The following is a 544,297-nucleotide window of genomic DNA, read 5'->3' on the forward strand; positions in this document are numbered from 1 at the left end:
AGCAAAAGAGGTTAAAAGACACAGAGAAAGACACAAAGAGCAACAAAGGAAGAGAAAAAGAGAGACACAGAGAGTGAAAGAGACAGAGACAGAGTGGGAGAAAAAGGGTGGAAAAGAAAGAGAGAGAGAGAGAGAGAGAGAGAGAGAGAGAGAAAGAAATTCAAGTACAGTGTCTTTGTGAGAGGCACCTGGCTTTGGCAACATCAAGTTGACATATTTCAACCTGCAGCTTGTTTTTCTCTTGCGCTTCTCTGAGTGTTGTCTTGCGGGCCGGATTCAATCCCTTAGCGGGCCTGATATGGCCCGCGGGCCGCCTGCTTGACACCTGTGATCTAAAACATCAAAAATACAAAAACGGGACATCACTCAACAGGCCGCACCTCGTGGCGTGTTTGCATCAAAACATGTTGCATCATCGTTCCAAACTGTATTACTTTACTTCTTATTTAGTGCTTTTTTCAATATACATCATTTAGCACAACATATGTATTTTTATATACAAAAATAATTTGTGAAAGCTGCTCCTATATCTAGCAAAATATGCATTTTTTTATCCAACTGATATTGGGCACATCTTACCTTCAGCGCGATGCAAATTAGCTGAACTACGGCAAGCGCTGAAGCCCATAAAGTGCGAAACGAAAAAGACAGCCGCAGACCCCCATGACTTAACAGTTGAATGAGGTACCGGAATATTAACAGTAATACAACAAAAACACAGATTTTGTGAGAATTCAAAGAAACATTCAAAACAATCAAATTTTACCTCTTTTACACAAAGGTTTATCTCCCTGTTCTCCTTGCAAGTTCAAAATCCTTTGATGTCTTCCCTCCCTATTTTGAGAGTCTACTAAACCTTAAACTTGTGACTTAACTTTAGTTTTTGCAACACAACGCACCTAACGTGTTCTTGGTCCATTTGCCAAGTTTTACTTATGAAGCAACAAAGCTTGTTGCAGTCCTCATCCATCAAGAGAGGCGAAATAAACAAAGCAGGCGGAGGCCCAGATGTGGCGGCGGATGTCATGGAGGACTGCAACAGAGCAGATGGTCCGCTCGCTTAGATTAGATGAAGTGGGAGGGGTTTTGTGTCTGCGGAGAAAGAGCTTGTGAGTCTGTGTTTGTGTGTGTGTGCATTAGGGGTTATCAGGGTTGTCCACATCTGCTTGGATTATCCAAGGAAGGTTTGTGGAGTGTCTTTCATTAGTGGACACCTGATTATAAGCCACACCCACCACTTTTTAAGAGGAAAACCGATATTGTTCTTGAATGTCCTTCATTAAAGTACACAGTCCAAAAATCACAGCCGGCAAAATGAGCGGAAAATGATACCGGTACTTAAGGTTTGATGCAGACCTGCAGAGTCCGGGTCCCGTTGAAAGTAATTCAAGGAAAAAAAGTGTATAATTCCAAAGGTAAGGGTGGGAAAAATATATATCCACTATTGTCCGCATCGTCCACAAACACGTCTCACCTTTACTCCACTTCCCGTCAGCCCGCGTTTGTTTACGCCCCTTCTTTCTCATTTGCCCGTGCAAAACACATCAGAATAAGTGTCCAAAATAAATACAAATAAATACATTACAAAAATATACAGTTGCAAATACATATTACACATGGTTACACATATTTACAAAGAAAGACGGTACGCCGAGAGAGTTTTCAAAGCTTTAATAATAATAATATAACTTTCATCCCAAACGGTGCCTGTGACAGGGCAGTCAATGGTAGCAAACAGCTAGCAACACGCTCGCAACACGCTCGCAACACAGTAAACGGGTCTGTTAAAAAAACATACCGTAGTTGTAAAAATCACGGTAAACCGTCCTCATCTTCCTCCTTAGAACTGAAGCCATCAAAGTCGTCTTCCTCAGTGTCGGAAAGAAACTTTGTCATATCGACGTCGTCCCACGCTCCCACAGCCGGACTCGCGCTGTCACTGTCGCTTGAGCTCTAATCCACTCCTGATTCTGTGCAGACCGGCTTTTCGGAACCCGTTGGTGATGGTGGATTTTTTGATGTGCCTTTTTTTTTTGCCTTTTGCATGATGAGGGTATGTTTACGCTAATTTAATGTGTGCACAAGCCAAGAAGTTGCAGTCTTCTTCGGCGCATATATTCCACCGGTCTAAATCTTACCTTTTGTACTCGAGCGCCGCTGGCGGCCGTTAGAAAAATTACACAAATGGGCCGCATCACTGAATAAGCCGCAGGGTTGAACGTTTGGGGAAAAAGTAGCGGCTTATAGTCCGGAATTTACGGTATATACTTTTTGTCGAATCAGATACAAGAAAAAGGCCCAAATGAGTTATGGTGTTATCAACCTGCGCAGCTTTGTTTCTTTTCACCAATGTTTAGACTAATGTGTTACAAATGAATGCCTTCCAGGAACACAATAACTTTTCTCAGTAACGATTACTGTAATGTGTCATTGATAAGATTTCGTAACTCAATTGTCGTTATCACACGGTGCTTTACTGCGTTATTTCCCTTCTCACTAAATGCAGATCATGCATTACAATGTCCTCTGCGAGTTGAACATAACTGCCTCATTTTTATTTTGTCACATGCAACCCTCGATGCACCAGCAACATATGCTGAAGGGTGGGCATGTTTATATTTACCCAAAAAGTACAATTAAATACAATTATGGTGACACGGTTTGCTGAATTTCTCCTCATGGAGATATTCTCCCTATCCTAAGTACTTGCATCTAAGCCAAATGTACAACCATAAAAGAAATACTCAAATCAGAGGGTCAACCTATATGCACATATTTGGTTTTGTGTCAACAGTAGCAAATGGTAGGCAACGTCTAGGAAAAGGGGCGTGGCTTACACAATCACAACAAACCACCCGTAAATCAATGGGGAAAATGTAAAAACAGAATTTCTGGTAAATGTCCGCTGAATTTTGGTGTTTTTGTTTGTCAAATTGTTTTTGCAATACATCATGTCTGGAGAAAAAAATGTTCAGACAGTGTCAATTCCTGGACGGTTGTCATGACACCCAGCTGGCCCCGCCCCTTGACACCGGCTGAAACGCATTGAAATGATTGCTTGTGGAGTACTTAAACGCTCCTTTTGGGACTGCCCGTTGCCAGACCATTGTTTAACCCTCATTGAAACCCTGTTCATGCCTGTTTGATCTGAGTAATGCCTAGTTTGTAATTTTGTCTGCCTTGGAACCTGTTTTGTTTTGTTTTTGGTCCGTTTGTGTGTTGGACAACTTTTATTTCTCAATTAAAGTGAAAGATCATCCACGCATATGAGTTCCGACTTCCTGCTTCCCGACCCGCTTCGTGACAAGACAGCACCCATAAATAAAGAAGAAGATCGCTGAGTGGTTTGAAGCCAAGAGACAAAATGGGTATGGAGCGTCTCGGCTAAGCGTGTGAAAGCTCTCAATTGCACAAGCAAAGAAATATGAAAAGGGTACACTGCTACCATAGGTTGGTGTACACGTTTTCTTCTTTTATTTATTATGCGTATATTCCAAAGCAGTTTTAGGGGGTCTACTCCTTTGTTAGTATATACGGTAATTTGTAACTGGATAGTTACTTTCAGAGTCAAGCGCTAGTTTATGGTGACAGGAATTTGAGGGCTAACTGACTTATTTTTAAATGAAGTAATTAGTAACTGTAACTAATTGTTATTTTTCAGTGAACACGACCCAACACTGCTTTTAACATTATAATGTTTTGATTGTGACAGCAATTTGACTTCCACCTTGGGATGCTTCACTTACAACCAATGTTCCCTCTAAGCTGCGCGCATGCGCAATCGCGCACTGCCTGCAGATTCTCAGCGCACAAGAAAATCTAGCCAGCTCACAAAAACCAGGGCTGGAAATTGCTAATTAAGAAGCCAATTAAGTCAAAGTTACAGTGCATGAAGGTAAAAATACACGGGTTCCCCTGACACCGTTTTATAAATGCGGTATTTTGAAGTCAATGTCGAACGAGAACGAAGTTGAGGAAAGTCAGTTTTTCGAGAACCGGCTTCCTCGGCTCGGTTCACTAAAAAGAACCGGGTCCCAAACGGCTCTTCGGGTTGTTTTTGCTTCTTTAATCCCTACACGTCCAAATATTATGTAAAATTGTGCACAAAATGACTTATAGGAAGGGGGGGAATAGAACAAAGAAAAAAATACCAAAATGAAAAAGTAGTGAAAAGCTGAGAAAAAAGAAACAACAGGAAGAGAAAAAAAGAAGGAACAATTCAGAAAAAAGCCAGAAAAAAAGAAACAAAGGAAAAAAAAAGTAAATAAAGAAGCAAAAGAAAAAAGTAACAGCTAGGAAAAAGTAAACACAATGAGATTTTTTTAAAGGAATTAAAAAAATAGAAAAAAAACAGGGAAAAAGAAAAAAAAGTTTGTGTTGCATTCAAATAATTTCCACCGAGTCAATCTTGTTGCCAACATTGTACTTCCACTTAAAAAAATGTGACTAAATACAGTTCTGTATCGTGCAACCGACTAAATAAGCCCCCAAAAATGTAATATGCGACAAAAGATACCAGGAAAAAAAAGAAATGAAAATCTTCTGAAAGAATTGTTGTTAAAACAAATGACGTTTGTAGGCTGTACAACCCTTGCAAAAATACATGAGTCAATTCATTCAAAGGTGAAAAATAATTTTGCATTGCCGGAAACGCAGCAAAATGTAACTTAATGTCAAGTTTTGGACATGTTTGATAATGACTTAGTTGCCACACTTGGGATTGCCGTTGCTCACTGTTGTTTTAAGCGTTGCTCACCGACTTTGTGTGAACGCTCAGACCCGTGGAAAATTACAGGGAACATTGCTTACAACCGCAAGCAACTTTGCCTAAAATGCGGGTCTGGTCGGCCCTCGCAACCAGAATTAGCAAGGGACAAGAACGGACACTAAAGTGATAATCAGTAGCCTAGATGGTAGGGCGCCCGCTTTGAGACTGGGAGGTCGCTGGTTCGCGCCTCGGCCGAGTCATACCTAAGACTTATAACATTGGTAAAAATGGCGGCGCCCTCTGCTGGCTGCGGCTGCATCGGCTCGCTACAACGGGTCAGGTGTATCGACATTTCGTTCTGTGTACATTGTTACAAAGAATGACAATACAAAGGGAATTATTATTATTATTATTATTATAAAGTAATCTGACAGAGAAGCCGGAATGGTTTAGGAGATTTGAATCAATTATCTTCATTGATCATGAGGGCAAACCTGCTTACCTACCTCTGAATGAACAAACAGGTGTAAAGTTGGATGATATGGATGGTGTCTTCCAAGTCAGTTTGCTTTTAGGCTTCAAATCAAGATTAAGAGACAGGGTGAAGGTTTTTCGGACTGGATTTGTTTACTTTGGAAATTGGGTTAGGGTCTCCAAAGTGGACTTTAATCAAATCCTGCCTGTTTTCCATGTTTCCCTTCCAACACAGACGCAGCTCATTAGTAAGCTCTGTAGAAGTTTGATAATGATCCCGTTCATCAAATCAGTTATGTTAGGCAGCGGGGAGACATGAAAACACACGGGAATATTGCTATTGACTTTCTGTTTTGGATGTACAGAAAGAGAAAGAATAAAATGTCAAGAAAAACAAAGGTAAATTGGAGGACACGTTTGCTCATTTTAAGTATGTCTTTTCTTTTTTTTTTTTTTTTCTTTTTTCAACCAGTGTGCCGGGGCACAGTAGTTTATTGTGAGATATTGTCTGGTGTGCTACAGGAAATTTACAAAATATATCTTTGCAAATAATTGTTCAGTATCTTTGGGGCTGAGGTGTGCACCAAATCAGAATCTTGGTTTCACTATCGCCCTCTTTCATGAGGGAAGAGAATTGCATGCACAGTGTTCATTTTACCTTTGAAAAGTGATGGGTCCTGGGGACTCGCATGCTCAAAAATCTATGGGTCCCAACAGAGATCTATGGGTCCTCAAAATTTAGTGTGCTCCATACCCTTACAAACTGTCATATTTTCCCTTACAAAATAGAAAAAAAATCTTTTTTTTTTTTCAAACATGTTTATTTATGTAGTTTAACATGTTATATTGTACATGTGTTTCCTTGTATCATATATGTTGTTAATGAACATTTTGTTGTGAGACACTGAGTTGCTCGACATGAATGAAGTTTATTATAAAAAAAGTTCAAAAATGAAGTCGCTTGGGCGTTCACTGTAGATGGAAAAAATACATGCAAATATAGTTAAGTAGAATAATACATTTTCTTATTCAAATTATTAATTCATTTTCGGCATTAAACTATTTTTGGTAATATACTGATTAAAAGGGATCACCACAAACCTGTCTTTTTTCATTTTCTCCTTTTATACTTCCTTTTTTTCTTAACTTCTTTATACAACATAATCATTCGTAATATAATGCATCAAAGAAAGTGAGCCGTTTGAGAGCCGGCTCTTTAATGAGTTGAGCCGAAAAAGCCAGTTCTCTAAAAAGAGACGGACTTTCACTACACAACTCGAACTCGAGATCGGCGTGCAGTCCTTTTCTTGCTAGGAGTATTCTTTTGTTTATTTTCTTTCGTCGAATCGTTCGCTTCAACACACGTGTTTTCCTTGCCTCCGCGATCTTCTGATGAATTTCTCCGCCGTTTTTTTCGTGCCGGAATTATTGCCCTAATCACTTTCTGCATTATGTTTCGACTTATTATTGACACCGAATAAATCACCAATTTTGTGTTGATTTGCACCTAATACTGTTTTTTCGGAGGCATACTTCTCTTTCACTCGACGACAACCACCACAACAATGAGATATCGTTTGCCGAGATCAGACGAAAACTCGAACCGCGAGACCAAAACAACAATGGCAGATCTGCCTGACAAAAAGTTTGGAGTGCAGTTAATCTTTGATAAAAAAAGTAATCGGGTAATGATGACAATTTTGTGTCAAAAAAGTTGCGTCCTGGGGACGCACGTTGATTTGACACTATGCGTCCTCAGCAAAAATGATGCTTCTAGGACGCAGGGACGCGGGCAAACGAGAACACTGGTTACAGTAACTCGGCTGATTACTGGAAGAAATTTAAATTTAAATTGTATTAAATAAGAGACAATATACTTTCACTGAGCAAGTGTTTTTCTGCCTATGTTTATCTTTCTGTCTGACTCTCTGTCTGTCTGTCATAGGTTCAATCATATGTAAATGTCATGGCTCTTTTACCCGTCCAGGGAATTACTTTTAAAAGCCTTGTGACAGGAATAATATCGCAAAGTATCTTTTAAGACTCAAAATTAAAGTTTTGTGATCTGAAGAATCTCTTCAAGTTGGGATTTTTAATATGGATTTGAAGCCTGCTTCAGCCAACAGTTTGGCTTTAAGGTATCGGTTTAAAGTTACAGCTTTGCATCATGCCGGCGAGGACAATTTAGCAGCGACCTTTTCAAAGTGACTATTTCAAACCAATCATTTTCTTGATGTGCCCTGCCCACACTGTACCCGCTACGTAAGAGGAACGTGCTGAATGTGTCCAGGTGTCAAAGTGTCAAAAACATAGCCAGTCAGCCATCTGTCCTCAAAAGACATCAAGTGTGGCCTGCCTCCAGTTCTCATTTACAGTGCTTCAATCTTATCCAAGTCATAATCAGGCCGCATATTTATTTTTAGCAGGTTGCTAAAATAAGTTATCTCTCTTGTGTAGCGTCAAAGTCCACCCTTCTGAACACCCAATTGATTTTTACCGGATGTGGCTCCAGTTTGCTACAAGCACACTCTCAGGATCACTTATAGACAGTGTTTGCTGAAACAAAAGGTACCGTATTTTCCGCACTATAAGGCGCACCAGGTTATAGGGCGCAACCCCATAAAATAGTTTTTGGTCCTATATTTTCCATACATAAGGCGCACCGGATTATAAGGCGCTACAATGGGAACGTCGACAAAACAGTCGGATATTTCAGTCAAACTTATTACCCCCTTAACATTCCGAAAGCTTGCAAAGAAGCAAATACGTGTCTCAGACATGTACGGAAACAGTGTCTGATGTCACCAATCACTCAAATGCATCGTTCCAAATATCATTCCGATGGATAAAGTCTTGGGATTCCAGAAATGCCAACCATTTCTTAGTTTCCATTTTATTTTTTGCTGGCAACTGTGTGGACAGCAAAGTAAGAATTTTATTGTGCAGGGAAACGGGGTTCTTTACTGTGCATATGACAATAAACACTTTGAATTGAATTTAGTTTAAAAATAGACTCATCACAGAAACATCAAGATCGTTCTAAAACAAGATGCCGGGAAAATATAAAGCCGCATAGCTCACCTAAGTTCTCTTGCAGCCATCACGTTCAATAATGATACGTAACCATGGTCTTACAACCGTGAGTGTAGTAAATCCAGGAGAGTAAAATATTTACAAATACAGAATAGTAAAAAACGTTTTCTCTATGCCGTAGTGCAACCCAACGTGTGATTCACATTCATCTTTTTCGGCCAATTGAAGGCTTTGTTTCGCCCCTTTAGCCTATGCGAGCCTGTAAATGATAAAAAGGATCCGCCCCCTTTACCTCCGAATAACTTTAGCCAATAGTTGTCACGGTCGCCTTGGTGACCAGTCTGCCCCGCCCTCTGGGCAACAGCTAAAGCAGTTTCCACTAATTGTGTGTCTGATTTAAGGCTGCATTGTGGGCTCTGCGGTGGCGGGTTCATTAATACTCATTCTTCACAATCTCGGTCTGTTATGCCTTGTCCTGTTTTAGTCTGTTATGCCTTGTCCTGTTGAGTTCGTGCCGGAGGAACTCTGTATTGTTCTGTTTTGCCTCGGAGTATTGGGCGACTTTTATTTTATTAAATAAAACCTATGGATCGTCAACGCATTTGAGTTCTCCCTTCATGCCTCCTGCCTCCGTTCTGGTCCGGTCACCTTCCACGCCACCACGTCTCGTGACAGAATGAACCCGCCAACAAAGAGAACTCAGCGAACGATCCCAGCGCGACTTGGGGAGAGCTGGAGAGCGCAGTTCGGCAGGCGCCTACTGAGTTGGCCTTCCCTGCTCGTTCGAACCACGGCCCCGCCCGTCGTGGCCCTTGCTGTGCCTCGAATCGACTCCCGGGAGGAATTGACGCCTGCCTGTTCGACTCTCATGCCTGCCTGCCCGACTCCCGTGCCGATTGCCTGCTATTCCGTCTCCCCTGCGTGCCAGCCCGACTCCGACTCCCAAGCCTGCCTGTTCAACTCCCAAGCCTGCCTGTTCGACTCCCATGCCTGCCTGTTCGACTCCCATGCCTGCCTGTTCGACTCCCATGCCTGCCTGTTCGACTCCCATGCCTGCCTGTTCGACTCCCATGCCTGCCTGTTCGACTCCCATGCCTGCCTGTTCGACTCCCATGCCTGCCTGTTCGACTCCCATGCCTGCCTGTTCGACTCCCATGCCTGCCTGTTCGACTCCCATGCCTGCCTTGAGTCTCCCTGTACTGATTTTGTTCAGTCTTTCCTGTCCTGTCTTGTCTGTTCTGAATCTGTTCCCCCTGAGTCTGACTCTTCTGAATCTGTTCCCCCCTGAGTCTGACTCTTCTGAATCTGTTCCCCCCTGAGTCTGACTCTTCTGAATCTGATCCCCCCTGAGTCTGACTCTTCTGAATCTGATCCCCCCTGAGTCTGACTCTTCTGAATCTGATCCCCCCTGAGTGCGACTCTTCTGCATCGGCCTGACCTGAGTGCGACTCTTCTGCATCGGCCTGACCTGAGTGCGACTCTTCTGCATCGGCCTGACCTGAGTGCGACTCTTCTGCATCGGCCTGACCTGAGTGCGACTCTTCTGCATCGGCCTGACCTGAGTGCGACTCTTCTGCATCGGCCTGACCTGAGTGCGACTCTTCTGTAGAGGCCTGACCTGAGTGCGACTCTTCTGTAGAGGCCTGACCTGAGTGCGACTCTTCTGTAGAGGCCTGTCCTGTTTACCCGTTCTGATTTTGCCTGTTCTGATTTTGCCTGTCCTGTTCTCGTCAGTTCTGCCTGTCTGTTATCCCCTGTCCAGCTTGCCCGCCGGACCCCCCCCTGCCGAGCGCCGATTCCGATCCGCCCGACGCAGATGGCGCCTGTCTCTCCCCGTTCCTGCGTGTTCGGAGGAGGGAGCGGGGTTGCCCCAATCGTGAGCGTCGAACCATTCCGGGGCGTGAGGTTGTAATTTTTTCTTTTTTGGGACCTCGGGAGCTGTCCCTTAAGAGGGGGGCTCTGTCACGGTCGCCTTGGTGACCAGTCTGCCCCGCCCTCTGGGCAACAGCTGAAGCAGTTTCCACTAATTGTGTGTCTGATTTAAGGCTGCATTGTGGGCTCTGCGGTGGCGGGTTCATTAATACTCATTCTTCACAATCTCGGTCTGTTATGCCTTGTCCTGTTTTAGTCTGTTATGCCTTGTCCTGTTGAGTTCGTGCCGGAGGAACTCTGTATTGTTCTGTTTTGCCTCGGAGTATTGGGCGACTTTTATTTTATTAAATAAAACCTATGGATCGTCAACGCATTTGAGTTCTCCCTTCATGCCTCCTGCCTCCGTTCTGGTCCGGTCACCTTCCACGCCACCACGTCTCGTGACAATAGTGACTGTTTCAAATGATGATTGACAGATTGGTTATGAAATGAAACGCCGGTATATAAATCCCAGCAAACACCGCGGACTACTTCGCCTTCGTGGGAAAATCTAATCGGCGGCTGCTTGCTTTAGTTGCAAGACTTTGCGACTTAATATTGATCCATATTGTTAGAATATGATATAATAAAATTGTGAATGTGTTTAATTGCTGTTAAAAGAGCCAATAAAATTGTTCAAACCATATATATAAGGCGCACTGTATTATAAGGCGCATGGTCAGCTTTTGAAAAAAATAAAGGCTTTTAGGTGCGCCTTGTAGTGTGAAAAATACGGTAATTATTTACAGTTACTTCATTTGAAAAGTAGGGGGGTTGCCCAGTTCCTCCAACCCCCATGTCGGTGTATCACCTCCAAAACATAACATCTTCATTCCTTTACCATTTTCTACCTCATTCTTTCAGTATTTTGCCTCAAACCGCAAGCTAGCAGTCCGAAAATGCATGCTCTGCTTTTGCTCGGCAGCTCCTTGCTATTTTAGAGAGAGTGCGTTTGAGATTGAGTGTCCTTGCGGTATTGAGGTCAAATATGGAGGGATTTTCTCTCTTGGTGAACTCATGCGTGACCTAAATAGATGAGAGGCTGGTTGCATGTGATCTTAGCTGCGAATGCTGTGTGCGAGCACGGATTAGTAGCATGTTTGCTTCATGCAGAAAATGTCAATCTGATGTGTGCCAAGTAGAAGCACAACTGTTCACTCCAGGCCAATTGGGACAGCTTTGGATTTTGATGCGTCGGAATCCTCCCGCATTGCCTGAAAACTACAGAAAGTCGGTGTTTCTACCCGGTTTACCAAAACTGAATGTGGGAAATGACTTTGCACTTCCCCAAGTCAACATTCACACATGCTATCAGTGCTAAATTAGTCCATGTTAGTTCTAGAGCTAGCTTGGCTTTGAATGCTAGTATGAAAGCAAGAAAGTAAGGAATACATAAAATGTAGCATGCAAAAAAATCTCATCGGAATCTATGTGCTGCTCTTTTTGAAAAGAAGCATCTATCGATAAGTAATACTTCATTATGAAATAAAAAAAGGTCCATGACTGGCTTGACTTGCTGTTGGCTTGCTAATACAATCACTAAGTCTATTGTTTGGGGCTGAATCAGAATCCTCAATATTGCCCTCTGTCATGAGGCAAAAGAATTGGGCGTCGGATCCTTTATATCATTTACAGGCTCGCATAGGCTAAAGGGGCGAAACAAAGCCTGCAATTGGCCAAAAAAGATGAATGTGAATCACACGTTGGGTTGCACTACAGCATAGAGAAAACATTTTTTACTATTTGTAAATATTTTACTCTCCTGGATTTACTACACTCACGTATTTGCTTCTTTGCAAGCTTTCGGAATGTTAAGGGGGTAATAAGTTTGACTGAACTGTCTGACTGTTTTGTCGACGTTTCCATTGTAGCGCCTTATAATTCGGTGCGCCTTATGTATGGAAAATATAGGACCAAAAACTATTTTTTGGGGGTGCGCCGTATAACCCGGTGCGCCTTATAGTGCAGAAAATACGGTACCTACTAATTAATCCAATAGTTATTATAAGATAATGTGAAAATTCAACAATTTTGAAAAAAGAACATCCAAAAATTGTTAAATGAGAAAGAACTTTAACACTAAACACATACAAGGATTTCATGTTTTTAATTTATATTTTCAACGGCCTCCCTGACCGCTCATTACTGAATAAGGTAGAGCTAAATATAGTGTTTAAATATTGATATTGTATGCCAACTAAAATACAAAAATATGTATATTGAAAATGGGCAGCACGGCGGCGCAGGGGTTAGCGCGTGTGCGGCACATTTCTGAGGTCAAGAGATCAAACCTGCTGTGTGAAGTTTGCATGTTCTCCCCATGTTTGCGTGGGTTTTTTCCGGGCACTCTGGTTTCCTCCCACATTCCAAAAGCATGCCTGTTAGGTTAATTGGCCAGTCGGAATTGTCCTTAAGTGTGAAAGTGCGAGTGAATAGTTGTCTGTCTCTGTGTGCGCTGCGACTGGCTGGCAACCAGTTCAGGGTGTCCCCTGCCCACTACCTGAAGATAGCTGGGATGGGCTCCAGCACCCCGAGACCCTACTGAGGATTAGCGGTGCAGATAATGGACGAATGAATATATTGAAAACTTTTAATCCGTTTTTTTATATTTCTCTTGGGTGTCTCCATTGAGCTCTACACAAAAACATCGGGTACACAATGAAGCATAAAAACATCTAGCAAATTAGTTTTTTGGTTTTGAAAAATTCCAACATGTTTTAAATGAAACTGAAACCACAGCCACTTGTTTGGGAGGCAAAAACCCAAGCACTGAGCTATGCCATCTACAATACATGACACATGGGTAAAACTTGAGGCCCTCCACATTATTTATGTGGCCCGCGAGACATTGCTGAGAGGCACAAGAAGGAATGAGTGTCAAACAATGACTTGCACCCACAGTTGCTGTATTTACTGACAATCATCGATAAACCAGAGAACATTAAGGAAATCAATCCCAATGTTATTTTACTTAAAATAAAAGTAACAGATAAGCTGTTTTAAATAAAAGCACCTGTGTGTCTTTGCAGAAGTTTAAAGACGTTCTAGCCTCCATAACAGATATGCAATCCAACAGGAAGTTCCCACATTAAGGTAAACATTTTTATATAAAGATTAAAAGCAGACTTTTAAACCATAAAATAAATCCTTGAAATCATTGTTTCCATGTTATTTTTGTCACTTTCCAGGCTTCCAAGTTAAATAAACAGTAGAGGAAATTAATTCTAGTGTTTTTTTTAATACAAGAGATTAAATATTTGTGTAGGAAAAAAAATATTGAGAACCCCCCCAACAATCGTTTTATAATACAATTTTACATCCCTGCCTCCTGAGATTTCGAAAAGACCCCCAGCCCTCTAGCTAAGGCAGACTTTTTATGTCGTTAATTTACGAGCGGGAATGTTTTTCCTACTATGTGGTCCCTAAGCTAAAATCATTTTGAGACCCCTGTGCTTTGAATCATAATTACGGGGCGTCTTACTCAAGCATTCTGCCTGTAATGAGTGTGGAGTTACTCTTTTAGGTCACATTATCTCTATCTCAGTTTCCGTCGTGCAACCCAAGCCTTGCTTCTCTACACATGTCTCCAAAGTGGAAAAGCTCCAGCAATTACTCATTCAAAGTTTCCTCTCGAGGGCTTGTCTTACGCTTTCCTTCAGACTTGCTGCGTTTTGTAGGCTACCGATGAACCGTAACAAGAGACCAGGACATAAATGAGGATTCTGTTGTGGACAAATACATAGAAATAAATATGAAAAGCTGAGCGTAGTTTACTTTGGATTAAACAGTTGAAATATTCTCACTACTGTAATGCTATAGTTGTACCTTTTAGTATAAGCTTAATTCGTTCCAGGATCATGCCCGAATTCCTTGTGTTACAAGCACTTTTTTTTTTCAGATGAAGTGATAACAATTAATTGGACCATTCCTGACCTCCCAAAAGTATCCAAGTTAATCCAAATTGATGTATATGAGATTTTCCTGATCACTAAAAACACATTAAAATTGTATGCAGACATTCAAAATACAGTAATAAGATAAATAACATGATAATTCCAAAAGTCGCCGTAACAAAGGGGTGTGTGGTGTGGTCGTGCAGGAGTTTGGGGCGTGAGAAGTGATGGTGTAAGACTAATCATGAAACGTGGGCACTTACTGTATACTTAAACATCAACCTAAACACTAATTTGTTTTACAGCATATTGCTTTTATTTTCTGAAGTGCTGCAAAAACTCTTGCGCAGCTAAAATGTTGTGAAAATGTATTTGCCCCCCTCCTGATTTCGGTTTTTTTTCTGCATATTTATCACTCACAAATGTTTCAATTTAAATATCACACAGAGACAATATGCAGTTTTTAAATGTCGATTCTATTTATTAGGGCACAAAGAAATCAAATCCTCCTGGCTTATGTGAAAAAGTAGACACCTCTGAACCTAATGGCTAGTTGAGTCACCTTTGTCAGTGTTTATAGGAATCAATCTATACGATAAATGGTAATGAGTCTTTTGCAAAGCTGCGAAGGAAATTTGGCCCACTCTTCTTTGCAAACTTGTTTCAAGTCTAGCATATAGAAGGGTTGTCTAGCTAAAACTGCCCATTTGAAGTCACACCACAGCATCTCAATTGGATTTAATTCCTCTGACTGCCAATCCAGAACTTTCTTTCTTTTTTTTTTGTTACCTCACCATTTCCCTTTCCATTGCTCATGGCTAGGGTCACAAAAAGGAGATGCAATACAATAAATACAAACTTACTGCGTAGTATTGATAAGTGGGCGGGATCAGGCGTTTGATGGTGGAAAGCGCCATTTCGGTTGAGCTGATGAGTGGTCTCAAATGGTAGCCTCTTGGACTGCTTGTGAACAGAATTTTCGTAAAGCGAGCAAGATTTATGTTGAAAAAACTGTGTGGAAGCGCTCAAATTACAGTATATTCCTGTATAATTGTGATGTCAAGTCAAAGAGTCATTTGGTCGTTGTTTGTAACCTCCATATGTTGAAAGGCCGATGACCTCCTTTATATTTTTGCATGATGATGAGGTAAAATCTCAGGCTAGTACACCAGGCCCTGCAACGCCTGTTCCGTTTTGCATCGGACACGTGGATGGAGAAAGGGTTAGTGGGTTGAAAATGGGGGTGGGGGGCCTCTACTCCATGTTCCCGCCTCCGCTTCCAAGAGCTCGGGCCCCCGGCCGTGTTGCCTTGACAACCGGATGAGGTAAATGGTTGCAGGAGAATCCTCATCACGAGCTGAACCGCGTCCTGCAGTGACACTGCCTGACCATGACGTTGGGCTTTTTTTTTCATTACCCCAAAATGTGTTTTTAAAACCCGGGAAAAAACTGAATTAATTCCCTAACATTGCTTCACTACAGGATTTTACATCAAGGAGACTACTAAAATAAACCAGTGGAACATTATGCAAGAAGGTGGCATTAAACAAGCTTTTTTTCTTCTTAAGCCTCTAATTTTCCCAGACGCTCTTTCCCAAAATAGAGCGTGGCTTTTGCATAGAAAGTCACAGCGATCACAGTTCTGGGTGAAATAACACACCGTGCTGTGTTTACAGATGAAGCTGTGAACGAGAGCAGTGAAGTGGGGGGTTTGATTCTCTGATCTTCATTATTACATCTGTCACATTTGCACTATCTAGGGTCGCGGTGGTGCTGGAGCCCATCCCAGCTATCTTCGGGCAGTGGGCAGGGGACAAATGAACTGGTGACCAGCCAGTTGCAGGGCACACAGAGACAGACAACTCACTTGCACATTCCCACCCAGGGACAATTTGGACCGGTCACATAACCTGAAATGCATGTTCTTGGAATGTGGGAGGAAACCACAGTGCCCAGAGGAAACCCACGCAAGCACGGGGGGAACATGCAAACTCCACGCAGGAGGGTTTGATCTCATGTCCTCAGAACTGTGCCGCAAATGTGCTAACCACTGCACTACTGTGCTGCCCACATTTGCACTAACGTGTCTTAAAATTATATTTGGGCCCTGCCTATAGCAAAAAAAGGCTTCTGTACTTGTTCTTCAGTCAATCTAAATTTACAAAATACACCACATTTTGCAAAAAATCTGACCAAATTTATAAAGTTAACCTACGGATTTTGCTTAAAACAGTAAATGAAGGAATAGTCTTTATTGTCAGTATCCAATAGTACAGTATAACAAAATTGGAGGGCTTTTCCTTTCACTAAGACAAATTAAAGAGATAAAAATGCACAAAAGGATAAAACTGTTAAAAAATATTTATATATATTAATAGAATATTATTAAAATGAGCGTGCTGTATTCACAATGGCAGTTGTACTAATATTACTCATGGATGCTGTAGATGGGTGTTCAGACAAACACCTTAAAGCAGCGGTGGGCCACTACATCCTGCTAACATCTCACTTATTTTTTCCTTCTCACAAGTGCCATTTTTGAGAGTAATTTTTAATAATAGTCTTGTGCAAAAAGGTTTAAAATTTTTGTTTAATTGTGTTTTTCACATTGTTGTAAATAAATGGGAAAACGACACTAGGGAACTGAAATTACCCAAGGTTGCATAGATTTCCGGCTCTTTTCTTGAAGTAACAATGTATATTATATATCCAGCAGATGTCGCTATATTGTGTTGTGTTACCGAAAATGAGTGCTAAAAAGAAAAAGAAAGAATACAAACGATTGAGACTAAATCTGACTAAATCACTTCACCTTTTTCTAATTTTGGTGCCCAGCCTTTTGCAAGTCTATATATTTTTGGGGTACCCTTAGCAGCCAGATGGCGAAAAATGCTCTACCATTTAACGTATGTTTAAAAAATGCACAATGATATGATGCTAAATAACACACACTGTCCCTTTAACAGTTGCAGCTGGGAGCACTTTGTCACGAATGCGTTAAAATATAGATTACTATTGTGTTTGCAGCCCTTTGAGACTCTTTGTGATTAAGGGCTATAATAATAAAAATGACTTGACTTCGACTAATATTTTTTTAGATATGCTGTGAAACAGACTTGTAAAATTTTGAATAAGTTGTGGACCATTTCACAAATTAAAGTCACTGCATTTAACATTTGTTCAGATATATCAAATTTACAAATTTGCTTTACAAGGACTGTTTTAGACACTTGGCGGAAAACAATTTACCATTGTAAATGTCACCGAAAAATGTCCTTGACCATCAAATGTGTACTAAACACATAGCCAACATTTTGACTATAATGTTGATTGAAAGGATTAATACTATTTCTCCTTTTTTAAAAACAGACAAAAATATTCAAATTCGTATTTCCAAAGGGATTCGTGAAAAAAGAACGGCACATACAAGAGAAAAACCGAAGGACAGAAAAACGTTTTTATTTTCGTTTTTTACCCAAACAACAAAATAACAGCTACACACATCATGTGTTTGACATTTCGAAATGCATTCATGTGCGACAGCGACGTCACTGTCATCCGTTGCTGTTCATAACCTCCAATTGACTCGTAACCTCTACGTAAGACGGGGCGGCCTTCTTCCACAAAGTCAACAATGACCCGGAGGGCCTGGCAGTAAATAAACACTCCATTCTGAAAGGTTTGATATAAAAATAGACATGAATCTAAGAGTAGTTAACGCTGCAGTGCATGCTCTAATGTCTCGGTGTTTGCGAGAGAAATGAGGTCATGTCATGCTAACCAACCTACAGTACGCGTCGAGTGCCAAGAGCTAACTCTAACCTAAGAGTTTGTCGATACAGCAACTACACAGTAGTTGGAAACCATAATGATATGTATAAAAACAAAGTCCCTCTTGGGGTCTTTTACAGCACTGGTAGAAACTTCTGCTAGAAGGGAAAATTAAACACTTAAAAGCTGGAGATGTCTTGCGGTTTCACCCTGGAATTTGTTTATTTCAGGGCGCTTTATGCTAAACAGCTTTGGGGTCGACAAATGATTAGGTGCTATGTCATGGCAAATTTAGGTGGGTGGTAACAAGACAGCATTGACTCGCATTAGCGTTAAAACCAAAGGGTACAAGCAGTATAAAATGCTAGCGCAGTTTTGACGCTAATTCTGATTAGTAATTCATTTGACAAGAGTAAAATGTAAAGATATTGAAGTTTCTTACTGCCAAGAAATTATGTTCAGGTGAGTTGGCCTAACTACCCATTTGTTATTACACAGCTTGCTGATGTACACTTTAAAGGGGAGAGTTGGGCTTGTTCTTCTATTATTCTTCCAAACATTAAGACATTAAGAATTTTCTGCTGCTTGCGGAATTCGTAATCACAAATTGCTGAGCAGGAGACGCCATTATTGTCAGAGAAAACAAGACACCTTTTGGGGATGGTAGAGGAGTCATTAAAGGATCAAGTCAAATGTATTAAATCCCAGGTAAGCCCAATTTTAACATAAAAAAACAAAATGTTTGGGTGTGTCTTTTAAACAAGTCCTAAAAGTTTCTGATTTGCGCAATGACCGAGAATATCGCTCACGACATTTTCAAAACATCAAATGAAACCCTTATCTCTCAACCCAAATATCATACACGGTCTATTTTTTACCGACAATATTTAAATGATGTGGTCGTGAAAAAAATAAATAATTTTTTAGCAACTCATGCACAGAGGCGAGTTTTATATCAGAAAACGGTCTTCAATAATCAAATGTGTCATCAGCTGTGTTTAGGTTCCAGGAGCCCCAAATCTGTTCACGCTCTGGGCGATGGACGGGCGGTTGCAGCCGCGAACGTGGGTAAAAAAAAAACATCCAGGGTTTCATCGCTACTCGCCACACCTTCCCCACCATCACACCCCAGTTTGTGTATAAGCAATAATAATAATAATAATCACGCAGAAAACCGTAGCATATTCAGGGTTGGGTAGGGTTACCTTAACTTTCAATTACTTTTGGATTACTCCAACACCAAATATGCAAATAAAAGACAAAAGAAACTAAATATGAGTAAAATTATGACTCACAACAAGTGGTAAGCTTTCTCTCCTGGCCTTTATCTCTTTGATCTCCGGCAAAACTAACATAAAATGCGACAGAAACAAAATGAAAATAAATCCAAACAGCTTGCCAACATCATTTTTGCTGTTTCATGTATTCCGTTACTCCCCAAGCCTGCACAAAATTTAGAAATTTTATTCACATTTAGTTCCTTTTGTCTTTTATTAGCATATTTGGTATTGGAGTAATCCAAAAGTAATTGAAAGTAATCCAGTTAAAGTAACCCTACCCAACCCATATGCTCAAGTCAACTGTATTGAACTCTACAAGTGCGACATGACGTCACCCACCACATTACTATCGCTGGGGCAATATCATTGAGTCCACACTCCCTCGAACATCCGTCCGCTTCGTCTCAATGTTTGTCACTTACAATTCTTATAGTGAGCCCCAAAAACGAAATTTTAGAGCAATTTTTAATCTAAAATTAGGAATGCGCGTTATATACATTGCCGCACTATACCCAAATAAATATGTTAAAATGTGGATTCGTTTGATGAGTATTATTAAGGTTTGCACAAACATCAATTTAAGAAGTCTTTTAAGAATGAAAACGTATGTGTAATTTGTAGATCCCTAAAACCTCACCCCTACGATTTTGCCATATGTTGAGAATACCAGTCTCACAGTCGCCACGACTCATTCCTTGCCCTTCCAGACCACAACTTATTTCAAAACAAAAAAAGATTTCATTCAGTAGATCTTTCAATGCCTTACTTCCCACAGAGCATTATTTTCACTATAAAGAATTTTGAGTACCGTATTTTCCGCACTACAAGGCGCACCTAAAAGTCTTAATTTTTTTCAAAAGCTGAAAATGCGCCTTATAATACAGTGCGCCTTATATATGGATCAATATTAAGTCGCAAAGTCTTGCAACTAATGAAAGCAGCCGCCGACTAGATTTTCCCTCTAACGCGAAGTAGTCCGCGGTGTATGCTGGGATTTATATACCGGTGTTTCATTGGCTAACCAATGTGTCAATCATCATTTGAATCGATCACTATTGGCTAAAGTTATTCGGAGGTCAAGGGGCGGATTCTTTTTATCATTTACAGGCTCGCATAGGCTAAAGGGGCAAAACAAACCCTGCAATTGGCCGAAAAAGATGTGTCAATCATCAGTTGAATCGATCACTATTAAGAAGAATAGAATAGAATAGAATTTACTTTTATTGTCATTCTTTGTAACAATGCACACAGAACAAAATGTCGATACACCTGACCCCCTACAGTTAAACTGTAGCGAGCCGATGCAAAGAGGGCGGATCCTTTTTATCATTTACAGGCTGGCATAGGCTAAAGGGGCAAAACAAAGCCTGCAATTGGCCGAAAAAGATGAATGTGAATAGCATGTTGGGTTGACAGCATAGAGAAAACAGTATTTTACTATTCTGTACTGTATTTGTAAATATTTTACTCTCCTGGATTTACTACACTCACGGATATAAGAGGACCATGGTTGCACATTATTATTGAACACAACGACTTCAGTGAGCTACTCCGGCTATATATTTTCCCAGTATCTTGTTTCAGAGTGATATCGATGTGTCTGTGATGGGTCTTTTTTTAAATTAAACTCAATTCCAAGTGCTTATTGTCATATGCACAGTAAAGTTGCGTGCGATAAAGAAAATAGAAACTAAGGAATGGTTGGCATTTCTTGAATTCCAAGACTTCCGAATGATATTTGGAACGATGCATTTAAGTGACATAATACAGACACCGCATCCGCACGTGTCTACGACACGTATTTGCTTCTTTGCAAGCTTTCGGAATGTTAAGGGGGTAATAAGTTTGACTGAACTATCTGACTGTTTTGTCGACGTTCCCATTGTAGCGCCTTATAATCCGGTGCGCCTTATGTATGGAATATATAGGACCAAAAACTATTTTTTGGGGGTGTGCCCTATAACCCGGTGCGCCCTATAGTGCGGAAAATACGGTACTAAGGTTTCCCAAAACAACAACACAATTAACACATTCGGGGCGTTCAATGGGACTGAAAAATGCGTCTATCATTTTTTGCTGTGGTGCAAAACCTTTAACCTCTGAAAAATGCTCCTAAAAGAACAACAAGCCCTTTTAAAATAATGATGATATATTAAGTGACTGGATAGAGAGGGACTCTTTAGAAGACAGTTTTCACAATGATATTGAGGGTGTGAGTGGTTGGCTCAAAACACTGGATTCAAAACACACTAAAATAAGAAAAATAGATACAGTCAACAAAAATTGTAGAGGCTCTCTTTTCTTCACTTCAACCTGATCTTTGGCAGAGGATGACAAAACTATTTGTAATAGTATAATTATAGCTGTTACATAATTAGATTCACCATTTAAAGTGCATTCATGGACACGATAGTTACATGAACCCTTTTTTTTTAATTACAACATTTTTTGCTCTAGTTGTGAGGGTTATACTCAGAGCTAGTTCATCTTTCTACATCTAGATAATAAAAAGAATATATTCTCTGGATTTATACGAGGATGTTTGTTTTAAATGAGCACATACATGTATGCGTGTGATTAAATAGTATATATAATATACCGTGGAATCTGCCTATCTGCTGTACATGTACTTTTTCTCCTGCCTGGTAGAAAAACACCCGGTTTGAATGAAAAGATGAGGTGACAAAGGAGCACAGGAGGGAATCAATATTTGGTCTGTATGACATGCTTAGAATGTCATGGAAACCTTCTGAAATGTGATCATGAAGGTTTTGGTCACTCTTTTTTGGGTTGATAAAAATGGGCGTATTACAACTTTAATTCATCCTTTTTTAATGACGACGTTTATATGCAGGGAATACTCCGATTGAAAATGAATATTTGATTTCTGGAGCAATTTGAATGAATCGTTTACATACCTAGGGACTAAAAAAAATAACCCCATTTGCATGGAGTTAACGAGTACTTCTGATTACATGGGCAAAGGGGGAGCAAATAAAAAGTTTATGCTTTTTTGACATGGAAAAAAAAAATCATTCGTGTGAATCACCAATTTCAAAGGAGTAATGTGTTTGTTCCATTGCTGCATCTCTGTTCACAAGATGGTGATTTGCCAAAAGCATAGATTTACGGTATATATGGGTGGATACAACTGTGTTATCCACTATGTACATTGATGAATACACCAGTGGCATTAAATAGAATGTATATGTCAACCAATACACCTGAGGCATTTTAGCAAGTAAGCCAAAGTCCCACAGTGCTTTTTTTATGACCTGCAGTGGAACTTCGGTTTTCGAACGCCTCTCAGTTTGAACAAATCGGTTCTCGACCAAACATTTCGAGAAATTCTTGCTTCGCTTTTCGTTCAAAAGATCGGAGTACGAACGCCGGTACGCTAGGGTGCGATGCTGAGTGGCGTACGGGTGTAGATTGCCCCCACCCCTCGTGACCAACTGTTATCACGTGCACACTTGCTTCTTTTTGCTTTCGCTTTTAATATCGGTGAACGGAGTGTTTTAGCCCCTTAATATGCCTGCGAAAAAGGTCTGTGCAAGCAGCAAAGTTGCTACAGGTGAAAAAAGAAGAGTAGTGCGTACAACTATTACATTTAAGAAAGAAATAATAGCAAAATATGAAGAAGGTGTGCGAGTTTCCCTTCTTTCGAGGGAATAGAGCATGGCTGCTGCAGACCACCACAAAGGTAAGAGATCCTATTCATAATTCTTTTCTTTATCCTTTAACCGCTCACCACTTTTTGTGGAGACCCGGGTGCTAAATGACGTGTAAACGACCTGATTTTTTAATTTTTACACGTTCATGTTAGCGTAATCTTTCGTACGGAAGATTACGCTAACGCGAACGTACGATTAGCCTGGGTTAGCTTCATGTTTACAATCATGGTAAACATTCAGGGTGTTGGAACGGATTAAAACGATTTTACATTACTTTTAATGGGAAAAAAGTTTTCGGTGATTGAACAAATCGGTTTTCGAACAGGGTTCTGGAACGGATTATGGTAGAGAACCGAGGTTCCACTGTATAACATAATCCAAGCGATCGGATTACTCAAATGTGTGAGCAATCGGAAAATGCATGAACAATCAGAAAATGATGGTAATTACCCAACCCTTATAGTTGGAAAACTCAGAGTCTGACTAAGACCATTATTTAAATTATAGCACGTTTATGTGCATTTACATGGATTTATATAATCAGAAAACTGGCAATATTCCGTTTCCAAAAGGATTATTACCCTCATGTAAACGAACCAAATTATTCATTTTAACTGGGCTTAGCAGTGCCAGTTAAAGAGTTAAAATTCAAACCAATAAAAATTATTCAGATCTCTTGGACAATTGGTCTGGTTCATCTTGTAAATGAACTACGGTGAGCCACGGTTCATTGTATGAAATACAGACCTCTAAAAGAGAAATCATGTGCTTGTTCTCAAAACTTTAAATTTCACCTTTCCAATTACATTTTATCATTAAACATTGAAGAAGACATTGGCTGACTAACACAGAACAATAAAAAGGGATATGAGATTGATATAAAAGATCAGATCCTCCAAATTTCAGGAAATCAGGGTTGATAAATTGGTTGTCTGATCATTAGCTTCACAATTCATTTAAAACTCTTTAACTGGACCTCCATTTTTTGGAGGAGGGTTAAAAGGGGTGGAATTTTGCATGATTGATTGTAAATCACTGGAATGCATGTCCTTGTTTAAAAAAGGCTAAAGTCCAATATAAGAAATCTGATATGTAATAAAATAATAAAACATTTTACTTATAGTAAACGTAAGTAATATACAGTTTTTACCTTTCCAGGCCATTCACTTAAAGGCTTTCCACCGTATTTCTCTTTGCCTATTCGGACACACTACACCTGTAATTTAGCGATTAAAATATAAATTATCTACAGCGCCCATTAAAATTATTACAAAAATCATGGTATAACAGTTAAAAACTTTGGTCCCAGACATGAGTAAGCTACATGTGTGAACCCAGCCCAAAACATTTCCCAGTACTTTAGCTGTGCATACCTGTCAACTTATACGTTTTCCCTGTGTTTTATAAATTTTTGGTCATTTGAAATTGTGTTCACCGTCTAAATAATTCTAAAATAAATGTTTTCTAGTCTTATCTAGTCTTGCCCATTGGTCACTGGTAGCAGACGACAACGTCTTCCTAGATTGCTAATATTGTCGATATCCTCTATCAAGCAATTATTTTTTGTGCATATTCGTCCGCCTTCCCCAATCTAATGCCGACAGTGAGAACGTATTTAGCCATGTGAGGAAAATACATACAGAGAATAGGAAGACAATAGGAACCAGTGCTCTGACATCTTTGTTGAAAATGACACTAAACTGTGACAGTTTCTGTTACATAGTAAAACTATTTGTAGAAGAGACGAAGTCTGCAAAAACCTCCACTACTAAGTATAATACGCAATTCTAAATTTACTGTAAATGGGGAAATATAGATGATGTGTTGTTTATTTGGTGAATAAACTTGTTTACACAAACTAACTTTATTTTTATTCTACATAGTCTGTCTTGCTGTGAGTTAATAGGTGCTGTGTTGAGTTTGTAAGGTATATTATTGCTTGATGAGGGGAATTTCAACCGTTAATAAGGGGAGCAATTGGCTGAGGTTGACAGGTATGAGCTATATCAGAATAATTTAATTTGAAATCCACTGGAGTTGAGCAGCCTGTTAATATTATCGAACTCTCAGAGTGACTTTTCATACGGTGCCTAAATACCTTCTCGGCAAAAATTTTATAAATTTGTACCAAGCTGAGACTTCTTACAAAAGTCCCGGATAATCTCCATGGTGGAAGAAGCCCAAATCTGTCCTTCGCCTCGTCGCTCAGTTTTGTTGAGAAACATCCACATTAGACGAGCCCTTGATAGGAATCCGTTCTCCTTACTCTTCGCTCTCTTCTTCATCCCCCTTGGAACCTTTACTCCAGCGTTGGAAGCAGTGTACAGTAGAGGCCAGGAAGAAGCTGGTCATGATAGCCACCACGGACACGGAGATGCCCGAGAAAATGATAATGAGAAGGTCCGTCAGGGTCAAGCTAGCCTGGCACTCGCGGAAACTGTCCTTGGAGAGTTGCGTTAGGGAAACGCGCCGGCCGTCCATGGGGAGGGAGCACTCCATGTCTTCCACTCCTGAGCCCAGAGAGAAGAAAATTAGATTAGACAGACTTGCCAGACACGCTGAAGCAAGTGACGCCATGTTTCGAATTTTGAACGTCCGTTCAGAAGATTACATAACACGCAAGGGCGAGCAGACCGGACTGAGGCGTATTGTTGTGCAATATGGCCAAAAATAAATGTAATCTATTCGAATTATTACGACTTAAAATCAGTGTTGGGATTAATACGTCACGAGGAATGTGTTCCTAGATGGCAATTACTTTTCCCTATAACAAGTACTATAACACGTTGGTCAATCGTTTTTGTAAATCAACTGTCGTTTTAACATCTCATCTCATCTCATCAGCTGCACCGCTTATCCTCAGTAGGGTCGCGGGGATGCTGGAGCCCATCCCAACAATCATCGGGCAGTGGGCAGGGGACACCCTGGACTGGTTGCCAGCCAATCGCAGGGCACACGGGGACAGACAACTCACTCGCTCAGTCACACCTAGGGACAATTTGGACCGGTCAATTCACCTGAAATGCATGTTTTTGGAATGTGGGAGGAAACCGGAGTGCCCGGAGGAAACCCACGCAAGCACGGGGAGAACATACAAACTCCGCACAGGAAGTCTGGAGCTGGATTTGAACCCACGACAGGTTCCCGAGACATGAACTGTGCCGCCGTGCTGCCCTCGTTTTAACATGCTGCTACTTAATTAAAGTCAGATTTTCTATTAAAAGGTCATCTGATTGCTGACTTATCCTTTGCACACAATGTAAAATACAACCCTCAATCATGGAGAAGGGTGGGCATATTTATTATGTGCTCCTAAAAGTACATTGAATGCAGATACAACGGCGCCGTCTCAATAGTATGAGAGCCTTGAATTTCTCCTTACTGGTATTATGATATTCTTCCTACTGTGTATACTCGCAGCTAGACTGTGTTTACAACCACAGAATTATGTGGTTGTGTGTCACTGTTATGAAATGTATTGTCTTTAGGTGGCACTGTCTTTGTTTTGCCTTTGTTTTTCAGAATTAAAGACTTCAGTTTCCTGCCCAGCTGCCACCTCACTTCTTTTTTCTGCCCATCAATCATCATCACCTGTTACCAATCAGCTACGCTGTATTAAAGCAATCTGTTTTTGTTGTTCACTCTTCTGCTGATGCACCTTTCGTTGACGGTTTTGTTTTTTAGCAAGATGCACACTCCTACTAACTGGTAGGTTGGTACGGCCAGGCCCTGGGGCAGGTCAGACAGAAACCTCTATACATGCCACACGTAGGAGTTATTTTTGTTAAGTACACTAGGTTAGAGGGGGTATGCCACCCTTGTACATTTGGTTAGAGCAGTTTGGCTAGTGACTGGCTGCTACCAGGGAGGAAGTTAGTTGAATGATTCAGCTGCTTCCCATCTTAGCCGTCTTATTGAGTTATTTGGTTTAGCATATTTCTGCTAGTTCCTTTGCCTGTTATTGTGAGTTTTGTAAAAGTTCTGTTACTCTGATGTTACTCAATACAATTAATTTTTGTTACCCCATTCTTGCTCCATCGCACTTAGGCTCCTATTTTCCTATTTTCGGTTATTTGTTACTCAATAGTTTAAAACCTGGTTAGCCTACGCTTATGAGTCGTAACAGTCACCAATAGCAAATTGAATGCTGCTTGTGGGGAGAGGGCGCGGCTTATACTGGAACAACAAAATCAATGGGGCATATGTGAGCCCAAATTTACAGCAAACGTGTACTGAATTTTTGCCTTTTTATTTGTAGAATTATTTTGGCAATACACCATTCCTGGAAAAAAATCAAACCTTTAGGACAGAACCTAAAAATCAAAAGATTTTTGAGTGGTTTGAAGCCCAGATACAAAATGGATATGGCGTGTCTTGTTTTTGTTTGCTAGCTCTGAAGATTGCACAAGCCAAAAGATATATGGCCTCATAGTTTGAAAAACATTAAGAATGTTCGTCTTGTGTGTGTCCTCCTACGGTAGCAAGATTTAAAAATGTATACTTCCCTCCCTATTATTTTTCAGTTTCCAAGTATTTTTGAAAAATCTCAGGGAGCCGTTAGGCTGGTGCTTAAGAGTCACATGCAGATTGCTGACCCCTGTCCTAGATTAGTAGCTGCAGAACAAAAAATAATGCAGTTTTATCATACAAAAATAAAGTTTCACAACCTAGTAGCATGGAAGGTGATGATGTTTGTTTTCAAAGTAGAAGAAGATGTAAAAATAGAATGAAAACAACACTATTTTGGGGCATGCTTGGAAGTGCACTTTAGTATTGAGCTGTGAGGGCCTGCAAGGCATTCTCTGCTGGCCTAAAAATATCTGAATTGTGTGAAGTTAACTGTGTTTTGCCCATTAACACTTATCAAACAACTCCAAATTGTCTGTCAGCGTTCTTTCATTGCTTTTCCCTGGTTTCACTGATTTCAGATGTGTGCATTCATAATTCCAGCATTTAACCAATCACATTTCAGCCATTAGTCTTGCTAGGCCCAGAAATCTACCCAGAGGACTTCACAAAAATATCTGGAGGCTACGGCTCGTAAAATCAGTCTTCGAGAAAGCTGTTGATTTAGCCAATCAGAATCTGAGTTGGCATCCCAACGGCAACTAGCTAAGTATGACTGGCTAGGGGGCGATAACCCACCGAAACAAATGCGGCAACAGCCATGAAAGAAGTAAATATTACTGATTGGTTAATTTAGTAGCGAAATATTTGTCCAACACTTTAAGCCTAAAGGGAAGAGCTAAAGCCCGAGCCCGAGACTGACCTAAATACCAGGCCGGGTTGGTACATTAGGGTCGGGCCAAGCTTCTCTCTCGCTGATTTTTTTTTTTAATTCTTCAATATCCACCCTTCATTGTTCATTGTCTCTTTTTTGCAGACTTGTTTAACAAAAGACGGGCTTAAAGTGTTGCGTGTCTGTGCGATGCGGGGCCCTTTGCATACTGTTTTATACGTTTATCATGTTAAGCACAAAAATAAATGTGTGAGCTTATGAACCATTCGTGCAGCAAAAACAGATGGCGTAAAATCTTCTAAATTAGTTTGAAAAGTACAGGCAAATTGAAGTAATAAGCAAAGCGTTTTCCCTAACCAGTCAAAGTGAAAGTAAATAGTGCTAAATGTTTGGTTTTGGACCATCTTTGGCATATGTGCCTCCCACTCAACTGACTTTTGTTCCATTTCACATCAAGGTTATTCATCCAATTTGAGGCTTGGCCCAATTTAGCGTTGGACACGATATAACGCTCTGCTATAGCCCTAGATCACATGTGTCAAACTCCCGGCCCGCGGCTCGCCGTGTAATCAAATCCGGCCCGCAAGACCATTTTATATTATTGTTAATAATGGCCCGTCAATATGAACAACGCCGTCTCATCCCTGGACATCATCTTCTGACGTTTTAGTCACTTTACCTATTCCTTCATATATGAGGTATACTATACTATAAACCAGGGGTCGGGGAACCTATGGCTCGCGAGCCAGATAGGGCTCTTTCTATGAGTACCTATGGCTCAGAGACAAATTTAATTGCATGCACTTGGACCATTGATCCTGTTCAGTTACACGCAAAACCAAACCATAGCTGTAGGACAAAGGAGTACTTTACAGAATATATAAGACACGTTTTCACTACAATTTACAGTCAAGGTGTCACACACACAAAAAAAATCGTTTTGGCTGTACAACGCTAAAGAATCCTTTATATAAAAGCTCACTATATAATATGTGGTCAGTGTTCAGATACTTTTTGATGAATCCACGGAACAAATTGTAAATACGCCAAAACACCGGAAGAGAACTTAAAGTTATTTGATTGGGTGAGTGGGAGGGATGGGTGGAGCTATGCAAAAAGTGCACTCCCTCCCATATCTCGCCCTACTCCGTCTGCGCCAAAGGTAAGCACATCAGGCTCCCTGTTCTCAGAATGTTGTAACGTTTTTACAAAATAATTTGTGTCGCATTTTCATATGTCTACTTTTGACAGGAGATATATTAGGGAGAGCAAAATCTTTTGGAATATTTAAGTTTTTTTTAATAAATACATGGACATAGGAGCAAAGGAATTTGAATGTTGTTTTAATGTTAAGTTGTTTAAGTTAAGTTCTAAGTTGTATAATTTAACAAGATATTTTTATTTACAGCAAAATAATAAATACTGTATAAGTGATTTAAGGTTTAAATTTAATACTGTTGTATGTTTTTATTCATATTTAACATTCAGTTTAAGTGTGTTCAATAAATGTTTATCCTGGTTGGCCCCTGACCTTAAGTGTGTTTTGAATTTTGGCCCCTTGTGCAATTGAGTTTGACATCCCTGCCCTAGATGAAGACTCCTCTCACCTCAACCACCACCTCTTTGATCTGCTGCCTTTCTCGTAGGCCCTACTAACATGCTCAGCTTCTCCCACAGGTAAATAAGTGCTCAATACTGTAAAAAAATGCCCTTGTGCAGAAAAAAAGAGTATTTATAACTTATTTATCGACTTATTTTGAAACAATGTTGCTGCCCTATTTTTACTGCACTATTCCTCAGATGCACCTTTGACCAAGCACACTTTTGTAAATATTTTGGCCTATTTATCGTGACATTCATTGAACTTTTTTTTCTCTTTGAGATATTTATTATTTGTTAATCCTGGACTGCTACATCTGATCTCATTGCAAACAATCCTCACTGTGTTGTTATAAATGACAATGGAGACATTTATAATTCAATTGCATTTAAAGAACCTGTATAAGATGTAGAAGAAAAAAAACGAGAAAAAAAAAATCACTCCACTCATTTAACAGACCCGCAGCAGCAGGAAATGTGATCATTGTGCCTTTGCTGACTGATCACAAATAGAGTAAAAAGATAATACACAGCATGGGAGGACCGAAATATATTGACATCCATACAAAAGTGTAGTGTGGATGTTTTATGCAATTCCAATTTGTTTTTACCAATAAAGCAAGTTTTTTCAGGACATTGCAGAGGGAGCCGACTTTATAAAGGTCAGGTGCCCGCTCGCAGTTTTACGTTTTTGCAAGTTGAGCACAGCACATCCACCTACGGCAGTTTTATGCAGGAAAAATCATGTTGAATATCTCATGAAAATTAACATAGTGCATCTACTCAAGTCAGCATAACACTTTCCAGTTAAGAACTTCATAGTTGAAGAGTCATAACATGACGACAGAGGGACTCTGACCTCCATATCATTTTTTGGATATCCTGAGCTCACGTCAAATGAGTCAACATGTAGAACACAAGTGTCGAAACAGGCGGCCCGCGGGCCAGATCAGGGCCGCTAAGAGATGTATTCGGCCCGCAAGACAACACTCAGAGAAGCACAAGAGAAAAACAAGCCGCAGGTTGAAATATGTCAACTTGATGTTGCCAAAGCCAGGTGCCTCTCACAATGACACTGTACTTGTATTTATTTCTCTCTCTCTGTCTCTCTGTCTCTCTCCCTCTCTCTCTCTCTCTCTCTCACTCTCTGTCTCGCTGTTTCTGTCTCTCTCTCTCTCTCTCTCTCTGTCTCTCTCTCACTCTCTCTCTCTCTTCCACACCCTTTCTCCCACTCTCTGTCTCTGTCTCTTTTACTCTCTGTGTCTCTTTCTCTTCCTTTGTTGCTCTTTGGCTCTTTCTTTCTCTGCGTCTTTTTAACTTCTTTTGCTCTGACTTCATTTTTTCCTTTTCCCTCTTTTCTCTTTCTCTCTTCCTACCGGTTGCGCTTTATTTTCTTTTTCCTCTCCTTCTGTCTTTCTATTTCTCTTTGGACTTCTTTCTTCCTCTCCCTTTCCTTTCCCCCTCTCTCACGAATTCTCTATTTATGTTTTTTGTTTCTCACGCTCTCTCTTCTCTCTCTTTCTTTGCCCCGCCCTCTCTCTCCTTTTCCCTCCCTCTTCCTCTTATTTCTTTATTTTTCTTTTTTTTTTTCTCTTTAATTTACTAGTCCGGCCCCCGACAGAATGTTTGTTCTATCGTGTGGCTCCCAAGTTCAAATGAGTTTAACACCCCTGATGTAGAATGAACAATTACAGACTTGTTGATATGGTCTTTTAAATGAAAATGTGGTGTATGGTAGTACGACCGCACGTTTTCCCCCACAGGCAAACAACATAAAACTGTAAATCAAGGGAGCACCTAAAATTGGTCTGCGTGTAATTTACACTCCTCATGAAAAGTGAATGATTGTGGGCAACAACCTTGACTAAATTCACTTCAAGATTGAAATGTCAGTAACTGAAGTTGTTTTGACATTGAGAAAATGGCGACTAGCTACTGCCTTCCAAGTTTCATTTCAAATTATGTGATGTCTTGTCCATAATAATGAGAAAAGGACAGTGAGGAAACAAAGCACAGACGTTGGAGTATCAAGTGTTTAGTTGAAGTGCTTGACAATATCCTACGATATTGCCATTTATCACGGCAAAGATCTACTCACTGATCAAAGATGAGATATTTTTGACAAGTTGAAAACTGTAATGCAGTTAACAATTTTGTTTTACTATGTAATAATGGTTCAGTTTCAGGAGCGAGCAGCAGCAAGTCAACTGCAGGAGAGAGAGTGGGAAAGGTGAGAGGAGAGAGAGTGGGAAAGGTGAGATGGCACAACATTCATTTGGACAGGTAACTTAAAATTAGTTTTACCTGGTTATATCAGTATCAGAAATTATTTTCCCCCCATTTTATTAACACTCCACTTATTGAAACATGAATATTTTGTTTGTTTGTTTGTTTGTACATGATTCAATTGTTTGTTTGTTTGTACATGATTCAAATTGAATCTTTTCTTCCGGCGCCGTCACGAATGGCAGCCACTCCAGCAGCTCCCGTGTTATTTTCGATTGTTCTCGATTGTTCTAAGCTCAGGGATGCTGCTGGAAATGTGAATTTCCCTTCGGGGATGAACAAAGTATCTATCTATCTATCTATCTATCTATCTATCTATCATTTATACCAGAGGTCAGTTTTGGGACTAATACGTTTAAAAGAAATAGGTTCCTGCAATACAAATGTTTTTCTTGGTAACAAATTGTTAATTAAACATTTTAACTCTCCGATTATTACTACATGGTGCGTTATTACGTTAGTCTGATACATTCAAAGTGCAGAGCATGAAAAGTAATGCCCTCTGAGTACTGACTATGTCAGAACCGGAACAGTACAGGACCCAAATGCGTGACGTTCTCACACAAGCCTTTTATTTTAAGGGAAATGGTGAGTCATGCACGTTAGGTAGCCGGTCTGGCGTGGAAAGACCAGAAGCCAGAGACCGACTCCAATTGCCCGAGTTGATATCGGACAGATAGGGTCAATACCGGACAGGAAGTGACAGACAGGATAGATAACGGATCAGGATATCGAAAATTAACAGGCGAAATTGGACGAGAATGAAAACTGGAGAAAATAATAAACAGGACAAAAACAGACGGAAACTAAACTGGAACCCGAAATTAAACAGAAAAAAAATAAACGGGAACAATACCGGACTGTAGACATCGCAGGAAAACAGGACCGAGTCAGAACCTTTGTCTTGTGGGGCGAAGTTCGTTTGACGGGCTGACACCCGGAGCAAGAGAGCGCTGAGCTTTATATGGACAGAAAGCCAATCTCTCAACGAGCTGCAGCTGGCGCCCCACGGGCGTGGCCAATTGGGCACCATGGCAACCGTGACAGACTACTCTTGTATCACTCGCGATTTCACATAAAACCCTAGGTCCGCCAGCACAATTCTCTGAATGGTGGCCATGTTTATATTTGCCTACATAGTACAATTGAATACAGTTATGGCTGCACCATCTCAAGCACAGAGTCATGGATACTGACTGTCTTCTCATGGTGATATTCTCGCAACCCTATATACTCACAACCAAACCAAATTTACAACTATACAATCATTTTTTTTGGATCCCTTAACCACTAGGGTCGTAGGAGAACAATTTCCTGTGATATGTCTTAGGCAATTACAGCCTGGTGGCGCCCATCCCTCTCCAGGCCAACAAATGTTTCCACCCGGTCTCACAGCGCATATTTGCTTGGGTGCAAACGTGAGCGCAGAATTTACAGTAGAAGTGTGTTGAATTTTGGTATTTGTATTTGTAAATTTATTTTTGCAATTCTCCAATGAAGTAAATAAAGTTAGGTTGTGTGTCACCCGTAGCGAATGGTAGGCAGAATATTGGGAGTGGGCGTGGCTTATACAGGAACAACAAACGGGATATCAATTGGGAAAACGTGAGCACAGAATTTACACTAAAGGCATGTTTTATTTTGTTTTTTTTTTAATATGTAAAATTATTTTTGCAATACACCATGCCTGGACGAAAAATAAAATGTCTTGGACAGTACCCAGAAATGGAGGAGATCTTTGAGTGATTTGAACTCCAGAGATGAGATGGCTAAGCGTTGATTTGTAAGGTCTCATAATTCAACAAGCCAAGAAATAACAAGTGTTCACTGTTTTCACAAGTTGGTGTAGATGTTTTCTTCTGTTTTTTGTGTGTGAATATTCTAGAGAAGTCTTCGGGGGGAGGTTTGCATGGGAGTATGTATGGACATTTGTAATTAGATTATTACTTCCAAAGTAACTTGCTCTTTTTTTGTGTCAGTAATCTAGGATGTAACCGAATTACTTTTTGAACAAAGTAATTAGTAACCGCAACGAATTGCTGTTTATCACCAATGTGCCCAACACTGCGACCACCATAGGCCAAGAAAAACGCTATTGCTACTGAATGATTGTGTGGATGTTTTAAGAAAATGGGTCTGACAATATTTATTTTTTCCCCAGAGCGGGGTCTGACATAAAGTAATTCCACTATAACATGTACAAAAGTCAATTCCATTGAAGTTGGGAAAAAGTTTAAAATGTCAGTAAAATTAGAATAGAATGACTTGCAAACCTTTTCTAACCCATATTTAAATGAATACACCACAAAGACAAGATTATCCATGTTCAAACTCATAAACTTTATTTCCATAAGCAAATAATGATAAACTTAGAATTTTATAATTGCAACAAGTGCCAAAGTAGTTGGGAAAGGGGCTTCTTCACCATTGTGTTACATCACCTTTCCTTTTAATAACACTCAATAAACGTTTAGGAAGTGAGGAGACTAGTTGTTGAATCGTTGATAGTGGAATCCTTTCCCATTCTTGCTTTATGTACAGCTTCAGCTGTTCAACAGTCCGGGGTCTCCTTTGTCTTATTCTGCGCTTTATAATGCGCCACACATTTTCAATGGGAGACAGGTCAGGACTGCAGGCAGGCCAGTCAAGCACCCGCACCCTCTTACTACGAAGCCACGCTGTCGTGAGACGTGCAGTGTGTGGCTTGGCATTATCCTGCTGGAAGAAGCAAGGGCGCCCATGGTAAAGATTCTGTTTGGATGGCAACATACTTTGTTCCAAAACCTGAATGTACTTTTCTGCATTAATGGTGCCTTCACAGATGTGCAGGTTACCCATTCCTTGGCCACTCATGCACCCCCATACCATCACAGATGCTGGCTTTTGCACTTTGCGTGCATAACAGTCTGGGTGGTTCTGTTCTTCTTTGGACCGGAGGACACGACGTCCACAATTTCCAAACACAATTTGGAAAACTGACTCATCAGACCACAGAACACTTTTCCACTTTGTATCAGTCCATTTTAGATGGGCTCGGGCCCAGAGAACCCTGCGGCGTTTCTGGATGTTGTTGATGAATGGCTTACGCTTTGCAACATAAAGTTTTAACCCACACTTACGGATATAGCGTCGAACTGTATTGACTGACAGTGGTTTTCCAAAGTGTTCCTGAGCCCATGTGGTGATGTCCTTTACACATTGATGTCGGTTCTTAATGCAGTACCGCTTGAGGGCTCGGAGGTCACGGGCATTCAATAATGGTTTACGGCCATGCCGTTTACGCACAGTGATTTCTCCAGATTCCCTGAACCTTTTCACAATATTATGGACTGTAGATGATGATATCCCTAAATTCCTTGCAATTGTACTTTGAGGAATGTTGTTTTTAAACTGTTCAACAATTTGCTCACGCAGTTGTTCACAAAGAGGTGAACCTCGCCCCATCCTTGCATGTGAATGACTTAGCTTGTTCGGGTCTCCCTTTTTTATACCCAGTAACAACTCTCACCTGTTGCTAATTCATCTGTTCACCTGCAAATAGTTGGTTGATTTCCATTCATCCACTTTCTGAGTAGTTATTGACACCTGTCCCAACTATTTTGGCACGTGTTGCTGTCATCAAATTACAGAGTTGATGATTTTCTCCCAAAACAATAAAGTTTATGAGTGAAGACAATAAATATGTTGTCTTTGCTGTGCATTCATTTAAATATGGGTTGAAAAGAATTTGCAATTTACTTGGATCAATTTTTATTTGCAATTAACACACTTTCCCAACTTCATTGGAATTGAGTTTTGTAAATGCTTGCTTTAATAACATTCGTTGCGTAGCAATGTTCCGTCTAATTTTCCACGGGTCTGAGCGTTCACACAAAGTCGGTGAGCAGCGCTTGAAACAACAGTGAGCAACGGCAATTTCACGTGTGGCAACTAAATCATTATCAAACATGTCCAAAACTTGACATCAACTTACATTTTGCTGAGTTTCCGGCAATGCAAAATTATTTTTCTCTTTTGAATGAATTGACTCATGTACTATTGCAAAGGTTGTTCAGCCTACAAACGTTTGTTTTTACAATTCCTTCACAAGATATCCATTTTTATTTCCTGATATATTTTGTCACATAATATTAACATTTTTGGAGGCTTATTTAGTCGGTTGTAAGATATAGAACTGTACTTAATCACATTTTTTAGTGGAAGTACAATGTTGGCAACAAGATTCACTCGATATAGTTGGAAATTATTTGAATGCAACACAATATTTTTTTTCTTTTTTCCGTGTTTTTTTCCCTAATTTTTTAAAAATTCCTTTAAAAAAAATCTCATTGTGTTTATTTTTTCCGAGCTGTTACTTTTTTCTTTTTGTTCTCTATTTTCTTTTTTCCTACATTTCTCTCTTTTCTTTTTTTCTGGCTTTTTTCTAAATTTTTCCTTCTCTTTTCTCTTCCTTTTGTTTCTTTTTTTCTCAGCTTTTCACTACTTTTTCATTTTGGTATGTTTTTCTTTTTTTGTTCTATTCCCCCCTTCCTTTAAGTCATTTTGTGCATAATTTTACATAATATTTGGTCATGTTGGGATTAAAGAAGCAAAAACAACCCGAAGAGCCGTTCAGGATCCGAAAGAGCCGGTTCCTTTTAGTGAGCCGAGCCGAAGAAGCCGGTTCCCCGACAAACTCTACTAACTTTACTCAACTTCGTTCTCCTTCGACTCGACTTCAAAATACCGCATTTAGGACACAACGTCAGGGGAACCCGTGTATTTTTACCTTCATGCACTGTAACTTTGACTTGAGTCGCTTCTTAATTAGTAATTTTGAGCCCTCATTTTTGTGCGCTGGCTAGATTTTCTTGTGCGCTGAGAATGTGCGAGCAGTGCGCAATTGCGCACGCGCGCAGCTTAGAAAGAACACTGGTGCATAGCGATTGTCATAAGTCTCAAGTGCAAAGGGTTTTCAGTGAATAATGTCTGGTTTGTGGTCAGACACTTACGAGACAAAGCTATATTGACAAGAGCCCAATGTTATAGATTCTGGCGAGAAAGAGCACACCAATTAATTATGGCATTTATTCCAAGACCTGACAAACAAGCTGTTAAATGTGTGTGCAGAGTTCAATGTAGTTAAGCTGAAAAAAATCCGTCTTTTATGATTATGTATGACTCTAGCAAACAAACAATATGGCAGGCTACTCTCTCAGCTGAAAGCCCTTTTACACTTTGACTCGGGGGAGCTTTTAAGAGAATATCATCACGCCAAAACATTCCCCTGCTGTTGGCTCTTATTGAATTGATGAGTTAAATGAGCAATCCATTCTGCTTTAATGGCCAGGAATCATGTAAGTGCAAACACATTCAACCTTTAGACTAGGGCTCGTAATAGCACGAATTACTCGGCACTTTGCGGTCATAAGCTGGTCCTCACACTTGGATAAATCCCACAACACGGAGTCCACATTTTGACACAATGACACTCAGTCTGACTCACAAGGTGAAAACAATTCCAGTTGCTTGCTGTCACCGCTGGTAACAAGGGGCTTCTGTGACATTAGAGGACACAAAGGCCCAAAAAAAAGGAGTGTCATCTCTAAAAAGCTTTTGCAGATTAATCCTGATCAGGCGGAAAGTTGTAACCTTCACCAAAATCTAAAAACGGACCTAGTGCAAAATTCAATAATGAAGACACAATGTGATAGGACATGCGTCCATTTCAATTATGTTGGACTTTATGGTACATTAAATGTACTTTTGAATGACATATAGAATAGAAAATAGAGCATGTAGTTTGCCTGCTTGCAGGGTTGGTAGGGTTACTTTAACTGGATTACTTTCAATTACTTTTGGATTACACCAATACCAAATATGTTAATAAAAGACAAAAGAAACTAAATATGAACAAAATTAAAAAAATTTGTGCAGGCTTGGGGAGTAACGGAATACATGGAACGGCAAAAATGATGTTGGCAAGCTGTTTATTTTCATTTTGTTTCTGTCGCATTTTACGTTAGTTTTGCCGGAGATCAAAGAGATCAAAGCCAGGAGAGAAAGCTTACCACACGTTGTGAGTCATAATTTTATTCATATTTAGTTTCTTTTGTTTTTTATTAGCATATTTGGTATTAGAGTAATCCAAAAGTAATTGAAAGTAATCCAGTTAAAGTAACCCTGCTCAACCCTGCCTGCTTGTGACTTATAAGGAAATTGGAGGAAGTACGAGCATCGTAATACAATCAAAAAATGCAAAAGCAGGCCATACAGAGAAGCACAGATATTCTCTTCAAAAAACACATACCCACAGACAATTTATACTTGTCGATTAATGGGTACGTTCACATGCAGGGAAAAGTCTGACTGAGATCAAAATTAAGATTTAATGGCATTTGCGAATCATCAAATTGAAAGCATGTGCAAAAGCGTAAACCTAATTTCCGCATTTGTTTTTTGACATTAAATGAACAGTGATTCAATTCATATCACTGACTTCAATCAATGACGTACTTTGCTATTTCTTCCCTGCTCATAAAATATGCTCCATAGATCAAGCTCGAGTGTTTACAAGTTGTGCTCGTAAGTGTCTTGCTAGAAGTATGGACTTACGCTATACATCTATAGATACAATAGTTGCATTGATGCAGTGGGGTCAGAAAATAAAATGGGAATTTCCCGGGGAAATCAACCAATACACAGCGGTTTTGTTAATTAAGTAAGCTGCACAAATAAAGAAAAAAATAAAAAATATTCCGGATGGTAGAACTGAGCATGCGCAGTAGCTCGCAACGGTATTCAGATCAGTCATACGTGCATAAGTAATCCGAAAATGAAAGAACTATCCCAATACTTTCAACAGGGGTATTTTTCGTCGTATCAAGACCATTAACTGATTTCTGTGAGTGTTTGAATAGCTATACAATCTTTGCATGTAATAATAATAATAATAATAATTTCCTTTGTATTGTCATTCTTTGTAACAATGTACACAGAACAAAATGTCGATACACCTGACCCGTTGTAGCGAGCCGATGCAGCCGCAGCCAACAGAGGGCGCCGCCATTTTACCAATGTTATAAGTCTTAGGTATGACTCGGCCGAGGCGCGAACCAGCGACCTCCCAAGGAGAGTGAATAAAATTAGAAGACCGTTATTAAGGTCATAGAAAAGTATGGGAAATCCCTCTTTTCCTTGCTCTGTTATATTTAATTTTAACACAATTTAAAACAGTTTTAGTTAACACAAAGGAAAAGCTACGCTCTACGGCAGGGGTCGGCAACCTATGACATGCGTGCCAGCAGTGGCACGCGAGGGGCTAACCAGTGGCACGCGAGCGCACGGTAAAATAATAATGATTTTTTTTTTTTAAACTCCCATTTTTGTAATGGCTGCCATGGCGCCCAGTTGGCCCCGCCCGTGTGGCGCCAGCTGCGGCTCGTTGGGAGATTGGCTTTCTGTCTATATTAAGATCAGCGCTCTCTTGCGTCCTTGGTCAGCACATCAAACGAACTTCTGCCCCACAAGACATTCGGTCCTAATTTCCTGTTGATATTTCCAGTCCGGTATTGTTCCCTTTTATTTTTGTCTTGTTTAATTTCGGGTTCCAGTTTTGTTTCCGCCCGTTTTTGTCCTGTTTGTTATTTTCTCCAATTCCCGTCTAGTTTATCCTGTTTATTTTCGATATCCTGATTCGTTATTTATTCTTGTCTGTCCCGTCCTGTCCGGTATTGACCCCAAATGTCCAATATCAACTTGGGCTATTGGAATCGACCTCGTCGGTCTCTGGCTTCCTGTCTTTCCACGCCAGACTGGCTGCCTAACATGCATGACTCCCCATTTCCCGTAAAATAAAGGCTTGTGTGAGAACGTCACGCGATTGGGTCCTGATCCTGTTGTGGTTCTTGACAATTTTTACCTGAAATTTAGAGATTTTCAGTTGCGCGCCCCTCTTACTCTGCTTCGTGTGTGAGTGTGTGTTTGCGCGGCGCCTCGCAAAGGAGAACACCTTGTTTTAACCCAGCCAACGAAACATGTGCGCGATAAATGAACGAATCATGATGGCTCCTCTAGCGAAAACATCTCGTGCTTTCCGGCCAGCGTGGACAGACGAATGGGGCTTTGTGCAAAAAAAGACCCTGCTGTTTGTGCATTATGCCTCGAGAGCGTTGTACCTCGCACAGCTAGTGTTAAACGTCGTTACGAGACGAAACTTGAACATGAATTCAAGGAGGAGTCTGACATGGCGGAGACATTAAAACGCGCAGCGTCCAGGTATGGCCAATAATCACAGGCCCTTAAAACCTTTGTCACCGCTAAAAACACCACCACTGAAGCAAGTTATCACATTGCTCACTGCATAGCGGAGCACAGAAAACCATTTACTGATGGCAAATATTTTTAAGGAGTGTGCGTGTATGTGTGCGTGTGCCTTCTGGTATGGTAGCTGTCCATATTACTTGTTTTTTGATTGTAGTTCATTGTTGATGAATAATGGTTGATTCTGGTTAATTCTTGTGGTGAAAAGTTGAAGTCGTGGATGGCTACAAGCCTTTCCACTTGTTTCTCACATTCATTTTTTAGTGGATGAACAAGAATTGTGGAAGATAACAGGGTCAGTTATATGTTTTCAATGTATATCGATGTTGTATATTTGGACTGGTGTAAAATTACAGCTCTGTTTGATATATAACACATTGAAAAAAACACACTGTCACAAAAGTATTTTCGATTCAGTCAAAGTCCTTACATTGATTAGCCCTTTGCCCAATCACTGTAATGTTCTGGTTCTGGTGTTGATAAAAAGGGGATAAAGGGACCAAGGTGAGGCTCGATTTTAAAAACATACATGTTTTGAAATGAATAATATGATAACACACAGATCCTTCAAATTTTGATTGTGAATCCACATGAGGATTCAAGTCAGCTTCGAGGGCAGTTCATCTGCCATGTCCAGGCATGATTGATCCAACTCGTTGTGACTGACTGCAATAAGTGGCAGTATTTCCCTCGACCATAACAATAACGACACCCTGATGGTTCTGGCATCGGCAGCTGACAAGCGACCAGAGTGGTTTTATACAAAGCCATGCCTACAAAACGGATACAGAAGGTGATGATGTGTAATGACCAAATCGCCCTCTGAAATGCCTCATGCCCATTAAATATCAAGCGGATGTAATGAAGAATCATTCATGGTCCGATCACGGAGCAGTAAAGTCATAAAGGAAGCCATAAAAAATTCATAAGTCATGCCGAGGATGGGGGGAAGGAAAGGGCCGAGCAGGGAAGCATGTTAACTACAGAATGACGAGCGTTCATGCGACAGCGCGGTTCGGGGGTCCTTCACTCAGGAGGGGATTCCTTCTGCATGGGGACCCAATCACATCAGGTTTCATCAGCTCTCCTTGTGGCCTTTCGACAACAGTAGCATTTTGTAATCAGGCCAGCACACAAAAAGCTGCAATCCTTTGTTAAAAAAAAGAAAAAAAGAAAAAGATGTATTGTCACATTCTACACGAGGTGTGAAGATAGCCAATGATGCTGTGGGCGGCTTGCAGATTTATTTATTTATTTATTTTAGACTGTACCTTTTTCTTCTCTTTTTTTACAACTTGATAGGCTAAAAAATGGAAATGGAGCCTCTGAACCCCCCGAATGAGCTGTTACTTTGGGCCGAAACTGTTTGCAGAGCTGGCCTGCCGTGCCTGCAGGCAGTTCCAGCTCCAATTACCGTGGCCATTGGACCCAGAGAACTGTGTCACCCTGAATTATACATAGCTTTTGTTCATCCTTAACCCATCGGTGGACAAGACTGGATGACACTGGATCATGTTTACACTCAACCCTTAATTAAACATTCAACTCCCTGATTAGACACAGAAAACACTCCCGAAAACCTATATTTGAACTGGATGTACACACGACCATTTTGTTTTAAGTTAAAAAATCAGGGAGCCATTTCAGTTTTTATGTACCTTAATACGAGTTGCTGCCAAGACTAATTCTATTTCATGCTTGGTTAGATTTTTGTTTAAGTGAAAGATTACTCATGTTAGTTGTGTTGAAATTCTAATTTACAGTATTTGCTCTAGAAGGTTTTATAGAGTTATTTAAGTTTTATTTAAATTTGTAGCAAATACTCTTTTTCTTGCATTATTAAATTCTTACACCAATTTTCAAGCTTTTAAAAGAAATACAAATCGGCTCCAATTATTAGGTATCGGCCTCCTCTTTCTACTAATAATCGATATCAGCCCTGGAAAACCCATAGGGGTCGATCCTTAACTAGAACCTCTATTTATTAGTCCATTTCAATTAATTTGTCGAGAGGGACACAGGCTGGACCATAATGTGTTTGCAATGGGCCACATTGCCTATTCTTGACCATATGCCTCCTCACGTACCGCCCCTTTCAACTATAATGTGTTTTATTGGCTATTTATTACATGCTTGTTTTACTCTTCGTTTGTTGTTGTGTCCTACTCATATGTACAGCAACCTTGGGTGTCCTGAAAGGCGCTCCGAAATACAATGTATTATTATTATTATTGAATAGAGCTGGGGTAGTTAACCTCTGGATGCCACGTCTTAATTTGGTTAGCATTTCCATGCCAGAAGCCGCATTTGCTTTCTTAACGGCAAGACATGACTGCAGTAGGACAAGGTGAGACTGCAGAGATTTCATAGTGAAGAACCCAAATGTGTCTATGTCCTCTGTAGTAAGTATTTAAAAGAAGATGGTTTGTAAACAGGCAGCACGGTTTCAGGTTAGTACGTCCGGCTCCCAGTTTGGTGGTACAAGTCCAGCTACTGGCCGTCTGTGTGTGGAGTGTTATATGCTTATTTAAAACCTTATTTTATGATTGGTTCCTTTATTTGTGTTTCCAAGTTGTGCCTAGGGATGAGTTTATTTCCGTAACAGTGTCCCCTGCGATTGGCTGTCAACAAGTACACAGTGTCTACTGCCCACTGCCTAAAGTCAGCTGGGATGTGTCCAGCCCACCCGTGGCCCTAGTGAGGAAATCGAATGAATGAAAATAATTATTTTGAAAATTCAAACGCAAATTGGTTTGGTCATACAGCTGAGCAGCATCACAAACGAACAGAAGGTGTTAGCTTAACACGAACATTTAAAGTTGACCAATTAACAAGGCATGTCTAGACATGGAAAATATAAACCTGAGACCTCCCTAGTGATAATCTACATAGGTACAATGTTAGTCTGATGTTCTGTAATTCCTTTATCCCCAGAACATACTGAAAAGCATCCTCCATTTTGGTTACATACAATCCACCATCTCATTGACCACCAGTAATCAAACTTATGCAGTCAAGTATGCCAATATGTGAACTCAGCTTCACTGGGGAAATCAAAAAGTGAAAAATGAAATGGGAATTGGGTTTTGCAGTGCGGGGCTCTCTGACTGCTACATTATGCAGGCCGCCGGGGGAACCTTTGGAGCTCTCAGGATGACTGCAAAAATAGCAGTGTGCGCTTGTACGAATAAGCTAGCATCCTTTCAAATCAGCTCTTAGTTTCTTGTGCTTTGCATTTCAACTTTTATAGCGTTATTTCAGGAGCAACACGCGTGTCTATGCCTTAATCAGAGGCATTTCCACGTATTCCCTTAGGACAGGTTTTGACCTTTAGATCATGCATTAGCCAATTAAGATCATCCGCCCCTCTTCCTCAGGATGGGATGAAAACCATGGGATCATGGTTACTGACAGCTTTTCAGCTTTTGTTATCAAACAGTGTGTAAATTTTGCCTTAGACAGTTAATAAAGCATATACTGCATAAGATTTCACAAGAGGTCAGTCTTAAGGCAAAAAAAAATATTATTTTGTGTAGCAACACTACAATAAATTGCCACATTGTTATCATGAGACACAATCAGGTAGAAAAACTGAGCCGAGAACTCTTAACGTTTTGAGTTTCAAACTGCATGCGCTGTAAACACTGTTTGATTAGCATTTCCGCCTTCTTCTCATGGTAAGTTTTAACACAACCTATCAGGAGGATGCAATCTTAATTTTGTTTTTTAACGTTCCTGTCATCTGTGATATGTGAAGATTGCTGTATACAATATGGCAACACTAAAACTTACGGAATATAATCGAGTTTCTCACTCTGTGACGAATGAAACATGTGCTCCCAACACCCACATTGAGATCCTTTGCAAGAACCGATGTAGTGTATGTTGCAGAATCGCATCATGTCAACCTCATTAGCTAATGAGCATCCCATCTGCTATCATGCTGTAGTGCTATTTGTTTATTTTTTATTTATTGTAAATAGAAGATTTCTCTTTTTAAATCACTGGTTGTTTGGGGCAACTATTTCTGTAAAATACATAATATAACAAACAAACAGTGATATTTTCGTGTTTAAATTGCAATGATTGGATTAACAGAAGAAGAGCAATAATTACTTAAAGATATTTCATATTTTAGCTGGTATTTTGGCACCCTTTTTAAGAGGAACCTGCTTTTGATGTGAGGGCAGGGGGGGTCCTCTTCTTCGGTGTTTTCATAGTTGGTATTGCTAAACAACATCGATCTGTTTCGTCCTTAAACTAATTTCCCCTCTGCTGAAGTTAAATATGGTCATGTGACTATGCTGTTACGTTTGCTTGGTTAAACATGGTAGAGCCTGGCGGAGTTCTGCATCAAAATAAATGCGCCTTAGCAGAGACAGAAAGACGCTTACTTACGTGGAGGGAATTTATTAAGTAACGAAGTAACGACTTAACTGTTACCTAATGTAGCGGAGTGAAAGTACCTTTTTTCCATCACAAATTTACTCAAGTAAAAGTAAAAGTATAGGGATTTTAAAATACTCCTAGAAGTACAAAATTTCCTATAACTTACTCAAGTAAATGTAATGGAGAAAATGTACCCCGTTACTACCCACCTCTGAGCCTAGATAGGAGCAGAAGGTTAAATAGGTAAAAATGACTCTACACATTTGGATGTTGACAGCTGAGTACAGAGGCGACTAGCACTTCTTTTGCTTTTTGCTTTCTTAAATGTGCTGTTATACTGCTTCTGGGATTCTATCTGATTAGCATACTTTGTCAGATCTGCATACATCTGCTCAAAAGTCAGCCAAAAGGAAGGAATTGTTGCTGATTTAGCAATTTGTTACGTTGCAAAAAATAGCTCCAGTTTGGTAGAATGTGCCAAAAATGAGCAATGTGTTCTGTAGTAAATGAATTTGGTGAAAGAGTTTCTCTACATCTACCTCGTTGTTATGCTGTATGTAATTTTGACTGTAACTTTGTCTCATGCGTTAAAGTCTCAGGTATGCTATTGAACGAGAATGGTGTTTTTTTCACTGAACTGTGGTTCTGATTACAAACTTTAAGAAAGGTTCATATTTATGAACTGTAATCTAAAATGCATCACAGTATATATCCTTCCATCCATTATCTGCATCGCTTGTCCTCAGTAGGGTTGCCGAGGTGCTGGAGCCCATCCCAGCTATCTTCAGGAAGTGAGCAGGGAACACCCTGAACTGGTTGCCAGCCAGTTGCAGAGCACAGAGAGACAGACAATGCACTCGCTCATTCACACCTAGGGAGAATTTGGACCGGCCAATTAACCTGACATGCAATATTTTTGGAATATGGGAGGAAACCTGAGTGCCTGGAGAAAACCCACGCAAGCACCGGGGAGAACATGCAAACTCCCCAAAGGAAGGCTGGTAGCTGGATTTGAACCCATGACCTAAGAAATGTGTGGCAAACGAGCTACCCACTCAGCTGACATGCTGCTCAGAGAATATATTGTCGCAGAAAATTTGTCAAAAAACACAGATAAAAGGAAAGTCATTTTTCCATATTTTCTGGCCGTATTTAGAGGTTTATCTTCTCCAACAGAGGTCATTCAAATGTCAAGTCAAGCTTTGCAGGTTCTTGATAACAATCTTTTTAAATCGCCTGTGCTGAAGAAAGTGGGACTCAAACACGCAGAATTGCCCACTTCAGATTTAAACTGTAAATATAAGTTCAGCATCGTTGGGGGAACTCACTTGGGGTTTTCAGCCATTCATTGGAGAACTTGTCCTCCCATTCCCCATTAAAAGTGAGGGATTATAGCAGTGACACACGCAATGTTTAAGTCGATACAAATGAATCTTGATCTTTTTAACACTGCTGTTGTCCGAACACAAAGCCTCATTGTAAGCTGCGTCCTTTCCCATTGAGCAGACTAATATGCCCTACTGGAAATTTGAAGGTCAGCGTCTCTGGAGGGTGGTAAATACCTAACACGACACTAATTCTACTTCTTTTTCATTAATATAAGTGGCAAAAGTGAGAGAAAATACGCTACATTCCCTGGAACAAACAATGAATTCCCAATAGGATGCATTGCTGTTATCTTTGACAATTGGTTGTTTGCTTTATCAAAACACCGTTGTCTTGCATTGACTCTATGGCAGAGCTTGATTTGAAAAAGGACTCAAGTTACCCTTGGGTATGCTGGCTCATCTGGTAGGGTTGGTTGTGGGTTTGAACTTTTGACCAGGCCGCAAATAATGAATCATTAGTAAATCTTCATATAGCGTTATCAATATGTGAAAATGAAGATGGCTTAAACCACATTGGGTTTATTGAAGAACTATGGACTATGAAGTCAACCTTGCTTTTTGGATCATCACAGTACTCAATATTAAGTAACAATGCAACTTAGTGACAATCTTGCTTAAATTGAAATTCTCCCCTAAAGTCAAGGGTGCCTTGACCAAACACATGAGGATTTGTGATTGATTGTCCTCAGTTTGGCCAGCAGATCTCAGAGGAAGAAAACGAACATTACCTCTCACAGCCACAAGATGATCATTGAGAACGGCTTGTTACTGGAGCACGATCTTTGCTGGTCCGACACAATTGTCAGGATTATGAGCATCCCTTTCTGTTGCAACAACCTATTTGGGCTTTAGGAGGCTGTTTTTGGAGGGAGGTCAACACTCACACCCGAACAACCTTGGAACAGTGACAGAAGAAGTACGCCTACTCGATCTGCATCAGCCTCCACACGAATATGCATTCGCATCACATTCTCATCCTAAATTCTGAGCTCATGCCTAATTTTTCACGAAAACTAAGTAGCGTGAGCCAATATGAAGCAGGACCGAGGTTTTATTTGTCCTCGTCATCTTGCACGTGGAAGCTTTCTCAGGCTCCAACTCAAACCACAAGACATCAATAGTAATTGTGTGGCGCAGCCTCAGTAGGCACTGTTTGTGCAGTGTCTAATGGGATATGATATCTGCTTTTGAGCTGAATGAAAGCGGATATTAAAGAGCATTGTTTATTATTTTTCATTTTTAGGTTGACAACTGGAACAAATAGTACAAACCCCACTATGGCTCTTAGAGGCCCATCCACTCATGTAAGCAGCTCACAGCCACAGTACAATATGTCTGACGTGTTAGTGTGAGCCTTGTGTTGTTTCTCAGAAAACGCTCACACACACAGCAAAATCTTGTGCCCTGTTATCTAACTCAAAGTCATAAGCCTGAAATGTCTACCTTATGCTCACTATTACATAAAGGTCTAAAATAATAGACCGAATTACTGCATAATAAAAGGATCAAGAGGACAATGTAGCATGTGGACTGGTCACTGGTGAGATAAACTACACTTCTTGCACTGGACTGGTTGACAGTCATCCAGTTTCGTTAAGTTTACTAGTGAAATGAAGCCAATTCCAGGAGACTTAAAGCAGGGCAACCAATGGTTTTTGCCATAGGTCATGTCAATAATTTTTATTTCTATACGACGTTTGGGTCACAGATGAGGTGGTTGCTTTGTCAAATGACTTTCAATGAGGAAATCAAGAGAGTTCCTGGACTGGTCATCAACCAATCACAGGACACAAACGGCCATTATTGCACGCCTTTAAAGCAGTGGAAAATTTCGAATCTTCAATTAAAGCATGTTGTTAAAGTTTGGGAGTAAGGTTGGATTTGGGAGTAAGTTTGAGTACAAAGGTGCTAACCACAACACACCGACACACACAGTTTTTCTCCATCGTATTACTGTGTTGATACCATTTTTTGCAAGCTGTCCCCATTAAAACGTACCTTTGTATAGATGTAGGTAATCAAGAAAGGATGATGGTGCAAAATAATTGTAGAGCAGTGTTCATCAACCAGTATGAGGGGGGAACCTTATCTATTGTTTGAGTTTGTCTGGTATGACACAAGAAATTGTCCAACTTTATATAACTGGTGACAACAAATTAATAATTATTGTAGAAATACCTATGTGGTCTTAGAGTTTTCAGCAAAGTAGCTGTAGTATTCTTCTGTATCAGAAGGTGTCAATAAACGACTGTATTTAATTTTTGTTTGGAAGGAAGTGTGGCTAAATTATTTTGTTTATGGGCTTCAGCAGACCCCTGTGAGAGTAAAAGGTTGGATAATGAATTAATTTGTTTGTTTGAAAATGCTTATATTCACCCTGTAATAGTCTTACACATCACACTTTTGGCTTATCTGCTGTCTATTTTGACAATCTAAACAAATTCATACAAAATGGTACAAAGCACAACATATTCCCAAAATGGGTTTTACTTCTAATACACTCAACCTGCTAATTACAAAAATAATGGTTTATGATTCGTTTTTTTAAGTTAAGGGGCCACCAATCTGTACAACCAAAATAAAAATTGGTTCATATAAAATGTATTTAAACATTTACTGGGGGAAAAAAATAAACAACTATTTTTGTGTAAGACTCTAAAACTATCTGATTTTAAAACGCACTAGCTATACATATCAGGGGCAGATAGGCTTGCCTGTGAAATTATTAATGCGTCCACGTACCAATTACTCTAGAAAATATGTTGCAGGAGAAGCTAACCTAAAAATTGTCGAAGTAATTGCCCTGAAATTATAGTATACAAAAAATACCTTGATCAACCACGTTGGGTAACAGTCAGGTTTACATGACAAGTAACGAAAAAAATAACAACATAGACTTTTTATTTCCCCGTTGTCATGTCACCTTTCTGATATTAAGTCTTGTTTATATGTGGATCTCATATGTTTCATATTACACACTCGCATTGAAGGCTAAGGGGGTGGAGGAAGAAAGAGACAAAATTAGAACAAGATTCAGGAGGAGGGGGTTCCCTCTACAAAAGAGAAAAACATAAATAGACGTGATATGTCACAACACTGTGTGTATGTGTGGAAACGTTTGCCACAATTGCTTACCGTTTGGAAGTTTATGAGTGTTCTCTATTAGCCATGCAAAAAGGCTGGCAAAGTTGCAGTTGCACACCCAAGGGTTACCCTCAAGCCTCACCACCCGCAGGGAGGGCAACTGACTTAGAGCTCCCACCTTGAGGCTTGATAGCGCATTACGCTCCAGTTCCAATTCCCTGAGTGAGGTGAGGCCCAGGAAGGCGTCTTCGCTCACCATACTCAGATAGGGGTTGTTACCCAGTCGTAGTTTGATCAAGCTCCGGGACTCCCCGAACGTCCCCGTGGGGATTTCAGTCAAGTTGTTGCTGCCTAGGTCTAGAAAGACCAGCCTTGAGGAGGTGCTGAGCGTCCCCGGTTCGATGTATGACAAAGTGTTGTTCCGTAAGTCCAGGTAAACCAAGTCACTGTAGAGAACTAGGAAGTCAGATGGGATGCGGGGTATACCGTTGTCGGCCAACAGGAGCCGCCGGACGTCCAATGGGATCTCATTTGGGAGATGAGCCAGTCCACGGCCGCTGCAGTCCACTGTATGGGGGTCTGGGCACAGGCAAGATGTTGGGCAGTTCTCCCCCCGGGTCCAGAACATACAGATAAGCACCATTAGGATTGGCTGAAGCCAACAGACACATGGCAACATGGTCATAAAGGATGGGCTTGGGGAAAGAGGGTGAATAGGGTAAGGGTCAGAGGACGGGAAATTGGGTCGAGGGTGGGGATTGGGTGAGTGAAAGGGGGATCAACCACGTTAATGCAACATGCCAGAATCTGGTACGGCTCAGGGGCTGACGGCGCAGCGACGAGGATGTCCCGGAGCTCATTTAGACATCAGAAAAGGTGAAAACACTTGAGCAGAAGCACAGACCAGGGATGTTTGGGATGGTATACTTTAAAGGTGGAAGGGAGGATAAAAAGGGGGTCCTCTGAGCATCTGGTAGCGGTCACCAAGAAGGTCTGGGACGCCGAGATGGGATTCAAGCATGGCAAATCTCTGCGTCCCCCCATCGGTCCATTAGTGAGCGGGAAAAGCCTTTGTGACCACACAGAGAATCCCACGGAACATCGCTCGAGCGTGGCGTAAGATTATCCCCCCACCCTCTCCCTCCCCGACACACCACCCCCAACCTTTTATTATAAATAGTGTGATGATTCCCCAGCAGAGCTCCCAGCATGCACACCAACCCTCCTCCAAAAAATAAATGACAACCCAGCTGTCCTCTTTAAGTCCGGAATTAGTATCCAAACGGAAGCATGATGCGTGCGAAAAAGACACATGCACACACAGCAGAGCTGTGCAGCTGCAACGTCTGCCTCCGACTGTGGCACGACTCAACGCGTAGCCTCAAAACAATCCCATCCTCCTTCCGTGGAGGCGTGTCCTAGCCGTGTAGTCAACACATGATGTCACTTCCTTAACGTTGTGACAACTTATACCCATCATTGAAATCTGACAAACAGGATGCAGGTGCCATTTTGTTGACCTCAACCAGTGATTTACATGGGAAAGATGTCCTCTTGATAAATTATGAAGTTCTAATTAGATCCTAATTATAACTTTCTGTATGAATTTCAAAGGGTTATACTTTTTGTAACACATTTTTTTAAAAATAATCAACTCAAGCACACACAATGGACGGATGCCTCATAATCCTTTTTTTTGCGACTTGGATGAGTTAATTGTGAATTGGGTATGTATTCAAATAAAAAGAAGAAACACACACACACAAACACACACACTGCATGCACACGCACACAGCAATCAAATTAATCGATTTTAGTGGTAAATTCTAGTGCTGTTGTTTTTTGTTTTGTTTTTTAAAAACGTTTAACATAATTCGCCTTAAAAGACAATAAAAACTCCTGGCAAGAGCACTTGGAGGCTCTCAGCCCAGATGTGCAAGAGCATGATTTGTTTATCTGCACTTTGTGTACTGATTTTGGCTGCAGGTTACTCATTTTGAGCAATTTACTGAGTATTTGGTTGCATTTATTGAGCCAGTATTTTTCAACCACTGTGCCGAGACACAATAGTGTACTGTGAGACCTTGTCTAGGAAATCATTGTACTCTTTGCAAAAAACATAATTGTGCACTCTTTTTTTTCCAATGATAAGTCAAGTTACCGGAACATTCATCCCTACCAGTAGGTGGCCGCAGATTATTTTGATATTTTATTTATTTCATATACTAATTCCAACTACTGCTAAAAGTCACCCCCTGAGCATTTTCTTTGTATTAAATCTCCTAGGTGGCAAAGGGAGATCCACTGTAAAGGGTGTGGGTATCAAAGAACACCAACCTGATTTGCCAAAAGTTACAATTATGTAAATAGTGCATAGTACTTAAAACAAGATAAAAGTAGAAATAATGACCTGGCAATCTCCTTTACAGGTGTTCATTATCAAAAACAAAATACACTTATCATGCACCCAAGTGTGATTAACATAGTCACACACAAAGATGCAAGTTTAAAAACAAAATGACTCTAAAGCAAATATGCTGTAGTCAGCCGTGCTAATGGCCACCATTGGACTTGGTGACTTTAGTGTTTTCTGTCACAGGGTAACTAGTTAAACTAAGATAGCCCCAAAATTTGCTAGTATCTTTTGTGCAGTGACGGTGTCATGATTGGCAAAATGAAGACACCTGGGGCAATCGTTTGACGCGCAGGAGCGCCCTCTCTGATTGGCTGGCACTCTCCTCTTAAGCTGTCAGCGCCCAGAGGAGAGTGTCAGACCGTCCTTGTGTCTCTGTGTGTTTTGCCAGATTCCAGTACCAAAGACCTCTCCTGTTTGGTTCCTGCCTGCCTTCGGTTTCGACCTGTTTCTGCCCCACGCTTACGACCTGCTCCCCTGCCCTGGCCATCGACCTGCCTGCTAAGCCGTATTGATTCTGCCTACCTGTCCAGAACTGCCATTTCGTCCAACGCTGCTAGCGACCGACAATCATCGGCTTCCTAAGCAAGCTGTCAGCTCAATCCAATAAAGATTCCTTTAAAACAAATGCAATTGGGTCCGAGATTCCATTCTGGTTCCTGACAGACGGATAGCTTGGTATTGTCGGCCAGCTACCTCTCAATATCATGTATTGTAGAATGAATAGTTAAAGTATATTTCTTAATATGAAAGACGAAGCAATTAGGTACTTGTGTGCTTTACATTATGCAACAAAATGAACTTTTCACAAGTCAAAAGTTCGCCTGAGATTAGATTCCCAAACCTCGCTGGAGAAATCTGGACTAATGCTCATCGGACGCCTGCTGCCCGACCCGGTTGCGTTTTCTTTAATCAACTGTATGGAACTCTCCTGTGACGCGTATTCCGCACATGATGTGCATTTTTATTGCCTCTCTGAGCAGTTAATATGGCCGACATTTCTTTGGTAGCAAGGTCACTTTGGTCATCCAGCTTTCTGCTTGCTGTGTAGAAAAGTAAGACCAATTAAAAAGGTGGCGGAAGCAGTTGCATGCCCCGTGCTGTCACAAACTTGAAAGGAACTAAAAAGGCAGTCGAGAGACCTTGCAGAGTCTCATTTTGGGAGAGCGGCAAGAGAGTTTTCTCAGTAGCAAAGCAGTTGTTAGGTCTGCCAGTCGTGGCACACAAGCTGCATTTTAATAGGATTCCTTTCAAGCTGGCCTGCGCCATGCTTCGTCTGCGAGTCCACTTCACATTAGAAGGCTTCAATTAATCAAAAAGAAAAAAATCTCAGAACCATGTCAGAGAAGCAAGGCTGTCTTTCTGCATGATAACAAGCCTTATCTTGAAGCTGAGGGATTCCGCTCACGCTTATATGGAATACACCATGAAGGCATCTCTGCACATCAAAAATAGGATCTGTGGGCTCTCCGTAAGAAAAGCCCAATGATGAATGGATATATGTCAACAATTATATCATATTTTATAAAGATCTTTTGCCATAATATTTCAATCTGATCATATGCAGTAATTAATTTGATTTTGATTGATATATGACATTTTGCCCAATTTAAGTGAACATAATTTTATTTCCTTCAATTATTTAAAAAAATCTGACATGCAATGGTACGGGAGTCTGCAAAAGGTTCGTTTCTCTCGACCCCAAAAAACTGTTAAGCTTTGAGGCACAGTATGTTTTAATGTTTGTTTTAGTCATCTACAATATTAACATACAGTAGAACCTCGGTTTTTGAACGCCTCTCAGTTCGAACAAATCGGAGTCCGACCAAAAATTTAGAGAAATTCTTGCTTCGCTGTTCGGTCAAAAAATCGGAGTTCCAACGCCGGTAATGCATGAGTGCGTACGCTAGGGTGCGATGCTGAGCGGCGTACGGGTGTAGATCGCTCTTTTCGTGACCAACTGTTATCGCGTGCGGACGTGCTTCGTTTAAAATAGGTGTACCAAGTGTTTTAGCCCCTTATTATGCCTCCGAAGAAAGTCAGTGCAAGCAGCAAAGTTGCTACAGGTGAAAAAAGAAAAGTAGTGCATACAACTATTGCATTTAAGAAAGAAATAATAGCAAAATTTGAAGGAGGTGTGCGAGTGTCTGATCTTGCCTGCGCCTTCTGCTGACCACCACAAAGGTAAGAAATCCTATTCATAATTCTTTTCTTTATCCTTTTTTTAAATTTTTACACGTTCATGTTAGCGTAATCTTTCGTACGGAAGATTACGATAACGCGAACGTACGATTAGCCTGGGTTAGCTTTAAGTTTACGTTAAACGTTCAAGGAAAACATTCAGGGTGTTGGAACGGAGCCCAACTTTCAGGGTGTTGGAACGGAGCCCCCTTTCCAATGAACCGCTCACCACTTGTTGTGGAGACCAGGGTGCTAAATGACTTGTAAACGACCTGATTTTTTTATTTTTACACGTTTATGTTAGCGTAATATTTCGTACGGAAGATTACGATAACGCGAACTTACGATTAGCCTGGCTTAGCTTTATGTTTACGGTAAACATTCAAGGTAAACATTCAGGGTGTTGGAATGGATTAAAACGATTTACATTATTTTTAATGGGAAAAATGATTTCGGTGATCAAACAAATCGGTTTTCGAGCAGGGTTCTGGAACGGATTATGGTTGAGAACTGAGGTTCCACTGTATATGCCAACCTTTTCAGATTAAAAGCGGCAGCAATAACATGTGCTTGTTTAAAACTGACAAACTTTTATCAAAACGGAAAATTTAATATGATCAATGGAGCAGTTTATTTACGCACAAAGTCTTACTCCAAAATAAAACAGCCGTAGACTAAAATACTAGTCAAGAGTCAAGATTTTGTTGTTGTTTAAATTTGAAAAAGCTGTATATTTTTTAATTGCTGGGCATTTTTAATGGGAGAAAGCTAGTAGTCGAACTCATAAAGCAGTAGTGATGGTGAATATGTGTCATTCTAAGGTACCGTATTTTCATGACCATAGGACTCACCGTGTCCCCATAGCTGGTTCTATTTCTGTTTTTACACATGCACAGCCCGCCTCACAACGACATAGTATACAAGTCTGCGCATTTAAAAATACAGCGAGAGAAAAACCTAGTTTGATTGATTGTGGTTTATTTAAGTTATTGATTCCAAAGTAAGACACACGGATAAAAACTTGTCGGAGTTCGCTTTCACCTACCTTTACTTGCGAACCATCGATCCATTATTCATCAATTTTCTCTTAGCTGCTCGGTTTCCATGTTCTTCCACGTTGCGTAAAAATCCACACAATGGCAGACAAAAACGTGGAAAGTATTCAATGGATGGAAAGTGAGGTATCGGATTTAATTGTCCTCAGCTACATCACACACAGGGTGCACTGCATGATAGAGCGCGCCGAAAATCAAAGACTTACAGTAAATTCCAGACTTTAAGCCGCTACTTTTTCCCCAAACTTTCAACCCTGCGGCTTATTTAGTGATGCGGCCAATTTATGTAATTTCTCTAACGGCCTCCAGCGGCGCTCGAGTACAAAAGGTAAGATTTAGACCGGTGGAATATATGCGCCGGGGAAGACTGCAACTTCACTAAAACTGGCCGCATGCGAAAGGCAACTTTTTTGCAAGTCTGCCAGTGGATCCTGACAGCGTGGGGCAGCATCAAAAAAATCCACCATCACCAACGGGGTCCGAAAAGCCGGTCTGCTGCGTGCCGGAGAGGCGGGCACAGAATCAGGAGTGGATGAAAGTTCCAGCGACAGTGACAGCGCGAGTCCGGCTGCGGAAGCGTGGGACGACGTCTATATGACAAAGTTTCTTTCCGACACCGAGGAAGACGACTTTGATGGCTTCAGTTGTAAGGAGGAAGATGAGGACGGTTTACGGTGATTTTTACAAGTACGGTACGTATTTTTAACAGACCCGTTTACTGTGTTGCGAGCGTGTTGCGAGCGTGTTGCTAGCGTGTTGCTACCATTAACGGGCACCGTTTGGGATGAAAGTTATATAATTAGTATTATTATTAAAGCTTTGAAAACTCTCGGTGTACCGTCTTTCTTTGTAAATATGTGTAACCCATGTGAAATGTGTATTTGCAACTGTATATTATTGTAATGTATTTATTTGTATTTATTTGAGACACTTATTCTGATGTGTTTTGCGAATTAAAAAAGAGGGGCGGAGCAAATGCGGGCTGACGGGAAGTGGGGTAAAGGTGAGTGAGACCTGTTTGTTGTCGCGGCGGACAATAGTGGATATATATTTTTCCCACCATTACCTTTGGAAATATAGATTTTTTTCCCTTGGATTACTTTCAATGGGTACCCGGACTCTGCAGGTCTGCATCAAACCTTAAGTACCGGTATCATTTTCCGTTCATTTTGCCAGCTGTGATTTTTGGACTGTGTACTTCAATGAAGGACATTTAGTCTCAACCACGGGACTTGAAGTCGGGTTTGGATCAATTTTATGTTTGTGTTACAATTTTTTAATGTGGGCGCATGCGGCTTATCTACAGGTGCGGCTTGTGTATGTACAAAATCGGTTTTCCTCTTAAAATGTGGTGGGTGCGGCTTATAATCAGGTGCACTTTATAGTCCGGAATTTACCTATATGCGCGCCTTATGGCTGTATTTGTGAAAATACGGTAGTCAGAAATGGTGCACTCACGTTATTAGAACCTTCATTTTAGGATTGACAGATGATTAATTTGCTTGAATATATATTTCTATGAGAAAGTGGCAGTGTTATTTACGTCTACAATTTCACAAGGGTATATGTGAGGATAAACAAGTGGATGGTAAGACAACTAAAATTTAAAGAAAATAACTGGATGAACAACACTAGATACAAAAGGCACACTTTCTTACTTGTAATTGACAAGAAATTGATCTATCACAACCAACTTTACACAGTTCAAACAATTTGTCCTTGCAGGGAAATGGACAATTTGGAGTGTTCTATCATCCTAACATCCCGTTTGGAATGCAGGCAGAATCTAAGATTGGTTTAAGATAAAGGTGTCCCCTCCAAGTTTGTCTTTTCTTTTTAAAAAAATCATTAATCACTACCTTTCTCTTCACTCCTTCCTCCTCCGACGACCTTCATCTAATCACATTTAGGAAGCGTGAATCGGCTTTGCAGCTGATTGCTTTTTTCCCTGCTCAAAGATTGACAGCAGATTGTACCCCCGTCACCATTACTGATAATATGGCTTAAATCTTGCTAGCTAGTTATATAATCCCATGGGAGGAGAAAATCTGTGAAGGTAGAGTTTAATGATTTTATTTAATGCAAACCCCGAGGTCTAGACAGCAATTGGGATAGACAGTCAGAAGTGCCAGATCACAACTCCTTTACTTGAAGAGACAGTGTATAAAATATGGTGATATAAATTCATCCATCAATTTTATGCACTGCTTATGCTCACTTGGGTCGCGGGGGTGCTGGAACACATTCCAGGCCTCTTCAGGCAGTGGGCAGGGGATACTCACACCGAGGGACATTTTAGACCTGCCAATCAACCTACTATGATTTTTTTTTTAATCCGGAAGGAAACCGGAGTGCCCGGAATAAACCCACGCAGGAACAGGAAGAACATGCAAACCCGGCACAGGGAGGCAAGAAGCTGAATTCGACCCGGGTCCTCTATGCCAGTTATTGGTCCATCTAAATGGAGTGACTTGTTCTCAAAAATGGCTCTGGACATTGACAAATGTAATATCACCCAGAGTGACTCAGTCAAAAATTTAGGTGACATATTTGACCCTGATCCGCCTTCGCTCTGTATTTGCTCTGAAAATGCTGGTCTACTAGTGATCCCAAGAGCCAAAAAAAGATCCACAGGTTCGAGAGCGTTCTCCATTCGAGCCCCGGGGTGCTGTGGAATTCTCTTCCCCCTGAGATTCGATCTGCAACTTCAGTGAACATGTTTAAATCTCAGCTTAAAACACACTTCTATTTTTTAGCATATGAATAACCTATATTTTATGTTGACAATATCTATGTATTATTTGCCCTCATGTAGGTTTTAGATCAGGTGATGGTGTCATAATAGTCTGTGGTTTGCAATAATCTGTGGTCTGTGCAGCCCTTTGAGACTCTTTGTGATTAAGAGCTATACAAATAAACATTACTTGACTTGACTTAAACTGTGGGGCTGACACACTTACCACTCAGTCGCCGTGCTGCCCAGGTGACATAGTGGGGAAATAATATAATGCAACAACCCAAGGTCAATGGGCGTGCATTTTGAAGCAATAATGAATTGGTAATGGGCTGTGTGTCATTTATTACCGAGCTGCGGGTCATCTGCTCAGAAAGATGAAAAATTTGAATTGGTTTTTTCTTACACTCTATTTATTTGTGTACACACTTTTTTTTACCCCAAAATAAACCAAAGCTTGGGTGCGCACTTACGTATTTGAGCAATGATTCATCAGTTGGTAATTACCTCTAACCACACTTGTTCAGCATTGGATGCCACAGGAATCAAGTCTGAATCACCGCCAGAGCACCGAAATTCTAGTCTACTGGGACAAAAAAGTAATACAGTGGAACCTCGGTTCTCGACCATAATCCGTTCCAGAACCCTGTTCGAAAACTGATTTGTTCAATCACCAAAATCGTTTTTCCCATTAAAAGTAATGTCAAATCGTTTTAATCCGTTCCAACAACCTGAATGTTTACCATGAACGTAAACATGAAGCTAACCCAGGCTAATCGTACGTTCGCGTTAGCGTAATCTTCCGTACGAAAGATTACGCTAACATGAACGTGTAAAAAAAAAAAAAAGATTATGAATAGGATATCTTACCTTTGTGGTGGACGGTGTGGAGAGAAAAATCATAAAAAGTTTTTCCTCTTCCAAAACTTGCGACAGTTGCTTGCTTATAGCGCTAACTTCCATAGCCGCATCACTTGATTTCACAGCCTCCTTATTCTTTACTATCGTACTGATAGTAGATTTAGCCATGCTGTATTCACTAGCAAGATCGGAAATTCGTACACCTCTTTCATATTTAGCTATTATGTCTTTCTTAAAGGCAATAGTTTTACGAACAACTTGTCTTTTTTCACCTGTCCTGCTTGCACCGACCTCCTCCGGAGGCATAATTAGGCGCTAAAACACCCGTACGCCGCTCAGCATCGCACCCTAGCGTACCGGCGTTCGAACTCCGATTTTTTGACCGAATAGCGAAGCAAGAATTTCTCGAAATTTTTGGTCGAACACCGATTTGTCCGAACTGAGAGATGTTCGAAAACCGAGGTTCCACTGTAGAGGGAAAAGCATTAGATGTTATCTCATCCCCGTTGTAAAACACTGTAATGGAACATTATAGGTAATAGTTCATCCAAAACCATGCTGTACAACGTGGTACAGAGAGTAAAAATAGTGGTTATGATGAGATAAAAGCTAATGCTTTTGCTATGTCATCCAGATCCCCAGTGGTGTAGTGATTACACAGTGGATTTCAGCTTAATAATATTGGTATTATTGTTATTGTTATTATTTTTAATGTTATTATCAGACAGGGCCCCGAGAATATTGTCAGACATTTAAACGATCCGTGGTATGGAAAAGATTGCGGATCACTGTTTTAATAGCCATACAGTGTAACCTCCGTTCTCGACCATAATCCGTTCTATTTCTTTGTACGAAAACCGACTTGTACGATCACCGAAGCCGTTTTTTTCCCATAAAAAGTAATGTAAAATTGTTTTAATCCGTTCCAACACCCTGAATGTTTATCTTGAATGTTTAACGTAAAGCTAACCCAGGCTAATCGTATGTCCGTGTTAATATGAACGTGTAAAATAAAAAAATCAGGTCGTTTACACGTCATTTAGCACCCGGGTCCCCACAACAAGTGGTGAGCGGTTAAAGGATAAAGAAAAGAATTATGAATAGGATTTCTTACCGGTCGGCAGAAGCCATGCTGTATTCCTGAAAGAAGGGAAACTCGCACACCTTCTTTATATTTTGCTATTATTTATTTCTTAAATGCAATAGTTGTACGCACTACTCCTCTTTTTTCACCTGTAGCAACTTTGCTGCTTGCACCAACCTTCTTCCGAGGCATAATTAGGGGTTAAAACACTCCCTTCACCGCTTTTGAAAAACGAAAACAGAAAAGGAGTGCGCGTTGCCGTGACAACAGTTCTTCACAGCGTCGCCCCTAGCGTACCGCGTTCGAACTCCGATTTTTGGAACGAAAAGCGAAGCAAGAATTTCTCGAAATTTTTGGTCGAGAACCGATTTGTTCGAACTGAGAGGCGTTCGAAAACCGAGGTTCCACTGTATTGTCTTCCATATTTGTCATATCAGTAGCTGGGTTTTAAAATGCATGAGTATTTATTGAAATATAGGAAAAACGTTCAAAAATATATTTCTGTTATATTCTATTTTTTATTTTTTGTTATTTCCCAAGTCCCACTACAGATGAAAAAGCTGCCCCCATTAAAACAACAAAACAGACTAAAGCCAACTGTTATCGTGATCTGACAATTCTGGCAGAGTCAATGTCAAACCCAGCAGTTAGCCTTAACCCAGCATGACAGTTCACGCCTGCTGTAATTAAGCTCCACCCATCCATTATTGATGAATGTCAGCGCAGCATGATGTTGACGCGTGTGCTGTAGTCTTCTCGGCACAAGGTGGAGAAAAAGAATGAATGCGGTGGTTGTGGAAACAGACTGCAGGGACGCAAAGAGGAGCCGGCCGCAAATGTCACTTTGCCCCTTTCGACGTTTCCGAGAAGGAAGCAACGGCATGCTGAAGACGCAGCAGCAGCAGTGAGAGCAGCTGTTGTGTCTTTAAGCCTGTGACATTTAGGAAATGTGGGCACCTTGACCCCCTGGAGGCCATACTTCTTTGACGGGGAGTTGCTGAAGATTAGCGTGAAGCCTGGAAGTGATTGATTTAGCGTCATTTGACACCAAGATTCCACTCCTGCGGGCAACTCTTTGAATATTTTGAAGAGTCTTGCAGTCAGCCAAAAATCGTAATATTTCTTTTTTAATTCTTGAAGAATTGAGAATTTTTCTCCCTCGTGGTTGTGTAACATCTGGGTTGTGAGGCAAGACGAGTAAAACAAATGCGCGAGTTTAGCAGGTCAGTTGAGGTTTTTGTTACGATTACAGCAGTGGATGGCAACCATAACCACCGCGGATTGATACCGGGCTGTGGGATGTTTGTTACCGGTGATGGAATTTATACATTTGACTACAAAGGATTTTATACGAATGAATACAAGTTACATTTATTGAGTGCAATGAAGATTTTCACAGAGTAGGCTTTAGTTCAATGACAGGTAACGCTGTTCCGAACGCAGAATATTTTTTCTAGTTCTGTTGATAACAGGACTCTGACGGATGATTGTTTTGAGAAACGCTCTCCGTTGTTTTGAGGAACCACAGACATCGGGACGCTCATTTCTGAGATTGTGAAGCTCACATTGGGCTTAATTGGCGTGCCCATGGGAGGAGCCGGCACACCATCTTGCGGTGAGACGTGGGCCAAGAAGAAAAGAGCTAGAGGACTTCAGAGGAGGCTTCCCAGAGATTTGACGATGGTAATTCGGCCGTTTACGATGGAGTTCACTTAGTTAAATTGCTAATGAAATTAAATCTGCCCCCTTGTGAAAATGTCGGCTTTTTTTTGTTCATCTTTTCCATCAAGAAAAAAGCGCGCATACATTGTTGGGTGAATGTAGGTTGTGTTTGGTTAATGGAGTCAGATAACTAATTCGAACAATTTGGTAAACAGTACATTTTTATATTTAATTCCCAACACCGGGCTGTACAAAATAAAAATATTTTCCATATTTTTTGCTTACCGTCTATAGCGATGTACTTAAATAACGTGCGTTGTACTGAGGTTTTATGGTATTTTATCACCTTAATTGAACAATATCGCCAATCTCATTTACTCAGCTTTGGATACAAAGGGTATCGAACCTGAATCACAGCGTTGAGAGCGTCAAATCCAGGTCACTAGAATTGTAAATGTCAGAGAAAGAGGCATTCGATTTGATCTCTTGTAATAGAGCATCTTGGGAAAGAGTTCATTCAAAACAGCGCTGTACAATTTGGTACCATGAGTAAAAATAGTTTGATGATGATGTCATCAATGCATTTTTCTATGTCATCTAGATCCCTAGAGAATACACAGTGGATTTGGTCCTAGTATTAATAACATTATTTTTATTATTTCTAATGTTATTTTTTGGTTAGGCCGTGAGAATGTAGTCCGGACGTTCTGTGGTACAGAAAATGATTCCAACCAATGGCTTTCCTATAATAATATTAATAAACAAAATATATACATACTGCATTACGGTGTGGCATGCTGGGTGCACGGCAGCAGACAGGAAAACACTTCAGAGGGTCATCAACACAGCCCAGAGAATCGTTGGTAGCTCTCTACCCAGTCTGGAGGACATTGCCTGCTCTCGCTACCTCAGCAGAGCAGAAAACATCATTAAGGACTTTTCTCACCCCGGCCACCACATCTTTGACCTGCTGCCTTCCGGCAGGCGCTACAGGTCACACAAAACAAAAACAAACAGACTCAGAGACAGTTTCTTCCCCATAGCCATTACCACCCTTAACACACACCGCACAAAAATCTGAAACCCTTGCAAACACACTACCTCATACAGATGTAAAATTGTATACATGCCTATGCTCACTGTGCACAATGTTGCCCAATTTTGCACTACCGCATATTGCACTAAAACGATCCCAAAACTGTATGTAACATCCTACATGCCCACATTTCTTGAGTAAATATTGTGTAAATTATAACTTTTATCTTCCTTGTTCCTTTATATTGTGTAAATTATAACCATATCTTATTTGTTCCTTTATCTTCTTTGTTTTCTTTTTCCTCACTGTTAAATGTGAACCTGGAGTGCCACGCCCAATTTCGTTGTCACAGTATGTTCAACCATTTTGTAACAATGACAATAAAGGTATATTCTATTCTATTCTATTCTATATTCCGGGCATGTGAGTACAAAACAAGGCTTTATGGTTTCACATTAGTCAATCAGTGGAAAAATCCATGCTTCACAACAGTCATTTATCTGGACAGGGTCTGGCAGGTGGTGATAAAACTCAAGGACTTTTACCGTTTTTTCATGACCATAGGACACACCGTGTTAAACGATGCATTCTCCGTAGCTGGTTCTGTTTCTGTATTTAACACACACACAGAACACACCGCACGATAGGGTGCGGGTGCCCTCTGCAGCGGCCACCTTGCAACAACATAGCATACAAGTGTGCGTATTTAAAAATACAGTGAAAGAAACACTGAATTTAATTTGATTACAAAGTAAAACACACGAATAAAAACTTTTCAGCTACCTCCACTTGCGTAGCGTAGAAATCAACACACCATGGAGGACAAAAACACAGCATTCAATGGAGGAATAGTGAGCTTTTGGATTTAATTCATATTTGGGAGGACAACTCTGTTCAGCCTCCGGTAGCACAATCACTTTGCAATGACTTGATACATACACTACAGTGTTAGCATCCATGAGTACTTCCACAAGCAATGTATTGCGTGTGACGTGTCCTTTTCTGTGCAAGCATGGTAGCGTTCACACAGGAGACATGTAGAAGTCACATTTAGTTGGAAATGTAAAAAATCTCACAAAAGCATCGGATTCCCCCCAAAAATAAGAATTGAGTATTAAGCTCTGCAGTGTGAATGGCAGCCTTAGCTACGTCCGTTGCTTTATATCACACACAGGGCGCACTACACGATAAGGTGCGCCACACAATTTAAAGATATATGACACTTTTATGAGACTACGCATTATGGTCGTGAAAGCACGGTAACAGTAAGCTAAAAACACCGTGTGAAAAAACTGCACAGACTGAATAACAATGAAGGAACGAATGTATGAAAAGGTTATGTGATGATATTAAGAAAAAATAATTACACTGCTTGAATGCCTGTATTGAAAAAAACAGACATGACCTACTTTGGCTTAAAAAATCTTTAGCCAGGAGTGAACCATTCAACTGTTGATTGACACATTAGTCAAATCAGGATGAAAAAAATGTGTACGCAAACGGGATGCAAGTCGGTATCCATTTTCACGCGTAATTATCATGCACAAGTGCACAATCAATGACTGACTTCTGGAAAGAGAAGTCAGACATGTACAACTCCTTCACAATGTCTAAAAATTGGCCAAAGTATAATACACAGTTGCAAAGGTATTGGAGTTGTAAACTGGTCCTCTTCAAATGACCACTTTTGGAAACGCTTTGAGTTACCTCATGACAAATGTGTCCAATGTTAAGTTTTTCAGACTGTGATGACCTGGGACCAGGTAAGGCTTCATGCTGTTTTACAACTAAAATGACCATGCTACACTCTTTGCAGGCATGTAATTGCAAGTTAGATTACTGAATGTTAGTAGCACTTGCAGTGATTATTTCAGTTTGGGACAAAACTTCAGAGTGTTACCTTTTAAAGACCATAACCGTCCATATTTTCCAAACAGTTCAAGAACAGCATTTCATTTACTTTGGGTACTTCAATGACCTTCATGGCGGTTGTAAATTACTTGAAGAAGTCATCTTGAAGCAGGATTGTCAGGAAAGAATGAGGCCTGAATGCATAATAGAGTCAGTGTGGAAAAAGACTACTTAGTATTGGTGTCCATATACAGGCTTCTTCAAAGCAAAAAAAAAAAAAAAAAAAAAAGAAAAGTCCATGAAGCAGTCGCTCTATCCTGTGGTTTGGGTTCTGTGAGTTCCCCCTGTCAACGCTTGCCAGTCAGAAGTGGCAGCTCGTTAGAGCTGTGAGAGCTGCGATGTCAGCCTTCACATTTCTGATGATGATGACGACGCTAAAAGAATCAACAGATCAGCTCTGCTCACACGGAGATCGCTCAGCTGTCAGTTAAACGACGTTTGACAGTCACTCATATTTACTAAGAAACGTTCTGACCGTATTGGAGATATTACTGGACTGTTATCCACAAAGAGGGAACATTTTTATATCCTTCCCCGTGGTGAAGTCATCATCCAGCTTCAGCTCAATGACTTACTACAAAAGCTGGGGAGAGCAGTTCTGTTGATGACTTTATTACAATAAAATAATTGAATATAGTCTGGGCGTGGGAATAAGACATCGGAAAACTAGAGGGGAGGAATTTTCTCAGACATGCGTTTGAAAAAGCTGTCTCTAAACATAGTGGAATTTTCCAAAATTACTTTAAGTCTTCTGCCCCTTTAAAAGGGCCACACATCGGAGAGTAAAAAAGCGGCGATGGACTCGGAGAAATGCGTGTACTTACGTTGAGGGGATTTAAGTTACTGAGAAACGGCTTCAATGTAGCATAATGGAGCGGAGTAAGACATCCGTTTCTTTTTCACAAATCTATCTATCTATCTATCTATCTATCTATCTATCTATCTATCTACCTTGGTCATATCCCTCAAGAGGGGTGACCGACAGCATGACAAACACATACAATGACAAGGAAAATAAAAGGGAAAAAAACAGCAAAAAAAACACACAAAAAAATGTTGGACCATGGCCAACCCAAATGCCCAAACACCCAAACACCCAAACAAGTTAGGCACCTCGGCACCTAAGTTGGTCATCCTTTCGTCCCTCCAGATGAAATGGGACACCAGAAAGCGGCCATGTCACTCGGGTCAGGGTGACACAACACACTCTTTTGTTCATCGGAGGGCCCGACAGCTTTCACTGGTTTACCCCTGCCGCATCATACTATCTCTACTCCCTAAGAGACAGCAAGGCAAAGAAAGGGGGGCAGGAGACCGAAAGGTCTTGCAAACCCTGGTTATAGGGTCACTTTCACAAATCTACTTAAGCAAAAGTAAAAAGTATAGTGATTTAAAAATACTTCCAGAAGTACAAAATGTCCCAAAACGTACTCAAGTAAATCTAAGGAGTAAATGTAACACCTCTGATGACAATATTCTAGATTTAATTCAGAAATTCAGTGTTTGTGTTTTTTGGAAAATGCCTTAATAAAAAAGAGGCAAGCAAAGTATATTCTAATGCAATTACTTTCCCATTTAGAGGTAAGACAAGTTTCTTCATGTGACGCATACAAAAGGGCATCATGCGTAAACTCAGGTCAAGTCCAACATCTTAACTTCTTGTCCAATAAAAATGGTCTGAATGGAATGTTTTTGGGACGACCCCCCAAGCTTTTTTGATAGTCACGTTGTCCGATGCGTGGTCTGTCCTAGTGAGCCTTCTTTCCCACTTATCAAACAACGTCTCGCGCCCTCTCAACTGCCAGAGCGAATGAGATGGTCGGCTGCTCCTGACGAGTGTTTTTGGGTTCAGCAGAGGAGCTTCATTGCTCTACTCTGCTATGTAGTAAAAGGTGACGGGGAAACTAATACCAGTAGTAACATAAAAAAAGAAAACCAAGCACAATTGATAAAACGTCTAAGGTCTATTTGGAACGTTTATTCTTTGCACAGGTTAAAGGAATTACCGAAAATCCTGGACTATGAGCCGCTACTTTTTTCCCTAACTTTCAACCCTGCGGCTTATTCAGTGATGCGGCCAATTTATGTAATTTTTCTAACGGCCGCTAGCGGCGCTCGAGTGTTGCTACCATTAACTGCCCTGTCTAAGCTATATTATTATTATTGTTAAAGCTTTGAAAACTCCCTCGGTGTACCGTCTTTCTTTGTAAATATGTGTAACCCATGTATAATATGTATTTGCAACTGTATATTTTTGTAATGTATTTATTTGTATTTATTTTAGACACTTATTCTGCTTTGCACGGGTGAACGAAAAATGAGGGGCGGAACAAACGCGGGGTGCCGAGTTTAAGTGGGGACCGCTAAAGGTGAGGGACGGACAAAGAAAGAAGAGGGGGTAAAAAGTTGGTTAAAGAAAAAGGAGTTGCGTGAGTAAATCTGATATATTTTTCCCACCCTTACCTTTGGAAATGTACACTTTTTTCCTTGGATTACTTTCAAAGGGACCTGGGCTCTGCAGGTCTGCATCAAACCTTAAGTACCGGTATCATTTTCCGTTCATTTTGCCGGCTGTGATTTTTGGACTTTGATGAAGGACATTTAATTTCAATTGCGGGACTTGAAGTCGGGTTTGGGTTAATTTTGTGTTTGTGTTACATGTTTAAATGTGGGCGCATGCGGCTTATATACAGGTGCGGCTTGTGTATGTACAAAATCGGTTTTCCTCTCAAAATGTGGTGGGCACGGCTTATAATCAGGTGCGCTCTATAGTCCGGAATTTACGGTACAGGCTTCATGCTTACATGCTTGTTAAGGCAGCATACACTTTTTGACTTGAAGATAATTGAGTCAGAAAGAACATACTAGAAGTCGTGAAATGTGTGTGTGTGTGTGTGTGTGTGTGTGTGTGTGTGTGTGTGTGTGTGCGTGCGCTAAATCTATTAACATAGTTGAATTGATTGAAGAACTACACATTTGTGTGTTATTTATCCTCTTGAAAGAACAAATATTATCTTCCAAATTGCAGCCTACACCTGTATATAACACGAACCAATTACTGGTATATATAAAAATATACAAGCCGCACAAATTGATGTTCACAAAATAGTTATATACTGCATGAACATTTTGAACTGTAAATGTACTGTATGTACCCGAACAGATTATTTCTGAAAATTGCATTGTCAAATGGCAGCAACTATAATGGATTCAAACATAAGAAAACAAAAATAAAATACAATAGTTTAATTGACAACTTAAAACTGGCTTTACATGGTTCCTAAAGCCTAAGGGCAAGCTAAATTCAAGACTGAGAAGACTTGTTTAGCGCCTTATGAAATCAAATTTACGACCAAGTCAAAAAAATAAAATAAAACATATATTTTTGCACACATTACATTGTGCCTCACGCCTTGTTACCAAAGTAAATAAGTGATTTATTAAAAAAGACAATCGACAAATATTACTAAATATTTTTTTTTCAAACAAATATTGATATTGTTAATGTTTTCTCATTTTCAAGACTTTCAAAAATTGGATTCAAGATGTTTTAATTAAAATTAAGGCCTTATTTTTAGAATAATTAATTCGAAGCCTTTGTAAGAATGTTCAAGGATCCACTGGAACCATACTTCATACAAATTTATTAGATTGGTTTCCGTGATAGCAACGCCCCCTTTATGAAAGCCCCCATCTCGAAATGACGTCCTTATCGACTGAGTATACAACTAACAAAATAACTATAGATCTACAAATAAAAACACAGACCAAAGAATTGCAGTTGAATGAAAGGTCTTGATTGCCATTATACAAAAGTACAACCAAATTGGAGGGCTTATCCTTTTAGTGTAAGAAAGCGATTAAGAGAGCATTGGGTATCGTCGGATTGAGCTAGACCCGATAATAGTGCACAGAGTCCCTGCTGGTGATCACGATTTCTTTGCACTCTTCTGAGTTTTTCAGAGTCGGATTAAATTGTATAATTTTTTTCCAAAGTAGAGAGCCGCTGAAAAACAAGCTGCAGCTGTGGCCGTGCTTCGCAGTTTATTTTGGGTGAACTCATTGACTTGTGTGGCAGCCCACCCTGGCTATTTGACTATCACACTCGTGTACATAGTCATGCCCACCTAACACACAAAACCCTCCCAAATCTGCGCCTATGATAGCATTTGCTGTGTGCTGTCTGCTGCAGAACACAATAAATGATACTTTGATATTAATGACCATAAACACAACTCAATTTAATACAAAATCTGCGAAGCAGTGATCCTAGGATAACCAAAGCGCTAAGAAGCAAGGTATTTCTGTATGACCCATAATCGCACAGTCCACACTTATGGTAAGTACAACACCCTCTGATCTCAAACCTACATGAGGGCCAGGAAATACTCAAAATCTAGAATGTGTCTAGAAATAACACAAAAACCCTAAGCTAGACTAACCACAGGTTTGTCTTTCAACTAATGTAAATTCAAGCAAAAAACACTTTTTTTTGTCAATTTCATTGTGGTATTTTTATTTATAAACACATAGCGATTTGGAATTGTAAATAATGAATGCCGGGAAAATCATATTAGTACCAAAAAAAGGGCCTAATTGCATTGTTAAATTGAGCAGTAGATCCATGTTTTCTTCCTGGGTGAAGCACTTTTCCTTTTAAATAAAATGTACAAAACAGTATATTAGGCTTTACTTTGGTGCGTAGCGGCATTGTGCGACAGCTGCTGCCATTTGCACTCAGGCGCCATTGCGGACACATCACGTGATCTTTTTAGTCCTCAGGGTTCAGACGGATGAAAAAAAATATGAATAACGTGCTCGGGCACAAATTTCTATGAATCACTAAAGCTCTTTTGTGGTCTGACCAGCAAAGCCAAATGTGCCGGTGAGGTAAGTGTGCCATAAGGATGCTAATCTGCTGATGTCGCACTGAGCCCAATGACCTTGTCAGTTTGCCAGAGGGGGGCGCTGTGATGGACACGGCGGCGCCTCCTCAGACGACAACTGTCCTCCGCAGCCCCGCCTGTTGAAGTGACAGAATGCTACCCCAGGACGGGTAAGGGCGTTTGCACAGTGTTCGCACAGCATTTGTGTTTTTTCTAGCGAATACTGTGAGGTTGTAGGCCTGGCACCATCACTTTTCTCATCAGCAGATTGGGTATTGACAACGCCACTTCAGTCAGAGGTGAGGGGAAACATCTGGGCAACTGACTACCGTCAGCATTGTTTTGACGTGAGCGAGTTGCAAAGAGAAGAGTTTGTGTCACAATGTTTACCAGACTTAAGGCAAATAAAAGAAAGAAAGCCATGACACATTGAAAATAAAATTACAATTTTATCTGCACTATAAAACACAGAGGATTATAAAGCGCACCCCTAAAAATGGTAGTTTGTGATTTTTTTTTCACATAGAAGGCACACCGGAATATAGAGAGGCACGATCGGGCCTAAAAATTCTATCCCAACCCGTCCTGCGGGTATTACACCCCAAACCTCATTGAGCCCGAAAAATAAGTTTGATTTGAAGGAACGAGAGTAAAGGAAAGCCGAATTTTCATATTTTATTTGGGACTCGGTGAATGGAGCCGAGGTGCAAACGAGCGTGCGGAAACGGGTTGCCTTGCGTGGGAGGGGTAAGGAACCCATTGCCTATTTGCAATCCTCCACAAAGAAAAAGAATCAAAGAACAGTGATGGGTGGATAATTTTTAAAAAATAGTCAGCGAGAGAGAAGCCTGGCCTGGCACAAATCGGAACAGAATGATTTACATTTTAGGTACAACCCAAGCAAAATTTTGGGCATGGTTCAGGCTTAAGTTCTTACCTCTAATAAGGTGCACGGAACTGAGACTACAGCAAGGGCTAGTAAGTGCGCATTTATCAGTTGAAATATCTCACTGACCACAAATTTATACAGTTGCATAACATTGGATAGTAATCCAAACCAGATCGCGGCGTGGAATGCGCCAGATCCTATTTACTAGACCACTCGGGATATTGACGGTACATGAAAAGGCTTTTTTTTTAATCTCATAACAATATCTTTATTCCCAGTTCCAAACTGTTGATGTTATTATTAGGCTGGGCTATGAGAATATTTTCAGAATTTAGACCAGTCCTTGGAAAGTCCCTAAGAATCGCATATGTTTCTGAACAGCAAGACGAGAAAGGCATTGTGAGAAGTAATTTGGTCCTTCTGAACTAAATGAAGAGAACAACATCTTGGGGAGTAATTCGGTCGTCCTAAAAGATATGGATAAAAGAATGGCAGCACGTTTTCAAAACGTCTGACACTTAAAATACTTAGTTTGAACTGAGAAAAAGTGAAACAACATTCTTTCTACTCTAACATATCTGGTACCGCAAAAGTGGGGAAATGAGATAAGACCTAATGCTTTTCATATATCGGCTGTATCCTTAGTGGTTTAGTGAATAGGATCAAGCACTCTTTCGCTGTTACGCATGTTTGATACACGTTGCATTAAGTGTTATGCAATTGTGAACAATTATCTATGTGTCTAGCAGCCAGAGGGCAAGAATTTGAGGCTCTCACCATTACTTTCTGGTTCGATCTCCGTTCCCTCCATTATTATCCTATTGTGGTCGTGGTCAGTGATATAATTTATCGACAGTCATCATTAATTGTACAAATATGGTAACACATGCCCTGCGACTGGCTGGCAACCAGTTCAGGGTGTCCCCTGCCCGCTGCCCGAAGACAGCTGGGATGGGCTCCAGTACCCCCGCGACCCTACTGAGGATAAGCGGTGCAGATAATGGATGGACGGTAACACATTTTCAATTTTGTCCGCATATAAGGCGCACTGGATTATAAAGCGCACATTCAAATTTCCGAACGATTTGGGGGGTTTTGGGTGCGCCTTATAGTCCGGTATACACCCACCAATCTGAGACTTTTAGGTTGAAAAGAATCGTCATTTTCTGGCATTCAAGTATATTTCTGATAAAAATTTAATATTTTTAAATTAAAGCCCCACATTTTTCTGCTGATGGAGGGAGAATGAGGATTTGGATTTTCAACCAAGATGTATGGTTATTATTTTGACCTTATTACAGTAAAAATTCAGAGTATGTGTTCGTGATAAAGTTGTAATAATTTTTTTTTTTCAAATTTTTAAAAAATACAATGGCGGCGTATCACAGCACAGTGAACTTGTGAGCTGTTCAGAATATGTTCCGAATTAATTGATTGTGTTTTATATTACATTACACCAATAATGTTGTCTGTTCCATTACATTATTTTGACAGTCTTTACTTAAATGTAAAAATCATTTGAAATCTCAAAGTAGCTTTTATTTTTTTGTATTTTAGCTACCTTATTGTTTGTTTTGTGTCCTTTTTTTCTCATGATTTATATAAACAGCACTTATTTGCATTTACATTTTACCTCTCTACTACAATTTTAACGCTACAACAAATGCATGGCCACAGCCCACTGATGAAAAAGTTACCATTATTATTACATGGATACTTTTAGAATAAAAGTAATCGGTAAGAAAAAATGCTTTCAAAAGAAAGTAATCTGTAAAGTAGCTTATTTACTTTGTCAAGCTAACTGTGGCAACATTGATGATTAAGATAAGTCAGTGCACAAATAGTGATTATTTAACTCTTAAGGTCTGTTGTTTGCATGAAAACTGTTTCCCTGTCATCTGAAAATGTAAACGTGCTTGTGTCAAACGAAATGGAACAACATAAAAACAGAATTTTGCTTAGATTTTTTTTTCTGTTTTAGCCTTTTTATACATTTACTAGTGCTTTCCTGTTCCCTCCTTTAGGACAATCTGAAGTTAGTTTTGGATGACACCCTTTTCAAATTAAGAATATTATCGTAAAAACAATAAAAAATCCAAAAATACTCTGTCAAATATGTAGAAAATTAAACATTGCTAAAATGTCTTGTTTTTAATAAGAGGTTGTGTGATATTTAGTGTCTCCTAGTGGTAAAACAAATATAAAGTAAATACAAACACACATAACTAACCTATAAGTGTACATTTTTTTTAATACTTGTAGGTCCATTTTTTTTTATATTTGGAAGTTGACATGTTTCTCTGCCATTTCGTTGCAAAGAATACACACCCAAAAAAAAAAAAAAGAAAAAAAACTTGCAATAGGTTAAATATAAATGATGTGGTTTGGCTACTTTTAGTCTCTGTAGTTTGTATTCTTCCTTGTTTTGTAGCACTACCTAATACAGTGACATCACGATGTCCCTTTAAGATTCTATTTATCCATCCACCCATTATCCTCCGGGGGTTGGGTCGCGGGGGCAGCAGCCTTAAGAGGGAAGCCCAGACCACCTATCCCCAGCCACTTCTTCCAGCTCATTCGGCGGGATCCCAAGAGACATAGTCTCCCCAGCGTGATCTGGGTCGTCTTTGGGGCGTCCTTCTGGTGGGACATGCCTGGAACACCTCCCAAGGGAGGTGTCCACGATGCAACCTTATTAGACACCCAAGCCAACTCAACTGGCTGCTCCGGATGACTGAGCTTCTCACCTTATCTCTAAGGGAGAGCCCAGCCACCCTGTGGAGGAAACTCATTTCAGCCACTTGTATCCGGGATCGTGTTCTTTCGGTCATAACCCAAAGTTCATGACCATAGGTGAGGGTAGGAACGTAGATCGACCGGTAGATCGAGAGCTTTGCCTTTCGGCTCAGCTCCCTCTTCACCATGACGGACCGGTACAGGGTCAGTATGACGGCAGATGCTGCACCGACCCATCTGTCGATCTCCCGTCCCATCCCACCCTCACTCGTGAACAAGACCCCAAGATACTTGAACTCATCCACTTGGGGCAAGATCGCATCCCCAACCCTAAGGGAGCGTGCCACCCTTTACGGCTGACCACCATGGTCTTGGACTTAGAGGTGCTGATCCCTGATCCCCATCCCGGCCGCTTGACACTCGGCTGCGAATCAGTCCCGTGAGAGCCGAAGATCATGGCCTGAGGAAGCCAACAGCACCACATCATCTGCAAAAAGCAGAGATGCAATGCTGAGGCCCCCAAACCGGACTCCTTACCCACCAAGGCTACGCCTAGAAATTCTGTCCATAAAAGTTATGAACAGAATCGGTGACAAAACGCAGCCCTGGCGGAGTCCAACTCCCACTGGAAAGGAATCCAAATCTATTTAAATTAGAGCAATTTCAATCAAAATGTAATTTATAGCCAACAGTTTTAACTTAGGTGTTAAAATTTTAGCTATAAAGTATATTTTCAAGTCCTTTACTCAAAAACAGAATTTTGAAATAGAGACATCCAATTGTTGTTGCTGACTTTGACAGAAGAAAACTAGTTATTTGGTGGTTTGCAGGCAAGTGGGCATTATCTAGTGCAAATTTCTGTTTGTTAGTGCATCTGCATGCATGTGCCGGTGAATATTAACTGGGTAGAAGAAGTGTCAGCAACCCAAAATGTTAAAAGAGCCGTAACAGACTAAAAAAAAATGTCTAGAGCAGCAGAAATAGTAAAGGCTTCTACAGTATAAACCTTTATGAAATCAAATAAAGGGGATTCATACATAAAGCCACAGATTGTTGAACCACAGGTTAGGAAGAGACAAAAATAATCCAAGCGTCGGATCTTCTCTTGTTTTTTTGGTCAGAGGGTAATGATGTTGGGAAGGAAGCAGTTTTCCTCACAAGATTATTTAATCGGACACATGACAAAGTCACATTTGCGGTTGCCAAGGTGATACAGCCACGTGATTCATATTGGATGCAAGCGCTACAGGTACCAGGGAGTCCTCGGGTACCTTGCAGCACAGACATCCCGTCAAAAAGCATGCTGTGAAGCCATTTTGACGGTTATATAACACTTCTTGTTTGCAACATGTCAGGACGTCCTGTCAGCACTTGAAGAGAGCGTGCATCACAAGGATATTTACAGTTTCACCTCAAGATGACTGATTAAATCATCCCCTCCAAAAGGTACATTATCTACTGTACCTAATGTGAAAAATCAATAGAAATAACTTAAAAAACTACACACGTTATCCCAAAATCAGCTAACTATATCACAATTTTATTGATTTAATTAAGATTTCAATGTTTAACTCAAATGTTTGTACTTGATCAAGACTTTTTGCATAAAATACTGTATACACAAACAGAATACTACTCTAAAGAATTTAGGTAAGGGTATTAATTTGTTTGGTTATGTGACAGAAATGTGGCAAAACATGTTAATCATTTTGGGAGCAAAAGCTGTATCAACCACTGCACAATGGAAAACAAACTCATGAGTAAACAATTGGCTAAATTAGCTAGCAGTTTGTCATTCCTGATTAATAATGCCCTTATGCACCTAGACGAGGGCCAAACTGCTAGCTGACTTGTCAGTGCTAAACGATTGCACACATGCAATAGTTTCATTTTTAGCCGTTGATACATTTAACCATTTTGCTAATAAACAAAAAAAATATATAGACACTTCCGGGTTTGGCAGGACCATAACAACAACAAAAACAACAAGAACAACAACGACGTCTTTCACTTACATATTTCATTTTTGTTGAAGGGAAAAGGTGTTCCTTTCAAAAGCAAGTTGAAATGATCTGAACAGTCACCTCTGCCATGGAGGATGTTAGCCAAGGAAATAAAAATATGATGACACCGCCCCCATGTGGCTGATTGAAGATCTTTTAATTCTGCGTCGTTTTAAACATTTGTATATTTGTATTTTTAAACCTAAACACGGAGAACGACATTTTTTTTTTAAATGCATATTTATTGGTATCTGTATCGTGTTATTTTATTTTTTTCCATGAAATTTATATTATATTATATTATATTATCTCATCTCATCTCATTAGCAGTACCGCTTATCCTCATTAGGGTCACGGGGGTGCTGGAGCCCATCCCAGCCATCCTCGGGCAGTGGGCAGGGGACACCCTGAACTGGTTGAAAGCCAGTCGCAGGGCACACAGGGACAGACAACTCGCTCATTCACACCTAGGGACAATTTGGACCGGCCAATTCACCTGACATGCATGTTTTAGGGATGTGGGAGGAAACCGGAGTGCCCAGAGGAAACCCACGCCAGCACGGGGAGAACATGCAAACTCCACACAGGAGGTTCGATCTCATGACCTCAGAACTGTGCCGCACATGCGTTAACCACTGCGCCGCCGTGCTGCATATTATATTCTATCATATTATCTAATCTCATTGGCTGCACCGCTTATCCTCAGTAGGGTCGCGGGGGGGGGGGGGGGGGGTGCGGGCGGGGGGGGGGGGGGGGGGCGTGCTGTTGCCCATCCCAGCAATCATTAGGCAGTGGGCAGGGGACACCCTGAACTGGTTGCCAGCCAATCGCAGGGCACACAGGGACAGACAACTCACTCGCTCATTCACACCTAGGGACAATTTGGACCGGCATATCCACCTGAAATGCATGTTTTTGTAATGTGGAAGGAAAGTGGAGTGCCCGGAGGAAACCCACGCAAGCACGGGGAGAACATACAAACTATTATGTTATGTTATGTTTTGTTATATTATGTTATATTATCTCATCTCTCCCATCTCATCTGATCAGCTGTGCCGCTTATCCTTATTAGGGTCGCGGGGGGGCTAGAGCCCATCCCAGCCATCTCCGGGCAGTGGGCAGGGGACACCCTGAACTGGTTGCCAGCCAATCGCAGGGCACACGGGGACAGACAACTGACTCGCTCAGTCACACCTAGGGACAATTTGGACCGGCCAATTCACCTGAAATGCATGTCTTTGGGATGTGGGAGGAAACCGGAGTGCCTGGAGGAAACCCACGCAAGCACGGGGAGAACATACAAACTCCACACAGTAAGGCCGGTAGCTGGATTTGAACCCACGCAGGAGGTTCCCACGACCTCAGAACTGTGCCGCACACGCGCTAACCACTGCGCTGCTGTGCTGCCTATATTATATTATATTATATTATATTATATTATATTATTTTATATTACAGTGTTATTTTACAATCAAATACGAAACAATAAAAAGATCAATTGTCATCGCTACCCTAAAAAACGCACGAAACTGTGAAAAAATTTACATCTAGCGAATGTATAAAAGAATGGGTATTCAAATCTTATTTGTCACTTATTTTAAAATTATGTTGAGGTTTTTGAGTTTTTCTTTGCTCTCATGTTGGTTCCAGATCAGGGGATGGTGTAACATTTCGTTCTGTATACACGTGTACTAGAATGACAATAAAGTAGATCTGAATCTGAATAATAGTCTGAAAAAATAGTCTCTATCAGATTTAATTTCCCCCTGTGTTCTGTGCAATAACCTGTGAAGCCCTTTGAGACTCTTTGTGATTAAGGGCTATACAAATAAAAATGACTTGACTTGACTAAATTGTGACTGTGTTACTTTTTCATGGCACTTTTGTTCTGATGCAAATACAACTTTTGCCAGACTCCAAGCACTACCTTTAAACTATTTTTTGCCTATTTATGCTGACATTTATTTTTTATCATTTTTTCCCACCTCAAACCTTTTTTTGGGTTTGACCTAAAGTGCCGTGCAATGCTCACTGCAATCTTATCAATGAATGCCAATGAAGCCAATTCTAATTCTAAAATCAAACTATACTTACTACATGAAGACCTCTGCAATTTTCAGTCATAAATATGATAACAATTATCATCATTCGTCAATGGTTTCCCAAAACGGCCTGATTTGTCAGCTGCAAGTGCCCATTTTCACCAGCAGATAGAAACCTTATGAAGGAAAACATTGAGCAGAATTTCCCTCATTTGAGAACTAATAAAACTGTGATCAAAATAAATATTGGACGTTGTGTGCTACACATTAACAAATAATTAACATTAAAAACCTATTTCCAAACAGCAGGGTTGGGTAGGGTTACTTTAACTGGATTACTTTCAATTACTTTTGGATTACTCCAATACCAAATATGCTAATAAAAGACAAAAGAAACTAAATATGAATAAAATTATGACACGTGGTAAGCTTTCTCTCCTGGCTTTGATCTCTTTGATCTCTGGCAAAACTAACATAAAATGTGACAGAAACAAAATGAAAATACATCCAAACAGCTTGCCAACATCATTTTTGCCGTTCCATGTATTCTGTTACTCCCCAAGCCTGCACAAAATTTACCAATTTTATTCACATTTAGTTTCTCTTGTCTTTTATTAGCATATTTGGTATTGGAGTAATCAAAAGCAATTGAAAGTAATCAAGTTAAAGTAACATAACCCAACCCTGCTTGTGAACTAAAAAAACTGTGATTAAAATAAATATTGGACGTTGTGTGCTACACATAAACGAATACTTTACATTTAAAACCTATTTCCAAATAGTATTTAAAGTCACGAGTGAAGAGCAAAAAAACGCAAATCTTGCAACGGGCAAGTGAAGCGTCTCCTTCACCGTCTCCATTAGATGGCGCACGAGATCTTATGTCGTCGAGCGTTTTGAACTAAACCAACTACATTGCCCCCACCCATTTGGTCAAACATGAGAAATTAACGAGTTCTATTTTAGTCTGCTGGTTCAGAACTAATTTACCATAAAGATCATCCTTCCAAGATGTGTTTTTTCTGTCTCTCTTAGGGGCCAAAGTGAGCTGAACTTGAAACCAGGGTGAGGTTTCTTCAACTGGAAAGAAAATAAGAAGCATGGAGGAGGCAAATTAAAACACGGGTCTTTAAAAACTGTTTCTGCGAGTAAATGTCGCTCTCCATTATGCTAAAACCGCTCATCTGTTTGCTTTTTCATGAGACGCCTGGATGCAAAAAATATCACAGTAGTAATGTCCTTAATTCAAGTCGATGGTTTACACACATCCTGAAAATGAGTCCACATTTCAAGACATTCCTACAATCCAGTCAAAGTCAGCAAACACTCAATCCCTCTAAAAAGAATACCTTTATAAATGAATCCTTGAGTTTGATTTGATTGCATTAGAGTATTTCATATAATCATATGTATTTTTGGTCTCGTTTTGTGAATAAACTTGGCGTTATGATTAATATTGCAACAGTGGGATATGAATTAATCTTCAAAATCCATTCCAAAAATCTGTCGAATGACCCCGAAATCTATTTTGCATCAGTTCCGGAATTGCGACCCGATGATGAAGATGACTTGTGACATTTGTGACCCATTTGCCAGGTCGCCCGACCCGACGTGAACTCGACTTGGCTCTCACATGGTGGCCCTAAAGCGACCCTTTGGAACTGACTTTTCTAAAGACCCTCCGAACCACACTAAAAAGTCATGGTTACTTTCTCATAATTGTACTCTGGTAAAACAAGAATCCCCATCGTGAGAATGACGTAGTTTTTGAACAATTTTATTGACACTAACAGCAAATAAACAATGTTAGGTTTGAACAATTTTTCTCGACAATCTTAACAGCAATTAAGCATATTCACAATTTCGTTATATCTGACAATATGACGTTTTAACAATTTTATCGACACTTTTAACAGCAATTAAATACTTCTTGGTTTGTTTTTTTTGTTTTTTAGCAAATGAACAATGTGAGGTCTGAACATTTTTTCTCGACAATCTCCACAGCAATTAAGCATATTCACAATTTCGTGACGTTTTAACAATTTTTTTCGACATTTTTAACAGCAATAAAACACACAATTTCATTATATCATATCCCAACAATATGAGTTTTTATCGACACTTTTAACAGCAATTAAATACTTCTTGGTTTGTTTATTTTGGTCTTTAGCAAATAAACAATGTGAGGTTTGAACAAGGGGCAGCACGGCGGCGCAGTGGTTAGCGCTTGTGCGGCACAGTTCATGTCATGGGAACCTGTCGTGGGTTCAAATCCAGCTCCAGACTTCCTGTGCGGAGTTTGTATGTTCTCCCCGTGCTTGCGTGGGTTTCCTCCGGGCACTCCGGTTTCCTCCCACATTCCAAAAACATGCATTTCAGGTGGATTGGCCGGTCTAAATTGTCCCTAGGTGTGACTGAGCGAGCGAGCGAGTGAGTTGTCTGTCCCCGTGTGCCCTGCGATTAGCTGGCAACCAGTTCAGGGTGTCCCCTGCCCACTGCCTGGAGATGGCTGGGATGGGCTCCAGCCCCCCCGCGACCCTAATGAGGATAAGCGGTACGGCTAATGAGAGATGAGAGGTTTGAACAATTTTTCTCCACAATCTCAACAGCAATTAAGAATATTCACAATTCCGTGACGTTTTAACAATTTTTTTCAACATTTTAATAGCAATTAAACACACAATTTCATTATATCATATCCCAAATGTCGTAGTTGTGCTTTGTGATTTCATCAAGATTCCTATGAACTACATAAGAGTAATCCCAGTTTTCACCGCTTTATAATATTGTTGTACCTTGCTTGCTGACTGTCACTATTCCAAGCGTTATTTAAATTTGATATATAATGTTCTCATGGATGTGGCCCGAGTATAGTCAGTTTTTCTTTTGCATGTTTTATAGTAGGAATTGTTCATCAAGCCGGATTTGAGAGTAGTTTTGATGACTTTGATGGTGGAACTCTCTGGAAACATTGTAGAGCTCTTTCTGTAAACCACTTCGGGCCCCCTAGAAGGTTTTCTTTGGTCCCTAAGGTGATACTGATCCCATACTTGTTAACTTATACATTTCCCCATATTCTATATGTTTTTTTAATTTAATTTTTTTTAAATTTAATTTCAATTTGTGTACATTATATAACAATTTTCGTACAGATTTTTTCTTTTCTTTATTTTATTTTTATAAATTTTGTTTTACCTATTTTGGCTCAGACCCATGTCGTTTACCCATCAAGCATTTTGTTACGTAAACAAAACAAATTAAATGTTCAGAGGGCTTTTTGCCGTACTGTCATGCGTTTTTAATATACGATCAGTACGGCTCTCGGCTTGTAGCTTAATTCCAGGGTTGGGTAGGGTTACTTTAACTTTAAAGAATGCTGGGATGGGCTCCAGCACCCCCGCGACCCTACTGAGGATAAGCGGTGTAGCTAATGAGATGAAATGAGATGAGACAAAATAAACTAAATATGAATAAAATTATGACTCACAACACGTGGTAAGCTTTCTCTCCTGGCTTTGATCTCTTTGATTCCCGGCAAAACTAACATAAAATGCGACAGAGACAAAATTAAAATAAATTCAAACAGCTTGCCAACATCAATTTTGCCGTTCCATGTATTATGTTACTCCCCAAGCCTGAACAAAATTTTGTATTTTTATTCATATTTAGTTTCTTTTGTCTTTTATTAGCATATTTGGTATTGGAGTAATCCAAAAGTAATTGAAAGTAATCAAGTTAAAGTAACCCTACCCAACCCTGCTTGATTCTTATTTGGCCCCTTCCATCTGTTAGATTTTGACACGTCTGCTATAAACCATCCTTTACCAAATTATTTTCTGAAAAAAACTAAAAGAATAGAAACACTATGAATATTTTTTGTCTCCATTTGTGGGATCCTTTTCTAAGGTAAAACTGGAAGCTGAAAGGTAATGTGAAGATCAATATTTCATTATTTCCTTTCTGAACAAGCTTCGACTAGCTTTATGGAACAATATAGTGATTGAAACTTGAGTTATTATTTAAAAGAAGCAAATATCAACAACCATTACTTGTCACACGCACATGTCATACTTCAAATGCAATACTCGTCATCCCAAGAGTTCAGGCTGTCTTTGAGTTGCAAACACGGCAGTAGACAGAAAAAATATAGAGTCATAAACACAGCACAGAGAATCATTGGCTGCTCCCTTCTCAGTCTGGGAGACATTGCTTGTGATATCACAGAATCGTAATCATAAAAGACTCCTCTATACCTATCATCATTTCCTTGACTTAGTACTTTCTCATAGGCGCTACTTACAACAAGCATCAACAGGCTCAGAGACAGTTTCTCCACAAGGGACATCACCACCTGTAGCCTGTGTATATGAATTTATGTCAGTGTATATATGCATATTTGTTTGTGTATGTGTAACAGGTGTAATAATAACTTTTGTTTTGTTGAAATTCCTGCTGAAATATGTTGTATAGTTTTTGTGTAAGTGTCCTGCAATGATGAGTCCAACAGTGCCACCTGCTGGTATGGGGTAAGGTTTGGTTTGGCTTTTGATCTTGTGACCGGAAGGCGGATGCCGTTGGCAGTCTACAGCGGGCGAGCTTTTGGTGCTCCGCAAAAAGTTAATTTTAAACATTAAAACCACAGCTGACAAATCTCTCAACATGCACAGTAATGTGATTGATGTTTTTAAGCTGTTTGGAATTATTTTCATTTTGTTTCTGTCGCCATTTATGTTAGTTTTGCCGGACGTTGCATGTTGTGCTAAAATGCTAATTACCCTTAGAGTGTTGAAAGCCAGCAGAGGAGCTAACCACGTGTTGTGTGTGACTCATTCATTTGCAGGTAAATTGTACCTGTTTTTATACTCGTTATTGTTATTATTTCTATTTTCTCATATATATAAAAAGGATAATGTTGGGTAATATTCAGTTTAAAGACAAATATGTTGAATTCATTGTAAACGTTAAAAAAAACACTATATGATCGCTAGTTAAAAGTATCTTGTTAAAATGGATGTAAAAATGTATTGTGATGGTTGATATTCTAAAATGTAAACTGAAAAGAAAGCTATTTGATGTGTTTAGGGCAGTCTACAGCGCGCTGCTAACGTGTTGAAAGCCAGCAGAGGAGCTAACCACGTGTTGTCTGTGACTCATTCATTTGCAGCAACTGTAATAAAAACTTCATCATCCAGTCCAGCGTGAATGTGGATCTTTGGTGGGACGGGTACACAGCGGTTAAATATGTGTATATACATATATATTTGGTTTTGTTTTGCAAAGGGGTGAAAGCTAAGAAACTACGCTTCTGATCACTCCTTTCTGAATATGTATTTTGTTTTCTCTTCCTTTGTTTTCTGGTTGATGTAGCCTCCTCATTTGTTTTTATAGTTTACGTTATTGTTTTTAGAAATTGTTTGACGATAATCAGTAAGCCTTGCAGTACTTGTAATGCATATTCAGAATAAATGACAACAACAGCCACCTCTGACAAGTGCACAACACTGTTAAAATTAAATATATTGCCTACGTATGTATTTTAGAATTGTGTTGCTGCTAAATCTTATATATGTTTTTGAATACCCATATATATATATTTATATATATATGTATTGTTATTCATTGCACTACTGTAATAATGCACTTTTCATCATTGCACTGTAGTCCTGATGCACTTAACAATTACGGCTAGTCTCTAAGCATCATCTTGCAAATATTTATGTCTATTTTTCCTGACATTCTTTTTTTAAATCTTATTTCTCTCTCCAGGGTCTTTATTACATGATTGTCCCAGAGTGCCATGTCTATTGTCATTGTAAAGATTGTTCACTAAGTGGTTATCAATGATAAAATTCCAATACTCAACATCAAGAGAGTTTGGTCTATGTCACTTAACTGGACTCTGCCCTAGATTGGTTCTAAACTAATCCCAGACTTTCAACGCATCGGTCAAAATATTTCCAGGTGAGCATAACAATTTATTTGTATGGCCATTAATCGCAAAATGTCTCAAAGGACTGCACAGGTTACAATTACACCATCCCCTGATCTTACACCAACATGCGAGCAAGGAAAAACTCAAAAACCTCAGCATGAGGAGAATAAGAAATCTCGAGAAGGGGCCTCACAAGTACGTCATTCTGTGGCGGGACCTCATTAATGATTCCATCACGTCCAACATTTTCTTTATGATGTGCAGGAGCGACCTTTTCAAGTTTTAATGGCGAGTGATAAAGTCTTCATTAGTTGAGTTTGCGTCCCGAGGGGCAAAAGGGTGTGGTTCGGGACGTTCCAGATGCTCAGCAGATGTTCACCCGCGTAATGAACATGCCGGCAAAACCATCACAACAACTGCGGTGCTCAGCTGCTACATGGCGAGTGGATATTTTGGGGAGGGGTGGAGAAGCCAAGGCCTGTGGGCTGTTTATGGTCTTTTTTGTGGTAGGTCTAGTTACAGTCAGGCAGGGTGTATGTTGCTGTGTGCAACAAGCTTAGATCTTGTGAGGTTGTTTTAATACACTTATGTGACTTACCAATCTGAACGTTGACCAAAAATTACTTTGTCGTCAATTTGGTGGTTCTCTGGAATTGAGGCAAATCATTGTGGATCGCACAAAATAGCATTTTTTTTCATAAGAAGTCATAAAAGATATCATCAGAGATTTTGTAATAATTAACACAAAATGCTGATATTTTTCAAATCTCTCTGTCTAAAATACCAGATATGCACACTTGTTAGAGTTAAAGGGACAGTGTATATTTTTCGACCACTCAAAGTCACTTTGTACCAGATTGCAACAGAAAACGAGTGCTAAAACGCACAAGGAAGAATACAGACTGCGGAGATTCAATGTGACCAAACTGCACTGTAATTCCTCAGATTATTTTGTCCTGGCTTTTGCAGGGTTTTGTGGTACCCTTAGCAGGAAGATCATTGTATGTGAGGCACGTGTTATCTAAAATAAAAACATTTTCCGACCGAGAGTATATGAAAAAAAATGCATGTTTGTATGATAGTTCATTTATTCCTGCTTAGTATTTTAACCAGTGTTTTTTTAATAAATGGAGTTTTGTTTTTTTACCACAAGAGTCGCTAAAATAATACGCATGACATGAAACAATAGCAAGTAAATGGTAGGATTTAGCTTGTATTCCAAACATGGTTATCCAGTGAAGGCAAGCATTATTTACTTTTTGGAATAAAAAGGCGAGCATTATTTAATTTTTGGAATAAACAATATCAAAATGCAAAAAAGAGTAAATGATAAAACTCACTATTATCCAGCTTAATGTATCCTAGCAAGGATTTTCAAAAGGTGGCGAGGTAGTAAAAAAAACACAATAAAGCAATTGACAGTTTTTATTGTTTTTGAAACACAATGTATTAAAAAAAACTCTTGTAAGTAATTCCATTTAATCAATTACACATTTAGTAGCACTTGGTGTTTGTATAATTATATATAGTGTTGTGTATACTTTGCCAAAATAAAAAGGCACAAACAATAATGTTCTTTTGAGATAACTGCATTTAATACTGAAATGTGTTTGTTTAGATCAATATTGACTCTCAAATTTCAATTTCAATTGTGACTCTTTGGATTTCTTTTTGTAATTGACATCTTTACATAAACATTTTCATTAGCGTGTTCGTGTGCACGAGTGCTTGCGCGCGCGCGTGCGTGTATGCGCGCGTGTGCGCGTGTGTTTGTGTGTGGTATTTATTTACTGTTTTATTTTTAAATGAGATTTTCCGAGACTGATAATAATCTCCAAATCATAATATGTTGACTAATTTCCCCAGCTCAACAATGTAGCCACATATTTAGTTTACTGTCACTAAAGTGAATTAGTAATAGTTTCAATGAAACGTGTGTTTTAGGGTCCAAAAACGCTATATAAATCAAATCAATTACAATAATAAATAAATCAAACAAACGAAACCATCTTTTCTAATGGCAGTGCAACTGAAATTAAAGTATAAGTACGAGGAAATAAATGCCCCCATTTTCCTCTTGTCGAGTCCCACTTGGTGCACCTTTAACAATGTTCCTTCTTTTTAAAGCCCTAATGTGTAATATTTGACCACTAGATGGCACTGTGTTGTCAGGTACCATCGAGGGCCAGTGGTGCATGGCAGAGCGTGGCAGCAGAATGCCGGAAGAACATGGCGCCTATCTTAGAAGGGATTCCACGGTTAAAAAACAGATTTCAAATTTCTCGACCTATGATTTTCTTTAACAAAAATGAACATTTGTACGATAGTTTTTGTATTTTTAGCTAGTATTGAAATATATGTTTTTTTTTACTAAATTAAAGTTTATTTTGGTACCACTAGGAGGCACTAAATATGACACACTGTCCCTTTAATAAATATAATAATAATAATAATAATAATAATAATAATAATAATAGTAATAATAATGATAATAATAATAATAATTAATGATGAGTGCTAAAGTCTTAGTTGAGTTTTCATCTTAATTATTATCACCATAATTGCTTTATTTTTGAACACATTGTATTTAAAAAAAGAAAGATAACGGTCATGATTGTGTGATTTAGGTCGGTGGTTCGCGCCCCGATTGAGTCATTCCTAAGACTTAAAAAGTGGTTGGCGGCGCCCTCTGTTGGCTGCGGCTGCATCGGCTCGCTACAACGGGTCAGGTGCAATCGACATTTCGTTCTGTGTACATTGTTACACAGAATGACAATACAAGGAAATTATTATTATTATTATTATTATTATTTGTTGTAAAATCCAGTGTGACCCCTAACCTCATAGATAACTTACCCATTGGGTACTAAGTGAGGTTTACACTCTATTACCTTAGAGACAAAATTTAAACTAGATGTATGGGAAACATACCTTGACGATTTATCCGCTACAGTACGTTTTATTTAAACACAATGGTTTGATTCTTTAGAATAAAATAGAATAGAATAGAAGAAAATAGAATAGAATAGACTGTCAATGATATTAACGTAGTGAAACATTGCATGAAAAGAGATAAGACATGGCAATCCAGGGTGAACATGTAATAAAGACTTTAAAAAGAAAAACAAGACAAAAGAGTGTCAGAAAAAACAGGAACAATTTTTAAAACGTATTGCTTCGAGACTGGCACCAATTATAAAAATAGTGCAATGAAAGAATACTACATCGTAACAATAGAGCAATGAAAAGTAGGACAATAACCTCAGTAGTAGCATCACTTCCCAAATAAGTGACAAGATATATTTTTTACCAGTTTTGCGCACTTGTTTAGGATGGTGATGGCCCTGGGGAGGAAACTGTCCCCGAGCCTGTTTTTCCTTGTTTTTAGGGACTTATAGCGCCTACTGAATATACGCTAAAAAGTGACATTAGGCCTTGATGAGTTAACTAATGATGATTCCACAACAATCTTGCATTTTTTGGCCACAGTTTTGAAGCATTAACAAAAAAGCACCAAAACTATATATATATAAAAAAAACCTGGTTTAATGAAAAATAAAGATGAAGAAAAAAAGTTCCAGTCAAGGTTTTCTTTTGTAAACACCAATGAACAAATAGCAATGAACATTTGTTTAATCGTTGCATCATATTTTCCCCATGAATCTATTAAGGCCCTCAGAAGGTTGAGGCAATGTGAAAATTGCACCCTCTATTTGCTTGAGAACAAAATCTAAACATGACATATCCAAATCCATATTTTATTTAAACACAATGGTTGGAATCTTTACATGAGAATTTACTATAAATACCGGGCCAGAGCCTTCGCTCTGAAAATGCTGGTCTACCAGTGATCCCAAGAGCCAAGAAGAGATCCGCAGGTTCGAGAGCATTCTCCATTCGGGCCCCAGTGCTGTGGAATGCTCTTGCCCCTGAGATTCTATCTGCAACCTCAGGGGAACTGTTTAAATCAAAGCTTAAAACACACTTCTCTTCTATAGTTTATGCATAACCTATATTTTATGTTGACAATATTTGTTATTTTTGTTATTGCAACATCCGTTTTAGCCTGGTCATCCTGGAAGGGGGGATGACTTCATGTGTGGTCCCTTCTCAAGATTTTGTCATTTTCCTCATGTTGAGGTTTTTGAGTTTTTCCTTGCCCTCATGTAGGTTTTAGATCAGGGGATGGTGTAATAATAGTCTGCCGTTTGCAATAATCTGTGGTCTGTGCAACCTTTTGAGACTCCATGTAATTAATGGATATACAAATAAATAAACATGACTTGACCTCAATGGGTTGACTAAGGGGGATATAGCAACATTCTTGCAAAGTGTTTGTTCACATATATTGAAACATTAGAAAAAAATGCATGAAAAGCTGTTAACTCATTCAGTGACATAACATATAAATACATTTTCAGAAGCATTGTCCTTATTTCAAAAAACTATCATAAAGGCTTTGGTGCTGCTCATCAGTAAACATTAAGCCTCTTGGAATGACTCCAGCATGATAAATCACCACCAGATGTCAGGAATGGCGTTGATCAGATCTTTGTCCACACATCGAGGAGGACCCCACTTCTGTGTGTCGCTTTGCTTCCTCTATTCAGCGACCGAGAGTGTGTGGGCGGCCCTCGGGCGCTGAAGAATTCTTGAAATTTAATATTGCAAGCAAAGTGCCCTTGTATTTATGGAAAGCATTGTTTAGCTATTGGATCTATCAGAAATGAGAAGAAAGCACCAAAGTGAAAGTTGTGTTTGAAATGCATTCTCTCGCAAAGAGCCATTTTTCTTACAAGTTTTCAAGGAGTATTTTCAAGAAACTCAGCAATAGCCAACTGTTGCTAAACAATGTGAAAGTTAGGAATATATTTGTTGGTATGTCCTATGCGTATATAGCTACAGATCTAATTTTTCTGTAGGCCTTCAAAAGTAAGTCAGAATGGCAAAAAAGTGAAAAAAATAATCAACAATGGACATCATATTTTCTTCGTCAATCGATTAAGGCCCGCAAAAGGGTGAAACATTTACAAAAAATGGCACCCCGCTGCCGTCCCGAGGTGTAAACGATGTCGGAACAGGGTCTCGGCGAGGTTTTGTGCGTTTGATTGAACGTTGCAGTTATGGTGCAGAGGGGCTAAAACCTTTTTTAGCGCCGCTTTTCCCCGGGTCACGTTGAGGTCTCGGGCCTTTCACGCCGCTTGCTGCTAATGAGCTTGAAACATCTCCTGCTCACGCTCGCTAAAGTCTGATGCTCAAATAACTCTTGACACAAGCGCACAAAACACACAGACACACAAAAATGTGGGAGACATCTGCAGTGCTGTGTGTTGCGAGAAGAATACGTTCTCGTGCATGATCTTCTTTTAAATTTCTTTTATTTCCTGTCTTTTACAATTAACGTTACATGATATTGAGGTCCCTCTGATTCTGGAGTACTTTCTTCTTGACAGACACAAATAATTAATAATTAATAATTACAATTATTTTAGTCCCTACCCGAAAACATCCACACACAGACGCAAAGACACAGGCACACACACACACACACATTTTTGTAATATCAAAATTCAAATTTATCATACGGTATTATACAGTAAAGCATTATTAATACATGTATTAGAACATTGTATAATTATTACAGGACCAAATTTTTGTAATTTGAACCCAAACAAACAAATTCAATGTATTAAATATTTGAAAATGAATAATTTTAACGTCTAATTTACATTTATTTGATCTTAAATCTTTGATCTGGCAAACATTGATTACAATTATCAACATTTAACTTCCTTATTACTTTCAGTTAACATTTAAATAATTTTATTAAAAAAAAAAAACGAATGAAATATTATTATTAAATAGCATTCTTTCTAGATATTTTAGAACTTATTACATTTATGAAGAAGCCCTATTATACGTACGGTATTCATTTTCAAGCAATATTTTAAACACTAACAATTCAAATCCTTTAGTATTTGGAGTGTATTCTCTTTACTTCTAATTTCCTTTTATTTGAGATTAAAATCTTGAATTTTTCAAAAAAGAATGATGATTTTTAATTTGTTTACTTGAATAGAAAATATTTGCTATTTTTTGCCATGTGGTTATACATTTTACAAAAAACAATGCCCATTACTTTCATTTAACATTTAAATACATAAAAAACCCGAATCAAATATGATTATTAAAAAGCATTTTTTCAAGATAGTTAAGTACTTATTAAATTTCTGTAGAAGTCCTGTTATATATCTTAATTTTTAGGTAATGTTTTAAACACTAACAACTACATTTACTGTATTGTAGTGTATTATTTTTATTTCCAAATTCTATTTATTTTAACTTAAGTCTTGGGCTTTTCAAAAATGTACAAGGTTTTTTAATTTGTTTACTTGAAAAAAACATTTTTTACATTGACTTGTTTTATGCAGAGTGGTGGCAAGTTTTTGCAAGGATCAACGACTATTAATTTTAGTTTTAATATGAATATATTTTTGTGTATAAAAACGAATTAAATATAGTATTTAAAATTGTAAAAATTAGCCGCATCGTTGCATAAGCCGCAGGGTTGAAAATTTGTGACAAAAGTCGCAGTTTATAATCCGTAAATTACGGTAGATGAGATATTCTTCTATATTTTGGGGTGTTTGTGAATTCATATCAAATATATATTTATTTTGATGCAATATTTTTCATTAATATATCATGTTTTTTTTCCCAGAAGCGCTGTGACAGTTTAATATTGTAAAACTGCTGTTAAAACAAAACAATTCATATTGGTGTTTTGACTTTATAAAAACATTAATTATGACTAATCATTTAAAGTGTTGTGACATTGTTGTTGTATATTTAATATTACAAAAAAAATATGTTAAAATTAAACAATTCATTGGTGTTTAGACTATTGAGTAGAAGTTTTTGCATTTATACAAACTTCATTATGATTAACGCTTACAGAAGTGTCGTAATATTTTTATTGCAAAAACACTGTTAAAAATAGAGAATTTATATTGGTGTTTAGAGTAATAAGGATTTGAGTTCATACAAAAAAAATAATTACGAAGGCACACTGTGTCATTATTGTAAAATTTCCAGAAAATATATTTTCTTTGGTTTGTTTGTGTGTTTTTATAAATATTGAGAATATATCAACATTAACAGAAGAAATATTTTTAAAAGTAGTTCTTTAAAAATGAATGCAACCTTGTTTTTTATAATAACAGATCTTGTTTTTTATTGAGGAGAATGAAATTGGGCTTTTCTATTTTTAGAAAATAAACCAATGACAATATTACAAATAATGAACATGTTACGTCATTCACAGGGTTACAGTCAATATACATTTGTACAGAGAAAAAAATACATCGTTCCCCAAATCGGTCGCCGCCTTAAGAACCGCTGCTGGTCGGTGAAGAGCTTCACGTTAACCTGTGCCCGAAAAAAAAAACCGTTATAAGAAGTGTCAGGGTCCAGGTTTCGGAGTTTTGGGGGCCAATAAGTGTGTAACACTGTATAGTTTTTAAACGGGATAAAAGAGGACAGTCCTGTTCCAAATCTGCTCGTGAGCATTTCAGACTGCAGAGGGCGCTGTGGCCCTTTCATGGAGCACAGAAATCCTCTGACATATCACCACTGTGGAGGACTTCTGTGAGTTTTTGGTTCCATATATTATTCACAGTAAACCACCGTCACCAAGTGGAAGTAAAGGAAGTGTTTGTGAAAAGGTGAACAGCAGAAAACATTAAGAAAAAAAAAGAAGAAAAGAAAAAACTCTCTCAATGAGACACCCTATTTTCTTGCTAGGGGTATGCCATTTAAATTGAAGAATAAAAGGACATTATGAGAAGGTTTTAACTTCAAAAATCATAGTCAGAATGATGTGGAAGGCCACTTTTTTGAGGATTTCACAAAACAATCTTGAAGATAAATGAGACTGGCTTTGCTATTAAATAGACTTTAAAAGAACTGATTTATGATGAAAGACCAATCCTGTCCTATGTAGAATTAAATGTGTGAATAAATACCTACAAATGCATCCCATATAAATAAATGAACACATAATTAATCGCGTAATATCTAAATATATGACATGAATGCAATTAACTCATCTATTAATGCATTTTGCCACTTATTTTGTCATGTATCTTCATTTTTTTTGTATTTCGTCATGTGTTTTGTCGTGTATTTTCAGGGTTTGTACACCAAAAAAATGACTTTCAGGAAGTTCAAGTACAATTGACCACTGGTAAAACGTTACCTTAATTTTTTGCGTGGTCTTTAATAAATGCCCATAATTTATACGTAATTCTTGCACTAATGCACAATTCATTGTGCCCTGTTTAAGTGTAAGCATGCAACTGTAAACTTGGGTGCAACCTGCAGGGAGAAATGACACTTTGAAGAATTATGGAATACAAACTATTGCCAGCTGCCGTTAATCACCAGGGAAGAAGAACTGCAATAGCAAAGCAAAGCCAACAGAGAACAGTGTAAGTGTTGTTTTTAAGCAGACTTGTTGAGAAAGATGGCAACGATTTCAAGCATTTCCAAGCAGAAAAATTCAAGCACTTATCAATCCTAGAAACACAACATTAAAATGCAAGCATTTTTAATGATTTCAAGCACTCGTACGCAATTGTAATTTGTCTTATATTTTGTTATTTATTTCGTAGTGTATGTTGTCTTGTATTTTTGGATGTTTTTCGTTGTGTATTTTGTTATGTATTTTGTTGTGTATTTTATCACAAGATAATGTTGTTCAAATTCGGGGGCAGTTCAAAATGATGCTTTTTACCTTCTTTTTGATCAGTGATGAACCAATTGGCTAAGCTGTGCCAGTCCGATTCCACTCCCTCATTTGAATAACAGTTTGCGGTGACAAAATACATGAGGAAATAGATGACAAAATATATGACAAAATACATGATGAAATGCATACATTAGCAAATAAATTGCAGTTGTGCCATACATTTAGGTATTAGATGCTTTATGTGTTCATTTAGTTATATACCTTTAGTTTGTAGGTTTTTTTTTAATTCATATATTTATTTCTTCATATAGCAGGATTGGTCCACCATAACTCATACTTGAAACTCGTTGTAAAAATTATTAAAGGAAAAAATACAATAAATATAACTGACTTAGAATAATAATAATAATAATAATAATAATAATAATAATAATTTGAGTCATATTGTTAATCAAAATGTGAAAACAAGGTGTCCACCAATTCCCCAATGCTCAGACCTGGGGCCTTGTTTACTTACGTTTCAACTTTTAAGATAACAGCCATTTTGTAAGATAATATACTTAAAACAAGCTTTTTTTCTGGGCCACTGAAAAAAGCAAATGAGTATACTGTAACAAATGAAGGAATAAGAAAATGAAAAAAAATTGTGCGCCAGAAATACTTGGAAATTGAATCCACCCACCCTTCTTAAATCTTACAGTAAATAAAAAAGGTGTTTTGAAAAGCAAATACAAAGGCTTCGGTGTTATTTTAAGCTATATTCGCATGGAAATTCATGTGTAACCCAGGGCTTCTCTCCAGGGTTCATTTGCTCAGGTTTTGTCTTTTACAACAAGCACAACAGTTATCCAAAGTAAAACTACTTAGTGGAGAGCCTGGGTAAAGAAACAAAGACATTTTCGGGCATCCTGGGGGAAATCTTCCATATATCTTATTAGAATTGTTTTTGAACAAAAGGTTTCTTAAAATAGTCTTTGCTGAGGCCCCAACTGTTTTAATTAGATTTATTAACCTCAACTTATCTTTGTAAAGAATGTTTTGTACTGCACAACAAAAATATGTCCAAACTACAGCAACACTTTCTTGCTCTAGCCCAAATAATCTCATTAAAACAGCAAATGCATTTTATATACAAAAATGGACTAAAATATTAGGTATACCCAGTATGGAGGAGATATGCATTTGAGTCGTATGCTTAATCAGAAAATGCATCCAAATTAAAATGACCTCAAAGTTCATTGTCATGGCCCAAATATTGTCACAATACGTATATTTCAAACAAGTATGAGAAAAATGAATTAAGATGGGTTAGGATCTGATATGCCTTCCTCTAAACCAGGGCAAGTTTCAAGTCCAGATTTCAAGACACACCAAACTATTGTTGTGCTGGCTGAAACACAAATAAGTCATAAATACTTAAGCTAACTTCAAACTTTTCAGTGTCAAAAAAAATGGTGGCAGGAGTGCGTGATTATTGCTCTGCTTTAATAGCTACTAATGTACAGGCTCACGTTGGCGCTTTCTTGCACCTTTTTAACTCTCACTTTTTGTTGTTTTTTTGTGAAATCTTAAGAAAAAATATCCTTCAGATGATATTCAGGGCACAATAAACATTGTTGCATTGACAATCTCTAGCATGAAAAAAATCAGGGTAAATTCGAACATTTCTTTAATTAATTAAAGTCAATAGAGTGATCGATCGATTTCTCTTAAAAACAAAACAAAAAAAACACAAGAAAAGTAGGATGATCCTGAACAATTATTTGACACCATTTATTTCCTTTAAAATGTAAAAATGGCATTTTATGCATGATTTTTTTAAACTAACAACTCTGATTTACTGTATTTTCCGAACTGTAAGGCGCACCTAAAAATTCAAATTGGTTAGAAATTTAAAACAGCTTCTTACAAACCGGTGTGGCCTATATACTGGAAAATAGGGGGGATGAAATTGGAAATACAAAGTTATAATTAAATGATACTGCATGCGGTAACTGTTCAGCCTTTGAGAAACATATAGTGTGGTCTTTGAGTGCTCTCCTGTGGTTAAAGAAATTTTAGTAGTCAAACCATATTAATTTATGTTTGTTTATTTTTTAAATGTTCACATTTATGCAAGCCTAGCTCTTACTGTGGTTAGATCAGTGTGCCTTATATATGAAATATATATCACAAAATACAACTTTTGGGGGTGCACCTTATTATCCGGTGCGTCACTCTCGGAAAAGAATGGTCATTTGTTTCAAAAATGAATAGTAAATGATGCGATTTTTAAAATGTTTTTTGGAAGCTACACCCAAATAAAGAGTACCTCAATACACATTCCCATGGTTGAATTGTTTTTCTCTTCTCTTTTTTTATGCATCAAAATTCAAAATCCAGACATCCAGAAAGTGGATATTCAGTTTAAAGACATTTGACATTGCCCACATGGATGGGTAAAAAAAAGGAGCAGTACCTCTCTGCGACTATATTAATAATGTGGTTTTTCTACATTTGAAAAGCTCCAAATTTGGACTAAAGTGATGATAATAATGCGATAAAAGGAAGTCAAGTTTATCCGCAAGACATACTGCTCACTCTGAATTGTGATAATAAAGATTTGAGTTTTTTGTGATAAAGAAGTTGACATTAAAATGATTACATTGAAAGTTTTTTTTTTTCAACATGTTTTTGTGGTCAATGTTTACCCAGTACAGAAACAAAGCTGAATATCTAAAATATTAAACTCTTATTGTTAATTTTCTTAAGAAGAATAAACACAGTTTTTCTGTATGCGGCCCTAAATTAAAACTGTTTGGACACCACTGATCCAATTCATTATTTTTTGTGTCTAAAGAAAGCTTTTCAATATTAACACAAATCTTGTATGTTGAGTTCACTGATCCAATCAATTTCTGTGATTGGGAAGTGAAATGGAACAACCAATTCTATAATTACTTTTATGCTAATCTATTCTTTGTATTTTTCATTATGTCCTGTAGCACAGTGCTGCATCTCACAGTTCAGTATTTGTACTGCAACAGACATGAACACTCATTGCTGTTGCAAGATATAAAATGTTGTTTGGATTATTTATACAACTGCAGTATGAGATTGAAAAATCAGTATGTGCGTACCCTGCTTAATTAAAACCCTCTGCTGAGCAGGTAAGGTGAGTGATGGTAGGGGAAGGGGGTGCAAACTATTGAGTAATTGATCAAAATAGGACCTTTACCAGGGAGGAGGCAAACGGTGTTTCTAGCTCTTTTGCTTTCCCTTGTTACAACAACACTGACGACAATTGACAGCTGAAAATGTAGTGTAAAGTACCGTATTTTCCAGACATAAGGCTAACCTAAAGATTCCGAATTGGCCAGTATTTGATAGTGACCCAAAACCCGGTGTAACTTATATTATGCAGAATAAAAATAAAAATGCATACAGGATTTTTGGGTTGCATGACTGCACAAGGTTTTATGGAATACTTCTGTATTTTAGAAATGATTAATCAATCGAAAATCATTGCTTGCCCAAATGGTGACACATTGTTATCAACGGGATTCGAACCTGGATCGTGGCGGTGAGGGCACCAGCATATACAAGAAGAAATCCGGTGGTACAGATACGTAGAGTATGTCACAAAAGTGAGTATAGCGCTTACATTTCTGCAGATATTTCATTGTTATGTTTAATTGAACATCACTGAAGAAACATCGCTTTGACACAATGAAAGGTAGTCCGTCTAAAGCTTATCTAGCAGTGTTTAGTTTATTTTTACCCTCAAAAACTCAAAGTGTAGCCATAAGTAGCAAAACCTCTGATTACTAAAGTAAAAGTTCCTGATGTTCAATATTTTGTGTGGCCAATGTGATTTTGCAGAACCACCTTAATCCTCTGGCCATGGAATTTACCAGAGCCTCACAAATTGCCACTGGAATGCTCTTTCTCTCCTCTATGACAACATGACAGAGCTGGGACATATTTGACATGATGTGAAGGGCCACATATTTCTTATAATAATAATAATAATAATTTCCTTTGTATTGTCATTCTTTGTAACAATGTACACAGAACGAAATGTCGATACACCTGACCCGTTGTAGCGAGCCGATGCAGCCGCAGCCAACAGAGGGCGCCGCCATTTTACCAATGTTATAAGTCTTAGGTATGACTCGGCCGAGGCGCGAACCAGCGACCTCCCAGTCTCAAAGCGGGCGCCCTACCATCTCCACCCTCTGTTTTGGGATGCCCCCAAAAATCTTTTGGGTTTAGATCTGGAGACATGCTTGGCCAGCCCACCACCTTTAGCATTAGCCACTTTAAAAAAAGCCATGGTCATCTTAGAGGGGTAATTGGGGTTATTGTCGGGATGAAATGCAACTCCCCTACTCCAGTTGCACTTATGCAACCCTAAACCATGACAATCCCAACACCATGCTTGACACTAGGCACGACAAAAACATGTTTGTACTCCTCACCTGATTGCCCCCACACATGCTTCACACCATCTGAGCCAAATAAATTAATATTTGCCTCATCAGACCAGAGGATATTTTTCCAGTAAGCCATGGCTTTTGTTGACTTCTTTTCTTTGTATCAATGCAACATTTCTTCAGTGCTATTCTATTAAAAATTATAACAAAATCTCTGCAGAAATGTAAGGTTTCTACTCACTTTTGTTCAATACTGTATGAAAAAGCTTTGAGTCTTATCTTATTAATACACAAATTTTATTCACAGTGCCAGAAATGTTGCTTTGCACAGTGCATTCTGATAGGTTAAACAGTCTCTCTACCGCTTCACATGTGCGTCAATAACGTTGCGAAACACATAAACAAAAAAAGGAAAGTCTTTTAACAAAACATCATAAAAAAATGTTGTGTACGTATACATGTTAAACCCAGAGGTTATTGACACATAGGGGAAAAAGTAGAAGGACTGTTCAACCTATGAGAATGCACTAAGCAAAACAGTTTTTCTAGCATCATGAGAAAGAATAGAGTGATGATGAGATAACATCTAATGCTTTTTCGTAAGTTATCTGTACCACTGGTGGGCTAAAAGTGTAGGCGCCCATACTGCTTTATTTGGGTGTAGCTTCCAAAAAAATGTTTTGTGATTGCAATCAGTTATATTTATCGAATGATTAATCATTGCATTATCATACACTGTAAGTGTATAAAAAGGGCCTAACGGTTATACATAAATAAACACCGTAGCTCTCGCTGAAGTGTCAATTTCATGTGCCTTATAGTCTGGTGCGCCATATATACAGTACATGGAAAAATACAACTTTCTGGGGGTGCATCTGATAACCCGTGCGCCTTATAGTGTGGAAGACACAGTATATTTTCGCTTAGGACACAAATTTCCGGGGAATTGGGGGGGGGGAGGTGCTGTTTATCTATAAGATTGTGGAGCTTTTCTTCCTCAATTCCTAGCACAGGTGAAAGAACCGAAGCCTTTTTTTTCATCTCACTCAACTTTTTGCAGTACAAAGCTATAAAATAAAACCAGAACAATTCAATAAAATGCATACATAAATTGTAAACTGCAGAAATAGAAAACATTGCATCCAACTGATTGTAACATGGTTTTTCATGTTTGTGTTTGTAAAGTGGAAGAAGATGGATGGAAGAAGGATGAAGGTTGGCAACGCCATTTGAGTCAGCCTACCCAGCATGCATTGTGGTTGGGCCGGTTGGAGGGGTTGCCTAAGTGAGTCCGCCTAATGAAGCGGTCCTTCAATATCCACTCGGGACAAAAAAAGTATATTCTGGGAAACTTCAACACAACATTTCACCCCATATTGAAACAAAAGAAACGTATTTTTAAAGATTTTCCTGACGTCAGTCTCTGCCAAAAGTTCCATTTCATGGTTTCTTTGCCCTTCTGGGATTGACAGGATTACAATTTTTTTTTTTTTTTTTTGTATCTTGCCCTTTTAAAGGGTAGCTCTCCTATTCGTCTAATGTACAACCCACTTTAAAATGTCTTTAAATGTCCATATACTCCTTTCATTTTGTTATTTTTTTTTCCTTACAAAATTCTTTACAAAATGACAACAAGCTAAAAGCGGCAGAAAAAGTGTTGCTGGTCACTTCATTTTGGGGCTCTGGTTTTGAACTCCAGGATTCTGTGGATGGAGTGTGAGGGAGGAGGAGGAAAGTAGAGTTGGTGAGCGATTGTGGAGGAAAGGGGTGAGGGTTCACACCAGAAAGCATCTGCTCCATCCTGGAATGGGGTGAGTGGTTCAAGCCCCCCGCCGCACCCGGGGGCGCACTTGGCCGGCCCTCTCCAGACCGCTGCTCTGCTTAAGGGCAAGGTCAGACCTCCACCGACTGGATCTGGTTCATCTGGGCCCGCATCATCTGGACGCTGTTGAGGATCTTCTTTTGATGGCCCGCTAATGTCACGCCCACCCGCAGGATGTCCCTGTGAAGGTTACAAAACATCAAATTAGCATGAATTGAACAAGGAAAAATTTGAAGCCCAGAATTAATTTTTCACCAGCTTTTTTATTGACGTAAGCCCAAACTACAATTGTAAATTGAAGAAATAAACAGAAAAAAAGGCTACCATCTGATAGAATATTGAAATGTCTCACTGTATACAGTTTTAATTGTGTGAGTTTTACCAGTTATATTAATTTTATTTTAAATCATCACATCAATATTTGGACGGAGTCAATCTTTTAGTGGTAGTTATTCGCCTTATTATTTTCCAATGTACATTTTTACATGACTTCATTCGTTCATTGTTGCCACAATAACAATTGTCTGTTGTCTGTACAGCCCTTTGAGACTTTTTGTGATTAAAGGCTATACAAATAAACTATTTTTGTAGTTGAATAAAATAATAATTACATACATTTATAAAAGTGAACGCATCGTATCGGATAGCAAATAATCTACCTCATGTTGAATATAGTTTTTCTAATTTTAGTCAAATATTTTTAATATTTAATTATTTAAGTGTAACAATTCCTAAAACGAGCAAAATTGGATGTAAAATTAGTTATTGTTCCTCATCTTGGGAATTATACTTACTTTTTAATTAGAAAACAATTTAAAACAAATATAGTATATTTGAGGAAAATAAGACAAAAATAGAGTAAAAAGAGAAAATTATTACAAAATGGTGAAATACTATGATATGGCAGATAGCAGATACATCTAAAGAATAATTTACCGTAAATTCCGGACTATAAGCCGCTACTTTTTTCCCTCACTTTCAACCCTGCGGCTTATTCGGTGATGCGGCCAATTTATGTAATTTTTCTAACGCCCGCCAGTGGCGCTCGAGTGTTGCTACCATTAACTGCCCTGTCAAAGCTATATTATTATTATTAAAGTTTTGAAAACTCTCTCGGTGTACCGTCTTTCTTTGTAAATATGTGTAACCCATGTATAATATGTATTTGCAACTGTATATTTTTGTAATGTATTTAGTTGTATTTATTTTAAACATTTATTCTGATATGTTTTGCACGGATGAACAAAAAATGAGGGGCGGAACAAACGCGGGGTGCCGAGTTTAAGTGGGGACCGCTAAAGGTGAGGGACAGACAAGGAAAGAAGAAGGGGTAAAAAGTTAGTTAAAGAAAAAGGAGTTGCGTGAGTAAATGTGTTCCTCTGATATATTTTTCCAACCCTTACCTTTGGAAATATACACTTTTTTCCTTGGATTACTTTCAACGGGACCTGGACTCTGCAGGTCTGCATCAAACCTTAAGTACCGGTATCATTTTCCGTTCATTTTGCCGGCTGTGATTTTTGGACTGTGGACTTTAATGAAGGACATTTAGTTTCAATCGCGGGACTTAAAGTCGGGTTTGGGTTAATTTTGTATTTGTGTTACATGTTTAAATGTGGGCGTATGCGGCTTATATACAGGTGCGGCTTGTGTATGTGCAAAATCGTTTTTCCTCTTAAAATGTGGTGGGTGTGGCTTATAATCAGGTGTGCTCTATAGTCTGGAATTTACGGTACATATGTACATGGTGTACATGACGTCTCTGTATCATTTCAATAATATTTAAAAAAGGCAATTAATTAAAATGTTTATTCAAACTTGTTAACATTTATTCCGTTTTTATGAATGTTTTCTTTTTACTCACACTGTATTTGTGTGTTTTAGGGATAATTTTTGTAAAAGAGGTGATGTTTAATGAACCCCGTACAATCCTTCAAAAGTAAACGTCTTATGGTTCATTGAAACAAAACCTGACAGGCAGACTCAGTGAAACTGCAGAATTTTGTGTGGAAGAGATCCACAGTCACGTCTGTCGATTTGTGCATTGCACAATACATTTTTGGACACGGGGGATAATGTTAGATGAGTGGGCAACCAAGGAGATCTATTGAAAACATATATCGAATAAGAAAATCCTTTGTTCGTTCTCCAGAAAAGTCCATCCGTGATTACAGTTACCGTGTTCAAAAGTGGACAAGGTCCAACACTGTCTTTGTCTTCATGCATTTCTAGTGCCTTGCACGAAAGGACGGACGTGACAGTGGATCTCTTTCATAGTTTATTTTTTGTTGTTTGACTGAGTCTGCCCCTCAGGTGTGATTTCAATAAACCATGAGACACATTGTCTCTTCTCTTAAGGGGTAGCCATTTCATAGTGGTTCATTCAACATCACCTCTTTCACAAGCAGAATCCCTTAAATTAAAAAAAAAACACTGAGTACAATGAAACCGATCTGAATATAACCTGTATAAGATATATTATTAGAAATAAAATATAGGAGTTTAAGGAAAAAAACGGTACTTTATTTCAAAACCACAAGTATTTCCTGAAGTCTCTTTCAAGTCCCCTTATTTGAAAAACATCGTCACTTTAATAACAAACAGATAGCTAGCATCTGCCGCGGCAGTTATGCTCGAGAATTGTTTTTTCCATCAGTGAACAAATTGTGGCTCACATGAGCAGATGGCGACTTACTCCATTGTCATCTGGGACACCACATCGAACGTCGTGAAATCCGAATTGGCAAAGTTGTCCTTGTATTGGCCCATCTTGATGGCATCCAGCCACTCGTCCACCGTGCTGAAGCTGGAGAAGTCCGGGATGCTGCGATCCAGCAGAGGCAGATGCACGCTGGGGGGAAGAGGAGATGTATTTGGGGGGACACAGACAGAATGCATTAAGATGACTGACGACAGAAATGTGGCGGCTCTTCGCTTCGCCGTGGCGCCGCCGACCACCTGCGAGCGCTTCTGCTTGCGTCACATTCTCACGGCCCCCGGGGGCCATCCCAAAGGCCTCGTTCATCAAGCTGCACTTTCCAAACTCATTTCCTTCCAAAATGGATTTTCCAAATGAGTTGCTGAGTTTTTTTGGAAAGGCGCTGTCCTTTTAGCTGGGTGTCTGTGGAGAATCGGGAATGTTTCTGACGTGCCAATGGGCTTCATCTTGGATTTGTATTATTGTTTTCCGGAAGGATTTGAATGAGTCACTTAAAACGACCAAATATGATTAGTTTTGTCCTTCACGTTTGCTTTCCATGCCACATTCTTATCAGCTGGGGTTCCTGCACTGTAATCAATGTTTGATGTTTTTCCTTGCAAAGTTTATTCAGTTCCTTTTTTCTTATTTTAATACCTTGAATGAAAGTATATGATGCATTTATTCTCGCAAAAAGAGGACTGATTTCCTTTTCTTCTCATTATCTCATTAGCTGCCCCGCTTATCCTCAGTAGGGTTGCAGGGGTGCTGGAGCCCATCCCAGCAATCATCGGGCAGTGGGCAGGGGACACCCTGAACTGGTTGCCAGCCAACCGCAGGGCACACAGGGACAGACAACTCGCTCGCTCATTCACACCTAGGGACAATTTGGACCGGCCAATTCACCTGAAATGCATGTTTTTGGAATGTGGGAGGAAACCGGAGTGCTTGGAGAAACCCACGCAAGCACGGGGAGAACATACCAAACTCTGCACAGAAAGTTTGGTAGGTTCCCAAGACCTTAGAACTGTGCCGCACACGCGCTAACCACTGCGCTGCCGTGCTACCCTGATTTCCTTTTCTTGATTCGTCTTATTTGCTGAATAGGTCTAAGGATAGCATTAGAGGCGCTTGAGATGGAACAATAGAAAAACCCCAGACACATTTACCATTGCATTGCTAGTTTGGATTAGAATTATCATCATTTTGCCTCATAGAAGTGTGATTGCATTTCAAGGAAGTTGTGTTGTAGCAGTCAACAACAATAAACCGAATCCTAATCTTGCAGTTTTTGAACTCACCCTGAGGACAATGGTGTCATGGCCTTCAAGGTGTTGGGATTGCGGATCATTTTGTCCAGGTTGTTGACGATCTGACTGAACTTGGGCCGGTTGTTACGGTCCTTCTGCCAGCAGTCCAGCATGAGCTGGTGCAGCGCGCTGGGACAGTCCATTGGGGGCGGCAGCCGGTAGTCCTGCTCGATGGCGTTGATCACCTGAAAGGAGTGGGCAAGCAATACGCAGGTGTCTTTTGTCCAAGTGGTGACATCATCATTGGCATAAAAATCTGCATAAATGCGTGTTTGCTTAATTAATAATATGAAGTTAAAGACTGGATAATATCTTGAAATTATCCATATAATATCTTGCCCTATCTGTTTTAGTTAGTGCCAGACGCAGAAAAATGGAAGGATACAAGAGCCACAGTGTTTACTATGTTTGTGTACTGTAATGCATATGTAATTCACCCTGGTCATCCTGAAACGGGGATACCACTTGTGAGGTCCCTTCTCAAGGTTTCTCTTTTTCCTCACGCTGAGGTTTTGAGTTGTTCCTTGCCTGCATGTTGGTTTAAGATCAGGTAATTGTGTCATTGTAATCCTGTGCAGTCCTTTGAGACATTTTTGTGATTAAGGGCTATATAAATACATTTGACTTGACTTGTAGTTTAGTTTGTATTTTACTTTTTACTATAAGTCTCTTGTATATTACTAAATCAACAATGGCATTTAAAAAAAGAATTTCTTTTTAAATTAAAGAAACAAAATGACAAAAATGTACATAATTTCAAATGTATTTGTATAATGCCCTTTTTTAACCTAAAAAAAGAGCTCAAAGTTTGGGTGTGCATTATACACAAGTTTTTCTGGAAATGTGTTGTATTACCGTATTTCTGCAATGAGTGAACAGTCGAAAAAAATCGCTGTCCACTATCACAACGCATTGGGTGCAACGGGAATCGAACCCGGGTTGCAACGCTTAGAGCGCCGGACAACTAAATCACTAGTGATATAGATGAAATTCGAAAATGCATTAGATTTTGTCTCATTATCACATAATTTTTACTTATGGTACCAGAGATAAATTATAATGAATAGCGGAAACAGAAAGTTCTCCCGAAAGATATAAAACAATGCAAAAAAGCACAGAGGTAAGCAACTCTTTGGTACATCTGATGATGAGTCGGACTTCGAAAGACATAAAAGAAATACGTTCTACAATTTTGTTTTTTTAATATTGTATTCGTAGATCTCAAATTCAAAACGTTCTCAAATGATTTTAATCCCAGCTGCATGTCTTCAACAATGTTTGTCACTTTCAATGCCTGGTTTGAGCTTAGAAAAAGTGAAACAACATTTCATACAAATTGAATATCAAATAATACCTAGCCTAGCTTATTGAGTTTTGAAATGGTCTGTACTGAATTTGGAACTTTTTGATTTGTGGTCGCCACCCGTAGCCTTCACGATCCACCTATCACTGCAGCCTCTGCCAGCACTTACATAATATGCATGTAAGTACATGCATGTTGACAGACTCAAGATTAATTGAAAACAAAAACAAAACTGGGACGTTAATGCGGGTGCTAAAATATTCCGCCTAACAAAGGTTAGGGTGCATTGATCTGTTAAATTGACAAAGGGCAACTAGAGGTAATATTATCTTTCTATCTACCTTGGTCATATCCCTCAAGAGGGGTGACCGACAGCAAGACAAACACATACAATAACAAAGAAAATAAAAAGGGAAAAAAATAGCAAAAAACACACACAAAGATTTTTGGACCATGACCAACCAAAATGCCCAAACACCCAAACAAGTCAGGCACATCGGCACCTACGTTGGTCATGCTTTTGTCCCTCCAGATGTAATGGGACACCAGAAAGCGGCCATGTCACTCGGGTCAGGGTGACACAACACACTCTTTTGTCAACAGCAGGGCCCGACAGCTTTTCACTGGTTTACCCCTGTCGCATCATACAGGTGCCCTGCGCATCCCTTAGAACGCGCCCAAACATCCCATGATCCTTTTACAACACCTCTCCACTCATTCCTATCACCAACAAGAGCTCTAGCTTTCACTAGATTTAGACCTCTTTCCTGCACTGCACTCATAACACCATCCATCCACGCCAATCGCGGCCTTCCTCTTGGTCTCCTTCCATTGACTTCTGCTCTGTAGATCCTCTTCAACATTTGCTCATTATCCATCCTCTCCGTGTGTCCAAACCAACCGAGTACTCTCTTATCCACACGCTTGCTCAGTTCCACAACTACCCCAGTTTTGTCCCTCACAATTTCATTTCTCAATCTATCCAATGTTGTCACTCCTAACATACTCCTCAAACACTTCATCTGAGAGGTAAGATTGGGCCTAAAAAATCCAGCCCGACTCAACCAGGACCTACAGATATTAAACCAAAACAGCTTTGCTAAAAGTAGGAAAAAAAGCAGATAGGTGCATTGGGAGAAAAAGCATAAGGACTCTTTGAACTCAATTGGGCATTGTTAATTGATTTGCAAATGCCCCCCCCATGGATGAACATGATCCATAAAAGAACTATAAAGCTGTCAAATTTGAACACGGGAACCACCTATTGGAAACATTTTGAGTTTTATCCAACGCTTGATCATTTGGCACTCTTATTGATGGGGGAAAAAAGAGTCAAAGATGAACAGTTATAAACAAATGGCGTCTTATTCAGTCAGCAGTAAGTTCGGATGTGACTCCCCTTTTGCCATACTTGTTCCTGTTTTATGGCTACCCCGGATGTAATGATCGCGCGTACCGCCAACCACCAGCCACATCAGTGAGTGCACCCTTCTTTCTAATCAGCTGTTGTGAGTTTTGGAAATCACCCACAATCCTAACGCGCGACACACAAACTTAAAAGATAAAATATTTGACGTAACTTATCATTTAAGGACCAGTGTTCTCGTTTGCCTGCGTCCCTGCGTCCTAGACGCATTATTTTTGCTGGGGACGCATCGTGTCAAATCAATGTGCGACCCCGGGACGCAACTTTTTTGACACAAAATCGTCATTATCATTTTTTAACAAAGATTTACCGCACTCCAAACTTTTCGTCAGGCAGATCCGCCATTGTTGTTTTGGTCTCGTGGTTCGAGTTTTCGTCTGCACGCCGATCTCGAGTTCGAGTTGTGTAGTGAAAGTCCGTCTCTCTTTAGAGAACCGGCTTTTTCGGCATAACTCATTAAAGAGCCGTCTCTCAAACGGCTCACTTGCTTTGATGCATTATATTACAAATGATTATGTTGTATAAAGAAGTTAAGAAAAAAAGGAAGTATAAAAGGAGAAAATGAAAAAAGACAGGTTTGTGGTGATCCCTTTTAATCAGTATATTACCAACAATAATTTAATGCAGAAAATGAATTAATAATTTGAATAAGAAAATGTATTATTCTACTTAATTATATTTGCATGTATTTTTTGCTTCTACAGTGAACGTCCAAGCGACTTCATTTTTGAACTTTTTTTATAATAAACCTCATTCATGTCGAGCAACTCAGTGTCTCACAACAAAATGTTCATTAACATATATGATATAAGAAAACACATGTACAATATAACATGTTAAACTACATAAATACACACGTTTGAAAAAAAAAATGTATTTTGTAAGGGAAAATACGACAGTTTGTAAGGGCATGGAGCACACTAAATTTTGGGGACCCATAAATCTCTCTTGGGACCCATAGATTTTTGAGCATGCGAGTCCCCGCGACCCATCACTTTTCAGAGGTAAAATGAACACTGAAGGACACTTCAATCGATGCACCCAACATTACAAGTCACAAATTGCCCTTAGGCCGTAGTTTGGATACCACTTATCTGTAAAGTTCATAATGGGGGAGTCCATTAAAGAAACTATATTACTCTCATTCTCTGCAGAGCTGTTCTATAGATAACAGAGCAAGCCCTCTGTCCTCAACTCAGCACATAAGCCTTCTCACTTTCACTTGCTGTGCTCATTGTCTCCCAGACACCGTCGCTCTTCTATCATTCGCTCTCTGGACACTGAGGGAAACTGTGGGAGTCAGATCCATCGACATTTCGTTCTGTATACACGTGTACTAGAATGACAATAAAGTAGATCTGAATCTGAATCTGAATCTGAATCTGAATCTTCACACCAGCACCCAGAAGCAGAAACCGTGACTCCAGCCGAGAGCAGGAATTGTGTACAGTGTGCTGCCAAGCGTTTTCAAATGATCTGATTATATCTGCGTGGCAGCTGGGAGGAATTAACACATGAAACCCACGCGACTGTGTGGTGTGTCGGTAAGCTGTGGAGCTGTGGCCGTGATACGGGGGTTGGGCATGAAATACCGTATTTTCCGCACTATAAGGTGCACCGGGTTATAGGGCGCACCCCCTAAAAATAGTTTTTGGTCCTATATTTCCAATACATAAGGCGCATCGGATTATAAGGCGCTACACTGGGAACGTCGACAAAACAGTCAGATAGTTCAGTCAAACTTATTACCCCCTTAACATTCCGAAAGAAGCAAATACGTGTCTCAGACATGTACGGAAACAGTGTCTGTGCGATGTCACCAATCACTCAAATGCATCGTTCCAAATATCATTCGGAAGGTTAAAGTCTTGGGATTCAAGAAATGCCAAAGATTTCTTAGTTTCCATTTTATTTTTTGCTGGCAACTGTGTGGACAGCAAAGTAAGAATTGTATTGTGCAGGGAAACGGGGTTCTTTACTGTGCATATGACAATAAACACTTTGGATTGAATTTAGTTTAAAAATAGACTCATCACTGAAACATCAAGATCGTTCTAAAACAAGATACCGGGAAAATATAAAGCCGCACAGCAAGTTCTCTTGCAGCCATCACGTTCAATAATGATATGTAACCATGGTCTTCTTACAACCGTGAGTGTAGTAAATCCAGGAGAATAAAATATTTACAAATACAGAATAATAAAAAATGTTTTCTCTATGCCGTAGTGCAACCCAACGTGTGATTCACATTTATCTTTTTCGGCCAATTGCAGGCTTTGTTTCGCCCCTTTAGCCTATGTGAGCCTGTAAATGATAAAACGGATCGGCCCCCTTTACCTCTGAATAACTTTAGCCAATAGTGACTGATTCAAATGATGATTGACACATTGGTTAGGAAATGAAACGCCGGTATATAAATCCCAGCATAAACCGCAGAATACTTCGCCTTCGGGGGAAAATCTAGTCGGCGGCTGCTTGCCTTAGTTGCAAGACTTTGCGACTTAATATTGATCCATATACAAGGCGCACTGTATTATAAGGCGCATGGTCAGTTTTTGAAAAAACTAAAGGCTTTTAGGTGCGCCTTATAGTGCGGAAAATACGGTACATTAACTTTCATGCATAACAGTGGCCGTGCTTGATTGAAATCACTCACGTCTTGATTGGTCATGTCCCAGTATGGCCGCTCCCCGTAGGACATGACTTCCCACATGACGATCCCGTAGCTCCAAACGTCGCTCGCAGAAGTGAACTTCCGGTACTGGATGGCTTCGGGCGCAGTCCACCGGATTGGGATCTTACCACCCTTTGAACACATAAAGAAGCTCAATCACACATTCCAACCAGCAGGCGGAGACATTAAAACAAAAGGATGAGTTTTAATGGTAGAATTTACATTTTCCTCAACCATTATCGTGGAATATTTAAATGTATCTGCATATATATTAAAAATTGTACCATCTACGTTCTTCATTGATAACAATTTTAATATTTTAGTCATTTATAACTCCTTCACCTATTGGGTCATAATTAATGCACTTTATGATTACTTATGAATTTGCATGTAATTGTTTGGGTCTTGTTATAATTACTTGACATTCTTTCAGTTGTTATTCAATCTTTGCATCGTTTGAAATGGTATTTCAAGAGCGGTTTTTAGGATTTAAGTAATCCCTTGTTCATCGTTTTACCTTCCCAAAAGAAAGTAGAAATCTTCATTTTTTTTTACAAAAATAATATGATTAAATACTCAAATATGCACTGAAACCAAAGAACCAACCCTTTTAACAGGTTGAAACATTTGTTTGACAAATAAAAGTACTGTATGAAACATTTTTTATTTATTATCTTTAACAATTAGCTACTGTACAGTCAAAAAATAATATTATAAGTTAAGAGACAGTTCAGCCAATCAGGATCAGAACACAATGCACGATGCAAATCAGTGAAGTAGAAAAAACGTGAAAAATTAACCCCGTTATAGCGAGAGGTTATTGTACCCTTGAAGTTAAAGCACAAGTGATTTTCAGCTATTTTGATTGTGCACTCATAAATCCTACTAGTCATTGCCCTGTAGCTCATTTGTGCTCGAAAAATTATGTTATGCTAAATTTAGACTAACTAAACAAACTATAGTACGAAATAAACTGCTCATTTCATCCCCAGTGCTTATTTTAGCAACAGGGATATAAAGAAACGCGTGAGGGAAGAAATAGTAATAGTCAGGTGGATGAAAATGTCACACATAACAATAATCAAAATATTTTGACAGTATGTTAAAGTTTTTTTTTTAAATAAACTTGAAAAAAATATTCTTACTCCATCGCCAGAAATGTTGTTAGGTTGAAGTATTATATTTATCTAATACATTTTCCGACTTATTTCTGTCGTAAACTGAGAAAAATAGTACTTATAAACAATGTTCCCTCTAAGCTGTGCGCGTGCACAATCGGGCACTGCCCGCACATTCTCAGCGCACAAGAAAATCTAGCCAGCGCAATGTTCCCTCTAAGCTGCGTGTGTGCACAATTGCGCACTACCCAGAGCTTTTCCGCGCACAAGAAAATCTAGCCAGCTCACAAAAATCAGGGCTCGAAATTGCAAATTAAGAAGCGAATTAAGTCAAAGTTACAGTGCATGAAGGTAAAAATACAAGGGTTCCCCTGACCTTATGTTCTAAAAGCGGTATTTTGAAGTCAAGGTCGAAGTAGAACGAAGTTGAGTAAAGTCAATAGAGTTTTTCGAGAACCGCCTTCTTTGGCTCGGCTCACTAAAAGGAACCAGCTCTTTCGGGTCCTAAACGGCTCTTCAGGTGGTTTTTGCTTCTTTCATCCCTATGTGACCAAATATTATGTAAAATTATGCACAAAATGACTTAAAGGAAGGGGGAATAGACCAAAAAAGAAAAAAATACCAAAATGAAAAAGTAGTGAAAAGCTGAGAAAAAAAGAAACAAAAGGAAGAGAAAAAAGAAGGAAAAATTCAGAAAAAAAGCCAGAAAAAAGAAAGAAACAAAGAAAAAAAAGTAAATAGAGAACAAAAAGAAAAAAAGTAACAGCTAGGAAAAAATAAACACAATGAGATTTTTTTAAAAAGAATTAAAAAAAAAGAAAAAAAAACGGAAAAAGAAGAAAAATTTTGTGTTGCATTCAAATCATTTCCAATTATACCAAGTCAATCTTGTTGGCAACTAAAAAATCTGATTAAATACAGTTGTGTATCGTGCAACCGACCAAATAAGCCACCCAAAAATGTTAGTATTATGTGACAAAAGACACCAGGAAAAAAAATGGAAATCTTGTGAAAGAATTGTAAAAACAATTGACGTTTGTAGGCTGTACAACCTTTGCAATAGTACATTAGTCAATTCATTCCAAAGTGAAAAATAATTTTGCATTGCCGGAAACTCAGCAGAAAGTAACTTGATGTCAAGTTTGGGGCATGTTTGATAATGGATTAGTTGCCACACTTGGGATTGCTGTTGCTCACTGTTGTTTCAAGCGTTGCTCACATACTTTGTGTGAAAATTAGAGGGAACATTGCTTATAAATGAGTGCAACTATATTTTTTAAGGACTGTTTTTAAGTCAGATTAAGAAAAACAACACTTCAAAAAAAAATACAGTAAAATAAACAAAAATGGATGGTAACATCATTAAAATTACTGTTTTCTTTATAATACTTAAAATAAGCAAAATTGGTTGCTAATGTAAGTTTTGGTCAATAAAATAAAAACTTCTTGTGTTTTGTAGTTTCTTATTCTGTGTAACACTTTAGTAGACTTTAAATGAGAAAGTGCCCCTGTTCCTCACCAGAGCGCTGGTGTAGGTGGGGTCGGACGTGTCGTCTTCCAGGAAGCGGGAGAGACCAAAGTCGGACACTTTGCAGACCAGGTTGCTGTTGACCAGGATGTTGCGGGCGGCCAGGTCGCGATGCACGTAGTTCATGTCGGCCAAGTACTTCATGCCCGAGGCTATGCCCCTTAACATTCCCACCAGCTGGATCACGGTGAACTGCCCGTCGTTTTGCTGAAATAGACCATAGCAAAAATAGATACTGGCTCAAATCTCTATTCACAGGCATCATTTGTGCAAAAGAACAATGACAATTAGAATGGTTTTACTTTAACTTAAAAATGATTCAAATATTGAAGATGTCTAAAGAAACTATCTTTACTTTTTGAATAATTCATGTGGGCTTCATCACAATGTCAAGTCAAATCATTTTTATTTGTATAACCCCTAATCACAAAGAGTCTCAAAGGGCTGCACGGGCTATTGCACGGACTATTATTTCAGACTAGTATTACACCATCCCCTGATCTGGAACCAACATGAGGGCAAGGAAAAACTCAAAAACCTCAACATGAGGAAAATGAAGAAACCTTGAGAAGGGACCGCAAATGTGGTATCCCCTTTCAGGATTACCAGACAGCAAAGTATGTTGCAATTACAAATAATACAGAGATATTGTCCACAAAAAGTATAGGTTGTCAATCAGCAAACCCGTTTTCAGACTGGGTGTGAGGTGGGGCGGAGTTGTTGTGCCACGCAATCGTCTTAAATCAACGAGAAGGTGGAGTGTAGTATAAGACGAGCAGACCAGTGAAATCTTTAATTATTTGTGAGCAAAATTGTACAGATGCAAGAGATTGTACTGTACACATAAAAGTGTTCACTTTTTTTTCTGTTTGCTGTCTGGTAATCCTGAAAGGGGGATGCCACATGTGCGGTCCCTTCTCAAGGTTTCTTCATTTTCCTCATGTTGAGGTTTTTGAGTTTTTCCTTGCCTTAATGTCGGTTCCAGATCAGGGGATGGTGTAATAATTTATATATTCCCTTCATTCATTCCTTGTTTATTCCCTTCCTCCCTCTTCCTTCTTGCCATCCTTCCTCCCATGTTTCTTCCCTTCTTTCCTTCTTCCCGTCTTTCTTTCCTTCCTTGTTTATTCTTATCCTTCATTATACACTTCCTTCCTTCCTTCTTTAGTTCCTTTCTTGGTACCTTCCCTCCTTCCTTCCTTCCTTGATTCCTTCCTTCATTCCTTCCTTGATTCCTTCCTTCCTTCCTTCCTTTCTTCCTTCCTTCCTATCTCCCTTACCTCCAGTTATCTATTGTCTCTCCTTTCCTGTCCCACCTCCCCTCTTTGTTTCCCTCCCTTCCCTTCCTCCATTCCTCTTCCTTTCCCTTCCTCCCTCCCTTCTTTGTTCCCTTCCTATTTTCCTTCTTTATTCCCCCTTCCTCCTGAGGGCACAGCTTTGGTCTCAGCATAGGTGGAGACATTTTTCGAGTGATTGGTGGGGACAAAATGACGATTGCTCGATTTTGGGGGTAATAAGACATTTTCATATTTTATATGGTTACACTGACATTTTGCTAAAGAGTATTTTCCTGAAATTAAGTCAGAGATTTTAAAAGCACATTAGAGCTCTCATCTGCACAGCAAAATAAATAATTCTCAACCATAGGCAAAAAAAATGCCTTATTTCTATTTTTTTTCTATTTTTAAATCAAACATTATTTAATTTTGAATATTCGTTTTCTGTTCTGTGATTAAAGGCGATAGAAATAAACATGACTTAACTCATTAAATTATTTCTGCGGTAAAACAAACAAAACAATACATACAATGAGATTTGTCTGTTATAGCAGATATCAAATATTTGTTCGTATTCTAAGAACTAAAATATAAACAATTGGCTGTTATCTGCTGTGCTAATTTTAAGTGTTATATTTGTCTTTTATATTTTTGAACTTATTTCTGTAGTAATACAATTAAAAGAATTGTGATATTATAGAAAAAACAAAAACAAAAATCTGATAGCATTCTTTTAAATTTTATGTTTACTTTAAAGATTTATTTTGCAGTCCAAAAGCCACCTAGGAATATTAAAACTAAATGTTACCACTGGACTTAACCCAAGTGTTCTGGTAGCTCGAATGTTGATGTTTTTCTTGACACCTCCAATAAAAATGATTTAACATTTCAGCCATAATTTCTTGCAGTCAATATTATGATGATTCATGACATTTTATCTTGAGCAGGATCCAAATCCATCAAAGTTGAGCGTGCAAAGGTTTCTTTTAAATGTGTGATAAAATCGGCACCCCAGGACCCAAAGAGAGATGTTTATTTTTACGTGCTCAATGCAGGTCTGGCCACAGTTAAGCTTGGTCTGGACGCCGTTCTTACAGCTGTCTCCATCTTTTTGTAAAGTGCTTTAATGTGCACATGGCGCCTTGACCAAGCGAGCAGCTGTTTACTCCCGTCATGACGCTGTCCTTCATCGGTGGGGGAAGCAGTGGTAAATTTTAGGGATCCAAATATTGATCTATACTGAGCAAGTACTTGGATCAGATCAATACTTTGTCGCAGGATCGAAACTTTACTTCTCCAGCAATTTCCTCAAAGTGACACATTTCCATGTGGATAGCAAAGTCCTGGCGCCATTGGCAACTACCGTAAATTCCGGACTATAAGCCGCTACTTTTTTCCCTAACTTTCAATCCTGCGGCTTATTCAGTGATGCAGCCAATTTATGTAATTTTTCTAACGGCTGCTAGCGGCGCTCGAGTGTTGCAACCAATAACTGCCCTGTCAAAGTTATATTATTATTATTAAAGCCAAGTCAAGTCAAATCACATTTATTTATACAGCCCTTAATCACAAAAATGTCTCAACGGACTGCACAGGATTACAATTACAAAATTACACAATTACCTGATCTTAAACCAGCATGTGGGCAAGGAACAACTCAAAAACCTCAGTGTGAGGAAAAAAGAGAAACCTTGAGGAAGGACCTCACATGTGGTAATCCCCCTTCCAGGATTGACCAGGGTGAATTACAATTAGCATTACTGTACACATAATAGTAAACATTAGGTAAGATGTTGAAGATGTCCGGAAAGAGCATGACACAAACGACGCCCCCAGCCTGTAAACTAGTCCAGAAAGTCTATGACGGAAAACTCTTTGAAAACTCCCTCGGTGTACCGTCTTTCTTTGTAAATATGTGTAACCCATGTATAATATGTATTTGCAACTGTATATTTTTGTAATGTATTTATTTGTATTTATTTTAGACACTTATTCTGATTTGCACGGCTGAACGAAAAAATGAGGGGCGGAACAAACGTGGGGTGCGAGCGTATTATGAACTGACCGATAACGGATAATGGATAATGAACAAAGAAGATAGAACAATAACCCTTAAAAATCCCCCCCCCCATTTAATTTCACTCGCGGGACTTGAAGTCGGGTTTGGGTTGATTTTGTGTTTGTGTTACATGTTTAAATGTGGGCGCATGCGGCTTATATACAGGTGCCGCTTGTGTATGTACAAGATCGGTTTCCCTCTTAAAATGTGGTGGGTGCGGCTTATAATCGGGTGTGCTCTATAGTCCGGAATTTACGGTATATACTGTAAGCTTATACTTGGACTGCTGCTGCATCTTGTCTGTCAGGCAGAAGAGAGGGCCAAATCTTTGCGCCCACCTAGACCAAAAGCTAAAAATGACAGAAGCAAACAGGAAGCGCAGAAAAGGACAACTGCAGAGAAGGACAACCTGGTGTAACTGGTGTGGTTTGCAACTGTTTCAACAATTTTCATAAACACATTAAAAAAAATCACTTAGCAGGGAGCAAAGAGTTGCAACCAGAAATATGTATTGATCGCTACTAGCATGTATTTCCTGGATCGGATCCCAGTATCGCTCACCCCGAGGAGATTTTTCTGTACAAAAGTTCTCGTTTTCCCCCCCACTTTCACTGTGTGGCAGCTTGTTGGGGAATAAGATTCCTGAGAGGGGCGCTGGCGGCGAGAGGCATTGGGCGTCCATATTAGCAGTCTGCGCCAGTGCTCCAGTAGCCTACTTGTCTTTCACGCTTTGCTGCTCGTTAGCCTCGCCTCACGCTTCTCCTCACGTCAAGTTGAAAGGCCCTCGTGCCGCCGATTAAGCGCCATGCATTATGCATTGCATCAACCCTCGCAATTACACATTGGGTGCCGCCCTTTGCGTGGAGTTTCACGGCCATAATGGCAGCGAAAAGAGTAAACAGGTTGTCTCGATCCAACACAGACGTGGCCAAAGATTATCTTTCGAAGGGCCACACTTAGAACAATAGGATGACCACTAGAACCTTTTTTTTTCTAGGATTTTATAAACGTGAGAAAAGGTGTTGGTTTCATATTATTTAAAAATCTTACAGGTATTTAGATATTTAAACAGCATTTGATAGAATATTGAAATGTCTCCCTGCATATAAAACAGGGGTGGGGGACTATGTGCTACAATAACAGCCAAATCATTGACACACACTGCTCACTCGATATAGAGTTTCTAGCAGTATCGTGTAGTCCCTTCTATCTATCGAGAGAGCTAAGTGTGGTTATTGTGATTGCTGTTTACGTTCCACCGGATGCTAACGTTCCACCGGATGCTAACGTTAGCATAGCTAACTGCCCGCTGCTATCAATAAACAGCAGCTTGCACACCCCGACGGAGCTTTTATCGTCACCGGCGACTTTAATCGGGCATGCTTAAGGACTCTACTTCCCGAATCCATTCAATACGTGGACTGACCAATTAGGGAAAAAACACTGGATCGTGTGTACAGTAAGATCAAACATCTAGTTGGATCCGGCCATCTCTGTCTGTCCCTCAACCCTCATTCACCCCCCTCCAGAGGAAAACAAAGCCTAAGCAACAAGGACAGTACAAACATCTTCTTTGTTCCTTTATCTCTTTGTTTTCCTTATCCTCACTGTAAAATGTGGAACTGGAGTGCCACGTCCAATTTCGTTGTCACAATATATTCAACCCATGTTGTAACAATGACAATAAAGCTATATTCTATTCTATTCTATTCTATTCTATTCATATAGTCATAATTGTGTAAGTTTTCCAGGTAGTTTTTTTCATTCTTTTAAATCATCACATTAATATTGTAATAAAGTTAATTGTTTAGTGCTAATTGATGCACTTCTTGTTTGATTCACAATAAATAGATTTATCTAGCTGTTGTACAGTCTATACATTGTTCTGTGGTGTTCTGATTTACTGCTGGGAGGGTGGTTTTGACTCTTATCAAACCACCTGCATGATTTAGTCTGCACGACAGACTGGTTATGAAGCTTGAGCCTTGCGAATTTTCTACTACTTTCTGTGTTCCACCCCATTGGTATATAAATGATTGGAAGCCATTTTGAAAGCGCACTTGTGACAAGCACGCAGCCTTGTTCATTGTTCACAAGCCCAACATATGTTGTTTTTTATTTGCAATAAAAACCTCAAACTGCTCACTCCAGCGATTGTTTTACCCGTCTCATCTCATGACCCGGATGTTGATTTGGACACGCATCGAACTTTTTCTTTTCTTAATTCTGTGGGACAATGACAATTACTCGTGGTTAGACGAATAATTATGTGTTAAAACTTATTAACTGTTTGGATATCTTTTGATTTAGAAACTCTCCGAAATGTCAACATTTAAGCTTCTCAAAGGTAATTGTTTGGCTTCATACACCTCCATTAGCCAACATTGACCTTCTCTATGGTAAGTGCGAATATTAAACTCACATTTTATTTTGATAATATCCCCCTATTTATCTTATTATTGTATTTTTGGTTGAATTACTATTTCAGATTGTTTTAGTGATCAGCAAGATGCATTTTAAAGCTACTTAGAGTCAACTCTAATTACTTTGGGAGGCTGGGAACAGATTAATTGATTTTCAGTTATGCAATTCAAGGATTAATTAATTTCATATGTGGAGGATAGGTCAAGGGTTTTGCTATAGCTCAAACATTTTTGTGCCATACTTTGGAAAATATTGATGAACATTTTTAATATTTTCTAGAATAGGCCAAATGAAAAGGTAGATTTTCATTCTTTTTTCCCCTTGCAGATCATTTATATGGCACTGTTTATTGAATACAGAAACTGAATATTTGTCAAATGTATCCAAGTGTAAGTGGTATTCCAGTAAATTCTGGACTAGACTGCACCTGATTAAAAGCTCTTTGCCTGAATTTAAGAACGAAACTCAATTTTGTCTTTGTACAAGCCGAACCGAATTTTAGCCACAGATTTGAACAGCAATAAAAATGAACCAATTCACACACATTTCTTTGATTTTAAGCCTACAAAACAGGTGCCAACCGCATGGGCCATTTGGCATTGATGCTTTCGGATGAGAAAGTTGTTTACGTCACATGTTTTCAGATCATGTGACCATAAGCACATATTTACCATGAGATTAGCACATATTTACCACTGCGCATAAAGAAAAAAACCCAACGAGGGCTGCGGCGCATAAAAAGTGAGATCTATATTTCTAGACAACAGCACCAGGCCAACCATACTGTGAAGAATAGTGCCAGATTGCAGCACATATGTGTCTTCTTGTGTTGTTGTAGTTATTGGTGGTTGCCCGATGATGGATTTAATTGCATTCACTTGTTATCATTCCTTGTTGATTAAAGGAAACTTCAGCGACCTCACATTGACTCTGACTATACTAAAAGAGAAATAGAGAGTTTTTTGATAGATAACTTCAACTGTTGTTCAATTTGGTTGCATAAATTGAAGACTTGACTTGTGGGTGAAAAGGATCAAATATCGTAAATATGTTGTAAGTATTGAATAAAGGACTGTCAAACCTCTCGTTTCGCTCCTTTTATGTATTATACGAATAGGGATTGCAAAAACATGGACTCATTTCTCTCGAATGACATAATAAACGTTTCCAGACATACTTGTACTTTGAATGCTCTACATTTTCGTCGATAAAGCCATGAAAAAAATAAAATAAGCCAAAGCACATTTAAAGCCACAGTTTTAAAAAATTAATAGCTTGTACCCCGGAATTGGTCATCAACAAATATGGTCATTAACAAAAATATTCCACTGATTAGGCGAATGTTAAAATACATAATTGTAGCTGGGAAAAAACATTAACATCCTACAATTAACTCCATTCATAAATGTAAAGAAGTTATCACAAAACAATGAGAAGTAAAGTAGACGTGACATATGGAAACCTGAGAAATTGGTTATGACAAAAGCGATAAGAGGAGCCGCTGCAAAGTGTTAATCTTCACACCGTTCAGCTGCAGCTCAAATACAGTAAAGCCGACTTGACAACTACCACCAGTGAAAGCAGAAAATTTGATGTGACAAGTACAATAAAATACAATTGCTTACAACAGAAAGGGGCGAACAGGTTGGTGCAAGGTCTTGCCCAATTTGAGAAGGGTTCATGAATAAATAAATAAAATGACACTTCAAAATATAAATAACATAATATGTCTAACACCTAAAGCAAATAAGAGTGTTCTTTTACTATAATTTAGGTTAGATATCGTCTATCATCTTGTTCAATGTTCATTAAATTGACGGCTATTGTTCAAATTAATGATGAATTTTATGTTTCCTCTATTGATATTACCACTCATCCAACCAAGAACTAGGGGGGAACAAAGAATACAGAACTGGTACTGATACTTTTTCCTTGGAAATATCATCATCATTGAATAATTAAACTCAAACCAGATCCCTTTCCACACACATTATACCTGGCATTTTCCTTTTATGTAGTTGAAAAACAGTCCTTACAGTGCAGTGATTCCTGTTTGCCTTTATCATATTTGGGTAAGGGTGAACCAAGCGTGCATAGATGGGGGAAGTAGTAGGACATTTTAGGGATGAGCAGATCAGCAGGTAGGATGCAGTAGTAGGCCAGGTAGAGAAGTGCCAAAAGTGTGCCTGTTAGTCACCCACTCAGGCATACACTTAAAACAGTGGTGCTCACACGGTTTCAGGATGTAAGCTGGTTTCAAAATCCCAAAGTAAAACTGATCTACACACCACAAAAAATGGAGTCTAGCATCCTAATTAGTGGAATTGAATAATCACAATATTTCTCAATGCAAGCTTAAATAAATCAGTATACATTTAATTGAAATTTAAAAATCTAATACAATAGTAATCACCATTGCCAATGTTTTTGTCCACTGATGCTCTATCACTTTACTGCTGTAATGCAGTTTGATTAATCAGAAAATATTGAATAACCCTTACACAAACTAGTCAACTAACTTACATTTGTGGTTAATAACCCAAATTCTTACACATACCTAAATAGTGATTAAATACATTTTTAAAAGTTTTTTTTTTTTAATTTGTAAGGCATATGGACAAAATCCAACTTCACACATTTTATGATATACACATGTAAATGGATATTACATTTCATTTGGAGTCTTAATCATTAAATACTAATTACATCATAAGCAAAACATTAAAGACAAAAAATTGTAATGAATTACACCTTTTATGGACAACATTGGGATTTCTCTAAATTGCTACTGTTGCTTGAGCTATATGCTAAAATGCTGCATTTGACTGCTGGATGGCAACGTGCCTCGAAAAATACAATGCACTTGAATAATTTCCCCAAATCTTCCAGTATTAACAGTATCAGTGACCCACTGGTAACTAATTATCTATGTAATGAACACCCCTGATTTAAAAAGCAACCAATGGCGCTGGGTGTGAGAGAGAAGGGCTGCACTATATACATAGCGAAGTGCCGCTTTGTGGAAATTGATGGAGGAGCGAATTATTAATACCAGGACAATAGCATCGATATAATCCAAGCACTTGCTTAGTATCGATAATATCGATATTTGGATTGATCCACCCACTCCTACCTAGAACTAGTCCGGTTGTCATGTCCTCCACGGTTGTCATGTCGCCCAGCTGGCCCCGCCCCTTGACACCGGCTGAGGCGCATTGGACTGATTGCTCTTGGAGTACTTAAGCGCGCTCCTTTGTACTGTGCGTACCTGGTTAAACTCCGTGAGACTTCTGTTAAAACCTGTTATATGCCTAGTTGTGAATCTGCCCGTATTTGTTCCTGTTTTGTCTTTGGTCTGATCCGTTTGTTTGTTTTTGACAACTTGTCTTTTGTTTGGATTTCTAACCCACTCCGCGACCATTGATCCCCGGAACGAGTGTGCGCACCCTCCTCATCCTTCCCCCCAAAAATTGTGAGTACGTCTACGCGAATGGGTCCTTTTTTCCTGTTTCCCGCTCCGTTTCCGTGACACCGGTAGCTTTATTCCCCCTTCCTAATAGCATAGGTGCTACAGTCATCACTCACCCTGAGGAAGGAGTCTAGGGAGCCGTTCTCCATGAACTCAGTGACGATCATGACGGGACTGCTCTTGGTGACCACGCCCTCCAAGCGTATGACATTAGGGTGGTCGAACTGGCCCATGATGCTAGCCTCGCTCAGGAAGTCCCGCCTCTGCTTCTCCGTGTAGCCTGTCTTCAAAGTCTTGATGGCCACAAACATCTCCCGCTTGCCAGGAAGCTTCAGGTTGCCGCTGCACACCTCGCCAAACTCTCCTGCATAGGGCGAGCACATTGATTTTTAGCACCTAAGCAAGCATGATCGGTTTGATTTTTTTTTTTTCTTGTCACATCTCATTACCCGCTCCGATGACCTGCTCGATCTTCACGCAGGATATATCAATCTCTTTAGCGAACTCTCGCACGGCCTCGTTGGGGTCCTCATATGTGAACGGATCGATATAGATCTTCATTCCTGGAGTCACTTGGAAACAGGGAGAGACGCACTCACATATTTGATTTCTATACAGTGATGAATTTGGTCGGATAAGATTTTTTTTATCCTGCGTTGACACTACTAACTAAACAAGAGGAATTTTGGGCCAACAAAATTGGTTCCCGAGCTAGAAAGATCCTAGCACCAATTTCCGTCATGTGTTTATTTGGAAATAACAGAAGATACCCAGTGTTCTCGTTTGCCCGCGTCCTTGCGTCCTAGACGCATCATTTTTGCTGGGGACGCACAGTCTCAAATCAACGTGCTTCCCCGGGACGCAACTTTTTTGACACAAAATTGTCATTATTTGCAGATAATAATAATTGCTCCCAAGAAAGTAAATGGTAAGAGGAAAGAAAATTGCAAAACATTAAAAGCAACCATCGGGTTAAAAAAAGAAATTATTAGGAAATACGAGAAATCTGAACGAGTTTCTGTCATCGAACCGCTGCTAAAAGGTACAGGTAATGCTTTAAAATTGCTTTATATTTTTTTATCTTCATTATGTTTAATATCCACACACTTGAATAATTATGTTGTTTAGGTACACAATTTATCAATATCTGGGTATCTATGGCCGTTTAGTTACACTATTAAATTTTGGGCAAATGCATAGGAACATATACAAATAAGTACCATTACTTCATAAGATAAAAAAAATGGTACTGGAATAATAAGATGTTCTAAAAAACATTTAAATAATGATTGTTTCTTAGGTACACCTTAAATAACATTTTGGGTTTTTATAGTCATTGAGGTACACATATTTTGTGGATTTTAGAGTCCGTATGAACCTATACAATTTCATTACTTTGTAACACCGATCCTGAACGGATTATGGAGTACTGAGACATCCCTGTACTTAAAATACAATGCAAAAATTAGGTCATATTTTTCTTATTTTTTGAGTACAATAAAAAAAGAATGTTGAACTATTTTCCTAAAATTAAATAAACCATATTTAATATAACAGTTAAATAAATTAAATGTGCCAAAAATAGAAAATGTTGTAATATTGTTTTGCTAAATAAATTAGGTATGGGATAATTCATAAACTCAGATAACAAATAAACTAATGGAATTTAAATAAAAAGAAGAAGAAGAAGTTTTCGCTACAGAAGAAACGTTTACTTGATAGTTTACTCGATACTTTTTTTCTTCTTTTATGAGGTTTTCCAATTTACATTTTGGACTTTTTGCAGTGCATACATTTATAAGAATGTGATCTGAATTGTCTTACACCACTAAATGTAAAAACTCAAACAACATATTCGATATTAATATAGTGGAAAAAAAGCTGTATCACTGTACAGATTGAATCAAACTGTGTTGCACTACAAAATTAAATCAAAATTATACCACATCAAAAACGTTACAAAGCAAGAAGCTTTTAAAGGCCACATGAAACTGAGCTGTACCGTAAACAGGGATTCGGTCCTGTTGTACTAGTACTATCTGTTGTATTAAGAGCAAATCTATCACCTATCTTTTGTCGAGGAGTCATATGAAATCTAGTAAATGGGCTCCACTCAAGCCTGGAGCCTGAAACCTCTTATAGTCCGGAAAGGACACGACCCCCTTCTGGCCTTTTAGTGCTAATAATGCGCCATCCCGGCGGAATTATAAATATATACTTGCACAATCTCCCGTGGGCCCTTATCACATCTGAGTGGCCCGCTCAGCCCTCGCTCTCACCTAAGCCCCGCTGCCAGGTAAATTGGCTTAAGGTGTCCTTTAAGCGCCAGTCTTCTTAAACGTTCCCGGCTTTTAAATCCGATTATTTGCCTCTCACCTCCGCGTCGTGCCCGGAGGCCGTTTGAGTGGACTCCGCTCTCGGGCCTGAGCCACTGACGCGTCAAGACCGGCTCCAAATGTCAAATGAGGGCAATCTACTTGGCCATTGAACCTCTCCCAATCTTAAATGATGAAATATGCCAGATGGAAGATGGCTGGGTTCGGATTGCAAGACCAATTTCAGTTTATTAACTCCTATATGAACATTTCAAGCGGTACATGCCATATTACCATCTTCTTCTTCCTCCAATTTTCAGCATTTTTCGCATTATAACCCACCGCCTACCCCTCATATTTCCGCTGCTATAAAACATACTCAGAGCTTTAATTAATCACAACAATCTGAACATTTCAAAATAATGATTTTATAGCAAAATAATTTGGGCTGGGTATCACTTCTAATTTCCTGAGTCATTTCCATTTTGATTCAGGTTGAATTTTTTTTCAATTAAGAATTTGATTCACTCAAATCAAATTAAATGTTGATTGATATACAATAAAATATCCTTGTATCAGGAATGGGCAATTGCACATACCAAGTATTGGTGCCATACAAGCCTTATGAGTTGTGGATACAAGTATAAATTAGTAATAAAAATGATATACAGGGAGTGCAGAATTATTAGGCAAGTTGTATTTTTGAGGATTAATTTTATTATTGAACAACAACCATGTTCTTAATGAACCCAAAAGTCTCATTAATATCAAAGCTGAATATTTTTGAAGTTGGAGTGGGGCTTTTTTAGTTTTAGCTATTTTAGGAGGATATCTATGTGTGCAGGTGACTATTACTGTGCATAATTATTAGGCAACTTAACAAAAAACAAATGAATACCCATTTCAATTATTTATTTTCATCAGGGAAACCAATATAACAGCTCAACATTCACAAATATACATTTCTGACATTCAAAAACAAAACAAAAACAAATCAGTGACCAATATAGCCACCTTTCTTTGCAAGGACACTCAAAAGCCTGCCATCCATGGATTCTGTCAGTGCTTTGATCTGTTCACGATCAACATTGCGTGCAGCAGCAACCACAGCCTCCCAGACACTGTTCAGAGAGGTGTACTGTTTTCCCTCCTTGTAAATCTCACATTTGATGAGGGACCACAGGTTCTCTATGGGGTTCAGATCAGGTGAACAAGGAGGCCATGTCATTAGTTTTTCTTCTTTTAGACCCTTTCTTGCCAGCCACGCTGTGGAGTACTTGGATGTGTGTGATGGAGCGTTGTCCTGCATGAAAATCATGTTTTTCTTGAAGGATGCGGACTTCTTCCTGTACCACTGCTTGAAGAAGGTGTCTTCCAGAAACTGGCAGTAGGACTGGGAGTTGAGCTTGAGTCCATCCTCAACCCGAAAAGGCCCCACAAGCTCATCTTTGATGATACCAGCCCATACCAGTACCCCACCTCCACCTTGCTGGCGTCTGAGGCCGACTGGAGCTCTCTGCCCTTTACCGATCCAGCCACGGGCCCATCCATCTGGCCCATCAAGACTCACTCTCATTTCATCAGTTCATAAAACCTTAGAAAAATCCGTCTTGAGATTTTTCTTGGCCCAGTCTTGACGTTTCAGCTTGTGTGTCTTGTTCAGTGGTGGTCGTTTTTCAGCCTTTCTTACCTTGGCCATGTCTCTGAGTATTGCACACCTTGTGCTTTTGGGCACTCCAGTGATGTTGCAGCTCTGAAATATGGCAAAACTGGTGGCAAGTGGCATCTTGGCAGCTGTACGCTTGACTTTTCTCAGTTCACGGGCAGTTATTTTGCGCCTTGGTTTTTCTACACGCTTCTTGCGACCCAGTTGACTATTTTGAATGTAACGCTTGATTGTTCGATGATCACGCTTCAGAAGCTTGGCAATTTTAAGAGTGCTGCATCCCTCTGCAAGATATCTCACTATTTTTGACTTTTCAGAGCCTGTCAAGTCCCTCTTCTGACCCATTTTGCCAAAGGAAAGGAAGTTGCCTAATAATTATGCACACCTGATATAGGGTGTTGATGCCATTAGACCACACCCCTTCTCATTACAGAGATGCACATCACCTGATATGCTTAATTGGTAGTAGGCTTTTGAGCCTATACAGCTTGGAGTAAGACAACATGCATAAAGAGGATGATGTGGTCAAAATACTCATTTGCCTAATAATTCTGCACTCCCTGTACATTTCTGTTATTTCATGTAATAATTGATGATAGTTTAAACATTTTAAAGGTATTTAATAACTTGATTCTGTTTTATTACATTTTTAATCTGAAAAGGAGATTCCATTGGTTGCCCGTTGGTTATCATTGCACACTCTTGGTTATTGTTTTGATTTTTAAGAACTTTTTACATCATTGTCACTATTGGCTGTTGTGTGTTCAGCCCCCTTTAGTGTGGATCTGCTTTTGTAACCTTGGAGGTTTATTAGAAAAAAAGGGCTCAGGGGACAGCCTTTAGAAAAGTACATGAATAAAGTATCTATCTATCTATCTATCTATCTATCTATCTATCTATCTATCTATCTATCTATCTATCTATCTATCTATCTATCTATCTATCTATCTATCTATCTATCTATATCTGAGGTTGAAGCTGTCTCGCTTTTCTCCTTTCAAGTTTGAAATACATTGATGTAGTCTCTCCTTTTTTGAAGTGTCTACTTAACTTTGAACTTGTCATTTCTTCTTAAAAAATTGAGATTTTAAGTAAAAAAATGGGAACATTATTTTGATGTACGAATCTGTATCTCGCAAATGTCATAAGAGTCTGTAAGTTGCTTCAAACATCTCTACGGATATTATTCAATTCGAATTACAATTATGAGGGGGGGGGGGGATAACTGGTTAGAACTTTTTTTTCCTCTAAATCGAAAATAATCTCTCTATTCAAAAAAGCTAAGTAACTATGAATTGGGACATGTCTTAATTGTCTTGAAGTTTGATAAGTACTCACTTTGGAATTGTAAACATTGCATGACACAATAGAAAAAAAAACATGAAAGAAGCCTTCCAAAATATTGTTTTCTCATGTATTCATATAACAAAAATGTACATTTGAGGTATGGTTTTATTTAGCAACATTGGTTTGTGCAAAAGGAAATCAGTTTAATATAAATTGTTTTTTTAACAACCCTTAAAACAGTCAGGAATGAAAAATCCATATTTTACGGTACAATTGTTGCATTATTACTTGAGGAGAAGTCAGAAAAAACAGTTAGTTGTGAAAAGTAAACAATTTTTTTTTAAGAATAAGCCTCAAGTTCGAACGTTGGGCCAAGGTATAGTTACCACAAGGAAAGACGAATAATGTCTGCAGGTATAATGTCACATTTTTTTTACATACTTGAATCCTTCAAAGACTAAATTATTTATACTTGTAAAGCACATTACAAAGTACTTAAATTTGAATCTTATGGTAAAACATTCCATTATAATATGAAACAATATTAACATTATTTATACTGCTATGGTGGATATATAGAGTAAAAAAAAAACGAGTTGTAATAAAAGGTATTAATAGTTTTACCTGAACTACCTTTTACTTTTTCACCCTTTGACGACCTTCAAAACACAGCAAAATAAAAGAATGATAACGCTGATTAAATGGAACTGAAATGACAGCCTTTTAAATCCCAAGACGATGCAATTTCTTAAATGCTGGCGATCGCCGGGATTTGTTCTCACATTTTCACTGCCGCATAAGCTGCACAGCGGAAGCTTTACGCGACGCCGTCGATCCTTTTGAATATTTCATCAACGGTGAACGATTCGCGTGGCATTAGCCGCTAATGGCGCTTCAACATGAGCGAGGGGCTGACCTACTTTCACAACAATAGCTCGTGTTAACGATGACAACATGAACCTCGCGCGCCCGTGTGGACTTTGCTTAAACGCAAATGGAAGGATTAATCGCTCGAAAGCAGCGCGGGGAAGGGGGCCTTTTTTGGAAGGAGGAGGCGGTAGTCATGGAGATAGGTGTGCTGGAGTGAGGCGTGATCAGTGATGGAGACAACGGTGTGAGGCGGTAGTCATGGTGACAGGTGTACCAAAAGTAGGGGAGGGGCGCTTGGTGTTAAATGCAGTAAAAGGGGGGGCTTGAGGGGTTTACTCACTGTGGCCGCTGGTGTAGTGCTGCAGCTTGTCTGTGTACTCAGAATCGGCCCTGTCAAAGCCACGCCTCCTGGGGGAGAGACAAAGAACTCTAGCGCTGGTGCAAAAACAGGGGGAGGGTGGGGGCACCTCTAACGTTTCAGAACTGCGAGATACTTGACAAGCTGTCAAGTGTACACTTTTTTTCTTCTTTTTATTTTCTGTGTGAGCTGGAAAGCTACAAAGAAAAGAACACCATACACAAAAATACAGATGGAAATACAACCAGTGTGGACATTACTACAGGACTCAAATTGTAATTTCATGAAAGAGAAAGTTATAAAAATTCTAATATTTATTTGGAGGACGTCCAGACTCTAAGTATTATAGACCTTTTCATAGCTTTGTTACAGTCGAAGCTGGAGGCCAAAGAATAATCCGCGCTGGTCAAAAATAGTGAGTGGACCAAGGTTTCGTTTATGTTAGTTTGGTGTTAAAATGTTCTCATGTTGTGTGTTTGCATGCCAAAATTGGGGGGAAAAAGTTAGTGATCGTAAATTAAATTATAATAGGATCCCATCGTATACTGCTGATTAAAGAAAGAGGAGGGAGTTGTAGTTAAATGCATTAAAGTGAAGCGATTGGACCGAGGCACTCATCAAAAATGCTTGGGTTTGCAGCGTACACTTCATATTAGGTAATAGAAATCAAAAGGTAATGATTGTCAGTATTGAGTCTATATTACCTATTACAACGACAAACTATATCTATTTGCTTCTAAGCTTTAGCTAACTGTTAGCATGAAGCCTAAATCATCAAGAGATGCTTCTCCGAAAAAAACCAAAAAAAACAATAAATACTTCTAATAATTGACTTGAATTGTTTACCCACCATTTGTATTCAATGTGTGTTTGTTTGAGCCGCCACACACAGTGTTAACAAAGCTAAGGTTGGCATTTAGGCAATGCCTTAAAAAACTAATTTTAGTTCAACAAACAGTAATTATGTTCACAAACATTGTTAAGCGGACTGCAACTGATCTATAGAGCAGTAAATGTTACTTTGAACAACATATAACATTAAGGAGAAAAAAAGGCTATTATTTATATATATCAAAATACTAATTTGTCATGTTGGAAAGTATTCCAAAATTGTAATCATTGTTTTCTAGATCACTGAATAATCACTGAAGCCTTTTACCTTTAAAGGGGTCACGGTAAACCAGACCTCAGAAATTGCTTGTTTGTTTAACGGCATACAACGTTTCACAACGTTGGTATCAATGACAATAAAGATAACTACATTGAATAAACTGCTAACATTCCCACACTTCAGATTGGTAAACAATTCAAAAACTGAATAAAAAATAAAAATAGGATTTATTCTGTGTGATGTGGCCAATTTAAGAGATTTTTGAAGAATATGATTATTGAGAATTATTAAATTGTGACAATTGTTTTTGTTTTGTTTTTCCACCCAGCATTTTCAAGAATTTGATCCAACATACAAATAATCAGTGTTCTATCATGTAGGATAATAATTTATATATTAGAGTGTTTCATTGTATACAATTTTAAAGAAATAAAGATTTCTTGTTTTCAGATTTCGCCTATCACGGGTTCTTTTTGGGATTGTGTCCCTTGCAAATGAAAAGGGGATTACAGTATTTGTTCACGTTTGAGTGTTTGCTATTTTAAAATGGCTTTGTTGTTTATTTTAACTCACATTCAGAATCTCTTAAATGTCTAACAAGTTGTATCTCCCAATCAGGGTTGGGTAGGGTTACTTTAACTTGATTACTTTCAATTACTTTTGGATTACTCCAATACCAAATATAATAATAATAATAATAATTTCCTTTGTATTGTCATTCTTTGTAAGAACGAAATGTCGATACACCTGACCCGTTGTAGCGAGCCGATGCAGCCGCAGCCAACAGAGGGCGCCGCCATTTTACCAATGTTATAAGTCTTAGGTATGACTCGGCCGAGGCGCGAACCAGCGACCTCCCAGTCTCAAAGCGGGCGCCCTACCATCTAGGCTACTGAGCTGGTATGCTAATAAAAGACAAAATAAACTAAATATGAATACAATTACTAAATTTTGTGCAGGCTTGGGGAGTAACGGAATACATGGAACGGCAAAAATGATGTTGGCAAGCTGTATGGATTTATTTTCATTTTGTTTCTGTCGCATTTTATGTGAGTTTTGCCGGAGATCAAAGAGATCAAAGCCAGGAGAGAAAGCTTACCACGTGTTGTGAGTCATAATTGTATTCATATTTAGTTTATTTTGTCTTTTATTAGCATATTTGCTATTGGAGTAATCCAAAAGTAATTGAAAGTAATCAAGTTAAAGTAACCCTACCCAACCCTGCTCCCAATACAAGACTTTTCAAATCACACTTGGACAGAATAATTGCCAAATACTGCTATATACATCAAACCTTTATTTTCCCATAAGACAAGGCTAGAAATTCACTCGACTGGTGAATGAGTTCCTACATAAATTTGAAACACGGTGAATTTTGCCAGACATATTTACTCTGTTTGTTTGTTTTTGTAAAGCCTGAAGAGTGCCAAAAGGTTACAAAGCATTCTTATGAACCAGTAAAAAAAATAACGTTTTGTCTTCATGAAATACGACAACCAAATGACGCGAGGGGAAAAAAAATGACTCAACCTAATAAGAGTTGAGTGTCTTCCTAGTATCAAAGCTTCGCTTGTGTCACAGCTGCTTTGACGACACTGACAGTCGCTATGAAGTGTTAATGAGGATGCAATGCAGCCGTTGTCACACTTTATGTCACACGTTTTCGGGACCTTTACGGACCCCCGAGATAAATATGGAATAATAATCAGACAGATGTACTGGAGCCAGCTGCAACAGATCACCTCATGGATTTCTATCTTATTACCAAATACATTAGATTAGTTTTTGTATTTTCATCCTCAATGAATTTGGTACCATATTCAGTGAGAAAGCTAAAAACTAAGTATGTATGCGATTTTTTTTCCAAGAAGATGTTCATTTTTTGAAATTCAATATCATAGCATAGCGTGTAGCAGCCAGGCAGCACATGCGTCAATTTTGGCAGCGACCCGGCATCCCAGCATCTTTTATATATATATATATATATATATATATATATATATATATATATATATATATCAATCATATATCATGTAATACTAGCGGTATCAGTCTCTCCTATGCTATCGACGGCTATTACTAATAACAGTTGAGAAACGGCATTGGCCTGAAAATTAATTGGGATCCAACATTCCTAAAAAGAGCTTAATGAGTGTGAATGAAAGCTAAGCTAGAATAATAATATAATATTACTAATTTAGTGTTATTATCATTCTTTGTAACCATGCACACAGAACGAAATGTCGATACACCTGACCCGTACAAGTTAAACTGTAGCGAGCCGATGCAGCCGCAGCCAAACAGGGCGCCGCCATTTTAGACCCAACTGCTGTGTTGGGAGTCATTAGGTGACCAAATTCCCAAATTCCAACCCTTAATGCCAAGCGCCAAGCAGGGAGGCAATGAGTACCAATGTTGTAAGTCTTAGGTATGACTCGGCCGAGGCTTGAACCAGCGACTTCCCAGTCTCGGAGCGGGCGCCCTACCATCTAGGCTACCGAGCTGGAAGACCTAAAGGCTAAGCTATTAGGCGATTACCAACACAAAGAAGTGTAGTTTTGCTCTGTCTAATTTTTAGTTAGAGTGTTTTGAAAGTGGCTCTTAAATAATAAAGACTTTCATCCTGAAAACAATTCGAATCAGTGCTTCTGGCATGAATACATCTGTTCTTCATAATGACAGAATGTCGTAACAGAGGCTGAAAAAAAACCCGGTACTAAAACACCGAAACGGAGCAATTGAACGGCCGGGTGGCTCACCGATTGCACACGATGATGATGACAACCACGGCAATGAGGAAGACCAAACCAGCAGCTGCTGAGCCAATGATGAGGGGAAGCTTCTCGCGGATGCTGCTGTTGTATTCGGCTGCCACGACAAATAGACACAAACGGAGACAGATTAATTATAATAAAAAAATCACAACTGTATGAATGCCAAAGAGATTTTACTAGAGCAATGGGCAAATTAATGAGAAGAAAAAGTTTTAAAATAAACATATTAAACATATTAATCCAAACAAGAAACAAGTCCAAAAACTGTTTTTGAAATTCATCATTGTGACTGGAAAACGTTGACTTTATAAGAAGAGTTTTGATAGAAAATATCTGATCAAGCTTTCAAAAAAAATTAGTTAATAATATGAATATTAACTGCACTTTTCATGTTTTAAGGATAAAACGCTCGAAAGCAGCGTGGGGAGGATGCGGAGATTATAATTCACGCTTTTGTTAGCTCCCGTCTCGATTACTGTAATGCACTACTCTCCGGTCCCCCAAAGTCCAGAATCAAGAGTCTTCAGCTGGTACAAAATGCTGCAGCGAGGCTTTTAACTAGGACAAAAAAGTCCAATCACATCACGCCTATTTTGGCTAACCTGCATTGGCTCCCTGTTAGCCTAAGATGTGATTTCAAGGTTCTCTTAGTATTATACAAAATCATATATGAACTTGCTCCCTCATATCTTTCAGATCGGATTTCCTCCTATGTTCCGGTCCGAAGCCTTCGTTCTGAAAGCGCCGGTCTACTGGTGATCCCAAGAGCCAAGAAGTGTTCCGCAGGTTCGAGAGCGTTCTCCATCCGGGCACCGGTGCTGTGGAATGCTCTTTCCCCTGAGATCCGATCTGCAACCTCAGTGGAAATGTTTAAACCTAAGCTTAAACACACACTCCTACTCTATAGCATATGAATAACCTATACTTTTCGTGGACAATATCTCTGTATTATTTGTAATTGCAACATCCTTTGCTTGGTAATCCTGAAAGGGGGATACCACATGTGCGGTCCCTTCTCAAGGTTTCTTCATTTTCCTCATGTTGAGGATTTTGAGTTTTTCCTTGCCCTCATGTTGCTTCAAGATCAGGGGATGGTTTAATAATAGTCTGAAATAATAGTCTGTGCAATAACCTGTGCAGCCCTTTGAGACTATTTGTGATTAAGGGCTATACAAATAAAAATGACTTGACTTGACTTAAAACAACCAAGACCACTTCCCAACCTCATGTTTAGTCATGAGATAGTAACGTCCAATCAGAACAAATACTTTAGAAATGATTCAATCATTTTTCACTCATGCTTAACTAATACTAAATAGTGTCTACACTAGGTAGCCCTTTAAGAACACCTGAGTAGCCTGTGGGAAAATTACATTTCTAGCCGGCATGAAAAATCGTTGACACGATCAGTTTCATGATCGAGTCTTGCAAAATTCTTCTCAACATTAGCATAAGGTTTTTATATGTAAATCACCAACTGCTATAATACAAAGCAGATGTTTAGTTGAAGACTGAGCCCATTTTATATTGGCTTCAAATGTTTACAACCTGGTACAGTAATAAAATAAAAATAACAGCTTCAAAAAGATTGGGGACCCCTGGTCTACATATTATAAAATGCTGCTGTGTAGTTGATTGAAAAGATGTAATGAGTACATTTTCTATATATTTCATTTTTTGTAAGGATGAAGCCATTTTCACAAGATCTGATTCATTATATATGTGTTGTAAATCAGCAATTTCCTCACGTGATTTTTTTCAGAATTCATCAACTTTCAACATACAGTGGAACCTCGGTTTTTGAACGCCTCTCAGTTCTAAAAAATCGGAGTCCGACGAAAAATTTAGAGAAATTCTTATTTCGCTGTTCGGTCAAGAAATCGGAGTTCGAACGCCGATAATGCGTGAGTGCGTACGCTAGGATGCGATGCTGAGCGGCGTACGGGTGTAGATCGCTCTTTTCGTGACCAACTGTTATCGCGTGCGGATGTGCTTCGTTTTGCTTTTGCTTTTAATATAGGTGTACGAAGTGTTTTAGCCCCTAATTATGCCTCTGAAGAAAGTCAGTGCTAGCAGCAAAGTTGCTACAGGTGAAAAAAGAAAAGTAGTGCGTACAACTATTGCATTCAAGAAAGATATAATAGCAAAATATGAAGGAGGTGTGCGGGTGTCTGATCTTGCTGGGGAATACCCCACTGTCCACCTGCGCCTTCTGCTGACCACCACAAAGGTAAGGAATCCTATTCATAATTCTTTTCTTTATCCTTTTTTTTATTTTTACACGTTCATGTTACCGAACGGACCCCCCTTTCCAATGAACCACTCACCGCTTGTTGTGGAGACCCGGGTGCTAAATGACTTGTAAACGACCTGTTTTTTTTATTTTTACACGTTCATGTTAGCGTAATCTTTCGTACGGAAGATTACGATAACGCGGACGTACGATTAGCCTGGGTAAGTTTTATGTTTACGTTAAACATTTAAGGTAAACATTCAGGGTGTTGGAACGGATTAAAATGATTTCCATTATTTTTTAATGGGAAAAATGATTTTGGTGATCGAACAAATCGGTTTTCGAACAGGGTTCTGGAACGGATTATGATCGAGAACCGAGGTTCCACTGTAATCACATCGTCAATCTAGAATGGAGAAAATGTTTTTGTGCGCTGCAAAAGACGGCGGGAGGACGCTTCACAATGACAACAACGTGACGGGATGATAAAGGTGCTGTATCTGAGTCAGATCGGGATATTTCTCCTGCTACTGGTAACAATGAAAACCAGTATCTGTTTAATGTGGGAGAGCAAACCTCTACCCAAATTCATGGCCTGGAAAGGGAAGAGCCAATACTTTATTAGTTTATTTCTATTGCAAATATTTTTTACAAGTGAAATGTTGTCATGATAAAAAAATATTTATCATATCAAAGAAAAACTTGTGACTGTTACAAGGAAACGAGAGACTTGTACTTTTCCCAATTTTTTTGCAGTGTTTTTGAGCCTCGGCTGACTCGAGGGTGACATTAAAGTGGACATGAAATCCATAGACCAACAATCCGCTGCTTAACAATAAATAACACAGACTTTGACTGTAAAATCACCACTAAGAAGCTTTTGTGCTGAGAGCCTCGTGTGTACGCGTGTGTACGTGTGTAGGTTGATGTATGACATTCCGGGCTAATGGCGGTCCTGGGAACTGCGGGCAGAAGGAAATGAGCTTTTCAGAGGGAAAAGCCACGAATGGTTGTAACATTAACCTACATGAGCGATGTAGTGTAATGAATATGTTCCTGTTTCTGCACAGCGGAGAGCAAAGTGGAGAAAACTGAGAATGTATCCTTCATCCAATACTCAAAGGCAGGAAGCTGCTACTGGTTGTTAGCATTCACTGAGTGGACGTGAGCGAGGGAGAATTCACTCCGGCCAACAACATAATCCGCAAGACATCTCGAAGTTGCCATCAACTGCAAACTTTTCGAGGCAGCCCTTCCCCTGGATGTACTACAGGGTGCAAGTGGATCGCTTTCACACCTGTCTCTGCTTATACAATAAAACAAAGAAAAACAAATGAGGGTAGCCGCTTCCAATAGCTAGGAGGTGACCGCATTCCATCCTTCCCACAATTATGCAACTCTAGCAAAATATCAAAAGAAAACCAGTGCATACAGATAGACTATCGGGCGGCATTAGCTCAGGAGAGCTAATGGGATCAAGAGGTCGCAGGTTCGATTCCCAGCTCCTCCGTGTTACATGTCGAAGTGTCCTTGGGCAAGACACTGAATCCCTAATGCCCCAATAAGCAGCTAGGTGCCTTGCATGGCTGACTCCCTATTGGTGTGTGAGTGTGTGTGAGAATGGGTAAGTGTGAATTGTAAAGCGCTTTGGGAGGTCTTCATTGACTTGAAAAGCGCTATATAAATGCAGACCATTTACCATTTGTCACTATTGTCTTGAGGAGGGTCGACAAATAGTAGGGCTGAGTTTTTAAATAAAACAATTTAGTTTGTTGTAAAAGGATAGTGGGATTGTGGACGCGTTCTTATGGATGGGCTGGGTATCCGTATGATGCGGCAGGGGTAAACCAGTGAAAGCTGTCGGCCCCTGCTGTTGAACAAAAGAGTCTGTTGTGTCACCCTGACCCGAGTGACATGGCCGTATTCTGGTGTCCCATTTTATCTGGAGGGACGAAAGCATGACCAACTTAGGTGCCAAGGTGCCTAACTTAATTGGGTGTTTGGGCAATTGGGTTGGCCATAGTCCAAAAAATGTTGTGTGTATTTTTTTTTGCTATTTTTTTTCCCTTTAATTTTCTTTGTTATTGTATGTGTTTGTCTTGCTCCTGTTGAGGGAAATGACCAAGGTAGATAGATAGATAGATAGTGTGTTTTTGATACTCCGATATCAGGTCTCAAAACTATAAATCTTTTCTCGAAATAGTAGTATTCCAGGACTATTTCTAGTCTCTTGTGGTTTTCTGCAAACTATTCGACACAGCACATCTTCTGGATGTACTCCAGGGAGTCCTCTTGCAAGTGGATCATTTTCACACCTGTCTCTGGGAATCTGATTTGAAACAAACGAATGACAGAAGCCGCTTACATTATACAGGCGTTGACTGCACTCCCTCACAAATTTAGGCTAATCTAGCAATAATCTAAAGAAAACCAATTCAATAAACGCGCACAGTACGACTGTGTCTTAATATTGTCTTGAAGAAGGCATACAAATAGGGTTTGGTTAGAAAGAAACAGAAATTTGGTTACTTTTTGATACTTCGATATCATGTTACAATACAATAAATTCATTCTCTGAAAAGTAATTTACCAGGACTATTTCTAGTATCTTGTGGTTTCTGCAAATTCTTTCGAGACAGCCCATCTCCTGGATGTACACCAGGGAGTGCTCATGCAAGCGGATCCTAGTTTTTAAAAAAATGAACACGAGGAGCACTTCTTTCTACAATCAAGCAAAATAGAAAACCAACTCCCCAAATGCACAATGTGTAAATATATTCTTTAAGAGGGCACGGAAATAGTATTGCTGTGTCAAAAAAATGAGATTTTGTTCACAAAACTATAAATCAATCCCCTAAATAGCTATTTTCCTAGTATCTTGAGGTTTTCTGCTTAATAAGCTTATATTTGCGAAATGGACTTCATCATAGTTCAAAATCTTTCGAATGTATATTCAGTAGAGATGTCAGAAAACAGGCCAACTTTGAGGTATCAATCCTGATATTGGCTACCTTATTTGTGGCCATACGAAAGGCATGCATGTCCAACAGCAAAAAACAAAACAAAAAACAAAACAAAACAAAAAAAACAACTATTTTTTTATTTTATTCAGAATAGGTACAAAATAAATACATAAAAGTATAGAAATTAAAATTAATTTAATATTATTTTAAGGAAACTTTCTATCTGGGTCTACGGGCTTTTTAGAAGGCAATCAAGATTTTTGAAGTAAAACACGTTTAATCTACATAAAATATTAAGTAATGCTACAAAAAATATATATTACTATTGTTTTATTTTATTCAGAATATGTACAAAATAAATACATCAAGAGTATAGAAATTTAAAATTCATTTAATATTATTTTAAGGAAACCTTCTATCTGGGTCTACGGGCTTTTTAGAAGGCAATCAAGATTTTTGAAGTAAAACACGTTTAATCTACATAAAATGTTAAGTAATACTACAAAAAAATAACAATAAAATACGACTAAAAAAACAGAACTGCCCTTTGTGTTTTAATACTTTGCGTAGGACTATGATTCAGAAGCCGCCAGGGATACTGTTCCACCAGTCGGTTTTAGCCACTCACCTTCCGTCATGGTCTGGAAGTAAAGTTTTCCGCTGTACCGTCCAAATCCGGCAACGGTGCGTGCTCGCACCTGGAAGACGTAGATGTTCCCCGACTTGAGCCCGCCCACGACCGCCGTGTTGGTCTGACTGCGCACGGCGGTGGCGTTATACTCGGACTGGTCCTGATGTAGAAACGGTCAGTTCATCAGTCAGTGACATTACCACAGCTTTAAAGGTATTTCTATACAGAATTTACAGAACATCCAAAATCAAGCAAATATGTTGCAAAATATTCCCTGTGCCGGGGGATTTGAGAAATGTAGTCGCAAAGTTGGCTTGTTTGCTGTACAGCTGTGATGTCATTGAAGGAACACAACACTTTCAAAATGGTGAATCCCGTTAACACAACATGTGAGGTCAGCATTTGAATTGAACAGTGATTGCACTGCTCATTTCTGTTTGGAGGTAGGCGTGGTAGGGTCTGACCAGGAGGTTGTGAGATTGTTTGTGTCCAATATCCCATACCTGTCCGTAATTATCCTCACCCCTTTAAAAGAACAATTTGAACAGCGCACGTTCTTGGGTCATTTTCATTTCCACCGCCACACCAGGTTTGTTTTTGTTTCTAATTTCTTTGTTACTTTGCTCTTTGCATTTTCCATTTCCAGTTTCGGCTTTTGTTTTGATTTGGACTTGTTTTTGACATTTTGTTGTTTGGTTCGTGTTTGTTCGTCACTTTGAACATCCTTTCATTATTGAATACAATCCCTTTTTTGGGCAGCCCTGCCTATGTTTCTGCTTGTCATGGGTCTATAACACCCCAAAAAAACTAACAAAGCGATGGTGGCTTTCTCTTTGTGCTCTTAGCTATGTGTGTCGCTGTTGGTATATTTTTTCCCCCACTAACACCATGTAAAGGTAGGGGCTCCCGAGAGTTTTTCTGTTTTGTTTGCTCCCGGTTGGCGCTCGTTGGCTACCTGACGTGCTTTTTGGCTGGGTGGCCTAGTGTAAGCACTGGTTTTTCCGTGTCCCTTGGTTTGTTTATTCCTGGCCAGCTTTGCGTTAGTTGCTGTTTTTATTAATGGTTCCCGGTTAGCCTAGCTGCTCACTGCATGTTTTTTGATCAGCTAGCCTGGTGCAGCGCCATTTTTGCCATTTTCCTTGCTTTGTTGGGTCCCGGATGGCTTCACGTTTGTCGTCATAGCTGTTGTCACTTTTTGTTTGTTCCAGGATAGCTTGGCTGCTTACTGCATGTTTTTTGATAAGCTATGTATATATATATATATATATATATATATATATATATATATATATATATATATATATATATATTTATATATATATATATATATATATATATATACAAAAAAACAATGTACTTTTTCCTCACATTGTGCAATTTTAAGAATTTGAGATTATTTTTAAAGTCAAGGTAATGCCACATATGCAACGAGTAACGTTAGTGAGACTAACCAAATCATTTCACGGAGCATGCCGGCACATCCGATGCCATATATCTACCTAGGCTTCAGTCAGCAAACACTCGAGGCCCACTGCAGGGGTCCCGAGACAATTGATTTGACAGGTTTTGCTGTTATGCGTGCCCACGCTTGTTTGTATTCACCGGCAAGTGCAAGTCTACTGCACGTCTACTGCAACTAGACTGGCGGTGCTCCTAGGAGAGTGAGTGTTGCTTGGAAAATAAAAACACGAAATAAAAAAACGACAAGCAGTCAGTGCAGCATTGTTTTGCTTACACGTCTCTTGAGCAATCCTGTTCAGAGCCCACTATGTTTGTTCTTTTCTTTTTCTGTCTATGTGAGGACAGTGAATAAGACTAATTATGGGCTGCACAAACTTACATGCATTATCATACTTAAATTAGAAATTCAGACTCTTCATACTGAATAACTGGGGTGAGGGTAAATATATTACATAATGAGTGTTGGCTGTTTTTTTTCTGAATTGGAATCACATTCAAAATATGTAACTAAAGGAAACTTTCCACTGAAAATATAACTGATGAATAAGACCAAAAGGTCTTATGACTCTTTAGAAAAAAGGAATATAAATACCCTCAAGGCCTGGCAAAAAGTTAGAAATTCCGTTCATTCAACACTTTTTTTATTTGGTAGAAAAGATATAAATGAAAAGGGACTCGATTGAATGGATGTGGTCAAGGTTCTAACTGCCTGTCATACACAGTGAAGGTTTTTGAGTGAAATTTTCAATCTGAAGAGTAGTCATGAATGTTTTTTTCCGACAAAGAAGGAATTATATTTTTTTTCGTGTTTTAAAAAGGCATTCAGGGAAAACGTTGATGGCTGACGTCAACTAGCCTAGGTGCATTTTATGACAACCCTGCAAAGTGCTTACGCATTTTCACTGTGCAGTGGCCCACCTCCTGTTGTCTACATGTTAATAAAGGTCTTCTCAAACAGAAATGTTTGATCATTTTTAAATAGGCACAGTATATGTTCCTCCCCACGATTATGCAATAATGTTGCAAAATATTACGCATGACAGGGGGACTCAGTCTAAAAAATTGACCCATCTGGCTTGTTTGCTGTAGAGCTGTGATGTCATGTGATTTCCTGTTTTGTTTTCTCCTGGTCGGCGCTCGATGGCTGCCCACCGTGTGTTGTTTGGCCAGCTAGTCTGGCATTAGCGCCGGTTTTGCTGTGTCCCTTGATTCATTCCCACCCAGCTTTGCGTTTATCACCGTAACAGTTGTTGCTTTTTGTTATTGGTTCCCGGTTAGCCAGGCTGCTCACCATGTGTTTTTTGATCAGGTAGCCTAGGATTAGTGCCGGTTTTGCCGTGTTCTTTGGTTTGTTTATTCGCGGCCGGTTTCACTTTTGTCAACATAGCTATTGCCACATTTTATTATTATTATTATTTTAGTGTTGGTTCCTGGTTAGCATTGTTGCTCAGTGCATGTGTTTTTATCTGCTAGCCTCGTGTTTTTATGCCAGCCACCTTTTGTTGATTGGTCCTGGTTAGTCTTCTGTTGGCGGCTCTCCGTGTGTGTTTATTTTTTCTTTTTCCAGTTAGCCTCTTTTTGGAAGCTCGCTCTATTCTGTACCATAGCTGCAACAGAACGCATAGGCATTCTACACATAAAATATTAAATTTTCAATTGAAACACTAGTAACCTCTTCAACTAAATAACACGTAAACAATATGGCAACTGGCTTGCTAGGGTGCTGGTGTTCATCTGATGACGTCACAGCTCATGATGACAAAGACAAGATAAGCTGTCTTCAAAAAGCATTATCTTGGAAAAAAATTGAATATACTGTTTGAATATGTAAAGATTTATGCAAGAACCATGTACTATTTCCCTCACATTTTGCATGTTTAGGAATTTGGGATTACCTTAAAAGCCAAAACCCAAGCCAGTATGTAAAGAACTGATCTTATCGCTAATAAAAATAACCAACCTTTTGTTGGCTGCGGGAAATAAAGTGCATCATGGCATACCTTTTCATAGTACAGCAGCTCATAGTCCAGGATGACCCCATTCGGCTGGTCCGGCTGGGACCAGGACAGAGTGATGCTGTCGACGCTCCGGCTCACTTGGTGGATGATAGAAACAGTGGAAGGCGCTGTGGATACACAACAGTAAACACAGATGACATAATTGTTGATCTACCAGCACTGATTTGTATCTCTTTTTTATGGGAGTAATCAGCAGTCATCATGCACTACTGGCAAGGTCAACAAACAAACAGATACAGAGAGGCATTGTTATTTCATTTCGCTGTTGCTGTATTTTCCTCTCTCCAAATAACAGCTTGAAGCGCCGGGGCAGTGGTTTACCGTATTTGGAAATTGCACGTTGTGCCCCCCACCCCTACCACTTAGATTACCAGTCTTCCCTTGCAGGCACACAGCTGCTCCTCTGTTCAAAAGGTACAGCCATATTCTACAGCCAGTCTCCCCTTTAAAGGACAGTGTGTATTATTTAACCACTAGATGTTTAGTGCAACTAAAACGAGTGCTAAAAACCACAAGCAAGATTACAAACTGATGAGACTCAAAGTAGATGAACTGCACCCTTTTCCTCCCTCTTTTTTCTGACCAGCCTTTCACAAGGTTTTGTTTTTATGGGGTATCCGTAGCCTGAAGATGGCAGACTATAATGTGAAAGCCCTCTATGTAAGTATCATGTTATGCAAAATAAATGCAAATATCTTTAACGCTGAGTATTAAAAAATGAACATTTATATGATAGTATGTGTGTTTGCTTATATTCAAATTAATATTGTTAGTTTTATTACTGGGAAGCACTACATAATGAACACTGTCCCTTTACAAACATTGGTTGGCAGAAAGAAAACAATATTTTAATGTTTCAAAATATTATATATTTTTTTCCATTCGTAATTCTAAAATGGTTGGAAATGAATAGTGTTTTAAAGAAGAACTCTAGCAACGGTTTACAGGCACTTCACCCAAAATTCAAGCACATTGCAAACAAAAACAAAACATTAAAACTCAAACATTCTCAAGGATTTCAGGCACCCATCCGAACCCTGATTAATGGAACAGTTGCTGCACATCTCTAACTTTTTTAATATATACCAATTTCGAGTTTTCCCTTTTACTCATACGATTTTGAGCTATGATATGCTTTTTCCATTCCCAATTCTTAAATGGTTGGAAATGAACGGTATTAGGTTTAATCCATTAGGGGTCTTAACAGTCAGCACACAGTTGGTTATTTGGTGTCTTGTTCGTGCTCTGGGAGGCATTTGTGTTCCATGATTAGAGGAAGACTTGCTAACCACTAATTCGCTATGCCACTTCTGTATTATCTACCATCCTTAAAAAAGAAAAGTACCCCATGCAAAATCAGCTGGAATATCACTCGCATTACTTATGATTACCTCAAAGTGGGTGGCCAGCGACCTTTCTGCTCTGTGCGCCAAGCATGCTAAACGCTAGCATGTTGTTGCGTTCGATGGCCGTTACCATTAGTTCAGGGCACACGGGTCAGCGTCAACTCCAAGCTCATATTAAAAAAGCACGTGTGGGATGCAACAACCGGTGGGATGCCGGCCGGGATTTATGGATACAAGTTGGACTGTGTTTTTGCCTGCGCCCCCTTCTGACCGCACATGAAAGTCCTTGGCTGGGGCATTCGTTCAACACAGTAGAAAGTGACAGCAACCGCAGCATTCTATAGGTCATAATAAAAGACTGCGCAGCTGCGTATGTTGGTTTTTGCGGGCCATCACTTTTCTGCCTTTGTATGTAAGCAAAGTGGCTCGAGGCTGATGATAAAAAGACCCGAGTATTCGATCATCTTGCCATATGATGATGGCGGTTTAGCGGTGTTGGAGAGGGAAGAAGGGAGCGCAAAGATAGATTTATACATCTATTTTCCATTATAGCAGGAGTCGGGTCCTCGAGGAGAAAAGGTAAGAGTGAGACGCGACGACATTGAAGATGTTTAAGGCAAGGCAACGCGCTTTGTACCTAAATTAAATTAAGCATATGACATAGCTTTCAAATTAAATGCCATCTAACTAGCTGATGAAGAGGAAAGCAGCTGCTGCACATAAAAGTCACATTAAAGAATCTATGGTGAGAAGCTAAAAAACAGCAGAAGGAAGACCTGGAGCAATGTAAAATATTAAATATTAAATTAAAAAAAAAGCTTTTATGGGTAGCAAAAGCAGGTGGCTGGAACTAGAACACAGTCTTGAAGGCTGGGTGGATGCACGTGGACACATGCGGCTTATAGTCAGGTGCGTATTACTGTCCGGAAATCATGGTACATCTGGCCAGGAGTGCAACACTGTGTTTCTACCACTAGCAGCAGTAGTGCTTTTTTTACCTTTACGGATGATAAGAACAAATGTCTTTAAAGCCACAGTGAGTAATATCTGACCACCGTGCCTTTAAGATTTAAAGTTTAAGGTCAATGAAATGCATCAGAACAGAACAGTGACGTCTACCTTTTTTTTTAATACATTTTTAAGCGTATAGTTTGCGTAAGTTATGAAAAAATGACTGATGATCGGTGACAAGCATGAAGACTTCAACGACAAATGTTGGAATGGCTTACAAATAATGGCAACTCACTTATTTGTGTTTTTGTACTGTGCTTCCGCACCACCTTGAAATCATCAAACGTCAAATAAAGTCGCTTTCTTGCTGCTAGCACATGCACTGAGCTATTTTCAGCTCTTCCTATTAATCTATGATTTAACAGCTTTTTGTGTTAATGGGCTGCTAAAAATGGCATGGATTATACCATTCTGCTTCAACAATGCACACACAAGTTGGCTATGTCACACTGAAAGGGCTCCATAGGTGTTGGGGAATAGTTTAATTCAATACGGAAGACAAAAAAAAAGAAAAAATAAGAAAGTTCTCCTTGTATAAAAAGCAGAAAAATGAGCCAAATTTAAATTATATTGATTCCTCCAAAACAGAGTGAATTCAATCTTTCAATCTTAGATACTGATGATCTTTTGCTTTTTGTTTTGTTTAGTTTAGTTTAAATTTTTTGTGGGGTTTTAAGACAATCGGTCAAAATAGAATTGTAAAGAGTTATATTTGTGCATTTCATCATTTATTTATAGCACTGAAGATCTAATATTTTAAATTTATATTTTATTGTTTTTCATTTACAGGGATTTTGTGTTCCTGTTTGACTTTAAATCTGTTCAGTGTGTAAAAAGCTAAAATTGTTTTCTATTGTGACGTATTATATAACAATGCCACAATGACAAGCCACCAAAGCAAGCACGGCGGTGTCATTTCCCCGCGCTTTAAAATAATGTCTTCAGGTAGAATGCTCTTCTTTAGACAAAGAGGTCGAATCTATAATTCCCGGCTTCTCCAAGTTAAATGTTGAAGTGTCCTTGGGCAAGATTGAAGCCCTAATGGTCCCGATAAGCAGGTAGGCGCCGTGCAAGTCTGACACTGTTATCGATGTGTGTATGTGTGTGTGAATGGGTGAGTGTAAAACACATTGTAAAGCGCTTTAGGAGGTCTTCAGTGACTTGAAAAGCACTATAGAAATGCAGTCTGTTTAACATTTACTATTCATTTATTGCGTGGTCTATAGAGTCAGAGTGCCAAGAAACATGGCAATGGCAACAATTTCAAGCATTTTCAAGCACTTTATTTTCCTGACCTTGAAAACACAAAATTAGAATTGAAACATTTTCAAGGATTTCAAGTACAAGTACGAACCCTGTACTTTGCTTTAATGGCTCTTTGAGTCAAAAAGGTTCCTGATCCCTGCATTATAGCGTTAACCTGTTAACTTTGACAAAGTAAGTTGTGCTTCTTTAAAAACAACTAATGACCTCGTCAACAATCTGTAAATAAGTGAGCATCAAAGACAAGGTTTGTTTGCAGTCACCTGCCCAATAAAGCAATCAATCCCTCGCTAAGAGGAACTCACGGGTATCCAGTTACGGATGCACACAACCTCGAGACCAGCACATGGCCGCATTTCCATAAAACGCACACATGGAAAGCTGAAACCGAGCCAGAGAAACAAACGCGGCTCGCGTGTCGCCAAACACTGCGACACGAACATATGAATATTGGTGTCTGGGGAACGACGGCGTGGCGGCAGGTCACGTCGCTCACGTCATTGTAAACTACACAAATGAGTTCACATGTGTCAAAATACAATGAAGTGTCAGTCTACAATCGTCCAGAGAGGATCCGGACGCTACAAGTGGTTAGTGATGTACTTCACAATTAATACATTTTAAAAATATTGCAATTTGTGTAAAAATGTGTGAAAACGTACTTGAAAAAATGGTCCGTTTCAAACAAAATACTCTGAAATACAAAACAAACCAAAACGTCTGTATATATTAGAGGTTGAAAGAGGTTTAAATTACAAGTGTCAAACTCATGGCCTTCAATGCGTCACATATCTGAGCCTCTAAAAGGAAACGAGTCAAAAGAGTGCTTGGACTTAACACGACATATCACATGGTGCCTGTGGACTGTGACATCCGCAAAGCCACAGCTCAGAGCAAGTATCTATCTATCTATCTACCTTGGTCATATCCCTCAAGAGGGGTGACCGACAGCAAGACAAACACATACAATAATAAAGAAAATAAAAGGGGAAAAAAACAGCAAAAAACACACAAACATTTTTGGACCATGGCCAACCCAATTGCCCAAACCCCCAAACAAGTTGGGCACCTTGGCACCTAAGTTGGTCATGCTTTCGTCCCTCCAGATGAAATGGGACACCAGAAAGCGGCCATGTCACTCCGGTCAGGGTGACACAACAGACGCTTTTGTTCAACAGCAGGGCCCGACAGCTTTCACTGGTTTACCCCTCCCGCATCATACGGTTGCCCAGCCCATCCTTAAGAACGCGTCCACAATCCCACTATCCTTTCACAACACCTCTCCACTCCTTCCTATCACCAACAAGAGCTCTAGCTTCCATTATATTTAGACCTCTTTCCTGCAGTGCACTCATAACACCATCCATCCAAGTCAATCGCGGCCTTCCTCTTGGTCTCCTTCCATTGACTTCTGCTCTGAAGATCCTCTTCAACATTCGCTCCTCATCCAGCCTCTTCATGTGTCCAAACCGACTGAGTACTCTCTTATCAACACGCTTGCTCAGTTCCACGACTTAGTCGTAGAGCAAGTAGACGCCAGTATTTCCATATTATTTCCAATGAGTGAAATTGAAAATTAAAATATCCTGAAAATGTTTATGAAGAGTTTGTTTTTTAGTTTTACAGTGATACCTATTCAGTTCACGGTTCATGGATCCCTTAACCGCATGGGTCGTCGGGGGACCAATGAGGATACAACTCGGGACAGCCTTCTTCACTGTTGACGGTCTCTGGCCTGTTCATAGGTCGTGGCAAAGTTGGCTCCAGTCCATTCGTTAATGTTGTCAGCCCAGTTCTTTTTGGGTCCTTCTCTCCTCCTGCCCCCTTGGACTGTGCTCTGAAGAATTATCTTGGTCAGTCCTGGTGATCTTATGGCATGATCATACCACTGATGTTTCCGTCTGCCCAGAGTTGACAACAGTTCTTCATAGGGTCCAATGTGCCCTTTGATGGTGTTGTGCACATTCATTTCTTTTGACACATGGGCTAAGTAGTTGATGCCTAGAAGTTTCCTGTAGCATCGCATCTCCAAGGCCTGGATTTTCTTTTCCAGTTTTGCTGTGAGAGTCCATGTGTCTCGAACGTGGAGGAAGGCGGAAGTCACCATCGCTAGTATAAGTCTAAACTTTGATTTCACTCCTATGTTCTTGTCCCTCCATATGTGTTTGAGTCTGGCAAGGCTGTGGTTTGAACTTTCCAGGCAATGATTTCTGGTTCTGACCCCTCTTTCTATTTGACAGCTCCAAGACACCTCAATTTGGTGATGGCACTAAATAATAAAAAGTGTAAATTTAAGTAAGTTCACAGTGTGGCCAGGATTGATGAAATTTGAAGCCCAAATAGTTTGTCAGTTTTAGATAGTAGGTTCATATACAAGCCACAAGAACAAATCCTGAAATATGTACAAACAAGAGGCATGTTTGCTAAACCCTATCATAAAATCTCACCTTGATTTATCATTTGCCGTTTCTGTTACTGCAACATAAAAGCACCCATTTCCATTCTGTTAGGCAACGAAAATAAAGACGCAACAAAGGTTTTCCGGCAATCTTTAAAATGAAGGCTGCCTCATCAAGGACGGTCACATTTTGAAAAGAGAGGGCGAGCTAGCCTGAATACAAACGCGCTATTCATTTCCCCCTCCTCAAATTAATCATGTGGGGATAATGGAAAGGACGGAGATTGTAAGTTCAACTAATTAAATTAGACGGCTGATTTGGGAAGATAAATGATGTTCATAAATAGGAGCAGAGTTCTGCCACATCTTTAGACCAAGTCAAACATTAAGTTGACGAAAGGCTAGAGTAAGTATTATTTGATTTAATGTAGTTTTGTTTATCGTGTGAGAAAAACATTTCCATGTTGTCATTTTCGGATAAAGTGGAATTTTTGGTTCTACAGTTACTAGAAAAAGTGGCCTGAGGTTATTGCCCACCCTTCGACTGAGAGGTCGCTGGTTCTAGCCTCAGTCTTAAGACTTACAACAATGTTACCCGTTGCCTCCCTGCTCGGCATTGAAGGTTAGAATTTGGGGGTTTGGTCCCCTAATGACATTAGGTTTTGTTACGCATCTGTTGGGTAGAACTATCGTCACCTCATTTACTGTCTACAGTCATACGACTGTGCATAAGAGCAACTCCTAATTAGTCAGGGAGAATGCGAGGAAAAAGAACCACTTTATATGATGGTGAATTGCTGTGCCAACCTGCAAGGTTCTAACCCGAATTTTATCGTTTCCGTTTTGATGAAGACATAATTTGACAATGTATATCTGCAAATTAAACGGAGGGACTCGTAGCCCTCAAATTATTCCAGGATTTTACAAGGTACAATTGATGTTTTTCTGAGCAATTTTATGTATAGCAGGTATGAGTCACACGTCAAAAACACTCAATATAATAGGTAAGCTAGCGCTAACTAGCTATGTAGTGTCTTATTGTTGCCATTTCTTACTATTTAGCTGCTTTTATTTCGATTAACCAGCGATTCAAAACAATATGTTCCCAAAGAGCACATGAATTGAAAACTTATGTTCTCTACCATAAAGCTTATTACGCTGAAATGAACTGTTAAATTCTCAATGGATAAAACGGGAAACGGATGTTCAGAAGATAAAATGTCACTTTAACATACTCAAAAGTTATTTTTATCCAAGGTGCAAATGCCCTGTGCTTAACTCTTCTATCACGTTCCCCAAACATTTTGATTTGAAGTCATTTAAGTAACGTTTGTGCGAGGGGTACATTTAAAGTCAGGCGCAACAAAGTGCGGCAACGCGTACCAGCTACGAAGAACTTGTAAGTATTTAGACATTTATAAGCTTTTAGATTAGGGTCGGTGTATGGGGATACTTATTATTTACTTATGATATTTACAATAAAGTGGTAGAGATGGTGTGGACTGACAACAAGCAGACTGATGATTTAGTTAGATCTGTGAATATGTCAGAAAGAAGATTGCATGGGTGTAGCTAGCCCTGCTGATGCTCTTCTCAGTTTCTTAAAATAGCGCTCTTTGTGTTTTCAGACAAGCCACAATATTCGAAATCTGCACCATATTCGTTTGACTAGTCACTGCTAATTGTGTTGAATAATATAGCTTTTGAGTTATTTTTTTTAAAAACTGTTTAATGGCCAAACCTACTGTTTAATACAGTTTGCTGCCGTCCGTCATGGTGAGGTCACAGGGTTAGGTCACGCATGTGTCAAGGGCCGATTCGGACAAACCTAAAAAGACTTGTGAATATGATAGCAGCAAATGGGGGTTTTACAAAGTAATAACTCTAGGGGGGAATATACCGTAAATTCCGGACTATAGAGCGCACCTGATTATAAGCCACACCCACCATATTTTAAGAGGAAAAACGATTTTGTACTTACACAAGCCGTACCTGTATATAAGCCGCATGCGCCCACATTAAAACATGTAACACAATCACAAAATTAGCCCAAACTCGGCTTTGAGTCCCGCGATTGCAACTGAATATAAAGTACACAGTCCAAAAACCACAGCCGGCAAAATGAACAGAAAATGATACCGGTACTAAAGGTTTGATGCAGACTTGCAGAGTCCGGATACCCGTTGAAACTAATCCAAGGAAAAAAAGTCTATATTTCCAAAGGTAAGGGTGGGAAAAATATACATCCACTATTGTCCGCCACGACAACAGGTCTCACTCACTTTTACCCCACTTCCCGTCAGCCCGTGTTTGCTCCGCCCCTCTTTTTTAATTCGCAAAACATATCAGAAAAAGTGTATCAAATAAATACATTACAAAAATATGCAGGTGCAAATACATATTAAACATCGGTTACACATATTTACAAAGAAAGACGGTACAGCGAGAGGATTTTCAAAGCTTTAATTATAATATTATAACTTTCATCCCAAACCTTGCCTGTGAAGGGTAGCAAAACGCTACTAGCAACACGCTCGCAACAGAGTAAACGGGTCTGTTAAAAAAACCATACCGTGATTGTAGAAACCACGGTTAACCGTCCTCATCTTCCTCCTTATATCTGACGACATCAAAGTCATCTACCCCAGTATGGGAAAGAGACTTTGTCATCAGGGTTGGGTAGGGTTACTTTGACTGGATTACTTTCAATTACTTTTGGATTACTCCAATACCAAATATGCTAATAAAACACAAAATAAACTAAATATGAATAAAATGATGACTCACAACACGTGGTAAGCTTTCTCTCCCGGCTTTGATCTCTTTGATCTCCGGCAAAACTAACATAAAATGCGACAGAAACAAAATGAAAACAAATCCAAACAGCTTGCCGACATCATTGTTGCCGTTCCATGTATTCCGTTACTCCCCAAGCCTGCACAAAGTTTAGTAATTGTATTCATATTTAGTTTCTTTTGTCTTTTATTAGCATATTTGGTATAGGAGTAATCCAAAAGTAATTGAAAGTAATCCAGTTAAAGTAACCCAACCCAACCCTGGTTGTCGATTCTTAGGAAAAATATTCAATGTTTCTATCTAAGTTTAAAGCCTGAAATATGGCAATATGGCAAAAAAGTTCTTGGGGGACCAATCCTTTTGTAAAGCACTGTATCCTTCTTCACTTTATATCCTTATCCCATTGTATTTTCATACATATGTCTCTGACTTTATTACGAGTCATGCAGCACCATTCCCAGGGAGAACAGGACAGATCCCATAAATCCCTTTTCCTTAACACAGTAAAACCATGTCCCTCCAAAGCATAAAAACATCCAAAGGGTCCCCCAGCAGCTGTTCCTCATGGCTCCGCCACCGTCGCTCTCTCGGGCCGCCGTCCGTTTACGAGCTCTTTAGCCAGAAGCTCGTATTTACATGTACTTGTAGCGTGCTGGCCGGCGGCCCCGTTTCCACAGCTGCAAGGCATTGTGGGTTCTACATCAGCAGCAATTTTCCAAAGTGAGCCTCCACTCGATGGAGCTTAAAACCATCTGTAGGGGAAAGGATGGACTAGCACCATCCACTTAAAATTATAAGTCCATTCTTAAATGAGCTTTTTATGCTCCCTGTAAGCGTATCGGTGGTCTTGCAGATGGTTGGCAGAGACATTTTGCGTATGCACATTTTGCACATAAGAAGGTTTACACTCAAGATTATGTAGTGTCACAACTATTATCCTACCAAAATTAAAAAGAAAATCTTCACCAGTCTTCCCGTGCCCAATGTGCAAAGAGAAAGAATATTTTGTTTCTCACACCCTCTCTCTCTTATCTTATGTGGCTACTTACTTTTAGGTTCATTTTACTCCTTAAAGCTGTGGTCACTTATCTTGATTTCTTCACGGTTTTTCCTCCTATTAACACTCGTCCTCTTCCCTGTATACAGTAAAAACTCCATCCCCTTAGTAGCTTCCTAGTTAGTTGTCTTCTTTGTCATGTTTCAAGCACCCTTGTCTCAGCTCCTTGTTCTTCCAGTGCCTCCTGATTAACTCTTGGCCTGTTGCTTATGCTGCTTGGCATAACTAGAACACCTAACCCCTGCCTGTCTCTTGGATTATTGTTGTTGTCTCTGGTTTTGTAAGTAACTGTTGCCTCACTACCCAAATCTCCATGTACCAAACCCAGCCCAAATAAAAGACCTCTGTTTACTGTAGTAATTTGTGTTTCTGTACTGTGTTTTTTTGGGTTCGTGACTATTTTTTGTGTGTGTTTCTTTTTTTTCTTCAGAAGTTTCTATTAGTCCAGGGGTGTCAACTCATTTTAACTCAGGGGCCACACGATAGAACAAACATTCTCTCGGGGGCCGGACTAGTAGATTAGAGAGAAAGAAAAAAAGAGAAAGAGAGGAAGGGAGCAGTAAAGTGGGTGGGACAAAGAGAAAAAGAAAATAGAGGGAGAGAGAGAGAGACAGAGAGAGAGAGAGGGAGAGAGAGAGACAGGATGTGAGAAATAAAATGGAAAGAAAGAGAAATAGTGAGAGAGTCGGAAAGAAAGAGAAAGAAAGATTAAAAGAGAAATAGAAAGAGATAAATAGAGAAGGGGAAAGAAGGAGAAAGGAAAAGAAAAAAAAGAGAGAAAACCTGAAAAAAGGAAGAGAGAGCAAAATGTAAAAAGACACAGGGAGAAAGAAAAAGAGAAGAAAGAAAGAGAAGAAGAGAGATGAGAGATGGCGGGATAAAGAGAGGGAGAGTGAAAGTGAGAGAGTGAAAGTGAGAGAGTAAAAGTGAGAGAGTGAGAGATAGAGAGAGAGAGCAATAGATACAAGTACAGCGTTTGTGAGAGGCACCTGGCTTTGGACACATTAAGTGGACATATTTCAACCTGCAGCTCATTTTTCTCTTGCGCTTCTCTGAGCGTTGTCTCGCGAGCCGGATTCAATCCTTTAGCGAGCTGATCCGGCCAGCGGGCCGCCCATTTGACACCCCATTATTAGTCAGATGTTGTTCTCCTTTAAGTTGCCAAGTGCTTGAAGAGTGCTAAACCTCTAAGAGAACATAGTGCCACGCAATTTAGGTACTGGTGTAAAGTCTGTTTGAATTTCTGGTAGTTAAGAGTCTCAGTGCCCTGTGATTGGAGCGATGTTTAGCCTAACAATTTGAGGCATTATAATTTAGAAATAGTTATTGTATTTTTTAATACCCAGCTCAATCAAACTAAACTAAACTAAAATCCAGGAGTTTTAAAGAGACACAGTGTAGTATTTGACCACTAGATGTTGTTGTATTGTGAAGTGGAAGAGAAAAAAAAGTGCTACAAAGAACATGAAAAAATCTGAATCTACAAAGACTTGAAGTGGCCAAACCACACTATTTTTCTTCTCTTTTTTTGATTTGCCCAACCTATCACAAGATGTTTGGAGGTAGCAGCAAGATGTCGTACAAGCCTCATGTTATGTAAAAATATATATTTTTTAAATTCCTGACTTAAGAGTACTTAAAAAAAATAAACATTCATATGATAGTTAATGAGGGCAGCACGGCGGCGCATTGGTTAGCGCTTGTGCGGCACAGTTTATGTCATGGGAACCTCCTGCTCCAGCTCCAGACTTCCTGTGCGGAGTTTGTATGTTCTCCCCGTGCTTGCGTGGGTTTCCTCCAGGCACTCCGGTTTCCTCCCACATTCCAAAAACATACATTTCAGGTGAATTGGCTGGTCCAAATTGTCCCTAGGTGTGAATGAGCGTGTGAGTTGTCTGTCCCCGTGTGCTCTGCGATTGGCTGGCAACCAGTTCAGGGTGTCCCCTGCCCACTGCCCGATGATGGCTGGGATGGGCTCCAGCACCCCCGCGTCCCTACTGAGGATAAGCGGTACGGCTAATGAGATGAGATGAGATGATAGTTAATGTATCTTTTATTCTTTTTATTGAAAAAAGCTTGGGGTTTTTTTCAGTTTTTTTTTTACCACTAGAATGTGTTAAACAATAGACAATGTCCCTTTAGGGAAAGTGGCTGAAATGTATTTTAAAAATGTCCAAAAAAGGTGTTTTATAATATAATTCTATTTGAATTTAGTATTAAAGAAAACACATTTATTAAAATTGGAACTGTAGGGATTTGTTTGAAGCATAATAGTTCCAAAAAATAATCAAATCAAAAACATTATTATTTCTTCTCCATTGTGGGATTAATATTTTTTACAACATTTACCATATTCTGACCTATTTTTTGGTATTATTTTTTGGTATCAATGTTTGGATTTATGATGTTATGATTGGTTTCAAACCCCCTACAACACAACATATTTACTTACTAAGATAATTAGCCGACAATCGCGGAGGACAATAGCATAGACAAAATATTGGGTGTGTGTTTACTAATGAAGACAAATGGCAGAATTTGCTCTTGAGGTGTTTTACACGTTACAATTGTTAAACATAAGTGATTCCTATCAACAAAATTGTTACTCAGGTTTCAGGAGAGCTTGCTAATGAATCAGGTCTATTTTCCAGGTAGAGTACCCTCTTAAACATGGATTCTAGATTCTAGCTTTGGTCCTAAAATGGTCAGCATTGAACAGTTTGTGATCAATAACATTAGCTTTTCTTCAAGCATTTCATTGAAATTTCAGACAAACACCCTTTACACTGGACATCTAAATTTTATCTACCGACATATATGTCCACTTCACGGAGCACCACTCGCACGCTCACCCAAAAAAGTTTCCTGCAGAGGATAACAATCGTGACCGAACAAGTTGTGCATCAACCATTCAGGATGACAAGTATTATTGCATTAGAAATAAAAAGGCCATTTGGCAAATATTAACCACTTAACTTTGGCCCTCCAACTCTGGCTCAAATTCGGTGGAATGTTTCAAATCTTGGAGCTGTCTTTTTAAAGTGATGTTGAGACAATGGTTTTGGAAAGCTCGCCTGCATAAGGAGAGCCAACTGTTTAGGGAGAGACACATTTTGAGGCTATGCTTTCGTCTGCCGTGAAAAAAAAAAATCCTCGTGAACCGCAAGGAACGTCAAACATCACTAGAATCAAGCCTTAAGGATCGGTGTTGTCCCTCCTTTCCCAAGACAAAAGGTTTGCCTGCACGAAAGCAAATGTACTTTTATCCACTTACAGAAGGGTTATAATCCTGTCAGAATCAATGAAATATCCACTCCGTATACAAAAGTGGAGGTATTTCAACAGCGATGCTTTTATACCTTAACGAATCGCACAATAGTCTTACCGAGTTAAATTGAATCGTTTCCAATTCCGATCGAAACGTCCGTCAGTTTTTTTTTTTTTGCACACTAACTTTCAAAAGCTGTACGAAACCGCCTTTTTCTGAGATCAACTATTACTGTTTAAAATTTTAATTAATAGCAACACTGTCAAGAACCGAAACAGGATCAGGACCCGAAAGCGTCACGTTTCTCACACAAGCCTATTATTTTACGGGAAATTAGGAGTCATGCACGTTAGGCAGCAGTTTGGCGTGGAATGATAGGAAGCCAGAGGCCGACGAGATCGATACAAATTGCCCGAGTAGATATCGGACTGATGGGGTTGATACTGGGACGGGATAGACAGGATTGATATCAAAACAGGATATCGAAAATAAACAGGACAAACTAAACGGGAACGAAACTGGAAACCGATATTAAACAACGGGACAGACAGGATTGATATCAAAAAGGGATATCAAAATTAAACAGGACAAACTAGACGGGAACGAAACTGGAAACCGATATTAAACGAAATAAAATAAACAGGAACAATACCGGACAGGAAATACCAACAGGGAAAAGGACCGAGTCAAAACCCACGTCTTGCGGGGCAGAGGTTCGTTGACGGGCTGACAAAGGAAGAGTGAGAGCACTGAGCTTAAATAGACGGGAAGCCAATCAGTCAACGAGCCGCAGCTGGCGCCACGCGGGCGGGGCCAATTGGCAACCGTGACAAACACAGAATCATTTATGCAATTAATGACTGCATTTATACACCCAAACAATGATGACTTAATATTGCCACGGGATTTTTTTTTTCCTGGATTTACCAAAAATACTGTCCGCATGAGTGCAAACAAATATTATATCCATTTTCGGAACTGTTAGTCCAGTGACATAATCATGACTTCTTCATGTCCTGTAAATGCAATTTTTTTTACAAACCATAACAAATCACACTGTGATCTTACCAAATTGAATCGGTCCCTGTTCCAAATTAACCGTTCTTCTTGTGCACCCTAAGTATTAAAAACCATATCAAAGCGCATTTTCTGGGGACCAATTCTTTCTGTTTAATTTGGGGTGCACCTTTTATACAATAATTCATTCTATTAGTGGATCCCAACAATCATGACTTAATAATGCTAAGGGATTGTATTGTATTATTTGGCCACCAAAAAACGAGTGCTAAGAAGCACAAGAATGAATACAAAGACTCAAAGTAACCCGAAAGCACAATTTTTTCTCTCATTTTTTGGATACCAGTAGCAGCAAGATAGCAGGTGTCTGCTCCCTATAGGTCAGGCTATTGCTAAGTGAATCGTTTGATATTTGTTATTCTATTTTTCGCATAATAAAACCGCTTATAATGGCTTTGTTTCTGTGATATAAAAGAGGAAGGGATAAGTAAATAATTTATTCTGTTTTAATATTGGACACCAGAAGTTTGCTGAGGATGCCAGGTTTGTTCGATTTTTTTGGTCTATTTTCATTGTGCACAGTTGATCGTTGTTTTTTCTCACTGTTTGTTGTTTTGACTGCTACTGCACGGGTATTTTGACTATTATGCACTATTGACATCATGGTCAGGATTGGCCATTCATGTTGCTGTTCTTTGATATCCACACCCCTGAGGGCTGATCTCCTTTTTTTTTGTAACCTCAGAGATTAAAGGATATTTTTGCAGGGGAGGACCTTCCAGAACACGTAAAATATTCTCATATGAGGTTTTGCACTGTCCAATCCTTTTCTCCTTGCAAGTTTGAAATCACTTGATGTCTGTCCTTAATTTGAGTGTCTACTAAAATATGAACTTAAACTTACTACTCATATTATGTAAAATAAATGGGAATTGTTTGGCAAATGACTATTGAGAAAAATGCACATTTATATGATAGTTCATGTATTTTTGATTACTATTTATATTAAGTTTTCTAAAAGGGTTTTACCACTAGGAGGCGCTAAATAATACACACTTTCCCTTTAACACCTGTCGATTGGTTGTGTCTGTTTGAATCAATTTTACAGCTCTGACAGAGTTGCAAAACCCAGAAAGCAATCTCAGCATGTCTGCCCCATCCAAATATTTGCTGTTGTTAAATAGTTAAAGCGGCAGAAGGTCGACATCACCTGAGAAGCGCGCGCCTCGGAAACATCTCGTCTAAATGCAACGCCCGAAATAGAAAAGGCTAAATTATTAAAGACTCTCGTTTCTGCGTCTCCGCCCCCTCCTGAACCAAAATATCCACCGCATGCTGAGCGCATTTCCAAAGTGGGGCGTCAGCAAAAATGCAACGGTGCAATTCTGCGAGAAGACTTGGACCATAACATTTATTTATTTACTTTAATGCATTGGCTGGTTTATTTTTAATCATTAGGGAGCTCGCTCCTGGCTCAAGCAAATAAATGACTACGATAAAGTATGATCGATTACACCGTCATAAGTAGCGGATCGCTCGTGCACTTAACAATTATTTAGATAATCAAATTATATTCCCTTTTACAGACCAGTGGGCCAAGAGAGCACTGCCTTTTAACCCAGATTTATCTGCGTGCTCTCTCGCCCGAAGACTTATACTGATAGATGCCGTCGAGAAGGCCCATGTGACTTGTGAATGATTCATTAACAGGATCAATTAGATAACATATTTGGCCAACCATAAGATGATTTTCCTCCGGGAAGACTTCATTAAATTCATCTACTAGAATGCATGGATTATATAAGTCACCTGAAGGACATTGGATGTGCCACCCACATCTATGCAATTGTCCACTAATCTGTCCCTATGTCCACCAGTATATACACCAGTTTGTATATTCATCCTTCCATCCAAATGCATCCATCCATCCACAGAGCTGCCAAACATTAAAAATCTAACTTGATTTTGTATTTTTTCTTGTAGAAGGATTTAAGGGGACATCATGTATTATCTAATGCCTTCTCGTGGTAAAAAAGTGTAGTTCATTAAAGAAAAAACGTAAAATTTAAATAATGTTTATAAAGTGAAGGAACATTCATTCAAACGTGCATTGTTTTGAAGGTGGGTTGCATTGTCTGAGGTGTCCCAAAAAAGTTACCCTAACCCTGGGCACACGTTGGAAATGGTGGTCAGGAGAGGTCAGGGGCGGTCGCATTTTGTCGTAGCGTGTCAAATCCCAGGCTTGGTCCCTTCGCCCCACCTCAACACGAGATGTAATATGATTAAAAAACACAAGACAAGTGCTCTGGATCAGGTATGTATTGATGTGTTAATTAATGCAGTTTGTCGCTGATTAAGTCCATCCATCCAGCCATTATCTGCAGCGCTTATTCTCAGTAGAGTCGCGGGGGTGCTGGAGCCCATCCCAGCTATCTTCGGGCAGTGGGCAGGGGACACCTTGAACTGGTTGCCAGCTAGTCGCAGGGCACTGGACACAGACAATTTACTTGCTCATTCATACCTAGGGAAAATTCAGACCAGCCAATTAACCTGACATGCATTTTTTGGGATGTGGGAGGAAACCGGAGTGCCCGCAGGGAGCCCACGCAAGCATGGGGAGAACATGCAAACTTCACACAGGAAGGTTCGACCATGACCTGAGAACTGTGCCGCACACGCGCCAAACATTGCTCTCCCGTGCGGCCCTGATTAAGTCTTGTCGCCAATTAAATAACAAAGAAACAAGCGGTACAAACATACTATTGCTACTGTTGTCGTAACGGTATGCTCACGTCCACAGACTGACATCAAAGCACAAAACTTCAAAGCACAAAACTGCCGCATCTGTCCCCTCCCAACCTCGCGTCAAGTCCTATCCTAAAGGCTCCATGCAGACAACAATCAACAGTAACAAAATTAACACAGATTACACTGCTTTCCCCTGTGGAATGCTCTTCCCCCTGAGATCCGATCTGCAACCTCAGTGGAAATGTTTAAATCTAAGCTTAAAACACACTTCTACTCTGTAGCATATGAATAACCTATACTTTTCGTGGACAATATCTCTGTATTATTTGTAATTGCAACATCCTTTGCCTGGTAATCCTGAAAGGGGATACCACATGTGCGGTCCCTTCTCAAGGTTTCTTCATTTTCCTCATGTTGAGGTTTTTGAGTTTTTCCTTGCCCTCATGTTGTTTCCACATCAGGGGGAGGTGTAATAATAGTCTAAAAAAAATAGTCTGTGCAATAACCTGTGCAGCCCTTTGAGACTCGTTGTGATTAAGGGCTATACAAATAAAAATGACTTGACTTGACATGAAGCCCCTCACCCTCTGGGGTAAACAAAAAACCTCAAGTGAACTCTGCTCTATCTATCGTCAATCACGTTTTGGGCAGAGGCGAAGCAGGTGACCCTACTGGTGGTCGTACTTTAGGGTCATTCTCATCCTCCTGTTGTGCTGTACGGGACTTGATTGAACACAGAAGCTCCTCCCTCTTCGCCACTGACATCGCGAAACGAGGTAAGCGGTTGTCTGTCGCGCCCCCCTGTTTGCGATCTCCCTCTCCATGGCTAGATCAAGCTGCTTTCACAGGGCTGCTGGGTCAAATGGAGTGAGAGCTTAAAATACCGGTGTTATGGTGATTGCTTTCGGTGTAACTTAACACTGGAATCTCAATCAGGCCGGTTCTCGCTTCATAACCGTCCGTGTGACGTTGAGTGGGTAGCCATCCGTTTTTGAATGCATAACAGGTGAGCGATGCTAATCCAATACTTCCGAAACCAATGTATTATCCCACAATATGATCAATGATGCACTTATTCGCTGGTTCAGTCTCGTTGCCAATTCAATAACGAAATATCAAGTGGTATAAACATTCACATCTACTGTTGGACATAACTCACACCGTTCATGTGCAGACACAGACTTACTTCAAAGCACAAAACTTCCCCATGAAACAACAGTGAGCAACAGCAATCCCAAGTGTGGCAACTAAGTCATTATCAAATATGTCTAAAACTTGACATCACGTTACATTTTGCTGAGTTTCCGGCAATGCAAAAAAAAAATCACTTTTGAATGGATTGACTAATGTTTTATTGCAAAGGTTGTACGGCCTACAAACGTTGTTTTCCATTTCTTTTTTTCCTGATATCTTTTGTCGCATAATACTAACATTTTCGGGGGCTTATTTAGTCGGTTGCACTATACACAACTGTATTTAATCACATTTTTTTAGTGGAAGTACAATGTTGGCAGCAAGGTTGACTTGGTATAATTGGAATTTTTTTAAATGCAACACAATTTTTTCTTATTTTTCCCTGTTTTTTTCTATTTTTTTATTCCTTTAAAAAAAATCTCATTGTGTTTATTTTTTTCCTAGCTGTTACTTTTTTCCTTTTTTTCCCTTTGTTTCTTTCTTTTTTTCTGGCTTTTTTCTAAATGTTTCCTTCTTTTTTCTCTTCCTTTTGTTTCTTTTTTTCTCAGCTTTTCACTACTTTTTCATTTTGTTATTTTTTTGTCTTTAAGACATTTTGTGCATAATTTTACATAATATTTGGTCATATAGTTTGGAATTTGGTCATATAGGTTAAACTGCGCACACACGCAGCTTAGAGGGAACATTGCACTGGATAGATTTTTTTGTGCGCTGAGAATGTGCGGGCAGTGCGCGATTGCGCACGTGCGCAGCTTAGAGGGAACATTGCTTATGAGTGGTCTTTACTGGTAGTGTCTGGCGAGTCTCATAACTTGGATTTTTGTCCGTATGCCAGGCAATCTTCGAATTTATTTTTTCTCAAATATTTTGTATCTCAAGCAGCTTATATGTAGATGTATCAAAATTGAGCATTGTTTGATTTCTTTAATGCTTTTCGTGTCATTAGTAATTTGCTGTTATCCCCGCATAAAAACTATGGAAAATTCATAGTATTTGGTTGCACTGTATCCATCTATCCATTCATCTACATCAGTGAAATAATTGCCACTCCAGTCAGGATAAAAAATGGCCAGGCAAAGAGGTGTAACACAAAGCCCTCCCGTCTGACCCCGGCTGGCAGCTACCGTATGTGCTCAACTCAGTGCCTTCTGTCACCATCACCCTGCCACCACGAGTTGCCTTCAGCCTGCTTGTACATCTACAGTATCTGACTATTGTGTATACGACATACGCTGGGCATGTCCTCTGCGCCGTTTCAGCTCCAAAAAACAAGTATGAACAAGTAATATATACAGTAAATTTGTTGTATTTAGTAAGTCCCTTTGTCAGTGTGTTGCCTGATCCTGCTAGTCCCATCTGGCTGCAGTTCAGTGTTTTTACACCAGAAATCCCTAAGGTGGTCCTTCTGTGACACAAGTTGGCTATTGGCCCTATAATGAGGCCATACATCCTGCATAGCCTGCTCCCCATTACACTATCAAGGTCCATTGACTAATGAGATCCTCTTGCCTAATTGACCAGTTTAGGAACCAGACAAGTCACTCAATATGCTTTTGACTAGAAATCCCAAACTATAACTGTAAGGAGGACATTTTAATGTTGAGTTTTTATGAGTAGGGCTGCAACTATTATTCAAAGTTGTCAACAAAAAGCAATAATAGAAGTTATCAACTATGATTTTCATTGCCGACTATCATCGCCAGACATGTTTTATCAACTGAGAGAGGCATCTCTACATGAATTGAACCTCTGCTGAGAGATGGACATGCAGAATAGGATCTCTGTCTTAAGTGGATACAAAACATACAGAAATGGGGACGTCAACTTAAACTACGCGGAGTCAAACTTCCTAATTTTATTTTAGCCTGGATATGGTTAAGAAAAAGACTAATTTCCCTGCGGAGATGAATAAAGTATCTATCTATCTATCTATCTATCTATCTATCTATCTATCTATCTATCTATCTATCTATCTATCTATCTATCTATCTATCTATCTATCTATCTATCTATCTATCTACCAGCAAAGTTCGCAAAGCAGCATATCATGGCGGTAGTTTAGCGACGCACAAACGTTTAAAGAGCAACCCATAGTTAAGAAGTGAATGAAACAAAATTTGACTTGTATAAGTAAGATTCAATTAACATTCAAGCCAATACGATTTTGAAGAATTGCATTTTTTCCATTTTATATGTAAAGAGAGCTTGAGCGATATGCAGACTGTGCCTGACAAGCATATTGAAAAAAGCACACAGTCCGGAGAACAAATGTCAGTTGTTATAATGTTTAAAACCGCAAACGTCAGTTGTTTAAAACACTTGATTTCAAGCGTTGAGAATCATTAAATAATATTCTTAAGGACTTTTGAGGTTGACCACTCAAAGTACTTTGTATATGTTTTATTTACTGTTTTTCTACTGCTAATGTGAATCCTCATTATGTTCGATAAAAGACGTATTTTTCATTTTACCCATTTCTTGTGTATATTATTATTTGCCACATACATAAATCAACTTTTTGATGAATTTAAAAAAATATATATTTTAACAGGATTATTCGTCTCATCGCTTAGTCGGGGAATAGTCGCCTAAAACAGTCATTAATTGCAGCCCTGGTCATGAGGTGTGCTGAGGAATTTATAATTGTTGCCTTAGGAAATGACTCATTCACTTCTAAACGATTAATGCAAATATTGCATCCCTTTTCAAGTATCAATTGCAGGGAGCACAATAAACTGCTTTTCCACTTGATTGTGAAGGGCTTTTTTTTTCCTAATGCAAAATGAGGCTAGGATATTCAATGTGAAGGTGGCTCTCGTAACACTTAGCAGGTTTGGCTCTGTTTTCAGCCTCTGGCAGCAAATCCTCACTTCATTTAATAGCATGCAAAGCCCATCGCTTTATTGTGCAAAGCAAGCACAGCAAAGACGTGACTCATCGTCACAAACACGCTCGGAGCTCATGCTGCAGAATTAGCAGCGGGTTCATAAACAACAATCATGCGCGCTTTGTCGTTGGTTTGTGCAAATGAGTGCTGCACGTTTCAAGATGAATTTTCATTTGCGGCTTATTCAGGAGGGGGAAGACAAAGCCCCCGGCAAATAGTGTTTTTAATATACTAAACAAGGAGGACGGTTTTAAGCTTTACTCCCCTGCAGTGATGTTGGCTGCTCTAAAAGTTGAGGCTATTTTCAATCTGTGTATTTGTTGCATGAGGTGTTGTAATAGATCATACAAGCAGCTTTAAATCTTTGTAAGAAAAACATCAAACATACAAAGCTTCTTAAATTTAACTCAATCTTTGACTTTATCTTAATCTTTGAAACTAGTTCTTAGCTTAAGGCAATGCTCAACTTCAACTGAGAGTTGAATGTAAAACTGGTTTATAGCTGACTAACTTGAGTTAAAGCTTTAACTGTTGTTCAAGTGCTTCCAAACCAGCTGTCAGACACCTTAATTTGAGTTGACTAGGCTTTAAAGCAGCTTGAAAGCACATTTAAATTAACTTAAATCAGCTTAATATCAGCTTTAAAGCAGATGCAATTTAATTTAAGTCAACTTTAAAACACCTCTAAAATGAGTTGAACATGTTGTAAAGTAACTTAAAACTGCTTTAACTTAAATTATAGCAGCTTTCAATCAGATGTTTTGAAGGTAAGCAGCTTCAGCATTTACAGCTGCTTTGAAAGCACTAAAAAGTCACAGTTGAAACTGTAACTCGAATTAAATAAGTTTTCAAAGGAACTGTAAATTGGTTCCTCAAATGTCTGTCAATGTTAAGAGTATTAAGCCAGAAAGCATCTTAAAGTAGAATTTAACAATATTGTATTGTATGTGCTACTGCAAGTCTAAAAACATTTTTGTGGATGTATATGCAGTCCAAATTATAAAAATTGGATGATTTAATAACATTTTTCACAACTGTTATTCAAGGTCAACAAAAACATACTGCCAGAAAACATACAAAAATGATTCACTCGGAAAGAGGGAAATTATAACTTGAGGGGCTGTAGTGAAATCAAAATCCCAAAGGTGAGAACAACCAGGAAAAGTATGTGTGTGTCTGTGTGTGGAGTCAAACTTTGGAATAATTTACAAGATGAGATCAAACAATGTCCAGCTATCCATGTGAACAAATTTAAATACAAAAAAGCATTACTGGCGAAAATAATGGGATATGAGGGAGATTGGAAATACTGCGTTTAAAACTAAGGTTAACTTGTTGTTATTGTTGCTATTATTATATCAGAACTGTTATTATAAATATCATGTTTATTTTTATTGTTGGTGCTGCAGTGATATTTGGTATCTAGGCGCATTATGGCGTTGAGGGATGGGTATTACGAAGATTAGTGTATAAAATATGTGATTATTGTAATTATTATAATTATTGATATCTGACCTATGTAATAAGTATATCCATGAGATTTTGTTGTATTAGATATAAGAGGGAAGGAGGATTTGTAAAATGTATTTAATAGGGAAGATAAAGGGGTAGGGAAAATAAGCATCTGCTTCTGACTAACCCTTTTCGAACATGTTATGCGACATTATTTTGTTGTTGACTCATTGTTTTTGTCCTGTTTTTATTTTAAAAGTTTTCATTCATTCATATGGGTTAAGACACAAAATACACCTAGGTTTATCCATCAATAGGAGCGGCCATTTTTAGTGTTGGTATCAAGTGGTGATTATTGATGCTTTAGCTAAAGACCAGTCATGGCTCTGCTCCATAAATCGGGTGCACCGTGATTGGTTGATGGATGAGTCAAGAGCCACAAAAACTCTGAAAATGGAAGCAGCTGAAGAGGCTAAAAAAGGATTTTGCTTCTTAACACATAGTCAATAAAAAATAAATAAATTAGAAATTAGGAATTGCTGTTGCCCATACAACATATTACTGTTAAGAAAATGTTTGTTTTGATTTGCACTTCAACTTTGCGACCACTGTTAGATATTTTGCAATTAATTATTACATTTTATGGGTTTTGGACTTGCAAATAATGGCATCTGCCTAGAAACAATACATATAAATGTGGGGTTCCCAGGGTTCAATTTTAGGCCTGGTAATTTTCATCTGTACATGCTTCCCCTTGGGGGTGTCATCAGGAGACACAGTGTCAGTTTTCACAGTTATGCAGATGATGTCTAGCTGTAGATTGCCATGTCCCCTGATGACACAAATCCTAAAGATACCCATTTAACCCTAGAGACCCCAAGAACCCTTTACTTTCTTGAAAATTATACCCCGTTGGTTCTTCAGGGTTAAAATGCATTTTAAGTATGAGGTCATGGATGGCAGAGAACTTCCTACAGCTCAACCAAGACAAAAGAGTAAGAGAGGAAAAAACCTTTACCAAAACCACAATATATTAGACGTTCACATTGTGTTAAAAATGTTTTGTTATTGTTTTGTTTTTAACTCTAAGCTCAATTTTATAACACATATCAAAAATACAATATGAAATAATTAGCAATGGTGGGGTGTAGTTTGGTGGCTGAAAATCCTTCCTGTAGCCATCTGCTCCCATTCCTATAAGTGAGAATGAGCCTCTCTAAGGTCCCTTTCCTCACATGGTTAGTAAAATGTTTTTAATTTTCTTATTTCTATTTTGTTTTTATTTTAACCATAGTGTATGTCCATCTAGTTGTTGTTTGTGCAGAGATAAAGGAAGAGATTTTATTTCCTTATCGTGCACTGAATATTTTTGTACAGCAATTTTTGTGTTCATTTATTGACTGAAAAGGGCTCAACAAATACATTTTGATTCGATTTGCCATGATGATCAGTCTTGATGAAAAACCCATAAACTTGGTAATCTTAATTAAAAATAATTATGTCCTGAAAAAACTGCTCAAACTCTTGTGTAGGCAAACAATTTACTGGAATATCTAGTGGGGGAGGATTCGAGTGATTTCCAGCATCCAGTGCTGCTCGCTGCCATCGTGAACCGCCAGGCCCAGGACTGCCTGCCTTAATTAGGGCTGACATGATGTTTATATAACCTCCAAGCCTCACAAACCAGATGCAATTATAGACTCCTGGTCCGTGTGACCCCCGTCCCTGTAGCGTAGCACTGCGGCGCCTCGGGTAAGTCTGTTCTCGCGGTGTTAGCGACGATGGGTTTGGGGGCGGACTAGGGTCCAGGCTGGTAGGGTGTTGTGGGAGTTTCTTTTCACAGATCGCTACAACGCCCCTTCTTGTGGCATAATCTAAAGTGACGGGCACTTGAGCGGAGAGCACGAGGAGCCCCCCAATTTCCGCAAGGGTTCCTCAGCATGGGAAAGCCAAAGAAGAAGAAGCAGTGGCCCGGCAAAAAAAAAAAGAGAGAGAGAAAGAGAGAGGGCGGGGGCCGCATTACAACGCTTAACTGCACTCACAGACCCTCATTAAGCCACCACACCAGTGACTTAGATCCAAACAGACAATAAAAAGAGGCTGCCGTTTGAGTAAAAGGCCTCCATCTTGGACTCTCAGCATTGTAATGGCTACTTTATGGAGCTGTAAGGCAAACAGATCTCCGTAAACACCGACGTTTCGCTACAATGGCTCAATTTGGGGGTAACGTCGAAAGGGATTGCAGTGCACGGAAATGAGACTGAGTCGAATGCAATAAAATCTGAGTAGCTTTGGTGCTTCAGTCATACAACAATATGCGAGCTGCTTGAGTGGCGGCGCTTGAATGATGAGCCCTCGCTGCCAAACAATTCTCTTGGTAGACTAAATAAGCAAAGAAAAAGCTATGGTGGCTTGCCGGACCAAGTGAGGCAATTAATTGAGACAAAACAAGTCAAGTCATGTTTATCTGTGTAACCCATTATCACAGATTGCACAGACTACAATTGAACCGTCCCCGGATATAAAACCTAAATGAGGGCAACGGAACATAACCCCAAATCCCTGTTTGACCCTGTAGCGGCTTTCATGGGGCAACATAGAATAGAATAGAATAGAATATACCTTTATTGTCATTGTTACAAAATGGGTTAACATATTGTGACAACGAAATTGGGCATATTATATAACATATTATATTAAATGCTTTTACCCCAAAGGTGTTCTTTGTATTTTATTGAGCTGAGATTTAAAATGTTTTTTTATCATTATCTGATATTCCTAATAATTTGTGATGAAAAACTATACCAATTCTAATTGTATTCATGTGGCTCTTGACATCATGATAACATATATTTCTTAAAAACTGTGTTTGTTTATATATATATATATATATATATATATATATATATATATATATATATATATTGTGCGGCACAGTTCATGTCATGGGAACCTGTCGTGGGTTCAAATCCAGCTCCAGACTTCCTGTGTGGAGTTTGTATGTTCTCCCCGTGCTTGCGTGGGTTTCCTCCGGGCACTCCGGTTTCCTCCCACATTCCAAAAACATGCATTTCAGGTGAATTGGCCTGTCCAAATTTTCCCTAGGTGTGAATGAGCGAATGAGTTGTCTGTCCCTGTGTGCCCTGCGATTGGCTGGCAACCAGCTCAGGGTGTCCCCTGCCCACTGCCCGGAGATGGTTGGGATGGGCTCCAGCCCCCCCCCCCCCCCCCCCCCCCCCCCCCCCCCCGCGACTCTAATGAGGATAAGCGGTACGGCTAATGAGATGAGATGAGATATATATATATATATATATATATATATATATATATATATAATATATATATATATATATATATATATATATATATATTATATATATATATATATAGAGAGAGAGAGAGAGAGAGATGAGAGAGAGAGAGAGAGAGAGAGAGAGAGAGAGAGAGAGAGAGAGAGAGAGAGAGAGAGAGAGAGATATTAGGAGTCTTTCCAAAAAAAACCCAAGATAGAAGTTGGATTTACTCCCCTTCCGTTTTTTTCAAACTGTTTTTCCAGCTCAGGGTTACGGGAAGCTGGATACGATCCAGCAGACTTCGGCCAAAAGACTGACTGCACGCCGGACTGATTTCTAGTCAATCACAGGGCAAATATTGAGGCAGACAACCGTTAGCACTCACATTGGTTCCTTGAGTGGGGGCTTATCTGACACCGCCTGCAACCAGGTCAGCCAAGCGGACACCCCAGTGGTGACCAATGCAGTTCCAAGTGACCGGTCCTGGATTTTAGCCACTATCTTTTTTTTTGCCAGCCCTTTTCATGTAGTGTATCTTCCACTTCAATATCAGTCCTTGTTTACACTTTAAAAAACCAAAACAAACTATGCTTTACATATTTGACGTTATTTGGCAGGATAAGTAATTAGTATTTCATTTTTCCCCCATAAATTAATATTAAGATACGCCTGAAAAAATACATATCAGTAGGTTGCTAGAGCCTGTGTACACAGTAGCAAATTCATCCATTTTCTACAGTAATAATAAATAGTATTTTAATTTTGCAAATTGAAAAGAAATACCACATTTTACTGGAAGCAGTGATTTTGAAAACTGCTGTGATCAGTAACAGAAAATACAAAAATTAGTTGTATATAAACCTAGATTATTATACTCTAGGGCAGCACGGCGGCGCAGTGGTTAGCGCGTATGCTGCACAGTTCTGAGGTCATGAGATCGAACCGCCTGTGTGGAGTTTGCATGTTCTCCCTGTGCTTACCTGGGTTTCCTCCGGCTCTCCGGTTTCCTCCCACATTCCAAAAACATGCATATCAGGTTAATTGGCCGGGCCAAATTGTCCACCGGTGTTAATGAGCGAGCGAATTGTCTGTGCCTGTGTGCCCTGCGACTGGCTGGCAAGCAGTTCAGGGTGTCCCCTGCCCAATGTCCGAGGATGGCTGGGATGGGCTCCAACAGCCCCGCGACCCTACTGAGGATAAGCAGTGCAGATAATGGATGGATGGATATTACACTGTAAACAGCAGTTATATAATGTAGATAGAGAACTATAGTGATTCATTAGATCACTCCTGCTGATAAAATACTGCAGTTCTTACTGAATAATTTCCATAATATCTCTCATAAAATGTGAATATTGTGAAAAAATATGTATTTGTATTTATTGATATGTATTTACTGTATTTGTTTTCTGAACATTAGTTTAAAATACAAACATGTCATTCATTTTGGATTTATTACAATTTAAATGAAAGATTTTATAGAAGTATTTTATTGTTTTAATAATAGTATACTAGTATACTTTTGTTGCATTTTGTGAAATTTTTAGATGGGTTGTATGAGTTTTTACCACAATCATAACAGTAAAATAATAAAATACAAAAATGTATTAAATTTAAATCTGCATTTTTAAATAAATAAAATAAATAAATAACTTTATCACAATATGTATCAGTTCAGTGTTTTTTATTGAACAAATTACTGGACTACTATTTATTGATAAAAGAAGACAATGTTTTAGAAGATGCATACAACTGCAAAGAGGTAAAACTGTATGCCTACACTTAAGAGTTAATTTTTAATAAAAAAAAAGTCTATTCATATAAAGAAGATTATTAAACACTCAAAACATGATACAAACATTTATTTTCAATGTCACAGTTGCCATGGCGCCCAATTGGCCCCGCCAGTGGGCGCCAGCTGCAGCTTGTTGACAGATTGGTTCCCTGTCAGTATTTAAACTCTGTCATGTCAGTCCCCTTTTGTCGGTCCGTCTGCGAATCTCCGTTTTTACACGGCAAGCCCTTTTTCGCCTGTCCTGTATTTTTGCGTCTGTTTTTCTCCCGCTACAATCTGTTTGATCTCGACCACGTCTGTTCTCCCGTCCCGGATAAAGACCCATTTTCTGATATTGACCACGTTTTTGCTCTTCCACCCCAGCTACTAACCCGTTTTTTTCCCGCTCTCGACACCGCCATCACTCGTCATGGAAGTCCCACTTCCGCGTCTGAGCAACCTATAGTGATACTGCAGAAGTGAAATCTTCCCGTGTGGTTTCGTATTAAGTGATCAGGGTTGGGTTGCTTTCAATAGCTTTTGGATGGCTCCAATACCAAATATGTTAATAAAAGACAAAATAAACTAAATATGATTAAAATGATGACTCACAACACGTGGTAAGCTTTCTCTCCTGGCTTTGATCTCTTTGATCTCCGGCAAAACTAACATAAAATGCGATAGAAACAAAATGAAAATAAATCCAACATCATTTTTGCCGTTTCATGTATTCCGTTACTCCCCAAGCCTGCACAAAATTGAGTCATTTTATTCATATTTAGTATTTAGTTAGTTTCTGGTGGCAGTAGCTCAGGAGGTAGAGCGATCGTTTTAGGATTAAGGGATCCCAGTTCGAATCCCGGCTTGTCCGTGTTACATGTCGAAGTGTCCTTGGGTAAGACACTGAACCCCCCAATACCCCCAATAAGCAAGTTAGCGCCTTACATGGCTGCACAGATCACGGCCGCTATTGGGAAATGTGAAGCACAATGTAAAGCGCTTTGGGAAGTCATTGACTTGAAAAGCGCTATATAAATGCAGATCATTTCATTTCATTACACCCCGTGACCAGCGATCGCCGGATCGTGTGTGCGCTCCTTTCCCATCTTCCCAATAAAACTGTGAGTAGCGTTACGCTAGTGGGTCTTGTTGCCGTTGTGGTCCTGACATTCAATTGCAAACACTTGACATCCCATGATACTGTACAATGTCTGACCATCTCCTTTTTTCTGCACTATGATGTCTATGTTTGCACCAATGCATATGCTGACTATTTTTGCACTATGATGACTTTGCACCAAATGCAATATTGCACAACCCTTACGATACCAACGGTATCACGACAACACTGTATGTAACATCCCACATGCCGACATTTCTTGTGTAAATACCATGTAAATTATAACTATAGCCTTATCCCCCTTGTTTTATAACCTTATCTTCTCTGTTCCTTTATCTTCCTGGCTCATACCTCACTGTGAATGTGTAAAACTGGAGTGTCATGCCCAATTTCGTTGTCACAATATGTTAACCCATTTTGTAACAATGACAATAAAGGTATATTCTATTCTATTCTATTCTATTCTATTCTACTCAATGTTTTCCCCTTATTTTCATGTATATCATAATGTCAGTTATCAACATTAAGATTTTTGAAGGAAAAAAACAAATCTAAATTGCATCTCTTGAAACCTAAAAAGCTCATAGGACTTCCCACCCATAGGACATGCTGGCTTCCTCTCAGTAATGCACTTGGTCACAATCAATGAGACAAAGGTAGACTTTTTTATTGTCTAAAAAAAAGTCTGAGTGTCTGGATGAGCTGCAATCAGTGGGGAATATTTCTCAATGTGCTATAGCGGTTAGCCGGCCAAGCAGGGTTCGCAATTTGCAAACGGCGCCCATGAGGTTGAAGTGGTAGGACCCGTCTCATTCTGTTCTGTCCGACATTCATGGCACACTCACAGCCACTCTCCTGCAAACATCAGGATACACTCTGCACTTCTACTTGTGGAGTGCAAAGTGTATTCAAGAGGAAGCTTAATGCTTCCCCATTTACAAGCAGTCTTCAAAAGGAGTAAAAACACATACATTTTTCAACTTTATCAAAATGTTCTTTTTCATTATATTTTATTCTCAAAAACATATAATCCAACTTCTTTTTAGCTAACCCTAATAAAGCAAGAATGTTGTTTTGTCATCAGTTTGTTGTTTTAATTGCAGAACAGTTTTTCAATTGTTTTTTTTTTTTTTGTCGACTTGGTCTTACATTTGATTTCACAGGGCATTAAAAAAGTCTTAAAGTCATGAAATAAGTCTTGAGGCGGCAGTGCCAGGTTCGATTCCTACGAGTTAAATGTCAGAAGTGTCCAAAGTGCCTACCGATGAGAAGGTGTGTGTGTGTGTGTGTGTGTGTGTGTGTGTGTGTGTGTGTGTGTGTGTGTGTGTGTGTGCGTGAATGGGTGAGTGTGGAATACATTGTAAACCTCTTTGGGAGGTCTAAAATGACTTGAAAAGCGCTGCACAAAAATGCAGTCCATTTTTAGAACAGGCTAATTTGTGGTAGCAAACATTGCTAATTAGCCAACGTGCATGCAGATCATTAACTGCTCAGGAAAAACTAAACAAATAATAGTGTTACAAAGCAAATCAATAACATAATTCAAAATATAAAGATGGAGGGCATCATTTGAGTTCTCTTCAAAAAAGTTGAAAGGTGAATATTTTAAACGTGTGTTAACGATACCCAACTGAGTTTAAAGAGCCCTAGTGTTTATTTTTCCCAATGTGCCCATCTGCTTTTATCTTACGTTTAGCAAAGCTGTTCGGAGCAGAAAACATGAGTTAAAGGGAATGAGGGCATAGGTGTAGTGTTGGAGAGTGATGTCATGCCATCCCCTCATTCTTTGTTATTGTTTCTATTTGTTCTTTTTGTATTTTGAAACATTACGCATTACAAAATAAAACAATACAACACCAAGTTGTTAGCTATCAAGCTAATATTGGCAGTTGTGTACAATTTAGCAGTTAGCTTGCTATCACCAAGTGGTTGTAGTATTACTAGAAAAACAATCATTAGGAGAAAAAACAATATGGTTTCCCCGGTCAGTTAATTGCGATAAGAACTACCTTAAAACACGGACCGCAGCACTGCAGTTACACGTGCATTATACATTTTGGTGCACACACTAACAGCAAAGAGTGGACATGGAGTAAGTACCTCATCTTTTTGGGAGGAGATCTCCATTGATTGCTCGTGCTTGATTGTAACTTCCCTTGTAACTCAGTATCGATCCTGCTCGTTTGCCTGAACTAGCTAAAAATTTGGTCACGTAGCTTTTTTGCTTAGAAGAAGAAGAATTTACTTTTATTGTCATTCTTTGTAACCATGCACACAGAACGAAATGTCGATACACCTGACCCGTACAGTTAAACTGTAGCGAGCCGATGCAGCCGCAGCCAAACAGGGCGCCGCCATCTTAAACCCAACTGGGTTGGGAGTCATTAGGTGACCAAACCCCCCAATTTCAACCATTAATGCCGAGCGCCAACCAGGGAGGCAATGAGTATCAATGTTGTAAGTCTTAGGTATGACTCGGCTGAGGCTTGATCCAGCGACCTCCTAGTCTCAGAGCAGGCGCCCTACCATCTAGGCTACCAAACTGGTCATTTTTTATTATTATTATTTAACCAGATCAATGCTTTTGTTTGGGAAAATCTGGTCTCCCTGTTGCACTTATCACGATACGGTGTAACTGTTCTTTTGCATCACTGTCCAGCTTCTCAGCTTTGTTTTAATTTTCCCGAGTGTGTCGACATGCAAGTGTCAGAGGCCTGGCATGATGACGCAGGTCAGAAATGGCTGCCTTGTGTAAAATAAAATCCGTACAGCTCCTTAAAACAATTTTTATAAGGTGACTAGCGCTTAATGCAAGGTACTCACCAGCCTGGTTGGTGGTGATGTTAACCGAGGAGTATTGTGGCGAGTACGGGCTCTGGTCCGACACGCCGTTGACAGCCTGCACCTCGAAGGTGTACTGGGTGTGAGCCAGCAGGTCGCTGATGTACACTCGCGGCTCGGTCAGTCCCAGCTGGCGAGGCAGGAATTGAACATTGTCGCCGCAGCGCGTGCATCCGCCACGACCGCCGCCGCAGCTTTTGCAGATTATGTTGAAGACGACGTCCTCGCGGCCGCCGGAGTCCCGGGGCCTCATCCACTCCAGCATAACCGAAGTCTCGTTCACGCTGGAGATGACGTTCTGCGGCGCCGAAGGGACCGCTAGCAGAAGCGAAAACATCTATAGTGAGTATGTTATTCATTGACAGTAGGGTTCTGCAAAAACAAAGGCTGTAAAACCCAAATTTGCCAGACATTTTAATAATTTGGTGCACCTTATATACCCGCAAATACGAAGGATAAAATCTGAAATGCATAGTCACAATAACATAATACTGCCTACGGTAACTTTTTTGCCTTTGAGAAACATATTGAGTGGTCTTGGAGTGCCTTTTGCGGTTAACCTGTTAAATGTTTGTTGCAAGAGGAAACAAAAGAGAAGCTCAGCTCAGACACCAACTTTCGGATAATTACTGCAAGTCTTTTTTATTGTTGCTTTGGCCAAGAATTGTTAGTATGAAGTATAAAATGTACAATAATCCCCCGACTATCATGGTAATGTGAACTGGAAACCCCGGCGAAATGTACCGTAAATTCCGGACTATAGAGCGTACCTGATTATAAGCCGCACCCACCACATTTCGGGAGGAAAACCAATTTCATACATACACAAGCCGCACCTGTATATTAGCCGCATGCGCCCACATTGAAAAAACGCAGTACAAACACGGAATTAACCCATACCCGATACAGTCTAATAAACACAGCCGGCAAAATGAACTGAAAATGATACCGGTACTTAAGATTTAATGCAGACCTGCAGTGTCCGAGTGCCCGTTGAAAGTAGTCCAAGGAAAAAAAGTGTATATTTCCAAAGGTAAGGGTGGGAAAAATATATATCCACTATTGTCGGCCGCGTCCACAAACACGTCTCACCTTTACTCCACTTCCCGTCAGCCCGCGTTTGCCCCGCCCCTTCTTTCTCATTTGCTCGTACAAAACATATCAGAATAAGTTTCTAAAATAAATACATTACAAAAATATACAGTTGCAATTACATATTATACATGGTTACACATATTTACAAAGAAAGACGGTACACCGAGAGAGTTTTCAAAGCTTTAATAATAATATTATAACTTTTATCCCAAACCGAGCCTGTGAAGGGTAGCAAAACGCTAGTAGCAACACGCTCGCAACACAGTAAACAGCTCTGTTTAGATAACATATCGTTCTTGCAGCAAGCACGGTAAACCGTCCTCATCTTCCTCCTTATAACTGACGCCATCAAAGTCGTCTTCCTTTAGTATGGGAAAGAGACTTTGTCGTATAGACGTCGTCCCACGCTCCCTTATTCAAACAAATGCTAACATCACGCTCGCAAAGTAAAGTTTGCGTGCGGTAGCTCTGTATCCTTCTATATCGGACTGCTCAATTGCGTTTGGATCGAAAGTTGCCTCATCTTTCTTTTTGCAATTTGCATGATGAGGATATGTGTACGCTAATTTAATTTGTGCACAAGCTAAGAAGATGCAGTCTAAATCTTACCTTTTGTACTCGAGCGCCGCTGGCGGCTGTTAGAAAAATTACATAAATTGGCCCCATCACTGAATAAGCCGCAGGGTTGAAAGTTTTGGAAAAAGTAGCGGCTTATAGTCCGGAATTTACGGTAAAAGACGCAGAACTAGCGCCGCCCCTTCAAAAAGGGTCAAACTCACCTCAAGATGACGTCCTTACTTACAGAGTAGACGAGTGTAAGAAAATAACAACTATGGATCTACAAATAAAATCTCATAAATAATTGCAGTTGAATGAATGGTCTTTATTTCCATTGTAAAAAATTGCAACAAAACTGGAGGGCTTTCCTTTTTAGTGTAAAAAAGCAATTTAATTAGCGGCTAGCTAGCTGTACACTAGCATTGGGGACCCTCGAAGTGAGCCAGGTTACGTGATGGTTAAAATACAACTCTCCCAAAGGTAGCTGCTTACCACGAGTTGTAGCTCCAGGTCAATTACATGGGTAATGGAGCTGGCATTGGTGAGATACAGGCTCTTCAGGGGTAGCTTGTAAGAGTTGTTCTGTAGCCTAAACGCAGTAAGCCGGACATGCGGCGCCCCTCGTGCCTTCTCTCCCTCCACCTCAGTCTCTCCCCGGACCCGATAACATTCAATGGAGCATCCGCTGGTGATCGCCATTTCTTTGTTTGCTTCTAACTTTCTTCAGAGTTTGATTACATTAATTTATTTATTTTCAATGTAAGGAGACGCTAAAATACTAGCTGTTGCTGTGCTTCAGAGTGTGTTTTGGTTGGCACATTGACTTATGTTCTCCCTCTGACTCTGGTTTGCTCCCACATTACAAAAAAAAACAGCTGGATGGGCTCCCGCACTCCAACCCGGCCCACTGTAGTGAAGATATGCGGTTCGAAAAACGAATAAATGAATGGGATTTTGGTGCGATTTTATGAGGCTTATCAAATGTTACATGATTACACAGCAAATTTACGCTCGTTATCATTATTATCATTATCATTATTATTATTATCATTATTATTCATCTCATCTCATCAGCTGCACCGCTTATCCTCAGTAGGGTCGCGGGGGTGCTGGAGCCCATCCCAGCAATCATCGGGCAGTGGGCAGGGGACACCCTGAACTGGTTGCCAGCCAATCGCAGGGCACACAGGGACAGACAACTCGCTCGCTCATTCACACCTAGGGACAATTTGGACCGGCCAATCCACCTGAAATGCATGTCTTTGGAATGTGGGAGGAAACCGGAGTGCCCGGAGGAAAACCACGCAAGCACGGGGAGAACATACAAACTCCGCACAGTAAGTCCGGTAGCTGGATTTGAACCCACACAGGAGGTTCCCAAGACCTTAGAACTGTGCCGCACACGCGCTAACCACTGCGCCGCCGTGCTATCATTATTATTATCATTATTAATTTTATCATTGTGATTATTATTGTTTTGATAATTCCAGAAAAAAAATACAAAAAAAGTTTTTTTGCCTCCCTCAGGGCAAACTATAAACATATTGTCAGACATAATACTGTCGTTAGTACAGAAAAGGTTGAGGACCCCTGATATACAGGAAGACTTCAGGGTTTTCCATTCAGATGCTGAAAAAAACAGCCATGATTTTCCTAGGTCTAGATAATCAGACCTTCCTGTTCTGCTTGAAGTGAAGCGTGGATGCAGTTCATAAAGAAATCAAGGTCTTTTAGGAAAAAAAACAAAAAGGAAAAAAGACAACTAACAAGAGTGCACTGACTGGATCGATCTCGCGTCTCTCCAGGGTCTGAACTTTCATCCTCCATCAGAATTCCCATTCACTGGATCCGATTTTCCGAGCCGGTGCCCGCATTGAAGCGCTTCTCCCGTGGAGCAGCATCAAGAAAAGTGAGCAAACGCCAGCCTGTTTTGGGGGTCCACCCACTCGTTGATTGGCAGGCCAAACTATTGTGTTTGTGGTTTTCAGCCATGTGCAGCAAACTGTGGACGAGGTCTAATGAAGTAAACAATTTAGACTCCCACCATAGAGCTGATTCGATTATTTCTCATTTATTTTCATTAAAGTGGTGCTAATTGGCACACCTCTTGCTCAGAAGGAAAGCCACCCCCCCCCCCCCCCCCCACTCCCTTTCTGGATTACTCCTTCAGCACTACTTCCTCGAGGCCAAAATTAAGCAATTATATTTACATCAATCAAAGTTGAATTATCTTATATCAATCTCTGCCTTGTTTTTCTCGTATAATGTCATCACCAGCTCAGGGTGAAAGTCACCATTTCTATTGGCACATACTAAAATACTGTAATCTCTTGCTACTTCGCCCTTCATACTAGCAGGTTCAGTGCATCATAGATTGGGGTAATCTCAGATTGCACCTAAAAACCCTAAATTGGCCATAAAGTGCAACATGACATGCTAATTGTGTGTTGCCAAAAGAAAACAAAATAGATTGGAAATGCATACAGTAATCATAGATGTGCGTTACTACAAGTTTTACAGTATATTTCCGTATTTGAGCAATAATTCATCAATTGATAATCATGGCTTTGCAATTCGGTGTTCCTGGCACTGTGCAAATAGTGTGATAATGAGATAAGATATAGTGCCTTTTCATATGTCACTTGTACCACTGGTGGTCTAATGGTAAAGTTTCGCGCACCTTCACCACCGGGATCCAGGTATGATTGCCGTTGCAAACAATATTTCGCTGATTTTAATCAATGAAACATATTGGCTTAATAATCATCGCACGATTATATTCTGTGTATAAGGAACCCAATGGTTGCATGTTAGCTCGTACTGTAGTCTCAATTCCATGCGCCTCATAGTCCAGTGCACCTTGTGAATGAAAAATATATAAGAAAAGAGTAATGTTTGGGACTGCGCCTTATAATCTGGTGCGATTTATACTGTGAAAAATATGGTAATATATATGAATACAATTTTGTATACATGATAAAAAGTACACATACTACAAGAAAAAGCTTGCAAATGTTATAATTATATTTTCAAATTGGTTTTATATCTAAATATAATGAAAAAAAAAACAGTTATTATTTTTATAATCAATATTATCATTGTAGTTATATTGAATGGTAAAAGACGGGAGTTTTGACTTTGTCCGGTTCCCTGCCTGTGTTTCCTGTCCGGTATTGTTCCAGTCTATTTTTTCCTGTTCAATATCGATCTCCAATTTCGTTCCCGTCTAGTTTGCCCTGTTTAATTTCGATATCCAGTTTTAATATCAATCCTGTCGGTCCCGCCCTGTCCGGTATCGCTCCATCTGTCCGATATCTGCCCGAGTAACTGGTATCAATCTCGTTGGTCTCTTGATTTCTGTTGTTCCACGCCAGACTTCTGTCTTTCTTCTTTTGCCCAGCAATTGCCGAATCACTGGCGTTTTGTGTTTAATGTGCATGACTGCCCCATTTCCTGTAAAATAAGAGCTTGTGTGAGAAATGTCACGCATTTGGGTTCTCCGTCGGTTCCGGTTCTTGACTTTACTTAAGCATGTGAAATATTACTTTACCCCTATTTTACTATTTTTTTAAATTTTGTTTTATGATGGGTCAACATCAGTATTGACTGACTTCTTCTTTGTGATATAAAAACTATTTTCTATTACATTGTGATATTGCTGTAGAATACAGTATATTACCATATTGTTCTCTCCATGAAGTGCACAGGACAAGAAGGCGCACCCCCCAAATTTGTGCTTTTATAATATTGGACTATGACTTTAAGGCTCAAATAATTAAAACTATAGTAGGCAATAAAAACAAATACGTATCATATGTGTGCATTGATTGATCAATTGAAATTTATCACTGATCATACTCGCAAAAACAAAAATGATTGGGGACAATTGAAATACAGTAATGGATCACCGACTCGCAAAGTCTTTATAAAGCCCCAAGATTTTGAACTACATTAAGAAAAAGGAATTGTGGAAAGTAATGTGGATGTCCTGAAATCTGTAAATTAACACATGGCTGCACATACTCAACGTTTGTTTCTTACTATGCTTAGTCTGAGCTAAGAAAATGAAAATATGATATCGATTTTTATTCACTTTCTCAAACTGTGTGACTAAAACTAGTGTGATAATCAGGGTTGGGTAAGGTTACTTTCACTTGATTACTTTCAATTACTTTTGGATAACTCCAATACCAAATATGCTAATCAAAGACAAAATAAACTAAATAAGAATACAATTATGACTCACAACATGTGGTAAGCTTTCTCTCCTGGCTTTGATCTCTTTGATCTCCGGCAAAACTAACATAAATGCGACAGAAACAAAATGAAAATAAATCCAAACAGCTTGCCAACATCATTTTTGCTGTTCCATGTGTTCCGTTACTCCCCAAGCCTGCACAAAATTTAGTAATTTGATTCATATTTAGTTTCTTTTGTCTTTTTTTAGCATATTTGGTATTGGAGTAATCCAAAAGTAATTGAAAGTAATCAAGTTATAGTAACCCTACCTAACCCTGGTGATAATGAGATAAGAACTGTTGCCTTTTCCAATGTAATCAATGTCCCTGTGGTCTGATGATTGGAATGTGGCATTCCTACCCCGTTGCCACCATTTTCATGTAAATGTGGTCAGCAATAAATATTGAATAATTGATGATTCCACAAATTGTTTGTATATACGACGCAGTGGATTATAAGAGGCATGCTCAATATTTTGGCCAAATTTGGGTTTTTGGGTACGGTTTGAAATCCGGAAAATACGATAATTAAGTCAGCCATCTTTTAATAGTCGCATGACATCTTGTTTAGATAGATAGATAGATAGATAGATAGATAGATAGATAGATAGATAGATAGATAGATAGATAGATAGATAGATAGATAGATAGATAGATAGATAGATAGATAGATAGATAGATAGATAGATAGAAATATAAAGAGAGAAAGCGATAGATAGATAGATAGATAGATAGATAGATAGATAGATAGATACTTTATTCATCCCCTTAGGGAAATTCACACTTCCAGCAGTATCCTTGCGTTGAAAAAAGTAAAAGGAATATAATCCATAAATACCCAATGTAACGTGTTGATATAGAGTATTTATATAGTGCTACATAAAATACACACTGTAATAAAAATATGGTAATATGCAATGTGGGGCTGTGGTTCAATGTGGGCTTTTACTCCCCCGGTGGAGTTAAAGAGCCTCATGGCATGAGGAAGAAATGATCTCCTCAGGCTGTCCGTGGAACAAAACATTTGCACTTGGTTACTTCCCATCACAGACAAAGTACTTTGGGTTTGATGTGGTGGGGCCCATATTATCATTTTTTAGGGGGGTCATGCTGCCCAAAACTGCAGGTGACGTGACGTCGCTGTTCTTCTCGCTTCACAACAGCTGCCTGATTCCCACAACGCGATTTATTCAAATACCCTTTTTGTGGAAAAAAAAGGGTGGGGGCTGTCTTCCTTTTAATGGCACACAGAACGAACGAAACAAAGCCACTGAGATGTGGAAGGGGATGTTTTTTTTTTTTTTTTTTTTTTGCTCGTCACAGCTCGCCTTTGTTTTAATCGGAACGATCCCCCTTCCAAGGATTGACCTCAGCCATCATCTATGCCGTCCTTCCTCTTGGCTCCGAATTCACATTCAAATTTGGAGCGGCTTCATTGGCAAGACAAGAGCAGCGGCGGGCCCCCATCTCAATACGATGTGGCCTCGTCCGGCAAACGCTGATTGGGGTCGTGCGATGTAGAGGAGAGGTGGGCTTGTCCTTGTGTGTTTCTTTGGAAGATGAGCAAGATCCACTCAACACACTAGACAGCCTTGCTTTGAGAGCGGCTTTGCAAAACATGTTCAACACTTCAATTGGGTTAGAGTGCAGTCAATTCACATTCATTTCAAGCCATTTGCGTATATATTTGTTTTCATTATTTTTAATGCATTTGATACCTAATACCTTATTATGTTGCATGTATCTCATTTTTTGGGAATGTAATAGAACATAAAATACACCTTGCCTGGAAATCACTTTTGAGCCAGTTGAAAAAAATTTACTTTGGCAAAATGATGCCTTAAGTTCTGAACATGCATCTTCCTGCCATGATTACTGATGTGACTCAGCTGTGCTCGCTCCGTTGGCGCCAACTGCCGCGGGTCCTGATTAGCTCCCGATCAGTAATTATATCCAGTCCTGTCTGTCTCCTTTTGTCAGTCCGTCTGCGAACCTCAGTTAACACGAAGCAAGCCTTTTTCGACCCTGACTCCTACCTGTCCCGTTTTTTGCTCCCGTCTGTTCCCTGGCTTCGACACATTTTTGATCCTGACCACGTCTACTCTCCCGTCCCGGCTTTCGACCTCTTTTTGTCCCCAACCACATCTTCTCTCCTATTCTGGCTTACGACTCGCTTACGACTCTGACCACGTTTTTGCTCTCCTGTCCCGGCTACTGACCCGTTTTTTCCGTCCCCAACTCATCCATCGCTCGCCACAAGATCCACTTCCGCATTCGGAGCACAATCCGACTTATTGGCTCTGAACTATAATGAGTGTCTTTATTGAGGTTTCATGACATGGCACCTTCAAAGAATACCAACAAATTGCTTTCGTGTGATCTCCTATTGTGGGGTCTGTCACGCTCTCTGGCGGTCAAATTGAGTACTAACAGCTCTCAACCACTCCAAGCAGTTAAATCCAATCTTATAGCAGCCCTTTAACACCAGGACATTTTAATATTATAATATTAATGCAGTTCTTTTCAGAGCACTGAAGTGAATGGATTGGAATGTCATTTATTTCACTGGGTACATTAATTTAACTGGAAATTAAACTTTTGTTCAGTTATTATATTCGACCTTGAAAAAAGACACTCCTTTATATCCGATGGCAGATCATTATCATTATTTCTCAAATTGTCTTATTCTAATATATATGTTTTAATTTTAATTCCACTTCTTTTTCATGATGTCACTTTTATGGTGTGGGGCTAGCTTTTTTGGTTTTTGTTTTGAATATCTTTTTTCCGAAAGAAAAAAGAAAGAATAAGGGTAGGCAGGTAAAGGCCTCTACTTCAGCCTGGTCCCTTTAGGCACATGGTTATGTCTTATATAATTGTATTTTACAGCTGTTTTTGTGCAAATAAGTTGACATTGTTAATTAATGTTTGAAGTTTTTTTATTTTTTGCTGTGCTCAAGGAATAAAAACAATAATGCTATTAAAACGTGACAATTAGAAACTTGAGACATTAGCAAATACTGTCATTTAGTTTGAGTATAGTTTTTCCTGTTTACCTCTATTTTAAGAACATTCCCTGCAAAATAGGGAAGAAAATGAGCATAATAATCTGATATTGCAAATATCACATAATTTGCTTTCTGTATTTTTTAATCAATATAATATCTTCTAATGCATTGTAAAATAAAAATCATAAATTAACACAATTTTTTGCAGACAAAAATGTAATATCTTACATTAGTACACTTGGGTTGAGTATTTTGCTTTTTTTACTTAACATGGACCTCATCTAGAGCGACCTGACATATTTGTTGGCCACCCTGCTACTACAGGTACAAAAATCTTTTGGGGAAAGCCTGGGTCAAAAATGGAAAGAAAAATGGTGCAGTTTGGTCTGAGTTTCTATAACTTGTATTGTTCCTTGTGCTTTTTGGTAATTTTTTTTCAGTTGCGCGAAGCAACACTGCAACGTCGAGTGGTCAAATAATACACACTGTCTTTTTAAGCTAGGGCGAAACTATATCACATCGGGTCCTGAATTATTGCGCTCAGTCTGATACAGTTTTAATGTTCTTGAAGCATTCTACAAACATAGGCTAATTTCAACTGGTGTTACACTATCCCAAATGCAAGGAAGTTGGAGTATGTAATCAACAGTATACAGTATAATAGACCATAGGTAAACACACTATCATAACCAGCAGATTTTAATTTCCCCAATAATCTGCATTAGTGCTACAGTAGATCGGTGCAATAGTGGCGAAACTGTATTATACATACTCGTGCAGGGCATCTGTAAAGGATCCGAGTCGGTGCGGTAGTAGCTGCTTCTGCAGATGCAGTTTATGGCGCCTTCGCTAGTTGTGCGGCTGTTGATGGGACACTGCTTGCAAGGCTCGTCGCCCTGGGTCGGCTTGAAAAATCCCGATGGACATGCTGGAACACACAAGGGGTAAACCATTGAAACGATCAACATTACAATAACACAGAGGTCTGGAGTTAATGGCTCGCAAGCCAGATATTTCTCTTTTCATGAGTACATCTGGGTTGGGGAGAAAATAAGGAACGTAGTAACTTTCTATGTGACCTTCGAATTTCAATGTATGCAAATCTGAACCATCACAGAGAGCGATTTGTTCCGTATAGGGAAAAGTTTTAACTTCAGTTAACATTCCCGGTGTTACACCTACAGACCCTGTTTTGACTGTAGGTTTCTAAAGAATCATTTGAGGAAAATTCATTAAACAATCAATGTTCTCTGTCAAGAAACTTTATGATGAAAACCCACACAATTGTACAAACTGTAAACACCCCAAAACGCCAGCCAAGCACTCAGAGCAATATGATAAGGTAAGCGACAGTGGTGGGCGGATCTCTGCACACATAGCGCACTCCCCTAAATACACCCGTATCCTTTTCATTTGCAGTATTTTCTGACATTTATACAAAAGAACTCTGCCTGCACATTTTTGGAAACCAATATTTAGAATATAAATGACTGTCAAAATGAGCCTCAACGATATTAAATAACTGTGGAAGGGAGACAAATTTGGAGTGGTATAATTGGAGCTACTGTATGTGACATCAGAATCAACGTGTCTATAAACACAAACAGGTAATGTCACAATTGAATCATAATGGATGAAATATGAACATTTTCCCTCGTGTTTTTTGCATTATGTATGTACCATTTTGACCTACATGTTGTATTAGCAATTGGCACCACTAACCGTCGTTAGTGGGTCAATTTTGACCCAGGGTCTAATTCCGTCCAGACCACACTACATTCTAACAAACAATATATGCATCCATAACCATATATTCCCGTCGCAAATTGATTGTATGGCCCCTACGACATCCATCCATCCATCCATTATCGTCACCACATATCTTCAGTAGGGTCGCGGGGGTGCTGGAGCCCATCCCAGCTGTCCCCGGGCAGTGGGCAGCCGACACCCTAAACTGGTTGCCAGCCAGTCGCAGGGCACACAGAGACAAACAAGTCACTCGCTCATTCGCACCAAGGGACAATTAACCTGACATGCATGTTTTTGGAATGTGGGAGAAAACCGGAGTGCCCGGAGTAAACCCACACAAGCACGGGGAGAACATGCAAACTCCACGCAGGAAGGTTCGATCTCATGACCTCGGAACTGTGCCGCACACGCGCTAACCACCGCGCTGCTGTGCTGCCCAACCCTAAGACATATTGGTTATTAGTATATTGCATAACCTTGAAACAGTCTGTACTTGAGAAGACTTTACTTGCCCAAGAACCACCACAGGAAGTGGCACCCCTACAACCTAGGTAGGATTTGTGAACCATGTGATGTTTTTTTTATATGGGACAAAGACTTTGGCATTTTTATCATTTCATAGATTTTATCATTTATCATTCAAATGTCACATTACGAAATCAAATGTGCAAAAGAATAACATTTTGTCTGGGGAGCGGTTTTTGTTCAATTTTGTCTTACAATATATGGTAAGGCTCTAAACAAATACATTTTACAAATAAATAAATACACATTTTGCTTTCATGGCTCTCTGAATCAAAACCTTTCCCAAACTCTGCAATGACATACATATCCATATGTTGTCACGAAGTGGAGTCGAAGGGGTGACCGGACCAGAACGGAGGCAGGAAGGGAGAACTCAATTGCGTGACGATCCAAAACTTTTATTTACCAAAATAAAAGTTGTCCATAACTCAGGGACAAGACAGAACAAACAGGTTTTAACAAAACGTGCAAGCACAGGCTTCTTCCAACTCAACAAAACAGGACAAGGCATAACAGAACGGACAATGTGTATATAATGAGCCAGCACCCGCAAAGCCCACAATCCAGCCTTAAATAGCAGACACGCGATTAGTTGAACTGCTTCAGCTGGTGCCCAGGGGGCGGGGCAGACCGGTCGCCAAGGCGACCATGACATATGTACAGGTATATGTAAACATATTTACTCAAACCATACTTCAAAACCCGGTCTTCCGTTAAAAACAAAGTCTGGCTTCACTGACTTATTTCAAACATTTACTTGATGAAAGAAGCCCAGCTCGAAACTCTTACCTAACCAAATAATACAACTCAAAACTCAAATTTTAAATGTATTGCTTGTAAAATGTATTTCATATCCTCAACCATCTATCCTTGTTTACAAACACAATGCCAGTCTTAAATTCATACTCCCGGGTAAAAACACAGTGAGGCTCTTTGCATCAACACAGGGAGCTATATAAAGATATCTACTTTAATATTTAACGAGAAATCGTGATTGATCTGATCTTGTGGGCGCTTTTGAAGTGTCTGAGTCGTCACAACACAGAAGCGGAGGCTCGCCTGTGAGGCGACTTTCAGCGCGACATGCTGTTTGCCTGAATAATTCACTGTCCTTTGCATCTGCAATGGTTCTCTTTCTGCCTTTTATTAGCCTCCCTTACACATTTACCACAACAGAGAACACACGGCAGAACGTCTGTTGGAGCATCTGTGCGCTACACCTGTAAAATGATGCAGCTATGGATGACTGTCATGTCGGAGATACAAAAAAAAAAAAAATCAATATTTGGGCGAAGCTTTTTTATATTATTGTTTTATTCCTTAACATTGGCCTCTTAAAACGAAAGTTCTAAAAAACAAACTTGAAACCTGCTTGATTGAAACTTTTGAGAACCCCAAACTGCCAATTGCCAATTTAAAACCCGATACCAAAACATCTCAAAACTCAACTCGTACTCCAAACTACAGTGGAACCTCGGTTTTCGAACGCCTCTCAGTTCGGACAAATCTGTCAAACCAAAAATTTCGAGGAATTCTTGCTTCGCTGTTCGGTCAAAAACATCGGCGTTCGAACTCCGGTAATGCGTGAGTGCGTACGCTAGGGTGCGATGCTGAGCGGCGTACGGGTGTGTTAGCCCCTTATTATGCTTCCGAAGAAAGTCAGTGCAAGCAGCAAAGTTGCTACAGGTGAAAAAAGAAAAGTAGTGCGTACAACTATTGCATTTAAGAAAGAAATTATAGCCAAATATGAAGGAGGTGTGCGAGCGCCTTCTGCTGACCACCACAAAGGTAAGAAATCCTATTCATAAGATTACGATAACGCGAACGTACGATCAGGCTGGGTTAGCTTTAAGTTTACGTTAAACATTCAGGGTTTTGGAACGAAGCCCAACATTAAGGGTGTTGGAACGGAGCCCCCTTTCCAATGAACCGCTCACCACTTGTTGTGGAGACCCGGGTGCTAAATGACTTGTAAACGACCTGATTCTTTTATTTTTACACGTTCATGTTAGGGGAATCTTTCATAAGAAATCCTATTCATAAGATTACAATAACGCGAATGTACGATTAGCCGATTTGCTTTATGTTTACGTTAAACATTCAAGGTAAACATTCAGGGTGTTGGAACAGATTAAAACAATTTACATTATTATTAATGAGAAAAAATATTTCAGTGATCGAACAAATCGGTTCTCGAACAGGGTTCTGGAACGGATTATGGTCGAGAACCGAGGTTCCACTATATTTTAAAATTATAGCTCTAGCCTTGAATTTTTTACACCCCTACTACAAACTGCAATGTTTAGTTTTAAACACAAAACCTTAACCCAAGGTTGATGACAATGGTTTAAAATGGCCCGGACTTTTTAACCCTGATGTCATTTTTTTACCCAAATTCCAAACAACTAACCTCACCTAGACCCCACTATAAAATGTTCGCACTATTTCAAACCCTCTTAATCAAAACCCAAATTCAAAGCTTCAATTTTGGCTCAAAGTCCTAACTTCAAACCCATACTTGGGTTTTAAAATCTTGTTTCAACCACAATGTTTAACCATACCTGTCAACCTCAGCCATTTCAGCATTAGCTTTGATGGCAATAGAAAATAACTTCTTGATGGAACTGTAACGCACAGATAATTTGTACGACGGAGGAATAGGAATCATTTTAAAGAAAGAAAGGAGCATGGATTTTGTGCAAAAACAAATATTTTTGGGTAAAACATATGTGGTTAGCTATATTCCCAAATGAGGTTATTAATGGGGCGGCAGTGGCTCAGGAGCTGAGAAAAGTGAAACAAAATTTTATACTGATATTTAATCACTTTATTTTTATCATATCTCTAATATATCTGGTACTGTGACTAAAATAGTGAGACAATGACATTCGACTTAATGTATTTTCATGTGTCGACTGTGTCCCTTGTGATCTAGAGCAGTGTTTCTCAACTAGTGGGTCAGGACCCAAAGGTGGGTCGCAGACCTGTTTTTGGTCGGGGCGGCAGTAGCTCAGGAGGTAGAGCGCTCGTCTTGGGATCAAGGGATCCCAGTTCGAATCCCGGCTCGTCCGTGTTACATGTCGAAGTGTCCTTGGGTAAGACACTGAACCCATAATGCCCTCAATAAGCAGGTTAGCGCCTTACATGGCTGCACGGCCGCTATTGGGAAAATGTGAAGCACACTGTAAAGCGCTTTGGGAAGTCTTGACTTGAAAAGCGCTATATAAATGCAGTTCATTTCATTTCATTTCATAATGATGATATAGCTGCAGTAAATGTTTTACAGCCTGAAAATAGTTATTGAGGGTTGGGTTGATTCAAACGTAGCACCACTGAAGGCCTAGGTGTGAAACGCACCGCCTCCCATCGCTAAAATCAAGCTACACTAATGTTCGGATTAAACTACGCTAACAGCGTGCAATGCGGCGAGTGTAAAGCATAGCAATCTTTTCAAGGCAGCATATGTTTGGCTTATCAGAATATCTTACATCCACATGAAGCCATAGCCACTTGTCATCGCGACTAAGCGGCTTTGACATGTTTTCTTTCGGCCATGATTGATGCTCGTTCGCTCTCTTTCTCTCCTGTTCTGCTCCAAGTGAAATGTGAGGCGTGAGCGAACCCAGTGCCAGCCAACCATTTCTAGGAGGTCCGGGCCGGGCCACTTGGTGGGGGAATTGCCATCAAACAGACATGGAAAGGAGAGCCTTAAAAGACGTGTTGATGGGGAAAAGGTTGGGAAAACGAGTGGTGGGTCTACCGACGGGAAAAAGACCGGAGCGGCGAGAAATTGGGCATGTCTGTGTTTGCGAAATTCGGCCTTTCACTTTGGGCACTGCTCATGATGGATGTGCCGCAACTGTGGCGATTGCCACAATGAAAAGAATGCGAGGGATTAGCAAGCATAAAACAGCACGAGAACTTTGCTGCGGCAGGGATTTTTCAAATACAAATATTCACGAGTTGGTTGGCCCAGAGCCGAATGATGAATAGTTCCCCACCATGCGTAAAACAACCGATACGCCTTTCTTTGTTGCCTTCCCAAGGTTCTCCTCTATTCATGATCCTTAAAGGTTCTTGGATATTAATTTCATTTATGCATTTTCCCAAAGGTTTCCAACCCTACTCGTTCACGTCACATGGTCAACTTTGGGTCTAATTTGTGATTCATCTACTTAGACTTGTTTTTTTCTAAAGGTGGGGCGGTTCGTTTGATGTGTTCTTCAAAGGTTGAAAGTTAAATGTATTCTCAATTAAGAACTGAGTTCAAGAACCCCTCAACTGCGACTATCTTCTTCTTTCCTAATTTTACCAGAGCCTTTCAGAGCAGAACACAGTAGGTTAGAGACATGGGGGACGGAGGGGGCGTGCTCATGCTCATCACTCCAGGTTTTTATTAGTTAGTGTAGCATGGAAATGGTGAAAGTAAGAGGAGGCCCGATTTAATCCAAATGCCAACCCCAAGATATAAGAAAAAGGAAGAGTTTATTCGAGTGCGTCTAAGAAATGCGTGCACTTGCACGCACACCATGTATGCGCGGACTGAGGTTGCATTGATAATATTAGCCAAGAGATGGTGGCAGAGCGTAGCAAAGTTCCAAATTCTGTAAAGCTTTTTCAACTTATTTATTGCCATTGGCAAGTACAGTAGTGGAAAATCAATAATTTCAAATTCAAAACCTTACTAATAACTCTTAAGTTTTAAAAAATGTGTCCAGTAATATTTCTTGTTCTAAAACGTCTTTGATCAAGAACGTATATGACAAAAGATCCTTATTTCATCAGTCTTTCCTTTCTTCAACACCTAACACTGGCCTTATTGAATTGCAAACCCTTTTTAAGAGGCTTGAAACTCTAATTTTAAAATGCACCTTAAACCTGTACTAGTACTAGATTAAAATCTAATCTACTAAAAACCTAAAATTCATCCATAAAACCCAGTCAGGCCTCAAATCCTGATTCCAAATGATTATGTTCAATATTCGTTGAAAGCTTTCTTTGAAGCCTACAATGAAATGTGATTTTCTTTAAATTATCAAAACCTAGATATTGACACCGTAGCTTTCAATACTGCACGAGATTTGAAACTGAATTTAGGTTTAAAACAATTTAAAATAACCACAAAAAAAGGTGGGAAATACTGCTGAATGAGAACTTTAATTTGAAACACAGCTCAATTAGGCATATGCAAACTACGCCTCCTGGGCTTTTTGCTGCTTACTGAACATGTTTTAATTGTCTCCGGCATATGCTGGAAACCATGGTTATAAAATTATTTTCTTTTTTTAATATCCTAAAGTAAAAGTTAACTATTTGCAATTTTGAAAATATCTGATAAGTTTATTCTACTTGTGTATAATAAATAATGCAGTTATTTTAGGTGGGACACTTGCAAAGCACATTGCATAGGACCAAATGGTAGTTCGTCATTTCGACTGCTTTTTTCTTACTGTTTTTCGTTTTTTGACTATTATGTACTGTTTAGAACATTATTAATGCGCATATGCTTTTTGTAACCGAGTTGATTTGATAAAAAGAAAGGTCTCAGCGGAGAAGCCTTAAAACGGATTGGAATGTTTGCTTCTTGATGGTTTTTTGCAGTTATTTCCTGTTGTCCTTGTGAGTTGAAGATTAATTAACGTCTTCTCTCCTTATTCTAAGTGTCTACTAAAAGATCAATTTATTATTTGCATACTTTAATTACATTACTCATCTTTGTAAAATTATACGATAACTGTAGAAAGCGGGAGTTCCCAGGGGTGCCCTGGGTATCCAGATAGCCCCCTAAGATGACCTGAGTAGCCCGCAGAGTTTATGAAAATATATCGTGGGTCATTTTGATTTTCAAGGAAAGTTGATTTCTAATTGGGATAAAGTTCATCAGTTGACTTAAGCCTATGTTGACCTCTAATAACCTGGTAATAACATAGTAACAACATATTAGAAAATAGCATTTCTTTTTTTATATATAATGGGTAACCCTTGCTATCCAGTAACAAAATAATAGCTCTCGGCTTTAAAAAAGGTTTACAAACCCTAGTATAGAGTCTAGCAACAAACGCAGCACCACACATGATAAACTTTAGATTTTGAAGTAAATGGTCAATTGGAGTTGAAAGATGAACCTTTTTTGTGCACGGCCTTCTTAGTACAAAGTTTGCACTAAGCTGCCCTGCACTGAGTTCGGAATATGAGCTTTAAACCATACCTAAAACCCTATCCCTTGTTGGAATTCAGAACATGGACTTAAACCCAAACCAAACGCTAACTTCCCCAAATAAGTCTCCTCAAAACATAAAATCATTCTTCATCTTTGTTTATGACATCTGAGCAGCGACTCACTCAATATTTTTTGAGAGGCTGATGATATGCTGCTGTTTTTTCTAGCAACGTTTCAAATGAGCTCAGCAGTTTATTCAATAAAGCTCCTTTGGAATCTTCCAAAAGCGAATGCATGATTTCCTGGCGCATCGCATCCACTAGGAAAGGATGTGTGTTTTATGTCTGGCTGCTCCTCTCTTGTCATCTCTTTGGAGGGCAGGGGGGGAATTTCCCCTTTCGGCGTCAGGACGACAGACGTGACGAAATTCGTCTGATCTCGGATGTAAAGTGAGGTTGTGATTAAAACAACAGATCGCTTCTTTAGTTCTCAATCTTCAACGTGGCGTCATTTGAAGTGGCGAAAGCTCAAGCGATTACTGTATTTTTCCGCACAATAAAGCACACCCGATTATAAAGCGCTTCCCCCGAAATGGTCTTCTGTGATATTTATTTTCATGTAAAAGGCGCATCATACTATAAGGTACATGAAATTAAAACTACAGTAAGTGCTAGGGTTTCAGAAAAAAAATAAAAAAGTACAGAATTTGTGAATTGATTGACCCGTCGGAATATATAACTGATAACAAATCTATAACATTGGATGGAAGGGGAATCGAGGGAGGTCTCCAACCTTTTTAAAGCTGTTGGCTATTTTTTGTTAATATTTAGCGCAAAGAGCAACTAGTTTGATCTGCAATTATAGAATAACACCCTATCATGTTATTACTATATTGTTACTTTGTTATTAACAGCCCCGCAAGACTAAAATTATTTTACAAGAAAATCTCAATGACCCAGCATTGGTGAGGTATTTTCAGAACAGTGCCGCAAGCCCCTCAGCTGTCCTTAGGAGGAACCCTGATGCCCAGGAGGACCACAATGGAGACCCCTGCAGTAAAGCATCATGGGTATAGACAACACATGAAAATGAATTGGGTTTTAGCTAATTAGCACACTATTTCAGTCACTGTACCAAATTGTTGATGTTCTTATTGGGCCTGGCCACGAGAATATCAGACAGTGGAGTAGTCTGTGGTACAGAAAAGGTTGTGGACCACCAATATACAGTGTTGTCTTTACGAAGTGAACACGATGCATTACTGAATAAAGACAATTGAAATGTGGGAAGTAATTCGGTCATTTTGAACTTAATTAAAATAAGGCATAGTGAGAAGTAATTTGGTCGCCCTGAAAGATATAAATAAAGACTGGTCATATTCAAAACTATTGTCGTTAACACTGCTTAGTTTAGCTGAGAAAAGTGAAACTTTATTTTTATCATATCTCTAATATATCTGGTACTGTGACTAAAATAGTGAGACAATGACATTCGACTTAATGTATTTTCATGTGTTGACTGTGTCCCTTGTGATCTAGAGCGGTGTTTCTCAACTAGTGGGTCGGGACCCAAAGGTGGGTCGCGGACCTGTTTTTGGTAGCAAAAAATGGCAAAAAATGCTGAGGAGAAGAAAAAACCGAGAGGAGATTGCAGTCTTTAACAGTAGGTGGCGGTAGTACCCTGGCCGTTTTCTTCTTCCTGTTCAGTGAATTGGTGCGTTGGAGACGGACACCATCATTTTATTGTGATTTTGTTGTTTTATTTAATTGTATTGCTGATAATAATGGGTCCCAATAGCCTTAGTGATCAGGGGAAGGAAAACTAGAGAACAATGGCAACAACTTTCAAAGTGAAGAAGAAATGTGAAATTAAAAAAAGGTGTATGAGTGTATGCCACTAAAGCGTTGCTGGAAGGTACAGTATGTGGTTTATATGTGTTATATTTTTAGCTTTTAACCAGTATATTCATCTTTACTAAATACATAATTGAATATTTATCAATGTTAGGGTACACACTTTAAAAAAGGCGAACAATCTAGTATCTTTGCTTTAAACTGCACATTCTTTTCATTGGCTACATTTGAGAAGTGGAAATGTTTTCTTGTTTGGGTTGCAGCTGAATGGTGGGTGCTAAAGTCAGACCAGTTGAAAACCAATGGTCTAGTGCAGGGGTTACGAGCCATTTCTGGTTATTTTCATGAGTACATATGAGAGAGCTAAAATAGAACTTGCACAATCACTTAATGTTCTCTTACATGCCGAGTCAACTGTTGCATGTGCAATGCCGAGACTGCTCAATTTTCACAACAGTTTACAGTCAAGGTGTCACACCAACAGACCCCATTTTGGCAGTACATTTTCCAAATAATTATTTAAATGGAAGCTCATTAAACACTATATGTTCATTGTTAAAATATTTTAAGATGAAAGACATAACAAACTTTATACACCCAAAAGTTCGAGCAAAGCAGGTAGAACAATTTCATTGGGTGAGCGGTAGGAATAGGCGGAGCTTTACACATCCTCCTTGCCTAGTGCCTGACACTGAAGGTAAATATGTTAATATCTTCGTTTGCAGTATTCTGTGACTTTTTTACAAAGTAACTTTGCTCACAGCCTTTATTTAAGAAAAAAATGAAGGTCAAAATGACACTCAACAAAATGTATGTATATTTATATTCATATGGGACACAAACTCTTGCATTATTATTGTTTCATTGATTTTATAAAATTATCAAACATCACAATTAGCTTTTGTGTTGGAGAGCATGTTTGGCGGTTTTGTTGAATTTGTCTTAAAATATATGGAGTGGCTCTCCCTCTCTCTCTCAAAAAAAATATATATTTTTGCTTTAATGGCTATTTGGGTCTTCATGGTCCTGACCACAGGTCTAGTGGACATGATCTGGCTCTCTCTCTGCCGTGATTTGGGTTAGATTCCCTTTGCATCCTATGTTCAGAAATCGCTAACAACCATCCATGACCCTAATGGCCTTGGATTCAATTTTCTTACCCTTGCTATGTGGTTTGATCCAGTCGCCACCATTTTTATGCAAATGTGGTCAGGGATAAAATTTATCGACTGATCAATAATTGCACAAATATGGTAACAGATTTCCAATTTTGTCCGCCTGGATTATAAGGCGCATATTCACAGTACTGACCAAATTGGGGTTTTTGGGTGCAACTAAAATTCTGGAAAATACGGTATTCACCCGTGACAGCTCCCGTTTTCGTTGCAACTTCTTCTAACAAAACTCAAGAAGTCGACATGAGAAGAGTTTGATTTCACCTAGCAGACGTGCTTGTCAGACAAAAGGCAAGGAAAAAAAAAACTTTCAAGAAACATCAGATTTCAGGGTTTTTAAAAAGTGCTTCCGTTTTATTCTGTCTGGTCAGAGTCTTGTTTGATTCCCAAAATATCCTCTCTCCTTAAGCCTGTCCGTGTTTTACTGGCTTTAATACCACATTTCACGCAGGGGTTCTAGTTTCTGCTTTTTTTCCCCTCTTTTCTTTTTTTTTTAACTAGACTTTCCACATGGAAACTCACTGGTGAGTCAGGGTGCAAATCACATTTTACAGCAGCTAATTTGCTCTCTTTTTGTTTCAAAAGGTTTCCTGGATCACTACCTCACACATGGGGGAATTTATGAGAGCAGAGATGAAACCTACAGCTGCACCGTGTGTGTTTGTGTACGTGAATGGAAACACATGATGAAGGAAATTATTCGTTCCCACAAGAATTAAGCATTTATGTCGTGTAAATTTGTGAAATTTTGTCCTGGACTTCAACCACTTTTTCTGACCCTAACTGGAGTTTGAGTCAATATTTGCTGTGATATTGAGTTTGTTGAGTTTGAGTGTAATTCAGCTTTTAGGGTGTTTTATTTTTTTCCACAAATAAATACCCAACATTGCGGTGTGGGGACGGTATTAATTTTGTTTGATATATTTTTTTTTTTTTGCATTTTACAATACCACCCAAATTGTTGGGGTTATTTCAACCAAAACAATCTGTTTTGGGGGCTACAATTTTATCAAGAAAGACCCATTGTCTACACTTTTTTGAATAACCTACATGATTTTGAGGAGAATCATATAGAAATACTAAAAAAAGTGATAATAACAATTTTTCGAGGTTTACTTTGTACAAAGCTGCCAATATTTTAGCTTGCCATAAACGAGTAGTTTTTCAACAAGTGCGGAGTGAACGTGTGTACCGCAGGAAATTGCCCAGTTTTATCTTTGCAAAAGAAGCTTGCCGTTGTTTAATATCTGTTTTCTTCTAGTGATTAACCGACTACCTGTAACATTCATCTAGAACAGTAGGTGGCAGCAGATTACAATTTTTTTCTTATTAAATACTAACTATCTGCTCATGAGGTAGAAGAGGGAAATAACTTATTTGTTTGGTGAAACTGATTAAGTTTACACTGCAAGAAAATAACGAAATGAGTCAAATTAAGTACAAGTCATTTTGATGATTTTAATCATTTTTTTTGTTTGGGAAAAAATGGAACATAGCATATAATTTATTTTTACTGGAAGGTAGTCTTTCATTACTATGTATTGGGTGTAAAGATTTTTTTAGAAAAACAAAATAAACAACCTAAAACTTAAATTGGTTAGAACTATGGTAAAATCCTAAATTGGAGCAAAATTATTAACCAAAAAAGAGTAAGTTGGATTACTCACCAAGCTACGATGACTACAATTTTTTAATTGTCAATTTTGGCAACATGATAATTTAAGCTTTAAAAGATATGAGATTATTTCTGTAGTTAGTTTTAAAATATTTTTAGGGAACAGATAGTGGGTTTCTAGATTTTTCTGCTAAAAAAGTGACGCTTGGCTTGGAAATGATTGAGAAACACTGTTTTAAACAAGTAGTTTGGAACAATATTAGCAGATTTTGAAAAGTTTTTAGGGGTATTTTTGTCTAATCCAACATTATACATTTTCATGAACTTAAGTTTGGGTTTGTTGATGAAAAGAAAACAGAACAGAAAAACCCACAAGAAGCTTGGTCCAAGTAGTTCCAGTGGTGGACAAAGTTGGGTTATTTATAACCAAATTGCTTTATTTAACCCAAAAGATGTGATAAGCTTTAAAAATGTTTGTTGCAGTGCAAAGACTGGATGATAGTTTAGCACACATTTTCTTATTTGTTCTTCTTCATGTGCGGTGTCTCTCATCATTTCAAAATGGGTTCAGATGTTAACAATTGGGACATGGGTACCGCACTTTAAAAAGCCCAAGGCCACACGCCAATTCCCTTTCCCACAATGCCTCATTTGCCCCCGTTCAACCCCTTGAAAAAAATAAAACCTTCCAACCCTCCATACCCCATTTACCAATACCAAAAAGATGGTCACAATCACAAGTGTCCCTCCCAGAAAACACAATGGACGCATGCAAAGACAAGGACGGCCAAGGGGCACGCTTGTATGTTTTTCAGTTTTGTGTTTTTTTTCAGAGTGTTAAAAGAAAGAAAGGGGGTGGGTGTGCTGGGGCTGAGGTGTGAGCCTTTGTGAATGCCGCAGGAAGAAAGATGTGCTGAAAGTGCTGAAAATGGACACTATTACTTACAACATTTGTGTGCATCTGTGTTGCGCTTCCCATAATGTGTGTCGCAGCTACAGTGGGTTGAGTGCGACCTTGGGGTCTCAATAAGCTATTATAAAATCATTGCTGAGAAGGCAAGAGGTCAGTGGAGACACACATGTACTCCTTGTGTCTATATAATGTAGATACGTATAAAAGCATGCACACACCTGTAGAGCTTTTACAACAGGCTAGGACGGGGGGGGTGTAAAACATATGATTAAAGATAAGGGCAAAATGTGAGTAATGCATGCTGTATTTCTTTTTTTAATATAAATGAAACAGAAGATCACCCTAATATAATTATTTCTCTCAAATTATATAGTGTTAACAAATACTGCAAATAAAGTTCGCCCTTTTTTTGTGGGAGTTATGTTCGAAAAATAACCTGTGATGGGCAAAATCTGTTTTTTTTTCAATTATCATACAATTAAAAATCCTATTCACTGAAGCCAAAGAACAATCCCCTTTTACAGATAAATGTTATTATGTGCTAAATATAAGTACTGTACAAACATTTGTTGTATTTTTTAACCAATAACTACTGTACCATCAAATAATATTAATAAGAAGATTATTTTAAATTACAAAATATGTATTTTGAGGAAACTTTACAAAAATGGGGGGAAAAAAAATCAATAAGTCTCGTTTTTGGATTAATAATCTTGATTGCTTCATAGTTATTTAATGGTGCATTAGGTTCATCTGCTGGACATTTGCAGTAAAAACAGTTTTGATGTGCAGTTTCTTTTTGTCGAATAACTATTTTCATAATGGCTCTCTTACATGCTACAACGAAAACGGTTTAAAAATTATTTGTATCCGTTCTGAAAGAAATGTTCAGTCTTTGGCAGCTCTGAATATATAAAACAAACATGGCATTTACAAAACATCTAACTACAAACAACACAAGGGCACAGAACATGCCTTAAAATAGTATTAATAAAATTAAAAGCATTGGGTGTGGCCATTTGTCACAACAATTGCGTCCGATAACCAACTAAAATGCTTATACTACAAAACATTGCGGAAATTTATTTTTTCGGTGAACACAAATTGAGAAACTCCTCGGGACACCTTAATTTATCTCATCTCATTAGCTGCACCGCTTATCCTCAGTAGGGTCGCCGGGGGGCTGGAGCCCATCCCAGCAATCATCGGTCAGTGGGCAGGGGACACCCTGAACTGGTTGCCAACCAATTGCAGGGCACACAGGGACAGAAAACTCGCCCGCTTATTCACACCTAGGGACAATTTGGACCAGCCAATCCACCTGAAATGCATGTCTTTGGAATGTGGGAGGAAACCGGAGTGCCCGTAGGAAACCCACGCAAGCACGGGGAGAACATATAAACTCCGCACAGTAAGTCCGGTAGCTAGATTTGAACCCACACAGGAGGTTCCCAAGACCTTAGAACTGTGCCGCACACGCGCTAACCACTGCGCCGCCGTGCTGCCCACCTTAATTTATGTATCACGGTAATGGAGACTTGAAAACTTATATGTTAGCGTTTACATTTATTCGATTTTCTTAATGTATTTGTGGAAACTGGAATCTATGTTTTAAGCCAAAGCAGGTTATTTTTGTTAATACATGGTGAGGCACAAAATCAGTTGCAGTCAGTTTGATGGTATTTTTTTAATGTAAGCTTTAAGCATTACGTTACCTAATTCAACATTATTTTTCTTAATATTTCTGGTCAGTGTGGACGAGGGGAAAACAGGATATACATTTTGGTTAGTTATTTGATGTCATTTTTTATTTTACTTTATTTTCCTTCTTCTTTTAGAGCTCTATTGTAAGTTTATCTTATTTTTTTCTAGAAAAAAAAACAAAGATAATACCCGAAACGAGCAAGTATTATCAATTGTTGTACTAAGATATTTTTAGATTGTTTGAAAATAACAAAATATTTCTCTAAATCATCAAAATGATGTGCATGATTGTAACATTTTTGATTCATTATTTTTTCAGTGTTTTTTTTCTATATACATTTTATTGCACTACCTCATGAGCAGACAATTAGTATACAATAATTGGTATGGTCCTTACTCATAGAGATTCAAAGGGCTGCACAAAAGCGATCTTCTGCCACCTACTGATATGAATGACAGTTACAGTTACTTGGCTGATCACTTCAAGAAAACACAGATGTCATGCAATTTTACAAATAGAAAATTGGACAATTTCCTGCGGCACACTAGACAAGGTTTCACGGCACACTGCTTAAAAAACACTGCGCTCAAGCAATTTGTGCTATCTAGTGGTTAACACTAGGGCAGCACGATTTAGGAAAAACAAAATAATTGCGATTTTTCAGACCAGTATTGCGATTTAGATGCGATTTTCTCTCAATTTATTTTTAAAGTGCATTTTCTGTGCTAGTCCCTTTTATTGTCAGTACTCAATCATATTGACATGCTTAACCTTGAGAAAACAGCGTTCTCTTCTGTGGAGCTTTGCTGGGGTTACAGTCTGTTAACAACTTTTTACTTTTTGATTCCTCAATCGATGTAAGAACAGTACCTACCTACCTGTGAATTGCAATAAATAGCACTTCAAGCTCATTAAAATAGTGGTCCAGCCTACACAATTTTCAAAATAATTCTATCTACCCTGGTCATATCCCTCGATAGGGGTGATCGTCAAAATAAATACATATCACAAAATAACATTTCATAACTAAACAAAGGCAACCTTAAACATAAATAACATATGAAAAAAGGAAATATGAACTTTTGAAAAAATGAAGAACATTTGCACACTATAAAAGATAAAGTTTTATCACCTAAAATAACCCACACCAAAACAATGTAAACCTGAATCAACTGAATAACGTTTGAAAAAAGGAAATTATGAACTAGGGCTGCACGATTATGAAAAAAAAAAACTAATTGCGATGTTTCAGACCTAAATTGGATTTTGATCCAATTTTCGATTTGAAAAGAAAAGTGCATTTTCTGTGCTAAATTAGGCAGTAGTGGCTTAAAAGTTGTTAGCCTAGCTGTTAGCTTAGCCATCTGATGCCGCCTCAGTCAATTTCCGGACATGATAAAAAAAATCAAGGCAGCACCTGCTTTTCTTTGCGCTTTTCTGACTTTCCTTCGAAATCTGATTTAATTAATGAATTTATTTACAATGTAACGAGATCGAACGAAATCAAAAAACTGTGGCCATTTGTGTACGCACTGTTAGGCTGACTGGCAGCTTACACCAGCCTATCAAAGTCATGCACACACATCTTGCAAACTTTGCTTCGTCTTTATTGGTTGGTGCTATTAAAACCTGCTTCTGATTGGCCAGCGTTGTTAAACCCCGATATGTGACAATTCTTGTTGGTTAAATTAAATTAACAAAGTGGAACCGTGAATCCTTGAAAAACCCGGAGTGGTTTGCGGTTACACTATCGCACTACGTTACATTGCGATATCGATATGATTTTGGTTAGCCGTGCAGCACTAGTTAACACTATCATTAAAATTAAGCTGTACAACTGCAAAAAAAAAATAATTTTTGAAAAATGAAAAAGTACCACTTTGGGTGTGCGTGAATGATTTAAAGCCTCAAATTAAAATGATTTCATACAACTCAAAAGAACGTTTTTTCCTTTAAGTCAAGTCAAGTCATTTTTATTTATATAGCCCTTAATCACAAAGAGTCTCAGGGCTGCAAACAATAACTTTGTTTTTGCATTATCAAAAGCTGTTCTTTCCATCCCTGTTCGTGATAGGAATGAGTGGAGAGGTGTTGTAAAAGGATAGTGGGATGTTTGGACGCGTTCTAAGGGATGGGCAGGGCACCTGTATGATGCGACAGGGGTAAACCAGTGAAAGCTGTCGGGCCCTGCTGTTGAACAAAAGAGTGTGTTGTGTCACCCTGACTCGAGTGACATGGCCGCTTTCTTGTGTCCCTTTTCATCTGGAGGGATGAAAGCATGACCAACTTAGGTGCCGAGGCGCCTAACTTGTTTGGGTGTTTGGGCAATTGGGTTGGCCATGGTCCAAAAACTTTTGTGTGTGTTTTTTTGCTATTTTTTTTCCCTTTTATTTTCTTTGTTATTGTATGTGTTTGTCTTGCTGTCAGTCACCCCTCTTGAGGGATATGACCACGGTAGATAGATAGATAGATAGATAGATAGATAGATAGATAGATAGATGGAGAGTTCTTTCCATCCTCAGCCCCTCTGTAACACGAGCTTGCAATGTTTGCTACACGGAATGTTTGCAATTCAATTAGGAACACCCACTAATTGAATCAAGCTTGTGCAAAAGCCATTAAGCAATCAGCATTAGCTTCACTCGACACCAACACATGCACACAAAACATTTCATTTTTCTACGCCTCAGTTTTAGTGCAGTCGGCTGGTCTGCTTCCACAAGTAAGTCTGTCGTTTTAATTAACCGCTGACTGGAAATTTCCTTACCTGTGTTTAGAACACCGCAGAAATGACTTTATTGATGCACAAGCTGTTTGCGTTGTGTTTTTTAAATTGTATGTAAAATGTGAGGTTTTCACCCAAGAGAAAAAAATGGATCATATTAAAATACTAGTTATGGACAAATGATAGCCATCTCAGCTGTTTTTTCAGCTGAATCTTTTTTTTTACATGAACATGTGAAAGTAACCAATCCCCAAAAATTATTATTGGTTTTTTTTTTTTTTTTTTAGGAAAATGAAAAAAATAAAATCACCTATTCCCTGCTGAAATTATTTATATTTTTAACCAAAGCAACGCTACTTTCTTATTGACATTTTTAGAAAACAATAACTATTTATTTATTAGGGGATAATGTATTATAATAATTAAATATAATAATAGGCAAACATACATGACAATCATATATACGCGCATTTTATAAAATACTCCTGGATCGAGAAAGTAACATTTATTTTACACAACATGAGCCTCGCCCATAGGGCGCTGACATATTTGTCCATCATCTTGCTGCTACAGGTACCCATAAACCAAAAAAAAAGAAAAATGGTGTGGTTTGGTCACTTTGAGTTTCCATAGTTCGTAACTTCCTTGTGTTTTTTTTTAGCGCTTCTCTTTGGTTGCACGACACAATCCAGCGTCATCAAATGGTCAAACAATAAACAGTGTCCCTTTAAATGACTCTTTAATAAAACATGCCTGGATAAATAACCAAAAATAATTATTTTTCACATGACAGCGACAAGACTCAAAATCTACCTAATAAAGGTCCCAGCTGCTAAATATTCTACATAAACTCATAATGAACCGTTTTAAACGCATGGGTTTGATTGCATGTTAGGGAAAACCTATTAAGTTAGATTACTAGTGTGTTTTTGCATACGTGTGTGCCTCTAACCTATTAGGCGTGTATACATAATGTGCGCGGAAACATGTTTCCCCCTCAGCGCATACTGCAGCACTTCCCCTGGGTTAGCAGCATCACCTGTGCACCAGACACTGTGAGCGGCAGATGAGTTGGGAATATGGGACACCTGGAGGATGACACCTGAGCTTAGAGTGTCCTCCCAGGGATGGGCCCCCAGCACTAAAATGAATAGAAGCCGCATGGATGTAGCTTATTCTGCTACTGTGCTATGCAGTTCTTGCAAGCATATCATGTTTAAGTATTCTGTCCCAATACTAGCTACCGTAAATTGCGGACTACAGGCCACTACTTTTTAGCTACATTTTGAACACTGTGGCTTTACCCTGATGTTTAATTCGGCTGTCTAAATTGAGGATTTGATTTGTGGGTAAAAAACTAAAATATTTTGAGTATGTGGTAAATATTGAAAAAAGTATCGTCAAATGTCTCGTTATGCTCCTGTTATGTATATGTAGATAAATAATATTGGCAAAAACACTGACTAATTATCGTTGTAAAACAAGATACCGGGAATCTAGGAGGGAGTCGTAAAAGTTTTCAAAGGTCACCAATGTGTTTAGAGTGCGTTAATCGTGGAAAAGGGAAATTTGCACCACAAACTTGAGGAATTTGGGGTTTCAAGTTTCAAAATGATTAAACATTGAAATTGCCGCCACATCGTTTTGCTCCAAAGAGTACCCACACGCCAAAAGCAAGTTGGCCCCTCGTAGGGACGGGGATTTAGCAAGCCCACAGCAGTTCCAGTGAAGCAACGGCATTTATCTAAAAAAACATCTTCAAATCGGAGTTTTTCGAAACTGGACTTTACATCAAAGCAGAAGACATTTAGGGTCTTGATACTTTTATTCAAAAGGAGTGGAGTGTCGACTTTATAAGTACAGGTTAGTTGATAAGATTTTGAAAAATAATTGTTTCTATGCTACACTTTGTATATTCTTATGACAAAAAAAAAGCTGTTTCTTTAAAACAAAACACGTGAAATGTTGCCAATCAAATGATGAATAAGTTGTACAGTAGGTTCATTTACCGTATTTTCCGCACTATATGGAGCACCTAAAAGCCTTTATTTTTTTCAAAAACTGACCATGCGCCTTATAATATAGTGCGCCTTATATATGGATCAATATTAAGTCGCAAGGTCTCGCAACAAAGGCAAGCAGCCGCCGACTAGATTTTTCCTCGTAGGCGATGTGGTCCGCGGTGTCTGCTGGGATACATATGCCGGCGTTTCATTTCCCAGCCAATGTGTCAATCATCATTTGAATCGATCTCTATTGACTAAAGTTATTCGGAGGTAAAGGGGGCGGATCCTTTTTATCATTTACAGGCTCGCATAGGCTAAAGGGGCAAAAGAAAGCCTGCAATTGGCCGAAAAAGATGAATGTGAATAGCAAGTTTGCTAGTCTACAGCATAGAGTAAACATGATTTACCATTCTGTATTTGTAAATATTTTACTCGCCTGGATTTACTACACTCACGGATATAAGAGGACCATGGTTGCCCATTATTATTGAACGCAACGACTTCGGTGAGTTACTCCGGCTATATATTTTCCGAGTATCTTGTTTCAGAGTGATCTCGATGTTTCTGTGATGGGTCTTTTTTTAAATTAAACTCAATTCCAAGTGTTTATTGCCATATGCACGGTAAAGTTGCGAGCGAAAAAGAAAATAGAAACTAAGGAATGGTTGGCATTTCTTGAATCCCAAGACTTTAACCTTCCGAATGATTTTTGGAACGATGCATTTGAGTGACATCGTACGGACACCGCATCCGCACGTGTCTACGACACGTATTTGCTTCTTTGCAAGCTTTCGGAATGTTAAGGGGGTAATAAGTTTAACTGAACTATCTGACTGTTTTGTCCACGTTCCCATTGTAGCGCCTTATAATCCGGTGCGCCTTATGTATGGAAGATATAGGACCCAAAACTATTTTTTTAGGGGTGCGCCCTATAACCCGGTGCGCCCTATTGTGCGGAAAATACGGTACTTGAAGATCTGACCAAATATAAAACTCACCACATGCCGATGCAAAGCATTACTACACAGTTTAAGGGATTCAACACAACTTCTAGAGAAAAGTGCTGAAAATAAACCCTTTACGCCATGTTTATGTGTCATAAGCTTAAAAAATGTGCTGTTGCCCAAGGAATGGTTTTCAGGCTCCCACATATATAGAATGCAAGACCCAGGCCACCACCCTTTCGAGTGCTGAACTTTACAAGGACATCATATAATATGGTACCTCCTTAAAGGAAATATTAACAGGTGGAAAATTATTTCCAAGCTCCCGGGCTTTTTTTTCATTATCAGTTTAACTTTGGCAAGGAGTCATAGCATTGGAGATGGCTTGGGCAGCCGGTTTGCAGCTTAACATTTTGCTGGTTGCAATTTTACGTCTTAAACTTTGACTGTCACACTCTCCACAGGGTGGCACGATTATGCTAAGCCAAGAATAAGATGAGCATTTAACAATTAGCCTTAAAATATATATACAATTACATAGTGACCTGACATGGCAGATGCTTTAAAGATGTTTTTTTTTTATTTGACAATGAAGATTACACGTCCAACAACATTTATTATAAGAGGCGTAAAGCTGTTCAATGACACTCCTACTTTCGCTTATTATAGATTAAAAATATGAAAGTCATGCGCACAATGTAAAAATACTTTAAAAAATTAATAACGGTTTGAATAACAACCTTTGTTGTGATTTAAAATATTTGATTGTAACAAATTGAAGTGGTTTATTCCACTGAAATGTATAGTCATATTTGGCTGGTCCAAATTGTCCCTAGGTGTAATTGAGCGAGTGAGTCGTCTATATCAATGACTGGCTGGCAACCAGTTCAGGGTGTTCCCTGCCCACTGCTCGAAGATGGCTGGGATGGGCTTCAACACCCCCGTGACCAAAGTGATGACAAGCGGCACAGAAAATAGATTGATGGATAGTTTTCAACCATAAAATTCAGATTTGGTGTAACAAACCTTGACTGAAGGTTTGACTGAACTTGCTTTCGTCATTTTTTTAGTAGTTTCCACTATTCTATGGCCCTTGAAAAGGCAATAAGACTGTTTTGGCAACATGAATGCAAATCTGTGAAAAAAGCAAGTACATGAATCAACCCTTTCAGAGCACATGTGCATCTGCATATCACTTTTTACGCTCCCCAATCATACCACTATATAATTTGGGGGAAAATGCTCTCACTTGCAGTTGTTTTATCACATTGTGGTTGGAAGTCCCAACATTCCTTTTCAGGCACAGACTTATTATACTTTAATTGACACAGTAAGAAACAGTGAATTAATTCTTTTCATCGCACATTTGGCTACAACAACCAAAGGAAACCCTTTGTTTCAGTTCCAGAAATTCAGCCTCTTGATAATTTTCCAGTGAATCATGCTGATGCAGCTGCAAAGCTCTTGTGATGTTCAACAGGTCTACGATACCACAAAGGGGAGGAAAGTGGTTGTGGAGGAAAGGAGGAGGGATGCATTTCCATACTGTGTGATAACTACCATCTGTCAATAGCGAAGAAAACGAGATGAAAGCCGAATATCAGTGGAGCCATTCATGCGGCCCTGCAATAACATCTGGAATTTTTACAGAACTCTTTCTGCTCCCAGTGGCCATGGGTGAGGGGAGACACAAACGTGAAACAGCAAAATTACAGGCCTGGTGACCCAATATATGCACGTCGCACCTGAACAAGACTTAAGATTTGGGGAGAGGGACTAATGAGTCACTTCTTGTAGGGTGATACATGACAGCTCTGGAGGATGACAGGGTAAGATCAGGTGGGGCACTGGCAGGTGGGAGTCGCAGCTGTCCCCTCTGTCGCTATTCATCTCTGTTTAAGCAAAACTGTCCGGGCTCTTCCTGGATACACAGCTTGGCATATTGTATTATTTTTAGTGACGGATCATTAGCAGTGCAGGGCCAAAACACTTCATGCACACATAATCCTTAAAGACATAAGATCTTTTCTTCCTCATGCCATGAGGCTCTTTAACTCCACCTGGCGGAGTAAAGGCCCACGGCCCACATTAGCATACTACCGTACTTTTATTGCAGTGTGTATTTTATGTAGCACTATTTAAATACTCTATACAACACGCTACAGTGGGTATTAGCGCGTCACATTGGGTATTTGTATATTGTATTCCTTTTGCTTTATTATTGTATTGTTCGCAGCGAAGTGATGTTGCTGGAAATTCCCTGCGGGGATGAATAAAGTATCTATCTATCTATCTATCTATCTATCTATCTATCTATCTATCTATCTATCGGTACATTATTAGAAAATAGGACGTAGTAACCTGGTCAACTAACAAGCCATCATGCTACTCATGAAGTCACTCAAATGCTTGTGACCCGAGCAAATTCGAAATAAATCTTTAAGTGTCGGCTATTTTCTGAAAAGAAGACGTTCCAGCGCAGGTGGATATGAATTATTTTGACTTATATTTTAAGCTGAAAAAAATGTGTGTCATAGCTAGTGTAACTCAAAGACCATCAAATGAAACATTGGACCCTGTTCTAATATTGCGTCACTGCATATATAATTACAATTGTACGTTGAGTTTTCAAATCACATTCGTTTGATTCCATTAATCATTATATCTGTATTTTGATGAAGTTAATCATTTAATAGTAATTAATGCACTCTATGAATATCCACAAATAAGAAAGTTTTTACTCGTATACTTCTTGTTTTTATACACTTGATATCTCATTGCATCCATTCATCAAGTCGTCATACAGTCTCTGCATTGTTCTAAGTGGTGTTCTGATTTACTATTGAGAGACGTACATTGAGTATTATAGATAGATAGATAGATACTGTATTCATCCCGAAGGGAAATTCACATATCAACCCACCTACAGGATTCAGTTTGTACAAAGGAATAGTGTGAAGCTTGGATTTTGGGAATTTGCACTCACTTACGGTATGTTTTTTTTTTTTGTCACAGCCCGCCGTGTTCTGCCCCTCTGATATATAAATGATTGTCAACTATTTTGAAAGTGCACTTGTGAAACCTCACCGCCTTGTTCTGTATTCACAATCCCATATATCCCTTTCATTTGCTTGCATCTGTTTTATTGTAATTAAAAACCTCAATAGAATTGCTCAACTCCAGCGCTTTTTTTACCTGTTGCGTCAAACAACCGGGAAAATGAACATGCGAAGCAAGAAAGTTATCTTCGTTCAACTCTCATCTTTTCACTTGGAAAACAAGTTTGTTAAACTTATTCTATATCATTTTTCAGTATCCTCAATAAAATAGTCTGGTTTAGGTGAAATCCCCTAATTTTCAGGATCAGCATAATACATATTCAAACTGGTCTGTTTGATGGTCACTCCAAATATCCACGACGTTATGCTCTGTAATACAGATTACATGGTATTATTAATATGAATAGCATCATGAGTCCTCACCTTTGTGAATACACTTGTAGATTAACAGTGCCATGTTTTTTGCATGTTTAGTTACTGTTATCGCTGCCAAAGGTGGCTCAACTTGTTATTAGGTTCAGGGGGAAATTGCCTTTGACATGGGGCAGGATAGGTTTTGATTCTTTGTACTTAAATACATGGAATCAATATTTAAAAACTCCATTTGGTAATTCCTTCGGTTGTCTGAGTGATATTAAAATTGGTTTGATTATCTGAAAAATAAATATGCAAAAAATTCACAAATTAGGAAAAAGCCAAATACATTTTCACAGCATGGTTGGGTTGTTTTGAGTATATTTTACTTCGTAGCGATCTTCAACTTTCGAGCTACTGCTTTCTTCTATTGGGTCTCCTTTTTTTTTACTTCTTTTGGCTCAAGAAGATTTCTCAGGAAGAGAGGCGTCACTGCCAACTAATGGCCGCAGTTAGTCAGTAGAGTATTGGGCCAGCTTGAATTTCACAGCAAAGATTAGGATAGATCAATAGGCATTGTTGTCTAGTCCACTCATAAAACGTACATGACTGGGACATGGTCGACAATGGCATTATTTGCCAACAACGATACTCAAACAGTAATACAAAAGATAAAACTTCTTACTAAATTACTTATTTCTTAGATAAAACCCAAATAATAGTCTTAATAGTCAAGCGACTTAAAACTAGTTGGATTCCACTTGTCTTTGAGCATCGTATGACCATTTTTCAATCACTAGATGGTTCCCACTTGTCTTTATTTAGTCAAGGGCCTTCCCCAAAACCACTCTTCCCTCTTTCACATCTGGAAGTTAGCCAGAGTGATGGTAGTGTCGAGTCAAAGCCCTCATTGAACCTCAAGGCTTCCAACAACCCTGTCGGAAACCAGAGACTCACACTTTCACCATCGTGTCACAACAAGCAGGCGCACGTTTTTGTGCCATTTGGGGAAAAACGACTCCCACTTATTTAGGACATGCCCGAAAGGATGTGCTGAAGAAGGAGAGTAAAGGCTAAATGAGGAAGACTTGGGCACGATCGAATGTCACAAGTCATTGTTGAGACAGAGAAAAGAATGTAGGTGGACTCCGCCCAATGGACAACATGGGAAAATGTTAATCGTTTCCCAAGGGTATGCTGATATAAGCACATATATAGGTCCATAAAATGTGTTTGAGTAGGTTCAGCCCGGTCAACCAGATCGTCATTATTTTTTCTTAGAATGTATTCGTTCCCTACAATCACTTTAAAGTAACAGCCAACATTGCCTTTATTCGGGTTTTGTAAGAGGGGTTGAAATGATGGCGAGTGTCTTACACGTGGGGAGGGGAAGGGAATCAGCCAATGACTGACTGACTCCCGACTAAGATACTAACAAAATAAGTAAATATTATCTAAAAGGAAGAAGATTTCTATTTTGATACGATTAATTTAGGATATTCATTCGTAATCCGCTACTGTTACCCAGCCCACAGAACCGAAGAGCATGAGTTTTTAAATTCAAAATTGTCACTTTTGGGGATTTCTCACATCTTGAAGATTCACGTCTTGGCCAGAAGACAGCGAGGATGAGTTTCAAGTGTAAACCGATTTCTAAATTGTTTTGAAGCCAATAGGGGACGAACGATTAAAACAGAATAGCTGGCATGTATGAATACCCTAACCTGACACACGTTATAAACAAGTGGCAACATTCCTCATGATTCATACATAGTCATGAATATTTGAATTACAATCACAAGATTCATGTTATCAGACTTTATTGTAATACACTGATTATTTGTGGTCTCTGTGATAAGACCTGGGTATGTCCAGGAACTGTCCATCACGGGGCAAAGTAATTCCAACCAACCCAAAGACTTGAGTTCTTTGAACTGGGGTGGAATGAGAATGTTCCGTTTTGTCTGTGGTAACAAAAACGCACAACCAAAAGGGCCACAGGAAAAATAAAAGGGGAAAACAGTGTCTTGACGAAACAAAAGCAGGAAAATATGTCAAGTGAAGCTTAAAAAAATACCCCATTTTGGGGGGTTTGTGTAACTCAATGTTTTTTACCGCAATCACTCAAAAGTTGACGATGTGGCAGGGAAGAACACATTTTAAGCATGGAGGGGAAATACTATTTGGGTTATTTTGGCCATGAAACCAATAAAATTACATAAAATTACTTTATTGATTGTGGAACGTGGAAATTATCTTGTATTGGGGTTATCCATGCTTTAGGGGTTATCCATGCTTTAGGTTAGAGTATGAAATGATTTGCATTTATATAGCGCTTTTCAAGTCAATGACTTCCCAAAGCGTTTTACAATGTGCTCCACATTTCCCAATAGCGGCCTTGCAGCTATGTAAGGCGCTAACCTGCTTATTGGGGGTATTAGGGGTTCAGTGTCTTACCCAAGGACACTTCGACATGTAACACGGACGAGCCGGGATTCGAACTGGGATCCCTTGATCCCAAGACGATCGCTCTACCTCCTGAGCTACTGCCGCCCCTCAATTTCAAACAATAACATGCAACCGAGAGTAACCCTTTTCTAAATTAATTACAAATAAATGCAGGTATTGCCTGTGTGTAACAAACCAACTTTACAGTAACAAAAAAACTGTTAATACACCTCGCTTACCTTCTTTTGGGCTAGGCTTAAGGTTCTATTGGGTCAAAAAAATGCTTCTTGATAGTGTAAATTAATTTCATTGAATAACGCATACTTGCAAAAACATTGGTGTATTCTTTATTCAAAAACCACCAAACAAACTTACCCAAACGGTACCCTTTTCTCTCATGCTTGCCTGTCCCATCTCCTAATCCCACCCCCAATTTTTTGTGCTTTGTTATTCAGAATAATGAATTGATGAAGATGGAGTCTGTATCAACAATTCACTTCTGCGGGTTTCTTGACAATTTGAGTCAGCTAGGAAAATAAAATACACGGAAATGGCCAAAGTCTTGTAAAGTGTTATACTGAAGAGCACACACACAGACTTGCCCATAAATATATCGTGAATTCCGGACTATAAGCCGCTACTTTTTTCCCAAACGTTCAACCCTGCGGCTTATTCAGTGATGCGGCCAATTTATGTAATTTTTCTAACGGCCGCCAGCAGCGCTCGAGTACAAAAGGTAAGGTTTAGACCGGTGGAATATATGCGCCGAGGGAGACTGCAACTTCTTGGCTTGTGCATAAATTAAATTAGCGTAAACATACCCTCATCATGCAAAATGCAAAAAGAAAGGAACGCAGCTTTCAAGCTAAAAGCAATCGAGCAGTCCGATAAAGTAGGAGCGAGCGTGTTGCTAGCGTGTTTTGGAATAAGGGAGCGTGGGACGACGTCTATACAGGGTTGGGTAGGGTTACCTTAACTTGATTACTTTCAATTACTTTTGGATTACTCTAATACCAAATATTCTAATAAAAGACAAAAGAAACTACATATGAATAAAATTACAAAATTTTGTGCAGGCTTGGGGAGTAACGGAATACATGGAACGGCAAAAATAATGTTGGCAAGCTGTTTGGATTTATTTTCATTTTGTTTCTGTCGCATTTTATGTTAGTTTTGCCGGAGATCAAAGCCAGGAGAGAAAGCTTACCACGTGTTGTGAGTCATAATTTTATTCATATTTAGTTTATTTTGTCTTTTATTAGCATATTTGATATTGGAGTAATCCAAAAGTAATTGAAAGTAATCAAGTTAAAGTAACCCTACCCAACCCTGCGTCTATATGACAAAGTTTCTTTTCGACACTGAGGAAGACTACTTTGATGGCTTCAGTTCTCAGGAAGAATATGAGGACGGTTTACCGTGATTTTTACAAGTACGGTATGTTTTTTTAACAGACCCGTTTACTGTGTTGCGAGCGTGTTGCTAGTGTGTTGCTACCATTAACTGTCCTGTCACAGGCACCGTTTGGGATGAGAGTTTATTATTAAAGCTTTGAAAACTTTCTCGGTGTACCGTCTTTCTTTGTAAACATGTGTAACCATGTATAATATGTATTTGCAACTGTATATTTCTGTAATGTATTTATTTCAGACATTTATTCTGATATGTTTTGCACGGGCAAATAAAAAAGAAGGGGCGAAACAAACGCGGGGTGATGGGAAGTGGGGACCGGTAAAGGTGAGTGTTTGTGGACGCGGCGGACAATAGTGGATATATATTTTTCCCACCCTTACCTTTGGAAATATACACTTTTTTTCCTTGGATTACTTTCAACGGGGCCCGGACTCTGTAGGTTTGCATCAAACCTTAAGTACCGGTATCATTTTCCGTTCATTTTGCCGTCTGTGATTTTTGGACTATGTACTTTTATGAAGGAGATTCAGTTTCAATCGCGGGACTTAAAGTCGGGTTTGGGTTAATTTTGTGCTTGTGTTACACTTTTCTAATGTGGGCGCGTACGGCTTATATACAGGTGCGGCTTGTGTAAGTACGAAATCGTTTCTCCTCTTAAAATGTGGTGGGTGCGGCTTATAATCAGGTGCGCTCTATGGTCCGGAATTTACGGTATACATAAAAGGAAATGATGGTATGATGAATTGTTTTGGCTCGAATACACTGAGCTTTCAAAAATAGTTGCAAAAACATTGGTTTGGCCCTTTTTCAAAAACCGCTAGACAAGCCCACCCTAATGTTGGACAAGGATAACTTGTTGCTCGGGACAAGGTGCGCAAGTATCATACAAGATATGTTAATATACTGTGTGCCTGGCCTAAGCGCCATTGGTAGGCAGAAGGGACCGACAAAAAGCCGGCTACCTCAGTGACCCGCGTAGCAAACCTTGCCAGATTTCACTTGACTGCCTCACAGCGACCCACTGCTCAAAAAATATCATCAGTTGCCTGCTGACTCCAATCGTCCTTGTATTTGTAGAAGAGAGAAGGTAATGTGTTTTTTGGTTGTGGTGTGTGATAGTTGGGGTTCTGTTCACAGAGTCTAATCCAAACAAAGCCAGCCCCGATCTCTGTGACGGAGACTCCCTGAGGTGCATTGGAGCTGACGGACAGGTGGCAGAAAAGCTGTATGACGTGCTGTCCAGCCAGTGGCGACAAGAAGTGGAGAGAGGGGGGAGAGTGTCAAAGAAAATGAAACTGGTGGCTGAAGAAATCTTTCTTTATTCTTTATGGGTGTGTTAGGGCTATAGATGGAGAGGGGACTAAGGGGAGACGGTGGGGAGATCATGGCAAAGGAGCAGCTGGTCCAGAATTCTGTCACTTAGCCCAACAATACTCATGGGAGGCATGCAATATGGAAACACGGGATCAACGTGAACCAATAGCATCCCTCTATATCTCAACTGCTAATTTGGTAGAATATGGCCTAAGATAATGCCATTGGGTGATGCATTTGGCAATATAACAATAATAAAAGAATGAGGTTGGTCTGTGTGATTGATTTCTTTGGACACATTTAAATAAGAGAATGTGTGGTGGATGAATTAAAGCAGCTGTATGGAATTAGGAACTTTGTTACTCTCTGCTGTCATTTCCTGAATAAAGCCTTAGTCAGCTCATTCATGATGCGCATGCAGGGACGTGCATTTCTAAGAAGGGCTTTAATAAACTATTTTTTAATCTTTTTGGGGGTTTGGGTTGTTTGTGGACTTTACTTGAAGAAGGCTTTTATTACTTTTATCATTTTCATGCTGCTTTTTCTAATAAAAACAACAACAAAAAACGCAAGGACGAGCATGACATCACTCTACAGCACTACCCGCAGGCCTCATTCCTCAAACCTAATGTGTTCCGCCCCAAACAGCTTTGATAAAAGTACGATAAAAGCAGATAGGCACAGTGGAAAAGAGAGTGTAAGGGCGCTTTAAACTCGAATGGGCATTGTTAACACAAACTCAATAGAGGAAATATTTAACCTCGTCATTAAGTTTATAAGGACAACTCAAACCACCCATACTACATTTAAGCATTAGTTAACAACATTTCTGGAGTGAACAATAGACTTAGCAGTTTGTATCACCGATAAAGAGGCTGTAATTAGCGGCTTGTTAGCTTTAGGTGCACAGGCCATAAAACAGATCTTACTCAAATGCGCTGATTTATCTGCAAAATGTTGATTCCCCAAAAGTAGGCTGGGTGATTGGTAAGTATATGATTAAATGTTTGTTTTTAGTTTTTTTGAACAGTAAAAAGTGCTTTTAATCAATTTGTTTCTGTAATATGAAAAGAGGGGGATGATAAGTGAATTATTTACTCCATATTTACTTTTGACACTGTCAGTTTGCTGAGGATGCCAGGGCTGCTCTATATTTTCACTGTTTTGGCGCACAGTTGTTTTGTTATTTTGGCTTACTGTTCATTGTTTTGACTGTTGTTCCTCACTGTTGTTCGTTATTTTGACTAGTATGCACTGGTTTTATGATTGTTATTCTTGGTCTACCATGCTGGTCTTCTTTGATTCACACAGCCCTTGGGGCGGATCTGGTTTTTGTAGTCTCGGATATCTAATAAATGGAAATGGATCAGTGGCGGACCTTTTAAAACAGGTTGAGATTTTCCCTCCTGTTTTGCTTAATAGTTCAAACCCATTCATGTATTCCATCCTTATTTTGAGTGTCTACTAAACTATAAACATAACAGTGAAGTAACAAAAAAAACATTGTATTTTTTTTGAGTGGGTCAACATGTGCCAATGTGATTTTATCTTTATTTTTCTTACACAAAAAAACCTCTAACGCACAAACAGTTTTAAAGAAAGTTTGATTCCAAAAAGAAAAATAATTCTGTAAAAAAAAGTTCTGTCATCGGTAGCTGATTATAAATAAAATAGAATAGAATAAAATGCCTTTATTGTCATTACACAGCGTGTCGATAAAAATTCAAAGCTGTCACATATATTCAACATATACATATATCAATTAAAATAACATAGAATTTAAAAATGTATATATATATATATATATATATATATATATATATAAATCCATTAGGCTAGCATCGATCAATGATAAATATTGGTTATTTACAGATAATTGGTTATTTTCAAATACATATTACATGATCTGACAAAAAGGTGCAATTTAGTTCAATGGAAATTTGATGTTTAGTATTGTTACAGCTTTAGGGAAGAAGCGGTCTCTGAGCTCTGAGTCTATTTGTTCTGACTCGAAGGGATCAGTTGTAATGTAAAAGAAAATTGTGAGCTTTGAAAAAAAAAGTTTTAATGCCTAAACACTATTAAGTAGTTGGTAATTTTTGCAAATACATAAGTAAACCACCCAATCCAGGGTTATGCCACAAGTGCAAATAATTTTTAATGAGCAGAGTGAGTGATTAAATGTACTCTTAAACTTCTTCTGTCAATTACAGGTTTTAAAAAAATCTAAACAATAATGGAATTTTAAAATGGCAGATTTTTAAAATAATAATCCATTCGGTTGGTCCACTGAACATACTTAATGCAGCTTTGTGACCCACATGAGCTAGTACAAGCCAAGTCATGACACATGAAGAAAACAACCCAAAAAGGGGATTTTCTTAGAACGGAACCCGACCGACGACTAAGAAAACACGCCCCTCACGTTCAAACGCAGCTTGCACCCCCATGCGACGTTACACCTGCTGCTATTGTTGAACCGATTCATTGGAAGGCTTTAAATGGATGCCATTTAGAGGCAGCGCACATTAAGTAGCCCAATTGTGGCCATGGAACAGGAGTTGGCCTCAGAAATTGCACAGTGAGTGAGGAGACGGACTAATTAGCCTTTAAATGTGTCATCGAGTCATCTAAAACACGCCATCCCTCGGCTATTCATTCGCCGTCTTCCACTACATCCTTAACCCTCAAACAGGAAGGCCTTGGCCATCCGTTCTCACTCCTATTTGTCCCAATCAATGGAGGCTGTTCAGCCCAGACCCGGGAGGTCAGTGCATTTATACGCCTGACTCGCATGCAGGGTGGAGTGCCGGGGGAGAAGGATGGGTAATTCCTCTGTTGCCTTGGCAACTGGGCTGCTGCCGAGGGTACACCAAAGGTCCTCAAACCAACTTTTGGTGTCTGAGATTATTTTTTTTTGAAACCAAAAGAAAAAAGGTGACAGCCATTTGAAGATATTGATTCAACCCTGCAATTTTAAGGGAGGACAGTCATAAGCCAAAATGGTCTTGGCTGTATAAAACCACTTAACAAGTCACACAACAGGATGTTAAACCTTTGTTTCGTTTCAATTTGAAATGCAATATGTAATTTCTTGGGTGACATTTAGAAAGAAGAACAAACTGAAAATTGAAGGGGAAGTGGCATACACATAATTTGCAGCTGAGCCTGACTAGAAGTTCCAGATTCAATTTGGCTTCAGAATTATTTCGTAGGGATCTCTGACTTGTAATGTAATTGTGGTATTCAAGTTTGCTACACGCTAACATATAAATGAAGCTAAGAAAACAACAATATTTTGCCGATATAACCAGTAATATGGACTCGATAGCAACAATCATAATCCTTTAATTTCTCTTAAAACCTGATATGAAGTGTGCGGTGCACACCCGAGCATTTTTGAAGAGTGCCTTGGTCCAATCTTTTCGCTTTAACGCATTTAACAACAACTCTTTTATTTTTCTTTTATCTGGAGTGTCCACTGGGACCCTGTAAAACTTCAATTTACGATCACTAAGGGTTGTTCTCCGATTCTGGCAAACAAACACACAACATGACGACATTTTAACACCGAAGTAGCGGAAACGAAAACTTGTTTTTTCAGTGTTTTGACCAGAGGGAACAATTCCTTTGCCTCCAGCTTCGACTGTGAAGTCCTTGCTTCTGGCTACAAACGTACAAACACAAGTTGTAACTAGAAAAGACGCAGCCATGAAACACGTTTGGAGAGAGCAATAAATAACTAGAGTACTTCATTGCTTGTGGAAACCACAGTAGTTCTTTGATTGTGGAGAGTGGCATCAATAAAATCATTTTCATTTGTTTTAAAAAGTAAATGGAGAGAATATGTCTAGGTGGGTAATAAATCAAGTCGTGTTTCCAATCATGCCATGTAGCTGGGGTTAATTCTTGTCACTAGTCCTGCAATGAACGTACCTAGTATGATAACGTTCTATTACCCTAGAAATTGTGTTCAAGCTTTGTACAACTGTCGATATTTGCTGTGGTAAGAAATTGGGTGTCAACCATTCCTGGTACTTAATACAGAATCAACCCTACTCATAAAAATGCTATTTGAACATCTGGCAACTGTGACAAAGTACCAAGCATGTTTCCTTAAACAGAAATCCAACTCACCTCTATTGGCATAAATTGCCCAAATTTCACCATGACACATTTGAGTTTAAAGTACTGTGTTTTTAGTACAAGTCATGGGATTGTAAAGGACAGTCACTGTGTACTTTATTCAGGGGGGCTGCAGCATAAATCACTAAAAAAGCCTTCTTGAGGCACACCATAACCCAGCAATTTGTTGGAAGGAACGATTCACTGTGCTTGCGTACGAACACAAAAATGTGTTGAAGTTAAAACAGCAGTTGCTGCCTAAATATAAGCGCCACAGAAGCTGTGCAATGTGATGGAGGCTGCAGCAGATTAGTTTTGGGTTCCTGGAGTCAGAGGGATTATGGCAGAAAGGATAGAGGGGGTGTGAGCGTGTGTGAGTGTGCGTGTGGTTGTGGGGGTCGGTCACGTCAGTGCTACTCAGGACTGAAATCCTCATCCATTGGCAGGCTTTGGATAGAAATGCCACGTGAAAAATTTTTCGACACATGTTTAAACGTGGCCAGAACCCAGAAACCGATGCAATTTTTAGAAAAAAAGTGCCAGGGTTCAAAACTCTCATATAGAGAGCAATAAAGTGAGTTTGATCAGGTATGAGACAGATAGAGAGAAAAGACAACACCAAGGTTTAAGAGCAGTTGAATAAAGTGCATTTATTATGCGACACACACGTGTTATCAACCCAACCTCTCTTGTCTAGAACAGCTAGAAACATCATTACTGGGCAATGAGTCTTTGGTTCTAACCAGTCATTTGCTGTCATAGTAACTCAAAATTACAATGATCATATTTTCAGGATACACATTACTGTTGTGCCTTATGTTAGTTTTTACCGTGACATATAGTCTGGATTGACTTATACATATATGCATTTTACAGATTTTGAATTCATACACTCACAGAAACTCACACACATCATTTTGTACAAGTAATGTTTCTTTTATTTTTTGCCAAGCATTCAGATCATCAAGTCTCTTGGTTTTGCTTGTATAGTTCCCTTCCAAGTTGAAAGCTGCATCCAAAACATTAAGCCATCGTTTTGCAACGTATTACGTTCTGTTGTTTTGTTCAATACTGAAAACACCCGTTATCCTCTGTGCAGTAGTTTTCTTTACCAAAAAATTGTGTTGTTTCAATGCATTTTTTATATGAGTTTGGTTTATATTCCTGACCCCAGGGCAGTTTGCAATCTGGATAATGTGGTAAATTAAAAATTAGCTATAGTCTATAATTAATCTAAAAAAGCACAAAAAGGCACCACCTTTAAAGCAAGATGTCTTTAATTGTAAGTCAGTTAAACTGTACATTTGTTAAAAGTATAATTTAATTAATCCTCATGTTTATGCAAGTTTCATTATTTATATTTGTAGGCTGAACATGTTTTCAATTGCAAATTGATTCAGTTATTATCGTTTAAGTGAACGTAGAGTAATTCTAGGTTGTGGGATTGAAAACAAGTTTCTAACTAGCTGCTAGGATATAGATTGATTAATAATGAACACATTTTAAAAATAGAGTTTTTTAAGATAGGGTGAAAATGTAGGTGTGTGTATGTAAACACAATATTTTTTTGTTATAAAGAATTTCTTCCCCAGGGCCATCACCCTCCTAAACAAGAGTGCAAGACTAAAAACATATTCACCTCGGCAGTTGTATGTAAAGATGGGTATTGTATAGAAGAAAATCGGTATTCGTATCTTATTTTGGAATTGTATTGCTTCTAAATGTTAATACACTACCTTTACCTGCACAACTGTAACGATGCATTATTTATATTCCATTACTATTATGAAGCAAAGTGAACTTAAAATTTAGGCCAGTCTCCAAGCAATACCTTGTAAATATTTTTGTCTTTTTATCCTAACTTTATCTCATATATCTCTATTAAGTCGTTATTACTGGTTTAACCTGTTAACCTGGAGTGTCAGGTCTAATTTCATTGAAAATAATCTTTTTCACCAAAAAAAAAAAATCTAGTCTAAATAGCTTTTATTGTAGGTGGCATGTTTTATGTTTAAATAAATGTAAATTAAGTACATTAATAGCGAATTATAATTTTAATAAATGTCTTATTTTTGTTTATGCGACTCGATAAATTATTAATTGTTTTCTTAAGCTCTACTGCAGCTCATTTTGATCCCAGAGTAGATATAAACAGGGGTTGTAAACCTTTTTCATGGCCAAATTAAAGCAATTTTTAAGTACTTTCATTGACAACTTTCCAATTCCTCCATTACCAATAAAAGAACAAAATCTGGTGTAAATCATGTATTTTTCAAAACCCAAAAAATACGTATCGCAATTTTTAATCCTGCATGTATATTTATCAAGACATGATTCTTAGATCTTGAGTTAATGGTGAATACTGGTATATTTATATTTAAGACAAATTTCTCCCCAAATAGGAGTTGAGTAAAAATGTCATTAATATGAAGCTTACATTACAATTTAGTGCTGGGAAACCCCACATAATATTTTTTACATGGCCCATAATAAATGTCCATGAATGATTCAAAGTCCTTGCACTAAAACACTTTTTATAATGCCCTGTTTAGCTGTAGCATGCATCTGTCCTCTTGGGCACCTACCGTAGAAGGCGATGACACTAGAAAAATGCTATATAAACTAATGTCAGCTGCAGTTAATCCAAAATTACAAGGAAACTCAAAGTCAAATAGAAGATAGCAGTGTTTTTAAGCAGACCTCTTGAGAAACATGGCAACAATGTCAAGAATAAACAAGCACCTCACCCATAATGAATTCACTTATCAATCCTTGAAACCACAACATAAAAATTCAAGCATTTTCATGGATGTCGAGCACTCGTCCAAACCCTGTACAGAAGTCTGATGTGCAGCTGCAGATGGGAGCTTTTTAAAAATTAAATCTATGATGCCGTGTCTCATCCCATTTGCATGATAAAGAAGTCAGAACACTTTACTTATGACGTCAACATGAAGACATTAGCCTTCTGGCTTGCAGTGAACACAATTTAACCGAAGTCGCTCGGCGTCTACATTTCTTCGAGCGCTGCAGAATGCTTTTCGCCACCCGAGGACTCGGCGGAGGTCAGAAAGCTTCTTATCAACACGCTAACAGGTTCTGCTCAGACAGGCTCAATTAGCTTGCGCTTAGTCGTCGTTCAGCTGTCTGTGCAGGACCCGTATCTGCAGAAGCACACCGGCCCACAAAAGCCAGATTGTGTCCGTGACTTGGAAAGATTGGGACCGGGACATTGCTTATTAGTGAAACTGAAAGAAATACCACTTGTCTCTGAGGCTAAAAGAACATTCACAGGACTATAAAAAGCATGTATAGTAATTGATCGGTAGTTTAACTGATGATAACAAAGAAAGTGGAAAATAATCATCAGTTAATGGTCTCTTTAAATAAGTGAAGCACATTAAAATGCATTACTCAGAGGTCCTGTTAAAGCAAAGAAAGAGCTGCTCACAGATATAACGTTTCTTTATGAGGATTTGTGATTGTATTGAAGAGCTTTAACATCCACGATTATTGGCCTCGAAGCAGATTGCAGGATAGACACAACAACATTTTAATTCATTTTATATTTTAGACAACTGAATCTTGGGAGGGAATCTATAGCGGAGCTCTGGTTTATCAAGAACATAAAGCGCTATATACATATACCAGTATATCCCTATATCAGACCCAAATACAGCACTTTTATCATTTGGTTGCCGGTTGGTTTTCGGTGTATAACATCATCACACTCTTTAGTGATGAGCCAAACCTCAGCAGTAATAGGATAAAGCGTTTGTGTGATAATGCTGATAGTAGATCCTTATTCACTAGGGGAAAACTACTATGTTCTGAAATTTTAACTATCATATAGTACAATCCATATTGCATTATTTGTGGCTTTCATATTGTTGTTGATACTTTGTAGTGATGACATTACATCCTAAGAAGCTCAAAATATTTGAAAACATGGTTTGAGTATAACCAAACATAATGATGGTGAGGTAATAAAATCATGTCTTGTGTACATACGTTTGTTTGTGCATGTGGTAGAGGATATATTTTTTGCTTTGACTGATAGTCTTACTAACAAACTTGAAATTTGACTTGAAATTCTACAGCAGAACGTATTCGCCACAGAATGGTATGCAAAATGCTCAGCAGTGGACAGGAAATCTTTACAGATAATTATAAACACGGCCCAAAAATAATCACAGGTTGCCCCCCGCCCAGCTCTCTCTACCTCAGCAGAGCTAAACACATCCTGAAGGACACCTTACATCCAAGCAACCTCTTCTTTGAACTGTTACCTTCAGGCTGACGCTTCAGATCCCACAAGGCTGAGAAGAACAGACGGAGAGATTTTTCCCCAGTCCTATCAATACACTAAAGAGGTAAATAATTTAGATTTTTCCATTTAATATATTTCATATTTGTACATTTTTCCAACTGGAGTGTAACTCTAATTTTATTGTGTCAACACAAAGATAATAAAGGTGATTCTGATTCTGATTCGTATTATAGCTGAGAGTCTACAATTACTTTTTTCTTTATTTTTCAATAAGGACATCATAAAACATAACAATTGAATCGTTGAGTAAGGCAATCAAATGTGTTTTGATCCATCCCCAACATCACATAATTCCTAGATTGTACATTTCCTGGATAACACACTGATCACCATGTTAGTTAGTGACATAGTTGGAATTATATCCAGTTTCAGACTGGTAGAATGCCCACCTGCTGGTGTCCCACACACACACAGATGGAATTAAAGCTCTTTTTTTGCCAAGCGTTGCGCTGGCACGTTCCCCCCGTTGCTGCCCTTTATTAGACGCGAGCTACGATACCGAGAATGAGCCGTTGCTAATCACTCGACTGCTGAATGATCCCGTTAAGCTCACAACTGGGAGGATCACGCTTGCCTTCGAGCTCCTGATGAAAATTTCATGAGAGCAGCGCTTCTGTTCACGTTCACTGAGGGGGATGCTGCATGGAACAAAACGTGTGTTCTCAGCGTGGGTTATTTGAAATACATGGCACTCATTTGGACCGCTATACGTAAAGACGAACATGTTATGTCTGCTCTGCAGGCATCTGCCGCCTCCCGTGGCCTTCAAGACAATTGAGCGCACAAGAAGCCACGTAATTGCAAGCAATCTGTCAAAAATAGGTCATTGATGTTGGCGTCTAGCTCCAAATGCACCACCTTCCCCAAATCGATATGCGAGGCGCTATATTTAGTAAGAAGGTCGAGAGGCATAGATATCGAGGCTGACATCCGTGCTGGAGGTTAAAAAGGCTTATTTTAGGAGAGTGTCTTATAAAATGTCTTCTCCACCGAGGCTTGCTCCAGAGGCGGACGTCCCTGGTGGTGTCGAAATGTCACATATTGCTCCTAGTCAATGTCATAATGTTCTTTAAAGTGGGGTAAAGTGACCCTGCACATATTCGTGGTTTCCATTTGGCAAATTACATTTTGTTCCACTCGGAACTAGGACTTATCCACAGCTATTCATAAAAATGACTTGAAAGATTTGAGATTTGTGTTACACATGTACTTGCCAAGGTATTGTCTAAGTAGGAAAGTAGTTCAGTTCCAAGCGAATATTCTCAAGTGATACCATCTCCAGCCCTGGTTGTTTAATTCACAAACACTCTTTAGCAACAAAAACAAAAGACTGGCGAATGATTCAGCTAATTTAAATATGATTCGTTGTGCTGTTATGTATTACGTTTAAACGTTAGTAAACACTCTAAGGTGAAAACACATAAATGGATTTTGAACTTGCCGGGAGAGGAACTTTCAGATTAGAGTTCCCTCCCTTTCTAAAGCACTCCTCCGAGCCCCCTCTTTTCAATAAATCTCCAAGGTTACAAAAAACAGATAAGCCGTAAAGAGTGTGGAAAACAAAGAACAGCAACATGTTTGGCCGATAGTGACAATGTTGTAATAGTCAAAACAATGAACAGTGACTCAAAATAAGGAACTAGCATCCTATGAAATCCCTTTTGCACTCGTCCAATAGTAACAAACATATCAATATGATATATTTCCCTTATTTTCTAGCAACATTTTTTTGTTTATTTGTGTGAGGTACCAGCGCACTAACCTTAGCCAAAGGGCACCATAGGACTGATTACCTGATTACCAGGGTTGGGTAGGGTTACTTTAACTTGATTACTTTCAATTACTTTTGGATTACTCCAATACCAAATATGCTAATAAAAGACAAAATAAACTAAATATGAATACAATTATGACTCACAACACGTGGTAAGCTTTCTCTCATGGCTTTGATCTCTTTGATCTCCGGCAAAACTAACATAAAATGCGACAGAAACAAAATGAAAATAAATCCAAACAGCTTGCCAACAACATTTTTGCCGTTCCATGTATTCCGTTTCTCCCCAAGCCTGCACAAAAATTTAGTAATTTTATTCATATTTAGTTTCTTTTGTCTTTTATTAGCATATTTGGTATTGGAGTAATCCAAAAGTAATTGAAAGTAATCAAGTTAAAGTAACACTACCCAACCCTGCTGATTACATTGTTAAAAATAATAGTAAATAAAAGAAAATTAAAAGGTGTTCTCTGGAGGACAAAGTAGTTCATCACAAATAAATTTATTTTTTAATACTGATGTGTCAATAAAATTGTATTTATTTGATATAGCATGAGGCTCACCGTAAGGAAACTGATCTTACTACCATGGATACCACTAAACACCTTGTGAAAGGCTGTGCAAAGAAATGAAAAGACATATTGTGCGGTTTGGTCACTTTGAGTCTCCATAGTTTGTAATGTTCCCTGTACTTTGCAGCACTCGTTTTCGGTGGCACCACACCATACAGCAACATCTAGAGATCAAATATTACACAGTGCCAATTTAATAAATGTATCTATGCATTCTACACAAGCTTTAATGAGCATAATCGTTTTCTCTACAGTTTTTTCTCTATTCTATTTTTTTAACACTACCAGGTTTTACACTACTAAGTCAACCGACGTCTTGAGAGCCACAACGCTCTTTGCCAAGAAAGCATACCATCACGCCGTGCGGTTAGCAAAGGTTAAGCAAGATCTCTAAGTACTCTTTCTTATTGTTTTTTTGCAAATTCCATCTCGCTCTGAGCTCTTGCTTTTTGCTTTCCATTTTAACCCATCATCACTTTTAGTCTAACAGTTGGTGGAAGAAAAGATCCAAAGGCAAAAGAAAGAAAGCATCAAAACAATCTCATTAATAACCGCGACTAATGTATTCCAGACAGAGAAGAGATGTTCTTGTTGCGCAAGGGTCCTGGTGTGGTTTGTGAGGCACGACTGAATTTGCACAGACTGAAGCGTTGAAACTCTCGGTAGAGATGATATAGGCCCGCAGTAATCCAGAACAGCGGTCTCGGAAGGAAGTGAGTTTTTTCCGGGCTTGGGAGTTTGCTTCATGTTGGGCCCCAAGGACTTTGGAAAATGATGTTTTGTCAAACCCGGTCTGTTCCTGACCTGAAGCATATCTACTGACTTCTATTCCAAATTGGAAACCACATCCCAGGTGTCTACATAAAATGAATGCAGAAGGTGAAAATAACACATTGATTTGGAATTTCAGCAAACTTTAGTATTCGTTGTTTTGCTTAAGTCGTTTCATTTAAGGTTCTAGGCCTGTCTAATGCAAATGAAAGACTGTGTATTCTCCTCATATTCTAAAGTAACATGTTTGATACTATGACAGTGGGGGATAGCCTAAGCAATGTGAAACCAGATTTTCTTGTCAAGATTCCAGTTCTCATGTAATATGAACCTAATGTTATTATAAATTTCAGGATACATGTTGATATGCTTGACATTGCTAAACATTTCGTGAGACTAAATAGAAACACATGGTATGGTTAAAAAACAAGTTAATATGTACGGTATATATTAAAAAAGCACAATATATCTTATGCATTGTTTATTGATATTCTTATTTGCTCATTTTGTTCTGAACCAAATGTGGTCTATGTAGTTCACAATGCTACGTTGGACTCAAAAGGAAAAAAGTAAATGAATATAAATATAAATATATATAAAACTGTTATTGTCTGCCGCCATCTCTCCCATGATTGCAGGCTCGGTAAGCTCATGCATGATGTGCGTGCAAGTATGTCCATTTTTTAGATGCGCTAATATAAACTCTTTATTTTTCATCTTTTTGGGGTATTGGTTTGCTGTTTTGAGTCTACAAGAAGCATCCTTTTCTTAGTTTCGCCATTTTCATGCTACACTGACTAGTAGGAATTAAATAAAAATCTGCAGTGACGAGCATGACGCCGCTCTCCAGCACTCCCCTCCACCCCCATTCTTTGAACCTAATGTGTTTCGAGCAGCTCTGGTAGAAGTAAGATAAAAGCAGATAGTTACAGTGGAAAATAACACATGAGGGCTCTTTGAAGTTGGACATTGTTAACACGTACTCATTAGAGTAAATATTTAACTTTCAGCTTTAAAAGGAAACATCAAACGTCACTTTTAAATAACCGCTGCAAAATAAATTGACAAAGTCATCAGGATTTGGTAAATTATCTGTGAGTGGAACAAAATAAATTTATTTTGAAAGATTATAATTTTTTGGAGTTGCCATATTTTTTCTTGTTGCAGTGGATACTTTATTTCGTACAATGATTGCATATCACTTCATGCTGGGGCAAAAGCTCTGGCACTTGTATAACCGCTCTTAAAATGTACATTTTTGACATGATATTCTGTTTAATCCATCATGTCAAATCCCTGTGCTGCCCTCCTGTAAACGCTCTAAGATTTACGGCAAGTGGTTTAACTATTTTTCTTCTACAGCGAATGAAACTTTCTCATTACCTTAATGGTCTTTCTCACCACCTAAAGCTCCTCAATACTCGAATATAACCGGAAGATCCCTGAGGGTTTTGCAGAATGAACTGTGGGAATACCGCAACAACAGTGTAAAGACTCCAACATAAAAGGGGAGCGCCCGAAAACCTTCAGTCACTGCTCCAATGTCTCGGTAGGAATATCGGGAATGAATAGATAAGGATTAGCCTAGCAATTGCTACAACCCCTTTCATCTGCTGAAGTATCCTCTGGATGAACCCGCGTCTTTACACAGGATATAAGAATGGAAAGCCGTGTTGAGGCGCACCTTCCCCCAGAAAGCTTGGGAATTCCATCAGAGAGCAGCACAGCCTCATTAAAGACCGGAATTTATTTGCTTTGCTGTGGCCCAGAAGGAAGTGAAAAGTTTTAACAGCCAGAAAATTCAGTAAGTAGTGCATTTAGAAAGCCAAGCTAACCCCCGCAGCGATGGAAAAGCATGAACCCCCAGCCGCTGAAGATCACCACCGCTGCCACCGCTTGCCCCTTCAAACAGGCTTCAACAATTAAATCAGGTCACTGGAGTCAGCCGAGTTGTCCTGCTCAACATAGAGTGTGCTCATCCTACTCAATGATTGAGAAAAATGAGTGCGGCCAGCACAAAGCCGCAGTGTGTGGAATCATTTGCTCAATGAGACAATAGATAATTGTGTGGAGCAGATGACTTCAAATCATGTCAGAGTCTAAATATGTGAAAACAGTCATTTTGGAAGGAGTCTCTTGAATTTGGAAAGAAGTTTAATTAAATAATTTGGTTATGTTCCTATTAATAAAGCACTCTGTTTTTAATTGGAATGTTCTGTTCTTTACCACTATGAGCTATAAACCCAATCATAGACGTGCTGTTACATCAAAACCATGCTGACGGTCTTAGTCCAAAATATGTATTTCTGCCTTAATTGGGATTCAACTAAACCATAAAAAAAACATATTTTCTAACCCCTTAATTTTACTGTAAAATTATCCTCAAACCCCAATCGAAGACATACCCAAAGTGAATTGAATATTGTCCTAGACTCGTTTAAAGAATATGAAAAGTTTTGGTCTCTTTTGAAAGGTAACACTCTGTCGTTTTGATGCAAGGTGAAATAATCCCTTCCAAGTGCTACTAACATTGAGTTATCTGAGTTGGAAAACACAGAAATAGAAGGTTTTTATTCTGGCCTGATTTATTTTTTCAGAGATGAGTGTAGCATGGGTATCTTAGCTGGAAAAGAGGTGAGACAATACCTTGAAGCCTTACATGGCACCTGGTCAAATTTGATCACAATCTGAAAAACTAAACATTGTATTTTACACATTTTAAAGGGTAGGTCTTGCCGTTTCTGAAAGTGGCCCTTTGGAGACGACAAATTACAGCTATAAAAACTCTGCAACCCTTCAGTCAATAATTGTGCACACTTGTGCATAACAATGGTGCGTAAACAAGAACCACAAGTTGCATTGTGCTCGTTTGTTTTGGGGTCTAATTTAGATAAAAAGGGAATATCTGTGTTGATCATCATTTGAGTATAGAGATATCCGGAGCTAAAGAAAGCGATCTTCCTTTTATCAATACCGGCCCTCATAGGTAATGCGGAATCTGGACGTGACAAAAAGCCTGCTATTGAACGAGAGAGGTCTAATTTAAATACAAAGTGAATATCTGTGTCGATTATCATTTGAATTGCTTACTCCTGGCTAGAAAAATTTGGAGCTAAAGAAGGTGATCTTTTATCAATACAGGCCCTTACAGGTTAATGCGGGCTCTGGACCATGACAAAAAGCCTGCTGTTGGTCCAGAGTGGTATCAATCAACGGCCAAAAAATAAATAAAATACAACTCTGTTGATTTGTAAAAGGGTATTATGTGGCGAAACGAACGGATTACAACTAGGAAAGTCCAACGATGCAGAAATGCTTTAAAGCAATTTTTTTCTATCTCTCGTCATTATCATGTGCTTTGGAGCAAATATTTTACATGGTTGGACTCACTGTACAGTCCTGGATGTAACGACACCATGATGCAAAGAATAAACTTATGAGCTGCCTCCCAGGGGATCTATTGGTGAGCTTTATAGTTTTCTGGTATCTTGTTTCAGACTGATCATACTGTTTCTGTGATAAGTACATTCTCAAACAGCTAGCGTATCTTGAATCCCAAGAGTTTAAGCTTTCCAATGATATGTGCCATGATATATTTCAGTGACTGGTGACATCGTTCAGACACATACTCTATTTGTCCGGCGTTAAGGTCTGCAACATGAGCATTTGCTAAATTGTGACATTGTGGATAGGGAATTAAGAGTCTACTGGTAAATTACTGGTGCTGATTATAAATTAATAGTTATAAAATTGTTAATTGTGGGATAAGTAAGTTAGTCTCAAGTTATGAGTACCTATGTTTTGACATAGAACTGACAACAGGAAAACTGATTTAAAAATGCATTTTTATAATCAATAGGAGCAGAGGTCAGAAATAGATCTAACCCAAAGAGCCATCATAGCAAAATATATATATTTTTTATTTTATTTGAGAGAGTCATATCATATTTTGTAAGACAAAATTTAACAAAACCAGTAAACCTGCAAATAAAATGTTTTCGGCTGTACAGTATCTTCCTTCAGAACGAAACATGCCCTGTGTGCAGAAATCTGGCCACCCCTACTGCTCACCCAATCAAATATGTCCACTCCTAACATTCACCAAATGAAATTGTTCTGTGTAGTTTACTGTTTGTGAGTTTTCATCAGAAAGTGTCTCAACAGGAAACATAATTTTTAATAAGCTTCCACATAAAAGATTCCTTAGCGACGGACAGACAAAAAGGGGTCTGGTGTGACACCTTGACTATAAACTATAGTGGAAATTGTGCCCCTAAAATACTGGACCACTGTTACATTGGCTTTGCACGTGCCTAACTTGGTTCAAGGTAATTTAGACTTCAAACCACACTGATGATATTTGCATTAGCAATCTTCTATCTCCGAGCCAAATGTACTCATGAAAAGAGCCAAGTATGGCTCGTGAGCCATAGGTTCCCAACACCTAAAATAAGAGGTTCTTAATATTTTTGCATTGGGTGAAGTTCTTGTTTGAGATCAATTAAACAGTCTAAATCAACTCGCTGTAACTGTAACTAATGTAAATCACAAACCATCGGCTAACATAACTACAAGGGATTTGTGGTCATAAAACAAAAACAAAAAATGTTCCCCGCGCCAAAAGTCAGTCTTTTGAAGAATTTGAAAGTTAAGTGGAATGTTTAAATTAGGCCAAATTATTGTTAAACAATGATTAACAAAGCACAGTTATAGTTGATAGTAGTCATGGATAACATCTATATGGGCGTATCCACATATTTAGACAGTCCATCTGAAACCAAGACCAAGAATAGCTTCTGACATCCGGAATGTAACAAGTGGATTAAGCAGACTACAGGAAAAGAGTTCTCTGAAAAATGTATCAATCTAGCAAGGTGTGAAGAAAAATGTGATGATTAGGCTTGAGGTGTACTTTCCTGAACAGGCCCTTGGCAGCCCAAGACTCCATCTGGACGTCAGCAGCAAAACGTTTTTATGGAATAAAAAGCGGTCAAACGTTCCCCACTCTTCGCAAGTAAGACTACAAACTGAATGGAACAAAAGTCAAAATGCATTGGGTGAGTGTGTGACTATCAAAAAAGCTGATTTAGCTTTGGTGTAAAGTCAAGAGAGCAAGGAAAGTTTCCATTAAAAGTGGAATGACTACCCAAGTATTCGAAGGACAGGCAATGAAATCATTCGAACAACTCCAACAAGAGTTTGACCTACTTAGAAATTATTTTTACAAATATTTGCAACTAAGGCATTACCTCCAGAAAAATGATGCCAACTAGAGTTGAGGAATTATTATTATCATATTCAAAAGGACAATCAATAAAGGGGGTTATATCAAAACTATTTAAAGCTCTGAGAAAGGATCTCAGTAATGATGACATGGTAGTTAAGGAAAAATGGGAACAAGAAATTAATGTAGTGATAAAAAACAACAAATGGGAAAAAATATTGAAAGAGGGACACAAAATAACCAACAGCCCGACATGTAGGGAGTTTGAATGGAAAGTAAAAATGCGATTCTTCTATACACCCTCTATCACTTCAAAATATAAAAATACCTCAAATCTATGTTGGTGTAACTGTGGGGGGGTCGGAGACTTTACACATTTTTTCTGGAATTGCCCTGTAATATTAAATTTTTGGAGAAGTATCCAGACAGAAATAAAATTAATTATTGGCTGGGAGTTGCGGTTGGACCCAATGGCCTACGTAGTAGGAATTTTGCCAGAAGAATTACTGTCTGGTCAACAGAAATATATACTAAAGGTTATGCTTCTGGTAGCAAAGAAAATGATCACAGTGTCCTGGCTGAAACCACAACCTCCTGACATAAAACAATAGAGAGACAAATTAAAGCAAATGTACATTATGGAAAAAATCACTGCAAGACTTCAACTGAAACCCGATCCATTCGAGAAAAGATGGAAGCCTATCACACAAATTTTACTTGATGTCTAAACACCCCCGCCCCATTTTTATTTTATTGATTGTATTGTATTAACATTTATTTTTCCCCTGTTGTGCCTTCGGTTGTTTATGGGTGTGTCAAGTGTATATGTTTTGTGTTTGTGTTGATGTGTGATGGTGGAATCAAACCTCTGTCAAAATGTGTGTGAGGAATAAAAAGTTATAAAAAAAAAAGTGGAATGACAAGATGTAAAAAAGTGGTGTCCAAACAAACCCTGAGGCCATTTGTGGAATATAATGTGTGTTTCCGTGTCCATTAGCATTTTATGACAAATGTCATCAACGTAGCCTGCAGGTATATTGTTAAAAATAAACAACCACTACGAGTTATACATACTGTAGGTTTAGACACTGAACATTTATTTTAGATTGAAGAATATCATTAAAGCTAATCAAATCTTAGAAACATTGTTTTTATCAACGATCAATAATCATGTCCAATTAATGCACATCGCATTGAGATGTTATTTGATTGCAGGGTCGTGACCAGCCCATAAAAACAAAAATACGACTTAATTGCCGTTAGTCGAAGTTAAAAATATAATAATAATAATAATAATAATAATATATTAATATTACCAAAATAAATTATTTCAGGATGTTATTCAAATCCCATGTTTTTAAAGCAGCCCTTGAATTCTTCTGTTCTTGATTAAACGGGCCTTGAAAGAAAAGGCAAACAACCTTCATCAACTGGGGGGAAGCCTCTGAAACAGGAAGTCTCCACTCTGCTCTGTCCGCAGTCACAGACTGAAGCGATAGTTAAGGCCTTTGCGAATATTTTTCATATTGGCAAATACTTCACATTCGCAATTAGCCTCTTTTTTTCCTCCACCCCCCTTGTGACCACCATTGACTGAAATGTTGAGTAAATGTCGTCAACGTGCAGAAACACACACTCGGAAGCAGGAAACACTGATATTGTGCCTAATCCAGACTCTCCTGCATAATCTGACTTCCCTTCACAAGAAGGCAAACTCGGATTTTCCTATGCTTCTCGACGCTGCACTTCCGATAGAACGAGTTTCGTGATCTTAGTGTGTATAATGTGTTCATTAAGAAATATTGATTTGCCATTGTTGTCTATATAATGAGTTTATTAAGAAATTCACGGAAAACATCACTAACTAACACAGGGAGGTGACTTAATGTAGTTAAACACTATAATAATCACGACCAAGGGCAATTTTAGGTTCAGAGCTTTGAGGGTGCGAGGCACTCAAAGTGGCATATCACTCTCCCTTTCCACATACAATCACTTATCTGTCATCAAGCATACCAATTTTGTCATTTAAATAAGTAATACGTTGAAAAATAATAAATGAAAAAAAACGACTTCCGTTCTATTTGGAGATGGTGGCAAAAAATAATGTCAAGATGAATTATTGAAAACACTAAATAATAATAATGCTGTTCGAAACTTTAAGCGATTTTGAAACTGACATTCCTTTAAGACGACAAGTTGACAGCGCATGCAAACAGAATCATTTTGAATATAAGAGAGCGTTTAATTTCATGATTTGAATTTGACAACAAAAATATGATTTAGTATCAGCAAAGGCGAGGATATAAAATAAGATAAAATAATACAATCCTCTATTCATCCCACAGCAACATCTTTGTATGATTTCTGTTCATCTACTTATTAGAATTAGGTCAATTAAAATTTAGTTTCAGTCAGACAATAATTTCTTGTTTGGCCACATTCTCTGCTAGATTTAACCAAAGGTCGACAATTGAGTCTTATCACCACTATGACTCCACATAACAAATTCATTCTTGGAATTTTCACAAATTAAAAAGTGAAGTGGTCATCTAGCAATCGGGCTCAGAACGATATCCGCGTCATGTATACTCGGTTTTCTGTCTCAACTGTTGCTGCCAATCTTTGATCCAGACACATGCTTTATCAATCTGCCTCCTCAAGTCGACAGGGAGGCATAATTTCTTCAACCAGAACCAGAGTCTCGGACGTCTTGGAGGATGAACGGGGATGTTTGGACTAAATCCCATCTGTGGTGCAGATGCATAAATGGAATCAAACAGTTGTCAAGAAGACCTGTCCAGTTTACGCCAAGCAGAACCATCAGGTCCTTCACTTGTCACTTTGCTATTCTCCCCTTCAAAAACACCAACTAAAATGTCTGATGTTATCAGGCGTGCTGGGCCCAGAAGGGGACGTGGCGTCCAGGATAAGATCCAGGGGCGTGGCGCCCAACATGGAGCCTCTTAGGCAAGCGAGATGAGTGATCACGTGTGAAAGGATGTGCTCTTGCAACTTGAGATGTAAAAGATGGTGCGGGGATAACGTGCGACTAGGAGGGCGAGCCATGCTCTGCTTTATGGAGCAGAACACGACATTTGTGTGTAGAAACATGTGGAATACGTTAAAGGGGGGGCTTAACGGGCCGTGATCTTTCAGGCTGGGGAGGGCGAGAGCGATTCTCAGGGACAATAGGCCACGTTATCACATCAGCCCATGATGGATGGTCCGTGAAACGAAGCATGATGGAGTAGACGTGCACGGGTAGAGCGCTGCGGTGCGCGTACTCAAACGGCATATGGCGGAGCCCATATGCACCGCAAAGGGTTTTTCGTCACTCACTTTAACTTAAAAAATTGTACTTTCCGTTGTTCCTTTTTTTTGAGTGCTGTAAGGCTCAATATGGATGCGTGCAGAATGCCGAACAGACAGTGAAAAAGTGACAGACAGAAAAGAAACGAGAACAAAAACACCTGGCGGTCCTGAAATGTCATCAGAGAGATGGAAGACGAGGGAACGATTCCAGGGGCCTCCGTGGACATAGAGACATGGCTAACTGCTTCGCCGGCTGTCGTTCCGGCGTCTGATGACACCGATCTTGGCTCAATTGTGTCACCAAAAAGGTGTTGACCTGATAGCTAGCAATGGCATTTTTAGAGCCAAACACTGGTGATGATGAACATCTGCTTTGGCACTCCCCACAACTCCAAACAGCAGCTGAAGCAAAGATAATGTCACCATACTGAAATGTTGTGATAAGAAGGGGGATTGAATTTAGAAACAGGCCTTCCATCCATCCGTTTTCTTTAGCGGCTGTCCTCCTTAGAATAACAGGTGAGAAAGATCTATCCTTCCTGACTTTGGGCAAGAGAATTGGGCTAAGATTTCTGGCCAATCAATCATAGGCCAGCAAGGACAGAATCACGATTTGTGAACCCTTTCACCATAAGGGTCTTAGAAGCACCGATTCCTGTGGTGTGTCTTGAGAAATAACCGCTTGGCGCCGCTGACCCTTTTCCACGCAACAGACAGACACTCACATTCAATTTCAGAGCATTGAAGAATCTGTCACGGAGGATGAGGGAAGTTGGAGTAGCAATAAAAAACCCAGACAATCCATTCTGGAGTGCCTTATTTAGATTTGAACTCAAGTGACTGACCAGTGACCAATATATTTGCTGATACCAGTTTCGGTTATTACTCTTCAAGAGGTTAAACAATGGATATTTCAAGTCAATGATAATTTACAGTTAAAAAGACAATCGCAGTACAAAACATAAAACATTATTAACATACCTTAAGCTGTACTAAATTGCAACTCAGTATACATATTGAATATAACCCGAATTTAATCTTATTAAAATAATTCAACAAAGTAGGAAGTAAAAAAAATATGTTAATGTTATAGACACTGTATATTATAATAAAACGGGTGAAATTTTATTTCAGTATAAATTTTATTTCTGTTGAAATTTCTGACGCCCTTTGGGCAGAGCACTCTTGGAAAATGGGACTTTTTGGGCTGAAGCTAACAAACTAACAAAGAAAGATTGCATCAGCAGCAACATGCATTTAGCCAAAACAAAGCATAGTACAAATTGATAAAGTTGGAGGTTTTTTACACAGTCACAGTAACTTTAAATTTGAAATGTCACCTTCATTTGGTTTTCTATCCAAACCAAAAGCCAGAATTGTTGGATACAAACTTTTCTAAATGTAAAAACAGGCCGTGAGTACCTAACACTTTATGAACCCTTTCAAAAAATCCCAAGAGTATGCGACACCATCTTTCTTGGTCCTCAGTTTTGTAAGGAAAGTTAAAAACGATTTAGCATAGTATATCTTGGCAAAATGTTGGATTCATTGTAATATGTCAAAAAAGGAAAACCATAACTTGTCAAATAAAGGCATATCCAAGCTTCTGAGACACATTTGCTAGCACAGAACTTGAAATTGTGCTGCCCTTTGATTGCATGTTTTTTATTGTCTGTGTGACTAAGAAATCAGTCATTTCAAATCCACTGCATTGCCTTTGACCTCAACAAACACACTAATACAACCAGTAATGAGCAGTCCCTGGATTTGCTTGGACGGAAATACTGTAGATGACAAAGTGTTTACGTTATCCCTGTAAGAAAGTCATTATATTAATCCAGATCAGCCAAACACATTATGACACAAAATTAAGTACACACCTCACATATCATTATAATGTTTCATAGAACATTACGGAAGAAACATAAGTTTGGCACAATGCAATGAAATATGTATATAATATATAATATATCATCTGGTCTCCTGAGACAAAGACCAATTTATTTGTTTCAGATGGTGTGAAGCATGTGTGGCGGGAACCAGGTGAGGAGTACAAACATGTTTGTGTCCTGCCTCAAGTCAAGGATGTTGTTGGGAATGTCATGGTTTGGGGCGGCATAAGTGCAACTGGAATTGAGCAGTTAATTAAGGGAAACACAAACTCAAACATGCACTGCAAATTACTGTAGCAGAGAATGATCTCCTCCCTCCAGAAACTGGGAGTCAGGGCAATGTTACAGCCTAACAATGACCCCAAATACACTTTTAGATGACCATGGCTTTTTTAAAGGGGCTGAGAGTAAAGGGGATGAACTTGCCAAGCATGTCTCCAGATCTACTGTAAATCCAAAAGAACATTTTAAGGTCATTCCCAAGTGGAAGGTGGAGACGCACAAGATCTTAAATATCCCCCAGTCAGTCATGTTGTCATGGAGGAGTGGGAGAGCATTCCAGCAGCAATTTGCGAGGCTCTGGTAAAATCCATGGCCAGGAGGATTAAAGTGGTTCTGCTAAATCATTTTGGCCATGAAAAATATTAAACTTTTACTTTAGAGTGTACTCACTTTTGTTAGCAGGGGTTTAGCTACTAATGGCTGCATTTGGAGTTTTTTTGAGGGGAAAAATGATTTCACACTGCTGTATGAGCTTTACACAGACTACCCTTCATTGTGTCAAAGCGATGTTTCTTCAGTGTTGTTCAATTAAACATCTCTGCAGAAATGTGAGGCGTGTACTCACTCTTGTGAGATACTGTATTGAGCAATCCAACAGCATCTCCATTTTGAGAAGATAGCTTACATTCGTGTTGTTTCTTCTTTATCTGTTGAAACAACAGCAACAACACTCTAAGTTCCAACAGCAGCACTGCAGCCAGGTCACACTCCCACCAACAATCTGAATACAAACACTGGCTGGCAGATGGTGCGTAAAACATTCAGAAGCCAATTTTGAATGTTGGCTTAGAGACAAGCTTCACGTTCGCCATGATAATTGAAGGCAACCAGTAAAAATTAACTAGGTATAGCAGATGAAGTCAATCACCTCAAGTGTGTTTATTTTACCAACCCAGATCAAGCAACTGCAAATGATTTCAAAATACTTGGAGTCGTTTTTCGTGTATAACGCATACTCTTTTGTACACAAAAAAGATCTCAAAGTTTGAATTATACACAAAGTTTTGGATTACAGTATTTGCGATTAGTTGAAAAACACGTCACGGACCACAGTTACACAATGGTAGATGCAAAAGGATTCCAATTGGGAACCGGCAATGAATCAGACGATTTTTAACCACTAGACTACGAGGGTAATGGATGATATCAGAAGAGGCCTTAGCCTTTATCTTATCACTATTTTTACGATACCACTCATGGATAGGTGGGGCCATGATTAAAATCACTCAATGACAATGTACACAATGAAAACATATTTAAAATGTATTCATTTAATGTATGTCAAGGTCCGATTCAGTGTCAAAAAATATTATAATGGCTCAAGTATTCGGCAATGTGGTACCCAGTAAAATAGTGTGAGGATGGCATAACATGTAATGCCTTTTCCTGTGTCATCTATGACCTGAAAGGTTAAGAATCCATTGGGACTTTCACCACCATAATCCGGAACTGAATTGCGTTGTAGTAGTTCTTGATACGAGGTTTGTGACCTACTTTGCTTAATTTGAGCTAAGAAAAATTAAAGCAAAAATGCATACAGATTTTTCATGAAAAAAATTAGACACAAGTGTGCACTATACACAAATAAACACAGTATTGGTTAATCTGGCTTAATTTTTCAGAATATCATGCGCACATGTTAAATCTCTCACACTTTCTACATTATGTTGAAAAGACAAAGTACTGAGAAAAGATCAGATTTAAAAAAAAATAATTAAATGTTTCAATCTGATTTAAAAAAAATAAAATAAATACGAATTCAGATTTTCTTTCGGTAATGTTGCAGCTAACATCACAACACAAAGTTAAACAAATCCCAACATTTTGATGACTTAGTTGTAAAGTTTCCTGTGGAAGTCCAAATGGCTTGAGGGCTCGTTATAGAGAAATAATAGCAGGGCTAAAGCAATTGAAAATTGTTTAATATGATAATTGTCACACTTATGATGTTAGGTGGTTGGATGATATAAAAACACTAAAAATAGTGAGCGAAAACTAATCAAAAAAACAGAAAAAGAGTAAATCTATACACACATTGTGAATCCAACTAACGTGTGTTACTTTCCCTTTCACATGGTTATTCACGTGGTGGGTTTTCAAGTTATTGTCATGAACCAGAACAGGAGGAGAACCCAAATGTGTGACGTTTCTCACCCAAGCTTTTATTTTACGGGAAATGGGGCAGTCATGCACGTTAACCCAAACGCCAGTGATTCGGTGATCGTTGGGCGGAAGACGTAAGGCGGCGGTGTGGCGTGGAATGACAGGAAGCAAGCGGTCGACGAGATCGATACCAATTGCACGAGCAGATATCGGACAGATGGGGTCGATACGGGACAGGATGGGACAGACAGGATTGATATCAAAACTGGATATCGAAATAAAACAGGACAAACTAGACGGGAACAAAACTGAACATCCATATTGAACAGGACAAAATAGACTGGAACAATACCGGACAAGAAACCAGCAGGAAACCGGACAGAGTCAATACCCACGTTTTGTGGGTGCAGAAGTTCGTTCACGGACTGACAAAGGGTGAGTGAGAGCACTGAGTTTAAATAGAAGGGAAGCCAATCTGTCAACGAGCCGCAGCTGGCGCCACACAGGCGGGGCCAATTGGGCGCCATGGCAACCGTGACAGTTATGTGGTTTTAAAATATTCACACGTGTCCCTGCATATATTCATAATTTTGAGCGTTTTCCAATAATTTTCTCCTCATTCTTTTGGATCACCACAGGAATATTTCCATCAAGATCATTATTCAGTGGTATTTAATTCAGCTTATGATCATCCATATATTTGAATGTACTTATTTACTTCATGTTTTATTCACTTGTTTCAACAATCTATACATTTATCTAGTTACTATACAATATCTAAGTTGTTTTGGGTTGTGTTCTGGCCTTGAGTTTTATGGAACCATCGGCAGGATTCAGTCGAGAGGAAGGACTTGTGTAAAGCTGATACCTTGGGAATAATCAACCCCTATCATATCATAAATGATTGTAAGCCGTTTTGACTGTGTACTTTGCAGCCTTGTCCTGTACTCACACGCCCAGAATATTCAGTTTTATTAATTTGGCTTTTTTCATTGTAATAAAAAACTCAAACTGCTCTCGCCAGTGCTTGTTTTTTATCTGCCTCTGCTAGTGACCACGATGCTATTCAAACACAGGAAGACAACCGTTGGTCCTCTTTCAAATGGTCATCCCAATGTGATGAAATAGCCATTTTTAAAATGTCACGGTGCTAACAAACTAATTGTCAGACGGGGCAATAATTAAATAAAACTACTCTTTTTGAACAAATGGGCTGGTAAAAACAATTGCAAGGCAATTTATTTCAACCCTAACAGTGTCTGTTTCTTTGTTGGTCCGTCAAAGTATTTGCTTCAATGAAACCGGTTGTCAAACCAATGGGGGACAGTTGTTTTTAAACAAAAGAATTGTCTGAGGAATTTGATTAATCTTTTTCGGCTTGGCGTGTACGAATTTCTTAAGGGTGTTCTCATTTGCATTTTGTCAACTCTCCGCCCAAAAGACAATCATCCGAGTGGTTACCGCCCAACCCCCACAAGTCCTCAATGTGTGCTGTTAGTCGATTAGTGGCGCCATTATAAGACAACGGCACCCGGGGAAATAAAGGCATCGGTGTGGAATTGCCAAGGCTGCCGCGTTAAATCGTTCTTTTTAATTTTCTCCAGACGGATATATTTCAATAATTGGGATTCCGACGGAAAATTAGAGGCGCTTATTAAGAGCCCTCACCTCATTTTCATAATAACTTGTTAAATCTAAATGACAATTTTGCATGTGAATGCATTGACTCTCTGGGCATTAGGTTGTGCATTTTATCGCATTGTCTTTCCCTGTATGCATCAAGGATCCGCAGTATTCACTAATGGCCTTGAGATTTTTAGTTGAAGAGCCTGTAGAACGACAACAAACGTGTCACTGTTGCACCAATTGGCTTTTTTAAAGAGCAATGGGACACTTCTAGAACCTTTCAGAATAAAATTCAACGGAAAGCCATAAGATCAGTGAGTCTTGCCATTGTAATGCCTGAGCCTTAGTGCCCATATTGGGAGGGAATTTCTTATTTGGTGTGTTATTATCTAACCTGTAGGCGTGTCCTCTCACAGTAGAGGCTATTTTACTGTTAGTATTCAAATGTCACACTCCGTTGACTAGCACCAGCGCGAGGCTAATGATGTTGTTTGTTGTTGTCTTGTTTCAGTGGATGCTATTCTTTTTTTCTTGTATTAAGTTTGAGAGTTCACCCAAACTAAGGTTTTATTGAACAGTTTGAAAGACTTTTGGGGGCAGCAGACTTACATTGGGGTTGTGCAGAATTCATAATATGCTGAAGTGTTTTACAAATTAATCATTGTTATTCGAAATAATATATTTTAAAGATTCATAAACGTTATAATCGGAGGAGGAGGGCAGAGCCAAAGTACCAAAAAAAAAGAATATTTTATTTCAATCACTATTTTTCAAATATCATTTAATGTTGAATACATTTTTAAAAAAAAGCAAGAAGTGCAGAAGCGCCTAGGTCGCCTCTGGCAAGAAGATTGTGTCCTAATGCTTAAAAATGCCACGAACACACAGCAAAAAAGATCAGATCCAGACAGTAAATCGGAAGTGGGTACTTGACTCCCAGGGTTGGGTAGGGTTACTTTAACTGGATTACTTTCAATTACTTTTGGATTACTCCAATACCAAATATGCTAATAAAAGACAAAAGAAACTAAATATGAATAAAAATATGACTCACAACACGTGGTAAGCTTTCTCTCCTGGCTTTGTTCTCTTTGATCTCCGGCAAAACTAACATAAAATGCGACAGAAACAAAATGAAAAAAAATCCAAACAGCTTGCACATCCTTTTTGCCGTTCCATGTATTCCGTTACTCCCCAAGCCTGCACAAAATTTAGTAATTCTATTCATATTTCGTTTCTTTTGTCTTTTATTAGCATATTTGGTATTGGAGTAATCCAAAAGTAATTGAAAGTAATCAAGTTAAAGTAACCCTACCCAACCCTGTTGATTCCAGAGAGCATATTCAAATTATAAGGATTATCGATTCAAGATGAAAACACACTCAAATCACAGATGAGACATTTGTTTACTGGTGCTGAGTAAGATTAGCTTGAGCCACACCCGCACTGACGCTTTCACTTTCGCCACGCTTAAACTCACACTAGCAGCAACCGAGATGCTCGGATTTCAGTGGAAGAGCACACATGGGCGTTGTTAAATTTGCAATTCCCTCCACGAATATTGCTTGCTTTGTACTGCCGTAAAAGAAACGCTGTCAGTTCTGCAAAGAAACAGAGGCGGAGGCAAACACAATCCCATGTTTTTACACTATGCCCTGTCCCCAGGAGGCAGCTTGGGAAACAAGATACCCCTTTTTCAGGGCCATCTTTGCCCCTGAAAACCACTGCTGTGGTTCCTCCACTTCGAGTAGGAAATCTAATCTCACTTGTAAGGCAATCACTGAGGCAAGGTCCCGGCAATTTGTTGTAAGCACCCCACCTTGTATATCAATGTTTTGACAGATTTCCTGACAACATAATTATTTGCCGGGGATCAAGGCAAGACTTTAATTGTAACGCCCATAATTGTACGTTAAGCTGCGGGAATGTCAGGACAAAGTGCCGGCTCCTTAGGTTATAAATATTACTGTACAAATAGTCACCCTCATTCAGTCTGCTTTGGTGGGGTGACCGCGGCTCCGTAATCCGGCTATGAAAGAGGATCACATCCCGGCCCCGCGAGGGCACCGCTCTCAAATCAATTCATTATGTTGCAATATTCGACCGGCAGCGGCGCATCTTGCAGGGATCAATTCATTACGCACAACCATGCGGTCAGAGAGGCGGCGGCCGACCGCAGCTTTCAGAGAAAGACCAGTTTTCGGGATGTTGGTAGGACAGCTGATTACGGAAGAAACCGGAAACACTACGAGTTGAGCGCCATCCCGGCAGATGCGCCTTTCTAGGGCTCATGACTCTTGCATCAAGCCACTACATCCATCTCAGCACTTGCAGATAATGCGTTTTTTCCCCCTCTTGAAACTGTACTCAAATAAGGCGTTATGCGAGTGCAAAGACAGGGCGGCGGTGAGCATGGTTAAAGTACTGTAGTGTTAGGGATATCTGTCTCAAGTAGTAGGCGGTTTGTTCAAGCAGGCACACACACAAAGAGAATGTGCAGCACTCTCCCTGGCGTATTATATATGACATCTAAGAAGACACTTCAAAATGAAATACTGAAACAAATCTATGGATTTTCAAATAAACCCGAACCATACATAATGGTTACTGTATAAATATATATTCTGCACGTGGAATGGAAAACAGGCCTAATTTGAGCTAGATTCAAATTTCCTGATCAAAGTCAGCAGGTTGTCTGAATTTGCGAATTCTGTTTGCGGCCTCCAGCTGTCCCATTAAAGCGGGATTTATTCATAGATATCCATAAGGGGTTAAATTTAAGTAGCTTCCAAAAGAACATCCAATTGTGTGATTTATAAAATGGTTGAGGTATGAAATCTCAACTTCACGATACCAGTGCCACATCTGCCATTTCGTCCACAGCATTATAGCGTTTGATGGTACGCAATCCGTTCAAGCTGCACAATTTGTTTCATGCAACCGCCTGTTGAAAATGACAGAATTTAAGACCTTTTTTTGTATCTTATTTTCTGAACTATTATTCCTACCTAGGGTAGTCCGGATACAAATGTGTACTTCCGATATGCTATATCGATATTGTAGCCTGAAATATTGAATTATATCAATGTTATAGGCTTGCTATACCGCAATGCTAAATGTTATTGTAATACATTTCATTGCACTATGGTTACGATGCACTTCTTTCATTGCACTAATATAATAACTTAGGTCAGTCTCCTAGCACTAGCTTCTAAATATTTTCTTCTATTTATCCTGACATTAATGTTCTTTATCTTTGTTTATTTTTTATTTTATTTTAAGTCTCTCTGTGTGTTAATCCTGGGGTGCCATGTCTAATCTTGATGCAATGTTTACTATGTTGGTATTAATGACAATAAAGATAACTAATTCCGATCAAATATATTATCAACAGAAACTATGTCTAGTTTTGTGTTTTTTTTTAAATCAAAATCGGACAAAACACAGTTATAATTTGATTCAAATTCAATTTTGAGTTTATTAAAGCTAGAATTATCCGTTTCAGTTTTAGTCCTAACCTAATTCCTTGAGACAAACACTTGTTTTGACCAATGATTTGTCTCCAGAAATTCCGAAACGCAAATAATGGCTCGTTATGTCATAAAAGAACAATGGAACAAAAAAGGTAGAACTTTGACATGTAAAATTTGCAACAAATTGGTTGGCAAGCTGGTACAAAATGTTTAATTTGTGCACAAGGCTTTGGTAAAATTAGACGAAAAGGGGCCGCAATACTTTCCAGACGTCTATGTCATTTGCAAATTCAGCAGCACAAATTCCTTGCGTCTGAATAGTGGATTGAATGAGAAACATCTTCATGCTCTCCTGTCTTTTATAATGGGTATTAAATTGCCAGCGTAGGAATGGAAATTTGTAAATTGATGGCTCCCTCTATTTAAAAAGATTATCCAGAGCAATTTTCCGATAATGCTCTGACAGATGTTGCCTACGTTCCAATTTGAAATGAAAATGAGACGAACTGACATTTATTAAAGATCTTCAAATATTCAAACAATACATTCTTGGACATTAAGATAGCGATTGACATGAGGACAGTACTTTTTTCAGTTGCAATGTGGTACCTGCTTCTAATGTTTATCTTACCTTTTGAAAATGTTTTGAAATTAAGTCTTCTTACATTAACTTTCAAAAGTTTGGGGTTCCTAAAAATGTCCCTATCTTCAAAGTGTTTTTTTCAATTAAACAAATTAGAAATATAATACATACATTGTTAATGTGGTACGTGATTATCTTAGTGGAAAATTACCGTTTTTTTAGAAGCCCATTTACTGTCATGATTGCTGATTCGGGGCACCTGCGAATGCCCCGTTGGCGCCAACAGCCATGAGCGCTCATTGGTTCATGGACTCTTTTTAAACCCCTGGCTTCCAAGAGGAAGCTGTCAGACCGTCCTGCGAACCTACGCTTATGCTAGGCAAGCACCGTACCCTGCGACAATCTCCTGCTCTGTTTACTCCTGCCTGTTACCTGTTGCCGACCTGTTTCGTGACCCGTTTCTGCCCTGCTCTTCCGTCCCAGCCATCGACCTGTTTCCTGCCTCATACTTGTTGCCGACCTTTTTTCTGGATTCGATTACCATCCTTGCTCCCCTGTGCCGGCTATCGACCAGCTTTTCTGCCACCCACGACTATCCTCGCTCGACACGGAAGTGCCACTTCTGCGTTACTTCCATCAGCTGCCCGTGTCTGACGATCATCAGATCGTGTAAGCAAGCACTGCTTTCTTTTTCAATAAAACTGAGTTAAAAGAACGCTATTGGGTCCTGTCTCCGTTTTTGGCTTGTAACATTTACAGCAAGTAGCACTGCAGCGTTCTGACAGTACATTGTGTTTGCTAATTGTATTAAATTGCAAAAGGCTGGGGCAGCCTGGAGGCGCAGTGGTTAGCGCATGTGCGGCACAGTTCTAAGGTCATGAGATTGAACCTCCTGTGTGGAGTTTGCATGTTCTCCCCGTGTTTGTGTGGGTTTCCTACGGGCACTCCAGTTTCCTCCCACATTCCAAAAACATGCATGTCAGGTTAATTGGCCAGTCCAAATTGTCCCTAGGTGTGAATGAGCAAGTGAGTTGTCTTTCTCTGTGTTCCCGGCTGGCAACCAGTTCAGGGTGTCCCCTGCCCACTGCCCGAAGATAGCTGGGATGGGCTCCAGCACCCCCTGCAACCCTACTGAGGATAAGCAGTGCAGATAATGGATGGATGCAAATGGCTGATTAGAAAACCTTTTGCAATGGTGTTGGCAAAGCTGAAAAACTTCCTTTGAGCTAGTCGAGTATCTGTATCACATTTGTGGGTGTAATCAAACTTTAAGAATAGCCAGAAAAAGGGAACTTTTGTGTGAAACTCGTCTCATCTTGTTCTAAGAAATGAAGGCCATTCCAATGTGAGAAATTGTTAAGAAACTGAAGGTATTCTACAATGGTGTGTACTAATTTTTAGAAAACAGCAAATACAGGCTCTAAAACGAGTAGAAAGGGTATTTGGAGGCACAACAAAGGGAGAAAACAAGTAGTGTATGTTTCGGAGTGTAAATCGCTCCTAACAATAAGTCGCATCAGTTAAAAAATTGCATCATTAAAAAGGAAAAAAAAAACATATATATGTTGCCCTAGAGTACCATTTTTGGGGGAAATGTATTTGATAAAACCCAACAGCATAAACATACATGTAATCTTGTGTGAGTGATGGGCTCAGTTATTTCACACAGGGGGGACATTTTTGGGCAAAACACCCGCAATGTTGAAATTATCTACACAGGCTTAGATTGCCCTCTTGTGGTTTAGTGTGAAACTAACATGTGAAATGATCTACCTGGTAATAATGTGTTAATAAGCGTGACTCATGGAAAAGGCAAAATGTTCTGGGTGACCCCAATTTTTTTTATCAGCAGTGTAAGTCTAACATCACTGCGTGCTACAAGGCAGGCCTCATTTGATCCAAATTTCTACTCTCAATGCAAGGCCTCTAACAGATTAATAAATTGTATCAAAAAAAAAGTATGTAACCCTGTTGAGTGTGGACTCAACTCGCAAGGATATGAAATTGGATCAACGTGTTTTCTCTGTTGAGCGGGAAACAATTACTTGTATAATCCAATTTCGCTCCAAAAGAGCAGCGTGACGAAACTCAACCCTAGAGACGTTAAAATCCGCAACATGGAGCGATTTACACGGAGGTCACGAAAACAAGCAGACCGGCATAATTACGCCGGGTTGCCTACTCATTGCAGCAGAGCAGATTGAGTATGCTTATGTGTGCCCGGAATTGGCCCGTACTCCATGAAAAGCTTGTCCCAGTTAGCATTGCCGTCAGAATGATTACACACTTTGTTGGAGCTGCAGCTATAAATCAACATTGACACTAAATTGTGAGTTATTCAAGCGAAATGGGTGTTACGGTAAAATCTTAAACTCATGGTTTAGTACCTTGGTTAAGAGGTCATGGTTCTGATCATGCTTACAGTAAGAAAATAAAATGAAAATGATTTAAGTGCTTTGAGTGTTTCTTTTTGAGTAAAGCATAAGTTGTCAATAATTAAGAATATCCTAATTATTCTATTGGAAAGTAATATATGATATAATAAAATGTTTAGCTCTAGAATCTCTAGCCACAACTACCACTGGCCAGATCTCAAGCTGCACTATAAAAATGTGTTAAACATAAAAAAACAACATTTAAAATGTAATTGTGTTGTAGGTTATTATTTCATTGAGTAAAAACGTTTGGTTTGAATAAGTAAAATGCGTTGGTCGGTTTAAGTAAATACATTTTGGGGTTCTTCCCTGGTTTATTAATTTAATTTGAATCATTTATTTTATCATATTCAAATAATTAAACAAAATTGGGAAACATATGTATTCAACACAACAACCCTACAACAGGTTGCCTTCATGTTATCATTAATGCAAGGGTGTTAAAGTCCAACGGATGCCAAAAAAACCCCACCAACTCTCAGTGGTCTGACTGATCGAATGTTGAAATATTTCAAGATAATGCATATTGCCTAGTGAACCGAATTGAACCTACCGAAAAGCTAACAAATATATTGCAATATGATAAAATAAGTACAGCAATATTTTCTTACGGCTCTGTCAGTATTTTACAATATGCAACAGGTAAATTTCCTTGATATAAAAGTCGTCATGACATGAACATTAAATGATAGAAGCTGATATTATTAGGCATCATCACTAACCTAGATTGTATACTTTAGTCAACTTAAGGGTAAGTGTCGCCTATATACATAGTTAGTGCAGGCCTTTTTTCTCTCACCCAGCGCCCTTGGCCACTCAAAAGATTATGCCAGGTTGTGACTAAGAGGCACACGTTGAGCAACTCTCCCTCCGTAGTCTCCCAACCTGGCCAGCTGCTACATCCTGCCAACCAGGCGCAACACAAATCTATGTCCCCACCATGATTAGAAGCTAAAAAGATAGAGGCAAACAGGAAGCGCAGCACGCTGTGCACTTTTTTCAACTACAGAAAAGGACAATGCCAGGTGTATTTTGCATACCTGTCATTTTACACGTTTTAAGTTTAGTATATATTTTTTTGTGAATCCGAGTGACGTATATCGATTTTTGTACCAAAAAAAAGAGTTTTTTGTTAGGTCAATATTGGGATTTTGGTTCTTATCCAGGTGGTATTTTATCTCTGTTTGTTAGTTTTTAGTCGTTTTATTATTTTCGGTCCATTTCATTTCAAGGTTTGTTTTTCAGGCCATTTTTCAGTCCTTTTTCATTCTTTCATACATTTGAGTAATACTTTTATACTACTTTTGTAATACTTCTGCATACTTTTAAGCACTTTTTCATGCTATTTAGTGATCATTTTAATATTTCTTTAGTTCTATTTCAGCACTTTTTCTCCCTTATCACTAGCATTGTATTTTTTTCAGATTTTTCAGTACTGTTTTAGTTATTTTTCATACTTTTAGGTAGGCTACATTCTTCAAATTTTTAGTTTTTTAAAATTCATAACTTTTTTTGAGATGTTTTAATTTTTTTTTTGCTTTTCGATTTTTGATAATTTTTTAAGGCATTTTTCTGTTGTTTTGGTCATTTTCTGGCCTATTTTTTGATGGTTTTTGGTTATTATTTTGTCAATAATCATTTTGAAGGTTGCTGTTTTTTTGGTCATTTTTCGGTTGTTTTTTTTTAGGGGTTGTTTTTCTAACAGCAAGGAGTAAGCAAGTGAAGCCAAGTTCAGAATGGATCTTGTTCAAATGTTCAATGTTGTTAAGAATGTTACAAGTTGAAGAACTGTTAAGGCAGGCATTGAGTTTTTTTTTTTTTTTTTGGGGGGGGGGGGTTGTTTTTTGGGTGAAAAACCTGGTGCGGCCTAGTCACAACCAAAGAAAGATGCGTTTGAGGCCCCTGTTCTACAAAGAACATTTGCTTGTGAGGTTTATAATCGCTTAATAAGGGGAAATGCAATCATTAACAAGGTGAGACATTAGCTGAGGTTGACGTCTATGAATTGGTGTGATAAAGTGGTAATTGCCTATCATAGCTCTTGTATTTATAATTTACTAGTCTACAAGGAAATGCATTTATCATAGATCTAGCTTCTTGGTTGTGCTCTAAAAATGAAACTGATCAATGGGTTTAAATATAAAATGTAAAAAATGTTCTTGTCTCTGGACCCCTATAGACTGTCCACCCACCAGTTCTAACAAAGTCTTGTAGAAAACACTGGAATTAATTAATGACCAGTAAGGTAGAGTTGAGATGTGCAAGTGCCACTAAAGCAACCTTTTTCAATACTTACCAAAAGTTGTGGTTCTATTTGAGGCAACACCCATCAGATTTCCCATCCCAGTCATAACAAACACACAAACATACTCTGGCATAAGCTCACAGACATGTCAAGTGGATGTGTTATAATTACAAGGCAGGGACACAGTCATCAGAGTGCAGGTGGGAGGTTCGTGTGGATGGGTAAAACACAGTGTCCTGCTGTTTCCAGCTACCGAGGCCTCACTGCGGGTTGAACAGTTTCCGCCCTGGTGTGGGCAGGACGGGATGTAGGATAAAGTGTGCTGGTTACATTGACGTTTTGAGATGTCCAATCAATGTCCCTTCAAGAGACTTCCAGTTGGGAGGGTAAAATGAAGGTCATTAGACAAAGTAGCGTATTTGTCTGCATGGATGTAGCACATTATTTCTCATCATGTCGGGACATGGGAAACATATTACCTGTGCGGGTTTACACAATAGCTTTAAAGGATTAAGGGAAAAAAGACGTTCTTTCTTTCAGTCTTGTAGTAAAGTATATGCTTTGTATTCATGTTGTGGGTGGGCTCCATTTTGATAGGCAAAATATGACTTGGTTAACTAAATATGTCAAATTCTAACCTATTTTAAAAGAAGATGTTGCATGTACTTAGAGGAAAAGAGGCAACACTGTAAAGATAAAAATAAATCTTGTTTCAGGGTCCGGAAACTAGATGAAGAAAAGCCACTTTTCAAATAATCGTTTCAGCTCAGATTGTTTGCAGATTAAAGCCAATGGCTTGTGTGTGGCAGTTGTGTATGGCATCAAAAATGGAAAAAATATGAGACAATAACATAAAAGGTCAGAAAACAACAGGTCCTTCAGAAATACGCTTACTTTGAAGAAATTGGATGAATCTCCCCAATTTTCCCCATCCTTAGAAAAATAGATAAACCTGACGCCATTTTAAACGGCACGGTTTTCCACTCCTCTGAGTTGTCTTTGTTAGATAACGATTACCAAGATAGGTTTTACTAATGCACCGAAGGAAAAAGCAAATGAGGGATGAGTCGCAACCGACTTGTGTTGTTGCAGAACGAAACTGCTCTGTGAGCTCTTGGAAGTGGGAGCTGACTAGTCAAGTCATGCTAATTTGTATAGCCCTTAATCACAAAGTGTCTCAAAGGGTTGCACAGACCTCAGATTATTGCAAACTATACACATCATACACATGATCAAGGATAACCTCCAGTTTGAGCCATAACTATCTCCAAAGAACGCTAAAGCTTGTCTTGATGAGTGCCTCAAAGCAAGTGCACATACTCATTCTATAACTAATCTGAAACAAAACAGTAAATCTAGGCTTGAAAAAAGAGCAACAAAAGTAGTACCTCGACAGACGGTGCCGTTCTGCGTTGCTTCGTTGCCAGCCTTGCACATGCAGCGCCCAATGGGTACCATCCACTCCCCGTCGCCGTTGCAATAAAGCTTAATTGGCACGTCCACTTCCTCCGCATTGGGGATGCAAACACCCCGCGCCGCTACCAGCGAGGTGCTCTCCGCCCCCGACAGAGTCTCCTGAAACAGTGCCCCGTTTGTGATGATGCGAGCACACTTCCGGTAAAAGACACGGACTGCTATGAGGGACATGCAGCCGCCATAGTCCTGGAAGGCCAGGTAGAAGCCATTTCTGGACACGGGCCCGAAGCTGCGAACTTCAGTGTTAATCTTCATCACTCGGCCACCGAGGTCCACTTGGGAGAAGCTTTCGTCGGCTGCTATTGTGTCCACCTTGATCCAGGGGTTCTCCATCCAGGCTGGCGAGGTTCTGGTGGCTGTGTCGGAGTCCGACTCGTAGTAGTAGAGATTGAATGTCTCTTTGCAGGACCCAGGGACGTTGGGAATGCTGCTGCAGTCCCTGACAGAAAACTTCATCTCCACGTGAATCCTCTGAGCGCCTCGACGTCGGATGTACTTGGTGCGCACCCAGTTGTTCTGATTGTTGTCGAAGACGTTGCACACCTGATAGGTCCGAATGGTGTTCATGTTCTCGTCGTAACCGCTCACCTCTTCCCACTGTCAAAGAGGGATGTAAAGAAAATGTTAGCTTGTTTGAATCGGTTCGACACAGTCAAGGAGTGGGAGTAAGATCTTTAATTTCTCATGAAGCATATGCATGCATTTATGACTTTTATTCTTTTTGGTAACACGACAGGTAATATAATACGGACAGGGTGGGACTTTTGGGTGGAAACTTTGTGTCTATAAGATTTTCCAGATCGTGCCATAATTGTAATGAGAAGTAGGTCTAAGTAATAATTATAATAATAATTTCCTTTGTATTGTCATTCTTTGTAACAATGTACACAGAACGAAATGTCGATACACCTGACCCGTTGTAGCGAGTCGATGCAGCCGCAGCCAGAGGGCGCCGCCATTATACCAATTAGGTATGTCTCGGTCGAGGCGCGAACCAGCGACCTCCCAGTCATTAATATATTACAACAACAACAAAATATAGAAACCAGGTATTAACAGGTTTACTGAGGAGCAATTATGCTCAGAGCTGCTGTGTCCTTATTTGTGAGTCTTCAAAAAAAGTACACAAACAAAATTAGCTTTTGGGATTTCCTAGTACACGTAGATTTCAAGTCAGTGGTTAATCTCATTTGGAACAAGTTTGCTCTTACACAAAGTACTAGGATTTGTAGTGCATCTTCTAAAAGACATACTGGAGCAGATGTCTGATTATAAGGGTCTGCGACTTTTAGAGAAAGGAGCCATTCCTGTATTACAGTATATGAAATGAAATGAAATGATCTGCATTTATATAGCACTTTTCAAGTCAAGACTTCCCAAAGCGCTTTACATTGTGCATCACATTCCCCAAAAGCGGCCGTGCGGCCATGTGAGGAGCTAACCTGGTTATTGGTGGTATTAGGGGTTCAGTGTCTTACCCAAGGACACTTCGACATGTAACACGGAGGAGCCGGGATTCGAACTGCAATCTCTTGATCCCAAGACGAGCGCTCTACCTCCTGAGCCACTGCCGCCCCCAATATATGAATGGCATTTTCACCCTCCCAACACAGAAACACTCAATACCTCCTGAAAACAAGACTGTTGTGCAGAAGGTTCCATCCGCAACACCTTTTTTTAACCCTAACCTCTAACCATCATACCATCTTTCAGTCCCACACACGCCAACAACACACGCGAGTACTGTGTGTGATGGCAAAATTGTCTTTACAGATGGCAAAGAACTGCCGACGTAGTGTTTCCTTTTTTGAGGGAAAAAACAATAATATGAACATTAGAGTGAAATCCTCACAAAAAGGCAACGATGATCATAAGAGGACCCTGAGAACTGATATTTAAATGTTCCTCCCGACTTCCGTTATTCATTTGATCATTGTCTTGGGTCCAATTCTCAATACATTTAAAGCAAAGCTTTCAATCTCTTATTCATACAACCATTCTTGACATAATCCCCGCCCTATCTGGGGCATATAAGCCATTACTTAAAACCAAAATGATTAGAAAGTTTTCATTGCTGTTTAATTGGTAGAATAAACTGAACAAATTCAGTAGAGAATTACTACCCCTGGTGCACATAAACACTGCATGTGCAGCCCAGCTGTAAAGAGGCACGAAGGCCGACATGGTTTTCATTAAGAGCAAACAGTAATAAACCTCCACCGACGTCTGTTTTCGACCACAAATGCGTTTGTTGTTGTGCACGCTTTGAAAAGTGTAATTATCAGTGTGTAATTGGCTTAAGGCGATGTTGTTATTAAATTGATTACACGGTGCGAAGAAACATCGCATCGCTATGTCGGGTCCAAAGATAAACAAAATTGGAACCAGCTTTTTTGCTCAGTGTGTGCTTTCGGACCCCGGAGGTCCTGTGGGCACGCTAGCCGCCTTTGCACATCTGTGAACCTTGCACCCCATTAATGTGATCATGCTGATAAGGTCATTTTCAACACTGAATATATAAACAAGAAAACCAGAGGCGGGAAGACCTCTGCTACTTGCAAATGACTGAAGACACTGAAGCATCTGAGCGAGTAAAAAAAAAAATGCTTGTTCGCACTGTATTTTGGACATTGAGATCATGCTGTTCAATTTTTACTGGTAATGTTAACCAAACTACGGTTCATCAGTGAATTTGAACCAGCTCTGAGACAATGCTGGGAGAAGCACAAGAAAAAAAGGAGCCATTTTTGTCAGAGAATAACCATCAGTTTTTAATAGTCCGCTGGATGTCTTTAAAGCCACGTGCCACTCATCACATTATACTGAAGCTGTACTATATGATAATCATTGTTTATCAAACGGAGACATTTTTGCAAATGCCCCTTCAGATGTTATTTGATTTGAAATAGAAGTCTTTGCTTAAGGCAATACTATTGCAATATTTTTTCAAGATATCACATTTCATGCAATAAATCACTTCTGAATAGCCCTATTGCATTCAGTTTTTCAATGCAAATGATCAAATTTAGTGCTTACAAAAGGGAGATATTACTTTGCTATTACTCTTTATTAATGTTTTAATTTGTAAAAGAAGATACATGTATTTGTATATTTTGTGTGTTTAAAAACCAATTGGATAAAATGACCCTTTATAAACAAATAGACAATGAAACATAATGTGTGCATGTAAATGCAAACATGAAAAAAGTATCAGATTTAAGACTCTCTATCTGCATATACAAAGATTTGAATACACCAATTATCTATTTTTTCCTCCAGGCCCAGCCCCTGTTCAAATATTTTCAAACCAATGTTTATATATTTTCAAATCTATTTATTATCCTTTCCTCTAAAAGATTCCAATTACTTTGTGCGTTTCAATTCCATCGAGAAGTTTTTTTTCTATCGCCATCAAAACTAATGCTGAAGGTTAAGCCTGTCCTGTCGTGTTTCTGGTATAATCTTTTATTTGATTTAGGGCTGGGAAAAGTCCGTTCAACAGAAGCTTAGGACATGTTTTTCTTTCTTCATCTTTTTGTTGTGATAGTTCCATTACCGCTAACCTAGCCTCTAGCCAATCTATCTAGACTGCCTTGGCACCGCAACCTCGATATCTGATTGGTTAAACCGACAGCTTTAATAACTTTGATGTTATGCCTCAGAGCTTGCAGAACTGATTGTGAAGGCCTTCGGTAAATTTCGGACCCTGGGAACAAGTGATTGCTGAAATGTGATTGGTTAAATGTTTAAATATAAAAAGCAGCAGTGCAACCAGGGGAAAAAACTAAAAAGACGCTGACAGATCACTTGTAATTATTTCATATGTGTTCTAGCATAACATGACAAAATTGAGATATGTTTTAGGCCAGTAGACAAGGCCTTGCAGGACCTGACAACCCACCACTGCTGGGATCATAGTTTAGTCTACTATTGGTGAAAGAAACAGGATCCACTTTGGCGATCACCGTGCAATCTTGGAGCAAAATATATGAAGCCATTTTCATTGCTTGTGCTCTTAAGGTTCACGGGGAGGGCTGGATTTTTTCCTGGCAAACCAATGGTGAAGAAAATGTAATCCTGCAACAGTTCGTACCCAAATACAACATCCTGTGTATAAAAAAACACCTTGGGCTATTTTTTTATATTAAATATTCATAAGATGTATGTTACCTGAACAAAATCCATCGGAGAAAAATGTACAGTCGTACAAATGTCATACAGGACGAAATTAAGAACAAACACTATATATAGTATCACACTTTGAAGTTGTAATGCCGTGATTAAAAAAAAACATTATACATATTCTAACAAAACAGCGGAGAAGAAAAGAACAATACTTAAAATATGACTCCTTCACTTGCACTGTATCTCCTCTCGTTTTGAATTTTTCTGCTAAGTGCATCCGCACTAAGTTATGATCCACTTCTCGCCCATGCAACAACATTGGCCGGGTGAGTGTGTTGAGTATATTTTGCAGCTAATAACATACTTGAAAGATAAAAGGCAACCTCCCGCTTCATCTTTTATTCGCCGCATGGATTTAACAGCGCGTATCACTTTCGCCCTTGCTCAGGAAGGACCGTGATTTGTTGCGCTGGGCGGTGTAGTTGTCAGACAAACGTTCATGATTACAGTTCCACGGAGGGTCTTTTGTCAACTAAAGTGTTCAGTGAAACAGCAGCAGGAGTTCAACCCCTTTTTGTTATCCTGCAGATCAAATCTGGAGGCCTCTTCTAATTTTTTGCAATCGAAATCCTTAAGCCTGACTTCATGGTATAAGTAAGGTTTTATATTTTATTGTGACAGCAAACTTTCCAAGGCATTTTTGGGGAAGCCATATGCTAAAAATCATGTATTCATTCATTTTCCAGCCCATTGGGCAGGGGAGACTATGGACTGGTTGCCAAGGCATACAGAGACACGTGAACTCTCTCATTCACAGGACCAATTTTGACTCAGCAAATGACCTGCCATGCGGGTTTGTGGTAGGTGGGAGTAAACCAGAACACCCAGATAAAATGCACTGAAGCATGAGGAGAACATGCAAACTCCACACAGGGAGGCTGGTAGCTGGAATCGATTCCAGGACCTCTGAGCTGTAAGGCAGATGTGCAAAACGGTCATCCTCCGTGCCACCATGTTTTTTTTTCTAAAGTAAGTAATAAGTGGGAGCTTTCAGTCATTCACATTTTCCTTCAGTGGCATGTCAATGTATTTTTCTATTGGAAAGCTCGAAACTTTAATAAATATTTTATTTTTAGGACTAACATCTGCAATTTTTGGGGGGGTGTTTGGGCATTAGCAATGGCAATATATGTCACCGTTGTTCATTAGAAACAGATGTTAAATGATTTTTTTGTAATTCCATACATAAAAAAAATACTAGTATTATTGTATTTCTGTCAGTTTCTAGGTCAAAAAATAAAAGAAAATAAGTGTGTTCTTGACAAAGTATAATAACAATATTAATAATAAGATATTGATTTGAAATGTCTATAATCTCTGAGAGTTCAGGAAAATTATGGAGTCAAATAATAATAATAATAATCATAATCATAATAATAGCAATGATAATATTAATAATAATAATAATTAGGTTGAATATGGAACAGCTTCTTCTCAAGAGCCATTTCCACCCTGCACACCCATCTAGAACGCCCATAAACACAATATACTGTACTGTACTGTTAATTTATATTTTATTAATATGTTTTTTTATGTTTGATAATTTGTTAATACATTTTCACCTTTTTAATTAATTTTTCTCGCACTGAAAGGAGAAGCCTTCAAATGTTGTTATACGTTTGTATAATGGCAATAAAGGCCATTCATTCATTTAATCAATCACTCAAATAATAAATAAATACATTTTCATCATAATTGAAAAAAATAGTAAAATAAAAATCATTGTACATAGGTACATACATAGTACATAGGTTACATTTTACAATGTACTACTACAAAATGAAAAACACTGGGAGGGGAACAACAAAACAAAATAGAATCCCTGTGACTTGCTTGCAAAAAGTCCGATGTGACCCCTGGACTTTGCCGAAAAATCGACAGGGATGGTCTCCATCTCCTTGCAACACTTCTAGGGAAAATCTTGGAAAATGAATAAATAGAATAAAACAAAATAAGAATAAAAATGTTTCATTGGACACATTTTGTTAATACATCGTATGCAACTATATTTTTCCACTGATGCTTGCAGCACTGCCCACCTAAAAAGTCCAGTCGACAAACTAAGTACATTTAGCAAAGCATATTGTGAAATAGGAAAAAGATAACATTAACAAAACAGTTTGGATTTATTTATCTATTTACTCATTTTATAAGAGCAAAAAAAGTTACTGATAACGAGAGGGTAAAAAAACTGGAAGGCTGCAGATCATACTGACCCCAAAAAATTTCTGCTGATACAAAAGTAATAAGGGAGGGCTAAAAGTTTCTGTTTCCCCCCCATAAAGACGTGCAAATGAAATTTGGCGCTGAATCGTCAGCCAATATTAATGTTCACCATTATGTTTACTTTAATTTGAGAAACTGGTCTGACACTGTAATTCTTCCCAGGGTCACTGAGCTCGCCGTCACTGCGCTTTACATCACAGTCGGAGATGAGGAAGTGGGTCAGACGTGCTCACGATCGACTTTCAAAGTGGACGCGTTTATTTATTATTTAGCGTCTCATCACTTCTGAAAATTAGAACGAGGGAAAATAGCTGTGCTGAATCTATATTTATACAACTTTAAGCCAAGGTTTCTGGCCCGATGTGACACTCGGCTCGCTGCGGGCGACATCACATGATCCGACATTGTTGCGCCTTTTGTATCTAAATGGAGCACATGCTGTAATGGCGCACTGGCACGGTGAAAGGCTTCTTTTCACTTCGGGCAAATTCCGAGAAACATCAATCACAGCCCGGGCAACGGAAGGAATATTCCACGGTGCAACCACATGAAGACTTATCGAATTCCCCCGGAATCTGGTCAGCATTTCACACACAGAGTCTGCTTCCTTTTTCTCTGCCTGTTTCTATCTTGGTGCAGGCTGCATATGTCTTCAGGCCCACTTGGCTGCAGATCAAGGGCATCTACTTTCAAGGTATTCCCAAATTCTTAAACATGCCAAATGCGAGGAAATAGTTCCATGGATGGTTCTTTTCATGGCCAAATTCAAGCACATTATAAGGACTTTTAAAGCCTTTTTTTTAATTCATCCAGTACCATTAAAAGAAAAAATCTATTGTGAATCATGTATTTTGCAGATCCACAAATATATCTGCGATTTTTAATCTTGATTGTGCATTTACCAATACGTATGATTTTTAGATCTTGAATAAATGGCGAATATATTTGTGGATCTGAACAATACTTGTGTAAATGTTGATGAGACAAGTGTCTCCCCATGTGGGTGTTGGGTAAAATAATGTTAATAGGTAGCTTTTCAACTGCAAGGAAGTTCTTCCCATTTTAATTTAGAACTAGGAAACACTACCTTAATTTGTTGCATTGCCCATAATGAATGTTCAGAAATGATTTGTAAACCTTGCAGGATTACACATTTAATAGTGTACTGTTTAGGTGTGACAAACAAATTAATGCCAGCTGCTGTTAATCACGAGGAAAGAAAAGTAATGGCAAAGCAAAGCCACCAGAAAGCAGTGTCTGCCTCATTTTTAAGCAAACAGTTTCAAGCATTTACAAGCACTTCATCCAAAATTCAAGAACTTTTCAATTCTTGAAAAACAACAATAAAATAATTTTCAAGGATTTAAGCACCTGTATGAACCCTGTGCTTAGACGTTGTGTTGCAGGTGGACCCAGTAGTGATACAACAAAGGCCAAGCAGCTAAAAAGGGGCTAACTCATAAGAAAAAAAGCACGAGAAGAACTTCTAAGAGGGTCTAACAGAAAGCACCCACAGCCTCGACGGACGAATGTGAGGTTGCCCAACCATAAAACACACAGCGAGTAGACAGGTTAACCGGGAGGCAACGGCTACAGGCACAAACAATTAGCCGGCCGAGAACAAACAAACCAAGGAATACGGCGCTAAGGCCAGGCTAGCCAGTCAAAAAAACATGGGGTAAGCAGCCAGGCTGACAGGGAATCAAGAACAAAAAATCGGCAATGGCCTTAACTGTGAAGCCAACCAGGAATAAACCAAGGGACAGGACAAAACTGACGCTAACAGTGAGCAAACCAGATTATACCAGCAGCGACACATGTGGCGAAAAACAATAACGAAAAGACACAATTGTTACCTCCAAGCATAAATGATTGGTATGCAATCACTCATCACTACAATCGCTGTCTGTTTCTGAGTAAGCCTCACATGTTGTGTGATTGGGATTTACCATTTGGAAGTGTTCTTTTCCTTCAATTACTTATTTTGCAACATATTTACATAAATGTGGGGAGGAACACTACAAGTTCTGTGCCTAATTGAATAAAATAAATATGTTGAGGTGTACCTTTGAAGGTGGTGTCCGTAACATGAAAATAATCTACATGCTAATGCCATTTTCTGGCTGAAATTATCATTGCAGTCTCAGTCAAGCTGCTTGTATGGCATGTGCACATACGTGTCTTTCTTAGATGCGCTCGAATAAACTCTTTTTTCATCTTTTGGGGAGTTTGGGTTGGCATTTGGATTGCATTTAAAACAGTCCTTTACTTACTCCCGCCATTTTCATTCAAGGATTAAAAGAAAACCTCAAGCTCGGACATGACATCACTCTCCTCCCCCCATTTCTCTGCCTCCTTTCCTCCAGCCTAATGCGCTCCGTGGACAGAACAAAGATGATAAAAAGATAAAAGCATATAGGCCCGGTGTAAAATATATAAAAAATATCCTTGAACACAGTTAGGCATTGTTAAAACATACTAAATAAAGGAAATATTGAATTTAAATCTGTTTAAAAACCCCTTAAGCTACTGAGCCAACCTTAAAGGGCTATGCAAATAAATATGACTCAAACGCAACTCAACGTTGTTCCCACACTGTATTTTTTGTATTGCATTGTATTGTATTTATTTATTCAGCCAGTATAAACCATAAACATGATATATACAAGAAATCATTTTACACGCGAACACTCAATAATGATAAAATAATAGATTTAAAAGAATAAAAAGAATAGAGTAAAAAAGATATTGTGGTGTATAATACAAGGTAATTATATAGAATAGTTTAAAAAGAAAGAATATGTAAATAACAAGACTAGAGTAGAATAGGTCGGAGGAACGCCTTTGGCATAATAATACTATACATAATAACCTAAATCAATTCCTGTTGAACATACGGATAGCGGAAGGGTGAAACCTCTCTTTAAGACGTGAAGTCTTGCTCGCAATGGAGCGAAGACGGCGACCTGACGGCAGGTAATCAAAGTACCTGGGAGCAGGGTGACTGGGTTCGTCTATAATTTTTAGTGTCCGTTTTCTAGTTTGATGGATGTAGATACTTTGCAGGGACGGGAGGCCAGTACCTATTATTTCCTCTGCCGTCCTCACTACTGATTCCATCTTTGACAATTCTTTCTGATTGACGCGACCAAACCAAACTGTGATTGACCTAGTTAAAACGGATTCAATGATAGCACGATAAAAATTGACTAGAATGGATTGACGGAATGTTGATTACATTAGGATAAAGACATTTCATGCAGATCTGTAGCATAAATTAAAATATAAAATATGTGAGAGGAGCATGTGCTTGAATAATGGATGTTTGATTATATCTATAAAGGATGTTCAAAACTATTAATTTTTTTGATCGATACAGATAATAAAATAGTGAATATTATTCTATACTAACAAAAAATTACTTGATACTTGATATTCTTCCCTAAAAAAATAACAATTTTAATTCAATGTAACAATAAAACAATCAGTAATGACATCATTACTTACAAAATTCATCGCTACGTTACAATTGCAAAAAAGCCATGCAATGGCAGGTGAGTATCAGCCATTGTTCTGAGTACCGACATGGGGTCAAATATGACCACAAGATGTCACTGTATTGCACAGTTCAACCAAAACTGAGTGTTACAAAACATAAAGAAGAACACAAACTAAGGAGAATCAAAGTTGAAAAAAAATCATTCTGTTTGCGAATGCAGAGACTCCACGCTACTGCGCGCTTTGCTTATTGCTGGTTTACTGATTTGGAGATTTTTAATTTTATTGAATTGTCTTTATTGTTGTTGACAACAACGTATCATTGCGTTCTGAACAGATAACACAAAGCAAATGCTATCACTTGGGCAGGTTACGGTGGGCTTTGTGTGTTGGGAGTGCGTGAGTAGCATGACTTAGGCTGGTGTATGCTGTCAGTCAAACAGCAAGCTGCGTGCAAAAGTGCCTAATAAAAAAAAACTCCGGGGCATGGCGCCAGATAGGTTTAAACTTTGAAAATGAAATGAAATGATCTGCATTTATATAGCGCTTTTCAAGTCAAGACTTCCCAAAGCGCTTTACAGTGTGCTTCACATTTCCCAATAGTGGCCCTGCAGCCATGTAAGGCACTAACCTGCTTATTGGGGGCATTAGGGGTTCAGTGTCTTACCCAAGGACACTTCGACATGTAAACGGAGGAGCCGGGATTCGAACTGCGATCTCTTGATCCCAAGACGAGCGCTCTACCTCCTGAGCCACTTTATGGTAGAGTGCATAACAGTTTCAATACGGGCGATTTGAATAGAAAAAGGCAAAATAAACATGTTACCTGCTCAAACGTGATTTGTATACGGTGTGCATTACCGTTCGATTACATTCACAACAAATACAAAGACGGAATAGTTTAAGTTGTATTACATTCCCAACAAATGCAAGACGAATGGGTTTTGGATATATGTTCGCCATTACATTCCCGAAAAGTGATGTAAAAGTGAGATAAAACGAGGTAAAAGTGGTTATAGTAGCTAGGGGATGGAAATCTCGGCAGGGATGCATTTCTCGGCATAACACTGGCACCACCAAAAAATAATGCAACCTTTCTACATCTTTCAACATCCCAACCCCGAAAAGGCGAAAACAGAAGGGGGTGCGCAAAAAAGAAAAAGTGTTTCTAAACCCCAGAGACCCGTTTTGCATCAGCTGCAGCCGCTCCACTTCACAGCTGATATAATCTCTAAAATTAGAGCCCACTTAGCACCGATTCTGACACATTTTGACGGCGGCCGGGGAGGGGAAAGTCAGGCCCTTTCCTTACAAAAACTGGCATTCCATCAAACGCCCTGCGTCTAATTAGAACGGCTGAAATTCTTTATTCCCATGTCCTAATTAATCACCGTTGAGTGTGATGCTCGGCTTAGCCCAGGCCATTTGCGGGGTGAAAACTAAACAAAGAAAAGGGACACATGCGGCCAAGGATGAAACAAACAGCAACACGGACTAACTTGTTTTAGCGAGACCTGGAAACTTGCAACCGTGTCTGACAGGGAACAGACAAGGTCACTTGGGTGGTCAACATGGACCTCGCAAATCTTGCTTCTAAAGAAAATGAGAGAATCACACAATTCCTCATAGTCTATAAGCAAAGAAATGCACTCTGAAGTTGTATTGTTAAAAAAGGTCAATAGAGGGACTCCTGGTTAATCCTAAACTAGTAGTCCATCTATTAACCTTGCAGCCACAGGTGCCATAACATTGCAAAAGAATTATAAAATGGAGGGGTTTGGTAAATTACTTATTTACTAACTTTGGTGAGTTTCCTCAGTTTGTATTCGTCCTCATGCTTTTTAGCACTTGCTTTCAGTTGCATCAAACAAAATAGGGACATATTATTGTCAAATAATACACACTGTCCCTTTAAACAAAAAATGAGACTATGCGTTAAAAGAGTTTTCTTCATTCAAAATGTGATAATTATGTTTAATTAACATTGTTTAATGGGCTCTGACTAATATATAGGAGATGCTAGTGGGGCAGTTACGATGCAAACATCTATTTTAGAATTATAGTTAAAATCAATAGTGATTAGTGTATTTTTACTTGACTTTTTTAAACAGGGTAAACATGTTGAAAATGTATACTTATATGCAAACATAACTTTAACAAAAAAGACCAGCATTATTATATTTTATTTTATTATATAATATTATATTATATCATACTGTATTATATTATATTATATTAAATATACACATATATGTATATTTTTTATCTTCATATATATATATAATATCATTTTTTAGATATTTAATTCTAAAGGAAAACAAAACCTTATATTTATACTGTAGCATTTTTACCATGATTTGAATCATTGCAAAATATTTCATCCATCTATCCATCCATCCACTATCTGCACCCATCCCAGCTTTCTTCGGGCAGTGGGCAGGGGACACGCGAATTGGTTGCGAGCTCGACGCAGGGCACATAGGGGCAGACAACACATTTGCTCATTCACACCTGAGGACAATTTGGACCGGCCATTTAACCTGCATGTTTTTAAAAAGGAGGAAACATTAGTGCCAAGAGGAAACCCACACAAGCATGGGGAGAACATGAAACTCTGCACAGGAAGGCTAGTAGCTGGATTTGATCCCATGACCTCAAAACAGTGCCGCGGACGCGCTAAACACTCAGCCGCTGTGCTGCCCAAAATATCTCATAATATCCTAAATCTATTAAATATCTTAGGGCACATGGATGACAATATTTCTCATTTTAAGAATAATATTATTAATATGAAAAATAGAAAAGGCATTATTTAAAGGAACATTATCTGTCGTCTGCTAAATGATTTTTAGTAGAAAAACAGCAACATAATTTGTTATTGTTGGTCATTTATTTTTGTTCTTTATGTTTAACAATGAAGAGCAGTTGCACCTTCACTACATGAGTGAGGCAGTGGGACACTCAGTGGCACACTCACACCCATCACAGCAATTAGGCTTTTCTTTGTTGTAAGTTAGTCTGTGTTCCTTTTTTTTTTTAATTTTTCATATGTTAATTAGGATATAGTGTTATCCAGTGGTCTACTTAAAACAATTATATGGACAAATTATACTATTTGTAATCACTTGGGATCTTGGCACAAAGGGTTTTCTTCTTCCTAGGAGGGGCATGATAGAAAATAACCAGGGTATTTGTGTCCACACTGTACCTTCAGTATACCGTTTTTGCTTTTCGCAATATCCTCATTAGGCTCAAATGTAATTTTCTATCAAAGTGAATGCAATAACATCGGAAATAAAAGATTGCATTTTTTAAAATGTTCTAAGCGCACACCATCATTAGAGGTCATGAGCAGCCATTGACCTACCCGCTTACTGACGAGCGGCAGGGAAGCCCAGGGCCAATTAAACAAGAGCGGACCATCTGCAGCTCACAGGACCTTCCTAGTTAGACACAAACTAATACAGAGACGGGCGGGGGCAACTGGCAAAAGAGGTATTGGTCATGTGGGAGGGGGAAGGTTGGGTTCTTGAGGGGGAAAAAAGACCCCAAACAAAATGTGTTGTGATGGAGGGGCCTCTTTTTGTCCTGTCGCAGCCCCTTTGGCCCCCTTTCATCATGGCCAGCGGAGGGAAGCAAATGGGGCATAATAAGAGCCTAACGATCAAGCGCCGAGTGTGAAATTAGAAGAAACGTCTTCATTTTCACAGCTTTTGGCTGAAGAGTGCTGCGAGAGGGTGGTCATGTGTTTTAAGCGGCAGAGGTGGAGGTAACCGTGCTGCTGCATGTCGCCAGACGTTAGTCTGAGCTCTGGAGGTCCATAGATCTGAACAGAAGTAGACTTTGGGTCATTCTATTCTTCAATTTTGAGGTTTTTTTTTCCCACTTACCAACATACCAATGTGGACACATTCCTCAACTCATTGGCACGCCTGGATGGTGAGCTGTATGCAACGAACTTGCAATGACCTTATTCCAGGGGTCTCAAACTCTATTGACCTGGGAACCGTCAGAGCTAGGTTCTGGGCAAAGGTCTGTTCTAAATACCGTGTCATTATTTTTTTTTCCCTGCAAAAATAATATCTAAAAAAAATATATTAAGAAGTCGTATGAAAAGGAATCAACTAACTAATCAGTAAGAAATGAAACCATAATCAGCTACGGCTACACTTCAAGAGTGTATTATGCAGTGCCTCCTAGTGTTAAAAAATGTAATTCATAAAAACAAAAACAAAAAAGAAACATTGATTTTAATAATAAGCAATAATACATGAAATATATACTGTAAATGCTTTTTTTCAATTACTTGTTGGTCAATGGATTTTGATTTATTTTATTTAACATAAGCTCCACCTAGAGTAAAATGACATAGATGATGCTTTAAGGTCACTTTGATTATCCGTAATTTTTCATTTTTACTTGTCTCAAACTATCATCCTGAGGGCCGCAAATGGCTCCCGAGCCGAGAGTTTGAGACGCCAGTCTTATGCAAACGGCTTTAAATGGATAATATGTATTTTTTGCACCTCCTGCTGTTAAAAAATTCATTAAAAATAATAGTGATTTAAATTTGAAAAAAAATAATACATGAACTATCATATAAACGTTTGCATTCAATTTACATAACATGAGCTTCACTTAGAGCGGTTATATTTATCTAACATCTGCTCCGCGCACTCGAAAAAACATAATTTATTGTCCAAAAAGTTTCCCAAAAAGTTTTGAAGAACAATGGCTCTTTTTGGTTACTTTGAGTGTCTGTAGTTTAATCTACTTCTTGCTCTTTTTAACACTCATTTTTTGGTTGCACTACCAATGCCTCGACATCTAGATCGCAAATAAAACACACTGTAGTTTAAGTCTATATACATTTTTATTTCCCCTGACATAGTTCTAAAAAATAATAAAAGAATATCTCATGTTGCTAATTTTATGTATTATTTTTCCATTTCACAAGAATAAACTTGAAAAAAATACAATACAAAAAGACACTAAGAGAAATAAGGAAATAATCGGCTATTAGATTTGTGTGTGCTATCAACTGTTTTTTTCTTAAGGTTGACAATCTTTCTCCTACAAATACCATCCAAAAACAAAATACAAGTAAAAAAGACTTGCAAAAGAGTGATATCACGTGCGTGGTCAAGATTGTCTTCAATTGTGGGATGTGAATATTGAAAGTAGGGAAATGAGTTTCAAATACAGTCCAAATGTCAACCCAATACACAAAAAAGGTGAAAAAAGAATATTTTTTTTCAAGCACATCTTAAAATTTAACATACTTGCAAGCGCAACAAAAGAAGTTGCAATGATGATCTCAGCCAGAAAATGGCGTCAGCAAGTAGAATATTTTGAACTTACATCACAAATATGCCGTCAAAAGGTATTTTCATTTAACATATGGTAATAATGTTTAATAACATTCTTAACTAATGCTGTAACTAATCTAAAGAGCACACACTGTTGCACTGGTAAGAAAATAATACAAACAATACAACATAATAACAATGATACTATTGTTATCTATGTTTGGGTGGCCAGTGAAAAAATACATGTCTCAAAAACCTAAAGAAACCCAAGATGGCCATCAATACAGTATGTCACAAAAGTGAGTACAACCCTCACATTTCTATATTTTTCTGCAACGAACACTATTTTGAAATCACGGCTACCGCAGGAAATTCAGCCCCGTTGTCTTCTGACGAGGTGCAGCAAGATTTGTGCCAAAAATGACGCTGAAATGACATCAAGATGCAGCACCGACCTATAATGGACCACCAGGTTTAGATTTGCCTTGTGATACCGAAGCATATCACTTAAGTTGTATCTAAATTTAAGGATAATTTATTATTATTATTGTTTACATCCATGTCTTAAGTTAATTAATTAACTTATTAATATTAGTTACTAGATCAATATAGTTATCATTGCAATAGAAAATGTTATTGTCATCTGCAAATATGACTAATCTTAGTAGTTTTGTAACATTAAATACAGGATTGGGTAGGGTTGCTTTAACTTGATTACTTTCAATTACTTTTGGATTACTCCAACACCAAATATGCTAATAAAAGACAAAAGAAACTAAATATGAATAAAATGACTAAATTTTGTGCAGGCTTGGGGAGTAATGGAATACATGGAACGGCAAAAATGATGTCGGCAAGCTGTTTGGATTTATTTTCATTTTGTTTCTGTCGCATTTTATGTTAGTTTTGCCGGAGATCAAAGAGATCAAAGCCAGGAGAGAAAGCTTACAACGTGTTGTGAGTCATAATTTTATTCATATTTAGTTTCTTTTGTCTTTTATTAGCATATTTGGTATTGGAGTAATCCAAAAGTAATTGAAAGTAATCAAGTTAAAGTAACCCTACCCAACCCTGATTAAATATATCGTTAACATTTAAATTGAATGGCTTTGGAGCCAGGGCCAAACCTGCACATCTGTTTCTCAGGGACAAAAGAGTACACCAGTGGCACGGATTCTGACTTTTTTATTCCCTCTTTCGACCAAGAGTCGCTCTGTTGTTGATTGCATTGGGTTGGCGCCCGCGCTGTGAATTTCAATGAAGCGACGCACTTCTCAGAGTGCCGCTGCGGCTAGATCATCACTGACAGATGTAAATCAATTATTCACATTGCTCCATTTTTGGAGGCTGTTTTTCTTCAGGGCATCAATAACCGACACCTTTAAAGCAGGGTGGGGATTATTCGTCTATTGTTTTTGCTCAATGGATCTTCCTTTAATTAATAAATACAATTGGTGGTCAGTGTAAATGCTTTGTAGCTAAGGGTGGGTGCGCTCTTGAGGTGCCCTTAAAATGATAAAGGTAGAATATTTTCTATATTAAGTATGTGTTAACAATGGCCAACAGAACTTAAAGAGCCTTTATAGGTTTTGTTATTTTTTTTCCAGCGCGCTGCTTTTATCCTACTTTTATAACAGCTGTTCGAAACTCGCAACACATGAGGAAGCAGGAGGGGGGGTGGTCAGAGAGAGGGGGTGGGAGTGATTTCATTCTTGTGCTAGTGGTTTTCTTTTAGTGTAGCATGAAAATGGTGAAAGTAAGAAAAGGACTTATTAAAATACAGTCTGAAGACAAACCCAAACCCCAGAAAAAGATGAAAAGAGAAGAGTTTATTTGAGTGTGTCAAATAATGATGATTTTGATGATTTAAGCCAGAAGATGCTAACAGGAAGTAGAAAATGTTCAAATTCCTAACAGGACCTTTTTATGAATTAAATTGACTACTTTACATTTTTCATATTGTGTTTACAGGCCTGTCCTGGCCAGTCCAACCACACACAAAAAACGATGTTTGATGACTCCATGTCATTGATGGGCAGAAATATGTAAACACAGCAAAATGCTTGCTCTTCGGATGACATTCCACAGCTAATTTGCATACGAAACTACAAACATGTTATCATTTGCATGTAATTGCAGGAAATTATTGTGTGTAGTGTATTTTTTTGTTAGGTTTGGCGGTTGACACAAGAGCAGCATCGACAGTTTTATTTGGGAAAAAGAGGGAATTAAACGAGGGGAGGAGGTTAATCGTTGTTCAAAACATAAAACAGACCGGGTCAACTCACGGCTGGAGAAACAAAGGTAGTCTTTTGGGGCATGCCGCAGGCAGCAAGGAGAGGAGACTTGGGAGGGCAGGACGGCTCGAAGCGCACCGATCTGACAACTAAGGTTGTTAGTGTAGTCCATGTATACAATACTCCTGATGAGCGGCAGAACGGGCAGCAAGTTTGGTGACATTTTCTTTTGTGCTAGTTCACAAATAAAATAGAATTTATTCCTGACTTCCTGGTTTCTATAGTGCATTATAACAATTACAGAGGGAAAAAATGTTTTAATAAGTGTCTAATTAGATAAATGTATTCGTCAGTCCATCTCAGCCATCTTCGGGCAGTGGGCAGAAGAAACCCTGAACTGGTTGCCAGTCGCAGGGCATACAGAGACAGACAACTCACTCGCTCATTCACACCTAGGGACAATTTGGACGGGCCAATTAACCTGACATGCATGATTTTGTAATGTGGGGAGAAACCGGAGTGCCCAGAGGAAACCCACGCAAGTTGGTATCTGGATTTGATCCCATGACCTCAGAACTGTTCCACAGACACGCTAACCACTTTTCCGCGGTCCCTCAGTATTTGTGAGATATTAGGTGCTTATTCTTACGTAAAAGCAGCAGCAGAGCCAGTTTACAAAACTCCCTATTATTTACTTGATAAGTGTAGGCTAAGATCCAGGACCACTTTAAAATGATGACCCTGCTCAGTCAGAAACAATGTCATGCATAAACATGAACAGCCTCAATGTTTGTAACATTTCTGCTCCCATGGAAGCATCAAAAAGTAAGCAGAGTTGTATGGCATTTTGCTAAAATAATTAGCTCCTGATTAGAGATAAGATTATGGGCTCGGGCCCGAACTAGACCCGAACGGGTTTAAAATGTCAATCATTAAATCTGGCTGGTCAGGTTTCTCTGTCGCAGTTTTTATTTTATTTATGTATTTAATTTCTCTTTCGTGGAAGATGAATGAATGAATGAAAACTTTTATTTCGAACATTAAAATAAAAACAGGACAAAAACAATGAGTCAACAAACAAAATTATGTCACATAACATGTTCGAAAAGGGGTAGTCAGAAGCAGATGCTTATTTTTCCTACCCCTTTAGCTTCCCTATTAAATACATTTTACAAATCCTCCTTTTCTCTTATGTCTAATATAACAAAATCTCGTGGATATACTTATTACATAGTTCAGATAACAATAATTATAATAATTACTATAATCACATATTTTATACACTAATCTTCGCAATACCCATCCCTCAACGTCATAATGCGCCTAGTTACCAAATGTCACTGCGGCACCAGTGACAGTGATCTACACAGCATGGACTTACTTTACTCAAGTAATTATTTGGATGAAGAAAATGCTCACCAAACTATCAGTTTAACTCAAAATCACTAAATCCAAAGAAATATTCCTCCTTGGTGGAAGACGTGCGGGTTCCTCCTTCCACCTCCCTCATGTCAGACATCATTTCTGCTTCTTGCTTAGACAAGCTTAGACAACTTTCTTTCTGCTTTTTGGATAAATCTTTCACTATTTGCAGCTTGCCATCTGCAGAATTTATTTTATTTTGTTCAATTTCACTTTCGTTAGCTGCACGTCGCCGAAACGATCATTTAAACGCTGCACTTGCAGTGCACACTTGAATTGAGGCACTCGCCCAAAGTTAACCCCTTCCTGTATTGCTTTGGCGGGAAATCAAAGTTTTGGGTTCATTTGGGGCTCGTTTATTAAATCTAGTTAATCCGTTGGGTTTGGGCAGGTTCGGGTTTACATACCCACGACCCAGGTCGGGTGGTAAGATCGGGCCTGAACAATTCAGCCCCTTACCTCTACTCTTGATACATGGGACATAGTTCCAGTTTCAGTTTTAATGGTATCCACATTCTTACAATAAGATATCCATGAGTCCATTTGAACCCAACTGATGTGTTGGGAGTCATTAGGTGACCAAACCCCCCCCAATTCCAACGCCTAATGCCAAGTGCCAAGCAGGGAGGCAATGGGTACCAATGTTGTAAGTCTTAGGTATGACTCGAACCAGCAACCTCCCAGTCTCGGGGCGGGCGCCCTACCCACAAGGTCAACGAGCTGGTGTACATATTTGATTGCTTACTGGCATCTGTTTTGACATGATCTCAAGTCATAATTCAAAGCAAAACAGAAGATGCCATGTTGCCTTGTAGTGAGCCTCAGTCGTCCATTAGCACCCTGCTAACGGCTGCATGCCTGTCCTTGACTAAGTAGCCAATGTTGAAATGGTACTTCAGCGCACACAAAGGCAGGCTGTGGGTCAGGGATTTGGTCCTGACCTTGCACGCATTTCCACGCCCCACTCAAGAAGAACACTTTGACCACTTAAGTCTCCGTGACAAGAGATGTGTTGTCTTTAATCTTCTGGTCAGTCCGCGCAAATAAAGTTATTTTTGAAAAGGGCAATGTCTTGGATTATAAGCATTGGTCAGTTTGACGAAAGATGGTTGACTCCATGAGAGTACAATGATATAACAGTTTGCTCTGAATTAAAAGTTTTCACAATGCTTAGTGCAAATAGCACAGGCACTGCATGTAAAGCTCCAAAAGGAAAACCTTTAATGGTACCATAGAGCAGCAACCTAAAGATTAATACAACAGATTGCACTGAAAAGTTTCTGCATTCCTCTAAACATAACACCTAACTATTAAACTATTAAATGTCATACATCTTGTCTGTTTAATGTGAGAAAACTATTAATTTTGGTTATGTGTTTAATCATGTGACTTAGGATAGCAAAACTGACATTTGTTTTTAGTAATATAGCTGAGAAACTGAAAGTGTTGACTTTTGCAAATGTTAATTTCAGTTGGTTTGCATTTGACATTGAAACATATTGGTTGTCCATGTTATTTAGTATCTTAACTTTGTTCTTAAAGGTGACTGAAGGTAATCATACGACTCACTTTTTAAGGGTTTAGGTTAGTGTGAGAGCCCGACTTTGTGAGAGCCCAATGCTGGGGATGGCTTCTTAAGGTGAGGTCCCACTCACAAGGAAGAATGCATTGTTTTACTAACCACATGTACATTTTTGTTCATTTCTGTTTTTGTCCTTTGTTCTAGCTGGTCAAGCTAATCGGATATCTTCATACTTCAGCTGATATTTTCCAAATGTGCATGCTTTTATGGTCACGACAGCGTCAAAAGCGCTCCCGCCAAGCTGCAAGGCCCAAGTGCCAAAACGCTCGCTCCCTGTAAGCTAAAAAGCCAAGTCAGGTAGCTTCCAGGTCTCGGGCAAGACTGCACCGACACTGAATTCCCCTCAGAAACTCAATGGCTGTAATGGGTTGTTCATCTTCAAGAACTATCACCTTTTCTGAACTGTGTTTTTCCAACCTAACCTTCCTGAAACCATGCCAGCATCCTATGCTTCAAGGCAAGTCAGTTGTGAGTCGCAAAATTGCAGACCATGTGGCATAAATTGATGCAATTTGGTCTGGAAGTGGTTCGTGTTGTTAGGAAGCTTCAAATCAGGACAACTGTTGTCATCTCTCTTTAGTTTATTAGCTTAATCCCCCTTTAAATTAACTTGTTTTTCTTTTATGAGGTTTTAGTGTTGTGTTTTCATGAATTCCCTTTCAAAGACTTGTAAAATAAACATGCAAATGATTTCAATTTCATTGATTATCTTTGTGTGTGTCAGTACAAAAAACATAAACTGCTCAAGTGATATAAAGGAAATTAACCGGTTTAAATTAACTGGTAGCCGTTTAAGGATTAATGAGTGATTATGAGGTTATTCATCTGTTTTCCTGAAAAAACTATTTAAAAAAGTATGTGGTGTTCCGAGAGGCGGGACAAGCTTTATATGAATATTATGTTGTCTTTTCAGCTTACATATTTAATTAATCATTTATACAAATAGTTAATTGACATGGACAGCCTATTTAAACAAATAATTAATTGACCCAAATATTTGCTACAGTATACAGCCAAGGAGAGGAAGGCCGAAAAAGAACTGGGTCGGCAAAGTCAAGGAACTGACTGGTGACAACTTTGCCATGATCCAAAAACGGGCAAGGAACAGCCAGTAGTGGAGAAAGCTGTCCAGAGTTGCTTCCTCAGTTGTGCCCTGACTACCCATGCGGTTAAGGGATCCTTGAACCGTGATCACAGCCGAGGCACAAGGTCCACTGCAGCCAACAAATTAAAAAGAAATCTATTGAGGATTATTTTTAAGTCCTATAAATCAATTTGCTTAGTGTTCAGTATACCATAGTTCGAAAAATAGTAAAACCAATTTTTAAAAAAGGTGAATTCCTGCTGGGGTTAGTATATGGTTGAAAGAATTTAAGTTGTTAAATAAAGATCACATATTTAGTAAACTTAACTAAAAGGTTGATGATGCATCTTTACATTTTTGGAGCACTATTTCCCATTAAAATAAAGCTAAAACACATTTCTCGTGCATGTCGCACCGTATTGACCCAAGAAAATCCACATTTTATTGCTAAAACATTGTGTCTGGGTCGGTTAAGCAGCACGGGTTTCAAAGCATCCCCACACAGCTTGAGGATAAATTGTGCTTCATGTACATTTTCCACCGGTTGTCAATGCATTTGGGGTTAAGTCGAGCTGTCATATTTTTAAAATTAAAAGGAAGATTCATATGAGAGGAGCTGCAGGCGCCAGAAAAAAAAACAGGAAGGAAAATTCCTATGTGACTAATTCGACATACCAATGTAGGCCTATAGTAAAGTGGGAGTAGGATAATGGCAACTGACAGAACATTTCTGACTTCATATTTTTCTTGAACGTTTGGCTTTCCATTGGGTTGCAAAGTATCTGGTGTCATTTCGGGCTGACTTTCATAATATTTGCAAATGTATCGCTTGAGCCCAGTAAACCTTGTAAGTGCATTACAAGATGTATGAGATAATTTGTTCTTTGTTTGCCACAAAATAACCACCTGTAAGCTGTCATATTTTAAAATATTGTCAAAGATGCTAAACATTTCGAACTTCACCTGATAAAAACTGAGCATGTAATATTTGGACAGGTTCACTTCGAGATGAGTTGCATTCAAAATTGCATTTGCAATATGATGGCGTTGCACTTTAATGGAACAAGGTCAGTTGGAATTTTATATTTTAGACGAAAAGTATTTTTTTTTTGTTTTCACAATCTGGTAATTTACTGTAAATTTTGGATTACAATCCACTACTTTCTCGCAACATTTTAAACGCGCCGACTTGAAATACGTTGCGGCTAATTCTATTTATTTGTTTTGTTCCGTGACCGCACTGAGGAAAAGTGTGAGGTTCCATTTCAACAACACATGCGCTCTAAGTAAAAACAGTCCGGTGATGTCTTGAAACATTTATGATGTCCTTTGAGAGAACTTAGTCCAAAGTTAAATATCTTTGAGATGAAGTGTTTGAGGAGTATGTTAGGAGTGACAAGATTGGCTAGATTGAGAAATGAAATTGTGAGAGACAGAACTGGAGTAGTAGTGGAACGGAGCAAGCGTGTGGATAAGAGAGTACTCGGTTGGTTTGGACACATGGAGAGGATGGATGAGGAACGAATGTTGAAGAGGATCTACAGAGCAGAAGTTAATGGAAGGAGACCAAGAGGAAGGCCGCGATTGACGTGGATGAATGGTGTTATGAATTCACTGCAGGAAAGAGGTCTAAATCTAGTGGAAGCTCGAGCTCTTGTTGGTAATAAGAATGAGTGGAGAGGTGTTGTAAAAGGACAGTGGGATGTTTGGACGTGTTCTAAGGGATGGGCAGGGCACCTGTATGATGCGGCAGGGGTAAACGAGTGAAAGCTGTTGGGCCTTGCTGTTGAACAAAAGAGTGTGTCGTGTCACCCTGACCCGAGTGACATGGCCGCTTTCTTGTGTCCCGTTTCATCTGGAGGGACGAAAGCATGACCCACTTCGGTGCATTTGGGCATTTGGGTTGGCCATGGTCCAAAAATGTTTGTTGTGTATGTTTTTTATTTTCTTTGTTATTGTATGTGTGTCTCGCTGTCGGTCACCCCTCTTGAGGGATATGACCATGGTAGATAGATAGATAGATAGATAGATAGATAGATAGATAGATAGATAGATAGATAGATAGATAGATAGATAGATAGATAGATAGATAGATAGATAGATAGATAGATAGATAGATAGATAGATAGATAGATAGATAGATAGATAGATAGATAGATAGATAGATAGATAGATAGATAGATAGATAGATAGATAGATATTACACGGTAGACTCGTAAGGAAAATAACTGAAATTAAAATATGGATAGATGAACATCCTTGGCCACAAAATGAAGAAATGCGGTCATGAAAATAACTGACAGGCTCCGGTGATGACAAGAGAAGAGGGAAGCAGTTACACCACGTTGCTTGTCCCTAACAGGAGTAAGGCGACAGTGGGCGTTCACAGGATGGAGATGGGGAACATACTGTATCTAAAGTCATATCATGGAACCTTCCAAGGCCAGGCCCTCCCGCACTATGGGCTCAAATTCAAACCATTTTTATTACAAACCGCACAAGCGTAAATAATTGACAAAAATTGGCTCCGGTGTTCGTGTTTTTTTTTGGAGAGCTCCAGCAAATACGTGGACATCTTTTTTTATGTTCCATCACAAGGAAGATGGAATCTCGTGGCACCGAAACGGATCGAAGCAGAGACTTTGGTTTTGGCGCGTCTGCACTCTCGGCATGTCTTGCATGTGGCAGCCAGGAACGCGAAAATCCTGGCAGCCTCGGTGGAAACGTTAAGCATCAAAAGACACTGTCGCTTCGGGTCCGGGCTGCTGGTGTATAAGTAAACTATTTAGTTCTCAAGTCTGTGATGGTTCAATGGGTCACAGAGGAGATCATTAATGCAAAAATAAACCGCATGAAACAAAACAAATCATTTATTTATGATTTTCCTGTTATTGTCTTGAGATATACATATATTTGTTATAGAGTGTCGCAAAAATGTAAACACACTTTGACTTTAAATAATCAATACTTTTATTTTCCATTTAGATTTGGCTTTGGAGTAAGAAAAAAACAAAAAAAAAGTTCAGAGAACATTTTAGATATGCAAAAATAAGTGCAAAGATGGGTTTGGGTATCTGATTGATGAACTTTCTGCACTCAAGCTTTATTTTCACATATCTGTTTTATTTTCAAACAAGCAAAAATGCAAAATTAAATACCCTGCAAAAGTACACTGCACAAAAGCAGATGTTAATCGGTTTTGTTGGTGTATTTATTGCGGCTGACATGACACAAAACCTAGCTAAAGACACTCGCGGAGCCCTCAAGTACAATTCTGTAAATTCAAATTCAATTCAAAAATCAGTTTAGCCGTTTAAGAGCTTTTACATCACATACAAACGACCCCCCAGTCTGGAGCTTTCAGAATTGAATAGATTTTAAAGCATATTCCTCATCCTAACACATAATTATTTAGAAAGTTTAATTGATTAAAAATGAATCATGTGCAAAATGTTCAAAGAATAACATATTTTAAATGTTTAACATAAGGTTGACACTAATATTATTGAAATAAATCATAATAGCTTCTAAATAATCCTATGAAATGCAGCAAACTGTTAAAAAAAGGTAATAACTATACTTTGAACGTATTCATTAATAATCAACACAACCTTTTGTAATTGACTATGAATTCGTTAGTAGTATGATTCCTAAAATGTCAATATAACAAGCATATTTTCTGGAAATGAATAATTTGTAGGTGACTAAAGTCTGATTGTAATGAAAACAAAGAATGAAGAAGGAAAACAGTATGAACAAATCTGAGGCTATTAAGAATTAAACGCTGACATTTTGCACTCAGTCAGCCATGTTTTTAAATGGTAAATTGCAAGTGTTGCATTTCTAAAATCTAGATAACATATTTAATTTCATTTCATTTTAGCCCTACCTGAATACATGTGACATTACTCCAATACCAAATATGCTAATAAAAGACAAAAGAAACTAAATATGAATAAAATTACTAAATTTTGTGCAGGCTTGGGGAGTAACGGAATACATAGAACGGCAAAAATGATGTTGGCAAGCTGTTTAGATTTATTTTCATTTTGTTTCCGTCGCATTTCATGTTAGTTTTGCCGGAAATCAAAGCCAGGAGAGAAAGCTTACCACGTGTTGTGAGTCATAAATTAATTCATATTTAGTTTATTTTGTCTTTTATTAGCATATTTGGTATTGGAGTAATACAAAAGTAATTGAAAGTAATCAAGTTAAAGTAACCCTACCCAACCCTGACCACGGTAATATATGGTTCACATTTTAAGTTAAGAGCGATCAAATTTAATAACAATGACAAAAACTAAACATCAAAATTGACTTGGTGTCTCTCTCAATTAGGTTTCTAAATTAAGTTTACCCCCCCCAAATAAAACTCACTGGGCGACTCCTTTGGTTGGTTCTCTGCTCTGGGTTCAACTCTGACCTCAGAGTGAGAAACCCAAACAGCAGTGAAGAGCAGCAAGTGTATTTGGCGTGGGTATTGAATACATTAATACACACTCTTGAACAGCGGTGGGTGACCACACACACCCGTACATTAGCCTTTAACACTTTTGGCAAATGATGCAACCGCAGCTATCGTGACTCACGCTATTGTCGCTGGATCCCGACACCGGATAGACGGTCCAACCAAGCTCGGCGGTGGCTGTGGTGGAGTCCATGAGCGTCTCTGCGGAAAGAAGCACAGACAGAGGTCAGAGGACGAGGATTTATGGCGAACGGAAGATTGCTAAAAATCTGTGGCGCTTTAGCATACTGACAATTAAAACCCTACTGAAAAAGCCCCACTTTGAAGCACACGAGCACACCACAAAACGGCAATGTTACTGTTTGTATTTTGGTTTGTTATTTATTTTACATTGGTGAGTGCACACATTGTTTCTCTCATGAATAATAGTAAAATAAATTTTATAATGTATTGTTTTATCTAAGGCCGGGCTGTCGATTGAAGTACTGGATTTACGGACCATAAGGCGGACCTAAAAAGTCAAAATTGGCCAGGAATTTGAAAGTGAGCCTTACAGTATATACCACAAAATACAGTGGATCAGGTTGGAAATGCATACAGTAATTATATGTGTGCATTACAAATCAAGGTTTTCCTGTATATAATACTACCATATTTGTACAATGATTGATCGAAAGAAAATCATTGCTGACCAAAATCCCTAATCACTGTATGCAATTGAAATCGAACCCGTGTTGCGGCGGTGACAGTACCGATACCTAATCACTAGATCACTAGTGACACAGGCAACATATGAAAAGATATTAAATATTAGAGTTTATCTCATTATCACAATATTTTTGCCAGAAACGGGTGCTAGAGAATAGAGAAAAACAAAAAGTCGTCTTGAAAGATATGAATAAACATAAAGTCCAAATCATCCTCAGAAACACCAAGGGGTTGTTTTGCTTGCTATGATTTTTTTGTGTTTTGACTGATCAATCTATGCAATAATATATACCACAAATGTCTAAAACGTGCAATGGCTCTTACTGTAGTTTTGATTCCATTAGCCTTATTGTCCAGTGCAGCCTATACATGAAAAATATCTGACAAAATACAATTTTGGGGGGTTGCGCCTAATAGTCCGGTTCACCTTATGGTGGAGACAATATGGGAATTGGATGGATTTGTCATTTTTTAAATTAAAATATGTTAATATGTTAAAAATAAAACCTAAACTCGAAAGTAGTCATTTAATTGTTTATTTTGAAGAGACAACAGCACAATATGTATTTTTGTGGAAGCGTTAAGTGTTAATTCACCAGTAAAAATATTTTGAATTGGTTATTAGTTATTAGTCTTAAAATGTTATTCATAATCAATTTATACAATACTATCTCAATGAATACATTTGCAATAATCCAGACTGACAGATCAACCCTCAGCACCGTTTTATTCATGCTCTTGTGAGAATTGTTAGAAAATAACCGGAAATTCAAGTTATTACTACATCAGAAAACTACAAAAAAGTCTATACATGAGTCAAAAACTTGAATCAGGTGTGTTAAAGTCAGTTCTGGGACTAACATGTTACAAAGAAACACCTTCCTGGAGCACTTTACCTTTCTTGGTAACAAGTACTTAATAAAATGCTGTAGCTCTACAGCAGGGTTGGGTGGGGTTACTTTAACTGGATTAATAATATTCAGATTCAGATTCAGATTTACTTTATTGTCATTCGTATACACGTGTATACAGAACGAAATGTCGATACACCTGACCCGCACAGTTACTTTGAACGTCAGCCGGGATAGATAAGATTAATGATTTTGTGCAGGCTTGGGGAGTAATGGAATACATGGAACAGCAAAAATGATGTTGGCAAGCTGTTTGGATTTATTTTCATTTTGTTTCTGTCACATTTCATGTTAGTTTTGCCGGAGATCAAAGAGATCAAAGCCAGGAGAGAAAGCTTACCACGTGTTGTGAGTCATAATTTTATTCGTATTTAGTTTCTTTTGTCTTTTATTAGCATATTTGGTATTGGAGTAATCCAAAAGTAATTGAAAGTAATCCAGTTAAAGTAACCCTACCCAACCCTACTCTACAGTCATTATTAAATAGCGCATTACTGCGTTATTATGCTTTGTATTAAATGCAGATTGAGTGTTACACAGGACCACTGCTGTAAGGGTAGGCATGTATGTATTTACAAAGTACAACTAAAATACAGTTACGTTGGCGCTGTCTCAAGTACAAAGGACGAAAGCAGTGAATTTTTTTTCAATGGTGATATTCTCCTACCATATATATACTTGCATCTAAGCCGAATTTACTGGTAAAAAATAAGATACTGAAATCTAATTAATTTTTGAATAAAGTGACTTACTAGTAACTGGACTAATTGCTGCTTTTCAAGGACTGCGTCTATCGGGGACAAAAGGTTCTCTACCTCACATAGTGCATAAGCAGGCCAAAAAAAAAATAAAAAAAAAATAGACCACCAAATCAAATAACTGTTTGACGTTGCGCATGGTCGACCAGCTAGCATCAGTGTGACTTGGCTACCATTTGCATTTCTGTACACTGTCTTGCCTCATTAATAAATGAGCTAATGAGTTGTGTGTGACTAACCGATGAACCGGTCGAACAGATGAACCGAAAAGAACAGTTGAACTGAAGTAATGGAATGGTTTTCGAAACTCAGTCAACCCATAGTGCGCAACGAATGTGAGCAAATGAGTGCAAACTTGTGCTCATGTAAACAAACAGGAATGTACTAAATTGACCAACTGTCGAGTTTGCAGGGGGGAAAAAAAGAACTGTCTTCATTTCGTTCATCAAAAATATAATCGTTACCACATCAGGCCATACTAAAATTCCTAGAATTATAGTCCCAGAAAGTGCAAATCTATAATCACAGGACATTTACATCACATATCATTAAATTGTGCTCCAAGATTGAATTATTTATTTCAAATCTAGGGCAGGCGTGGGCAAACTGCGGCCTGTCAAACTGTGACCTTGGGGTTACAACATTTTTGGTTGAAGTCCGATGTTTTTGAGAGATTGTTGATAGTTCAAACCAAATGCAAGTTCTATGTGTCTCCTGTGACTTTTAAGCATTCTTGTTTGATCGCCTTCATGTCCAGCTAGCGCGGAAGAGGACGTGTGACATAACATGCAATATATCTCTGTATTATTTGTGATTGCAACATCTTTTGCTGTCTGGTAATCCTGAAAGGGGGATGCCACATGTGCGGTCCTTTCTCAAAGTATCTTCATTTTCCTCATGTTGATGTTTTTGAGTTTTTCCTTGCCCTCATGTTGGTTCCAGATCAGGGGACGGTGTAAAGATAGTCTGAAAAAATAGTCTGTGTAATAACCTGTGAAGCCCTTTGAGACTCTTTGTGATTAAGGGCTATACAGTGGAACCTCGGTTTTCGAACGCCTCTCAGTTCGAACAAATCGGTTCTTGACCAAAAATTTCGAGAAATTCTTGCTTCGCTTTTCGTTCAAAAAATCGGAGTTCGAACGCCGGTACGCTAGGTTGCGATGCTGAGCGGCGTACGGGTGTAGATTGCCTCCACCCCTCGTGAAGAACTGTTATGACGTGCGTGCGCACTTCTTTTTGCTTTCGCTTTAGATATCGGAGTGTTTTAGCCCCTAATTATGCCTCCGAAGCCTGGGTTAGCTTCATGTTTACGTTCATGGTAAGCATTCAGAGTGTTGGAACGGATTAAAACGATTTTACATTATTTTTAATGAGAAAAATGATTTCAGTGATCGAACAAATCGGTTCTCGAACAGGGTTCTAGAACGAATTATGGTCGAGAACCGAGGTTCCACTGTACAAATAAAATGACTTGACATTGTAAGCGTAACTGCTCATGGATGCTAACGCCGTAATTTGAAAGCTATTGTGCTACCACAGGCTGAAGAAAGTCGTCCCCACAAATAATAATTAAATCCAAAACCTCACTTTCCCTCCATTGAATGCTTTCCGTGTTTTCTTCTGCCGCGGTGTGTTGATTTCTACCCTATGCGAAAGAATATTGTAAACCCAGCAGCTGCCGCGAGAGAATGAAAGATTAATGAATCCAAGGTGAAGGAATCTGAAAAACGAACTGCGACAAGTATTTGTCTTTGTGTTTTACTTTGTAATCAATACTTAAATGAACCACAACCAAACTGATATTGGCTACCACTATATTTTTGAACGCGCACATTTGTATAATTGGTCTAAAATGCAACCAACTAAGGAGACTGCGCCATTTCCCATGATGCGCCCTTTGATCACGATTTTTATTTTATTTATCAAGATATTTATCAAACTAAATGAAAAAGAAATTCCCAGACTAGCTGTATTGCATTTGGGGTTTCAAATGCAGTGCCCTTTGCCATTTCTGTAGAGCACTTTGAATTGCATTGTGTATGAAATGTGCTATACAAATAAACTTGCCTTGCCTTGCCTCTAAAAAGGAGTTTTACAAAACCAATTTCATAAAATTGCTGATTTATAGATGAACAAATATTTCTAACATGCACCGTAAACTCACAATCATAAGCAGCAACTTTTGTCACAAGCGTTAAACCAGGAATGTTAAACTCATTTTCTCATTTTAACTCGGGGGGCCACACAATAGAACAAACATTTTGTCGGGGGACGGACTAGTAGATTAAAGAGAAAGAAAAAGAGAAATAAAGAAATAAGAGAAAGAGGAAGGGAAAAGGGGAGAGGGCGGGACAAAGAAAGAAAAAGAGAGAGCGAGAGAGAGGGAGAGAGCTTGAAAAAAGAAAAGAGATAAAAAGTCGTGAGAGAGGGGGAAAACAAAGGGAGAGGAAGAAAGAAATCCAAAGAGAAATAGAAAGACAGAAGGAGGGAAAAGAGAAAATAAAGCGCAAAGGGTAGGAAGAGAGAAAGAGAAAAGAGCGAAAAGGAAAAAAAGAAGTTAGAGCAAAAGAAGTTAAAAAGACACAGAGACAGAAAGAGACAACGAGCAACGAAGGAAGAGAAAAAGAGAGACACAGAGAGTAACAAAAACAGAGACAGAGAGTGGGAGAAAAGGGGTGGAGAAGAGAGAGAGAGAGAGAGAGAGAGAGAGAGAGAGAGAGAGAGAGAGAGAGAGAGAGAGAGAGAGAGAGAGAGAGAGAGAGAGAGAGAGATACAAAGTACAGTGTCTTTGTTCGAGGCACCTGGCTTTGGCAACATCAAGTTGACATATTTCAACCTGCAGCTTGTTTTTCTCTTGCGCTTCTCTGAGCCTGATCTGGCGCGGGCCACCTGTTTGACACCTGTGCTTTAACCTCTGTCGCTTACGCAATGATGGGGCTAATTTATGCATTTTTTATGCATTTTACGAGTCTGGTTATTAGTTAACGGAAATAACGTGGCGGACGAACTTACTACAAAGCAACGTCCAACAAAGCAGAAATGATAAAGGCTGATTCCTATTCATCTTTATGCATTATCGTGTGTTTTGGAGTAAATATTTTACACTTTTGGGTTCTATGGATTGTCCGTGATGTAAAGAAGCCATTTTCGCAGACATTGGAAGAAGATGAAGACGACCAGGCGACGCAATGGTGAGTTACGCTGGCTTAATAATTTTCGGGTATCTTTTTTTCAGACTGATTATCTCATGCGTATATTTTGAAATGATCATCATATTTTGAATCCCAAGAGTTTAAGCCTTCCAATGACATTTGACGGACACGTATTAGTTTATCAAAAGTCCAGCGGAAAGCCATCAGAGCGTTAGGGGGTTAAAGTACCGTATATTGTTAAAACAATTTCTGTGTCTTTCTTTGTAAATATCTCATATTTTTATGTGGGTGCATGCAGCTTACAGTCAGGTATAGTCGGCTTATGTGTCTACAAAATGTTTCTTCCTTTAACAATGTACTGGGTACTGGGAATTATAATCAGATGTGCTCCATTGTACCAAAAATGACAGTACTTGTAACTGTTTCCAAGTTTGTTTTTTTTAATTCATGAATGTATATCATCGCTGCTATTATTAAAAGATATTTTTCAATTTTGTTGTCATCTTCTATTTGTACCTGATTTGAATGTGCAAAAAAATGCAAAGTGGAAAATTGTGCTAAAAAGACATGTGTCTTTTTGAAATGGCAGAGACGATATGAGAAGAATAGGATAGGCCTACATCTTTTTCCCTCATGTATTGCTGAAGTATCGGATTGTATGTAGCTGAAAAAATACGATCATTTTTTTCTTCCTATCGGCCCGTTTGCCAACTATTTTAACCCAATCTGGGCCGTGACCAAAAAGGTTTACCTGACTTGATCATCCGCTCTGCTTAAAAAGTGGGACAAATGGAATAACTTTAAATAGAATAGAATATACCTTTATTGTCATTGTTACAAAATGGGTTGAACATATTGAGACAACAAAATTGGGCGTGGCTCTCCAGTCTCACATTTAACAGCGAGGATAAAAGAAAACAATGAATAATAAACACTCTGTAAACATAAAACAATGGTGACTATCTTGCAGTAACTTTCAATATCAAGTATTTCTTAGTACGTATTCGAGCTTCATTTTTTACACTTATGTAGGCCAATAGATAAGGACAATAGCCTGAATAACTAAACATCTGGATATCCATCGTGTTCATGACAGCCGTCTCCTCCATGTATTTGTGAAAGTGGTGACATATTTACGTATATGTCCTCTTAAAATAACAGTAAAAATTCAACGTTGACGTTAGCCACCATGACCTTCGCTGATCTATTGCGCACAAATGCAAATTCAAGCAGCTTTGAGACATCCCAGACAGATGGGAAGTACCATCAATGTTTGACTTGGTTGGGAGCTGAGGGAGAGAAAAAACAAGCTGGTTTCACCAATTGGAGGCCAGTATGCACACTGCAGATTATGCGGTGAAAAGAAACACCTCGGGTAATTGGGGTCGAAGAGAGCGTGCGTCTTGTCTGTCAGCAGGTACTCAACGGTCCGCATTCCGCCTGTTTGACCCGGCTGTCTGTCATCTGCCACTTTCACCATTCATGTCGTCAGCTGACCTACCCCCACCCTCCGAGCGACCCCTACTCTGCACTCGACATATGCCTCGTAGCCTTTTTGCTGTTGTCCACTTGCAAGCGCATCACTGACCCCTTAATAAACCTTCTTGATTAGGCTGGCTTTTTTCTAAGGAAACAGGCCCATGCGAGCCGAAAATGCCAAGGTGAGAATATGAAACAGTGTCAAATCAAAGATGGCAGCAATAGAGCAAAGGCTAAGCAGATCATATATTATAGTGGTGCACTATAACATTCTGGGAGGTAGTTATTGGAACAATAATGTCAAAATATAACATTACAGTTAGAATTACTGTTATGAATCTACAGACGGGATAGATTATTTCCCAGGTCATTCTTGCATCTAGAAATGCTCTTATCTGGAGCAATATGAAAAAGCTGAAAACCAATTAGTTCATTCCCCGGCTCCCAAAAGCCTCCAAATTAACCGTAAATAGCAATAGAATACATTTTTTAATCAATAAAAGCACTTTCTATTCATAATTCAAGGTATCAGTACTAAGATAAATCATGTGATAATGAAGGCAGCACGGCGGCGCAGTGGTTAGCGCGTGTGCGGCACAGTTCTGAGATCAAACCTTCCTGTGTGGAGTTTGCATGTTCTCCCCGTGCTTGCGTGGGTTTCCTCCGGGCACTCCAGTTTCCTCCCACATTCCAAAAACATGCATGTCAGGTTAATTGGCCGGTCCAAATTGTCCCCAGGTGTGAATGAACGAGTGAGTTGTCTGTCTCCCTATGCCTTGCGACTGGCTGGCAACCAGTTCAGGGTGTCTCCTGCCTACTGCCCGAATATAGCTGGGATGGGCTCCAGCACCCCCCGTGACCCTACTGAGGATAAGCGGTGCAGATAATGGATAAATGGATGGATGTGGAAACGAAACGACTAGTATCTCGAGCAGCTCCTATGCTGCGTACGAAGGTGTATCTCTGTAGTCACTTGGAGCCCTGCTTTAACATTCAATCAGCCGATACAGCAAGTTAAAAAGATTCTAAGCATTTATGTTCCTCTTTGTAATATAGAGTATTTTGATTTTCTAAAGAAGTAGTGGCACATTGATCATGTCTCTTCTCTACCTCTCCATAATGTGCGTAAGGCACCAGTGATCATTAGTCAGATCTGTGCAGCACTTTTGAGATGATATGGGCTTCTAAACTTTAGTGAGTACAGTGAGTTTTGTACTCCGAATAGAATGTTTGCTGGTTTCTTATTATGATTGTGCACGAACTCAGTCTGAATTAAGATTGACTGTTTTGCTGCTCTTGTTGATTAAGATTGACAGTTACCCTGCAATGTCCACAAACAAGTGTCTTAATCGGGGCACATACTGTTACTTTTCCGTAGGAGAAATCATATGAATTATAGTTTGCATATTGTATTCCTTTGTACACCTTTGGCAAGTCAATGCTGTCAAAAACATCCTTCACATGCAGGCTATAATAAACCTGCACTGAATGAACACACTCAAAATCATATTCTGCATTTTCTGCAATATCTACCTGTAAATGTCAGTAATATGGTTCTCATAAGAAAATCTTGTTTTTATTATCATTATAGTTATTATTGATTAGGTATTGGCCAATTGATTGATTGGAAAGATTAATAAGTTCAAGCTTTATTTTCTCCGATATTACTTTTTGGAAACATGTTAACCAAATATGCTTAATGTTATTGTAATTATAATCACAATAAATAAATAAATAAAAATAAAAATGATTCGATTTTGTGCTTTTTTTCTTCATTTTCCCTAAATATAGCATCTATCCATCCGTCCATCAATTATCTGCACCGCTTGTCCTCAGTAAGGTCACGGGGCTGCAGGAGCCCATCTCAGCTATCTTCGGACACCCTGAGCTGGTTTCCAGCCAGTCGCACTGCACATAGAAACAGACAACTCACTCGCTCATTCACACCTAGGGACAATTTGGACCGGCCAATTAACCTGACGTGCATGTTTTTGGAATGTGGGAGGAAAACGGAGTGCCTGGAGGAAACCCACACAAGCACGGGGAGAACATGCAAAATCCACACAGGAAGGTTTGCCTAATTATAGCATGAAGTTTAAAATAATAAAAAACAGTTATCAGTATCAGTCTCAAAACGCAGGATTTTGTTGTAGTAGTAGTAGAAAAATGTGTTATCGTGCATCCCAAATGTTCTTAATGTGTGTTGGGGGTTTGTAAAACGTTGAATGAACACCTTTGATCAAGTATGTGCAGTAGAAGAAATGTTGAATGGATTGCTGTCTCTGACCACGAAAATAGAACTGCTGTATATCCTCTTCGTTTTAAATTTCAAATTCTACTTTAAATAATTGGGGCTGAATAACTGGTTTAATCGGACCCTGGTTGTCATGATAACAAGAGCCATAAGAAGCCAGTAATTTGGTACACTGTTAAGGAAGATGCTGCCTACGTGAGTGGAAATACAATTAAAAGATGTACTGCCTTTATGAATTCAAAATAGTTCCGCCAAGTGGTCACATTAACAAAAGCAAACTTTGCAATAGTATTTGTGTATGCTGCATTCACAGATCTGAACCGCTAACTGGCTGTGATTAAGCCATTTGTTGATGATGAAGTGTTGCCTGCGCGGATGAAGATACAATTGCAGTCTGGACATGGACATCTTATCATATCCTGGTCTAACTGCTATCAGAGGGAAGTCTCCAAAAACCAATATGAACGCTATAAAAGCTGAATAACTTATGAAAATGCTTCATTTAACAGCTTAACCCTTAAGGAGACTGAAACCTCTTTTGCATAACATACAATTCCTTTCAAAACACTAAATTCTTTAGCCATGTGGCATTTTTGATCAAGCAACGTCATCAAGCTGTCATTGAGATGCTTAAAACTCTTTGAAATGATGTACTACGATATTTATTTTCAAAAATTCCTGATTAATAAGATTAGAGTTCATTCAACTTATACAGCCACATTTTTTGAAGGAAAATCTCTCCACTCCAGGCTTTTGCATCGACTTTAGCATCGCCGCTACAATTGCGACAAGCACTTTTCACAAGCTGGAAATCCTATAATTAGACTGATGAGACTGCAATAGAGCAGCTATTGACTGCCTTTTGTGAGTGATGCTGAGCCAAGCAGACAGTGTGGATGTTAGTCTGCAAAATGGTAATTATCCCTTATAATTACAAAAATAATGAATGGAGGAGCCGTGTGGATGATGAACACCCTCTGAGGTTGTTTAGGGAGACATAGTGTTGGTGAGAAAGTTTTTCCTGAGATTAGCACAATCAAATGACACTAATTGTACTGTTCTCTTTTTTTGTGTCTGAATTTTGACTGTCTTTGACTTAACTCAACTTGAATTCATGTACTATCGTTAGTCTTTGTGATACGTTTGATATTTTCGGGACATGAACTCGCATCCAATATGTGTAAATCTGACCCTTGAATGGTTGGTATATTTTTTCAGTGCCGCTTTAACTTTTTAATTTGAACCCATAATGTTGACAGCAATAAAATGTGTTTGAACAAGAATACTACATTTATTGTAGTTTGCATTTGCATTTCACGTGTCATTAAACGCAGACAACAACTTGGACAGTTTTATGTTCTGGGTTGGGTTCCCTTGCATTACCGAACGAGGACCGAAGCGTGACCTTGATTTTAGGCTCAATGTTTTCCCACTAAGTTGTAGACATGAGCAATAAAAGGAATTTGAGTCATTGTGTTTTGGACTGGCTTAGAGTAAGTTTTGAGTTATGACAGAAAAATAGAGCGCTTGACTTCACTGAATGGATGTGACCATTATTCTCCAAATGACAATGAGTTATACTGTACATTGGTGATGTGTTAACGGTAAACTGAATCAAGATAAAATTACTTTTGGGTTGCATATAATTTGACGTAATTATTCCTTTGCACTTAAGTTCCTATTTCTGTTAGAAATTTTAGGTTCTCAAAATAACTGCTTCACCGCTGAAATTATACCAAAATGGTAACGCTTGATACAAAACACTGTTTTCCGTGCACAACAGGAAACAGTGAGAAGTAAGAGAAGCTAAACGTGCCAGTTTTGAGACAGCTCATGAACACGTTAAAGAGTTTTAGACAGTGATGTGATACGTTGAACTGTATTTATCAGCAAAATATGGCTACATTTTTAGACCCTCAAACCCGACCTGGCTTTTATTCCGCGGTGTTTGCTGCCAACTCAGTGCCCCCTGTGGTGCCCAGTGGCACGTCAGTCCTGTCAGCTTCAGGATCTGTCTTAGCTCTCAGGCTGTAGCGGAGCATGCTGGCTCTGTATTGAGTGCAGGGCTTGTATTTTCAGAGGCTTGAGGGTAATATATTACAGTCTTTCCAACTACAGTAACCTTTTGCTGCACCGCGGTTTTTCCGCTTGCCGATTTTCATCCTGCACTGTGTTCTGAATTGCAAATGGCTCCCCCTTTGTCTGCCTGTGTCAATAACGTTGCGGTTTAATTGTACACACACACAGCTTAACGAACATCCATTATGTATGCAAAATCATTTTTTTCATTGTTAATTCCTGTCAACAACACGGGCTAGACCAACAAAAGGACCAAAAGGCACAGGAAGATTCTTTCTATCACCAATAAAGATTGACTTCTCTACCTGCTAATGCAAGGTAAAAGCATTTTTATGACACAGTTTTCCTCATTATGTCCGTATGTTAACAAAATATAGTCTAAAGTAAGGATAAGGCTGCAACGACTAATCGATAAAATTGGTTAAAACCGAATATTAAAAGAGTTGGCAACTATTTAGATCATCGATTCGTTGTATCACATGATATATGAGCCATTAAGTATGTTAAGTTGATGCACATAAGAGTGCACACAATTGTTCTGTGACGGTGAGAGTTGTAGTGCCACTTTGGTCTGGCAGAGAGTGCCAAGATTGTTTTAGTTATCGTACTTTTTTCACAACTTTTTTTAATTGACCATTGCAGCATCAATAACAAAATGTGCATGAAAGTTTTAATTTGTAGTGTTTTACTGTTTCATCATTAAACAAAGGCAACAGTTTTCAATGGAAGAGAAAGTGCTGCAGGGGTACATAGAAAACTAAACTTAGGAAATAATTTAATAAAATAAATAAAATTAAAAAAAAAATTACTACATGTTTAACTCTACACTAGGGGAATATTCTTAGGCATATTTATATAATACTCATAATGGACATATTTCTATATTCAAAAATTTAACCCCCCCCCAAAAAAACACAAATTTTAAAAAGTTGGTTTGCATTTTTGATATATATTTTTTGTGGATAAAAAAAAGGCACACAAAAAAATAAATGGATTGCTCTTTCTTTTTTGAATTGTATGATAAGTCCAAATATAAAATAATCTTCGGATAAAGGTAGGAAAAGAGTATCGTACATATTTGCAAGTGCACAGCCTAGTTTGTATCTATTTTTGTTAATTGTCAAATTAATTGACAACAATTCAGATTGTTTTGTTGTTTCATACAATTGAATATTCGGTTGTTTTGGCAAAAAAATTCTAAGTGACCAAACCTTCAATATTTGAATAAAGAGGAGGAAATTAATAATGTCTTTAAGATACATCGATTAATCAAAAGAATTATTGACTGATTCATCGATTATGAATATAATCGTTGTTTCATAGCTCTAAAGGAGGGTGTCCTGAAATTATTTTCACCGCTATAGTGCAAAAAGGTACAGTATCGCAGCAAGATTGTTTTCGTAATTATTGTTTGAACGTCTGAAATTTATTTGCATATGGGGGGAAAAAAAAAAGAAAGCATTTTTAGAAAGTATATTCCTTTACCTGTTGAACTAATGATTGAGCCTGTATTAAAGGTTTTTCTTCTGGTTTTAATGTGTAATTTAATAAATAAATAAATGATTCTATTTTGAGAGTTTTGACTAGCGCAAGTCTTTTTTTCGAATACCCACTCTTGCGAAAAAGTGATTACTGTATACTGTAGTTTAAAAGAGCTTTTATAAAAATAGAAATTAGAATATGGATGGATGGATGGATGGATGGATGGATGGATGGGATGGATGGATGGACCAACACAAATAAGTCAGGGGGAGGATGAATCTAATACTAAATGGGTAATAGCACGGGTGAATGGATAATCCTAGCATGGATGAATGGACGATGGATAGAACTCAGCAGACATACACAAAAACATTCTTAAGACAAATTCCACCTCTATCAAAACAAGATTGTAGTTAAGCTGTTTTTGTGTTTATTTCCGATTAAACAAACGTCAAAAAAGTTGGAGCACATTGTTGCGTTTTAGGCAGCAGCAAGTTACATACTGTACTTCAATTTGTGTGCTAGATTTTCTGATCAATATGTGCAGAGGATATTTCCCAGACCAGGATTATTTATCAAAATTCCTCAACGGGTTTCTGAAGTAAGCATACAGAAAGTGAATGTTCTTTTCCAAAGACGATAATAAATTACCAAAGAAGGTTAACCAATCAATTACATGGGCTAAGACAAATATCACCAGGTGGCAAAATTGCACCAACTTTGAATGTTAGAACATTGATGATCCCGGATTATCATCAAAGAATATCCTTATTAACCACACATTGCTCAGTCCCTACATGAAACTAATTTCCCAGCTATCTCAATGTCAGGTTTTGTGCATTCCAGAACCCCCCCAAAGACAATTGCCGTTATTCTCCAGAAATTATTTATTCAAAAGGATTTTAGTGGTTACAGCCTGACGATCGGTTTGATGCTGTGCATCCACGACTACACATAATGGATTTCGTCACACGAGTTGTTCCGGCAGGCTAGGCCGCCCCACTGCCCTGTACTCTTCACTACTAAGACCGACCGCCGCCCCTCAACTTCCTGCTCGCTGCTGCCTAAGTGTCTTTACATCTTTTGTGTGGCAGTGAAGTGTTGCATAAAAGCGTTGAATAACCGCTCTGGCCCATGGGAAGACAGCCTCCGTGCTGGCGGTCAAAGGCACTCTCAAATGTCGCTTATTTCATCTCTCCCCCATGTGAAAATATGAAACATTCATGAATGCACGCTAATATATTCACAAGTGTTAACAATACGAGTGTAAATAATTCAAGCGGGAATGTCATTAATATGTCCTTTTTCCTTTTATAAACCTGATGCCGTGGACTTCTTGGGCGGGGGTCCATGAATATGCAGTAAGCGTCGGGAGAGTTAGCCCTCTAAACTGCTGCTAAGGACACTTCCTGCAAAATTTGACAGAGTTGTTCCACTCCCTACAGGATTTTGTAGCTAGAAATCACAATTTGTTCATATTAGATCCTAAAATGTGAGACTCATTTTAGATATACAAAAATACCTCTGTTATCACAGTTAATGGTGATCAGAACCCACCGCAAAACATGAAAATCCGTTAAGTAGCGACGCGCCTTTATAAAAGCCCCCAGGGTCAAACTTATCTTGAGATAACATTCTTACAGACTGAGAGTGTACGACTGTGAAGAAATAAAAACTGTAGATACACAAATAACGACACAGAACACAGAATTACAGTTGAATAGACTTTATTGTCATTAGACAAAAGTACTACAAAATTGGAGGGCTTCTTCTTTCAGTGTAAAAAAGTGATTTAGAAAGCGGCTGACTAGCTCCGTGCCAACATTGGGTATCCGTGAATTGGGCGGGCCCCCGCAATGTTTAAAATACAATCGGTTGTAGCGGTTTCCCATGATTTGTAGCCCCAGGTCATATGTTTAATGGGTAATGGATATATGGTTGGGGAGATACAGGCTCGGCATGGGTAGCGTGTGAGAGCTGTTACATGGAACCACTATTACATGACAGCGCTTCAAGTCGTTTTCCGAACCTGATAACAATCCACAGAGCACCCACTGGTGATCACCATTTCTGCGTGTTTGACTGACTTTCTAATCTAATTTATGGTAGTTTTTGTTTTATTAATGTAACGAGACGCTTATAGCTAGCTGCTGCCATGCTCCGCAGTTTGCTTGGTGGCCACATTGCCTTCTGCACCGGCCCCGCTGTTTGGTTGACAGCATACACCAGCCTATCCCAGTAAAAAACATCACTCAATTGACATAAAATGTTGGTCATTTAAATTATAATTTGAGTTTTTTTCCTACAAAGATTAGAATTAAAACTATATAAGTGTCTATTGTGGCAAAATGCAGATTGTTTTGTTTGTTTATGAAGTTACCTCATCTTGGTTCAAAATAATTCTTAAAATGCTAAAAAAATATATCATCATACATATTTAATAATTGTCATTTTAACTTTTATGTAAGTTAAAAATATTAAATTAAGAAGGATAAACTAAAAATTAGCAAATGGGTAAAATTATATAAAATCTGTCAATGAAAATGTTTTCTCTTTTAGTTTTCTCAATGTATTGCTGGGGTGTCGCTTGAACAGAAAATAAATTACAATCCATTTCACAGAAGGTATAGTGATTTGTTATACAAACAAATGCAGTTAAGAATTTGGTCACAGAACGAATTGGCCACTTAGCTACATTAGCCGTCACAATCAATCATCTATATCAAATTATGGAAAAACCATGTTTGGAGAAATATTGCAATCAGCCTATTGTATTACATTCAACATGGGAAATATCCTTAATGGCTCTCAGTCAGTCCGATTAAAACATTGTCATGCCCACCCAGATTGAAGTGGTAAGCTTTTTTTTTTTTTTTTTTTAAGTGAAAATACTTGTTTTATTATTCCGTTTTAAACTTCAGTGCTATTGTGCTTAAGGGTGTTTGTTAGCAAACCCTAGCTGGGAATAAAATATTGAGACAAATCTCCTGTGGTCTCTTTCCAATGTTGTAATCTTGATCCCTGCCTCTAAAAATGTTTTTATCAGTCATGTTTTTCCCTCCAAAGTTTGTTTTCACTTAGAAACATTTAAAGATGTAATAATATCCAGATTTGTGAGTTAAGATTCAAGCCATGAGATCAATCTTTTCCGAGATGCTGTTTGAAGTGTTGATCGTGGGGGGACAATTGGCGGAAGGAGCAAAGACCACAATGATAAAGGAAGACTTTTTTTTTTTGCATGTATTAAATCACAGATTTTGGGGAATACCAAAAGACACTTTTCCAAAACCGTCTCATAAACCCACACAAGTGCATCAAGCAAATCGAAGACAATGTGATCAAATTCCTATGGAAAATGTTATTTGTGCCACATGAGACACTTCTGTTACTTGGAAAAGTATGGTGAACAAGTGAATGAAATATTTAGACAAAAGTAAAATGTTCAGTTCATGTTCATTATTATTTTAAGCTCCCCTTCCTTGTGTTTTTTTTTTCTTTCAACATTATTCTGTGCCTTTGCTCGATTTAGTTTTCACTCTTGACCTGAAGTAAACCGGATTGCAACAGAATGCAAACCGAAACCACCTCTGCAAGCGCCGGTTTTGAATGATAGCGTTTAAACAAATGAGAACAATGACCACAGAGTTTGTTTTAACCCAAGTAAACCTAGCAGCCGAAATGTCTGCAAACATGCATTCCATCCATGACCAGAATCGTGAGGGACGAGACCTCCAGCTTTTGTGCTGAGGAAATAGCTATTATACATTCAGACCAGTATTTAGTTCTGAAACATCTCAAGGATAAAGGAGCACTTTTCGCCTGCAGAGATGGGACAAAACAAGCTTTAAAGCTGCATGGAAATACAAATCTTGTTTAGCTTTGTAATGCTCCTATTTGAGATTTCAAATAAACATTTTAGACCAGTTATTAGTTGACAGCAGTCCCTAATCATCAATAATTCCACCGGCTAAAATAATTATCATCATTCAAAATAAGTGTAGACCTGTTATTGGTTTCACTTCAATCTTTACTTAAACATAACAACATAACAGATACTTGTAACTGGTATTAGAAACTGAAGCGGCCTAAAGACTACTTTTTTCTTAAAGCTCTTATTAGAAACCAAATGGCAGCAACTTTTGTTGATGGAAGGGGTGGGCAAATCGATTCAAAGATAAATATTATCCATACTAAGCAAGTATTTGAATCAGATCTTTACTGCCGTCGTGGATCGATACTTTACCCCTCCACCAATTTCCTCAAAGCGCTACTTTTCTTTATAGATAACCCACCTATTATCTTTCACCCACTCTTAAAGTTCATGTAACTTACAGGCACACTTAGGCACACTTAGCTCCCCTCCTTACCTGGCCTGCTGCTGCACCCTGCTTGCTATGCGGAAGAGAGGGCTATGTGAAACAACCCCTGACAGAAGCTAAAAAATAATCAGGGAAACAGAAAGCGCAGTGACTACAAAAAAGGACAATGCCAGGTGCTATTTGTATGGAAAGGTGGTCTGCTACGATGGCAGCACCACCGATTTTCATAAACACATGAAAAAAGCTTTACTTGCATTGCTGATTTTATTTTAAAGATATTGTGCAATGGAAGATATTTTAGTTGTCTGGTTGACATTGTTATACAGTATTTTTGGTTTGACTTACTTGGCTTTGGTTCTTGGCAGGTGTAATATAAATATTCATATTTATTTGTATATTGTGTTAAGTTCACATTTTAATTATTAAGTAAAATGTGAAACATTTTTAGTGTTTAAAATATGTGATTTGCGTTTATCTTAACTTTTAACTAACTCAAGGGGGAAGGGTTCAATTTATCAATTATACTGACGTTTCCAAGCAAAAAGTATTGATCGGATTAGTATCAGTTAATACTACCCTGTATTTACTTGGATCAGATCAAAACCAAAATTCCAAACATCGCCCACCCATAGTTGAGGGGTTTAAAGTATTATTTTTCAACAATCGAAGCTGAACTGTTGCGGAGTGTTGAATTTTTTTCTGTACCGCATTAAAATCCTTAGTGTCTCCTCCATCCGAATGATTTATGGCGATATGACCATGTTTTCCCCTAAAAAGGCCTGGTTGTAGTTTAGAAGATGATATCGGTACATGAGGGAGCAATGAAGTTAACCGCAGAGTTCAGCCTCACCTCATCAAGAGAGGATGCATTGTGGTGGCAATAAACAGGAGCGGAAGTTTCTCTGCCGGTTTTGGCAAATGATGTGAAATATAGTTTTACATGCAAGCACACAATAAAGCAAACAGGCAGAAAGCGGAACTCTCTTCGGAACACCGACTGTCGACAGAATGATACAGCCTAACATTCTCTAACCCCCAAAAATCCCAAGTCTTGGTCAGGATTTACCCGAGTGAGACGGACAGAAATTTCAGTCAGTAAGACTTAAATTGTCCATATGAACCAAGGATTGGACACATAAACGATTATTATTTTATTTGGGTGGAAAAGTGTCTGAATCCATGTGTATTTTTCATGCAAAAATGGAAGATGAATGGTGGGTTTGGCATGGGTTAGTTACTTGTTTGTATGTACACCAAAAATGTGGAAAGCGCTGGTTGAGAAATTGCTGAGATGTTTGTTTTTTGTTTGTGTTTTGTAGCCAGTAACAAGTGTTAAGTGTATAGAATTGATAAAATAAATGAATAAAATGGACCTGTAACTGGTGGATGTGACTAGCTAGTCAAGTCAAGTCACATTTATTTATATAGCCCTTAATCACAAAAATGTCTCAGAGGACTGCACAGGATTACAATTACAAAATTACACAATTATCAGATCTTAAACCAGCAATCAATAAATTGGTTTTGCTTTTTTGAATTCTAAAAAAAAAAAAAAAAACGTAGCTTCAAAATTGACCGACGTTTTTATTGTCTTCTTTTATGGAAGACTTGTTTTTTTAATTGGGTCGAATTAAAAATGTACATTTTGCTGACGTCTGAACAAAATCTGGAGTCACAATTTAGTGGGTTTTTTTTTGTTTTTGTTTTAATTGTACCACGTACGCAAATGTTTGCTTTATATTTAATGTTTGCCTTATATTTAATGAAAAATACAGAGTAAAATTTGAATATTGTTAATCCATCTGGATTTTTGGAGGGGAAGTGATTATTTTGGGCGTAAAAGGCTTTCAGTCGAATGCAGGTAATTAAATTCCTTTAGGAGAATAATGTTTCTTTGTGCTTATTTTGTTGGCATAACCTGTAACAGAATAACCACTGTTTTCTATATTGTTTAATATCAGATTTAAAAATCTGTTTTAGAAGGCCAGGTTTGAAAAGAAAAAAGGTTATATAATCGACAAATCAACATAATAATACACAGATTTGCTCAAATTCACTTTCCCTCCTGTAGTCATTCCGACAAGGATCTGATACAGCTCTCTGTTAGCAGTTATAGTAGTTGCTGAGTGGCAGATGACTCTGAGACTGACTATAATGGATTTAATGCTGCCCTAGGCACCATAATTTAACAAAACTCAGAGCCAACACTTAAAAAAAAAATTATAATCTGACAATCTTAAAGCAGTGTTTGCCTGAGGATAGTTAATATGATCAACTCACATCTCTGACCTTGACATGAAGCAAAGAAGCAAAGTCAAGAACTTTTGGTACTGAAAGAAAGCTAAAATAATTTGTTTTAGAAACATTAAAGATGTTATAATATTGCTGATGGGAAAATTTTAGCATCGTAATCAGCCAACAGCCAATGTTATGCTGTTGTACCCACCTTTTTAATGTAGTTTTTAACAGTACTAAATTAGACTGTGTGTCGGCTGTGGGCCACGAGCTTTTGACAGCTGACTGCAAATGGCCCGGGATCTGAGTTTAATCGTGCATAGGTGTAAATGTGCTCTGCAATTGGCTGGCAACCAACCCCTGAGGAAACCTGCGTCTGCTGCCATAAGTCAACAGGGACAGGCCCTGGATTACCCATAACCCTAATGACCTATGGAAAATGGATGGTCAGATGGTCGGATGGATGAAATTGGACTGTTGCCATTGTGCATTAGAAAGCATACAAAATCAGTCGCATGCTTGCTTTCTGTAAGAAAACATGTTGAGCCCTGTAACTCTTGCAGATGTGTCGATTTAAAAAATGTGAATATTTGACCATCATGTGTGTTGGTGAAATTGTGGGGATTCAACCACAGTACTATTACAAATGATCCATTCATCCATGTAATCTTCTATTTTGAGACAATAATTAGCCCAAGGATGGGCAAATATTTACTGTCAGGGGCCACATTGGGGTAAACAATGGAAGCAAGGGATAAGGCAACTGTCAGTCTTCCATGAGCTATGAACATTTCTAATTACTGCACTTTTAACTAATACACTGTAGGCAAGGCGTGGCTGGCTGGCAATGATTGTTTCCATCAAGGTGATTAGCACCGGTTGGGGTAAACAATGTGGCCAAGGGGCCTATCCTGGAGACAAATTAAATTGTTTTATTTAATAATAAATAAACATGCAGAAACCTACATGTTACATTTAATTTGAAATTGATTAATCTCAGCAAATTGGTTTTGAAACAATCTGAAAAAAGTTAATATACTAGGTCTCTGTTTGAAGCACTTCATTGCATAATTAGTTTGTAGTATTACTGGAGTTTTTTTTTTTAAGTATTTTAGTAGTATATCTGCGGTCAGATTTTCTTTAAACTTCTGTCGTATATTCGTGGTAGTAATTTAGTTTTATTTTTGTGGTATTTTGTAGTATTTCTGCATTAGTATTTTGTAGTATTTCCATTGTTGTATTTCTGTAGTATTTTGGAGTAAGTATTTTTACAGCACACTTTTGTAGTATATTTATAGTATTTCTGCAGTATTTTTGTTGCATCACTTTAATTCAATTTTTGTAATTTCACTGTAGAAGTATTTTGTAGTATTTCTGTAGTGTTTTCTCTTTTCAGAATTATAACAAAATAATATACAAGGTTCCTTTTTTAAGCATTCAATTTAATATTTTGTTTTGTAGTAATTTGAACTATTTTTGTTGTATTTCTGTAGTCGCATATTTGTTGTAGGCACACAAAAAGACAATGTGAAAAAAGTTGGCACCCAAAAAATACATGTTATTATTAGCAGTACTTAGTTTACTATTGTCATGATATTTTGACCAGTTTGGTTTGTAGGGTTGAAATTTACTAAATGCCTGACAGGCAACAGGTGTCCCGTGGGCCATAGTTTGCCCACCCCTGAGTCACCTTACCATGGGGGTTAAGGAAAAACCACACTTGCACCTGGAGAACCTGAGTCAATGTTAGAACCCCAAACCTCAGAACTGATAAGCAGACCATTTTGCAGTTCTCTATTCACAGTCTAACTACTTATAAACGAGCAGAATTTGTCAGGTGATGTATCACCCAAAACTGACAAGTCTAGTGTCACGCCAATCATCGGAAAATTGACCCTAATGTTCCATACATCATTGATGGCAACGGGCCCTTATATTTAGTCATTCCAGAAAGGCAGACACCGTATTTCACAAGAACAAATTAAGCAATAAAACAAGATGGGATAAGTCATCCAGGCAATCAGTAGACATGTGAAAGCAAACCTGGCAAATCACACTCAATGTCTAAAGATTTATACGAACACATTCCTTATGTCCTCAAATCCCAACGTCCCCAGTTCTGTTCAAGACATCAGCAGTGCAGCTAAAATCCCAAAGCGGAAAATTGTAATAAATCCTACGAGCAGCACGTGAATATTTGAAAAGTAAATCACGGTGAAACGGGGCCGTTTGAATGACATTAATGTATTCAGAAACATAGTGATGATCTGGTGCCAAGGGAATACTTTGCATCCAAATTGAACCGGTGCTAATCACCTTGATGGAAACAATCATTGCCAGCCAGCCACGCCTTGCCTACAGTGTATTACTTAAAAGTGCAGTAATTAGAAATGTTCATAGCTCATGGAAGACTGACAGTTGCCTTATCCCTTGCTTCCATGGCGATCCTAGCTGTAGTTTCTACTGTCCATCTATCCATTTAGTCTGCCTGTATCGCTTCCAAACCCACTCCTCCTCCACTCTCTTCTCTGTTGCTGTTGCAATGTGGAGGTAATAACATTTCTGCGGGACCTGCAGGAGCATGACCGCTTATCATTCATCCACAAAATCCCAAGCTGAGTCTATATAACCTGAGGGATGTGCAGAAGCCATAATTGTTAACTGCATTGCCTGGGAATTAAAAACTAATTTGGGGGAATCAATTGAAATACTACAAGTTAATAATTATTTTTTTTCTGTATTCATTCACTGCTGTCCACCAATGGATGTAATTCTGCTGGCGAAAGCGTGTGTTTATAACATTTTTATTTTTATTTTAGGGACGGACTTCATTTCTCTGCTGATTATGTTTGTTTTGTAATCCTGTGCAGTCCTTTGAAACATTTTTGTGATTAGGGGCTATATAAATAAATGTGACTTGACTTGACTTGAAAAACAAAGGAATGGGTAGTTTACATTTTTTAAGGGTCGCGGATCAATGATTGACCTAAAAAATGTGATTGGTGAACCTATAGTTTATGCGGCAGGTATGTTTACAAAGTGGTTTTGGTATAGTATAGTAAAAGTTTAAAAAGTTTTAGATTATCAAGTTCAAAATTGTGAATGCCTTCAAATTAGGTAAAGGTGTTGCAACTTTACCCCCCAAAAAAAGAAAGAAAACCATTTACTTTTTTTATCTCTATTTTCTTACAAAAAAATATTGAAAAAAGACACAAAGGAAAACAACTTCAACAAATAAACATGAATAAAGTTATTTTCCTTGGAGATAGTGTTAAACCATTAGATTAAATTGTACTAAAATAGTAAATCACTGCTAAGGCTTTTTTAATTACGCTGCCATTAAATGCAGGCACTGTTCACTTAAACTGAATATTTAGAAAATACACATATTGTAAATCTATTGATACAGTTAAGTCAACCTGATTCGTAACAATATGAACATCCCACACCTACAAAAATACACTAATGCTAGCCAGTGGCTAAATTAAGCAGCCAAATTGGCAATATTATTCGCTAAAATTTGTATTTTATGCAAAAAGCAAACCAGCAGCCAAGTCAGGGATGTCAAATTCTAATGCTGGCATTTGGGAGAAACCCGCTAATACGAGCAATCAAGTTTGAAATGTGTTCATCAGCAGGAAGAAAATTTTTTGTTTTAATAATATATCATATACTCTGCATTGGTACATTTTGTTAATTAAAAAAAAGAAAAAAAAAAGATGTTCAACCACCTAAGCATTGGTATATGGTTGGAAGGTTAACAAATACATCTGATAAAGAAAGAGGAAACTGTGATGGTGGGGAAAGCTTGCTATACTTACTTGATACAATGTTAGTTTTGACTTTCGATTGTGGAGTTCAAGGTATTCTGCAAAGTTTGAATTGAATATATTGTGACGAACTCTTAAAATCTGCAATTGTTTTCTTTCTAGACACATTGTCACCTTATGTGGTTACCTTTGCATGATCCTGATCAACCAACTGTGAAGTGACAAAGGAATTTGTGTTTATTTTTGCAGAAAGCGCTCTTTAGCTACAAATAAAAGCATGTGTGCGTTGTTTTGTGTGAGAATGAGGGTGTAGATGTTTCTGGCATTTCTTCTTTTTATGGAGTCAATCTGTCCTTGTCTTGGAGATAAAAGGAAAAAAAACACGCCCACCCCAAATCTGATACCAGAGCTAGCAGCTCTGGCCCGCAGATCACAAGCCAAGTCAAGCTATTAAAACGTGGACAGACACTTTGAGTTTATGAGCCATTCTACATGCGGTTGTAGAGCTCTTTACTTTCTTCAAAGATCCTTTAAAAGCTGCTGTAAATTCATCTGCCGAAGCCCTGTGTTCTTATCTTGTTTTGGGTTAAACTGTGAACCCACGAGGTCAAAAACCCTACATTGAATCAAACTGTGGGCTTGGTCAAGACTGTTGGGCATTGGTCTTTTGGTTATTAGGACTATCGCCTGGCTACAATCAGTCATTATGAAAAAGGTTTTGAGGTTTCAGTACTTTTTGACGATGAGTCTAGATAACTTTGCTGCACAAGTTCGAACAATCACATGCAAGCAAACTAAACATTGTTCTGCAACACTGCTGCAGCACCTAGTCATCGCCTGCCAGACTACAAATATTTACAAAACGGAACAAGGCACTTTTGAAAGTTGAGCAAACTCGGTGGTATTGAGAGGTAAATCCTCACATGCTCTTGTTGGAATTAGGCGGGGTATTTTCCCAAAACCCCAAAGCCGTTTCCCTGAACACAGCAAATGATAACTGCCACGATAGATGTCAGATGTTTATCTTGTCCATCTTTCCTATCTTCGTCTGTGTTGGCTGATATGTAGCCTGTTTAAGCTATTTTAAAGGTAGTCTGTGATATGTTGTTCTTTAAATAAATTTAAACCGGTGACATGTTTTTATAAAAACATTATGTTTTATAAAAGGAGTCCTGCGACCACCTGACCATCATCACCACCCTATCTCGAACACTGTAGTCCTTATGCCGATGCTGCAATGGTCTGCAGAGTTATGAGTTCATGACTCCCCTCTGCAGGTCTATAAAGCAGGCAAACAGAAGTAGCAATAGTGGTCACATGTCTGCTCTGCGGAAAACAGAACTGCCTTTAAAAGGTTTTGCCTTCACCCAATTATTCTTTCCAGTACAGACACCCTTTAAGACCTCTGGCAATCAACATCCGGTTGATAAGCGACTCTGTCCACTTTGACAGTCTCTTAAGCACCTTTAGGGCCCTCAGTTAACCCAGTACTTTGTTAGAATGAGAGGAGTGGATGTAGAGAAAGGGTTAATGGTTTCACGACAGTCTGCTGAAAACAAGCACAAGGCGGTGTAAAAACAAACACTAACACAAATAAAGCTGGCAGTTACAGAGTAATTTGCTTTAAGTCAAAGACGGTTCCAAATCGGTGCAACAGAAAGAAATATAAATATAATTTCATGCTCACACCTGTTTTTCTTTTTTTTGTTCAAGTAGCCTGAAAATTGGAAAAGTAAATAAGGCCTGTATCAAATCCAAACGATAACCCAAATCCCCAAAAAGATGAAAAAAAAGAAGAGTTTTTTTAGTACTTGAGAAATGAGTTGACTGATGCTGCGATCAGGGTTGGGTAGGGTTACTTTAACTGGATTACTTTCAATTACTTTTGGATTGCTCCACTACCAAATATGATAATAAAAGACAAAAGAAACTAAATATGAATACAATTACTAAATTTTGTGCAGGCTTGGGGAGTAACGGAATACATGGAACGGCAAAAATGATGTTGGCAAGCTGTTTGGATTTATTTTCATTTGGTTTCTGTCGCATTTTATGTTAGTTTTGCCGCAGATCAAAGAGATCAAAGCCAGGAGAGAAAGCTTACCACGTGTTGTGAGTCATCATTTTATTCATATTTAGTTTCTTTTGTCTTTTATTAGCATGTTTGGTATTGGAGTAATCCAAAAAGTAATTGAAAGTAACCCTACCCAACCTTGGCTGCGATTTTAAGCCATTACATCATGGCAGAGAGTAGCAAAACTTCAAGTTGCGGACTCCACTTTCAATCATTGTTTTCCTTTTCAACCAAAAATATTGAAATATAGTTTCACAAGAAATGTAATACTTGAAATTAGCAAATATATAAACAGAACAGTACCATTTGTATATGTAGGGAAAAAATGAATGATATTCAGTTACAAAAGCATTTATTTAATCCATATGTTATGGGTTGAGAAACCTCGGTCATTGAAATTTGACAATTTTTATGTTTATTACTTTCCTCAATATTTTTCCAATGTTGTTTTTATAGGACATAATTTGTTGCACATGAAACCATAAATTCCTCATTTCACTACCTATTCTCTTCTGGTTTTTATAAGCCCAGTGCAGAAAGATATTGAAAGAAAGAATAGATTAAAAAGAACACCATTATAAACAACACAGCCAGAGCTCAATTATTCAAGCCACTTGAGCAACAAAAACAATAATGAATTTAATACATGAACGGCAGTGATAAATCTTGTTATTGCTTAACAAAAGAGTGACATATTTATAGACATTTTATAGACTGTGGGGATTTGTTTTTGCATGAATTTATAAAAACATAAATGGCTGTTGTCTTTAATTAACGCTACACTCAAGTCTTTTCCTATGTCTTATGTCCCAGTGATAAGTAATTTATTTGTTCAATCTGATGAACAACTGTGCCCTGCGAGCTTTATAGCTTGTCACCAGAAAAGGCAACATGACGCAGATCAGTGATGAAAAATGAGTATATTGGTACTGTTGTGTCTTGACATTTTCAAAGCTGACAACATTTTCTTTCTGTTTATAACACTTGTCAAAACCGATTTTTCAATTTATGTGGCTTACTGAAACAAATTGTGTCTAATTCATGTTTATTCTTTAATGGGTTTATTCGTTTAATATGGGTATGAAAATGTAATTAGTGTCCGTATTGTTTTTTTACCCACTAATCCCCTATAACTTTTTGTTGTTTTAAATAATAAAATACTTTAATCTCGCTAGAAAGCAGTTTACTTTGTACGCGGGAGGGTGGTTGTTCTGAACACGGAAGTGGGACTTCCGTGGCGAGCGATGGCGGTGTAGGGAACGGAAAAAAACGGGTCAGTAGCCGGGGCAGGAGAGCAAACAACGTGGTCAGGATCGGAAACGAGTCGAAAGCCAGGAGAGGAGAGTAGACGTGATCAGGATCGAAAAAAACGGGTCAAAGCCGGGGAACAGACGGGAGCAAAAACAAGTGGGGGTCAGGGTCGAAAAAGCTTGCCTAGAGTAAACTGAGGTTCGCAGACGGACTGACAACAGGTGACAGAAAGGAGTGGGTTTGAATAGGGACAGGGAGCCAATCAAAGTCCGGGGCAATTAGTGCCAAATGAGCGGGCACAGGTACAGTACAGTAGTTATTTGTAATGAGGAAAAAAACACATTTATACAGTGCAGTAATCCCTCATTTTTCACAGGGGTTGAGTTCCAAAAAATTACTGCGATAGTTGAAAATCATTTCTTTATTACTCAAGGAGAAAAAAAAATACAGGCTCAAGTATGTTCGACAAAAGTACTGTACTTTATAAACATTTTTGTCAATATCTTCCGTACTGTCAAATTATATTTTTTAAAATAATCTTGCTGTTTTATATCACAACTTTATAGATTAAGAGAACAATCAATTTTACTTTGCATTCTACTTTGCTGCAATCATGTGGACGTCTGGTTTGGTCCTACAGAAAGCATTTTTTTTCATTATCAAACATATTTTTAAATTCACTAAGGAGCCACTGAGGAGCACCAGAGACCCGTATGTGGCTTCAGAAGAAGTTTGGCAGGTCTAGAAGTCCAACTTTGTTGCCCATAGAAAGCCTCTTCCTTTGTCTAGCATATCAGAATGCAGAACACAAAGCACGATGAAAATCTGCAAAGTAGCGAAACCGCAAAACTGCTCCAAGTAAACCAGTATACAGAAAGGATTACTGAACTAATTATTTCTTCCACAAATGTTAGGGCTAGGGAAAAGGGTATCGTAAAATTCAAACTATAAGCCGTTACTTTTTCCCTAAGCTTTCAACCCTGTGGCTTATGCAATGATGCGGCTAATTTATGCATTTTTTTCTTTTTAACATGAACTGTCTTTCTTAGTAAAAATCTCATGTTTCAACGTGGGCACATACGGCGTATAGGCAGGTGCGGCTTAAGTATGTATAAAATGTTTTTCTTTTAAAAATGTACTGGTGGCGGCTTATAATAAGTGGGGCCTTAAAGTAAGAATTTTAAAGTATGTTCTTTGGTTTAAGGGTATAATCGCATATTTAGTTGGATAATAAAATGAAAAGATAAAAACGTTTATTTTTCAGGGATTTCTTCTATCATGGGTTCATCTTGAAACCTGATAAACGAGGGGCTAGCTGTTTACATTTTTTAAGATTCATATTTTAAAAATTAAAGTTTCTGTTGAGAGTATCAATTATTGAGTCAAAAATAAACCGTAAAACACGAGTGAATGTTAAGTAGAAAAACATTTTTGCAATGTTTGCATGACATAAATGCAACAAAACTGTCAAAATTCACCAGACATCATAACAATAATATAAACCTCTAATTTTCATAAGAATTCTAGGTGAACTATCTTATTTTATTTTGGATTGTGGCTTGCAATCGACTGATGACCAGTCAAGCATGGGGCATGTGCAGTATCGTCAATAGAGTAATTAATGACCCTAGTATGCATTTAATGTTCAGTACCAGTGAAAAAAAACTTTGGTCTATTTAGTATTTTTAAACAACTCCACTATCTTTAATGTATTTTCTCCTTGGCCTAACCTGACTCCATTTGAACTTCTTTAAACGCAAGAAACCTCAACATTACCCCATGCTTTTTGTAATTTAATGGTCTGCACAGCTTTAATGTACCATAGTTCAACCTTATTTAATGGCTTGTTCTTTCACTGCACTTTAGATTTAGTGTGTGGGTCACACTGGCATAGGACTTTATCAACATTTGGAGGCTTTTTTCCCTTTACGTCATGACATGTATCTGGAATAGATTAAATCAGGCCAAGCGTTATTTAATAGACTGTAAAGGAGTTCATTAACCATGATGGGAAATTAAAGAGTATGGGGGAACTAATAATATAATGTAAACGTACCATCAAATGTGTCTGATGGCATTTTGTTGAGACAATAAAGCTGAGACAAAGTAACCTGTGGATGAAACAAATCGCGTGTGTGTTACGTTGCACCTCTTGGGTGGAATGCAAAGTAATTTGCCAGGCGCTGTGTCCTGTTTGCTTGGGGGTCATTACCGCTACTTAACCTGACAGAGCACTTTGTTACCCTTATCTTTCCTATGGCTAAGTGTTTTGCATGTTTGTTAGACTTTTGGGCTGACATCCTATCAGCGTGTTTGCTTGTGACATAAATATCTTGAAAAAAATAGGATGGTTGGAATCACCTGTTTGACTTCCTTCAGACGAGCAAAGCTATAGGGAAAGAAAATGTCAGTTATGTGGATTGCTTTTGGGCCTAACGTTCATGGTTTAGGAATAAAAATACAATGTTCATATATTAATTAGGTGGGCCTGGCCCTAAGGAATGATTTCACTGCCCCAGATTAAGATAACGTTGAAGGTCGAGGGTGTCATTCCGGAAGTTTGTTATCAGAGGAATTTTACCCGTCTGACGAACATATCATAAAATCAAATAGTGAGGCAATCTGGTACATGGGTGCCCCTGGTTTCTGACAGAGCCATCGTATACAAGTTTTGTGCAACAGGTTAAGTGTACACACGCGCACACACCTCCACGCACACACACATATATATATATATATATATATATATATATATATATATATATATATATATATATATATATATATATATATATATATATATATATATATATATATATATATATATATATATATATATTAGGGATGCAACAACAAACCGATAAATTGGATCATTGATTTATGCGTCTCTCAGCACATCAATTCAATACAAATAAGACTGCATGCTTGTAGTATCCCCTTATTCTGCAAGGGCGCCATAAGACTGTATTTTGTTGCACCAGGCCATTTTAGAGCCTCTCTATTTTCAAGGTAGTGCTTGTAGACTAGCCGAACTTGGAAGTGCCTCAAAAACGAGTGCAATAAATACAGTGCAATAACATTTAGTAGCAAAATTGTATACTGTATATCCGTACTTCTGGGAAGCAAAGTAAAAGCAAAACTTGTAAACTCACAATACGCACAATGGCGCACACTTGTCAAGCGTGAAAGAAACAGGCACGGCACTCCATTGAATATGATTGAGTGGCATAAATGACTTTTAAACAAAGTCAAAAATAAAATGGAGAAACAACATCTATTTGTAGAATGGCTTTGCTCCTGCACCATCTCTTCTAATTGGATTGCTTGCAAACATACATACAGGACTGTTTGTTTGTCACTAGTCATCTAAATGATTTATTCGAATTAATCAAAAAATCGGAATTTTAATTCCAGTCTGACTACTTCCTGCATGTAGACCTGTGCAATGGTCATGAAAATGTCTTTGATTCAATGCCTGCATTCTAAAAAGACCGAAACAAACTGACAAGAAATATGTGAGTTTCAAAAGATAAAGCCCCAAACCACGGGTTGTACAAAGTATTTTAGTTTAGATTAGGTAACATGACTGAAAAGCTAAGATTTGTAATTTTGGGTGTGTAAAATGTGCCTTATTTTAGCAACCATTTTACTGCAAAGCACTGTGATTTGTGACCATTGCGGGGGAAACTCCACCTCCCAATTCAAGAATAAGCTAGGATGGGGTCCAGTGATCGAGGTAATAACAAGGAGACAAGATCGATAGGAAATTAATGACTTGGTTAATTACAACAAAACCTTTTACCAAATGTAAAAAGAAGCCAACTCGACACACTTATCAACTGGACACTGATTTACAACCCCTGAAGAAACTCTTAAATACTCCCTACCCATACATGGACATTACTGACTGAGCAGAAAATAAATCAGAGGGACCCTAAAGAACTCTGGCGGGTTCCTCAAAAGATAGATGAGATAATAATGACTAAGACACTGACAGCTAAAAAACAACTGAGGAACAGAGAAGCTGATTCACAGACATAATGAATGGCTGGCATGCTAATCAGGCTAGCGCGTGTTTGTGCGTATAAGCGGGTGCATGGTGTGCATGGCTGGGTGAGAATCGGGTGTGTGAACCGACGGGTTTTCACAGGCAGTCACTTGCCAGCATTCAGCTCCCATCAATATCAGGGCCGATTAATGAGACTTTTAGGGAAGGAGGGGGTTAGTTGGCAGGGCCGGCAGTGGCCAGGTGTCGAAGGAGACACACAAGGGGAATAGAGAGGGCATGGGTAGTGATCCGTGAGGAATTCCTGTTGAGTAGAAACAAGAGTGTTTTGGGGAAAGGCGGGGACGGGGTGTACAATTCAAAATAACTGCTCATTAAAAACTTTCACTTTTTTCCTCTTTTTTATTTCTTGTAAAGGTTTGTGAGTACACTTCCAGGTTTTAGAAAAGTCACAAAAGTATTTTTTTTTTGAGGTATCAAAAACTTCTGTATTTATGAATTATTGTAAATATGGAAACTCAAGCTAAACCATTTTCTCAACCACTTATGGAAATTGGATCTTTTCCACTTGTTGCTGCCATCTCTGGGCTTGTGTCATCACCGCAGCTTCTCAGTTTATTCATGATGCGTGTGCATGTACGTGCCTTTTTTAGACACACTCAAATATACTCATATTTTTTCATCTTTCTTGTGGTTTGGGTTTGTATTTGGACAGTAATAGAAGCAGGCCTCTTCTAACTTCTAACAAAATTCCCATTCTACACTAACAAAAACAACATAAACACAGGGACGAACATGAAATCACTCTCCAGCACGCCTCACAGGCCCTTTTCCTCCAAGCTAATGTGTTCTGCCCCGAACAGTTTTGGTAAAAGTAAGATAATAGCAATGGAAAGTAGAGTATAGGGGCTCTTCGAACTTACTTGGGCATTGTTAACACATACCTATCTGAGCAAATATTTAACTTTCAAATGCTTTAAAGGAAACCTCACAACCCCTTTAATTATACAGTAGTTATAAATTGTTGTAAATACAGTAAATTAAGCTAAATAATTTTCCGAACCATGTATCGTCTCACAAGACGTAGGAGATCATTAAAATATTGAATGTATTAAAATGTATTGTGTGAGGTTTTTGTTTCGAATATCAATAATACAAATCAAATGAATGGAAAGAAATACTATCATTTCTATGAATGAATACAAAAAATTAGCATATGGTTTAAAAAGTAAATTAATTATGATAAAATGAGGGAATTAAAATTAAGTTTATAAAATAAAAAGGAAAATGAACTCTGTTGCCTGGGCCGAACGGAGAAAATATCCTCAGACATTAAACTGGTCTATGGCACAGAAAAAGCTTGAGGATCACTGATCCAAATAAATGAATCTAGACACATAAAATGTCTCACACAAATGTTTCCTCAACCTGAAAGTATTTCAGGATGGATTTAAATGTACTATTGGTCAGCCCCATTAAACTCTATAATTTTTATATAATTAATATGTATATCTAAATACATTGAATTACTATACATTTTGTATATGTTATACGTATTTAATTTGTTGAATGTATGCATTTAATCTCTTGATTGTATTTATTTATTAGTATTTATTATCTATTTGTTTTTTTTAACTATACAAAAAACTATACATATATATATATATATCCATCCATCCATTAGCTGCGCCGCTTATCCTCAGTAGGGTCGCGGGGGTGCTGGAGCCCATCCCAGTTATCTCCGGGCAGTGGGCAGGCGACACCCTGAACTGGTTATATATATAATATATAAAATCTTATTTTGTCTGTTTCAAACAGATGTCAGATGGAAACATATTGAGTGATTTTGTAAAACACAAAATAAGGGATGTTGATGTGAACTTGTCTGAATGAAGACTTTTTTTCTTTTGAGATGACGCTTTAGGGGCTAAAATCATGTTGCGACCCTGAAAAGTGCTCCTCCCTCATTCCTCACTCCCCCTACAACAGTCTTCTGCAACCCCGAGGGAGGAAAAGGTCCCGGTGTGGATGACAAAGGGTCGTGTTCTTTTGGGCATTAAGAGCAGCCAAGGTCGTGTTTTACTGTCGGTCGCGCCTGTTGTGTGTGTGTGGGTGGTCACGCATGTGTCTGGCGTGTGTGCACATGTGTGAGGTGTTTGTGTGTTTGTAGCATGCAAACACAAAAGCAAATATACAAACACATAAGGTGTCTATTTGAAAGTGAAATGAGTTAATTTTCACATCATTTTAATTGAATCTGTATGACTCAACTTTTCATTTGTTATTGCACTTTTCTTTCATTGCACTATTATTAATTATAACTTTTAGGCTAGTCTCTAAGCACCACTTTGTAATTAGTTTTGCCTTTTTATCCTGACAGTCTTCTATCATATTTTACGCTTTAAAGTCTTTATTGAACGTGTACCCTGGAGTGGCATGTCCAATCACGTTGCATACGATGTTTTACATTGTAGATATTAATGACAATAAAGATGATTCAATATAACTCTGGTTCCACTGTAAAAGTAGAGCCCCAAAAATCTAATGGCAAAGCTGCCTCACACGCAGGAGCCAGGCTGGTTTGGGGTTGAATATGAAAGATGTAAAGGCGGAAGAATTATTCATTGTTACGAGTCAGTGTAGCACAATAGCGCTACACTGAAAAGTTCATAAATAAAATTCTACAAAAACATTTGTAATTTGTTACAGTTTTATGAGAGATTATTTAACTGGGCCAATCCTGATTTTACATGAATTTGAATGTGATTGTTAAATGCTTAAAAGTCAGATCCCTTATGTTAATGGGTGTTCTAATTTTTTGCAACCAAATAATTCCATATCATTTGAACTATTTCTTCTGAAAACATTAATTTCAATCGATTTCCATAAGAGGCATGGTGGAAGAGTGGTTAACACATCAGCTCCACGGCCAGGGTTCAATTCCAGCTACCAGTCTTTTCGTGCGAAATTTGCGTGTTCTCCCCGTGCCTGCGTCGATTCTTTTGGGCACTTGGGTTTCCTCCCAAATTCCAAAATTGGTTGCCCGGTCCAAATTGTCCCTATGAGCGAGTGGATTGTCTGTCCATTTGTGCCCTGGGAATGGCTGGCAACCAATTCGGAGTGTCCTCTGCTGGGGGTAAGATAGAGCCTGAAAAGATCCAGCTTGACCCAGCTCGAGGGTAGAAAAGCCTGAACCAGCCAGAGCCCGACCAATTAACTTGATTTTAGGGAATGAGCCCAAAGTAAACCCAAATTTTCATATTCTATTTATGAGATGGAGGGTAATTTTGGCTGTCTCAATTATTGTTTTTTAGTCCAGGAAAATACTGTACTTTTGCCATTTGTTTTGTAAGGCCGACAGTTGAGGAGACCAGTTTAGTGTATGTTCAGCCTCTCCTTTGCGTCCATGACTCTGATCATGTGACAACTGGTTCTCACATAGCTTGGGGCAGCTAGTAACAAGAGGGCAGCGTGTTCGGGCCACAAGCCCCATGTCATTGTTTGCTCAGGGATCCCTCACCGTTCCGAATAGTTCCAGAAACATCAGCGTTTCAATTGAGTCCCGTGCTAACCGGCTCACAAGGGACAGAGCCAGCTCTGTGCCAGTTTTCGTCTGGGAACCAATTCAAGCAGAGGTAGCAGTATTTTCCTCTCATTTATCTGACTATGCTCCCTTCTTCTGCTTTTCCTTTCATGGGTCATGGTCTAACAGGAAACACTAAATCAGAACACAATTATTGACATAATCCTTTGTATAAACCAATGATTTGTAATTTGTCATTTTCCAGGATGTTTTGGAAAACTGAAAACTTCCAACAATGTAAGAATATATTAAGTTAGATCCTAATCATAACTACTACTATTTACTAAAAAGAAAAAGTGTAACTCTAAGCATTCATTGTAAACATTAACATTTGTAATGACTGCCTACCAGCAATCACATGTGAAATCAAATAAACAATTTGAGTGTTAGTTTTTAATTTTGGAAAATCTGTCTGTTGTCTTGTGCAAAAGCAAACTGAATTTCCTAAAACATTCTTAGAAACTCTATCAAAACATGTCTTTATGCTCTCGTGAGTTAATATTTGTAACAAGTTAAAAAAAATAACAGTTTCGTAAAAGTGTAACAGAAACACTTTTTGTGCAATTCCATCATGAGACCCAGTCCGATGATGTCGTGTGTCAGTTGTCACAGCAAGCAGTCATATTTTGATGTACTTTATTTTAATAAAATCAAAATAAAGAAAACATTTTGGTCGTTTTAGAGCAGACAAAAAAACACTCATATTACAATGGGCAAAGACAGCTGGGCTGTAGAGTAGGTGCAGATTAATATTGGCACATAGAGTTACTAGTATCAACTTCTGATTAACAGAAATATTTGGCATTCATGTCATAGGAATAGAGTTTGCAAAAAACAATGAACTGCTACTCCAATTAAGGAGATTCTACAGCTAAATGACAAAGAACTGCCAGCACAAGGGAGGGAAACATAAAAAGATCTACTGTACAGCAGATAGATTATGCTAAATTCCTATGCTAAAATGTCGATGCAGAAGAGGGTAGCAATCGCCTGCTACTATAATTAAAGCCACATTCTGCAGAAAGATGACAACGTGGCGCCTGTGCTAGGGATAATACCTACAAAATTTTGTAGATGGATGATGCAAAAGGCCTTCACATCTTTATGAGAGATCAGAAAAGGCATTTGCATTGGAAGCTCTTATTTGAAGCATTTGAACTGGGAAAAAACTGGGGTGCACACATTATTTGTAAACAGCTTAAAACATGTATTTGTTGTTGCATTTTTAAATTCGCTCATTTTATGTACTTATTTTGCTTTTAACCAAGTTAAAAGTGCTCACATTCTATATTAAGGCTAAATCTGTAACAACAAAAAGTCAAAACAAACTTGCGTCATGGTTTTCACTTCATTGCACAAGCCACAAAATAATAAAAAAATGCTTTGGCACATGCTGGCTCTGTCAATGAAATGACAACAAAAGCTCCCAAAACCCAATGTTTTAAGATTGCACAGATAAGTCCTGATGGGTTCTCAAATCCATGAAGGCTTCACAGTGATTTCCTGGGGGGGCGGGGGATCTTGACGACTTGATCTAGTGGTTGTTACAAGGTCAGCGTCAACCATCAGCTAAATGAAACTAAATAGATAGCAGCGAGTTGGGGTTGTCAGACGATTTGTGGGGCTTGCTCTTGTAGGTATTTTTGGGAAATACAAGCCACCAAAAGCTGTAAGAAAAACGTACACAAAGATCTCCTTGATTTCCAGATAGCGCCATGATTTCCAAGGCTGGGGACCAGCCCTTATGAAGACAGTTTCTGGATTTGGGGGAGGTGGGAACATTGCGGCCCGGACATGTCTTCTGCGAGTGACTGTAGCGTCACCTCGTCTGGAAAAACCAGGCTTATTCAGACGGAGGCTAAAAGGTTAATTGGCCCAGCGCGCCGCCGCACCTTCCTTGGCGTAATTTACTGTGATTAATGCATGAAGGTTACGGACGAACTAATTTGCAGACCATCCCCAACAGAACGCAATTAAGCACATCTGAGGAGCTTGATGGAACTGCTGTGGTGGATACACATTGGCCCACTTGTTACACAATCCAAAGTCAATGGAAAATTTCAGGATCTCTCTCATGGTTGAATGAAATTTAAGAACAAGGTTCTGTTATGGCAGCTAATTACTAATGGCGGTTAAGTAACTAGAGTGGCACCATGGCAAAACATCGCCTGCAATCTAAGCAAATACTTTGGTAGTACACCAGGGAACAGAAAAATACTGGAAGAAACCTATGATTGGATGTCTAATAAGCACAAATCAGTTTTCATCTGTTAAGACTACATGAATGAAACATGTAGTATAGCGGTTAAGTTTGAATGGAACCATGGCAAACAATTGTCTCTATCTGCATGTTATTAGGTGTTCCAGGTTGGGTGGAGGAAAAAGAGGGGATTTTATTCTCTTATGGTACACTGCGCGTTCTTATACAGAACTTAGAGTGGCAATTAACTGCCTGAAAAGGGCTTTACACATACATTTGATTTGATATAGCCAATGCTTTGTTAGTCCGCATTGGAAGGGAAAAAGACTAAGAAACCCATGAACGGATATATATACAGGGAGTGCAGAATTATTAGGCAAGTTGTATTTTTGAGGATTAATTTTATTATTGAACAACAACCATGTTCTTAATGAACCCAAAAGTCTCATTAATATCAAAGCTGAATATTTTTGAAGTTGGAGTGGGGCTTTTTTAGTTTTAGCTATTTTAGGAGGATATCTGTGTGTGCAGGTGACTATTACTGTGCATAATTATTAGGAAACTTAACAAAAAACAAATGTATACCCATTTCAATTATTTATTTTCATCAGGGAAACCAATATAACAGCTCAATATTCACAAATATACATTTCTGACATTCAAAAACAAAACAAAAACAAATCAGTGACCAATATAGCCACCTTTCTTTGCAAGGACACTCAAAAGCCTGCCATCCATAGATTCTGTCAGTGCTTTGATCTGTTCACGATCAACATTGCGTGCAGCAGCAACCACAGCCTCCCAGACACTGTTCAGAGAGGTGTACTGTTTTCCCTCCTTGTAAATCTCACATTTGATGAGGGACCACAGGTTCTCTATGGGGTTCAGATCAGGTGAACAAGGAGGCCATGTCATTAGTTTTTCTTCTTTTAGACCCTTTCTTGCCAGCCACGCTGTGGAGTACTTGGATGCGTGTGATGGAGCGTTGTCCTGCATGAAAATCATGTTTTTCTTGAAGGATGCGGACTTCTTCCTGTACCACTGCTTGAAGAAGGTGTCTTCCAGAAACTGGCAGTAGGACTGGGAGTTGAGCTTGAGTCCATCCTCAACCCGAAAAGGCCCCACAAGCTCATCTTTGATGATACCAGCCCAAACCAGTACCCCACCTCCACCCTGCTGGCGTCTGAGGCGGACTGGAGCTCTCTGCCCTTTACCGATCCAGCCACGGGCCCATCCATCTGGCCCATCAAGACTCACTCTCATTTCATCAGTCCATAAAACCTTAGAAAAATCCGTCTTGAGATTTTTCTTGGCCCAGTCTTGACGTTTCAGCTTGTGTGTCTTGTTCAGTGGTGGTCGTTTTTCAGCCTTTCTTACCTTGGCCATGTCTCTGAGTATTGCACACCTTGTGCTTTTGGGCACTCCAGTGATGTTGCAGCTCTGAAATATGGCAAAACTGGTGGCAAGTGGCATCTTGGCAGTTGTACGCTTGACTTTTCTCAGTTCACGGGCAGTTATTTTGCGCCTTGGTTTTTCTACACGCTTCTTGCGACCCTGTTGACTATTTTGAATGTAACGCTTGATTGTTCGATGATCACGCTTCAGAAGCTTGGCAATTTTAAGAGTGCTGCATCCCTCTGCAAGATATCTCACTATTTTTGACTTTTCAGAGCCTGTCAAGTCCCTCTTCTGACCCATTTTGCCAAAGGAAAGGAAGTTGCCTAATAATTATGCACACCTGATATAGGGTGTTGATGTCATTAGACCACACCCCTTCTCATTACAGAGATGCACATCACCTGATATGCTTAATTGGTAGTAGGCTTTCGAGCCTATACAGCTTGGAGTAAGACAACATGCATAAAGAGGATGATGTGGTCAAAATACTCATTTGCCTAATAATTCTGCACTCCCTGTATATATATATATATATATATATATATATATATATATATATATATATATATATATATATATATATATATATATATATATATATATATATATATATATATATATATATATATATATATCAAAAGCCATATCCCCCTAGTGGGAGGTGACTAGAGTCATTTCTGGCTCTTTGAGAGATTGATTCAAAGGAGGAGATTTCCAGCCCCCTCGCTCAACCCAACTGAGGTGTTGGGAGTCATTGGGTGACCAAACCCACCATTTCCAACCCCTAATGCCGAACGCCAAGCAGGGAGGCAACGGGTACCAATGTTTAAGTCTTAGGTATGACTCGGCCGAGGCTTGAACCACAACCTCCCAGTCTCGGGGTGGGCGCCATACCCCCAAGGCCACCGAGCTGGTTTGAACGGATGTAAAACAAGATAATAATTTGGGTCTCTTCTGTGAACACCTCATCATATATTTAACTGTGAAAAGAATGAATGTTTAGACAAGTCTCAACAAGTAAGAAAAAAAACAAGGGTAGGAGTTACTCCAAGTGGCCTATAAATTCTATTACATCATCAGAAAATTTTAAAAAGGCTGCCAATTGAGGGTCTGACTTTAGAAAACTCCAGGCAAACATAGAATGATAATGCTAAATTTTGAAATTTGTCCTTGATCCACAGTTCTGTTAACGGATCTCTCAACAATCTGGGTCATTGGGGCACCACTGGGGACGCAAATCTAGACAGTTTTTCCCAAAGCTGACAGTTCCTGGATTGAGTTTGGGTTACATGAAATAATAAGAAGGGTATCAGTGTTTAGTCCTCATTTGGAAGATCCTACACAAAAAAGTATGTGAGATGGCTATCTGTTAAGTTGCAGTTTTCATTGTTTCAGCAGTTGCTCCTCTGTATCCTTTTCCACCTGGAATGCTTGCTCTAGACCCTGTGACATCAAAACGTAAGCTTCTCAAATTTGTAATTTTCCACATCTCTTCCTCGGCCTCAGCCTGACCAGCACTATTCCTTCTCACATCTGATTATTCCCAGGCGTTTTATGTTTTTTTAGGCATAATATATGTTTATTTTGTTCATTTATTCTGAAATAACATTTTTATCAGTAGGCAAGCTCCATTGATTAATAGTGTTGTCTTTATTATGCAAAAATATCTATTACACAAACACTGAAGTATTTCCCCCAATTTTTTTAAAGCAGGATTAATTTCTTTGGACATTACATACTGTACATTATAAACATATCATTCCACATAAGCTTCACCTCTCGAGAGATTTAGCATTTAATAGAGCCGTGCTTTGTTAAAGACATGATGGCCACATTCTCTCGACAGTGTACAGCCACAGCTAATCTCTGCAAGCGATTGTGTGCACGCATTAATTTTGCTGTGTTTGCTGCCTGTTGGCGTGTGCGCCTGCATACATTGACAACATTATTTCAACCTGTCCCTGTGACCTTGTGCCTGCGTGTTCATGTGTAAATAGTATGCTCGGGTTGCCTGTATTGAGACTCTTGCTGCAGTTAGATGACGGATGTGTATACATTTTAATCTTGGGATTACTTGTACCCGGGCTCAGGTGACAGTGTTCTTTCAACTCAGCGAGTGATTATATTCATTAGAACATGTCAACAACAGATTCATGACCTGCTGTCAAAACCCAAGAAGAGCCGACCGCGAACATTGGTAAAGCATAAGGGTGTGAATCTCTCCACAAAATGTGATTTTATAGGTGCGATGGGAAACGATTTACAATGGCTTGATCCGAAAGAGGAACTATTCATTTCAGGACAATTTAGTTCAATATATGCCTAGGTTCACGCCACAAAGCCATGCTGGAGTTACAGTTTTGTTGTCATATGACGGACAGTACATTTCAAAAAGTTTGAAACCTTGTTACTCTCTGCCACCACCTCCTGGTTTAAAGTCATGATTGTGTGATGTGATAATCATTATTTTGGAACAAAATAGTTTTTCCCCAGAATAACTGTTGTTACACACCGCTGACAGTCAATGAGGAGGTCCGGAAGCAGGATGACGCTTTACGCCGAAAAACAATGGCAAACAGATGATGAAGGTGCTGTATGGGAGTCAGATCCCCTCCTTTATCCCCATCCAACAACCCAAAACACTTAATACACAAAACACACAATGGTTAAAATACAATAAAAACAAATTAAATAGTCATAGAAATAAAGTATGATTATGGCAAGACACACACTAACATGTGAGGAAAGCTTATTCACACGGACAGCGATGGCATCAGATGGCCTCAGGATTTTCAGCCATTGAACCACACCCTACCAGTGTGGGGTGCAGAAGAAACATGGCTATGTTCAGTATCTTTGCTCCCTTCCAGTAATCAATTGTCAATTGTCAAACAATTATCAATATAAGTAAGTAGCAGCAGATGTCATAAAGTGGTAAAGGCAAATATATTTACCAACTTGTCATGTCTTGCACATAATTTTGCAGATTTTAAAAACTATCCTTTTATTTTACATAAAAACATAAAAAGGACAAGGTTAAGGACAAAGAAAATATTTTTTTGTTCAACTGGCCGATCATTTTTGCTGATTTTAAGTTGTTACTTTTGTTATGTTTCTGTAAAAATAAGATAAAAAAATTGTAAATCTTTAAAAATGGGTTAGATAAATTGTAAAATTCAGAATAACAGTAAAATTATAAACCGAAATGAAAACCTGTTCTACTTCCTTAGTCGCGTAGACCACAAATGATCAGAAAAAAGTAATACTGTCATTTTAGACTACGTGATAATTGAATGCAGACAGACGGACCGACAGACAGACAGACAGACAGACGGACAGACAGACAGACAGACAGACGGACAGACAGACAGACAGACAAAATACTATTCTTAACGGGAAAAAAAACAATTTTGGGTACAAAACGGCTTCTGTTAAGATCCTGAAAAATAAAACGTTTTGGTTTGTTTTTGCATAACTGATGTCACAAAAGTGCACAATGTACAAACAACAAAATTCAACATTGAAATTGATTCTCAAAGTTGTCAGAAACATTTGGAAACCTTTGACTTTGTTCTACTTGAAGGCCACTTAGCCTTCATTCACTCAAACAAAAAAAACACATTTCTATTCAGCACGCAAGCGTTGATTCGATTAAAAGAAACACTTTAGCCCTTAGGCTTTTATAAGCTTCCCAATGTCATGTTTAAAAAAAAAATCATATTTTCCCTTTCAGCCTTTATTTAAAACTAATTACTGCAAAGTCAAAATTACATTCATTATTATTTATGGAGGTAGGGGGTTTCATTGGCAGAAGATGTTAGCCTGAAATGTGTGCCGACCTTGACTGTGGGATACCAAACAGTAATACATTCATACCTTCGGCAGACTTTATGCAAAATAACCTAGAAATTAATATTTAATTGTTTTTTCCCTTTTTCAAGGTTATGGGGCTTTGATTACAGACGGTTTGTAGGCTCATAACAACGATTACCTACACATATTTGTCCCCATTTTAGAACTCATATCAGGAAGTAGATTGAATAATATACCAGTGTGGTAAACGCCTCAGAATTTCCAGGGGGGATAGTGGTTGATTACAATACTAATTAATTTACTGGCAGATTACGCTGGATAATGTCCGTGTCGTCGGCCAATCAGGCTTTAGACGGTTGTCACGGGTGTCTGTGACGCGTTATTTTTCCGTGTGGCTCGAAATGCTGCTTTGGACAGGCTCAAGTGGTGTTTTCTTTTTAAATTGCACGTCAACTGACGTGCACGTGCTCTGCATGACAACTTACAACGCTGAAGCGAAACAGTGCTGGTGACCTGGCTCGACGGTGGTTTGAATTTTTCCTTTTTTTTTAATTTTTACTGTTTTTTAATTCAACTTTTATCAGGGATTTTAAACCTTGTATACATGACCTAACAGTACATATACTGTTCCATGAGTGGCATTTAAATTTAGCATTGAAATTTAACATTGAAAAATTAAAAATACTAATGGCATCTTGCCATAAACATCTTTTATGAGGAATACCTGTAATATAACTTCTTTTATTTTCAGACATTTTGAAGAATAACAACCTATGGCGTTATTTTTTACCCTAGTTATGCATGTAAGGTATTAAAAGAACATAGTCAAATTATATAAATAGAAAAGTACAAAATGTTGATGACTGATGCATGGAAATTGAACTTCAGAAAGTTCAAGTCAAATTCATATACAGCAACACAAATGTATGTGTTCATTTTTTATCATGTGTTTGCTTGAATTTGGGGGGTGGAATTTCCTTGTTTGTGTAATGGATCTCTGATAAGTTTTAAACAATAAACGACTCAAATAAACACAATTTTATATGACCTATGCTAAACTTTCTTTTATCCAGTCCTCAAGTCGTTCTACATCAAGGGAAACCTTTTTGAATCAAATATTTAGAATATTTTATCAGTGAGGTCAACACCATATATTTTAAAATGAAATTTAACAAAGCCACCGAACCTGATCTCCGGAAAAAAGTAATTATTCAGTGCATTTTATTTCACTGAGTAACGTTTGATGATTCGATTAAATATATGAAAAACAGTACAGTAATCCCTTGCTGTATCCTGGTTTACTTATCACGGTTTCGCTACTTCGCTGGGAGACTGTTTACAGAGCGGCAAAGGGATATGAAGAGCATGCCGGCATTCAGTTGCCAAGTAGAATTCTGTGTGTGAAGAATGGCGCGTGCTGTAATGTATTTTTTATGTTGGATCCTGAAACACCTTTGTAACTGAGGGCACTATTTTCCCATTCAGATACTTTGTAACCTGAAACTTTGGTATGTAGATAGATTTGTAAGTAGAGGTACCACTGTATTGGTATGATAGTTCAGGTATGTTGGCCTAGTATTAAAAAAAAAATGTTTTGGGGTGCCACTAGGAGGCAATTAATATTACACAATGTTCCCTCTGTTGTTTCGATATGCTTATTTGTTTATAACTCCGAATTCAGGGTCTAATCGAGTGTATCTTCTTCATGATCGTGAATATATGTGTGCGTGTAATGTTCGTGCGAATTTGTACATGGTGTATGACGGACATATTTAAAATGTTAAATGAACAATCCTATTTACAGTTACTAAAGTTTTTTTTTTCTAGTGGTGGTGTTTTGTTATGTTCATCTTGGGTAACATTCATATTATTTTTGTAAATGTTTGCATTTCCTGCAGCTTAAAGATGAAAGAATATTTTTGAGAAGAACCCCTGAAAAACTTGAAAACACTTGCTGGAATGGCTATAACCAATGACCACTACACCGACTTTCAAAAATCCCACTATTGTCTGCTTCTTCATTAACTTCTTGGCTGGCTCTTTTGTTTGATAATGTTGTGTCTTTTAGAAAGCCCAGTCAGGACATGCCTCATTCCTTATTATAGGCAGCTACCACTTTTGTTCCCAAGATTAAGCATATTAACCAGTCAGGAGTCTGTAGACACCAACTTGAACCCCATTCCCTCTTTCCAACATCGAACACCCTCTCACAGTGAATATACAATTATACTTACCTCACAAATTTAGTTCAAACCGCAAACCCATGACAAGAGGCTACTTGGCCGGATTTGATTTCAACCATCGATTGCTTTAGTTTAGAACGAATGTAATAGGAAAATATTATTTGTACAAGATATAAAATCCTCAAAAAATATTTCCCACACGACATACAATCAAAGCACAAACTGAGAGGATTTTAATATTGTTGAGAATTGTTTCGAAAAAGGTGATTACAAAATCTGCTTACAGGAGAAAGCTAAAGGTTGAAAAAATGAAACTAATTATTGCCGAGTTACAAAAATTTTATTTTCCATCTTATAGCTCTTAGACACAATCGATGCATTTCTCGTTAGATTTCAGACGTTTCCTTATCAAATAATAAAATCTGATATCATAACTTCCTTTTAGCCAGTAACCGTGGGATTGTTATTGAGCCGTAGAATGAGCTTTTTTGCCACTGAGCTCTCCGAGTCAGAGGCGTATCTTAACCTTACAGCACCTTTCATTCTCCTTTGACTCTGGCCGGAAGGCTAAGTCAGCTAATAGAGGATCACAGGTGAGAGTAGCAGGTCAAGCCAGGTGAAATTTCTGGAAGTCTCCTTGAGGATAGATATTAATCAGTTAGATTGGTAGTGAATGAATCTGTTGTTAAGAGTTGTTCTTCAAACTGTTGACCCTTGTGATGCTTGACCATGCGTTATCACCTCATTAAAGAGTCCGTCACACAACCAAATATTACGATTCTATCGCATAAATGGCTAATTAAAAATGAAAATGGTGTCTACAAGGGAGGCACAAAGGTCCTCTCCATTGTGGTAGATTAGCTCAACTATCTCTAGGGTTTGTCGAGGATTTTCCATTCAAATTGAAGACTTTTAAAAACATTTTCAAGACCGCATACAATGAAATTTAAGACTGCATCTATCTTGCCTATTCTGCTATACAAAATGAAAAAAATGAAAAGTAACAGTTCCTATCCCAAAGGTACTAAGACGACAACAGTTAGTGACTGCCTATACATAAAGCTCCAAAGTAAAGCTGCATTTTCAAAAACGTGGAAATCTGGATTTTTCCACCGAAACATTGTATTTACCGTTCAGAGATCGATAAAGTCGAAGAAAATGAAAAAAAACTTAATGTTCCATTCTGTTCTTAGTTTACTTATCATACAGTTATTATCTATATCACACAGATAAGATAGGGGGGAATTAAGACATTTGAGAGTTAAATTTAAGACTGTGCCTATCGACTTAAAGACTTTTTTTAAGTTTTAAAGACCTTGCAGGAACCCTGATCTCAAAGTTCACAAAGCTCTGATTCAGTTCTAGGCTCCATCCTTTCTGAGAGGCAGTTGCATGTTCTCTTTGGGCCTGAGTAGATTTACTCCAGATACTTTGGTTTTCTCCTACATTCAACAAAACCTGCATGGCGGGTTTAAATAAATCAGCTCTAACACGCTCGAAATGGTCTCCAATTTGAATCATGACAAGCACGGCAAGAAATAGAAGGAGGGATGGAAAATTAGAACCTTCAGACAAGGGTTAGGTTTGTTTGTGGTTTTTATACATGAGCTGGATCATTAGCAAATTGTCACATTCTCTCATGACCATTTATTTGAACTCCTGTCTCCGCTTGACGCGATGTTTATTTTAATTTTCTATGAGAGTTGTAGTCTTTGTTATTGCTACACTACGGACATTTGATGAGCTATGTCACCATATTAAAAACATCTGTGTATCAGACTGACATACTGTCCAAAGATACCGCCGGGCATTTCCCTGTCAGCACAGGACAGTCAAAGAAAAGAAATATACATTCATTTTCTTCTGATTAGCTTGGCAGCAAACGTCAAGTTTGTATTCAAATATGATTTGACGTAGGATAAATATGAACTGCAGTTTGTCAGCGTGAAATAACCCAAAATAGCACCCTTCAATTTAATTTAACAGCTGTCTCCCTTTTGTCAGAGAGAACCTTTAGCTCTTTCTGTCTACTCAGGCAACAACACGGAAGAAAGGCTCCTTGATGCAGAGAGTATACCACATGACACATTTATTCTGCTTATTCTGTAAACTAATCTGCAAAAAAATATGTGACAGAGTCTTGGGAACGTAAAGACAGGGGAGATGTAGGTTGGCTAATAAATCCCCATATCCTGGAGTATTAGATTGTCTGCAAACCTAAGAGGTAGCAACTTTGCTATAGTACATTTCACAAATTCTCGAAGGCTATCACAATACCCAACACCCCTGAGAAATGACAGTGAGTCTCATAATCTACAGTCAGTGTTTTAAAGTAGCAATTAAAAGGTTTAATAAAAATTATATTGTAAATTATATTATGAAATAAATTATGAACCCTACTGATTTGATTGATTGGATCTTAATACCTTTCATTCTGTTCTGGTTTGTTTTGTTCCAAAGCCCACTTTTGAAAATAAACACACACGTAAAATTTTCCCAATATGGTCGTTAGCCCTCCTCTTTAGATTATCAGCTTTCTTGGCCAATAGTAGGCTTCTTTTCACGGTCCACAGCCTGCATTACCCTATTCGGGCCTTTTTTGATAAAACGGATATTGTCTCCTATAGCTCCGAATGTCTTCAGCCAGTAGTAACAAAATCAAATGATGATTGACACAGTGGTTTGCCAATGAAATCCCCAACATAATGTTATGCCTTTTTCGGCAGGTGTATCAAATCAGAGCCGAAAATAACTTACAAAACGCAATCCATGCTTAATTTTTATTCACCATTGTTACGCGCAAGTGTATTAGTCATCCAATCAGTGATTTAATTTCCGGAATACAAGTCAAACATAAGCAAATATTTTACAATGACTAGAAATATTGGCCAAAGTAAAATACCAATTTGCAAACGTTTTAGTGTAGTAAATTGGTCATGTCCAAATGGCCACAATGGGAAACGCCTAAACCTTCACATATAAAAATGTTTAAAATATGATGTTTAGTTTTTTTAGATCGTGATCAAATTGGACAAGGAACCAAGTAAGGCTTCAAGCTTTTGTCACACATGTTTTCCAGGTATGCTGCCCAAGATACACTCATCTGCAGGCATCTTATTGCAAAAAGAAAAAAAAATTCAGGCGAGAATAAAAAGCTATTTCTGTGTGTTCCAACTTAGATTAGATTAGATTGGGTGGTTAATTAGGTTAAGGACAAAACTTCAAAACCTTGCCTTCCAAAAGAGACCAGAACTGTCCATATTCTCCAAGAATAGCCTTCAATTTACTTTGTGTAGGTCTCGGATTGTGGTATAAGGCAAATTGTACAGAAACGTTAAGGGTTTAACTGAGAGGCACCTGAAAGTGTTTTGCTCTGTGCATTTTTCGAAAAATACAGCTTTTTTGTTGAAATGCCTGATCCATTTTGTGTAAAAGTGTTGTAGCAGCATAGTATAGACACAAAACAGTGTTCTTATAACGATCTTCACTGCACGACAGTTTATTTAAAACATATTCATTTTTTATATGTTGTTTTTTAATTTTGATTTGCATTGTAAAATAGTTTGTCAGGTCGCAAGAACAACAGAATGTCATATTACATTGATCGGATGCAAACATGCAAATTACTCAATTGTTATTTGGTATACTCCTGTGGTTTTAGAAAACATTGTTTAAGTATAATTGTCGGTCTAAATACATGCACCACAACCCAAGTTTTTCAACTGAACGAAGGACAGTGTATCCTGAAAAAAATAGTTACCATTTGAGTCTTTAGCGTTTCTTTGTTTGCCACTATGCTGCATTACGGCTTTAACTTTAAGTGATTACTTGGCTCCAAAGTGCAAAGAATCAAGCATCAAGCCACTGTGTTAAGGATTCAATTAAGGCAAATATGCTGTTATTTACTGGTATGGCTGTATATTTGTTTCACAATCAGTCCTTAGTGGGGTCAAGGCCTCCTTTTTTCCTTTTTTCTTGAACAGAACTGTGTTGATGTAAAGACACAAAAGAATGCTGGAGCAATTCATTTATACGCTGTAAGCCTTGCTCGACACTGCAGTCCAAATGTGAGCACAGTAATCATGTTCATGTAACAAGTAATTGATCAGTGGCGTTGGGACATACAAGAAGCTCCCTAAATCCAATAATGGATACATTGCTGTAATTTGATGTAATTCAAGAACTGCAGTATTTTGCGAAAATTGTCAGGGCTGTCAGAGTTTGTCTAATAAGAAACAAGTGAGGTTAGTCAAGATCTCCTTATTAGGTTTGAGTGGCTCGTTGATGTACTCTTTGGGGAAGTGGCTTTCTTGAGTACAGCTGCTGTTGACACGCTTCTGTCCAAAAAAGCGGCAATAATCCGCAAGAATAACCAAACAAATCATAAAATAGACAACCTAAACCCAGAAAAGTAGCCTGACCCAAAACATTGCTGCAATCTTTGCATTTTTATCAAAGACTGATAAACATGTCAAGCCAAGTATGGTTTTCTACTCCAGAAGAGGAATGATGAGAGTCAATGATTACAGAGGGCTGGCCAGACGACCCAGTCTACATTCATTGTTTGACATTGAGGAAGCAGTCAAGAAACAAGGACAAGAGATCTGTACATTAACCAGAACTGACTTGATGCGTGGTGTATTGGGAACAAAGGGGACACAAGAACACGGGGGGAAAATATAGTTGCATGTCTGGTAGATTCTATCTAATGATGAAAATTGTTGAGCTACTAACAGGAGTGACATGGAATATGGAATAGTTATTTACTTAAAGGTTGAAGGAGTTTACCAGTAGACCTCTTTAAACTTTTCACACAAATATAAAAGTATACAACAACCACTTTAACTGAACTTCAGTGACTAAACCTTCATATTGACCTGCATTTCTTTTTTTTTCACGATGAGGGAACATTGGGACAAATAAGGGATGCAATCTTTATGATTCCCAGAGTACTTTTTTTAAGTAGAAAAAAAGACGCATCAAAATGCTCTTTGGTCCCGTTCAGGGGGCCAGGACCAAATGTGGAGGTGGGCAGTATCCGGGCCATAATTTGGGGACCAGTGGTTTATGGCTTTCAATGGTCTTCCCCCTGAACTATTATGATCTGTAAAGTTGGTAACTGCATACTTTTCATCACCTTAAACTCAGGTGTATGTCTGAAATGCCGCATGGCTATCCTTTTTCGCTTGGTCACACAGCTACAACAATCATATATTTTCATATCCAATAAATGTGTGTGAGGGGTGGGCTAGCAGGAAATATTCAAATAAATAAAAGTACAGTGAAACCCAGCATAGAGTGAATCCTTATGTTCTGTTCAAAGTTGACAAGAAATATCACATGTTAACCTATTGAGTTATTGATGGAATGCTCCTCTCAAACGTTCCTGCATCAATAATGTCTGTACGTGTGTGAGTGTGTGTGTGGATGTCGGCTCTCTGTCCTGCCAAGCCAGGCCAGAGCAATCAGCACATTAAATAGTGCTGCTGACAAGAAAAAGGCAGCTGGTGTGGGACGGCGCGCTCCAACGCAAATATGTGATTACTGTTTGCAGAAAGTCCCACAGCAATTTCAGTCGACGCAGTCTACATGCGATCCTTTTCTTGAGTAGAGGGATAGCACAAAGCTGAGGAGGTAAATAATGACTCATGCTTTGTTGAAGGATTGCTGCTGTGTGTATTAATTGACATGCATTTTGACAGAAATGGGGGTCACAGTGAGACTTTAATATTTAACCCTTCACTCTGAAAAAGATAACCAACATGATGGACGAAGGAGCGGGTGTCATGGGGGGTTAATTGACATCCTATAATCTGCATGGGTACATAAGAACTGCTTGAAATATACAGGATGTGTGTGGGGGCTTAGATGAACATTGATGGTCAATGCTAAAGTCAAATGGCCTTACTTTCATTTAGTTTATTTTAAAACCAAAATGTTTTTTGCACATTTAGCAGCTTTGCCTTGAAAACTGCTGCCTTGGGCGAAGATAAAAAAAAAAGGTTGCATCCCTCTGAGACTTTTAATGATTATGGACTAATCATGACTTAACTTTAAACTAAAATAGTAAGAATGGCTTAATCCATGCTGAATGTGTTATTTTACTTTTCTTTTGACCCGATTAAACATAGTAAGAGCAAAAAAGATGGGAAAAAATGTTAATTAAAAAAAATACTATATTTTAAATATATATATATATATATATATATATATATATATATATATATATATATATATATATATATGTATATTACTTCTCACTCGTGTTGCCTTAAGTCAGAAAAGAAAATGGTAGTATTATTTTGTACAAAATAGTAAGGAATATTTTTTTTAAATTTGAATCAGTCAGACTGAAGTGACTCAAGAATCTTTTTTGGTCGGTTTTAATTGCAGCCCTATCTTTGTTTAGAGTAAAATTTGATGGCGCCGGCGGTAAGTCAATGATATCGTGCAAAAGCCGCAATATAATGGATGCCTGTTTGCTAAATCCAGTTATACTTTATGGCTGACACAAACTTGCACCTTCTCCAGAGCATGAGCACTGACAGTCATGCGGAATACCACACACACACGCCCTCTCTCCGCACAACCCTAAACCTCCACTTTCCTCGCCACCCGTTGCCGCGGCACTGGCTAGAGATGTCCTCGAGATGGACAATAATCGTTGTGATTACACTTCTACAAAAAACACATTTGTTGTGCATTAACCCTTTCTACTAAAGGGCGTGTTTTTGGATGGTGAATGCAGACTGAGCAGGGGAATCTGTGCTGTGGCTGCAGTGGGAGGAACCAACCAAGGAACCATGTTGGGATTACGGGGAGCCAGAGAAGGATGGGGTTTGGACTTTAATGACATACAGTAATATGCATAAGAGAGATTAAAAAAATAGAAGCTACTACTGGCACATACTAGGGAAAACCTTGTGTCTCCTGGCCAGCAATTATTTGGCCCAGATAATTATTTTTATCTTTGTCATGTTGGCTTCTATCGGGAATACCACTGGAATTTATTTCATCAGACCAATACAAAATGCATTCCTTATTTGGTAAAAAAAATCTTTACCAGAAGGTTGTGCTACCTAACAAAATATGTCCACTGTCCTCGCATTAACATATTTCTATCCCTCTATAGCCTTACCCTGCAAACCCTACCTCTACCATGCTTCCATACAAAAAAAATACTTTTTCAAAAAAGGCAAAGTCACAATGCATGACCCTTGGGAAGTGTTGTCTTACCACAATGCAAGCCAATACAGGCCGATCATATGTAAAATCATATCAATGACTAAGTTACCACCTGTAATTGTGCATATTCATAAAGACTTTTGCACAAAGTAACAGAAGAGTGAAGCCAATTCCTTCTTTTTTCTCAAAGGCTTGACAAAATTAGGACAAAAAAGAGAAAAAGGGGGGAAAAGTCACATAAAAGTTTCATTTTCACGTATTTAAAACTGAATTGTTAACACTGTTTAAGAGATTACACATTTTGTTTAAACCATCTTTTTTTTTGTTCAAACAAAAAGTGTTTGACTATGAATATTCCCTGCATTACATATGTCGCCCTAACAAACATAAATGCAAGACTTTCATTAGGAAACTAAACCAAAGGGGTAATAAAAAGCAGGGATCAAGAAAAGTGGTAAAAAATGGGGGTGAGCTTTTAAAAAAAGCCAAAACATTATTCAATGTTATCGTGTTACTTTACGATGTCATACCAAGTACACTGTACTTGTTCTCACTCTCCCAATACGTTTCAGAGAGGAATGTAAACTTACAGTGAAAAGATTTACACTTTGTCTTGCTAAAGCTGTCACACCAAAAGCTATTTGTTGGCAAGTCTTTTATAAACAATATTTTGTTGCTCTGGAAGACAAGCATGAAGGATAAAAAAAACCTCTGATGCCAATTAAATTGAAAATATTGGTAGTTGAGGCAGGGTGGTGCCGGAACAGATCTGTGATGAAACAAGGAGGTGTTTGGAACAAAGGATGCTCTTGAGGGAAAAGACGATTCAAAGATGAGGCGCTGCAGTCTACATAAAAGCTAGTGTGAAGTGAAAAATCTCAAGCAAAATACAAATTCATATTTCAAGCCTCCACCTCCCTCTTTCTCGAGAAATATCGTTTTATCAGTTGGTAATTTGGGACAATTTTCAGACAAGCTATTAAAGCACTTGAATGGGACTCAGCAGTTGTCGCCTCCTTATCACGCCTTGTGGAAGATATTTGAATTTTCTTGTTTGGAGTGTCTGACACTGTCGTTCAAGTGGCTGAAAAAAATCAACACTATTCAACGTGCACATCTGGTGCTGTCTGGACAAAAAAGCAAGAAAAAAATGAAAGCCATCACATATGTCTCCTGATGACCGCCAGCAGACATGCGTCATATTTGACGGCTTGTGCCTAAATGACATCCTCATTCAAAGGCAGAGTGACTGAAAATGTATGCCTATTCCCAATCTGATGCAGTGAAGGGACGGTTATCCTCTTGCATTAGCTTTTTTTAGTGGTATTCATGAAGGAGGGGGTCGACAGGTGCTGGGCACTCGGTGAATAAAAAGTGGGGGCAAACGAAGTCATTTGTCACAGAAAAAAGGAAAACAAAGGAGACAAAGATTTCAGCAAATGTTTTGAAATAGCGCTATGAGAATGAGCACTTGAAAAGTGCCCTTGAGCTACTTGAGTGTATGTTACAACAACAGCATGAGTCAAACTAGACCACACTTCCTTTGGTTCTTTTGAATCTTCAACCCTATTGCCAAGGAAGATGGAACATAAAAAAGATTAGTGATAGTTGAAAAAAAATTGAAACTTCACCCAAAAGCAGGATAGCCCACACTTTTTGTATAACTTAAATAGCATGATTTTGTTAAGCTTAGAAAAGAAGATACCACAACTATGAACAGTCAGAAAACACTTTTCTGCCTAAAACATAGGCTGAAAATTGTAAAGCACAATCACGGCTGGCCCAAAAAAGATTCCATCCATGCTATTGTTCCTCGTAGAGGCAGCAAACAAATTGCCAATCACAAACACCTCCACAGCTTCACCGAGTAATCAAGTATGGGCCACTTATCAGCACACACTCTTAATAACAATAATCAACTGTGGCTATGTAAAAAAGAAGAGGAAAATAGTGCAGCTCAACCGATTCAATTTGATGCAGTGTAAATAGTGTAGGTGAAATTATTGTGGATCTTATTGCATCCTGGCTGAAATCTAGGTCAACTGGGAGAGAATGGTTCCTATATAAATGTGTTGTCATGAAAAAAACTGATTATTCGTCAAACAAATATCAGAAAGGGTAGACGACAAGAAATCCACATTCTTGCTTAGTGCCTGTTAGAACCTATAAATGCCAGCTCATAAGAGGGCACATTGAGACAAGCACTGAGACAAATTGTAGTCACTCTTATGAAGAATATAGAGTATAAAATGTTTTGGAGGGATGCGAAATAAAGCCAAAGTTGAAAACGAAATCCAAAAAAGCCGAAACACACTGTTAAAAACACACAAAGAAATGCTAAAAACGTTTGTTTTGAACCCACAACATTATCTTTGTCAGGTATATATGCTAACTGCAATAACATCATGTTATAAAACTATTACATTTGGAATTATTTATGTAGTTAGGCTTAAATAAAACGAGTGAGGAACATGTTACGTTTAGTTGCGTTGAGCCAATTTGACTTGTGCTTCACACCTTCTCAAAACGAGTGATCTCGCCACCAGCCCCGTGATTTCCATGCCAATGCTACAATCATAAAATAAAAATGCAGAGAACAAATGGAGGTGTAGATAAAAATGACCCTGCATTATTTAGTATGACTTTGTGTGAGGAGTGGAGATAGTGAGCATTACTTCAAGCAGGGATTCAGCCATGCTGCGGTCTTTAATCCGAACATAGACAAAACACTCTACATTATTTCGAGGCTTGAAAAAAAACAAAGAATCCCCCCTGTTTTTTTTAATTAATGTGGTGTTTGACTCATAACGTCACAAAACAAGTTGAAGCTGGGTTCAAAACGTCCATGAGCTTTTACATTCTGCGCTCAGAGGTAAAATATAGCTTTTTCATTGTGTTAAAACTGTAAGAGTCAGGGCGCCCGAGGGCTGTCTGAAAAAAAGATTCACTCTCTCTCACTGTCTCTCTCTCTTGTCTTGTTTTCCCTCTCTAAATTTATCATTTATACTGTATCTCATGTGTTAATAGTGGAGAAAAAGAGCTAATCGACCGACTTAATTCTTTGGCATTTTCTGGAAAGAATCCTTATTCCATTGTTTTTTTTTAATTGAACACAACTGACTACTGACAAACTGTACAAGAAATATGAGTAATGTTTACACGCATTCCGATTATGTTTGTAAAATATAATCCGGAGCAATTATTCTGAGACCGAGGCATTGAATTGTTTGAAAATTGGATGCACACACACCATATTGGTTTGCTTGAGCATCTGTGGCAATGTATGAGCTGTGCTTGTGTAAGGCTGCTCATATAAAATTCACATCAAATTCATTAGGATGTCAAACGTTACAATGGCTGTCAACGGATGTGTTTGCGGTCGACAGTTAGATGCTTTACTCGCATGTAAAAAATCATATTTTGCTCCACTGCATGCAAATGACTTCATTCAACGGCTGCTGTATTACATAAACTGACATTTACAGGGAACATAAATAGAGCTCCATGCAGGATGTGAATAAAACAGTAGCAACAGTAGTTGTAAAGTGGTTGAAACATTTCTGAGCAAAAATTACAATGCTTGAAATCAAGTGTGGTGAGAATAAAACATGTGCATCCAGGCAGCATGGAGAGGTCACTAAAACTAAAATAAATGTTTGTGTTGGTTTTACTTAAAACTAAACTCTATCTCTGAAAGAGGGAAGCAACAATGTGGGTTAGAAGTGAGACAATCGACTAAAAATTACAACTTTTCCATGATTTAGCCGCTTTTGGTTTGTGGTTGTGGAGAGTTACATTGTAGCCTATAGGACAGGACACAGTCAGTTTTGTTTTCAGATTTTGACATAATGTAATATTTCAATAGGTTTGTCATGATATACAAGAATACAAATAAGACAGATTATTGAAAGCCACAAAACCAACCTGATCCATTCAATACATGACATGTACTCCACAATCCTTGTCCACAATTGGTTATTTAACCCTAATATTCAATATTTTGAGTGATTACTCTAGCATGTGGGTTATTTAATTCTAATATTGATTTCCCTACTTGCTCATAAAACAACCATTTATGTTATACCTGTAACCTGTTTAATGTATAATGTCTTTTTTCAAAATAGAGTTCACATAGATCCATGAAATTACACAGCTGCCTATGTTTCTTATTCTACTTTCTTTGTTATGGTCTGAAGGCCATACAGCATCACATTGCCTCCAACTGGATTTGGAGTCACAATACTGAATTAAAAACCACACTAAAAATAAGGCTACTTTTTGTTGTTTGCTTTAGTTGTCCAATTTTTGTTTGTATGTTTTTTGTCTGTTGTTGTTTTATCCTGTTTTTCCAGAAAAAGACATTCCTTGGAGGAGAGGAAGTTTTTCCTTTTTGAAGGTTTTTGCCTCTCCGTGAAATTACCAATCTGATGCTCTCTTCCATAAAGTTCTTCGAAATTAACAACAGGGGGGAATGACAAGTTGGCCGTTTTGGATGTAAATCTCTCAGAATTCAGTCTATGAAAATAACTTGTTTTTATATTCCTAAATACAAAAACAATCTTTCTCACACACACACACACATAAAACGTTTCAATAATCAGTCTAATCATATCTCTTGTACGTTTATCAATCTTATATTCTTTTATTGTGAAGTCGTGCTCATGTGTGTACTGTTTTCACTGACGTATAATAAACTACGCCCACCGTTTGGGCTCCCTCTTTTCCTTTTTTCAACCAACATGAGAGCCTCGTGAGTACTTTGCAGCTGCTATCACGATGTAGTTTTTAACAATATATGTATTTTATCTGTGTAAATACAGCCACCAAAGAGTGTTAATAATGACTATCTTGGGGCAGCAGTAGCTCAGGAGGTAGAGCGATCGTTTTAGGATTAAGGGATCCCAGTTTGAATCCCGGCTTGTCCGTGTAACATGCCGAAGTGTCCTTGGGTAAGACACTGAAACCCCAATACCCCCAATAAGCAGGTTAGCGCCTTACATGGCTGCACAGATCACAGCCGCTATTGGGAAATGTGAAGCACAATGTAAAGCGCTTTGGGAAGTCATTGACTTCAAAAGCGCCGTATAAATTCAGATCATTTCATTTCATCTTTGACAAGTCACAATACTGAATTAAAAATCTGGTGTAGGGTGGGGGATGCATTGTAGTAGCCAGCCGTGTGTTATGCGTTCTGCATAGCTACACCAAAAAGTCACTAAAAAGCTATAACAAACATTTTACATATTTAAGTTTAAGTTTTATGTTTAAAATGTTGGTTTAAGATCAGGTAATTGTGTAATTGTAATCCTGTGCAGTCCTTTGAGACATTTTTGTGATTAAGGGCTATATAAATAAATGTGACTTGACTTGAAAATCCTTAAAATCTCAAAATGTGACTTCAAAAACAGGGATTTTCATAAAATGATACCCTAAAAATCTTGTGCTTATTATATTAAGAACCCTAATCCCAGTTGGCTTGCTTAATTTAACTAGCACAGAACAAAAATGATGTGTGATGAAGAAGAAAAAAAAATGCAATGTATTCACCAACACCCTTGGCGAGGTGCATTGCGTGCGAGATAAATGCCTACTTAGACACTATGAATAATAATATTCCAAGCGTTTTGACTGATCCTAAGACATCCACTCCATTTAATTGTCTCGGCTGGATCTCTTTTATTGATTTCACAGGCGCAGCAAGTCTCCTGAGATTTTCTATGGATTTTCCAGCTGCCCTCCCAAATGATCCATTGTGATTTCATGGAGAAAAGCAGCGCTGCCTGGGGAGGGTAAGGATATGAAAGACAGCTATGCTTTCTCAAGCACTGTTCCCCCCTACTCCATTGGATACCTGATTTCTGCTTCCTAAGCCACATTACTTCATGACTGTAGTCTGATTGAAAGTATTGTTCTCGTTAACGTCTTGGATAGGTCTGCAGCTTTATCTATGTCAGCACTATTAGCTGTTGGAAACCGTTAGAGACACCCCACAGACCGTTTTTTGGGGGAAGAGTGCTTTATCAACAGCAATTCTCTGGATAAGTGCTTATGCAAATCCTCAGAATGTTTCTTCTGGCCAAACGAGACTTTATGAAGATCATCTTTTGCTGAATACGAAACAACAATTAGAGAAGCAAGCCATCAATTAATTAGATTGCCGCTGTGGTTTAATATTTGCTGATTTTTTTATTTTGAATTTCCAAGATAAGCTGTTAAGCTCTAAAGTGATAAAAGCTTAGACAACTAATAGTCTCAATGTGTCTTGTGCAAATAACATTTAAGCTTCTGTTGGAAATAGTCAAAAAACGCCATGTCACAAGGAAAAGTCTGCCCAGTGGAACAGTTAAGGGTTGGCAGCAGAAAGCGTCGTGGGATTTTTGTTTTTGTTATGTAAATCTATGGATTAGTTTTCAACTACCACATGAAATCCGGGTGGCAGACGCATGCACACAGTAGCATCAAACCGCTCGCTCTGTTGCAACGAAAAAAACGATACTGAGATAAAGGCTACCGCGGCGAACTCAATTGACTTGATTGATTTGCCGTTTCGTGATAGGCGGTGTATACCGGATGGTACCCGTAATTGGCAAATTTGCGTTTTTCCGTACAGTGTACAGTGTACACCAAAGTCAGTTTGGGTTTTGGGCCGGATCCAGAAAATCTGTTTTAAGGCGGGCCAGATCGGTAAAATAATGTCTTAAAAAATGGTATCGAATTTTTCAGTATTCGGCCAACTTTAGTCGCTTACCAACATATTATAATCATGGATGACAAGGGAACGTTTTTAAACCTAACCCATTTATTCACAAACAATTGGAAAACATGTTTTTCATGTATGGCATTGAAGGAATTAACTGGTTTAGTTTAACAATTGAGCGAATGCAGTTTTACACCTGATCCAACTAACCACGCTATACAAACTCAAGTGAAATTTATGAAAAATGTAACTTTTGCCCTAATTCTACTGGCTCGAAAGGAATGATAAAAAAAAAAAGTTTTAGCAATGCATGGGCAAAAAGATTATAGTACATCAGATAAAACTACTCCGCTGGGCCTACTAAGACAGAGAGGATATCCTTACTGACCTCTAGCGGCCAGAGGTAGCATATTTTATTGCATTTATTTTAAAATGTATAACTTTTGATAAAAAAGACCAAGTGACTCGCTTCTTTTTTTGACATACTCATAAATTTATGAGCAGGCCAGATTAAATCATCAAACGAGTCAGGCCTGTAGCCTGTATGTTTGACATACTTGGTGTACACTTGAAAAAGTAAACGACCTGATCATGTGGAAAACGGCATGTCCCTGGAGGCAGAACAAGATTCTGTTTTGGATAGAGATGATGACGCCAAGCATTTAACTACCAGTGGAGATCAATCAATGATGATGCAGATTAGTTTCCAATGAGAAAGGTCAGCGAGGGAGGGGTCACAGCGAACAGACCATATGGGTCAGCGAGAGCAACAGAAGGTGCATGAATCGGTGGACAGTGATAGAAAACAAAGGGCAGTTGTCACGTGGCTTTAGAGTCGCTGATGGATGTGCTGTGCAGTGTCACGTGTGCCTAGGCAGCATTTTCAGGTAGAAAAAGATTTTTCTCTTTGTTATGCAGATGGTGGTGCAATCAAACCCGCTTTGTCTGGGCCTGACGGGCTGCGCTCCCGGGACATTGAGAGCCCCAAACACTAATCCGCCCTGGGTTTGTGTTCTCCGGGTGCACATAAAAGGCGACGTCCTGGTACCTGGGGTGTGTGTGTGCCGATGGGGCTCTCCAAAACGAGGTCTGACCTCTCTCAGGCTACTCGCTCAGTTCTCTGCTTCCCCCATTTTTTTCCCTGCCTTTTTTCACTGTTTGGTTTTCTTGTTTTTTTTTTGTTTTTGTTTTTTGGGGGTCTTGAAAAGCATGAACTTAAGCATGTCGGACCGGTGATGAAGACACCCACAAAAATGTATCATGGACCCATGCGTTTCAAGACATGAATTCTGCCAGTTTCTTCTTTTTTTTTTACCATATAAGTGTAATTTGGCATTTTTCTTCTTTATGAAACAAAGATTTCATATAAATGACCATATTTTCTAGATTATAGGGCCAAGAATTTGAAAGTGCGCCTCATAACCTGGTGCACCTTATCTACCGTGGATATGATTGGACTATAGGTATGCGTTATCATACAAGGATTTACGGTACCATATCTGAGCCGTGATTGATAAAAATGATAAACATCGCTGACTCAATTTGAAAACGAGAAGGGGCCGTGAGAGTGCGGGCAATTTATAACCAGACCACTAGTGGTACAAATAACACGAGACAAGGCATTAGACCTCATCTCATTGTCAAACAAATTCTACAGTGCCAGGAACACTGATTTGCCTAGTGTGTTCTTATAGGTTAAACAGTCCCTCCACTTTTTTACCAACGAATGTTAGAAAACGGGGTCATCAAAGTATTTTACCAAATACCATAAAGAACAGACCTGGGTACTCTGGTCCTCAAGGGGCAGATGGCCTGCCTGGTTTTTGAGGTTTTTCAGCTCCAATAAAGGTGATTCCAAGCTCTTGTCAGCTTGCTAACGAGCTGATAGTTTGTATAACCTAAGTTGAAGAAGTGTAACCTCCAATGATGCAAGACATGCGGCCTTCAGGACCAGAGTGCCCAGGTCTTTTAGAGACCCAAAGGAGAAGAAGTGGAGAGACTGTTTAACTTATCAGAATCCATTCATCCATTATCTTCCGCTTATCCGAGGTCGGATCGCGGGGGCAGCAGCCTTAACAGGGAAGCCTAGCGGGGGCAGCAGCCTTAACAGAGGAGCCTAGCCACTTATTCCAGTTCACCTGAGGCGTTCCTAGGCCAGTCTTGAGACATAGTCTCTCCAGTGTGTCTTGGGTCGTCCCCGGGGCCTCCTGCTGGCGGGACATGCTCGGAACGCTTCCAGTGTTGCTGGCACCATGAGTACCAAGTAGTGATAAAGGGATAAGCTCTCATGCCATTTTACATGTCATTTGTAAAACTGGTTGTCTAGTGGTAATGTGTTCTCACCACCACTCCTGTGGTTCCATTCCAATTGCATATAATGTTTTGTTATTTTGGTAAGCAATGCATAAATATGTACTGTAAACACGGGAGCTCTTACTGTAGTCTCAATTTCATGCGCCAGTTAGAAGTCCAAGGTTTGGTAATTATACCTACCAAGAAAAAAATTGTCATAACAAAAACATCAAACCCTTAAACACACAAAAAGTAGGCCAATCAAAAAAGGAAAAACAAATCTTGAATAGTTAAGTAAAATACAAAGTAAAAATACTAAGCTCAAATAATGCCGACATTACATTTTTTGTGTTTTTACGTGGTTCAATTTCTTAAGAACTAAAACTGCATCCTATCCTTTCCCGACGGGTTTGTATCTAGCCTAAGTCAAAACACAGACCTGCAAAGAGTGCACACCTAGCCAATTAGCATTCGCTAACCGAAACAGGATATACGAATAGACTTGATCCTTGTGTCTTTCGGGGAAGGTTACACAGAGGTAACGAATGTTTCTCCTATGTCTGTTTATTTGAATTAGTTGCCCTGACTGGGTCAATTGTGCTACACAAACGTAGGACCTCGGTACCGAAACACACCCCCTATTGGAAATGAGCTTGTCCAAAAATACTATTTAACATAAAAATCTGGAATTAATATACAGCCGTACTGTATCGTCAAACATCTGAGGATCACATTTCAGCGAGAGACAGATTGTTGATTCTAAATTATTAACAGCAAAATTAATGTTGCGCGCAGCTCAAGAGCGTTTTTCCCGGTGTGACTCATCCACAGTCTCAACACTCTTTATATTGTGCTACAAAAAGGCAGAAACACATTACAATGTGATGCACTCCATTATGGCCTGGCTCAATACCAAACAAACATTTGCAGTAAACTACCTTTATGACACGGTCAAATTGAATTGTGTTACATTAGTGGGTGTATCTAATGAAGAGCTTCATAAGTGAATGGCACACGCACTAGAGACGCTCCAGTCATGAACTTGCAATTGGACCACTTGATTTGCCGACAACACCCAAGAGTAATTAGCCTTTGATCCTTACTCCACAAATTTCCCTCATTTTTCGTGTCTTCCTTCTGTAGATCTCATTCTGACACATCAAAGACGTTTAATTAGGAAGGATAATGGTAGCCTACTAGTACGAGTCTAGTTTTACTTTAGCTGACCTAATTTTAATACAGTACAAGAAAATGTGCAATTGGGTGTGACGTTCCTATGAGTGTTAAGCAGTGGAAATGTAGCCGGCAGAGGGTGTCTGCTAAAATGAATAAAAGATATGCTGTAGGCGTCAGGTAAAATACTGTATTTTACAAATAACAGACTTATTATAGAGTTGTTATAGAATCAAAACAACAACGTGTGCTTATTGTTTAGCTATGTATGAATACCATGTGCTTAACTCTCTATAAAACCCTATAAGACATTTCTGACGGGCAGCAGTGATAAATAATTAAATTGGCAAAATCTGCACTTGGGAATTTTAATGTCTCTACATTTTGGTAGCTTTATGTATAACACATATGACTTTTTAAGTCATTTTTTAAATATATTTGCTGGATGGAGTCTGATAAATGGGCAGCACGGCGGCGCAGTGGTTAGCGCTTGTGCGGCACAGTTCATGTCATGGGAACCTGTCGTGGGTTCAAATCCAGCTCCAGACATCCTGTGCGGAGTTTGTATGTTCTCCCCGTGCTTGCGTGGGTTTCCTCCGGGCACTCCGGTTTCCTCCCACATTCCAAAAACATGCATTTCAGGTGAATTGGCCGGTCCAAATTGTCCCTAGGTGTGAATGAGCGAATGAGTTGTCTGTCCCTGTGTGCCCTGTGATTGGCTGGCAACCAGTTCAGGGTGTCCCCTGCCCACTGCCCGGAGATGGCTGGGATGGGCTCCAGCCCCCCCGCGACCCTAATGAGGATAAGCGGTACGGCTGATGAGATGAGATGAGATGAGAGTCTGATAAATGCACAAGGGTCAAAAGCAGGTTGTTACCTCACTACATTTTCTCAGCTCTTAAAGCTCTTGGCTAACAGACAAGAAGAATAAATGGATACAATGTATTTTCCTTTCTTTACTAGCTTATTCTCTGTTATTATCATTTTCTTTCTCAAATAAACTAGAGTGGAAGGTGTCAAGGCTGTTGAGGAGATGGGTCCAGGATAAGCTTAAGCTTTTTCCCGTCAGCCCTTTTTTCTGTATTCATTTTGTTTGTATTGTGAATTTTTTTGATTCAAGGTTACATAAAGGATTGCAACCCTGTCTTTAGAGTGAAAAGGGAGAAATATCAAATGTAAAAAACAGCATTAAAGTGAAGGCGCTGTTACATAGCTATACATGTGTACCCATGTTGTCAAGCCGCCTCAAAGTATGCAAACTTTCAATGAATGAAAAGATATATTTACATTTCGGCCACTGAAAGAACAATTGGATTGAGGTCACTGAAGTGCTTTTATAAAAAGACATGCAGTGAGAACGCTTTTATTGATCATAAAGATATGAGATGGAATTAAGTAAATGCTTTTTAGAGTACAGTCTTGGCCACTGTTCTGCAATTAAATTAGTATGATGTCAGCAATAAAGATGTCAAACTTTAATAAAATAGTAGCCCGCCATCTTGACCTACACCACAAATTGAATGCACAGTGTTCTTAAATATAACATTTTGTTCTTTGAAACATTCATACTTCCAGTATGCTTACCGGTAATTTTAGCATCTTGTCTAGAGGGCAAATACATGCGATTTGGAACAGTTAAAGGTAGAAAAGCCTGAGGTGTTGGCTTGGCCTAGCAGTCACTAGCAGACAGCTGAAGGCACGGAAACAATGCCAAATAGTGCATCTTATCCTGGTGGGACCGAACCTGCAGGATTGCTATTCTCTGGCAAGACTTCAATGAGAACACCTACCTTTCCTTTTCAGCTTTGATTATGTACTACAGTACCACAGAGAATCAAACAAAGGTCTCCGGCATTACAGGAAACAAGCTCGTGAAGTGGTTAGCTATGTTGCGCAGTGTTGGCTCAAGCAAAACTGTTAAACTGCTTTTTGATCTTAAATAATAAAAGGTATCCATAGATGCGCAAGAAACGGGACACACCTCCTTCAAGGCAAACAACTGGTAGCAGCACTAATTTAGATTTTGCATGCAAACTGACAATACCCGGGCGCTGTGCACAGCGGATTAGGTCTTGAATAGAGACTGATTCTTTGTGAATGCCTACTGTGGCGGTTGGCATGCGGGCCAGTCCACCGCATCTGCTCACTGGTCCCACAGAGAAAACACTAGAGTGAATATATACGATGGTTTTTACCTTCTACTAATCCCATTTCTCGGGGTAAACGCCTTTTTTTTTTGTTATTCATAGACAAGGAAAAAATGATTCCTCGTTACACTAGTGCATCCACTCCTTACTAAAGAAATCCGGTTGAAAACAATGGAAAAACATTTGCATATCAAAGTGTTTTTATGGAAATTGCAAGGATTAACAATCGTATTATCCTGAAACACCAGGGTAGGGTAACATACACTGAAGGCAGGACATCAAACTAGAATACAAATGAGCACAAATCAAGGTCTTGCACTCCAAAGTCTACACCACCATAGCTCACTACCCTTGATTTTATTGATTAATGCTCTAAGATAGCCAGCCCAGCTCTGCAAATAGGCACAAGGCGGCATATGGCTCTATTTACAACAAGTCTGATGGAGCCAAGACATGTTCAGACCTTCTTTCTTAAAATGTGCCATTGTATCATATTCACAAGTCGATACCATACCTACCAAAAGTACCGCTTTGCATGTTGGACTATCACTGTTCTCCCCTTAAAAATGCCTACTGATTTTTTTTAATATCCTGCTTTTCAAACTCAACAACAAAAAATGCTTGACCAAAGACTAGAATTTTACAGCTGCTTTATTTTGAAGTGAGACTTATTCTTTGAGCTTGTCCGCTCGAAGTATTGCTTTAGATTTCAGTTTTGGTAAAAGTTTGCCACTTCTGTTTTTAAACAAAGACATATCGTTTTTTTGTTTTTTTTTTGTTTTTGGGGGAACATTCTAGAAACGGATTGTGTTTCGCACTTAGGAATAGAGTCATGTCAAAAGGTTTGCATGTATGGTCGATAATAATACACAGACTGTATTTTTGTTCGTTTATTTTTGGAAATTAGATAATAATCCTACGCGTGGAAATGTTTGTAATGATGCAATGTGAAATAATCTGTCTGTTTTTTTTTTTCCCAAGTGTGACAATTTTGGATAGCCATAGGCCAGTATTAAGTTACTTAAATCTAAAACACCAGCTTTACTTTGTAAAGCAAATCACGAAAAGCAACCTAGCAATATGGAAATCAATTGTATTACCTGTCACTAAACGTTGCTGACTAGGTCAGGTAAGATAAAATATATTTGTCAGAGATAAATGTTTTTTTTAAACCAAAAAAGTACAAATAATATAATTTTTCATAGAGGACGACAAATGAACTATACGAGGGAAAAAGGAGACATGACGGGTATATTTTTTTTAAATGGAGCAGCATGTAACAGAAATGACATGAAGACCAATAGGTGTTTATTTTTCACCTCTGCGGTACTTATTTTTACCACAGATTTCAAACTTGTCATCCTCAGCCAATTGCTCCCCTTATTAATGAATGCAATTTCCCTTACTAAGCAGTAATAAACCATACAAACACAACACGGCACGTATTTACTCAGAACAAGATGGACTATGTAGAATGCCAATACAATATTAGCAATTTATGATAATGTTGTTGTCTGCTACCAGAGACCAATCAGATCTGGAAGACGAGATCTCATGAAAGAGTATTTTTAAACATTTTTTTTTCATTGTACGAAAATTGTTACACGGCCAACACAATTTGAAATGATCAAAAAATGTCGAAATATTTTAAATATTTTTCATTAAAAAATGATGCCTTACTGTACTGACTCAAAAACACTACTTGTTTGTAGAAAAAAAGAAATAACAAGTCTGCTATACTATCTTATTTGAATGTGAGATTAAAATCATTTTCTGTGCTTTATGTTTCATTTCATTTACAACAAAAAAACAAACAGTGTGTGTGGCACCGACCGGTAGACTCAGTGATCCAAAAAACAACTCGCATACTGGCCTTTTAGTAGATGCCGAGTGCATCATGGCAACACTTACCCAACCAGAAAATGTCTGCAACTTCACATACAGACAGCAATTGAAAAACAAGTTGTTCCACTGAAAAAATTATGAACCTCACTTTTAACTGCACACACTTTGCGGCGATATGGCTGCGTATAAATCTGTATTTTAACTCAACATAATTCGATGAGCGATGTCATTAGCGGGGCTGTCAACTAAACGCTGATGATGACGAACGGGCCTAAAACCGAATTGGGATAAATCCTCCGAACGTTCTCCTTGACATGTTTGACAAAGCTCGCCGTATTTGCCTGTCGTTCCACCTCCATTAATCTTCAAACACGGTCGCTTCTTTCCTGCTGGGTTAACCAATAATTTGACACAGCGTTTCACATGAGGACCCATCAACAATTTGGAGTTGAACCTCAATCCAATCCCTTTGGGATGAATTGAACACCTCTGAAGGAAAAGGGTCGAATGTTTGCCACCCGTAGCTGCTACAAATTGCTACATATTTGAGCAGTAGTGCAATGTGGTCTCGAGGTAAAATAAATTCAATGTGATACATTTTATATTCTGATAATTGATATTAAGTTCTTACAGCATTTTTTTAAAATAATAATGCTTTGCCAAAAATTCATAAAATAAACTCATATAATCAAAAGACCATTCTTCAAAGCTTATTTATGTACGGAACTTTTTTAATTTTACACAACTTATCAGTAAAACTATTAAATTTGCACACTTACCAGTACATATTGTTGATAAAGTCATTATGTCTTCTAATTCTTTCAAAAATGGTTTAACAGATCTTGTTATTTTTTTAAGAAACATGAATGGGAAACTTTTCTTTAAAATGACCTAGGTTAAATTATATGCTTATCATAAAAACCTTCTGAAAAACAAAATCAATGACATTTCAGCATCCAACTGCAGCTCAAAGCGGTCTGGATCACAGATTTTTAAAAGCAGCGTTGCAGCATAAGGCATTTCAGTTATAAGATAAACTGGAAACTGCAAGGTTAACTCAAATGGAATTGAATTGAATTCAATTCAATAAACTTGTCTTTATTGTCATTGATGTCAATATTGTGAAATATTGTATGCAATGAGATTGGACGTGGGCAAACATGTGATAAAGATTTTAAAGAGAATAAAAATAAAAGAGGGCAGCATGACGGCGTAGTGGTTAGCGTGTGTGCGGCAAAGTTCTGAGGTCATGAGATCGAACCTCCTCTGTGGAGTTTGCATGTTCTCCCCCTGCTTGCGTGGCTTTCCTCCGGGCACTCTTATTCCTCTCACATTCCAAAAGCATGCATGTTGGATTAATTTGCCGGTCCAAATTGTCCCGAGGTGTGAATGAGCGAGTGAGTCGCCGGGCACAGTCTCAGTGTGCCCGGCGACTGGCTGGCAACCAGTTCAGGGTGTCCCTTGCCCACTGCCCGAAGATAGCTGGGATGGGCTCCAGCACCCCCGCGACCCTACTGAGGATAAGCGGTGCAGATAATGGATGGATGAATGGATGGATAAAATAAGACTATCAGGAAGAAAGGCAGAAAATATTTTTCGTGTTACAATAATGGTGAATAGATAAGTATAGTGCATCATAACAATAGTGCAATGAAAAGAAGTGCAATAACATTAAGCAGGCACAAAAAATACAAGATAAGTCTCAAGGTATGTATTTTAACAGTTTCGTGCAATAACATTTAGCAGAAAAAAAAAAAAGAAAAGAAAAATGTCGCAAAATATGTTTTCACAGTTATCACACATCCTATGTTAAGCATTTTTTCTCTCCTGGAATTGTTCAAATTAAGTCACAGTAACTTGCCAATTACTGTTTTCAGAAAAAAAGATGGCGGATTTTTTTTTCCCTTTCCTGCATTTACAGGAAACACTATGACAAAATAGTAAAATGTTCAAAGTTAAATCTACTGCTAAGCTTTTACAATAAACTATTTGAACACATATATAGAAGGAGGTCAGTGATATTAAATCAAAAAATTAAAAGAAGGCTTTACTTCTCGTTGAATGACGCGATTCTTTTGTTTCATTTCCGATTAAAGCACCAGTGACCTCTTTTTCAACCCTTCATTTCTCATACGTAAGCAATGTTTTACCACTTTATTGGTCAGCTCGGACCTATTGGACGAGGAAAAATAAGGGGATTGGGCGGGGCCAATCTTTATTTGGACGGTGGATCACTTGCTCATGTAAAATCTAATTGGACGTTTAGTACTTAAATCCACGGCACTAAAAGTGATGCGAAAGTTTTTGATTTCAATTTTGAGAGTGTTTGCTTCCCCACGAGCAGTACAACATAATAAATAATGTATTTATGCAAAGTGCAATTATTGTTCAATTTTTTTACTATTGCACTATTTATGTCAGCAAATGCGATCTGATATTAGCAATGACCCGAAACATTTCCATCCAAACATCTATATACATACATATACAGACAAAAACGTTATCCAAAAGGTGGATGTATGAGATAAACCTTAAAATTACAAGGTGAATCTGTTAAGTTATTAAAATAATAATAATTAAAAAGGGAAGGCTGAATAGTTGTGTATCATTGGTAAAAACATTAGCCTTCAGACCTTCTTTAATAGTCAGAGTTGCAAAGTGGCAGTTACCATTTTCTATTTTTATCTTCCCTATATTAGTTGATAATGGACCCTAAATTATATTCTGTTGAACTGAAACACACTGAAAGTTTGAAGCATAGTGTATTGCAAATTGATTTCTTAGCTCGAGGAACAGCCAGAGGATCTATTCAAATGTACTAATATAATCAAGTTCTGTTAGTTGGATCTTTCAGTTATAGCATTTTACATTTGAGAAAAAAATGCTGTAGAAACTTAAGCTCTACTATATATGTACATTTTTAATCAATCATAAATTGTAGGGTGTTTTGCAACATACATTCGGCAAAAAATATATGTATTTTTAACTGTGCCTTCGGTTATTGCACTACTTTCATTGCACTACTGTAATGATGCACAGTTCTTTCAGTGCACTATTATTACAACTTTATCTTTATTAATATTTTGCGCATTTATACTGAAAGTCTTGTATTTTATTTTTCTCTCTAAAGTCTTTATTTCATGGTTACTATGAAGTGCCATGACTAATCTTGCTGCATGCATTGTTTCCCAACGTTGGAACAATTCAATTCATGTTTAGAAGAGTTTAAAATGAACAATTATTGCATTCACATCTTATCAAAATCATGTATTTTTTGGAGCATTTTTTGTCCTGCGTAATTTCCTCTGTTGACCCGAGTCGCTCCTTGCATGGTTTAGGAATCAAGATACTGATGATGTTGTGTAATATTTTGTGTATAACCGACATGATCAATAATCAATTCTAATTTATAACTACTTTTTCCAAGTTTGTCTTGATTTTACATATTCAAATTGCAGTGAGTTTTCCTTTCAGATTGTCTTCCAATCGGAATTTAATCATAAGGTTTTGCCGAGTGGTTTTCATGAGAGATCATGAGAGATCATGAGAGAATGTTCCACTACGTCTGCAACTTTATATGATTAAATAAGTGCAATGGTTTTCACTTCTTGAAATTTTGAATATCATAGAAGAGCACAGCAAAGATTTATAAAGTACTTTTTGGTGCATGAACGTTGTTTTTGTGTTCTTGTGCACTTTGAAACCCTCCGAGTAACAAAACATTAAAGGTCGAGCTGTGTCTTTAAAACTAAAGGATGCTCAGGCATGTTTATGTCCCTCCATCCTCATTGTCACAACCGCCATCATCATCCTCCTGGTACTCTGCCGTTGAATAAAATTACCACACAAACGCCACTTTCGTGCACACAAATAAGAAGAGGAAGCAATAAAATGAATGTGTTTTGTGGTCATGCCCCCCACTCTTTTATATTAAAATAGAGCCGCCGGTCCGCAACGTGAAAAGCCGGCACGAGGATGCGCGTGGCAGTTTAAAACTCATACGTTAGCTTACCTTCAACAGCTAATACAACCGGCAATGTCCATAATATCCACAGAATATCCATGGTTGCAGTCACTCAGAAACGGCTCCAGGCATTTAAATAAAATAAAAATAGGTCCGTAAAGCCATTGACAGCCCGACGCGGAGAGGTCGCAAGCAGTCCGTCGCATCCAGCAGAGCGCGCTCGGATAGCAAAACACTAGCGACTCAAATCTGGACCAAGTTCGGGCGAGACCAAACGTCCACAGACACCAGGGGGGGTAGCTTTTGATTTATCATCACACTTCATACACATTGCGCGTTAGAATTGCAGTTCATGTGAGATGAATCGTTTTAATACATATTTCATGACAAATATGGGCAAAATAGAACGTATAATAAGAATTTATTAGACACAAGCAGATCATGTTCAGATGAGTTTCCCCCCTCAGGCTGACTTTCGTGTATACTAGCTGTCAATCATCAGGGAAAAGACAGTCCTTCAGTCCATTGCGTTTATACCTTCCAGCTAGTTTTGTTTTGTGAGCAGGCGGGAGTTTTAAAACCTGAGAAAAGTTTATAGACTAACTCCAGCGCCACTCGAAATGGAAAAACGTCTTTTATTTTGTCTGCGATGGATATTTTGCATTTACAAAGCATCGCAAAAACTGTGCGGTAGCAGGTGCATAAAAAACGTGAGTGCATTATTATTATTATTGCATTATTATTTATTAGGTATTTGGCGGTTCGTTAATGTATTAATTTAGGTTTTCTTTATTTACCTCCACTTTCTAATAATAATTATTGTTTTTGCTAGTTTGAAAATAATTAGGACTGCAAAAAAAGAATTAGCATATACACTTTTGGCAACTCGACTATTTGCTCCCCAATTTTTACTTATTAAGAAAATAAGTGTGAGAAATTTCGTTTAAAATAAAGTATAGGATCTACCTCTCCAAAGTGCATAATACCAAAAGATTTGATAAAGATATTAATGTAAAATGTACTTTTTGTTTTGATGAGCCTAAAACTATAATGCATTTATGTTGGCACCGCTACTTGGTGAAAAATGTACTGTCTGAAATCTGTAATCTTACAGCTGTAAAGATTGACATTGTGTTCAAAAGTATTTTGAAAATATATTGTACTTTGACTATAAGATTCAGAGACATAAGACCCAAAAGAAATCTTTATCGTAAATCTTAATATTTATGCAGCTAAATTTTACTTTCACAAATGGAAATTTACTGGTAGAAAAACTCTCATTGCCTTTCAATGTGAATTAAAACTATATATTTTGTCCATAAAGCATTCCCACAACCAGAAGACCACTAAAACTAATAATACTAGTAAACCTTTTGGTCTTTTTATATAACTTACCTTCCTGTAGTATTGTTTTATTTATATTTTCTTGTCATTTGAAATGTTTGTACAGTTTGTTTCTAATGTTATCATAATATCATGGTGTATATGTTTTTCTTTTTTCAGAATTAAAAAAAATAGATAAAGTGATAGGCATTTCGGTTTTACATGTTACCTTCATGGACAAACATAAATGACATATTTTATTTTTAAATAACTAAACGTAATCAAACCCAAACATGAGTAGAAAAATATTCTGTGCCTTCTTCGATGCAACTCATTTGATAAAGAAAATAAGAGATAATGTTTGATTTTTAATCACCTCCTATGTTTGGGGAATAAAATGGATTGTGAACGTATCACTAAATAATTTTAGTATTGGAGTGGAAAAAGACAAAATGGTGTCAAATGAATATTAAAAGAAAATGATAGTGGTGGAATCGAGTTTTCAGCGTTCTTGTAATTATCCATTAAGATTAATTGCATGCCTAATCATTCATCCTGAAACAGTCAATTACATGACTAATTTTGGAACACAGAGGTATGATTTTAGTTCACACTGACGGTTGGGTGATTATTCAGCAAAAATGACTCATATCAAAAAGCATTGCATGCTTTTGTATTCATTCTTAAACATTGAATTACACAATTCATTTGGAGACACATAATAATTTTAGTTCACTCCAACAGCGGGGTGATCATTCCATCAGAGTCGTATTAAAATGCATTAAAAACTGTCTAAAATATAGTATAAGTTTGATCTAAAAGTTATACAATATCTAAATTTCTGATTAAAACATTTTACAATTTAAAAAAAAAAATCTCGGTGTAACTGATACAAATTGTTACAACTAAGAATAGTAGTAGTATACAGGATGCTTCAGAGTTATTATTTCCACTAGCCATGTTAATACAAAAATAATATAAAATAAAACAATAAAACAAAAATCGAGAAAAAGACAGTTTCAAACATGCATGCGAATATAGCAGTGGTGTGTAAATTACGGCCCACGTGCCAGATGTGGCCCATCGGGCTTTTTCATACCACCAGCCAAATGAAAATGTTAAAAATAAAATGATAATTTTCAGACTTGCCTATTCAGCATGAACTGCCTCACATGGTCCGCCCTTTTAAATGTAGCTTGTTTTCATTATTTGTATTTATTGTTGGTTTTTAACTTGTGTACAGTGTCCCCAACATTCAAATAGCTGGCTACATTCGTCTTTACGAGCTATTTTTTAAAATATGATTTATTTTGTTCAACTAAATACGTATTAGATTTAATTAAAGAACAACTTCTTAGCTAACCATATTGTATTATGAGTTTTGAATGCGTATTAAAATATGTAAGGCTTTAAAAAGGGACATAATTTGGCACTTTGCTTTAATTCTAAGTATTTTGAAAAACAATTTTGTTAAATGGTTCATTTATGGACAAAAAAATTCAATGTATTCTAGTGAGTGTTTGCATGTTTGTTTGTTTTTCATAAATTCTTAGTGTTGCTATTCTTACAAAATATATTTTATTTTTTATAGGTCATTTTTTTCCCTGAATAGAACGAGCAACAAAAAAGAAAATAGAGATACGTCTTTATTGAATGGCAGCAATGATATAAGAACAATTGTATCAGCTTTATTTTTCTTCCCTTATGTATTTCTGAGGTGTAGGATTTGAGACTGTATCAAGAGATATTAAAAAAAAAACTAAATAATGTCCCCTCCCTGACCCTTTTGCCAATTTTTAACCCAATGCAACCCGTAACTCAAAAATGTTACCCATCCCTGCAATATAGTGTAAAATATATTTCCTGGAATTTGTATCTGCATCGTCTGGCTTTCACTGAACTTCCCTGATGTATTTGCCCTCTCCAAGTTGGACAAAGTTGGTTCCAGGTCACTTGACTGGTGAAACTCAGGATGGCATCCAGGTGATTAGTACACAGAAGGAGAAAAACAAGGGAGATGCACAAACACGAAAAGACAGGCATATCTGGAGCAGTAATGACTTCCATACAAGTGCCGTTAGGAATTCAGCTGAAAGAAAAATAAAATAAATGAATTGAATGCGCCTCTGATGTCAGCCAAAGACACAGTGTTCCCAGATTGTGTTCAAATGTATTGTGACACTAATAAAAGTTGTAGAACGCAATGCAAGTTTCGTGCACTAAAGTAGGGCACACATAGTAGTAGATAGCACAGAGTTAAATTTCCCCATTTTAGCACAGGAAGGCGAACGATTGAGTATTAATTTATGTTGATGATTGCACGTAACATTTTTGCATCATTTCGTTCCCATAGTCTCCATTAAATAATACTTACAATTTTGAAATATTACATTTCATGTCATTAAGTTAAGTGACTTTGACAATGATGAGAAATGAAAATAAATGTATTTGAGAGTAAGCATACATGTTTTCGTGTTTTTTCTTTTTTCTATATTTTACACTTTATTTTTTCCTGGTGCAGTTGTGTGTTATTACACTGGTGTCAGCCTAGAACTATGAAGTCTTAGTTTGGTAATTAAGGCCTGAATATTTAATTTATGCCATTGGTCAATGTTAGAGATCATTGACTAGTGTGGTAAAAATTGCCAGGTCACTTTCATGACTCAATGTTGAAAAAAAATGGAAATGTTGGGCTCTTACAAAAAAACTCCTTGAAACTATTTGGAAATGCTGTATAAAGTTTTTGCAAATAGTAGACAATATTAAGAATTTCTCTTTAATATTTTTACAGATGTTTTTATTTGTTGTTGTTGTCATTTTATGCTATTTTCGTGTATGCAATATTTTTAATCAACATGCATTTAACTACATACAAATCCACTGACTGGGAGCAAAATACTATAATTTTGATGTTTGTACAAAATGATTTTAAAAAACGTTTTCAAATTTGCACTGTAAATTTAGTGTGTATTAAGGGATAACAAGGTGGTTGCTTTTAAAATTAATTACTATTATTATTTTTGAGGAATTAAAACTTTACAATGTTTTAAAAATATTATAGGTAGATCTGGGTCAAGTTATTAAAATTGAAACTCATTATGTGAAAAGTTGTGTCAGAGTAAAATAAATAATTCATGAGACATATATTATTTTAAACACAAGCAATATTGTGAGCTAAATACTGTGTTTACAATTTTGAAAAATGTATGTATGCGTTTATAACTGTACAATGTTTGTACCAGAGGCAGAGAAAATAATGCATTGTGGAATATTTTTTTTCCCTTTGGAAAATGTTTAAAGGATGGGCACGATTATGAGAATTTAATTTGAACATTTTTGCAAATATAGTTTTAGCAAGTAAAATATTTACAAGACAATCTCAAAAAATAAAATATCGTGATAAAGTTCTGTTTTTCTCTAATGCAAGCATTACAAATCCATTTCAATATTGCAACTCTTTGATATAGATTATAACGGGAATATAACTGGGCCCGCAGCAAAGATTCACGGCGGTTACGTGTGCAACACTGCCATCTAACGTTCAACGGTTGAACTCCTGCTTTGTTTTTTCTGATAGAGAAACAAAAACACTCCGGAACAGATCAGGATAACCTTAAATTCTTTAATATTGTGAGGATTCTTTCAATATTTATAGTTGTTGCATTTTACAGGTTGAAAGGAGAGTTATGTAATCCAGCTAACTTTTGACAAGAAAAGTGGTTTTCATTTTTTATAGAGGTCCAACCAGATGCAGGTCACATACACAGATAACTGCAAAAATGCAAAGTTATTTGAAAATGACAGCTAAACGTGGAACTCATATTTGAGTTCGAGATGCTAATTGCTTGTTTAATAAGCAAACGGGTTAAAACAGTTTAGTAATTGAAAGAAAATCCCGTCTCCCTCAAAAGTAAGTGCTTGGAATTAATTTATTGGCCCTTAAGCACATTTCCTGAGGGTCGACAGCTTTTCTCATCCTCTGGAATTTTAAGGAATTAACAAGATCCACTTCAGAGCTGGAACTGATTTTCTCTTGAAGGCCTCCCAGCAACATCAGGAGCACAGAGTGTTTCTCACTTGAGGTGTGAGATCCGTCACTGCAGGGTAACTGAAGGATTAACCTCTCGCGGAATGGCGTTTTTGCAAGGATTCAGAGCCGAGTCGCGTCGGGTTCAACAAGGAACCCGAGCTAAGCGAGATCATCCCAGTGTTTTGACGTGAGGAAAATAGCTGATGTTATCTCCTCGGCCAAATGAAAAAGAAGCACCGTGCGCCGCTGTGGACAACACAAAGGCAATCTGAGCTGTTTTGATTACGATATATCTCAACAGAGCTGATAGAAGAGACAGGATTTATACTGCAGAATTTCAAATCTTTGGCTCAATTTTTGGATGGAAACAATTTTGTTTATACGGATTAAAAATATTTTAAAAGGGAAAGATGGAGAGTAAACAAATGTGTCGACACCCTGCATGAAAATGTTTCACCTTTAGGAGAAATTCACCGTTTTGAAATAGAAAGCGGTGACCTATGTGAATTGTACAGATCTGACAAGAAAATGTTTTGAGGTCGGTAGGTGGCTGTTATGAGATTTGCTAGAGTGATTCAGCGTTTGAGCTGGTGTTGTTCCGTGGGCAGGAGTACTTTATTTATTGGTGTGTAATGCATAATGGATTTTATCTCAACATCACACTTTTTTCAATCACGGTACGAAAGACGAATGTTAAAGAATGGAGAAAACAGAAAGTCTCCCTGAAAGATAATAATTCATGTTTAAAAAAAAAAGCACGAGGGAAACAACTCTTTGGTGTGTCTGATAATCATACTTTAAAGGCCATGACTTTAATACATTGTAAATGTTATTTTGGTGTTAATAAATGATTTTAATCATGGCTGCATGTATTCAACAACGTGTGTCACAATGCTTACTTTGAGCTAAGAAAAGGTCAAAAAAAGTTTATCACGATTTTAATCCAAAAAATTAGGGGTCTGTGTTGTACACAAATAAAAACTGAATTTTCTCTACACCCTTTTCATATTATTAAGCCTTGACGCATTTTCTTACTTGCATCATTAGACACGGGCAATATTTAGCTTTGTTTAAAAAGTCAATCTTTTTGTTGATCTATTCCATCTATCTATCTACCTTGGTCATATCCCTCAAGAGGGGTGACCGACAGCAAGACACACACATACAATAACAGAGAAAATAAAAGGGAAATAAATAGCATAAAAAACACACAAAATTTTTTGGACCATGGCCAACCTAATTGTCCAAACACCCAAACAAGTTAGGCACCTCGACACCCAAGTTGGTCATGCTTTCGTCCCTCCAGATGAAATGGCACACCAGAAAGCGGCCATGTCACTCGGGTCAGGGTGACACAACACACTCTTGTTCAACAGCAGGGCCCGACAGCTTTCACTGGTTTACCCCTGCCGCATCATACGGGTGCCCAGCCCATCATTAAGAACGCGTCCACAATCCCACTATCCTTTCACAAAACCTCTCCACTCCTTTCTATTTTTTTGATTTTGTTGATCTAAACCATGTTTTCATTTCCATCGCTTTGTTCAAAGACATAATGATTTAAAGTGGCAGTACAAAAGTGCGCAAACTCCAATTATGGTATAATATTTTATTTGTTTACCTGTTTTTTAATATTTTAGAGTAGTGGTCAGCAACCACCGCGCAGTGACTAGGTACTGAGCCATGGGTCGTTTGGTACCGGGCCGCATAGAAAGAAAATTAAGTTGCATTCTTTTGCTTGTACTGGATTTATATGTGTATGCACAAATATTTTTTTGGTTTACCTTAAAAACACTCAAAGTATGACACACACGCAGTGTGTCATACTCAAGGCAAGGCTGTATAACTGTATTAGAGCAATAATTGATCAGTTGGCAAACACCGCTGACTACTTTAGCTGAGCATTAGATGTGACAGAAATCGAACCCGGATCGCGCCGTGAGAACAAATAATCTTGATCACTAGTCCAATAATTTTTTTCTCACTGCTGCGTGGTACACCCTTGTATTGGAGCATTATGGGAAGTAGTTCAGCCACAACAACATTGTACAATGTTATATTGTGTACAAAAATATTGTAATGATGACATAAAATCTAATGCCAAAATTGAATGCCCTTTCCTATGTCATCTAGATTCATAGTGACCCAATGAATACAGTAGATTTGGCTTATCATGAATATTGTTATTGTTATTATGATCATTATCATGACTAATTTAATTAATGAGCTGTATTGTCTGATGTTTAACCGGTCTTTGGTACAAAAAAGGTAGCGGACCACTATTTTACAGCAAAATAATCTAGGGTGTTTATCTCTGTACTGTAAATATTTATTTGAATGTTTGTGGTATATTTACTGGGTATTTTTTCTTTAAAAGAAATTTAACACAATTTAAAAGGATCTCAGATTTACAATTTAAAAGCCTAAACTTTAGATAAAGCATTAAATTCATCCAATTTTGAATTTGGCTAGCTCTATCACAGAGAGCAGATGGATGTACACAATATTCTCTTTACTGCTAAGCCGATTCCTTTCTTTCACTCTGGGCTTTGTGTGTGTGTATGTGTGTATTTGGAAATAGATGGTAACCCAATGTCCTGTAGCAGAGTTCTCACTTAAGCCGTCAGTAGCGCGTCATAGCAAGCATCAATCCTTGCTCGGAGCGTCTCTGTGAACAACTTGAAAATAAGCCGGTAGGATTACAAAGTCTGGAATCTCTGAATTTAAGACATATTTGTCTACATGTGTTTGTGCGTTAGAGTGCATGGTTTGGTTCATGTTCTGGAGTTTCTTAAGTAGGCTTTAGGATTTAGATTGCGCATACTTGCACTGACTTAGGTTCCGGATTTAAATTGTAATATTTACATTTTTTAGTCAAATAAAATCTTTCCGAGTCTCTAGTGCAATTAGCAGAACTCACAGATTTTTATCAGGGTGCATTTTTTATCTATTAAACATGTTTTTATTCATGAATCTGGCAATCTATTTGTTTTTGAAGCTATATTCCACACTTTTTGGAGATGCCGTAGGCCTCAAAGATATTAAAATAGGACAGGTCTGAATTTATCCACTTTGCATGGTTAAAAATGTATGCTGAAAACAAAAATATGAAACACTTCGCCGGAAACTAAAACACTAACATTGAAAATATAGAAAAATAAATATACACTCATTTTGTACTCACTTGCTAAAAAGGTACAATATAAAATGTTTTTAAAAAATAAACTGACAGGTTTCCCAGTCAGTTTCCCTGACATCTCTCCCTTTTTTTAGTACATATTTTGGGGGATTTTAGCCATTAATAGAAAGGAGAGTGAATAGTGACAAAACACAGGAGTACAAGGAAATTGATGATGGCTTAGTTGGCGCAGTCTAATGCAACATCTCACACTCGCATATTTGAGGAAAATTATAATATTAGTAAATTGAACTCACTCCGTACATTGCTTACAGCCTTAGACCCAACTAACCGACTTTGGGGACAAATGGACGATGTCACACACAGTTAGTTAATTAGACTGTTGTAAGTTAACACTTGAATGTTAGTTTGTAAACATTAACCAAATCAAGCTAGCTGCTAACAAAAACTCGGAAACAGCGGGACACACGAACTTTTAAAAATATGTCCCGCTGGTAAAAATTTGGCATAGCTCACGTTTCATCTCCTTTCTTTCCTTGTGTACAATTAAATATAAGCAGCTGTGTGGTGCACAGACACTCCTTCGAGTGAAAGCCTGCTTAAAAACCATTAAACCTGACGTCACAACATTATTCTTCTGGAGGCTTTATTTCCCTTTCATTTATTCTTTCAGTCCAACCCAAAGTACTCATTTGCGGCAAAAAAATTGGGGAGAAACTGCATTTAATTAAATTATTAATTCAGTATTTTTTGCTCCCATGTAGCCCAATGTGTCATGGCCTTTATTGTCATGATTACCGATATGCCTCACCTCTGGCCGCTCCTTTGGCCAACTGCCTCGGACTCTGATTGGCACTCTGTCCCTATTTAAACCCACTCCTATCTGTCCCCTGTTGTCAGTCCGTCTGTGAACTTACACTAGGCAAGCCTTCTTCGACCCTGACTCCCACCTGTTTTTTATGTCGATCAGTTTTTGATCCTGACCATGTCTACTCTCACGTCCCAGCTTCGACCCGTTTTTGTCCCCGACTACATCTACTCTACTTTCCTGGCTTACGGCTCGCTTCCGACCCCGACCACGTTTTTGCTCTCCTGTTCCGGCTACTGACCTGTTTTCCGTTCCCTACACCGCCATCGCTCGCCACGGAAGATACACTTCCACGTTCAGAGCGACCTGCTTCCCGCACCTAGCGAACTCCGGATTGAGGGCGCAGCCCTTCCTCTTTCCTTTAATAAAACTTGTGAGAACGTAACGCAATTGGGTCCTGTGTCCGTTCTGGTCCTGACATTTATCATCCATTCATCTTCCAGCTACTTATCCTCTCTAGGGTCGCCTTGGTTTTTTTGAGATATATTCCACCCACATTTTGTGTGATTGAGAAGCCAATAAGACAAGAGTTCACTCACACACTTATTCCTAGGGATAATTGTGTTTTGCCAATAGACCTGCCATGGAAACTGAATAAAACACACTCCGGCCCAGAGGGGAACATGCAAATCACACAGGGAGGCTGTTGGAGCGAGTTAAACCCAGGACCTCTGAACTTTGGGGCACACTTGCTTACCGGTCAAGCACCTTGCCGCCCATGTGCCATAAAAACAAATCCACAAGGACATCTGTTTCGGAAGAAAGTGTTTTTTAAACGTGAATACAAATATATTAAATTTCAGCAAGGAACAGAAACAATACTGCCTTGACGAGACAATAAAAATAATTTGTTTTTACCAACAAAACATAGGAGACTAAAAAATAAAATGGTGTTTTTTTTACCACCAAACTTTAAATTTAAAAAGACGTTGAAAAGATTATAAAAACACACTAAGGTTTCGTCCAATGCCCGTCTTTGTTTAAGAGGTCAAAATTGAAAAAACAAATATTCAAGACTTTGAAATGCTACTTTCTTAGGGACTACATTTGGATCCAATATGACGAGATGTCTTTTCCTGGTTGGTTGGAATAAATGCTCAAAACAGCTCAAAGTAGAAACAGTCTTCAAATGGGAAGCACAACGTTGGAAGCTCTCGAAATGATTCAATGAATTTGTTTACTTACCTCTATTCTTTAAAGTTTTGGGTTGCCAAAGGGGGTCATGGAATAAATATTGAAAAGGGATTTTTTGTCATGATTACCCAAGTGGAGCCACCTGGGGTAATCATCTGGCGCGCAGGAATGTGCTTCCTGATTGGTCAATGCTCCCTTTTCAAACGCGTTACGCGGAGAACTATTTGTGGGAGGATTAATTCTGTACCCCGTAAGACTCTCCCGATTACCTCTGCCTTCTTGTTTACCTGATTTTGTCTGCCTGCCTCCGTCCCACGCTACAATCTTCTCTTCAGTCCCGTCCTGGTAAACTCGACCTTCTTCCGTCCCACGCTACGATTGGCTACGTCTTCCGAAGTTGTCTTCACGACGTGGCTGCTCACGTTCGACGGTCATCGTGTTTCCCGCTAACCCTTACGCTTCCCCAAATAAAAGACTTGTAACGAACGCTCTGGGGTCCCCTGCTCTGTTCTGGTAATCCCCGTGACATTTTTACATGAACTATAAGTTACTAAAACGACTTTCTGCACCAAGAAAAGTTCAAAGCGCTTCACAATAAACCACAATCACACAAATTATACATGACGATGAGGTGAATATGTCACATGTGGTTAATTTCAAGTGTATCTTCTCTTTTTGAATTGAAATAAATGTAAAAACAGTGTATTCAATAAAGGAAATACGATAAGGCTCTTGGTCAACATCTTATTAACATGAAATTAATGTTTTACACATCTGCAAAGAGCCATTCCTCACTGCCTGAATATACGAAATTGTTAAGGGAGTGATGCACTTTTTGCTCATATTCTGATGCATCAATAAACTTGATGATGGTCTTTGGGAACACGCTGACACAGCAGTCTCCTCGGATTTAGTATTTTATCACTTTTACCGCCAGAAGTATTTTTCCTTGGAACTAGACAAATGGATTAAAATCAAAATTGTTCCTGGGCGACAACTCAACTTCTAAAAGGCACCAAAGCATTTTTTCCCTTTGACTTATCCCACTGACCTTTCTTGGTGCAGTGCCCTACCATTTTTATGGTACATACAGTAAAAGCAGGGTAAGCAAACGGCACCACAAAAAGCTCTGTGTGCTTTCTTGAGGAGTTCTTCCTGACAGACTGTGAATCCTACCTCAGGGGTCTCCTAAGTTCAATTGATTGGGATTGTATGTGTTTAATACAGAGCCGGGCAATCCTGATGAGTCCCTGGCCACATTGGGTTAAAAAATTGGCAGAGGGGCCAGATCAGTAGGTAACAAAGATTGATTCGATTTTTTTTTTAATCCAATATCTTGGCAATCGATAATGTGGGCCTATCCAAATTTCGAAAAAGACATCAAAAAATTTTTGTGCGTCTTTTTTAATGGTAAACATTCCATTTGTCCAAAAAAGAAAGGACTAAAATGGAAATAAGTCTATTTAGAATCGGCAACAATGTGCATTTACGAAACAGCCCTGGTCGCTGATTGGTTCCCTGACTCTTTTTAAACCCCCGGCTTCCAAGAGGAAGCTGTCAGACCGTCCTGCGAACCTACGCTTTCAGCTAGGCAGGTTCTGTGCCTTCCGACAATCTCCTGCCCTGTTTTTTCCTGCCTGATACCTGTTGCCGACCTGTTTCTGGACCCGTTTCTGCCCTGCTCTTCCGTTCCGATCAGTTTTCCTGCTGCCTACGACTATCCTCGCTCGACACGGAAGGGCCACTGCCATCAGCTACCCGTGTCCGACGATCATCGGATTGTGGAAGCAAGCACTGCTCTCTTTCTCAATAAAACTGAGTAAAAACGAACGCGATTGGGTCCTGTCTCCGTCCCTGGCTTGTGACACATGTACATTTTGAATTTTTTTTCTCAGCTGTTGGGACCCGAAAGAGCCAGTTCCTTTTTAGTGAGCCGAGCCGAAAGAGTCGGTTCCCTAAAAATAGTCCTAATTCCCATCTCTACAAGTAAAAGCCGTGTTTCGCATATGCTCCAAAAATTTCAAATTATTTGACATACAAATTATTTTACATATTTTTTTACAAATAACAGAAATAGTTACTTTCCCTGATAACCAGTTTACGTTAGCGTAATTATGTTGCTTGCTTAGTTACTTTTTGGAAGAAGTAGTGAGTAACTATAACTAATTACTTTTTTAAAGTAACATGCACAACACTGGTTATTACTATGATGTTATTACCAAGTTAATTATTGATAGTATAATTAAACAGACTGAGTAAACCACTAAAAAAATAATTTTACAAGAAAATAACAATGAGCCAACACTGGCGTTGGTGAGCCCTGGTGTTATTTTATACTTTTTGCAGGGATGTGATTTTTCCGCTTATTCGCGGAATTCCGCTTTTTTATCTCCAAAAATAAAATTTTAAAATTTCCGATTTTTTAATTGGTAAAAAAAACCGATTTCGTCTCGACAGCATTCCATTTTAGTGTTTCCGTAACTGAAATGAAACGTACTTGCGATTGGTTGAAGTCTCCGTGTTGACCAATAAACGCTCTTGTTATAAAGGCGTAGGAGTATGCCATTGTTCATTTCTCACACGTTTTTGCCCAGTGTTTAAAGAAAGATGTCCGAGATCGAACGCAAAGATGCTCCGCGAGTTAAAGAAATTGCTGAGATCGTAAAAAACAAGTTTCGATCGGACTGGTTAGAGAAGGAATTATCTACAAATGTTGGTGACCCCGACGTGATCCAATGTAGCGAGCAGAGACGGGAGTCGTAGGCGGAGTGTCAAACAAAGGTGCCAACGAAAGCTGCTTTAATGACATTTAAACTGGCAATAACAAAACAAACACGAGAGTGGCTAGAACCGGCCGAATTAAGAGTCCCCCTAGGAACTCGCTAACTAAACAATGGTTCCGTGGGTGAATTATGTACAACCCACTACAGTACTTTCATTTATAGATAACATCTTCTGCTATAACAAAGACATTTGTGGTATGTTCTAATATGAGTTACTTTTCATTTGGTCATGATACAATTATTTGTTCATGAAATTTGAACTCTTCAACATGATTTATGTGTTAACTTAGTAATCACATGAGTTAGATATGATGATATTCTCAGTGATAGTTTTTAAAAGCAAAGGCAGTCCAATGTTTTTTAATGTGACTGATTTTGAGTTGACTTAAACTGTAATTTTATATGGGATAGTTCAAAATACATTGAAAATTTATGCTGTTGTTTTGTCTATTTCTTTGTCATCTGAGTGCATTGAAAGTACTTAAAAACACGGAAAACCCATGTGCTCCGGGGGGCTTCGCCCGACTTGTCCCCCCCACCAGGGCACTGCCCTGGACCTAGCTGGGTGCCCGCGGCCCCCAGACCCCCGCCTAATTTTCAGATAATTTCACTTCGGTCAAATCACATCCCTGACTTTTTGTCATAGGTTATTTGCATTCCAATGTGTTATGTTATTATTTCGTACACTCAAGTAGTAAAGGCAGTAATATACTGTACAGTACATCAGTCTGTATTATGCGGACATTACTAGTGTCCTATCAGATGCATCAAATACCCAGTGGCTCACTTGTGAGGCTGCTTTAATTTCTATATAATGTTGCACATATTTTTATAATAGTTGAGAGTCAGGATGGATATTTGATCATTTTTGGAAATACAAAAGTTAGGTACGTGGCAAAAATGAGTTTGTGAAGAAATTGATATTTGTTATCATAGCTGAGTTGAGTTTGTTAAGGAAACGTACTGCATTGGCCTGCCCTCTAAAAATATGTATTTACATTTTTGTTTTTGTACCATGTCGCACCCTTAGTTGCGTATGATCTCTGTCAGGTATCGATTGATGATGCATTGCTTCCTTTGCCAAAAATGCGGGCCGTTTTATCAGTGGCCTTTACAGGTGTTGGAGAAGGATGGACAATTGAACAAGAACGTTGTGGACATTTTGCACACTTTACTACTCAATCGCACCTTAGTGTACATGTACAACTCAAATCCTCTTGGGAAAAGAAGTACATACATGTACACTGTCTTTCCCTTTATGTGTGTGTGTGTGTATAAAAACATATATATATATATATATATATATATATATATATATATATATATATATATATATATATATATATATACACACACTCACGACTACAAATGCAGTGAAGATTTTCAATATCCTTACAGTAATCACTTAACTGTGTATGTATGATAACCCATTTCCCCCAACAGGCAATGCCAATTGGAGGAATTCAACCAATGCAGATGATGGATGGATGAATGGATAAATTGTGGTATGCCCAAACTGTACTTCCACAAAAGTACTCTGCGACCAACCAAATGACTCCAACAATTGGGAATAATCTAACACTCCTTTTTTATTTTTATTTTATCATATAAGATTTGTCATGAATCAAGTGACACACGTGCATCCAAGCAGCCTTTTGAATTTATCAAAATTGGAAAAAATAAATTAGTACAGTATATCCAGGAACACAGCATAATGTAACTTCGTTTGGTGTCTGGTTTTCGACCTGTTTGATCAAGATAAGGTTGCCACACGCAGGACTGATGTTGCTCACTGTTGTTCCAGGCAATGCTCAAAGACTGCAAATTTTCAGATGCATATTGCCTAATAAACTAATAAAGACTTGGGCTTTATTGCTGTTTAAAACAAATTGAAAATAGGCCATTTATACTTAAATTAGTTTGAAAAGGTTTGGCCAAATATACTCTAGCTAAATAATCAGTCGGGCATCTAATTAAGACAGAGCAGTTGGCGTTATTCTTTTCCCATGCCGTTTTTTGACATATTTTTAACACTACGACAATGGGAAGTCGTTCACACTTTGACATTTCAATACAAAGTTCCATCAAATCCCCACTGTTATCTGATCTTAAGGTAAGCTTTCACAGTTGGAAATCGTAAAAATGCTTGATTTAACATGCTAGCCGCTTCGAGCGATGCTATATCTTTATCGTATTTCCTTTGTACTTAACCTCTACCCGGAGAGGAAGCTGGTAGAGAAACTGAGAACTTCCATGGGGATCCAATTATACCCCCCACCACCACCCTAGTTCTCTGCAATGTAATAACTTGGAAACGCTTTCACCTTTCATATCATGGTTATGCCCCGCTGAGGTAAACCCGCAGCGGTATTCTTTTTTCAGCGTGCAATGTTTGTTCGTTTATTAGTTCGCCACGCTACAATTTTCATGTAACTTTGTGAAGGTGCTGTACATATTAAACAACAGCAATAGTTCCACAATATCCTAAGTCAAATTGGATAATGCTAAATGTGACTTTAAAGTTATCAACATAAAATACAATGGGTGACACACTTCTTAGTAATGTTTGTTGTGTTGAAATTCTAATTTATATGTTGTAAAATGTTTCTTGTGTCCCGTTTTAGCTGGAGGGACGAAAGCATGACCAACTTGGGTGCCGAGGTGCTTAACTTGCTTTTTTGTTTGGGTTTTGGGGCATTTAGGCTGGCCATGGTCAATTTTTTTTTGTGTTTTTGCTATTTTTTCCTTTTTTTTGTGTTTTTGTTTATTTGTTTCTCTTGCTGTCGGTCACCCCTCTCGGGGGATCTGACCAGGATAGGTAGCAGGGTTGGGTAGGGTTACTTTAACTTGATTACTTTCAATTACCGGTACTTTTGGATTACTCCGATACCAAATATGCTACTAAAAGACAAAAGAAACTAAATATGAATAAAATTGACTCACAACACGTGGTAAGCTTTCTCTCCTGGCTTTGATCTCTTTGATCTCCGGCAAAACTAACATAAAATGTGACAGAAACAAAATGAAAATAAATCCAAACAGCTTGCCAACATCATTTTTGCCGTTTCATGTATACCGTTAGTATTTTAATCAACCGAACCTTTGAAAAACTGTTTTGACAACAACAAAGGAAAACACTTATATGTAAAAAGATGTATTAATGTTACCTTCACACAAAATTATAATGGTAAATATATATTTGTGCACAGGTAATGTTGTAAAACTGAATGTCTGTTCTTGATTGCGTGGTGTTGAAGCCTGGAATAATAACTTTTTTTTTTTTTAATTTGTTTTTTTGTTACACCGATCCCGTCTCACCCATTTCAGAGTTTATCCAGATAGTCTTGTTCATTGGTAACAGACCACAATTGTAGATTGCTATATTGCAGTGTTTTTCAGCCAGTTTGCCAGGGCACGCTAGTGTGCTGTTGTCTAGTGTACTGCAGAAAAATCTCCAGCTTTATCTTTGCAATAAAAGCATGGCATTTTTTTTCTTTAAACAACCAGCCAAATAAGTGACATATATTTTTTAATATACTAATTATAATCTGCTCAAGGGTTAGGGTAATAATAACAATAATAATAATGGATATTGTTTGGCGTTTTTTTAGTACAGTGAATAATGGAAAAAATGAATCGAAGTAAACACTTTGCACATAATATTACTGATTTAAAAAAACGCCTTTAACTAAGACATAAAGATAGAATCGTGTCAGAACATTTCAACTGGAAGATTATTTTTGCTCATTTTAAGTATTTTTTAGATTACATTTCTATGAAGACGAAACAAAAAAAGGGAACTCTAAGAAGGTAAGATTTCACTGTAAAAATCTTGCACATAATTTTGCTGATGAGGTTGTTCTTAATTTACTACGAAATTCCGAGAAAATTTAGAACATAGTAAAAAAATATATATATATTCTTTTTCTAATATTAAGTTTGTTGATTTTGTTATGTTTCTAGAAAAGCAAGATAAAATCCTGTAAAACTTAAAAAACATGTTAAAAATATAAAAAATACAAATTTACAGTAAACAGTGATAAATGAAATAAAGTAAAACTTAATTCTCTAATTTTTGGTGACCGTAAAATTTAAGGTAAAAAAACCTAAATAGAGAATTGAGAAAAAAAAAATAGTGCCAGGAATGAATCTTTAAACATTTTCAACGTATTTTGTACCTCTAGATTGCTTTTAAACATATAAAAATGAATGAAAAGGCACGGATCCACATTACTCTTAGTGTAAATATGAAAAAAAAATCTACATGTATGTAATACCTTGCCAGAAAATCACGACCGTGTTTACAACTCATCCCGACCCAACACATTTACTGTTACTGTAGGCTTAAAACAGTCCTCATGACATTCAGATGAGTTGACCAACCGAGTAACACATTCAAATGTATTCATCTGGGTGTTATTTTTGTTTGTTTTCTTGCTAAAATAAGACTTTGCTATGAGCTTTAACACCCGAGTTCAACATCCTTTCCTGAGTCAGTCGACTGTGTGTGTACCCTTTTACATTGCCATCGTATGCACGGCACCCACGCACAGTATGTATTGAAGCGGCACAAGGAAGAAGTAGAGCAGAAAACGGTGTGGCCTGACATGAAGACATTCTGGATAATTCTGCACTCAGATGTCGAGCAGAGCATCCAGGGGTCGTTCCCATGGCAACCTTTCACCCAGGGAGATCACTGACCCCTCCCGCCACACGCTGCAAAAGCGGAACGCCGCTTTTGTAGGTCACATATGGCACCAGCGATCCTATCAGGTCTAATCTGGCAGGAGATGTGACTCATAAATTATACAATGGTTGAGGAAAGCGTTTACACACCGGCTTATCCCATCTGCAGACTCCACTGTATGATAATGGCTGTGTGCGACTGGATTAGCTGACCCATTAAATGTATATGTCAACAAATGTATGTTGTGTCTATTGGCCGGGGAATACAACAGCTCAGAGGCACATGATATGGCCTCCGCAGTGCGTGGTTGCAATTGTGGCATTTTATTCACCCTTTGCACGAAAGTTGTTGAGTCTGCATGAGAGAACTTTAGCTAGGATGTGATTGAACCTTGGCATGCGCAGATATAACTTACGCGGTGTTAGAGCCCCACACCTCAATACTCTAACCCTAACATTTACATTTGGTAAGGTTTTGTGTCCGTTGAGGCACAGTCAGATTAACAAATAAATGAATGAACCTACATCTTTATCATAATTTCATTGGCAGAGCAAAATATCAATATATAAACTGTAGCATAGAAAAACAGCTTAAAGGGATTCTAAAGGACCTTTTTTTCCAATTATGCAAAGAACATGTAGTGTTCCTCCCCACAATCATGCAGATATGTTTCAAAATATTCCACGCACCATGGATTTTGAGGAATTAATTTTCAAAGTAGTTTGATCTCATATCTCCTGCAGCAGTGACACCACCAGAAAACAACGAGAACCAAAACAAATAGCGTGTCCCATTGGAAAACAGACAGCAATTGTAGTAATCAGCAAATTTAAGCGCACATTTCAGCTTAGGGTAAATCAAAATTTTCTTACCGTATGGCTAGGGGACTTGTGACTATTTTGTCCTAGTTGATTATCAAAGGGTAAGTTTACCTGCCGTCGTGAACAGTGTGCGTTCCTTTTTTGACTGCATCATTTTAGGTATTTGATTGTGACTTTTCCTCTCGTGCTTTTGCTGCTTGTCTTCCAATTAATATAATATTGTCCAGATAGTCAAGTCAAGTCAAGTCATTTTTATTTGTATAGCCCTAAATCACGAAGAGTCTCAAAGGGCTTCACAGATTGTTACACTATATTACACAAACTATTTTCAACCGACAAGAGGAGTAGGTTATTCGTATGCAATGGAGTAGAAGTGAGTTTTAAGTTTAGATTTAAACATTTCCACTGAGGTTGCAGATCGAATCTCAGGGGGAAGAGCATTCCACAGCACCGGTGCCCGGATGGAGAACGCTCTCAAACCAGCAGAAGACTTCTTTGCTCTCGGGATCATCAGAAGACCAGCACTCTCAGATCGTAGGCTTCGGCCCGGGACATAGTGGCAGATCAGATCTGAAAGATAAGAGGGAGCAAGTCCATGTATGATTTTGTACAATACTAAGAGAACTTTGAAGTCACATCTTTGGCTAACTGGGAGCCAATGCAGGTTAGCCAAAATCGGTGTTATGTGATCGTACTTTTTTGTCCTGGTTAAGAGCCTCGCTGCGGCATTTTGTACTAGCTGAAGAGACTTGATTCTGGGCTTCGGGAGACCGGAGAGTAGTGCATTGCAGTAATCGAGACGGGAGGTAACAAATGCATGAATTAATGTTTCCGCATCAGACTGAGACAGTATTGAACGGATTTTAGCAATGTTGCGAAGATGGAAGAAGGCAGTTCTAGTAATTTGTTTTACATGCATCTCAAAGGATAGTTCAGGGTCAAATATGACACCTAAATTTTTAACTGAGTCACTCTGTGTGATGTGACATTTGTCAATGTTCACAGCAGTTTTTGAGAATAAGTCCCGGCATTTAGAAGGACCAATGACTAACATTTCAGTCTTTTCAGAGTTAAGACGCAAGAAGTTGAGTGACATCCACTCTTTTATCTCAGTGAGACAGGCCTCCAAATTTCCACAGTTTAGTGTGGAAGATTCCTCCAACGGAAGATATAGTTGAGTGTCGTCTGCATAGCAATGGAAGCTGATATTGTACTTGCGAATAATATCACCTAACGGAAGCATGTAAATGTTGAAAAGTAGGGGGCCGAGCACTGAACCCTGCGGAACACCGCAGGTAACATTAAAGGGCTCAGATGTCGTTTCACCATATTTAACACAGTGTGTCCTATCTGAGAGGTAGGATTTGAACCACGAGAGGACAGCTCCTGAGAGACCAATCCATTTTTCCAACCGTTCTAGTAGGATATTGTGGCGCACTGTGTCAAAAGCAGCACTAAGATCCAGCAGCAGCAAAAGTGATGAAGCGCCAGAATCCATTGACATTAGGAGATCATTTGTTACCTTGATCAGAGCTGTCTCAGTAGAGTGGTTAGCCCTGAATCCTGATTGCATGGATTCAAAAAGGTTATTCTCCGATATGAAAGCATTCAGCTGCTGTGCCACTACTCTTTCGAGTACTTTAGAGAGGAAAGGTAGGTTTGACACAGGTCTGTAATTACTTAATATTTCTGGATCAAGGTTGGGTCGTTTCAGTGTGGGTTTAATAACGGCGGACTTAAAAGCTGCTGGAACTACACCTGAGGAGAGTGATGTATTTATAATATTTAGAACTGAAGGCCCAAGGACGCTAAAAAGACTTTTAATAAGTGAACCTGGGAGCGGGTCGAACTGGCAAGTTGTCGGTTTGGCCGCATTCACCACTTGTTTGAGATCATCAAGTGACAGTTCACTAAAACCGGCCATTTTCCCAGGGCAGCCACCCTGTCGTGCATCTGTAAATTTCAGTCCTTTAATACGTGTGGTACTAACAATATCTTTTGCAATTTCTTCCTGTATGCATTGAATCTTCTTAGTGAAGAAGACCATTAAGTCCTGAGCAGAGTGTGTCGAACTGTCTGCGATAGGCTGTTGCCTTGTAAGCGATGCTACAGTGTCAAAAAGGGCTTTGGGGTTGTTCTTTTGAGACGCAATCACCTTCGAAAGGTAGGCCGATTTTGCAGAGGCAAGGGCCGCTTTATACTTTAACAAGCTGTCACACCAGGTTTGATGGAAAACCTCAAGCTTGGTAGCGCGCCATTTTCTCTCCCATTTCCTGCATTCTTTTTTAAGGGTTCTAGTTTCCTCAGTAAACCAAGGTGTGCGTCTTTTAGGACGTGATTTTAGTTTTATGGGCGCTATTGAATCCAGCACACTAGTCAGGGTGGTATTGAACTCATTCATGAGTGAGTCAATCGAGCCATTGTATTTAGGAAAGGACGCAACTGCTCCAGGAAGGAGTTCAAAGAGCTCAGAAACTGTGCCAGTGCTTATATTGCGTCCGCTAGATCCCTCAGCTTTATTAACTTTACATTTAGTTAGCACCTCAAATGTCACTAAATAATGATCAGAGATAACAGTAGTACACGGTAGCACCATAATGTTTGAGGTTAAAACTCCTCGAGTCAGAATCAAGTCTAGCGTGTTCCCATTTTTATGGGTTGGCAAGTCAACCAGTTGAGTAAAACCAAATGCATCAATTAGAGAACTAAACGCAATAGTAAGTGAACTGTGTGGGGAGTTCATATGAATGTTAAAGTCTCCCATAATTATTATTTTGTCTGCATAGGTTACTAGTTCAGACAAAAGTTCAGCAAATTCGTCTAAGAAAGTTGTGTATGGCCCAGGTGCACGATAGATAGTTATTACATCAATTGACAATTGAGGGGACCGCATCACAAGAGCCTCAAACGTTTTGTAATTATTAGAGGTACGTGTATTAAATTTGAGCGATTTTTCAGAGATTAGCGCAACACCACCACCTCTTTTCAGCGTGCGTGCTATATGACTACTCTCGTAGTCTGGGGGAGAGGCATAATTTAGAGCTAAGTGCTCATCCGGGCGTAACCACGTTTCACAAAGACCCATACAGTTAAGTTTATAATCACGAATAATGTTATCAACAAGTAAAGCTTTTGGAGCAAGCGATCTAATATTTAACAGACCAAATTTCAGATAGCTCACCGTGAGCGTGCAGGCACCCGATGGCTTCCAGTTTTATTTGGTCCAAGTTAGCCCCGTTAGCAGTCAGCTAGCTTGCTTGCCTACCGAGCTAATTGTTTTTTTTCTCCCAGCTGGGTTTGTGTTTGTTGTTGCTGTGGTCAGCAGTTATCCAGGCTCATCATGTTTCCGGTCAGTCAGCCTCCAGTTTTTTCCACCAATCAGTCCCTGTTTGTCCTTTATGGCAGGCTGCTAGCCTGACATGTCTTGTCTGGTTCTCCCAGCTCTGTGCTTTTTATTTTTGCCAGTTCGCCAAATTTTGGCTGTTAACTATTTGGTGTACCATTGCTGAAATGCAACGCCATTTATTTGTCACAGAAACTACCGCACCTTGGCTCAAAACACTCAAAAACCTTTTCGACTAGTTAACATGTAAACCAATAGGTTGACTGACTTGCTAGGGTGCTGGTGTTCTTCACAAGACATCAAGTCAAGTCATGTTTATTTGTATAGCCCTTAATCACAAGGAGTCTCAAAGGGCTGCACAGACCAGAGATTATTGCAAACCACAGACTATTATGACACCATTCCCTGATCTAAAACCTACATGAGGGCAAGGAAAAACTCAAAAACCTCAGCGTAAAGAAAATGAAGAAACCTTGAGAAGGGACCGCAGAAGAAGTAATCCCCCTTCCAGTATGACACCTCAGAAAGTCAAAGACGAGACAGACTGTCCTCAAAATGCATTATCTCGGAAAACAATTTGACTATACCAATGAAATATAGATAAATATTTTGCATTTTTAGTTTTGTATTTCTATGGTGACAGGCACAGGTTCATTTGCCTCTCCTAACTGCATGCCACTGCGCCAAACAAATACCTCAAAATATGAGCAAAGTTTGTTACAGATACGCGAAAAATCAGTACATTATGTAGAATATTCTAAATATTTTTTCCAGTGAACATGGTTGTAATTCTTGTTTGGATAATTTCGCGAATAAAAGGGAATATTTACATATCAAATGTATAATTTAATAACGAAGTGCATTTACCGCTCAAAATGTCTGCACACAATTTCTTGTTAATGGAGTTAAAAGATTGTTGACTTTAAGTTTAAAAAGTAATGTTACAATAAAAATATTTAATTTGATCTATAATATGGATCACCTCTGGGTTTAGTGGAAGAATAGTGCAGTAAAAGAGGTCTTTATTCAGACAGGGTTTGGTACATAGGAAGTCATGTGGCGAGGGAACGATTCTGATCCAAGATGCAAGGCGTTTGTGGTCCGGTAAACTCAATCAGCAAAGGTGACAGTCAAATGGTTTGTCAGGCAGTACTTGTGATCCGGAAGGGCAGGCAAGGGTTCGGTACACTGAAATAACGAGTCTGAGACAAGAGGGCTAAGAACGTGACAAGGAAGGCAACATACTAGCACGGAGCCAAGGGGACAGAGTGTTTGAGTAATTAATAGGGAGAGGCATGATTGGAGAATAATCAGGACAAGCGAACTAGGAGGTGAGTGACCAAATTATGTAAGGTGAGCTAAAAAGACATAGTAGGGAGCAAGACAAATGGACGAAGAGACAGGGCGCCTACACAGGAATCAAATGGGCAGAAACGTGACAATTAATTTATATCCAGCATAAATGGATCCTTTTTCTCTCTTTGGGTATTGCTGTCTAAGTTACCAATGTAAAAGCATTTTTCTTTGAAACCAGAAGGAAAACCACAAATCGTTGGAATGGAATCACTGATCTCAATAGCCTGCAGGTCTTCAAGTCTTGCCCAAATGCAAACACCACGGGACCTTCTACTATTGCGTCCCGTCCTGTTGGTCCGCAGTGAGCAATTTTATGAGTGAGCTGCTAATGATTACAGACGACTGGCTTTTCACCTTGTTTTTTTCAGTCCATAAGGGAAAGCACAGCGGCCATCCGGAGGCCATCTGGGGAACGCTGATGGTTTGGAGACAGATAGTCTGAACTCTCTGCTCAGCTTGCTGGTGGGGAAAAACACCATTGAGTGGTATAACAGTTATAAAAAAGTTTTTTTAAATAGACAGACAGAAAGACACAGACAGATAGATAATGTACTCCCACCATCAAACAGTCAAATCAGAAATGGTGAAGGAAGTACAGGATCTGTTTTCACTTAAGTAGAAATAGAAAAGAAAAATTTATTAAATAATTTGTGGAAAAAAATATACTCAAGTTTGGGTCCTTGACTTTAATTGTTCTCTAAGCCAAACAATAATGTTTGATTCGTTTAAAAAATCCCTCTCAAAATATTATGAAGAGAAATTAAAATACGGTAAACTAACTTGCTGGAAAACAAATGAATGGCCTTTATTGTCATGATACGGAGGTTAAGGTTGGAGGGCTTCCCGTTTCAGTGCAAAGTATGTCAAAGATCAAAAGAAAAAAATGCTTGGAAAGAAATATTTAAAAAAATCATTATACTATTGATATACGATAAATAAGAATGAGTTTCTGTGGAGTGCAAGTAGCAGCATTCTTCGTGGCAGTAGTAGAGAAAGTATAGAAAATGTTCTAAGAAAAACCCTGATCATATCCCTCGAGGGGGGTGACCAAAAGCAAGACAAACACATACATTAATAGAAAAAGGGAAAAAGTACTAAAAAACACACACAAAAATTCTAGGGCCATGGCCAACCCAAATGCCCAAAAACCCAAATAAGTTAAGCACCTCGACACCCAAGTTGGTCATGCTTTCGTCCCTACAGATGAAACGGGAAACAAGAAAGCGGCCATTTCATCCGGGTCAGGGTGACGCAACACACTCTTCTGTTCAACAGCAGGGCCCAACAGCTTTCACTGGTTTACCCTTGCCGCATCATCCAGGTGCCCAGCCCATCCCTTGAAAACGTCTAACCATCTCACTATCCTTTTACAACACCTCTACTCATTCCTATCACCAGCAAGATCTCTAGCTTCCACTATATTATAAGAAATAATATACATTTAACGATTCTGTAGATACAGAAAAATGTTTGGCAATTCTATTTCTTGAGAACTGAGCTCAGTAAACACAAACCAGTATAACTAAATGACTGGTCGTCCTTCTTTGGATCCATGCTTGGTGTACAGTACATCTTGAACCTTACATTAGCTTCCTTCTACTGGAGCAGTGCATTGCTATGAACAAAATGTCACATCCTACAAATACAAATATATTAACAGTCAGGGTTGGGTAGGGTTACTTTAACTTGATTACTTTCAATTACTTTTGGATTACTCCAATACCAAATATGCTAAAAAAGACAAAAGAAACTAAATATGAATAAAAATAAATTTTGTGCAGGCTTGGGGAGTAAAAGAACACATGGAACGGCAAAAATGATGTTGGCAAGCTGTTTGGATTTATTTTCTTTTTGTTTCTGTTGCATTTTATGTTAGTTTTGCCGGAGATCAAAGAGATCAAAGCCAGGAGAGAAAGCTTACCACATGTTGTGAGTCATCATTTTATTCATATTTAGTTTCTTTTGTCTTTTATTAGCATATTTGGTATTGGAGTAATCCAAAAGTAATTGAAAGTAATCAAGTTAAAGTAACCCTACCCAACCCTGTTAACAGTACAGATACGTGCGTTCAAAATGTAGTAAAAGTAAAGTACTGTGAATAAATGTATTCAGGAAAAGAACAGGCCTATATGAGGACAAAAAAATATTGATGCACATTACTTAAATCTCTACTTTGTTATCGCCTCGTTGCAAAATACTACATCTCAGAGATAGTGCTATATTTTAATGCCTTTTATAAAGTCATTGAAGTTTTTGGGGGGAACTCCACATCATTTCCTCTTAGAAGACCTAAGCACAAGCAACAAAACGCTCAAAATGCTAATATTGACCATACACAATATGAATTAATTGGGGGAAAAAAGGGTCTTGATGGTTAAACAATGCCCTTTGTATGATTGCAACTCAAGTTGAAAATAATGCATTTTTTTTGTTTAAAACCCCGCTGAAGCCGCAATGCCTCCCCAGTCATTTCTTCCGCATAAATCCTACTGCACTCAGCCTGCATGACGTTAGCCTGCACAAAAATAATTCACAGCGTCCAGTCACATTCAAACAACTCAACTGTCTCTCTTCATCTCCCTCAATGTCCTCTTTTATACCTCACTCGCTTTCCTTTGGCTATCCTGAAAGACATAAATTGATTTAAATATGTTCAAGGTGGGAAGGCAACGTGGGGAGTTTCAGCTGCACAAGTTTTTTTTTTTTTCACCTAAAAGTGTATTTAACATTTGATACTGTGTTAAAAATAAATGATCTTGGCAAGTGCTGAGCAAACATCCCAGCCTGCTATCCAATTTTTGGACGATTAGGCCCATGAAAATTAAAAATTAGTAAAGTAAAGTAAAAATAGTAAACCAGCAAAGTGAATAGAAATGAGAAGAATTATATAAGTTATTTTGTTCAAGCTTGCTGTCAAGAGAACTAGAAAGAGCGAAAAACGTTTTGATCTGAGAGAAAAGTATTAAAACTAAACACAGCATCCTATTACATGTAGTATAGTATTTGTAAATATACTATTTAAAAATAACAAATAAAAACATCACTCAATATAAGTGTATGTTATTTAGTACGTATAAAAGACCAAAATGGGTTGTTGATAGATGTTCTCTTTATTCTGTGTACGATTACCAGTACATATTTTTTATGTTTAGGCCCATTGAGTGTACTCATTATATCACAATTAAAAACAGCATTTTTCTAACCTAGTAGACAGTCATAGCACATATCTTAAAGACAGTTTATTAGCGTTAACTTCTGTTTCAGGGAATAGTTTTTTCACTTGATTTTGAAGTGTTTTTTCCTCTAAAATATCCCCAAAAAGTATATTGTAAGTATAAGACTTTTTAAAACAGTAGAGATGGTTTCCTTAATTTTTTTTCTAATAAATTACAATAAAAATGTAAATTAGCAAAATGATCTAAGCTATTAGACAGTCATAGTACATATCTTAAAGACAATTAATTTGAGTTGTTTTAGGGAATATTTTTCCACTTTATTTTTAATTGTTTTTTTCTTTTGAAAAGTACTATATTGATCTAATAAGTATAATAATAATAATAATAAAATATACAAGATTTTTTTAAGTATTGTTTTAGTTATTTTACGATAAGTAGCTCTTAAAATAAATAAAAATATTAATAATTCAAACATGTTTTTGTCCTTCTTTTACTACAAATATGTTTGAAAATAAATAAGAATACTGTATTATTATTTGAAGCATGCAAAATTATCTTCTTGTTGAACAAAACATATTAATAAAGAATATATATTTTACTATATTTTTCTATATAATGTTTGTCAAGCAAAGGTTTTTTTTTATGTCACAGGATGACAAAAGAAAAAAATACAAACTTGTGTTAAACAAGTTAAGCAAGCCAAACGGTAGAAAAGGTTTTGGATAAGTTGAAAACATATTTAAAATCTATTTTTACTTTAAAATCAAGAAGATACCCAGGACGAACGACAAAGGGAATCATATATAATGTATTAAAACATCAGAAAATACATGTACGGTGTAATGATTTGCCCACTGCCCTGCTCTTTTGCTGATTGGTTCCCCTCCTATTTAAACTCAACACTCTCATTTCCACCTGGTCAGTCCAACAGCAAATCTCCGTACATGCAAGGCAAGCTCTTTTTGACTCTGGTCCCATCCTATCCTGTATCCTACTCGTCTGCCCCTGGCTTCCCGATCGTCTCCAGCTACCTGACTTGATTCCTTCCGCGGCCCACGCTCCAATCTCCCATTCCGGCTATCTGACTTGATTCCTTACTCCGACCACGCTCTGATCTCCTGTCCCTGCTGCCCGACTTGTTTCCGTCCACCGACCAGGCTCCGATCTCCAGTCCCGGCTGCTCGACTCGTTTCCGCCCTCTGACCACGCTCTGATCTTCCGTCCCAGCTGCTCGACTTGTTTCCGGCCTCAAATCACGTTCCGATCTCGTGGGCTTCCTGCTTCTCCTGCCTAGCGATCACCGGATCGCTGACGTTTGTTTTCCCGGGCCTGACTTCTCTGCCCCCTCAATAAAGCCTGATGTGAAACGTTACGCGTGTTGGTCTACCGTCTGTTTGGGTTCTGACATACTTAAGGTATGTTTACACAACATTAAGTGGTTTGACTAGTAGTTATAATCTATTCCTTGCATAAGATTTGAACTTTTTTTCAGCATTTAAAGATTTTATTCATAGGCATAGGTTTAGTCTTGGTATTGGGAGGGACATTGGCATTTTTTAAAAAGTGATCACATAACATTGGTGGGGGGCAAAACAATAATTTTCCAATATTGGTGGGAACACATCTCTTACCTCCATGCCAAAACTACGCCCTTGATTGTAGTACAAGTATCATTTATTATCTACAAATGACAATGTCTGTTCTAGTTTTGGGACTCAAAAAGGAATGCATGAGGAATGCATTAGCTCTGGAGGTAGAGCACTCGTCTTGGGATCAAGAGGTCGCAGATTCGACTCCCTGCTCCTCCGTGTTATGTCGAGGTGTCCTTGGGCAAGACACTGAATCCCTAATGCCGCAGGTAGTTGCCTTAAATGGCTGACGCTGCTATCGGTTAGTTAGTGCACCCTCTTATCTCTCTGATTTGATTTCCCCCTATGTTCCTGCACGGAGTCTGCGCTTGGAAAATGCTGGTCTACTTGTCACTCCGAGAGCCAAGAAGTCTGCAGGCTTGAGAGCGTTCTCCATCCGGGCCCTGGTGATATGGAATGCCCTGCCTCCGGAGATAAGATCTGCAACCTCAATGGAAGTTTTTAAATCAAGGCTTAAGACACACTTCTATTCCAAAGCTTATGATTGATGGCCACCTCATATTCTGTATTGTCCTGTATTTTTCCGACTGCCTGCCTGGTGGCGATACGAAGGAGAAGGACGATTTGAGATGAGTCAGCGGACCAGCGTTTGACCTGAAGCATGTCAACTCCTGCATGGACCAGCTGGCAGAGATGGGAAGTTGCGTCGTGGACGTCATAGACTTTCTGGACTAGTTTGCAGGCTGGTTGCTGTCATGCACTTTCCGGACAAATTTTCAACATGTTACCTAGTGTTTATTATGTTTGTATATTGTAATGCTAAATGTAATTCACCCTGGTCATCCTGAAAGGGGATTACCACTTGTGAGGTCCCTTCTCAAGGTTTCTCTTTTTCTTCACACTGAGGTTTTGAGTTGTTCCTTGCCCACATGTCGGTTTAAGATCAGGTAATTGTGTCATTGTAATCCTGTGCAGTCCTTTGAGACATTTTTGTGATTAAGGGCTATATCAATAAATGTGACTTGACTTGACTTGTTAGTGTGTAAAAGGGAAGAGTGTGAAGCACATTGTAAAGCCCTATATAAATGCAGACTATTTACATTTACCTGCCAATGAAAGTAACAGAAGCTGGATGAAGGAGCCATCGTCAACTACAATCGGTCGCAAACAACACGCTCATATTGTCTGCAGCTGTATCTTTAAAAAAAAAACGTTCGGCTTCACTGAGCTTGGTGCAGAGCTTTCCACTTCAATCAAGCCAACGCAGCATGAGCGATTGGCCTTTTTCCTACTTTATTTTTAATTCCATTGTCATACAATGTGCAAGCTTTCCGGCTACTTGTCGTTGCACAGGGGCAATTCTGGAGGCACAGCGGGGGGGGGCACAGGTACGGCGGCACAGAGGCGACAAGATTCGGGTGGCGTGACGCTAATGCGACGCGAAAACGCTTCTTATGTCCCGCTCCTAAATTGCAAAAATTGACTTTTCTTGGGAGAAATGACACAAGCTACTCTCTCAGAGGGACGTTTCAGAGGCTAAGTGGGGGTTTCGCTACAAGCTTGCGGCAACGCTGCCCGGAGGCCGGGTAAATGTTTCATGAGTAATTTGATAACTGGAACAAGGGAGTTTGCTGCACTCAGGATGCCGGCCCACATAGGAACATTGATACGGCAAGGAGAAGTGGAAAATAAAAACATGTCCCAGGGGTGGTTAATGTATTGTAAGCACCTGCACAGATTCTGAACCTCCCAAAGGTCATATAATGACACCGTTCATTTTGTTTTGAAGTTTCTATTGTGTGCATCAGGATAAAAAATGATCTTTTCCAAGCGCAACACATTTATTTACAAATAATGACAAAGCCTGATTTTCATGTTTGGCATTGAATAGGTAAACAAATTATTTATATTAACAGTTCAATAAATGAAGAGTTTCATCTAAACCAACTCACCACACTTAACTCAAGTGGGAGCTATGTATAAAGATATGCTTGTCTCCATGTTTATATTACTTTGAAATAAATAAAAAAGAAATACAAAAATAAGAGGTTTAGCAGAAACTACTGGGCTGGGCCTCCTTAAGCTGAGAAAATACTGATTAGAATATTTTATTTTAATTTATTTATTATTTTGAGAACAACATTCTTTCGGCATATTTCTTAGTTCTCCATTCCCTTGCAGTAATTTCAGTTTCCCTTATTATAGGTTGCAGTACAGATTAAAACCCTTATTAACCAGGTATTATAGCTGCCTAGATTTACTTTTAATTTTCATTTTGGTCACGAAAGATTCAGAAATCATGTTAAGAGTCATTATTTTTGGCCCTTTTTTCTTAAAAACCCAATCTTTCAATATCTGGCAACATCCACTATAACTATGTGTTAAGACCAGGGGTCTTAATAGTAAGAGTAATAGTACCTGCAGGCACCTGGGTGCACCTTAAGGACAGCTGAGGTGCCCGCTGACCTGTTATGAAAATAGCTCAGCAGTGCTGGTTCATTATGATTTTCTAGTAAAATATTTTTTTTCATTTGTCGACTGAGTCTATTCAAAGCACAAATCCCTTAATAAACCAGTTCATAACGTGGTAACGACATAATAATCGCATTATTATTATTAATTTTTATTTTAGAAATTCAAATGTATAATTTATAGATTATGGGCTTAATGGACAAACAAAATATTCAATATTGATCATTATTTTCAAGCAATTAATTAAAGAATAGAATGAGAATATATTCATGTGTTAAACAAATGTATATATTCATCTTTTGATTCATTTATTTTACAGCAAATACAACAAACTAAATTCCAATTTAGGGGTTTTATGAAGCGAATGAGTAAAAATGTTTTTTGTAACCAGCTATCCTTCTACATTTTTAGCTATTCAGCAAGCTATCTAGCTGGCTTTTTACGTTTTTTTGCATGCTATCTAGTTTTCTTTTTATCCTTTTTTGCTAGTTAACAAGCTAAATATTGGCCTTCTTTTTAGCTGGCTATTTAGCTTTTTTGCTTTCTATCCAGCTATTTGGTTAGCGTTTTACTCTTAGCTTGCTATCTAGCTCCCTTTTAGTGTTTACTTTTTTTAGTTTACCTTTGTAGCAAACTATCATGCTACCTTTTTAGACATTTAGCAAGCCATCTAGCTAAGTTGCTAATTCAAAAATGCATTTCAAACTGGGTGCCCTTGGCACTAATTGGTAACAAACGTAGCTCTCAGCTTGAAAAAGGTTGGGCACTTCTGGTTAAGACAATGCAATAACAGTTTAAAATGAAAAACAAAACAAAAAAACTAAATTTGATTCCTCAGGATAATAATGAAGTAGAGAATGGAACATGAACACATTGTAAGACAACATCAACTGGAAATATTAAATCTTTCTCTCTCAGTTTTCCATATATTGGCAACTATTTTTCACCATAACAAGGTATTTTGTAGGCCTGTGTGGTAGATGGAGAAGAAATTCCTGGAGACAGAGACACGCATCATACATGGCCCATCAGTACCCACATTGATTGCCCCTTTGACAATCAAAACTAATTAAATAAAGGTTCAAAAGACTCAAATGATTCATTGGTTACAAATAACAATAAAATCTTTACAAAATTCATTTGTTATGATCCATCCGAGTCATTTCTTGCCTGTGATTGGACTGTCGACGCATGTGGATGTAGGATAATCCATTGTGGTAAGGTGCTGCCACTTTGCGGGTGTTTTGGAGAACTACTTTGATTGAATTTGATTGAATTTAAGGGTAATCCCTCATATTGCCTCCAGGAACTTTTTGAATTTACTTTTTAGCCCATTATTCACTGACTTACAGTAATTTCAAATATTGTTGGAAAACGTATAAATTTAAAAATGAACAAAAACATTTAAAATGTGGGGGGAATAAGTTATCGACAAGTATCTATTTGTGCTCCCCTGCGATTGGCTGGCAACCAGTTCAGGGCATCCCCTGCCCACTGCCCGATGATTGCTGGGATAGGCCCCAGCACCCCCGCGATCCTACTGAGGATAAGTGGCGCAGCTAATGAGATGAGATGAGATTTATTTGTGCTTGAATGTAATCTGTTTACCAATCCCACATGCAATCTGAGCTTTAAGCGATGGGTCCCATTTTTTATGTCTATGATATTACCAGGGATGGAATCGAACCCACGGCTTACCAGTCACACCATGCACACGCTACAATAATAAACTGGGTATAGCAGATGATGAATGAGGTCTGATAATTAGAACATGTTTGTATCGCTAATTAAAGTTTAGAGCCTAAACCTGCCACGAATTAGATTGTAGAGCAGGTTTACATTCTTTATACTGGTCATCTAATCTTACTCATAAAACTTGATGGATTACAAATTAAGTGTTTACATTGAGGTAGTTTTCTAATTAAGTATGCAGGTTTGAGATGACAATTTCTGTCACACGCTAACGGATCTGGTGAATTACGGCATGAAGTGAATGAGTCTTGACTTTAAGTGGCACTTTAGACACTTACAAGTTTCTTGACCTCCTAGTATTCTTAAGCGCACCAGTGGTCTCAAGTGGAGGTCGTTTGGAATGACACTTACCCTTTGGAACCTGTCACCAGGGGATGGTGTGAAGATTAGCACACTCGACCGTTCCCCAAGTGGCTCCTCATTGAGCGTAGCGCACTTGTTAAGGACTCGGAGCCCTCAAAAGGTCGTCGGCAAAGCCGCAAACTCAGAGATCGATTCCCGTCAAGGCGTCGATGCGCTTCACGCTGCTGCGCAGAACTTGCACACGGCCCTGACATGTCACCTCCAAGTCACAACGATCTCCTGATGAGAAAGAACGAGTCTAGCAATGTTTGGTATAAACATAAATGCTCATTGTGCTGACAACAGTTTTGGGGCTAGGCAGTGACATGGGAACGCAATCCTGGAATGCAATTACTTTCCTTGGTAACGAGCACTGTATCGCGTTACAGACGCAGCCCTTCAGAACGATTGTCCGGATCTCGTTCGTAAGTTGAATTTGTTCGTAAGTTTCTTCGTTGCTATATTTTGTACGTTTAAGGTTCATATAAGTATGCTTAAGGCTTGTATAGATAGATAGATAGATAGATAGATAGATAGATAGATAGATAGATAGATAGATAGATAGATAGATAGATAGATAGATAGATAGATAGATAGATAGATAGATAGATAGATAGATAGATAGATAGATAGATAGATAGATAGATAGATAGATAGATAGATAGATAGATAGATAGATAGATAGATAGATAGATAGATAGATAGATAGATAGATAGATAGATAGATAGATATAATAATAATAATTTCCGGAGAGGCTCGTGCTATGTAGAATAAATGTAAATTTCTCAACCTATGAGTATTTTAAAAACGGTATGTTTAAATGACAGTTCTTGTATTTTTGCTTTTTAAAATTATTTTTTTTAATCATTGAAGTTTTTTACCAGACTGTCCCTTTAAAGATAAATAAATGTTGTTCAACTCTTTGATGTATTCATTCGTTTATTTATTTTTTTCAGTCTTCACATTTTTGTTCATTCAATCTATTGAAGCAAAAGAAAGAATGTCGAGCACCGGTTTGAAAATGCTATATTTTTAAAGATCTGTGGCAGACTTAAATAAAAAAATGAGATAAAAACATCCATCCATTATCTTCACAGCTTATCCTCAGTAGGGTCGCGGGAGTGCCAGAGCCCATCCCAGCTATCTTCGGGCAGTGGGCAGGGGACACCCTGAACTGGTTGCCAGCCAGTCGCAGGGCACACAGGGACAGACAATTCGCTCGCTCATTCATACCTGGGGACAATTTAGACCAGCCAATTAACCTGACATGCATCGTTTTGGAATGTGGGAGGAAATCGGAGTGCCTGGAGGAAACCCAAGCAAGTACGGGGAGAACATGCAAACTCCACACAGGAGGTTCGATATCATGACTTCAGAACTGTGCTGCACACGCGCTAACCACTGCGCCGCCATGCTGCCTCAGCCTTTTGCAATTTGACACAATTAGCAAACACAATGTACTGTTAGAACGCTGGAGTGATACTTGATGTAAATGTCACTAGCCAGAAACGGAGACAGGACCCAATAGCGTTCGTTTAACTCAGTTAACCAGCTCAGTAGCCTAGATGGTAAGGCGCCCGCTTTGAGACTGGGAGGTTCGGGTTCGCGCCCCGGCCGAGTCATTCCTAAGACTTAAAAAGTGGTCGGCGGCGCCCTCTGTTGGCTGCGGCTGCATCGGCTCGCTACAACGGGTCAGGTGCAATCGACATTTCGTTCTGTGTACATTGTTACACAGAATGACAATACAAGGAAATTATTATTATTATTATTATTATTATTTTATTGAAAAAAAGAGCAGTGCTTGCTTCCACGATCCGATGATCGTCGGACACAGGTAGCTGTTGGCAGGAACGCAGAAGTGGCACTTCCGTGTCGAGCGGGGATAGTCGTGGGTGGCAGGAAAGCTGGTCAATAGCCGGGACAGGGGAGCAAGGGCGGTAATCAAATCCAGACAAAGGGTCGGCAACAAGTATGAGGCAGGAAACAGGGCTAAACAGGTCGATGGTCGGGACGGAAGAGCAGGGCAGAAACGGGTCCAGAAACAGGTCGGCAGCAGTTAACAGGCAGGAGAAAACAGACCAGATAAAAACAATTCAATGAATTATACAATAGAAACTCAAATGTGTGGGTGGAGTTGGAAAAAGAAGCGAGAGATTCACTCATTATCAATGCATGACTATAACGAAATATATTAAATGTGCAAATTTTTCAATCATAGCATTTACAAGGTTTCAAAGAAAAAAAAACTTTCACCGACTTTTGTAAAAGCAAAAAAAAAACTTGCAGATTTGCATCGTTATCAATCATTGGAAAAATTAGATGAGAACCGGAGGTCTTCTGATGCGCCCAAGGCAAGCTAGAATGATCTTGCTTTAAATCACTAAGCCACTTCTAAGAGAAAGAGTCATCTGGTGCTATTTTGAATGCTGGCACTCCTACCCATCTTCATGATAGCCTTTTTTTTATTATCAAGACTTTGGATGGATCTTAACTCTTAAGACTCAGCCAGCATGCAACCGCATGCAAATCCTCAACAAAATCATGAATTTTGTTTAGTAAGCGTTCTATTGCTTTGCACAAACAACAATTTATATGATTATGTAAAATCGCTGCAATGTATGTGGATCTAAGTCCGTTTAAAAAACGAGCTCACGTCAGTAAAATTATTTCATGCAGAGCATCACAAGAGAGCGAGAGCTGCATAAGATTTTCATAAATATGCTTTGATGTAGCGCCTACATTTATGTTTATTTACAGTATACAGCAAATGATTATGATGACATATGATATGATTAGAGAGCATTTGAGAACATCCCGTTATTCATTTCAGAAATGTTTTACTGAGGTTTCCGCTGCTCATCTCATCTCATCAGCTGTACCGCTTATCCTTATTAGGGCCGCGGGGGGGCTGGAGCCCATCCCAGCCATCTCCGGGCAGTGGGCAGGGGACACCCTGAACTGGTTGCCAGCCAATCGCAGGGCACACGGGGACAGACAACTCACTCGCTCATTCACACCTAGGGACAATTTGGACCGGCCAATTCACCTGAAATGCATGTCCTTGGAATGTGGGAGGAAACCAGAGTGCCCGGAGGAAACCCATGCAAGCACGGGGAGAACATACAAACTCCGCACATTAAGGCCGGTAGCTGGATTTGAACCTACAAAGGAGGTTCCCACGACCTAAGAACTGTGCCGCACAAGCGCTAACCACTGCGTCGCCGTGCTGCCCGGGTTTCCCCTGCTTCATTAATGAAATTATTGGCAACTGTAACCATACTTATTTGTTGGCTGCTGTGATGAATGTGGTCACCCAGCTTTTCTTTCGATGGGTTGTTCATTTATTGAATGTGTGTCACCGTTTGACGAGTGGACCCAAATGCAAGGAAGCAGGACTAGAGGCTGTGGTGCTCAAAAAGAGATGGTGTTTAATAACAAAATCAGGAGCTGTATGCCTAATGGAGAAAATAAAAGTAGCAGACAGTCCTTCTTCCCCGTAACAGTGACCAGAAGCAGCTCAGGACCTTCTCTTTGCCGTTGGAAAAGGGACCTTCTCGCCTCATTAAAATCAGCAGAAGCAGCGAAAGAATCTTCTTCTCGCTGCCATGAACGGGATAGGTGCAGCTATCCTTGCCTCCAGGACAGAGAGCGTTTCGCTTCCGCAAAGTAATCAGACGTAGTCAAGGATCCATCTTCTTCTCGCCGCCAGGACCGGGGATGGGTGAGGCTGAGGGACCTTGTCCTTGCCCCCAGGACGAGGGCTGATGGATCTTTTTGACTCCAGGACCGGGGATGGGTGTGAGTAATGGACCTTGTCCTTTCCCATTGGAGCAGGGGACAGTAGCTGCCAAGGGACCTTCTCCTTGCCGCTGTAACAGGGGATGTGGAAGAATCTTCCTGGGTCCTTTGGTTGTCAGGTCATTTCCTTTTTTCACTTCCATTTGGATTTCCATGTCAGGTTTTTTTTGTTTTTGTTTTTGTTTTTGGTTTGGATTTTATGTTCCTCATTTTGTTGTTAAATGCCATCATTTGAGCATCCCAGTTTTGGATCCTGTCATCCTGCATTTGAGTCCACCTGTCAAAACATGACATGTGGACTTTCATAATGCTACTATATTGACATTAGCTAGTCCTTAGAGTGCAGCTGGGCATTTTAAAATTGCTCAAAGACTGGGTATAGCAGTAAGGGAGCTTTTTATTGTTCATGGCTGTCTAGTAGGAACACGCAGCAAAAATTATATCAAAAAGTTACGGCAGTAAAAAAAAAAAAAGTAAGATAAGTTTCTTGATAATCTTTCTGAGTAAAACCGTCTTGTTCTGTGAGCACATATTATCCACAGTTTTCAATATTTATATATTTTTAAATGTTATTTCACTTTTTATAGTTTTTATATATATTTTTTAAGACAGATACCATTATTTCATTTTCTCTTTATTTGTTTTTCTCAACACTGTATGAAAATATTGATAATATTTTAGGGGAAACAACAATTATAGACTAATCGAAGGGACTGAAAACATGTTTTCTTTGAATTAATCTCATTTGTATTTGTAAGGTAATTTTCTCAATTTTTAGATTGACCTAAAATTGAAAATAAATGCATAACAAAAATATGTTTTAAACTTTATTATTATTATTATTGTTATTTTTATCATTATTGTTATAATCATTATGCACTTTTAACTGTTTTTCCTTGTTTTTCCTTTTTAACTGCACTTCAATAAAATATATAAACTGTTTATACATAAATGTGAATTTTGGTCCACAGACAGATCGATACCATTTTAATTCAAAAGATCAATTTATTTCCGTGTACCTTATGAGTATAAATAGAATTAGGGAATGTATGTAAGATGATGTTCTAATGTTATTTCAAAATAATAACTTTGACGCAGTTTTAGCTTAGTGTACAATCTGATACACCCATTGTTATCCCTGTACCTGGTTATCGGCCCTAGTTGGAAAAGTCTAGGAAGTTGAAAGTATGTTTTTTTTCTTGTCGCCCTTAAGTCCATTGGGTTGCGTGCCAGTCATATAAGGCCTGTTAGAAAATGAGTAACGAACGGAAACCACATGAACGGCTAAACAGGCACAATGCATGAAGATGCTTTGGCAACAGATGGAATTTGCTCCGCCGAGGCAACATCCCGTGTAACACAATTAGTCGTATTCTTACTTTGCGCTGTGACACCCTGGGCCATTCGCTGACCTACATAGACGCCGCTTGGTTGAGAGCAACGCAGCCACATTTTCTCAACCCCAGAGTGCAAAGTCGGTCAAAGGTCAGGGTTGAGAAGCGAAAATCGGCCCTATTGTTTACACTGCAATGTAACAGCACCTGCTGGTGGTTGACGTCACCAATAACGAGCAGACCATCAATGTCAAGCAATATCTGGAGGATATAAGTCCAGAATCAAGAGTCTTCAGCTGGTACAAAATGCCGCAGCAAGGCTTTTAACTAGGACAAAAAAGTCCGACCACATCACGCCGATTTTGGCTAACCTGCATTGGCTCCCTGTTAGCCTAAGATGTGATTTCAAGGTTCTCTTAGTATTATGCAAAATCATACATGGACTTGTGCCCTCATATCTTTCAGATCTGATTTCCCCCTATGTTCTGGTCCGAAGCCTTCGTTCTGAAAGCACCGGTCTACTGGTGATCCAAGAGCCAAGAAGTGTTCCGCTGGTTCGAGAGCGTTCTCCATCCGGGCACCAGTGCTGTGGAATGCTCTTCTTCCTGAGATCCGATCTGCAACCTTCGTGGAAATGTTTAAATCTAAGCTTAAGACTCACTTCTACGCTATAGCATATGAATAACCTATACTTTTCGTGGACAATATCTCTGTATTAATTGTGATTGCAACATCCTTTGCTGTCTGGTCATCCTGGAAGGGGGATACCACATGTGCGGTCCCTTCTCAAGGTTTCTTCATTTTCCTCATGTTGAGGTTTTTGAGTTTTTCCTTGCCCTCGTGTTGGTTCCAGATCAGGGGATGGTGTAATAATAGTCTGAAAAAATAGTCCTTTGAGACTCTTTGTGATTAAGGGCTATACAAATAAAAATGACTTGACTTGACTATAGTCCCGCTGGTATTCAACATTTTGTAGTGTTGGCCTAAAAAAATATGTATGAATCATAATAATAATAATCTTTTGTCCATAATACTTATTTAACTACAGTGGTACCTCTACTTACAAATGTCTCAACATACAAAATTCCAGGTACCGAAACAGGAGAATATTGCCTCTAGTTACAAAGCTGTTTCAGGATACAAAGTCAAAAATACAGTACAGTATCCGCTGCCATTCACCGCTTCCAGAGTTCTACCTTGCAACTGATGCGTCTGCATGAATCCCAGCATGCTCTTCATGTTCCCTTCCCGGCATGCTCTTCGTATCTCCTCTCGCTCTGTAAACAGTCTACTGTATGGTACCGCTACAAAGCGCTATCATTCACAATGAACCCCAAAAGAAAAGGAAGAGACTTCCCGGCCATCAAAACAAAGCAGGAGATAATAGGAAGGTATGAAAACACACATACACACAGGAGGAGCTGAGAGATGACGAGGAGGAGGATGCATCATCATTGCATCAGCCCAAATAAAAAACATTTTGGCCAAATTCCAAAGAGTCTCAAAATGAACAGAAAGGAATCACCCAGAAAAAGTGTTGACAGGTCGGGCTATTGCTCATTATGATGACGTTTGCCTCACACATTTCTGACGGATTGTCAAAAGCATGCAAGAGCAAACGTCATTAGATCAATTTTTCAAGAAACGTGAAGCACAAAACACTGCTTTGGACCAATAAACAAGGAGGCTAGTCAAAAGGTAAATAATCCTTTAATCTTTGTTTTGTTTTTTTACATTATTCCTTTCTCATTTTATGTTTATTGTGCGGTAATCGAATTTTAATATGTCTCTGTTTTATGTTCTGATGCTCCTTTATGATTTATTAAAAAAAAGATACTTTTGCGGGGTTTGGAACGGATTGGCACATTTACATTCGAAAGGCGCCTCTACTTACAAATGTTCCAGGTTACAAAGCTACTTCATACCTGTCAACCTCCAGTGCTCCATGCCCTTACAAACTGTCGTATTTTCCCTTACAAAATACAAAATAATCTTACACCATTTTTTTTTTCAAACGTGTTTATTTATGTAGTTCAACATGTTATATTGTACATGTGTTTTGTTATATCTTATACATTGTTAATTAACATTTTGTTGTGAGATCCTGAGTTGCTCGACATGAATGAGGTTTATTATAAAAAAAAGTTCAAAAATAATGTAGCTTGGACGTTCATTAGAAGGAAAAAATACATGCAAATTTTATTAAGTAGAATAATACATCTGCGATTGGCTGGCAACCAGTTCAGGGTGTCCCCTGCCCACTGCCCGATGATTGCTGGGATGGGCTCCAGCACCCCCGCGACCCTACTGATGATAAGCGGTGCAGCTACTGAGATGAGATGAGAAACATACATTTTCTTATTCAAATTATGAATTCATTTTCTGCATTAAATAATTGTTGCTAATATACTGGTAAGGGATAACCACAAACCTGTCTTTTTTTATTTTCTCATTTTATACTTCCTTTTTTTCTTAACTTCTGTATACAGCATAATTATTCGTAATATAATGCATCAAAGCAAGTGAGCCGTTTGAGAGCCGACTCTCTTTAATGAGTTGAGCCGAAAAAGCCGGCTCTCTAAAAAGAGATGGACTTCCTTTCAACTACATCAAACCGCTCGCTTCGTTTGCAACAAAAAAAACGATACCGAGATAGAGGCTTCCGCGGCGAATTCGTTTGACTTGATTGATTTGCTGTTTCATGATAGTCGGTGTATAGCTGACAGTACCCATAATTGACAAATTTGCGTTTTTCCGTACAGATTTTCTCGTACGTTGTACACGTCTTAAAATGCATAATAAACCTACTTTGTACGGCAAAACCGCTTCCCCCCGGTCGTGCTGCATTCAAATCTGTGCTTTCATATTTAAACAGTCACATTTCAGCCAGAGACCTTCACACAAACTTTTGAAGGCTGTGTGTCATTCTATCCGTCTTCGAAAAAGCTGTTGGTTTAGCCCAGGAGTAGGCAACCCAAAATGTTAAAAGAGCCATAATGGACACAAAAAAACAAATTTGTCTGGAGGTGCAAAAAAAATAAAAGCCTTTTATAAGCCTCTTATTGAATGCAAAGCATGCTGTATGTATCTATATTAGCTATGAAATCCTGCTGTTAAAATGACTAAGGATGCAATATCTTGATAAGGACTCTACTATATTTATAGAGTGTCTAACATGCATGGTTCTGTGTTGCGTTGTCTATAATTGCACTTTTGCAGAAGTGAAATAAGGAGGGAAAATAATATTTTATTTATTTCATTCGATGTCAAACATTTTTGGACACAGGTAAAGATAAGGGAAATCCAGTGTTTCTCTACCGTTTTTATTTCCAACTGCACTCGAACCTAGCAAATCATTTCCTGAATCAGACATAACACCCACTTCGCAGGGCCAATTGCGGCTCATGAACCACCAAAATACTTGGCACACACTTTAGGGTTTCGACCCGATAAGCTCATCACTACAGGAATGCCCCTTCGTATGGTCAAGAATGCACACAGTTGCTGTAAATGTCACGCTCATCTATGCTACAAACAGGCTGACTAACAGAGCGGGACTTTCATGCTAGTCCCCTCCCTGTTCCATGACGACACGTCTCCCTTACAGGGATCCGTATGTAAACATAAACATAAGCCGATTTTTGTTAAAAACAGTCGCCTGCCTTGCTAGTGACGCTTCCGATTTAAAAAGAAAGGAGCTTGGGCAGTGGACAGTGAAGAGACAGGATAGCAAAGGAGCGTTGAACTGGAATTCAGCTTGTCGCTCTCCAACTCGTATCAGCTCCTCGTTGAAATGTAATGTCTATCCACACATTTTTACAGCATTGGAAAACGTTAAAAGTGTTTTTGAAACGTTTATCCTCCTACAGAAAACATATTAAAAGAAAAATATGTTTCCTCCCGCATTGATTTGATTTAGCTGATCAGATCCCGAGTTGGCGTCTGAAAGCTGCCGTTGAGAAACGTCACCGGTTTCACATAGGCTGTAATCCACCAAAGTGATTGTGCCGACAGCGGTTATACAAGGAAATAAGACTGTTGAGTTGATATGTAATATAGAATAGCGAAAGGTCAGACAACTCAACTCCTAAACGACCTCAAGCGGGAAAAGTTTGTGTCCGCCACTCTCAGCCTAAAAGTACAATCTCAAGCGGTGCTGTGGAAAGCTCTGCCCCTGGGGACAAGATCTGCAACCTCGGTGGAAGATTTTAAATCTAGACATCACACACACTTCTATTCTACAGTTTATGATTGATGCCGACCTCATAATTTTGTTTCCTGTCCTTTCAGGCTACCTGGATGGTGTTAAAATGAAGGAAAAGGATGTATTGAGATGAGTCAGCGGGCCATCGCCTGGACCTGAAGCACGTCAACGTCTGCATTAACCGGTCAGCAGAGAGGGGAAGCTGCGTAGTTGTGTCATGGACTTTTGGGACAATTTTTACATATTACCAATGGTTTTTATCAATGTTCACTATGTTTTGTGTATTGTTACCCAATGCAAAATCTATTGCAGGCTGGTCATCCTGTCAAAGATATTGCCACTTGTGAGGCTCTTTCTCTTTCCTAATGTTGAGGTCTTACGTTTTTCCCTGCCCACATGTTGGATTTAAATCAGGGGATGGTGTAGTTGTGGCCTGTGCAGTTATTTGAGACATTTTGTGATTAAGGGCTATACAGACAAATGTGACTTGACTTGGCTTGATCCGAGTTTCTGGTCATTCGAGCCTAAATTGTGAATCTTTATGTTCAAGTCAGGCCGAGCTTATTTTTCGCTGACATTTTTTTATTATCCACCCGTCGTTGTCCTTGTTTATGCAGTCTTGTTTACTTTGATTTCGTTACTAAAGACAGACATAATGTGTCATGGGTCTACAATAATAACAATAATGAATCACAACCGCACAATTGCTGTACATTTAAGACAAAAAAAGAACTGTCGGGCCCGACAAAAGTGCGATCAGCTGGTTCAGACTCACAGAAATATGTGTTTGGGGATAATGAATCGTGGCCTCAAGAATCCAGTTCACTTTCGATGGAAATAATGGCCAAAAAAGCCGCCAGGCCTCACGAAAATGCGCTTTGCCAGTCCCAGCTTGCAGCAATATGTGATCAGGGATAATGGATTTGGGAATAAAGATCACTCTTTATAGTAGCGAGGGGATTACAGTACGTATAGTTCATAACTTTTATGGACAGAATTTCTAGGCGCAACCTTGGTGGGGATGGAGTCCGGTTTAGGGGCCTCTGCATTGCGTCACTGCTTTTTGTAGATGACGTGGTGCTGTTAGCTTCCTCAGGCCGTGATCTTCAGCTCTCACTGGAGCGATTCGCAGCCGAGTGTGAAACGGCCGGGATGATGATCAGCACCTCTAAGTCTGAGACCATGGTACTCAGCCGGAAAAGGGTGGCATGCTCCCTCCGAGTTGGGGATGAGATCTTGCCCAAAGTGGAGGAGTTCAAGTATCTTGGGGTCTTGTTCTCGAGTGAGGGTAGGATGGAACGGGAGATTGACAGACGGGTCGGTGCAGCATCTGCCGTCATTCAGACCCAGTACCGGTCCGTCGTGGTGAAGAGGGAGCTGAGCCGAAAGGCAAAGCTCTCGATCTATCGGTCGATCTACGTTCCTACCCTCACCTATGGTCATGAACTTTGGGTTATGAACGAAAGAATATGATCCCGGATACAAGTGGCCGAAATGAGTTTCCTCCGCAAGGTGTCCGGGTTTTCTCTTGGAGATAAGGTGAGAAGCTCAGTCATCCGGGAGGGACTCTGTGTAGAGCCAGTGCTCCTCCGCATTGAGAGGAGCCAGTTGATGTGGCTCGGCATCTGATAAATATGCCTCCTGGACGCCTCCCTCGGGAGGTGTTCCGGGCATTTCCCACAGGCTGGAGGCCCCGGGGGCGACCCAGGACTGTGTCTCTCGGCTGGCTTGGAAACGCCTCGGGATCCCGTCGGATGAGCTTGAGGAGGTGGCTGGGGATGGGGACGTCTAGGCTTCCCTTTTATGGCTGCTGCCCCCGCTACGCCACCCCGGATAAGCGGAAGATAATGGATGGATAGTTTATATACATGTATAAAATACTGGGAAACAAAAACAATTATTGAATACTTCACAAAACGTAATTTGAAAGTACTTTATAACATGGGGAAAAAAATTGTTTTAAATATGTGTTCACCTGCTACTTACCTGTTAGTTTTCCATAATCACTTCATGACAGACTTTGATCAGAGATCAGTTTGTCACATTCCCAGTCACGATTCCCAGTTAAGGCGTTCCAATTCAGGCTTACAAAACTAAAGCAACATGAGTGTCCAGCACTGGATAAAGACAATTGCAACAAGGACATAAAAGGAAGCGAAACCATTTGGACCAAGTAAAAACTATTCCAAACCTGAATCACCCAACACCGAGAAATCCCTACTTCTCTGCAGTGAAAGATGCAAGAAAAAAAGGGAAGACATTAGAATTTTGAGGTTTGAAAAGCTTTACCCTTATAACAGGCCTCCAACTACAGTGCTTGTTATATTATACTATCTGACCTTTGACGGATACTTGAGGGAGTTCAAGTTAAGCAAATAAGCAAATAAGAAAAAGGCAGAGTGCTGTTGTAACTGTATGTCACAGGGCGTCATTTTTTTGTTTTTTGTTTTTTTAGGGAGCTTCATTAATTTCTTCAGAAATGTCATGTGAATGCCAACAAATGCCATTCCGGAATGCTATTCCTGAGCCAACATTTCTCTTGAACTTAGAGGGAAAATAAAACACTGTGCTAATACCCGCAAGTTTTATTTATGTAGCAGCGTATCACATTAGAAGTTATCTTGAGGCACTTGTGATGTGGATCAGATGTATGACCGGAAGACAACATAGCATAGGAAGGCACTTGCGCTGCATTCAAAACTGCTGAAAAGAGTTGGAAATTTCCACCACAAAAGCCAGCGTACATGTTAAAGGTGGGGTGGGTCATTTGAGGTATCTTTAAAAAGTTAACATTAGAATTTTTTCTCTATAGGGTATGTATTGACAATGACCAACCGAGTTCAAAGAGCCTTTATCATTTTTCCCCCTACCACGCATACCTGCTGCAACATTTTAGGAAAGTGAATAGGGAGGAGGAAGGGTGGAGAGTGATTTATTGCTCCCAGGTTTTTTGTTAGTGAAGCCTTAAAATTGTAATAGAACGAAAAGGCTTGTTTCAAACACAGTACAAACGCCAACCCAAACTCCTAAAGGATAATATACATATATATATATATATATATATATATATATATACATATATATATATATACACATATATATATATATATATATATATATATATATATATATATATATATATATATATATATATATATATATATATATATATATATATATATATATATGAGCTAACTGGGGCCGCGTTCATGACTTTAAGCCTGGAAATGGCATCAAAATTTCAAATTGCATACACCAGATGAAGTCATGTTTGCTTTTTTTTGTGAATGGATAATTTTACTCAGCAATCTTTGAGTAATCTTTTTTTATATCATCTGTATATAGAAAAAAATGTTCTGATTGTGCATGTATACATGAATCTAAACCTTAATAATTATCTATTTACAACTGTGAATTTTGTTGAAAAGAACTTAACAAAAATATTTTTGGCGCAGCACAATTTACACTGAAAAATCACTATGAATTTTTGTAGAATAATAATATTAAGTTGAAAATGTAGTTCACAAAAAAAAACTGCCTAAAACCTATTAAAAGTCACTTAAAATTATATAATTTGTCATAACCTTGTTATGAATCCACCACAAAGACCATACATGACCATTTGTGGATATATTTATGAAAAAAAAAGGTCATAACACTAAATCGTTAAGTTAACATATTTCAGATCCGATGCAAATACTCTCTGCTTCCAAATGATGGAATAGTGTAAAATTAAAAGAAATAATGTGATATTGCGGGTTTTCTACTAAAACTAAATTGATATACTTATGTTACTTTGACTAAAGTAAAGACTTCAATGGTTGACTAATGAAGACGTTAAAATGACTATGTATAAAAAAAATAACAAGAGCGAATGAAATTGAACCAAGACCTTATCTCAAAATAAATAAAATATCATTACTATGTGCTCCAATTCTGGTTGCAATGAAAGCTATACATTTCAAATGTTACTTTTAGTATACTAATTCTACTAATGTAAGCACTTTCCTGTTTGTTTTTGTTTTTTTGATCTATTTTAGGTTGATCCTTCTACATGAAATGTTAACGGCTTTCGCTTGCGTCAGGTTAAAAAGTCATTACGCAACCATGGCACCATCTAGTGATAATAACAAACCACTGCAATCTGTCATCGTTTTTCATCCGTTTAAAGTGTTTTTTTATCTTATTTTAAATCACTGCTATCTGGCACAGTTTGTTGTCCATGCCCTGTTTTATTTATTTATTTATTTTTACTCAGGGTCGATTGTTATCTGTAGTCGTGCAAAATGACCCTCTATTTAACACTTCTAAACAAATAGTTTGCAAAATATTTCGTTTTTAGTGATTGGCATTTGTACACGCATCAAAAACGTTGAATTGAATTAATAAGCAAACAAACGATCAAAACGAACTGTTTTGCTCCTATTATTGTTTTTTTTTATAGAGGCAGTAGGTGGTGAAATGGAGCATGTGTCTAAGGAAACTTTCAAGGTCTCCAATTTATAGCAATATTCTCATCTCATCTCATTAGCTGCACCGCTTATCCTCAGTAGGGTCGCGGGGGTGCTGGAGCCCATCCCAGCAATCATCGTGCAGTGGGCAGGGGACACCCTGAACTGGTTGCCAGCCATTCGCAGGGCACACAGGGACAGACAACTCGCTCGCTCATTCACACCTAGGGACAATTTGGACAGGGCAATCCACCTGAAATGCATGTCTTTGGAATGTGGGAGGAAACCGGAGTGCCCGGAGGAAACCCACGCAAGCACGGGGAGAACATACAAACTCCGCACAGGAAGTCCGGTAGCTGGATTTGAACCCACACAGGAGGTTCCCGAGACCGTAGAACTCTGCCGCACACACGCTAACCACTGCGCCGCCGTGCTGCCCTATAGCAATATTATTTTCTAAAATTATTTTGAGATGAATAGTTAATAAAATGTTAACATTTGGTACAGTTGCTTTTGTTTGCTATTACAGAGGTCAAACGTTTCCTGTGATTTTTCATCAGCTTTGCACACACTGCAGAAAGGATCTTGGCCTACTCCTCCACACAGATCTTCTCTAGACCAGTCAGATTTCTGGGCTGGAGTTTTAGCTCCCCCCAAAGATTTACGTTTGGGTTTAGGTCTGGAGACTGGCTGGGCCAAGCTAGAACCTTGATTGGCTTCTTGGTTTTCCTAGCTGTGTGCTTTGGATCGTTGTCGTGTTGGAAGACCCAGCCACGGCCCATCTTCATTGCTCTGACTGAAGAAAAGGAGGTTGTTTCCCAAAATCTTACAATACACAGCCCCAGTAATCCTTTCTTCAATGCAGTTCACTTGTCCTATCCCATGTGCAGGAAAACATCCCCAAAGCATGATGCTAGCACCACCATGCTTCAGAGTAGCGGATGGTGTTCTTCGGATTGTACTCTTCATTCTTCTTCCTCCAAACACACTTAGTGGAATTATGACCGAAAAGCTCTATTTTCTCCCATGACTCCTTTGTATCATCCAAATGGTCATATGCAAACTTAAGACAGGCCTTGACATGTGCTGGTTTAAGCAGGGGAACCTTTCGTGCCATGCAGAATTCAAATCATGAAGTCTTAGTGTATTACCTACATTAACCTTGGAAACGGTGGTCCCAGCTCTTTTCAGGTCATTGACCAACTCCTGTTGTGTAGTTCCGGGATGATTCCTCACCTTTCTTAGAATCATTGAGGCCCCACAAGGTCATATCTTGCACTGTGCTCCACTCTGATTGAGACTGACCGTCATGTTTAGCTTCTTCCATTTTCTAATGACTGCTCCAACAGTGCACCTTTTTTCACCAAGCTGCTCGGCAATTGCCCCGTAGCCCTTTCCAGCCTTGTGGGGGTGTACAATCTTGTCTCTGGCGTCTTTGGACAGCTCTTTGGTCTTCGCCATGTCTTACTGATTGTACGAGGTAGATAGGTGTCGTTATGCAGCTAGCGACCTTATAACGATGCATCGGATTCAGGATGATACATGGAGTGCAGGTGGACTTCTAATGGGCGGACTAACAGGTATTTCAAAGTCAGAATTCTAGATGATACACAGGTGTTCAAATACTTATTTGCAGGTATATCACACAAAAATCGTTAAAAAATCATGCATTGTGATTTCTGGATTTTTCTATTTAGTTCATCTCTCTCACAGTGGACATGCGCCTACGATGAAAATTTCATACCCCTCTATGATTTCTGTATGGGAGATATAGCAAAATAGCAGGGTGTTCAAATACTTATTTTCTTCACTGTAGGTAGGTAGATTGCTTTTCCTATGATATTTTCAGAAAACAACATCAGCGTTCTTTTGTACATCGCAATGTTTGAAGGAGGTGTTGACACACTTTTTCAGGCTTGCCTCCTTTGAAATTGTCCAACCTTTTGCTATTAAATCCACATTTTGTAACGTATTTCCTTTTACAGCTTTTCTTTTTAAGTTTAATGGCTGCAGGTGCGATTGCTTTGGTGGATTACCACCATAGTTTGTAAAACCCGGTGAATTTCCTAGAAAGCTATCTAGCACGCGTTCAAACTCGGGAAATCGTAATCTGATTGGCTGAACCAACAGCTTTCTCAAATTCAGATTTGTATGGGCCGTGGCCTTCGGATTTTTTTAAAGGCCTCCGGGTAGATTTCTGAGCCTAGCAACAGCTAATGGCTGAACTGTGATTGGTTAAATTCTTGATAATGAAAGCACACATCTGGAAGCAGCACATCTAGGGAGAAGCATTTAAGGAATCTGGCAGGCAATTTGGATTCATTTACGTGTTGATGGACAAAATATAATGAATATCACATGATTCAGATCTTTTTTAGACCAGCAGAGGAGGCCGTGCGGCCCCTTACCACCAACCACTGATAAAATTATGCAAATGCCTACTTTGAGCGAAGTAACTTAAACATAAACTTTACTAAAGTAATTTAATTAACAAATGTTTTAAATGTTTGGATTTGTGAGGCATACAGATACAACCTCATGTTACACATTTTACAATACATACATATAAATGTAAAGGTATATATCATATGTCATATGAACTCATAATTATCAAATTCAACATAAAAAGAAAAATAAACTATCATTTAAAAAATATTTACGCAATTAAAATAAGTTTTACCCTTTCATTTTCAATGTTTGGTTGTTTTCAAAATGTTACTGCACATTTTATGAGCATTGTGAAATATATATGCTGGGCGGCACGGCGGTGCGGTGGTTAGGCATGTGCGGCACAGTTCCGAGGTCATGGAATCGAACCTCCTGTGTGGAGTTTGCATGTTTTCCTCGTGCTTATGTGGGTTTCCTCCGGGCACTCCGGTTTCTTCCCACATTCCAAAAACATGCACGCCAGATTAATTGGCCGGTTCGAATTGTCCCTACATGTGAATGAGCGAGTGAGTTGTCTGTCTCTGTGTGCCCTGCGACTGCCTGGCAACCAGTTCAGGGTGTCCCCTGCCCACTGCCCGGCAACCAGTTCAGGGTGTCCCCTGCCCACTGCCCGCGACCCTACTGAGGATAAACGGTGCAGATAATGGATGGATAGATGGATGGATGGATGTATATGCTGATATGCAGCATCAGACCGCTAGATGACAGCAAATACAAATCACTGACTATACTTTTAAGTGATCAACCAGTACTACCTTTACGATTAACTAGTCAACCGCCATCGACATAATGACCACCACTAGTTTAATGCATCAATCTGCTTCTTTTTTTCAAGCTAGGATTAAAAAACAATTGACGGTATTAAAGGACACATTATGCAGCATTACTCAAATGGAGACGGCATCAGTGAGCAGTGTTGGGTAGGGTTACTTTAACTTGATTACTTTCAATTACTTTTGGATTACTCCACTACCAAATATGCTAATTAAAGACAAAAGAAACTAAATATGAATAAAATTACTCAATTTTGTGCAGGCTTGGGGAGTAACGGAATACATGGAATGGCAAAAATGATGTTGGCAAGCTGGATTTATTTTCATTTTGTTTCTATCGCATTTTATGTTAGTTTTGCCGGAGATCAAAGCCAGGAGGGAAAGCTTACCACGTGTTGTGAGTAACAATTTTATTAATTTTTAGTTTATTTTGTCTTTTATTAGCATATTTGGTATTGGAGTAATCCAAAAGCAATTGAAAGTAATCAAGTTAAAGAAACCCTACCCAACCCTGTCAGTGAGCATACAATGTTGAAGATAAAATGAGAAATAGATGTATTGCTCTTTGCCCATTCCTCATGATCTATGGAAATAATGCCTCAGTAAGAACTAGCTGAGTCTGGAAGGCATCACTTGCACAAAAGCTAAGGCACGCATGTCGAAGTGGACGTGCACACGAGAGCCACCCAGCGCGACAGCTTGCGTTAAGCACGAGCTTCTGCACATAAGCCGTCCGCTGCATTTAAGTGTGTAGCCTGCATATTAATTATCCGATGAAAGCGCAGAAGCAAAGTCAATTATTGTTTTTGTAGATTAAATCCACAGCGTCACACTCCTCATGAGGCTTCATGGCGTGTCGGTCATGAATAGGGCCCGTTGCCGTGGGCAACCGGCCGGGGCCAACCCCTGCGTGCATCACTCTGACCTGATGGTTATCAGCGATATTGTAAATTAATCTACTCAGACTTCTTGTTACTGAACTGCAACCTTGGCTCAAAATAGCCCTGTCAAACATACGGCCACGGCCCGGATCTGTCCTTTTGGATGGTTAAATCTGGCTCACCATAAAGTACAGAGACTCCTCGCCAGAGTTCCCTCTAAGCTGCGTGGGTGCGCAATTGCGCACGACTCGATCATTCTCAGCGCACAAGAAAATCTAGCCAGCGGTCTTTTCAGGTTGTTTTTGCTTCTTTGATACCAACATGACCAAATATTATGTAACATTAGGCACAAAATGACTTAAAGGAAGGGGGGAATAGAACAAAAAAGAAAAAAATACCAAAATAAAAAGTAGTGAAAAACAGAAAAAAGGAAGAGAAAAAAGAAGGAAAAATTTAGAAAAAAGCCAGAAAAAAAGAAAAGAAAGGTAGGAAAAAAGTAAATAGAGAACAAAAAGAAAAAAAAGTGACAGCTCGGAAAAAATAAACACAATGAGATTTTTTTAAAGGAATAAAAAAGTAGAAAAAAAACACAGAAAAAAATAATAAAAAGTTTGTGTTGCATTCAAATAATTTCCAATTATATCAAGTGAATCTTGTTGCCAATATGGTACTTCCACTAAAAAATGTGATTAAGTACAGTTCTGTATCTTGCAACCGACTAAATAAGCCCCCAAAAATGTTAATATTATGCGTCAAAATATATCAGGAAATAAAAAGAAATGGATATCTTGTGAAAGAATTGTATAAACAAACGACGTATGTAGGCCGTACAACCGTTGCAATAGTACATGAGTCAATTCATTCAAAAGAGAAAAATAATTTTGCATTGCCGGAAACTCAGCAAAATGTAACGTGATGTCAAGTTTTGGACATGTTTGATAATGACTTAGTTACCACACTTGGGATTGCTGTTGCTCACTGATGTTTCAAGCGTTGCTCACCGACTTTGTGTGAACGCTCAGACCCGTGGAAAATTTCAGGGATCATTGCTCCTCCCTATTCTTTTAGTGCTGGTTCACTGCCTTGCCTATTTTAAATTGAATTGTCTTTATTGTAATTATGCTGCCCTCGCTCCCAAGTTTCACCGATTTGGCCAAACTAGAAAGCTAGCGAACAACGTCTTGATTAAGCAGACTTTTTTGCTTTTGACTGCTGTTTATTTAAGCAATGGCCTCGACTTATTGAAAGCTGTTGCCGGATTCACAGTTTGCTTAAGTGAAAATTTTGTACACACACACATAAATAGACACACACACACAAACACACACACACACACACAAACACACATATATATACATATATATATATATATATATATATATATATATATATATATATATATATATATATATATATATATATATATATATATACTGATTACCATTGCCATAAAATCATTGGATTTATTATATTAAAAATGATTCAATTCCATTTTGTATATTATCGTATTTTTTTATTTTTTTTTTAGTTTAATGTAAATATTCACTCCCAGTAATGAATACAAATGTTTTGGATTTCAAGTCCTGGACATTGCAGTCTTTTTAACAGCAAGATAGAATGATAAATGACTATGCCAGTATTTATGATGTGGTTAAACTTATTAATATCATTTTAACAGTATGGTCTGTATTTTTTCAAATTATCTTTGTTTTCATTCTACGTAGTCTGTCTTACTGTGAGTAAATAGGTACAGTGTTGTGTTTGCAAGCTTTATTATTGCTTAATAAGGGGAATTCCAATCATTAATAAAGGAAGAAATTACCTGAAGTGGGCAGGTATGTTGTCTTATGAAGAGAAAATATATTGTATTGTTTTCGCCAACATTGTTTTGATTTAAAAATGGGTTCATAAAGATTTTGGTGCATGTTTTGTCATGTTTTCCCAGTCTGGCCTTTGAGGTTTTTGCATTCACCAGTGTAAATCAGCTCTCGCAGTTTGACCATTGTGGTCTTTTATGAAACTGTGATGTTACTTCATAGATTTTCACTTTTTGCGGGTGGTTGATTCTTAGAAAATACTTTTTTAGTTTTAAGTTTTGAAGCCTGAAATTTGCCAATATGAAAAAAAGTTCTTACTTTCGCTAGGCCCTGTATACAATTATAAAATATGTTATCATATACCGGTAAATTATAAGTGTGAGAAACAAGAAAAAATGTGAAACCAAGATTTCCTGGCGTATGTTCTGCTGTGCCCCATCAACCGAAATCACATCATTTAATGCAACATAATCTCTGCCTGGCTGCTAAACTGTGTGCGTTTTTGTATGCGTGCAGTTGTTTTTGTGTGTTTTATTCAGGCGGCATGTCATCCCAAAAATCTCAAATGAAAACACAGGCAGTGGCGCGCACAGTAAAAGGGCACCTATTTGAGTGCAATGGCAGATGTGGTCATTGGCTGTGCTGCTTAATCCAGAATGCTGGGTTTGATACAAGTGGGATTTAGTCATAACTATGATACCAACATCTGTCAGGAGGGCAGCCCGCGTTACCAAAGTCGGAACACAAGAAAAGCGGAATATCTGTTTTTTTCCCCGCCATCATCTCTGTGTCAATCAAGACACCAAAAGGAGCGTGACGGATAGACCCTGAGGTAAGTGGTCAAAGAGCGAATGAGCTCGGGGTATTCTGTGGCCTTAAAAAAGCTGATTCATTACGGGGCTTATATATCCTTCCTCTGCGCAGTTCTGTTTTCGCTTTGCGTGACTGGCTGGCTTAGACAGAAGTATGATAGATTTTTCTGAATTTAGATTCCGATGCGCAAACAAACTAGGTATGTGATGATACCAAGCTAAGCATTTACATACATATAAAATCCATTGACTGATGGTACCTAATAGTCTCACGGAGATAAGTTACCCACACGTCGTTTTAATATTTATTGGTACATTAAATTTTAGTGCTACTTGTGCGTTGACAAGGTCTCTGGGTTTGCTCTTAATCATTGAACTGCTTAAGATGAACATAACACGTCAGCCTGATGAAACTGTTGTTATTCATAGTCCTAAGGGGGGCTCCTTTTCTGTTTTGGTCTTATGTACATGCCATTTCAACATAGTCGGTGCAATGCAATTTGCTTTTATTCTCATAGTGTTATCTTCTAAAAAAGCCTAGCGAAGATCAAATAAGACATTTTGGAACAATGTTGCTGCTAAATGTCATTGCACAACTTTTTTAGATGTACTTATTTTTTAGGCCAGTCACCAAGGACTACTATGTCAAAGTGTTTACCTATTTATCCTGCCTTTCTTTTAGTCTTATTTTTCTGTTTTAAGTCTTTATAACGTCTTTACCCTAGAGAGCCATGTCTAATCTGGTTGTAAATAATGATCACTCCATTGCCTTTAATGACAACAAAGACAAATCTAATTCTCATTAAACAGTAGGAAAGATCTTGTAAAATCAATATTTTTTGAAAGTATATTGTTCTGCTGAATTTGGGTTATTTACAATATTATTGTACCTATTTTACAATAAGTAATTCCCTAAAACAAATTGTAAAATTCCAGCATTTGTTTCCCAAAAAATCATATTTGTATCGTATTTATAACTCTTTTTTTCCAAGTAAGAACAGTGTAAAAAAAAACATACAAGAGCAAAGGTACAAAGAGACGAAGCAAATATATAGTAAATGCCAGAAATATGTTTTACAGTCTCAAAAAAAAAACAGATCAGACAATGATATTTTTTTATTTTACTACATCAATATATGGTAAATTGAAAAAAACATTACCTAAAATGACAAAAAATCAGATGTCTTAAACATATTTGAACTTGTTTTCATATCAACTAAAAAAAAACTATAAAAGAGCAAAAATTAATAATACAGTAATCCCTCGGTTATCGCGGTTAATGGGGACCAAAACCACCCGCAAAAAGTGAAAATCCGCAAAGTAGCGACGCCCCTTCAAAAATGCTTAAAAATTATATATATATATATATATATATATATATATATATATATATATATATATATATATATATATACTGGACTGTCTCAGAAAATTACAATATTGTGATAAAGTTCTTTATTTTCTGTAATGCAATTAAAAAAACAAAAATGTCATACATTCTGGATTCATTACACATCAACTGAACTATTTCAAGCCTTTTATTATTTTAATATTGCTGAATTTGGCTTACAGCTTAAGAAAACTCAAAAATCCTATCTCAAAATATTAGAATACTTCCTCAGACCAAGTAAAAAAATAATTTTATAACAGCAAAACTAAATCAAACATTTGAAAATGTTCATCGATGCACTCAGTACTTGGTTGGGAATCCTTTTGCACGGATTACTGCATCAATCCGGCGTGGCATGGAGGCAATCAGCCTGTGGCATTGCTGAGGTGTTATTGATGCCCAGGATGCTTCGATAGAGGCCTTCAGCTCATTTGCATTTGTAGGTCTGGTGTCTTTCATCTTCTTCGTAACTATACCCCACAAATTCTCAATGGGGTTCAGGTCAGGGGAATTAGCAGGCCAATCAAGGACAGTGATGCCATGGTCAGTGCACCAGTTACTGGTGGTTTTGGCACTGTGGGCAGGTGCCAGATCATGCTGGAAAATGAAATACTCATCTCCATAGAGCTTTTCAGCAGATGGAAGCATGTAGTGCTCTAAAATCTCTTGGTACACAGTTGCATTTACTCTGGACTTGATAAAACACAGTGGACCAACACCAGCAGCTGACATGGCTCCCCAAACCATTGCTGACAGTGGGAACTTCACACTGGATTTCAAGCAACTTGGATTTTGCTCCTCTCCAACCTTTCTCCAGACTCTGGCGCCTTGACTTCCAAATGAAATGCAAAACTTGCTTTCGTCTGAAAAGAGGACTTTGGACCACTCTGCAACTGTCCAGTGCTTCTTCTCCATAGCCCAAGTCAGACGCTTCTTCCGTTGTCTTGAGTTCAGAAGTGGCTTGACCATGGGAATACGGCTATTGTAGCCCATTTCCCGGACACGTCTGTGAACTGTGGCTTTTGATACCTGGACTCCAGCTTCAGCCCACTGTCTTTGAAGCTCCCCCAAATTCTGGAAGCGGCTCTTCTTCACAATTTTGTTAAGGCTGCGGTCATCTCTCTTGGTTGTGCAGCGTTTCCGGCCACATTTTTCCCTTCCAACAGACTTTTTGTGGATATGCCTTGAAACTGCACTCTGTGAACAGCCTGCTCTTTGAGAAATTTCTTTTTGTGTCTTAATGATGGTCCTCTGGACAGCAGTCAGATCAGCAGTGTTCCCCATACTTGTGATTTAGTTTACTGAACCAAGCTGAGTGTTTTTAAGGCTCAGGAAACCTCGCAAGGTGTTTCGAGTTAATTAGATGATTCAGGTGATTAGTTGAATAGCCTACTTGTATACTTTTTCATGATATTCTAATATTTTGAGATAGGATTTTTGAGTTTTCTTAAGCTGTAGGCCAAATTCAGCAATATTAAAATAATAAAAGGCTTGAAATAGTTCAGTTGATGTGTAATGAATCCAGAATGTATGACATTTTTGTTTTTTTAATTGCATTACAGAAAATAAAGAACTTTATCACAATATTCTAATTTTCTGAGACAGTCCAGTATATATATATATATATATATATATATATATATATATATATATATATATATATATATATATATATATATATATATATATATATATATATATATATATATATATATATATATATATATATATATATTCATTTTTTTTTTTAATTTAATTTTTTTTTAATTTTACTATTATTATTTTTCAGACCCGGTTAATGGGGACCAAAACCACCCGCGTAAAGTGAAAATCTGCGGGGTAGCGACGCCCCTTCAAAATTATTTTTTATTATTATTATTTTATTTTATTTTATTTTTTTTTTAGACCCGCGAAGCTCTGAACCCGCGAACGTGGAACCGCGAAGTAGCGGGGTCCCACTGTATAGCAAATGCCAGGCCTTATTTTTTTAAATACATTGTTGCCTTACATTCTGATATAATAATTCTTAAAATAAATCCTACGATCATATTTATTATTTTACAAAACATAATACATGATACAAAGAATTATTATCATCTGCTGCCTTATTCGTGTTTTAAACTTGTTTTTTTTTTCAAGTAAAAATAAGGGGGGATAGAAAATAGCAAAAATAGTAAGGGCATGTTGAAGTAGTATCGACTGGCAGGGAAATCAAATTACTTTTTCCTTCACCTACCCACCTTGTCTTGTTTTTCTTTCTGCTCCCTTTTCCCCCTCTTCGGTGAGCTAAAGGATGCATTCTTCCAGGAATTGATTTTATTTTTTTCATTTATTTTCACTCTCATTAAAACTGTAAATTGTTTACAACAATAAACTGTACTGTAGAAATACAGTAAGTATAAAGTACTCCTAAATGAGAAGAGCAAGCTCGGTGGGCTTGAGAGTAGGGCGCCCGCCCCGAGACTGGCAGACTGCTGGTTCGAGCCCTAAAAACATTGGTACCCATTGCCTCCTCGCTTGGTGTGTGGCATTAGGGGTTGGAATTGGGGGGTTTGGTCACATAATGACTGCCAACCAGATATTGCACATCAAATTGGTTTCAAATGGACTCCTGAGAATCTGAAGCCATTCCATCTTTGTCACTCTTCTTCCCTCTCATCTCTGGTGCAACCACCTCTCCTGTGCTTCTGTAATTTGTAATTTTCTTTGTTCCACAGCACCTTCAGTAGGAATTTACATTCCATTATTTGCATAATACAACACAACATATTGGCATGTAATCGACAAATTCCCTCATTCTTGCTGGTAAACAATGCCGAGGGATTGATACGGCAGGGGTAAACCAGCGAAAACTGTCAGGCCCTGCTGTTGATCAGAAGAGTGTGTTGTGTCACCCTGACCCGAGTGACATGGCCGCTTTCTGGTGTCCCATTTCATCTGGAGGGACGAAAGCATGACCAACTTAGGTCCCGAGGTGCTTAAATTGCTTGGGTGTTTGGGCAATTGGGTTGGCCATGGTCCAAAAATGTTTGTGTTTGTTTTGTTTTTTTTTGCTGTTTTTTCCCTTTTTATTTAATTTTTCTTTTCTTTTCTTTCTTATTGTATGTGTTTGTCTTGCTGTCGGTCAACCCTCTTGAGGGATATGACCAAGGTAGATAGATAGATAGCAATTAACGTTGAATATATCATATAGCAGCCAAACACAGTAATATTTGAGAAGTAAAATGTAGTTTATGATAGTTACAGAAAGTGTGTAATAATTACTTTAAAAAGTAAACGGGTACATACAGTATATTTAGGCACCTTAACAGAAAAATGATAAACATTTAGTAGATCCTCCTTTTGCAGAAATAACAGTTGAAACAACAAACAACTGTGCCCAATAATAATCATCAAAATACCAAACAACTCTGGCATCCTAAGACATCTCCTTTGCAGGTGTACAATACTAAAACAGAATGTGAAGCCCTTCCCACTTTGTCCCTCTTCTTCCCTCTCATCTCTGGTGCAACCACCTCTCCTGTGCTTCTGTAATTTTCTTTGTTCCAAAGCACCCTCAGTAGGAATTTATATTCCATTATTTCCCAAATACAACACAACATGTTGACATATAATCGATAAATTCCCTCATTTTTGATGGTTATCAATGCCGAGGGAGTGGAGCTAAGGACAATGTTGGGTGCTCTCAAGCTTACTTGGTGCAACAGGTCTTGTGTCCCTCATTCTTCCACTTTACCTCACCCTCATCGTGAACGTACTTTGCAAGAATAAGGAGTTTGCGGGGAAAAGGAAGGTAATGGCATTTAATCTAAGATTGGGTTGTTGGGATATCTTTCTTCTCATCTAGATGTATACGTGCATTTCAAGTGTGTTTATTTGTTTTTGTTTTTGTATTTTGAATGTTGTGGTTTATTGTGTTTTCTTCTATGAGGGTTTTTAATTACTGTATTTCCCGCACTATAAGGCACACCTAAAAGTCTTTATTTTTTTCAAAAGCTGACCAAGCACCTTATAATACAGTGCACCATATATATGAATCAATGTTCAGTCGCAAGGTTTCGCAACTAAGAAAAGCAGCTGCCGACTAGATTTTCCCCCGTAGGAGATGTAGTCTGCAGTGTATGCTGGGATATATATATATATATATATATATATATATATATATATATATATATATATATATATATATATATATATATATATATATATATATATATATATATATATATATATATATATATATATATATATATATATATATATATATATATATATGATATATATATACCGGCGTTTCATTTCCGAACCAAAGTGTCAATCATCATTTGAATCGGTGTCACCATTGGCTAAAGTTATTCGGAGGTAAAGTAGGCGGGTCCCTTTTAGCAATTACAGGGTCTTGCTAAAGTGGCGTAAAACAAAGCCTGCAATTGGTCGAAAAAGATGTGAATCACAAGTTAGGTTGCTCTATGGCCTGGAGAAAACATGTTTTACTAGTCTGTACTTATAAGCAGGAATTATGGAATTATGGGGCTAAATAAGCAACGTCCATCGATGTAGGGATGCTTCTCGGCGGATTTTTTAGTTTATTTGTCGGCATTATTGCGTGTTTTGGAGTATGTCAATATTTAACACTGTTGGATTTACTACACTCACGGATGCAAGAGGACCATGGTTGCATATTATTATTGAATGTGATGGCTGCAAGACGACTTTGGTGAGCTACCCCTTATTTATATTTTCCCAGTAGCTTGTTTCAGACTCGCCTTGATCTTTCTGTGATGAGTCTATTTTTAATTTAATTTCAATTCAATTTTTAGTGTTTATTGTCATATGCACAGTAAAAAAACGTGTTTCCCTGCACATTGAAATTCTTACATTAGTGGCCACACAGTTGCCAGCAAAAAAGAAGATAGAAACTAAGAATTGGTTGGCATTTTTTGAATCTTAAGAGTTTAACCTTCCTAATGATATGTGGAATGACGCATTTGAGTGGTGACACGTATTTGCTTCTTTGCGAGCCATTGGAATGTTTAGAGGTCGATAAGTTTGACTGAACAATCTGAGTGTATTGTTGACGTTCCCACTGCAGCACCTTATAGTCTGGTGCGCCTTATGTATAGAAAATATATGACAAAAAAAAATATTTTTTGGGGGTACGCCTTATAACCCGGTGCGCCTTATAGTGCAGAAAATACAGTAGTTCTATTTTGATTAGTGGACATTATTATGTCATTCTTCAAGGAATGTGGTCTAAATTTGGCTTGTGTGATATCTTCATTGAAAGTATCAGCCAGTGTCATTTGGAGTAGTCTTTTTTTAAAAAACGTATAGATATAATTTAGGTGATATACAATTAAGTCAGTTTTATTTGAATAGCCCTTAATCACAATGAGTCTCAAAGGGCTGCACAGACCATAGACTATTGCAAACTCCCTACTACTATTACACCATCCCCTTATCTAAAACCTACATGAGGGCAAAGTGAAACTCAAAAACCACAGCATGAGGAAAATAAAGAAACCTTGAAAAGGGGCCACACACGAGGTAACAAGACGACCAAGAAGACCAGGCTGCAAAGGACGCTGCATTAATAAACAATAAAAATAAAAATAAGATATAATATAATTAAAGTATAATTTAAATTAAAAAATAAAAAATAAAATAAAAAGTTTGACCAAGTATGCAATGGATGTAGCATTAACAAACAATACACAGACGTTGTCAACGTGAAATATAGGTCATTTATAAGCTATAGAATAGAAGTCTGTTTTAAGCCAAGATTTAAACAGTTCTACTGAGGTTGCAGATCAAATCTCATGGGGAAGAGCATTCCACAGCACCAGGGCCGAATGGAGAATGCTCTCGAACCTGTGGTTCTATTCATGGCTCTTGGGATCACTTGTAGACCAGCATTATCATTGTGTAGGCTCTGGACAGGAACATAAAATCTGTAAGCTATGAGGGAGCAAGTCTATGCATGATTTTGTATAATACCAACAGAACCTTAAAATCACATCTTAAGCTTACAGGGAGCCAATGCAGGTTAGCTAAAATCAGGGTAATGTGAAGTCTCAAACGGCTGCACAGACTACAGACTATTATAGACTACAGGCTATTATTACCGAATCCCCTGATTTAAAACCTACATGAGGGGAAGGAAAAACTCAAAACCTCAGGATGAGGAAAATGAAGAAACCTTGAGAAGCGACCACACCTGACTTTTGCACCTGCCTCACGGGCCCAAGTTGAAACATGGGGTATTTACAAAGGTACACGGAAAGAGTTTTAAACGTTTTAAAAACACTCACGGGGAAAAGGCACTGAGACACACCAACTCAAGTAAAACAGGACCAAAAGGTTGGCACCTACTTCTTCTCCTTTGTTGTTTATTGGTGGTTGTGCCTTGTGTCTTTTTCGACACTGACTGTCTCACTTATACCTTTTCTGTTCGAACGCCCCTAGCGGCCATTAAAAAAATATATATACATTAGTCACAACTCTCTATAAAATTAGGGCTGCAACATTGAATCGAAAAAAATCGATTCAAATTGATTATTAAAAAGGGTGGCGATGAATTTCATCATCGAATTGTCAGGTTGGGTGATGTAAATGATCTGCATTTATATATAGCGCTTTTCAAGTCAAGACTTCCCAAAGTGCTTTACAGTGTGCTTCACATTTCCCAATAGCGGCAGCGTGAGGTGTAGTACAGACGCTGCCCTACTTACAAACAACGTTCCGGACGATCGTAAGTTGAATTCGATCCTAAGTTGCTTCAGTGTTATATTTTGTAAGGAATGAATGTTTAAGGTTTATATAAGTATTTTGGAGGCTTGTAAAAAAAAGCGATCCAACCATTTTCTCAACCGCATGAAGCTTTCTTATTCCACTTTAATTTCAAAAGAAACAGCTCACCTCTTTTTTACACTTTACACCAACCATATTGAATGGATGCACGAAACAATAAAAAAGTCAAAGTTCTTAGCGTGCTAGAGATACAGTACACGTAGTATGTTTACACACAAATGATGAAGTTGAAGCCGGAATTCTTCTTCAGGGTGGATGCTGAGTGACCTCTCACAGCGCCACCACACGCGGGTAGCGACAGAAAGAAGCACTACAGTAATGTCCTCTGCTCAGAAAAAGGTGCACACATACAAAATATAACTTACAGCAATGTCCGGATATTTTTCGATATCCCCCAAAAAATGTTCGTATCTACCGTTTTTAGTAAGTTGAATGGTCATAAGTAGGGAAACGTCTGTACTCGTATTCTCCTTCAATGTTGCTTCTCTTTTTTTGCACTTTATAAAAAAAGTATCATGCATTTTTGCAGGTGTAAAGCATATATTTTTATTTATTTGATTTTTTATTGTTTTATATTATAGAATATTCTGTTGTTATTTTTCTATCTTCCCTAAACTTCAATATTTGTACAGAGGAGGAAATTAAAAGGAATTAAAAAATCCAACTTATCAATCTTTCTAAAAAATAATTTACGATTCTTCGATTATTAAAATAATCGTTGGTTGAAATTGTTAGTTGAAATTGTGTGACAAAGGCTGTGCATACTAGTTCGGAAATTACAGTATGTTTACTTTTTTATAGTATCTATCTATCTATCTACCCTGTTCATATCCCTCGAGAGGGGTGACCGACAGCAAGACAAACACATACAAAAACAAAGAAAATAAAAAAGGGGAAAAAATAGCAAACAACGCACACAAAAGATTTTGAGCCATGGTCAACCCAAAATGCCCAAACACCCAAACAAGTTGAGTACCTCTGCACCCAAGTTGGTCATGCTTTCATCCCTCCGAATGAAACCGGACACAAGAAAGCGGCCATGTCACTCGGGTCAGGGTGACACAACACACTCTTCTGTTCAACAGCAGGGCCCGACAGCTTTCACTGGTTTACCCCTGCCGCATCATACAGGTGCCCTGCCCATCCCTTAGAACACGTCTTAACAACCCACTATCCTTTTACAACACCTCTCCACTCATTTTTTATCACCAACAAGAGCTCTAGCTTTCACTATATTTAGACCTCTTTTTAGACCCCTTCCTCTCGGTCTCCTTCCATTTACTTCTGCTCTGTAGATCCTCTTCAACATTCGCTCCTCATCCATCCTCCATGTTTCCAAACCAACCGAGTACTCTCTTATCCACACTCTTGCTCAATTCCACTCCTACTTCAGTTCTGTCTCTCACAATTTCATTTCTCAATCTATCCAATCTTGTCACCAGTAACATACTCCTCAAACACTTCATCTCCAAAAAATTTAAAAACATTTTTTATGGTAAAATACCAAAAATAAAGCGTCAAATTGGAGAAATAATTTGCAATTTGTAAATTTTACCCTCAAATGTCAACTTCAAACTAAAATTCAACAAAACTGAATTTACTTGTTATTGCTGCAGAGAAGTTCTTTTATTATTTGGAAAATAGGTCGTTGCATGTGCAAAACGCTTCACATGCTCACAGTGGCTGACTCACACCCCTCACGACCTGTTTTTTATTTATTTTTCATTTTACCTTGTAATATGTCAGAGTACGTGTGGGTGACTTGGCATGTGCGTGATACTGTGAAAAGCGCCATGCTGCATACAGTGCAAATGCAAATGAGACCCCGCTGTGTGCTTGTGTGCTAGGTAACAGCCGGTGAATCGAAAACATGGGGAAGGCGGGAAGTAAAGTCCTGAGGGAGGCCACTGTGGACGGCATCCAAGCGCAGGTAAAACAGTGTGTGTGTTTTGCTATGCAACCCAATTAAATGCCTTACGTATGAAAACTTTTCCTAATGTCTGGTTATTAGGCCCTATTTTACCACAGGCACTGAAAATACCCCATTACCAAGATTTTTAATGCTGACATCCATTTTTTGAATGCGTTATATGAGGATGTCATACGTAGTTTGATATCAAAACCACGAGGAAAAGCTCATGAATGTCATCTTTACTAAAGATATGTTGATTGTGCCTTGTGATGAGGCTGCTAACTTAAATCCGGATTAGAGACATGAATAACAGGAATCCCTTAGTAAAATCCATCTGCACTATTTGTGTGGTTTGGATTTCATTGTTTGATTGTTACTGAGTGTAAGGCAAAGAACTTGATTGCTTTGCTTTGCATGTCCCGCTTAGAGATGTAAATAATAGGTACCCAAACTCACCTGATCCACTAATTACCAATTTAAGCACCCATTTAAGGACTTCATTTTCCACCCATTACAATATTGCTTTTTTTTTAACTGTTTTTTAGAAGCTTGCATCGTTTCTCCTTGTTTTGGTGTGTCTGTGTACAGTATGTGTGTACATTTATTCATGGTCTTCTGTGTGAATATTTATAGAACTTCATCCATTCCAGAGTATTTTCAAATCCTTGAAAACTCAAATACCGTAAATTCCGGACTATAGAGCGCACCTGATTATAAGCCGCACCCACCACATTTTAAGAGGAAAACCGATTTTGTACTTACACAAGCCGCACCTGTATATAAGCCGCATACGCCCACATTAACAGAATGTAACACAAACACAATATTAACCCCAGGCCCGACTTCAAGTCCCGCGATTGAAACTGAATGTCCTTCATTAAAGAACATAGTCCAAAAATCACAGCCGGCAAAATGAACGGAAAATGATACCGGTACTTGAGGTTTGATGCAGACCTGCAGAGTCCGGGTCCCGTTGAAAGTAATCCAAGGAAAAAAGTGCATATTTCCAAAGGCAAGGGTGGGAAAAATACACAAATGTCATCCGTGTCCACAAACACCTACCTTTACGGGTCCCCACTTCCCGTCAACCCGCGTTTGTTACACCCCTTCTTTTTAATTCGCCCGTGCTAAACAAATCAGAATAAGTGTCCCAAATAAATACAAAAAAAAACATTACAAAAATATACAGTTGCAAATACATATTATACATGGTCACACGTATTTACAAAGAAAGACGATACACCGAGAGAGTATTCAAAGCTTTAATAATAATAATATAACTTTCATCCTAAAAACGGTTTCCTTACAGGGAAATTACTGGTAGCAACACGCTAGCAACACGCTCGCAACACAGTAAACGGTTCTATTAAAAAAAACATAACGTACTTGTAAAAATCACAGTAAACCGTCCTCATCTTCCTCCTTAGAACTGAAGCCATCAAAGTCGTCTTCCTCAGTGTCGGAAAGAAACATGTCATATAGACGTCGTCCCACGCTCCCGCAGCCGGACTCGCGCGGTCACTGTCGCTGGAACTTTCACCCACTCCTGATTCTGTGCCCTCCTCTCCGTCACGCAGCAGACTGGCTTTTCGGAACCCGTTGGTTATGGTGGATTTTTTTATGCTAGTCCACGCTCTCAGGATCCACTGGCAGACTTGCGAAAACGTTTCCTTTTGCATGCGGCCAGTTTTAGTGAAGTTGCAGTCTTCCTCGGCGCATATATTCCACCGGATTAAATCTTACCTTTTGTACTCGAGCGCCGCTGGCGGCTGTTAGAAAAATTACACTAATTGGCCGCATCACTGAATAAGCCGCAGGGTTGACAGTTTGGGCAAAAAGTAGCGGCTTATAGTCCGGATTTTACGGTAGTCAGGAAACCAGCAGAAGTGAAAGGTAGATGTAGAAGTGTGATATCTGACTCCATCCTCATCAATTCAGCATTGTGTAAAAAAATCTCAAAATATTTTGGGGGGATTGAGGTCATGCGTCAAGCAAGCTTATGCTTTTCCCCTGGTTTGCCTGACCATTATCCTTTACCAAAGGCAACATTTTACCGAGTTCAGTGCCTATATTCAGGAACAAAAAGCAATATTACATTGAGATGAGCAGAGGAGGGGCTTATTTTCTGGAATAATGGTAGGTACTGGTCGGTTAGGAAGAAGGGGTGACATCCACTCCCCAAACCAACCAACACTCTGAGGAACCGGTAGCACCTGGGCATGCCATTTCCAATTCCTGGCAGCAGCACCCGCCCAGGGTTAAAACACCTTTTTCATGGACAAAATCAAGTACTTTTTAAATACCTTCATAGTTAATCTTCCATTTTTTACAGTACCATAAAAACAAAAAATTAAATATGAATCATGTATTTTCCATAGACACAACTATATCTGTGACATAACATTTTAAGACCTAAGTAAATTGCAAAAATAATTGTTTTTGAGACACATCTCTCCCCATATAGGTGTTGCGTAAAATGTCACATACTTTTTCAGGAAAAAAATTACAGTTGGGAAAAATTCCATTATTTCTTTGCATAAACCATAACAAATGTCCAGAATTTATGCTTAATCCTTGCACTAATAGATATTTTATGTACCCCGTTTAGGTATAGCACGCACCTTCTTGGGCGCGACCCATTGGGGCGATGATGCGTCATGGGTCAACGCCATACAGACTAATAAAAGCTGCCGTTAATCACAAGCGAAGAAGAAATGAAATGACAAAGTGAGGCCACCAATGAGCAGTGTCGCCATCATTTGTAAGCAGCCTTGTTGAGAAACATGGAAAAAATGTCAAGCATTCATTAGCACATCAACCAAAATTCAAGCACTTTTGAATCCTTGAAAACACAACATTAAAATGCAAGTATTTTTAAGGATTTTAAGCACCGAACGACAGAGAACTGGCCCGTAATCTCCCCAAGCCCAGCGATATAAACTAAAATCCACAAGGGTAATTTTCTAGAGCAGGCGAAGCGTCAAGTCATGGTTACGAAGATTCTCGCAATATAGTAATCCTTTTAAAACTACTTTAGGCGCTGAAGTACTTCTACCCTAGAATGATGGAGGGATGAAAAAAACAAAATGAAAATTATGTTTTAAAGGACCTAAAAGGGACAGTGTTTGTCCAGTAGATGCCCCTGGGGCGGCAGGGCGCCTAAGTGTTGAACATATCACCCCCAGGTAGCAGGGGTCCATGGTTCAATTTCAGCTACCGGCCTGCCTCTGTGGAGTTTGCATGTTCTCCCCGTGCAGGCTTGGGATTCCTAAGGACACTCTAGTTTCCTCCCGCATTCCAAAAAAAAAGGTATGTCAGGTTGATTGGTGACTTCAAATTGTCCATAGGTGTGATAAGCAAGTCAATTGTCTGTCACTGTGTGCCTTGTGCCTGGCTGGCAACCAGTTCAGGGTGTCCCCTGCCCACTGCCCGAAGATGGCTGGGGTGGGCTCCAACAGCCCTGTGATCCTTGTGAGTGTAAGCGGGGCAGGAAACAGACGGATGGATAGTTGTCCCTGTATTATGTACTGCAGTGGTCACCAACCTTTTTGAAGCTGTGAGCTACTTTTTGTTACTGATGGCTCAAATGGTTAGCATTTTGATATACATTTCTAAAATAACAACATATTTTAATACTATTGTGTTACTACTTGGTTGAAAATATTAGAAACCACTAAAACATAATTTCAAGTAGAAATCCAATTTACTAGAATGTAAAGTTGGCTGTTTTTGGTTGTGTATTTCTCAGACTTCCATGCTATGAAATTAACTTGTTTTTTATATTCCTAAATATAAAAACAAACATCACACACACACACATCAGTCTAATTCCATTATTTGTAAATACTTTTCTCAATTTTATTTCATTTTAATGTGAAGTCTTATGTGTGACTTCATTTCCTGTTTATGTGTGACATCAATAAACCACGCCTACTGACCGGATGTTGTCAATACGGCCCGGGCAACCTGGGAAGATGGCGGCTGGGCCGTGCTCACTCCCTTCGCGAGGGAGGTCAAACCTCAATAAGTGTTTTTATCTGAATAATTCTGCCAACAGAGAGTTGATATCTTGAATATCTCTCACATAGAAAATGTGCAGTTATCCATCCCTGGAAATAGATAACATTCTTCTTATGGGACCACCTGGGCACCGCGTTGAAGCACCCTGGTGCAGTGCAACTGGAAATATGTGCTAAAAACTACAAGAAAGAATACAAATGACAGAAACTCAAAGTGACCAAAACATACACTTTTACTTCTCTATTTTTTGCACAGCCTTTTTTTAGGCTTTTGGGTACTGCAGCAGCGAGATGGCAGACAATTATGTCAGCTGCTTTTTTGGGGTTAGGCTCTCAACCTACCAGTATTTTAAAAGGGCATATTTATATGATAGTACATGTATTTTAGCTTATTTTTTAAATCAATATGGTTTCTTTTTAATGAAAGTTTTTTTTACCATTCGGGGGCGCTAAATCCAGGGTCTCCAACATTTTCAAGCTGAGAGCTACTTTTTTTCACTAATTACCGAAAAGGGCCCCCAGTTTGATATCCGTTTCTAAAATATCAATTTGTTATTATTATGTGGTTACTATGTTATCAATAAATTCCTACCATCTTAATAATAGTAAGTAGGGTTAAAAAGACTCAGTCAACCACTAAAAAAAATATTTAATTAGAAAATCACAATGACCCTGCAGCAGTGAGCTATCTTTAAAACAGGTCCACAGAAAACGAAACCCTAAAAAGGCCCTGGGAAAATCAAACAAAATGAAGAAAGTCTGAAAGTCAATATGGCTTGTATGAAGTCTGACGTCTAATTTATTTAGATTTAATCTTCCAATATTCATGCTCACTAAAATACGGCTGGTTTCAAACTAGTGCTTGTCTAAAGCATGCCAAAAAAAAAAAAAAAATCACAATGACATAAATTCCATAATCCTGAACTTTTGTTCTCCACGAGTGGTGTCGCGTCAGAAGCGCTTAGGGTTGGGGGCGGCCATCTTGCAGGATATTTGCTCCGCAGACCGGTCTGAAGCAAAGTGATTCACAGGGATTAGAGATTAAGAGTTCCCCCCTGACCGCCCGCTTTGGTGAAGTAAATCTGGGGATTATGATGTCAACAGGCTGCTGCTACAGGAAAGGAAATTGAATTGTGATGGTGTATGGGTGGCGGCGGCCGTCAGCTTACTGCACAGTCCCGCAAAACTCAGACGTGAGTGTTTGTGCCTTTGGTCAACATGGGACATCGTTTTCGCTTTTGTGCCACCACTGAAGTCGAATGATGTTTATGTGGTTGATTGAGTTGTAAGAAGATTGCTGTGTCACTGTTAATCTCATCCATCCTGCTCTAGGGGTGAGTACGGGGAGGAATGCCAAGTGGATCACTCCCGTTTTGGATTTGAGTCATTTTGAGCCCGATTTGAATGAGTGACTGATTTGTGCTTCTATTCAAGACAACACCTCCCGCCGCTGCCGTCCCGCCGGCTCCGCCTCCTGTTCCTCCCGCCGCCGTCGAATTCCAGGGAGTCACAAAAAACAAGAAAATGAAGGTGAAATGGAGCCAAGTGGGTTTGGTGTTCTTTCTGATGCTGTCCATGGTGATGACAGGATGCTTCTTCTGGCAGTATCAGCTTCCGAAACTGCAACCAGGTGAGCAATTTTTTCTTCTTGTTGAGTAAAACTTTAGGAAAACACTCAATATATGGTGAAAAGCAATACATGGATTTCGAACTTGCAAAGACAGAGAGAAGCATTAAGATAAGATCATTCCATTCCCCGTCCTGATGCCCTCCCCTGAGCCCTCTTTTTATTAAATCTTCAAGGTTACTAAACACAGATCCCTAAAGACTATGTAAAGAACAGCAATAATAAATGTAATAAGAAAATAAAATAATATACTTCATCCCTGAGAGTAAATTTCTTGTTTTGTTGCCTGGTTAATTTTGCTCAGTCCAGGTATATATTTTTTTTATTTTTCAATGTATGATAGTCAAGTCAAGTCAAGTCATTTTTATTTGTATAGCCCTAAATCACGAAGAGTCTCAAAGGGCTTCACAGATTGTTACACTATATTACACAAACTATTTTCAACCGACAAGAGGAGTAGGTTATTCATATGCAATGGAGTAGAAGTGAGTTTTAAGTTTAGATTTAAACATTTCCACTGAGGTTGCAGATCGAATCTCAGGGGGAAGAGCATTCCACAGCACCGGTGCCCGGATGGAGAACGCTCTCGAACCAGCAGAAGACTTTTTTGCTCTCGGGATCATCAGAAGACCAGCACTCTCAGATCGTAGGCTTCGGACCGGGACATAGTGGCAGATCAGATCTGAAAGATAAGAGGGAGCAAGTCCATGTATGATTTTGTACAATACTAAGAGAACTTTGAAGTCACATCTTTGGCTAACTGGGAGCCAATGCAGGTTAGCCAAAATCGGTGTTATGTGATCGTACTTTTTTGTCCTGGTTAAGAGCCTCGCTGCGGCATTTTGTACTAGCTGAAGAGACTTGATTCTGGACTTCGGGAGACCGGAGAGTAGTGCATTGCAGTAATCGAGACGGGAGGTAACAAATGCATGAATTATTGTTTCCGCATCAGACTGAGACAGTATTGAACGGATTTTAGCAATGTTGCGAAGATGGAAGAAGGCAGTTCTAGTAATTTGCTTTACATGCATCTCAAAGGATAGATCAGGGTCAAATATGACACCTAAATTTTTAACTGAGTCACTCTGTGTGATGTGACATTTGTCAATGTTCACAGCAGTTTTTGAGAATAAGTCCCGGCATTTAGAAGGACCAATGACTAACATTTCAGTCTTTCCAGAGTTAAGACGCAAGAAATTGAGTGACATCCACTCTTTTATCTCAGTGAGACAGGCCTCCAAATTTCCACAGTTTAGTGTGGAAGATTCCTCCAACGGAAGATATAGTTGAGTGTCGTCTGCATAGCAATGGAAGCTGATATTGTACTTGCGAATAATATCACCCAATGGAAGCATGTAAATGTTGAAAAGTAGGGGGCCGAGCACTGAACCCTGCGGAACACCGCAGGTAACATTAAAGGGCTCAGATGTCGTTTCACCATATTTAACACAGTGCGTCCTATCTGAGAGGTAGGATTTGAACCACGAGAGGACAGCTCCTGAGAGACCAATCCATTTTTCCAACCGTTCTAGTAGGATATTGTGGCGCACTGTGTCAAAAGCAGCACTAAGATCCAGCAGCAGCAAAAGTGATGAAGCGCCAGAATCCATTGACATTAGGAGATCATTTGTTACCTTGATCAGAGCTGTCTCAGTAGAGTGGTTAGCCCTGAATCCTGATTGCATGGATTCAAAAAGGTTATTCTCGGATATGAAAGCATTCAGCTGCTGTGCCACTACTCTTTCGAGTACTTTAGAGAGGAAAGGTAGGTTTGACACAGGTCTGTAATTACTTAATATTTCTGGATCAAGGTTGGGTCGTTTCAGTGTGGGTTTAATAACGGCGGACTTAAAAGCTGCTGGAACTACACCTGAGGAGAGTGATGTATTTATAATATTTAGAACTGAAGGCCCAAGGACGCTAAAAAGACTTTTAATAAGTGAACCTGGGAGCGGGTCGAACTGGCAAGTTGTCGGTTTGGCCGCATTCACCACTTGTTTGAGATCATCAAGTGACAGTTCACTAAAACCGGCCATTTTCCCAGGGCAGCCACCCTGTCGTGCATCTGTAAATTTCAGTCCTTTAATACGTGTGGTACTAACAATATCTTTTGCAATTTCTTCCTGTATGCATTGAATCTTCTTAGTGAAGAAGACCATTAACTCCTGAGCAGAGTGTGTCGAACTGTCTGCGATAGGCTGTTGCCTTGTAAGCGATGCTACAGTGTCAAAAAGGGCTTTGGGGTTGTTCTTTTGAGACGCAATCACCTTCGAAAGGTAGGCCGATTTTGCAGAGGCAAGGGCCGCTTTATACTTTAACAAGCTGTCACACCAGGTTTGATGGAAAACCTCAAGCTTGGTAGCGCGCCATTTTCTCTCCCATTTCCTGCATTCTTTTTTAAGGGTTCTAGTTTCATCAGTAAACCAAGGTGTGCGTCTTTTAGGACGTGATTTTAGTTTTATGGGCGCTATTGAATCCAGCACACTAGTCAGGGTGGTATTGAACTCATTCATGAGTGAGTCAATCGAGCCATTGTATTTAGGAAAGGACGCAACTGCTCCAGGAAGGAGTTCAAAGAGCTCAGAAACTGTGCCAGTGCTTATATTGCGTCCGCTAAATCCCTCATCTTTATTAACTCTACATTTAGTTAGCACCTCAAATGTCACTAAATAATGATCAGAGATAACAGTAGTACACGGTAGCACCATAATGTTTGAGGTTAAAACTCCTCGAGTCAGAATCAAGTCTAGCGTGTTCCCATTTTTATGGGTTGGCAAGTCAACCAGTTGAGTAAAACCAAATGCATCAATTAGAGAACTAAACGCAATAGTAAGTGAACTGTGTGGGGAGTTCATATGAATGTTAAAGTCTCCCATAATTATAATTTTGTCTGCATAGGTTACTAGTTCAGACAAAAGTTCAGCAAATTCGTCTAAGAAAGTTGTGTATGGCTCAGGTGCACGATAGATAGTTATTACATCAATTGACAATTGAGGGGACCGCATCACAAGAGCCTCAAACGTTTTGTAATTATTAGAGGTACGTGTATTAAATTTGAGCGATTTTTCAGAGATTAGCGCAACACCACCACCTCTTTTCAGCGTGCGTGCTATATGACTACTCTCGTAGTCTGGGGGAGAGGCATAATTTAGCGCTAAGTGCTCATCCGGGCGTAACCACGTTTCACAAAGACCCATACAGTTAAGTTTATAATCACGAATAATGTTATCAACAAGTAAAGCTTTTGGAGCAAGCGATCTAATATTTAACAGACCAAATTTCAGTTTTGCTGAATCATTTGACTTAGCTGAACTCTTTGTAGTCTTTGTCGAGATCTTCAAAAGCTCCCGGCGTTGTGGCCGTTCGTGAGCGCTGAGTTTAAAGCGTCGGTTGTCCGGCGAGGAATGAATGGTGGAATTAGTTACATCCTCGCGTCCATCCTCGCGTCCATCTTGCTGCTTGGACTTCACACGCTTCACACATCTACCTGCACGGCAACCACGTTTCTGTTTCCTTTCTTTACGGGGCCGCCGCCGTCGTTTATTAAGAGGAATAGCTGTCCACAAGGATGCCGGGTCTCTTTGAAGTTCGCTCGGTATATCATAGGCGTTATAAAAAGTGCCCGAAAAGTCGAAATTTAGACGCCCACCCAACCGAATAAGTTCGTCCCTACTGTAAGTGTTTTTGGCCACACATGTGTCCAAAAGTGAAAGCAAAAAAGACAAGAGAACGGCAATAAATAGAAGATTAGCTGGACGAGCCGCAAGCATGTATCCATGCGCCGCCATGTTGGATTCTCTCATCTGATACAATCTAGTAAAAAATAATGTCTTCTTTTGGCAAATAATGAACCAAAATTTAGGCATCAGTTTTCCTATTTTACTTTTTTTTTAATTTCTGTATTTTAATTTCTGTATTTTTAGCAACTCTACACTGCAAAACAATCAACTATTTTTTTAAAGAAAAAACAAAACAAAACCAGCAAAAAAATATTTGAGAAGAGTACAACAATACAAACTATGCAGTATGTTCTAGATGATACATCTTAACAGAATGAGTTTTAGTAGCAAGCCATCCATCCATCCATCCATCCAACATCTCACATATATCTAGGATTAAGTCATGGGGGCAGCCTCAGCAGGGAAGCCCAGACCTCTCTATTGCCAGCAAATTTGTCCTGCTCATTCAATGGAATCCCAGTCCAGCCTAGAGACATAGTCTGTCCAGATTGTCCTCGCGTCTCCCCAGGGACTCCTGCTGGTGGGACGTACCCCGGAACGCCTGCTGGGTGAGGTGTCTAGGAGGCACCCTTACCATTTGACCAGTTCAACTGGCTCCTGTCAATGCAGAGGATCAGTGACTTTAGTCCCTCCCACAAAACTGAGGTCTCTATCTCTAAGCGAGAGCCCAGCCACCCTGCGGAGCAAACTCATTTCAACCACTTGCTTTGGAGATCTCGTTCTTTTTGTCACAGCCTGGGGTTGGTGACCATAGGTGAGGTTAGGAGTGTAGATTGACTGGAGAAATTAGCTCTTTCATCACCATGGCGGACTGGTGCAGGGTCCACATAAAGTTCAGATTTAATGCTCCAACCTACCTTCACATTCGAACAAGACCCCAAGATAATCTAACTACCACCTGATCTGCAAAGGTTTGAGGCCCCCAAATCGGACTCCTTTCACACTAAAGACACTAAATTAAATATCCACACAGAGAGAGAAAGAGACAAAGAGCAACAAAGGAAGAGAAAAAGAGAGACACAGAGAGTGAAAGAGACAGTGACAGAAAGTGGGAGAAAAGGGGTGGAAAAGAGAGAGAGAAAATGAAATAGGAGTACAGTGTCTTTGTGAGAGGCGCCTGGCTTTGGCAACATCAAGTTGACATATTTCAACCTGCAGCTTGTTTTTCTCTTGCGCTTCTCTGAGTGTTGTCTCACGGGCCGGATTCAATCCCTCAGCGGGCCTGATGTGGCCCGCGGGCCGCCTGTTTGACACCTGTGCTTTAGATGTTGCAAGGTTAAGAAATCTACCCGAAGGCCTTCACAAACAATTCCTCAGGCATAATATCAGTCTTCGAGAAAGCTATTCCAAGTTGGCATCCGAACGCTTGCTTGTGGGCGTCGAGAAACATCACCAACCAACATAACGATCTGATTAACTAGGAAGCAGCAATTCACCGAAACGATCATGCCAACCGCCTTTAGAGCTGCTCAAATAAATACTGTTGTGCTGATTTAATAGCTAAGGGTCGGACAACTCCGGAATGAGCCAGCCTTAAGCAATCGGAAAAAGGTGCACTAGCGGAAAAGGTGCACTAAATGGAGACAAGGCCATTCATTCATTCTTTTATTATTAATTCATTCATTCATTCAGAAAGGCTGGGTAAAAAAATGATCGTCACTTTGAGTTTCCGTAGTTTGTATTTTCCTTGTGCTTTTTAGATCTCCTTTTTAGTTGCACAGCACAATTCAAAAACATCAAAATGGTCAAATAGTACACAGTGTCCCTTTAAACTGAGCAGTTTACAAACAGAAAAAAACAGATTTGTTTCGTATCAGGAACACCTGTCCCGGTTTGGCTCTCCCTGGATAAGGGTGTGTATCGATTGGCTGCTCTCATTTTCAAGTTTAAAATGCAAATGATATCGTGAGACATGGATGCAAGCACAAAAGCAAACATTCTAAATCCTTGCAATCTTTGCACGATTCGGCCTTGCTTTACTCTCTGTCATTCGGCAGAGTTGTTTTCCCAGCAGCGTCTGCTCATTGTCTCTTCCTCTTCTTGTCTCCCTTCCCATTGTGCCGACTAGATGAAGGTCTTGGTGATAATGACAAATCCGAGATGAGATGCCCTCGCTTCCCCGAGCCTGTTCCGCTAAAGCATCCCATTCCTGGTTTGAAAGAGGCCCTGGAAAAGGTACGAAAAAGAAAGATTCATGTTAGCGGGTGCGATGGTGTGTCTGTAACTGCATCTGTGCCGCTAATCCCGAGAAGATAAGACACAGATGGAGAATACGTTGACTATGTCAGAACATTGGGTAGTGTGATCTCTGCAATAAAAGAATAGAAAGACACTTGTGCAAATTATTAGCATCGGCCATATTTGGATTTCAAGAAGTTTCTCAGCTAACTAGACCAGGGGTCTGCAATCCAAAATGTAGAAAGAGCCATATCGGACCAGAAAAAAAACAGGAGGCGCAAAAACGTAAACACCTTATAGAACAGGGGTGTCAAACTCATTTTAACTTGCAGGCCACACGATAGAACAAACATTCTGTCGGGGGCCGGACTAGTAGATTAAAAAGAAAGAAAAAGAGATAAAGACATAAGAGAAAGAGGGATGGAAAAGGAGAGAGGGTGGGACAAAGAAAGAAAAAGAGAGAGAGGGAGAGAGCGTGAGAAAGAAAAGATAAAAAGTCGTGAGAAAGAGGAAAAAGAAAGGGAGAGGATTAAAGACATCCAAAGAGAAATAGAAAGACAGAAGGATAGAAAAGAGAAAAGAAAGTGCGAAAGGCATGAAGAGAGAAAGAGAAAAGAGAGAAAAGGAAAAAAGGAAGTTAAATTTTAAAGGGGTTAAAAGACACAAAGAGAGAAAGAGACAAAGAGCAACAAAGGAAGAGAAAAAGAGAGAAAGAAAGAGTGGGAGAGAATGGGGTAGAAGGAGAGAGAGAGAGAGAGAAAAAATATATATACAAGTACAGTGTCTTTGTGAGAGGCACCTGGCTTTGGCAACATCAAGTTGACATATTTTAACCTGCAGCTTGTTTTTCTCTTGCGCTTCTCTGAGTGTTGTCTCGCGGGCCAGATTCAATCCCTTAGCGGGGCCTGATTTGGCCCGCGGGCCGCCTCTTTGACACCTGTGTTATAGAACTTCATAATGAATGCAACACATACTGTATGTTATTAGCCTACTCTCAAAATGCTTAAGTTAGATGCAGTGCGTCCTGTGGAGAATGATGCACCACGTGACTACTCTGTTGCAGTATACCGCCTCAAGTTTAACATAATTAGAATATTCATAAATTACAACATATTCCATCGCCTTGGTAATATAAAATACACACAATAAAGAATCCCAATTTTGAATATCGCTTTTATTTTGAGCACTCAAAAAAACAAAAAAAATAAACATTTATAACGTACGCCTTGTCCGGACCACAAAACGAAAACAATAAAACACAGCATACATTTATAAAAGTAAAACACAAGCCTTTTGATAGAAGTCTAGTTTTTCTCTTTTTACCTATGGGGTCCATTGCCGATCACACATCCGCCAGTTTGTTTAAAACAGCGACTTGCCTGGGTTGTGACGCTGCCCCTTTAAAAGGGGAGGAGTTCGCTCCACACAGCTCTTCATGGGACAGTGGAAAAAGCATGCCGAAGAGAGCAGGCCCCGATTCCAGTTCCTACTCTTCGGGTTTAACGGGGGTCAGCATCCATGACTTTGGTGCATTACCGATAGCTCAGTTTTCCAGACGGGAGTTCAAGCCGGGGAGCCACCATTTGATGTGACAATATGACTTTCAAGGCGACAACCTGCATCCAGTGGTCCCTCTAAGCTGCGCGCGTGCACATTTGCGCACTGCTCGCACATTCTCTGTGAACAAGGAAATCTAGCCGGCGCACAAAAATTAGGGCTTAAAATTACTAATTAAGAAGCGACTTAAGTCAAAGTTACAGTGAATGAAAAAATACACGGGTTCCCCTGACGATGTCCTAAATGCGGTATTTTGAAGTCGAGTCGAAGAAGAACGAGGTAGAGTAAAGTTAGTAGAGTTGGTCGAGAACCGGGTTCTTCGGCTCGGTTCACTAGAAGGCTCTTTCGGGTCCTAAACGGCTCTTCAGGTTGTTTTTGCTTCTCTTATCCTAACATGACCAAATATTATGTAAAACTGAAATGAAATGAAATGAAATGAAATGAAAATGAAATGATCTGCATTTCTATAGCGCTTTTCAAGTCAATGACTTCCCAAAGCGCTTTACAATGTGCTTCACATTTCCCAATAGCGGCCGTGCAGCCATGTAAGGCGCTAACCTGCTTATTGGGGGTCTTAGGGGTTCAGTGTCTTACCCAAGGACACTTCGGCATGTAACACGGACAAGCCGGGATTCGAACTGGGATCCCTTGATCCCAAGACGAGCGCTCTACCTCCTGAGCTACTGCCGCCCCTAAAAACTATGCACAAAATGACTTAAAAGAAGGGGGGAATAGAACAAAAATGAAAAAAAATACCAAAATGAAAAAGTAGTGAAAAGCTGAGAAAAAAAGAAACAAGAGGAAGAGAAAAAAAGGAAAAATTTTAGAAAAAAGCCAGAAAAAAAGTAAACAGAGAAAAAAAAGAAAAAAGTAACAGCTCGGAAAAATGAACACAATGAGATTTTTTTTAAAGGAATTTAAAAAAAGGAGAAAAAAAACATGGAAAAAAAGAAGAAAAAGTTTGTGTTGCATTCAAATCATTTCCAATTAGTGAATCTTGTTGCCAACATTGTACTTCCACTAAAAAATGTGATTAACTACAGTTCTGTATCTTACAACCGACTAAATAAGCCCCCCAAAATGTTAATATTATGCGACAAAATATATCAGGAAATAAAAAGAAATGGATATCTTGTGAAAGAATAGTAAGAACAAACGACGTTTGTAGGCCGTACAACCTTTGCAATAGTACATGAGTCAATTCATTCAAAAGAGAAAAATAATTTTGCATTGCCGGATACTCAGCAAAATGTAACTTGATGTCAAGTTTTGGACATGTTTGATAATTAATCATCTTGCCACACTTGGGATTATGGTTGCTCACTGTTGTTTCAAGCGTTGCCCACCGACTTTGTGTGAATGCTCAGACCCGTGGAAAATTAGAGGGAACATTGCCTGCATCCCCCGTTTTTACAACCCCGGTACTCGTGAGAAAGCGGCAGTCAAAACAGTCACTTCCCACCCATGAACTCGTACTAGCTGATCTTCCCTCTCACATCATAGTTACATACTTACACCCCTAGCTGAAATGAAATATGAGCTCTACACATATTTAAAGGATTGGAAAACGTTAAAAGTATTTGTGTAATGTTTGTCCTACTACTGAAACCATATTAAGACAAAAAGATATCCCGAAAAAGTGGAAAAGAGCCGTGGGTTTCTGACCCCCAAATTGGATCAAACCCTAACCCAATTTTAGTTATTTACCACTGCTTTTGTATAAACTGCTGCTCATTAATTTCGACTTGCTCCTTCTGAAGGGCCAATTCTCACACTTTAGAGCAGGGGTGTCAAACTCATTTTAACTCGGGGGCCACACGATAGAACAAACATTCTGTTGGGGGCCGGACCGGTAGATTAAAGAGAAAGAAAAGAGAGATAAAGAAATAAGAGAAAGAGGGGGGATAAAGAAAGAGAGAGAGGGGGAGAGCCTGAGAAACAAAAGAGATAAAAAGAGATGTCATGAGAGAGGGGGAAAGAAAGGGAGAGGAAGAAAGAAATCTAAAAGAAATTGAAAGACAGAAGGAGAGAAAAGAAAGCGCAGAGGGTAGGAAGAGAGAAAGAGAAAAGGAAAAAAAGGAAATTAAAGCAAAATAAGTTAAAAAGACAGAGAGAGAGAGAGAGAGAGAGAGAAAGAGAAAAAGAGAGACACAGAGTGAAAGAGAGAGAGAGAAAGAGTGAAAGAGAGTGAAAGAGAGACACAGAGTGAAAGAGAGAGAGAGAAAGAGTGAAAGAGAGAAAGAGTGAAAGAGAGAGAGAGAAAGAGTGAAAGAGAGAGAGTGAGTGAGTGAGTGAGTGAGTGAAAGAGTGAGTGAGTGAGTGAGTGAAAGAGAGAGAGAGAGAGAGTGAGTGAGTGAGTGAGTGAGTGAGTGAGTGAGTGTGAGTGTGAGAGAGAGAGAGAGAGAGAGAGAGAGAGAGAGAGAGAGAGAGAGAGAGAGAGAGAGAGAGAGAGAGAGAGAGAGAGAGATAAATAAATACAAGTGCAGTGTCTTTGTGAGAAGCACCATTCTTTAGCAACATCAAGTTGACATATTTCGACCTGCAGCTTGTTTTTATCTTGTGCTTCTCTGAGTGTTGTCTCGCGGGCCGGATTCAATCCCTTAGCGGGCCTGATCTGGCCCGCAGCCCACCAGTTTGACACCTGTGCTTTAGAGCTTTTCTCACTCAAGGTTTCCCCGTCTTCTGCCCTGTTGTGGCAACAGAGAATAGCAAAACTTTAAATCTTGTATGTATGTAAATGAAGGACGAACAAAACTACAGTGCTTCCTTAGCATATTATCATTACCGGTACATTCTGTTTTGAATTGGCACATTTACAAAATTTTACCTGCTGCCAAATATGTGCTTTGAGAAAATCGATGCTTTTAGCACTTAGACATTTACTTTTAATTTCCTTCTGTTAAAACATACGGAAGCTGATGACACTGTTCCGAAGCTTTCTAAACACTTTGTCCAACTTGGCAGATTTTATGTTGTTATAGGACCCTGGAGCCTGTGATATTTTCTGGGAAAAAAGGCTACCGTTCAGAATGGCCTCTAATGCAATAATGTGTTGTCTGTTGCTGCACAGGTAGACGTTTTGCTTCGCCAGAGCATCAATCCAATTAGCCTCCCAGCTCTCTCAGCCATCGTCATACTCAATGACACCGTTTTATGGACGGGGAATTTCGGCAAAAGAAACTGCTCTGATCCGTTCTCCGGACCCCCCAATGAATACACTATATACAGGTGACTTGATAATGCAATACTTTGTCTACGTTATTATGCTCACTTATTTCTTTTTTCTAAAGCATTTGCATCATTGAATAATAGCTGCAGTAATTGCAACACATTAGGGGAAATTGAATTCGAAGATTATGCATCGTATCGAATTCAGGCCAAGAACAACGACTTGTGGCTGATAGCTAATAAAGATGAATTAAATCTGTGAGCAGTGATGAAGTCTATTTCATGCCCAAACTCTACTTATCTTACACAAGCTTTGACACCATGTTCCATCCATGTAAATCAAGGGTGGGCAAACGTTTTGAGTCGCAAGCCGCATTGGTTTGAAAATATTTGCACGGGGGCCAGGCCGAAGGGAAAAAGATGGCTGGTTGATATATTTAATTTTTTTATATGCTTATAGAGAATCCGAAATCTGGTACCTCGGCAACACATGAGAAAAATAGTTTACCCGAGCCAATCCATTTGTTCTTGTTTGCATTTACCTGTACAAGCTATCTTTCACTGTCTGTTCATAAAGGGACCTTTTCATCCAATTGGTTTTCAAATACATAAAATATACAAAGGAAATAAAATGAAATGATCTGCATTTATATAGCGCTTTTCAGGTCAATGATTTCCCAAAGCGCTTTACGATGTGCTCCACATTTCCCAATAGCGGCCTTGCAGCCATGTAAGGCGCTAACCTGCTTATTGGGGGTATTAGGCGTTCAGTGTCTTACCCAAGGACACTTCTACATGTAACACGGACGAGCCGGGATTCGGACTGGGATCCCAAGACGAGCGCTCTACCTCCTGAGCTACTGCCGCCCTCAGTTATTTCTTTTTCTAAATCATTTGCATCATTGAATAATACAAATACTTATTTAAAAATAAAACCTTAAAAATAAAAATAATAGAATATCAATATTTGTGTTTTGAGCACTAAATTCAATCATTTTGCATTGAAAAACTCAATGGAGTAGTACTACGTCAGGAATGCTTTATTGCAGGAAATGTAATATCTTGGTGCATAAAATATATATTTTTTTAAAGTAAAGAAAAATGTATCCAGCTATTTGAATTTTGTCCATGAGCTTGATGAAAAATATAGTTTTTATGCCGACACACAAAGGGATAAGAAAGACATCGAAATAACAACACATTTTTATTAGTTTTATTAGTTTATATATTGATGTTGGCAGGTCGGGTTAAAACTCATTATTTGAATGTCTGATAATGTTTATCTGAATTTGGGAACTTCACTGTTGGATTTTATATCTATTCCAAATTGGAGCTAAAGTATATTTAAACTTTTGCAAAGACACCCAGACACTACTTTTTGATTGTGATTTTTTTCGACAGGGTGAGTGCAATTGTTTGCCTTAAACAGTACATTCGTGACTATTTTAAGTAAAACAACATGGGAATGTTTTTCTCTGGATGATAAATGGTAGTCAGCATATACAGCTTTGGGAATGGCAGTCATCTTTGACAACATCCAGTGGACATATTTAAAACTGCAGGTCATTATTTTTCTTTCATGCCTCTCTCAGCTTTGTCTCACAGGCCAGACTGAATCTGTGAGCGGGCCTCATATTTTTCTTGAAAAACAAACTTTGTGGCGATAGCATCCTTTTTTGTGTGACCCTTTAAAGGCTCAAAGGCTCTTTGTCTGCTAAAGGACCTTGTATTTGATATATTTTTCTTTCGAAATTGAAATTGTGTATGTATTTAAATTAATAAAAACCTGGAGGGATAAAAAGAAAAAATGGTTCCTTCAAAGATAAAAGATAAATAATTAAAACAAGATACATCCCATTAAAAGTACATAGATAGATAGATAGATAGATAGATAGATAGATAGATAGATAGATAGATAGATAGATAGATAGATAGATAGATAGATAGATAGATAGATAGATAGATAGATAGATAGATAGATAGATAGATAGATAGATAGATAGATAGATAGATAGATAGATAGATAGATAGATAGATAGATAGATAGATAGATAGATAGATAGATAGATAGATAGATAGATAGATAGATAGATAGATAGATAGATAGATAGATAGATACTTTGTTCATCCCCGAAGGGAAATTCACATTTCCAGCAGCATCCCTGAGCTGAGAACAATCGAGAACAATCGAAAATAACACACACAATTCAATAAAATCGCTCCATTAAAATGAATAATTAAATACATAAATATAAAAAAAATAGATAGATAACCTGATTTGCCTATTTTTAGAATATTTTACTTATCGTTTTCTGTATTAATCTTTTTCATTTTATTTTAACAGGAATGTTGATTGTTTCATTTAAAGTCCTTTATGGAATTTGAAATGTCTTTGGATAAGTTTATAGTGTAGTAGACACTTAAAATTCAGAGCGAGGACATCAATGGATTTTGAATTTGCAAGAAAAACAGGAAAGGAGCCAAAACTATGACAATAAATTCCAACATGTTTGAAAAGCCCTCCTTTGATCCTTTTCTTTTAATCAAATATTCTAGGTTTCAAAAGGAGGTCTGACTTAAAGGACAGCAACATGATTGGCCAATAGCGGCAATAATGTAAACAGTGCATAATAGTCTAACAAATGACCATGAGGAATAACATTCAAAATAATGAGCTGGCATCCTATGTAATCTCCTTTGCCTGTGTCTATTATTAAAAACAGAACTATTTTGTTTTATTTTTGTCCTTAAAAATTATACGCTGATTACTGATTTTGTGAGATGACGATGAGTACCCAATTGTTAATTTTCTGCTGTTTAAATGCGACCTTTTATTATTGACCACCGATGTTCTTGTGGGGAGACATTTGGAACTTTCCAAAAAATTGATTTTAACTGTGAATCAATGGGTTCAAATGTTTTGGTTGTCCCCATGAGCCCAAGTAAGGCTTCTGACAGAGACCAATTTTAGCTCATAAGGGATCAAACTAACCTTTGCACTACTTTGTAGATGCAAAAGATAGCGTGGCTGTCCATCCGGAGAGAATTAACTTGACCTTTATACTTTTGTGCTCAGAACGATGGCATGTCACATGATTGAAAACATTTGAATGCATGTTTTTTAACTTAAGCTTTGTTCTCAGAATTGCAAGCCTTTCCAAAATCTTTCCTACACTGATGCTGTACCGGCTGTGGGAGGACGGCAAGATCGGTTCGCTGGACGACCCGCTGGAGAAGTACGTGAATAACTTCACCATCAAGAACCCAATGGGTAGGGCACGTGACTCGGAGCTCAAATACATCACAGACGGGCTGATTTTTCTGGACAGCGGCGAAGTGCCCATACGCTCTTCCTCAGTGACGCTGCGCAGGATGGCTAGTCAACTCTCAGGTAATCTCAGCGTGGAATGTAAAGTAAAAGGGCAGCATGGTGAAATATTGGCATTTGTATCTGCCTTGGAGTTTAGAGGTTTAGGATTGAATCTTGGATCACCACCGAAAAACTTACGATTTTGACCTGTACCTGCGATGGTATATTGGCTCTGAATGGTCCTGCGAGTGGAAAATAGTTGTTTCTTTCCCTCAGTTTGATCAATAATTAATAGACCTTTTTTATGCATTCGAAAAGGTTTAGAGTAAATCCCTGTCGCCATCAATTTGTTATGCAGACAATTTTGTTATGTGGACAATTTTAACTATAACTCAGAGGTTTGATTATCATCATTTTTACATACTATCAATATATTTTGTTTTGATGGATGAGAGAATGAGTGGATAGATGGATGGATGGTAGGTAGAGAGCGAGAGAGAAATGTTAATATACTCAAATTACAAAAATGACAAAAATGTAGGTATGAACACTAAATATATAAATAGATTAAGATCTCCATCCATTATCACCTCGCTTATCCTCACTAGGGTTGCGGCGGTGCTGGAGCCCATTCCAGTTATCTTCGGGCAGTGGGCAGAGGATACTCTGAACTGGTTTTCAGTCAGTCGCAGGGCACACAGAGAGACAACTCACTTGCTCATCCACACCGAGGGACAATTTGAACCGACCAATTAACCTAACACGCATGTTTTTGGGAATGTGGGAGGAAACCGGAGTGCCCGGAGGAAACCCACGCAGGCATTGGGGGAACATACGAATTAAACCGGAGGAAACTGCGGTAGCTGGACATGAACCCTTAGCTTCTGCACCGTGGGGCTACGTGCTAAACACCCAGCCTCCATGCTGAGAATTAGATCTCAATTTATTTATTTAAACATTACGCTCTATGACGTATTACATTTACGCCACTGACGCGTCAGCATGAATGATGCAAAAATAATGTCTCTGACAAAAAACGTTTTACTCTTCTTTTTTCTATTCATTTTTCGTATAACATGTTTTAGTGTTCACATGTGCTGTTTTTGTTTGTTTGTTTTCGATATGGGCATGTTTTGATCGGCCATACTAGGTGGCTCAAAATGCTAAAAAAATAGACATCAATAAATATAGTAGTGCCAGCATTGAAGAATTGACACAAATTTGCACATACGGTATAGATATTTTTTAACAATAAATTCAAAGGGTTGAAAATCAAAAGTTGTTTTTTCCAAATACATACAAGTCGATATAAGTGATACCTAAGTCAACAACAATATGACAAGAGCAGAGAAGCCTGCACATTAAACCCAATTCATTTATCTATAAATTACTATCATGCCCTGACACTGAAGGGCATGACTACAGAGACAAATTTGACAAGCTAGATGGTCAGTATTTGTCCTCCCATAGCCTGTGTCATATGATTCATTGCTCTTAAATAGCCACATCGAGCGAAAGAATCGATCGTCGCGAGAACAACAAGTGAAAGGAGGGCAACATATTGGCAGGAAGCAGCAAAGGTGTTTGTGCTCTATGTCTGTGACATGCATACAAATTCTGTCTTCAAGTGAGTTCATTTTTCAACTGTAGGCCTGCCCAGGAGACTAAGGGCAACAAATCTTCTCTGGAAAGGAAAGACTCAATCTGCAATCAACCTTCTGCAAGATGATGTCCTTGTCGCTGATCCGGGAACCAAGTAAGCTTTGGATACATCAGTTTTGGTCCGGAAAACGTCAGAAACACAATATATGTCACATTTCAAATGATATGCTCCTCTATCAGTAAGGCCACTTTAACAGAAAAATGTTTTCCTTCTTTCCACAAGATAGTTGCCCGTAAAGATGACGAAACCAAAGTACAAATTGAGGGGGAAAAAAGTGATGATAATAATAATGATAATAATCCTAACTCATCTACAGTAATCCCTTGCAATGACCTTTCATAGTCTAACTGCTTCACAAATATTCATCATGCATTGTGTTCAGCATTCTGATTGGCTTAACAGTTCCCAAGAGAGTCCATCCATCCGTTATCCTCAGTAGGGTCGCGGGGGTGCTGGAGCCCATCCCAGCCATCTTCGGGCAGTGGGCAGGGGACACCCTGAACTGGTTGCCAGCCAGTCGCATGGCACACAGGGACAGACTATTCGCTCGCTCATTCACACCTAGGGAAAATTTTGACCGGCCAATTAACCTGACATGCATGTTTTTGGAATATGGGAGGAAACCGGAGTGCCCACGCAAGCACGGGGAGAACATGCAAACTCCGCACAGGAAGGTTGGTAGCTGGATTTGAACCCATGACCTCAGAACTGTGCCGCACACGTGTAACCACTGCGTCGCCGTGCTGCCCCTCCTAAGAGAGTATTTATTGGTAAAAGAATACCTTGCATTTCATCGGAGAACATTTGTACGAAAATAAAGGTTACGACTCCATGGATTTGATGGTTATTTTAGATGAGCATGGCACAGCTATAACCAAAATTCAGCAGGCCACACTTTTAGGTGCAAAGGTGAGTTTTAAAGGGTTGGCGGGTTTGGAACTTGAGAAACAAGGAATTACTGTAATAAAATTCTTCTTGACATATCGCCAAACTGTTTCGCTATATTTATTTCTGATGTATCCTATTGCATTGTATTTAACCTTTAAAGCTTTTTGCGCTACACGACAAAAAGTCTTTTTTAAACTTAATTGTATTTTTATAATTTTGGTGGCCACAGAAATATTTTATGTATGTATGAATGTAAGTAATTTCTTTTCAAATATATTTTTGCAAGTGATTTTTCTTATATACCAGTATAAAAATGGGAATGGGAGTGGGATGTAACTGTTTTCACAAAGCCAAATATTTGCATCTCAAATCATATTTTATCTACCAAGAATGTAAATCCATTGGGAATTAGTTCGATGATATAAGTAACAAAAACGGGATCATCATTTTCACTGTGGTGCAAAATTAAAAATTAAAAAATAAGTTAAGGGAAGTCAGCAAGTGACAATTTATCCCAAAATTGAAATAGTGTGACCCTGGGCCAAGAGACAACGATATGTTTCAATAATATTTGTTGTAGAAAAATAAAAAGTGTCAAACATAGTGACACATTAGAAGGACTATGGCATAAAATGGCCATTATAATGGCATTGACCTGACAAGGACTCAAAAGAGTTTAATACAAGGGAGCAATAACAAAAAACTGTGTAATATAATTAAACATGACAACGCAGATACATAAACAAATCTCAACTAAAATCAAGGAAATACAAACTGACAAATAGTGCAGAAATAATTATACAACAACACTTGTGAAGAAAACAGTTCAAGGTTTCCTTCCTCTGGCCCAGAGATTGTTATTGAATAGAACCTTATAATTCAGTGCGTGTCAGAGGAAAGACACCTCTAAAAGTTTCCATTAGTGCAGAAATCATAATATTAATGCACAAAGAATACATAACTAGACAGAGTGTCTGAGCATGGCCATACAATTTGAAATATTGATTTAAAAACAATACGTATGTACAGGTATGAATATGTAATGTGCTGAAGCTACGTCTGTCGCAAAGAGATGGCAAACCACCAGAGGGATGGAAATGCTGTTGACCCTTTCTAGGTTATTACAAGAAGAAATTGGAATGAAAATAGCACTAATAAAATAAAAAAAATGCAAATGGAAATGTCTGTTATCAAATTGAAGGAAATCAATATACATAAGTAAAATGATTAACCTACACCACCATAGACTGTTTGCCAGACAATCATTGAGAAAAGCAATTACAATATGCAAAAGCTATAAAAAAAAAATTGAAATGGAAATTGTGAATTTTAATTGGAATGTTCCCAATGAAGAAGTCAACCAAAATGATATGCTAACAATAACAAATTGTAAGGGCGATCAATAGTCTAAACACGGTACTGCTATTTAGTGTTTGTAAAATATGAGTTAAAGTTGATAAAATTGATGATACCCAGCTAAACTAAAAACAAATGTCAGTTAACCTGCTTCCTGAAGCACAATCGTGATTTGTCATAAGACGAAGCCTGGGAAATATCAATGTCGTCATCCTAGGAGATGGATGGTAACAGTTAGAGCTTCTTAAATTCTACAAATACAATAATATAGTCTTGTAGCAGCCCAAACAATGGTAAACAACAACATTGTTATGAAACTTTTGGATTGCCATCTTCTTGAAAATTGTGCATTTTAAGTCTTAGCTTAGCTTTCTTACTAAATACTATATATGTGTTTCTCTAGAAAAATAATGAAAATTATATTTAAATTGACCAACTTTTTTGGGTAAAACAACAACTGGAGGCAGTATGAAACATGTGAATTACATAGAAACGATCACACCACAAAAGTATTTATTTTTCACAGAGGATAAAGAATATATGATTTTGAATGGTATTCGTGTGTATGTATTGCGCACGAATGTGCTGTAATTCTCAGACAGATGTTTGGAACAAAACACCACATGTGTTTTTAGTAAGAGATTGGCATTTTTGTGAAAGTTGACTCAGCTGATTATGTCTCCCTTAAAGTAATACAACACAAATGCAGGTTGTGTTGTAACAATTGGTGAAATTCTTCAAGACTTTAAAATGATTGTTTGTCTTTCCAGATGTCACTACAGCAACCTAGCCTTCTCGCTGCTGGCCCATGTGATGTCTGAGCGTGTGGTCAACGTCGACTACCAGCGCTGGGTCTCTGATAACATCCTGGATCGATTAGGCATGGAGGACACTGGTTTTGACATCACGCCGGGGCTCCAAGGACAGGTGGCTGTGGGCGTGTACTCCAATGGAAAGCCTGCTCCTCTCTACGACCTAGGTTGGTACCGCCCATCAGGTCAGATGTTCTCCACAGCGGCAGACCTGGCCAAGCTGGCAATGATGCTGCTGGGGGCCTATCATCGCAAGCTTCTGGACCCAGACTCCTTAAAGATCATGCTCACACCACTGTTTCGGTGTGATAAAGATTACTTCGCCAATCGCACAGGGACGCCGTGGGAGGTGAACGAACTGTTGGGCTATGAGATGCTGCGGAAAGACGGCGACCTAGATGGATACTCTGCCACATTCTCCCTGGTGCCAAGACTCAAGTTGGGCCTGGTCGTGCTCATGGCCGGCAGCCGGTCTCAAAAGCAGGATGTGGTGGCCAAAGCTTACAGCCACATCATCCCAGCCTTGGGAAGAGCCTTCAGGGAGGCCCGAAGGGTTCTCTCGGCGCCCCTAAACCCGGAAGCCTATATGGGATTCTTCACTTACAGCAACGTCACCTTTTACGAAATCAAAGCTGACCCCGATGGCGTCCTCATCATGCAGCAATTTGGCCCTCAGATAGAAGAACTAATTCCGCAGATGTACCGAACTATAAAGCTCAACTACCTGGTGGAGCGCGTCTTCAAGGTGGTTTTCGAAAGAGAGTATCCCTGCGTTCTCAGGGTTGGCACAGCTTCTGTGTCCCTGGAGGCACAGGATGGACAGCTGTTTAACTTCTACGCCTTTGACAAGCGCGGAGTATCACCCGGCTTCGATGCACCAGGCCTAAACACGTACAACGTTCTGCGGATAGCACGCAAGCCAACATTCTCCAGCTGAGTGGCAGCCATCTAAATGTGACTGTAACTAAGGCCATTACGTGTTGGGAAAGTGAGTCATCTCAGCTTTTCACAGTGGGAACACGTCATATTGTCTCTTGCCCGGATGCAGCCTTTCCTCTGCTCTCCATTAAGTCATTACGTTCTGTGTCTTTTTGTCTTTCACTTCTTACTTGATGGGGGTATTTATTCAGGAATAGGAAAATTGGTAACTGTACATATGTTACTTTTTATCAGTTGTCGCTATTCAAATTCTATGTCAATGGTTTTGTCTCTGAAAATCAGTTTGGTGAGGGTTTTCTTTTGGGGATTATGCTTAGTGCTACAACACTCAATACCAGACAAAAGGTGAATCATTAAAAAAAAAATGTCTGGTTTCACATGATGACACCTTCAGCAAAAATTGTGTCGACATGATTAATATTTCCTTTTTTTTCATGTTTCATGTTTCATGTTTCAATTTCAAGTTTGCAAAGATAAGTAAAGCCATGAGATACTGTAGGTATCACACACAAAAACAAAGCACCTTCTTACAGGGTTAGAGCCTGTTCATATTCCGACTACGGCTCCAGACAAATTGACTAACTCAAGATTAAGGATTAAGGATAACATTATTGCAGATATTCAGGTTTTCTGAGGCCATGTAAAAGGGCACAGAAATCTGAATATACACTTTTCTGGAACAAACTAATTGGTTGAGTTCCTAAGAAGTAAAAAACATTGTTACGTCTTTACTTTGATGAAAGTCAAAAGTTGAATGCGGAAACAATGTTTATTCGCGCATGTAGGTTGAAACCATTTTCAAGGGACCTAGCGCTGGTGTTTTGTATGTGTAATTTAATATGAAAATTAAATACATGTCAAATACATATATGAGAGCAAACACTGAAATTCAGAGTACACTAAATGGAAAATGCTTAATGGAACAGCTGAACTTCATAGAAAGTTACAGAAAGGCAGTTGTCGGTGGCAGGTGAGTGGTGACTAATGAGATGTAAATTTGATTGTGATTGGTTAATTCCACACACAGCCAGTTTGCCAAATGTGCATGCTCGGAAACCACATAATCTTAAATAATTATTATTACAGACTTCTGCTTTGTTTTCTGTTTTTTGATTTTGTATAATCGCACGTGTTGTGGGAAAAGCATGTAATTTTGTTGCTGTTTTGTAATATAAAAAAACTGATTGCCTTTGAACCAAGGAGTGTAGAACTCGGCTTTCTTGCCTCACATCTTAAGAAGGAGCGGGCAGTGGTTTTAAAACCTACGCTCAAAAGAGAATTGCAGGCCATTATACTGCCAACTACTAGTTATCTGTTGAAACATTCATCCGTCAAAACTGGCTTTACTAATACACACACACTATCTATCTATTTATACACACACACATATACATACACACATACTTATATATACACACACATATACATACACACATATAAATATATATATATATATATATATATATATATATATATATATATATATATATATATATATATATATATACACATGCATATACATATACATATACATATATATATACACACATATATATATATACATATATATATATATATATATATATATATATATATATATATATATATATATATATATATATATATATATATTCGCAATTCTCTTCACAACCATGTACAGTATCCATGTGAGCAATCTATTATACAAAGGAGGTGTAGGAAGGTCGACTAAATTATTTAAAAACAAACTCTCTTTTCCCAGCAATATTGATATGGGCAAGTTCCAGCACATAATAGGATGTGCAGAATTTAAAATTTTATCAGGCTTCAAACAAGCTAACTAGCTATCCAAGTCTCGCGTCAGTGCTTCATCACTTCAAAAGCAAGGAACTTCCACTTCAGTAGCTTGCAAGAAATAAGAACATAGAAAACTGCTGACAGTGGTCAAGACCTTACAGCAGGCTGTATGCATTTCTTTTGTGTTTTGATAGGTTCAGATTACTGAAAAATCAAAGCCTGATAGGAGTTTACACTGACAACCCATATGAAAGTAAATGATTAAAATGTATAGAATTTTGTCTGTCTTACTTATTTTTATACGGATTGAATCGCATGTGCAGTAAAGCTTCCTCATAATAATACAATGAATACAATGTTTTTATTTTTGCCTTGTGTTGCGTGCAATCTTGATTGATATGTCTATACTTTGAGTGGACTCAAACTCGCTGCACTATTCCTACCCGTGGGACGATAGTTTAAGTGCCCTGCCATATTATCAGTTTAATGTATGTGTCAAGCGTGGGTTTTGTATAAAAATATATATTAATTTATTTTTTGCTCTTGTAGCATAATACATATTATTGACATCATTTGATGAGTAAGTGTGGCTTACCAGTGAATGTGGGTTGTTAAGTAAGAATTAGTTTGCCAGTTTAATCCATCCATCCATCCATCCATCCATTATCTGCACCGCTTATCCTCAGTAGGGTAGCGGTGATGCTAGAGCCCATCCCAGCCACCTTCGGGCAGTGGGCAGGGAACACCCTGAACCGGTTGCCAGCCAGTCGCAGGGCACACAGAGACAGACAACTCACTCACTCATTCACACCTAGGGACAATTTGGACCGACCAATTAACCTGACATGCATGTTTTTGGAAATGTGGGAGGAAACCTGAGTGCCCGGAGGAAACACAGGGAGAACGTAAAAACTCCGCACAGGAAGGGTCGATCTCAAGACCACAGAACTGTGCCACACAGGCGCTAAACACTGCGCTTCCGTGCTGCCCCCAGTTTAATCCTGTACCTCTCTAAATCATGTTCATTTTTGTCCTTGGATTCTAAATCAATGTGTTTTATGTTTCTTTTAAAATCCAGATTGATATTTTGTAAAATCCAAGTGATTATAATCCTATAAAGCTTATGTGAAACTTGTAATATCAAGGATTTATGTGAAGAATTTTTGTATTACGGTCCATGAGTGCGCAAATGTTGTACAGCTTATTTTGCATTCCTTATCAGGATAAATACACTCAATTTATGTAAAGAATAAATGATAGTACCATGCACTAATCAGGCAATGTTTTTCTCCCAGCCTTTCACAACCATGTGGCAACCAAAAAAAACAGGTCAGCTCCCTTTAAGCGAGCCTCATGATATTTAAAATACATACAGACACTCCACTACTTGCGACCATTTAACTAACGTAAAACGGTGGACACGAACATTTTTTTTCAGGATGTTGAAAAATATCTGGACATTGCTGTAACTTAGATTTTGTATTGTGTGCACCTTTTTCCGAGTACAGGACTGTACTGTAGTGCTTCTTTCACGCCGCTACCAGCATGTGGCACTGTGAAAGGTCACCCAGCATAGCCCGGAAGTAAAAAATCCGCTTCCTCTTCCTCTTCCTACTCAGTGTGCAAACATCTCTCCTTCACTTGCTCGTAATCCCATCGCTGCCAACAATGTAACCTGTCATTTTGTGTGGGTAATGGATTTCTCCTCATTCATGAAAAAATACTAAGAAATACTTACGGTCTCTTTGGAGAGCAACAACTGTCAGCACCTGTCTATTGTAAACACACCGAACTCTCTCCAAAACTAAACTCTCGCGCTACCCTACACTCTCGCACCAACTCTCGTGACATTCGTCGCCCTACTGACATCCTTCATGCACGCCTACACTCTCTCCAGCGCGCTAGAGTCAGAAATTACTCTAGCCAACATGTTGTGCTGCGATTAAGACACTTGTTTGTGAACTGTGTCTGCAGCTGTCTATCTTACTCAACTTGCGCATCAGTCAATATTAACATATCCGTAGGAGTACGACAAAAACATTCTCAAATAAAAACCTCAATATACTTTAATGACTAAAATTTAGAAGCATATACAATTCCAACAGCATGTACACATGCTGGGCCATGCCACTGATCTTAAGCTCTCTCATCCCTTGTGCACATAAAGTCATAGATTGTAAGCCGCAGTGTTTAGAATACAGAAAAAAATAGCGACTTGTTGTCTGAAACTTACGGTAAATAACTCCAATAATCAATAAAAACTGAGCATTCTCAATTACTTATCTCTGTATGCTGCGTGTTTTTGCCAACCCTCTAAAAGGGCTTGGATTTGTACCTAGAAGTTTGGCCTGCTGAGTTTTTGTTGTAGTCGTGGCCTGCTCATCTGAAATGTTTCCAGCTTCAGTAAGAGTATTTAAATGTACATTGCATGCGAACAGGGAAATATTTTTGACATTAGCAGAAAGGCCTCCGCTTGTGCTCTTCTAGCTCTTTACAGCATAATCCCTGAAAATGGACTTCAATTCACTGTGACCCCCGACACCGCTGGGGATTATTCATATAATACGCAATCGCGCAGGTTGAGGCTGCCGCGCGCTGTCAGAAGTGAGAGGACCGAAATAACTTGCGTAATGCCAACGCTTACATCTAATCTTTTCTTCGAGGCTGCCTGTCGTCCTGGTCAACCTGGAAATATAAAGAAAAAGGTCAAAATGTCATCAGATAAAAATGTAAATGTAATTTTGAAATGACAATGGAACGTGACAAGTGATTTAATTCGTTTGTAAAGGTGGGCGTACGTCTAACTATTTTGGACAAAATGCAATTTGTTAACCCATTATAAAATAATTCAAGCCACAACAGATTGTGTATTGCTGAAAAAAAGGAAAAGTTTTGGGGCAGAAAGCTTGTTTTCAGATTTATTTTTCTCAGGATAAAATAATAGACCGCCTTGGCAACAAGCTTCATTGAGTGAGTGATAACAGTGAGTAGCTAAAATAATAGACAACATTGGCAACCGCCTTCTTTGCAAATGTTATACCATAAATGACGTACTTAATATTCTCCCCTTTTTCATATAAAAAAAAGAAAAAAAAAGATACTTTATTTTAAATGTAATCCAAATTTTAAATCTTATCAAACATTAAAGGTTTGCAATTTATCAAAGGTAACAAGATGCAAAAGCCCGCTCGTAATGATGCTCACAGAATCTAAATGATAAAAATACTTTAAATTGAAATCAATTATAAGAGAAGTTCTAAGAATTGGTTATTTCAGCAATTACGTAAATGCACACACAAATTGCATCTCTCGCCTACCGGATTGCTCTGTTGATTATCAAATCATGGTTATCAGAAAAGTCTTAAAGGGTTACACAGACCGAAATGGCACCATCTGCTGATCTGAAACCTACCTGAGGGCAAGGACAAACTTCAAACTTCAGCATGATGAAAATGAACAAACGTTGAGAAGGGGAACACACTTGAGGTAATTCCTCCTTATAGGATGACCAAAAATCTAGTAATTACCAAAACAACATAATATGATGCTCATGTGGCATTACATATTCTATAACGATTCGATTTATAAAAAAGCTCTGCTGTGGATATTGTTTTCGCAAGTCACGTATACTGATGGGTACATTTTGTCCACGGTGTCATGATTGCTGATTCGGGGCACCTGCGACTGCCTCGTTGGAGCCGACAGCCCTGAGCGCTGATTGGTTCATGGACTCCTTTTAAATCCCCGGCTTACAAGAGGAAGCTGTCAGACCGTCTGTGAACATAAGCTCCGTAACTTCCGACAGTTTCCTGCCCGGTTTTCTCCTGCCTGATACCTGTTGCCGACCTGTTTTCGGACCCGTTTCTGCCCTGCTCTTCCGTCCCGGCCCTCGACCTGTTTAGCCCTGTTTTCTACCTGATACCTGTTGCCGACCTCGTTTCTGGACTCGTTACCGCCCTTGCTCTCCCGTACTGGCTATCGACCAGTTTTCCTGCTGCCTATGCCTATCCTCGCTCAACACGGAAGTGCCACTTCCGCGTTTCTGCCATCGGCTACCCGTGTCCGACGATCCTCGTATCGTGGAAGCAAACACTGCTCCCTCTTTATCAGTAAAACTGAGTAAAACGAACGCTATTGGGTCCTGTCTCCGTTTCTGGCTTGTGACACACGGGACTTCAGATGTTTGCCAAAGCAGGACCATGGACAAATTTATGTGTACAGTTGACTGTAGATGTGATGAGAAGCCAGGGAAAACGGTGAGCTGTTGTGAGTTGGAGGCAGCATGCAATGATGAGCAGAGAAATCCTGTACTTGCTTTGCAGCTAGTAGTTTGGCTAAAGTGCAATTAGCCTCTTCAGGACCTTAGGATTGGACTACCTGGTCCCAGGTTGACCCACCAGGATTATTCTGGCCGTACACCATGGCAGCAACCTCTGTTGAATGATATTGGATGATGTCCTCAAGAAGCAGCAGTTGACGCTTGATTATACATGGACACATTGTCCCATCTGTGGTTGTCTGTCAATGACAGTTTTTGGCGAGCTGTGTGGTCGATGGGTGCTTTATCTTTAAAGTTGACTCTCTGGTTAGGGAAGGGAAAAGCCGCTCCGGGCCAGATCTCTATCAGGCCAGTAAGATCGATGGTCGTGCAGATAAGAGCAATGGCTACTAGCTCAGCTCTACACATCACGGAACCAAATGAGCTCACAGGATAAATAATAGAGCTGGACGATCATTACCTTTCTTTTGTTGTTGTTGCTCGCGTCTTATTTTTTTTTCCTCCTTTCATCCCTCATTCTCCTCCAATGATCCCGTACAGATATCCTTTGTACCGGATGGAGAAGCTTGAGCTGTAGATTATTTTACAATTGTAACAATGTATACTTGTGGGCTTTGTTGTGGGCATCAGAGGAAGTCCTGGGAGTACGTCATCAGGTTGAGTTTTTGCAAGATACCTTGCACAAAACAAAAAAATAATCAAATGTTTAAGGCAACCCATTTCATACACTGACAATTTACCTGGAATTTATTTAGTACTTTGATCTCTTTCATCTGTTGAGTATCTTTTCTGTTTTAAAAGACACCCTTCGAATTGGCCTTTATTTAGGAAGCCAAGGTCTGGACCTGTATCTCACAGCAATAACACAGAAACCTTGAAATTCTTGTCCGACAATTATAATCTCCGACAAAATATTTTTCACAGTATAAATGCCAGAAGAAATTGAAAATTAGAATCATGTTATTGGTTAATAAGGGTTAAATCAAAGTTGGCAATAAAACCAATTATTTTTTTCCCACTGCTCATAACGTACTCTTCTTCCTTACATTGTGTCTGCAGAAAGGAATGGTTAACATCAAATCGCAACACATGTAGTCCAGTCTAGTTCAAAACGTCATATCAATCAGTCAGCCAAAGTATTTAAACATGATATCACTCCATTGTTGACACAGATTCACACAACTGAAGACATATTCTCCTACAATCATATATAAATCAATTACATTTCTCATATGATTCGTTAAAAGGAAAATGTAGCGAACTAGACCTATTGTCAATAGATTTTGTTAGTGAATGGCTCAAATAAATAAACAAAATGGGCTAATTGTGCTGTTTCAGTCACTGAATTGACTGTCTACTAGCATCATTAAAATAATCAACTTATATAGTCACTGAAAAAGGGTTTTCGAAAAACCACTTCATACTGAACCCCACAAAAACAAAAGAACTCATACTGGACTTCAGGAGGAAAGGCAGGAATCAAGCACCACTCATTTTAAAAGGAGACTGTGTAGAGAGAGTCCACTCCTGATGACCTCTCCTGGTCTGCAAACACCAGAGCGGTGGTAGGGAAGGCCCAGCAGTGACTCCATTTCATGAGAGTGCTCAGGAAAAATCAGCTGAAACAGCAGCTGCTGGTGTCCTTCTACAGACCCACAGTGGAGAGCATTCTGACATACTGCATTACGGTGTGGCATGCTGGGTGCACAGCAGCAGACAGGAAAACACTTCAGAGGGTCATCAACACAGCCCAGAGAATCGTCGGTTGCTCTCTACCCAGTCTGGAGTACATTGCCTGCTCTCGCTACCTCAGCAGAGCAGAAAACATTATCAAGGACTTTTCTCACCACCACCTCTTTGACCTGCTGCCTTTTGGCATCTCCTACAGGTCAAACAAAACAAAACACTTTGCACAATGTTGCCTATTTTGCACTACCGCATATTGCACTAATACTATCCCAGAACTGTATGTAAACACCCTACATGCCTACACTTTCTTGTTTAAATATTGTGTAAATTATCTTTTATCTTTTTTTTAATCCTCACTGTAAGACGTGTAACTGGAGTGCCACGTCCAATTTCGTTGTCACAATATGTTCAACCCGTTTTGTAACAATGATAACAAAGGTATATTCTATTCTATTCTATTCTATTCTATTCTATTCTATTCTATTCTATTCTAGTCTATTAAATAAACCACCAAATATCAATATGAAATGCTTTGGTTGCACTATTCTCTCATCTCATCTCATCTCATTAGCTGCACCGCTTATCGTCAGTAGGGTCGCGGGGGTGCTGGAGCACATCCCAGCAATCATCGGGCAGTGGGCAAGGGACACCCTGGACTGGTTGCCAGCCAATTGCAGGCATTATTCTCTGTCATTCATAAACATTGCATTATTAACTTAAGCCAGTCTCTAAGCACTACATTGTAAACATTTTCTCAATTTCATGTTTAGCCTGGAGTGCCATGTCTAACCTCGTGCCATGCAAAGTTTTCACAGTAAACAAATTTTAATTCAATATGAGTACCTTATATTTTGGCCAGGTCAGTATTGTATAATTATCATCGCTACGCTCTGACTTTACAATTGTGCAAATGTTAATGCTTAGTTCCTTTGTTAATCTTATCTAAATGCAAATGTAAAGGAATGTAAAGGAATGCATCAATGGTACTGAATCAACCAAATATATTAATTCCTCTGAACCGATGTCTTTATTATGCTCAACAAGCCCAACAAGTTTCCAATACATTTTAAATGGAGAGCGAATTCAGAATGCAATGGTTTCTGTAAAAGTATCCCCCTGAGGTAACACTTCAATTAATGAAAGTTGTGTGATAAAAATGTGCCTCCCCCTTATTATTTTATGGAATAAGATAAATTAAAATCCCACATAGTCCATATTGACTTTATCCAAACTACTTGCATGTATTTATATTCATTAATTATGGATCATTTTGGAACAGTGGGTGAGTTTCACATTATAACACCCCTCAAATATATAACCATCTTATCATTACCATGATCTAAAGTGTCACCTTAAATTCAGACGCCTAGCTTTCAATGTCTTTTATGTCAAGTCAAGACAAATTTATTTGTTTAGCCCTTAATCACAAAATGTCTCAATGGACTGCAAATGTCACACCATGCCCTGATCTGAAACCAACATGAAGGCAAGGAAAAACTCAAAAACCTCAGCATGAGGAAAAGAAGAAACCTTGAGAAGGGGCCTTACAAGTTGCAATCCCTCTTCCAGAATGACCAGAGTGCACTTAATTTAGTATTGGGTAACAATACACAAAACATAGTGAACATCAATGAAAAAACTTAAGTAATATGTAGTAATTTGTCCAGAAAGTGCATGACAGCAACAACGCCTTGAGCCTGTAAAATTGTCCAAAAACTCCATGACAGCAACGACGCAGCTTCCCATCACCCTCGGCTGGTCGATGCAGACGCTGACATGCTTCAGGCCTAGACGTTGGTCCTCTAATTCATCTTGAATCGTTCTTCTCCCTCGTAACACTACTAGCTAGGCAGTCGGAAAAGACAGGAAAAGAAAAGTATGAGGTGAGCATCAATTATAAGCAATTGAATAGAAGTGGGTCTTAAGTCAGATAAGTTAGATTTAAAAACTTCCACTGAGGTTGCAGATCTCTAGAGGTAGAGCATTCCACAGCATCGGGATGGAGAACGTTTTCAAGCCTACAGACTTCTCCTTTGCCCTTGGAGTCACAAGTAGACCAGCATTCTCCGAGCGGGGGCTCCATGTAACCTAGGGGAAATCAAACAGGAGAGATAAGAGGTGGCAAGTCCGTGCAAACATTTGTATGTTGGTAAAAGAACCTTAGAGTCACATCCTAAGCAAACTGGGAGCCTGTGCAAGTTAGCTAGTATAGGATTGATGTGGTCAAACTTTCAAACTTTCAGTCAAAAACTCGCTGCCAGATTTTAAACCAGCTGCACAGTTTGATGACTGAATGTGATCTCCAGGTCCCATGCCTGTAATCTCAGCATCTGTTTGTAACTCATTTGTCCACAAGACGGTCAGTTGCAGGTCAAACTGTGCCTCATTGTCTCTGTGATGACCACTTGAAATCCACTGATTAAATGACACTTGCCCCCAACCCAGCAAGATTTTGTACAGCTGGTAAAATGTGCCCCTTTGAACTGTTTCAGATGAGCCACTTTCACAGAGTCTATTGTCTTTCATGGTCCCCTCGTAATGTCCGGCGCAAATCTGAATCCTAAAAAAATGTATCATGCTTGCATATTGGGATAAGACAGTATTTTATCACAGTTTTTCTCATTGCCCAACATTTTGCGCTAAATAAATGACCCACTCTAGTAAAAATTCATAAAGCTAGATTAATTGTATCCTCATTGCTTCTTCAGCCCAAACATCCTGTGTTATTATAATTTTAAATTCTTATCATCCTTCCTTAAGGCTAATCAATTATATTTTTTGTGAGACATTAACCAAACATCTGTTATGTTCTCTACAACATCCATCTTGCAGGGCCTGTTGTTACAGCAAATGTGCAATCAAATAAAATCTAATTTTGTATCTTGCTTGTGAAAAATCAACAGTAACAAAATTGAACGCAACTTAACTTTCAAAATTCCCTTTTAATGGTATTTTTTAAGCAATTAACTACTTCCTCCACTCAAACAAATGTCAAATGACGCATAATCATCAATAACGAACTGCCTAACCGCATGGCATACCAATTATTGCTACTCCTGTTCTGTTTTTCGGAAAAAGAAAACAACTCATTAAACAATGAATCAGAACAGCCACATCAATAATAAACTTCAATCACTTTCTGTGTGTAAGTGTCCATTATTTGAGTTTATCAATCTAAAATGTACTTATTTAATCATTCCTTGTCCTCTCCATCCCTATTTTACGAATTTGCAAACAAACAATGAAGAAAATACTAATCCATATGGTTAAAATCAGCCAAAAATTTGGATTTTTATTTTATGTACATGTAAATATAAGAAAATAAACATACTCAAAAAGCTCCTTGTGTACTTTTTAATCCGTCTCCAATTTATGTTATTGGTTAAGACAATCATGGGCTCACAAAGCGAGACCAGCATTCAGACGTACACATGCACGCACGCATATGTACCGACCAGGGTTGGGTAGGGTTATTTTAACTTGATTACGTTCAATTACTTTTGGATTACTCCAATACCAAATATGCAAATAAAAGACAAAATAAACTAAATATGAATAAAATTATGACTCACAACACGTGGTAAGCTTTCTCTCCTGGCTTTGATCTCTTTGATCTCCGGCAAAACTAACATAAAATGCGCCAGAAACAAAATGAAAATAGATCCAAACAGCTTGCCAACATAATTTTTGCCATACCATGGATTCCGTTACTCCCCAAGGCTGCACAAAATTTAATAATTTTATTCATATTTAGTTTCTTTTGTCTTTTATTAGCATATTTGGTATTGGAGTAATCCAAAAGTAATTGAAAGTAATCAGGTTATAGTAACCTTACCCAACCCTGGCACCGACACACTATTGCACACACACGTGGCGCAAAAAAATCTCACAACACGAATACCATGATTCAATTGTTTGTTTGTTTGTACATGATTCAGATTGAATCGTTTCTTGTACATGATTCAATTGTTTGTTTGTTTGTACATGATTCAAATTGAATCGTTTCTCCGGCGCCGTCACGAATGGCAGCCACTCCAGCAGCTCCCGTGTTATTTTTCGATTGTTCTCAGTTATTTTCGATTGTTCTCAGCTTAGGGATGCTGCTGGAAAAGTGAATTTCCCTTCGGGGATGAATAAAGTATCTATCTATCTATCTATCTATCTATCTATCTATCTATCTATCTATCTACCAAACTAGGTTTAAATCAAGTACGAACAGTACTTTATTTCATCTCGTTATAATTATTTTAACTTTTCCAAAGCCTAATTATCTTCACTGACCTCAGCTCACAATCATCCTTTACCTGCTCGCTCAATAGTATGGTTTAAGAATGGTCTGGAACCTGGCGTAAATCCAATCAGCTGTCCCTATCAACTCTCCATGCATTTTTGTTTTGATCGTTTTCCTCTAAATCCTTTCATTTCATATAATATATTGGTTCAATTTCAATCAACAATATCCGAATTTTTCTTTAAGGTCGACTTAACCACCTTTTATGTTCAAACGACAATCTCATCGATAATGGCTTGAATCCAATCAAAATCACAATAACCCAGAACCTCAATTTGACAATGAATGAGAAGCAATTTTGCAAAGCTGTCAAGCATAAGCATATTTTAGGCGACCCATGAATTCTAATACTTAATCTTCGACGGACATCCCCACATAAACAACCAAACTAAGTCGACCACTCGCACTTCCACATTTGACACTTAAACTGCGAAGATCAATCCAAAACACACATACCGAAGATTGACAACAACAAAAACAACGAAGTGCCGCAGGGACCACCTCTGTCAGGGACTAGTATACTCAGGACTTTAGTGCCGCGCACTAACAGCCATGCACATACAAATTTCACTCACCACAGATGCTCCAGATGCCACCTCTACAGATCATGCGTCAGTCCCTCATTCAGAAGACACGGCAAAGAGGTCAAGCCTCAGAAAGGAAATTCACCGCCCCGGCCAAGGACTTAGCCTGACATCAAGCACCGTGACTGTAACCTCAAGGCGCATTGCAGACCATCTTCGAGGGGCCGAAAATGTCAAGTATAAACTTGAGTAATAAGGAGAGAAGGCATCAATGGATTTTAGTTGCAAGGAGGACAGGGGTGGAAGCATTCAAATGAGGGGTTCAAATAGCTGTTTTGAAGCCTTCCCCTGAACTACTTTTTTTATATTACATCGTCAAGGTTACAATAAGAAGATGAAAATGAAATAAAATGATCTGCATTTATATAGCGCTTTTCACGTCAAGACTTCCCAAAGCGCTTTACAGTGTGCTTCACATTTCCCAATAGCGGCCGTGCAGCCATGTAAGGCGCTAACCTGCTTATTGGGGGCATTAGGGGTTCAGTGTCTTACCCAAGGACACTTCGACATGTAACACGGAGGAGCCGGGATTCGAACTGCGATCTCTTGATCCCAAGACGATCGCTCTACCTCCGCCCCAATGAGGATGATGAGGATATCAAAGCACGGCAACATGATTGGACAGTAGTGAAATAACGCATATTAAGCGAGACAAAGGAATGCAATTGTAGACAGCCTTGGCTACCGCCTTCTTTGCAAATGTCATACCATAAATGACTTACTTAACGCTAAATTTGGTTGTCCTTCTGAAAAAAAAATGGTTCTTTTTATTTAATTTTTTTTAAGTTATTGTTTTATGTGGAGTAATTGTTCTGCAGCTGTTTTTGTACAAGTAGGTTGTTTCCTTTTGTTTTGTGTTTAATGTTCCATCTATCCATTATTTGCACCGTTAATCTTCAGTAGTGTGGCGGGGTGCTAAAGACCATCCCAGCCACCTTTCGGCAGTGGGCAGTGGGACACCCTGAACTGTTTGCCAGCCAGCCGTAGGGTGTGTTTGATGTCGTTTTTTGTTAATGATAAAGAATACAAAGAAAAATAACACACAAATAATATGTTGGATTAAAATATATATGTATTCAAAAGGGCGGCACAACAGCTGAGTGGTTAGGGCCTCCACGGCACAGTTCTGAGGTCATGGGTTCAATTTCAGTTACCGGCCTTCCAGTGAGTTTGCATGTTCTCCCCATGCATGTCAGGTTAATTGGCCTGTCCAAATTGTCCCTAGGTGTGAATGAGCGATTGAGTTGTCTGTCTCTGTGTGTCTTGCGACTGGCTGCCAACCAGTTCAGGGAATCCCCTGCCCACTGCTGAAGATTCCTGGGATGGGCTCCAGCACCCCCGTGACCCTCCTGAAGATAAGTGGTGCAGATAATGGACGGATGAATGGATATTTTAAAGGGGAATAGAAACAGACAATAATCTTAATTCTTTAAATCCAGTCAAGTCATGTTTATTTGTATAGTCCTCGATAACGAGAGGTCTCAAAGGGTTGTACAGACCTTAGACAACGATTACACCATCCCCTGATCTAAAACAACATGAGGGAAAAGAAAAACTTAAAAACCTCAGCATGAGTATATTTAGAAAACCTTGAGAAGGGGTAGCACATAAGGTAATCTTATTATATTCGGTGTCCACTGTTTATTCATTTCCGGCCTTTTGTTCAAATTATATTTGGCATCAGTGTTTTCTCTGTGAAAGGACTAGCTGAGAGGGTTGATGAAAATGTTCTGAGACGGTTTGGACAAAGGCCGTTTGACCAAGAGTACATACTGCAAAGGTGGTTTTAAATAGAAAAGAGAGGTTGGCCCAAATAGGGTTGGATGGGTGGGGTAAAATGTGCTCTGGATGTGAAGTCGGTTAATTTAATCCTTTCAAGAATGTGAGCATGGAATGTATGTAAACGGTGAAGGATAGTTCCGAATGACTGATGTGGAGGGGGCAAACCAGTGTATGCTGTTGGGCTTTTCTGCTGATGAAGGGTTGCATGTAACAGCAACTCACCCCTTGTCGTGCTATGGGCTTAATGTTTGGTGTCAGGTTGGGAGGATAGATAGATAGATAGATAGATATATAGATAGATAGATAGATAGAAAGATAGAGAGAGAGAGAGAGAGAGAGAGAGAGAGAGAAAGACAGAGAGAGAGAGAGAGAGAGAGAGAGAGAGAGAGAGAGAGAGAGAGAGAGAGAGAGAGAGAGAGAGAGAGAGAGAGAGAGAGAGAGAGAGAGAGAGAGAGAGAGAGAGAGAGAGAGAGAGATAGATAGATAGATAGATAGATAGATAGATAGATAGATAGATAGATAGATAGATAGGTAGATACTGTAAATAGAAAAATAGATACTAGTTAACTATTGTATGTTGTCATTGTGGTCAAGAGCAGTGAGCAAGAAAAATGCCGCAGGAGAGGGCATGTTTTCTAAAGATATGTCATTTTATTGGCACAAGGACACATCAAGACATTCACATGGTTCTCAACAATTACACTGACTAATGTAAAATATAACAAATTTCATCTGTGTTAGGTCCATAAAATTGTCTGAAACCAAAGGAACATCCATTCTTGACATATTGTACACATTCAAACCCACATGGATTTTTTAAATGGTTTCCCCTTGGCTTCTAATTGGCTATGTTAAAAACATGAAGCTATTTAGCTAGGCTAATCAATGTATCCAATAATGAGGATTTTGCTGACTTAGATAACAAGGAAGAGCAAACGTTATCATTTGGCCCAATGCATTACAAGGAGTTAATAGCTCCCTCAGGGCTGCATTGACATTTAGTGACTAATCATTGACAGTTTGTCATATTCCAGTAAAAGGATTCCAAAAAGAAACATTAGCTCACGCAGTAAGGAGGACATTTTTTTCTTTTCAACAACACAAATGACATGATTATCTGATCCAACTTGGCTCCTTTTTGTCTGCTTGTGGTTTTTGCCGGCAAACAGCAGGTGCAGCCTAAGTTGAGAAGGAAGAATATGCAGAGCTTTTGGGCCAAGGCAATTACATTAGGCAGATAGAAATGTCCCGCACACCCTTGTCTAAGCGGTTGTATAGGACAAATGGACATGAATGGAAAGCAGGATCATGGCAACCATGCTTTATTTCACATTAGCATCGGGTGAAAAAAAAAAAAGATTATCTGCCCTTGTCCAAATGTCATTTTCCCCAATGTGTCCTCCAATCTCCTTTGGAGTGCAACGCTACATGAGCGGCATTAATTGAGTCCGGTGTGTGTCAAATTTTCTCTGATGTGGCTGCAGATGATTGTAGCGCTTGATTAACAGCCAACACGGCTCGATATACCCAGTTAATTCTGGACTCAAACTGCTGTGATATGATATTTATCCTCACTATAAATGACAGTCGCCTAAAATAGGATTAAAGACAAGTTTTACTAATGTATGCAATACACATAAACATATAAGAGAGAGAGGATAGAGAACAGTAAATATTCTGTTATCAAAGGATAAAGGTTTCTGGATTTCAAAAAATATTGTAATTAATTGGGATTAATAATAATAATAATAATAATAATTTCCTTGTATTGTCATTCTGTGTAACAATGTACACAGAACGAAATGTCGATTGCACCTGACCCGTTGTAGCGAGCCGATGCAGCCGCAGCCAACAGAGGGCGCCGCCGACCACTTTTTAAGTCTTAGGAATGACTCGGCCGGGGCGCGAACCACCGACCTAAAAGCCTCTTTAACCCTTTCCTACAAACTAGTGATAAGTTTAAAGTTTAATAGACGTGAGGAGGGAAGACATTATTGGATTTTTAACTTGCAAGGAGGACAGGGAGAGAAGCCTTCATAGAAGAAATTCCAACCTGTTCTAAAAGCCCCCCCGAGCCCTTATTTTCTAATTACATCTTCAAGGTCACAAAAGTAGATCTGCCCTAAAGGTTTGGTTATCAAAGAACAGCAACATGATTGGCCGATAGCGATAGTGATGTAATAGTGAAAATAACAAACAAAAGCGCGCAATAGCAGCCAAAATAAGGAACTATCCTATATCTCCTTTGCAGGGGTCCAAGATTAAAAACAGAATAATCTAGCAAGAGACGATTCTTGAAATAATGTAATTTTATTCCGTTTTTAGTATCGGACACCAGCAAAGGAGATTGCAAATGATGCCAGGGTTGCTTGGCTATTACTCCTTACTGTAGTTCCTTAATTCTACTTTTATGCCCTGTTTAGAGGGCGGCAGTAGCTCAGGAGGTAGAGCGATCGTTTTAGGATTAAGGGATCCCAGTTCGAATCCCGGCTTGTCCGTGTTACATGTCGAAGTGTCCTTGGGTAAGACATTGAACCCCCAATTACCCCCAATAAGCAGGTTAGCGCCTTACATGGCTGCACAGATCACGGCCGCTATTGGGAAATGTGAAGCACAATGTAAAGCGCTTTGGGAAGTCATTGACTTGAAAAGCGCTATATAAATGCAGATCATTTCATTTCATTTAGATCGTTGTCACAACTGACCAATGATGTTGCTGTTGTTTGATTTCTACTCTGTTTAGGGCCAACCTGCTTTTCTTAACCTTGGAGATTTCATAAAAAGAAAGGGCTCAGGGGGGGGCTTTAGGAAAAGATTTGGAATTTGGCATTGAGAGAGTTCTTTTATATAGTTCTTTCCTGTTTTCCCTGCAAGTTGAACTTTTATTAATATCATCTCTCTTTATTATGAGTGTCTACGAGGTTATAGACTTATCATAACGTTAATTAGAAATATAATATGTATTTAAGTGCTCCGGCTGTGAAACAAAACAAAAGCTACTCTCAGCATTTGAGAAATCGTATTCATCTTCTCATAGCTTTCTCATTACTTTTCAAGTGCTAATTTGGTTTAGCCCACAACAAGCACACTCCTGCAGCATTTGTTTTCGAAACCCTGTGGAGGGAACTGATAAGTTTAATTTGTTCTTAGACGATACTCATCACTCCAAGTAAAAATGCTTTTGATATTGGCTCCGCCAAGTATGCAAATTTCGTAACGGTTTCCCAAAAACATTAAGAAAGTAACAAAAAACTTTTCTAAACATTTATTTATTTATCTTCCAGATAAGTGACTGCAATACACTTGGTTCGACCCTTAGTCAACTCAGTTCTTTATCTGCAACAATTCTAAATAATTTTCAGAAATTATGTTTTAATATTGAAAGAGATGATAATAATCTACATGACATGACAATTTCACCGGCTATCGTTAATCCAATTGTCCTTCTTGCAAGGCTAAATAATAGTAATAAAAATAATAACAATGATGACGATGATCATGGTTATTATTATTATTATTATTATTATTATTATTCTTATTATCATCATCATCATCATCATCATCATCATCATTATTATTATTATTTTTATTATTATTATTACTATTATTATTATTATTATTAAGGCTGGCAAATACCATTACTGTACCAGGTTGATGGTGCCAACCCCATGATGGTAGCCGGCACCAGGATTGTCTGCCCTTAGTTGCATTAAAAAAGAAAAAAAATCTAAAATTAAAAGAATGCTAAATTACCATTAAATACTTCAATACCAAGGAAAATTATTATTGCGGGATGATGAGGAATTTCTGTAAAAATAGCCATTTTTTTGCAGACAGAAGAAAATTGAATGTAGTAACGGTATTTATTATTGCAAACTACTCAAGTTCTGGGTATCTGTTTGAAAAAAATGTGGTATCGAACATTGGTTGTTATAGCATTGTTATGATTGTTACTCTTTCACTATGTATTCATAATGACCAGCATGATTTAGAATCATATATATTAAAATAAAAAATACATCGAAAGCACACACAAATGACCATACCAAATATTTTTTAAATCTGTGACATCTATTCACAACATTGAGCAAAAGAACAACAGAACATACATTTATTCACCGTAAAACCGGAAAGAAAAAAAGCATCCATTTGTCTTTAATTATTTTGGCAGCTCCTGTTGCCAATTATGCACAACAACCGTCCCGCTTGCTCAAAAGAAATAAATATAGCAGGAAGAAAAAAAACAATATCTAGGTCCCAAGAGTTTCTGTGCTGCAATAGATGAAGAAGCAATTTCACCTTCTCGAATGTGGGTACAACATCAATTCTCTCTCATCTCATGTTGTCTCTTTCCATCCATGGACTCCAGATAGCACAAAGATTTGCTGTTTGCCACATTCATGCCAAGATGTATTAGAAAACCGAAGTCATGCAAGTTATCTCGTGGCAAGTATTCCCGAGTAACGCCACGTCCAGTCCCCGTGTCGTAGACGGGGATAGCAAACGCACAAACGAGTCCTGACCCATGGCCTGGACCCTGGAGGTGGAGAGGTTCAGCGAACTCTTCGGGGGCAATGGAGAGTCCAGTTCATCAGTCCGCGAACACACTAGGTCACGAAAGCACTCGCGGAAGCGCGTGGAGACCAAGCTGTAAATGATGGGGTTTACGGCGGAACTGAGGTAAAAGAGCACCCCGGATAGGATGTGCACGTACTCGTAGATGTTGTGCATCAGGTCGGTCCACTGGCGCACCGAACTCCACAGCAGGCGCTCCATGTGGAAAGGCGCCCAACACACGCCGAACACTGCTACCACGATGGCTGCCGGAAGAACACAATGGTTAGTTTCAAATGATACTTGGTGGGAAAAAAGGAAAAACGTTGGTCATGGCTGAATTTGCTGTGGACTTGGCAGAAGACGGAGCTTTTGTATGAAATGTACCTGAACGCTACCTGGTATTTTTACCAGGTAAAAAAGGTATTTGAGTGAAATGACTGTATATATATTTGTGTTGTGCTTCTATTGTAATATTTCTGTAGTATTTTTGTATTGTAGTATTACTGTAGAAGTATTTTGAAGTATTTTCCAAAGGTTTTTTTTCTGTAATACTTATTTTTTGTAGTATTTATATATTCCTATTTTTGTAGTATTTATTTATCTTTTTTGTAATAGTACGCTAGTTATATTTATGTAGTATTTCTATTGAAATAATTCTGTAGTAGTATTTTTGTAATGTAGTATTATGTTTCAAGTATTTCAAGTATTTTCCAGGGCAGTGGTTAGCGCATGTGCGGCACAGTTCATGTCTTGGGAACCTCCGGCGTGGGTTCAAATCCAGCTCCAGACTTCCTGTGCGGAGTTTGTATGTTCTCCCCGTGCTTGCGTGGGTTTCCTCCGGGCACTCCGGTTTCCTCCCACATTCCAAAGACAGGCATTTCAGGTGAATTGGCCAGTCCCTAGGTGTGAATGAGCGAGCCAATTGTCTGTCCCCGTGTGCCCTGCGATTGGCTGGCAACCAGTTCAGGGTGTCCCTTGCCCACTGCCCGATGATTGCTGGGATGGGCTCCAGCACCCCCGCGACCCTACTGAGGATAAGCAGTGTAGCTAATCAGATGAGATGAGATGAGGGTAAAAAAGGTGCACCCAAAGTAAAACTGAAGCGGTACATGAACCATTTGGAGTGTCAGCATACTTTCGTTCTCTCATTTAAGTTTTCTAGGACTAAGTTTAAAGTCTTCTTCTCAACAATCAAAATCAGTTTAGGTACTACTGGCACTGAATTATGGAAGTTTGAATACACACAGAAAAAACTAGTTTTGTGTCCGCCTGTATTTTTCTCTCCATAAATCTGCCTGGAAAATTAATGTAACAAGGTGGTGGGACTGAATAACAGAAGAGGATATCAGCCCAAAGCCTTCCTGAGCTCCACCTCAAATTTGACAACAATACTACCAAAAAATAGCATTTTAAGTTTTCCATTTAAAGGTCGAGGCAAACCCTCCTCACACTACCCACATTGTGTGTCTAAAGCTCTCAAAGCTAACTCAATCTACAACCGGAAATATGTCCAAAATATGATCATTTGAATGCAACATGTAAATTTTCTAGCAGTTTAGTTTCCAGCTTTAGTGTCAGGCTTGTTTGAACTAAGTATATTACTGGAATACTTCTACCGGACCCTTTTTTGACATAATATGATCTCTGCCTGGGATCGCTTTTAAGTTGTTCTGTACATTTTGATTTTCCCCCGGCTTTGAAGCCACTGGCCCACAGGTGGGCCACAAAAACAAGTTTTTAAGCCACCATGCTCAGTTAGAGGCACCACTGCAAGAAGCAGACACCCATGCAAGAGAATAGACACACGCCTTTCCTCATGTTTTTTGGGAGTGCATGTTTTGGCAACGGCAGCATGGATTATAATATAAAAAATTACTATTCTGTTAGAAAAAAAAATCAGGATTCATGAAAAAAACGCATAATCCCTAACTGTGTAACTAGAATGTGCACTATAACTAGGTCAGTCCATCTGGACCGAGGTCACCTGGGTGAAGGTATAGATCAGGGGTAGAGGTAAGATCCTAAGCCCAGGCCTGAATCCAATTGTTTCATTGAGGTAGGGGCATTTCTGTCGATCAATTTCTAAAAATAAATATATGTTTACAAAAATGTTAAGTTAAAACATGTGGATACTAAACTAAAAAAAGTAATCTAAATGACTTGATAAGTCTCGAATGCCCTGTTAGTACTAGATCTAGTAGCGTAGGCCGTGATGTGCAAGAAACACCGTGATTAAATTAGTATTATGTTCAGGGTTGGGTAGGGTTACTTTAACTGGATTACTTTTGTATTACTCCAACACCAAATATGCTAATAAACGACAAAAGAAACTAAATATGAATAAAATGACACAATTTTGTGCAAGCTTGGGGAGTAACGGAATACATGGAACGGCAAAAATGATGTTGGCAAGCTGTTTGGATTTATTTTCATTAGAAAAGCTTACCATGTGTTGTGAGTCATACTTTTATTCATATTTAGTTTCTTTGGTCTTTTATTAGCATATTTGGTATTGGAGTAATCCAAAAGTAATTGAAAGTAATCAAGTTAAAGTAACCCTACCCAACCCTGATTATGTTACAATGTGGTGTTGCTTCGCTAACATCACAACTGCTATGCTAACATCACAAGGAGCTGAGGCGTTTTGAGGCTAGGAGTAGTTTTGGCCTCGAGAGACCATGGTCTGCAAAAAACTGAAGTTGCCTCATCATAGCACATACTGTACTAAACTCCTGTGATGTCAATTCTAAGAAAGCGTGCCTGTCTCTATCTTTTTTGTCTTTTAGAGTGCTGAGCTAGATTTTTAAAGACGTACTGCTACTGTGGTTTATGGGACAATTTTCAACACGATAAAATGGTGGACGGTCTTAAAATTTTCCTGTCAACTCTAAAGGAAATCTGTCAATGAAAGGTGATTGACAATAATTGTTATCTCTGCATACAAGTCATGTTTATTTGTATAGCCCTTAATACACATAAAAATAAGATGTTTACAGTCTATGCTTGGTCCTGCAAATTAAGTGGGTCGGGCTGGATTTTTCAGGCCCGACCTTACTTCTGAACTGAGAGGACTTTTAGAGTCTTGGGCCGCATGGGCTTCAGAAATTTGTCCAGAGGCCTGGGTCTGAAGACCTAAACAATTTATTTCATTTGCGTTTTTCAATAGATAAATTTGCAGGAATGTATGTGTTATATTTTTTCATATTTATTTCATAATATGATAGTACCATTAAAGTGGATTTGAAACACTCAGAAGGTCTTAATTTTAGAAATTTTAGTTTTTTAGTTTTTTGTCTTATTTCCGTATCATGTTGTAATGATGTAGATTTTATTTTTTATTTCTAGACTGAAAGCCAAATAATATAGTATGTCCCTGTTTTCAAGCCACAAATTTGGTATCATAAATTTAGTTTTGAATTAATTTTGTGGGGACACTCTCCCACATTCCAAATCAGGTTAATTCGCTGGTCCAAAATGTCCCTAGCTGTGAATGAGTGAGTGAGTTGTCTGTCTCTGTGTGCCCTGTGACTGGCTGGCAACCAGTTTAGGGTGTCCCCTGTCCAAAGCCTGAAGTGAAATAAAGCATGTGTCTTGAGCTTGAGTTAGGATATTTCTCGGCCATTCAATCTCTGTGGTGAGTGTCTTGTTTGTGAATGCTACACCTCATCTCATCTCATTAGCTGCACTGCTTATCCTCAGTAGGGTCACGGGGGTAATCATCGGGCAGTGGGCAGGGGGACACCCTGAACTGGTTGCCAGCCAATCGCAGGGCACACAGGGACAGACAACTCGCTCGCTTATTCACACCTAGGGACAATTTGGACCGGCCAATCCACCTGAAATGCTTGTCTTTGGAACGTGGGAGGAAACCGGAGTGCCCGGAGGAAACCCACGCAAGCACGGGGAGAACATACAAACTCCACACAGGAAGTCCGGTAGCTGGATTTGAACCCACACAAGAGGTTCCCAAGACCTTAGAACTGTGCCGCACACGCGCTAACCACTGCGCCGCCGTGCTGCCCCAGGAGGCTTTCCAATTGCCCATCGTTGCAGTGATTGCGCCACAATTCAAAGTGTTTCATATTTTTTTCTATTTGGACTGATTGTGTGTCTGATTTTAGGGCTGACTGACCGCCTGTTTTTATTTAATCAGCCCCAATAAAAAGCGACCACCCGTGTAATACCCGCATGGGGTTGTAGAACCCCAAATTGCTCACTAGTGATGGATCATAGTCTTTTTCTAAACAGCAAGATCGTCAGTGTATCTTATTTTGACGCATTAGAACTTCTAACGTGCTGTAAATCCTCTGTCAGGGTCCCCCAAGACAAAATTACCCCTCCCCTAGTTACACTGTACTGCTCACTGCATGCCTGCATAAGGCTATGAGGATTCCTGTGTAAACAAACACTAATACTGTGACAGGAGAGGGAAAGGCAAAAGAAAATGAAGAGGAAGACGGAAAAAGTGAATCTAACGTCATAATAATAATAATAACAATGATGATGATGGTGATGATGATTATGATGATAATAATAATAGTGATGATAAGAAGAAGAAGAAGAATAGTATTACCAATAATAACAATAATAATAAATAAGAGTTGTTAGGACTTTGGCTGTCGGTGGCACTGTCTCAAAAGATTTTTATCTGAAAATATAGCCAAGTTGGTTGATCAATATAAAGAAGTATATAACTTTTGTTCTTCTGTGTTTCATTTATATCTTACCTTTTGCTGTCTATTCTCTATGACATGTTTTTTTTATCACATATCTGGGTTTTTTTTTTTTAACTCATTTCAAGTTTCGAACATTTCACCTGCAACATACGACTGCAGTATTTTAAAAGTACTTTTGACTGTTAAACAAAAGTCCGACTTGCCCCAGTAAGATTCAAGTAACATTCAAGCCAAAACGGTTTTGATGACATCCATTGTACATTTTATACGCGTATATTTTGCTAGAAAAGGGGTCTTGAACATTATCCTAGACGATTATGATATGCGTGCAGTCCGAAGAACAAACAGCAGTGCTTAAAATGTTTAGTATGTACAGTTTGATTTCAAACTGTTGAGAATCATTATGGGGTTTTTTTAAGGATTTTGTAGTTGAATGTACTTAATGTACTTCACAAAATGCACATACTATTTGTTTCGTTTACTTTTCTACTGCTGCTCATGAGCCTTTTCTTGGTTAACTGGGATAAAAAAAAAAAGTGTACTTGATTTGAATTCTTTATTTTTTTATTTTCCTGTCATTTTAAAATGGACATAGGTTTATTTATGAATTTATGTCTTTACTGACCATGCACTGGGCCTAATCGGTTTTAGTTAGGGAATTTTCATTTAATTTGCGTACGAATCTGCACTATGTTCATTAAAAGTTGTATTTTTACCATTTTTTTGGTTTATCATCATTTGCCACATTATTAAATCAACTCCATGCTAAATCTAAGAAAATTTTTTTTTATATGATTGGTCCCCGAATGGTTTCTATAGTCGTTGTTAACCATTTAAAATGGTTATTAGTTGCAGCCACAGTGTAGAGTATTTCCCCTTTCCTGGCGCTTTACAAAGTCAACTTACAAAGCATCTTGACAACTTGTGTCCGGCGACCGCTTTCATCGTGTACGCTGACGCGAGCATCCTTGCCCCATTTCTTCCCGAAGTAGCCTCGCCTCTGCTTTCTTTCCCTGCAGAGGTGCAGTCCCATCACCAAGTAGAGGATGCTGATGACCATCATGGGAATGAAGAAGAAGCAGACTGTGGTGACCTGCATGAGCGTTTGGTACATCCACAGTGGTTTGAGCACGGTGCATATGGCTGACTCTCTCATGTGGCCAGGAAGGTAGAAGATACCGTGCAGCGATGTGTTAGGTACAGCACACACCATAGACACAGCCCACACGCCACCGATGACCTGCTTGGCATGCTTCTTGGTGGTGAGGTAACGGGTTTTGAGAGGGTGCACCACGGCGATGTATCGCTCTACGCTCAGTGCCGTGACATTGAGGATGGACGCAAAGCAGACAGTCTCGAAGATGAAGGTTTTGAAGTAGCAGCCTCCGGCGCCAAAAGGGAACGGGTAGTTCTGCCACAGGTCGTAGATCTCCATGGGCATCCCGAAGGACAGCATGAGAAGGTCCGACACGGCCAAGCTGACCAGGTAAAGGTTGGTGGGATTGCGCATCTTCTTGTGCTTAGCCACCACTGCACATGTCAGAAGGTTTCCGCTCAATCCCACTATGAAGATCAGCAGGTAGATGCCTGCAACCGGCAGAAAGAAGGGAGACCGTTTGGGGCCTAGGATTTCCAATAGGTTGAGTTCAATGTAGGGGCTTGTGCTGGTGCTGGTGCTGGTAGTGTTTCCCACTGTCATGTTGGGGGACATGCTGGTGTCGTGGAGTAAAATGGAGTTATTTGGCGAGGGACCTTGAAAAAGGAGATCCATCTCAGCTGTGATTCTTCAACACCCTAAAGAAATAAACATATCAATAAAAGCTTCTTATTGTGAAGTGAAGGTATTTATATATAATGGGGACAATGTATGCTAGGAAATTTGGTATTGATCCGCTCTAAGTAAATACAGGGAGTACCGACTAATACCGACCCAAATCCGATAAAATGGTAATGAAATTTCGTTACCATTGAATGCTTGAACCCTTCCCCCTTGAGTTATTTTATAATTACTAGAAAAACAGAACCAAGATTTTAGTCACTAAAGTGATTCATTTTTCATTCATTCATTTTACTACACTACAAACCTTTACAGTAGGAAAAACTAATTAAAATAATTTCTATTTCAGAACAAAAGCCAAGAGGGTTGAACCAAAAAACCAGCAATCTTATGAAAATAAAAATACTGAATAGCAATGTCAACAAGATAACTAAAGTACCTTTCAATGAACAATATTTGGAAAATAAAGTAAACAATGCATATAAAGTATCAATTGTCTCTCATTGGCTCTGTTGCCGTAGTGACAACTGATTGACAGTTTTTTTTATTAAGGAACACTAGCATGTTTTCATTTTTGGTTGCAGCTTGTTGCTCACTGGAGGTTCATGTACTTATGTAAATTAGTGGTGTTGCCACTGTAGCAGATCACTTCACCCAACAAATTGCACCTAGCATTGTACTTTCCCGCAATACAAAAATGTATTTGACACTGCTCTGCACTTCCCATTTGCCTCTGTCATCTTCGGTTTTCGGAAGGTGTTGGCGCATAGATTTTGGCCTCTCCTCAGGCTGCCAGGCAAGATATGGCAAAAGGAAAGGTAGGGAAACGCTCTAACAATGTGCAGTGTCAGTCATCCACTCAGACATACACTTGGAAAGTGTCCTAGGGTGCTGGGTGAGAGATAAAAGGGCTGCGCTACCTACATAGAGAAGCTGCGCTTTCAGAAAATTGGTGGATGAGCGTAGTATCAAACCCAGGACAATAGTATCGGACCGATCCAAGCGCTTGCATCGTATCGATAATATCGATATTGGGTTGTTTTGCCACTCTTTAGTATACAAATCATTTATTTTATGGTGGAGAAGTGCAAGATCTGGAATATCCCACAGTACAGTCATGTTGTTATTCCAGTGCCAATTTGAAAGGCTCTTGTAAATTCCATGACCAGGAGGATTAAAGTGGGTTTGCAAGATCATGGTCGCCAAACAAAATATTGAACTTCATGAATTTTCACTTAAGGGTGAAGTCACTTTTGTTACCATGAGTTTAGCTACTAATGGCTTTATTTTGCGTTTTTTGAGGTGGGAAATAAATTAATCAATAAGATTTACATAGACAACCTTTCATTATGTCGAAGTGATGTTTCTTCAGTGGTGTTCATTAACATTATGATGAAATCTCTACAGAAATGTGAGGGGTGAACTCACTTTTGTGACAGAATGTAATTTGGAGTAACCAATCAACCTGCCACGCATATTTTTGGAATATGGAAGGAAAACGGAGTACCTGCAGAAAACCCACCCAAACATGGGGAGAACATACAAACTCCACACAAGGACACCGTTAGCTGGAATTGAACCTGGGACTTCCGAACTGTGAGGCAAACGCGCTAACCAGACAGCCATTACAACAATGGGGAGAAGCTTATATTGCCCCCAAAACGTTTTGGGATTTATTCATCATTGGGTCACCTGTATGATGGAGTATTGCTTCTATTTGCTGTGTGAGTGCACACATTTATATCTTCAAGATCCATTCTTGTTATGAAATAAGTAAACAAAAACAAAATAAAACCAGATAACACACAAATTAAAATAGCTTTTAAATATATTTTCAGTATTGTACACAGGGTTGGGTAGGGTTACTTTAACTTGATTACTTTCAATTACTTTTGGATTACTCCAATACCAAATATGCTAATAAAAGACAAAAGAAACTAAATATGAATAAAATGATGACTCACAACACGTGGTAAGCTTTCTCTCCTGGCTTTGATCTCTTTGATCTCCGGCAAAACTAACATAAAATGCGACAGAAACAAAATGAAAATAAATCCAAACAGCTTATCAACATCATTTTTGCCGTTCCATGTATTCCGTTACTCCCCAAGCCTGCACAAAATTTAGTAATTTTATTCAGATTTAGTTTCTTTTGTCTTTTATTAGCACATTTGGTATGGGAGTAATCCAAAAGTAATTGAAAGTAATCAAGGTAAAGTAACCCTACCCAACCCTGATTGTACAGTACAATTCGAACAACATCCTACAGTGACTATGATCAATAAAGTACCTGTATAATCTTCTTGTGTTTCATACCTAATGCTGAGCTTCATCTATTTATTCCTTAGGGGCACATGCGTCATCATGTTGCCTAGCATACGAGTCACAATGTCAATGTGGAGCCAACCCTTACTTTGTCGACTAAATATAATACCTGTCGGCTCCATGCCCGTACAAACTGTCGTATTTTCCCGTACAAAATACTTTTTTTTCCGGAATGATGTATGATGGGAAATCCCCAGGCGGCAGACGCATGCGAATGACAAATTTGCGTTTTTCCGTACAGGTTTACTTGTACGTCGTACTTGTCTTAAAATGCATAAAGAACGTACTTTGTACGGCAAAACCGTACAGGTTGACAGGTATGGAATATGATCAAATATTCTTTAATCTTGACCAGTATTGTTGTATGCTTGAGGGGAACCCCAAAAATTCGTATAGTATAACAATTTATATATACGGTATTACTTCTTTTATCTCGGTTAATGGGGAGTGGGGGCGGAACCCCCAGCGAAACGTGAAAATATGCAAAATAGAAACTTTTATTTTTTTATTCATTTATTTATCTCATCTCATCTCATTAGCTGCACCGCTTATCCTCAATAGGGTCGCGGGGGTGCTGGAGCCCATCCCAGCAATCATCGGGCAGTGGGCAGCGGACACCCTGAACTGGTTGCCAGCCAATCGCAGGGCACACAGGGACAGACAACTCGCTCGCTCATTCACACCTAGGGACAATTTGGACCGGCCAATCCACCTGAAATGCATGTCTTTGGAATGTGGGAGGAAACCCGAGTGCCCGGAGAAAACCCACGCAAGCAAGGGGAGAACATACAAACTCCGCACAGTAAATCCAGTAGCTGGATTTGAACCCACACAGGAGGTTCCCAAGACCTTAGAACTGTGCCGCACACGCGCTAACCACTGCGCCGCTGTGCTGCCCCATTTATTTATATATTACTCAAAAAAAATATAGGCTCAAGTATTTTTTTTAATGAATAAAAGTACTGTAAAAAATAGACATGTTTTAAAAATGACTGTACTGTCAAATTATCCTTTTTAAAATATTGTTGCTGTTTTATTGCACAACATGATTGATTAAGGACCCAATCCATTTCAATTTACATGATACTTTGCCACCATCATATGGAGGTTATGTAAAACTGCATTCACCTTGATATTATGTCCTACAGAAGCCCTATAATGTATCTTTCAATTAATAATTTTTTTTGAAAAAAAAAAGCCAGCGAGGCAGTAGGGGAGCACCAAAGACACGCATGTGGTACCTGAGCAGGTTTAGCAGGTGAAGAGGTTTAACGTTGTTAGCGATAGGAAACATCTTTCTCTGTTTAGCCAATCAGAACTCATAACTCAATGCACGATGAAGTGAACCGCCAATAACAGTGCGAAGTAGCAAGGTGTCTCTGTATACATCAACAGGTTCTTGATTATAATCCTATTTCTAGGTTTTTATACACTTGCACCTCCACTATCGATTGAGTGATGCATTTGTAATTGCTGCTGCACCAAAGAACGCAGAAAGACCAGCTGTTCTGTTTTTTTCTTCGTAGCCGTCATTAGTGTCAATCATGGCTGAGTTTGAACATGAAAAGCAGAATGTAATGTACTTTCTCAGGTGGGCGGCAAATTGCAGGATGTGAACATACAGGCATTTTCAAGTCGCCATTATGCGAGGAAAAATATTGTTTTAGGGTATTGAGCAGTGATATCTAATATTTTTTACTAACTTGGCCTTTTCAGTAAAGTGCCTCCTCACCCAGATAATGACCCTAAATTGTGCCCAATTTATATCAATTTAAAAAATTGAAAACTCTGAGTATTTGTGGTAAATATTCTAAACAAAATAATATGGTCAAGAGTTTCTTTAAGTATTGGATATTTTGGAAAATGCTAGTAGAATAATTGCAGGCCTGAAATGTTTATTTTTCTTCTTCTTTTGAGGGTATGATTTTGCTTTCTTGTTTTGATATTGGATATGTCTTTCCTCCAAGAAACACAATTAAATAAGGGCAGGCATTTAGGAGCTCCTGCTTGAGCCTTCTCTCTTTGGACACATAATGATGCAATATATTATTGTTTTGTACAGCTGTATGTGTGCAAATATTTTGTTTTTGTTTTAATCATTTTATGCTTAGCCCAAACTCATTGACACAAACAACCAGGGAAAATCCTTTTGATTTGCCGATATCAACAAAGGGAAAATTAATCATCTTTACATTATGAATTCATATGACATAACCTTTATTTATTTATTTTTGTTCTTTAAATGTTTGAAAATACAAACGTATAGACTGAATGAATAGTTATAAAAATAATAACCACAACCAAAAAGGTAATCTAAAAAAATTTAGGGGACAATCGTTCAATCATAGCGCCATGGTGGTTAACACATCAGCCCCACGGTGTGGAGGGCCAGGATTCACATCCAGCTAATGGCCTCCCTGTGCGGAGTTTGCATGTTCACCATGTCCCTACTTGTGCTTCCTCCGGGCACTCTGGTTTCAACAGACATTTGAAAAACATGCATGGCATGTGACTCCAGATAGACTCCAAATTGTCCCAAGGTATGAGTGAGACTGTGATTGGTTGTCTGTCTCTCTGTACAATGCGACTGGCTGGCAACCAGTTTAGGGTGTCCCCTGCCCACTGCCTGAAATCAGCTGGGATGGGCTCCAGCACTACTACGACTCTAGTAAGGATAAGCGTGGCAGAGAATTCATGGATGGATATCCAAATACAATTACAATACTCTGCTTTTGTTCCGTTGGCAGATCTTTTTCATCCATCCATCCATTATCTGCACCGCTTATCCGCAGTAGGGTCGCGGGGGTGCTGGAGCCCATCCCAGCTATTTTCGGGCAGTGGGCAGGGGACACCCTGAACTGGTTTTCAGCCAGTTGCAGGGAACACAGGGACAGACAATTCGCCCGCTCATTCACACCTAGGGACAATTCAGACCGGCCAATTAACCTGACATGCATGTTTTTGGAATGTGGAAGGAAAACAGAGTGCCCGGAGGAAACCCACGCAACCACGGGGAGAACATGCAAACTCCACACAGGAAGTTCGATCACATGACCTCAGAACTGTGCCGCACACGCGCCAACCACTACACAGTCGTGCTGCCCTGGCAGACCTTTTGATCATCATACTTATTTTCCTTATAATAGAACTTGCCCTAAGAATTGTTTCCCGTAAAATAAGAAAAGTAATACTTAGAATTAGCAAAATGATATACCATATGCTCTATCGGATCAATTCAGTAGCATTTAGTCGTTATTTTTTACTTAGTCTTTAATACTAATAACATAAAAAAGATTAATACTTCATATTGAATAAACTACAGTACTATGTTTTAAGTTTTAAAATGGTAAATTCGCTTTTCTTCTATCTTACCATCATGTTTTTATTGTGTAAAAGAAAATAAATACCCGAATGAGCAAAATTATCCTTCAAAATAACAAACATTTTTTTCAGTCAACAGATAACATTCATATCACTAATACAACTCCTATTTAGATATACGTATCTATCTAAAAATCTTATTATATTTTAAAATCATAAAGCTCTATTTTCTAGAAATCATGACATAATTTAGTTAGTTTTAAATGATCTCAATACAAATGTTAAATTTACATTTATATTTATTTATTTTTTCTTTTAAAACAGGGGTGTCAAACTCGTTTTAACCCAGGGGCCACTCGATAGAACAAATGTTCTCTCAGGGGCCGGACTAGTAGATTAGAGAGAAAGAAAAAAAGAAAGAAATAAGGGAAAAAGAGAGGGACATTAATAGAAATCCAAAGAGAAATAAAAATAGATAAAACTGGTGAGAGAGGGGGAAAGAGATAAAAATAGAAATAGTAAGAGAGCGGGAAAGAGAGAAAAATAAATCCAAAGAGAAAGACATAAAAATAGAAATAGTGAAAAGGGGGAAAGAGAAAGAAAGAAATCCAAAGAGAAATACATAAAAATAGAAATAGTGAGAGAGGGGGAAAGAGAGCAAAATAAATCCTAAGAGAAATAGAAAGAGAGAAGGGGAAAGCAAGAGAGAGTAAAAGAAGGTAAAAAGACACAGAGAGAAAGAGAAAGAAAGAGAAAAAGAGAGACAGAGAGAGTGAAAGAGAGAGGGATAGTGAAAGAAAAGGGAAGGGAGCAAGAGAGAAAGAAATACGAGTACAGCGTCTTTGTGAGAGGCACCTGGCTTTGGCAACATCAAGTGGACATACAGTGGAACCTCGGTTTTCGAACGCTTCTCAGTTCGGACAAATCGGAGTCCGACCAAAAATTGCTTCGCTGTTCGGTCAAAAAATCGGAGTTCAAACGTGGGTAATGCGTGAGTGCGTACGCTAGGGTGCGATGCTGAGCGGCGTACGGGTGTTTCAGCCCCTTATTATGCCTCCGAAGAAAGTCAGTGCAAGCAGCAAAGTTGCTACAGGTGAAAAATGAAAAGTAGTGCGTACAACTATTGCATTTAAGAAAGAAATAATAGCAAAATATGAAGGAGGTGTGCGAGTGTCTGATCTTGCCTGCGCCTTCTGTTGACCACCACAAAGGTAAGAAATCCTATGCATAATTTTTTTCTTTATCCTTTTTTTTAATTTTTACACGTTCATGTTAGCGTAATCTTTCGTACTGAAGATTACGATAACGTGAACGTACGATTAGCCTGGGTTAGCTTCATGTTTACGTTATACATTCAAGGTAAACATTCAGGGTGTTAGAACGGATTAAAACGATTTACATTATTTTTAATGGGAAAAATGATTTCGGTGATCGAACAAATCGGTTTTCGAACAGGGTTCTGGAACGGATTATGGTCGAGAACCGAGGTTCCACTGTATTTTAACCTGCAGCTCGTTTTTCTCTTCGATTCTCTGAGCGGTGTGTCGCGGGCCGGATTCAATCCCTTAGCGGGCCTGATCCGGCCCGCGGGACGACTGTTTGAAACCCATGTTTTAAGATCTCACCCAGGAGTAACGCGCACCCGCATTGGTTTGAAGCAGGGCTCTGCAAAGTGATGCTCCAGAAACAGGTAAAATCACCTGAGTAGCCCGCAGGCTGGTTCTTAAATTATTTGTGATTTTTTAGATCGTTTAGTTTCTTCCTCGCAGGATGTTTAGTCGTTTGGACCGATTGAGCCTATTTTAACTTCTAAAAATTACAACTTAGTAATAACATATTAATAGAATAGTAATTATGTAGTTATAACATGTTATCTTGGAAATGCAAAAACAAAAGGTGCAAACTCCCCATGAAATTCAAACCCACGCTAATCACGGTATTAACAGTTGATCGGGTGGAATTCAGGGGAGACCTGGCGGGTGCAGAGAGAAAAAAATCCTCCTTTTTGTTCTTCCTTATTCAAGATGCCTAATGGCAAGAGGGAAACAATCTGATACTGTAATGGAAGATTGGCTTCTGCATTACTGTAATGAGCATTAAATGTATTCAATTGACTGGCAATTCTCTGAGGATGATTTGAATTTGTTGCGCTTCCCTGATTGCTGCCAATCACTTTTTTGTTTTTAGCCTCAAGGTTAATGCGGCTCAGGCTGCTGTATTTCATGTGGTCTAGCTTTTTGACCATTAACTCACCATCTTTGTAACTAATTTAGAAAGCACGGTTAAGCTTAAAACTGGTCATCGACGAACATGCATCATGTTTCCTCTCTGATTTATCTGCAAGTGTCAGTCAAAGAATTAACAAGATGGGTAAGAACAGATAAATATGAAGTTTGATGAAATCAAACTCACCTTATGATTCTGCAGCCCTTCAAAGCGTCTCCCTCTGACATGCAGACATGCAACAGTGTGATAGAGGATGGTGGAAGCAAGAGGAGGAGGTTCATCCTCCCTTGATGAGGAGAGAGAGAGAACCAAGGAAGGGAGGGGAGCAGGTAAATGTGATAAATGAAGGAATCAAATAAAGATGTGTCATTTTTGACAGATAGAATTAAAAACAATAAGTGAGCCATTGTCTTTAGCTGTACTGCATCCTACCACTGTGTTCTGAATAGTTTTTCAGTGACTGATAAATTTATAGATTAGTAGTTACTAAAAATACGGAGAGAATACATCAATTAATTTTCAATTCGCAAAAAGAACCGGAGAGGACTGCACTAATCTCTAAAGACAAGAATATTCCAAATGGCTCTTAAGGTCCTCTTTTTTAAGGTAAAGGAACTCTTTTTTTTAAGGTAAGAAAAAGCCAATCGTCCCTCAAAGGTGTGGATATCAAAGAACAGCAACAGCATTGACCAATAGTGACAATTATATAAATAGTGCATAATAGTCAAAATAACGAACAGTGAGAAATAATCGACAAAATAAGGAACAACAGTGAGGAATAATAGTAAAAATAACAAAATGGCATCCTATGCTATCTCCTTTTCAGGCGTCCAATATTAAAAACAGGTTCAAGCAGAATACAGAATATTTTTACAGCCAAGTAAACGTTTCCAGATGAATTTTTTGGTTGTTGATATAAAAACATATTACTTAAAATAATAATGAATTGTAGGAAATATTTATTAAACTGTATAGATAATGGCTGTTGTTTTTTTTTATTTTTTTTTAATCATTTGAAAGAAAAATACATTAAAAAAAATTATATAGAAATTATGATACTGAATCAAAAAAATGTAAACAGCAAAAATTCCAATTAGAAACTTTGTATTAAAATAGGTTAAATTGATCATCATTCTGAGTAGAATATTCAACCTTTGTTAGCAGACGATTTTGCTCATTTTCGAAATGATTCCTCTAACTTCACTGTAAACATTTAGTAAAGTCAGAAAATAGCTCTTTAAAAAGGCAAAATTATCTGAATTCTGCCATTGCACATTATTTAGCTTATTTTATTTGAATATATATATATATATATATATATATATATATATATATATATATATATATATATATATATATATATATATATATATATATATATATATATATATATATATTATCATCATCATCATCAGCTGCACCTCTTATCCTCAGTAGGGTCGCGGGGGTGCTGGAGCCCATCCCCGCAATCATCGGGCAGTGGGCAGGGGACACCCTCAACTGGTTGCCAGCCTATCGCAGGGCACACGGGGACAGACAACTCACTCGCTCATTCACACCTAGGGACAATTTGGACTGGCCAATTCACCTGAAATGCATGTTTTTGGAATGTGGGAGGAAACCGGAGTGCCCGGAGGAAACCCACGCAAGCACGGGGAGAACATACAAACTCCGCACAGGAAGTCTGGAGCTGGATTTGAACCCACGCAGGAGGTTCCCATGACATGAACTGTGCTGCACATGCGCTAACCACTGCCATGCTGCCTGTATTTTATTATTTTTAATTTTATTTCAAAAATAATGAGCAGCCATTTTCTGCCAACAGACTCTTTTATTATATATTTATCAATTTATTTGTTTGGTAATCCCTATTACCTGTACATGTTACAGATCAGTAATATATTTCCTTAAGAATAAATTATTAAATTATATCTTAAAAACAAATAGTCTGGATTATGAATTTGAATGATTTATATGTATATTACTTCCATTTTCTTGAGATAGTGAGATGATTTAAATGTTACATTGAATATGAACACTTCTTTTTAAGATGATCTAAAGTCAATATACCCCTGTGTGGTATCTTACTGTGCAGTCTTATGACTATGTATGGCAGCCGACCCCTAATTATTCAGCAAAAAGGCGAAGAAAATGGATTGAATGAACAAAATGTGTTCAAAGGTGTGTGGTTTTCCTGTAGTAACTCCAGCATTCTCTCCAAACACACATATGTTCTAATTCATTAATAACTTTCCAAGGTTTTCTTTTATCCTGACATTTTTTCTTTCGTGTTTATTATGGAGGGCCAGGTCTAATCTCGCTGTAAACAACGTTCACTGTATTGTTATCCAGTACAACAAAAAACAGTTGTAATTCTAATGTGTTCAATGAAAGTCATGAACGTAAAACAGTCAACACTTGGAGGCAAAGAAGAACCCTTACTTGTCTTGACAATAGTCAGTAATGAAGAGCCATCAGTTTTTTGTATGGGTTTTAAAGGTAAATTGAAAAAGTATTTCCCCCTTCCTGATTTCTGGGTTTTTGCATATTTATCATCAGATCATCAAACCAATTTTAAAATCACACAGAGACAACCCAAAAAAACACAAAATGCGGTTTTGAAATGTTGATTCTATTTATTAAGGCACCAAAAACTATCAAAACAGGCCTTATGAGAAAAAGATAAAGGGGTATTCCATTTTTTGTTGCTATTGTTACATTGTCATGTAGAAATTAAAAATACAAACTCACCAAATCTTTTTCTCATAGGGCCAGATAGGTTTTGATTTTTTTTGTGCCTTAATAAACGGAATCAACATTTCTAAGAGTGATTGTTATATCACACATCAAAAGCAAATATGTTACTACTAATATATAATGTGTTTCCGGCCCCTATTTTTGAGTTTGCAGTCAGGCTGGATTCCAAACAACTGGATTGTTATCAAGCGCTCACAATGCCTGATAACAAGCTGAAAAAAGGCGTCACCTGTGGTAAAGATGAGAAACCTCCAAAACATGCAGGATGTGTGGCTTTCCAGGACCGGGTTAGCCACCCCTGCACTAGAAAACCCGATGAGAGTGATATTTTTATGATATCTAGAACTAAAGGTTTAAGAACCCCAAAAAGACCTTTAATCAGCAAACCCAGAAGCGGGTCATACAGGCATGTACCATAGACAGTTTGGCCGTACTCACCACCTTTGTAAGATTATCAAGTGACAGTTCACTAAATCGGGAAAAAATCCCCGGACAACCACCGTGTCGCGCATCTATAACTTTTAAACCTTTGACAGATGACGTATTGACATGGTTTTTGGAAATCTCTTCCTTTATGCATTGAATCTTCTTATTAATGAAGACCATTAAGTCATGGGCTGAATGGGTAGAACTATCTGGAATAATCTGTTGCCTTGTTAGCGATGATACAGTGTCGAAGAGGATTTTGGGGTTATTCTTTAGTGACGCAATCACCTTCGAAAAGTAAGCTGATTTTGCAGAAGCAAGGGCTGCTTTATACTTTAACAAGTTGTCACACCTCAAGCTTGGTAGCACACGATTTTCGTTCAGATTTCCTGCAGTCTTGTTTAAGGCGTGCGTCTTTTAGGTCGTGATTTAAGCCGTAGGGGCGCCACGAATCCAGGACACTAGCCAGAGTAGTAGTAAAAACATTTATAAGTCAACCTGGCCTTTTGAAATTACCTTCAGCTTGAAAATCCCTTTGGGTAAGGAGTCTCAAAGCACATCAAATGCCTTAAAGGACAAAATGTCCTCAAATGATGTCACGAAATTGGAGTCTGCACTTTTAGTGGTAAATTTAAAATTCCTTGCAGAAGCGCTCACACTCTCAACAAAATGACAAATCATTTCAACATGCGTGACATTGCTCAATGGAACATTTAATAGCAATAGCGATGAGAGGTGAAACTGAATGTGCCGTTTAAAAAGAAAATGCAATTTGGCTGCCACTACAAGTTATCTTCATGGAAAAAGCATTTAAATTCATTCAAATCTGCATTCAATTTAGACATGTGTTGACTATTCTAAATTCATTAAAATGTTAGTGATGTGCAAGAGTTTTGTTCAAAACAAATAACAGAAAAAAATACCAGTCTCAATGCCGATAGCCTTTGCATGTAGACAGGCAGACAGACAGACAGACAGACAGACACCTAGAAATATACAGTACATAAATATAATCAAACGTTATGTGATTACGTTAATATGAAATTAAAACTTATGAAGGAAAATGATTATTATTATTTTAATTACTGATTTACTGATGTAATTATATTTATGAGTATCGGTAGCTAAATTGAACATTTGTGTGTGAGTGCTTGTGTGTTTTTGATGGGTTTTAAAGTACATCACTTAAAGTATGAATTAAGTTGAGTAAAGTTGATTTTTTTACATGCTCCACTTGTTCACATAATAGTTTGCTTGTTTTAAATGATAAGCTTCTTTTTTAATGTGGTAACTTTTACATTTTTACATGATAAGTTGCATCTAATATATGGGACTCAGCAATTGTAAGAAACAAATTCGTATTTAAATTTTCTCTTTTCGTTTTTTTCTTGTGTTGCAGAAAGAAATACACTCACGGATTGCATACATATAAAACCGCGTGTCTCACATAATCCACAAGAGGGAGCTGACTAGTTTACACCAACCTCCCTCAGAGAATCCCTGCTCTAACTGGACCTTTCTTGCAATGCTTTTTTTAGATAGAAGTTAGTTTAGTCTGTTTTGCGTTTGAAATATAATGTTCAGGAATAGTTTTGGCCAGATCTCCTATGTCTTGGGTATCACAAGCTCCCTTTGAAACTGTGATCTACAGATACAAAATGGCGGCCGATTGAGATTAAGAAAGAAAAATTTTATCTGCATGGATGTCAACATACTATACAAAATACAAGAAAGTGCCAAATCATTAATTGTGTACAGATTAAGAAAAAAAGATAATCAGGCATGAAAATGTGTAGGTGATTAAAAAGGTGTGAAGGGTATGGAGAGCATATGCTCCAGTACACTGAACAACTCAACCAAATATTGATATGTTTATTAACTTGGCTGAATTTAACATAGAAGCTGGCTCATGTACTGCGGTGATTTATTCTGTTAGCCTGCTCCTAACCGGGTGAACAACTTCGCTAAGAATATCAAAGGAAATATATCTGGCACTTCCACTGTCTCGCGTGTGATTTTTTTTTTTTTAGGTTTTCTACCATTTCCATGGTATTTCTTAATATGTTGCATTGCAACTATCCTGCATGACAATTTTACATGTAGGCCATTCTGTACTGATATTTCACTAAATACTGTTGACTGCATATTCACAACAGTCATGTTATAGCCTTGTGTTTTAATCCTATGCCAATTATGAATGCTCGATGATAATGTATACGATATCTTTTTTAGATTCTAAAAAGTGCAGAAAAAACTTGCAAACAATGGTATAAATTAAGTTTTTGACAAGGACAATATATAGTATAGCTCCAATTCCAATTCATCTGTTCCCTTGTCAAAGAAAAGAAGTTTGGCCTTCAAGAGGAATCAATGAAATCAAATTAAAAGAAAAAAATAGAACTATAACTAGAATTGGCAACCAAAACCAATAAGGCCAAAATACGCCACCCTGACTAGTTCAAGCTACGCTTAATCAGTTATCCTAGATTCTCTTATGCCACTTTTGCGGAATACCCCCCCTGGGCCACTCTGCGCCGACTCAGTTCTGTATACTCTGGTTGCTATTGTAACATTGGCATGTAGATCAGCGTGCTAAGAAATTAAAAATGTAATTGACCTAACAAATTAATAAAGTATATTGGTGTTGTAGTCCTCGATGTAGAGACTCCATGAACTGCAGTGATGGATCTTAGCCCTTAGCATACTTCTAATACTTCTAGACTGCGGGTTGACCTTTCTCAGACCTAGCTGGCTAGACACACAGAAATTTATTTTGATTCATCCGTTGCTGTATCTTCTACGAGCGGTGAACCTCGCTTTTGTTAAAGAGTTGCACGGTCCAACAGGTAACTACTCCCACATGCGCAGACGCGGCACCTCAAAAGCCTGGTTCATTCTCTGTGAAACCTTACGAACACCCTCTTCCCCTTAAAACAGGTTCTACACAATTCACGTAAGTCACCTTTTTTGACCTCAAAACGATGAACTTCTCCAAAAGGTGAGAAATTTTCATGCCTGGGATAGGTTTAGACTTTTTTGGTTTAGTTTATCCCTTTCCCAACATGCAGGTTTCAATTCAGGGGATGTTGTAATTGTGGCCTCTGAACCCTTTGAGACTCTCTTTGATTAAGGGTTATCCAAATGACTGCGACTTGACTTGACTCGTGCACTTTTTGTGGCGGCAGTGGCTCAGGAGGTAGAGCGCTCGTCTTGGGATCAAGAGATTGCAGTTCAAACCCCTGTTCCTCCGTGTTACATGTCGAAGTGTAAGACACAGATCTTTCTTACCTGCTCGGTAGCCTAGATGGTAGGGCCCCGCTCCAAGACTGGGAGGTCGCTGATTCAAGCCTTGGCCGAGTCATACCTAAGACTTACAACATTGGTACTCATTGCCTCCCTGGCGCTCGGCATTAAGGGTTGGAATTGGGGGTGTTGGTCACCTAATGACTCCCAACACAGCAGTTGGGTCTAAAACGGCGGCGCCCTGTTTGGCTGCGGCTGCATCGGCTCGCTACAGTTTATCTGTACGGGTCAGGTGTATCGACATTTTGTTCTGTGTGCATGGTTACAAAGAATGACAATAAAAGTAAATTCTATTCTTCTATTCTATTCTATTCTTCTTTTTGCCAATTTGGTGAGCTTTTCCCTGTTAAGTTTCAAATTTCAATCCTGATTTGAAGAGGCTAGCGCAAGTGATGATTTACAGGGCAGGCAAATACCACGCAGGCGTATGTGAAAATGCCACCAGTCAAGCACTGTGGGTTTTGTTGCCTCTATAAAAGCATTAAAATATGAGCGCGTTTGTATGGGAACGCCGACTGTTTGGTTTACATCTCATAGAGTGACCTTGACCACCTTCTGTCTTTAAGTCTGCTGTGATTGTCACCAAGACGATGCGCTGACAATGACACCATAATGAAGCCTTGAGTGTGTTTTACGGGACTATGTGGTCTATATAATATTGTTTTAACACATTTGCAAAGTTCAACTGTTTTACAACACTGTATATAAAAATGTGGCTGGAGGTCACTTCTGTGCACAATCCATTTTCTTTATATAATCCTCAGACTTATAGATTGAAACATAATAAATGTCATCGCTAAACTAAGTATATTCTTTAAAAGTTCTTCTAGGGTTGGGAAAAGGACTGTTGTTAAATTCAGTTCTATGTGAAGGTATTGAATAAGATTTTTAGGACAGGGCTGGGTGTTAAAATTATGTTTCAAGCAAGGATTAAAACTAAAATGTTTAGTATTAAGTACAAGTTAGGGTTTTTTTTTAGGTTTACAAAGTTATTTTGAAATCAGGTTTCAACCATAGGTTCTGTTTTCAAAAATGTTTTTTGATGGAACTTTGGAGTTAGGTTTTGGAATTTAGGTTTGAATATAGCATGAGAGTAAAGGTTTGAGGCATTGTTTTTTTTAATTCTGGGGAATACGTTTAAAGAGGTGTTGCAAATTCATGTTTCGAGACAATGCTGATGTACTAAGTTGGAGTTTGATCCCTCACCTGGCATTTCAAACCTAGGACTTCAAGCGAGCCATTTATAATTTATTTTAAAATGAGGTTTCCAAAAATACTTTTTTAAAGAAAATTTTGTGGTTTCAAATTGTGGTTTGGAGTTATTGTTATGATTTTAAATCAAGGTGGAAAGGTTTTAAAGGAACGGTGTAAAATTAATTAGTGCCTGCTGATACCAAAAACAAAACATTATTCATTTAAAAATAAGGATAAATGCATAAACTGTCATATGAATGTTCATTTGTTTATAAACACTTGCTCGTCGAAAATTAAGCATTTATTTTACAACATGAGCCTCACCCCTGCGACTCCACTGAGGATAAGCGGTGCAGATAACGGATGGATGGATGAGCCACACCTAAAGGGAGCTGACACAGTTGATCGGCATGTTGCTGCTACAATTACCCAAAATTAAAAACTCACAAATGACTGCGCAAAAACACGAAAAGGAAAATTGTGCCTTGAGTATCCAGAGTCTATATACTTCCTTGTGCTTTTAAGCACTGGTTTTCAGTTGAAAATACACAATAGTGACACCTCATTTTAAAATACTGTCCCATTAAGTTAAGGGTTCAAGCGAGGATTCGACATTCCGTTTTAAAATACAAAGGGTGAAATTCTAGTTTCAAACCCAATATAAGGTTTTAAAATTAAAGGTGGAAACCTGCGCTTGGATTTTGATAAAATGTCATACACATCAACTTGAACAGAAAGTGATTTTGCTTTCCGTATGTGAAGCTGTCATTTAATGAGAAGAAAGGACTCAAGTCTAAGAAAAACATCCTCATCAAAGAGAGCAGTCCAACATTTTTACCATTATCATTTTCATTTCTTGTTGAATGGTGAAGATACATTGATTTTTTTTTAAATAGTTCTACTCTACACCGGACTATTCCTTCCATCAGTTAAAACTTACAAAATAGTACCTATTGTAATTTTCAAAAATAGAACTCTCGAGAACATTTTCTTTGGTTTGGATTTTCTAGGGAATGAGTGAATTTATATCACTAAAATAAGTTAATATTAATCTCATTTTGGTGAATGAACTCCATTTTCGGCGACATCATGGGGCATCCTCCGAGAGCCAGATAGGATTAGCGTACTGGTTAAAGAACCACACACACATGCAACAGTTGGGCAGTGTCTGTTGTCATTTGGTGGATGGGCTTAAAATTGATTCTTTGTTATTTGTTTAGTGTGGTGAAGGCCCTGGGGAAGAAAATGTCTCACCCTGCTAATTCTTATTTTGAGGGACCCGTACCAGGGTGCAGAGAGCAACAGATCAAAGAGATGGAGCCCAGGGTAAGCGAGGCCATTTACAATGGTAATGGCTTTGCTTTGGTATTGCCGGCAATGTCCTCAAGACTGGACGAAGAGCAGCCAATGATTTTCTGGGCTGTGTTGATTTCTTTTTGTATGTTTCTCCTGTCCTCTACAGTGCTCTCAGCATACCACACTGTTACTCTGTATGCCTGAAAGCTCTCCACTGTGGTTTTCTTGTGTTGAAAGCAATGTTGAAATTGTCACAGACCAGAACGGACACAGGACTCAAATGCATACGTTTCTCAGTTTTTATTGAAAAGAGAGGGAGAGTAAGGCTTGCTTGCTTGATCCGAGGACTGACGGAAAATGGGAGCTACCGAGGTGGGAGTGACACTTCCGTGTCGGACAAAGACAGGCGGGAATGGGAAGTCGTTCGCAATCGGGGTTGTAGGCAGGAGGCAGGCAGGAAATGGAGCAAAACGGGTCAGGTAACAGGGGCAAGCAGAAGAGGCGTAGTCAGGTCCAGAAACGGGTCAAAACGGAGATCAGGCATTAGACAGGTTTCAACAGGGACGGAGTCGGACGGGAACGCTTACTGAGTGAAACACAACAGCTCGCAACGATCTGACAAAGTCTGAACTGAAGCCGGGGCCTTCAGAAGGGTGTGGCCACCAATCAGCTTGTCCGGGCTTTTGGTGCCAATCAAGCCGCCGCAGGTGTTCCAAATTGGCAATTATGACAGAAATCATTTGTATGTGATTGCATTTTTTACAAAATTCCTTTATTTTCCACACTGAACTACTGAGTCAGACCTTATTGACAGCTGTCATAAGTTTACTGTATCCGACAAGCAAGGAGATCAATAGTTTTTCATAGTAATGTAGTGAGAGCTTGGGGTGGTGGTCGTGAACAGTACATAACGTTGCTCAGTCCTGTTTGCATGGGATCCCAGGAAAGCAGATTTTTTCGGGGTGGGTTTTTTATTTTACTTTTGTATTTACTTGTTGTTTTTCTTGCCCATCCACTACAGTAGGTGGCATTGTTGGTATCTTTTTTTTCCCACCTTGATCTGTGACTGATTTTATTCCCAGATTAATGTAATGGTTGTTTTTTTCCTCTTGTGCATTTAAATTTGTTTCTGTTAAACTGTGTAGGTGTTTCATTAAACCTTAATTTGCTTGTCGTGTTTTTAGAATGTCGAATAATTGAATGCAGTTTACCAACTGGTAAAGGACAAAGATGAAATTGTTGAAGAAGGTGGCCGCGAAAAGCCAAATGTCAAGGAAGATGGCGGCCATAAATGACAAAAACAGTCTATCGACTCAGATCTGGAGGCTTCTCTTGCTACTGGTAAACATTAAAACCAGAACTGTTTAATCTGTTTTATTTGGGGAGCAAACCCCTACCCAAACAAAAACACCGTAAAAAGGGATTGGCACCGGCAGGCTGTACCAGCCCTAAACACACCACAGAAAGTAGTGCCCCGACGACCCAGGTGGTTCAGGTTTCCTTGGACTGTGCTAAAAAAATAATGATATTAATTCAAATGAATTAATACCAATTTTAATCAGCATAAAATGTCAAGCATTTACAAGCACTTCACCAACAATTCAAGTACTTTTTAATCCTTGAAAACCCAGCATTAAAATTCAAGCATTAGCAAGGATTTTAACGACCCATATAAACCCTGAATATAAGCTTGAATCGTAATAAACTTAGTATGGGAGGCTGATTTTCCAAAATTTACAAATGCAAGAATAAATGGTGTGAGGCAATAAACGATGTCTCAGGTGCCAGCGCTAACACGACAGCTACTTTCCCATGTTTGCATCTGCCAGCTTTATTCAACGCAACAGTTGGTAATGCAGGGTTTCTATGGCTACAGCGGGAACAAGAATCTGGTTATTCATGCAAAGGAGATGTTTCTTTCAAATAAAATTGAAAATATCTATGTGTGCTCTTTACCCATTTAATACCCTCTGACAATGAAGCAAAAACATTGATTCGAAAAATAAGTAAAAATGCATTAACTATCATAACAACGTACATTTCTTATGAATAGTTTTGTAGGTCAAGAAATTTAGATTTATATTGCAAAACATGCGCCTCAATTAGATAGAACTGACATCATTGTTTGCCATTGTGTTGCTACGGGAACCCGTAAAACCAAAAACCTAGCGAAGAGCTTGGCATTCACAGAAGAACTTTGAGTGTCTGTATTTTATATTCTTCCTTGTGCTTTTAGCACTTCTTTTTGTTTGTTAGACACAAAACAGTGACATCTAGTGGTCAAATAATACAAACTGTCCCTTTGAGTTAAAACTAAAACCTATTGTATGTTTTGTGCATATATTTAACTATCTGCAGACAAAGATTCCTTTTGATTACAAACGTTTTTATTTTGGGGTGGTAAGACACTCTTTATGATTATTACATAACACATTGGAGTTTGTTAACTTTATAGCTTTGGTCATGACTGTAAAAAAAAAGTAGGCTACGTGGAGATGATGAAAGTGTCAGATAAGAAAAAAAGTCACCACCATGTGGTGACATATTATATGTAGGTTTAATTATCTTTCACTTAACAATGGATTTATTTTGGAAGCAAATCCATAGGTTCAGATCTGAGCGATACAACAAGAAAGTCAACCCATCCGATTTTTGTGATGTCTTTGGAAAACATCGCAATCTAAAATCTTGTCATTCGACAGATTTTACGGTACTTTGTATTTGGAAGAACAAATATTTAGAAAATAGGGATCACATCTATGACAATTATAGATTTTTTTCAGACTCAAATAAAACACAACTGTTGTAATTCCTACTGATCACAAGGTAAAATATCAATATTGTACAACACCGGCTGCAATATCTGTAGAAAACCTTTATTTATTACAACAAATATACAATATTATAGAATACTCAAGCATTTGGTTAACAAATAAAAGTACTGTGTAAACGTTTAACAATGTAGATGCCAGTGTGTGATAGCATAAATGTGAAGTACATTGTAAAGCGCTTTGGGAGGTCTTCAGTGGCTTGAAAAGTTTTTTGTAACAATGTAGTTTTTATTTCTTGTTCCATTCATTTTTTAACTTCAAATGTAATGAATGCTATACACACCTTGTGTAAGGAAAAAAGGTAAATCAACCAATCAATAAAGACGTTATATTAGGGAATACAATGATTTATCTTTACTCGTGTTGTGTGACTATGTTAAAGTAAATCCAATATTAGTATATTTAACAATGATGATATGATGTGATTTGTTTCCTTTTTTCATTACTCTTAATAATGATTTGGTTTTCCAAAATACATTTTTGGGTGAAAAGTTTTTGTGACGTAAACTATAAAAACTCCGGATTTTTCCCTTCAGCCCATATGTTTCTTTCTGGGTTTCTTTCGGTTGTTGTATAAAGTAGTTTATTTTTGATTCATTGTAATTTTTTATTTGGGTGAACAAGGGGAAAACAATCGAATGTCAATCAAACACATCAATCAAGACAATTATTATAGGTGCCTTTGATAAGAATCCCCAGTAATAATGGAAAAACATACCCCATAAATTAGAAAAAACAATGTGAAAGCGGACTTTGAGAACTGTTTTGCAATACTGTCATGATTGCAGATTCAAGGCATCTGAGACAGCCCAATTGGCGCCAACAGCCCCGAGAGCTGGGCTTTTTAAACCCCCGGCTTTCAAGAGAACACCGTCAGATCGTTGCAAACCGATAACACAATGCAGTAACATCTAGTGGTCAAATATGACAAAATCTCTCTTTGAAGTACAATAAAAAAAACAAGGCGAACTAAATGGAACAAAAATCAGACAAACAGACATACGGATGAGATCATAAATTTAAAGTTGATAAAATAGTTCCAGCAGAGAAAGCATTTTCATCAAATGCCAAGATCTATTCAACACCACAGAAGAATGTTATCCACTAAATAATTCAGATACGGAACATTTTAACCAAAACCACCAAGTAGCATTATTTACCACTCAAATGTTGTGTGGGGATTGTTTCTGTTTGTCTTAAAGTCCTGTAAATGTTCATTCATCCATTATCTGCACCGCTTATCCTCAGTAGGGTCGCAGGGTTCCTGGAGCCCATCCCTGCTGTCCTCGGGCAGTGGGCAGGGGACACCGTGAACTGGTTTCCAGCCAGTTGCAGAACATGAATAATAATTATGGAGGACTTTAACATTCATATGAACTCCTCACACAGTTTACTTTCTATTGCGTTTCGGCCTCTAATTGACACATTTGGTTTTAATCAACTGATTGATTTGCCGAGACATAAAGATGGAAACACACTAGACTGACTCGAGGAGTTTCAATTTCAAATGTGACGGTGTTACTGTGTGCTAACGTTATTTCAGATGATTATTTTATATGAGGTGTTGGCTAAATGTTGTATTAAAGAAACTAAAGGATTTAGTGGCCGCAATATTTGCACTGGTATAGTTTCTGAGCTCTCTGATCTCTTTTTCAGGAGCAGTCGCATTGTTTCCTTTATATAAAGTCTCTATTGACTCACTCATGAATGAGTTTAATGCTACTCTGGCTAGTGTCATGGATTCCATGGCGCCCCTACGGCTTAAATTACGACCTAAAAGACGCACGCCTTGGTTTACTGATAAAACAAGATCGCTTAAACAAGACTGCAGAAAATCTGAACGAAAATGGCGCACTACTGTTTCTTTCTAAAGTACTTGAAAAAGTTGAGCACAGCAGCTGAACGATTTTATATTCGAGAACAATCTTTTTGAATCAATGCAATAAGGATTCAGGGCTAACCCCTCTACTGAGACAGCCCTGATTAAGGTAACCAATGATCTTCTACAAGCAATGGACTCCGGCGCTTCATCACTCTTGCTGCTGCTGGACCTTATGGCTGCCTTTGACACTGTGGTCCATAATATTTTACTAGAACGGTTGGAAAAATGCATTGGTCTCTCAAGAACGGTCTTCTTATGGTTCGGATCCTACCTCTCAGATAGGACTCATTGTGTTAAATAAGGTTGAAATGACATCTGAGCCCTTTAGTGTTACCTGTGGTATATATATAGATATAATTTCTCCCTATTTTCCGATACGGAACGTTCACTCAGAAAATGCTGGTCTACTAGTAATCCCAAGAGCCGCAGGTTCGAGAGCATCCTCCATTCGGGCTCCGGTGTTGTTGAATGCTCTTCCCCCTGAGATCTGATCTGCAACCTCAGTGGAACTGTTAATATATGACTTGACTTGACACACAGAGACAGACAACTCACTCGTTCATTCACGCCTAAGGACAATATGGACCGGCCAACTAACCTGACATGCATGTTTTCGGAATGTGGGAAGAAACCGGAGTGCCTGGAGGAAACCCACACAAGCACGGGGAGAACATGCAAACTCCTCACAGGAGGATTCAATCCCATGACATCAGAACTTTTCTTTCAATTGGTGATAGCTGTCAAAAAAGATGCAAAAATTGGAACATTTCCTAGGGTAAAATACACAAATATGTTGTCTTTGAATCGCATGTGTCAAAAAGATTAAAATTTGCCGATGGAAATAATACATTTTACGAATTCTAAAAATACATCAAAAATAATATTTTTTCTTTCAATATGTATTTTTAGAAAAAGGATCAACACTTCAAAGTAGTAAATTATCTTGAGGAGGAAAAGGAATTCCTTTCAAACACCGGCTGATGATTTACTCACTTCAAGTTGCGATGTTTGTTTTCAACGTGAACTGTTTAAATACGCTGTCAGCACAAGACTAACAATCACTTCAAATTTGAAATTGCAGTCAATGTTTACTTTTTTTAAAAGTGAATAAAAAACTGTTTTTACAAAACCCAGCATACATTTCAGGGCCATGAACACATTAAACAACATCCTAAATTATCATGTACTGGTACTCTAATATCTATCTATCTATCTATCTATCTATCTATCTATCTATCTATCTATCTGTCTATCTGTCTATCTGTCTATCTGTCTATCCATCTATCCATCTATAAATCTATCCATCTATCCATCTATCCATCTATCTATCTATCTATCTATCTATCTATCTATTTATCTATCTACCTTGGTCATATCCCTCAAGAGGGGTGACCGACAGCAAGACAACACATACAATAACAAAAAAATAGCAAAAAACCACACACAAAATATTTGGACCATGGCCAACCCAATTGCCCAAACACCCAAACAAGTTAGGCACCTCGGCACCCAAGTTGGTCATGCTTTCGTTCCTCCAGATGAAATGGGACACAAAAAAGCGGCCATGTCACTCGGGTCAGGGTGACACAACACACTCTTTTGTTCAACAGCAGGGCCCGACAGCTTTCACTGGTTTACCCCTGCCGCATCATACAGGTGCCCAGCCCATCCTTAAGAACACGTCCACAATCCCACTATCCTTTCACAACACCTCTCCACTCCTTCCTATGACCAACAAGAGCTCTAGCTTCCATTCTATTTAGACCACTTTCCTCAAATATGTTTTGGTTATATTTAAATGACTGCATTACTGTTTCTCTGACACACAGCCGATTTGTATCACATTCGCAGTTTTGGAATGAAACTTTGTTATTACCTAATGTGACGACCATGACCTCAATTGATTTTGCTTTTAGTCACCTGAAATCTTGCTTCAGCAGCAATAAAACATTGAGAAAAAAAATCCAGACATCTGACATTTGAGTGTGCAGACGTCACTGCACTATCATTCATTTCCTCCTCTACATTTCAACAGTTGTTAGGCCAACTACAATATACTCCCACTCGTCGGTACAGCTGGGTGACTTGTACCGCATAGAGCCATTTACACTTCGATTAGCAAGTGCAATTATCTCTGCTGACTTACCGTCTTATCAGTGTTAGGGTCCAGTCCTAGACATGTACTCATTCATACATCAAATTCATATCTGGGCTTGTTGCCGGAAGTGAGGCTCCAAGGAAGCGTTGCCTCATATTCATTTATCTATTAAATTAGTTATTTATTTTCTGAGTTACTCGTCAGCTATTTTTTTGCTTTTGTTTTTCAACAGCCAAAGTGTGAAAAAAACATTAAAAAATCTCTGCTAGAAGAAAAATAGTTTCAATACATGTTTTATTGGCACAGTTTTTTTCCCGACACAGTTTCACAAGTTATTTGGGCCGAACAAAGTATTGAAGTGAAAAGTATGGCGACTGTCAATGCAACGAGTAAAACGACTGAGACCTGGCTCATCGACCTTTGTAAAGATCTTGGCCATCTCCCAAAACAAGAACACCTTTTCCACAACAAGGTTCGCTGCCTCCTTGACCACCTTCTTTTCTTTATTGTTGGAAGCAAAAGAACCGACTCAGCACATTTCTCAAGGAGGGCAACTGCCTTCCCATCATCGGCTAGGGGTTCAACTGACGGATGAGCCAGACCTCTGTTGCTCGCCTTGATGCATTCACAGTCATCATACTATTCACGGCCCAGATAATACCTGAAATTAAGAAATATATACTGTATTAATTTACAAATAAAAACATTAATTGAGATTTATTAATAATTATTAAACACTAAATTTAAACATTTGCTTTGAAAAACTCCAATAGGGCCACTTCATAACTGTTGTATTGCATAAAATCAAATACAGTATCGCGATAAATAAAATATATTTTTTACAAAAAAACATCAATCGAAAAACGTAGCCAGCTATTTGAATGTTGACCAGAAGCCCTATGAAAAATATAGTTTTTTGGGGGGGTTCATAAACGGACTTAGGCTAAGAAATCAAGTTAAGTGTAATTGTATTGCGCTAAACAAAGACAAACAACAAAGTGTTTTAAATTAAATACCATCGGTTTCCACAAATGTTCTCTATTTGATGAATGGTAGTCATTATATACAGCTACTGAGGGTGTTTTGGAATGGCTCCTGGCTTTGGCGACGTCCAATGGACATATTTAAAACTGCAGGTCATTGTTTGACGAAAAGCAACTTATTTCATCACCCACGAGCAAGGCGAGGGTGGTGATAATATCATCCTGCAATGTTTTCAAGTATAGACCACCATGCACCAAAGGCAGTCTGGTAGGTTACCCTGGATGTGAAAAATGCCAAATAAAAAGCCGACTCAGCACCTTTGATTTGGTTAACTTAGCATTTTTTCAGAAAGACATCCCGGGACCGAGTGACATCGGATAAAGATTTTAGTCTCCATCTGGACTCAGTCTTACACTTTGGGTTTTCCATCCCCATGTGCCAATGACCCTGCCAAAAAGGGAAACGAGACCTGAAAATGGTTCTGCGTCTCAATGCGGGTGATGCTCTAATGATGTACAACCATCTTAATTTTCTTATGCTTTTCTCAGCATTGTCTCTCTGGGCGGATTAAGTGTTATGGTCCACGGCCCGTAGTCTGGCAACCTTTTTTTCCTAAATTGCCCTTAGTTTTACCTACTTTTTGCAGAACAAGGGATTCAAGCTTCAGTTGTCTCTTGAGCTCATTTTGGCCCGAAAGATAAGCTTCAATTCATCCTATGAAGTCACAAGTTGTAAAGAAATAAAATACAACCAATGAATGGAGTTCTTCAAAGGTCTGGCGACCATTGTAGTTCAAAGTTTGTGTGTCTCAGCAACAGTAGCGAAGGGGCGGAACAGCAAATTTACATCATAACCTGCGACAATTTACTACATCCTGTATGCTCTGGCAGAAAAAATACGTAAAATACGTCACTGGATGAGGCATCCTTATTGACACGATGATCGCGGGATGCTATTCAGACAGAGAAGTGGATTTATGGATTTTCTTTTACGGCCTGTAAAAAACGAAGCAATACTCATTAACCCGTGAGAAAACTTTGCTCCCATTGACCACACCTTTGCTCACATGGCGGTATCAGGATTTAAAAAGCTGGCTCGGATCTCGAGAAGCAAGCACACGCTCCAGACATCAGAATCACAACAATGAAGATCACACTTGTTTGTATCACTCTCCTGCTCGCTGTTGCATGCCAGAGCTCCCAAGCCGTGCTGGTCGAGGTAAGTAACATGCCATGTTCGGCGGTCAATCTCAAGTGATAGCTGGGACCTCAATTTTCTTTTTATGTCGTCTCTCACAGGAGAACGGCCTGTCCTTCTCCCTGGAAGCCGTCAAGAGGCTTCAGGAGATGTTCGAGAGCTCCAGGTCGCCGCTGCAGAATCCACGGCTGCGGGCCAGCACGCCGTCCATGTGCGAGGATCCCATGCTGCCACAGGAATTGCTGCCCTTGTGCAAGCAAAAGGGTGCATCTGCATCACTCGCCAGACTAGGTGAGGATTTTGCTCATTTTCCTATTCTAAAGTTGAGATAGGCAATAAAAGTTCAATTCGGTCCCAAAAGTAAAATTTAAGTTTACACATGTTCATTTAAGGTGAGGTCCGTCGTTTGTGGCGCCCTTAAAAAGTTGAAAGTAGAATTTTTTCCACTGCGCCTATCTGCTTTTATCTTAGTGATGATATTTGGCAACATAGGGGAAGGAGGCGTGAGGAGTGATTTAATGATTGGCTCTGTTGTTTTTTTGTTAGTGTAGCAAGAAAATGGTGAAAGTAAGAAGGTCTGTTTCAAAAACAGTCCAAACAAGCCAATATAGAACCATAAAAAGGTGAAAAACATCAACAATGTATTCAAGCGCAACGAAGAAATGTGCCACATGAGAAGCTTGGCATAGGCCGTAATGATGACTTAAGCCAAAAGATGGCGTCAGCAAGTATAACATTTCCAAATTTCGGACACCCCATTTAAATACAACAAAATTATGATGATTTTGATTGTTTCTTGTGGATGATCCAAATGTAATTGCATTTAATTTAATTAGGATGTTTGCAGCCGATTCGTCCACCGCATCCAAATTAGTGTAAAAAAAAATTATTACAACTCATGTGGAAATCTGTATTATGAACAAATGTATAATACATAAAAGTAATTTCATTACTTGAATGATAAAAAAACAAACCACACAATTACATAACTCTCTGCACTGTTCTTGAACCATTGGCTGAAAATTTAGCTCATATTATGGATTATTTTTCTTTTTTACACTAATTTGAAATGATGTCTTTCGTGTATTACATTTTACCGTAATTGAAATTGATTATTCTGGTATATATAAAGAAAAAGAATCCTTTAAATTAATTTTAAGCACTTTTTTTACTTACATTAGCATTATGTAGAGATAAAATGTGTGTGTTTTTTTTTAATACCTAAAAATAATTCGACATCCCCTAAGATAATCAAGGTTGTAATTGGCAATATTATCTGATATAATTTTTTTTGAGAATTTTGCTAATTAAAATGTATTTTACTAAAAAAAGTATTTGATGCTAAGATTTCTTTCTTATATATCATGTATAATAAAGGTTTAAAAATATCGTAAAATAAGATATAGGGCTTAAAATAAGCTAAATGTCTAGAATTGTTGTTATTTTTTGTGCAAAGTTTTGATGTTGATGGCAAAAAAACTGTTTTTATCTTTGCAGCCATGGTGCCGCTGGACATCTGCGAGATTTGCGCCTTTGCTGCCTGCAGCGGATGCTAAAATGACACCAGAAATGTGCTCCTTTTTGTCTTCTTAACTGTAATTTTCATGTATTCATTTCATTTATTTAAAAATATTTTTTGTACCAGAAACAACAGTAATCAGTAACGAATTACTAAATGAAAACTGTTACTTAAAAAAGGGGAGGAGAAGAAAAAAAGCATTTGCCACCTTTTTTGTCATTGGTTTGTCTTTAAAATTTTCTTGTTACATTTCTACCCCAACGTACATTGTGGAACTATTTAAACGTCCTCATTTATGTTTTTGTCTGGAATAAAAATGTGTGTATAGCAAGTCATGAAAGTGTGTCCAAGTGCATGTTTCAAACATTGTTAGCGTAACAAACAGGAACAGGCACGTTTTTTTTTTCAAAGGTAATGTTTGCACTCTTGACTCATGTTTTCATCTTAAAACCCACACACCCTCTGATAGATATGTTTTCTTCTTTTTGCTAATACTGCGTATCAGATCTCAATGAGAAAAATACCTAGGTAAGTCAGTAAAAGAATGACAAATAACAATTTTATAAATGCGGTATGCTCTACATATTGGTATCTTCCTACCGAGTATTGAACAGTATGTACTCATTACAGACATATACAGTAATCCCTCGGTTATCGAGGAACTGAACGTTAAAATCCACAAAGTAGCAGCGCCCCTTCATAAAAGACTCCAGGGGTTAAACTTACCTCAAAATGACATCCTTATCTGACCGTAACACAATAACAACTTTAGATCAACAAATAAATAAATAATGTCGTTGAATGAATAGTCATTACAGAAAAGTACAACCAAATTGGAGGGCTTCTCCTTTCAGTGCGACAAACCGATATAGAAAGCGTCTGGCCAGCTGTATCCTAGCATCTGGTATACTCAAATAGACTACAGCGCTGGGGCAACCATACTGTGGTGAATCGTGCCAAATTGCAACACAGAGGTTTAAGGTCGGCTTTCTGTGTGTTTGTCATTGACGCTTGACGCTGGAACACACCAAATTGCATTGGTTTGGTATCATTTCTTGGGTATTAATGGAAACTTCAGCAACCTGGCATTGATGAAGATAATACGGAAAGAGAACTGTAGCGTTTTGGATGGACAAATTGCACTGCTATTCATTTCGGATGTATACATTGAGAATTTTGAGGACTTTGTGGGGGAAAAAGTTAAGAATTTGTGATTACGTTGTATATGTCAGTATTTGGCACGCCACCTTGTCCCAGAGGGCGACAACCAAGTGTACAGCAAGACAAACCTGAGCCCTATCTCTACACACCCTGTTCCTAATTATACAAAAACTTTATATCTACTGCTCGGTCAGCACACTGTGTGGGGTCATTGCGGTTGTCTTACACTATCATCTATGTAAATGAGAATGTAAATGGTCTGCATTTATATAGCGCTTTTCAAGTCAATGAAGACCTCCCAGAGCGCTTCACAATGTGCTTCACACTTTTCCCTTTTACACACCAACTAACGGATAGCAGCATCAGCAATGCAAGGCAAACTACCTGCTATCGGAGGCATTAGTCAAGTCAAGTCAAGTCATTTTTATTTGTATAGCCCTTAATCACAATTAGTCTCTAAGGGCTTCACAAGTTATTACATATAAGAAGTTTAGGTTATTCGTATGCTATAGAGTAGAAGTGAGTTTTAAGCCTAGATTTAAACATTTCCACCGAGGTTGCAGATCGGATCTTAGGGGGAAGAGCATTCCACAACACCGGTGCCCGGATGGAGAACGCCCCCAAACCAGCGGAACACTTCTTGGCTCTTGGGATCACCAGGAGACCGGCGCTCTCGGAACGAAGGCTTCGGGCCGGGACATAGGGGGAGATCAGATCTGAAAGATGTGAGGGGGAAAGTCCATGTATGATTTTGTATAGTAGTAGGAGAGCCTCGAACGACTTGTGATTTTTAGAGGTGCGAGGAGTAAATTTGAGCGTTTTTTCAGAAATGAGCGCGACACAGCCACCCTTTTTCAACGTGCGTGCTATATGGCTACTCTCTTAATGTGGGGGAGAAGCATAATTTAGCGCTAAATACTCATCCGGGCGTAACCAAGTTTCTCAAAGACCGATACAGTTAAGTTTATAATCGCGAATAATATTATCTACAAGTAAAGCTTTAGGAGCGAGCGATCTAACATTCAAGAGACCAAATTTTAGCTTTGAATCATTTAACTTAGCTGTAGTCTTTGTAGAGATCGTCACGAGCTGCCGTTCGTGTGCGTTGGGCTTCAGGTGTCGGTGGGCTCGCAGAATCGACGAAGAAATGATGGTTGGATTAGACAGATCTTGCCTAAGGACACAGAGGAGCCAGGAATCAAACCTGAACCTAAAGATCTGTGTACATGCAAGATTAAAAGTCACAAAGGTAAATCACAGAATTATTTGTGGCTCTGCAGAATACGTGATTTACTCCAGACTTTTTTATTTGTCCTGGAGACATTGGAAATTGGCTTTGAAAGTCCATAAAAAGGGCTTGAATTTGGCTATGAAAAGGGTTAGGAACACTGTGATCCGACTTATTTACTTGTATTATCTCTGCTTTAGCACTGTATCTACAGTAAGTTTGATTTTTCTGGCAATATCTCCGACATACTCGGATTGTGTGCTTACCAATTAAGTTGAAAGTGAGTACTGTGCAAATGTGACCTTCAGATGTGTCAACATTCCTGGACACTTCTCCTTTTCCATTTTGCCTTTTGCATGCAATAACAGGTATGTTTAAAGACTGCATACATAGCTTCACTATCGCTGTGTGTGCCCCAAGGGTCTGACATTTATGATAATGATGACGATGATGACTCTTTGGGAGCCAAAGTCAACAATGAAACTTCCCTTTGGAGGACTGGGCAAACACAAAGATCCCAGCAAAGGGTAGTTTGAGTACTCTGTAGAATTCAAAAGAATCCAACAGAGTTTTAGTTGCACACACACACACACACCTTCATTCCTGATGTTAATCAATAATTGCTAACACTTCCCACACCTATTATAAGCATTGGCGCCAACCTACAGGTAGCATAGGTGAAAGAAAGTCGATTAGTGAAAGAATCTCTGCGTCGTGGAGCTCGTCTTAATCGCCATGAAAAGTGTGATTGCTCTCGCCTTACTGCTGAGTCTGTGCGTCACTGCCTGGTGTGTGCAAGTCAAGGTGAGTATGGGGTATTTTTGTCATTATAAAGGAGCTGGATTTTATAAAACTGCAGAACGTAATTTATTGGCTGAGATTTTGCAAAATCTTGGCCTCTTATATTCCTGAGAACTTGATTCTGGTTTATATTTCAGAAAGCCTTAAATATAACAATGATGACTGATACATGTGGAAAAAATACTCTCATATTATAATGTTTTTGTTTTAGTTTTGGGAAATGTTCTTAATTTTTTTTACCGGTCAAATTCAGAAAATGCGTTCTGCAAATAACTCTTAACCGCTTTCTACCATTCGGACGTGATTTAGGCATATATTTTGTAAGGCTTTAATAATTGCAATGATGACTGATTCACGTGTAAATTACTCTCAGAAATGTTTTTGTTTTAGTTTTTGGATCATTTCTGAATTTTCGGTCTAATAACAACCTAATGTGTTTTTACCGTCAAGTTTACATAATGTGTTCTGCAACTAATTCTTGGCCACTTTTTTTATAAGAATGTGATACTGGTACATATTTCACAACACTACAATAATTCTGATTATAACTGGTTCGCGTGTAAAAATACTCTGATAAGAATCATTATTTTTGTTTTAGTTTATAGAAGATTTCTGGATTTTGTTTGTCTATTAACTATCTGATGATTTCTTTTTCTGGTCAAATTCCGAAAATGTCTTCTGCGAAAAGTTCTTGATGGCTTTTTAGAGCTGAAGTGGGCAAGATGATATCCGTCTAACAAAAATATGGGCTCTTTTTTGTAAAAAAAAGTCGTTATACGACGTACCCAATTCGAAATCTTTGAAAAACATAAAAAACCTATACGTTGACAGGTATGTTACGTGAGCCTCTTGCATTTCAGTGTCAAAGTGGTGGACCTAGGAGCTGGATACAAAAAGTATAGTGAATTCAAAATCCATAATAATAATATGAATGTCGTGTTTTGATTAGTGTGCAGGAATGCAGCCAAGTTTATTTTCAATTTTAATTTAAATGGCTGATCACTTTGCATGCGAACTTAATGTCGTGGTCACGATATATAAACACTATCAGCGTGTGTTGTCATCAGTAATAAGTAGACGGTCCAAAGGTTGGAGCAAAAATCAAAACAAACTCTGAAAGCCATGTTTGCACGGTGCATTGAAAACATTACTTGGCACTCTACTTCAAGTCAAACAAGGCGCCTAGGCCTTATGTACAAATGTTTTTGTATTACTTTTTTTATTATTGTTATTATGAACCTGAACTTGTGTTTTCCTCTGCATGCAGGATGGTGATAGAAGCTTTCCCTTGGAGGCGGTTAAAGAATTGAAAGCATTAATGGACAAGGCGGGGGGGCGTCTCGGCCCTAGGCTGTCCCGCAGTGGTGCAATGGTCACTGTCTGCGCCGACCGTGATTTACCGAAGGTCTTCCATTCCGTGTGCACAAGCCAACGCGCTGCCGGTGTCTTTTCCAGACTTGGTAAGCCATATCTAGGAATCAAGTACAAAATGTGGGCAAAGTATTTTTTTTATCTTGCAAATCTGTTTTCATAATGGTATGACTTTGCTCATATTTAAAGAGAGATTGTGTATTATTTAGCGCTTACTAGTGATAAGAAAACGTAATTCATTAAAAAAGGAAAATAAAAAAAGAATAACGATTTTAATAATAAGCAAAAATAGATGAGCTATCGTATAAAGGTGCATTTATCTAAAATACAGTAATAACTCATTTTTCCCTGCAATTGTGTTCCAATTGTGTATTTATTAAATACTCTATTGGACATTGAAGCCAAAGAACTAAACTTATTTAAAGCCTCTAGCATTTGGTTTATTATTCTTTATCATCTTTAAACATTAAAAAAAGTTTTAATATTGTCATATTCCAGGTATTCCTCATAAAACATATTTATTACATAATGCCATTAGTGTTTTTAGTTTATTCCCCATTAAATTTCAACCCCACTCATGGAAGATTGTATGCACTGGCAGGTCATGCATCCAAGGCTTAACAAATAAAAGTATATACTTTCTTTTTTACAAGTAACTTTTATGCTCAAACTCATCACTGCCCGCTAAGAGCTGGAGGAATAATTTGGTTTGCATTTATTTAAAACATCATACATTTTGATAGAAATGACTTACAGACAAGGCAGCACGGCAGCGCAGTGGTTAGCGCATGTGCGGCACAGTTCAAGTCATGGGAACCTGTCGTGGGTTCAAATCCAGCTCCAGACTTCCTGTGCGGAGTTTGTATGTTCTCCCTGTGCTTGCGTGGGTTTCCTCCGGGCACTCCGGTTTCCTCCCACATTCCAAAAACATGCATTTCAGGTGGATTGGCCGGTCCTAATTGTCCCTAGGTGTGAATGAGCGAGTGAGTTGTTTGTCCCTGTGTGCCCTGTTCAGGGTGTCCCCTGCCCACTGCCCGATGATTGCTGGGATGGGCTCCAGCACCCCCGCGACCCTACTGAGGATAAGCGGTGCAGCTGATGAGATGAGATGAGAGACTTACAGACATGTTCAAAAAAATGTGTTAGGCATATCGAGAAGTGCAACTTTGTTATCAATGGAAAGCATTTTCCTTTTTCTTTTAGGCACAACCGCATTTGCTTTTGTTGGTCCAGAGCGTTTTGTTGGCAAGATTGCTTTTAGAGTAACTCGAAACTGAAAAAGAAATGCGCATATGTGATGTAGGTTCACCAAACTTTTTAGTTCAGTGTACAATTTAGACAACAATATTATTGACTATTAGGCAGACATAGGCCGAAAATGTATGAGGAAATCCGGAAAAGTAGCAAATCTGCTAAAAGTAAACCGCAGTACAGTGAGGAATTATTGTACTCGTAGGTCACGGGTGTCAAACAGGCGGCCCGCGGGCCGGATCAGGCCCGCTAAGGGATTGGATCCGGCCCACGAGACAACGCTCAGAGAAGCGCAAGAGAAAGAGAGCTGTAGGTTGAAATAGGTCCACTTGATGTTACCAAAACCAGGTGCCTCTCACAAACGCTGTACTTGTATTTCTCTCTCTCTCTAATCTATCTTTCTCTCTCTCTCTCTTCCCCCATTTTTCTCTCACTCCCTCTTTCTCTCTCTCTTTCACTCTCTCTGTCTCTTTTTCTCTTTCTTTGTTCCTTTTTGTCTCTTTCTCTCTGTCTTTTTACCTTCTTTTACTCTCTCTTCATGTTTTCCTTTACTCTTTCTCTCTCTCTATTGCTTTTCCCCTCTGTCTTTCCTCTTTCTCCCTTTCTCTCCTTGTCTCTTCTCTCCTCTTTTTCTCTCGTTCTATTTCTCTTTGGATACCATTCTTTCTCTTTCTTTCCCCCTCTCTCACTATTTCTGTTTTATCTCATGTTTCTCACGCTCTCTCTCTCTCTCTCTCTCCCTCTCTCTCTCTCTCTGTCTCTCTTTCTCTTTATTGTCCAACCCTCTTTACCTTTCTCTCCCTATCTTTCTCTTATTTCTTTCTCTCTTTTTTTCTTTCTCTCTAATCTACTAAACCGGCCCCCGAGAGAATGTTTGCTCTATCGTGTGGCCCCCGAGCTTAAATTAGTTTGACACCCCTGTCGTAGGTCAGGAAATCTGTATCTATTTTACATAACATGAGGCTCACTTAGAGGGAGCTGACATGTCTGCCATCTTTCTGCTACACGTACTCTACAAAACAAAAAGCCTTGTTAAAAGCTGGGCAAACAAATGATAAGAAAAATTGTGTCGTTTGGCCAATTAGAGTTTCTGTAGTTTGTAATCTTCCTGTTGCTTTATGGCACTCATTTTCGGTTGCTCTACGTGATAGACTGACATTTAGTGGTCCACAGTTTCCTTTTAAATTATTTGTATTTACAGTGTTTGCATTTATTATATAATTGAAACTATTAAATCTAATGAGTTAATAAAGACTGTATTCATGGAAATATATGAAGTTTGTTCTAAAAAAAAAATGTGTTTTTCTTCCTAGTGAATGTCCTCATTTCAGCAGACCCCTGTGAGATATGTGCTAACCCTTCATGTTTTGGCTGCCTACAATGAAGCTTTAATAAGTGATGACTATTTGCAAGCACTTTCTCCTGTTGTTTCCCTTTCTATATTTTACCAAATTGCTTTTTTCAAATGAAAAACTGACTGCATGTTCCGGATTTATTGACTCCACCGTCATGACAATAAAATGTGTTCTTTGCTTTTTTGTTCTTTTCTCTGAATACACCTTTCTTGTCTGGTTTGTATAATTACAAATGGTTCAACATTTAGGACTTTATTTGGTTCACGTGTGTTACAACAAGCGGACAAGAAGCATAGTTTATTATCGTTTTATATTTATATGATGGAGAACATAGTGTATTGAAAACGTTTTTAACAGTAGGAATATCTATTCAGTAAAACAAATTTAATAAAATCTAACAATACAATATGCAATTTTTAAATATTTCAGCTTAATGAGGATGAGCGTTTGGAGAATGAATGAATGAATGAGTGAGTGAATAAATGAATGAATAAATGAATGATTATGTCGTGAGACCAGAACAGAACAGGAAACCCCAGAGCATTCGTTACAGTTCTTTATTTAAGACAGCGTTCAGGGCTTGCGGGAGACGTGATGGCTGTCAGACGTCAGCAGCGGAGCCGAAAAGAAGGCTTCGGATCGGGTGGCCAATCGGAGGGCGGAAGACAAGCAGGTCGAGTTTACCGGGGCTGGAGAGAAGATCGTAGCGTGGGACGGAAGCAGGTCGGGTCGGAGGCAGGCAGAAACAGGTAAACAGAGTTCTAGACGATACGCGCAATCAGGAGAGTCACACAGAGTTACAATCGTAATATTCTGTCGAAGAGGTCTGGGCGCAGCGCGCTAAAGAACGAAGCGTCAGCCAATCAGAAGGCGCCCACATGATTGCTCCAGAGGCGTGTTCAGGAGAGTGATCAGACATGTAGTCTCTTGTTAATCGCTTGCCGCGCACTGCTGAACGGTTGTAATCGCTCACTGTGATTGCCTTACTGATCCAAAATGGCCGACGACAGTACAATGGATTTCGTTCTACAGCTTGCTTTGAGCGAGTTGGCTGATATGAGCGACAGTTCACATATTGACACAGTTAAGGTTATCCTAAACGCAGTGGAAGGGTCATACCTGTCTTGCATTGTTCACAAACATTACCAGGCAATGTAAGACGATATATTACATCGCCAACAGCACTCGTCAGGGTGAGATCCTCCATCTTCTGCACTGTCGACGCCATGTTGGAAATCAAAGTAAGCGGTCTTTCTCCCGTGATTACTCGGGCACGCGAGCGCTCAATAATCACTGGCCGTTCAGAAGCTAGCGATAGCTCGCGATAGCAATCACTCACTCTCCTGAACACGCCTCTGGTGACCAGAGTTAGCAATCATGACAGATTATTGTCAACATTCCTATCATGCTACTCCAACAATTAGGTAACTTGGGTTGTAGTCTTCTGCTTTATGGGAATGAGGGCTACTATGTTAATACAAATGATGGTTGGTATCCGAGGAAAATAAAAAGTTGATTGGAAAATAACACAAGACATAAACATTTCTAAAGAGGAAAGGCTTTTTTTCTTTCTCTGCTTGTTTGTTTATAACAGGTTATAAAACGACAGGTCAGCACAATCTCATAAAGTGTAAACTGCTGGAAGCTGGGGTGAGTATGTCATACCTGTCACCCTCCACAGCTCCATGCCCTTACAAACTATCGTATTTTCCCTAACAAAATACAAAAAAATCTTACACGATACAAACAAACCATCTATAAATGCAGGGACACGTTTACTTTATTTCAACATTAACGAAGAGGGGAGAGTATTTCCGTGGACATCGACATGATTTTATGCAGGCTTTTAAAGGACGTCGGAAAACTTTTAGAGTTCACTGTTGCCTGTACAGTAGTCCTCTGTAACGTTTACTTTATTACAACATTAACGAAGAGGAGAGAGTATTTCCGTGGACATCGACATGATTTCATGCAGGCATTTAAAGGACGTCAGAAAACTTTTAGAGTTCATTGTTGCCTGTACGGTAGTGCTCTCTAACGGGACGCAGTTTCTATGCGGCGGCTCGTTGGTCTAGGGGTATGATTCTCGCTTAGGGTGCGAGAGGTCCCGGGTTCAAATCCCGGACGAGCCCAGTGTTTTATTCAATCCTATAACGATTGCAAATAAATGTGTGTTCTTTCAACACGCAGTACGCTTCTCAACAATTGCAAAACACATTTGAAACAAATGTATGTATTGAAATATGTTTACATATAGAGGGATGTTTTTAATGACAGGCCGATAAGATGCATTAAATGACAAAACAAGAGAAGGGACGCAAAAATACAAAAGCCACCATCTTGAAAAGTTTTCCATCCTTGCAAGAAAATTTCACCGTCGAACGATGGCATCAGAAACAATTCAGTCAAATTTGTACAAATTCAATACCTTCTTTTCCCCTTTTTGAGCTAATGCCATCTGCAAGAATTCAGAAAACGTTGTAAAACTAAGGAATTGAATGCAGAAATAACGGTTTACTTTCACTATTTTGATTGCGCTACGTAACCACCAGAGGACATCAGTGACTCGCTTATTTTACTCCCTGACCTCTCTCTGCAAAATAGTTGCCAAAATCTTTTGGCGCTGTTTGCATTTATTTGCAATGCCCCTTCTAGAACTTGTCAGGAAATTGTTCGTCTCGAAAAACGAATCTATTATCAAGGAGTTACCTTGGCAATTTGTGATGCAAGTTTTTCAATATGGGGGAAAACAGACGCGTACAGAAAACACACATGAGTAGAAAAGACAAGAATTAATTCAAAACCCAAAATCCGTGTCTGGTGAGGCACAGTCAGATTCACAAATTAATTATCTTATTAATCTTATTCATCACTTGGCTTGCAGTTAAAGAAAGGCATGTACTTTAACACCGGAAAAAAAAAAAGTTTTTGTTAACTACTTAACTATCTTGAATAAAGTCTATGCGCTGCTCCTTTTGAATAAAAGCATCAAATTATGGTTTTATCAAATAATGCTCTTATTCCAAATCTTCCAATATGAAAAAACAACGAAAAAAAATTCTGGCTGAGGTGTGTGTGAATCCTTGGTCTGATTACCGCTCTTCCATGAGGCAAGCGAATTGTGTTACATAATGATTTTATTATTATTCATTATAATAATCCATCTATCGATCTATCGATCTATCGATCTATCGATCTATCGACCTATCGACCTATCGACCGACCGACCGACCGACCGACCTACCTACCTACCTACCTACCTACCTACCTACCTACCTACCTACCTACCTACCTACCTACCTACCTACCTATCTATCTATCTATCTATCTATCTATCTATCTATCTATCTATCTATCTATCTATCTATCTATCTATCTATCTATCTATCTATCTATCTATCTATCTATCTATCTATCTATCTATCTATCTATCTATCTATCTATCTATCTATCTATCTATCTATCTATCTATCTATCTATCTATCTATCTATCTATCAGGGTTGGAGAATGATGTCATTTGTGTCCCCGTGTTTTTTGTTTTTTTTTGTATTTATTAGTGTAGCATGAAAGTGGTGAAAGTAAGAACAGCCCTGCTTCTAGAACAGCCCAAATTCCCACCCAAACACCAAGAAAGATGAGTTAGTTATTTAGAGTGCGTTTCATACTTACCAACACTACTGTTTTATGCATTTGACTACCGCTCTTCTCCTCTTAAAATCGTCTACCGATTACAAAATAAATCGACGGTTTATTCCAATTCAAACAACTGAAAATCTTTCCTCGAGACTGCTATTTTTGTCTATGGCTGCTTTATTTTGAAAGCGAGACAAAAACATCGTACTTCACCAAAAATCGGAATTGAGCATTAGCTGTGCAGTGTACACGTAGCCTCAGTTTTTGTGCATTCATAAACCGCTATGAAGATCACATTATATTACCGTTTTTGTAAAGGTTTGCCACTTCCAGTTTAAAACAAGCACATGTTCTCTTTTTTTATTTCTAGAGACAGATTGTGAAAATAGAGTGTGCGATAAAATTTATCGCTTTTTAATGTCAAAAGGTTGAAGTGTATGATAAGTTCAACTCTGAATATAATAATAATAATAATAATAATTTCCTTTGTATTGTCATTCTTGTAACAATGTACACAGAACGAAATGTCGATACACCTGACCCGTTGTAGCGAGCCGATGCAGCCGCAGCCAACAGAGGGCGCCGCCATTTTACCAATGTTATAAGTCTTAGGTATGACTCGGCCGAGGCGCGAACCAGCGACCTCCCAATATATCTATCAATATGATATAATTCTAATTTGATATTTCCATGATGACAGGTGCGGCACAACTTCATCTGCCCCCTTTCGCTGCATGCAACTGGAGCTAGGGAGCAGACTTGTCAACAATTATCATATTTCCAGTCACATAAAACTGTAAAGATATTTGAGATGAAAATAGATAGAGGTCAGCTTAACCCCTGCACGCAAAGTTCCGGACTTTGTGTTAGTGCCTGACAAGTTTCCAAATTCCATGTAAACATCTTGGAATAGGAATGTCATCTTTTGTTCTTTGATAAGAGAAAACCTCCCAGGCTTTCCAGTTCAAGGTCAGATGTTGGGATGGGTTTCAACTTCCCAAGCCAGGCTCTGCAGGACAAGAAGTGTCTCAAATGTCAGGTCCTCTGTCAGTCAGTAGTGTCAGAACACAGTAAAAATGGCAGAATCCACTATACAGCAGGATTGGAAATATTAATGTCTGCTTAATTGGTCCTGATATTAATCAGTAGACTGAAGACTGGTTATCAAAACCTGAAAATGATCAGAATGTAAGTAGCAAAATCGAAGGCATTCAAATACAGCCACCTCTATCAAATAACTTGGGAAAATATTTGAAATTCATTATTCTATGTATACTGTTCTATTACATTTTACGGACGAAGCAATATAAAAATGTTTATTCAAATACAAACGAAAAGCTATTTGGTTTGTGCGTAGCGCTGGGTACAAAGAACAGACAAACTGTTGTTAAAATAAAATATGTTAAAATGTAAAGAGATAGTTCAATTTAAATATCTATGACTATTAAATAAAGTGAGTAAGCATGAACTCCCAACAGGCATTCCACAGTTGTTTTTCTACAGACACTTATCATCTGAGGCAGGGATCTTCGATTTTTTTTAAGTTGTGAGCTAATTTTTGTTCCCAATTTACACAAAGGGCGTCTAGTTTGATATGCATTTATCAAATAACATCTTGTCATGTTACTACTTGGTTGTTACTGTGTTACTAAGAGGTTAATTATTAGAAGTAGAATTAAATACGCTCAGTCAACAACTAAAGAAATATTTTACTAGAACGTCACAATGACGCAGCACTGGTGAGCTATTTTCAGAACTGGTCCCCGTGCACTTCCACTGTCCTTAGGGGGCACCCTGGTGCCCTTGGGAACCATGTTGGAGACCCCAGTTTTAAGGGTAATCCATAACTTCAAGGTATTCTCGTAAACCATTGATAAACCCATTGTGCCACTAGAAAATAATTAATTCATTGAATGATTTAGATTATTACGTTAAATATGTCTCGAACCTATATCAATTACTAAATGTATACACTTCAGGTATTCCAGGCTCAGTCGATGTATGTAAATAGATGTTTAGCATATTTATCCCCTCCCAAAAAATAAGAATCAATATCAAGATTTTCTTTGGGTATCATATGATATACTAATGTCTAGCGGCGTAAATGCAGGTCTGAAATGTTAATTCGTTTTTTTTTATTTTCTCTTGTGGGGTAGAGTCCTGTTTTCATGTTTTGAATTATTTTGAATTGAATTGAATTGAATTGAATATGTTCTTCCTGCAAAAAAATGGAATAGAGCCAGACATTCAAGCTTCTGCTTCTGTCTACTCCCTTTGGGCAGATATTTATTACAAAATTGCAGTGTACAGCTGTTTTTGTGCAAAAACAATAGGTATTTGTTTTCTACTGTCAAGTATTGATTGATATGTTTTTGTGCTGTGTCTTAATAAAGGGCCACAGACAAACACAAAGCTACATGCCATTGATCGTTTGATTGGCGGAGCCAAAACTAATATATAACAATTAATTATTAATAAATAATCAGCTAATACTATCACTAATTCTATTGTTTGAGGCTGAGGTACAGGGCAAATCAGAATCCTTGTTCTCACTCTTCCCCTCTGCAGACGCTCAGCACTGTACTAGGTTACATACTAATTATATTAAGAATGTAAAATTTTGAAAAAGAAATCCAAAATTGATAGGTTATATAAGAAATAATGTTAGCATATAATAAATACAACCATTTAATATATTTTCAATTATATATTCCTATATCAACAGGTGAGGCTATGCCACTGAGCAGCAATCTTGGTCTTTTTTTAGAAGATAAAGAATGTAAGCTAATTATCAGTGTTAAATAGTTTTTTTCTTTACATTGATTTCATCAGAGTTTTGTATTAAATATTCCTTACAACTTAGCCTGAATAATTATGGGTTTACCCAAAAATGTAATCAATAACATAGTGGAAGCCATGTGGTAACTTTAAATTCCCTATGTGGAAACAGATGCGTGTGGGCTGAGAAGTGAAGTCTTTAACATTTCTCAGCCATAGTACAAAAATAGGAAAAGGCATCAGGTTACGCTCACAGTTTTCTTTCCTCCCTGCGGATTCATTGACTTCAAAATAATTTTCCTTTGAAACTTGGCTGTGTTTGTAGATAATAATACATGACACTCCTGCAAGCATACCGTACACATGTCACTCAATAAAAAACATTAACATTGATTTGAATTCTAGGCAAAAATACATGAACTACCATTGGTTGGTTGGTTGGAATCTTTGACCACTAGAGTCATAAGGGCACCAATTTCCTGTGGAGTGTCTTGGGAAAGTACAGCCTGGTGGCGCCTGTCCCTCTCCAGGCCAACATATCAATGTTAATTTCTATTTAAAAAAAAAAAACATAGGTTGAGAATGTTTTATTCCATCGTGGAATCCCTGTCTTAAGGTCGCCGCCATGTTTATCTGACATCTTGTTGCTAAGCTGTACTCTGTGGCACTGGTTTTCGTCTGCAATACAGTGCCCTTTAGTAGTCAAATATTACACACTGGGCTTTAAATATTCACTCATACTCATTTAGAATGCTGCAGATACAGATAAATGGTAAATAATGCTTAATATGTTTCCTTCAATTGTGTTTTTAAATCTTTTTTACATTCTTAATTAAAAATGAATAATTGCTGTTAACTCTTCTGACAAACAGCAAGATGTCCTTCAAATGCACTAACACTATACCTTATTTCTAAAACGATGCATACGGGAGAAAAAGTAGTTTTAAATTCTATCTATTCGGCTAGCAGGTAGTGCTCACGGTTTCCTGCGAGAATTTATTCGAAATAGCCACATATTGTGTCTAACATTTTCGAACCTGGCCCAAAATTTGAGCCGGGTCCGGGCATAAAATGTCAATCAGTAAGTCAGGCTTCTCTTTCTCTTTTTTTGTTTTTACTTTTTTTTTCTTGGAGGAGTTGCACAGCATACACTTACTTTTAGTCAAGTAATTATTTAGAGGACTACTTTTTACTTCTACTAGAGTTATTCTCATCTCTCATCTCATCTCATTAGCTGCACCGCTTATCCTCAGTAGGGTCGCGGGGGTGCTGGAGCCCATCCCAGCATTCATCGGGCAGTGGGCAGGGGACTAGAGTTATTACTCAATATTATTTCTCCGAAGTGACTATACTTTCACTTGAGTGACAAACTTTAGAGTGCAGCAGTTCGACGCCAAAGTTAGATTATTCAGACGACTCTATCATAAAGAACATGATTACCAAACTATCAGTTTAACTCTAAAACACCAAATCCAAAGAAATGTTCTGTGTTAAGGTAAAAGATGCGCCACTTCCTCTTTCCACCTCTACGTCGCTTTTGTCAGAAAGAAAGAAAGAAGAAAGCATTTTCTTTCAATATTACTGCAGCTTACTGAGTCGGTTATGAAACATCAGATACATATTGCATTGAAGATTATATAGTATGCTACAGTTTTTTTTTGTGATGTACACCATGAAATATTTATTCAACCAAACACTCTATACAAAAGAAAAGCTTTTTTTGGTTGGACATGTTAGAAAATAAAACACCTCCCAATCATTTTGGGTAAAGCATTTATTTATTTATCTATTTATTTATTTATTTATTTATTTATTTATCATGTCCCACCTTAGTCTGCAGCCCGTCCCCTCTCTTTGCCATCGTTCTCCGGCCACCCTCGAAACCTAAATCCTGTCGCCAGGTACTTTCCCTGGTACTTCCGCACAGAGCAAGGCTTAAAATTCCAAACTATATTTTTACATGGATTCATTGTGTTGTGAATGTTTATTTCCTTGCCCTAACTCGTTCAGTCCGCATGCAGGACGTCAGTTCTTTTACATATTTTTACTCTCTAGTGGCTGGAGTGAGTGTTGGGTTTGCATTTATTTTGAAACACATTACTTTCGCTAGAAATGACCTAGACACTCGTTTCTTTTTTTCTACATACTCGGAAATTTATGGCGGACCGGGTTAAATCTTCCAAAGGGGTAGTTCCAGCCCGCGGGCCGTAAGTTTAGCATTGCAGTTACAGTCTTTTATTGGTCCCCAATTCAAACAATGAATACCAGACAAGGTCAGTGACAAATTGTACATATTTTCTCACCAGCTAAGTTGATTCGTCCTACATCGCAACATATTGTGTGTGTGTGTAGGCAGGTGGGGTAGGTTTTACTAGTTAGTATTATATAAAGAATATTGTTGTGGTTTTAGAGATTCTTCAAAGATGATTTTAAAATACATGCGTTAGGTCAGGAAGGGCATCCGGCTTCAGAACTGTTCCCACCAAATCATGGGGTCTCTGACTTGCTGTGTTGACCTAAGAAGGACTCCCTTCTGCTGACCTTTTTGACAGAATTTTGTCCTCTTGCAAGCAAACTTAAACCTTATCCAAGTGGTCCGATCTAGGTATGTTATTCTATTTGATATAGGACAGCTGAGGACAAATTTCATATCAGTTACTGTTGCCTTTTCCTGTTGACCTTTAAAGTGGAAGTGCAAGCCAAAGGACTGGCCAACAATGGTCTGGACACAGCATTTTGATTAAGATTGTGTTCATAGCATGTGAGTTAAGAAGCATTACATTGACCTAAAAGAATAGTCCCACTGGGTTCAGGAGTCGGATTTTTTGAGCTATCCGAATGAATCATTTACATGCCTAGGGACGAACGAATAACCTCGTACACATGGTGTGTATTTTGACTCCAGGGGCGAAAAGAGATTGACGCAATGACGCAAATATTTCTTTCTTTTTTTTTCTTTTCTTTTTTTTATTGATAGACAAAAACGTTCAACATAACATGCAATCGTACATGGTTTCGTTTTTCTCCCCATTGCAAAGAAAAGATAGATAATAAAAACTATAAAAAAAATCTCAATTATATGATACACTTAATATTCATAAAGAAGCAACCTCCCCAAACACACAAGCCTCTTAAATACCAAAACACAAAAAACAAATAAGAGTTAGGAGTCATCAGACTCTGACATCCATGGCAAATAGATATTTCTGCACTTAACTTTTGACATTAAATAAAGGATGATTTTATTTGTGGCACACAATAAATTCAATGAAATAACGTGCTTGTTGCCATGTTCCAATAGTGAGCTTCATTGCTGCGTCCAGTGTTTTCAAGGTTTGCTTGAAGGTGACTTGCCAAAAGCAAATACTTACACAGTATATGGATTGATACAACTATAATATAAATATATATGGAATGTTGCATTTTTACCATAAGGCCGGAACAAAAATAAAAATGTCCCATAGAAATCAATCAATGCAAGCCCCACAGGACAGAGGTTCAGGGTTCAAGTCCAGCCACCGCTACCTCCCCGTGTGGAGTTTGCATGTTCGTGATTTTTTTATTAACACTGCTCTGAATGTTGACAAATGTAATATCACCCAAAATGACTCAGTCATAAATCTGAGTGTCATTACAACCACATGTAAAAAAAAATATGAGAATAACTTTTGTCCATCCATCTATTATCTGCACAGCTTATCCTCAGTAGGGTTGCGGGGGTTCTGGAGCCCATCCCAGCCATCTCTGGGCAGGGGACACCAGCCAGTCGCAGGACAACTCACTCGCTTATTCACACCTATGGACAATTTGGACTGGCCAATTAACCTGACATGCATGTTTTTGGAATGTGGGAAGAAAACGTGGTGCCCGTAGGAAACCCACACAAGCACAGGGAGAACATGCAAACTGCACGCAGGAAAGTTTGATCTCATGACCTCAGAACTGTGCCGCAGACGCGCTAACCACTACGCCACCATGCTGCCCAGATTTTTTCCCATTGTTAAATAATCGCCAAAATTTGCCAGATGCTGTCAAAATGTGATGGTTCCATAATAATTCATGCATTTGTTACTTGCCTCGACTACTTTAATGTATTACTCACTTGTCTCCCGATGTCTGGCATCCAAATCTGCAGCTTATTGTGCAGCAAGACTTGACTAGAACCAGAAAGTTATAAATTTTAACTGACTTTAACTGGCTCCCTATACGTTTAAGATGAAACTTTAAGGTTCTGTTACAAACATACAAAGGTTTGCATGGTCTTGGCCCTTCTCATTTTTATGATTTAGTAGTGCCCTATGTTCCTGCTTAGAGCCTCTGCTTGGAAAAGGCTGGTCTACTTGTAAATCCAAAGAGAAATCTTCAGTTTCGAGTGTATTCTCAATCCGGCCCTAGTGCTGTGGAATGCCCTCCCCTTCGATATAAGATCTGCAACCTCAATTGAAGTGTTTAAATCAAGACTTAAGACACACTTATTACAGCAGATTACACTTATTTGATAGCTTGTGTGTGATGTTGACCTCATACTTGGTTTTCTTATTTTGAGAAAGACGAACTTCGATGCCTAATGAACCATTGTCCTGGCACCTGGAGCTGATACACCCCATCATCTAGAAACTCCTGTACCGGTTCAGATTTTGAGACAGTAAGCTTGTTGTTGTTGTCACCTGAATCTTGAAATGAAATGATCTGCATTTATATAGTGCTTTTCAAGTCAAGACTTCCCAAACCGCTTTACAGTGTTTCACATTTCCCAACAGCGGCCGTGCAGCCATGTAAGGCACAATACTGCTTATTGGTGGTATTAGAGGTTCAGTGTCTTACCCAAGGACACTTCGACATGTAACACGGAGGAGCCGGGATTCGAACTGTGATCTCTTGATCCCAAGACGAGCGCTCTACCTCCTGAGCCACTGCCGCCCACAGAATCTTGCATTGATTCTGTCATTTCGTGTATTAAAAGTTGACGTTGACTATTTATTGTCTGCGTATGCCCTTGCAACAACCATTGCAAGCTGTTCTTGGTAGGGGGAATACCTCATGTGTGACCATTTCTGAAGGTGTTTCAATTTTCCTTATACTTAGATCTTTTTCCTTGCCCTCGTGTAGGTTTCAGATCAGAGATGTTGTAGCAGTCGTCCTTTCGGGCTTTCAAGACTTTTTGTGTTTAAGGGTTATTCAAATAAAAGTGACTTGACTTTTACAAAAGGGTGTTATGCGTTTGCGATGAAATGGAAAAGTCCCTATTTGACAAGAATTCAGAACCACGTCTATTCACTTGACTTGTATTTCTTATAAACAATAAATGAAAAGAGCCTGCTGTTGCCTCAAAAGATCCTATGTTGGAATTGTTGTTCATGGAGGATCCCCTGTAGTTAAAATGCAGGGTGAGAGTCAGGTGCCTTCTAGCTCTCCCACTGTTTCCTGCGTAACTAGTGGCACTCGTCCAAGAAGAAGGAAAGGGCCGTCATTCACCTCACTGAGCATGCAGCTGTAAGGGTGGTAAGTGTATGGCGCCCTTAGGAAAAGGAAGCAAAGCAGAGAAGAATATAGAGAAAGGAAACTCATAGTAATTATCATTTGTTACTGCTTAGGCAGTTTTTTCTCACTCCTGTCTGCAGTCAGGTTAACTAGCTAGTTTTAGGAAAAGCTGCAAGCAGGCAAGGGTTTATTTGTTTTCACTTTTTATTTTAGCAATGTAATACCTACAGGAAAAAGCAGCCCAACACATATGAGAATACAGACAGACAGTGATCAACAGAAGATCATTGGCGGCTCTCTTCCCAGTCTGGAGGCAGAGCCATCAACATTATAAAGCACTCTTCTCACAACAGGTGCCTTAAAACAAGGACAAACGGGTTTTTCCCCAAGGTCATCACCTCCCAAAAAAGCTAACAAACCTGTAAAAATTGATATCGTGACTTAGTTGGAATTTCTGTTGCTGTTAAATGTTATTCTACTACTCTTTATTGCACTAATGTTTTGATGCACGTATTTTTAATTACACTATTATTATAACTTCCGACAGTCTCTAAGGACCATGTAAATATTTTTGCCTATTTATCCTTAAAGTTTTTATTACTTGTTAACCTTTGAATACCATGTGTATGTTATAGCAAGTCGTAAATTATAGTAAGAAGTAATTAAAGTCAGCATTTTGTGTCATGTCTTGCGCGGTTGCCATGGCGCCCAGTTGGCCCCGCCCATGGACACCGGCTGACTCGCATTGACTGATTGCTTCTGTGGGTACTTAAACGCGCTCCTTTAAACTGTGCTTTGCTGGAGCGTTTGTTATACTTGTTAAGCTCTGCTAAACTTTGGGTAAACCTTCTGTGAGATTCCTGCAAGTTCTGTTTTATTTTGAGAAGTGCCTAGTTTGTAATTTTGCTTTGTTTTTGGTCTGGTCCGTTTGTTTTTTGGACAACTTTGCTTTCTCCAATAAATTGTGTAAGTCTACGCAAATGAGTTCTTACTCCGCTACGTGACATTTTGTAATATGATAGTCAGTTATTTGTTATTTTTTTGTAGCAAGTCAGTGCAACACCATTTTAAATTTGATATTTTTTTGTAATCCATTTCGCATTTTACATTTTTGTTTCCAGGTCAAAATTTTACATTCCATGCACCCCTAGAAATAACCAGAATTTATGTAGGGATCACAATATATTACTTTTTACATGTTGTGCTAAAAAAAGATGCAATGAGCGTGAAGCAGATTGTCAGGATTTTTATTAGACCACAGTTAAGGAGTAGGCCAACCTCACACCAAACCGTCGACTGCCCACCAATCCTTCTGTCGCATTCCACATAAACAACAAAGTAGATGGAAAAGTACAACAAACTGGAAATATTACAACAATCAGTGCCCTTTAAAATAAGTTGTGGAAATCGTGAGTCATGATGTTGCTGTAATAGTATTTTTACACTGTTCAGAAATACAGTACTCCCATCTTTATACAGAATTAGGGTGCAACCATGAAGCATTCCCTTCCCAACAAGAGTAAACTGATAAAATAAGTGAAACATGTGTTATTGTGTTAGTCAAGCGTTGTAAACACAATTAAAGAATAAACTGTGGAAAATGAGTCATAATGTTGCTTGAATAGCATCCTTGCAGTGTTCAGATATACTGCCATGTTTATATAGAACTAAGGTGGTACTAATGATGCATTCCCTTCCCAACAAGGCTAAACTGATAAAATAATTAAAACATGTTTTATAGTGTTTGTCAATGGTGGTAAACAGAATTAAAGAATACATTGTGGAAAATGTGAGTCATCATGTTGGTTGAATAGCATCTTTGCACTCTTTAGATATACTGCCATGTTTATATAGAACTAATGTGCTACTTATGGTGCATTCTTTTTCCAACAATGCTAAACTGATAAAATAATTGAAACATGTGTGAGCCAAGAGTGCTTACTACATGATAATGATCAATAAAAGGTTAGCATTATCATCCCTAACGTCAGATTATCAGTTCTCTAGAAGAATGTCCTCAGTCATTATAATGTGGTGTGGCTATGAGGTGTGTGAAGGCTGATTTTTCTCACCCTGAGCTCACTAATCAAACTGAGCTAACCATCCAACAGGTATGAGGTAGTTTTAAAACTTTGTTTTCTTTACAAACCAGCAAAATTAATCTCTGCAAAAGGTAATGGTCAGTCAGTTTCTAAATTTTAATGAACAGTGATTCCCAACTACTGTGCCAAGACACATTAGTTAATGCTTGTTATTGAAAGGAAGTCAACAACAACATTATCTTTACACTAGGTTATACCGTATGCATGACTGGTAGCGTACTGGTCTCTGATTAAAATTACATTTGTGGACGACTCATTTTTATTAATCTCAAGGGATACGCAGTTTGTCACAAGCCGGGGACAAAATATAACACCTACTACTATATAACCAATCACGTTTGAACTTAATAAATAAAACTATCCTGGAGGAAAAACACCATCCATCCATTTTATGCACCGCATATCCTCAAAAATCAATTCGATTGGTGGGGGAACAAAACCACAGATGCTCTCCTATTTACGAACAACGGTACATACGAGCACTTTTTTCGGGATGTCGAAAAATATCCAGACATTGCTGGAAGTTAGATTTTGTATTGTGCGCACCTTTTTCCCAGTACAGGACAGTACTTTAGTGCTTCTTTCCACCGAGTGGCGCTGTGAGAAGTCACCCAACACCCACCCTCTACGCTTCTTCTTCTACCTAGTTTGTGTGTATACACACTGCACTGTATCCCTAGCACGCTAAAAACGCTGACGTTTTTATTGTTAAATATCTCGTGCATCCTTGGTGTAAAGCTTAAAGAAGAGCGTTTCTTTTGAAATGAAAGTGGAATAAGAAAGCTTGATGCGGTTGAGAAAATGGTTGGCTCGCTTTTTTTTCGTCCACTTTTTACACGCCTAACTCTTCCAAAAGTAAGGTAAACTTAACTTTATTTATCTTTATAGTCAAGTCGTGTTGATTTGTATAGCCCTTAATCACAAGGAGTCTCAAAGAACTTTACAGACTACGGAATGTCAATGCCAAATGTGTAGCTTTTTTTTTAGTACTATGCTTTATCATTCAGCCTGACTTGTAACGTTATAGAGCATATTATTTTATTAAACGTTTATTTTTCAGTTTCAAAACAATACAGGTTACTTATACAAACCTTAAACATATTTATATAAACCTCAAACATACATTCCATACAAAATATAGCACTGAAGCAACTTTTGTATGATTGTATCTCGTATGTAAGTAGGGCAGAGTCTGTATCGCATAAATATTTTTCTGCTTCAACTTCCCATGTAAGGTAATTCACGTAAGATGTCCAAAGACTATTTAAAAAAAGTAATAAAAAATATCTCACAAAGTGTGTATTCTTTCTTTGAGTAAAACTTTAAAAAGGTGGGTGATCTTTAAGGTTGCTGATTCAGTAAAAATATAGTTTAAGATGCAGCTAGTTTTGGCTATCATTAATCGTATTATAGAATAGAATAGAATAGAATATGCCTTTATTGTCATTGTTACAACATGGGATATGCTGTGACAACGAAATTGGACGACTCCAGTCCCACATTTACAGTGAGGATAAGGAAACAAAGAAACAAGGAACAAAGTACTAACTGACTTTGTTGTCCTGGGGGGGGGGGGATGTTGTGAGGGTCAAACAGAGTTCCCGAATATTATAGAACTTTTATTTATACTTTTATTTATTTATAGAATTATAGAACATTTAAACATTTTCCTACCACAGTTTTGTGACATTGTTAGATGCTAACTGCTACTTTGCTGGATTTAGGATGAAATATTTTTATCAACCTAATCCAAAACGTTCCCAAACACGAGACTACATTACCTTAATCCCTTAATTCCCACGGGGATTAAGTTCCACAAGAAGCTGTGATAGGTAAAAATCATGAAGTAGTAAACTTAATTATTCTAAAACTCATTCAATGATTACAATTTATTAAAAGAAAAAAAAACTATTTAAAGACAAATATTACCTTCAATTAACAAAATTATCTCTTTATACAATAACACTGGATTATTTTTGTTCTTATTTTAGTATTTTTTTTCCCACATTTTTTTCTGGAGTTTTTACAGTGAAATTTCAAGATAAACACACAATTAATTGTTCAACACTACTTAGCATATGTATAAAGTATGCACAGTTTTACAAGACACTTAAAAAAAAGTTTTTTTTATCTAAACTAGCGACATCGCAATGGCCATAACCGTTTAATACCTAATTATTGAATTAACTTTTACTGATTGGCAGATTTGAGTACTGTAGAAGAACCCATATATTAATTTAACTTTTAATACGTTCTTTTTTCCACTTTCTTGTAGTAAAGCATATGTGCCTTGGCTCAATTACGGTTGAGAAACATTGCAAGTATAGCATATTGTTGCTGTCATGTCAAAAAAATATATTTCCAAAAAATGTTTATTATCTAAATGGTCCCTCAATGGTGTATGAAGGAGTTATTCAAAGTGACACTGTGTATTTTTTGATCAATAGATGTATGGTGTAGTGCAACCGAAAACGGGAGATTGAAGCACAGGGAAGAATACAAACTACGGGGACTCGAAGTGACTAAAACACACCTGTTAACCCAGCCTTTTTGAGGTTTTTGGGTATCCGTAGCTGCAAGAGGGCGGATAATTATGTCAGCGACAATTAGCTACACGTTTTTCTGTTTTTTTTTAAATCAATATTGTTTTTTTTTTAAACGAATGAAGATTTTTTGCCACAAAGAGGCGCTAAATTATACATACTGTCCCTTTAAAAAGTAATCTATTCCCAAATCTGTCAAATGTATCATGGGCTTAACGTAAAAAAAATATTTCCGGGGACTAATAGTGTCTTTTAATCCTCCTGGGGGGAACACAATTTTGAGATAAATGTGTACTGCAAGACGGCATCAATATGCTATCTCAGATCATGTGAAAATATCCATGATTTTCACATTTGAAATACCTCAAGATTCTTCAAAGTCTTAAAAAGAAAAATCAAAATATAAGAGTAAAATCCCAAATTGCTGTCAGCACAAAAAACGTGCAACTGCCACTGCGGCAACAAGGGTGGAAGTTACAGGGCGAGTGGCATCGCCAAAGATGGACCCGCCCTGCGTGCAGTGTGCCCTATTGTTTCCAATGCAAGCCGCGTACGCCATAACGTGCGGGATGTAGTTTTGCTCGTGCACGCCGTGCATTAGGTGAGCAAGCGGGCCCTTGGCGAACACTGGAACGTCCTCACCACCGTGGGTCTCGGAACTCAACGGAACTGCTGACTGAGCCTTATAGTGGATGTCCTCTGTGAGGGGAAAACAAATCACAGATTACTCATTCAGTGCCATAGTGTATAGATACTTTATCAGGACTAAAGATTTGTCCCTGAGAGCCAAAACATAAAAATACAGTATGTTTTTGTTAATATCTCATCTCATCTGATTAGTTGTACCGCTTATCCTCATTAGGATCGCGGGGGGGCTGGAGCCCATCCCAGCAATCTCCAGGCAGTGGGCAGGGGACACCCCGAACTGGTTGCCAGCCAATTGCAGGGCACATGGGGACAGACAACTCACTTGCTTAGTCACACCTCGGGACAATATGGACCGGCCAATTCACCTGAAATGCATGTCTTTGGAATGTGGGAGGAAACCGGAGTGCCCGGAGGAAACCCACGCAAGCACGGGGAGAACATACAAACTCCGCACAGTAAGGCCGGTAGCTGGATTTGAACCCACGCAGGAGGTTCCCACGACCACAGAACTGTGCCGCACACGCGCTAACCACTGCGCCGCCGTGCTGCCCGTTTTTGTTAATATATGTTTTATTAAAAAAAAAAAGGTCATCAGTAAGTATCAGCTCTCTGGGAATGATTTCAGTATGAGAAATAGCCATTACATGGCAGGAGTGGCTTTGATCAGATTTTTGTCCACACATCAAAATAGACCCAACTTTCTTGTGTTGCTTCCTGTGTACAGCAAATGAGAGTGTGTAGGCGGGCCATATGGCGAGTAGGCGCAGTAAAGCAGTGTGGCGAGAGAATTAAAAATATAAGTACAGACAGTTAACGCTTAAAAGCTGTATTATTTCTTATAAAGATGACAAAGTCCCTCTGTCCTCATCAAGGCAGAAGGGGGATGACGTTTCATGCTCGTCTGCGTTCCCCATGGTAACCGAAATTGTGTAATCCCTACACCAAAAAGGGGGCAATGGAAAGTTATTGCAAAGTTCATGCATCGTTTAATGCATGATTCCAGTGTTTTTTGCAGTCAAATGTTATTTTTTTTAAATAAAGTGCCTTTGTTTTTATAGAAAGCCTTGTTTGGATATTAAAAGTATCATGATTACAAAAAGCTGGAGAGTGACGTCACTCTCTTCACCTCTGTTTTTTTTCAAATTGTTTAGTGTTGTATTATATGGTGAAAGGAAGAAAATGCCTTCTTCAAGTAGAGTCCAAACACCAACTCAAACCCCAAAAAAGATGAAAAACTTGAATTGCATGTACTTGCACGCGCATCATGAACAAGCTGAGGATGCAATGATTACATAAGCCAGGAGAAGGCGGCAGCTAATGAAAAGATTCCAAATTCCACACAGCTCCAGGGTTCCCTATCCCTCAACGTGTCAAACTCATGGCCTGCGGGCCAAAGTGATTCCCCAGATTTCCCATTTTCTTTTCTTAAGAATTAATGTATTTTCAATGAATTTATTTTATATTTTTTAATTTTTGTTTATGTGTATAATTTATCCGTCTGTATTGTATCCTTAATTAGCATATACTGTATTTTCTTTTTTTAAAGAATTAATTTATTCTATATGGATTTTCCAAAGTTTTTACAGTTTTTTAACAATGTATTTTACTTATTTGTTTTATTTTCTTCAAGCATTTTTTAGTTTGTTTTAAAACACGTTTTTAATATTTTTATTATTATATTATTATATATTATATATACTGTATGTGTATTTTTTCCCTTTTTTTCCCTCATAGGATTTTGTTCCATTTATTTAACATATATGTGTAGCTATACCTTTTCAATGCAACTGTAATGTTTGTAACTTGAATAAAGTTATTGTATTCTTTATTTTGCATACCAGTCAATGACATTTATCTATGAGTGACATCAGGCCCTTTAAGGGAAGCCATTATGCTGATGTGGCCCTCGGTCAAAATGATTCTGACACCCCTGTAGTAGAAAATGGCAGTTACTCATTATGGAAAAAAAAAAGATATTTTCATTTATTGTATTCTAACTTGGTGTTAACTTCAAAGTCTGCTTTAAACTAATAAGTCATCAAGTCGAGTTAATGGGTGCATGCTGTTTAACAATTAAACGCATCACGCCTTCAAATCTGCTCCTTTATGAGGACCATTCAACACTTCAAATAAAGAAAAAAACCTGCACTTTTAGCACGGAAGTTTCGTCATTCTAAGGACTATTTTTTTGTTGATTATTAAAATTAGTCAAATTTGCTGTATCAGATGAGTTTAGTCAAAGAAAAACAATCCAAAACGGTCAAAAGGTATGAAAAATAATACTTTAAATATAAAATTCTTATTTGAAATACTGTATAGTAAAATAAGAAAAATAGTGCCCAGCAATTTTTAAAAAGAAAAACAAATGAGAAATATAGTGACATTCCCGAAAAAAAGTACTTGATATGAGAAAAAAAATAGAATATGGAAAATATGATAACCTAGTTATAAAATATAAAATGAATTAGCAAATAACATTGCAGTGATGAGTGGATGCAGACAATAATTAACATTTCATTAATTTTGCCTGTATTTAAGTTATTGTGAAAATATTGTGGAAATACATATTGAAACAATATAGAAACACTTTTTAGAACATGGAAAAATGCAAGTGCATAATGCTGGGTGCAAATAAGTCACAAACTGCTTTATAAAATTAAACATGTTAAAACTTATCAAGTAAGCATCAACTCCCAACAAACATTCAACAATTGTGTTACTACAGAGCACACACTCATCACCTAGGCACATGTATCAAACCGGCGGCCCGCGGGCCGGATCAGACCTGCCAAGGGTTTTAATCCGGCCCGCAAGACAACACTAAGACAAGCCCAAGAGAAAAATGAGCTGTAGTTTTATGTCTCGGCCCCATGGCTTTGTAGCGTATTATGACTTGACGATAATGGATAATTGATAAAGAATATAGAACAATAAACCTTACAAAATCCCTCCCCCTCCACCTGATGTCATCTAACCACTCACAAAGTAGTAGTATTTCTTTCTCTCTCTCCCTCTCTCTCTCTCTGTGTTTTTCTTGATATTTTCTCTCACTTTCTCACTCTCTTACCTATTTTTCTCTATTTTACTTGCTTTTTCCTTTTCTCTCTCACTCTCTTTTTCACCCTTTTTCCTCCCTCCTCGCTTTTTTCTCTTTCTCTCTTCTCTCATTCTCTAGACATTTCTTTATTTCTCTTTAGTTTTCCATCTTTCTTCTATATTTCTTTTTCTTTCCGTCTCATTTTCCCCTTTCTCTCTAATGAGCTTGCTGAAATTTCTCTCACTCTTTTTCATGTCTCTCTTCCCTTTCTCTTTCTCTCTATGTATTCCTTGTTCTCTCTGTCTTTTTTTACCTCTTTCTTTCTCTCTTTCCCTTAAAGATAATAGTCCAGCCCCCGTGATATATTTTTAGCATGTGGCCACCAGCTAAAATGAGTTTGACACCCCTGATCTAAGGGGAATACACAAGGTCCAACATTCTCATACCGTACAACATTGAAAAGCTAGTTTCCAGTCAAAAATAAGTGAATTTATGGAATTATTTAAGGGGTGACCATGAAAATGTATATTCTTTTAAAAACATATATATTTAATGTATTTTCAATGAATATGCTTTACAGGATTAACATCAAGAGTTTCTTCTGCATCATGACTCTCTAGAGGCATAATTGCAGGTCGGAAAATGTAATTTATTTTTTTCTAATTTCCCTTTTGTGTTGTAGGGTTCCATTTTCTTGTTTTGATTTGAATATGTTCCTCCTGCAAGAAAAGATGGAATCGGGGAAGGCAGTTTAAAGCTTCTGCCTCAGCCTAGTCGCTTTAGGCACATGTTTATCATATCACTGTATTGTACAGCTGTTTTTGTGCAAATATTTTGTTGTTTTCTTTGGTTAATTCGTGGATGATGTTGCTTTATGTTGTGCCTAATAAAAAGCCACAAATTAACTAACAAATCTTACCTATTAAAAATGTATAATACATTCTATTTCTCAAATATTTGTATCCCTTTTGAATGTTTTTGGGCAATAAACTTGCCTGTTTGCTATTCTGGCTAGACATCAACAGCAACATATCACGCAACCAAGAAGCTAAATGTAAGCTTTCTTCCCCAAAGTGTGCCAACAATGTATTGAGCAAGACACATTTGAGCCTTATCTCTACAAAGACTTTATGTTGAGTGCTCGAGGAGGACACTGTGTCGGGTCCTTGCCATTTCTATGTACTTCTATCCTGTCTTCAGTTACCACGTCAGTGTTGATTTTGTTTTGTGACTCAGTGTTAGTTGGTTACTTTGTTCCTGGTTTTGTTATCAAATCCCGTCCTTAATTTGAGCACCCCTACCTCAGTTCAGGCTTTCCTTCACTTGGCTCCACCCGCAAAACATAACAAATAGCCATGTAGCACTAGCTCTTAAAAAATGGGATCTATCTTTGTCACAAAAAAGTCCATTAAAACAATTGTTTTTGTCAGCATGTGAGTGAATCACCCCTCAAAACACACAAAAGAACATGATTGTAAATGTTAAATAACTGCAAATTGTGCACAATAAATGGATGAATAAGCATTTAAACGTTTTGATGTGAATCACGTTCGCCTCTTGAGAGGTGTGATAACAAAGTGGGGGCACTAAAACCTACCAAAGTTAACGTTGGAAATGTTTTCTCTTTCACCGTCAACCAACTTGTAGCCTGGGCCATTGCCATATGCAATGGCAGTGAAGGGCTTCTTGTCGACGTCGCTCGGCTCCGGTGCCAAACCTGCACAATCCGACACAACACTCTTAATACGCCCGACCCATGCATAGTAGTAAACGCGCATGCTCAAAAAAACGAGTAAATGTCCCACCAAAAATGCTGTTTCCTCTGAATGTGTAACCTCCAAAGGTGAAGACGTGAGAATGGTCAGCGGTGACAACGGTCAGGGTGTCATGAATGCTCGTCAAGAGACCTGCTCGGCCGATGGCACGATCCATTTCCACAGCATCATGCAGAGCCAGTTGGGCCAAGCCCCCGTGGTGACCGTGGTCGATGCGTCCACCTGAAAATACACATTGCATATGTCTATCCTACTCATTTTTTGCCTCATTTGTTTTGTTACTCGTAAATATATGTCATGGTTGCCATGGCGCCCAATTGGCCACGCCCGTGTGTCATGGTTGCCATGGTGTCCAATTGGCTCCGCCCATCTGGTGCCAGCTGCGGCTCGTTGAGAGATTGACTTTCTGTTTATATAAAGCTCAACGCTCGCTTACTTCAGGGTCAGCCTGTCAAATGAACGTCTGCCCCACAAGATGTGGGTTCTGACTTGGTCCTCATACGAACTTCAGCCCCACAAGACCTGGGTTCTGACTCGATCCTGTTTTCCTGTGATATCTCCAGTCCGGTATTGTTCCCGTTTATTTTTGGTACTGTTTAATTTCGGGTTCCAGTTTGGTTTTCCGTCTATTTTTGACCTGTTGGTTAATTTCTCCAGTTTTGGTTCCCGTCTAGTTTCTCCTGTTAATTTTCGATAGCCTGATCCGTTATCTATCCTGTCTGTCACTTCCTGTCCGTTATCGACCCCATCTGTCCGATATCAACTTGGGCAATTGCAATCGGCCTCGTCGGTCTCTGGCTTCCGGTCTTTCCACGCCAGACCGTCTACCTAACATGCATGATTCCCCATTTCCCGTAAAATAAAGGCTTTTGTGAGAACGTCACGCGTTTGGGTTGTGTATCTGTTCTGGTTCTTACAATATATGTACTAATTACAGTAATTGCAACAAACTGAGGTGTAATGTAAACTTAATTACCTTCTACAAGCAAGAAAAATCCGTTGGGGTTCTTCCTCAGGATCTTAATAGCCATGTCCACCATCTCTGTTTGTGACGGATCGCTTTCACCATTCCTTTCCAAGTTGTACATAAGATCCGATGGTTCAAAGAGACCTTCAAAGACGCACAGAGTCTATTTACTAGACTGTTACCATAAACCTCAGGAGAAACCTTTGGTGAAAACGAATGAAACTCACCAAGTAGGTAATCAACATTGGTTGGGTTGAGCGATAAGAGCTGATTCCTGTTCCACACGTAATAGCCTTTCTGCATATTAGGAAAAAGTGGGTAAGCAGTGCACATAATAAAAACAAAAAATTAGAACTGTAATCCTAGCTAGGAAACCAATTACAAACAATACACTGAAAAAATAAATGATCGTTTGACTAACAAAAAGTCTTTTTGCTCGTTTTCATTATTTTATCAAATACTATCATATTATTTTTTAATAGTTTTAACTTTTTTTAGCATAATAGGAAAATAATAGTTAAAAGGGGCTAAATGACGGGAAAATGGCATTTGGAAAATATATTTTTAAGTACCATATTTTTAAACCTATAAAGGTGCACCGTACAAAAAGGCATTCTCAGTTACATGTGCCATAGCTGTATTTAACACACACATAGGTTGCACCTCATAACAGGGCACAGGTTTTCATACAACCTTAACCATAACGTTCTCAGTGTCCACTACTATGGCCACCTTAGTGTGGGATAAAACTTAGTTTGGTTGTGCTTTAAGTATCAATGACAGAGAAGTAACGTTTTTTTATTATCAATTCATCCATTCAAGATGGGGACAAGTGCTACATAGTGTATTTTTGCGATTTTACGCCGTTATTAAGTGTTCTGCAGATATACAAAAAAGGCTGATGTACGTGAGAATTAATACATGCTAAAAGACAGTATGCCAATGCGAAAAAATACAGTGGAAAAGTACTGTTGCGAATGCGAGTGCTTTCATTATTTTTTATAGCGGTTTGTTTGGCACGTAAATGCAGACTGTCAGTGGTGTCGCTCGCGGTCGGCGTTAAGTATGTGCAGGTCAGGGCTTAAAATGGGCACGATGGTAAGTTTAACAAGATTGGTGATCTGTGAAAAAAATATATAACGCACATAACCATTCTTTCATATACTATCAACGGCCACTCCCCCCATAATGTTGTCATGGTGTATTACTTTATTTTGTATTACTTTATGGGGAAAACTCAGGTAACATATAGTGAAATAGGAATAATACTTAAAATAAGCAACGATGTGTACCACATTGTGTTTTTCACAGTGCTGATGATGTAAAAGCTCAAATTTGTGTTGTCCTTTCTTTAACCTTGTCCTTGGTTCGGTCGATCCACTCCTGCACCAAATTCCGACCATCGTTGCGTGTGCCGTTGTTCTTCTCTACGGTAGGGTACTCGATATCTGGCGTGTTTTTGGGGAACATGTACTTTCTTCCTCCACCCATCATAACCTGAATGCCCATGACACAAAAGCACAGGTCATCGTTTGCTCTTTGATATAAAGCGCTTTCAGTTGTGTAGCTCAGTCTCTTCCTTAATGTAGCTTTTTACATGATACCTAAACTACCGATCACTGTTTGGGGTCACTTAAAAATTGGTTTATATTTAAAGGAAAAGGACAGTTTTTTCAATACAGAAAACATCAAACTAACCAGAAATACCCTGATTTTCCCGGCTACTTTTATTTTTTTCGTTTCCACTGGATTATTGGGCTACGATATACGTGTATAGAGGCCCATTTCTAGCTATCAGCACTCCAGTGTTCTATTTGTACATTGTGTTAGAAGACTGACTGATGATTTGAAAAACCTTGTGAAAATACGTTGACAGAGCAGAAAACATCTTAGCTGGTTAGAGAAGCTGTGCAATTGTCATTCCTTTAAGCTAGTCAAGTTTCTGGAGCATCACATTTGTGGGTGTTATTAACTTTTCAAAAAGGCCAGAGAAGAGAACTTTTAAGAAGTGAAGGCTTTTCCAAGTGAAAAATTTCCAAGAAACTGAAGATCTCTTAAAACAGCACAAACAGGTTCTAACCAAAGTAAAAAACCTGATGTCACTTGTCCTAATTACTCTCCAATCTGACCTCTCTCTCCTTAGTTCGGCGCTAGTTTGTTGCCTCTTTTGTCACGCACCAAGCCTTCTTGTCACAGCCATATTTGTTTCCATTACACTGAACCCGTGCTTAATTTCCTGACCACGAGTACCGTCTCCAAACATTTGGGCCTTCGCTGAAGTGTGTTTACTGGTACGCTGACCCTTTACCTGCCTCTTGGACAACTACTGCTGTTGATCTTAATATTGTTTCCCTGATTTGCGACTCCTCGTGTACCGAACCCTGTCTGGATCAATGGTCCATTGTTACACTAATTTGTGTTTCTGCACTGTTCTTTCGCACCACCCCAAGCAGGTCTCCAACAGTTACCTTTTCACTGGAAAATGCAAAATCGCTTGGGTGTCCCTGAACTCTTGAACGTTAGTGTGCGTGTTGATATATTTTTTATGGAGATAAAAAACACTCCAAACTCTCTTAGAAAGAATAGGTATCAAATTTGTATCCTTAGTTGAACTATTGTATTGTATTGTATTTATTTATTCAGCCAGTATAAACCATAAACATGATATATACAATAAATCATTTGACACGTGAACACTCAATAATGATGAAATAATAGATTTAAAAGAATAAAAAGAATAGAGTAAAAAAGGTATTGTAGTGTGTAATACAAGGTAATTATATAGAATCGTTTAAAAAGAAAGAATATGTAAAGAACAAGTCTAGAGAAGAATAGGTCGGAGGAACGCCGTTGGCATAATAATACTATACATAATAACTTAAATCAATTTCTGTTGAACATACGGACAGCGGAAGGGTAAAAACTCTCTTTAAGACGTGAAGTCTTGCTCGCAATGGAGCGAAGACGGCAGGTAATCAAAGTACCTGCGAGTAGGGTGACTGGGATCGTCTATAATTTTTAGTGTCCGTTTTCTAGTTCGATCAAAGTAGATACTTTGCAGGGACGGGAGGCCAGTACCTATTATTTCCTCTGCCGTCCTCACTACTGATTCCATCTTTGACAATTCTTTCTGATTGACGCGACCAAACCAAACTGTGATTGACCTAGTTAAAACGGATTCAATGATAGCACGATAAAAATTGACTAGAATGGATTGACGGACTCCGAATGCTTTGAGTTGACGAAGGAAGTAGAGCCTTTGATGAGACTATGGCTAAAATTTCTCAATTAGTCAAATGTGGATAGATAATCCCTGGTATTTGTGTTTGTAAGACTCACATCAATGTTTGGGATATTTTCAAACAGTTGTCTGGCGATGTCTTTGCAGCCAGCTTGCAGCGCCTCAGGTGGCATTTCATTGTCGGAGTACCAGTCTCGGTTAACGCTGTGTGCGTAGGCGGCGCTAGGTGTCGCGTGGTTAATGCGAGTTGTCGTCACGATGCCCACTGATTTTCCTGCAGAGGACGTGGTTATTTCAGAATAAAACAGTAGAAAGTATTTGCCAGGTACACAAAGTACAGGAGTGTCAAACTCATTTTCACCGGGGTTCCAAATCAGTATAATTGCTCTCCTCAAAGGGCCTGATTTCACCTATAAAAAGTGTTGGGACAAACGCCGTTATAAATAACACTGCTACGTAATTTTTTTTCGGTTGGGGGGTAATCTAACTTATTACTTTTTCCGTGGCGGCAATGCCATTATCGTTGCTTACGGTCAAAAGTGATGGCTTACTTTGGCTGCAGAACGCCAACGACAGCGTGTCCTTGCACAACCGACGCGGTTATCAGCGGCGCGGTTCTTGGCTGCGGGTTCGTTACATCACGTCTTTTGGAATCATGTCACCATTCAAAATAGTTAGACGTCTAACCATTCATATAGTTAGATAGTGATTACGAATACACTTTTTACTAATGCAGTGAAAGAAATGCAGATTGGTGAATGCGATAACCGACCCGTGTTCACGTATGAAACGGCTCTAAAAGTTGTCTCTTGGAAGTGGGAGCCGACTACCCACCAATTGAGAGCTGGTTCCCTTTGAGACGCTATTTTTTTCTCGAGTGATGGGTCAAAAAAATTCATTTTGGGGGGGATTCTATGCTGCTGAGCATACAAATTTGAAATTTGTTAGTGTTTTATCTTTTTCTTTGTCATTTTAGAAATATATCAATGTATGTTTCCTGTGTGTTTAAGTGGTAACGTTTTACCGTTAAATTTGCTTTATTTTTCCCCCTTTTAAGTCATTCATAATAATACAAAATAAATAATAATAAATGGATTAAACATCAAAAAACACCAGATGAGCCATTTGGGAGCCAAAGAGCTGGATCTTTTTAGTGAGACAAGCCAAAAAAAACCCAGTTCTTTGATAAGAGTCGGAACTTCCGTCTGTATAACAGACCATTCGAATTAAATTTAATTTATCAAACTCGCTTTATATTGATTACTGCTGATTGTGATTTTATTCTATTGATTACTGTTTATAATTATTGCATTTCAAGTGTAGGATAAATCTGTTGCTGGTGAGGTGCAATAAATATGACAAGGTTCTGTAACACAAATACCTGTCTGTTCTTCTCTATTCAACTGTCTAGAATACGGTTCAGAACATTTAAAGTTCTTTTAAATCCGGGACAACAACTTATTTTAAAAGCAACAGAAATAATGGTTTCCCTGGTAACCAGTCACTCTTACTCTAGAGTAACTCAGTTACTAACTTAGTTACTAAGTAGTGAGTAACTATGACTGATTACCTTTTAAAGTAACATGCCCAACCCAGCTTATAAATGTAACTAAATGTAATTTGTACTCTATGTAAAATAAATGTGACTAATCCTTCATGTACAGTCAATCTAAATTATTAATCAAATTATTCAAGTCACAAAAATTAGACTTGCATCGAAAAGATAGACAGTTCCTGGACGTACAAAGGTCTCCCAACAGAGACCACAAATATGCAGTGGATTACAATAAAGTCTGATAACAAGTTTTTGATTGTAGTAAAATCATTCAAGGTTATGTATTCACTAAATCATTTTGCCACAATTAGTAAATGTATTGTTTGGAGGGCATTCCTGCTTACAGATTCACTTCTCAAAATTTCAACCCGTCTGCTTCAAAATAATCTTCCAGGAAAAAACAGGATAACTGCCCTTTACCATATTTCACTCTCTTTTCTTTCTGGATTCCCCACACAAATTGTGCAATCCACTCTAGCATGCATGATTGTGTTGCATCGGAGTACAGGGCTGATAGTAAAACCTCCTAGAGCAGGGGTCAGCAACCTTTTCGGTGAGGAGTGCCACTTTCAAATGTCCATGTAAATCAGTGTGCCACACCAAGATTAATGACTCACAAAACATTTTTTTATATCCAACTGAGCTCTCATTTTACACTAGTCCAAATATACAACATGGATAGACATTGAAATCGTATAACTAAAATTTATTATTATTATTTATCTAGCACTAGTCTTGCTCATCAAGAAACTGAAAAATGAATGTGAGCAACACGTGGCAAGGCCTGTATACTGCCATGACTTCAACTTTTGGCCACAAGAAATCAACCATTCTTCATCAACAATGAACTATAATCAAAAAACAAGTGATGTGGAGAGCTACCATGCTATTCACCAATGAAATCTTATAGCAGAAAATATCAAATTGAAACACACACGCACAAACACGCTTTCTGCCAGCCCCTCCTCTTGATGTTTAACACTTCTGGCTGACATGGGGATGTGTTTTATTCTTGTTTTCGATTGTCTATTTGTTAGGCAAGCCAACAAACAAAACCTCCGAGCTCGAAAAGAACGCTTCTTTAATATATTCGCATTAAGTAAAAGATTTTCCGTGCTTTGCTATGCAGTGAGCAATGGCGTTTTTAGCAGTGACAATGGTTTTCAGGGTCTGTGATTGTTTGCCGTACCTGGACACAGCGCATTGTAATGTCTTTGCCTTGTCAGACTCGTCCTTGAATTCATGTTCATGATTCGTTACGTATTGACGTTTAACCCTTAATGTGCGAGGTACAACGCTCTCGAGGCATAATGCACAAACAGCAAGGTCATTTTTTGCACAAAGCCCCAGTCATTTGCCCACGCTGGCTGAAAAGAACGACATTTTTTCGCTGGAGGAGCCGTCATGATTCATTCGTTTATTGGCGCTTGTGTTTCGTTGGCTGGGTTAAAACACGGATCTCTCCTCCTTTCCTCGGCGCCGCGCAGACACATGCTCACAAACGGAGCAGAGGAGGAGGGGCGCGACCGTAAACCCTTTAAACAACATGGCGGGCTACTGAAAATGTTTAAATTTTGGGTAAATGCGCTTATAAAAAAAAACAAATTAAAAGAATCATTATTTTGCCATGCGCTCACAGGCCACTGGTTAACCCCTTGCGTGCCACTGCTGACACGCGTGTCATAGGTTGCCAACCCCTGTCCTAGAGCATGAAATAAGCTCAACTCCAGATGCAACTTTCAAGGTTTAAACTAAACTTCATACTGTTGGCTCTTGGGAAGAGTATCAGCGCAATTTTCTTTACATATGAATCTCCCTTATTTGATTAACATTAGAGCAGGAACCTTTTGGTTTATTTCTGCTAGTAACTCAACCTTTTTCCTGATCGATTTCTCAGATTCCCTGGCATTTTCTTTCTCTTGTTTCTTGTTGATTACATGTATCAATAAATAATTTATTCTATATCACTCTGCCTGGTTCCTTGGTTCTATCTCTTTCTAGTAATTAGTAATTCATGTTATAATTCCAAGAACTCAAAGTGATAACTTAATTTAAAATTAAATTAATTCATTTATTTTGCTCCTTCAGACTAAAGAGATAAATCTCAAAACTAAACTATATGGGGGCAGCACGGCAGCGTAGCAGTTAGCGCGTGTGCGGCACAGTTCTGAGGTCATGAGATCAAACCTCCTGCGTGGAGTTTGCATATTCCCCCCGTGCTAGCGTGGGTTTCCTCCGGACACTCCGGTTTCCTCCCACATTCCAAAGACACGCATGGCACATTAATTGGCCGGTCCAAATTGTCCCTAGGTGTGACTGAGCGAGCGAATTGTCTGTCTCTGTGTGCCCTGCGATTGGCTGGCAACCAGTTCAGGGTGTCCCCTGCCCACTGCCCGAAGATAGCTGGGATGGGCTCTAGCACCCCCGCAACCCTTCTGAGGATAAGCGGTGCAGATAACGGATGGATGGATGCATAAACTATATGGTGAAGAGCAAGCGACATCTAGAGGCAAATGTGTTAACTGATTGCACTAAAGAATATTTATTTTAATTCCTAAATATATTGAATTAAAGAAAAAAAAACTACTGGGTTAACTTAGTTGCTTTAGGAATCCAGAAAAAAAATAATCGGTTTTCAGTTATTTCATATCGGGGAAATTTGCTCGAGATATGAGCAATTCTAGCTCCAAGAACGATCCGATTAAAAAAAAAAAAATCTTGTACGTAGCAGTATCACTGACACAATCACAAAATAAACGTTGAGCCATCACTTTGCAGATATCTTTGTTGCCGGGCATTGTGGGAAAATAAGTTTTGGGTCAAAGTACTCTTTTGACCCATTTAATTTTTTAGATCCTCAGACATTTTAGGCTCTCATGGGACAAATCAAATTATGTGATGGGCCACATTTGTCCCACGGGACATGAGTTTGTCCCACGGGACATGAGTTTGTCCCACGGGACATGAGTTTGACACATGTTACATGGTATGTCATCCTGTGCGTGGCCAGTTTGGAAAAACAGTGACTGCAACCAACCATTGCATGTATGTAAATCACATAGTTTTATGTGGTACGCAAATTAAGCTATGAATTATACCCTAGTGAAAAGTAGCCGAGGAAACATAATCCCCTACTTCATGCAACTTGATGTAGCAGGAGGCATTTACTGGTTGACAAAATAGGCATGGCATCTTTCAAATTACAGGGTAGACTGTATGTATTTGCGTACTGACTAGTCAATGGAGAGTATGTATGTGTATGTGACACTACCCAATACAAAGAATGCAGACAGTTATTGCACAGTAGGATGACTACAAAATATGTTTTTAAATATACATAGCAGGGGTTGACACAAACATTTTACATACTAATACATTATGTGTAGTATGTATGATTTTCTTTAACTCAATTTCATAGTCCTATATTCTATTTTGTTTTACCATGTCTTTTTGAATTAGAATAGAATAGTCTTTACTGTCATTGATAACAAAGTTTTGGTTGCAACGAGAATAGACATGGCATTTCAGAATAAACTAGATAAAAACTTAATAAAGACTAAAAAGTGACAAATGAAATAGCCAAAACTATTTACAAAGTCTTAAGTACAATTTCCTTTTGCAATAATAGTGCTGTTAATTACCTAAGTGGATCTCCTTTTATGTTTTCAGTTATCTACAACCAGTCAATTACACCGAACATTTTTGGTGGGGGGATTTTTATTTTTGATAAATAAACGAGGGTAATATAAAATAAAAATAGTAGACCTAAAAACAGTAAAAAACATTTCCCTAATTTATAGATAACATTCATTCAATAATTATTTTCATCATTATTTTGGGGAGTAAACATTTTGATAAGATAAAACATTGAAATAATTGACTTATTTAAGACTTAGTTTTGAAATGATTGACAGCTGATAATAGTCGCTAAGGATAGGTGGAGTAGAATCATTTTGGAATGGGCAGACTGTTTTTTAGCAAAACTGAACACGCATTTCAGGTGAATTGCCCGGTCCAAATTGTCCCTAGGTGTGAATGAGCGAATGAGTTGTCTGTCCCTGTGTGCCCTGCGATTGGCTGGCAACCAGTTGAGGGTGTCCCCTGCCCACTGCCCGGAGATGGCTGGGATGGGCTCCAGCCCCCCCCCCCCCCCCCCCCCCGCGACCCTAATGAGGATAAGCGGTACTGCTAAAGAGATGAGATGAGATAAGATGAATTGAAATGCCTACGGAATATACGTTTTATTTTGCAAGGTGTATGTTTTTCTATGTTTTCCTGACACAATTATATGACTTAATGATTACCATATTGTCTGGACTATAAGGCGCACCGGATTGTAAGGCGCACTTTCAAAAATAGTGCTTTATGATAGTCATAAATAAGGCTCACCAGACGATAAGGCTCATTGAATTAAAGCTACAGTGATGCACCAAAAAAAAAACATCAGAGAATAGTGGAAACTTGTTTTATAGTAAATCATTGATATATCTTGTTTCACTGCTAAAATAGGTTCAGTCAAAATCTGTTCCGTATTAAGAAGCACTCCATTGTAATTATAATTTTCAATTGTATTTACCAGATTTTCCGGCCTTTAAGACGCACTGGGTTATAAGGCGTAACGGCAAATTTCTGGCAAGTTTTTAGGTACGCCTTAAAGTTCTGGAAAATACAGTACTTAGAAGATGTACAGACAGAAGGGTTTCGTTAATGAATTTGAGATTGTACTTTCTCGAATCTTTTTCAAAGTGAACGGATTTTTTGGGCTTGGCTCTGGTTTCACAGCAGTACAAGTGGTTGAGTACAGAAAACATGCCAATGAACTGTAAGGCAAAACCCACAAAGTGGATCACAGTCATTTGAGAGGCTGTTAGTGATTATCTACTACCCAGTTCACTGAATGCATGGAGACTGGCCTTTGTTTACAAGCCATAAGCCATAATCCCATACCCATTCTAAATATACTGTCAGTATAACAAAATGTACCGCGTACTGCGTCAGAAAAGCACTGTGGCGCCACAACGTGTATAAGAACAACAGCTGCCTGAACGCATACTTGAGAAACAAAACTGCCTGCTCTATGATCATGGATCACGATGCACTCTAGCCTGGTTGACAGTCGTAGGGACCATCAAAGCATCATCCTTTCTTATAAAGTGTAAAGGTGATTTAGAGACAAAAGTTAGTGTCATTTGTAATCCCTTCTGTCCTTAAAGGTATTCCCAAACAGACTTTTTTTAAATCGGGCACAGAACGCGTCGTGTTACTCCCCACAATAATGCAAATATCCATCCATCCATCCATCCATTCATCCATTATCTTCACCGCTTATCCTCAGTAGGGTCGCGGGGGTGCTGGAGCCCATCCCAGCTATCTTCGGGCAGTGGGCAGGGGACACCCTGAACTGGTTGCCAGCCAGTCGCAGGGCACACAGAGACAGACAACTCACTCGCTCATTCACACCTAGGGACAATTTGGACCGGCCAATTAACCTAACATGCATGTTTTTGGAATGTGGGAGGAAACCCGAGTGCCTGGAGGAAAATCACGCAAGCACAGGGAGAACAGGCAAACTCCACACAGGAGGTTCGATCTCATAACCTCAGAACTGCGCCGCACACGCGCTAACTACTATGCTGCTGTGCCGCCTAATGCAAATATGTTGCAAAAGATTCCACACGCCAGAGGATTAATTTAGTCTCAAAGTTGACCCGTCTAGCTTGTTTGCTGTAGAGCTGTGACGTCATTGAAGGAACTCAACACTTTCAAAACTCCAATTAACTCAACATGTGAGGCGAGCTCTGAAACAGACAGCGATTGCAATGAAAAACGTTTCTCCAGCCCAGATTTTTGGGCCGCTTACGAGGAAAAAAAATATACCTGACTAATATGTTTACTGTTTTTAGCAGCTCGTTACATAAGAAAGAAATTCATCAATTAAATCGGACTCTAAGGAAAGTCTGAAGAGCGCAAATAAATGCCGGCGGGTCCTATGTGGATTGTAATATTGCAGTGAATCGACAAAGACGGCATCGGAAGGAAAGCATAGCCTGGCTCCAGGTATGGCCTACTGCTCGGCTAAAAACTGCTAAGCCACCGCTGCGGACCCTGTATCTTTCCAGCACCAGATCCATGAAACAAAAACGTATAAATTATTATATTACTATTAATTAATATAAATTCAGGATGATTTTTTTTTTAATCATCGCTGGGATGTGGCTCAATTCAAGGACCACTGATGCTAGTGCGCAGCTAGAAAGCCGCTTTTTAAATTGCTTTCATACACTGAAAGGAGAAGCCCTCCAATTTCGTTTTACTTTTGTATAATAACAATAAAACCATAAACTGCAATTATGTGTTGTGTTTTATTTTTGGGAATACTATATTTGTTATTTTGTTATGGTCATATACTCTGAGTTGGTAATGACATCATTCCTATGTAAATTTAACCCTTGAGGGGCTTTTATGAAGGTGTGATGCAACTTTGCTGATTTTCACTTTTTGCAGGTAATTCTGGTCCCCATTAACTATGAAAACCAAGGGATTTCTGTAAATAGATTTCATCCAGAAATTATGTATGTAATTTGGCATTACCTTTAACACAAAGATAACAAAATACACCATTAAATGCTAATTGAGCTTCTAATAGCCAGCCTACCTGCATCCTTTGCCCACTTGAGGATGGAGGTGACCTCGTTGCCAAATGTAGTGTTGCATTGGAAGCGTACGGCATTGGCACTCACGCCCACCGTGCCCGCGTTGGCCTTTACACCACACAGGAAGGCCGTGGCTGTGCCGGCACTGTCTGCCACCTGCGCGTCTGTGTTGTATGTCTGTGCGGATCAAGTATATAAATCAGCAATTATTCACTTGAAAAGTTGCCCAAGTCTAGAAGAGTGAGGATCTTTGACATCGATTCACCAAGAGAACTAGTGAGCAAGAGGCCAAATTTTCTTTAAATAAGAAAAACATACCAACAAGTTTTGCAAGGGATTGATACAAGCTTTGGAGTAATGTAATGTTTTGCCACTTCATCACGGAGCACAATGTCCCACCTAAAGTAACACTTGTAGACAAAATCTATTTATCAAGCATGCACTTTGTGTACAGAAGAATATAAAGAAGCAAGTGAAAACTATCAAATGTTTAATGGTATCAAAATTCATGACATTTTAACGCTTTTATAAAAGTAAACGCATATATAAAAAAAAATATGCAATGTAATAGCATTTTGTAAGGAAAAATACAACGATTTGTAAGGCCATGGTGCCCTGGAGGTTGACAGGTATGTCAAGAAAGTACTGTAGGTCTTTGCGATATTGATATTTTTCTAGATAAAGTCAAAAGTTTCATTCTAGACAGTTTATAGGTACGGATTGCTAATCAATATTTGGTTATATGGGTCCCTATTCTTCTAAACCCAGCAATTTTTGTCTGTAAAATATAACTTATTAATTAAAAGCAATCTCTTTTCAAATTTGACATTGTCATTTGGAGAAATTATGTGACATTAGTGGCTCGCTAATTTGTCTGAAAAATGTTCAATTTCTAAAGAAACACAGTTGGAAAGAAAATGTGAATAATTTTTTTCTTAAAGGTAGTGTGTACTATTCGGCCACTAGATGTATTGTGTAGTTTAACCAAAAACAAGTACCAAAAGCACAAGAAAGAATACAAATTACAATACTTAAACTCAAACTGCACCATTTTCCCCGGGAATATAGTTTTTCTAATGGATGATTGATTTTTCACGAAATAATAAACACTCGGTTTAAAGATTTGTTTGGAGGGTGAAGGGGCTAAATCGCCCAGCCATAGCACGCCTCTGTAAAGAAATGATCATGGCATGTCATCGTGATTTTAGAAGTGCTGTTTTATTTTTCACAGTTTTTGAGAAACGTCGTATCACCTTAGATAACGCCACAAAAGGAAACTTGTCCATCTCTAACACAGTCTCCTCTCCAGGATGTCCGCTCAGCTGACCTTTCAATATCCGAGCGGCTGTCACCGTAGGAACGCCCATCCCTTTCAGCGAAAAAAACAGGTCAACTGTTAAAAATGCATTTGTTTTCCCCTTCTGGGTAATTCAAAATCGATAAATCAATTCATCAGTCAGTTAACCATGCACCATTGATTTATGATTCACACACACTAAATGTCCTTTAGGACAAACAGTAAGCACAAGGGTAATTTTCAGCTCGGATTCACTAAACCAAGTTGATAAAACATTACAGTTACACATTTTTGCGCTTTCTAAACATTCTCAGAAGTGACATAACTTTTCCCGTCAGTAGGTCTCTTAGTTGGGGAAAATTATGACAGGCGTTCACTGGTATGTTTGCACGCCGTGCTGGACAAGAATGCCAGGATGGCCCAGGTCCAAACAATCCAGCACAGGGGCCCCCATGAGAGACTCGAGTTATTGTTCCACTGACGAGCGCATAACGTTGTTTGTTTTTCCACAGTTAATTCGCAGATGCACAAATGACACCATCTGAGCTGAGGGTATGATTTGAATTTAGTGCCTGTACACTAAAAATGGTGAAATAGAAAATAACAATACTGAAAACAAACCTATTGGAAAGTTTTTTTTTTCACTATTATGAATAGTGGACCAGAACCGGGCCGGTGGTCGTTTGATACACACAGAAATAAAAAAAAGTTGCCATACTTTTTGCTCATACTGTATACATCAAGTTTCTGTGTGCATTATACCGAAATGTACGATAGTATATCACCGTAATTGAAATGAATGATCAGTCAACCCCATTTTCTAAGCGTTGGATACTACAGAAATCAAACCCAGATTGCGGCAGTAAGAGCGCCAAATCCCAAATCACTAAACCACTAGGATTTTAGATTACATAGGAAAAGGTTTTAGACTTTCTTATGATCACACTATTTTACCCGCCATGTTGTACAACGTTGTAAAAGAGCATTATGTGAAAAGTTCAGCTAAAACAACATTGTACAATGTCGTACCGTGAGTTAAAACAGTGTGATGATGAGATCAAACTTAATGCTTTTTCCAATGTTGTCTGGATCCTTAATGGTCTAGTGATTACACAGTGGATTTAGGCTTATTATTATTGGTATTGGTATTATCATTATTATTATCATCATTATTGTTATCATTACAAATGTTATTTTTGGGCCAGGCTGCAAAAATATTGCCAAACATCAAACTGGTCCGTGGTGCTGAAAAGGTCGCGGACCACTGATTTAAACTACAGTATATTCCAAATCTTTTGTATGATATGACTTGTCTCGAGATACAATTTACAATAGTAATTTTCTTGGTCTGTCATTTGGATCTTTTCAACACTCTTCCGGTACTTCTGTCCTCACAGCATGCATTCAATAATATATTTTTTTAGAGACGGATTGTAACTTTGTTAATGTATATAGAAAAAAAATACTGCAAACCACATGTAGAAAGACGTACCACATGAGTGCTCTGGTGTATGATAGTAAAATTAAATTTAAAACACTAATTTATGTGACACGCATCATTATTTTCACTGTATAGAAAATATATATTTAGGGTGGTTTAAAATTTGTCAAATTAGTGTAACGATAGGGCAGCAAGGCGGCAGAGTGGTTAGCGTGTGTGCGGCACAGTTCTGAGGTCATGAGATCAAACCTCCTGTGTGGAGTTTGCATGTTCTCCGCGTGCTTGCGTTTCCTCCCACATTCCAAAAACATGCATGTTAGGTTAATTGTCCCTTGGTGTGAATGAGCGAGTGAATCGTCTGTCCTTGTGTGCCCTGCGATTGGCTGGCAACCAGTTCAGGGTGTCCCCTGCCCACTGCCCAAAGATAGCTGGGATGGGCTCCAGCGCCACCGCGACCCTGGCTGAGGATAAGCGGTGCAGATAATGGATGGATGGATGGAGTATAAAAATATTGTGACTTCAGCAATTTCTCTTCATAGGAATACAATGCAATATTTTTCAGGGATACAAACAATTCTAATTTCCCGATGTTTCTCGGTTAAAGACATGAGCAAAAGCGATATGCATTATTAAATTAATGTGACCACAGGCATACAACTCAACGTTTTGACATGAAAAAGCGGTAAAATAAATAAAAGCAAGAACATTTGCTTGTTTAAACCTGGAAGTGGATAACTTTGAGCAAAACAGATATCTAATGCGATTATTGGAGCAGTTTATTCATACGCAACGAGTTAGTCTGGCTTCAAGATATAGCCGTCATAGACTAAAATACTATTCTCAAGTCAAGATGTTCTTGTTGCTTAAAAAAAAGCAATAGGCATTTTTAAGGGGAGAAAAGTGGTGGTCTAACATATAAAACTGTAGTGTTGGTGAGTATGCACAAGTGTTTAATCCAGACCATATCAGAAAGAACTTTTGAATTATATAAATTGGCACTTGACCATGAGGGACTTATATTCGTGCTTTATTTTTCTTACGTGCCGTTGGCAAGACAGGTCCCCCTGCTACAGAGTTAAGGACAGCATGTCACTCGCAACTATTTGTCCACCTTTGCAAGTTTACGCAGATATGAATGAATGAATGAATCTTTATTTTGACAAAGAGAAAAACAAAAAAAAACAAAACAAGTCAAAAAACAAGAACAATGTTCACGTAACATGTCCAAAAAGGAATGGGAAGAAGCATATGCCTTTTTAAACCTACTCCTTCGACTTCCTTAATAATTGTGTCTCACAGCTAGATCGCCTGTGTATTTACATACAACAAACACCACACAAATGTAAATATTTATGTAGATTCATATTACCGGACGATAAGGAAAATAATAATAATAAAATAAATAAAAATAATGATAAACAAATACGAATAATAAACTGTATATCGTATTTTATATGTTGATCTATACAAAAAGTAGAAATAAAATCACATAAAAGGAGATAAACAATGTCACGAAAGGGGGAGTGGGTAGAAGACATGCTTATTTGGTCCCACCCCCTATTCAGTAACTTCATCATCATTATTATCACCATCACTATTAAGCCCCACTTATCATCATCATCACAAATGTCTCCATAGATTTTAAGCACATTCCATAAAAGAGTATCTATCATAATAATATTTCTCATTGGTGCTCATGGTTTTGTGGTGTGTGTGTGTCATGATTGCCCTATTTGGAACACCTGTGGCATAGGGTGGTCCTTAATGGGGGTCGAAATTTTTTTTTGGGAAATATTGGGCTCTGACCCCCCGCATATGTTCTTATATCGATAAAAACACACTGTGTGCAATTTTGAACAATTTGGATAATATTTAGAGGTAGCTCAACGACTTTGAAATTTCCCAAAATGGTAAAATTTTGGCAATTTTCGAGAAAAAACGGAAATCTTAACCCTATGTGTACGGCGTTTTAGAACATCCAATTTCAGTCCATTGCTTATAATTGTAACACAAGAAAAGTTACAAGTAACTTTGTACACTAGGTCTGATATAATGTGCGAAAAATCCTTATTTTTCATACCAAAATTTCAGAGGCCTTGAGCGACCTCTAAATATCCTTTGATTTTGATGAAACTTTGCCTAATTACGTTTTGCATATATTGGAACATATTCAAGGGGTCAGAGCATGAAATTTTAAAAGTCGAAAAATAAGGACCACCCTACTGTGGCAGCTTGATTGGCGCCAACAGCCCGGACAAGCTGATTGGTGGCCGCACCCTTCTTAAGCCCCCGACTTCAGTTCAAACTTTGTCAGATCGTTGCGAGCTGTTGTGTTTCACTCAGTGAGCGTTCCCGTCCGACTTTGTCTCTGTTAAAACCTGCTTCCTGCCCAATTTCCGTTTTTCGACCCGTTTCCGAACCTGACTACGCCTGTTTTGCCTGCCGCCTGCCTACGACCACTATTACGAACTTTACATCGCCTCTGATCTCCAGCCTTGGTCAAACGACGTGACATTGCCGCCTGCCTTCTTCCGACACGGAAGTGTCATCCCCGCCTTGCTCGATCCCGCTCTCCGCCAGTCCTCGGATCCAGCAATCAAGCAAGCCTAACTCTCACTCTTTTTCAATAAAATCTGAGAAACGCATGCAATTGAGTCCTGTGTCCGTTCTGGTCTGTGACAGTGTGTTGTCCATCATACAAAGTATGTTTGAACCTGCTGCTCGAGGGGGGTCCCCCAGGCAGCTGCACCACCCATTGCTAAGCATACTGTGCATTAAAAAGACACAACATGGGAGCTTGAGCCATAGGCTTCCACCATCAAAGCTATAATAATACCAGAACAACAGCACATGACTTATTGAGAAACACATTTGATCTATTTCAATGTGTGAGGGTAGTATGTTTTCCGTTGACGATTTGAACTTTTGGATGTAGTTGGTCATTTTAAAGTAAGTTCATGAATGTGTAGATACAGTACAAGATGTTAGTGTGATGTTGTGTCTCACCATCTCCGAGGAACATAATGAGGTTCTTAGCTGTGTTTTGGTTGAGTTCCTGCAGCATCAGTGCATTTCTCAGGGTCCGTTGAGCCCACGTTCTCCAGAAATTGGGATCCTTCTCTTGCTCTAATGCATTAAGAATACATATGTAAGAATGTTTAAGTGCTAAACGAGAAGTCTGTCAAGGGCATAACAAGTTATTTAAAGGCCAACAGTAATTACTCTATACGGATAGTCCATTACCAAGCCATACGCTGAAAAATGCAAAAAATGTCCCTAATGGGTAAGATTCAACAGTTCGCGTTAAAACTGTGCTGTCGAAAATTTAGGTGCATCACATAACAAGAAAATTTAAGTGCCCCCTGCCAGGTGTTTCCCAACTTACCTGGGAAACTTGCCTGCCCTGCACATGGGACAGCCAACAGAGTGCAGCAGATGCCAACAAGCAGCAATGTTCCCTTCATGTTGTTGCCTCGACACAACTATTTCTCTCCGATGATGAGGGAGGTAGGAATTGCGAGGACACTTATCTGCAAACACATCCAGACAGAATGAGCACACACGACGGGAAAAACTTGAATAGTAACAGAGAAACTGGAATTATTACATATGGGCCAGAGGCAATTATTTTGAATCTATATAACTAGTGCAGTAAAGGGAGACAAGTGAGGCACTGACTCTCTTGTCATCATGAAAAATATAATACATGTCTATAAATATATATTCAGAGTTAAAGTTATTTCTCATTTAATTTTACAAATTAGTTTGTAACGGATTACTGTGCTGAGCATCTGTAGATACAGAGTGAAGCATGCAATTATTTTGGCTCATGGCAGAGGGCGATAGTGAGACATATCATTCGGACATGGCGCACATTTCTGCCCCAAACAATAGAAGTCATTGTATTACAAGGTCAACTCAAGCCATCCTGTCTTTTATTTCCCATTGCATGTTTTTTTTAATTTATAAGCGAGGATTACCTATCTATTGATGCTTTTATTCAAAAGGAGCAGCACATAGACTTCATTTATAAGTTATGGCAAGACAATGTTTTTCTGTGCAACGGTGTACATATTGCTTTGTTGCTCTCCCAATAAAGTGATGAATAAAATGTAGGTTAATTCATTTGTAAATCTGTCCGTGCCTCACTAGGCACATCACTGAATATGATTCCCTTGTTATACGAGATTACATTCTGTAATACTCTATCCTTTTTTAGCAAAAGAAAATGACAGCATTATCACTGACTTGCTATTAGAAATTTCCCGTTTTTATAATGCATTGTTCACACAGTGCAAGTGATTCATGAAAAACAAGGAAATTCAAAGTAAACTTTGTCCTCAATTCATTTCTATACCTTTTTTTGAATTCCCATTTCAGCTATCAATTTCCAGAATTGATCAACAGAAATACTTGGATTTTCATTTCCTCATTAGATTTGGTTTAGGAACTGCTAACAAGACCCGTTTGGAAAAGTCTTTAGAATGGCAAAAGAAGATCAATAAGTATCAGGAGCATTGTGTATGACGGATTTGCACAAAAAAGGTATTCCATTTCAGATGCATTAGTAAGGGGAGGTAATAAGTTTCATGTTTTCACTATTTACACTCTCAAGGCACACATCTTGATTGAGTTACTTGCAAAATATGTGAATCATACTATGCAAATCAGTTTCACATGTTCAACGGCACACCCTAAATTATGCCTCATGGAATGAGTACATGACTATTTTACAGAGCTGCAATTTTAAAAAAAGACTTGATTTCATTACTAGATATAGAATAAAATTATAAAATGTATTTTTTATTTATTTATTTATTTATTTTAAATGCAGTTTATAGACATCTTGCACATTATGTGCAACCAAAAATTAAATCTACAATTTTTCAATTACAGTTATTAATGTAGTAAAATATTTGTACACGGCATAAAAACGGAAATATAAAATAACATAGTTTAAATTATAAATGAATAATATTTTAGGTGCCCTGCGATTGGCTGGCAACCAGTTCAGGGTGTCCCCTGCCCACTGCCCGAAGATACCTGGGATGGGCTCCAGCACCCTTGCGACCCTAATGAGGATAAGCGGTGCAAATAATGAATGGATAATATTTAAGGCAATAGTCAACCATAAGGATTCCCTAACAATATTTTGATATATTTGAGCTTGCATGGCCGCTATTGGTGTGTGAGTGTGTGTGTGAATGGGTAAGTGTGAAGCACATTGTAAAGCGCTTTGGGAGGTCTTCATTGACTTGAAAAGCGCTATATAAACGCAGACCATTTACCATTTACTCTGTGTTTGTAGAAATTCAGTTATTAAGAAATATCCACAGTTTTTATCAGTCACTTGGTGGCGGCCATGTTAGGAGTTCATGTCAAGAGATTATGACATCACAGCAGGTGAAGTGCGATTGGTTGTTTGTCGAGTCTTTTGTAAAATTATGTTATCACCCTTGAGACCAACTCCCAAAATGGCCACCCGTAAGGTAGGAGAAACAAAACGGCTGGATTTTATTTCTTAAATAATTTTTTGTAAACACAATATGAATAAAGAGATTGTGTTTGGACTAGTGGTGGCACACTAAACTTATTGTTGATAGTTAATCCTTTTGGTTGACCCCCGATTTAGGATTTGTTTCTGTAAATAAATGAATCAAGTCAAGTCATGTTTATTTGTATACTAGTTAATCACAAAAAGTCTCAAAAGACTACACAGACCACAGATTATTGCAAACCACAGACTATTATTACACCATCAACCGATCAAGGACTAAATTTTTTTTTTTTAAATGTATTCAAACTGGTCTGTTACAAATTCAAATATATTAAGAATCCCCCCAAAAAATCTTAAACTAAATAAAAATATTTAATTTGGTGAATATTGATTTATGTAATAATATTTCTCATGGATGATGCAGAATCCTTTCAACTCTAAACGGCTCTTGAAGAGTAATAAATCGGCACTAATGGGCCCAGAGGATGTAATCACTGTAATAGGGGTCTTCCTTTTCCTTTCTGCTGCCAAGTTTTGCAAGCATCTGTTTAAGCTATATCCTGCAGACAGGAAGTAATGTATCTTAAGGCCCAGGTTACTCTTCGCATCCTCAAAGAAGTCAAATCATTGGCCTCGCTGTGCTGGAACGTGGTCACAACGGGAGTTTTTTAAGAATGAGCCTGCTCGGTCAGGCTTCCAGCCACGATTATCCACACCCGCCCTCTTTCCTCATTGGCCTTTAGCGCTTTCAAGGTTGTTTTAATGGGATTGAGCTCCATAATGCCGAGAGGTTTAAGGGCCAGAACAAAGCCGATTAACGCCCAATGATTGACTGCACAGGCACAAAACAGATCTCACACTTGGGAATTATTCGTTTTTGCATGGCTTCTTGGTTTGACATCACCTCTACGTAACAGTTCTGAGGTCACAGGTTCTAATCTTTGACCTGTCCTTTTTGCGTGTCTCTGATGGGTTGTCCGACTTTATGTGCTGTGTGATTGGCTGGCAACAAGTCCAATAGTGCTATTTACTTCTCTCGCCAATAGTCCATCTTGGAAGGGTTCCAGCTCACTTACAACTCGAAAAAAATATACTTTTGGGGGGACGTCAAGTGTTGGCGACCACTCTTTAGAGCTGAAATTTATTGCCCAGGGTTAGTTAAAATAAGATCCGTTTCATCAAATAGTATATGTGTTGCTAATGCAAATTCTGAGTGCGTGCACCGACATTGAGCCTTTTCATTTGGCTGTGACTTGGCTTTATTCCATCCGAGAGCTGCACAAAATTACGTGATTTAGGTAAGACTTGTGCTGGGCACAAATATAGGACCTCGTAAGTCACAAAAAAAAATAAGCACATGATTTACCATTAGGTAAAAGTTGAACAAAATACAATGGTGTGGCAAAACTGAGCTTATTAGTAAGGTATCTCTGAAAGTGGACTTCAACCCACTTGTCCCACTTTCCCTTGGTCTTCATAAAATGAAAGACGGAAGGTAGAATGACCAAAGTGATGGTGGATATATATAAAAAAAGAAGCCAATACTGTATATATACATTATATATTGGTTAAAATAAGCATTCAGTATCCATCACCGCTATTAACTGCTACTAAAAATTGTCAAATGAAATGTTGAGGTATGATTGAGGATTTCTGGTTTTTCATAGGGATAGGCATTTATGGGCGAGGAGGGAGCCTTTAATCCAGGGGTCTCAAACTCGTGGCCCCCGGGACGATATTTTGAGGCCCCTGCCTTCATATGAAAGTTAAAGGGACAGTGTGTATTATCTGACCACTAGATGTTGCAGTATTCTGACAAGCCACAGAGAACGAGTGCTAAAAGCACAACGAAAGAAGCAAAACACTGAGACTCGGGGTGACCAAAATGCACCTTATTACTTTTGAAAAGAAGATAAAGAGGGAAGATATATATAAAAATTCTGGGGTTTTTTTGTCTTTTTTTACCTGTTTTTGGTCAAATAAGAGAAATTATACCTTAAAGACAAGTAAATATGTCTGAGTGGCATTATTATTTTTCTAAACTTAATAAAAGCAGTACCCAAATGAATAATCTCCTGATTTGTATCATTATTGCGGCCTCTGTCAGCGCGCTAAATGAACGTGCACGAGTATGTGCATTACTTTGGCGAGTTTGGATAAAAACTTCTTTTTTCATCTTTCTGGGGGTTTGGGTTGGCGTTTGGACTCTACTTGAAGAAGGCCTCTTATCAGTTTTATGATTTTCATGCCACACTAACAATCAGACGGAAAAAAACCATCAGCGACGAGCATGACATCACTCCCCAGCACTCCTACCAAACCCCATTCCTCCTACCTAGCGTGTTCCACCCCGAACAGCTATGCTAAAAGAAAAAGAAAAGTAGATAAGCACAGTGGAAGATAAAGGATAAGGTTTATTTATACTCAGTAAGCCATTGTTAACCAGTGTCTGAAATAACGTCTTCCCGGACGCCCGGGGCGTGCATCTTTTACGTCAAGCGTACAACTTGCAAAACGTCTCCGCCCAAGTGGCTGATAACTTTTCAAGAAAAAAAAAATCTTTTGTTTTTTGTTTCAAATCAAACGCCTGCTTTATTCCGATTTCGAAATCTTTGTTCGGTTTGGAAATATTCAGTTTGTTTGGCAATTTGCATACTCGGCAACCGATCAGAAGCTTGCATCGAATAACTTCGTCCTTCCGGACTTTCCCGAGCGTTATAAGGTCGTGCATTTGCATATCATTTTCCAAAGTAGACTCACACGGAACACAAGAAAAATGGAGAAGTGGTTAGGAATCAAGCTAAAAACTCAGCCCAAGAAGAAATATTCAAAAGAAGCTAACAAAATTGATGACGCTACAAAACGCAAACATACATTAAAAGCATCGTGGAAAGAGGAGTTCACGTGGCTTGTAGCAGACGACGCAACGCAAACATTGCATGAATGAAGATGAGTGAATACAGGTACATACAGGTAGTGATGGCAATTGGAAAACAGCGATGTCGAAAACATGCAATGAATGTTAGTAGATTTATAATAAACTTAATTGTAAAGTTTTATTCGGTTATATTATATATTATCAATCCTTAATACTTTGCAACGATGTTGTTTTTTTGCGATTAGTCGTCTTATTGTGTTTCAAGTTGTGAAAAATGGGGCAGGCAACTTTATGGCGGGGCAGGCAACTTTTCAGAGTTGTCTGCCCTGGTGTCCGGTAACTTTTTGACATGAGTTCCAGACACTGGTTAACCCAGACTTAATAGAGAAAATATTTAACTTTAAGGATACCTCAAAAAACAGACTTTACTATTGGACTATATAGTATTTTAAGGAAAATTATCTGGCACCCAAACTAAAATTTTAACTTGAAAAGATGAATAGTTCATTATTGTATTTATTCATTTTTTTAATTTCAAAATTTTGAATCGGATATTTTGCGGTGTGGACAATTGTAGTTATGTTTTTTTAATTTTAGCTTTTCATGTAAGCATAGTAAAAGGAAGGCCACTATACAAACAAAGCTTCAAAGTCTAATATATCAATTAAAGTAAATTTCTCAAAAAAATCTCATTTTTCAATATCTCTCACCCCAAAAGAGATGCGCCGGTTAGCTGTACTTTAATATTTCACAAAGGGGGTACTGCTTCAGTATCAGGTGGACCCAAATGCAGGGAAGTATACTCCGAGGCTGGGGTGCTCAAAAAATGGATTACAGGTAATCATAAGACGCAGGAACAATGTAACAAACAAACAGATAGTCAAAAAGACAACAAAACTGTCTGAACCAGAAACAAAAACGCATCCTCGCAAACCAAGATGGAAATGGAAAACAGTGTGATGGTAATTGTGTTTGAGGCCGAGCCAGTTTATACATTATGAGTAGTCAAACAGGGGGAACCAAGGACCACCGGGGCTGCGAATGACAAAATAATTAAAAACTGAATCTCTTTAAGATGGTTGCCTGAAGCGAGGAGCATGAGGATAGCGGTTCAAGGGATAGCGCGGGTCAGGGTACGAATGTTAAGATCAACAATGATACGGGGTTTGGAGAGTTTAATCAATTTAAGACCAGATTGCCTTGCCAAATTACTGTCAATGAATGAATGGTTGGCGGCTGAATCTACCATGAAGGGAACCTGACTTGAGGAATTACCCCAAAAGGAGTGTACCTTGGCAATACAGGCGAGACACGCAGGGGCAGGTGGATACTTTGCTCAAGAGAAATACAGCAGCTGTTGAAAACAACAGGTAGTATATTGCAGACATGGGGACTTGAGACTTAGTGACTTGGACTCGAGTCGACTCGAGTCGCTGTTTTTATGACTTGTGACTTGACTTGGACTTGGCAATCTAAGACTCGGGACTTGACTTGTGACTTGACTTGCCCAAGAAAAAAATACTTGGGACTTACTTGGGACTTGAAGGTGAAGACTTGAGACTTACTTGAGACTTGCACATGTGTGACTTGGTCCCATGTCTGGTATATTGCAAACAAAGTACGTATAGACAATTTCTTTCCAGCTCTTACTGCAACTTAACCTTACAAAACAAGCACAACTAGCTGCACCAACCTGCCCTACTCAGAAGATGCCTGGTCCACCTAGAGGCAGTGATCCAGCCAACCTGCACATGAAGAAGCAGAGCAGGGCCACCAGAGCTAGCAACATGAGAGAAGACAGGGCTGCAGTAAAAATCACGTGCTGGGCTGCTTCATTCATGACTTCGCCGTGCATTCCTCAACATTTATTAAATCCAACAAGTGTCAAAACGGAGCACCAACACAGACTGTTGTCGCTCCCCTCAAGCTCTATTCTTAAACTGGGATTATGATTTAGAGCGCTGACTCAGATGACCTCTAAAAGCAGCGCCACAATTCAGTCTGAACTACTTTACGAAGCTGCACACATTGGTGAGGTCACTAGCCATAATTGGGGAACATACACAAAAAACATTACATTTACATGAATGAATTATATTTAAAAAACTAGAGTAGAATAATTGGAGCTGAGATTCATAATTTGACTTTGGAATTGTAAGGTACAGATTATTGCTCTAGTCCAGGGGTGGCGAACAAGTTTGACACAAAAAACCTAAATTTATAACTGTAAAAGTCAAAGAGCCACCACGCACTGACCTGACAGACAGACAAACACACACACACACAATTAAAAACATATTATTTCCCATAACACACTCCTCTCCTTACAATACATCAAGTATTGATTTCAAGGAAAGTGTCCACCCTCAATACAAACAAAAAAAAACTAAACATGAAACAAGGCAAAGAGCCACAGTATATAGAAAATATGACTAGGCAAAGAGCCCCATTCTTATTGGCCAAGAGCCGCATGCGGCTCTAGAGCCACGTGTTCGCCACCCCTGCTCTAGTCTATAGTGCTGAAGCATATTTGACTTGGCAGACCTATGGCAGGCATAGCCTGCTTAAAAAAATGGATATAGAGTATACAGACTTGCAGCCCGGGGGCCAATTGCTGCACTCAGGATGATAGTATGAGGCCACGCCTTATTGCGAGAGTTAAAGGGATAATGTGTATTATTTGAACACCAGATGTTTTCTGTTGTGCAACCGAAAACGAGTGCTGAAAATCACATGTAAGAATACCAACTACGGAGACTCAAAGTGACCATAAAGCACTATTTTTCTTCTATTTGTTCCCAGCCTTTTTTGAGGTACCCGTAGCAGAAACATGGCAAACAATTATGTCATCTCCCTCAAGGTGAAGCTCATGTTATGTAAAATAAATACTATACAAATATCTCAACCTACGAGAATTAAAACCAATGCACATTTATATAATTATTCATGTTTTTTTGCAAATTATTTAAAGCAATATTCTTTTTTAATTTTTTTATATAAATTACATTTTTTTTACCTCAAGGAGGCTCTGAATAATACACTGTCCCATTAAGTGTAGCCCAATGATATTTTATATTGTTTTTTTACTGATTGATTGATTTTCATAGTAATTCTTAATCTTTAATATTTTTGGAACTTATTTCTGTAGGGAATTTAGAAAAACATATATTTAGGAACAGTACAATGATTTAATCTGAATTCTTTTGTATAAAACCGAATCTGGCTCAACCTCACCCACTTTGGCAGACCCTAAGTAAATTGAGTTTGAGACCCCTGGTACAGAGCATGTCACAATGAACTTCAGGCACACATCTTCACGTAAAAGTACAGATCTTCTAATAAACTCTGTGGAAGCCTGTTGCCCCTGCAAAACATTATGAACTTTAAAGGAATCATATCCAGCTGAATTAACTTTTTGAAACTCTTTACTGTGCTAAAAACACGTTATGTTTTGTCCCAATCACCTGTGATATTTGTGGTACATTCTTTGGCTCCAAACAGTGAAAACAGATTGGTGAATATTTTTGTAGGTACGACAGTGGGTCCCCTTTTACTATGTTTAGCTTGCAGTATAGTCATTCAATTTTTACGTGAATTTCATTTAAATATATTATTTTTGAAAAAATACTTGGACGTCAAATATTATGAGAACGACTTAATGTTAATAACATTCTCCTGCCAAAAGCTTTTCTATGACTTTACATATTTGTCCATGTCTGGTCTTAGAATACATCGCAAGTCTAGCTCAAAATTCCTGCGTTGCTCAGGACAGGTGTGTTTTTTTGTTTTCAAATTGTCCTACTTATTGTTGAGAATTGTCAACATCAAAATAGCACAAATTATTATGACAATCGCCATTGTCTATCCATCCATCCATCCATTATCTGCACCGCTTATCCTCAGTAGGGTCGCGGGGCAATCGGCATTGTGTCTAAGTTAATTGCTTTATGCCTACGGTTGAAATGTCTTAAAATCACAGCATTAGTCCTGAAGACTAAAATAATGGCTCCAAATATTACAAATGTAGAGAAAATGATTAGAAACAAGGTAAAAAAAATCTCAATGACAACCTTTGTCAATTTATTTAAATACACACAAAAATGCAATAAATTTGTCACTCATGTTATAGATTCCGGCTTTTTTTCTTTTAACTTTAAAAAATGCAACAATATGAGTTTTTAAAAAATATTTTTACATAGAACTTGTTTAAACCGTACTTACAAACAAAAACAAGCTGGTCATTTTGCCTAACTGGGCATTTCATAGAGATTTTTCATTTATAAACACTTAAAGTGATATAAAAGAAATAAAGTGAATAAATGTTAAATTGAGTGAAGTAAAACGTGCAATTTTGTCATGTTTGAATTATTATTACATCAAATTAAACGCGCTGTTATTGTTTTCTTAATGTATGGGATGGTCACAAACGTTTCTCAAATACACAATTCTATCAAGAGAGATTCAAAAGAGATTATTCATTTGCATTGGGTGTGAGCTACCATTAAAAAAACAACAACTTGCCCCACAGGAGCTGTGCAAATGATCCGTTAGATAATGTGCCCTCCACAATGTCCAACATGCAACAAGCATGTCTCCGATGAAAGGTCACCAGTGCAATGCTTAAAAAAGGCCAAACATCCCCATGCACACCCAACCTAACAAATGAATACATGGTATGAATTATTAAGGTTTGAAAATTGGACAATCAGATGCAAGGCGTTAAAAAAACTCATTTAAAACTAAGAAAAGAAAAATATGTAGTTCCACTTACTGCACAAAGTGTCTCATCAAACGTTGAAAGTAGCACCTTGAAATGTGTCTCCTTGCCGCAGATTTCCGTGCTTTTTAAAGGCCCGAGGGGGTTGCCCTGAGTCTTTTGCAGGGGACAGTCTGCAACCCCCGCGGGTGGGAGGTGGGGTGTTCCATTGGAACAGCATGCTTCGGTTGCATGCTGTGAGCGCGTAACCTAGGCTTGGAGCGCTCCCTGTAGGACGATTGAGCGGAATATTTATAGTGGAACAACACAAAAATACAGGATGCTCAAAATAATAGGCTACAAAAGTACACAAATTCTGCATCCATTAAAAAGGAATTCAACATTGAAAAATAATGCATTCAAATACAACGGGGATGTTGCGTAATATTGGACAAATAGATGTCGCTGAATAGCGTACAGTAGTGCAAGGGTGGACAAACTTTGAGTCACGGGCAGCATTGGTTTGAAAAATATCAGGCCGTAAGAAATAAAATAACATGGTGTATTTTTTCATTTCATTCATTTGTATATCCCGATACTCTTAAATCTGATACCTCGCCAATCCATGAGGAATATAGATAACATAAACAAATATAAATGTAAATGGTCTGCATTTATATAGCGCTTTTCAAGTCACAGAAGACCTCCAAAAGCGCTCTACAATTTGTTCCCCCCTACCTTTTCACACACACACTCGCACACCGATAGCAGGGTCAGCCATGCAAGGCAACTACTTGCTTATCAGGGACATTAGGGATTCTGAGTCCTGCCCAAAGACACTTCGACATATAACTCACAGGAGCCGGGTATCGACCCTGTGACCTCTTGATCCAAAGATGAGTGATTTACCTCCTGAGCTACTGCCGCCCATGTCAACAAATTTTTCCTCTTGTCATGTCATCTGAAAGAATGAGCGTGCATAAAATATAAACCAAGAGCCAGATTGCTGTCCCAGAATACCTAAAGGGAAACCCAAATGTGTAATAGCAAATTTCATCTTTGGAAATCAAATTTGTTTTCATTTACATTGACTTGCACACGTTTTTTGTCTATTTGTTCATAAAGGTACCATTTCCAACAAATGCTTTTGAAACACACCAAATACACAAATAAGTTTACTCAATTGCAAACTGATATTTCAATTAAGAGTTATAGCAAAGTAACATATCCCTTTTTTAAGCACTACATTTTATCATTCTCATTGAAGTACTCAATGCAGTAGGGCTACTTCAGAAGTGTGAAATTTAATATATTGATGAATAAAAATGATTGAAAAAAGCATTCACAGAAAAATTTAGCCAGCTGTTTAAATGTTGGCAATAAGCGCAAGGTAAAAATGTAGTTTTTAATGAGGGTACACAAAGCGACGCTGTCTAAGAAATCCAGGTGACTTTCACAAGATTTTGGGTCTTTGGCTACCCTATCATGTCAGTTCCCTCTGGGTTAGCCTGATGTTATGAAAAACAACTACAGACTCACAACTAACAACTATTTTTAAAAGTTTACATTTTTATATGATGGTTCATGTATTTTGCTTATCATTTAAATCAATATAGACTTTTTTCCCACGAGTCAATTTTTTTTACTACAGATAAGCTAATTAATTCATGATGTCCTTTTAAAGATGACAAATCCAATGGACATACGTACACTTTAAAATATAACTCAAGAAATTGAAAAACTAAATCAAATATGAATGCGAATATGCATTTGTATTTGTTCGAAAATTAAATCAAGTATTGAAAGGATGTATTCTATAACTTTTACATGTCACAAAATTAAATTACTTACAGATATTGAAGGTACTGAAATTTAGATACGTTTATTAAAGGGGCATTGTGTATTATTAGCGCCATTTCGTGGTAAAATGACGTTTGTTCAATAAAAAATAATTTGATCTAAAAAATGAGCAAAAATACACCAACTGTTGTAAAAATGTGCATTTTTTAAGACAAACGTAGGTCGAGAAAATTTGTTTTTTCTTCACATATAATGAGCCGAACTTAGATGGAGCTGACAGCATTGTTCTCTATCTTGCTGCTACAGGAAACCCAAAACTCAAAAGACTGCACCCGGGAATGGGAAAGTAAAATGACAGTTTGGTGACTTTGAGTTTCGGTAGTTTGCATTCTTCTTTGTGTTTTTTAGCAGTGTCTAATCTATGCTTAAAACATGCATACAGTACGGCATGGGTGGCCAACCCCTCAAGAGCCGCATGTCGTGCATGTTTAGGAAGTTTCTCTTCCCCAACTCAGGTGATGCAAATTTCGTGGGTTGAATTTGGGGCTTCTTGAGTACACCCCTAAACGGACTGGTGACACCCATCCATCCATCCATTTACTGTGCCGCTTACCCTCATTAGGGTTGCGGGGGTGCTGGAGCCCTTGCCAGGTATCTTCGGAGAGTGGGCAGCAGGGGACACCCTGAACTGATTTCCAGCCAGTCGCAGGGTACACAGAGACAGACAACCCACCTGGTTGCACCCATGTTTTCCATTATCAAAGCGCCAGAGAGCCACTAGGGAATGCCAGAGACCAGCATGCAGATCCAGAACCGCCTGATGCTGACCCCCAGGCTATACAAATAAACATGACTTGATATGTTTTTTTGATTGATGAAACATTTATAGGTCAAATCACACACACTCCCTTTAAAATTGACTGAGATCCTCACTTAGTGTTTTATCCATCATTTGAAGAAAATGTATATGCCATTTTATGACAGAAGAATGGAATATAATTTAAATAGAATGGCCTTTATTGACCACATACAACAGAATGGGCAGAAAAAGCCCATATTTGGGGGCGCTGAAGCCTCCCCATGCGGAGTGTGCATGTTGTCCCCTTGCCTGTGTGGGTTTCCTCCGGGCACTCTGGTCCAAAATTGTCCCTATATGTGAATAAGCAAATTACTTGTATGTCTATATTTGTAACTGGCTGACAACCAGTTCTTGGTGTTCCCTGCCCACTGCCCAAAGTTAGCTGGGATGGCCTCCAGCACCCCCACAACCCTACTGAGGATAAGGGGTGCAGATAATGGTATGGTATTTTTATATGATTATGATACTGAATTCATATCATCTTGGTAATAAAACAGCTTCTGTTTGAGAACACGGAGGCGGTTTTCTGGTGTGATTTAAGACTTGCTTAATGGGATTCATGTACATCTGACACTTTCCTTTTCTGTGTCTCATTTGTCAACACTGGCAATACATTATAACATTGAATTCAAGCCAGCAGAAGTAGTGGTTGCAAACAACTTTTTGAAGAGCAAGAGGGAGTCTGGTGCCATTGAAGACACACTATGAGTGTACAACTACAACTACACTATGGATTACTTCTATCCTACGCGACATGGGTTTTAGCGCACAAAAATGCGTGTATTCAAGGAATTTTAACTCCTTGCCCTGAAGAATTCTCGTGCCGGCGTGATGAAGGGGCCTATCGTGGAAGAAGAGCCGGAGCTAGCGAAGCGGCTAGCGGCGTTATAAGTCTTCGGTACCATCCGTAATCATGGTTAATGCGAACTCACGACCAAATAAGATCATCGAGTGCTGGTGGAAAACATCGAAGCGCACAGGGAGCGCAGTTGCTGTGTTTTGCGGAAACGTGGCTCACGTTTAGAATTCCGGACGCTAACGTGTAGCCACCCGGAGCTACCCGGAGCTATACGGCTTCAACGCCGCTATACAGAGACAAGAAAGCCGGGGGGAATCGGAGAGGAGGCGGACTTGCTAACACGAGGTGGTGTATCCCTGGATTTTTACAAAGAAAAGATTTCCATCTGCCGCAGGGATGTCGAACTTTTGGACTGGCGTGACGTCATCCACTCCGCTACAAGCACCCCTAGGGCATCATGTTAATCTGTTAATAAACAACGGGGTAGACTGCTGGAAGTGTGAATTTCCCTACGGGGATGAATAAAGTATCTATCTATCTATCTATCTACAAACTCCAGGACATTGCTATGTTTCCAATTCTCAAGGCATTTATTCAAATTTGCCTGACAATACAAAAAAGAAGCTGTGAGAGGGTTTTCAGCGCATTACGCCAGTTCCACACCTGGCTTCCAAAGAAAGCAGGACAAAACAGACTCCTGGGATAGCAATTGAAAAAGATGTGTTTGACCAAGTGCAACACCAAAGCATACCTGTCAACCTGTACGGTTTTGCTGTACAAAGTACGTTTTTTATGCATTTTAAGACGAGTATGACGTACAAGGAAATCTGTACGGAAAAACGCAAATTTGTCAATGATGGGTACCATCCGGTATACACCGACTACCACGAAAAGGCAAATCAATCAAGTCAAAGGAGTTCGCCGCGGAACCCTCTATCTCGGTATCGTTTTTTTCGTTGCAAACAAAGCGAGCGGTTTGATGCTACTGTGCCCATGCGTCTGCGGCCTGGTGATTTCCCATCATGCATCATTCCGGAAAAAAAAATGGTGTATGATTATTTTGTACGGGAAAATACGACAGTTTGTACGGGCATGGACCCGTGGAGGTTGACGGGTATGCCAACATTATTGACAGGTTTGCAACCCTCAAGGTCAGGCGACACAGCTTAACCTGTAGAATGTAGGGGTGGGATTCAAGTGTTGAATAGAATGCATCATTGCCCAATAAGTTACATGCTTCTTCTTTTGTATGTGTACTCTAACAGAATTTAAAAAAATAACTGGGCGTGGCATAGTAATAGTTCTGCTAATCACAAAGTGTAATGCTATTTTAACAAATGGGAAGTGACATTCCTGATCAGTGTTGAACGATCCTAAATCACTTTAAGTGAAAAAAATAAAAAATAACCAGCCAGTAACTCTTGGACAGGGTTGGGTACGGTTACTTTAACTTGATTACTTTCAATTACTTTTGAATTATTCCAATACCAAATATGCTAATAAAAGACAAAATGAAATGAAATGATCTGCTTTTCAAGTCAATGACTTCCCAAAGCGCTTTACAATGTGCTCCACATTTCCCAATAGCGGCCTTGCAGCCATGTAAGGTGCTAACCTGCTTATTGGGGGTATTAGGGGTTCAGTGTCTTACCCAAGGACACTTCGACATGTAACACGGACGAGCCGGGATTCGAACTGGGATTCCTTGATTCCAAGACGAGCGCTCTACCTCCTGAGCTACTGCCGCCCACAAAACAAACTAAATATGAATAAAATTACTAAATTTTGTGCAGGCTTGGGGAGTAATGGAATACATGGAACGGCAAAAATTATGTTGTCAAGCTGTTTGGATTTATTTTCCTTTTATTTCTGTCGCATTTTATGTTAGTTTTGCCGGAGATCAAAGCCAGGAGAGAAAGCTTACCACGTGTTGTGAGTCATAATTTTATTCATATTTAGTTTGTCTTTTATTAGTATATTTGGTATTGGAGTAATCCAAAAGTAATTGAAAGTAATCAAGTTAAAGTAACCCTACCCAACCCTGC

At 38.7% G+C, this 544,297-nt stretch overlaps 7 protein-coding genes and 1 non-coding gene across 14 annotated transcripts; 4 read left to right on the top strand and 4 right to left on the bottom strand.

Moving 5' to 3' along the window:
* Window positions 1–229: 229 nt before the first annotated feature.
* Window positions 230–50,135, bottom strand: lrrc38b (leucine rich repeat containing 38b). Of its 2 annotated transcripts, XR_015850778.1 has the most exons (3): window positions 49,082–50,135; window positions 24,891–25,254; window positions 230–332 (listed from the first exon to the last, which is right to left on the bottom strand). XR_015850778.1 is itself a non-coding variant. In XM_088338889.1 (2 exons), the coding sequence occupies exons 1-2, from the start codon at window positions 49,713–49,715 to the stop codon at window positions 25,007–25,009; spliced, it is 882 nt and encodes a 293-aa protein (XP_088195015.1). In that variant the 5' UTR covers window positions 49,716–50,135; the 3' UTR covers window positions 17,463–25,006. The 2 variants fall into 2 exon arrangements, 1 of the variants encoding a protein (XP_088195015.1); XM_088338889.1 differs by lacking the exon at window positions 230–332 and having other exon boundaries at window positions 17,463–25,254.
* Window positions 50,136–96,295: 46,160 nt separating this feature from the next.
* On the bottom strand, window positions 96,296–340,130 carry ephb2b (eph receptor B2b). 4 transcript variants are annotated; one of them, XM_088338893.1, is made up of 16 exons: window positions 339,980–340,130; window positions 271,095–271,174; window positions 244,875–245,559; window positions 179,551–179,706; window positions 169,862–170,197; window positions 138,397–138,521; window positions 134,933–135,095; window positions 129,094–129,202; window positions 125,206–125,270; window positions 119,177–119,290; window positions 118,844–119,091; window positions 109,490–109,705; window positions 106,835–106,984; window positions 101,441–101,634; window positions 100,137–100,292; window positions 96,296–97,621 (listed from the first exon to the last, which is right to left on the bottom strand). In XM_088338893.1, exons 1-16 carry the CDS (start codon window positions 340,029–340,031, stop codon window positions 97,513–97,515), a joined length of 2,958 nt encoding a protein of 985 aa, XP_088195019.1. In that variant the 5' UTR covers window positions 340,032–340,130; the 3' UTR covers window positions 96,296–97,512. The 4 variants fall into 4 exon arrangements, with proteins under 4 accessions (XP_088195019.1, XP_088195017.1, XP_088195018.1 ...); XM_088338891.1 differs by having other exon boundaries at window positions 119,177–119,299; XM_088338892.1 differs by having other exon boundaries at window positions 125,206–125,273.
* Window positions 340,131–393,076: 52,946 nt separating this feature from the next.
* Window positions 393,077–429,764, top strand: lactbl1b (lactamase, beta-like 1b). Of its 2 annotated transcripts, XM_088338894.1 has the most exons (8): window positions 393,077–393,285; window positions 403,313–403,395; window positions 408,831–409,026; window positions 414,832–414,938; window positions 419,569–419,726; window positions 422,810–423,057; window positions 424,627–424,732; window positions 427,654–429,764. In XM_088338894.1, the coding sequence occupies exons 2-8, from the start codon at window positions 403,336–403,338 to the stop codon at window positions 428,630–428,632; spliced, it is 1,854 nt and encodes a 617-aa protein (XP_088195020.1). In that variant the 5' UTR covers window positions 393,077–393,285; window positions 403,313–403,335; the 3' UTR covers window positions 428,633–429,764. The 2 variants fall into 2 exon arrangements, with proteins under 2 accessions (XP_088195020.1, XP_088195021.1); XM_088338895.1 differs by lacking the exons at window positions 393,077–393,285; window positions 403,313–403,395 and adding an exon at window positions 408,302–408,730.
* A 17,684-nt stretch (window positions 429,765–447,448) lies between these two features.
* Window positions 447,449–462,199, bottom strand: nmur3 (neuromedin U receptor 3). Its single transcript, XM_088337247.1, has 3 exons — window positions 462,104–462,199; window positions 453,175–454,062; window positions 447,449–447,855 (listed from the first exon to the last, which is right to left on the bottom strand). Exons 2-3 carry the CDS (start codon window positions 454,037–454,039, stop codon window positions 447,449–447,451), a joined length of 1,272 nt encoding a protein of 423 aa, XP_088193373.1. The 5' UTR covers window positions 454,040–454,062; window positions 462,104–462,199.
* Window positions 462,200–479,831: 17,632 nt separating this feature from the next.
* LOC148364721 (guanylin-like) lies at window positions 479,832–481,514 on the top strand. The gene is made up of 3 exons (XM_088337248.1): window positions 479,832–479,906; window positions 479,987–480,176; window positions 481,383–481,514. The coding sequence occupies exons 1-3, from the start codon at window positions 479,832–479,834 to the stop codon at window positions 481,439–481,441; spliced, it is 324 nt and encodes a 107-aa protein (XP_088193374.1). The 3' UTR covers window positions 481,442–481,514.
* A 3,014-nt stretch (window positions 481,515–484,528) lies between these two features.
* On the top strand, window positions 484,529–488,600 carry LOC148364722 (guanylin-like). Its single transcript, XM_088337249.1, has 3 exons — window positions 484,529–484,597; window positions 485,862–486,054; window positions 488,530–488,600. Exons 1-3 carry the CDS (start codon window positions 484,529–484,531, stop codon window positions 488,598–488,600), a joined length of 333 nt encoding a protein of 110 aa, XP_088193375.1.
* A 2,031-nt stretch (window positions 488,601–490,631) lies between these two features.
* trnap-agg (transfer RNA proline (anticodon AGG)) lies at window positions 490,632–490,703 on the top strand. The gene has a single exon. It is a non-coding gene; the product is annotated as a tRNA-Pro (tRNA).
* Window positions 490,704–505,292: 14,589 nt separating this feature from the next.
* Window positions 505,293–538,980, bottom strand: alpl (alkaline phosphatase, biomineralization associated). Of its 2 annotated transcripts, none has more exons than XM_088338897.1 (12): window positions 538,870–538,980; window positions 529,109–529,253; window positions 528,730–528,849; window positions 524,239–524,354; window positions 522,988–523,162; window positions 514,876–515,051; window positions 512,893–513,033; window positions 511,764–511,833; window positions 511,546–511,680; window positions 510,600–510,791; window positions 510,392–510,511; window positions 505,293–505,808 (listed from the first exon to the last, which is right to left on the bottom strand). In XM_088338897.1, exons 2-12 carry the CDS (start codon window positions 529,185–529,187, stop codon window positions 505,537–505,539), a joined length of 1,596 nt encoding a protein of 531 aa, XP_088195023.1. In that variant the 5' UTR covers window positions 529,188–529,253; window positions 538,870–538,980; the 3' UTR covers window positions 505,293–505,536. The 2 variants fall into 2 exon arrangements, with proteins under 2 accessions (XP_088195023.1, XP_088195024.1); XM_088338898.1 differs by lacking the exon at window positions 538,870–538,980 and adding an exon at window positions 535,792–535,987.
* Window positions 538,981–544,297: the final 5,317 nt, after the last annotated feature.

The sequence above is a fragment of the Urocampus carinirostris genome, chromosome 6, assembly GCF_059441175.1.
Source record: "Urocampus carinirostris isolate Australia breed hairy pipefish chromosome 6, RoL_Ucar_1.0, whole genome shotgun sequence".
NCBI classification, from domain to species: Eukaryota; Metazoa; Chordata; class Actinopteri; order Syngnathiformes; family Syngnathidae; genus Urocampus; species Urocampus carinirostris.

What these genes read in the sequence shown, in the direction of transcription:
- lrrc38b (XM_088338889.1), bottom strand. Translation starts at nt 49,715, where the DNA reads ATGACCATGTTGCCATGTGTCTGTTGGCTTCAGCCAATCCTAATGGTG. An exon ending in CACTCATAAACTTCCAAACG is followed by an intron (nt 25,255 to 49,081) that starts GTAAGCAATTGT and finishes CTCTGGGCTCAG; the next exon opens with GAGTGGAAGACATGGAGTGC.
- lactbl1b (XM_088338894.1), top strand. Translation starts at nt 403,336, where the DNA reads ATGGGGAAGGCGGGAAGTAAAGTCCTGAGGGAGGCCACTGTGGACGGC. An exon ending in GCTTCCGAAACTGCAACCAG is followed by an intron (nt 409,027 to 414,831) that starts GTGAGCAATTTT and finishes TGTGCCGACTAG; the next exon opens with ATGAAGGTCTTGGTGATAAT. An exon ending in AATGAATACACTATATACAG is followed by an intron (nt 419,727 to 422,809) that starts GTGACTTGATAA and finishes CTTTGTTCTCAG; the next exon opens with AATTGCAAGCCTTTCCAAAA.
- alpl (XM_088338897.1), bottom strand. Translation starts at nt 529,187, where the DNA reads ATGAAGGGAACATTGCTGCTTGTTGGCATCTGCTGCACTCTGTTGGCT. An exon ending in CTTTTGTGGCGTTATCTAAG is followed by an intron (nt 523,163 to 524,238) that starts GTGATACGACGT and finishes TGATCCGCACAG; the next exon opens with ACATACAACACAGACGCGCA. An exon ending in TCGACCGAACCAAGGACAAG is followed by an intron (nt 511,834 to 512,892) that starts GTTAAAGAAAGG and finishes CCTAATATGCAG; the next exon opens with AAAGGCTATTACGTGTGGAA.
- nmur3 (XM_088337247.1), bottom strand. Translation starts at nt 454,039, where the DNA reads ATGGATCTCCTTTTTCAAGGTCCCTCGCCAAATAACTCCATTTTACTC. An exon ending in ACAAGTTGTCAAGATGCTTT is followed by an intron (nt 447,856 to 453,174) that starts GTAAGTTGACTT and finishes TTCTTCCGGCAG; the next exon opens with CCATCGTGGTAGCAGTGTTC.
- ephb2b (XM_088338890.1), bottom strand. Translation starts at nt 340,031, where the DNA reads ATGGATATTCTGTGGATATTATGGACATTGCCGGTTGTATTAGCTGTT. An exon ending in ATCATCATCGTGTGCAATCG is followed by an intron (nt 125,274 to 129,093) that starts GTGAGCCACCCG and finishes TCTCTCCCCCAG; the next exon opens with GAGGCGTGGCTTTGACAGGG. An exon ending in GGGACATGACCAATCAAGAC is followed by an intron (nt 101,635 to 106,834) that starts GTGAGTGATTTC and finishes CACTCCTTTCAG; the next exon opens with GTGATCAACGCCATCGAGCA.
- LOC148364722 (XM_088337249.1), top strand. Translation starts at nt 484,529, where the DNA reads ATGAAAAGTGTGATTGCTCTCGCCTTACTGCTGAGTCTGTGCGTCACT. An exon ending in CCTGGTGTGTGCAAGTCAAG is followed by an intron (nt 484,598 to 485,861) that starts GTGAGTATGGGG and finishes CTCTGCATGCAG; the next exon opens with GATGGTGATAGAAGCTTTCC. An exon ending in CGGTGTCTTTTCCAGACTTG is followed by an intron (nt 486,055 to 488,529) that starts GTAAGCCATATC and finishes TTTTCTTCCTAG; the next exon opens with TGAATGTCCTCATTTCAGCA.
- LOC148364721 (XM_088337248.1), top strand. Translation starts at nt 479,832, where the DNA reads ATGAAGATCACACTTGTTTGTATCACTCTCCTGCTCGCTGTTGCATGC. An exon ending in CCCAAGCCGTGCTGGTCGAG is followed by an intron (nt 479,907 to 479,986) that starts GTAAGTAACATG and finishes CGTCTCTCACAG; the next exon opens with GAGAACGGCCTGTCCTTCTC. An exon ending in TGCATCACTCGCCAGACTAG is followed by an intron (nt 480,177 to 481,382) that starts GTGAGGATTTTG and finishes TTATCTTTGCAG; the next exon opens with CCATGGTGCCGCTGGACATC.